Here is a 576,716-nt window from a genome sequence, read left to right as displayed (position 1 = left end):
TAAGAACAATTAAAGATGTTGACTTTCAGACTAGATTGGCCTACCTATGAGAGATCACCTATTAGATCACTAACCCCATACTATTGGACAAGTTATTTAAACATCCCAAGCCCTCATCATATCAGCTGTAAATGCTACTTCATTACATAAGCTGCTGTGGTTTTAAATGATACTATATAATATCATAAGCATAAAGCCCTATACCCTTTAATTCATGCCTATTGTATACTTTACGTGTTGCATAAAAGTGGCAGAAAGTGGTACTTCAAATATGATTTATAAATAAAGTCACCCCAGATCCAGTAGCATCTTGTATTTCCTATCCCATGAAGTGAAGTAATTGACAGTGAATCTAATTTGTTATACCAACTACTCTTTTGCTATATTCATGAGACACATACTTTTCTCTTGACTAACTTCTCACAGAATTGACAAAAAGGAAACTAAATGCATGTTAAGTGAACACAGATAGCCTTAGAGCTTGTAATTTTTGGTCCTTGTTTGTAATATTGTTTTGGTTTACATAGTCATTCTGAAAATACTTATTAGCACTAGATTAACCACTGGCTGTTTAACACTGAGCGAGATAATAGATATGGCCCTCCATGCAATAGTCTATACTCCACTGAATCAACAGGTAAGGCAATTAGTTACAATACTGTATACTAAAAGCAAGTTCTGGATACAGGATTCCTAAGCTCATCATCATTTCCATGGAATTTAGAGGAAATGATGGTAGCATCTCCTGTTTTCATGAGGCCCCTCTATGGGCTCCTAGGTAGGTTATGGTTGGGGCTGGTTGTCAGGGAAACAACCATGAGATTAGGTTAGAGCCTGCAGCTTCATCCCCCAACATGAGGAGGTAGAGGCTAGCCTGTCAAGTTGGCCACCAATGGCCAATGATTTCATCAATCATTGTTACATAACGAACCTCCATAAAAATCTTTGAGTGGACACTACTTGGGTGACTTTACTTCAATCCTGGGCCAAGAGCCAGAATATGCAACAAGAACTAAACTTTTCAAAAGGAGAGTAACTCTGTGCCAGACTTATTACTCCAGAATTGATTGGTTTCCTTTGAGAACTAGAGCAGCTAAGTACAATGGTTACTTGAATCAGCCCAAAAACACAGGTTGCCCAGAATACCCACAGTATTTATAGCTTCACCTTCCATTTCTGTGGGCAATTATAACCTGTATAATAAAGCCTTCGATTAAGGTCATAGAGGAAGAGAGCACCATTTTACCTGGGTGAAAATCGCCTTTTGGAACACTTTTCATTCTGGCAGTGCATTCAATATTTGACAAACAGTTTTAAATCTTTCAGGAACTAAATGCTCTTCCTCTCTTGAACATTATAAAAGAAGTGTTAACTTCACCACTGATATGGCTAAATCAATGCCTGCTTTGATTTTTCCAGCTGATTTTTTTTTCTACAAAGAAACTGGGAGCAGGTTTTCCTATTTATCTTCTCCACAGGACATAATTCAGTACCGTGATCTTCAGAAAATGATAGGCTTCAACTAAACAGTCTCTCCACGATGTGGTCTGGAAACGATATGAAGATTAGTATGCATGCATTGGGCTTTGCCAGTATTCTCACAGCACTGAGCACGGGCATGCTTAGTAGGAGGCAGCTGGTTTACTTTATTAAATGAGGATCACAGAATCTAGAAAGAAGCAGCTACCTTGTTCTGGAGAAGACTCATATTGTTAGTTCTAAGGAATTGTTGTTGCCTTCTGCTAAATACTTTCAGTTTTGCGTAAAGGAAATGTACATGAAGCTTAATGGCTAAATTTTTGTTCCCAAAGAATCTCAATTCATTTAATCTGCATCTGTCCCCAAATCTTCCAACTGCCTATTTTACTGCTCTTTAATTGTATGTCACTCCTTTTTTTTTCAGCTTGAATCTGAGCCACACCTTTTCTAGCAACTGTGCATTTAATTTGCCTCCAGAATTAGTTTTAAGGTATCCTTTAAAAGTAGCCTTCTGGGTTGGGAATATGGCTCAGTGGTAGAGTGCCTGCCTAGCATGCATGAAGCCCTGAGCTTGATTCCTCAGTACCACATACACAGAAAAAGTCAGAAGTGATGCTATGGCTCAAGTGCTAGAGCACTAGCCTTGAGCACAGAGAGGCTCAGGGACAGAGCCCAGGTCCCAAGTTCAAGCCCAGGACCAGCAATAAATCAATCAATCAATCAATCAATAATAAAAGTAGCCTTCTGAGGAACAAGTTTCCCAATTGTGTCAGATATCTAGACTTAGCCTGATCTCCCTCCCTAAGCTTCTCCACAGATAGAGCTTCACTAAGATCTGGGGCCAGAATAAAATGTGCCTTCTTAAACCAAATTTCAATCTTAGTTGATTACATATTTTTTTCCATCCATAATAGCTACACAATCCAGTTTTGACCAGTTTGTTGTATTACTGGTAGGCTGAATTCAGAGTCCACCCATAGTAACTAAGCTTTGAATCTAATATTAACTCCTCATACCATTTTTTGAATACCTTTTGCAATTTAGTAGCACTCAGCAGACTATTAAATATTTCCTCTGCCACATTGCACTTCCAGCTTTTTCTGAGTAGTTTGTTGGAGATAAGAATCTCATAGACTTTCCTGCCCAGGCTGGCTTCGAACTATAATCCTCAGACCTCAGCCTCTTGAGTAGGATATGAGCCACCAGCACCTGGCTTGCATGTTTTTTTTTTTAATGTTTCATTTGCTATAATAATCACATAGACATAGTAAATGGATAAAACTACAGTAAGAACTGGAATTTTTGAGGCTGTCTGTAATGTGCAAACTGTGTGGAGTCTCCAAGGAACTATGAAGCAAAGCCTAAGAAAACAAGTGAGGTCCATACAAATACAGAAAGACTTTTAATCTCTTCTATTCTCCATCTTAAGACAAATAAGGTGAAGGGATTTTTCTTACTAATTCTTTTTCTTACTATTTAGTGTTATTAGTCAAGTTGCTCACTGCATATTTTCAAAAAAGAAGACTGCATCAAATTGTGTACTGTGGAATATTCTTTAGGGAAAAAAAAGACTCATCTTCTGGCATTGAAAAAAGAATCCAAGTGAATTAGCTAAATTGGGAATCTGGTCCCCAATCTCATTAATTCACATATGTGCTTTTAATTAAAAATTTAATTTAGAATTTTTAGAGTATTAATCTTCAAAACACCCTGGAGAGGTGAGTGAAGGTTACTAATATTCTTAAGGCTCTCAGTCACAAATATTCAATAAGAACTGACTGATGCAAAAGGAAAGGGAAAAACATAGCAAAATGAAAAGCAAAACAATTATCAATATTTTTAAAATGCCTTTAGTATATAAGGCAGCCAGGGGATTCAATATGCAAAAATGTAGTCACTAATGTGAAGCTTAGAGATGTGTGTATTTAAAGGTGATAACAACCACAAAATACTGTGATTACTTATGGTAGGATAATGATGCTTCTCTCTTCAAAACAAGATGCCCACATCCTAATCCCTGGAACACGTGAATATGTTACATTTTGTGGCATAAGGTATGATTACAGATAAAATCAAAGTTGAAGATTTTAAAGAAAAAAAGAGATGCCCTTAAGCATATTAAGTGGTCCTGATCTAACAACGTAAGTCATGTTGCCATGTGCCACTAAATACCAGAGAAAAACAGCAGCTAGAAGAAAGGAATGAGCCTTCATACTTAGCATGGCCTTTAGTTCTGATTCCTAGCATTCAGAAGAATAAGAACAGATTATGTGTCAACTTTATGGCAATCTACTATGGAAGTCCTAGGAAAGTAAAAATCTTGGGATTTGTTAACAACTCAACCTGCTTTGGGAGGATATGGACTTTGAATGGAGTAATTCATGCTTGAAAATATTCCTGCTTAATTTTTTTTAGCAAATCCATTATTATAAACATCAAAAACCACGTAACCCAATAACCATGAAAGAAATTGAAAAAGTTGTCAAAAACCTACCCATCCAAATAAATACTAAGCCCCTAGATGACTTCACAGTTGAATTATTTGAACTTGTTGGAAAGAGATGATTTCAAAGCATTTAAACTCAGCCAATCTGGGGAGCAAAACAGAAAACATTCCTAATCCTCTTTATCTACACTACATGACTATGATTCTATAACAGGAGCATTCCCCCCGCACCCCCCCCCACACATACACATACCTACACACAAACACACAAACCACAAAATTATAACACCTTTATTTTAAATAATGTACGGTGTCTATTTTACATATTTATATTCACTTGAAATTTTTGAACCTTAATTACTAACCAAAATAGTTATAGCTATAGTCTAGAGATTGTCTTCAATTACCGAATTGGATAACTCAAGAAAAGACAGTTCAAAGTCAGTTTAGGAAAAAAAAATCTAGGGGCCGGGGGTTTAGCCCAGCGGAAGGGCGCCCGCCCAGCTTGAGCAAGGCCCTGGGTTCGGTCCTCAGCCCTGGAAAAAAAAAAAAAAGGAAAAAAAATCTACCAATACATTTTTCCTTACGAACATCAATGAACAAAAATGATATACCTAGCTTGATGGTTGGCAAAAGTCATTTGAATGAACAATGGTATCCACTGATAGACCCTGGAGGGAAAATGGAGATTGAATTTCAATATATAGGCCTTGTGTCTTTCCAACAGTTGTTCCAACCTATCCCTTCTTTGTAACTGGCACAACCTAACTTTGTCTGGCTCTTCCTTCTCTCTACAGTGACAGAATGTGAATCAGTTTTCCTTTTCTATATTTGCATATAGACACTTAGCACTAATGTAGCCAATAAGAAGTAAAGGAAAGTCTATCAGGGAGAGTTAGAGAAAGATAGATGTTCCTCATTGATTACAAGAATGATGCATGGAAGAACACATATCTCCATTTATTGTAGGAATTACTTGGGCTATTTTGTAAACATAAGGTATGATGCTACCCGTGTACTAAGGATCGCAGAACTGAAAGACAAATGGCAGTTGGCTGACAGAATTGAGCCACCAAATTAACTCCAGAACTCCGTCTTTCAGGTGTTATGTGAGTTGAAAGCTTTTGCTTATTTTAAAGTCATTTTTCCTTGGCTTTTGTTACTTATGGACACGCTGTCATAACTGATACATTCTCTTAATGAAGTCAAGTAAAAATACTGAATCAGAAGTTCAAAACACTACAGTTATTCCCAGTGAATTTTAAAGCAACCAGAAACTTTCCCATTGAACAACATTTTATAAGAACAAGCCAGTGGAAATAGAAATCATTCTTATTTACAGATGACTATGTCATTGGAACATTCAAAATTCTGAATTGTAAAGCTATAATAAAGGAAATGACCACCAGTAGAGTTAGCCGGATTAAGACATGTACAAGTAAATGGCTGGAGCTGGTAACCGGTGACTTTGCACCTCACATTTAGGAGGCGAGACTCAGAGGAAAAGAATGGGAAGCCATCCTGCGCAGAAAAGCCCACAAGGCCTCATCTCTAAACAACCTAGCCACAAAGCAAGCAGGGCAAGCTAGAAGTCCCAATCTCAAATTCTGACTCTTGCCCAGGGTTCAAGCCCCATGACCAACAAAAACAAAACAACAACAACAAAACTCTGACTCTGCTAAAAAAAAAAAAAATAACAGAAAAACAACTCAACAAGCAAACTTTCTAGAAATAAACCCAATAATGTCTTATACACAAAAAAAATAGAAAGTATGCTTTTTTCACTAATTTTTAGTCTGATAGTTCATTTCTCTCAGGACCTCAGGACAAATGGAATAGAATTGAAAACCCAGAAATGAACCTACAGACCTATAGCCATCTAATCTTCCATAAGGGAGCTAAAAAAATAGAATGGAAGAAAGACAGCCTCTTCAGTAAATGGTGCTGGCAAAATTGGTTAACTACTTGTAGAAAACTAAAGCTAGATCCTTATATATCACCCTGCACCAGAATCAACTCCAAATGCATCAAAGACCTCGAACTCAAAGCAGACACACTGAAAACATTACAGGATGGAATAGGAGAAACCCTAGGTTTCCTTGGCACAGGCCAAAATTTTCTTAATAGAGACCCGGAAACACAACAAATCAAAGAAAGGTTGGACAAATGGGATTGCATGAAGTTGCAGAGCTTCTGCATGGCAAAGGCCATAGCTAGTAAGATCAATAGAAAGCCCATGGATTTAGGAGAAGATCTTCACTAGCCTTACAATGGACAAGGGTTTCATATCTAAAATATACCTGGAACTCAAGAAATTAAATCCCCCAACAACAAGTCCTCAAAGAAACAACTGCCCAATAAATAAGTGGGCGAAAGACTTAAAGAGAAACTTCTCTGAAGAAGAAAGAAGGATGGCCAATAGACACATGAAGAAATGCTCAACCTCCCTAGCCATAAAAGAAATGCAAATCAAAACAACATTGAGATACCACCTCACTCCAGTTAGAATGGCAAAAATCAAAAACTCTAACAACAACAGATGCTGGAGGGGATGTGGACAGAAGGGAACCTTACTGCATTGTTGATGGGAGTGTAAACTTGTTCAACCACTTTGGAAAGCAGTATGGAGGTTCCTCAAAAGACTCCACATGGAGCTCCCCTATGATCCAGCAATCCCACTTTTGGGCATTTACCCAAATGTTCATAAACAAGACCACACTAAAGCTACCAGCACAACTATGTTTATTGCAGCATTATTTACTATAGCTAAGATATGGAACCAACCCAGATGCCCCTCAGTAGATGAATGGATCAAGAAAATGTGGTATATATACACAATGGAATTCTATGCCTCCATCAGAAAGAATGACATTGCCCCATTTGTTAGGAAATGGAAAGGCTTGGAAAAAAATTATATTAAGTGAAGTAAGCCAGGCCCAAAGAAACATAGGTCACATGGTTTCCCTTATTTGCATATCTAGTATATGTCTGAGTCAAGCAGAAAAGGTCAGATAAGGTAATGTTAGGGAAATGAACCCTAAGATATGTATTCAAATGTTTTTTTTTCTTTCGTGCAATTGTTTCTAACACATTTATAAGATTATTTCTTTGTATGTCCCTCCCCCACAGTATAACCCCTGCTTTCACTGTATTTGATGTAGGTATAATTTGTGGAGGGGAAGGGGAAAAACAAAGATGCAGGTGGACCCATTGCAACAATGAGATGTACAAGTCATTATGTCGAAAACGAGCTTTACAACTTTGGTGGGGGGGGATGGGGGGGCAGGGAGGTTTGGGGGGGTGGGGAGGGTTGGGGGGGGAGGATGGGAAGGGATGGGAAGGGGAAACAAAGGAGGAGGCTACAATGCTTGATAAGAAATTTACTCATTATCTTGCCCATGTAATTGTATCCCCTCTGTACAGTATTTTCACAATAAAAAAATTCCTGTTCATATTTTAATTGGGCTTTCATTACTAATAACCACTGTAATGTCTGAGAGTTGGGCTTAGTTGAGCTCAGTTCATTTCCTTACAAAGGAAATCTCAACAAAGTGAAAAGAATTTTTATCATGCAAACAGGATTTACTGATCATAGAACAATAAAATTAGGGGGAAAGATAAGAATATAGTCCCTTTCCAATTCCTATATATATTTACAAATAAAAAATATGCTGTGGGCTGGGAAGTTGGCTCAATGGTAGAGCGATTGCCTTGCATGCATGAGGCCCTGGGTTCGATTCCTCAGCACCACATAAGCAAAAAGAAAAAAGCCGGAAGTGGCGCTGTGGCTCAAGTGGTAGAGTGCTAGCCTTGAGCTGAAGAGCTGAGGGACAGCTCCCAGGCCCAGAGTTCAGGCCCCACGACCAGACCCCCCTCCAAAAAACAATATGCTGCTAGTCAGAGGTTAATGGAAGATATAAAAATAGAAAATTCTGGACTGTTTAGAACAGAATGACAACAAAACTACACTATGTATGAAATGAAGCTAAAATAGAACTCACAGCCTTTAAATAATTATTAGAAAGTAAGACTGGAAAGAAAGGAGCTACATTTTCCACTCAATAAGAGGGGAAATATTGACAAAATACAGAGAAAAATGGAAGAATATAACCAAGAGAAAGCAAAGGCAATGGAAGTGATCAATCAAATTAGAACTTGGCTCTTTAGGAAAAAAAAAAAAAAGACACACACAAAAATAACAGAGAAGCCAGGTACCAGTGGCTCACACCTGTAATCCTAGCTACTCAGGGGGCTGAGATCTGAGGATCACAGTTCAAAGCCAGACCAGGCAGGAAAGTCTGTGAGACTCTTATCTCCAATAAACCACAGGAAAACCAGAAGTGGTGCTGTGGCTCAAGCAGTAGAGCACTAGCCTTGAGCTGAAGAGTGCAGGGACAGCGCCCAGGCCCAGAGTTCAAGCCCCACGACCAAAAGAAAAAAACAAAAAAAACAAAAAACAGAAGTCTGTGATAAAATGGATCCAGGAGAAAAAAATAATGCAGAAATAAACCATATTAAGAATGGGAAAATGAACTGGTGATGTGGTTCAAGTGGTAGAGCATCTTCCTTGCATGCCCAAAACCCTGAATTCAAACCCTTGGTACCATAAGACAAACAAAAAATAAAAATAAAAAAAAACAGGAAAATGGAAGATAGTTACAAAGAGGAGTTTTACAATCCTTTTTTTAATGCTGTAAACAAGCCTAACTGAGAAATTGTAGGATCATATGAAAGCCATTTTACAGAAAAATAACTACTAAAATCCAAAAGTTAAAAAGCTGACAAACCGATATTCCTGTAAAATATGCAGATAGTCTCACCCTAAGGGAGAGATAAGAGGTTCAGGTTATTTATGGGCACTTCCCTGGAACCTACAGGGAGTGGATAATCTATTCACAAATTATTTTATGGAAATGGTTCTGAAGTTGAGAGGAAAAATAGTTTCACATCTCATCATATAAGGCTGCACAAACACGGATTCCAAAACCGAGCAGAGTTAAATTGTCAGAAAAGGAACTCTCAGTTCTCAATCTCAGCTCACATGTAAGCAGAATTTTAAAATTATGGATCTTTTTAATAAATGAAATTCAGCGTGTACCTAAAGAATCTATATCAACCATCCAAACCTATTCAGCATTTTTGTAAATCCATGGATTTAATAAATCAACCACATTCATAAGTTAAATGAGAAAGCCTATGTCATCTTACAATTTTAGAGAAAACCTTACTATGCTTCAGCCATTCAATGGCACCCTTGAATGAAATTAAAAAAAAAAAAAAACTTGTCATACCATCAACAGAAAGAACTTCTTTCAATTGTTGTCCAGTGACCTTTAGAGCAATAGTGGATATGTTCTTGTTAAAGTTAGTGTCATATTAGACTGTGGAATTTTGATACTAGAAACTATGTCTTTCTTTCCTTTGGACAGGATTCAGTACTGAGGAGCAGTAAATGTAGCACATGTTTTTACTTGGTCAGTCCTTGATGAAGGAATGAATTCAGCCAGGCATGGTGGCACACTTCTGTAATACTGCCTGAGGTGGTGGGGAGAAGGGGAAGAAAAATCATCATTGAAGCAAAAAACTGTGAGACCTTATCCAAAAAATAACCAAATCCATTGGGTGCAGGGTCTAATACATACACTTAAGTCCAGCCCAGGCAAAAAGCTACTGGGACTCCATAGACTCCATAACAACCAGTGAGCCATTTATGATAGAGTATGACTGTTGTAGAGCTCCATGGGAGGTGGAGATAGGAGATTCACAGTCCAAGGCCAATCCAAGTGAACAATGCAATGCCCTTTCTTTAAGAATCACCTAAAGCAAAAGAGGCTAGAAAATAGCTCAAGTGATACACTGATTGCCTAGCAATGCAGATACCAGGGCCTTTCTAAGGCCTTCCTCATAGAAGCTGCTGTGAAGGTGCACATTTCATTCTGTTCCTCATCCTGTTATGTCACAGGTCCATTGCAGAATCTATGGAACCAAATGTAGATTTGGGTCTTCCCTTTGTCACCCTGAGTTGCAATCATCAAGAGACTCGAGAACAAACAGACACTAAGAGAAAAAAATGTACATTATTATAAGCCACAGGAAATCTAAAAGACGTATTTGTGATCTTTTGGCTGATGTTTCTGCTGTTTTGCTCACTGAACCTTAAAGCAATATCATGTAATTTGGGGGTGGGGTGGGGAGAGCGAGATAAGACATCTGGTCATGTGACCTGAATTTTTGAAGCTAGCATAGAAAATTCCTAATGTGACCAGATGCAGATGAAAAGGAAGAGGGTGAACATTCTCGATATTGTTTCAAGAATATTTCTTTGAAATATGTTCTTGCATCATTATGAAGGTGGCAATGCAAACTCTTCCTAGAGAAGTCTGGTTGTCTATGAAGGAATTTGAATCCATGAGACTTTCTCTAATTTAAAGAAGCAGCAAAATAGCAGGAATCACAAATTAATATCACCGATATTAATAACCTCCCCTTTGAGAGTCATCACCTGCTGATTTCCGTAGGGAACTGGGGAGTAAGAGTGGGGCTATCTCCAGCCTTGTAAGAAGAAACATGAGTTTATACAGAGCTCTGTATACTTTACCTGTATGCTAGAAATTAAAGGACCCTAGGTTTAATAGGTGCAAAGACCAGCCATTTTTTTCACAATTCATCCATTCATCCACACAGTATTGGCTTCCCCTTTGAAGAATATCTCCAGTTTAATCTCTATCTTTCACACTCCCAGTAAGAGGAAATCAAGTTTCTCGAAGAGAAAAACATTCCCTTGTTGAGTAGATCTAATTGGAACATTCAAGGAAAGGAATCATCTCTGGGCTTTGAGACTCCATGTCCACTTTCCACAGATCTGTATGTTTATTTCTTAACAGTTCTCATATGGTTGTGCTGCTCTGGTTGTGTTTGCATGGCTTTCCTACCAAGCCTGAAATGCTTTGATTCTTGGGAGGATTGAGGAGACAAGCCAAGACAGATATTATAAAGATATGGATTATCAGCACATCCCATGCACAAATTATTTAGGCCTCTCTGCTTATTGGTAGAGAAAAGAAAAGGAATATCCAGGGCATATCTTCAGGTCCTTCTTACCTTGCTGTAGATAGAGGATTTAAAAGGTTTGAAAGGTCCTTTCTTCTCACTAGATTGAAACAAGGGCTATCGTTATATAAGCAAAGCAAATAACCTAATGCAATGGAGAATCATCCGGTAACCTGGCTGAGCCTGGATGGGCTGCTTGATCAATTCTATCATCAATTGAACAAAAAAAGTTTTTAGGTAACTGAGTAAGCTTCATGGAGTAGCTGGGTTGATTCTCCTGTAGACCCACAAGTCAGTATTGGTGATGTTCTGACTGAGGATCATTAATTTCCTGAAAAGCCAACTAGGAAAATAACTTTGGACTTTATGGGGTCTCTTTCAGAGCCAGACTGTCATGGACCACATACATTGATTGGCGTCTTTGGGAAACTTCTGAGACAGGCAGCACTTACTCCTTACAAGCTAACGTTTCAAAAGATCGCCAGCACTCTTATGCTTACACATCGAAAGTTGATGAAAATATTCAACTCAGGGGTACTGTTGTTTTTCTCAGAGAAATTCTACCACATCTAAATTGGTGGGCAAGTCCCACAGGGAACATATAGATTCTGTAAGTTTATTTTTAAATGAGCTTCTACACTGCTTGCTATCTCAGAAAATATAGATTAAGAAAACTAACTTCCCATCAGATAGTTCTGATTTTAGTATATGATTTTAGTATACTTGAGGAAATATTTACATGCCAGATAAATTTAATTCAATGATTATATATTCATGTTATTCTATAAACAGCTGTTTTATCCACTTAACCTACTTACAGGCTTATCCTAGGTTCCAAACGTTGATTTCTCTTAAGATTCTAAATTCCACATTGGCTTACAACCCTCCAATCTTCTCTAATTGCCTGATACTGACAGAATTGAGTTTTAATACAACAACAAACCTGTATAGACATTCAAGACAAGTTCCTGGAACCAATTAGATGAGAATGCATTTATTTTTAGGAGAAGCAGCTTCAGTTGAAGCTAACAAAAATAATGCTGCTTTATCTTAACTTCCTTAAAATATTTCCTCATTCTAGATTTGTCATCATTTTGGGAGGCAATCTCTTGAACACGTGGGTGAACTAGGCAGAGCCCTTTCTACATTGTATTCATTCTCTTAGTTGGAATACACGTTTAGAAAACCACTCTGACTGGTATGCTATGCTATGTGCTGGAAATGCCAAGACAAACATAATAGTTAAATCCATAAAACTCAAAAGTCCAGAGAGTGACACAGTCGTGAAAACATTTCAATGCAACATGATATACTTTCAAGGAGGCTCTCCCTATGCTGGGAAATGGAGGAAACCCACACAGTTGTTTTGCTCTCTTTATACTCTTCTAGAAATTGGCCTAAAGTGAAAATAGCATTTCTAGTTTCAAATTTGTAGAGAAAGTAACTATTGGATACTGTTGACTAGATATCTCACAGTAGACTCCATTTTACTGTTTGTTTGTTTGTTTGTTTTTGTTTTTTTGCCAGTCCTGGGGCTTGAACTCTGGGCCTGGTCACTCTCCCTGAGCTACTTTTTGCTCAAGGGTAACACTCTACCACTTGAGCCACAGTGCCACTTCCAGCTTTTTCCGGAGGGTACTTGGAGATAAGAGTCCCAGGGCCTTTTCTGCTTGGGATGACTTTGAACTACAATCCTCAGATCTCAGCCTCCTGGGTGGCTACCATTATAATGTGAGCCACCAACACTCAGATCACTTTACTTTTTTTTAAATGTAGTTTAGATTGCTGTGGTTTATTTTGGCTTCTTCAACTTTTGCCAGAGACTCTGCAATAATTCCCTAACTGGCTTCACTATTCCCAGTCCATCCCTTACTGCTAATGAACTTTGTACAACTGATTTCTGAAAGGCCAAGATGGTAATATCCTTTCTTTATATAAAGACTTCTCATTACAAAAGATCAGTTAATTTGGTCAGATGGACAAAGAAGAAAGAAATGGGCAAGAACTATATAGCTGTACTTGTCCTATTTTATCACTTTAGTAGCCATCACGTAAAAGTTGTTTTTGTTTATAATACAGGTGATACCTAGAGTTGACTAGACAGAGACGATCTAGCTCCTCTCTTTGGAACTAAAAGGTTTCTCCCTCAGATTTTCACAGTTTTTCTGGGGTGCCATGAGAAATATTATCAACAATGATGTGACGCATGTGTATAAGGGAGTCAGGCATCGCTTCTACGTAAGCAATTTAGAAAAATATTTTGATTGATCCACATTTATCAGTCTTTCTAAGATAAATACATTCCCGCAAACATTTATTTTTTTTCCTATTTCCCAGTTGCTATCTTCTCTTTTCAAGTAAATGCAATCTCTCACGAGTACAGTCTCTACTTTTATAACTTTAGGACAAGCCATTCCTTTTTGCTTTTTTGCTCTACTTAACATGGCTTTGTATTTTATGGTTTCCTGTTCTCAGCATAATCTTCACATATTTCAAATGATGGCACTTCTTTTATTATTCCCAGAGTGACATCACCTGGAAGTTATAACAGGACTTAGATTAACCATTAGCATCCATTGTCATCTGAACTCTTCAATATAAATAGTTTACCTAATATCGTAAGATCAGGTATGAGAATTTTTTAAGCTAGAAACAGAGTTGGAATTAATTCCTAATTAGTAAATAAAAGGTTTTTGTGGTGGGGGGAGGGGTTGTTGGTCATGGGACTTGAACTTTGAGCTTCATCACTCAAGACTAGAGCTCTACCACTTTGAAATACAGAACCACCTCCAGTTTTCTGAGGGTTAATTGACAATAGAGTCTCATCGAGTTTCCTGCTTGTGCTAGCTTCAAATTATGATCCTCAGATCTCAGCCTCCTGAGTAGCTTGGATTACAGGCACGAGCCAATGGCACCTAGCTAATAAAGATATTTTTAAATTAAAATGAGGATTAAAGGAAATTATACAATTTTTAAAATTTATAAGCTCTTATTTCTAACATCTTATGATATTATTTTTATGAAAAAATCCAGATTATAAGTAGACTGAATATATATAACCTTTATATATACATTATAAGCGTCTGATAGCCTGTTAACCAAAAGTTAAAGGAGGGAATGTGCTAGAAGAGAGCCTTATTTTTAAGCAAATTCAGGAAGTAACTTTCTAATATGTACACAAGTATTTTTTTCCTCATGATGATCAAATCTTCTCATTATTTTTATCTTACCAGCAATATATAATCTACCATGACCAGCATGTCAACCACCCCTTTGCCTACTTACACAGACACTTGTCCTTAAGTTATTACTTTGCAAATACTAACAGACAGCTGTATGTAAAGGTGCTGAAAGGTGAGAGGTACTGACATACAGATCTAATCATCCTGATTAGAAAATTGATTTTCATCTCCAAAACCAATTGGTAACGGCTACCCTAGGACCATGCTGAACTGTATGTGCCTTGTTGAAGCTCAGTGACATTTTTTGGAGGGGGGACGTATCTGTCATGTGTCCATGTAGGAGAATGACTGTATACAGTGCTAGATGAATGGTGGCCCTGATGGGGAGGGGAGAGGACATTTTCATATCCGAATACCTAGAACCAGTGGATATCACCTTATATGGTAAAAGAGTGAAAGCATATCGTTATGTGTACAAGATGTGAGAAAAAAATTAAGGATTTTGAGAGGGGCTCATGCCCAGGATTATCTAGGTGGATTCTAAATCCATTGAGTATCCCTTATAATACTTAAGCAGAGAGAGTGACCTGACCAAAAGAAAGAAGGCCGAGTGATCACAGAAGCAGAGACCGGAGCGATGTGGCCACTGCTCAAGGAATGCTGACGGCACCAAAAACTGGATTGACTAGGAGCATATTCTTCTCCAAGTCTACCTTGCGGAGCACAGCTCTACCAACAACTTCACTCCAGACTTCAACAGTCAAAGAATAAATTTCTATTTTTACGCCAACCAATTGTATAGTCATTTGCAACAGCGGGCGAAAACAATTTCTAGATGGTATATCTACCAGCTATATAACGCAGGCTCTGTGACATCAAAAAATAGAAAAAGAGCAGTAACTTGCCCTCAGGTGCTCTGAGCCTCATGAGGGAAAGTGTTGGCTCTCTGTGGGCTCCTCCTTGCTTAAGTTTTGACTGTTTCCCCTTAAGGGTGGAACCGCAACTCTCTTTTAACAGAAACCAGGAGGCAGACAAGAAGAAGAGGAAGGTAGACAGTGCAGGATGTAGATGCAGGATGGCAGTGCACAGGTGTTGTGATGGTTCATCGTGCTTGTCACCTGGGCATGGAGATTAGGAAAGCCGACTTCTGGGCATGTCTGTGAGGGCATTTCCAGGGATGACTTGATCATGAGGGTTGTGGTGTAATGAATGATTTAATCCACGGATGGACATAACATTTGAATAGACTCCTGGGAGGTGGTAGAACTGCACAAGAAATGGGGCCTGGTTGGAAGAGGGAGATGACTGGGGAGAGTACCTTTAGGGATAGAGCTGGTCCCTCCTTATACCTGCTCAGCTCTGCCACGAGATGAGCTGCTCTGCCAATGCATTAATTACAACCTATAAAATCCCAATATTTGTTTTGAGGAAGAATTGAGAGGATGTCTTCTGAAGGAGTCTATCCATTTCCCTTTTCCACTTCCCATTTGGTATCCAGTCACTCTTAGAAAATAACTGCTGACCCAACAACAAATCCTCAAAGAAACAACTGTCCAATAAATAAGTGGGCTAAAGACTTAAAGTGAAACTTCTCTGAAGAGGAAAGAAGGATGGCCAATAGACACATGAAGAAATGTTCAACCTCCCTAGCCATAAAAGAAATGCAAATCAAAACAACATTGAGATACCACCTCACCCCAGTTAGAATGGCAAAAATCAAGATCTCTAATAACAACAGATGCTGGAGGGGATGTGGACAGAAGGGAACCTTACTTCATTGTTGGTGGGAGTGTAAACTTGTTCAACCACTTTGGAAAGCAGTATGGAGGTTCCTCAAAAGACTCCACATAGAGCTCCCTTATGACCCAGCAGTGCCACTTTTGGTCATTTACCCAAATGTTTACAAACAAGATCACACTAAAGCTACCGGCACAACTATGTTTATTGTAGCATTATTTACTATAGCTAAGATATGGAACCAACCCAGATGCCCCTCAGTAGATGAATGGATCAAGAAAATGTGGTATATATACACAATGGAATTCTATGCCTCCATCAGAAAGAATGACATTGCCCCATTTGTTAGGAAATGGAAAGGCTTGGAAAAAATTATATTAAGTGAAGTAAGCCAGGCCCAAAGAAACATAGGTCCCATGGTTTCCCTTATTTGCAATATCTAGTATATGTCTGAGTCAAGCAGAAAAGGTCAGATAAGGTGATGTTAGGGAAATGAACCCTAAGATATGTATTCAAATTTTTTTTCTTTCATGCAATTGTTTCTAACGCATTTATAAGATTATTTCTTTGTTGCTTTGTATGTCCCTCCCCCACAGTATAACCTGTGCTTTCACTGTAAAAAAAAAAGAAAAGAAAAGAACTGCTGAATAAATTATCTCGAGTGAAATTATTTCTAGGGCTAACATCCTAGTATTTTTCCTTTAAACTTAGATCCCTGTAAGGTAATGCTCACCACATACTAAGACACTAGAGACACTGTGCTGGTATATTTCAGACTCGGTGGGTAACAATTGAAAAAGCAATCTTTGTGTTACCTTTTTTTTGCCAAGTTTTTCTGAGGAAGCTCATGCTCCCTGGAGCCTTGTGAGTCACTCGGTTGACTTGCTTTTCACAATAACTTTGTGCAGTGCAGCTAGGATCTTCAGTGTATGTGAGAGGAATGGTAGGGACCCTGCGATTTGCTCAGAGTTTCACTGCAGCCACCAGAAGGGAGGAGAAGAAGATTAAAATTCAAGGCAGTCTCTCATTAGTCACTAAGCCATGTTGCATTCCATGTGACTGTACTAGCAGCCCTTCTTTCAGATGCAGAGATTTCCACATGGTGATCAATAATTCCTGAGTATAAAGGCCTCTCCATTTGACTTAGAGAGATAACACTCTCAAAGAGTGAGAGATAACTACTCAAAATCATTGCATGAACTGCCATCCAGTGTTAAAACAGCAACTTGCACAAGCGAGTCAAAATTCCTAAGTTACTCTACACAGAGGCACGCAAATGCTTAGAATTCTAGGGGCATGTTAAGGGGGGGGGGGCAAAGTAAAGGGAGCAGAGAAACTGAGGTTCCACTCTACAGAGATTGCTCGTACTGTGATGAAAGATGATGGGATTTCTGTTCCCAAAGACTGGCTGGTGTTGAAAGGAGACAGACCCATAAAGGATAGTTGTACTACACAGGAAAGTTAGACTAGAATATGAAGGTGCACCAGGAGTACATACAGGCAAAGCCCGTATCCAAAATGAGAACACCACAAAGGCTCCAAGACAGGAAAACTACTGAACTAAGGTTTGGAAAAATAGTTTGGAGTCTGTCCTCTGCAGAAAACATTACAGAGAGGCAAGGAGGGAGAGTGGTCGGAAAGGATGGCTACGTAATTAGTATCATTAGAAAAGGGGGGCAGTAAAATGGATGTAAGAAAAACATGAGAAAATTCATGTAGTTCTCCCCAGTGAGACACAAAAATGAAGAGGAGGCGAGGGAGTGCATGCAGTCAAGAACCCAATGTATATCCGAAAAATTAAGAAGAGTAGATGGGAATGCGGAAGGAGTGACATTGATCAAAATACATGGTATCCACATTCTGCTTTGTTAAAAAGCTATTCAGGTACAGTAAATAAAAGATTGTATATATATATATATATATAAACATTCTTTTTTTTTTTCAAAAAAGCAGGCAGAACTCATTGTCTTGAATGGCTATCTAGGCTGTCTTATTAAAGATATAGGAGTTTACCCAACAGATTAAATAGAGAAGTTCGAGAAGGTTTAAAAAAATAGTCAAACACAGTGAGAATCAACACCACCACCAACGCATAACATCTTACAGATCATAAAACTGAGAATCACAAAAAAATGTTGAGAAGCCAGTAAAATAACTTCTAGGTAATTAAGTATATTAACAAAACAAAATGTCATAGGAGGGGAACTCCTGCTGTTATACAAATGAGATAAAATTAGAGTATTTATCTTCATAATAGTAGAATGTATATTTAAGAGGTAATATGATTTGCCTTACTAAGAATCATTTAAGGTTCTTTGTGGTAAATACATTTACAGGAGATATTAACTATAAATTCCCCCAAACTGGTATGTCCATCTTACCTGCCCTTTGTGTTCAATCATTCAAATGTACCTCTACATTAATTTCTACTATTTTAGTGCCTCAATACTTACTAGTAAAACAGAATTGTTCATTGGTTAATTTATCTGTATCTATATCTGTCTAAACACACACACACACACACACACACACAAACACATGCACATTTTAAAGGGTTTTGTTCATCTACATTTTGTTCTCATCACAAGTGGATAGCTTTTTATGAGCTGTTGGAGGAAGAAGATAAATTATATAATCTAAATCACCAAGATAGTTAGCAATAAGTATAACTAAGATGGAAAAAAAGAAAACAGAAACTCATACCAATGCCAAGTATACAAACTTGAGTTTGCTTTTTCCTTGGCCTCATTTCTCTTTTACATCACTCAAGCCCACAGGGTTGTCACAGTTGGGTTTTACTTATCTGGCCAAATTAAAAATGAATTCTGTGGTTTTTCCATAAAATTCATGATGAGGCATATTGAATCTGGAGCTTCTCAATGCTTGCATAAACCATTCTTCATTTTCTCTTGAACAACCTCATTCCAAAGGATTCTTGCCCCATACCTGCAAGGAGGGAATGCAGCATAGAAACGCCAAGAAAAATATGGGCAGGCTTTAATAGGTTTCCTTGTCAGTTTATATCCATGAGACCATGTTCTTTCACTCGATCACATTTCTACACAGATATCAGTTTCTCCATATACCCATGTCACTGTAAGAAATGGAGGCACTTAATGTAAGATGGGTTAGGGAAATTTAGATCTTGGGGTCTGAATTTCCAAAGGCTTTCTCAACACTTGAAACCCAGATTAAATAAATTTGTTGCTGGGTATGGAAATTTGTTGCTGGGTATGGACGGCTCACACCTGTAATCCTAGCTACTCAGGAGGCTGAGATTTGAGGATCGCCGTTCAAAGTCAACCTGGGTAGGAAAGGCCATGAGACATTTATCTCCAATTAAGTATAACAAAAACAGAAGTGGAGCTCCTTGATGACTCAAAGGATAGAGCCTTGAGCAAAAGAGCTCAGGGACAGTGCCCAGGCTTTAAATTCAAGCCCCACAACCGACACAGATAGATAGATAGATAGATAGATAGATAGATAGATAGATAGATAGATAGATAGATAGATAGATAGATAGATAGATAGATTTGTTAAGGTTTTTGTATTGTTCACCTGACTTTTATAATAAGAGTGCTAAAACTAAAAATTAAGAAAAGTGAGGGAAATAGTGGGTAAGAGAGAGTTAGATGAGAATGTTGAAAAGGGTGACATTGATCAAGAGACACTGTACACATAAACTGCTTTGGTGAATGGCAACTCCTTTGTACAACTACTTAAAGATAATAAAAATATGCCGAGCGCCAGTGGCTCACGCCTATAATCCTAGTTACTCAGGAGGCTAAGATCTAAGGATCATGGTTCAAAGCTAGCCTGGGCAGAAAAGTCCTCAAGACTCATCTCAATTAATTACCAGGAAACCAGAAGTGGCTCTGTGGCTTAAGTAGTAGAGCTCTAGCCTTGAGCTGGGGAGCTCAGAGACAGTGCCCAGGCCCAGAGTTCAAGCCCCATGACTGACAAAAACAAAACAAAACAACACAAAAGATAATAAAAATATTCAAAAACAAAAATAGTGCATTTATGACACCTAAGGAAAAGAAATAACATCCTAGAGCTCTCCACTGGTGCTAGCTATAGGACTGCTCATCTCAGAAGAGGGAAAAACAGCAGATATCCTAAATAAGGAGAGAAATAGGTTAAGCTAGCAGAGATAGGATTTAATATAGACCCTACAGTTATTTTTTCTTTAAAATAAGTGAAGATTTGTAAGATACAATTAGATGATATGTGGTATTGACTAGATCAAACTATCCATTTTATGCCTCAATTATTAATCTCATGCTGTGTAATATTATCACAAATTTAGCATCCCAAAGTAGCTTGCATTCATTATCTTGCAGTTGCAAAGAGCCAGGATTCCAAGCATTGCTTAGTTGAATTCTATACAAGGCGAGCGTTGGCCAGCACTATATTCTTATCTGAAACTCTGTGTGAAGCATTCTTGGCAGTAAACAATATTCAGTTCTTCTCAAGCTGCCAAACTGACGGTTTCAGTTTCTTGCTGGCCGGAGGCTGTTCTCAGTTTCCTTCTTGCATGACTCTCTCTCCATAAGGAACTCAACAAAATGATAACTTGCCTCCACAAAATGAGCAAAGAGGAAAGGTCTCCTTAGGAATTAGAAGTTATAAACTCGGCACTGATGGCTCATGCCTGTAATCATAGCTACTCAGGAGGCTAAGATCTGAGGATCAAGTTTCCAAGTCAGACCCAGCAAGAAAATTAGTGAGACTCTTATCTCCAATGAACCAGCAAAAAGCTGGAAGAGGAGCTGGGGCTCAAGTGATAACACACTAGTCTTGAGTAAAAAAAGAGACAGGGAGCCAGGCGCCAGTGGCTCACCTGTAATCCTAGCTACTCAGGAGGCTGAGATCTGAGGATCACAGTTCAAAACCAGCCCATGAAGGAAAGTCCATGAGACTCTTATCTCCAATAAACCACTAGAAAAGTGGAAATGGTGCTGTGGCTCAAGCGGCAGAGCACTCTCCTTGAGCTGAAGAGCTCAGTTCAAGCTCCACAACCGACCAAAAAAAAAAAGAGACAGGGCTCAGGCCCTGAAAACAACACACACACACACACACACACACACACACACACACACACACACACACACACACACACACACACACACACACACACACACAAATTAGAAGTTATGATCTTACTTAGTTTAATTGCATAGATATAATCCCATACATTCTGTCCCCCTTTACATTATTCAATCAGATAGAACAAGTTTCAGGTTTGTGTACTTGTAGGGGAAGAGATTAGGTGTTCACACCTCAAGACGTGAATACCAGATCCTGCAGACCACATTAAAAGCTGTCTAATCCCACTCAGCACCACAAAGATAAAGACCTAATGTTCTCCAATCCCAGACCATAATATTGATGTTCAAGTACTTGGTTGACTTCTCTACTTAAATATTAATCTCTTGCTAACTGGCTTTAGGCAGCAAGATTATGAGAGCTTCCTAAGCAGGGATGACTTTAGAACCTAGTTAGTTGGCTGGTTGCGTTTTTAAAATTTATAATCCATACCCCATTCATATACCACTCTCCTACTAGTTTCATAAAGTATTTGAAAACTCCTAGTCATAGTGTTTCTTCCTTATCTTTATCTCCATTTGAGAGCTGTATTAAGTATTAGGGGAATATCTTGACCAAAAAATATCTGGAAGGCAGATAAGTGGGAGAAAGTTGGCCTTATACTTCAAATATATCAAAGAGGCTATATTTAGAGGGGCTAATGGCATTGCTTCTATCACATAGCTTATTCCAACACTTCACTAATCTTATCTTTAGAGTCATTTCCAGGAGTACAAAGGGAAAGAGCATTTGAATTTACTATTTCAGTTGGCCAATGTACAAACCTCCTTTAACAACTGTTTTAACCTTATCTTAGTTCTTAGACCGGTTAGAGATTTTTAACGCAAAGCTATTAGGACTAACTCTGGGAACTTTCGTCCTCCTCCTTTGCACAGACATTGTATGCCAAATGTTTTGCAGCAACGTTGTTTGTCCTTATATAGCAAAAGTCACAGTATGATTTTTTCCCATCCAACCATGAGCAAAACAATAGCAATCACAGAATAAATCCCATAAAATGATAGCTAAACAGATTGACTGGTTAGTTCTAATAAGACACCGTATAGAGCAAAAGAAATTGCTTGTGTTCAGTTTCCAGTCTATTCTTTCTAAGCACATTCACATGAAGATTTTTAAAGCCACAAGATGCATCTATAAAAGAAAAACATTACAATAAAAAAGTTGTCCTTCAGGCAGATTATAAATAATAATCTATCTGAGAGGCTCACCTGCTAGAGAGCAGGGCTGAAAAACTATCTGAGCATATAATATGGATGCAGAGAAAGAGAGAGGGAGAGAAAGAGATTGAAGCAATTGTTCAACTCATTCTATTTATTAATTGCCATTTCTCCTACTCGTTTTCTTTCCCTTCTTCATTTCCTCAACCCTGGTAAAGGCTTACTTCATATTCTCCTTGATACTATTTCTAAATTAGTTTTTTAAATTGCTTTTACCGTGAGGTTGAACTGAAAATGCTAACACAGAAACATGTTCGCCAGAGCCAGGGAGCGGCTACTGAAGATGGATCAGGCTCAGTATATGAGTCCAATTTTTGTCTAAATACATATAAATAATATAAAAATGAATAAGTCATACTGTATGAAGATATATATGCATATAAACAGATTAAAATGCTGAAAAATGCATGGTTAACATTTAGTAATAGGGTTGTGGGAAAAGGTAGAAGTTGGGAAATTTAGAGATATATATATATATATATATTTTTTTTTTTCTTAACCTACTATATAAATTTTAACTCTCAGAAATAAATATATTACTTTTACAGAGACAAATTAATATTTTCAAATTGCTGCTTACACAAATTCCAATTATTCTTGATGCTGTCTAGTTTCTACTCTATTATTCACAACACTGAACAATTTTGACAAAGATCAATTTCTTCCTATCAACATACAATGCCATTCCTTCCAAGAAATATTGCCTAAAGTTAAGCTAGGCACTGCAGTTCATAGCTGTAATGGAAGGCTAGTATCAGGAGGATCAAAGTTCAAGGTCAGCTTGGACAGAAGAGTTCATGAGCTTCTTCTCAATCCTTAGCTGGGCATGGTGACATAAACCTGTCATCCAAACTTTTCAGGAAGCTGCAAACAGGAGGACTGAGTTCCTAAGCTGAGTTCTGTACCTGGGCAGAAAAATCACCCAAGACTCCATCTCTATGAAAAGCTGAATGTGGTGGAAAGTTTCTGTCATCCCAGGTACAGCAAGAGGTAAAAAATTAGAAGGATCAAGGTCCAAGCAGATGCCTGTACAGGAAGCAAGACCTTAACTCAAAAAAGGGTTGTAGATGTAGTTCAGCAGTAGAACACCTATCTAACAAGTACAAGGCCTTAGTGCTACAGCCAACTATATATAATTTGGAGTGTATAATATATATGTGTGTGCATATACACACACACACATATATATACATATATATATATATATATATATATATATATATATATATATATATATATTCAAAGCTAAACGAGCACTCCTTCCATTCAGGACTTTTCAAATTCTTCTGTATTTCCATGACATCTGTCTCTTAGAATCTTCACTCCTAGGCTGGTCCCATAATGGAAAAAAATGTGCTACTGTGCATTGCACCTGCCTTAGCTGTCAGGTTTATTGAGTTAGCTAGTAAATAGTTCCCCAGGGAGAGGTAGCATGCCATTAATAAAGCAAATCTACTGCAGAAATGGGAATCCAGAGAATAATTTCAAAACCAATAATACTCCAAATCATAAAACTTTCTACTTGGAGAGTCCTTCATACTTCTTGATCTGCTTTGTGGTTTGTTTTGATTGTTTGTGGGTTTTCCCTTTTTCTCTTGATTCTCACAAATCTCAATTTGGTACACTAAGAAGCATGTACAAAGAATGTCTGATTTTTGCCTCTTTGCATTTATAAACAACACTGCTAAAATCCTTACACTTCATTTTTTTTCCTGATTAATTTGCTTCATCATCAGTTCACCTTCAATGTACAGAAAAATCTCACTGCTTTGCTATCTGGAAAAACATAGCTGAAATAAGCATTTTTCTTCTCCATGGAGAAACACAGTGTAAAAAAGAACATGGAGCCAGACAGACTCCTGATCTAATCTCTGAACGTCTACTTACTAAGTCAGGCAGTCTTAGCCAACCTACTTAACCCTCAAAAAAAAAAAAATAACTCAATTTCTCCCATCAGTAAAACAGGGATTGTAATCTCTATTTAACAGGAGCATTGGAAGGATCTCATAAGAATCTAGGATAAAGAAGCTGCCTTAGAGAAATCTCACCAAGAATTTGAAATCTGGCAAAAATAAAATAAAATAAATCTTTCCCCTGGCTCCATCTGCTGGAAATAAGCAGTAAAGTCATGTTAAATAATTAAGTAAAACAGCTTTTTAAATGTCACTATTCTATGGTTCAACCTCACTTATAAAAGTTCCTGATATCAAAAGGTGTTCTGCTTTTTAGGAATACTGAATTTCCATTGATGGCCTTGTTACAAGGTCAAGTAAAGGACACAAGTCAAATTCCTAGAGCTAGAGCTGGTAATGGAAGTTCTAACTTGGAGTCCCCAAAGTCAAAGAGAAGATGGAAGGCCTGCAGGGAGGAGGTAACCAGGAGTCCCAAGAGGCAGTGTGGGTCACCTGGGTGTGGACCTCAAGGGATGGTAGCAATGGAAAAAGACATAGTATAAGATCCTACCAAAATAAGATACCCCAAAAGACAGCTGACGCCATTTTGCCCTTTGAGATTTATTTAAAGTTGGTCAAAGCTGTCAATAGCTCAGAAACAAACAAACAAACAATATTCTCAGAAAGCTTCTACCAATTTCTCTCTTTGGCTCCATTTGTTCAGGGTGAAATGTCTTTCTCATCTTAAAACCCATGGCTTCAAACCACCGTCACTCAGTGCCAAACTCAATGTAGACCCGGCTCGACACAGAACGTATTTTTTTCTATAGAAAACTTTGCTGAAGGCTTGGAGGAATGATGTCAAACAGTGCTGCTAAGGAAGCTGTCGACATGAAGTGTTGGATGTTCATGATCCTTTGTAGCCCAACACCAGCAACTCCTCTTTGGAAGCTGTTTGGGACTCAAGCTTCCTACCATACTGTTTACACTCCTTTCTCCCTCGAGTCTCTCACCTCTGAATTCTCCTGCCTTACAAAAAATGGTATTCAATCACATTCATTAACTAAGCCCATTGAAATCACATTCCATCCAATCTGAGTATTAACCATCTGAAACACAGACTAGAATGTCAAAAGATTTAGGTCTTAGTTGTTTCTCCTCAAATCCCAGAGTTTCTGTAAATAAAATACAGCAATATAGATACTGAAAAAAGTAAGGCCAACCTTTCCTCCTCTTTTTCTCTAATATACACATAAAACTAGAAGACATAAGGAGGTACAGTTTATTATGACTTTGGATTGCAATTTGAATCTCATTACTGAAAGAAACAAAAGAGGTCAGGACTGTTAACTTGCCAGTTGAAAAAGAAAAAAGAAGTAAACATGATATTATCAAGAACATGCAATTGGAAGGGAAGGCAGTTGGAAATGATGAAGTCTCTGGTTTTGTGGCCCCTGAGTCTGAAGTCCCTTGTGTTGATAACACATCTAGGCTCAGAGGAGAATGAAGAGGTCAGCATTTGGAGTTGAAGATGACCTAGAAACCAACATAAAAGGCATAGCTCAAACTCTGAGAGAAGCTGTGCTCTTCAAAGAGAAAGGAATGAAAGGAAGGAAGGAAAGAACAAAGCCCCAGCCGTAGGCAATGCCCACAGTGAACAGCTGGTGGGAGAAAGAGAAAACACAGCTACACACAAGGAGCCTTGGCATTGTGGAGATTGGGAGATAACCAGAAATTCAAAACAATATGCTGTCATAACAGGCACAGCCAGAACTTCCAGTGGGAGTGAACAGTAATGTCAGAAGGCCAAGAGCACTGCATCTAACAATATGCAAAAATCCAGGGCATTCTTAGCACCTTGACTCGCAAGCTAGTACCAGAACAGGTGTTTTCAACTATTTAAGAAGCTTGTGAAGTCCCCCAAACCTCCTTGTTTACTGTGAATTTTCATGGAAGGAACGTGAGAACTTTTCCATTCTTGCAGTTTTCTTTTCCCCTTACTTCTCTGTATGCTTGGTATTCACTAGGCAATAAGAATTTCGGACTTTCATTATGCTGTTAGGCATCCACCAGTATGTATGTTTTCTACTCTGACCAAAAAATCATTATGCGGTGCCTAACTGTATACTTAGATTTTTTTTCCGGCCTTGGAATTGTGTGTATCATCAGTTTTAAATAAGATCTTTTCATCCTGACCCCTCTCACATTTTCCCAAAATGTTTACCTTTTTCCCGCCATCAATTTTATACAACATATGTATAATTTAGGTATTTATACATTGAGTAGAAAGTGTCATTTACATACGATGAAAAATAGTAATGTATTACCATTTGCTATAATAGAAAACGATTTTAGCTTTTCTTATCATCCTTCTGTAAAACTAAAATATATTGCTTCACATTTTTCTTCACCCAAGTTCTTTCTTTTATGGGCTTTAGTTCACAGCTCTTGATAGAAGGAGTTCTTAATCGTTGGTTCATGTATTGCTCCATTTATTCTGTCAGTTTTCATTAAAAATTATAAATGAGGATACAAACTTCCTTAAAAGTATCATCGAACAATAGAATCCTATAAATTGCTGAGAGATCAGCTGCTATGGCTTTTACACTAAAAAGAAAAATACAAGAGAAAGATAATCTCTCTAGGTAGGTAGGTGCATATCTGTGATCCCAACATTTGGAAGGGTAATGCAGGAGGATCATGAGTTCAAGGCCAGCCTGAACTACATAGCCAGACCCTGTTCATAAAAACCATGGAAGTGAAGAAATTCTGCTACTAGCACGCCTATGTTTTTAGAGGCATTATTTTTCATAGCTAAGATATGGAAGCAACCCAGATGTCCCTCAGTAAATGAATGGATATATCCAATAGAATTCTATGCTTCCATCAGAAAGAACTGACACTGCTCCATTTGTAAGGAAATGGAAGGACTTGGAAAAAAATCATATTAGGTGAAGTAAGCCAAACCCAAAGAAACATAGGTACCATGGTTTCCTTTATTTGTAATTATTAGTATAGATCTAGGATAATCTTAGCAGATGAGCAGAACATATAAGATGATGCTAAGCAAAATGAATTCCAAGACATGGATACAAGATGTTCTTCTTCTTCGCTGTTGTTGTTGTTGTTCTCAATGTACTACATGACTTTTTTTTCCCCCCTATGGTTTATCCCCTGCCGTCACTGTATTTGATTTGGGTACCCTGGGTATTGTATGTACGTTTATCTGAACTAGGGAAGGGAAGGGGAACAACAAAATGGTGAGATAAAGGACAAAGTGGGAACCAATGCAACAGCAAAACTCACAAGACAATATGTTGGAAAGGATCTATACAACTTGTGGGGAGATTGGGCGGAGGGAAATAGGTAATAAGGTAGACAAGAAAGGTAATCGCTACTTTATTTTTGTAACTGTAACCCCTCTGTACATCACCTTGACAATAAAATTAGAACAAAGGGAAAAGATTTTAAAAAAGCATGGAGGTGGGATTGCTTAACATAATTGTTAGTGCAGCATTGACTTTAACAAACAGCCTTCTCCTCTTCACTCTCTCTGCTCTTCTATGGTCAAGCAGATGGTTCAAGAATCCCAGTAACAAGATCAGAAATAGTCAACTCTCCTCTGTGCTCTCTTCTAACATGAGCATTACAAGGGACCAAGAATTAATCAAAGTTTCCCCCCACATTCTTCTCTTTAGCAATACTAGCACAGGCTCCAAAAACACATTTAAAATACAGTGGGATAAGCAGGACCTATGTTTCAACACAGAAAGTTCCAGTTGCTTTACTGCAGCTGACTACCCCAACTTTGCAAATGAAGCTGTAACATCTGAGACTAGAAGGGATCACACAGTAAATCACTGGATGTGAGGCAGCATCCTTGCTGTACTTCAGAACAGCTTTTTCATTAATGAGGTCTAATAATTTTAAGAGTTTAATGAGCAATTACACTAAAACCAATGATAGTGCCAAGGTGATTTGTCATAAGCTATTGCTTTTTTTTTTTTTTTTTTGGTCGGTCGTGGGGCTTGAACTCTGGGCATAAGCTATTGCTTTTGCTCAGATGTGATTTGTAACAATGGTGCAGGCAGGGTCAAGATTGAGGTTTTACCAGTATCTACAACACCATTTTCATTACAAAACGTGGCTTCCCACTGCCTAGTACATCCAACAAGTGGAAAGGGAGAAGAAGAAAACTTACACTTATTAACTATCACAAGCATAGGAATATTCTTACATATTACTATTTAATATATACCTAAATAGCACTATGAGATAGGTTTGGGGATCTGGTGGAAGAGGTTACTGGGGTTTGAACTAAGGGCTACATGCTTGTTTGGTTTGCTTACTTGATTTGCTTGCTTGGTTTGCTTGCTAGGCTGGAGCTCTATCACTTGAGGAATGCCTCCATACTGGCTTTTTTGTTATTTAGGTGATAAAGTGTAGGGGATTTTTCTGCCTCAGCTGCTCTCAAACTAAAATCCTCTGCTCTCTTAAGAGCTAGAATTACAGGTGAAGGACACCAGCACCCAGCAGGGATAGGAATTTTTAAACATGAAGAAACACAGGCTTGTATATATATTTAGGAAGATCTCCAGGAATAGTAGAAATCACAAGTAAAAGAATTTGGGTGGAATTGTTTTTAAATCTAGTACTTGTTCCAGCTTATCGCTTTTTTTATAACATTGTAATTGTATATTGTTCTTAATTCAATGTCCAAAACTAGTATTTAACTTCCATTTCCATTTCTATTCTATTTCTATTCTAGTCTATTCTTGCATTGTTTGATAATTGATAAATGAATTTGCATACTACTTTTTGTTTGTTATTTAGGTGACTTTATGTGTCCAAAGACACTGTCCTAATTTTAATAAGCTCATATCATATATATGTGAAGTCTAGCTATTTTTTTTCAAGGTTCATTGCATTTTATTTTTTTTATTGTGAAAATACTGTACAGAGGAGTTACAATTACATGGGCAAAATAATGAGTACATTTCTTATCAAGCATTGTAGCCTCCTCCTTTGTTTCCCCTTCCCATCCCATCGTCCCTCAGCCCCCCCAAGTCTAGATATTTTATAAATAAACTTTTTTGTTTTGTTTTGTTTGTTGGTCATGGAGCATGAACTCTGGGCCTGGGCACTGTCCCTGAGCTCTTCAGCACAAGGCTAGAGCTCTACCATTTGAGCCACAGCACCACTTCCAGTTTTCTGGTGGTTAATTGGAGATAAGAGTCTCATGGACTTTCCTGCCCAGCCTGGCTTTGAACCATGATCCTCAGATGTCAGCCTCCTGAGTAGCTAGGATTACAGGAGTGACCCACTGGCGCCTGGTTTAAATGAACTTTTTTGTTAATAGCTATCCATATACTACTGTCACAACCATCTTCATTGAACCCATTTCTTCTCATTATCTGAATAAATAGGAGCAATATGAATTTCTAAGTCCTACGGTAAAGTCCTATGGTAACATTCACTAGCCCCTAGTGACTTCCTAAAGTCACTGCTGATTTTTTTGGAGGTACTGAATGCAAGGACCTTGTACTTGCTAAGCAAGAACTCTAAATACATGAGCCACATCCCTACTCCTTCCTTTTTGGCCCTGCTAGTCTGGAACCACAGTCTTCCTACTTATTCCTCCCATCCCAGCTAGGATGACAAGGGTTTGTTGCAGTGTATGTCTGTGGTGGTGATAATGGGGGTGGGGGGCGGGGGGGGGTAAGCAGGTCTTGCTTTTTGTCCATGCTGGTCTTGAATTGTAATCCTCCTGATCTCTGTCTCTATATAAGGGATTGCAAGCATGAGACATCAAACCTAACCTTTTTTTATTTTGTCTCCTATCTGCTATCAGGATCTTGGTCTGTAACCACTGTTCCTTGGCCCATAACTCAAAGGTTTCCTAAACACAAAGCAAATATATAGATGAGATATACAATGAGAGTAAGGGCCTTTCGTTTTCCTTAGAACTCAGGGCAAAAATTAGTTGCAATTCTTGTCTTGGAAATGTCACCATCTTGGGATTTGTTTTTAACCATGTCCACGAGGTTTTGTTTATAACCGTGCTAGTTGAAACCTAGAAAGTTTGTATCATTTTAAAAGCTATCATAAATCCATAACTCTTAATTGTTGGAAGTGATAAGCTAATAGAAACGATATTGTAGAATCTATCCCTGTCTTAATTTAAGTCCTCCAAACCATGTTTATCACAGTAAAAACCAAGTAAGTAAATTTTTCATTATTTATTTTGCCCTTCGGGGAGCTTATGTAATGTCAATAAAATCAGATCTCAACCTGAGAGGTAATAAAGAAGTAACTTGGCAATCAACATCATAAGATTCATTTCCCGTTTATTTCCCCAATGCCAAACCCAAGTACATCCGTTGTGGGAAATTTAATCTCTGCAGAGGACTAAGGTCATCAAGTGTAGGATTGGTGAAATGCCTGACATTTTATTCTTAAGTTGGCCCAATGCCCCATCAAACTGAAACTCTACAGGTACAATTTAACTTGGGCTCCTGTTAAATGGATTTGAAACATTCTAAGTTGAAAACAATCATTCCCAAAGACATTAGAAAATTGCCCTGGAAATGAAAAGTGATAAAATAAAAACCTGGTTTAAATAACTCTAACAAGTCTAAGAGTTAGTCCAAAGGAAGGCTGCCAAAGGAGACACTAACCGCTGTGCTTCACAGCTTCCTGGCCTAGGAGAATGAATTTACAAACTACTTCAAATGTCTATGGATCAAATACATGGTCATCAAGCTCTATATTAATAAAAGGAAGCTATTTCTTTATGCAAAAGATGATGACAAAATGTCATGTTGGGGAAGCCAATGTGCTCTAACAGGGAGTAATTATCTGAAAGGAACTTCAGGTCCTGGTTCCTGGATCTACAAAAGGCCAATGGATCTGCCCTCTTCTGACTTCTCTGTATCCCTGACTCCCCATCTTTTCCCCCCATGATTTATTAGTAGCTTAGATAACAGACAATACCATGCCAAGCACCTTAGAAGAGGACAAAGGGTAGAGGTTTGGATTTGTTCAAAGTACATTAAATACATACATGAAAATGTCATGATGGAAGCAAAAATGTACCCCCAAAAGGAAATAGAACCAGCTTTCATTAATCGAGGTGCTTTTAGATGGAGTAAGGAAAAGAAGGAATGAAAATTATTCACATTTGCCTCTAACAATAAGTGATATTGGATCATAGTCATTTTTCACCACTAATCAAAAATATTTCTTAAGAGTACCTATCATTTGCCATATAAATATATCTAGGAAACTGAGTTTTCAGAATTCTATTACGGCAACACTGAAAGTTCAGTGTGTGTTGTCATGTAAGATTAAGCATACTACAAACCAAATGCCCAAAGTCAGATTCACTTCTAGATCTGGCTCTTGAACTAGATCTCTTACCACTTTTATACTCTTATCACCTTTATACTCTGGCCCTCTCCTTTGTAGACTCTAAAGGCCTGGAGATTCTGACCTGTGCAGGTTCAAATTCATTCATTCCTTTACTCATTCTAGCTTTGCTGGGTACCTCCATGTTCCAGACACTGTAGACTATATACACAGGAGGTAATTCAATAGACTTAGAAAGTAGAAATAATACAGAGAACGACTGAAGAGGGGAAGTTGTGAGCATGCAGTCAAACATTCAATGTATAAACTGGAAAAAAATGTGTAAAAAGTAAGGGAAAAGGTAGGAAGTGGGCAGGGGGAGGATGTTAAAAGGGGTGACACTGATCAAGATACACTGTATTCATAAACTGCTTTGTTAAATTGTGACTTGTACAACTACTTAAAGATAATTGATTTAAAAAACAAAAGAAAAATAAATGAAAGATACACATTAGAAAATTTGGAATGTCTTATTTCTAAAATAAGGAAATGTAATATTTGGATGCCAGTGATTTTTAAAAAAAATCTATGATAGGGGCTGGGAAGGTGGCTCAGTGGTAGAGTGCTTGCCTTGCATGCATAAGGCCCTGGGTTCGATTCCTCAGCACCACATAAGCAAAAAGAAAAAAGCCGGAAATGGTGCTGTGGCTCAAGTGGTAGAGTGCTAGCCTTGAGCTGAAGAGCTGAGGGACAGCACCCAGGCCGAGAATTCAGGCCCCATGACCGGACCCCCCCCCCAAAAAAAATTTTTTTAATCTATGATAAAATTTGGGGTAATATAGTTAAAAAGAGCAAGCCTTTGCTTTTACTCCCAAAGAACCAATTTTCACCCTTTTGGGGGTGATAGAACTCTTGTTGAGAATACAGGCCCCAGAACTAGCTCCCAATTTTCAGGAATTGCAGGACACAGAAGGAAAAATTAAACAACGCTACAGGCTGCAATCATGAAAGCCAAAAATGTGTGTGTGTGTGTGTGTGTGTGTGTGTGTGTGTGTGTGTGTGTGTGTGTGTGTGTTTTAACAGAAGAACACAATAAGAACATTTTTGAAACATGTACCTAGAAAGGAGTTAACACAAGGTTGAACAGGCACAGAAGCTGAATTTACCTTATTGTACCTTATTTTGTAGAACTGGTTTTGCAAATATTCATTTGCAAATTAAAATGTAAAAATCTAGTCCCCAAAAATGTGAAAGCCAAAAATAAGACAAATGAACATAGAAGTTAAACTATAGTAACCTCTTCCTACCCAGCAGTCTCTAGATATTAGTTGTCTCACTCAAGGTCATAACCTTGAGTGAGGTGGCTCCTGGGAAGAGATTCAGCTATGAGCCATCATTATGAGCCTAGCTTCTGAATAGAGTGATGAGGGCCTTGATTCTGCCAGAGTTCCCAGAAGGCACCAGAGACTCCATTTCAATGTTTGCTATTAATCACAGGACATTAATCTGTTTCCAATATGATCTGAGAACATCTGCTCTCAGTCACCCACACTGTTCATTGTGGCACACACTTGAGTAGCCTTGCAGAGTACCTCGAGAAACACCAAGGTGCTTTAGATAACAAATCTCAAGAAGATGAGATGGAAATGATGATAACTAATTAGAATGCAAGGTTGAAAACGGCATTCATAATCAGATGCAGAAACACACCGTTCTGGCATCAACACACGGTCCTGGGGATTCAAGAGAGCAATATTGTTTCCAACTGAGTAACAAGGAATATTTTTATGGAAATAGAGTACATGGAGTGGAGTGAGACATGAAAGCGCTAAGATTTGAACACAGGGAAACAAGAATGGGAGCTAGAGCTATCCCAGGTAAAGAACTCTAGAGAGCTCAGATGAGGAAGAAGAAATAAACTTTCATTTGTTGAAATATAAGAGTAATGAAAAGAGGTAGAAAAACTTTCTGTAACAAAGGAAGTTTGAGGAGTATTTCCCAAAGGGTTAGTGAATACTGGGATTGATGCTGTAAGGACAGAAGACCTACTGAATGAACTACTTTGAGCTAAAGAATGACACATTAGAAGTGGCGCTGTGGCTCAAGCAGTAGAGCTGAAGAGCGCAGGGACAGTGCCCAGACCCAGAGTTCAAGCCTTACGACTGACCAAAAAAAAAAAAAAAAGAATGACACATTAGAGGCTTTGTTTCAGGAATGTGATTGTGGATTAGAAGGAAGCCTAGAACTCTCCAAAACTCATGATCATCTACTCTTTAATGAAGAAGGAAAAATCATAACAATTTCTGTCATTCAATTGCTTAGTATATTTTACCAAATGTCAATGTCATGGTATTTCATTTACCAAACTTATCTTCTTCCAACCGTGTCACTATTTCAGCCTTGGCTTTTAATCTTTATCCAATAGATGTTGTCTTTAATCAAGCTTCTTCCAATAAATAGAGTAATCATATGCTTTAGCCACCAGGATCCTTCAGGGATTGGTCACTCCTTCCAGCCTAAGATCTCACAAAGGCCAAGGTCAAAAGGTCAAGGGCACCTAGCAGAGACAAGATCAGTGCTCTGTCACCCTCAACCTTCCCAAAAGGAAAAAAAGAATTCTATATTTAAAAAAGCTAAATCAACTGCTTGTTGATAAATATGTCATGATTTATAATAAACATAAAAGACACACTGTTCTATTACAGTGATGATATCTCTTGCCATTTACAACCTGTACTGTTTGTCCAAATTATTAGATAGCCTTCAGATTAATATTCTTCTGCAAATAGGACAACTAGTTGTCTCTGCCTCAAGTGATTTTTAAAGATTATATGAGTTAATATACCCACAGCCTTTACAAAGTACTTGGCACAAAGCAAGCATCCAGCAGATGCTCATCATCATCATCATCATCATCATCATCATCATCATCATCATTGTCATCATTGTCATCTTGCCAATTCATATCACTTATTCATGTAACTTGTTCTAAAGATATACATGCATATTTTACATAGTTTGGTATATGCATTTATCAGCACCCAATTATTTATTATTATTATCTTAGTCAACAACTAGATCTTTCATTGATAGGCCAAATTATGTTAAAAACAATATCCAAATGGAACGTGTGTGTGTGTGTGTGTGTGTGTGTGTTTTAAGTCTGCCAATCCCTCAGTAGTTGCACTTTTCCATCTGCTACCTCCTCCTCTGTCCTGCCACCTCTCCTTCCCACACTTTGTTCAGAATTGTGCAGCAGATAAAGCAGCAGTCCCTGACCGTTGCAAAGAACTATGTGCGAACTCATAGTGAATGTTTCATAACCGAACTACACACTCAGCCAGCCCAATCCCTGCCCACTAACCCCGTTCCCTCCTTCTACACCTCTGCCACTATAGTGAGGGGAGTCAGACAGAAGGAAACAGGCAAGTTAGACTCTTCTGCTTCCATACATTTCTTTCCCTCTTGATTCCACTTAACAACTGTGCTTTAACGAAAGGGAAGACGGGGGTAGGGGGACAAGCCTAAGCCAAGAAGGCACAATAAGCACGGGATTCAGTCTCTTGACTTTCATAAATTGCCCAGTCATGTGCTTCTAGTTCTCAAATGCACTTAGTGATTGGGGGAGCACATTCTCTGTGGGCAATGCCAAAAAGCCATAACTACCCTCTCCCTTCACCTTCCCTCTTCTAGATCATGTTGTATTTCAGACCCTGAAATACACCTCCCCAAGTGGCCACATCCTACTTCTAGGGCCTGCTGCTCGTATCTTTTCTCTAGGTCTGGGGCAACTATTTGTGCAGTGTGAACACGGCTTGATTGCGTTAGCCAAGATGCCCAAGTGTATACAAATAATAGAACAAGATGCAGGCCTGGAGCAGAGGTGAGGGGTTCCCTGGCCACGTGGCCTCAGGCAGCATAGAATGAAGGGCAACTCGAGTTTTCTGAAGTTGCACTTGGCCTTCCTTTCTAGCCATGGTGAGGATAGAAGCAAAGTGGGATGACAGAACATATTTTATTTAATGTGTTGTTTTTGAATATTTATGTTAGAGTCTCCTTTTGGGCTTTTTGTGCCACATGGTGCTAGTCTGGGTATTTGCTTGCAGAATGCCTGAGTTCTCCATTCTTTCAGAACCAAGTAGCAGGGGCTGGGAAGGTGGCTTAGTGGTAGGGTGCTTGCCTTACATGCATGAGGCCCTGGGTTCGATTCCTTAGCACCACATAAGCAGAAAAAGCCATAAGTGGCACTGTGGCTCAAGTGGTAGAACGCTAGCCTTGAGCTGAAGAGCTGAGGGACAGCACCCCGGTCCAGAGTTCAAGCCCCACAACTGATCAAAAAAAAAAGAGAGAGAAGAACTAAGTAGCAGCCAAAAAGCTCAACAATCTAAACGAACTTGAGTCATAAACCAGGACAGATTTGTCCCAACCAAGAGTCCTGAATTTAGTAAAGTTAAACACATTAAAATGCCTGCATGATTCACTTATCTGTGCTAACTCAGTACATAACTGAATAGCATTCAAGATTTGACAGATAAAAACAGAGAATGAATAAATGCAAACCTGCCCTACAGGAGATAACCCTGTCCTTGAAGTAGCATTCATGTTACTCAGTGCAGGTGTCTGCACGTGAGAAGCTGTAGAGCCGAGGAACAGTGTCAGGAGATTTGAAATTTGCACAAAATGCATTTAGGAAGAACTATTTTTTCTGCTTTTAAACAACACATTGAGGCACTCACACATGTAAACCAGGGAAATTACACTTGGAAATAAGCACCACTTATGTTCCTCTCCTTGATTACATATTCAAATGAATGTACACAGTGTTATTGGTATGTGTAACTCCATGTGAATGGGAACATTCTAACCAACTCATTCGGTCCATTTATTTAGATCTCTGATGGCTCATTTTGGTAAAATGCATGTACTTTCCCTCATGTTTCTCCCAACACCATTAACTGGATTGAACATCACTTAAAGTACTTTGTTAAAATAGCTGTAAGGATATTGAATTACTTCTTTCTTTCTTCCAGGTACTGTCACACTGAACTCCAATACATAGGAATGTGAGTACCTCCATGAAAATGACCTCTGTATTCTGTATGACCTTTATAACATTCTATTGAGCCCAACACCCTGCGCGTAGCAATGTGTATGTGTAAAGAGGAAGAAAAAGTCCTACTAGGAACTAAAAAAAGAGAGTTGCTGCCTTGCTATCCTTGTGCACTGAGGTTGGCTGGGGGAAGATCATTATGTTTTCATCACTGTATAAAGGTTTAGCAGGTGGAGCAAGGGGAAGTTTTAGGAAATGAGGTAAATTTTTTTTAATTTTAATTTTAATGAAAAGTGATATTAAAAGGGGTTGTTTTTACATAAGTAAGGTAATGAGTACATTTCTTTTTTAACAATGTTACCCCCTCCCTCATTCTCTCCCACTTCCTTCCCATTCTTCTCCCCACCCCAAGTTGCAAAGTTCATTTCCAACATGGTGTCTAGTGAGTATCACTGTTAAATTGGTTCACCCTTTGTCCCGCCGATTCAGTGATTCTCCTTCCCTTCCCCAAATCAGATAAACTTATATACAAGATAAAGGGTACAGAAATAAAAAACAGTGACAGCAGGGAATAAACCAAAGGAAAGGAAAAAAGAAATAACTGCAAACAGTACAAATAAAACAAAACAAAACACCTCTGGCTGGGAATGCGGCTTATTGGTAGAGTGCTTGCCTAGCATTCATGAAACCCTAGGTTTGATTCCTCAGTAACACATACACAGAAAAAGCCAGAATGGTGTTGTGGCTCAAGTGGTAGAGTGCTAGCCTTGAGCAAAAGAAGCTCAGGGACAGTGCCTAGGCCTTGAGTTCAAGCCCCAGGACTGGCAAACAAAACAAAACAAAACAAAAAACATCTTATTTCCATTTCTTGGAGTTCATTCCAATAATCATTTTATATGGTCATATGCACATAGCTATTGAGCCATTGTGATCCTCTGCTAAGAATATCCTAGACATCTTCTAGTTGTTACCAAAAACATGGGGTACAAGGGCTTCTCTAACCCTTATTCTGATATGATGCATTGATAGGCTTGGCGCTGAGATTCCAAAAGATTAATTAATTAATCTACCAGAAATTCAAAGTTCTCATGATTTACCCTGAACATAACTAGCTTTTCTATTTGATTCCTACACCATCTATGGATATGTTAAAATATTCACCAATCTAACATAAATTCCTATAGACTCCTTCTCTAGTCAACTTTGAGTCTCTTTTAGCACCAAACTACTTTCTCCTCTTATTTCATCTACATTTCTACTCCCTAGGTCTGGCTTTTTTGTAGTGGCACAGGCATGCTTGCTTTTTGAGGTAAGCTTGTGCCCACCTGCCTTCATTCTCTGAGGCTACCCCCTGCAGCCTACATCTCAAGCATTTCTTTTCCCTCCTTCACCTTGCCCAGTTCTTCTGTCTTTGTTGGCATTTCCTTCACTGGAATTCCTGGTTCATCATACAACATTCAATATATCCACATTCACCATATGATTCTTAGGTCTGGATCGCTAGTTCCAGAGGTACATCCAAGCTCCAGCCTCATATTTCCACCTACCTGATAGAAATCTTCTGGCCTTCTTCTGGATTTTTCTAAACAAGATTACCCAAAAAGAAACTCACCAGCTTCCCTCCCAAATTGCTTCTTTCTTCCCAATATTCATGCTCCCAGGCAGTCATAATCAACGTCCATCATTTATTCACTGAAAAAAAACAAACAAGCAAAACTGTAAACACTTGGCAAACAGTCTTGGGCCTGCCTATAAGCTAGCACAGGTTTTCTCCTGCTTCACTGTTATATAGGGACAGCACTTGGATGGACAAAATGGCAAAGTACATCTTAGATGGGAAATATAGAAGGATTACACATATTCCCATCTGGATACTGGTCCTCTTTCAGCCTCTGGGTACCCATTCTTGCCTCTGCCCCCTTTAATACCTACTCATTTACCTCTGAGTCCATTCCTTCCTCTGTCCTTCATCAGAGACAGACTCGGGACTCTGAAAATGCGAATACCATTATTTTAAGCCCTTTCACTTGTCATTTCACTAATGGAACAAAGCATAGAAAGTTTTGGTTATGTTTTCTAAAGGAACTCCCAAATGTCTACCCAAAAACATGTCAGCTTTTTAGTTTAGAGTTTAGGTTTTCATGCCTGTCGTAACTTTGTTTTGCAAACGTTATTTAAGGCATATTGGTTGTGCAAAATAATGGGTTTCATTATCTAGTTTAGATTTTGAGCTTTATCTCTATCTAGGTATTGCTAAAGAAGGATTGCTTATCAATAAGCTATTGAACTGTACAAGTAATTTGCATTTGCTCTTCTATTTCAGCTCACTTTTTCTCAACTATTATTCAGTCATTTGTGCAAAGTTTTACATTAAATATTGTGCTAGATAGCAAAGCTTCCAGCTCATGGTAACTGTTATGTATATCAAAAAAATAAAAACAAAAACAAAATACATCATACCACCCTAAAGCCAAGGCGCTACTTTTACTTCCCAAACTCTGCCCAAGCCCTCGAATGGACTCAAATTTCTAATCCCAAGGACATTCTCAGCTTGCCTTCTTCCCTGCAGCAAGCCTTAGTCCGGGAACTATCACTCAGACTTGTTTGTTTTTAATCTTTGTGTCCCCAGTCTTCACATTGCACACATGGGCTTTCTTTTTAAAGAATGCAATTTAAGTAGCTTCAGCTATGCTTGGCATTGTGAGCAAACAATCCAGCACAAGACTTTTGAATTAAGTTTCTGTATATAGAGTGATGATAAATGCTAAGCAGCTTTACAAAAATGTTGTACAGAAGTCAACCAATTAAACAAGTATAACACAAATCAGATGAAACAACAATCAACTTGACTGCATATAATTTTCCATGGCCCTAATAACTTGCATTGGGATTTTTTTGCTGAAGTCTAAATAAATAAGTAGTCAGAGGTGTGAGCATTATTGCATCACCAATGTCATATATTTTTTGTAGATGTAAAGAAAAAGTGCACAAAGCTGAACTGAATGAACTACTTGGGTTAGAGTTGATCTATAGGCAAGCAGATGGCTTATTTTCATACAATTTCTGTAAATTATTTTTCTTTCTGAAGCCAGCCTCATTAAGATTTATGAACTTGTAAATAATTCTAGAGATGTGAATTGAGCCACAAAGTTGTCATTTGAAACAGTCCATTCGAGGTTTGGGGAAAATGGTAAACAAGTGACTTGACAACTTCCATGTGGCTCCAATGTAAGAGGACTGATTTATCAATGGATAAGCTCTTTCAAAATATCAGGTATCTTTTTGTTTGCCCATCTTAAAATTCTGAGTGCATCAGAAGGATAAAGCCACTGTCATGAAATTCAGGCAAAGCTTGAAGGAAGATTTTTTTTTCAAGTAATAACCACAGCTTTAGTAATCATCAAAGTAATCCACTGCTTAAAAATCCTCCCAATGGCTTCCCACCATGTATAAAATAAAACTCAAATTCCTTTGCCTGGTGAATGATTAATGATTGGCATATCTCCTAGTACTAGAATCTGCCTCTAGACCTCCTTGCAGGTATGTTATGATCCTCAGAAGCTTTATTTGCAACAACTAAAGTCCGCAGCTATTTCTTCCACTATGTCTTTGCTGCTGCCTTCCCTCTGCTTCCATTTTCTTCCCCATTACTACAGCAAATAACACTTACTTTGAAGAACCACATGAAGCATCCATTCCTTCTACTCCTCTCCATCCACCCAGCAAGAATTGAGCAGGTCTTTTTGTTTCCAACCCATAGTCTGCATATGTTCTAATGACACCAATAATCAATTGTTATACTCATTTATACATCTATCACTCACTAAAACAGTATAAACTCTTTGAGGAAAGGGACTACCCTATCAAGCTGGGGGATAAGCATCTTATAGATTCTGTACTTGAACCTTTATACCCTTCATGTATAAAACACAGGGATTAAAACATAGCTTGGCATACATTTGATAATAAAGGGTGGGCGAATAAATGAACACATATAAACTTTCTCTACTAAAATTCCAAACAGGAAGAGAAGTTGAAATGAGAAGTTTGACAAAGATATGTCAAGCATCTTTTAAAAATTATATTTGAGTTCAGGAGTAGCTTAGTTGAACACTTTCCTAGTATATCCAATCATTTGGGGATGACAGACAGATCTACTTCACATGCAGCACAAAACTAACATCCAAGCAGGTCTTTCTATTGAAGATAAAATCTAAGACATGACAGCTATAGGTTTATAAAGTGTCCTTAAAGTCTGAGGTGATAAACAGAAACATCTGTTTATTCTATCTTGAAAACCAATTACTTAAACAACTAATTTCTTTTAAGAGAGAAATCACTTCTTATTTTAAGGAATTGTTTTAGAAGATGATCCTTTAAAATACATATTCTTGAGCCCCATATAAGTCCCAGTGAATAATCTAGAATCACTGAGAATAAGGGCCCTAAGGCTGCCATTTTGCTGCTGTTGTTGTTGCTTCTGCTGCAGATTTCCCAGTGTTTCCTAAAGTTTGACATCCAATTCTCCACAGATGCTGGAGGGTGATAGACATCAATTTATGCCAGACATTCTAGGCATTCCTAGTGACTGGGATTGTTTTTCATCTTTTCCTTACAGCTCTCAGAACTGGAGCTTTCCTTCTCTGATGTAAAGCTAACAGTCCAATTACACATGACCTTCTAACCCCCCAAATCTTATTGCAAAGCCTATTTTTTGAGATCTGCTTTGAAAAAATGCTTCAAAGTACAACTAATTCAAAGATTTGCTGGTTCTCTGATTAAAATTCTCAGCAGCACTGAGTAAAACGCACCTAGGCTCTATTCTGTCTCAGCAGAATCCAATTTGCTGCAGGGCACAGGTCTAAGGGCTTGAATTTTATCAATCGAATGGAGTTCACGTATGTATTCAATATGAATTCATGCATGTAATACACAGAATACATTATATGCATAAAATTAGACTTTAAATAATTTATGAAATCATGCTATAACTAAGTAAATGAAACAATGTAAGATTTTGTAATGGAGTACTATTGGAGGTACTTATTAGAAATAAACTTTCAAATCTTTACTATCAATCAAAGTGATAGTATGGTATATTCAGCCAATTTATATACAAATGCTGAAGGATCTGACAATAAAACTTGCCAAGATATTTTATTCTTTTAGCTTTGAGAGACCTGAAGTTCTCCAGATTTGAAAGCAATTGTGTTATGCTTTTATTGTTGGCCTCCTGGAGCTTTTCAAATCGATGAAATTTTCAGGAGGTGAGAGAATTAGATCTATCTAGACTTAGGAACAGGAAAATCTGTGGGCAATGATATTATCTCCAGGTTTTAGAGAAAAGGGAAACAGAAAAAATGAGACAATATCAAAGTGGGAGGAAGAAGAGTCAAGAGAAGTTCTTTAGTTTTTTAGGATTTTTTTAATGGGAAAAGTAATGCTTCTTTCTGGGAATATTTTGAAACCAGGAAAACTTATGTGTCAGAGAAGCAAAATTTATCCTGGTCACATGCTAAGTAAGGGCACAGGAGGTAGGTCTGACCTTCCACTTCTGTGGAGCATCAGGGAAGGCGAAGAGGTTGGCTACAGATACGGATCAGAGGGTGGACGCAGTGCAGGGTTCAGGAGAGGGTTTCTGAAAGATGTCATACCTCCAGTGGAATATGGAGCAAGATCAAGAGCTGAGAGCAACGATCCAGTATGTCTTCATTGTTGGAGGGGAGAAGAAAAGTATAGAAATCATCTGAAGGGATGGGAAGGGGAAACAAAGGAGGAGGCAACAATGCTTGATAAGAAATGTACTCATTACCTTGCTCACGTAATTGTAACCCCTCTGTGCGGTATTTTCACAATAAAAAAACTTATTAAGGAAAAAAAAAAGAAATCATCTGAGTGAGCATGCTGATCAGGAAAGGTTGGTATGGAAAAGGTGAAGGAACAGATTTGGGGTTCTAGGAAGCAGTGAAGTGTACCGATTATTGTAAGCCCTACTATAGATGCTATACATGAACCTAAGGGATAAAAGGGATTGTCCTGTTTTTCAAGCAAGGTAATAGCATAAGTTAATTTGGTTTGCAAGAAAGACAATTCTAACATGTAGACATAGGCAGGACTGAAAGTTTATTCTTGAAGAGATAGATACTTTGTGGTACTTAAAACTCCTCCTTATAGCCAGAAAATGTAGTTCAGTCTACAAAACCAAACTGATGAATCAAAGGTTTCCTAAAGCAATTTTGTTGAAAAATCTAAACCCAGGGTGAGTTTTCACTAAGCTTCTTATTTAAGTGGCTTTCCTAAGAACCTCATAAATATGAACTCAGAACTCTAAAACAAATTTGGTTCTTTTTATGCTTGCCTCAAGGCCAGCAGAAAGAAAATCATATTCCCCTGTGATGCTAAAAGGAAAGAGGGAAATAAAGCAATTACTCACACGGTAGAAAATCTGCATTATTACTTTGGACATAATATACTGTACTTGTTTCTGACTGAGTCCTTCAACATTAGGCTTTTAAATGATCAAATACTGGGCATTTTAGCAAACTCCCTAAAAATAGCATGCAACAAAAGTGATTGGAATATAACATAAGTGAACTAAGGACATAAAAGATTCATTTTCCAGTAAAATGTGGACTAACTGCCTTGAGAACATTTTTTTCTTTTTGATAACTACACAGATAAATGTATCTTGACTTACAATTTATCAACTATTTTGAGAAAGACCATTTTAATGGTAATTCTAAGTACAAATGTGATTAAAGTCTAGGACGAGGTAAATACGTTTTTCCCTTAGTAAATCAATCATGTTCAAAGTTAAAAGGATGACAGTTTTGCAAGAGGCAGTTTCATTAAAATGATGTTTAATACTTGAAATGTGTTCTCTGTGAGGGCAAGTGTGGTGAAGCTGCATGCTCAAACCCAAACCACATGCCATTCTTTTTTAAACTCTGAGATGCCCTGTTCCAAATGAATACTGTCTTCAAAGAGCAGTATTTATCTGTATTTTTTTCCCTAAGGAACACAAATACTCAGACCATCTTAGAAAAAAAAAGTGCCAAGATTAGGCTTGTCTAAGTCCAGCTGGATTCCAAAAACATGGTTTTAATTCATATGATTCAAGTTTAACAAATCCTGCATACACAAATAAAAGTAGACCTTCAATCATTAAGAAAAAAAAAAAAAAAAGATCTTCAAGAGGGGAACCAGTGGCTGAACACCTGTAATCCTGAGGCTGAGGATCACGGTTTGCAGCCAGTCTGGGCAGGTAAGTTTGTGAGACTCTAATCTCCACCAAACCATCTCCCAAAAAAGCCAGAAGTAGAGCTGTGGCTCAAATGGTAAAGTGATAGTCTGAGCAAAAGAAGCTCAGGGACAATCCAGGCCCTGAGTTCAAGCCCCAGGACTGGCACAAAACAAACAAACAACAACAACAAAACTTTCAGCAATGAAACAAATGAAATTTTACCAGGCAATATTCCTATCACTTTCAAGTTATTCAATGATTAATACCTTAACTCAATGGTCAATGTACTCACTATACAGGAATGCCTAAGAAAACAGCAGGAATTCAAGCTTGAAGATCTAGACTATTTCTAGGCATTGTATATGCTTATTTGCTGCAAATGTTTCATTGTATACAGGGTAACTCTAGACCTACTTTAAGTCACTAAATGCCATTCTTTAAATGTGTTGATTATCTGAAGTGTAGCTCATTTAGTATACATTGGCTTTAAACAAAAGTAAATTTGGATAAAATGGCATAGTCTTTATTTATTTATTTAGGAGCTACATAAACACAGAAATTGAAGACCAAGAAGTGGCTTCCTTTATGAAAACATGATTTCTGTGCTTCCATGTCCTGACCAATTTAAAAGCTATCATTGAGGAGAGCAAAGGAAGGAGTAATATTGTCCAAAAAGAAATGTATTCATTACCTGACTTATGAAACTGCAACCCCTCCATACATTACTTTTATAATAACAATAAAAATATTTCATAATTGGCCACTTGATTATCATCCCCAAATTCAGAGCAGTAGTTTGGATGTGGAATAAATAATCATACTGAAATCTATTTCCATCTGTATACCAAAATGAGAAGTACTGACTACTGTCTTCCTGTGAAGGTAATGATTTCATGATTAGTATTCACTATATAAACTCGACGAGGAAAAGGATAATTTCCATTTTTAAGAAATCAGCTATATCCAAAGTGAAAATAATAGTCACCTAATTTAAACTGACTTTCAAAGTCAACTATTGTAATCACTGAAGCTCTGTCATTTCCTTAAGTTCATGTGCAATGCTTCCAATAAAAGCAATGACCTATAATGTTGAAGTCACATGCCAGTGGGTGGCTCATGTCTATCCACTCAAAGCAGGAAAGGGAGCTAGGAAGTGTGGACAGTAGAGGGTAGAATATGCCCCAATGAGGGGACAGTTGAGTGAATGTGTGGTAGAAGTGACCAAGTGAGCCATGCTGAGATATGGAACATTCCAGACAGAGGGAAAGTAGGAGTGTGTTGCCATAGTCAAAGCATAGCAGTCAGGGTGACTACAGAAGAGGGACAGGATGAGGGGAGGTGCAAATGAAATCGGGGAGTAGAGACCCAGATAGGGTTCTACGTGTACTAGGAAGTCTTGTCTTCTACTGTGAGCACAGCAGCTGCTATGTGGAGAAGTAACGGAGACAGAAAGCCATTAAAAGTAGGGAGTCCAATGAAACTCCAGTGTCAACCATCCAAGTGAAAAAGGGCCAGCTTAGAGTAGTAAAAGGACGGGTGATGCATGACTATGATGTGGTCTGACAGATGTACTTGAGTACTATGTGTGGAGGTGCGACATCTCACCCGCCACCAGTTACAAGTGTTCTTTGTTCCCTCTCCCTCAGGAATTTATCTATGCATAGGCAACCTGATCCTAGCATCCCACTTCCCTAGGGCTATTCTTGGTACAAATTGTTTTATTATTCAAGGTTGCTGCAAGAAACAGATGGCATATCCAAAAGGAATATCTGAAGGAGAGTGTAGACGAGTAAAAGAAACCCAACAAGACATGAAGCAACACTGGCTAAGCAGAAACAAGATGCTTCTATTCCTAAAATGAAAGGGCAAGGAAAACGTGTAGGAGAGAGCTATATTGGAAACTGTGATGCTGAGGAAAGTAGCTATTTCCAAACTACTGCATGGAAGGGAGAAAGGCAAGTATAATCATCCTGCCTTCTTTCCCTTTTCACTCAGTCTTACCCTAATGGTCCCTTTCATTTGCAGAACCCAAGGGATAGGAAGTCTGATTTATCATAGAACATAGAAGGAAATTGGCTTCCTAGAGTATTGAGCAAAGTGAAAGTTCTACTAGTCTTGAGAAGGGGAAAAGGCCTAGCTCAGCAGGCTTTTCACATAAGAGTTTCAAAGGGTACGGAAAATCATAGAAAAAAGAAAGGGGAGGTATTATCAGGATCATCAAACATATGGGTTCCTTTTCACCAAATGCTGACCACTCCCAGACCAGCAGGGGTGGGCTGACAGATGGGGTACTCTCCTGAAGGTGAATGGAGTAAAAGGGGGGGTTGAGGAATTGCACAAATTTTGTGCTATTCTCTAAGTATGGAATGTTACTTTTCTCCTAATTTTGGTTCCAGTTCAATTTTTCCACTAAATAATGACCCTAAAAGCAAAAAGCAAAAAACAAACAAACAAAAATGACAGTGACTATATTAAAAATTCTTCCAAAACTCTTACTTAAAATGTGGGCACATTTATATTCTATGTTATATGTTTATTGGCTGATTATTAACGTTCTTTATAAAAACTTGGTAAAGTACATTCTCTAGGTGCCCAATTGCTACTTTGTAAGTTAACCACTGTGAACACTCCTCTAAGTGAGAAGTGAGCTCAATTATTCTGCCATTTTTACTTCTTAACTAGGACCCAGTGATTCCATCCCAATGATTCAGTCCTAAGAAAAGAGGATTATAAACACATGCGCATGTGTGTGTGTATGTGCGCACACACACACACACACACACACACTGTATGCACTAAGAGTATATACTCATATACACAATAAAATTACAAGTATGATAAAGGTTATCTCTGGAGAAGAAAGGATGATCAAATGGAAGCAGTCTTTAGCTGCATCTGCTTCAATCCTGAGATACAAAAACAAAAAAACAACACACCATGAATATCAACAAAGTCTTGAGAGTAATCAGTAATACAGACAATGAATTACAATAATTCTGCTAGATAAAAGGAGTGTATGGCTGGAAGCTGGTGGCTCACCACTATAATCCTAGCTACTTAGGAGGCTGAGATCTGAGGATCATGGTTCAAAGCCAGCTTGGACAAGAAAGTTGTGAGACTTAGCTCCAATTAACCATCAAAAAACCAGAAGTGATGCTGTGGCTCAAAGGGGTAAAGCATTAGCCTTGAGCAAAAGAGCTGAGAGACTTGGCCCAGGCCCTAAGTAAAAGCCCCACAACTAGAAAAAAACAAAACAAAAAAAAAGGAGTGTGTGCAATGTTAGAAAGAAGCTTTATATTGGTAATCAAATGGAAAATATAAGTGAAAGCAATAAATGCAAGTTACTTAAGATAATTAAAAGTAACAACAAATCAGTTTGGAGTTGGAAGTGGCCAGGTCCAGTGATTGGTCATCACCTCTAATACCAGCTCAGGAGATGAGGCAGGAGAATAGAGTTGGAGGCCGATCTGAGTTACACAGTGAGTTCCAGGATAGTGAGATACATAGTGAGAACCTGTCTCAAAAAAAAAAAATCCTCTGTGGTGAGAAGAGGTGAAACTGCTTGTCGTAGGGCCATTTAAATAAAGGCAGTCATAGTAGTAGTATTTTTCTTCAGTTAAAGTAAAATATGGATCTATTTGTTTTGAAACGATGTGTATGTATAACTTGATTTAAAAACAGAAAAATGTAAAACCAAAAGCTAGCATACTGTCATGATCATAAAAATTCTGGAACTGTTCATCATTTTATTATTACAATGGCAAGACAGGTGTTTTTCATATCACTATTACACTCAGGTAAATCTTCCTTGGTCATCTATAATGTTATTTATTATACGTGGCATAACTGACCATACTTGATAAAATTAAGAACAAAAAACCATACTGTAACTTTTTTACTAAGTATCTAATTTTATACAGTTTACACACAATTTTTAATGTTAGTAACAGAAACAATGACATTATTTTAGTTCTTGGTATTTAACAATTAGGCTAAGTTCCCAAGACATGCACTACAGCTACATAAGAGACTCTGTCATCAATATGATGGTCTTGACATCTTAATATATTATGTTTGCACTTTAAGTTCTACCCACTAAAGCGATGAACAAGAAACTCAGAAAAAAATGAATACAAAGAGCTGATAACAACACTGACATACCAAACTCATTTGTGATGAAAGAAATATAAATCTTAAAAATGACCAACTTTTCATTTATAAAGGCACAGAAAAAAAATCTATATAGTTGCCCAGGGAGTACAGAGTAGTAGTCACATGTTCATTTAACAACTTGAAGTATAACTTGGACAGCCTTTGTGAAGAGCAAGCTAATACTTAGCAAATGCTCTAAAAATGTTAAGTCTTTTTATCCAGTCATTCCACTAAAAGCTTCCTTGAGAGCATAATTAAGCATGTACTTCAATACGAACAAAGGTTTTCACTGCACCACTGCTTAGAGTAATAAAATGTAGACAACAAAAATGTTCAACCCGGAAGAAAACAAGTATACTATGGCACAATTTTCTTATGGCAGGAAGGAAGCTTCACCTCAATACCATTCTCCCACACCTGCCTTAACATCTTCCTTTCGAAGAGTCTACTAATGATGAAAATGGTCAGATGTTGCAACCAGACATGAGTGGATGGGACTAGGGGGAAATCTGGGGGCTCTGGAGGAATGTCTTCCTCCCTGGTAAAATCAAGATGATAGAAAAAGTGGTCTTGTAGATGTAATTTGACGAAGGTAAAAAACTGAGTTATAGCAGCAGTAATTAGGATATAGGAAGAGGATGACCTTAAGGCAAACTCAAGAAATTGAGGCCAAGATGTCCTTAATAACACCTCAGAACTTGGTGTTAGGCAAAATAAAAATCTCTCCTTAAGAGCATCCTAACTTGTATTAGTCATACAAGAGTACTTTAGAACCAACACGTTTATGTAATACAGATGTTATGAGCAGGGGATGTAGTTTTTTTTTAAATCCCAAAGAAATATGTTCCCTTAAAAAAAAAAAAAAGACCCTGTTAATATGCATTCTTTTGATCAAGAAAACAGTCTGGGAAGATACCAAAGTTTTAAGAGTAGGTATCTGAAATAGAGGATTGAAATGCTTCCTTGATCATATTTGCATTTTTATTTTTTTTCCCATGCACATGTATCATCACTAAAAGAGTCTGCCACCCTTTTCATATCCCTCAACACAAGGCAATTTGGACTGGAATAGGTAAACATAAATTCTACTGGGCTGTGCTGAACTGGAGTTCTCTTTTGTAGTACTAAGAGTTTTGGGGTATTTTTAAAAACTTGTTTGTGAAGTCTGATAGTATCAAGTATTTATTTTTTTTTTAGTGAATTTGGGAGATTACAAACAATTTTCACTTCCCTTTTCTACGTAGGGAATCGTATCATGACTTAGAGCCATTTCGTATTAGAATTTCTTCTGTGAAGCAAAAACAGTCCCAAAATGAAGGGTCTTCAGGTGTCATGGGAACAGCAGATGATATTAAATCATTAAAGGTAAGAATAGTGAACTGCCTCTGGGATGGCTTAGAATCATCCTGAGCAGGGACCTAAAAGAAAAAAAAAATCTGTTTCATTACATATTAATCTTAAGATTGGTTTCATAAGAGCAAACTACACTGAAGTAGTATTAAATTACAATACAGAAAATTACAACATATTAAATTATAACTAATTTTTGTTGCCTTCTATGTTACTATTGCCAATATAGCAAATAAAAATAATGAAACAGGAAGCATGGTTCTCCAACTTTTTGTACATAAAAGTTAATGCGAATGTCTTACAGCTCACATCCAGAAAGTACAAACCAGTAACCTTAAGGTCAAGGGATCCCCAAATCTGTAATTTTAGCAAGAAGTGGTCCACCAGCAACCTTCTGAGAAATATTATTTGTCTAATAACATATTTTTAGGAAATTTCTTAACATGAAATTTAAACTAATTTCTATTCTGAAATAGATCCTTTGTTCAAGAAACTAACCCTAACCTAACCTAACCTTTAATGTTCTAATATAGGTCAAGCACCCCAATGAGAAAATCTGAAATCTAAAATGGTCCATAAACCCAAGCTTTAAGTCCAACATAACTCCACAAATGAAAAAGTCTATACCTGACCTCCTATGACAGGTCACAGTCAAAACATAGGCAGACCAAATACACTATATAAAATTACCTTCAGATTCTGTGAAGAAAGTGTATAAGTGAACTGACAGTAACATACGGCATGATATGATACAGTCTCCCACATGTTTGACTATAGGGTATTACTTTAAAGAGGAAAGGAAGTTCAATTTTCAAGGTAATGCTATTACTCACCCTTTATATTCAATACAGCCCCAATTTCACCAAAAATAAACTCCTGTTAAACATGACTAAAATAGTGAACATAGGGAATTTTGATAGGAAGTATGAAGTAATACCAATTTTTTTTGCAGCACTTTATTTGTATAAAAAGCACATAACATGTTCTTTGGAACAAAAACAAGCAACAACAAAAAAAAAAAATCCACCACAATCTCTAACCAAAAAAAGCCAAAGAAACTTTACCTCCTGATATCTAGATCCATCAGGTTTCCTAAGAGCTACGGCAACAAAGTGGTGATCATCTATTTTGCTTTCCTAAAATATGAAAGGCAAGAAAATACAGGTTATTAAATATATAAATCTAGATAGTTTAACTTTTTTGAAGTCTCCTTAGTCCCTCTTTCTCCTTTTCTAAGTCAAATAATAGACAACCAAGATAAAACTTTGTACTCAGTTGTTAATAGTAATTTGCCTTTGTGTATTATAGCATCAGTAATCTGAAATAATGCTCATTTTTAATTTGATGGTTCTTAATGATCACTGGCTCACATATGTAATCCTAGCTACTCAGAGTCTGAGATCTAGAGAATCTCTGTTCAAGGCCAGCCTGGGCAAATAAATTTACTAAACCTCATCTCTAATTAGGATAGTAGGAGTTAGCAGGTTGTGGTTTGGCTACACTGTGGAGTATATATATATAGAGTATATATAGAAAAATGATGGCCAAAAAAGGCAGATGAAACAAAACTGTTATACTCTGTTTACATGACATGGAACAAAACTCCTTAAATGACAGAATCGCTTCCTGTCTTAACAGGTTTGGGGGGTGGGGGGATCCTGGAATTTGAACTCAGGGCCTGGATGTTGTCTTTGAGCTTTTTTGCTCAAGTGTAGCACTCTACCACTTGAGCCACATCTCTACTTCCATCGTAACAGTTTTTGGCAAATCTCTTTGGCAAAATACTTTTATTCCCCTAGTTCCTGATACTGTTCTCTCATTTTACATCTTATCATTTTAGTTAACTCTCTTTCTTATCTTCTTCCATAAATACGAGTATTCTCAGGCTCTGACCCAGGCCTTTCTCTCTTCTAAATGGCTTCAAGCTGAGCTTCTCTTCGTACATTCAATTTACTTATGTAATCTCATAGCTGCAACAACAAACCCTGTGGTTTCAATTACCCTCACCAGGTTAATGGTTATACAGCATCTTATTAACTCAGCTGTCCTTTTCACTGGACTACTTGATATCTTCATTTGGGTGCTTCAGTGCTATCTCAAACTTAACCCCTACTTGTTCTCCAGTGTCCTACAGCTCAATGAACAATCCTATAAGCCAGAGTCCAGCTCCTAACATCTTTGACAACTCATTTCCTTAATCTCCAAGTACCATTCCAAGTGAGTTGGCTCTTTTAAAATACAAACTGGACTTTATCATTCTTTTCATTCTCTTGAGGAAATTAGCATGTCTCCTACCACGTCTACTTACTACCATCTTCGGGAGACCTGACCTCCTTTCTCAGCATATTATTCAAGTGATTATAGCAGAAGACCACATAACAATATAGCCCATTTGTTGGGCCCTTGACACTTAAGCACAGGACCTATCACAGCAGACCCCTTCCTTGGCCACACTGTCTAGAAGCTAAGTCAGGGAATCCTTTCTCCAGGGTTTTGGGGCTTGGAAGAGAAAGGGAATTCATCAGTTGAGTTTCCTAACTGTAAGCTTCATGAGCAGCAGCAGCCATGTTTCCTGATCAGATCAGAGAAACTCAGAAGGCTGCTGTGTAGAATGAAATTCAAAGATGAGGGAAAACGATCCAAGACATAAGAAGGCAAAAGTAAGTGATAAAATAAGCAGAATACTTCAGCCCTACTTGTAGCTCATTCTGAGGTTCAGTAACTAAATCATGATTAGCAGCATAGAAAAATGTCTTCTTGGCTTTAATGAATCACTAGCATCCAAGAATTACTAATGGCAGAAAGAGGCCAAAAATCTTTTAATGCTGCTAATGATTCCCCATGTGTGATCTAGCATCCTAAGTCTGAATCTCTCAAAAATCCCCTCATCATGACAGAGCTAATACCAACTACCTTCGGCTGCTCCCACACAAAGCCTTACTACAGGGCCTCCATTTCTTTCCTAGTCTACTTAACTCATTGTGACATATCATTCGAGCGTTCTCTATATGGTATTCCTGACTTCATCATCAAAGCATCAAGCATGCGATTCAGGTCCCATTAAATTTTAATCCCTCTGTACATCACCTTTACAATAACAATAAACTCAATAACTAGCCACCCCATATTAATCTTATACAGGAAAGAATATAGGATTGTCTTACCTCAAAGGACCATTCTTTTTCTTCCTCCCCATCCAGGAATAAACGTGTTTCTTTATAAACTTGGCCTATATCCAGGTTTAATGGAGCTATATCAAATTCAAGGCGCTGTAATTCAAATCCAAGTCCAACACCAATGGCTTTTATGAAGCTCTCCTTCAGTGCCTAAGATACAGACATTTTGTTCTTTGAATTAAATAGGTAAAGTTGTTCATAAAAATCTCTAGTCCCAACAGATCTGGATCTCTAGCTATATACCGTGTTATGGCTGTAGGCTACTTTTTTTTCTGTCCAAATTGTAGCATAGAAACAAACTATGCATGTGACATTATGGAAAAATCACTCTTAAGATTTCTGTGCCTATGTTCTCATGTGTAAAATGTAATGACAAAACAGCATTTTCCTCCCTACAGGATTGATAAGAAAACTAAGTTAAAGAACAAGTACCTTCTAATTGAGCTCAAAATATATATTAGATTTGCTCCAAATAAATGTTGTTATAATGTAATACTGTGTGTATAAAAATCATTAAAACTCTCAGGTAATCACTCATTTACCTGGAGCACTGCATAGTACTATGAGGTAACCAAAGGATTTTTACTCCTACTTTTAGGGAAAAGTAATGGAGCCACTATAGATCTTTGTATTTAAAATTAGAAAAAATTATACCCAGTTCCTGTAAAACATATCCAGTTGAGTCCATTCATCATTAAAACTTCTGATTGTTTCCCATTCTTTGTTGGTAAACTTTCTTTTCATAATATGAAAGAATTCTGGAATTGAACCACGTCCTGTCAAGTAGAAAATATAGATTCAAAACAGCTGTTTTATTAAAAACAAGAACAAAAAGACAACAAGAACAAGAACAAAATATCAGAAAATCCAGGTAAGGCTGAATGAAGGCAATAGTCCACCATAAAATGCAGGTTAGCCTAGAAACAGAAGAGTACTTTAAGAGGAATCAGTAGAATTATAAGCTATTATTAAAGAGACAGAAATGCATATATAATTGTGCCAAATGACTTTTTTTTTAATGCTGTGATAAATTTAGCAGCCAAACCCATTGTCTTTGGCTTCTTTCCCATGGTAAAATTTAAATACCTAAATCAAAGTTCCTTTTTTAATGGATTCATTTTATTTATTTTCCTTGTGATTCTAGGGATCAAATCTAGGGCCTTTCATGTGTTAGGAAAGTGTTCTACCTAAGTAACATTCTTAGCCTACATTTCTTATATTTAATAGAAATAATTCTCAGAAATCCACAAGAAACACTCCTAAAAATGGAGCTGTTAGGAAGTAATTCTTTTGTTGCGAGTATCTTCCAACAGTTTCTTCAAAGAGAAACAAATTTAATTTTGTTGTATAGTTGTTTCTGTGAAGTTATTTTCTTTTTAAATTTGAAATCTATCTTTAAACTCCAATATCCCAAAGACAACAATATATTATGTAGTATTGGAAAAATAAGTGGCAAATAAGAGATACAACTCAAAAGATTAGATTTTCAGAACTAAACTAAAACACAGAACAAAACATTTGGTAGGCTTTCTCTATTTTTCCAAAACATTAGGATTATATGTTCATCTTTACCTCTAGACAGTTACTTTATATCATTCTTTTATTCCACAAATATGCAGAGTATGTACAAATGTAACACAATTATGCAATGCATTAACATTAATAGTTTAAAACATATCATAGTTCTTGACATTGTACATTAGGCATATAATAGAACCTGATCCCTGATCCAAGGTTTGGAAACAGAAACATTTGTCAGATGAAGAGATAAATGTTTATTTTTATTTATTAAGTTACTTCCTAAATGTTCTATAGCTTTTATCTTTAGTTTGTTACTGCACTATTTCCCAGAAAATCATTTGGAGGTGAGTCCCAGTACAGGCTCTGTTAATGTAGCTGATTTACCCCAACGTCCATTTCTATACAATGGAATTTTATACTTCCCTCAGAAAGAATGACATTGCCCCATTTGTTAGGAAATGGTAAGACTTGGAAAAAATCAGATTAAGTGAAGTAAGTCAGACCCAAAGAAATATAGGTCCCATGTTTGCAATAATTAGTATATGTCTAAGATAATTTTATCAGATGAGCAGAAAAGCTATGTACATATGACCATGTAAGATAATGCTAAGCGAAATGTACCCTAAGATATGGACACAAGAGATCTTTCTTTGTTGTTGTTGTTTTTAATGTACTATGTGATTTTTTTTTGTTTCCTTTGTATGTTCTTCCCCCTATGGTATATCCCCTGTTGTCACTGTACTTGATTTTGGTACCCTGAATCTTGTATATACATTTGTCTAATTTGTAGGGAGGGGAAGGGGAATAACAAAGCAATGAAACAAGGACATAAGATGACCCATTGCAACAATGATAGCTATAAGACACTATATTGGAAATGAACTTTACAACTTGGGGCGGGGGGAGGGGGACGGGGAGAGGGTAGAGAAGTGAGGGAGGTGGGAGAGGGAAGGGATAGTGGGAGAACAACAAAGGAGGGGGTAACAATGCTCAACAAGAAATGTACTCACTCATGTACTGTAACTCCTCTATACAGCATCTTTACAATAAAGTTTTTAAAAAAATACTCAACTCCAAACATGGCACTACCAACTAGTTGGCTACAATTTTTAAAGAGACAGCTGCCAACTCACTTCTTTTCTGAACTTCAAAAGGTTGTAAAGGGGGGGTTACAATTTAATATGTCCACCTAAGTGTCCAGTGTTCCTGAGTAAGAGTGACCTCTTCTCTCATTCTCCCCCAACCCGTCTGTTCACTCCCATCCCCACTCACGTCACATTTCCCACTCTTTATCACATAGGTGCATTGAATATTCTTGCTCTACTTGTCCTCTATTCCCATATTTATTCATTCATTCAACCTCTCATACTAGCCCCCCCCTTAATACCTCATTCTTATAGAAAGAATTAAGTCTGGGGGGAAAAAGATGTTAAATGCTGTAACTGAATTACTGGAATGTAATCATTAACTACCCCATGGAATTCAGCAATTAGAATTCTAAAAACATTGAAGTGCAGATGTAGGAATATGATGAACAAAACATACCCTGCCTTTACAGAGCGTAATTTCTCCAATAGTAACCAAGTATCTCTCTAGTACTTAGGTCATTACTCCACATTCAGATGTCTTATAGTCTTCAAAAACATTTCTGATGTTCCTATGTGATACTTTAGGTCACAATAAAAGTTCCTGTTCATTTTTTAAGCACTGAAATATTAACTGCGATGTTAACAGTCCTATCAAGCAAGTCTTACCCTTTTGGGTCAATGGATGGATCTTTTTGATTGTCTAATGCTTATTTTTCATTTCCTTACTGAGAATAAGAACCACTCAATGAAAACTGCTTTATTCCTGTATACCTAGCACGAGCAGGCTAAAGAACACCTAAAAAAAGAAAATAAGCTTCCAAAAATTACTATTTCTGACTTTAAGCACATGAGCAATAAACTGTTTCATCTTGAATGGACTGTAATAAGTATTATATATGATAATAGAAGGTCCAGCTTAATTTGGATTTAGAAGACAATATTATTTAAGTGGAACTGTAGTCTTTACAAAAAAAATCCCAAACTCCTAAAGTTAAAAAGATGTGCCTGTCATGAGTTTACAATATCCTTTTGTTGATTTCTTCAAGTTTTCATTTTATAACCTCTAAGAAGCCTTTTCAGTTTTAACTAAATATAAGGCAATCAAGAGAAAAATTAAATATGTATGCTTATTTAAAAAACTGATTACACAATCACAACCAAGCAATCATACAACTCATTAACTATGTCTAAAAGTTCCCAATATGAACGCATGTTCATATACTTTTGAGACATCTAATCCACAAAATAAGAAATATGACAGCATGAGGAACGGGTAATTTTGTAACTATTAAGCCAAAGCACAACAGCACCACACTGTGGCATTATGAGGGAAAACCACAGCTTGCAAATATTCTACCGAGCATATAGTTTAAAAATCATTGGAAATCATAAGAAATAAATCTATACTCAAGGCTTTTAGTTGGTGCAAATGCTTCCATTTTCCATTATCTTTTATGATATTAAATGAGGAATAAACCGGGAAAATCAGGAAAAGTCAGTAAAGAAACTAAAGACATAAAAATAAAAGCATCAAGTGTTCTACCTACTCTGAATACTAGGATACATGATTTTTCTTGCAAACCCATTATGGAAGGCCTGCTGTCTTTCAGAATTTATAAGGAGAATAATAACTTTGACATACTTTCAAGGTAACTTTAAGGTAATAATAAATTAAAGGTCATGGAAATAATAATAAAGGAAAATTTCTTAGGAATAGTAGAAAAATAAACTGGTCCTTTAAACTATGTATAGTTATTGGGCTTATAAATTAGCAATCCTCCTAATAATACTATACACATTCATGTTTGTCAATTTTCTATTTAGTCATCCGACTGAACATTTAAGAACTTAGTAAATATATTTATACGTAAGATAAATGGAAAACGAGTTAGTTTAGAAGAGATTGATCCTTCACCTTATAGTTTTATCTTTAAGGAAGGTAATGTTGGATATTAAATATATGTTTTGCAATGATAAAAAATAGTAAGACCAGAGAGCTACTGATTTTTCCTTCCAACTTTTTTCTCCCTTTGAAATGGGAATGTCCATTCTACACCTAGGCATAAGCCATGGGAACCTAGTCTTCCAGCATCATTCTTAGTGATATTACTTACTTGACATCTCTAGAGGAAAGGAGTTAGGTAGTATAAAAAATACTCAATAAATGTTAGCTTTAAGGTTGTTGAGGTAGTTATTATGAAACATATATCCCCTTTCACAACTGTTTCATCAAATTTTGAAATGTTTTCCCCCAGTACATTGTGTGGTTAATTTTATGGTTTCTTCTTACTCTTCTAAGCTTAAAAAGATATCCTTCCTTCAGATACACAATTCTCCTATGTTCTAGTAACTATTACTTTTGTATAAAGTTCCCATGACCTACTTGTCAAGGGACATGCACCTAGGAGAAAAACTTTCTTTTCTAGAGCTATCATTATAATCTCTCCTGCCCTGCTACCAACAATGGGAGATGAGGGAAAGAAATGGCTTAACTTAGTGAATATGGCTAAGGCAACAAGGAAAAAGACTTTCTAATTTCCTACCTGAGACTTTCACTCAGGATGATGGATTATCAAATCCATCACTTGTTTCTTTCAATATACTCTTGATGCCTGCCCCAAAACAGACTGTTTTAAACACACTTAGAATTATTCCTTGCTCAATTTCCTCACCTATACTAATAAGCACAAGCAAGTAAAGATCCAAAGAAGCAGATTACCCTACAAGTAATGCTAAATCCATTACATGGTAATAATTCTAGTGACAACCAGAAAATACCTCCTCTTACCAAGCCTACCTCAGAAAGATAAATGGTGCACGTTCTTGTATAAGTGGAAGCTAGAGCTGAAATACAACTATACATCAGAACTTGTACATGGAGTTTGTATTTACACACAAACGAACTAAAGGGGGGTACATGAAGGGGAGGATTCCAAAGGCATAATTCCTCTGAACATCTAAAGGATGTAACTTGTGAGGAGGGAGGGGAAGGTAAAAGTGAAATAAAGAATGAAAATGCTCCAGAAGCATTGTACTCATAACCTGATTTATGAAATTGTAACTCAAAAATAACTATTTAAAAAAATCTCCTTTATGTGTCGGTGGACACAGTGACAGCTTTCTGGTGATAAAGCAATCAAAAGAAGGGAAAAGGCACACATATATTGTGATTAAATAATTGTGATTAATCAAAGAAGATCAATCAGAAAAGCTGGGAGGAACAAAAAGTTGAATAAAACATTAGAAGAAAATGGAATCTTCCTTTTTTGCTCTACTACCTTCTCTACTAAATGCCTCAATTAGGCCAAGAACTGATGGCTCAAGCCTGAATCCTAGCTATTCAGGAGGCTGAGATGAGGATTGAGGTTTGAAGCCAGCCTAGGTAGGAAAGTCTGTGACTCATGTTTCCAGTTAACTATTAGAAAACCACTTGGAAAAAATTGTATTAAATGAAGCAAGCCAGAAACATAGGCCCTATGGTTTCCCTCATCTGCAATAACTAGTATATGTCTAGGACAACCAGAAGCTATGTACATATGACCATATAACCTGATGCTAAATGAAATGAACCCCAAGATAGGGACACAGAGGTTTTATCTTTGTTGCTGTTTTTTTAATGTAATTATAATGTACTGTGTGATTTTTGTTTTGCTTGTTTCTTTGTATATCCCTGTATTTGATTCCAGTGTCCTGCATCTTGTATATACATTTTTCTAATTTTGGGAGGGGAAGGAAAATAACAAAAAGCTGAAATAAGGATTCAGGATGACCCACTGTAATAATGAGATGTACAAGACAGTATATTGAAAACGAACTTTACAACTTTGGGGGTGGGGTGGGGAGGGAAGGGATGGTAGGGAAAAAACAAAGGAAGGTGTAACAATGCTCAACAGGAAATGGACTCATTACTTCGCTCATGTAACTGTAACCCCTCTGTATAGTATCTTTACAATAAAAAAATATATATTAAGAAAAAGAAAACCAGAAGTGAAGCAGTGGTTCAAAGTACTACCCTTGAGCAAAAGAGCTCAGGGATAGCACCTAGGCCCTGAGTTCAAGACCTATGACTGACAAAAAAATAGTTTCAATCAGTGGTTACTTATTTATTCAGTATTAATCATAAATCAACAATGCACACCAAGTAAAATGGTAATAAAGTCTGTTTCCCACAGACACTACAGCCAGGCAAGTATTAATCTGTTGAGCCAATCTTTACAGTATAGTTGTGCTCTTAAGGATTAATGGCTTCTACATTTCTGATTTTAGAAAATCTCAAGAACAGCTCAAAGCTACAAAAACTTACAAGTTAGCCAAGCTCTGACAGCTCACACACACATGAAATCCTAGCTACTCAGGAGGCTGAGACCTGGAGGATCAAAGTTCAAAGCCAAACCCCTCCCCCCCCCAAAAAAAAACCCCACAAAAAAAAATGGTGAGACTCCATCCTTGATTAACCAGCAAAATGCTGAACTGGGGATTTAGTTCAAGTGGTAAGAGTGCCATCCATGAGCAAGAAAGCTGAGTGAGAAGATGAGGTCCTCTGTCCCAAACCCCAGTGCCATCAAAACAAAAATAAAAACTAAATTTTACTTCTGGGCAATGCATTACATGTATCCCTAATAATGTATAATTTCTTGTTTTTGTAGAAATCTGGTGATATTAAGGGGAAAATATCCTTTTCAGATGTATGCTGTTGTATACTGAATATCTTTAGTATATCTCCCAGCCTGCAATTACACAATAGTTAACAACTGAGATATCAAGGTGCTTAACTTCAACATAACAAAAACGTAACATTACCTGGGAAACTAGTCTTCATTATATCAATCCCAACTTGAAGCTCAGGTTCAGCAGCAAGCACAGCATAGTCCCCTTGATGAGAGATGTTAAAGTTGAAATTGGGGTAAGGATTTAATGAGTCCTTTGCAAGAACTGGTTTTCCCTTTGCTGTTCTTTGCAAACGAATATGATTCCAAGGAATATGCAATTTCTCTGCAATTAATTTCCTTATCATCAGACGACCAGCCTGTTAAGTATATAAAACATTAATTATATATGGACATTACTAAACATCATTATACATTAAGGGTATTTTTACACTTTGTAAAGTTTTGAAAGTACATATATATTACATACATATCACATTTCTTAGTAATTACCTATCTATGTGCTTTAAGCATTGAGGATTATTTCATGTTTCTATGTATCGATTTGGACTGTTAATTAGAGCAAAACATTTTGTAGTATTGGGGTACAGTATATAAACTAACTTCTAACATTGACTATTTCTCAGTTTCTAGATTTTCTATTTAAAAATGTTGCAAGAAGGCCTATTATACTTACATCCACACACATACAAGTTTTCAACAGCCTCTATCACTTAGCTGCAAAAAATTAGAAAGGCATAACCCATTTTGTTTCATTCACTCACACCTCCATTAAAAAAATCACTAAAAATGCACAAAAATTCTCTCAAGGATATGAAATGACAACACATATCGTTGTTTTGAAAATATCCCTCCAGATTTTTAGCCTTCCACTAAAACAGTAACTTTAAAAAGATTTGCCAATTCACTTTTTTTCCCATTCCTTATAAACCATAAGGAGTGTCATAAACATTCACCCAATATGCCTTCAAAAAACACCAGCAATGCCATGTGTCAATGGATCACACCTGTAATCCTGCTACTCAGGAGGCTGAGATCTGAGGATCCAAGCCAGCCCCTGAGAGAAAGTCTAGGAGACTCTTACCCCTAATTAATCACTGAAAAAGCAGAAGTGGCCTTGTGGCTCAAGTGGTAGAGTTATCCTTGGGCAAAAGAAGCTCAGGGACAGCGCCCAAAGCCCAGAGTGCAAGCCCCAGCACAGGGGGAGAAGAAAAAAAGTGTGTGTGTAAAGTCTAGTATATATTTGATTTAAAGGTACCAATAATTTCAAGAAAAACACATCTTGGAAGTGACAGTGATCAGCGATTATTTCAAGCTACACAATTAAGATGCTTATTTTGAAATGCAATTTCCAGGTGTTGCTCGAAAACATATTAAAATACACACTTTTTTAAAAGTAGCATTTCCCAAGCTATCTAGTCAGGAAATTCACAACCTGGGCTTGAATTTGTTAACAGGCTGGCCTAGGCCTCTCCCAGTCTCACCATGCACAGGGCTGTCACACTGTCAGTGTTTTCCAGGGTTTCACATGTACATTAGCGGTTCGGAGAGTGCTGGGATTAATTTGGTAACATTAAAAAAATAAAATAAAATCAAAGTGCCTGACTCAGTCCTCGCTATCCAGGAGGCTGAGAGCTGAGGACTGCAGTTCCAAGCCAGCCCCCTCGCCCGGGCAGGAAAATCTGTAAAACTCAACTCCAATGATTTTTCTCAAAGAAGTCAGAAGTGGAGTCGTGGTTCAAGTGGTAGAGCGCCAGCTTTGAGCAAAAACCAGCTCGGGGACAGAGCCCAGGCCCTGAGTTCAAGCCCTAACTAAATGATCATGAAAGTATTCACCGCGGGGGAAAACACTGTCACTCGGTAGGCCTTCGGGGCCCCGCTCCGCGGTTCGCAGGGTCTCGCGGGGGTGCGCAGGGCCGGGCCCGGGCCCGGCGGCTGACAACGCGGGGAGCAGGCCTCACGCCCGGGCCCCGCAGGCCGGCCGGTCCCGCCCCGGCCCCCCACAGGCGGTAGGAGACTGGGACCCACGGCCGGGACGGAAGGTGGGTCTCCGCACAGCCCAGCCCGCCGCCCCCGACATCGACTTCCTCGGTGCTAGATACCAAAGCCCTGGAGTACCATGGCTGCCTTGGCGTCCCGGGCGAAGACGAACTGGCCAATGCGCTCCTTCTCCTCGGGCTGGATAGATCGCACCGCCAGCAGCCATTCGGCTCGGCTCGGTAGCCAAGTGCCACAGGAGAAGGCCCAGCGCACGCCCTCCATGGATGGCACCAAGCACAACCGCTTGGCTGGGAAAACCATATACAACACGGACCGGGCCGCCACCTGAGGACTGATGGCGCGGACGCTACGCGGCCCCGCCCCTTCTCCCCTCCGAGGCGGCTGTGCGTGGAAGGCGGGACATCCTTTACGTCATCAGTCCCCACCCTTTTTCCCAGGAAACTGCGAATAGGAGTGCGACGTCGCGCTACGTCAAGAGGCACGTGGTCCATCCGGAGCTCACGCTGCCCCGCCCCAAACTCGGCGGTCTCCGTTTGGGGAAAGCGGCGACGGCGATTCAGACGAGCTGCGGCACCGCGTGAAGTCGCGTAGGGGCGTGGCCCGGGAGGACAGGGCGGGACTAAACTCGAGCGGAGCAGATTTACGCCACTCACACTGGGCGCAGAGCTAACGGGGCAGCGGTGTTAGCCAATAGCAAACCAGCGCTCGAGAGGCCGGGAAACTGGGGTGGAGCCTTGGGAGACTGCGGAGGCAGGTGCGTGAGCCTGGGGGTCTAAGGGAGGAGTGGGCTGGGGCCGGTTCCTAAGTCCCACGGGGAAGATTTCTCATTGCTCCTTGGGGTTGTGGGTCTGGAGAGAGGTGTCCGCGGCCGGGCCGGGGTGGCGGGGGCAGGGAGGATGCTGATCGTTCCCGTGGAGTCGCGCAGCGCGACGGCCCCCGAGTTGCAGCGTCACCCAGGACACCCTTCACCCCAGCACCCGTCCACCCCGAACCCCCCCCAGGCCTGCCGGGGCTGGCGTCCTCCTCCCCACCCGCAGCCCCAAAACAAGCCCTTGGGGACCACGTCGTGCTTTGGCGCCCGGCCTCGCGGTCCTATGGGTGCGGGTCGCGGTCTCCATAGCAGACACACCTGTAGTCCCCGTTGGTGACTCAGGGCCCTGCTGGATCAGAGTCCTGCGGGGTTCGATTCCCAGGTGAGAAAGTTATCAGCAGACGAAGGTAAATACGTAGATTAAATGAGATACTGTGGGATTCAGTCCTGACACCAGGTTAGGTCAGCAAGTAGTACTAATTCGTATAATTACCTGCCTGTCCATGCTGTCTTCCGTTACTCGGATTTTATTCTGGTCTTCTGGACTGTTTTGTGGTTTCATCAGCCCCCACGAAGCCTTTGTGAATAGATGGGGTATTGAAGGCACACATCCTCGTAGGATGTGAATAAAGTCCTCAGAAAGAAAACAACGCCAGTTGAACTGTGGCGCACCTTTTTGTCACTTGGAATTCTCCAAGTGTATATGTACGCATGCACAGATGTACATTTACATTTAGAATGCATGTGTGTGTGCACATGAGCATGCATACCCATACGTGTACATACGTGTGTATACATATATGTGTATAGAGAGCGAGGGATATACACATATATGTATATAGAGCTATACATCCATAGAAACACCCCTGAAATTAATAGCAGACTCTTGAAAAAGTTGCATTAAGTAAGATACAACCATTATGCCCTTATAGTTCCTTCCCACACTTCACTCTCCTCCAGCCCAGGCAACCAATCTCCATGTCTATGGTTTTGTCTATCATCTATTTTGTGACCACTTCAGATTGGCTTTTTTTGTCAGTCTTCATATTAAGTTGTTAATGTGTATCAGTCGTTGTTTTCAATGTGTGCATTGTGAGAATGTGGTTGAATGGTTTATTCATAAACATATTTGACACAGTTGTGGTTGTTGCAGGTTTTTTGTGTTTTTTTTTTCCAGTCATGGGGTTTGAACTCAGGACCTGGCCCTGAGCTTTTCTGCTTAAGGCTCTTGCTCTACTACTTTGAGCTGCAGCACCACTTTCAGTCCTCTGGTGGTTAATTGGAAATAAGAGTCTCACAGACTTTCCTGCCTTCACAGACTTTCTCAGCTTCCTGAGTACCTCCTCCTGTAGCTCCTCCATTACAGGCAAGAGCCACCAGCACCTGGCAGTTGTTGCAGTTTTTGACTGTACAAATGAACCTGTTATGGGGCTGGAAAGGTGGCTCAGTGGTAGAGCGCTTGCCTTGCATGCTTGAGGCCCTGGGTTCGGATCCTCAGCACCACATAAGCAGAAAAAGCCGGAAGTGGCGCTGTGGCTCAAGTGGTAGAGCACTAGCCTTGAGCTGAAGAGCTGAGGGACAGCACCCAGGCCCAGAGTTTAAGCCCCACAACCGACCAAAAACAAAACAAAACAAATGAACCTGTTATGAAGCAACACGAACAACTTTTTATGCACATAGAAGTTTTTATTTCTCTGGGATAAGTGCTCACAAGTATAACTGATGAATAATATGATAAGTATATGCTTAGTTGTTTGGGTTTTTTTTTAAGAAACTATTCCCACCAACTATATGTCGATGATCCAGTGTTACAACACCCCCTCAACCAGCTGAAATGATCAATATTGTCCTAATTTTCTGATAGAGAAATCTTTGACATCTTTATGTTCTCTTTGGAAATAACCTTCAGGCCCTTTGCCCATTTTTAAATTCGATAGTTTGCCTTTTTCCTCATGAGTTTTCGGGGTTGTTTTTAAGGATTCTACTGATTAGATTTGATGTGCAGATACTTTCTCCCAGCTTATGTCTTTCTTATCTCTGTCCTCTTAACAGGAAAAATTTAATTTTGATGAAATACAGTCTATTGATTGTTTTTCTTTGGTTTATTAGGCTTTAGATATCATGTCTAAGAACTCATTGACTAACTCATAGTCACACACACACACAAAAACTAATTTCCCGCTCACAAAAATTCTTGTTGAGAGTTATTATCCATTATGAATTAAATTTTACATATTATAGTTTAGGTTAAGGGATATTTTCCCCTCATGTGGATCTATGTTTGTTTCAGCATTGGTGAAAAGACTTCTTTTGTTTGTTTGTTTGGTTGGTTGGTTTTTGTCTTTCTTCCGTTGTATTGCTTGTACCTTTGTAAAAATGTGACTTGGCTGTATTTGTGTAGGGTTATTTTTCAATTTGTATTTTCTTCTACTGATCTATGTATCTCTTTGTGCCAATATCACACACAATCTTGGCTACTGGATTTATAATAGGTCTTAAAATAACATAGTTTACTATCACATTGTTACTCTTTTTAAAATTTATATTAGATATTTTAATTTATTCCATATCAATTTTACACTTATCTCAATAATATTTACAGAAACATCTTTCTGGAATTTTGACCTATCAGACTTCACTGTGTTCAGTCTGTATGTCCGTTTGAGGAGAGATTGTCTCACCTTTCTGTTTTGGCTTTTCCAGTTCTCAGAGGTGGCATTTCTGTCCACCGATTTAGGTACTCATGGGTTTCTTTTGTTAAAGAGTTGGTAGTTTTCAGCATACAAACCCTGTATCTGTTTTCTTCAATTCATAGCTCAGTATTTTTCCCTTCTTTTCTAAGCGATTACATTTTACGTTTTGGTTTCCCTGCAGTTCTTATTATTACATAGAAATATAATTGATTTTGCGTCTCAATCTGCAGTGTCTCTAATCTCTAGCTTTGTTTTTATTTTGTAGAATTCTCAGGATTTACTATGTGGATTATCTTATCATCTGTAAGTAGATAGTTCTTTCCCCCTCTTTTCAATGTATATGGCTTTTTAAAATTTTTCTTCAGTATGCTGGCCAGAGCCTCCAGTACTTTGGTGAATAGCAGTGGGAAGGGTGGGCATGCTGTCTTCCTCTTAAGGAGGAAGATATTCGAGCTTTTATCATTTAGTATGTTGTTTGTCTTAGGTTTTTGTGTGGATAGATAGCCTCTATCCTCCTTCCTTCCCTCCCTTCCCCCTCGCACTCCCTCTTCCTTCCTCCCTCTCCCTCTCCCCCTCTCTCTTCCTCCCTCCCTTTCTCTTATTCCCTCCTCTCCCTTTCTCTCTCCCTCCCCCTCCCTCTCTCCTTCCCTCCCCCCCCTCTTTCTTCCTTCCTCCCCTCTCTCCCTCTCCCCCTTCCTTTCTCTCTCCCTCTCCTCCCTCCTCTCTCCCTTTCCCCCCTCCTCTCTCCTTCTCCCTGCTCCTCTCTCCCTCTAACTCCCCCCCCTGTCTATCCCTGTCCCTCTCTCCCTGTCTCTCCCCACCCCCACCCCCAGTTCTAGAGCTTGAACACAGGCCCTGGGCATTGTTTCTAAGCCTCTTTGTACTCAAGACCACTTGCCACAGCACCACTTCCAGCTTTTTCTGTGTAGTTTATAAAATACTGAAATAAGGTTACAGGATGACCCATTATAACAACAAGATGTACATACAAGACACTATGTTGAAAATGAACTTTACAACTTCAGGGGTGGGGGGGTGTGGGGGTGGGGAGAGAGAAGTTGGGGAGGTCGGGAGGGAAGGGATGACAGGGGAAAAACAAAGGAGGAGGTAACAATGCCTGATAGGAAATGTACTCTACCTAACTCATGTAACTGTAACACCTCTGTACAGTATTTTTACAATAAAAAATATATGCAAAAAAAAAGTTTCTCAGACTTTTCTGCCCAGGCTGGCTTCAAATGGTGATCCTCAGATCTCAGCCTCCTGAGTAGCTAGGATTACAGGTGTGAGCCACCAGCACCTGGCTCTATTCTCTATTAAGTTGGAAGTGAGAAATTTCTCCTCTGGTCCTCATTTGCTAGGAATTTTTTGAAGATCACTATTGTATTTTGTCAAATGCTTTTTTGTATGAATTGATCATTGTTATGTAATTTTTCTTCCTTAGCTTGGTATATGATACATTGCATTTATCTTTCAAATATTGAATCAATCTTATATGCTTATATGAACCTACTTGGTCATAGTATAGATTCACATTAAATTCTTTTTGTTAATATTTAGCTAAGAAGTTTCATATCTACATTTGTAAGGAATATAGGTCTGTGGTAATAGGGATTCGTGTGTTTGTTTGTTTGGAGTACTCTGTCTACATAATCCTATTGTCTACCACAATAAGATTGGCTTCATAAAATTATTAGGTTTTCTTCTGTTTCCTAAAGGAACTTTTAACTTCGGATAAAATGTAAGTTCCTTAATGATTACATGGCTATTCAAATTATATTTCACATTGGATGAGTTGTGATCTTGTAAGCACACAGTGCTGTAAATTTTCCCCTCAGTATTATTTGAGCTGCATTCCATCTGATACGTTGTATTTATAGCTTAATGTATTTTTAGGTACCTTTGAAATTGACCTATGTATTACTTAGAAGTTTCCAAATACATGCATATTTTTATTTATGTGTGATTAATATCTAGTTGGGTCCATTGTGGGCAGAAAACATTGTATTTGTGGTTTCAGTTCTTTAAAATCATTTGAAATTTGTTTTATGAAGCAGGATATGGTCAAATTAGGTTTATGTTCCTTAGGCACTTAAAAATATAGATTATGTGGTTTATAGGTCAATTTTTCTTTTTGTTGTTGAGTAGATTCTGTTGGCTAATGGTATTGTTAACTTCCTTCACATCCTTGATATTTTATGTTCTAGTTGCATTAATTTTTGAGAAGGGGATATTTTGAAATCTGATTTTCTCTTTAGTTGTTTTTACTTAATATATTTTACAAATCAACTATTTTATGCATTTAAATTTAAGAGTTTCTAGTATTCTTGATGGATTGATGTTGTATAATATTCCTTTCTATTCCTGAAAATGTTTCTTGCTCAAGTCTATTTTATACTGTATTGACATTGCCATGCTTGTACAGCATACCTTTTTTATCCATTTACTTCAACTTATTTTTGCTTTTTAAGTGAGTTACTTATTGGAAGCATGAGAATGAATCACTCATCCATTCCAGTAATATCTGTCTTTTAATTGATGTACATAGACCATTTACACTTTAGTGTAACTATGGTGTTAGTACTTAAGTCTACTATTTATCTTTTCTGTTTATATTCCCTAGTCTTAATTTGTCTGTTTTCTTTTTTCTGGGTTTTTTTTTTTTTTTTGTCACTAGAACCATGTTGAAAATTCCGTTTTGATTTAACTATAGTGAGTATGAGTGTTATATCTTTGCAAACATTCTTAGTAGTTGTTCAGCCTTCTCTGACTGAACATTGTAGTGGAGGGATAGGAAGAAGAGGGCAGACGCCCCTTATTATAGCCTACTATGAGCAGAAACTAGTCTCTTCATTGTTGCTTCACAAGTAGCAGTTGAGAGATCCACAAAACTTGATAGTATTCGTCTTGGATTTTACTCTTAACACTTTTCTGCATTGGTATATTGATCATTTCCTGGACCTGCATGAAAGACATTAAGTTTTTCCTGGGGCTTTTTTTTTTTTTTTTTTTTTGGTCAGTCCTGGGGCTTGAACTCTGGGCCTGAGTGCTGTCCCTCAGCTCTTCAGCTCAAGGCGAGCGCTCTACCACTTGAGCCACAGCGCCACTTCTGGTTTTTTGGTGGTTTATTGGAGATAAGAGTCTCATGGTCTTTCCTGCCTGCGCTGGCTTTGAACCGGGATCCTCAGATCTCAGTCTCCTGAGTAGCTAGGATTACAGGCATAAGTCACTGGCGCCCGGCTTCCTGGGGCTTTTTATGTGCCTATTCATTACTGTTTCTGGTTCAGCAGCTTCTTTGGAATCTGGCATATTTTCAGCAAAAGGAACATCCAAGGAACTCACTGTCACATCGTTCCTCAGGTCCCAAACTTGTTTGCCATTCTACTTTCTTCCAAGCCGCTTTTCATAGTCTTTATGTATTTGTTATTGTATGCTATTTGTCTGTGTGTGTGTGTGTGTGTGTGTGTGTGTGTGTGTGTGTGTGTGTGTGTATACATTGAAAGAAGGGGGGGGTGTTTTGTTCTCAGCAGAAAAAATAGGGAAGGATGAGGCCTATAAAAAAATAAGGATTAAATATCATGGAACAAATAATCAGAAAATGTTAGGTATTTTTATAACATTCATCTTTGTTACCAGGAATGCTCTTTAGCTGGACCTGCTGCATATCTATAACCCCCCTCAAGAGACAGAGGCAGGAAGATCAAGTGTTCAAGCCAGCCTGGGCTACATAATAAGACTCAGCCTTTAAAAAAAAGGGGAGGGGCTGGGAAGGTGGCTCAGTGGTAGAGCGCTTACCTTGCATGCCTGAGGCCCTGGGTTCGATTCCTCAGCACCACATAAGCAAAAAGAAAAAAGCCAGAAGTGGCACTGTGGCTCAAGTGGTAGAGCGCTAGCCTTGAGCTGAAGAGCTGAGGGACAGCGCCCAGGCCCAGAGTTCAGGCCCCATGACCAGACCCCCTCCCAAAAAAAAAAAAAAGAAAAAGAAAAAGTTCATAGAACTCATAAACTTTATAGACCATGATAAAGACAATTTGCCCCATGGAGGTTAGAATGTTAGAATGTTTGTGACTTTAACTAAGTATTACTATCCCACAACACTATGAAATTTGTGACATGAATATAATCACTTAATCACAATTAAAAAAGTTTGCAAACAAAAAAGAATGAAAACTTAAAATGTCAGGGTACCTCTTAAGGAGTGCATTTATGATGGGATGTTGTGAATGTTAAAGTTGCTACATATGCTTTCAGTGATTATTAAACTTGAAGGTCATAGTAGTATTGCAGAGAATATGGATTATAAGTGAAACAAGCAGTGTTCTTAGGCCTGTTGCTCTCCACCTCCTCCTCCAAAATCATCAAGCATTTTTTCCATGTGTCGCCTACTTTTTTGATGAAATGTCAAAACAAACATATTGAAAATTTAACCCAGTAATAATAATAATAATAATAATAATAATAATAGTGACACTTGTACAGTGACAGCTTAGACAAGCACACCCTTCTACAACATCTCCATTTTTGTATTTAACCCAGTTATTTTCTTGTTGTGCTGGGGATTGAACCCAGATCCTTTGTGCATGGTAGACAAGCACTGTACAACTCAGCTACATTCCTAATCCTATATATAATTGTATAGTCATAAATATTAGACCTTATAAGGTGCTTCTTAATTTCAAGGAGTTCAACATTTGTGAAGATTAAAAACAACATTTTCAGGCTGGGCACTGGTGGCTCACGCCTGTAATCCTAGATATTCAGGAGGCTGAGATCTGAGGATCACGGTTCAAAGCCAGCCCAGGCAGGAAAGTCCATGAGACTCTTATCTCCAATAAACCACTAGAAAACCAGAAGTGGTGCTGTGGCTCAATCGGTAGAGTGCTCCCTTTGAGCTAAAGAGCACAGGGACAGTGCCCAAGCCCAGAGTTCAAGCCTCATGGCCAACCAAAACAAAATTTTTTTTCATTCAATGCCAAGAAATGCCAAGGTTTACTGTCATATGATTGTTCTTAGTGAGTGTTGTGAACATTGTTGTATAAGGGGAAAATGTTGAAGTCTGAAATGTTCATTTTTTTTCAATTGTTTTTCATTCTAGTTCTAAAAACGGGCGGAATTGGCTATGGATAATTCATATGATTTCAGTGAACGAAGTTCATGTAATGGAATTTCATCGGAGAGGAAAAACAACTTCCTTGTGTCGGAAGATCATGGGCAGAAAATCCTAAGTGTTCTGCAGAATTTTAGAGAACAAAATGTCTTTTATGATTTCAAAATAATTGTGAAGGATGAGATCATCCCCTGTCATCGGTGCGTGCTAGCAGCATGCAGTGACTTTTTCAGGTATCTTGCCTTATCTATGCTTCAGATTTTTTTGTGATAGCAGAACATGTAACCGTAATATTTAATTCTGAAAGAAAACCTCATTCGAATTAGGTTAACTAATGGTTTTTTGGGTAGGAGAACTTAAGGCTGCCTTTTCAAAAGCACAAGTCTTCCCAGTTCAGAATTTCCCAACATTCTATGCAATGTAATCCTTTGAAATGTTCTGAGGAGAGGTTTTTGTGTTTTGTTTGTTTTTTTATGCCAGTCCTGAGGCTTGAACTCAGGACCTGGGCACTGTCTTTGACCTTTTCTGCTCAAGGCTAGCACTCTACCACTTGAACCACAGCTCCTCTTCTGGCTATTTTTTTTTTGGTAGTTAATTGGAGATGATAGTCTCAGGAACTTTTCTGCTAGGAATGGTTTTGAACTGTAATCCTTAGCTCTCAGCCTTCTGAACACGTGGGATTACAGGTGTGAGCCACTAGTGCCCAGCCTGTTCTTGCTTTGTTTGATTTCGTCTGGGGTCTTCTTTGTTTGGGAGTTCCCTGTAGATGCATCATTTTAGAAAAAGATGAAACAACAAGATAAACAAAAATGGAAAGCAGAGTTCAAAGAAAACGAGTCAGAGACAAAAGTAAATTTCAGTTGAATACTGCATCCATGAATTATCCAGTGGGAAGGACTGTGACTCAGAAGATGTAGAAGCAAAGGTATTTCTATCATAGAGATGTATCTCTGGGGTGTCCACATCCCAGTTGTTCTGGTTCTGAGCAATAACTTCTAAACGAAGCTTCCTTTCCAACATAGCCTACTGAGGATGTCCTGATCATGATTCTATAGAATCCCCTATGCTGACAGTGGCTGTAACTCCACACAATTAAGGGTCAGCCATCTTGCCACATTCATTGTTGCAAGGTAATACCAGGCTGTGTGGCCTCTTGGTCCTTACAGACACATTTCTTTGTTTAACTCCTGGCCTTGAGTTCTCCTAGTCACACTGTAATTTCAGTATTTTATATTATGTTCAGTTTTGGAAGCAAGGTAAGTAGTTTAAATCTCTCACAAACGTGAGAAAAGCAGAGTTCTGTTTGAAATAGAGGAATAAGATGGCACTTATATCACTTTTTATCCTTAATTTAGCTTGTTTTTTCTATGAACATTGAATTATGCTTGCCATTATTGCCTTTAAAATAAATTTTATAGAATAAATTTTATGAGGTGAATTTTAGTTAGAAAATGATTTTTACATGTACTGCTTGCTAATCACTCTAAGGCATATTGCTTTGAGTTTGGGAGCAGTGACTCAGTGCTACGTAGTCCACTGGGTACAGGAATGCTGGGACAGCATTACATTAACTGTGTGTCTGTTAAAGCTAGTCTTTTCATTTCTTCTCTCCAATAGTATATTGGTCTTTGAATTCCCTTGAGGACCTACGCATTATACTTTGCCACTCCCCAGGGCCACCCAGGCCTTCCCTCCTCTCTTCCAATCCATGTAATTTTGGCCTCATATTTGGAAGTATTGAATAGCCTAGTAACAATTATTCAAATTTTGGGACCTATCTCCATCTCTCAGCTGCTGTTACCACAGACGCTATTTTTTTTGGTCTTTTTTGGCTTGGTGTGGTTAACTGGTATTGTTTCATTCAATGAAATCACATCCCTTTCTTCCTAATATATGATGTAAAAATGTGTCTCATTAGGTGGATTTTTTTTCTGTACAGAGACAAATTCATTGGAGACATTTGGGCTATCTTTTATGTTTTATTACTGTCCAATCAAAAACTAATTTGAAAGAAAATGTTAAGGCCTAAGCCCCCTCAGCATTATATTGTAAGGAATTTTAGCTTTCTATTAACACAGTTGATATTAATTTACTCATAAAGAGATTCAGCCATTAGAGAACTTTTACCCTAATTCTGTGAATTACATAGGAACTAATCCATATACAAAATTTGAAGTATTTTATAATCTTTTTTTGGCTTAGCTATTGTATCTGTTATATTGAATGAATTTTCATATGAGTTATAAATTATATTTCTTAGCAGATATATGGCATATATAATCTAGATACTGAAATAATTTATTAGTATACCATTGAAATATGATTTTGTAAATATATTGTAAATCAACCAGAGCATAAAGGATGTTTCTTTAAGGTGATATTGACAGTAATCATGGAAGAAAATAATGCTGTCTAAGCCAGGCACCAGTGGCTCACGCCTGTAATCCTAGCTACTCAGAGTTTGAGATCTGAGGATCGCAGTTGAAAGCCAACCCAGGCAGAAAAGTCTCCATGAGACTCTTATCTCCATCTTATTATTCAATAACCAGATGTAGTGCTCTGGCTCAAAGTAGTAGGGTGCTAGCCTTGAGCAAAAGAGCTCAGGGACTGTTCCCAGGCTCTGAGTTCAAGCACCACAAACATAAAAAAAAAAAACCAAAAAAATAATGCTGTTTACTTGTTCTTTTGTGTTCCTTATTATTTTGTTTTTTGCAGGGCTATGTTTGAAGTAAATATGAAAGAAAGAGATGACGGAAGTGTTACAATTACTAATTTATCCTCCAAAGCAGTAAAAGCATTTCTTGATTATGCCTATACTGGAAAAACAAAAATCACAGATGATAACGTGGAAATGTTCTTCCAGTTGTCATCATTTCTTCAAGTTACCTTCCTCTCCAAAGCTTGCAGTGACTTTTTAATAAAAAGCATTAATCTCATCAATTGTTTACATTTATTATCTCTATCAGATAGCTATGGCTCTGCCCGTTTGTTTGACCATGCTTTATACTTTGTACAGCACCATTTTTCCTTGTTATTTAAGTCGAGTGATTTCTTAGAGATGAGTTTTGGAGTCCTGCAAAAATGTCTGGAATCAGACGAATTAAATGTTCCCGAGGAAGAAACAGTACTGAAGTTCGTCCTTAGTTGGATTAAACATAACTTAGAATCAAGGCAAAAGCATCTGCCCCACTTGATTCAAAAAGTAAGACTGCATCATTTATCTGAGGATACGCTTCAAGACTATCTGCTCAATGAAGAATGTTTACTTAAAAGCGCTAACTGTTTTGACATAATGGTAGATGCCATTAAGTGTGTGCAAGTTTCTAGTGGCCTCTTCCCTGATGCTCGGCCATCCACAACTGAGAAATATATATTCATCCACAAGACTGAGGAAAATGGAGAAAACCAATATACATTCTGCTATAATATTAAAACGGACTCATGGAAAATCCTACCCCAATCACATCTGATTGACTTGCCGGGGTCTAGTCTATCTAGTTATGGAGAGAAAATCTTTCTGACTGGTGGCTGCAAAGGGAAGTGCTGTAGAAAGGTCCGCCTTCATATTGCTGAGACTTACCATGATGCCACTGATCAGACCTGGTGCTACTGTCCAGTCAAAAATGACTTCTTCTTGGTATCAACTATGAAAACACCAAGAACCATGCATACTTCAGTTATGGCACTCAATAGGTTATTTGTCATAGGTGGAAAGACTAGAGGATCTCAGGATATTAAAAGTCTCCTAGATGTTGAATCTTACAACCCCCTCTCCAAAGAATGGACATCTGTGAGCCCATTACCCAGAGGCATATACTACCCCGAAGCAAGTGCATGCCAAAATGTAATTTACGTTCTTGGATCAGAGGTAGAGATTGCGGATGCATTTAACCCATCACTTGATTGCTTTTTTAAATACAATGCCACAACCGATCAGTGGTCTGAACTAGTGGCAGAGTTTGGGCAGTTTTTTCATGCTACTCTCATTAAGGCTGTCCCCGTGAACTGCACACTATATATATGTGACCTTTCCACATATAAAGTTTACAGTTTCTGTCCTGATACTTGTGTTTGGAAGGGTGAAGGGTCTTTTGAATGTGCAGGATTTAATGCAGGTGCAATTGGAATCGAAGATAAGATTTATATTCTAGGTGGGGATTACGCACCAGATGAAATCACAGATGAAGTCCAGGTCTACCACAGCAGCAGATCTGAGTGGGAAGAAGTTTCACCAATGCCCAGGGCCTTAACTGAATTTTACTGCCAGGTGATTCAGTTCAATAAATACAGGGACCCGTGGTTTTCCAATCATTTCTAAAGGTAGTATGTGCTTGCATATTCTAAACCTGTTCCAGTTCTAGTAACCTACAGGTAAATTTATTTATTGTAAGGATTGGCTAAAAGGTCTTTACATCTTAATATTCTTCCTGTAAGAGAATTACCATGTTATGTATGCTATCTATGAAGAAAGAGTTCCCAGATATTTTAAGTGAAAAAGACATTGTATCAAAAATTAGGCTGAATTATGATTTAATCTCAAAGATTCCAGAACACTTAACATTCTCAAATGTAAGTAAAAGTTATAGGCTTTGATGCTTTGTTTTTTTTATAAAGTATTTTAACCATGAAAAGTAGTAAGAAAAAAAAAAACAAGAGTTTATAGGTCTGTGCAATTTAGGTGGAGGGAGCCCCTTGTAAAAGTAAAAAGGTAATTGTGAAAGTAAATAAAAGTCTATTATGATGTTAGAGGCAATTTAGAAAATAAGAGCTGTTGAATTCATTTTTTCAGGTCCTTCTTTCCTTTAATTTTTTGTCAGACTTTTTTTATTGAAACATATTTTCCTATCCTTCTAGTCAGTACAATAAATTTTTTGTGTAAAAGAGAGAAAGAAAGAGAGAGAGAGACAGAAGGAAGTTCACCTCTTCTTTAATAGAATATTGTACCAGTGCTGGAGTTGTGGCCTAACTGGTAAATCCCTTTTCTAGCACAAGTCCCTGAGTTAAACTTCAGTATTAGGGGGTGATGGATGGGGGAAAGAGAAGGAATTTGTACTAAGTTATAACACATCATTGACAATTTCTTTATGTATTTTTAAATTGCTAATTTTATTAGCTTTCCATATCAGATGGTTACAATTTTAGCAGTCATATTTCTCTTATTCTCTGGTTCAACATTCATGATTTAGGTAGTAGTTCTGAGTAGTCGTTCTAAGTTCCATGAGGCCTTAGTTTATCATAACATATAACCCATGAGTGATATTCTTAATATAATTGAGGATATGGAACGTTGGCCCATGTATTGCTTTATCATTATTCTACATATTTCCTTCCTTTTTTGACAATGCTAGGATTTGAATTCAGGGCCTCCTATTTGTTACGCAAGCACTCTTTTTTGCTTTAGTTATTTTTTGAATAAGATCTTAGCATTTCTTGCCTCCAAGTAAGTCTCAATCTGATCCTGAAGATCAATCTGTACCTTCCAAGAAGCTGGCATTACAGGTGTGAGCCACTATGCCCAGCCTAGCACTTTTTAATCTTTATATACATTTGAGCTAAAGTAAGAAAGTTCATGATTTAATTAATCATATCAATTTTCTTTGTTTTCTTTCTCTCTTTTTTTTTGTCGGTTGTGGGGCTTGAACTCTGGACTTGGGTGCTGTCTCTTAGCTCTTCAGCTCAAGCAAGCACTCTACCACTTGAGCCACAGCTCCACTTCTGGTTTTCTGATGGTTTATTGGAGATAAGAGTCTCAGACTTTCCTGCCCAGGCTGGCTTTGAACTATGATCCTCAGATCTCAGCCTCCTGAGTAGCTAGGATTACAAGTGTGAGCCACTGGCCCCCGGCTCCATTTCAGTTTTCTGTAATGACATACCTACATACTATAAAGCACCATATTGGTTTATTACCTCAGTAAATTACTTTCTAAATTAAAATGACATGGCTTTTGGTATTGATAGTAGAACTTAAAACTTTCATCATGAACAAAAGAAGGATAATGATCCATCCTTCTTGTTCTCAGCCAGAAGAAGTTGTTTTTTTTTTTTAATTTAGCTCAAGAAATGCAGATGTTTTAGGTTTTAAGACCCCCGATTTACATCTCTGGTAATACATGGGTGTGTTTCTCTGATGCTTCACTCAGTATTAATAAAGGTAAAAAAAAAAAAAAGTAAAGGTAAAAAAACATAGGTATTTACCAGAAAGAAATGCCTTTTTTCTTACAATATAAATGCAAATGTTAAACTTCAAACATATTTTTCAAATCACAAATAGTAGAGTACATTTTCTCGCAGTTCCAAAATCAAGGGCAGTCTCAAATCAGATGAAAGTCACATGAAAAGTATTCTGTAGAATTGGCTGCCCTTTCTGTCCAAGCACGTGTGTATTTAGGGAAGAGAATATGCAGTGTATGTGTGGCATCGGAGGCAAATTATATGGCAATGATTATAACTGCACATAATCTGTCTACTAGCTGTAGATTTATGGAACTGCTAAACATAGGTTGATAAAGTACACATAAATAGTATTGTCATTCTAGGAATTGTTCATCTCTTTCCAAAAGGGAAAAGTAAAGCAAAACTAAACCCCTTCTTATTCTTTTATGAAATCATTTGCTGTCCACCATTTTCCTCATTGGCTATTGATTTATGATGTTTCTAGACATATCTATCAAGACCTATGTGACTCCTACAAATGATTTAATATTTTTTCAAATGTTGGTTTTCTGCCTTAGTTGATACAATAGCTATGGATTGCTGGATAATCATTTTTTTATTTATTGCTATCTCTGTATCAGCATCTTTATGTTCTTCTCCACGATAAAATACTCTGTCAAAGTCATAGAATCCCAGACTCCTCCTTTATTTCTTTTCCTTTATCTTCTTTCACTCAAAGCAGTCAATGCTGGGTGTGGCTCTACTAACTGACCTCTCATTTTGCATGTCTTCCCAGCAATCTGTTGGCTTTATTGAAAAATGGTTCCCGTTTCGAATTAGCCTGGAACCCAATCACATCGTGTCTGACTACACTGGCTATATCCTTTAGCCTTGCCAGTCATTGGGGCCTCAGTCTTCATTTTGGATCTCTAACTTGCAAATCTTAAATCTTAATGATTGTTGAAGTCTTTTTTCCCCCTCCATCCATTCAGAATAGTAAGAGAAAGATTCCAAGCGTGAGCCACTGGACCAGGTTTGTTTTCCTTTCTTTATACTCTTCTATCTATTTTCTGGCATAAGACACAGAATAATTGCTCAGTATCCAGACTGCTGTCATTCCTGTGGAAAAATTCTATTTAACATTCTTAGTTCTTCCTCATTGTCTTGCTTTACCATAGTTAGACTATGCATGCAAAAACTTTGAAGGTTGTCATATCTTCTAACTTGAAAGTAGATAAGTGCCACTATTACATATGAAAGCATATTAAACAACATAGGAGAACAAGTCGAAGTTAGTAGACATCCCTGGAACAATCTTCAGACTTGAGTAAAATGTATGTTTTGTTCATCTACAGACTTTTGAGACTAAGTAGTATATAGAATATTTGAGTAAAAATTCCCATTCTCCTCAACTCTGCTATTGGGAAAGAAAAAGGTCTTTATTGCAGCAGTGTTCATAACTAGCTGTAATGAATTTATTTGGAACTTGCTTGGGAACAACCACATAACTGCAGTATGATGCCAATCTCCCAGTTACTATGAGGAGCGATTGAACGGTGCATTTGGAATTCTTGGCTCAAACTGTATCCTTTGAAAACTAGGTTCTAGCACAGAGGAATGTCTCTGGTATTAGGAAGCAATAAATGTTGTAGTGATTAAACTATGAAGTTAAATACGTAATGTTACTTTTAGATCACTGTCCACAGTTTAATTGGACCCAGTGTCCTGGTAGTGTTTCCCCTCTATATTTGGAATTAAAGGGTAAAATTGCAAATTTCCTTCCAGGGGACAGCTCTGGAGCATACCTATAACAAGATGTAAGAAATACTTTTACTCCACTTTATATGGCCCTAGATGACTATAAGACTTAATAAGACTCTTTGTCAAAGACTCCATCCAGCATGTAACAAGTACTTAGCTCAATAATTTTCCTACACAGGAATGCATGACCAAAGATTTGTACCTACTATTTACACATACTGGGCTTGATCATTTTCTTACATAAAACTAATTGCTTCCCCCTCCAGCTTAGTCAGCACTCTAGGTTTCAGTAGTTCTAACTATTCAAAATTCTTCAAGGACTTGGGTCTTAAAGCTGTGTCTGTTGAGCCTTTTTTTTGAAGGGAATATTGTGTTTATTTTTAATCATTCAGAAAAAGTCCATCAAAGGTGCTGACAGTCATAGTGAGCTACTAACTAGGATCTTTCCATCTATTTAATATAGGTATATGTTTGCTTTATAACGCATGTAAAATTAAAGACCAGTAACAAATTTTCTCTGAATTATTATTTTCTTTAAAGCTGTATTATTGTAACCAAAGGCATTGATTTTAGTTAAATACTTCATTTGAAATGCTATCTTTATCTCTTAAATTTTTATCTGGGCATTGGTGGCTTCACAGGAGGCTGAGATCTCAAGATTGTGGTTCAAAGGCAGCCTGGGCAGGAAAGTCATGTGACTCTTGTCTCTAAATAGCTACCAAAAAGCTAGAAGTGGAACTGTGACTCAAGTAGATTAGCCTTGAGTGAAAAAGCTAGGGATCATTGCCCAGGCCCTTAGTTCAAGCCCAAGTATCTGCACCATTTTTTAAAAATTTAATGTTAGTTATATTCAATGACTCTAATTATTAGTCAGCTTTACTATCGAAACTGAGAGTTTAATTGCAGAATGATACTATTACACATTTATCAAAGCTAACTCCTGTCATGGATTCATATTCGAATTTGAAAAGAACCTTGGGATCTAATGTAGTTTCCTAAATCCTAAATTCCAGCACACTGTAGACTCATTTATTTTCTTCAGCATCTAATTCAGTACTTTCAGGTGCTAAAACAGCTACCTTAACCAGTTTTTCCTAATAGTAAAAATAATTGCCGTGCTGTATTATTGACTTATAGCCATTGGCCCTGCATTGCTCTTCCTGCATGCCAGCCATGCAGCCATTTGAATGAGTACCATGACTCTCAGCCCTAGCAAACAAGGCCTTCTTCTCTTTCTTGGTTAGGGGCTCAGAGCTCCTAGCCTCACCCCCTGTGGCTGGATTACATGGCTTCTCTTTGTGGAGTTGCTGCAGAGCACTTATCCTAGGTTGAATGGTAGTTTTGATGGATTGAGCCTGAGCAGCAGGGCCGATTCTGTTGCTATCTAAATTTTTCCTCTCACTGTCCATTCTCAGTGTACTTGAAATTTTAGAGATCTCATTCAGTCATAGCTCTCCAGTTCTCATTTTCTCATCTACTTCACTAGCTTTCCGGCTCACTTCAGTCTAGAGCCTTCCCATGTCTCCTCCTACCTGCCTTTTCCCAATCACCGAATGTTAATAGCAATCTTTTGTCACTGGATATAGTCTTCAGAATTTTAGAAGCACTTCTAAAAAAGACTTCAGAAGGTCAATTTTTTAAAAGCAGGAAACAGTTATATCTTCGTTGGTCGATGAGGATGACTCGCAATAACTTTAAATTTGGAAACATTTAATGTTTTTAATTTGATATTAAGTCAAGTTAGACAGAACATAGTATTTTTATAATTTAAAAAACTAGGGGCCAGGTAGCTTTATTCATCTCATTAACTTTGACAACATTTTCCCAAGCTTAAGGAGGTAACTAGCTCAACAAGTTATTCTTTTGTAAATATTTCTTTACCTATTGGTTTCATTTCACTGGAACCTCATATATGTAGGGACACATCTTCATCATTTTAAGACCCATCTATTAGCACAGTGCCTGCCAACTAGAAATGCATCCAATACACTGGTATTCTCTCAGGCAATATATGAAGCAAAATGTATTTATAATATTTTTATAAAATCAGATTGGTACATCTGTACATTCTGTTTTCATGGAAAATGGGAATTATGTTATGATTTCTCATGTTAGAATGTTACCACATTTTACTTTATCTACAAATGTGTATTAATTGGTTTTTACGGTATTTGAAATTCACTATATGTTGAGGTAACAGATAAAATTGGTTCGGTAGTTTATGTAATTTTAGGGTTTGTTTTTAGTATTTGAAAGAGTTAATCTGAAGCATTTTATGGAAGAGAAATCTCATTTTATGCCCCATTATCCCCCTTTGGAGAAGTGTCTCGTTGGTTGTATATTTATATATGTATAGTTGGTTCTGGAAAGCAAAACTATAGATTCAATGTCACTTATCCATATTTTCTTCAAAGGCTATAATGGAGAAGACACTGATTGCAAAGTCTTAGTACATATGCAGCCTCCATTTTTCCTACAGGAGCAATAGCTTCCATGACCATTTTCCCATTGTGGGGAGGAAAATACTACAGAAGCCTACTTACATTGCATAGTCAGTAACTTACTTCATTTCTCTGTTAGTGGAATGTGAGCTTTTGCCCTAATGCTCTGAGAAATAAAAGTAATCATTCTTGCAAGTCTGTATCACCCATATTCATGTGCAGTAAAGAATTTTAGTTATATAATCAGTAATTTATTAAAATGTATCTAAAATAATATTGTCTGTCTTTATTTTTATTAAAAATAAAGAGAAAGGCGAATGCCAGGACTCGCTCTCTCTCTCCCTTTTTTGCCTCTTTCAAGATGCCCTAAGTTCCTGAGCAAAGCTAATGGATATCAGAAGTTCTGAAAGAGTTGGGGGAAGGGGAAGAGGAAGTCCTCTAAGATATGTACATTCATGTGGACTTTAAGATAGCTTATGTCTATAGCCTCAAGCTACTAAAGGAAGTGAGATTGGGAGCCCCAAGTTTGGAGGCCAGCCAGGAAGAAAAGTTGGTGACAGTCCACTGCAACAAACAAGATGGATAGGGCAATGCATGTCTGCAATCCCAGCTATGAAGGAGGATCTGCAAGACTAGCCCTGGGAAAAATGTATAAGATTTTACCTGAGAAATAAGCAATAAAGTGCTGGGGACATGGCTTAAGTGGTAGAGCACTCAACTATAAACACAAAGGTCATGAGTTCAAACCCCAGTACGGCCAAAGTTAATTTTAATGGTAGGAAATGAACAAAGTCTCTGCCAGTCTCCAGGTTAAGTCAGAGATGGGGAGAAACCTTCAGGCCCTGCCTGGAAAGGCCAGGCCATGTATGTACAGGGCATAATCAAAAGCAATGTCTATCCATGTGTTTAGGGCCACAAACTGCCAAGACCCTGTCCTACTGAATAGAGGAGGTTGCCAGAGTGTCAAGGCTGAGAGTATAAATGACTCTCTGAGAGTGACAGATACTCTGTTAATTCTAGATCCTATCATTTTCCTTCTCTCTGGAAAGAATCATTCCTTTTCTGTCATGTTTTTATTTTTCCTAGGTGAGGAGGTCTGGTTTACTAAGCAACCTGGGTTTACAAGGTCCAGACTGTGGCTCACGTTCAAAGAGTTCCTTGTTAGAAACCCAACTCTTGCAAAATGAACTCAGTTTGTATCTTCCATGTCTAGATAAAGCCAGTTGTCTTATTTTTGAAGAGCTTTGCTGCTGCTCATCAGTCTGGGTCCAAATGTGCTGTTCCAGGCTTCTTCCCATATTACACCCAGTTTTCTCTGAGCCACTAGCTCTCTGCAGTTCATTGCTTCCAATGATTGACTCAGTCCCTTCTTTTCTAGTCTCTCCAGAGAGAAACAGAATTTATTAAAATTTTAAGGGCTATTGTAAGTATCTGGCGTGCCACAAAGTTATGTACCTCTCAAATCAGAGGTTTATCTCAGCATATTAATACTCCTAAGCTCCAAGTGAGTGACACTTTTGATCAATAGTCTGGTTAACCATACAGTCTGATGTATTGGCATTTGAAGTTCTACCCCTAAATGTTAAAGCTGTCTGAATTACCCCCTCTGTTTTTGAAAAAGGCGGAAAAGGAAGCCTTTCAGTGATAAGTAGCAATCTTCAATCTTACAGGAAATGAATTGTGTAAAGTATTAAAAAGATCAGTTATCCTCATTTTGAATCACTAAGAGTTATGAACATGTTACAACTCTCTTTTATGTGTTTACATTGTAAGTTGAAAAATACATGTTGTCAAAACCTGTTTGTAGCAATTGAACCATAATATAGATTCTAATTTATTTATCTGTATATTTTCTGAAGAAAATAACCCTAAAAAGTAGTATTCCTTTCACTATGGCACCAAAAAGTTTTGAAATATTTAAACTATTTTGAGGTTTTTGAAACTAATACTAAAAAATTCCAAGGCAATGTGTACAAGACCAATCTACAGAATAAACACTGATTATTTAAAACTGCAAATTTTATTAGGAAGTACTTTTTTAAATAAAAGCTATTTTTCCAGAAAAAAATGAGTTTGTACTTACTAAGTTTTTTTATTTTAAAGATTTTTCATAAAGTTTAATGAACTAAACATGTAGTAACCAACTTAAGATTCATGAAAACCTTAAGAAATCTGTGAATCTATTTTAAAGTAAAATTCATGCATAAATATTAAACAAGTCATCCTAGAACTTATAATATTGGATTCAACTGCACCTGATAAATATTTTTGCATTTCTTCCCAGTTCAGGGCTTGTTTAACCTGATTTTGCTTTGGTGGTAATTAGTGACTCTTCCACAGGAAGTTAATTACCCTTCCCTAACCCTGACCAAAATATGTGCTGAAAATGAATTTAAAATTTTTAATCAAGGAAAGCTTTTCCCTGAGGGATTTTCAGATTTAAAAATCCAATTAGCTTTAATGTTTTTCCTTTCAGAGATTAACCACTCTTTTATGTTATGAAACATTGATTGGAACTCAAACTATTTATAGCTTTAAAAAAAAACTTTGAACAAAGTTGTTTCTTTTACAAATATTATTTACCTTTATTCCAAAGTGTTCTTCCATTTAAAGAAAATGTACATTTTTCTTACAAGCACAAATTAATATGTGCTCTTATTTCCAAGAATTTCTAAACAAAATTATTCAAATGTTTAAAGCATGTATACCTCTTTTTATACATATGCTATATATAATATATGAATATATGAATATATACATATATATATTGCTGTCCTGGGGCTTGAACTCAGGGCCTGGGACCATTGTCTGCTCTACCACATGAGCCACTTTTGGCTTTTACCTGAGTAATTTATTGGAGTCTTGTGGACTTTCTTGCCTAGGCTGCTTCAACCACGATCAGCAGAGCTCAGCCTCCAAAGTAGCTAGGATTACAGGTGTGAGCCACTAGCGCCTGACTCTCAATATTGTACAGGGTGAAACAGTATTTCTCAAACTTGATTTGGAAGATAATCATCTGAGGAGTATCTACTAAAACTATGAAACCTCACTGTCGGAGATATATAGTAAGTAGATTCTAGACTCAGGCTCTGAGAACCCATAATTTTTAGCAAGGAGTGCAAAGTAATTCTTATTGGAGAACAAGTTAGGAAACACAGTAAAATAGAGAACCTAGTTCTGAAGTGAGACAGGCCTGGATTTTGATCTTTGCTATTGTACAGAATAATTCGTAAGTTGTAGAAGCTTGAGCAATGTTCTGAAATATTCTGTACCCCAATTTCCTTATCAGAAAAACAGATCATAGTTATACCCTCCACAAAAGGCTTTTGTCTAAAGGAATCTAATTATGTGATGTGCTTTCCACTGTGCTTAGTAAATGGAAAAGATTCAATAAATGTCTCTGTGTTCTTTCTGTTTCCTTATTAATTTCAGTGGCAATCATCTTCTCTTTCCAGACTCTTTTCCCACAATGGACATAATATTTTAAATTTGAAAAGTACTATCTACCTTGGCAGAGAGAATTCATGTTTCAAAAAAAAGTTTGACTAATATACATTTTAGTTTTGACCTGACCCTTCATATCCTCTCTCTTTCCCCTCAGTTTAGGCTCAATGGTTACTTTCTCAATTTTTAGTTTATTCACTGCATTGAATTCCTAGAGAGTGCTATTACTATACTGGTCTTTGGCGTGTAATGGCAAAAAAAAAAAAAAAAAAAAAAAAGCAATCACCTCCCTCACCTTTAATCACAGAGAACTCTGTTGCTTCTATCCATCTGTTGGTTTCTATTTTCTGTCACTTCTATTTCTATCACATTCTATTGGAAACTAATTTTGTTTTCCATCCTCTCTGAGGACCTTGAGTCATCAGAGTTCCCAGCTTTCACATCTACCCTGCTCATGTGAACATTGCCCTTTGCTCCTTGAACCATAGTTCTGAAACTCAACAAGCACTGCTGAAGCTAATGCTAGATAAAGAATGATGCCCAGCTCACCTGCTCACCCATCAGCAAAGGAGTCAGACAACCAGAGCTCTGGAGTAGCCTAAGTAAAGAGCTCTTAGCAGCCTGCAAGGAATTTTAAAGCCATTGCATTTTTGTATTGTATTTTGATAAACTCCCATGGACAAGAATGAATTCAGCTTTGGAGGGATAAAGTTCAGTTTCTTTCTCAATGTACTATAAGAAAGAATGTATTAGGTTGGTTGGCAAGTCAGATATGGTGCAGAGTACTTTCATTGTCTTTATAATTGGAATGCTTACTATTTGTCATGTGTTACTCCATCTTACATCTTCAATAAAAGAATGCACACTTGGTATTTAGAAATACAAAATAAGGATGTCCAGTCATGAAAAATTCCACTTAGACACAATGACCTCTATCCTTAATAATTTGAGCTTTCCTTTCTTCTTCCTGCAAATATAATTAGCAGAATTAAAGGGCTGAAAGAAAACAGAAGCGATCAGTATAAATTCCATATTATCAGGAATATTAAATAAGTTTAAACAATGCAGAGTTACAACCTCAGTAATAAGGGACAGCTGAAGGACAGAAATTGGTGATCCTACATAAGCATCCATAGCTGCTGTATAATACTGATAGCGGCTGGATACTTTCACTCCTGAGCCCTACTCTGCTCATTATGTGTGCTATGCTTACAAATGGCCACATGTTATGTCTATCTTTTTTTTTTTTTTTTGGTCAGTCTTGGGGCTTGGACTCTGGGCCTGGGCACTGTCCTTGAGCTCTTCAGCTCAAGGTGAGCACTCTACCGCTTGAGCCATAATGCCACTTCCAGCCATTTCTCTGAACAATTTATCCCTTGAAGATTAAATACATTCATTAAAAGACAACATAGATTTGCAGCTCCTGCTCCTTCATAAGCTAAATGGATTCTTTTATTACTGGATTGATTTAATACTTTAAAGATGCAAATATGTATTCCCTTTTTTGCTGAAATATATTTTAGGTGGAATACAGTTTTTGGTGCCCTTCCCCCATCTTTTCTTGGTTCTAGTTTCTTCAACCACATTAGAAATGTAAATCCAAGAAGAAACTTTTTTTTTTTTACCTAGACGGAACCTGCATAGCTGTATGATAAATTCCCAGAGGAGCCTAGCTACAGATCTGCCCCTTCATGACACAGTAGGTGACTTTCTAGACACCAGCAGATGCAAAAGAAAACACACAGAGAGAGATTGAAAAGTATCTACAAACAAGTTAACTCTAAATGTGGTATCCCAAAAGCCTTGAGAAGAGAAACTGCAATTATTAGAACGTCCAGCAGGAGGAGGGACAGTTCAATGTAGCTATAGATTTGGGGCTGTCAGATACTAAAAGTAAGGGGGTGTCAAACACGTGTGTTACGTGTTTGTTGGGTCGCATAGTGGGGATAGCAATGGCTGTCCTGGCCCCTAGGACTGTGGTAGCCTTCTGATGGTGGAGAGGGTGGGTAAGGGTGGATCATGGATTGGGGAAGGATTTAACTTTCCTCCTGTCAAGTTTAAGAGAAGATAGCTGTAAGAAAGCCCAAATGATGAGATTATCCTTTCAGTAGCCTTTGATGACCCAGCAGACAGTGTTAAGTAGTGAGACTAAGGCTAACAGAGACTATAGAAGTGACAGTACTGATGTGAGCAGCCATGTGGCCACCCTGCCTTCAAAACAGAGATTGGAGCAACAGATTCCTGTTAAAGCTCTGAGAGTCATGCATCATGCTAAGCATTTTATATATGTTTTATTTAAACATCATAACCTTAATCATGAGGTTGTAATTTTCATTTTGTAAGCACACTGAAGCTGGGCACCAGTGGTTCATACTCCTGGCTACTGAGGAGACAGAGATCTGAAGGACTGCAGTTCAAAGCCAGCCCAGGCAGAAAAGTCCCCAAGACTCCATCTCTAAAATATCTGGAGCTGTGGCTCAAGTGGTAGAGCACCAGCCAAACAAGCAAGATCAAGCAAACACATGGCTCTGAGTTCAGGCTCTGGTACAAAGTACACTGAGTTTATACCTTGCCCAACACATACAACTGAACTCAGAATAGAACCCAGAAATACTAGGTTTTCTCTATTCGTTTTTCATCTAGTTAGGTTATTCAACTCACTAAACACTCAATTCTAGTGAACTATAGCTGGAAAAATTGCAATTTTGAAAGTTCATTTGACCCATGTTTTCTCTCTCCTGGAAGAAATACATATTTAACTTTTGTCTAACACTGTATGGTTGTTATTTATGGCCATTATTGTCACAAAGTGAGCCATTCCTTCATTAACTGTAATATCTCAAAGTCTTAGAATGATTGAACCACATTATTGACTAATTCTGAAGAGTAAGAGTCTCATAGCTGACTGGAAATTAAAATATTCTTGCTCTACAGAAATAAAAACAAGCAGCCAATATACTTTTACTGTGTGGTTTTTTTTTTTTTGCTTTTCTATTATTTAAAGAAACAGAATTGATTTTAATTTCTTCTTTCAAATCACCTTAGAGACAATGAGCCATAGAAATCCTTTGAGGGTTTGTTCAAATGATTGGAAAACCATTCTCACAATTTAAAAAAATATAAAGAAGCTTTCTCATTATATTGGAATAAAATATAAATTATACTTAGAAAGATGAATGCTAGTAATTGATTGAAAGATTACTATTATTATAGTATAGTAGGGCATTTTCTTTGTTTAAAAAAGACATTCTACCTAAATTGAAAGCTACACTAAGTGTACAAAGAAAATGCAACGACCTAATCTCAAATAGTATTCTTGTATGAGAGAACAATTGTGAAGTAATGGAAACATAGGTGCATATGAGCATGTAGAAATCAGCAATTTAGAAGACTTAGACATTCTCCAAGGAGTAATAATATCCTTCCTCCAGCATATAGTCACTAATTTTTATTATCACAAGAATATAAAAATAGACAAAGATCAATGCCCTTTTTGTAGAGGTGGATATACAACTGACTGGGGTCCCTGTAGACAGGCTTTCCACTTAGTTTGTATTGTTGTCACAAAGAAGAATTACAGGACATGTGGAGGTAGAGACCAAGAAAAGTAAAGCAAAGCAAAGCAAAGGCTAGAACACACTCCAACATGGATGCAGATACATCTGTGAAGGGGCACATTGAGTTTTCTCACATTAGGAGCATTGGTGCTAGGTAAGTAGGAAAGGAGGAGTTTTCATATTTACTTGGTTTCCTCAAAATATCAATCACCTGAAGGAGGTGAAGGAGGATGTTTTTTTAGATATTTCATTATATTTCAGTGAAGCTAAAAGAATAATGTTTTTGTGCCTATAGTCAAGTTATACATGGTGTTTGCTACAGGAAGAAGGCATAACAAAAATGAAAAAAAGAATAAATGTATTTTGCTCTTAAAATTAAGCATCAGCAGGCCTAGAATGGTGGTTCATGGCTGTGATTCTAGCTCCTTTGGAGACAGAAATAGGAGAATCATAGCCTGATAGGGAAAAATCATGAGACTCTACCTTAAAAACAAAGGGACAAAGCTGTGGCTCCAGCATTACCATGCCCTGACTTTAAACTTTAGTATCAGAAAGGAAGGATCCAGAATTCCAGAAAAGATTGAGCTGTGGTTGTGTTCTTTCCTATAGACAAAGATGTTGAGAACCTAAATCAAGAGGAGAGGGGATGAGAAAGTTTATTTTAAAAATACAGGAGGAAAATTTAACAAGATTGATTAGCTTTGAAGAGAGGGAGATATACAACGTCATATTAGAATAATGACCAGCTACTGGTTTGTTAACTAAAGAAACTGCTGATGGATTAAATTTTGTTAAATTCAATGACCTTTGGTATCCTTGCTTCCCAGCAAAAGTAGTTCATTCCCCATGCATTTGAAAAGTGGCCTGAAAGAACTGTGATTACTTTAGCCAGTGATGCTGCAAAACCATTTTGTTCTCTGCATAAAAGCAAAAAAAATATGCTCATGTTTCTGTGCGGAATGATTTAAAATAATGTCCAAAGCCCACATGCATGACTGGAAACAAGTGTAATCAAATAACCAATGGAGAAACTGAGTGTCATGTTTCCTAATAGTGGCTCTCATACTGGGCTGCCATCATTTTGGTAATTAACTGCAAGGCACTGCTGGAGTTCCTGCATTTTGCACATCATGTTTTCTTCCTATATCATTTCTCAGAGTGCTGTAGTTTAACTTTGAGGTTAGTTTGGGTTTTGTTAGTGTTGCATCGCTTTCTAAGATAGATAGTCCCGCTGGTTCTCATTTGTTGCTACAGTTTTAAGTAAGGACAAGAAATAGTAAATAATTTTGAGTTAAATGACAGCAAGGATAAACACTGCATAAAAATCCCATTTAAAGAGGTTTATTGCAAAGGAACAATGACTGTTATACATGGTAAACTGTAAAACTGTTTTTTAAAACAGAAGAGAACAGAGCCAGTAACCCTGTAGATAAGCAATGGCTTATGAAGGTATAAGCCTGGCTGGCTAAGAAAGCAAATACAAATATAAATTCAACATAACTTAGGATTTAGACACTCTTAACTCAAAGCTAAAATCATAAAGTTTAAACTCCACAAGAACAGAGGATTTTGTTCGTATCATACACCTTCAATATGTTCTTGTTGAATGAATAATAAATGTGGCAATCAAAATGGATGAATAATAATAAAATTACCTTTACAAAAGCAAAATAGATGACTAATCGATTGCCTTATAGTGTTAATAAAAGAGATGGAAACAAAGGTTATTGCTATGTGATAGAAGATTATTTATTCAGCGAAGATTTATTGTTTGTTAACATGTACCACATACTTGCTGAAGAAGATGAATATGACTCCCGTAATCTCTGGCTTTAGTGGAAAGTATTATGGAAACAAAAGAGATAGGTACAAAACAGAATGACTAGTCAGGGCATGGAAGAGAGGGTCTTTTATTAGTTTACTATATAATGAGCATGTTTCATCGGCAAGGACAGGCAAGGTAAGGAAGAGATGATCTGAAGGCACAGAATAAACGATTGCCTGCTTTATCGATTTTTGTCTCCGGCCATCCCAGTTGTCTGACAAGCTTGCACTCTAAAATGCTATTGCTTAAAAAAAATGATTTTCTATTCTGATACAGCAGAATTCCCTATTTTACAGGAGCTTGGAGAAAATGGTTCAAAATGTCATGAAATGGCAACACAGACATGTCATAAACTCCACCCCTCAATTTCCTTGATGGAAAACAGAAAGAATATTTGCTGGAACAGAATTCAGAATTTCCATTTCCCTCTTAGTCACCACCTTCTTCTTCTTCTTCTTCTTCTTCTTCTTCTTCTTCTTCTTCTTCTTCTTCTTCTTCTTCTTCTTCTTCTTCTTCTTCTTCTTCTTCTTCTTTCTTCTTCTTCTTCTTCCTCTTCTTCTTCTTCCTCTTCTTCTTCTTCTTTCTTCTTCATAATGGGCAGTGAAACAAAGTTTAACATTATTTAAAAAAGAAAGAAACAAGCCTTTATTTAAGAAAGAAGCCCTTCAAGAAAGGGCTTTTTCTTCCCTTTCTGAGCATTCACATAGAGGAGCATTTTTGAAAAACTGACCAGAATGGAATAGAAAAACGTGGTTAGTAAAGCAACTGATTGTTACTATGGCAACATTGAATGTGTCTGACATTTAGTCTTTACATTGTTCTCTGTTGCTATAGTAATGAAACCTTGGATTTTGATAGAATTTCCAAATTCTATTAAAACAGAGTGCTGCTCATTCCTAAGCAGACTGTTATTCATTCCTAGAAAGACTGGTATTGATGCACATGATGCTGTAGAATGTCGTGTGGCACTAAACCACATATATGATAGACACCTTTTTATGCATTAGTATGTGATATATTTATGAACTTTCAAACTTGTGATTGGGGATCAGAATATCTTCACACTTTTATTATTCTATATAATTATTAAATACTAAAAACATACTTTGGCTATAAATGACATTTAATGGAGAAAATGGAGATTAGAAAGTAAAATGAGGAACCCAGCACCAGTGGCTGATGCCTGTAATCTTAGCTACTCAGGAGGTCTGAGATCTAGGGATCACCGTTCAAAGGTAGCCCATGCAGGAAAGTTCATGAGACTCTTACTCTAATTAACCACCAAAAAGCCAGACTTCGGACTGTGACTCAAGTGGTAGAGTGCTAATCTTGAGCAAGAAAGCTCAGGGGCAGTGTCCAGGCCCTGAGGACCAGCACACACACACACACACACACACACACACACACACACACACACACACACACACACTTGCACACACACACACACAAACACACACACTCTAAAATGAGGGTAAGAGAAGCAATAGTAAGAATACAATGTAAATACAAGTAGAGATATTAAAAAGAGAATTTGGTGACAGTAGCGTTAGGGGAAATATAGAAGAAAGAACTAGAAAATTAAGCAGAGAAATCTAAAAGAAAAAGAAGCAAAAAACATTCCAAGGGGAATATTTCATAAAACCTGTAGCTGGTGTTATATGAGTTATTGATTGACATTTCAAATTATTTGGACTACAAAAAACAGTATAAGTTCTCAAAGAGTACTGAAAAATCTATTCATCTCTATAGCAATGTAGAAAAGTTGTTTGTTGATTGGAGGTTCGTAGGTTAGATGAAGCAAACGAGCTAAAATTAGGGAGTAATATCTTAGTTTTACTGCTTTCTTGTTATGTGATCTAAAGTAATTCTCCCAACTTCTGATATGCCCCAAACACAAACCACAGTTTTCCCAAATGCAGTCCCTTAAAAGATATAGTATCTACTAAGTATCAGAGGGAGACGATGTATCCATTTAATAGCTGCTAATACATTCATAGCTAGGAATTATGAAAAGAAGAGGAAAATAGAAGATTGGAAAATGGGGGCTGTTGTACAATATCATTTTTGTTTTTCTTGAACTTAAGAAGTTTTGAGTCAAATAATTTGATATAGAAGTGCAAAAGTTGGCTCTTAGGAGTACAACAGTATACAGTAGAATGAACATTGAGCAGAATCTAGGTGACTCGAGACTCTGAGTCTCCCAGATGGGAGTTTCAGGTTTCTCAATACCTCACACAAGCCATACATCTCTCTTTGGACTTGCTGTTTTCTCACATTGAGACAATACTGTAGCATCCTGAGGACACAAATAAAAGCACCTAGATCATAAGTAAAAATATGATAATAATATCTTTGATACATCTTGTTTTTTGAAAATGAATCTCAAAACTACTTTGGAAAGCAACTATGATGATTCTCCCCCATATCCAACTTCTATTTGTTATGAATTTTAAAATTTTAATATTATATTAATTAAACTATTAATTTTTGTAACATAAACTTTAGTCCTTTGATCCCACTATAACAAAAATACCACAGACTGGGTGGGTGGCTTAAGCAAGCAACACTTTATTTCTTCAGTATTTGGGAATCTAGGATGTCTTGCACATACTGTTCCAGGCTTTCTTCTGTCCTGTCTCCTTACATGCCAGAAAGGGAAAGGAGCACTATGGACTGTCTGGACACTGATCCCATTCATGACCCTTATCATTGAGTCCCTTCTCATAGGACCACCTGGAGATACCAAATACTCTGGAGTTAAGCTTTCAATATATAAGCATGAAGGGACTCAAAAGAGTCTATAACAAATGGTATAATATATAAAAAGTTAGAAACAGTGTGTGTGTGTGTGTGTGTGTGTGTGTGTGTGTGTGTATGTGTGTATGTTTCTACCAGTAAGTACAAATTGGAGTCATTTCAATTTATTTCTGGATCTTGTACTATTTCTTTGTCCCTTTTGCCTTTCTTCTTCATGAAAATTTGTCTCTATATTACTTCTGTAGTTGAATAAATTAGAAAAAAAAAAAAGCCTTGCCAGGAGTTCCAGCTCGTTCCTTTACCCAAAGACAAGCTTTCTAGGCAAACTCAAGATTGTGTGCACATTTGTATTATTGTTATTGTCCTTTGGTCACATCATTCCCCCTCTTCCCCCAGACAATCTGGATAAGGCAAAATAATAGAGTACTTTGCCTATAGACAAGATAGAGGGGGTATTCATAAGGCACTCCCTGGAAATAAGTGAAAGAAAAGCAATGAACAACACAGGTAAAAGTAGCTTCAATTCACCTGCTAAACCAGGATGGATTCATTCACTAAAGCCATCAGTTAAAGCAATTACCTGATCATTATTCATCCCTAACCCTGAAATCTAAATTTATTTGGCAATAAACAGTAAATACAAGGTCTGTGCTAACTGCTATGGATAAAATAAAGACAAAATACAAGGTTCGTGCCTTTGAGGAATTTTCAGCACAGTCTAACAAATGCTAGGCAAAAGATAGTGCATTGTGGGATGGGGAAGTGTTATTTTCTTCCTACTTCAGGAAAACTTTTCACATCTCTTTGATACCTTTAAAGCAATCAGCTTGCAGGTATTAATCACATGTATTTGGAGTGATGGTGAAGTACAAAGAAGTTTCAGGGCACATGATCTGAGCTTAAATTCCAGTTGTCACATACTAATTTTTCAGCCTGTAAATATATATTTCCTTCAGTTCCCTCATCTACAATCTGTGAAGAACATTAGACCTTCCACACAGGGCTGTTGTAACTGTCAAACAGATGAATACATATGAAGTCCGTATATTGATATTTTGCACAGAACAGAATTCAATACTTATTTAAGTTGAGGAAAGAGAACAGGCCAGTGAATGAAATTTTCTATTCCCCAAATCTGTGGAATTCTTGTAAGATCAAAATCAACAACAACACACAGACACACTAAGATGTTTTTATGCATGTTTGTCTGTTGACATATCATAGTAAACAGCTGGATCAATTTTTGCAAAATATTCAGAATATAGTTAAGGTAATTTACAAGAGGCCACTTTGTATAAGTTAACATCATTCTGTGGGGAGTTCAAAGGAACAAGTGGTCATTCAGGAAACTACATAAATTCTTGTTCAACAAGAGGTTTCTTTGTCAAGCAGGAGAGATAAACTCACTAAGTGTGCATGTATGCCAAAAGTGATTTTTAAGAATGAGTATGGAGGAATAAATTTGATATGGAGGTAAGATGGATGGGACAGAAAGGCCATCTTCCTTTAGAAAGTTGTTTCTGAAACCAACTCTTAACATAGCAGAGAAAGAGCAGAAGAATACCTTCCTTGGTAGAATCTGCATTGGACTAAGTGAAGAAAGGCAAACGTTGAGAGGATTTTATGAAGTTGCATAAGGAGTTTGTACTTCATCGGAGATTAGATAGTGAGATTCCACTGAAGAAGCTCACTTGATGACAATTTGAAAAGTGGAAAGACAAGCATCCAGAGATCTTTAGGAGGCTACTGATAGATACAGATAGATACAGATGAGACTCAACAGAGGTCTGAACAAAGGCACTGGGATAACTGGAGAAGGGAAAGAAGGAGGCAAGTACAATGATGAAAAGGACTCAAATGGAGGAAAACCAGAAGAGGAAAAGCACTGAAGAAACAGCACGTGGGAATGCTTCTTGAGGACTGTGGTGAGGAGTGTCTCCTGGACAGAATCAAAGGGAAGTCACCTTGACCTTTGAAAGAGGCAAGGACAGAGGAATGGTTGAAGCCAAAGGAAGTGGTAATGCAGGCTTGGCACTCGGGCTGGAAGGACAAAAGTCTCTCGAGGCCTTTGTAGCCTCTAACAGGTCGGGACGGGTAGTAGGGGGGTGTCGGGGGGGGGGGGGGCTTCTAGGGCAGGAGTAGAGTTTGGAGAGGGAGCGACCAATGCCCCCAATCAGGAGGAACAGCGCGGCCTGCAGATCGCTAGAGACCAATCGTTTCTTAGGGGCGTCTTGATTGACAGATCCGCTCGCCAAAGATTGAGCTCGGGACGGCAGCAGGCGAATCACAAGGGTGGGGGAGGGGCGGTGTCCAGGGCATTAACCCGGAACCGGTTTGGGACTTGATTCCCATTGTGAGGCCTGGCCTGGGGCGGGCTCTCACCTAGAATGGCAAAACCTTCCGGACCAATAGATGACGCTGTGTCCTATGAGCGGCATCCGTCCTAGCCAGTAGGAGGAGGGAGAAGTTGGTGGGCGGGGAATCCATGAAGCATCTTTTTTTTTTTTTTAAACTGTCACCCTTAGGGGCGATCTTGCGGTGGTGCCGCGGGGGTCGCAGGTGAGTGGTCTGGAGGTTGGCGCAGGCCTGGCGGCCCGCAGTGGCCTCGGCGGCCCGAGGGTGCGCGCACCGCAGGGAGGGCCCCGGCGGGGGGGGGCGGGGAGGGGCCGTGGCCGGGGGTCGCCCGGCAGCTGCGGGGTGGCGGCGGCGGCGGCGGCGTCGCGGGAGGCCCGCGCGGCCGAGGTGTCGCCCACCCGGGAGGCCGAGGGGGGGGGGGGCCCGGGCCGCCGGAGCAGCCTGAGGGAAGTTTGTGGACGCAGCCACGGAACATTCCGAGGGAGGAAGCCCGTGCGTGCGGGGCCGCGACCCCCACGGCGGCCGGGGCGGCAGGTGCGGTCCTCCCGCCGCCGCCGGGGACGGGGTCTCCCGGGGCGCTCCCCAGGGGCGGGGTGCAGACCGGAAAAGAGGGAGGCGGGGACCTCCCTGGGGCCCCCGCCGACCAAACTTTTACACGTTTTACCCAACCACCACCCCCACCCCACCCCGGAAAACCCTCCGCTACGGGGGGGGGGGGGGGGAGACACTGTGCAGAGATGGAGCCGGGGCCAGGGAAGTGTGAAAGGACGGGTGATGCCCGACTGCTGGGCGCATGCCCTCGTCTCTTCTCACTTTCCTTGCTTCCCCCCTATCCCCAGTTACACGGGCCGGCCCTCCCGCGGCCTTGCCATCCCAGGACACACGCTAGCTAGGATGCCAGGACTCGCATCCGCAGCCGCTCCTTCCTCCTCGTTGTTGTTTTACATCGCCCAGTTAAGGGTATAATGGGCCCTGACGTCACCGTGACAGGAATTACGTAAGTGAACTTTTCGTTCCTATTCTGTGGGGAACCTAAAGTCAGGAAAAGGGCTCCTCTTCTCTTGTCATTGGACGTGGATGGCCTGTAAGTTTCCTGAGGTTGCCACTATGGAATTCCCTTGGTATGGCATCCAGTGCATCTTAAAGGGGGGAGGGAAGAGCATCTAAAAGGTTATCGTTCTACGTTTTATGGGGTGTTACGTCCTCGGCATCAAGAATGTGGCCCATACCTAGCAATGGCTTAGAAAACTTGAAATTATTGCAGAACGATAGCAGAAGAACCTCAAGCTTCTGTCACGTCGATACCAAACTATAAAAGGGAGGCAGAAAGACAAACATTCCTGGAAAAAATAGCTCGTAAGAGTTAAGCAGAGCTACCAACAACGATGTTGGAATTTTCTTGCCCTTAGAAAAATGTTAAAGTTTTAGGCAAAGATTTTCATACAGTCAAGCCAAGACTGACAGGAAATCCAAGATGTATTCCAATATCAATTTCATTGAGGTCAGAAATGTTCCCCAATGCATTTTTGTCAACAAGAGTTCTTTCACTCAGCACACATCAGTTATGGACAAAGGGACCTGGCTTTGAAAACTAGAAGTATAGAGTTAGGAACCATGGGGTGGGGGTGGGGGTGGGGGGCAAAGAGCAACAATCAATGTCGTGCTTTTTTTTTTTTTTTTTTTTTTTTTTGGTCGGCCGTGGGGCTTGAACTCTGGGCCTGGGCGCTGTCCCTCAGCTCTTCAGTTCAAGGCGAGCGCTCTACCACTTGAGCTACAGCACCACTTCCAATCAATGTCGTTTTAAAAACATTGAATAAGGGGTAGAATAAAAAGAACTGCTATTTCTGGCATGTAAAAATTGATCACAATCCAATTATTAAATTGATCTCAGGTTTTAAGAGTAGCAAAAGCGAATGGAGATTCCTTCATAAATTAGGCTTTTCTTGACCAATCATTTTATTCTACAGTTTCATTTTGCTACATATTAGTACACTAAGTGCATCCATAGATAAGGTAAACTGCTTGAATTTCAAAAATTATGTAAACTTCCACAGTTTTATTTGTTCCTCTTAGTAATTTTCTTACCAAGATATGGGAACTTACTAAGAAATCATTGAGGATTTGCTGATAGTTGATCTTGAGTTGTTTTTCTATTTCTTCCTGATAATTGTTCATTTTATTTCTATTCCTTATTAGTGTATTTGTTATATAAGACCAATTCAAATGATAATTTCTTCTCAAAAGCTCTCCTAATCCCATCAAAGATTTTCCCTTCCGGGCAGTCAAGATATTTTGTTAGTACTTCATTATTGTACCTCTTACTGGTAGCATTAAACATCTAGTAAAGAAATAGTTGCTGCTACCCTCACTGTACTTAAGAGGTAAAGATAATAGCTGACTTGAGTTGTGAGCTTAATGTACCTTAGTTATTATAAGATTAATCGGATTATCTCTTAATCCTTAAACATGAGTGTTATCCTATTTCTCATTCTCATTTATAGATGAGTAAACAAGAACAAAAAGTTAATTTAGTTAAGAATTGGCATACAAATCTAGTTTGTATTTCCTTCAGCTTATAGACTCTATTACATTTTTTTCATTTGCATTTCTTTATGCATCTGTGTTTAAATACATTATAAATTACTTGATAGCATGACTAATAGACTCATCTTTAATGTCTTATGTTCCTAATGTAAAGTAAGTGATTCTAAGCCAGCCTGACAGTAAAGGACTCTACACTCAGATGACGGGAATAGTAAAGAGACGTTTACACCAACCGCTGAAGGATGAATAGGCCTTGCTAAGACAAAAGGGTGGATCACAGGATAGTTCAGGGTGTAGTGTTTTGATGAATCTCTAAACTGCCTTCGGAACCTTCCCACCAACAGTGTAATAATATTTCTTCCCCCTTCCTCCAACTCCCTACATCCCTGCTAGCATTGGTGGTTGTTTACATTCTTGATGATGGCCAATCTTAGTGGGATGGAATCTCAATATTGTTTTGATTGGTATTTCCTTTATGGTCAAGGATAGGGAGCATTTCCTCATGTGTTTATTGGTCATTCTTGCTGCTGCTTCTGCTCCTGAGAAGTCTCTAGCTCCTTTGTCCATTTATTGAGTTATTGATCATTTTTGTGGGGGAGGGGTTTCTTGAGCTCCTTGTATATTAGACCCTTGTCAGATGTACAGCTGGTGAAGATCTCCCATTCTCTAGGCTGCTTGAAGTTCTGGAGTTAGGGCCTCACATTTGTTAGGGGCAGATGCTCTACCAGTTGAGCCACAGCTTCATCCCTTTTTGATCTTTTTTTTTTTTTTTTTTTTTTTAGGTAGGATATCACATTTTTGCCTAGGAGAGACCTCAGACTATGATCCTCTATCTATCTATTTCTTCCTCATAGCTGGGATTACAATAAGCATGTTCCCAGCATGTTTGTTGAGATATGGGGGGTTGGGGAAGGAAATGTCTTAATTTTTGCCTAGTCTGACCTAAAATTATGATTCTCCCATTTTTAAGTAACTAGGATTACAGGTATTTATGTATCACTATGCCTAGCCCTCTTACCCGCTGCCTCTTTTAATGGTGTTTTAATTTATAAATAATTTTCTCATAGACTACTGAAAAAGATTTATATTCAAATCCCTAGGATACTGCCGAGCTTGCTGCCAGTGACTATACATTCCAATACAGTGGTTTTCAATGTGTCATGATAGGTCTTTTGAGAAAATGTGAAGGTCTGCTTTAGAAATATTTTGCTTGCAATTCTTTTTGTGTGTGTTTGTGAGATTGACAAGGATTATTTCAACCTTCATTTTCTATGTTTAAAATTTTTATTTCCCTCTGACCTCTATTTTAGTAGCAAATGGCCTCTCAGGAGATGGTTATTCCACATGAATGAGTAGAAATAAGAAAACATGGTGATGGGCATATTTTTATGCGAAGTTAGTAGAGCAAAGATGACTGGGAGCTAAAAAAGACAAAACAAAGGAATAAAAAGGTTACAGAAATAGTAATAAAAATGCAGTTATTACAGTTTGGAAATAAAGAGCTAACATCCACTTTTGACTCTAAAAGAGAGAATTCAAGCAATAATATGAAGTGCTTTTTGTATATCTTATTAAATTTAGCCTTGCTTAAGTGCTGAATTTTTGCATTGGCTGAAGACACTATTGTGAAATGCCTGAGAAATATTTTTACACTAATAAAAATTTTATTTTGGCAGAAATTAGTAGTGTTTGAAAGAAATGAGTGCTATAAGATATACTGGCATTTTAAAGAGTTTATTTGAGCCATTCATGAATCAGGCTACCTCAAACCAGAAGTATTTCAGGGACTCTGCAGAGTGAATAAAAGGAGAAGGCTTTATGGGGATGATTATGTAATTAAAGCAAAGAAAATATTTTGTTGGTTATAGTTATGTGGTGATTTTATTTGGTCTACCCTACAGAAAGTACCTAGTTATATAATTATAAATTTATTACTTCTGAATGATTGGTCTCATTTTTCTCTTGTTCTTCTTTTACTTATTTTTTGGGCTGGTCCTGGGGCTTGAACTCAGGGCCTGGGCACTGTCCCTGAGCTGCTTTTGCTCAAGGCTAGTGCTTTACTACTTGAGCCACAATGCCACTTCCAGCTTCTTCTGAGTAGTTAATTAGAGATAAGAGTCTGATGGACTTTTCTGCCTGGGTTGGCTTCGAAACATGATTCTCAGATCTCAGCCTTGTGAGTAGCTAGGATTACAAGTAGAGTCACCAGCACTCAGCTAAGTTTTATTTTTCTTTAATACAGCATTTATAAGAAATAACCAAAGTTGTTTTGCTCCTATTTGCAAGTCAAACAAGATTAAGATCACTTATGAAATATCCATATATTTTTTCCTGTTTAGGGATTCTTTGGGTCTGGTCTCTTATTTTAAGATTTTCCTTAATATGTGATGGGGAATATTGGTTGGAGTTCTAAGGAGATTTCTGCCTTTGTATGGAATTTCTTCTGAACCTTCCACCTAGATAAGAGTCTATCTACTCCTTTTGAAAATCTGCTAAATAATATCTGAGAAGTTACCTTAGCATTTTTAAGATTTAGCTGTTAGAAGCTGCTAACACGGTTGAGGTAGATATGACATAACAGAACTTGCATATATGGCCTGTCACTCAAACAGTTGTGATTTGTACAAATTAGTCTCTCAATTTCCTTTTATAAATAGCCTGGTATATCTAATTTAGTTCTGTGGTGGGTAACAAATGACAGGATTTGGAACTTGGTATTATTCTTCTTGTTGCTGGAAAAGTTGATCAGTGACAGCCCTGGCTGAGATTTTATCAGTCTCATTTCACGCTGTCATTTTGTAAGAGAGAAAGGCCAGCCCATGGAAGCAATCATTGAATGCATTTGAAGTCAGAAAACATAGTTTGTGTATAAATAACTTACTCTTTATGACCTCTTGTTTCCTACTATATACTTTTAACATCTCTTTTCTAACTAAAAGAGATTTTCTAGCCTTTGTCCCAATTTTCTCGCCATTGAGTTTGTATTGATAAAATGCCTTGTGTTAAACTGTGCAAGCCACTGGGACTTTTTCAGAGAGGATCTCATTTTCTGCTTTCAGGAGAAAATTAAATTCTTGTTTGAGAATTAACATTTATTCTTCCCTACTATATCTTTTTGTAATGTAAAGGCTAGATAGTAGAAAAACATTTCCTGGTTTCATCACAATGAACATTTTAGGTGTGATTCATAATCTACCAATTAGATGCACTGTGGAAGACTTGAAATCAAGGCAGGCAAGAGAGACAGGTGCAACTTTAGCATACAATGTAGTCACTTGAGACATATATTGCTAGGTCCTACCCCATGATTTTCTGACGTTTACCTTTGAACAAGTTTCACACGTCCTCATTGATGACCCTATAACATGAACATTCCCCCAAAGTGGGAAACATTCTGTTTTGCATTCTCACTCAGGATTTATGTTAAAATTTTGACATAGGTTTTTTTTTTTTTTTAAACTTTGTTTCTATGTGGAGACAAGCATTTATAGTGACTGGTTAATATCACAGTCTTCAATTCTGCAATGAAGGTTGCCCAGAACATGATTAATTACTGCTAAAGAAAAGCAAATAATTAAAAGCATTAATTAGAAAGTATACCTGTCAGCTTGGTTTTGTTTCATATTAGGAGCTTTTGTTCGAGGTGGTGAAACAGATGCTTTACATGACTGTCTTAATTTCAAGTCTTACCCAAGTGCATCTGATTGGTGGAATATCATCCACATCCAGAATCTTCATTGCCTTGGAACTGGGAAATGGCTTCCTATTATCTAGCCATTGCATTGTAGGAAGGTTAGAATAAATATTTAGTCATAAGTCAGTAATTTGATTTTCTCTTAGGGGCAGAAAATGAGATCATCTACTGTAAAGGGACGGATGTGGTGTCTATTGAGGAGAAGGATTGCAGTAGTAAACTAGGACTGGGTGCTAGATGGCTGGGGGAAAATCCTTGCCATGTTAAATTGTATCTTTATACTATTTTTGTCATCAGAAAACTTTTGCTCTATACTTAAGCATTCTATATTGATTTCATATAAAAAATGAGTTTTGTGCAGTAGTCAAGCTAGTTTCTGTGTTTTAATTTTCTATATCAGTCCTGCAGGTTCTTATAATATTCTACATAGGCTAATTTTTTGTTTCAGCATCTCTAATCGTCATTTTGGTAAATTGACTCATCTATTCAATACATACTTACGGTATGTTCAGCATGTGTCAGAAGCTGTGCTGGGCTCTGGGCAGTAGATAGTGAGCCAAACACCCTTGGTTACATGATGAAACATCTGTTGAAGAGCCATACCCTAATCTATGCTAGCAATGGATAAAATTTAGGAAAAGTCAGTAGACTATGCTAGAGGACCTTGGCATGTCAGGAAAAGCTTTGCTGAGAATGTGGTTATTCTTTGGATTGAAAGATGAGTAGGCATCAAGTGGGCTGCGAAAGTATCAGGTTGTTTTCTAGATAGAACAATATAGACAGGTACAGGAGTTTATCAGGACAGGTGACCCATGAAGGCCAGTATAGGAGCAATGGAATGCGTCGATGAAGAACCTTTGCAGTGTCCTCTGGGAAAAGAAAAAAAATGGCAGTTTGGACTCTGAAGGTGCTGGCAAAGATGGAGATACCAAATTTGAGCCATATGTAGAGGGTTTTTTTCCTTGTAAAAAGTATAAGACTTATTGGGTTAAAGTATGCTACAGAAGTTGCAGGTTGATTGAATGATCCTACTTTACTTTTTCCATTTAGGAATTATCCAGCCTGCCTCCGCTACTGGATGCGTGGACGACAGTGACCAGAGCCGGGCCAGCAGGCTTGTGCGTGGTTTGGGCGCTTTGTAGCACTCTTCAAGTTCTCTGTTCATCTTTTCTTGCTATATTGCATTGACATTATAAAAATATGAAGCAGTTAAAGAGAAAGAGGAAAAGCAATTTTAGTGTTCAAGAAACGCAGACCCTTTTGAAAGAAATTACCAAAAGGAAAGAAGTCATTTTTTCCAAGCAGCTCAACACAACGATAAACGTGATGAAGCGCATGGCCTGGGAGGAGATCGCGCAGTGCGTGAACGCCGTGGGAGAAGGCGAGCAGAGGACCGGGACCGAAGTGAAGAGGCGGTACCTGGACTGGAGAGCACTTATGAAGAGGAAGAGGATGAAGGCAAACATTAAATTGGTGGGTTCAGGGTTTCCCCTTCCCACGTCTGACTTAGACGACTCTCTCACTGAAGAGATCGATGAGAAGATTGCCTTCCGAAATGATGCCAACTTTGACTGGCAGAACGTGGCAGATTTCAGAGATGCAGGTGGATCTTTAACAGAGGTCAAAGTGGAAGAGGAAGAAAGGGATCCCCAAAGTCCTGAGGTAAGTACTAGCCTGTGACACTTAATTCATTTGCAACTCTGATGTGGCAGCTTATAGTCCAGACATACTTAACGTGTTTGCACACTTTTTGTTTTTGTTTTTGTTTTTTTTTTGCTAATCCTGAGGCTTGAACTTTGGGCCTGGGCACTGTCTCCAGGCTCTTCTTTTTGCTCAAGGCTAGCACTTTACCACTTAAGCCACAGCACCAACTTTTTCTGTGATTAGTTGGAGATAAAGAGTCTCACAGACTTTCCTGCCTGGGCTGGCTTCAAACCGTGATTCTCAGATCTCAGCCTCCTCAGGAACTACGATTGTAGACATGAGCCACCGGCACCCAGCAATGTTTGCAGATTTTTATGCTTACTTAAACGTAGCATATGACAAGATCATTCAGTTTTCTTTTCCGCTTAAATACATCAATTGTTATATATTATTGACATCAGGTAGTTCATGTAAATGTTTTTGACAATTCAAACTAAGTGGTTTTGTGTACTGAAACATTACTGATAGCCTTTGAGAGATATTTGGGCAAATTGAAACCATGAAGTATGAGTAAATACTAAAAGCCACTTTCCCCTTTTCTCATAGTTTGAGATTGAAGAGGAGGAAGAAATGTTATCATCTGTCATACCAGATTCCAGGAGGGAAACGGAGCTTCCCGATTTCCCCCACATTGATGAATTTTTCACCCTTAATTCAACACCATCCAGATCTGCTTATGATGAGCCCCACGTGTTGGTCAACATAGAGAAACAGAAACTAGAGGTGGAAAAACGCCGACTGGATATTGAGGCCGAAAGACTGCAGGTAGAAAAGGAACGCCTGCAAATAGAGAAAGAGCGGCTGCGGCATTTAGACCTGGAGCACGAGCGCCTTCAACTGGAGAAGGAGCGGCTGCAGATCGAGAGGGAGAAGCTCCGGCTACAGATCGTCAGTTCCGAGAAACCATCTCTGGAAAGTGAACTTGGCCAAGGCGAAAAGTCCATACTTCAGCCACAGGACATAGAAACCGAGAAGTTGAAACTTGAGCGAGAGCGTCTGCAGCTGGAAAAGGATCGGCTGCAGTTTTTGAAGTTTGAATCGGAGAAGCTGCAGATTGAAAAGGAACGCTTACAAGTGGAGAAAGAGAGACTTCGAATTCAGAAGGAAGGACACTTGCAGTGATTTTTTTTTTTTTTAGGTTTTCATTGAACAAATGTTTATAAACTGTAGGTGTTTCTCCTATCAGGTGACATAAAGTGGTTGTTGGATTATCTGGTTTTTATTTTTTCCTCCCTGTCTTACCGTCAGTGTTTTCAGTAGGGAAAAGATAGTTCTGTGTGGGTAATTGTATGCTTAAGTAGTAGATTATAGAAGCACCCTGTGCCCAAGCAGAAACAGAATAGCAGAATATTACTGTGCTAACCTCTTTCCATTAGTAATATTACACATAGTCTTGTGCTATCTGTACACCCAGAATTTACAATTATGTCTATGTAAGTTTCTAGTCTAGTGGTTCTCCATGCCAAAAGACATTTGCAATGTCTGGAGGGCATTTTGGTTGGGGGGTGTGTGGCTTGTAACTGTCATCTAGGACGTAGAGGCCACCGATGCTACTAAACATGTAATGTGTAATATGTGGGTCACATAGTGAAGAATTGCACAACCAAAATGTCATTAGTGCTGAGTTTGAGGAACCCTATCCTAGCCTAACTGTGCACCTCTATAGCTATGTTTTATAGTTTTAGAATATTGAAATCGCAGATATTTATGTGGGTAGATACTTAAATGGCCAAAAAACTTTTAACTATGAAACATAACTGTGTAGTCTGTTACATATAGGAACTGATGAGGATTATAGCTATTTTATTCCCATGTTTCCATCTATAAGTAGGCTGAGATTCAGAAAACAGCACAGGGAACATAGGAGATTGCCTGAAGCGGGCCACTTTGAAACGAAGTTCATCTGTCGGTGCTTTACAAGCAGCACACAATTTGGAAGCTTTAGTTCCCTTTCTTCTTTGAGCCTGTTGAGTTAGTTTTCATATAAAATGTATCATTTCAGTCATATATTGAATCTCCTGTAAAAGAATGACAGAGGGAAGTAGACAATGTACCAGTAAGAATAATACCAGTAGTCAGTGAGCTCCAACCCACTGAGCGGTTGGTTGACTTTTAAAATAAAGAATAGCTCTTTGGGAGTGGGAGGTGGGTGAGAATGAAGCAATGGTAGTAGCTCTGTTATGGAAGCACTTGTCACACAGTATTTACTCTATCCTGTACACCAGTTCTTAAGAATAGTGTTATTCCTGAATTGGAAGCTCAGAGAAGTCACACCGTGAGTAAATGGTTGATCTTTGGCATTGCAGTGTATATTTGTCTTTGTACCTCCCTGAGGAACAAAGTTTGTGACGTCGGTCCCTTGAGAATTCTGAAGCCAAGGGCTGGCTCAGCCTGGTGGTTTGCCCTTAGGTTGCTGAGGGCAGTTTCTCTCCAGGTGCAGTGATTCTGATGCACACTGAAGTTGAAATGGCTGCACGAGTTCACTTTGTGTTTTCTGATTTCCAGGGCTGATAAGTAGCTTTAATATTTCTCTTGTCATACTATCTTGATTCTGCGTTTGTTCCTTGTTAATTTAAGAATGGTTTGAAATCATGGTGATATTCAAGTATGAGTATGTAAAGGAAACTTCTGCTAACTTACCCTTGATTTTGAAATAGTGTTATTTTTCTATTACTACAATAAATGCTTCTACCATAGAAATAAAATTTCCTATACTGTCTCTCTGGAAGATTATTATTTCAAGTGGTATATTCAGAGCTGTATTCAGAGTAGAGATCACTACAAAGCCTGGGAGAAAATGCTGTTGTGGTCAATGAGGTCAGGGACAACATGCAAGGCTTGAATTATGTGTCTCATATACATTACTTATTTCCCTCTCAGAACAACCCTTGAGCTAAGTTATCCCTACTTTTATAAGGGGGGCGGGGGAAGGCCTCTTTAACTTAATTGAATTCCTTAAAAAAAATCATTTACCAATACTGCCTCAGGATTTTAGCACATGAGCTCTAATGAGAGGAAGTGCTAAACCTTTAGGTATCACTCTTAAGAATGAGGCTTATCTTCAGTTAACCACCAGAAAACCAGAAGTGGTGCTGTGGCTCAAGTGACAGAGCACTAGCCTTGAGCTGAAGAGCTGAGGGACAGCGCCCACACCCAGAGTTCAAGAACCACAACCAACAAAAATAAAAAAAAGAATTGCATAATTCTGACATTCAGTACTGGTGGGTGCCATTTAACCTGTCCTTCCATTTGATTTCTTCACTTGTCAAGTGGGCATCCCTACTCTGCTCTGCTGTTCTGTGGTTTAAGACTGATGCATGTAAAGAATATAAGCCATAAAGTTCTATAACTGCAGGATGATATTCCTGTTGGATGTGAGATTAGCAGATTTTAAGTTCCTACAGAAAGCATGAAGATAGCCAATTGTTCATTATAGATAGAGTACCCTTGAGCTCTTGGAAATAAACTTTAAAAAAGAAAAAGAAGAAAGAAACCTAATATCTTCAGAGCTATGGTTTAACTCTGCTCAGTGCAGATAGGGTGAGTCACTCCAGTGGAAAACGACATTGCTACATTCCTGCGGTAGTCGGCACCCTTGAGTATGTGTAGTTGTTAACGCTTGCTAAATAACTGCCCTTCAAAAATATGGTTGAAACAACCATTTATTTTGCTCATTATCTTAGAAGAAATTGGCGTGAATGTAGCCATGTGGTTTTCATCTTACCTAGCTTCAGATTGGCTAGGTTGGTCAGAAAGTAGGCATTTGGTCAACTAGGTAGGCATATATTTCAATTTGGAACCAAAGAGGAGCTCAATGTAATCTTTAGGCCTAGTCTCAGAACTGTACTCAAGAATGCTCCTCCTGTGCTTTATTAGCCAAAGTTCATCACATGGTACACTCTCAAGAGGCGAGGAAATAAGAGTTTACCTCTTGGTAAGAGTAACTGTGAAGCATTGTAAAAGGTAGGGATACAAGGATGGGTGAGCAGTCATGACCAGCTTTGCAATCAATTTACTATACCAACATTCTAGTTAGCTGGATGATATCAGTAGTTCTGCCATCCTACCAGATTCAACATTGCTCCTAGTTCGAAATGCATTCATAAGAACTTTGAATTATCACCCTGGTTGTAGGATACTTCTTTCTCTTGGTGAATAGGCTGATTTAGAAGGAAATAGGGGCTATCTACTTTTGGGAAAGGAAGTCTCGCATTGTCTTGGGTCTCTCTAATGTGTAGTTTTTGTTTCACTTCTTTAAAAAAATTTTTTACCTTGTTTCTTTCTCTCCATATTTTGTCACCCTTAATCTGAATATAAAGGCAGACCACATTTCTTCCAGAATAGTTTGAATTAGTAGCTAAGTCTTCCTAGTACCCTGACCTTAGAATAATTGTTTCAACTCCTATATGATTTTTTTACTGTGTTGCTCTACATTTACTTTTAGCATCATATTTATCTTATAGGAAATTTAATTTTTTTAGTATTTTTCAGGATTCTGTTTGTAAACCTGGAGCTATAACTTCTGAAGCTCCCAGAATGTTGATAGCTTGATTCTTTTTTCAACCTCTAACTTCTTTGTGACATGTGCTAACTGTTACCAAATTCAATCCAGAGGAAGATGTCTTGTCAAATGTGTCTCAGTAAAACTTCTCCAGTGCAAATTGTGAAAAAGGATTTAGCCTCTGTGCAGCTGAAGGACAAACTCTGGGGTTGGGGTAGGTAGGTAAGCTGATTGCTGATTGCTTAAATCTCTGATTGATAAAATTCAAAATTTGAAATACCGTGATAGGCCGAGTTTCTCAGCAACTTTCAAAAGGAATACCCTTTATTATTTACCATTTATTTTTATGATGTGGCCTATCTACCTTTAAAACATTTATTAGTTGAAATAGAACTGAACTGTAAACCTGTATTTCCAATTTTTGCAGTCATTTCACCCTGTATATTTTGCTATTTCCTCATAAACATGATGCATGCCAGAACTGAACTAACTCACTTGCTCCCTCCTCTCCTATGTTCTTTTCTCTTTGCCATGGTACCATTTGGACCAGGTTGTTTGGAAGTTTTAAAGATGTCCTTGTCGTTGAATCCTTTGTTTTCTTCATTTTACCCAAGTTGTTGGCTCTGACTTCTTGACTTCCATCTTTCCTTCTTGGTCTTAAACTGAGCATGCTCAGAAATGTGCCTTCCCTTTGAGTACTTTCCTGTATATATTCCCCAAAGAAAATACCCATACATCAGTTCAGCCAGAGCATTGTTTGTGAAGATCGCGCTACTACTCTCCTAAGCTGCTGCAGGTAATTCATCCTTCTCTGACTCTTACATTTTGGCAGGAGTTCCGGTAGCTCTCATTTGGGAGTGAAACTGGTTTGTAGTTATTGTCAACAGCTTCATTGTTCCAGGCCATTTCAAGGTGTGCTGTTGTTGCTATGTTAGAGAGTGAGATGGTTCTCCTCAGTAGTTTTGCTCCCTCCTCGTTTTCAGTAGTTCAGCATACACCTGTCACAATAGAGACCTTTTTCCAATTCTTATGTTTCTTTTCAATACAGGCAGGGGTCTTTTGTTCATTAGTACTAGGATGATGGGGGAAAGAAGCTAGGATTCCCTGTTGGGACTGTCCACCTTTGGTCTATGGAGTCCCTTCCCTTGTATCCCTACTCCTCCATTTCCCAGAAGCAAAACTAAGGTCAATCTCAGGTAGGACTTTTCTGGTTCTCCTTCTAATCTTGGACGTATGCCAGGTTCCTGACTGTTAACATTTTAAGCGAATTCTTCTTTCTGGTATTTCTGACAGTACATGACCTCTGTGCGGTACCAATTGTGAAACCACCTGCGTGTCCCATTTCTCTTTGAAGAGTTTATACTCACATGGAATTCAGTTTGCTTGGTTGCCTTGAGCTGTCCTTTGATTTGTACAAGAAAAGTTATGATTCTGGAGATTCTTTGACTTTTTCTCATGGTTAAAAGTGATTTAACAATTTTTTTTCTACCTCCTAGGTAGAGTAAGAAACCCAGAGCTATGGAGATAAAAAAGTTTTTGGTTCCATGACCAGGTGCTGTGATAAGAAATTTATAAACATAATTCTCACCTGTACTGCAACATACATTCATGCTTAGTTTTGTCTGACTGTAAAACTAAAAATCTGTTCTTTTCATTACTCATGATGCCTCTTGAAGTTTACAAAATAATCACATAAGAGTAAATACTGTTTTGAAAGTAAGCACAGGACATAAAGAAAAGAGTTGAGTGTGGTAGTACATGCCTATAATCCCAGCACTTTAGAGGCTATGGCTGGAGGACTACAAGTCTAAGGCCAGCCTGGGCCTTAGACAAATGGTATAATAAAGAAGCCTTCACAAATGGAACCAGTTGAGGAATGTTTATCTGATAACATGATTTCTAGAATACTACTTTGGGTAAGTAGGAACTAGGCTTACAAAGTGTGTATCTGTTCATCCTTCTACATATCCCCCTCCCCCCCGCCCCCGATTTCACATCCTTAAAATGAAAGCTAGTACTTCTTTTCCTCACTTCCCTTGTTGCTACGTCACAGCTTTGATAGATATTCCTTTGCTGAAGTTCAGTAGAAAGAAGCAATTCATGGAGTCTATCTCTTGGGAGGTGAAGGAGCATGCCAGGATCCTTCAGAAGCCATAGAAGCAAGTCCTAGTCTAGTGTCCCTAGCTCAATGTCCTTGCTGTAAACAGTGATGCAAGAATGTGCCATTATCTATTTGAGGGAGATAACCAACAGAACAGGAGCTTTGCTTTCAGGTCTTGGCGGCTTTGGCTTCAGATCTGCTTCTTCATCTTAATAACTCTGAAACTACCTAGTTTCCATTAAAACTGACACTTTGTTTTAGTGAACTGGAGTGTTTTCTGCTAATTATAGTTAGGAATCCTAGCTGAAACAAAGGCAACCCAATCAGAAGAAGTCATTGATTAAAAAAAGGTTTAAAGGAACACACGATATTCTAGATTACTGAATGATCTGGTGGTATTGTTGGAGAAAGAAGGTGAGAGACAAGAGCGGAGATATTGTCAGGCATCAGATAATGGCCACTGAATTGTTCTAATTAGAAGGTAATGGGATCATATTTGTGTTTTAGAAAACCTACTCGGGCTGCCACATGGGGAATCTGTGAGCTAAGAAACAAGGAGACCTATTTAGAGTAAGAACAGGGAGAAATTATGAGTTGCTGAATGAAGTCAGCCATGCTATGGATAACAAGCAATGGACTGTGTAAAAAGAGGATATTGTTTGGTATGGGGCTGATGGAGGAAAACACTTTTAGAATCGTCTTTCTGTTTAAGTTGTGGGAGACTTGGTGAATGGTAGTGCCACTAACTGAAACAGTTTCAAGAGAAGAAAGCGATGTAGAGTAAGTGTATTAAATGTTGGAATTGGGAAGCCCAAGAGAAAGAATCAGTAGACGACTGATTATGTGGGACTCAGACAATAGAAATTTCTTGGTTAAGTAAATGTGGGGTTGGAAGTGTGGCTCACTTGGTAGAACACTAGTCAAATAATAAAAGCAAGTTCAGATCCCAGGCTGAGATCTAAAAGAAAAAAAAAGAATGAATGTAAAATGTCCCTGATCATGAGATGAAGCAGGTGGAATATGCCTGATGGGAAGAGAAGGAAACAAAAGGTGCAATCCTGAGTTGGTGTGTGTTTGGCAGAAAAGGGTACATAAAATAGACTGAGAAGTGACAAGTGGAAGATTGGAGGGGAAAAAAACAGTAAATGTGCATTTAACACGAGCACAAGATGTTATTAGTGACTGAGGTAAGATTATGCTGGTGAACAATGGAGTCTAACAGTGGGGTTAAGGAATAGATTATAGATCAGGATCTTTACTGACTAGAGTATGAAAGGAAGGAGAGACATTAGTCAATATCTGAAGGAAGATGAGAAGGAACATGATCATAAAACTTGCACACGAGTGACTTAGTGAACAGGAAAAGATAAATAGGAGTCAAGGATATGTAGAGTTCTAAGTTAAATGAAGTGCTTGCACTGACATGGAAGTTGCTCAGGATGACAATAGAATTTGTGTGCCTGGGAAAAATAAGTCAAATGCCAGAGCCCTAGATGACAGTGTCAGTGACAGAGAGGTCAATAAAGCACATGGGCAGGTGGGCAGTTCATTTGCCTTCTCTTGCCCACAACTTCTGCTGGTTCTTCTTCCACCAGAGGAATCTTTTTGGTCCTTCACCCACACTTGTATTTTTTTCAGTGCTGGGGCTTGGTCTCAGGGCCTTGAGCCCTCAATTGGCAGTTTTGTTCACAGCTGGCATCCTACCACTTGAGTATGTCTCTACACAAGAGTCTCGAGGGTGGCTTTCTGTCAGGGCTGGCTTTGAATCTTGATCCTCAAGATCTCAGCTTCCTGAATAGCTAGGATTATAGGCATGAACCACGGGTGCCCAAACTTTCCTTCATCTTTTAAGATTCCCCATTCTTTTGCCCAATCTCTGCCCCCACATACACAAAGAAAATAAAATTTAAAAACCCAAGCAAACGCCCTCATTTCATGGAAAACCATTTTCTTCTCCACTGACACATCAGATATGATTTCCAGTTCTATTTTCTCCTAATAATTTATCAATCTTTTCTTATAGGACAGTTCTTTTGGAAAATTGCTTATACCAGCTGCTTAGTACATATATAAGTAAACAATAATTTACATTTGGGTTTTACAAATACTAAAACTCTAGGCTGGCAATAGCTCTTAGTCATAGATTTGCTTGAATATGTCTACCATGTTCAAGGCTATGTGTTCCCCCAGCAATGAAAAACAAAGCAAAAACACGAAGACCCTAACCTGCTGGATTGTCTGAATTAATGTCTTCCTGGCAATGGGTATGAAAAGACATATTTTTCATGCAATATTATCTTCACAAATAAGAGACAGCCAAAGCTGTAAAATTTATCTCTTCTTCACAAATTCTTCAGGATACCAATTTTTATTTGATTCTCATTCCAATTACTACTATTTTAGTGTGACAAATTGGGTTACAGTGTTTTCTGGGAAAATTACTTGAGTTCGATACTTACAATATTATATTTTGTTAATGTTCTAATACATAAGCAATAAATTCTTATTTTGTGCTATGCCTTAGGGAAGTAGAATAAATTGATTAAAGTGAGAAGACCAGGGGACCAGCAAGTCCAGTAATAGTGAACTGAGTGTTGCAAAGTTCTCTTTAGATCTTTCAATACTATGTGAGGGCTCTTTAGCCTTTTCATCTGTGGTCCATTGGCTTTGAAGCTGAGGTAGCTTCAAAGTTTTACTTAAATTTTTTTTTTAACTTTAACATGTTCTAAAAATCACATTTCTTTTGGGTGCGGGTGGCTCACTCCTATAATCAATACTAGCTACTCAGGAGGCTGAGATTTAGAGGATCAAAACTAGCCTGGGCAGAAAAGCCCCTGAGAGTCCAACTCCAAAATAACCAGCCAAAAGCTGTGCTGGAAGTGTAGCTCAAGTAGTAAAGCACCAGCCAAGGAAGCATAAGGCCCTAAGTTCAAACCCTAGTACTGCCTAAAATATTACATGCCTAAGTTTTATAGCAATTTATCTCATAGCGATCCAGAAATTAACCCTTTATATTGATAGAAAATTTTTCCATTTGGAAAAATATATTTTTAGTCTACAAAAATGATAACTCTGTAACAAAAACACAAAACACTCTAAGAAGTATATATAAAAACCCAACCAAATCCTTATTCCAAGTTCCTTAGTAATCATATCTTTCTCTGGCTAAGCCGTAGCTGGGTATCATTATATAGAAAACTTTCTCATCCAACCAGAAAATAGATCAAATCTTTTTTTTCTCACTATTGTTTCTTTTTAACCACTTTTCCTGCTGTTCTAGAAAACCTTGAAATCAACCAACCCCTGGCTTTAATTTTATACACAGTATGCTTAGCGTACTCTCTAGGTACTATTCATGAAAAGAAAGTGTTCTTGCTTCTGTGTAATTAATTCAGTTCAATTCACTCTTTCATTCAACAAATATTTATTAAGCACCTACAATATGCCAGGCACTGTGCTGGGTGCTGAGGATACAACTGTGAACAAGATAACACAGTCCCTGCCCTCAAAGAGCTTACAGTCTAGTAGTTTTACAGACGAGTACACAGGCAATTACACTGCAGTAAATGGTGAGTGCTGTGAATGGGAAGACACATTAAGAATGGCACCTCACTCGGCTTCACAGGCAGGGCATGGTAGAGACTCATGGAATTCCTCCCAGGGCAAGTAAAATAGAATTTGAGTGTTGAAGGATGAGTGTGAGTTAAGCGGAGGAGACGGCGTTAACTTAGAGACAGCACTTACGGTATCTGTGATATTCCGTGTGCTGCTCATTTAGTGGAGGTTCATTCAGTGGAGGGGGAAGATGATGAGCAGTAAGAGAAGTCCTTGAAGAGATAACCAAAGGCCAGGTTTTAAGAGGGGCTCATTTTTGCTGCTTACGTTTTCCCAAGGGGACAGTGCATACATGCCTTACCAGATATATACTTTCTAAGACTGCTCTTTCTGCTACACAGACACCAAAGTTATTGGTGGAGGTCTTAAGAGTTGATAGAAGAAAATCAATCCTTCACCTTAGCCATCTGAACTTCCATGATATCACACCTAGGTCTCTTATTAGCTTATCTCGTGGTATAGTATACATTCCCCAAAGAAGCCATCGATATACATGACTTTGGGCGCTGCTTACCCACAATGCTTTTATCACCTTCTCCTCCAATGAAAACTCCACTCATCCTTCAAGGCAAGACTTTCGAGATCATCCTAAATTGTGCTTTCTGCCAAGATCTCTCACTATGCAGTTTTGTATTATGGTACTTACTATTATTTTCAATAAACCAAACCTTCTTTTGTACCATGTCATTTTAATCCATACATAGCAAAGTATTTTCTATAAATAAATGAGAGTACAGTTTTCTTCACAATTTTCAGGTGAAAACAAAGACTAAGGATTGATTTGTTCATTTGTGGCCTACCCCAAGCTATTAGTGCCTTCAAAAGATATAATGGAAAAATAGGAATGAGAAGTCCAAAAAGACATATAGTTTTACGCAGCAAAATACCATCAAGTAAAAATTCCAATACACAGTTACAGGGAAAGTTGCTGTTAGGGCAATGATTAATTCCCAGACTCAACTCCATCTTTGACAATTTAATCTTCTAACAATCAAAGATCTGTAAAAGACAGCTTAGTGTGCAGAAAAGTAAAGGGCTAGCTACATTTTCCAATATGGTCCACCACTTGATTTCTATCATCCCTTGTATCCTCTCATAATTTCTCAGATGACTTTTATAATAGTAGAAAAAAACTTTTAAGCTCTGTAGATATTGTAAGAACATCTGTTGTTTTATTCTTTTTTTGGTGGGTACAAAAACCACAATTTTGTGCACAGAATGAGATTATAAATAATAGCAATAACGTGAGCGACCCGTAGTCTCTTTTGATTCTACCTTGACAGATGGTTTAACGTAGACAACTTTCTTCACTTTTTGCTCCTGGTAGTGAGACAAATGCAATCTGTGAACCGACTTGTGTTGACACAGTGAAAATTTGACACAGCAAACAAGAAGATGACCAACAACTTTTATATTAAAAAAAAAAGGTCTCTAAAGTTTATTACAGTGATGGCATTTATATCAATTATTGCAATGTATTGTTCCCTAAGATGGTTAGAAAAAAGAATTGTGTTGTCCTCTATTGAATTTACGTCAGTTAAAAAGCAAGCATGTTTCAGGTATTTGTTTTTTTGTTTTTTTCTCCAAAGTAAGTGTAAATACTTCCTTTAAATTTTTTCACAGGATTTACATGTTTGTTTATTATTTTCTTATCACAGTTTAGAGATTTGTTGTGTTCTCAGCTGGAGATGCTTCCATGGACTCGACGGGTGTTTCGCACACACAGGTTGAGCATGTTCGTGGACGGGTATAACTGTTTCAATCCCTTTCCGTGATGACCAACGCCTTTTTGAGCAAGAACTTCACAGTTGAATACGCTAACTGGCAAGTCTGATTAGTGTTTGTTGATTTTGTTGTTTAAAGTCCACTCTTGAGTGACATTTTGTTGCTGTTAATACACCCAATTCCCGGCTCCCTCCCACTGGCTCCCCCCAAACAAGAACAAAGAAACAAACAAACAAACAACAACAAAAAAAACCACCCCTAAATTGTGAGTTTTCCTGATATAAAAATCTGAGAGTTTGGGTTTCGGAGCTGAGCTCATGCGCAGGTTTGCTGTTGCTGACATCCATCACCAGCTAGGATGCGATTCCTGCCCCCAAGGATGTCCAGCCGCTGGCCCCTCGGTTGGAGGGGAGAGGAGGGCGAGGGGGAGAGGGGGGAGGGCTGCGTTTCCATCAGTCATCATCAACACAGTTTAATTAAGGCACTCAATTATGTTTTTGGTTTTTATGGTAGGTCCGATGCAATGACAGCCAATCCTGAACTCTGTCTAATTGCAGTTCCAGTGTGGACGGCCTTTGGGCAGTCGGGCGTCAGGACTCGGCCATTTTCTCCCACGCTCCCAGTGATGGATAACCTGGCTTTGTTTCTTATGGCTTCAGAAAAGGTCAGCTGGGTTGCATGGAAAGGAAACAGAAAGAATGGGGCGTGTCATAATGTTACTGTTTCTTCAACGACATGTGACACAACCAACATCCAAAAAAGAAAATAAATCCAGAAATAGTAATTAGACATCTGCATTTTCCATTATTTTTTGTAAGTCCTATGCAAACTGCTTAGAAAGAAAGGAAAACTCCAGTGACACCAAAGAACTAATCAGCCTGAAATTTATAGTCCCATCTATTTAAAAACTAATTCTTTTTTTTAAAAAAATCACAAAATTTAGGTTTGTGTAGCAAATCTGGGTAGAGAGCATCTTTTAGCTTGCTCTACTTTATACCTCAGTACATCTGGTGGAACTTCAGAGCTCCTTTATTTTGGATAGTATTCTTGAAATCATAGTAGTTTCTTTTAGAAAATGTCTTCTTTACAGTGCAAGGATTCCACTAAATTGTTTTGAGAGGAAGTGACAGATTGTCCTGTTTCCTAAACACAGACCTACCCACAGACGATTTCATTCATTCACATGAGTTATAGACATGACTCAACAGCATGGTTAGTGACAGATAGTTCCCTCTAGGCCTATTATCAAACTCAGACTCCTGTTTTTACAGTCATTCTTAAAAGGGGTACCAAAGAGACATATTTTGGTACCTCCTGCAAGATCACAGGGCACTTCTCTTATTTAGGGCATGGAATTAATTAGGTCTCTGGATTGCTCATTAAATACTTATTCTTGGACTCAACAGGTAACATTAGATAAAGAAGAAGCAGACAGTTTAATTGCATAAATCTAATTACTGTTCATTCATTTCTTCTATACTCTTTTCAGTCTCTTCAGTTTACATTGACTAACAAGGAAAATAAGGTGAAGGAGATATTCGCTATGCTCCTTTCATGACTTACATCAACTCTCCTAAAACTCATAGCTGTAATCCTATCTACTCAGGCTGCTGAGATCCAAGGATTGACATTCAAAGCCAGCCCAGGCAAGAAAGTCTGTGAGACTCTTATCTCCAATTAACTACCAAAAAGCACTAGCTTTGAGCACAAAAGCTCGGGGATAGCACCCAGTCCCTGCATTCAAGCCCCAGGATCAACACAAAGCAAAACAAAGCAAAACAAAAAGCATTTTCAGAAGGCTTTTACCCTAAAGTCTATTTTATTCTCTTTCTTTCTTTCTTTTCTTTTCTTTTCTTTTCTTCTTTTCTTTTTTTCTTTCTTTCTTTCTTTCTTTCTTTCTTTCTTTCTTTCTTTCTTTCTTTCTCTTTCTTTCTTTCTTTCTTTCTTTCTTTCTTTCTTTCTTTCTTTCTTTCTTTCTTTCTTTCTTTCTTTCTTTCTCTTTCTTTCTTCCTTCCTTCCTTCCTTTCTTTCTCTCTCTCTCTCTTTCTGTCTCTTTCTTTCTCTTTTTTTTTCTTGTGATTGTTAAGAAAGGAAAAGTTCCTAAACTTGGAAAACTCCATTCACTCTTGAACTCTTTCATTGATTAATGCAACTGAGTATAATAGTTAATGAATCTTGGACAAGTCATATTTGTGTGTGTGTGTGTGTGTGTGTGTGTATGTGTGCGTATGTGTGTGTGTGTGTGTGTATTGCTACTGGGACTTGAACTCAGAGCAACATCTCTCTATTTTCTCTCTTACATTTGTTCTATCACTTTTATTTCCTATACTTATGTTACCTGCTTATTCCATAAGATGTCATCCCTGTTCATCTTGATGTGAACCCCTCCCCCCGGGGCTCCTCAAGACAGAAAACTTCCTTGTAGGTTTACGTAGGATCTGAATCTGTTTGAGTTATGGTGGCTGTTTATCTAGTGATTCCAATACCAAATCTTATATTTCTTAAATAATCTTAATGTATCTGTTCTCTTTGAGGGATGATCACTTTGATTTAGATCTATTATGTAGTGAAGGTTTCAAATTGGGGGGGGAGTCCTTGGAAAAATATTATCAAAATATTACCAACCATTTAATAATTTCGTACACCAAATTTCCTTTTTTTCAATAGAAGTTTTGAAGAGAAAAGCATTCATTTTAATTTGATAATAAAATAAAAATTGCTTACTTTCACGTGTTCTCTATAGGTGGAAAGAATTTCATTTACTCTGGAAACTATTGACTTAAAAAGAAAGCCAGATGTGAATGTTTTCTTTTCACTTGAAATATATTGCTTTTAAAAGTTCAAATTTAGCTTCCTAGGTCAATTTTAATACCAGTTTCCTACTCAAAAATATTATTACATGTAAGTTACATGTTCATGTAGGTAATCTGGGAATTCATATTTAGTTTATTAAGTTCCCAAAAGTTTGTAGTAAACTGGCATACATGAGTATTCCTTTTTATAATTTTTAATATTCTTTTTCCTCTCTGTTTCTGTACTGGGTCTTGCTAATGGCTGCCCTAGCCAAAAAAAACCCCTCAATTTTAAAGGAGTAAGAAAAAAGTTTAATGCATCTTAAACAAATTCATGTCAAAATGCAGTTGAAATAGTTAACTCTGAAAACTGGTCAGGTATTGTTTTTCTCAGTGTGAAATATCTCTCCTCAATTCTATAAACATCAAGATGAAAGTATTCTCCTGATGGCTGGCCATACTTTAAGTCATCTCAGTTTCTTGTCCTATTAGAAGACATGCTCATCATGTTTTGATCTACAGGAATTGAGGGTCTAGTTCCTAATTTTTAAAACAATAATTGGAAAGAACCACTTTGGAGTTGTTACTATTAACTTGTATTCAGCCATCAACTTTTGTATTATGGGTATAAGCAGTTAGATTGTGGTGAACAGGGTTGGTAAAGATAGGAACAATGTTTATCTTTAATGATACTTCCATGATTTCTGTATCTATAAATCACAAAATCATGGACATTTTTCTGGCATTAGAGCAGCTGTAGTTTCTTACTAAAATGCTATTTGTTTTATTTATTTATTTTTACTTCAAGGTACATCAAAAGCCCTCAATATCTCTTGAAGGTTCAGAAACATTTAGCATGTGATCATAATTGAACAGCCCATTCACTAAGCTATTATATGTAATTTTAGAAAATGGTTTTGTAGAGGCTTGATTTTTAGAAGAACAATAACAAATCCATTCAGGTGTTATTGGAAAAGCACTTTTTATAGTTACAGGAAAGATAAAGTGGGCATTTAGATTCTTTAAGAAACAATGGTCCCTATCTCCTATATTTCATGGGATACATATAGTTTTTTTTTATTGTAAAATCATGAGAGGATCAGAGTAAGTGAGATCACTCTGGTTTGGTGGAAAGCAGTTTTGAAAGAAAAAAAGAAAGTGCAGAATAGCTCACTGTAATTAGTTTTTATCTTTTACTCTATCTGTCCTATGGAGCTGATATATTCGGGACATCTATGCTTAAAATGTCTATTCATACCCTTAGTGACATTATGAAAACAAAAGTTGAATTTCATCTAATAGATGTGTTCCAGCAATCACCCCTCTTCTCCCTAAAGTGCTGGCTCAAAGGACAATTGTCAGATGAACCAACAGCAGGGATTCATGCTTTAAAAATATAGACAGATGGCCAATGTAAAGCAAATTAGATGGGGAGGTGAGGTTCAGTGAGTTCATACTATGTGCTTTTGAGCTTTTATGTGTATTATTTCTTTAGAAAAAATGATGTTATATATAAAAACAACAATAACAGACAACTCTCTAGGTTTTGATTCAGAAGAGGGTTTTTTTCCTTGTTAGTGTATGAACTAAATATGAGTTGTTGTACAAATTTGCCTGGTCGGTGTACTAGGAAGCCCAGATCTAATTTCCAATCTCTCCCAAATTTAAGAGAAGTCATACTATTTGAATCATCTTAGAGCAATTCTAGTTTGCTTTTGTCTTTCTGACTCTTGCAATGCAGATATCTATTGGCAACATAAAGTTTCAAACAGTACTTCTGCAGCCAAAGAAAATCGAACCACTTTGCACTCAAGTTTCCAAAAATAGAAAGCTCTAATTAGAAGCAAGCAAAATACCACCACTGGACAGACAGGTCACAACACCGCGTTCACAGGATGCATTCTCCACTCACTGTCATAGGCCCTAAATCCTACCCCTAAATTTTAATACTTTCGGTTCCATATACGTTGTAACCTTCTCTATAGGTTGCTAAATTCTGGGAATTCTGCGAGGAAGTTGGGTTAAAAGTCTGTGCACTCTTTGCCACCTTCATTTTCTTCGCCTCGGCCCTGGACTTGTAACAGAACTCTATCAAAGCCACCAGCATTGCCAAGCCCAAGCCGCCAACCAGAATGTAGAAGACGCCTGCTACGTTGCTCAGGCTCAAGGCACTCGTCTTGTCCTACAGAGGATAGAGACACGTGAGTTAATTGCAGGAACATCACATGCAATAGGTAAAAAGCACACATGAAATCCAAACAGCCAATTAAAGTAAATGCTTAATTTAACCTGAAAGTATTTATGAAGATAAGTCACTGATGTAGGTTTATGGCTTGAAGCGTAAAGCTTATAGTTCTCAGAAGTGAAATTATAATTACCAATAAATTAACTGCCATTACATTTAATAAAATCAGTAACATTTTATTGCTATAAAATAGGCTGTGAAAACCACCATACTGAGCCATGTACAAGCATTTATATATTGACATAGGGTAACAGAAGTGGGCTTGTTATAGACTTTGAAAATGACATATTTAATATTCAATTATATGGGACAGGAGACCTCTTCTAGCATTATGTCTTTTAAAACATTAATCTAATGTTTAAGATTTCTCTTGAATACACTGAAGCTCCCTACTTCCTACTTAAGGATCTTTAAGCTAGTACTTTCACATTCTGCTCATCATCACCTTACCAAATAAAAAGTACACATCATTTGTTCTTTCAGATATGACTACTGGGGAAATCTTATGAAAAATGTCACTCTTGCATATTCTGTACTAGTTAGGAGTAATTATATATTATATAATATTCATATATCTCTATAACAGGTAATTGTCCTAGACAATTTTTAAATTACCATGATCAACTGAGAAATAAAATATATAAGGACAAATTCATAATTATTTTTATAGGTTTGGAAAATAGAATTCTACTTCCATTTAGAAATGCTTATTCAGTTAATGTTTTAAGACATCTTATTCTTTCGAGATCTACATACAAATTATTTTATCGTAAATCTGTAATGGTCAATTATCTAGAATTCAGAAGTTTTCAAAAATTATAAATTGGACTTACTATGTAACATAATTCCAAAAATATTTTGGCAGAGAACCTGAAGATGGCTCTGTGGTCATCTTTTTCTCAACAATATGTTTTGTGCAGAATGTGATTGAGATCTTAAATAATTTTTATTAGAAGAGTATTTAATTCAAAAGATACATTTTACTGTCTACTAAGTCATGATACCAACTGACCAGGCCACAAATTTTTTGGGGGGTGGTTGTCTTTCAAATATAATCACTTATTAATGATTTTGTAATGATTAATTATTTTATATACTTTACATTAAGTTTTACCATTTCATTATCTGGCTAAGCTTTTCTCACTCTACTCTGGCTCAAAGGTAGACAGAAGTAATTAAGTGTAAGACCTGCAAAGGGATTGACTAACTTGACTTTGTCTCCTTAAATTAATTGAAGCTCTCCATTTAAGCCAGTCACCTGTTTAATGCCTATGAATAACCAGTAATTAGTTTTCTTCCTAGAAGAGATTATGGGGGAGGGGAAGAAAAGAGAACTCCAAGAATCTTCAACTGACTTTGAAACAATTAATTCTGTTCTATTAAAGTGTAGATATTTTGACTGATTGATAAACTTGTTATATTTGTTAACAGAATAAGAACAGAGCTGTTGTAGTCAATAGACTTTGACTTACGGCTTTCTTCAGTGTTCTGAAGAGAACTATTGAATGAAAGGTTTTAAACTCAAGGAAAGTATGTGTAAATATTAGTGTAAAAATAAAGAAATTTCAAATGGGAGAATGCAACTGGGAGGCTTATCTGTTTGTCAGGCCAGAAGTTTAACAGGGCCCTGGAACTAAAGTGGAATGTGTGTGGTAAATGATAACAAAATACTGAACTTTAGTATTTATCATCTTTTGTTTCTGGGCGACTACTCATCAATTTTTGTGAAGGGACTATATTAGCGCTTGAAGTAATAATGGTCTCTCTCTCTCTCTGAAACAAAACCTTAACTGTAAAGAAAAACACAGCTTTCATTAGTGGTACGTAATTTTGAGGATCCTATAAAAATTTTTATTTTGAGGTTTTTTTTTTAATAGTTAATTTTAGTTTATTCTAAAACCTTAGTGTTGGGGAATAAATAGGTTGCAGTTTCCTAAAGAGACGGTCCCTGTGGTTGAAATCTATGGCATTGTTTTCTACTTCAGGCAGTGGCTGGTAGTATAGAGACACAGTGGTTTTTACGGTTTTCATAGACTTTGTGAACGCAAGAGGAGGCCCGAACTTCAGCGACTGACCTTGCTTCCCGAGTCCTTGGGTCCACATTCACCTTTATCGTACCACCATTTGTTTTTCAGCTTGTCTAAGACGCCTGCCTCACTGAGTTTCAAAACGGCAAGGTTTACAGGAGTTCTTCACGTGGAAAATAACATAAATAACATTATATATGTTATTTTATGTTATTCAAGTCAAACTACATAAGAATCGCATGGCAAAGTGACAGAGCAGAGGCCACAGTGGGTGCTATGTCTTATACCGTAGGCCCACGTTAGCATCAGACATAAAACTGGGGCCTGCTCCATCGCTTTAGGTAACAGGCACATACTGCTAGGGAGAATTGATAAATAAGATGTATGCAATTACTGTGAATCCAAAACTATTGGCTCAGAATAGGCTTTCTTTTGAATTCTCCCTCCCCACCCCACCCCGTAAATGTGGCACGCATTCAAAAACCTTTTCCCTTTCAAAATTAATGGAAGTAGGTGAAGGTTGACAGACTTAAACAGAAGCTACATAGGATTGACTCCAATTCTTAGGTGAGTGCTTTGTGACTCTCTCTAGTGTATGACTGTACTTTATGCTCTAAAAATGTCAGAAGTATCCATCAATAAACTGACTCCATAACATCTATTATCCAAAAGCCAATGCACAGTAGGTTCAGTGTGTCGACCAGGGTCATTGGTATTTTAAAGTATAAACCCATATTGATATTTTCCTGCTGAATTGCAGTATTTAACTCAATTTTCATCTATCCTTTGAGTTTACCACATTAATTTATGCTCCAAGTACAAGGTCAAGTGACTATATTCACTCTCTAATTAATGAACAATAAATAAACAGTAGTCTGAGGTAACCAAGATTTTTTTTTCTGACTAGACAAACTTCTCTGAACTAGAATGTTCTTTTCTCTTTCCCCCACTTTCCTACCATCTTTGATTCATTTAATATTAAATATCATAGAAAGAGGTGAGAAGGAAGATGTCAGCCATCACTCAGTGTCACTTTTCAGAGTAATCTTTTATAATAATCCCAAAGCTACAAGATGAATGACATAACAAGCCCTGGGATCCTGTATTGCGTTCTTGTGGCCAGTTGCTTTCCATTTCATTTTACTGGAGACTGGCAGCATTCTTCAACTGCCATTTTGTCTGGATGAATGGTTCAGTAACTCACTTCTAGGAGATGTTGACTGCATTCAGTGGGAGGTAAGTATGCCTTTACTTGGATCACCAAAAGATGAATTCCACAAGCTTCCAGTGAGGTAGAGTATTAATAATGATGGTCATAATGATAGCTAACATTTACTGTGCACTTGCTATGAGCCAGGCATCATGGAAAATATCTTTACTACTCTCACTCATGCTTTATAAATAAAGAAACCAGGGCAAAGAGCTTATTCAACTACGTACATAGGTATCAACTACTGCTGGGGTTTGTGGTCATGTAGCTTCATAGCATAGTCCATGAAATACATAACCAAAGACTTAAGACAAATGGGTTTCGGGATAATTGAGTGTTCAGGTTAAATGTTAAACCTATTCTTTTCTCTAATGTTCATAATGAAAAATATGTTTCTCATTTTGAAATGTTTTCAATGCAATTTAAAATTTGCATTAATCTTGTAATATCTTATATATGTATGATCCTAGAATATTTTTTTAAATTAGAATCCTGCATAAGCATTATGTGATACTCTTTTAAAAAGCTGAGTTTAAGCATAGGTAATTGGGGAGCTAAGATGAATTCCGTTAAGCTGGGCGCCAGTAGCTCACGCCTATAATCCTAATTACTTAGGAGGCTGAGTATCACAGTTTGATGCCAATCAGGGCAGAAAAGTCTGTGTGACTCTTACCTCCGATTAACTACTAAGAAAGGCAAAGTGGAGCTATGGCTCAAGTGGTAGAACACTAGACTTGAGCAAAAAAGCTCAGGGACAGTGTCCATGCCTGAGTTTAAGCCCCAGGACTAGCATACTCTCTCTCTCTCTCTCTCTCTCTCTCTCTCTCTCTCTCTCTCTCTCTCTCTCAGTTAATCAAAGTTTAATTGTCTACTACTCTCTTACCTTCATGTTTGAAATGACTACAAGAAAACTGTCCCTGTGGGATGACTGGTGCATTATTAATCTCAGGAAGCAAAGGGGATTCTTCTCATTCACGTTATAAGACAGTATTTACCAGAGTAGCTGTCTCAGAGTAGGTGCTCTCTATACTGAAATTTCTTTAAACTCAGAGGAAGCCTTTTCTTTGAATTAATACTCTAAGAGATCGTATTTTTAATTGGGATTTATGTTACCCAAACTGCGTCTCTAAAAACCCTGAGATCAAGCAATCTTCCCACCTCAGCCTCTGGTACCTGAACCTAAATAAGGGATTTTAGGTCTTCAAGCTAGCTCATCTGTTCCTTTACACAAAAACAAAAACCAAAACCCCACAGGTGAGCTGTGTTGGCTCTTACTGGCACTTCTTGACTGGCATGAGCTGAGAGGAGAGAAAGCAGAGACCTAAGGAAGCAGAGACTCTTCTCCAGCTTTCCTCTAGGAAAGACAACAGAAGACAGTTTGTGGATTAGACGAAGTCCAGCTTTCGATGATCTCCCATTCTCTTCTTTTTAATTCTGCTGGTTGTTTCTGTCCCTTCCACAGGCTGACCCTTCAGCAGCCTGGTCTCAGAGGACAAGTTCAGATCGGCAGTTTTGAATATAAGGCTCTTATTATTAGCCAAACTTAGTGTTCAACTGGTAGAAACACAGGCTTGAACAAGAAATTCAATACTGAGAGACACTCCAAGGGCCAACTATCTACTGTCTCTTCTCCTCCCCAGCCTGCCCCGCCTCCAGTTTGTTGACTGCATTATCTTCTATACTCTGAATCCTGCATTCGTTTTCATGGCTGTCATGATGGGGATTAATTCATTTAGGTAACAAACCAGAATAGGGTTGTCATCTTCAAAATGTCAAATCATGACCCTGAATTGTGTGATCTGATTTAATTTCTACATTATTTCACAATTATATCTACAGAATGATTTTCATCAATGTCTATATCCATGAGTATTTATACAATTTTATATCTATAGTGAGAAAATTAATGCTTTAGCTGTTATTAGTGCTATGATGACTGATGGTTACAGACATTGCCAAAATTCCCAACTAAAATCAAGATTTAAAAGCTCAGATAGTAGCACAAAAGTCTGTGTATGATTTTTAACTTGGGCTAAGCCATATCAGATTAATCGAAAGGGGAAAATTTGTTTTATAAATTGTAATCTGTAATTTTAAGTTGGCTCATTGCCAATCAACATATACATATATATGTATGTGTGTATGTTACTTGTGAGAATGAGTATGAAAGCTTTGTGACTGGTTAGGATTAAGTCACAATATTGAAGGAGCAAACTTTCAACCCCCCCCCACTTCATTGCATCTTTTCCTGTAAGACATAAGATCCTGTCACTCATATCTCCTGTTGACTTTTCATGACTAAAGATTGTTATGATGAGAACCTGGCAGAGTTGGGAATGGTTGTCAGGTAAGTGGGGTGCTAATTATTACATAATGTGATAGGAAAGCTGCCACAAAGGCTTGAAGACTTCAGCTGTTGGGTATATTAAAGCCTAGGTACCTTGAGGGAAAAGACAGTGAGTAATTTTCTCTTTCTCCATAGGTCCTGACCATTACCCAGCTGAAGCATACGTTTAGTAATTTGCAGCTGAATGGAAACGGGAGCGGGGTGTTCACAGGGCTCCCCTGGTCCCCACGATTTCCATCCTGTGAGTGGCAGGCAAATCACTGCATCATCACAGGAATTTTCTTTCCCTTGGGAGGAACAGGCTTCCATTTCCCACCTTTCTTGAATAAAACTGGTAAGAAAATTAATATTGTCTGTGTCTCAAAATCCCATAAGCCAGGATTTTTAGCAGACTTGCATCATTTCTCTTTACTGTCATCATGCAACGTTGGTCTCTCCTGAGTTAACTTTATACTCAACAAAGGCTTCAGAGCCAGCTGTTCTACTCAACTTAGCACATTTCCTCCTCCTTTTTCCTCTGTACAGGAAGATCAGCCGAACAGGAGGAGTGAGGAAAGTTTAAAAGAACACCAGTCACCTGAAGAAAGTACAGAATGGAATTGGAAAGGCAACAGCTCTCTCCTGTTTACTCAGATGCAAGTTAGGTCTGGCCATTTAAAATATTATCTTTTATACAAATTCAAGGTAGGGCATTATTATGATTTACATTGCAACAACTTTTTGCTCTTATGATAAACATCATGACAATATACAACCTATTAGGATTGTTTAGAATGGAGTTTGGAGTATGTAATGGCAGATATCCTGACATGCCGTGTAAATGGAGTTAAATCTCTCTCTGAATTTATGTGGCCAAGTGTGGGAACTTGTAGACCAATCGGAAACCTGGAGAAAAGCATTTTGGTTGGGGGTAGAATTTTTTACATTTGAAAAATGTAAAACGTATCTTAAAATTTTCACTTGTTTTGCATATCAATTGATGGTAGTTTCTCAGTCAGAATTTTCTCATCTAGTAATTATTTTCTTTAAATCTAAAACCTCTGCCATACATAAAGAAGGACTCTGGGACACTAGTTTATACTTGCCAATTGTATACATGTTTGAAATCTACTTAGAAATATAAAAACATTTTGTGAAGTGAAAAATATGTCTAAGGTGAAGACAAAGAAGTTTTTTTTCTTCTCTTCGATCATTTTTGTAATTGATGCATTCATGGAAGGTGAAAACTTGTAATTCTATCTTGGAGTTGTTACTGAATTCAAATGGAAGCCCTGTGAATTTTTTTTTTTTGGGTCCAGTTGTGGGGCCTGGGCGCTGTCCCTCAGCTCTTCAGTGCAAGGCTAGCGCTCTCTACCACTTGAGCCACAGCGCCACTTTCGGCTTTTTTCTTTTTGCTTATGTGGTGCTGAGGAATCGAACCCAGGGCCTCAGGCATGCAAGACAAGTGCTCTATCACTGAGCCACCCCCAGCCCCAGCCCTGTGAATTTTATGTGGGAAAAACCCACCTTTTTGGAAGGCTCGCTAGATGGTCTAGATGGAGTCAGCTTATTGCTGTTACTTAATATTTGGTAGAAGTTCTGGCCAAGTAAAATAAGAAAACAAGTCAGACTTACCCTGATGTTTTCTCTCCTCTCTTCACTCACTGGCTCTTTGTGAAACTCTCATGCCTTTCTTTTCTTTCCAAACCATACGTTCCTAGGACTGTGAGTGCCTAGTCCACAGCCTCTTCAAACCAGAACTTTTCAGAGACTATTACCACCATATTGGTTAGTGTGCCACCAAACCGATCGCGGTTGCAAATATTTTTGCCTTGACAGTAATTGCATACTTGTTTGTAAAGGGACGGGACTAGCAGGCTGCTGTGTGCACGCCTCCCAGCAGATGCACCTATTACTTGACATACTGTTTACCCGCTTTTGGTGACATTGAGGCTAACCTTGGAGTCACCTCCCCCGCTGCCACATTCTCCTTTGTCGTACCACCATTTGTTTTTCAATTTGTCCAAGAGGCCTTGTTCATTCAGTTTTAAAACTGCGAGGTTAACAGCATTTCTTGAAACGATAAAACATATTTTGTAAGAAACTGCACAGCTGTTAGGATGTTAGAAGGAATGAGGACTTAAAGCTTTTTATAAGCTTCTCCCAGACGCTAAATAAACCTCTCATTTTGCCATCCTGCAGCTCCATCCACCATAGTCCAAACCAAAGGCAATCAATGGTACCTAATTTCAAACATATTCCACATGCAGTATTTGGGGCTATTTATTTTCATAGTTTGTTTATTGTCAACTAACTGATCTTATCAGCAACCAATTACATCAATTTTTCTTTTTTGCAAAATAGTTAATAAACTCAAATTTACCAGTAATTATCTCTTGAATCCCTTTGCCTCTACAAATGTCAAAGACCCCAAAGAGCCTGAAATGAAAATGTATTCCCTGAAGGAAAAACTCAAATGATATAAACAAAACAAGAACCTAACAATTTCTTTCCTGTACTGATTTCCTGACAACAAAGAGTGGGGCTTAATTGCTATTCCCTTTATTATCTGTGTGGATTTAATTTGTTTGATTCTGTTGATCTCAGAATGGAAGCTTTTCTTGTTGGATCAGTTTCATGGGCTGGAGGTTGTGGAGGAAACTTTCTGCTAAGTCTAGAGACAGAAGCAGCTCTTAGGGCTAAGTTCTTCCATCTAAATTTTTGTGTTGATTTTTAAAAGCATGTGTGCTTTTTGGAAATCAGGATCACATATCCAATTTGACTGCTTAAATTAAGTAATTAAACACCAGGAAGTTATGCTGCAGATTAGATTTTCTCTATGTTTATCTCTAAAGAAGGATAAGAGGCAGATTATTCTAACTATTTGCTCACAGGTTTAAAAGTGCCACGGGCTCTTGCCTCCTATGTATTTTGTTTCCTTATTACTTCTAAGGTACAGTTTATAAATACCCATTGACTCTTTCATGACATTTTTCCAGCAATTAATGAGATTTCTATTAAATCTAGGGAGTGGCTTGTGTACTGCAGGAATCTGGGTATAGACTGGGCTGTGCTTTCTGAGAAACACTGACTTTGGTGACTACTTAATGATGGATGGAAAGAATAAAATAAAACAAAATACTATTAACAAATAGCATGACTTCAAAAGTAAAATGTCACTTAAATGACTAATAAAAAATGTGGGCTTTAAAAAAAAAACCCGGGGCTGGGAAGGTGTCTGTGGTAGAGCGCTTGCTTTGCATGCATGAGGCCCTGGGTTCGATTCCTCAGCACCACATAAGCAAAAACCAAAAAAGCCAGAAGTGGCGCTGTGGCTCAAGTGGTAGAGCGCTAGCCTTGAGCTGAAGAGCTGAGGGACAGCATCCAGGCCCAGAGTTCAGGCTCCACGACCAGACCCCCCCCCAAAAAAAAAAAAACCCCATCAAACAGCCTATTTAAGTGGTTTTCCATGTCTCCATGTCACGAGCTCTTTCCCTGTGTGCTGGCCCTATTGGGGCACAAAGTCAACATTCCCGGTAAGTAAACTATACACTCTGGGACCATTAATTCTTTTTAAGAGTTAGACTGCCATTTACAGAATGCTAATTCAATACATAGCTGTTCTCACATTCCCAAGTAAATGCCACATTAGTGGTGCAAAATAAAACATTTCCTCAACTAAACAACAGCAAGTAGTCAATTCACTAAACGGACCACATTAAAATGAAGGCCTGGATAAATAATGAAGATAGCTATCTATTTAAAAAAATTCTCTTGGGAAGAGATAACTGGTTTAATTTGTTTTGTGTCTACAATAAGTGAAACAAAGGGATCTTTTTTATTTTGTTTTCTTTTGAGATAGGGTTTTGCTATGTAGCACAGTTTTGCTTCTAACTTACAATCTACCTGCCTTAGCTTCTCTAGTGCTGAGATTACAGGCATGGGCCACTACACTCATAAATTTTGTCTGATAGTAAGTTAAAACTACTAACATCTTAATGAAAATAATTCTTATCTTTCATTGTATTTTAGCTTTAAACATTTGTATTAGTGGTTTTTTTAAATGAAGTATCCCAATTGCTGTATATGTTGGTTTAGACCATTCCTTAGATGAAACAAACCATTTTATGAGAGGGTTATTTAACAGGGCTATTAGCTATATCAAAAGACAGTTTCACAGCACAAAGAAAACCAAAAAAAGCAAAATAAAGGAATGAATAAGAACAAAGCTTTATGTTGAGAAAATTGTTTGGAACCAAGCTTTCTACAAAATTATTCTAAGATATGATCTAATACCACCTGATAGGCCATGTAAAAACAGTTTAGTTTCACACTGCTATCTGTACATATATGTCTGTGTTTATATTTGATGGATATTATACATTTGACTGACAGATAAATCACTGCCAAGTTCACAATCACATTTTCCTTCATGTGGTTGGTTCCTCAACAAACTGTCATACATGATGTTTAGTTTTGTCAATGCTATGACATAGAAGGCTCTAGTAATATCTGGAGATAGTTTTCAGTATTTCAAGATTTATGTTAAATTTATGTTAAAATTTATCTATGATTTTTTCCTACCATTGTCTAGCTAACAACATGATTTCCTTAGGCAATAAATTTACAGCTACAAGCATCACTGTATTGACATTTAAACTGCAGCATCAACTATATCTGCAAAGATCATTGGGAATCTGCTCTGTTTCATGAAATGAACTACTTTTCCATGTTGCTAATAAGAACCATCAAATGACTTTTAACCCTATTATATTAATTGACTCATTTTACCAGACTACAGCAAAGTATTTTTTTTTTTATCCAACTAAAGTGAGAAAGGTATCCTTAAGAGCTACTCATCAGCAAGGTTGTCATTAGAAGTCAGAGAAATATGGGGACATGGAATCTCCTTTATACATTTCAGGCATGGACTTCAAAATCAATATCAGAAACTCCTATTGACTGTGAAGAATATTCTTGCTCTAATGAAGTGTCCAGGAAGTTGTAAGAGTTATCTGTCAAGCAGAATGATTCCTTTTAATTGTATTAAAGTGCAGCTTTTACAGAGTAAAGTCCATTGAAACAGACTGCTTTTCATTTAAAAAATGGGAAGGGAGGAAGAAGCTACAGTGAGTGAGCACATTTTTTCTCAGGATGTGTAGACTGCACTCGAGAATACAGGTGTGTGGTATATTATAATAGGACCTAGGTAACTGCCTGCGACTCTTCTACCTTATGGGAAATCTAAATAAGAAAAAGTACTCTCTAAAAACCTTATTGTCTCAATAGTGTTGGACATGGATTGTGGGCTGTAATGAATTCTGGGGCTTTTGGAAAACTTGGGAGTTCTAGTCCTGGGATTTCCAGCTTGACGGATTTTCTCGGTGTACATCATTCCCTTAGAGCTCGGGACACGTTGTTGTTGTTAAGGATGTAGTTGATATTTGACATAAAACAGAAACATTTTCCATTTAACAAATTTAGGTAAATTAAGGCATTGTAGGTTTTTTTTTCTTCTTCAAAATACACTTATTTTCCTGTGCCCTTTCACAAATAACTTATCTTCTGATTCTATAACTTCAAGGAGGAATGCTCTTGTCCTTACTTTATGCCTTATGCACAACATAGATACTGTAGCATAATTTCTCTGTTGTGAGGTATTAAAGCACACAAATGATAAAACATCCACTAGCAGATGAAGGTCTAGATTTTGCTACTTCGGGCTGGAGGTGTGGCTCAGATGGTGGGGCACATGCCTGAGCAAGTATGAAGTCCTGAGTTCAAACCCCAGTACAGAAAACAAAGCCAAAAAAACACACCTAAATAAGTGAGGCTTAAGTTTGGTAAAGTGCACCCGTGATGTCCTGGATTTTCTACTATTAATGATCAAAGCTTGATGACAATCCTATAGATTAAATCAGTATCTCCCCAGAAGCTATTCAGAGCACACAGATGGCTGAATAAATAATTTGCCCAAACTTCATTAATCTGGCTAAAATGAATTCAGTTCCATTTCCCTTAATAGAACAAACATTTCATTATTGGCTGTGATGCCAGTCTCCTGTGCCAGTCTCCAGTACAGTGTACTTCTCTTAACTATTGCATGATGGTGCTGGAGCTTTCTGTCCTGAGCAGGATAGATCCTTAGTTATATACACCTGAGCAAAGATCTCCTTGCTCTCCTTCCCTGAGTGTTCCATTCATGCTATGTTCTCCAGTACAATGCCTAGAATATTGCTTTGAATAAGATTCTTTTCATAGTCCCCAACAAATCCTATTTTTTTGTTGTTCCAATCTTGGGACTTGAACTCAGGGGTTGAGCTCTGTCCCTGAGCACTTTTGCTCAAGGTTGGCGCTCTACCACTCGAGCCACAGCTCCACTTCTGATGGACAATTGGTGGTTATTTGGACAAAATCGTCTCATGGAATTTCCTGCCCAGGCTGGCTTGGAACCATGATTCTCAGATCTCAGACTCCTGAGTAGATAGGGTTATAGGTGTGCGCCATCAGTGTCCAGCTCCTATCTACTTTTAAGGTGTAAACTTTTAAGCTATGTGAACTATAGAAATGTGAAAAGCAAAATAGAATTTCTTCAAAATCAGCAAAAGATATTTTAAGCAAAGATGATTTTAAGCTGATTATTGACTCAGGAGAAAGGAAAATTATGTAATGATTCAACCTTACTTGGAACTCAACTTTTGAATTAAAGTGATGCAAGTTCAGTTTTCTTCATTCTTATTGAAAAAATATTAAAGAGGATGCTCAATATCATCAAGGGTTTAGTAAACTGGGAAGTCTTATACACTGATGATCAAATTAAAAGCTAGAAAATAGTTTGCCTTTATAGGACAAGATCTTTAAAACAATTTTTATCCTTGACACAATTTTTGCCTTTGAAAACTAACTCCTAAGAAATTTGCTGAAGATGTAGCAAAATAACTTAAGATAAACTTCCTAGTATATTTATATATCAAAACATAGAGAACAACTTATATTTCCAAATGAGAGGATTAATTAAGCTTTCATACATCCCACTGGACAAAAGCCTGATTTGAGTATCAAAAGCCCTTGTTACAAGTACAAATTATGAGACTTGACCCTACCTAATCAGATTCTTCTGAATTAGATGTAATATTATATATCTACAAAGCTCCTGAGGTGCTAGTGTTGATGCCTATCTGTGATGCACATAGTAGTGTCTTGTCATTAAAAAATGATGAGAAAAATGCCTACAGTATCATAAGTTTAAAGGAAAAGAATTACATTTGTAAATTATTTGTGATCCTGGCCTGATAACCTACACACATATCTAATGTTAATGAAAAAATATTGGATGAACAACAGATTTCTATCTGTGAGTAAAGGCACTGTAATTGATTTTAATTGTATTTTGTTCACTCACTCAAAACTTTCTACAGCAAGAAATTAGGGAAAGAATTTCTGTAAATACAGTTGTTTACAGAACTGTTTTATTGAAGCCAAAATTTATATCCTATTTATATCAAATCAACATGAGGGAGAAGAATCTAGAAGTAGAACCTAGACGTTATTCTTAAGAATCTCAGAGAAAATGTTTATTGTTTCTGATTGCATAGTGTATCTTGGTTTGGTGTTCAGTGTCACTGGCTGGAGACCATGTGCTGTACTTGACTTGTACAAAGGTCTACCTCATCAGAAAGGGATGGTTAGGCAGAGAAGTGAGAGTAATGCTCGAATGAGCAGGAAGCTGATTCAGAGAGCATCTGCAGGAGGCTAATGGAACTCTCACTAGCCTAGAGGGAAGACTTACTGTGTTACAGATATTTACACAAATAGGAGAGTTTTCTCCTTCAGGCTAAAGGACAGTGGTTGTGAGTGGGCTGGAGTCCTGTTAAGTGGGCCATGTATATATCTTGGTTTTTAGAAAAGCAGATTTTATAGCTAACAATTCTGTTTCTGTTTTTTTTTTTTTTTCCAAATTAGAGACCGTAAGAGAAAAAAAATCCTGACTTTTTTTTTTGCTAAAATTGAAACAATGCAATGTTCTTTAACTTCTTATCCTACTTCATTCTGACTACAACTCTCTTCAAAGTAAAACTTGAGTTCCAGATTGGAAAACTCATTTGATGTAAAGTTCCCTATACTGTACAATATGTGCATATATGTTTACATTGAAAAAATATGAACAACTAATACAAATATATTTTCATGCAAGATGTATACAAACTCCTCAGAAGCCCTTCATTTTGTAGTTACATGGTGGGTATGTTGTAGATAAGAATTGTGTGTCCTGAGACCCATTTCACATAGCAAGATCGGATAGAAGAGGAGCAAATATAAAATAGGAGTTACTTTTCTAAATTATTTAATGATGTCTCCTTAAATAAAAATGGATGGATTAAGTTAGCAGAAAAATCTCACTTTACAATGAATTCCATCTAGAACCACATATCTAGTGAATTAATAGTCAGCTGAGGAATTTTGTTTTTGGTTATCAATCAGGAAAATACAAAAAAGGTCAATAAAACCCAGTAAGCTGTCAAATGATAAAGATTAGGAACTAATATGTTTATTTTTAAGGAAGGGCATTTGCATTCACAGTCGTAACCTTTATCAGCTATTTAGTCTGGAATAGTCTGGAAGAGGAACTCGTTCTGGCATTATCAATGCTCCACTAAGTTTTCAATTTAACTTGTAGCACTGATATTACTTTTCTTCTCAAATTATTCCTCTCAATAGACACGCACAAGGCACTTTGTGCTTCATTGGGTCTCTGCATTCATTCCAAAGGCAGAATTTGAGCTAAATTACTCTACATCTACATGCAAAATTTTTTTTTAAGACATTGAGTTTTCACTGCAGTTTGCTTATGCCATGACAAGTGAAAAGTTTTTTAAATTTTGTAAGCAGAAAGACAGTTCAGATCCAGCATAATTGATTGTGAACATTCTAAAACTACTTTGAGAAGAAAGGATTTCATGTCTTTGGGTTTTAGGTAATAGATATGGTATGTAGTTAAATTAGTGGATATACCTTTGTAATTTTTACTCCAAATGAGTCAAGAAGATTTGAATAACTGGAGTAGATACTAGATTAACTTCCAACAATTATGTCTACATTGTAATGTCCTTGGGACTATTCCATGACAAATCCATTTCAGAACTGAGTCTGTGGTTCTTTGAAAGAAATACTTTGATTTCTATGAGGCTTTCTGTCAGTAATTGAGTCAGAGAATTAGCCAGACACCGATAATGTGAAAAGTGTAATTATATTTTTAACGAATGCTTTTACAGGTAATCCTGACAAATATTTTTCATGCAGTTTGATGATTTTTGTCAGAGTAAAATTCTCTAACCTACTTTGGGAATTTGATGAAAGCTGGCTATTTTCTTGGGACAAATGCACAAATAGAAATTAACTGGCCTTCATTTGCAGGAAGTTCATTGGTCTTTGAAAGGAAATCATGAATACAGATTAAAAGTATCTCTTTTAGAATTAGAAGACTTGAAAGATACTTTAGTTGCATTTACATGTTGAAAAAGTATCAATTATTCACATTAACTACTAAAAACTTGGTTTTCCTGGTGATACTTTTGGGGTACTATTTGAGTTTATATGGTGTCCCTCCCCTAGCCAATGTCCCTTGTATTGGCAAATTAGTTTATAAAAAAGGGAGTTTTTATTTCATGAGAGCCCATAGCATTTAGATTGGATTTCATGTTTTCACTGAATACAATTCACTTTTCAAGTAGTGGTTACCATGAGTCTGTAGTTTAAAGATTGTAAAGACTCGTTGTTGTAATATTCACAGTTTTTGTGCCATGCGGCAGTGGTGGCTTGCATATAGATGACGTATTGCTAGGGTCATGGTGCAGTGTGGGCTTTGCTCCTGTCCCAGACTTTAAGTTTTTTTCATCTTCTAGACCATGCTCCTTACTCTCGGGTGATTTTAAGAATTCTAAACCATTACAAGAACCAGAGGTCATGTTTTCTTTGCCCCTCCTTTGCTGCTTCCTACATCAATTGTTTTAAAGATTTAGAGACCTAGAATTGTGGAGTTGAGATGAGGGTTTGACGTTAGCTCCAGCCTTGTCATTGTATAGATGTGGTCACTGGGGCCTAATGAAAGTTAGGTGACTTGTCCATCAAAGTCCAGCTGGACACAGGTCATCTGCCGTCTGGTCCAGTGCTCTTTCCTAAACATGATATTAGACTCCCCCCCCCCCCCCACACCCCGCCTGGTGGTACTCTTTCCTATGTAATTAAACACTTTATCCCATCTATTTCTTTCTAAAGGAACTTTTCTCTTTACTTACAACTTTCTCAGGCTTAGTAAGAGATTTTCCCTGATTAAACTCCCGAGGCAAGTTGACTTATGTATTCCTTGTACTAGCAAATGATCAACTTCTGACCACTCTGTCTACACCCTTCTTGGGTTGAGACAAAAGTTGAAAGGCAAGAGTTCCTGTAAACTTAACTGAGAGTTTCCCCAAACCTAAGAAGAAGAAATAATTTCCTTTAAGAAGTGACATGAATAACCTACGATGACTTGTTTGGTATCATTTATTTCCTCCCAAGGAAAAATAAGATATGTTTCAAATACATACAAAAGTTCTTAATGATCTAAGTTGTAAGTTGTAATTTAATGATCTAAATTTTAATTAGCCTTGTATCCCAAGAACGGGGATTAGAAATTTTTACCCAGAGAAAATAGACTGCAAAGAGATAATGAAGAAACAAGGTCCAGCCACACATGTCAATCTAACACTCGAAGTTTTGTTTCTGTTCCTTTCCTACAGCCAATTATTTGTTAGGAATTGTATCTCTCCAAAAAGTGCCTCCCAAATTCATATTTTTGCTTCTTCTAAACTGGCATGGCTCACTAAGTATCACATATCTGTGTTCTATGCGCCAGGTGTCAAGATAACCTGATTGTCTGCTTGTTTATTCTACTCTGTCAAAATCCTTCTGTGATCAGTGATTGCCTCCAAGATACTCTTTTTTTTGGTGGTGGTGGTGGTGGTGTGGCTTGAACTCAGGGCATAGGTGTTGTCCCTGAACTTTTTTGCTCAAAGCTAGCATTCTACAACTTGGAGCCACAGCTCCACTTCTGGTTTTCTGGGTGTTAATTGGAGATAAGGGTCTACCCAGTCTGACTTTGAACTGCGATCCTTCTATCTCAGCCTCCTGAGTAGGTAGGATTACAGGTGTGAGCCACCAGTGCCTGGCTCTAAGATACTATTCTAACTGTTCTGATGTTCAAGGCTTCACAAATTGGTTATATTTTATGGAACAAAACACTGTGCCAGCTACTTAATATTCTTATTGTTCAGTCCTCATAACCAACCATATGGTGGACTTATACAAGATTCACACCATTTGAAGGGCAGTAACAACCAAAAACTTTTAGTGATTAGGATCTAGAACCTGCTTGCTTTTGCTAATCAGGTGGTTGTCTTGCTTCTACTATCTCAAATTGTACACACTCAAAAAATTCTTTGTTTTTCCCTTGTGCTCTTCCCTATGTAAAGATATCAAAGAGGAAGTACTGATGATTTCCCAAAGACAACAACATGAAAATAGAGGTGTCATGGAAACCACTCAAAGAAATATAAGAGAGGCCAGGGAAGAGCCTATAATAGCACTGAGAAATAATGCTCAAAGTATTTCTTCCCTTTCCTTCTTCCTTTTCTAATCATAGTTTTCATACAGTACATTTAAGATCTCATTACGTGGATACTACTTTAGACCAAAAGTGTAGCCTCATCATATTTCCAAATACGTATGGTTAAAATTGCTTCATCAGCTTCATTTTAAAAAATCTCAGTATCAATCTACTTCATTAGAAACATTTTAGATTTGGATTTTTAAAATACTTTTTGTTCCTTCTCACTCATTACGTTTAAATTGAGAGAGTAACTGTATACTCTCCATATAGAGGAATTAAGAGCTGAAGAATCTGAGCTTTAATGGAATATTAATTCAATGGTGATGGAAAACATAAATGCATTAGCGTATAACTGCTATGATTGGTGTGAAGATTTTCTTTCTTTCTTTCTTTTTCCTGATAAGACATTTGTAAGTGAATGTGAGAATAACTATTATGCACACACAAGTGGCAAGCTGGTTTCCTGACGCTGGTAAGGTTAAAAAATAGAGATGTATAAAGAAAAAGGGATTGAAAAATAGGTGGGGGAGGGGTTTCCTTCAAATGGATGGAACCCATTCTTTTGAAAGAAAACTCCCCTCTTACCTTGGTCCTGGAGCTGGTTAGTTCTCCTCTGTCCTCCTCCTAGGGGAGAAATACCCAAAGTTAAACAATAATAGAACATGATCTTATATCAAAGTCAAGTTCAGTTCTGGTCAACCCCTTCCTCAGGTCTCACAAGACACCATCGAGTGTCTGATATACTGGGGTTTCCACCACATTGAATTTAAAACCAATGTTAATGAAGGATTAAGCCAAAGGGAATGAACATTCATGGTGTAACACAGGCAGTGTGTCTGCATTTTAGTCTGTCTCGTCAGAGAGCTCTAATAAGTTGAAGGTTGGCTTAGAACATGGGAGTTCATGGGAGAACATCACTTGGGTAACTTTGACCAATTGGAGTGGATAATGTACATTGTGAGAACACCACAATCTCACTGGGGAGAAGGAGGCATGCTGTGGTGTTTCTCAGTCCACCCTTCCCAGGCTTCCTCCGGTATTTGAGAATAACATAAGAGTGCTCCAAGCAACACCGTGTGTGTGGAACAGTACTTAAGTCTGATCCAACACAAAGGAAAACTATTGTAAAAATTAATGAAGTATCATTAAATGGCAGGGTTAGGAACAAATGTAAGAAATGGACATTATCCAACATCGCAGGCTTGTTTTATTGTTTCAAAACTGGAAATCACAGACAGGAGTTTCTTGTTTTTCTATCCAAGTACTAAACAAGCTTAGCTTCAAGATCAGGTATATTCAGGGGAGTATGGCCTTTACTAGATGAAAAACAATTTTTCCCCTTAACTTGTTTGCAGCTAACTCAGAATCCTGATGTCTTTGGAGATAGACAGGAAGCATTGTGAAGAGACACAAGGATTTGGAAATTTTCCAGTAACAGGCTTAGTGTCGCCTCAGTCACTCTGGTTACATGCTGTAAGTTTCAAGAGTAGCTAACATCTGTCCCGGCAAGGACAATGAATCAACTTTAAGGAGGTGTGTGTGTGTGTGTGTGTGTGTGTGTGTGTGTGTGTGTGTGTGTGTGTGTGTGTGTGTGTGTGTGTGTGTGTGTGTGTGTGTGTGTGTGTGTGTGTGTGTGTGTGTGTGTGTGTGTGTGTGTGTGTGTGTGTGTGTGTGTGTGTGTGTTCATGTTTGAAAAACAGATCCACATAGAGGTGCTCGGTATTTGATAACCATAATTAAATCTTTATTTCCTTTTCATTTGTATAGTCTCTGACAGGGTCTGGCCTTATGTGGATTACCTTGTATCCTTTGAGGCTATTGCCTAATTGACTGAGCTTCCAATCAGTTCTGAGTTACCCTTTGGCATAATTTCAGAGATGGTGGGTGACTAGCTCCCAAATAACATCAAATACCAGACAAGTGATGGAATTCTGTGAGACATGAAGGAATGTGGAGACCATGAACGAGCCTGAACCCATACAAGATCATGTGCTATTGTTATTTAACTTTGGGTAACTTATTAACATTCTTCATCAAGTAAAATGACAGCAGGTGAGGAAACGGATGTACTTTGGAACTTCAGTGGGTCCCAGGATGTTCCAGAGACATCAAAATGGGGATGTTGTCATTGTTATTCTAATGGTTATTATGAAGATGTGCAGGGGAAAAAAACACTCGATTACAGATTCTACATTATACAATGAAACCTTATCTCCATCTATTGCTATTACCATTTGCTTTAGTTAGATTGGTCCTATAATCTTAATACACATTTAAGCTTCATGATATACTAGCTGTAACATACATGCTTTCTCTTATATGCTTTTTTGGGGAGCTTAAACTTTATCATCTTTAATAAGTTTACCAGAAATAGCTATTTCAGCAAGCCAACCTTTCAGCTACTAAAAACTATAAATTCCAAGAAACATATAGAGTATTTTTTTCTGCAACAGACACAACCAGAAATTGTACAGTTATGCTTAATATGAAAAAAAGTGAATACATTGCTTTTTATGAAGCACTACTTCATCTCTGGATGTCACTTATATGGTCATTTTGAGAGGGCAATCTTTATATTTATGGTATAGTGTGAGAAAATATGAATAAGAATAACTGTAGGCACATTGCCTGGGCTGGATAAAATTATAGTGGCTGTGCAGTGTTCACGCTTCAGGGCTTAAACTGATTGCTATTTGTGATGAAAAGAAAAATGAAAAAGAAATTCAATAGTAAAGAAGTTGTTGGGGTTGTTCTACTGCCCTTAAAACTCACCTTCTCAAGTGTTTTATATTGAGACACTGCAGGATATCACATTGTGGTTCAATTTTTTTGATCATATCTACATACTGAAAAATGTAAGTTTTGTCTTCAAAAAATCAACAAGTCATTTCCCATGCATGTATCTCATGCGTGTTGGGAATTTTATCCCCCTCCTTTTAAAAATAACTCAGTGAATTTTGTCAGACTGTACGTTGTATAACATCGATGTTGACACATATTTTAAATGTTATCTATTTAAAATGTTTATGCCCAAGACCTGTATCTACGTGTGATTCCACTGGCTTTTATAGCAAAATCCCTTCCTTAAATACCTTTCCATTTTACAACATAGACCAACTATCATGAAAGCAGCTACTTATTGAAGGAATGACTTTGGTTGATTCCTAAACCAGATGAACTTTTTACCATGGTTCTGAAATTGAATTATCCCTCAGTCATGCCAAATGTCTGCAACACTGAAGAGTTACAAATCTTGTTATTTTGTTAAGCAGAATGGGGTGTGTGTGGGAGAACTCAAAATCCCAGAGTCTGGAAATAGGAAGGGAATCTAATCATCAACATTACTGTCTCCTTTTGAAAAGATGTGACTCTCTTATACTTGTTACTTGAACAAGTCTAGTAAGTCTAATGCTGGAGAGATCATAGCCCAGTAATTTCCTCATTTTTGTGGGACTAGGATTTTTTTTTTAAGCAGGGATGTGCCTGTCCTGGGTGCTGGCCCTGAGCTTTTTTGCACTCTATCACTTGAGCTCCACTTTGCTTTTTTTGGTCATTATTTGGAGATGAGACTTTCCTGCCCCAGCTGGCTTTGAACCTTGGTCTTCAGATCTCTGCCTCATGAGTAGCTAGGATTATAGGACATAAGCCACCAGTGCCTGGGTGGAATTTTAATTGCTGTAGAATATTGGTGTTAACTTGACAATTCCTTCAACTTCACAATCTTTAAGCATATAAAATGATGGAAATTTGAGCTCTCTATCCTGGGGGGGGGGGAGTTCCAATATGCTTTGAAATGATCAATGTTGTGAAGAACGGCACAACAGACACTGTAGTAAATTTTTTAGAGTCAACTCTATATTTAAAAGCCCGTCTTTGTTCTTTTCCCAAAAGAGCACTGGAGAGAGGCAGATCTTAGCTCTAACCGCAGCTGTGGGACTATGGACAAGTCACTTAACATCTGTAATCTGAGTTGTCTTCTTTTACAATTAAATGACAAGGTAAGAAGGTTAAAAGGGATACGTGAAACTAATCTGCACAGAAGTAGGTTGAAAAGCTACTGTTATATATACTATTATACTGTTTCACCATTTTGGTTCACTTAAGGAATATTATTGTTCAATAGTTGCTAGACTTCTACAGGAACCATATTTTAAAATCCTAAAGTAAATAAAAAATGAAATGATATCTTAATGGAGTCTCTGGTTTATTTCCGTATTATATTATGGTAACTCACCCCCCCTTTTTACTATGGAACACAATCTGAGATCACCTTTTATTGGATCCCACTTCTATTTACCACTAACTAGCTTCAAATGTAAAACAAAGGATAAGATACTGTCTTAACTCTCTGAATACCTGCTGTCCCGTTTAAGTTTTCTTTGCGTTTAATCTGCTTTTTATACTTAGTAGGCTAACAATGTAAAACAGCTGTCATTGCTGTTTTTGTTTGTTGGCTTTTGGTTTTTTTTTTTAAATGTTTTAGTTTGTTTTCTTGTGTGGTTTCATTGCATGTTCTGAAAAGATGGAAGGCTAAGGCTTGGAGCTGAGGTCTTAGTTCCTAATGGGACCTCGGCCCAGTGTTATTTGAAAGAGGGCGATCCTGAAGCTACACCTCTTTTGGTATCAAGTGTGATACCAGGATGCTTCAGCAACCGTAGCTCGTAGGTAATTCTTGAAGGTTTTTGTATCTTCTATGCCAAGTGCCAAGAAAGAGGAGCCCACATTCTCATCTACTTCCTTTGCAAGTGAGGGTCTGTTTGTGTCTGATTTGTTTGGTGATTCCAATTTATATGTAATTTGTCTGTAAGTACCAGTCTTGGGGCTTGAATTCAGGGCCTGGGTGCTGTCCCTGAGCTTCTTTTGCTCAAGGCTAGTGCTCTATCACTTCAGCCACAGCTTCACTTCCAGCTTTCCTAGTAGTTTAGTGGAGATAAGAATCTCATGGCATTTCTTATCCAGGCTGGCTTCAAACCACAGTCCTCAGATCTTAGCCTCCTGAGTAGCCAGGATTACAGGCATGAATTATTGTCTCTTGGCTTCCAGTTGAATTTAAAAAATTTTATGATTTAGAGAAAATAATGAATTTTTAACATGTCTGGAAAAACTTCTCTGGGGGTCCATTTCTTCACTAGATCTTTATTGTTAAGTTGTGAAACTCAAAAAATGACTCAGGGCCTTTTTGAAAGTGTGCTCCATTCTGTGTATATCTCTTCTGAGTGGACCTTAGATTTTAGAAAGCATGGAATCCATCCACTTAAAGTGAGTGATTTTTAAAATTATGAAATATTAAGGAGGATAAACAATATGTTCAAAGTATTTCTAACATTGGTTACTTGTTATTTATAACATTAAAATCAGTACAATGCTTGTTTTTGAAAATGCTTAGCCCCAGTGCTTAGTATTTTGGAGTTTTGAAAGGAATGTGGTTTTCTATTCAGTTGTTGTTAGGTGTGTATATTACCACATGAATGTAGCAAAGTTATCTTCGCTGTGTGTAATTTTATTCTGAAAGCAAGAACTAGAAGAATGATGGGGTTTTGGACACAAGTTTTAAAATAAATGAAAAAGTTTAATTCCCAGTTAAACTGAAATACATTTTAAAGTCATTACTATTTTCTAGTTCATTCTAAATGACTACCAAACTATTTTATGTTCTTCTTAAATATGGATCATAAACCAGCCCTGTCTTGGCTGATACTATCTTTGGAAACAAAAGGAACTTATTTTTTCTAAAGCTGTGGATGAATTGTTTTCCGTGTACTAGCTAAAACAAATAGGTATATTTTCCCTTTTGCAGGAAATTCTTCTTTATTTATGATCTTCTAAGGAGATGTTTATCATAAGCATAAAACTGTGTTAATGCATCATGTCAGAATTGCACATCATGGGGATTATATCTCCACAATAAAGTGAGCTTTGTAGTATTTTATTACAGGCATTTTGGAGTTTTATGGTAAACCTAATTACCATCACTCTCTCCAAAGCCCTATGTCATATGTATAAGTGTTGGTAAAATATTCTTTATGAATGTAATTATTTCAAGAGTAAAGAACTCTTTTTTCCTCCCTTCTTCAGCCTACCACCCCATTCCAGCGCTGAACTTCCAGCTAAGAATGCCCTAAGTATTATGTCTGGGCTGAGGTACCAAGCGTGCTATCCTTCCTGGCTTCCTAGCCCTCCTACCACCGAAGAAGGAAAGCCTGTAGAATTGAATTCTATTCACCTGAGGGCACTAACACAAACCTTGTCATTTAAAGACCCTTGCTAATATTTGGAGGATAAGAGCTAATCATCAACTAAATACAAGACAACTTTATAATCATAAACTTCAAGAGTACTTACTATCTAGAGAAGTAATGGTCCTATGCCCTTTGATCCTGTACTGGAGAAATCAACCTGATTTCTTTTATTAGAAGATTCTTCCAGAGGCTGTGTTTTGATTGGATTTTATTTTCTTACTAGATTGTCTTAGTTGAGTCTATTTCTAGATCTTAGTGTTGTCAGAACCCCGATGTGTGTGTGGGGGGGGGTTCTCCTCTCCAGCCTCATTGCTCAAGAGCTTTAGTCTCAGGAAACTCATATCTTGGCTTCTCTCTACCATTCCAGAAAAGAGAACTCAAACTCAGAAACATGCATACTTCATTGTTACCTTGACTGTTCTTAGCTTGACCACTAGGCGGCCAACTGCTTTTGAGCCCATCCCATACAGTGGGATGATCTAGAGATGAATGAAATCATAGAGTACCTATACAATGACTTGTCATATACTAAGACGTAACATTTAAATATGGTACTCATGCATAAGAAAAGCCTTCCAGAGATCTTCAACTCATTTGTTATGCATCAGATAACCTTACATAGATTTTTATATTTCCAAAACAGTTGGCATGTGTAGGTTAAAGCTAGCTGGCTTGGTCACTTCACGTTCTGTTCTCCCGCCAGCTGTACATTGTCAACTGAGTTAATCTGTATTGTACTGCAATGTACTTGGTTTTGTCGAAGAGGCAAGTGCATGGGTTGAAAGAACAGCTAATCTTCCTGCCTGGCAGTTTTGTGTGTTTTGAAGTGGTGAAAGCTAAAGTGACCACAAATTTCCTCACTTTTAAGGTAAATTTACTAAAATATAAACTTACCAATGTTTGGTTAAAAAAACCCCGAAAAGATCTAAACATTGAATTTAGAAATTTTCCAACCTGGTGGTGTCTGTGTAGGGAGCTGTAAAGCATCCCTGAAGGTGAATAATATAAAAAAAATTACCTGATAAATTATCAGTGGGGATCCAGCAACCACTTATGGAAGTATTTGTCAAAAGACTGAGGGTGAATTATTCCAGCATTTAAAAGATATAGTAGGAAGAAGGGACCGGGTATATGGTGCCTGCTAAGCCATAAAGCAAAGAAAAAAAAGCAGTCATATTTTAAAATATTTTAATATTTTCTATATCATATTTTAATATTTTAAAATATGTAGTCATATTTTAATTATACGAAAGAGATGAATGGAAAAACTTGTCATTTCAAACGGCAACAGAAAGGTTTATACTTTCTACTGTATTCAACATGGGGAAAGGAAAGTAGGAAGGATATAGATCCTGCCTGTCCTGTCATTTCCTTCTGGGACACACGGAGACTCAATGATGGTGCCACGTGACATCTTGGTTTGTGAGTACACGGGGTACCCACCATGGACACCAACATCTCAAAGAGTAAGCAAATTACCAGAAGGGAATCTGTGTGCATCTGTGCGCATGCCTGTTGGGGGCTGAGTGACTGCTGTTCGTTTACCTAATCGTTCGTTAGTGTGATGACGATGCTTAGAGCACGTAGGCTCACACAAAGAAACCCAAGTTCTCTGTAGTATCTTTTAATCTAGGACTAGGAAAAATGGAAGACAACCACAGGCATCTCTTTCTGTAATACTTAACCTGTAACTCATTTCCAGGAGATATGTAAATGCTGATTCATTTGAGGTCAAGTGATGTTCAGTGTTATTAAACGCTTGACCTCACACTTCTGTACTTTAAAGTTTTTGTAGTATCTGTGTTAATTACTACCAGTTAAACACTTCCTTGTGGTATAAAAATATACAATACTTTGATTCTCCTATAGCATGATCGGTAATATACAATACTTTGATTCTCCTATAGCATGATTGGCAATTTTTCCCCCTATAACTTCTTTTTTTTTTTTTGTCGGTCATGGAGCTTGAACTCTGGGCCTGGGCACTGTCCCTGCACTCTTCAGTTCAAGGTGAGCGCTCTACCACTTGAGCCACAGAGCCACTTCCAGTCTTCTAGTGGTTTATTGGAGATAAGACTCTCACAGAGTTTCCTGCCTGGGCTGGCTTTGAACCGTGATCCACAGATCTCAGCCTCCTGAGTAGCTAGGATTACAGATATGAGCCAATAGCGCCCAGCTTTCCTCCTATAACTTGGAAGCAGTAAGACCCAAACTTAAAATAACGCCTCATGAAATTTATATGGAAAAGTGGGTTCCTTTGTTTAAATCATTCACACATTCATCTGAATTTTGATACATCTTCCTTGAAACTTCTTCAAAGTGGAAAATAACCCACAATTTGATCTGCAAAGGACTCTATCGACCTACACTGGGGCCAATGATTTTGCTGAATCCTGAAAGAAAAATTCCATTGAAGATGTGGCCTTCTACTTCCTTTCTTAGTACTTCTCCCCTCCTCCCCCAGCCCCTACCTGTAAGAGAACCGTGATGAGTACAGTTTCAAAGGACCAGTTCTGGTTGCCCTGGGTTCCTGAAAATAGGCATTTCCAAGTCCATTGGGCTCTCTCTCTCTCTCTTTCTCTCTCTCTCTCCCTCTCCCCCCACCTAGAGTTCACCCGCTGATGCAAGTTCTAATTAGATCTTGTTTCTTTTGAGCCATCATTTTAACCCCACTGGTGAGAGAATAGTTGTCTTCTGACAGACCCTTCTACAAGCATCTTTAGAGGACGCAAGTCCAATTTCTAGTACCACCAAAATAAATACATAAAAATGAAGACCCTGATGGCATTTGTTTTAAAGTCCACCTTACCATCTTTAAACCTAACTGTCCATACTGAATGGCTATCCTATTGTTTCTCTTAGCTGTGCTTTTTTTGAGCAAACAGCATGGCTTGGAAACGAAAAGAAATCCCCGAGAGTAAAAGAACATTGTTGGCTATTTGTCAGCATTCTCTGATTCAGCATACATGGCAGGAAAAAAAAATCACTGTTTACTTAAATGACTCACATGGCCTAATGAATCAAAACAGCAGAGCTTATGAATGCCATAGCTAATGAATACACACATGTCTTACAGTGTCCAGAGCAATTAACCGAAAGACCTGCTTAAAAAAACCAAACAGAACCAAACAAACCCTGATCTTAAGTCTCTCCGGAACCTAGTAAGACAGAAGGTTTCTAAGACTTTGGATCCAGGCACATCCTGGATGTTGATTTGAATTTGCTTTTAAAAACTAAATAATTTATGCAACATATTCCTATCAGTCCATGTCTATATTGGTTTGCATCTTCTTTAAAAAAGAGAAGAATCCTAGTGGAATAAGAATGAGAATTTAAATCTTTAATGAGCCTTCTGCCTACAGGGCTGTGGGGAGGAGTTGGGAGGAGCTAGAGATAAAAATGCCCATGAGCCTTCAGTGCCCTGCCAGTGTTCTCAAGACAGGACAGAATGACTGTGGTTTTGGCTTGCAGGGGCCAGCTTGCTCAGGAAACCGTGCCATATAGAAAACAAAGTACATAAACAAACTCTCCAGCCAGGAAGTTAAGTTCAACAATTGACTCATTAAGGAGACCCAGGGAAGGACAGGAAAAGAGGGGGAAGCCAATGGCTGATTATTATACAGCACTAGACAGACGAAGCCCTTCAGTGTCTCTCCCAAACAATCACGGTAGTGTGGATTTCACAAAGTGGCACATTTAAGAGGGTACTCTCTTGCCATCAATGGGAGTCAGACACCCCGGTTATCTTAGGTCCAAATTCAGTCCCTGGAGCTTGACTTTACCAGTAGACATAAGACAGAGAACAAGGCAACTGCATCCACAGAGAATTAATTGAGAGCGAAAGAGACCTCCAGTGAATGGAATCAATAGTCTGAGCACTGATCTACATTTCAAACCTATTTAAAATAAAATGACTTACACTAAGGTACCTCTTGTAATTGTGTCTTCCTCAGAGACTGATTTGCCATTTGACTTCATTGAAATGGTGTAATATCCATACAAAATATGTCTCCAAAGACTAAACATCAGAATGCTAGTTTAATATGCTTCTGAATGGTTGAATTATTTTTGGGTAGGACTCTATTATATGTAATTCAGTAGCTTGACTTTCTCCCTGCACATTCTTCTAGTTTGACAGGGGATGCATATTCACACAAAACAGTCTATAAAATTGCGAAAGTCCATGTCTATCTTTGCCTTTACTTGCTACTTTCCTGCCCGCCTCCCCCTCCCCCCCGCCTTCTCTACTTTCAGAATAGTTCATTTTATATCATACTTCCTACTAGATAGGACTGTGTTGCTTTGCAAACAGGCAATATTGATCTAACACAACCCTTCTGAGTACCAGTACTTATTGCTTATATACTTAAATATTTCTTAACCCATCCCCCACCCACCTCCCAACCGACACTTCAAAGCCCACTGCTGTTCCTTTTTTTTTTTTTGGAACCGATGAAAACAATCATGTTTAAATTGCTTTCATTTTTGCTGGGCAGCAGAAGTTTCATTACCTTCATTTTCAATGGCTTACCAGAGACATTTTTTCAAGACCATGTTCTTGTTAAGTCCTTTAGCAAAGATCCTGATTCCTCTTGAAATCTGTGCTTTGTGTGCATCTCTCCTAAGCAGCATCGAGACCAGAGTGGGGCTCTGGCCCCATCAGTTCAACAGTAGCCTTTATTGCTTAAGGAAAATAGGAAATTCTGCCTCCTGGGCACAGACAGGTGAATTCTCTATGTCCAGGCCCATCAGGATGGAAAGGGCAGATTTAACCAATATTTCCCTAAGAATGAATGTCTCACTTGTAACCTACAGGTAGCATGACTTCCTTCAGGAAATCACATTTCAGGAGTCTTATCTTTAAATAGTTTTTGGATGGTAATGGATCTAATTTTACAGATCTTACACCACATTCCCTTTGAAAATGGGTGAGAATGTGATTTGAGTAAGGACTGTGAAACCAGAGCCGCTTTTCCTCCCTGGTCATAACTGCTTTTGTAATTTCCAACTGAGCATCAATATAATCCCAAGACAGTATCAGAAAAAGAGGGATGCCATCATAAATGATAAGATTGAAATGGGAGAAAATAAAAAGCAGTTTTCTGGGAAGAAGCTGAGTCCTTCACACCTGGAAACGAGCAGCCAGGCATAATTTTTTTTAAAAAATGATAAAATGTTGGATTATTACTGACAAATGAAAGTGTAGATTTGGATGGCCAAAAATAAGTTGATGAACTTATAAGAGGCACAGACTACCCATGACTTAGGCCCATTGGAAGCAGCTAGTGTTCAACCAGTTTGGTTTTTATATGGCCTTTAAAGATTAATGTCAACTCTGATTATTGTCAAGTTAAAAAGTAAAGTTACCTGATTGTTGATCAAAAAATATATATATATATGAAATGGAGAAAAAAAGGCAAACAAACATACCATGTTCACACACAAACCAAAAGAATTCTCTCTCGGGGACATCAGGGAGGGTGGAATACTATAACAACACAGATCACATTGTTATACTACTCCACCCACCTTAATGAGGAGCCCTTGGGCGTTGCTACTCCATAGCCTTTAGAATCCAGATTGCCTCCCACTTTCATGGTGTCACACGGCTTTCGCTGCTCAATGTATTCGTTCATAGTGGACTCCAGCAGAAAGGCAAATTTGCCCTTGGATTTGCGGACACGAGCCACACCCTCAGCTGTAGTCCTAGTGAACACCGATGGCTCTGCTGATCGCATGTACGTCCACATCTTTTCGTACACTGCTATTTTTGATCTCTGGAGGAAATGAAAAGAAAATTAAATATGGGGAAAAGAAGGGAACAACATATTAATATTGATGGAAGCAATATAAGGGTAAATACAGCCTTTGACTATCTTCCTCTGAATTCTGGTTTTGTTATATTGGGAACTGAAGTCATAGTAGTCTTCTATAATTTGTTTTTTTTTTTTTTTAAAGAAGAGTCTTTTAAAACAAGTCATCCAAATGACAGATAAAAGTAAGAGGAAGGCTATGCCTCTGGCCATAAGAATGTTGATATTCAATTGCTTAACTACCAATTTTTAAATTATTTTAAATGTAGAAGGTCACCAAGAGACAGGTGAACATTTAAAATCACCTTCTATATCACATTCATGGCAAGTTTAAGAAGGATAAGACTTGATTTTTAACTTCGGTGAAACTCCCCTCAACTCTTTTCATATCCTTTAAATTTTTTATTTTGTTGTGGTAAGACCATTTTCTACCTTCTGAACAAAATTTTAAGTGAATGTACTTGAATGTTTAACAAATCAGGAGAGCTATTATTTTGGCTTTTTTCATGTCGCATAGATACACACACAGACACAACACAGCTCCTGCTTCTCAGTAGTTCAACATTAACAGGAGAAATATGATGTAGTTTACAAACCAAATAAACTCATAGAATGTTTTCAGGGACAATCTCCAAATAGAGCACATATTGAACTTTTAAGGAGAAATGACTGTGTTTTCCTATTTTGTGGGTTAGCTATTCTAATGTTCTGACTCTGGAGAGGAATTTATTTTTATGAATCACTTCTGTCTACCTGAGCTCTACCTACATTATTTCCCACTACTTAACTTACCAGGTCTTTTCTTAGCACTTACTTTGGCATTAGATATATAGTTATATATCAAATATATCTAAAGATATTTTTATATCTTTAGATATATCTTGTTAGTGTTCAGTTTGGCACTAGATACATGAAAATATATTTAGTAAAAAAAGAAAAGCCTGAATCCTAGTTTGTGTTTGGTAATGTAATGATGCTCATAGATTTTCATGAGAACATTTATTCAATCACAAGGTACTGAAATTTTGTATCTGGATCCAAATAATAAGTAAAGGAGAGTTCATTCTGAGTTTAGTCTATTCATAATGCCTGCTTTTACCATTCTCCCATTGTTCGCCAAACAAGAAGCTGCTCCTCACTAACCATCACATATCCTGAATATAAAATTGAAGAATACATATTTTGAGGTCAAAGCAAATTATCCAGGCAGACAAAAGAAAAACTGATAAAAGCTGGATTCGGGATTTTGACTTATAAGAAGGAAAACTAGTAATCAATAAACCTAAATAATAAACCACACAAATGCTGATTTGCATACTTAAACACTAGAGATAAAGACATCTTTTAATTAATGCACTGAAGTATTGATCCACATCAATTTGGGAAATAAACATCCTACAATGTTTTTATGTTATTATATTTTTATGTTAAACGTTTTATGTTATTAAGGCTTGAGAGAACTGTCTTATAATGCAGAGATCATGATGTTTGTATATATGTTTCGGTAATAACAAGTTACTGGTGGCTATGAAAATCCTCATGCTGGGAAATTATCTGTCCACACTTGTAACTGCTATCTGTGTGCTTTCTGTACAGAAGAAGACCTGGATTTATATCCTCAAATACCAAACCCACTAGGTTTGCCATATGGCCAGGCCTCATTCTTTCCATTTCCTACCATGAGTTCTGAAAAATATACCTGCCCCCACTAGATCACTTGACATTTGATAGGGATGTCCATATATATATATATATATATATATATATATATATATATATATATATATATATATATACTTTATTTCAAACTCAAAGAAGGGTGTCAACTAACATCCTGTAGATAGTCACTTTATAAAAGCATATTTACAACAACTTGAGAATGTCACACCAAAAGCCATAGCATTTCACATTTGTTTTACTGTGGCAACACATGGAAAATGCAGGTGATACAAACAAAAGCAAGACATTGCTCCAAAACGAAATGTACTCTTTACCTGACTTATGTAACCATAACCCCTTTGCACATCACCTTTCTACTAAAAATAAAGAAAGAAAAAATTAAAGAATAAAAGTGAGGGCTGGGAAGGTGGCTCAGTGGTAGAGTGCTTGCCTTGCATACATGAGGCCCTTGGTTCCATTCCTCAGCACCATATAAGCAAAAAGAAAAAATGCCAGAAGTGGCGCTGTGGCTCAAGTGGTAGAGCACTAGCCTTGAGCTGAAGAGCTGAGGGACAGCGCCCAGGCCCAGAGTTCAGGCCCCATGACCGGACCGCCCCCACCCCCAAATAAAAGAATAAAAGTGAATGCTTTAATTGAGATACTTTTTGGACATTTGAAAAATGTGAGCAATGTGTTAATAATTACTTGGCAATTTTTTGGCTATTACATATAGCATATTAAAAAGAATAGGACAATTAAACAAGCCAGCCAAATGACAAAAGTATTTGCAGCACTTAGGGGTTTTGGGCTATTGATATTTTTTAATAGCTCATTCCTATAATCTAATGTAAGGAAAATCAGTGCTCTACTGGGTTTAGTGTATTTGTGTAAAACTGATTCCATCTATTTAAAATCTAGACAAAAGAGGAATCTGTGGAGTCGTTACCATTAAATTCAGGAAGTCCCAGTGTAAGAGAAACTATACATATTTTCACTGGGAATTAAAAGAGGAAAGATAAAAGCAACTGCTATAGGGGACAATAATATTTAGAAACTTTGACTCTGATTGAAGGGACACGATGTACATGAGAAAGGATCAGACACTGAGATGGAAAGGACTGGAAATACTCTCTGTGCTTTTCTGCAACTAAAAGGGCGTGTTAATTAATGTGGGCGGGCATGCAAATATTTATACATTTGATGAGACAAGCTGACAAGGAAGACGTGTCTGCTGACCTAGAAAGCCCATAAACACAACAGTAATGGACATTTTCAGTCACCAAACCCTTCAGCTGTAATATGGACCTAATTACCAGACATGGAAAGTAAACAGGCCCAAAGCAATCAGCAAAAGTAACAAAAGTCATTCTTTTTTGAAATTAGAAAATTAATCTCAGATGGATTTGTTTCATGTTTACTGTAAAACTTAATTCATGGGAAAGTATCTGATTTCAAGCATTGTTTTTATGCTAGTTTTAACACTAATGTTAGGTTTTTTTTTTTTAAATTTTTATAAAATGTACCATCCTTAGCCTGTCACTGGTAGCTGATGCCTGTAATCTTAGCGACTTAGGAGGGTGGGATCTGAGGGGCCAGATTTGAATCCAGAAGGGGCAGAAAAGTCTATGACCATGTTATCCCCAACTAATCATCCAAAAGCCTGAAATGGAGATGTGGTTCAAGTGTAGAGTGCTCATCTTGAGCAAAAACACTCAGGGATAGTGCCCAGGCCATGAATTCAAGCCCCAGTACTGGGACACACAGACACAGACACAGACACACAGACACACAGACACACAGACACAGACACACACACACACACACACACACACACACAAGATTCTTTCAATTGCGTGAAACTTTCTGGTGCTCTCAGCTGAATTCCCTCCTCCTACTTCTTGCAGGGTATGCAGGGAGAAGGATGTGACAGCATCTCAACAGGAAGCTTTATCACATAAACTGTGACACAGCAGTCCTCATTTATGCATTCACGATTGCCCCATGAGTGAACTCTGCACAAGACACAATCTAGGGTGACACGAAAATCTAGTCATGTATGGGATGTAGACACACCTAAACAGCAGGGCTGTCATTTGGAGGCAGGGAGGATGTTTTTGTTTTTTTTTTAAAGCTTCTGTTTCTGCTCCACAAGGTGCACAGAACACGAAACACATCTGGGGTTATCATGGGCACAACCAAGGCAACAGCTGAATGCGGTGTCATTCCCAACCCCACCCCCCAGCCTCATTCTTCCTGTAGTTGATCATAACTATGACTTTTTATTATGATTACTACGTGTTGGTTGCTTTCCATGGCAGCTTAATGGAGTCGATAGATAAGCTGCGTTCCTATGGGAAAATATTTCATGTCCTGTTTCCTTGGTTCTTCAAAGAAATGGCTTCTTTAAAGCAGGTCATGCTTGATGGGAAAGGAAGGCAGGCAGATAGGGTAAGGAATGAGTGTGTGTGTGTGTGTGTGTGTGTGTGTGTGTGTGTGTGTGTGTGTGTGTGTGTGTGTGTTTTGGAAAACCCAAATTTACATATTCCTCAAAGCATGCTGCTAGGGGACATTATTTTCTTATCCCATTAGGGTTCAGAGTGTGCTGCAACAAATACCTTGACTTGTATAATCCCCTGCTTTTGAAACTGAAGTTGGATAGGAAAGAGGGAGATGAGCTTCGATGTGAGACTTCAACCCCAGAAGCAGCTTTCTTCATTGCTGCATCTCTTATCAATTTATTCTCTTATCTGCCACACCATTGAAAGAAAAAAAGAATTTGAAGTTTCTTGTGCGTGTTTTTTTTAAACTTTGTCCAGACTGAAAATAAACATTTTTTTTTTTAGTGTGCCGGCTGCTAAAGAGCTTCACGGTGAGTTATTTTATAGAATGTGCCAGGGCATGTCTTATTCTTTTTGGTCACTCGAGGCAGAATGATGAGCCTGTAATGTGTTCTTTACTTAAAAGACAATCGTCACTTTTCAGGAAAATGCAAGTGCTAGCAAACCCTTGCAATCTGTTCTGATGGGCATATAAAATGGTCTGAAGGCAGAATTGGTGAATGGTACCTTCTTCTGGGTGGGAAGCAGTTTTCAACCTGGCAGACATCAGGAAGGGACTCAAATTATTCTAAAAGGTATTAGAATCATGTTTACTGGGCCTTGGAAACAGAGATAGAGACTCTCTAAACTAAAAAAGTGGCTTGGATGGTGAACTTTATACCATGTAGTTAAGCAAATCACCTGTCATGACAATTATGTAGACTCTTAGGAAAAACCTACACAGACTTTTCAATTAACTTGTAAGTTTTCAGCTATATCCACTGCTAATGATCTTGTTGGCAACAATATTTAAAATAAATGTTCAAGGGGTTTGGCTGAGTTTTTGAGTGATTTGTGTAATGATGTACTTTTATGTAACTATCTCTTATGATATTATAATCAATATTTTTTTTTACAAAAGATGTTGTCATGATAGTCAAGTATATGAAACATGTTATACTTAGCACATTGGTTGGTTGAACTTTTTAAGTGGTGTTAGAAAAGTGTAAATACATATTTTAAAGTAAAAATCTAATCTCTCAAATATCATAAATAGTATGTAAAAATGAATAGGCCATCCTTACTCTTACACAAATGCTTAGAAAATAATGAAATGTGTCCTGTCTCGTAACCTATGAAATAGTCTAGTCTTTAAACAATTGGTACTAAATACAAATTGTATTATTGCTACTTAAATACTTGTAAAAATTTTGTTCTGACGAACAAAATAAACTGGTTTTTTTTTGGGGGGGGTCCAGTCGTGGGGCCTGAACTCTGGGCCTGGGCACTGTCCCTCAGCTCTTCAGCTCAAGGCTAGCAAGCTACCACTTGAGCCATAGCACCACTTCTGGCTTTTGTTTTTCTGCTTATGTGGTGCTGAGGAATCGAACCCAGGGCCTCATGCATGAAGGCAAGCACTCTACCACTGAGCCACCTTCCCAGCACCCAAAATGAACTGTTTTGTGTGCTCAAATATTGTCAACTGTGTATCTGTAGATTTATTTGAACCAGGATAGAACTTTCAGTGAACAAAATAATTCAACCACATAATGCAACAAATGACTAAGGAAATTAATAAAATCTATGTTATACTGATGGAAAGCTAAAGGAATCAACCACATGGGCCAACAGATTTATAAAAAAAATTACCTACAAAGCAAAAATGTCAGCACAAATTATTCAAAAGAAGCACAACAAATGAATAAGTTCTTGCCAGTATTGTGAGAAATCAAATACTCTTTTTCAAATCATTGTTAGAGTATAGATTACAGAAAAATGTATAAAAGTAGTATGATTTGCTGCTAAGTTTTGTGTTTCAAATGCAGCCAGTTAAATGTATTCTTTAAATATAATATTGCTTTAATTTTTTTCCACCTTTGGTCTAAAAATATAAATAAACCCAACCCTGTCCAAGCCAAGATTGTCATACTATTATTAACAGAGAGATGGTTTGATAAATTATGTTATAAAGTTGTTTTAGTTATCTTTTCACTGTTTAATAAGTTACTAACGTTACTTTAGTAATCTTTTCCCTGTTATTACTCCTTAGAGAGCTTTCTTATTGTAACCTAAATAAATCATTAGCTTTGGCAAAATAAAAATGGATTATAAAATCCAAGAGGCCATATTAGCATTCAACATAGCTGTTACCCCAGGGTGCTTAGAATCTCTCTAATAGCTGCAGCCAAAAAGTGATTACTGTACAAATTTCCTGGATTTCTAAATGATGAGCGGTTCATAGGTGCTTTCTCCCTTAACTTACTCTGAAGAATTCTTTTGTGGATCCTGAATCCAGTGTTCCATAAGCAATTTCTGTTTGTTTTGCCAAGTCTTCTGCACTTTCTATGGGGGAGACCATTCGCTCAACCGTCAGGAAAGCAGCCAGGTTAGCAGTATATGAGGATATTATGATGAGGGTAAAGAACCACCACACACCGCCAACAATTCGACCTGAAAGGGATCTAAACACGGATAAGGTAATGCACATTTTCCTTTGTCTCACCAACAGAAAGAAGAAATACCAACAGTTCACTCTGTGGATTAAAAACAATTGCAAAGACTGTTTTACTTTTCAATGGACTACTCAAGGATGAGTTCGTATTTCTATAATCTGCTAAACATTTATGCTATACTTAAAATGTAGGTGCCAGCAAGAATATGGAAAAATTTCGTTGGCAGAGATAGGGACTTGAAGGCTTATCTTTCAGATAGAAAATGCCTTCCTTAAATTCCTTCATACCTTCCCATGCATGTTGCTGCATCTAGGAAAGCAGGGTACAGTCTGGTGTGGATGGGCTAAAGAATGTCACGGTGTAATTGGCAGTGTTCCCTCTTCACTTAGTAGTACATAACACAGCATTGCCTCTGGGCTATAAAATGTTCAAGTTGGCAGTTGCCTTTGTAGGCTGAGAAATAGACCAACTTTGACAACCATTAGAGTTCTGCCTAGGAGAGGCTGGACCGGATGAAGGGCTAGCGTTGGTCACAGTGATGAGAGGCAAGGATTTTTTTTTCAATGAGCATTTAATTTCTGAGTTGAGTGGCGGACAAACCATGTCCTATGGTACCTGAATACACTGGAATGAAACTTTTCCTGCTTCTACCTTTCTCTGATTGTGAGGGATGTGTGAGTGTGCGCACAGAGGAAAAGGTAAAATTGAAAATTGATAAATTCATAAATAAAACTGTATTATAACATTTAATAATTCAATATTTATAGAATATTTTGTAATTTGTAAAATATAAAATGTAATAATATTTGTAATAATTATTTTTCATAATAAAGCTACATTTCTTGGGCAAATTGTTTTTTTAAACTTTTTTTAAACTATGGAGATTCATTTCACACTTTTGTATTTCTAGCTTTATACTGCTCCATTACTATTTGTTATTATAAAAGTGACATCTCTTGGTTTTAATTTAATATTTAATCTTTGTGTGTGTGTGTGTGTGTGTGTGTGTGTGTGTGTGTGTGTGTGTGTGTGTTGGTTGTGGGATTTGAACTCAGGGCCTGGATGCTGTTGCTAAGCTTTTTTGCTCCAAGAATAGTGCTCTCCCACTTGAGCCATAGAGAAGCTAAGGAACAAAGCCCAGGCCCTGAGTTCAAGCCCCATGACTGACAAAACCCCAACAAAAAGTAACAAATAAATAAATTAATTTAAAAAACCAAGAAATTGGCTATGACTATAATTATGGTAATTTGAACATTGCAATTGTTTTCTTTTTTCTTCTGTGAATCAAATACTGGTTACTTGCAGGAAAAGAAAACTTCAGAGATTTAAAATAGTTAAATTCAGTTCAACATTTAGAAAATTCGGGCAGGAGCTGTTTATTGAAACTAACCTGGGTGAAATGTCACATCCTTGTTGCATAAAAGCACCCAGGGAAAACCACAGGCTATTGAAAATGCCGAACTCATTGGGAGGCTGGTCGCTAGGTCCCTCCTTCCCGTCCTCTGGCTCTTCCGTGTGCCACTCATAAGGGCTGAACCTACTAACTAGGAACAAGACCACGCTGACACCAATGTAGGCAAAGACTATGCACATCCAGATCTCATAGGCCAGAGGATCCAAGAAGGAAAACACTCCTGGTTTCGATTTCTGGGGCTTTTTGATCATGATAGAGATGCCCAAACTCATGAAGGGCTTAGAGAAGTCAATGACCTCTTCCCGTACCAAAGTGATCGTCAGAGGAGCAATCGCAATCTCTGCTTTCTATAAGAGAAAAGACACATGCAAGCACATCATTAATAAATTCCATGGAGCGTCTAGCATTAGAGTGATCCATGCAAAGTCAACTGATTATGCATTCACTTTAGTTTTTCTTTCTAGGATTCTTTGAATGAAAATGTAGTTTCCGTAAGATATTAGCTAAATTACAGCAACCCTCCCTCCCTCCCTCCTTCCTTCCTTCCCTTCCCTTACTTCCTTCCTTCTTTCCTTCCTTCCTTCCTTCCTTCCTTCCTTCCTTCCTTCCTTCCTTCCTTCCCTCTCTTCCTTCCTCCCTCCCTTCCTCTTCTCTCTTCTTTCCCTTCCTCCCTTCCTCTTCTCTCTTCTTTCCCTTCCTCCCTCCCTCCCTTCTTTTTCCTCTCTTCTCTCTTATTTAGTTAGTTTTTGAAACAAAGTCTTATAGCCAAAGCTGAACTCAAATTTGGGCCTCACCCTTTGGATGCTAGCACCTGGCCATGCCTGGGTGTGCACAACATTTGTATTGGTGCTAGCAGTTTGATAAGAGGATGAGCAATAGGAAAGAGTGGATAAGTAAAATAACTTGAACTCAAATGACTCTGTTTAAGGATCTGGAAGAGTGCAGAGGAAGAGACTTAATAGTCTTTCCATATGGCTGAATTTCTGAATTTCTTGGCCAGGCCTGCTGCCAGGCTACAGCCCTTTCTGTTTCATTTGGAAGGTTGCCACAGATTCATTACTTGGCCACCCTCAATGTTATGAATTGCAAATTTCAAACAGTCCTTTCTTCTTTCTTCCTTTCCAGCTATTAGAAAAACCAATCATAAAGGCTGTGTTTGTATGATAAAAGACAAGCCTTTGTTTGACAACATTTTTCAACTCAGTCCCCCACAAAAATCTGGAAATGGGCTTTTCCTCCCCTTGCACATCCTTTCATTTTTCTACTCCCATTAATAAAAAGATTCTGGGACACAGTCACTTCAGAAGATATTACGATTATAACTCGGTCGCCTCCTTTTCAGAGTTCTTGATGGTCAGCAATTCTCTCTCCAGTGTCTATGAGCATAAAATGAGACTATCTCTTGTCTGTTTATTTCAAAGCGGTTCCTGTGATTATCTATTAAAATCCTTAATAGGCTTTTAGTGAGTGTGTATTGAGGGATTTCATATCTGATGCTGATGACAATATTTTAAATGGTTCATTTAATGCTCTTAACAATCTTATTTTTCTCCATCTTGTGGATGGAGGCTTTGAGTGAGGAGTTTTACATACCACAGCTGCTCTGGGGTCTGAGCCTGTTTAATCCTAGCAACTCAAAAATCAAATGAAAAAAAAAATGAGGTGTAGAAATCAAGAGTCGTATGATCCTTACATCGAAAAGGAGTTTTGATTTACTTTAAAGTAAACACACTTGGGGCTGGGAAGGTGGCTCAGTGGTAGAGTGCTTGCCTCGCATACATGAGGCCCTGGGTTCGATTCCTCAGTACTACATAAGCAGAAAAAAGTTGGAAGTGGCACATGGCTCAAGTGGTAGGGCACTAGCCTTGAGCTGAAGAGCTGAGGGACAGTGCCCAGGCCCAGAGTTCAGCCCCATGACTGACAAAATAAAAATAATATCACTTGACACCAGAAACATAATGACAAACATTTTCATATCCTAGGGCTCCTTGGACTGATGTGAGAGGGTCAGCCAGGAATGAGGATGGAGAAGATACACTGAAATCAGGGTCACTTGGGGACTGAGATTTGGCCTTATACCCCTTCAAGTGAGAATACACGGACATTTTAGCCTAAATGTCCATGTATGCTAAAATGAGAACTATTATTTGGTCTGTTATTACCATTTCAAGGACAATAATTTTCCATATACTAGTAATATTAGAACCAGCAATAGAAAAATTAGCACATAAAAGCAGATCACAAATTAGAATGTGTTATCTTGCTCTTATCACTTACTCTTCTTCATTCTTTATTCCCTGCTAGACTTCGTTCTAAGATGATTGTTCTCTTTTTTGGGGAGAAGGGAGGGTTGTACCAGGGCTTGAACTTAGGGCCTAAACACTGTCTCTGGCTTTTTGCTGGTTAACTGGAGATAAAAGAGTCTACAGATTTTCCTGCTCTGGCTGGTTTTAAACCACAACCTTCAGATCTCAGCTTCCTGAGTAGCTGATTGCAGGAAAGAGCTATTGGCACCTGGCCTATTTTTCCCTTTTTACAAAATAGAGCCACACAAAAACTATGTTTCATGATTTCTTTTCTCAATAGAACACGATATCTACTTTCTCATTTCAACATACAAATCTAAAGTAAGTTTCTATTATTCCAAATATTGTATATCTTATATACAGTGAAAAATTTAAAAAATTCAGTCAAATTCCTATTTTGTGGGGTAGCTGTACTGTTTTCAGCTTTGCACAATTTAAAACTGTAGATATGAAAAAATTTTAAAGACAAGTTTTCACACAGAGACTATTTAAGATAAATTTCTAGGACTGGGATGTAACTTAGTGGAAAGAATCCTGTTTAGCACATATGAAGTCCTGTGTTTGATGTCCAGTCATTGAAAAAAAAGACATTTTTTTAAATGTCAAGGTATATTTTCCTCCTTTCTTCAAAAGTATCGCAAATTTGCAATGTCCCCAAAACCACCTATACGAAAGCATTTTCAACCTTGATCTCTAGAACCTGCTTGTGCTTCTTTACATTCCTGTTTATCTTTTCCAGTTTTCTACAGGGAAAAGTAGAAACTCATTGCTTTGTTTCTTGACCCACGGCTCTGCTATGCAGTCCCAGGCTCGTCTCAAAATTTCTACACAGCCTAAACTGACCTTGAGCCAATACTCTTCCTGCCTCAGTCTCCCTTTGGCTAGGATTACAGGCACGAGGCACCACATTTGGCCACACTATGCAAGTTTAAATTTTGTGGCAGTTCTTATGACATTGTCTTCTTGTGTTCTCAGCATTTCCTCTCAAAGTGTAGGAATGTCCCTTTCTTGTCAATGTCCCTTTCTTCTGACCATTCCCAATCTGAAAGTCAGTCATCTGAAGTGAATGTCAACATATTGACACACGTAGAAAAATTCTACGTGATATAGGTTGTGGTCAAGATTTGGTTCAACGTACAGAAACTTTGCTTACCGAACAAAGTTATCTACAATTATATATCAAATTACATGCAAACTGTCTACAAGGTGTGGACTAAACACAAATGAATTTTTGTGCTTTTGACTTGGAGGTCCTTTCCCAAAATATTTCATTAAATATATGCAAATCTTCCCAAATCAGAAAAGACTCCTATTCTGAAATTCTTTGGTCTCAAGTATTTTTCATAAAAGGCTCAATCTGTGGTTCTAACACAATAATATCAATGCCTAAAAGTCGCTTACTATACCAGAAGTTTAAAACAACATACAAGAACAACTATATTAGAGGCCCTTTTGTCTTTGAAACGTAAAACTCACTATGAACTTCTTCATGGATTCGGGGGTAAAATATGAGTTGCTTTTTTAAAAGCTGCATTTCCCTGCCTTCATTTAAGGGTCACGCAAGCAGTCAGCAATCCTCCCTCATGGATATAAAACTGATGGCTTTATAATGTCTAACCAGATCCTCCTGCTGAGGCTTTTCGCTGCGATACTGTTCTGGACAGAACATACTCACTGCTTCATGTCCTGAGAAACAGGATGCAGAATCACGACTGCACTTCTGGTTAGGAATTCGAGTCTCTCCAAGGACTTAAGTCCTAAAGATTTCCATCAGTAATTTTTTTCCCCTGGGGAATGATTTTTTTTTTCCTTGTGCCAGTCCTGGTGTTTGAACACAGGGCCTAGGCACTGCCCTGGAGCTTCTTTTATCTTAAGGCTAGTGCTCTACCACTTGAACCACAGCTCCATTTCTGACTTTTTTTGGTAGTCAACTGGAGATAAGAGTCACACTGGACTTTCCAGCTGGGGTGGCTTCTAACTGAGATCCTGAGATCTCAGCCTTCGGAGTAGCTAGCATGACAGGTGATAGGCACACCTAGCTTTCTCTCTATCACCTTTTCACTGTGAAGGGAATTAGCAGAGAAGAAATGCTTTGAAAGTGAAATGTGAAACAGAAGCCTAGCTTTAAGAAATTTCAGAACACATTTCAAGCACATGTGACTTCGGTTGCAGGCTAAGCAGGGCTCGCTGTGAATTCGATACAGACTGTGTTTCTCATACATAGGCGTAGCTTGTCTCTCCTAACCGTCAGCCCGATTTTACGCACTACAGTGGTGGCCGATGCAGTGATTGTGATCTTGTTCGTTCAGGCGGGGAGGATGGTGCTGTTTTTGCCCTTGGCTGTCAATGTTACACGGAATACCCATCACACAAAAGGGAAGAGCCCGGCTGCTTCGTGGGAGGCAGAAAAATTCTAGCTTTGGTGTGTTGTTATGGATGCTAGAATAAGAACTAGAAACAGATGCATTATATAAAGTGTAAATTGGTGGTGTCCTGGGGGGATTGTACGATTCTCACATTATTGATGAATATGTTTTGAAGATTATCTTTAAGTAGTTATACAAAGGGTGTGTTTCAATTCAACATATCATTCAAAAAGTACAATGCATGTTGATCAATGTCACCCTTCCCACTGTTTCCCCCATCTCTCCCCACCCCACCCAAGTTACCCTCTACTGACTTGGTTCCATTTTTACATAGGTGCATTGAACACAATGACTGCATTCATCGGCCCTTCCACTCTCCTTTCCAATGCCTCCTGATATTTAACACAAATGAAAGGTTCCATTTTCACAAATGTACATTGAATATGACTGTATTTGTCCACCTTTCCACTCTCCATTTGTATGCCCCTTGGTGAATATTTTTATAAAAACTAAAGAAGTGTGTGGTGGGTGGTTACTTAAAAGATACTTAGGAGCAGTTATGAACTCTAGTTACGTAATGAGTAGATAAATAGAAAAAAAAATGACCAACTTTACACTGTTGGCAGAAATCCATTCCTGTAAGTTGTCAACTAACACAAAACTGTAGAACTGTTTCACGGTTCTACGGTATAGCACAGATTCACCAGTCATTTCTTAAAAGTAGGATGGCATATTCTGACTGTGAGTACTTTCTGATTTTGAAGTCAATACCAGTGTCATTCTTTGGAAAGTGCATACTTTTTTTTTAGTGAAGTACGGAACCACGGGAATATTCTTTATGCCTCTGGGAACACAGCGGTAAACTGAATAAACGGTAATAGATGTTTACACACGGACACGTACCTGACGAAAGGAAGTAAAGTTTTCAATAAATGGATTTGCTTACCCCGTAAACAAGCTCTCCTACCATCCCATTCCAGATTTTGGTGTCTGCATCCCTTGCTCCGTATTTTCCGTCTGGGACAATGGCAATTTTATACTTGATACCAATATGTTTTGCAATTTCAGATGCCAAGTCCACACAGTATCCTTCATACTTGTCGTTTCCTTCAAACATTTCGTGATTTTTCTTGTACATAACATAGGGGGATTCCTATAATGAGAGAAGTAGAACTGTAAAGGAGAAACTGTAAAATATTTGAAAAACCGTTCTGTAACTGTCCAGGCTCAGAGTTTGAAAACCTTTCATGTAATTGTCCTGTTTCAGATTTTAGTATTGATAGCATAGATGAGTTGGGGTGGCTACACATTAAACAGATCAGTATATGAATATGTTTAGAAGGATGTGAATTTGCAGAGTAAAATCTGCAGAGTAGCTGTCCATTGAGTGATTGTTGCATACCTAGCACTGTGATGGTGATAGGAAAAATGTCCATTGGTATTTCTCTAGAGAGTGTTAAGTTATCTTCTTTGGCAATGAAATGAGCACGTGTGAAATGTTTCATGAATGAAGAGCTATTTAGTGTTCAGTTTAGTGTAATGAAAGCTTATTAAAGGCCACATGTATCCACGTAGTCCATTTTTTAAGCCATGTTCTGCTGTGACTTTCTTTAAGGAGTGTTATATCATTTTTCTTTGATCACTAATGCTTTTCTCAGAGCAAGCAGTAGCTGCAGAATAGTTCAAAGAGGCAAACTGATAGCTCAGAAATCCTATGTAGCTAGTTATTTGCATTAAAATTGCTTTCCCACAGTGTCTAGTTTTTTACTTTTAAAAAGGTTGTGGAAGCTAATGGTTCTGTAGTTGTGAGTAAACATTCGAAGTGGTATTCTCATTTTGTTTTCTAAGCAAGTGAGTCAGAAAATATGAAGAATTACTGTGACCATGCTTACAAATAAAATGTTGGTGGCTAGTAACTTCTAGGCTTTTATGATACATATAACACACACATCAAACCATTTAACAGCATCAATTAAAGAGACATGCAAAAAAATATTTGATTTTATAAATGGCACCTAAAGCCACCAATTAAAAGGTAGTGTAGTGAATCTCCAGTATGGAGAGAGATCTTATTTGTTCACCACTTTTGGGCCCAACATTACTGAATATAACATGTATTTTATAGAGTGTGTTATCACCTGTAGTGGTGGTTCACAGTAATCTTTCCTTTTCCCTGTGACTGACGAAGTTGACTTAGCTCTTGGAGCTCTGTGCTACAATTTACTTTGCAGAACATGGCCATCCACACCAGCAGTGACCTTTTTTTTTCTTAAAGTACTACAAGAGGACAACTCCATTTTCAAGACTCAATAGAATGTAGAAATTAAACGATTTTTCTCTCAGAGATGCCCTAAATGTGACTGTACATGGAAAAATTGTCCAAGATTTTCTGTGTATCCTTTTTCTCTGCTCTGCTTTTACTTGGCTTGGCCAAGTCACTCATATAGCTCCTCTTTCTTGGCATTTGACAAATATTCTAACACTGAGGGAAAAAGGTAAAGAAAGTTTCCTGCATAAAATTAGGCACCTAATCATCACTACTGGTAAAAAATGTTATAGAAAACATTTTGCCACTTTCTAGGAGTTTTTTCTCAAATTATCAGTGTGCTGAAGAAGATTGGCAAGTTGTTGTACAGTTAATTTCTAAGATATGCTGCAAAATAGTAGTAGTCATTGCGAACAAACTGGGGATTTTTTTTTATTATAGCCTAATCAAAACATGGATGATTATATAGATAGCAGGATGATCAACATGTTGGCAGAATGGTTAACATTCTAACTGAAGTAATTATATAGCTACCATATACAAGTACTACAAGCTGAGGATTTATGTGAAGGTGTGTAGCATGACTCATTTGGCAAAAGGTTGAAGGAGATTTTTGAACAGGAATTTTGTCCCTAAGTTTTCATGCATGTTAGGTACCCATGTTATTGTATTGATTCGGTGTTAAATTTAGCAAGTAATTTAAACTGTTCAATTTTCTCTGTATTATATAGTGAACAATTTTCTTAATGAAAATCTGCATGGCTATTATTTAATCAAACATCTACTAAACATCTCCTGTGTGCCAGACAAGCTTGCTAGGAGATGCGGATACAAAAATACATAAAATTTGTCTTGTCCTCTTGTGATGACAAGACATATAAATTTTTTTTTGTAGTCAGGTTACAGCGGTATGAATGGTGGGGAAAATAATACTTAGCAGTGAAAAATCATAACAACTCTTACTTAGTGCTACTCCATGCCAGATACTAAGCCTTAAGTCTTTATGCCCTTTTAGTAATGCCACACCTTCAAGTAGGCATTCCTCATTTGCACATGGAGACATGAGGAGTCAGGGAAGTTGTGTAATTCCCAGAGCCTACAGATGACAACGTGTGAGTTACGTTTACACTTTGAATTATCTGAATTTCTGAAACTATTTGTATACCCAATCTCGATAGATACAACAAACCGAGATGGCCCATGATTTCTAGCAAATCACTAAGGGGATTTGTGGGGCATCTTTGCAGAAGTCTTATTAGGGTCCCAGGTGTTCAATTACGAGTAGAAATGGAAGGATCTGAGAGTGAAAGGTGACCTCTCCTTCTGAATAGTATAACCTTGTTTACTGTCTTGTTTACTGTCACTAATGGTGATCTGTGGGACAACAATCTCTTGGAAGTCATTTTACAAGTATTTTTTCCTAGTGATGACCAGTTTATGATGATAACTTCCATTGTGTGATGGTGCTGCACATCTGCTCTGTGATAGCAGGAAAGAAATATAATCACAGTTATGTGAACTTTGATATAAATGAGTGAAGGGGAGTCCCAAACAAGAATCTTTTTCCTACTGTATTTAGCAATAACAAAATGAGGTAAGTTGAATCTCAAACAAACCATCCTTTTCTTTCTGTCTTTAGCAATAACAAGACTGTGGAAACAAGATGCTTAGTATCAAGAACTCAAGCTTTTCTAAATATCTCCCCCAAGATCCACTACAATGACCTTTGAAAAACCACCTAAATAATGAAAGCATTTAATTTTCAGCCAATATGCTTAGCTAACTCTCCAAAGAATCTTAATAGAAAATATATACTGTTGAGTAAACATGTTTTAAGATGGCAGTGGAGATTTTTTTCTCCTCAAAAAACCCCAAGTAACTTGAATGTTTGAACATTTTAAGCTCAGCAAAAATAGCCTAATTAAGAAGCAATAAGCCATTTGATGGCATGTATACATAGCAGAGGGGGGCGTGTTCCTATTTGGTACAAGGAAGAAAATAATGCCTTTGTGTTTTTGTACATATGTCTATCCATACATAAATATACATTTGTATGTTATTATAAATGTGCATACTGTGTATAACACCTTTTTGTGTAGATACAAAATTTTACATAGAGGTGAAAACATATTAAGTACTGCCTAAACTTCTGGAAAGATTAACTGTGATAGATGGGCGGAATTGTTTTTAGGTTTGCAAGATAATTCTGAGGGTATAGTGAGTAAATTTGGTTTTATGGAATTTCTTCCTAAAGGACTGTTATAAATCAGAAGGAAATACATTTTGGCTAAATAATGTGTCCTACCCACTATCTGATGTTAGTAGTAAACCTTTGAGAAGAAAGAACTTGTCTGAAATATCATTGAAACATCTTTTGATTGCTAGATACAGTTCGGTAGCCAAAAAAGGCAGTGAAATTAGAGGGAAGATGACCACACACCTCTTCTCTCCAAATTGGCTGTAAATTTCCTTTTCCACAGTTGCCATACTTATCCTAGTCCTACGGCCCAACATTATTACTTTGAATGCAAACAGTCACTGTGTCATGTATAACAACAGAGTGTGATAAAATTTGTAGTCAATAAAGCCTAAAGATAAAACTAGGAAAATGCCAATTTAGTTTCCATTTCAATTTAGCTATACCATAATCAATATGACTACCTTCAGGTAGTGAGGATTTATTTAAGTCATCCTTAAAAATAAGATCACTTTGTAGATATAAACAATACTGTTGGAAGAAGAAAATCCCAGTAGCATAAAAAACTAACATTACGTTTTGTTTCCAAATGATCACTGTTTTGACAATGAATTATGAATCCATTTTCTCTCACTATGACATGAAGTTCCCCTGAGTGTAGTTTTTGTCTGTTTTGCTCTATGACATATCCCCAGGGTCTATTACTGTGCCTAGCATACAGCAGACGCTCAATAAATATTTATGATGAATAACTGAATTTCTCAATCAATTTTATTTAACAGTAGCACACATCATTACAGTGAATCAACATATAAATAACAGCATACACAAAGGAAAGACAACTTTTAAAAACATCAAATGCCATATCAAGTCTGATCAAGATGGATCATTTCCATTGCTCATTCTCATCCTCTTTCTGTATCTAGATAGCCATAGTATATGCATTACAATATCTAGCCAATCCCATCTGTATTGGGTGTTTTCCATGAATTTAGTTAATTATTACATGCAGGTGTCAATACCTCATTCATCTACAACAATAATGTTTCTTTCAAAGTGAATGAGGCAGCCGGGTTGTCAATAAATGTAAATACAAAGATACTTTCAGGGAAAGGATTCTAGTATGCTTTTTGGAATTACTGAATGATTGTGCAGTTGTAAATACTAGATGAATTACTTAAAGGAAGATTACATTCTTATACAAAAGACAGATACTAAGATTACACTATTTTGATAGCAAAAATATTGATGGCATCATTGTCAAACAACAGATATTTTGTACAGAGTATTTTTCACATATATAGAAACAACTGGATATTTTACTTTTTTTATAGCATGCCTTCCCCAGAACTAGTCATGCTTGAAAACTCAATTCAGTATTTTGGTTTTATGAATTATATATTCAATCTCTAGTAGCAGGGATTGAAAAGGATACTCGCTACATTATACCTATAGAGAACATTAACACATTTATTTCACAAAACAGGCAAAAATATTCAAAAAAGCTTTTCTAAGGGAAACACGGTATATTTGGGAAAACAAGCCCACAAAATCAGATTTTGGCTTTTAGAAAATCTACCCCCGGAAATAGGAATGATATAATTTCATTCTTTATGTATTCGGAGCTCATTGTATGAAATGGGAATTGGTATGTCAGAATTTCTAAATGATTCTTTTTCAACTTCTATCTTCTTGAAGAGGCTGAGGATTAATTCTTCTTCAGATTTTTAGAATCTCAGACAAGTCACACATAATTTTTTTAAAAATTATTTTCTACAGTCCAGAGTTTGGTCAACCAAGAAGAATTCCACATGAAAAATAAGCTTAAATTTACTACACAGGAGAACAAGATTTGAACCTTAGTTGGGAATGGTCGAACATCGTTGGAACTCTTTTCGTCCTTGATCAATTTCTGAAAATAGGGTTCTTCATCAGAGGCTGAAAAGAGGAGGATCGTGCTGAAGTTTGACTTTCCATTACCATGGCCTTTTTTTTTTTTTTTACTTTTGTGGCCTTTTTTTTTTTTTAGGAAAAGAAATATATATTTATATTGCTTTTCAAAGTCCCATGCAAATAGTACATGATTAAGTTAGAAAGGTTTACACCGACACTGCTTTTGGTTGTTTTGCATTCTAAAAATCATTAACTTCCAATCAAGACTTAGAAGCTGGTGGATCCAAGGCAGAGGCAACTAATTGCAACCTAAAAATGCTTCTCTTTGGTATTTCATGTTCTGACTTCAATGCCAGTGTTGCATCACTAAAAAACCTAAAGCTAAAAATTAAAATCATGTAAGCTAAAAAAAAACCCTAAATAACATAAAAGGCTTCCATTTTATTTAAAGCAAAGGCTTCCATACATAATTAATCATTTGTTTTGCCTAAAGAGACAGTGAGCCGAGGATATAAAACTGGAAATTAAATAGGAAAGGTCACCGATTGTTGATCTCTCTTGACTACCATTGACTCTAAAGGGCATGTTTGACTTTAGAAGAGGGGGAAAGACATATATGATATTCTATTATTTAAAACACGAAAGCCGTGTTGTAAAAGTGGCCTTAAAATGTGGCATAGTTTTCATTTTGCATGGTCAAATGAAGCAATCATATTTTTCTTAATTCTTAGAATAAATTAGATGTGTTTTTCTCACTTGTCAACGAGAAAAATAATCGGTGCAAAAAGCCTCTTTAACATTAAAAATGAATATAAGAGAAAATTAACTTCTAATGCATCCAGTTATATAAAGCATGCCCATTAAAATCATCACATTAACTTCTCCACTCTTATAAACAGACAATTGAAATCATTCTGTTGATGATTAAACTGAGCTGATGATAACCTGAACAGGAGCATTTTCAAACACGATTAACTATGATTACATTGATGTCTGTAGAAATGTAATGACAATAAGAGGGTTTTCCACTGGATATTTTCATGACTGGATGTTGACTTTGTGGTGCTCAGGTTCTGTGTCTGGGTCTTAAGTGTTTTACACATTTCCACTAGAGTTTGAGATGCTCTTTTTGTTGTTTTTAACATGTGTGCATTCTTCCAGGAACAACAATGCAACAAAAGGTAACACAAGCAAAAGTACTGAGTGTACTCAGGCTCCTATTCAAAGCCTCAGTAGACTTTTGGTGAATCAGCTTTACCCACCCTGTTAACCATGGCTGGGGAATTAAAACTGCCTGTACACGAAACGAAACACCATGAAGCATACACCAAAACTTACCATGATTGTGGTTACAACAACTGTTCTGTTCTCAATGGCTGCTGTGTCATTGCCCAGTGTGGGTACATCTTGAATCAAGACCAGTTTATCCATATCATTCCAGTAACCCACCTGTAAAATAATAATAATAAAATTACCTGAAACCACGCTTACCTTTTCTTGGAACAATGAATGATCTAATTAAGTAAGTCACCAGACCAAAGTTAAGAGGCAAATTGTTTAAAAAGTGAAAATTAAAAAGCAAATTAAAAAAAAAAAATAAAAGGATGACCAGTCTGTTTTCTTGGCACTCAAGATAACGGCCTTGTTAATAACTTAACAAGCTTGTCATTTACGAACATGGAGTACAAAAACTAAACTGGTAAGGGATGTTGGAAAAACATTCATCTCCTTCGGACACTGGAAATAAGATGAATAGTCAATAAACATATATGGTGGACTCGATGTGCAATGTTGTTTGTCTTGAGATTGAGGGACCCCTGTTGTACTCAAAGTTAATTCTTTGGAGAACTCCTTTGATCAGACATGTATGGAAAAATCTGGCTAAATTCTCACACCAGCTCTGAATGGCTGAACAAGTGAATGACTGAATGACTGAATGAATGAATCTTATGGGCACTGGGGGGTCAGTGTTTCCTTGTGGTCAAGACAGTGAGCTTTGGAGTGACTGAAGTTTGGCTTCTGCTCTATCTCCACCTCTTTTAGGCTGACGATCTCTGAGCAGGCTACTTAATTTCTCTGTAATTCGCCTTTCTATAGAACTGAGAGACATATTTTTGTACTGTCCTGATAATGATATGTAAAAATGCACATTGGTTTCCTATAATGAGGACAGGCATATAACCTGCCCTCACTGGGTGAAATCTCGATCCTTAAGAATTCCTGAAATGGGGGGCTGGGAAGGTGGCTCAGTGGTAGAGCACTTGCCTTGCATGCATGAGGCCCTAGGTTCGATTCCTCAGCACCACATAAGCAAAAAGAAAAAAGCTGGAAGTGGCGCTGTGGCTGGAGTGGTAGAGCACTAGCCTTGAGCTGAAGAGCTGAGGAACAGCGCCCAGGCCCAGAGTTCAGGCCCCATGACCAGACCCCCCCAAAAAAAGAATTCCTGAAATGGGGCTGGAAATGTGGCTCAAGTGGTAGGGTGGTTACCTGCCTGACAACAGGAGGGCCTGAGTTCAAACCCCAGTACCTCCCCTGACCACAAGAGGGAGTGGGAGAGGGAGAGGGAAGAGAGAGGGGGGAGGGAGAGAGAGAGGGAGAGAGAGAGGGGGAGGGAGAAAGGGAGAGAGGAAGAGAGAGGGAGGGAGCAGGAGGGAGGGAGAGAAGGAAGGGAGAGAGGCGGGGAGGAAGCGAGATGGGAGGGAGAGAGATGGGAGAGGGAAGAGAAGGGAGGGAGGGGGAGAGGGAAGTGAGGGGGAGAAGGGGAGAGGAGGGGAGAGAGGGGAGAGGAAGGGGAAGGTGGGAGAGAAAAACTCCTGGAACTGTAGGCGGCTGTCACCTGTCAGTAGTGGTAGGGGCTCATCATCCTAATCGGAAGACTCCACCATAGGTCGGGGCCTGGACTTCAGAAAGATTTGCATCTCTGCTTAATCAGATTCCATCCGATGTTCAGTTACAGGAGTGAGACAAACCGGTAGGTTGGCTCTGATCCATATTCCAGGCTAGCTCCCTCGCTAAGGCAAGTGTGCAGTGAACAAGAGCGATTGCTCACTTCTCACACTTACCACACGGCCTCTCCAGCACTGCTTCTCATGCTGGCTCATTTTTAAATGTTAATATTCCTGACGGAATACCCGAGTGGATCGTTGGCACGGGCGAATGAAGACAGATGGGCCTGCACCATTTTATACTTCATATTTCTTTTAAGAGTCTTAGGTGAAAGTCAGCTGGGTGTAAAGATATACTGTTTGTGACTCTCCCAACTTCCTCATTAACTCTCTCCTCTAAAACCTTAATTTTTGCTCTCATTGTGACTCAATACGCAGTAGAGAAGATGCACAACCACTAATAGCTTACTTGGTATTACTGCCTCTCCTTTCTTTCTCATGAAAGGTTGGCTGCTTTGGTGACCTGTCTTTGTGACTAATGAGTCAACTATTTTGTTATTTCTTTTTGTGGTAGTGGGATTTGAACTCAGGGCTTCACATTTGCTAAGGAGATGTTCTACCATGAAAGCCAAGCCTCAGCCCTTTTGTGCTTTATTGGTGGATTGATGGATTGGTTCTCGATTGATTGGATGGCATCTCATATTTTTGTTGAGGCTGGCCTTAGACTGTGATCCTCCTACCTATGTCTACTGCATAGCTTGGAGTACAGACTATCATCCATTGCAACTGCCTTATTTGTTGAGATGAGGGTCCTGCTAAGGTTTTCCCTGGGATGGCCTCAAGTTACAATCTTCCCATTTTCACCTCCTGAGTAGCTGAGATTACAGGTGTAAGCCACCATGCCTGGTCCTAACCAAGAGTATTGTCTGTTCCACAGATGAACAGTTTGCTTTCTTTTGCTGGCAGTGGGCCAGCAGAGTGGGTAGAGCAGACAGTCAGGGAAGCCAGCGAGTTTCTTCTTGGGAACCGTGGATCCTTGCTTTGCTTAGAGGAGCTTCGTGTGCCTAACTGATGTGTAGCAGACAGACTCAGTGTCTTGGGTATTAGCTGGCAGCCTGCACACACATGCCATTAAAAGGTTGGCAAGGTGGATGGCATTCAGGGCTGTGCCATGGAAACACAGGTGCAGCAGTACATCTGCCCGGTAGCAAAGCACAGCAGAGAAAGCCTCTGTGCTTTCTGAGCCGCCCTTAACAATGCTGCTTCCTGCTTTCTTCCCAGTTATTGCCCTGCTTCGATCTACCTATCAGCTCTGTTTTCCAGGCTAACCCTGTGCCCCGCCCTCTCCATGTCAACTGCCTACGTGTTCCTCCCTTTATGAATTCAGTATCTTTGGGGTGCTAGTGGCTCACACCTATAATCCTATCTACTCAGAAAGCCGAGATCTTAGGACCCCATCTCCAAGCAAGCTCAGGCAAGAAAGTTGGTGAGACTCAACCCCCAAAACCAGCAAAAAGCTGAAAGTGGAGCTGCAGCTCAAGTGGTAAAGTGCTAGTCTTGAGCATAAAAGCTCAGTGACAGCGCTCAGGCCCTGAATTCAAGTCTTAGGACTGGCGCATGCACACCACACACACACACAACACACACACACACACACACACACACACACACACACACACACACACACACTTATGTAAGTATGTTCTACCTTACTAGAAAATAAATTCCACCCAGAGCAGATTCAGGCAGGGCCGGATAATTGAAAATTCTAGAGTTAGTTGTATCTGAACTAAAGTCTTTGTTTTCTCCTTTGACACAAAGGAAGAATCTAATACTATTCAAATCACAGGCTTGTTGTATGAGATTCAAGTATTATGTAAAACTCCAAGATCAGTAGTGAGGCGTAGCAGGAATTTCATAAACTGTAGCTATCATTAAGACATTAAAGCAGCAGAGCATATTTTGGAAAGAATTCTTTGAACAACTAAGTACTGAAAAAGGTTTTAGATAATGCTAACTTGAACATCTGTTTTTTTTTTCCCCCCTTGAAATCTCAGAAAATCCTACAGAAAATCCTCCATGTTCATTGTAAGGTGCTGGTGGGGTTGTACAGTTGCCTTGTTTGAAGAATGTCAGGAAGGTGTTTTCCCTCTCAAATGGCTTCACAAATAATACATGGAAGTGCTTTTTGTCTCTTTACTGCATCTTGATTTTTTCTGTGCAGTAAGTTTTGTGGGATCTCTCTCTCTCTCTCTCTCTCTTTCTCTCTCTCTCTCTCTCTTTCTCTCTCTCTCTCTCTCTCTCGTATGCACTACTAAGTTTTAAACTAGGCAAGTGCTCTACCAGTTGAGCAATGTTCTTAACCCTTTTTGCTTTAGTTATCTTTCAGATAGAATATCATGCTTTTGTCTTGAGAAACACCTTGGAGTGTAATCCTCCTACCTCTTCTCCTGTGTAACTAGTATTATAAGCATGGGCTACCATTCAGAGCCTATTTTTTTGCTAAGCACTCTTCCCTGGCCATAATAATTCCATTATAAACAGAGGATCTTGGTAATGCATACATTAGAAGTTTCAGCTTTAGCACATCATTCAATATCAGCTTTATGCCATAAGAACTTATCTCAGCACAGATTATCAAGAAAATACTACATGTTAGTACTCTCTAAAGAGAAAGTGGAAATCTCTCAGCCATAGCCTTTCACAGATGCCACAGGCAAACTAAGAAAACAGAATCTTCTCCCTCCCCCCCGCCCTTTCAGTTAAAATTGTTCCTCACCTTTCGCGGCCCTGTGCTCTTTAGCTCAAACACATCCATCGTGTAGTTGACTCTACGTCCATAGTGGTCAAACTGGACATTGCCAGTCAGCCCTTGAATCCGTACCTGCAAAGGAAAGAGAAAATCCTAGGTGTTCATTTGCCCTTTCCCTTATCCACTCTACTTTGCACCTGCCTGGATGATGACCATACAGGATGGAGACCACACAGGATGGAGACCACACAGGATGGAGACCACACAGGATGGAGACCACACAGGATGGAGAGCACACAGGATGGGGAACTGCAGGCTACAACCAAGACACTAGGATGACACTGAGTGTTCAAGCTATTGAAGTGTAATCAGAGCAGAGACTGTCAAAGGGATCTAAAAAACCAATTTGCTGTATACTTACAAGAGGGCTGTGTTTATGCCTTATAAAGTTTCCATTTCAACTAACAGATTTCTTCTTCAATACATGAAGTATTTTTTTATAGGAATATACCTAACATTTAGTTAGTGACTTTGGGTTTTATCCACATCATGGAATAGGTAAGTCCCAATACCCATTCTAGAATACATTTTCTCTTTGTGAAAATCGAAATTATGGTATAAGAAATGGTGAAAAATACTCATGCTCAGATGATGCAAAATTTCTTTTTAATTCACTCCCTCCAGTTCTAGGGTTTGAGCTTAGAACTTCACACTTGCTTATCTTGAGTTCTTGGATGGTGCTCCATCACTTGAACCATGCCTCCAGCTTGGCTTTTTGTTGGTTAATTGGAGATAAGAGTCTCAGACACTTCTGCCTCAGCTGCCTTTGAACCATGATCCTCCTGATCTCAGCTTCAGTAGCTAGGATTATTGGTGTGACCCTCTGGTGTCCAGCAAAATAGACCTTTTTGTGATACTAGTCTTTCTGGTTCACTTTTCTGCTTTGAACCAATGACATTACAGAAGATTTAAATCTATCTAGTCATTATATATAACATCTGTACTGTATGTCTAGTCATTATATATTACATATATTATAAATGTCTAATCATTATGACATTGTATTGTATTTTATAATATATACATACATAATATAATTATGAATGTATAGTATAATGTGTCCTCTCAGCAGTATTTAAGATGGCAGCAGCTTTACCAGTTTGGCCCTGGCCAAACAAACACATCTAGTGAGCTTATCTGTTATGCTAAGGGACTGGAGTTTGAATAACTCTGTTCATCCTAACTACTCATTGATAAAAGATATGAACATCAAGATTCTACCTAACAAAGCATCTGGGATGATTCAAGCTTGACATATCAGAATGGTACAGTCACTGTAATGTACTTGTGCTCTAATACATTCATCGGTGTTCTTAAGCATGCCTGGTGAGGAAGAGCCTGGGATGGATTGAGGACGTGTGTGATTACCTGCTTGAGCGTCCTCTCCATGTCAATTCCTTGGCCCCATGGAGCAGCAGGGTTCGCCAGACAATCCCCAGCATTTCCTCTCCTTGAAATGTCGATCTTCTGCCTTCGAAGGCTTCGGAACGTCTCAGCCATTACCAGGACTCCATCGTAAGTCAGGGCAGAGGTGTACTAATGAAGCAAAAATGATTACAGTGATGAATGTGATGGTCTTACTTAGCACACTGGAATCGTCTGGGGTTTCTACGGGTATGGGACAAAAGGACCACCTTCTCTGAAGGGCAGTTAGGTTACAGATAATTATTTTACTCTGTAATCAGAAATTCCTATTCTCACTTGAATATAAAAACTGTATACCTGGGGCTGGGAAGGTGGCTCAGTGATAGAGCGCTTGCCTCACATGCATGAGGCCCTGGGTTCGATTCCTCAGCACCACATAAGCAGAAAAAGCTGGAAGTGGCACTGTGGGTCAAGTGGTAGAGTGCTAGCCTTAAGCTGAAGAGCTGAGGGACAGCGTCCAGACCCAAAGTTCAGGTCCCACAACCGACAAAAACAAACAAACCCCCAAAACAAAAACCCAACAAACAACAAAAACTGCATACCAAATTCTTTCATCTTTATTATTATTTTCCAGATGGTCCTGGGGCTTGAACTCAGGACCTGGGCGCTGTCCCTGAGCTCTGTAGCTCTACAGCCACCTCCAGCTGTTAGCGGCTAATTGGAGTTCAGAGTTTCTTGAGTAACCCCTACGTACAGTATTTTTACAATAAATCACACACATGCACACACACATATATATATGTATGTATAAAAGAGTCTCGTGGACTCAGATCACAGATGCCTGAGTAGCTAGGATTACAGATATGTTACCAGTATCTGGCTTCATCTTAATTTTAAAAGGAGAAAACTCTTTAAACAAAATAAATATTCTAGTAAACAGTTGCCCATGAATCAGGAGGTCACAGGGGAAGTCTTTCTGTTGTGTCCAAGTGTGTAATCTGTGTGTAGCACTAGTATAGTGCCTAGAAGTCCATGGCAGGACTGGATCTCTAGAGAGCTGGGCTTTCTTATTCTTTTCATCCTGCAAAATGCCTACTAGGGCTTTTTGAGATTTCATTTATATTTATTGATTCCAAGTGTATATCTTAGTTTAGACTCTCAGAAGAATTAGTGGGTTTGCCTGTTGCTATTCAGAAGTATCATGCTAGAAATAACATTCACTTACTCAACACAAGTGAATGTAGTCACTGAGCTAAACAGGAATGAATGCAACACATGGTAAGTGCAGGTGAGAGTTGATCATTCAGTTGACTCCAATGTAACAGGATCAAAGTGGAGATATGAAGTGTTAATCATCTGCTTTCTGATGGGGCCAGAAGGGGTAAGAAGGGAAGTGAGAAAAGGCAGACAGGAAAGTAGAATCTGGGAATCCTTTCTGAGAGAGTATGGTTAGTGAATTATTGAACACATGGGAAATAGATCAGGAATTTCTTGAAGCATGGCACCACAAAGACTACCATGTCCTTTAGGTAATATATATGTATATATATGATAATATATAGGTACATATTACATATATAATATACATATATATTATATATAGGCAATTACCTATATGGTAATCGTTCTGCATTTATATGAGGGAAAAGTTTGTGCTATGGGAAGTGGAAGATGTTTCTTGGATTTTTCTGCTTGCTAACAAGGAAAACTCACTTGAAATGCCAATGTTACGCAATATTGCCATTATAATTGGTAGCATTCCAAAGATGAGAAAAACTCTGATATAGATAGAGCATGGAATATTTCATGAATTATAGCAAAGAACATTTCAATAATAGAAGACCTAACTATAAGCTTGTATTAGGATACATAATTAACCTTCCTGTGTATCTCCCCATGGTAAAGCAGGTTTAAGGACAAGCTCACCCCTGACAATTAAGATAGAGTAGTTGAAAGATACATTAAAGATGGTCATCCTCGACTGCTTGAACCAACACACATTTGAGTAGAGAAAACCATCAAATCATCACTGAGAAAGAAAACAAAATAAAAACAAGTAGAGTGACGCTTGCTAAAGAGATAAAAGGCAAGAGATAAATGTAATGCTAGTATTTCAGGATCAAGGGAGGATAAAAGAAAACTGTTGTTGATATTTCAATAGGGAAAAAGTAGCTGAGAAGAGATAGCAGCGAAAAGCAAATGCACTTGGCTGTGGTTTAAAAAGTCCATCCATCTTTGCGAAATAAGTGAAGTAGAGCAAAAGAATAGACCTCACACCGTGAGCCTGGGCAAAGGAGACCTCTAGCCACAGCAGCAAAGGCAGCGTGGAATTTGACAGGTCATATTACTGATAGATAGGAAGAAGCAGTTGTTTAAATTGGCTTTTACCTTTTCAAAGGCTCTGAGTCCTTCCCACGTGCCTCATTATGTTACAGTCCAGCAAACTGTATTTATGGGCACACTTCTAGATAACACTGAGAAAATCCTTATTAGAGAAATGTTGCATTTTATGGCAGAGTAAAACTAGATCTCAGTCTAGAATCCCTCCATTACCCTGCCCAATGACCTGAATGACACCGTGAGTTCCATTTCTCAAAGTGGTAGAATGGAATCACAGTACAGATTTGCAATTTGAAAAGAAAGAATTGAGAGAAATTCTAATTTTTCTACTCATAAGTTATAGGAATGGGGAATATGTTCTTCAGCTATGGAATGTAAGACCTAGACCTAGCCCCCCCCCCAAAAAAAACCCCCAAACAAACAAGATAATAACTATCAATTGTATGCATTGTGAGGATGAAGTTTCATAGCACATGTAAGAATTCTTGGAGTACTGTGTTTAGATACTGGTCCAGAATCACAAGGGTGGCTAAAGCTGAGAGTAAACAACCAATCATGGCCCTGTGGGTATGAAATAAGTATGTAAAGAATTCTATGAAATCCTCAATGAGTTTTACATCATCAAGGATCCTAGTGTAGAGGAGGAAAGCTCATGTTTATTGGTGGAATAAGACAAAGTCTCCTAACAGAGTGGAACTGAAGGTAGTCTTTGGAAATGTTTGGACTGGGACAGGTAGAAAAGAGATGAAGGACTGTGAGACAAAAAGCCAGCACCTGACAAGTGACACAGGGCTGTACCTACAGCCATAGAAAGGCCTGTTCATGGATTGTGGAGGACCTATTTGTGGTGTAGGGAAGTGACAGGATGGAAAACCACACTTTGACTCTTGGTTGAAATACTAAATAATTGAAGTGCAATTGATGTATTTATCATCAGTCATCACTCGGTTGGACTCTGTGCTTTTGAACTTGCCTTCCAGCTAATAGTTATTTGTGACTGTCAATCAATACTTGGGGGCACTTTTGTAGTGAAACATTGGATTCATCCATTATGCAGACTAGACAATGGTTGAAGAAGGGAACACTATCTTCCTGTTTCTGATTTCATGCTGTAAACCAGTGTCCTTTTAGTAGACAGTTTAGTGACGTTTTCCCTACTCTTGTGCTTTTGGTCCTCCCATGATCAACTGTTTAATATGGTCCCAAATATAGTCTTGAGGGCTATCTAATGGTTCTATCAAATGTTTCTAAACTCTGAGGTATGTTATGGAGTAACCAAGTTTGTTAATAAGTTTCATTCATGTCTGAGTTGGAGAGTAGCTGACTATGAGGTCAGCATTAATGAGCCAATGATATATGAAAAAAAGACTTCCTTAAATAGAAACACACACACAAATGCAAGACTATGCATGGACTGGTTGACAAAAGGTGGTGTCCAGAGGCTCACAGAAACAAGCCTGATATGTACCATTTATATGCTCATTTATCTCTTGAGGAAATTTTACAGATCATAACTTCTACAATTAATGAAAACTGACTTTATATTAAATGGCTTCAGTATGCCTCAAATCATGTTAAAAAGGGCTTTGAAAATTATACATATAGTAATTATATATAAATATAAATTAGATATTTCTATATTATATTTCTATATTATGTTTATTAGATTTATATATAAATATATAACCATAAATTACATATTTGTATATTTATATGTTGTTTATTATATATTTATGTATAAATATATAACCAATCATTGCTTTAACTTAAAATTCTTTCTGTATGCTAGCTGTCCATTCATGCAGAAGAGGAGAAATTGGCATAGTAAAAATAATTTTATAATTATGAAGTGAAAAAAGCCTGGCGCTGGTGGCTCATGCCTGTAATCCTAGCTACTCAGGAGGCTGAAATCTAAGGATCACGGTTCAAAGCCAGCCCAGGCAGGAAAAGTCTATGAGACTCATTTTTTTTTTAATTGTTGGTCCTGGGGCTTAAACTCTGGGCCTGGGTGCTGTCCCTCAGCTCTTCAGCTCAAGGCGAGAGCTCTACTGCTTGAGCCACAGTGCCACTTCTGGTTTTCTAGTGGTTTGTTGGAGATAAGAGTCTCACGGACTTTTCTGCCTGGGCTGGCTTTGAACCATGATCCTCAGATCTCAGCCTCCTGAGTAGCTAGGATTACAGGCATAGGCCACCAGTGCCCAGCTTCTATGAGACTCTTATCTCTAATAAACCAACAGAAAACTGGAAGTGGTACTGTGGCTCAAGCAGTAGAGCATTTGCCTTGAGCTGAAGAGATGAGGGACAGGGCTCAGGCCCAGAGTTCAAGCCCCAGGACTGACAAAAAAAAAAAAAAAGAAGTGGAAGAGTTGAGACCTTTTCCTCCTAGACCTTAATTGTCTCAGAATTCCTTATTAGTGCCCCCTGACAGGGAATGATGAGTCTTCAGTGCTCTGTTGTCAAGGCCTGGGTGATATCCTTGAGCTTTTATGTTCTAGGCTAGTGCTTTATCACTTGAGCCACAGCTCTACTTCTGTTTTTTTTTTTTGGTAGTTCATAGGAGATAAAAGTCTCACAAGTTTTCCTGCTTGGGCTGGCTCTGAACCATGATCCTCAGACCTCAGCTTCCTGAGTAGCTAGGATTACAGGTGTGAGCCACCAGTACCTGGCTGACAAAATCTTTTTAGCAACATGCAATTTCATGAGGAAAGTTCATAGGTGACATCATAATAATAGTAAACTGCCCAAGTTAATGTTTCACAATCTAACTCTTAAAAATAGAATCATTACATGTACTCATTATCTTGCTCATGTAATTGTAACCCCTCTGTATAGTATTTTCACAATAACCCCCCCCATCATTAAATATTTGCATAGTTTCCCAGGCTGCAGTTTATCTGGCAAAATGCTGCTGGAAGGACAGTAGAATGAACTCTTGCTCTTAAATTTAAAAACAATATTAGTAGTATATTAGATAAAAATAAGCCAATACCTTCGGCGGGGTCTCGGATCCCGGATACTCTCTCTGATCTAGTTTCTTCCAGCGATCCATCAACTTGGTTACCATAGGTGTATTAAAATCTACCAACTGGAATCCTGTAACATTAGCTCCACCATGGATGAACCTCTCCAGAGAAATGTCCTTGAATCCCTATGAAAATCAATATGGAAAGTTGTTAAATTTACAGTAAGAAAGTATCGATCCATGTGTACATCAAAACAGATTTTTAATGGAACAATAGCTAGAAGGAGGAAGGAAATTGGATTATGCCAACATAGCTTCAAAATTCTGTCATTCAAAATTCAGTATAAATGTTTTCACTTTGGCTCAACCCACATACTTCTTGAATGTCTCTGAAAGATGACAAACAGGCAAGGCCAGCATTTGAGTGTCTCTTGCCTTGAGAAACAGGTATATGCAAATGTTTATTATATGAAGGTGATTCTGATATATGGGGACATATTCTCAACCTGTAATGGGGGAGAACCATATTTTGGGGGGGGGGGTCCGGTTGTGGGGCCTGAACTCTGGGCCTGGGCGCTGTCCCTCAGCTCTTCAGCTCAAGGCTAGCGCTCTACCACTTGAGCCACAGTGCCACTTCCAGCTTTTTTTCTTTTTGCTTATGTGGTGCTGGGGAATCAAACCCAGGGCCTCATGCATGCAAGACAAGCACTATACCATTGAGCCACCTTCCCAGCCTGGGGAGAACCATTATAAGGGGTTTTTGTTTAATTATTCAGTCACCCAATAGTGGAGAGCTGCTAATTTGAGCTAGAGAATATAAAACCTTTGATTATGTTATTCATAACAGCCTTGGCATCCTGGGATGTAATGGTGCAAGAGGAAGAGGGCAATATGGCAGAGGGGAGGGGAAGAGAAGAAGAGAGGGAGGGAGGGAGGGAGGGAGGGAGAGAGAGAGAGAGAGAGAGAGAGAGAGAGAGAGAGAGAGAGAGAGAGAGAGAGAGAGAGAGAGAGAGAGAGAGAGAGAGAGAGAGAGAGAGAGAATATGACCTTAATGCTTCCCACCAGGTAGAATGAAGGACCTGTGAGGGAACACTTATCAGAGGTATCGTCTCATTTGGGCTAGAGACAGTATCTTGGGTTTCCAAAATTATCTTTCTGCCTACAAGTCTTCTTATTCATCTCTAGTATCTATTACTTTCTTCCCTTCCTCTCTTTCTTTCCACACTTTCTTCTTTCTCCCTCTCCCTTCTTTCCTCCTCCCCTCCTTCCTTTCCCCCTTCTTCCTCTCTTCCTCTCCCTTCCCTCCTTCCTTCCCCCTTCTTTACTTCTCTACCCTCCCTCCCTCCCTCCCTCCCTCCCTCCTTCCTTCCTTCCTTCCTTCCTTCCTTCCTTCCTTCCTTCCTTCCTTCCTTCCTTCCTTCCTTCCTTCCTCTCTTGCTTCTTTTCAAACATCACTGTTTTTCCACTAAGCATTTAAAGTGCTTTAATGCAATGCACACTAAATGCAAGAACAGGGCAAAGTATATTAGGGAAGTATATTAACAAAGGTATTAGCTCTGGGAACAGTGAACTGTTTATGTGCACCCTAACCCCGCAAATTTGAGTCTTCAATAAATTTTGTGAAGATGCTCTAGTTTTTCTGAGATAACTTGAAAGTATTTTTTCTATCTTTATGTGTGTGTGTGTGTGTGTGTGTGTGTGTGTGTGTGTGTGTGTGTGTAATGTACAGCAGTCACCCTACAGCTGGAGTCAAAAGCAGGGAAGATGGGTTTGCAGATCTAGAAACTTCCAGTTTTATTTTTGCCTAATTTATTTATTTTTTGATAATGATGATTGCCTTCCTAGTTCATATCTGTACATCACTTTATCTAAGAAGAAATGTGTCAGTCTGGTCAATAGACTAAGGAAAATGGTTACAGGGAGACCTAGGTGTGTGAACTAACAGCTCATACTGAAGCTGGGTGTATTGTGTGACAGAAACAGTGCTAAGCACTTCCTACAGATTATCGAAGGAGTTTAGTCATCCCAACATTCTGAGAAAGATTATATTATTAATTTTAAGAAAACAGAAGCCAGGCCTGGAGATGATGGCTCATGCCCATAAATTTAGCCATTGGGGAGGTAAAGATTAGGAGGATAGCAGTTTGAGGCTAGCCTGTGCAAGAAATTAGCAAGACCCCATCTCAGTCAATGGCTGGGTGTGGCGGTGGGTATCTGTCATTCCAGCTGCTAAAGAAGCAGGGCAAACCCAGGAGAAAAGGAGTCATTATCCCCCAGATAGTGGAAGGAGGCTCACGAAGCAGCAGGGAGTTCAGCTGGGGCTGCATACGTTTTCAAGGTCACCTAGCAAATGTTTTATTTCATTGTTGTTTTTTTTTTGTCGGTTGTGGGGCTTGAACTCTGGGCCTGGGTGCTGTCCCTCAGCTCTTCAGCTCAAGGCTAGCGCTCTACCACTTGAGCCACAGCACCACTACCTAGCAAATATTTAATAAAGCCAAATTACAACTTCGTGAATTGACTTTTGAGTGCGCCTTTGCCTCTTTATGATCCTGTGTATTATTATTATTATTATTATTATTATTATTATTATTGGTCAGTTGTGGGGTTTGAACTCTGGGCCTGTGCGCTGTCCCTGAACCTCGTTGTACTCAAGGCTAGTGCTCTATCACTTAAGCCACAGAACCACTTATGGTTTTTAGCGTGGTTAGTTGGAGATAAGAATCTCACAGGGACTTTTCTGCCCCAGCTGGCCTGGAATCACAATCCTCAGATCTCAGCCTCCTGAGGAGCTGGGATCACAGGCATGAGCCACCTGCACCCAGTGATCCTGTGTATTTTTACAATTCTTTCTGGTACGAAGGATTGAACCTAGGGCCAGTGCTTAATCACTGGAATAATAATAGCCCTCACCCTCCCAAAACCTTTTTGGTTTTGAGGCAAGGTTTCACAACACTTTTACCAGAGCTATCTTTTTGCCTTTGCCTCCTGAGTAACTAGAACTACAGGCATGTGCTATCATGCTTTGCGATTCTTGTGTTTTCTTATACAAAGGCACGCTATTAATTTTATTAATCATCACAGCATTCCCAGGAAAGACATGATGATACTATACAATAAAAACCCAGGATGTGAGTCCTACCTCTGTTACTTTCTAATCTTGGGTTTCCCACATGTAGAATGAGAATGGACATCTTCAAATATTTGGCCCATCTGGCTGGCATTCGCTAATTGATAGTAATTATTAATTAATTCACTCAGCAAATGTTTATTTCATGCCTATTCTGGGCCTGCTAATTTGATAGTTCATCAGTAACATTCTCATTTCACTGAGAAATAAAGCAGACACCAGAAAACCCATTTGTGTCTTGGAAATGGAAAAACACTGTCCATCAATCTCCAGCTACTAAAATGTCAGTCGAACATTTGTTTGCCGGAGCAGAGGGCAGACCCACAGGCTGGCAGATAATTTCAGTGTTTTCTAAAAGCCACAGTAACTCAACTATTGCATTAGCTGCTAATTGATGGCGTTGTTATTAATTTCTTTGTCCTTTCTGCCATGGCTGAAATGGAAGTTCTGCCAAACTGCCTTTGATAATATTAGCAACCGCTGCCAGCCCGGCAGGGCTTAGCCTTTAGAAAAAAAAAATCGGATGTAAAGTCTATGTGATCAATAATGGTGCACATTTCTCGGATTTCCTTCTGTTGTTACATTAAAGTAACGGGGAAAAATTACCTTGCCTGATTATAATACTCTCCTTTCCATTACGGCTTCAATGGCTGATATGTGACTATGTTAATTTTAGCTGTGTCTGTTTGAGAGCAGGTAATATTCCCCTCCCTTTGTGCAGTTTCTTATAATTTTATAGAGAAAATTGATAGGATCAAGACTCTGAAAGCAGTTTCCTTGGAAACAGTTACTTTGCTGACCATTTAGTTTCATTGTATCTAGAGACTAATATGGAAGTGAAGTTCTAGGGACTGGTGTAATAATGGTGTGTATGTGTATGTGTGTGTGTGTGTGTGTGTGTGTGTGTGTGTGTGTGTGTGTGTGTGTGTGTGTGTATGAGAGAGAGAGAGAGAGAGAAAGAGAGAAAGACAGAGAGAGAGAGAGAGAGAGAGAAAGAGAGAAAGACAGAGAGAGAGAGAGAGAAAGAGAGAAAGACAGAGAGAGAGAGAGAGAAAGAGAGAAAGACAGAGAGAGAGAGAGAGAGAGAGAGAGAGAGAGAGAGAGAGAGAGAGAGAGAGAGAGAGAGAGAGAGAGAGAGGGAAATTCAATAACTAAGCAAACAGTGCTCCCGGGATGGGCTATGTGAAGGATCTCATCTGTGCTTCTTGCTTTGGCCTAGTATGTTGTTCAGATTCACAGTGCTTAGAGACCTGTCCAGATTAATCCACATTTAACTTGGGCCTTTTAATTTTCACTTGCAGTTTGTCCCTCCTGGGGTGGGGTGTTTAAAAGTAGAGGTGTCAGCTATCTTTATGAATATTTTGCCTACAGGCATAGATCATCAATGCTTATTAAATGGCTCATCTTTTAAGTTTTATCTGATTGAGGTCACATTTCTGCTCTGCGCTGCATTTATGTTTCACCGGATGATAAATCATATCCACACAGCTCTGGTGTAGTGAACTGAAGGGACACCAAGCCTGTCCTCATTATCTTTGGAAAATCAGTCCCTGGAGAAATGGACTTAAGAGTATGCACTTTGGGGGTGTGTGTGGGATATGTGTGTGTGTGTGTGTGTGTGTGTGTGTGTGTGTGTGTGTGTGTGTGTGTGTGTGTACGCGCGTGCATGCCTGCTCCTATACCTGTACCTGCCAGGGCCTGCAATGATATAGGTGCTGTCCCTGAGCTATTTTGCTCAAGGCTAGTACTCTATCACTGTAGCCACAGCTCTACTTTCCAATATCTTTTGGAGATACACTTCTCAAGGAGTTATCTGCCCAGACTGGCTTTGAACCTTGATCCTCAGATCTCAGCTAGTTGAGTAGCTAGGATTACAGGCGAGAGCCACGGATGCATAGCTTAGAGTAAGCACTTTTGCTGCACACATGGATGGTGCACTCTAAACCTGCTCGGTGCAGAAAAGTTGAAACTTCAGAAATGAAAAGTTGAAACAAAAGGAAAACCTAAAATAGTGTTGCCCACAGAGTAGAATCACAGCTGGGTTGATTATACCTGGGGACAAAAAGAAAACACACCATGTATGTGAGAGAGAAAATTGGGTAACTGTGTTTACTTTCCAACCTGGAACAGACTAGAGAAGTAAACATAGACACATGAACTTTCTCTGCTTATCTGTGGGATGAGACAGGAGTTGCATCCATAGTGTGCATAGCACACACGTGTGTGGTGTGGTGTGGTGAGATACTGGTAAGGGACAGATGCCTTTACTATTTAATTATATACCCTCACGCATTAGAATTTTGTACTTTTTTTGGTAGAGTCATAGATATAAATTGACTCAAAGACTAAAAATTAAAAAATCTAAATGACAGCAGGAATCTGACTTTGCCTTGTGGTTAAAGCAAATACCAAGAGCTCCCTGTTACCATTGGTGGCCATATTTAGGTTACCTAACAGCTGAGGGAAAGAAGAAACACAACTGCATAATATTATGTCTAAAGCCCACGCCCCCTTAAAGGCATGGGATCTGTTTAAATGAACAGTCATTCTGTGACATGAGTGCCACTGTTCCCTGTGTATGTTACATTTTATTTGTGGCTGTATTTATTCACTGCAGTCAGACAGGCCAGAACCTTCCAACTTGTCTTTGAGACTTTTAATGGTCTGTGTGATTTTGGAGAAATGACAGTTCAACCTCATTTGCCAGTCTATAAAATCAACACAACTATTTTAAGGACTAATTGAAACAATTATAGTAACAGAGCAAAGAGACTGTCCAAAGCTGGAGGTAGAGGACAAGCAGTTCAGCAGCTAAAGATCCATTTTAAAAGGTTAAACACAGACAGCTTCCTGCCTTTCGCAATGTCCTCCTGAGCTAATGCTTTGTGGCAGCCATACTGGAAGATTCTGGGCAGCGCTTGCATACAGGAAGTCTAAAATAACGATTACATGAATGGAAAAGAAGATGAATTCTGCACTACCAGGTCGAGGGTGCTTCATGAACCCAGGAGATTGGGTATTTAAAGATGGCTTCTAAAGGAAATGATGGAAATCACACACTGGACAGGAGGAAAGTGTCTAAAGCTAAAAAGAGAAAGGAAGTATTAAGTGTCTGGAAATTCTTTTGCTTTGGAAAAGGGTGCATGCAAAGAGGACTGCGGGGAGACTGTGGAGTTCAGGAGTAAAATCTCGAGGGTTATCTGTGTTAGGATAAATACTAAAAATAGGTGTTCCTAAAGGATCTAAGGGCTTCGCTGTAGAAGGCTCACTCTGGTAGAAGACATTAAAAGCTGGGGCAATGACTCAGAGTTGGGGCTATCAGAGAAATGTGAAGTCCTGTAGAGAGGGGAGACCAGCTGTTGCAGGTGGGGGCCTGAAAAGGCCGCAGGAGATCAGGTCATGAGAGTTTCTTGGCTATTTTCAGCTTCAGGCTAATGGGAAGCTGTAAGAAAGGCAATGATAGAATCATAACTGTCTGGAGAAAAAAATAGCCAGGCATTGGTGCTCATGCCTGTAATCCTAGCTACTCAGGAGGCTGAGATCTGAGGATCACAGTTTGAAGCCAGACCGGATGGGAAAATCCATGAGACTTCCATCTCCAATCAGTTACTTAGAAAATGCCACACGTGGCGCTGTGGCCCAAGTGATGCTAGCCTTGATCACAAAGAGGCTCAGGGACAGCATCCAGGCCCTGAGTTCAAGCCCCAGGACTGGCAAAACAACAACAATGAAAACAAAACAAAACTGGTGGCAAAGTGAAGGAAGAAGTGGAAAAGAAGAAGTCTAAGCACAAAGTAGGAGAGCAATTGTCTTAAGTTTAGAGAAAAAGTCTACAATGAACCAACAGAGAACATCTTGATTCTGTCTCTTAGCAATTTTATGTAGCTACAAGATGCAGGTGGACCCATTGCAACAATGAGGTGTACAAGACGCTATGTCGAAAAACAAACTTTACAACTTTGATGGGGGGAGGTGTGGTGGGGGGGTGGGGGGGTGGGAGGGAGTGTAGTTGTGGAGGTGGGAGGGAAGGGATGGTAGGGGAAAAACAAAGGAGGAGGTAACAATGCTTGATAAGAAATGTACTCATTACCTTGCTCATGTAATTGTAACCCCTCTGTATGGTATTTTCACAATAAAAAACTTATTTAAAAAAAGGTATGTATAAAAACTACATTTTAGAAAATAGTTCTGATGAGTTGGTTAAGTAGGTGTCTCCTGCTAAAGTATAACTGCAAAAATGAAATTAAAATTATTTTAATATATTTACAAATATTTCTAATTACATGCAAATACAACTGATTTAAATTATTGACCTTAAATTATTGACCTTATATCCTGCTACCCTCTGAATTCACTTATTTGTGCAACATTTTAATTTTTGATTCCTTAGGAATTTTTATTCTTGATCTGGATGTCTTTTATTTATTTTTGTTGAATTACCTGTTAGGACCTTTAACATAGTATTTTATTGAAACAGGGAGAATATATATTTTTTTAATTTTTTGATTCTGGTCCTGGGGCTTGAACACTGGGCCTGGGTGCTGTCCCTGAGCCTTTTTTTTTTTTGTCGGTTATGGGGGAGCTTGAACTCTGGGCCTAAGTGCTGTCCCTCAGCTCTTCAGCTCAAGGCTAGAGCTCTACCACTTGAGCTACAGCACCACTTCTGCATTTCTGGTGGTTTATTGGATATAAGAGTTTCATGGACTTTCCTGCCCGGGCTGGCTTTGAACCATGATCCTCAGATCTCAGCCTCCTGAGTAGCTAGGATTATAGGTGTGAGCCACTGGTACCAGGCTCCCTGAGCTTTTTTTTTTTTTTTTTTTTTTTTTTTACTGAAGGCCAGCCCTCTATCAATTGAGCCACAGCTCCACTTCAGGCTTTTTCTCTGATTAATGGAAATAATAGTCTCATGGACTTTCTTGCTGGGGCTGGCTTGGAACCATGATCCTCAGATCTCAGCCACCTGAGTATTTAGGATTACAGTCATCAGCTACCAGACCCAGCTTATATTTTGCTTTTATCTTGGAAAAAAATCAGCTTTTAACATTAAATATAACAATTTTTTTCTCTCTCTCTCTCTCTCTCTCTCTCTCTCTCTCATGTGTGTGGTATGTGGTGTGTGTGTGTGTGTGTGTGTGTGTGTGTGTGTGTGTGTGTGTGTGTGTACTGGGGTTTGAATTCAGGTCTTTATGGTCTCACTTGTTTTTTTTTATTCAAGGCTGGTGCTGTACCATTAGAGACACATCTCTACTTTGGCTTTCTGCCATGTAATTGGAGGTAAGAATCTTGAGAAGTCTGCTTTAGCTGAGTTTGAACTGCCATCCTCAGACCTAAGCCTCCTGAGTAGCTAGGATTTATAGGCATGAACCATAGGTGTCTAGCTGATTTTTCATTTTGATTGTATTTGGAACTCCTATATACATAGCTCTCAAGAAATGTTTGTTGACTGGCTAAATAAAACAAAAATCATCCTGGCATTACAATAGTCTTTTAAGGCTCAGTGAATGTCGACAGAATCCATATTATGCAGATATGTGCAAGTCCCTGGCTTAATCATGTGTTACAAACATATTGGGTATGTATGATAAAAGGGCTTAGTTTTAGTGAGAGTTATAGTTTTTCTTCCCTTCTGCAAGCCCATATTTTCTACTTTATGTGTTGCTACTTTAATAACTTAAATATGCCACCATCTATTATAGCTGTTTAAGATAGAATATGATAACCATTATAGGATTCTAAATATTAATTTTTCTATTTGTTATTGGTTTATTTTAGTTGTCAATGTCAGCAACTCACTTCTGGGAAGATACATATATATGTATATGTGTGTATATGTATATATAAGTATGTATATATATGTGTATATATATATATATATATATATATATATACTTTTTTCTAAATTCTGTTGTTTGGAAAGTAGAGATGTCAAGACCATCTGTGTGCAGTAATTAGTTAAAAATCTCATTATTCACTATCAGTGTGAGGACAGCTACCCCATAATCATAGTCTTTTACTTATAGTGACTAATGACAGAATATATTTGCTTTGAACTTTGTGTTTTTATAAAAAAAAATAATAAAGCACACATCCAAATCAATGGAAAAGACAAGTCCAAATTTCCCAGTATTTCTATGATCACTTATTAGGTTGCAAAATTATGCTTTAAGAAACCCAGTACAGTAAGAGTTTAATCATCATCTACTGTTGTATTTTCCTATTTCAGCTCTACTCTGGAATCCAGGTCACTAGGGAGTGACTGTAATTTTCTGTTCCAATGTGCAGAAGTCTATTCACTAGAATGAAATAACAGACTGGAGTCTTTAGTATCTTCCCTGCTTCTGGCACAAGACACTCATCAAACAATGCATGATGGGACTAGATAGGAAAATAAGGTGACATCCCTGACTTGGTCTGGGAAGGAACCACCGTGTGTGTCAGGCCCTTAGTGCAGATGGAACTGTAATAAAGAGGTAGAGGATGGCCAGTGTTGCTACTCATAAAGTCAACAAAGACTATTTAGCCTTGTCAAGAAATTTAAAAGGACTTCCTTGGGCCTTTAGGAATTTCCTTAATGTATGTGCACCTTGTTCATCAACCACTTCTATGTAGTACTTAAGCAGTGACCAAATTGAAGATTTGTTGGTATAGCCATCATATTCTGTTGTCCTTAAAGTTGGAGAATGTAGGCCATCAGTTTAGATGACTCATGCAATACCCACATATTGGCAATCTTTATCTGCAGAGTAGCATTTATCATTTAGACAGACAGAAAGCCAGTATTTAATTTGACAAGTGATATCATGGCAAAGTAAAATGGTATAATTAGTTTTAAAGGCCACTTTGGCAGATATCCAGCTAGTCTGCATAAAAATATACTGAATTCTGCATTAGACATTCTACATTCCATAAAATATCTATGAGTTATAAAAGGCTAAGTAAGAAATAGAGTTTGAGCATTTAGTGGAACATTATTGTAAGGCCCAGTTAAAATAATCTTGAATGCTTGAGCAATTCTTAGGAAAAGTAGAAAATTAAGAGCTCTTACCAAATTGGCAATGATATAATGGTAGCCTTTAACATGCTTTCCAACACTCACAATCTGTGGAAATAGAAGGAAATAAGAGAAAATCAATGTAACTTTACTGAAAAATTATATTTAAAATATAACCATTGTAGCATAATTTCATGAGAAAAAAATGTCGTTTTCCTTACAACAGTGACATGTTTTAATGGCAAGAATTTTATTCAAACCATATTAATTAGAAATAACCAATAGCTCTACCAATTGTTCGTGGACACTGAAGCTTTTCTTTCCTAGAAATTCATCACTATATCTTGATTTTTTTCTCCATGGGTTTTATCTCCAGATGTATCTGGTTTACAGTTAGTCTAAAAATTTCTCTTGAGACTTTTGCCATGAAGATGGATACAATAAATGGAATTATAAAAAAAAGTTTAGTAAAGAACCAGTTTAATAAACTGTCATATTGGACAAACCTGATTGCAAAACTGATTGGTTTAATATGAATTTAGCAAGCTGGTACAATTGTATTCTCTGGGAACTTCAGGTTTAACGATTATCCGGGAGCACATGATAATTAGCACTCAGTTACATATTACATACCCTAGACCTGAATCTATTATAGATTTATGCTCTTTACCTTGGCAAAGTTTCTGATTCACTATTACTTTTTCTGGTATGCCCATTCAAGCCCCTTTGCACCTTTTTAAAACCCCCAGATCTCTTCTTTTCCTTTCCTTTCCTTTCCTTTCCTTTCCTTTCCTTTCCTTTCCTTTCCTTTCCTTTCCTTTCCTTTCCTTTCCTTTCCCTCCTTCCTTCCTTCCTTCTTTCCTTCCCTTTCTCCCTCCCTTCCTTCCCTCCGTCTTTCCTCTCCCTCCTTCCATACTTCCCACCCCCTTTCTCTCTTTCTCTCTTTCTTTCTTGTTCTCTCTTCCCTCCCTCCCTCCCTCCCTCCCTCCCTCCCTCCCTCCCTCCCTCCCTCCCTCCCTCCCTTTCTTCCTTCCTTCCTTCCTTCCTTCCTTCTTCCTTCCTTCCTTCCATCCTTTCTTCCTTTCTTCCTTTCTTTCATCAGTCATAGGGCTTTGAACTCAGGGCCTGGGCGCTATTCCTGACCTTTTTTGCTCAAGGCTAGCACTCTACCACTTTGAGCCACAGCTCCACTTCCAGTTTTCTGGTCGTTAGTTGGAGATAAAAAGTCTTAAGGACCTTTCTGTCTGGGCTGGCTATGAACTGAGCTCTTCAGATCTCAGCCCTCTGAGTAGCTAGGATTACAGGCATGAATCACTGGCGTCCAGCTCCTGCTCCTTTCTAAATAGTATCAGCTTGAGAATTTTTGACTGCAGTGGAAAACCCACACCAGTTTTATAAGACATTCATTTTTACACATGAACACCTGCAAATGCTAAGAAAAGAAAAGAAGTTGGAAGCAATGGCAATCTAGCAGCAGTATCTCCATGAAAGCGTCACTGTCATATCTAGACAGTCTAGGAAGGAATTGTAGTTAGTTCTAAAGCCTACTCAACACATTTTGGTATTGAAATTTTTGCTTCAAAATTGTTACTTCAGAAAACAACAACAACAGCTTTCGTTTTAGTTTCCTCAGAGAAGAATATAAGGCAGGGAACTTGAGTGAACAAGCTACAGACTTAAAATACAACATTACAAGCTAAGAGCAGGATATTAATTCTAAGGGTCTAAGGTATGAATGGGACCAGGTGAGCAAAGTCCAAGAAGAACTAGGGCTATCAGACACTTTTAATTTTATTTTATTTTATTGGAAAGGTAATGAGTATGTTTCTTTGTTTTTCTCCTACTATCCTTTCCCTCCTGCACCTCCCCCACTTTTTCCACTCCCTATCTGGAAGTTGTAAAGTTCATTTCCAACATAGTGTCTTGTGAATATCATTGTCGCAATGGGTCATCCTGTGTCCTGTTTCAGCATTTTGTTACTCCCCTTCCCCTCCCCAAATTACATGTATATACAAGATGTTGGGTGCCAAAATCAAATACAGTGACCAAAGGGGATATACTATAGGGGGAAGAACATACCCAAGAAAGAAAAAAAAATCACATAGTACATTAAAAAACAACAAGGACAAAGAAAGACACCTTGTGTCCTTATCTTGGATTTCATTTCTGGCACGAGAGCAGACTTGAGGACCAATGGAATAGAACTGAAGACCCAGAAATGAACTCACAGACCTATAGCCATCTAATCTCAATAAGGGAGCCAAAAAAAATAGAATGGAAGAAAGACAGCCTCTTCAGTAAATGGTGCTGGCAAAATTGGTTAAACATCTGTAGAAAACCAAAATTAGATCCTTATAGATCACCCTGAACCAGAATCAAAGACCTTGAAGTAAAACCAGACACCCTGAAAACATTACAGGACAGAATAGGAGAAACTCTAGGGCTCCTTGGCACAGGCCAAATTTTTTTTAATAGGGACCCAGAAACACAACAAATCAAAGAAAGGTTAGACAAATGGTGTTGCATGAAACTGCAGAGCCTTTGCATGGCAAAGGACATAGCTAGCAAGATCAATAGAAAGCTATCAAATGCTTTAAGAGAAAGGAAATAAATCTGTGTCTTTTTAATTTTTCTTTATGGTACTGAGATTTGAACTCAGAGCACCATGGATGCTAGGCAAGCAATTTCTATTTGAAATGTGTGCACAGTCCTCTTGATTTTAACTGTGATTTTTAATATTACATTGTTGTTATCTTTAAATAGTTGGACAAAGGAATTACCATTCAACAAGTCAGTTTACGAATAGGATACATCTTTACCCATGTCTCCCCTTTCACTGTTTTACTCTGACTTTGAGATAGGGTCTCAAACTTGTCATCTTTCTGTCTTGGTCTCCCAAATAGCTGAGATTACAAGCGTGAGCTGCCAGGCCTGGCTGTTACTGTTTCCTTAACTTTATTGAGACTGTTTAAAAGATTGCTTTCTCTCACATAATGGATTTTAATTTACTATTGGCCTGGACTCCCCAATGTAAGGATTGGGAAATTGAGGCCCCTCTGAGAGAGATTGGTGTGAATAGAAGTTTAGAGTGAAAAGCAGATGTTATGTTAATTTTAGTTTTCCCTTCCTGCCTCTGTGCTCCTTTGTTTCATTATGGTAACTACATTATGGCAGCTACAGAAAAGCAGGTCACAGAGCAACACCACCCTTCTCTCTGCCTGTTACTGTGGCTCTGAAATTCTATATGCACACACAAACCCCGGTAACATTGCACATCTCTGAGGAATATTTCATTTCATTGAATAGCATTTTAATTTAGGGACTAAAGTACTTTCAAAGAGACATAGAAGATCCTGTAGCACTGTGACAATGCATTTAAAAGCACATATAATAGTTTAAAAGAAACATTTAGAATCATCCTCGTTATAATTAAAGAGTCATTTTGTAAGAAGTCATATAAAATGATTCTGATACCGGTGATTATCAGCTGGGGTAATCTTTACTTTCCAGCTACTCAGGAGGCTGAGATATGAGGATCAAGGTTCAAAGCCAGCCCAGGCAGGAAAATTGGTGAGGCTTTTATCTTCAATTAACTACCCAAAAAAGCCAGAGGTGGATCTGTGACTCAAGTGGTAGAGAGTCAGCCTTGAGTAAAAAGGCTAAAGGATAGTGTCCAGGCCCTGAGTGCATGTCCCAGTACTAGCAATAAAACCAAAATCCACAGACACTTAGAGTCAGCCTGACTCCAGTCCACACGTCTTGACTATAGTTTCTATATTTCTTCAACTATAACATGGTCCCTTATTTATGCCACAGGTTTCCAGAAAAATACTTTTGGCCCAAATTAATATATATTTCCTGTAGGAAAGGAAGCATGTGAAGATGACATCCTTTAATATACTAGATTTTAATTAACACAAAGATTCTGTTAGAGAAATTCCTAAGTTCTCATAATGAAACAAACCCACAGCTCTCTTCCTTGCAATTATCTCCTATCTGAACATAGTGTTACTTGAATAACAATCTGTATGCAAGGTGTTTTTAATTCTTTTATGCATGAGTCTGGGCTAGGGACACAGATGAAGAAAGTGCAGGTAGACCAATGCTCCAATGCTCAGTGTGAGATTTCATCATAGGTCTTCAATAAACTAATTAGCAGAAAAGCTTAAAGTAGCAGAAAAACTTAAAGTACTTGGATTTAAATTTTCATAGCTTGAACTTCATTAGGTGTATATTTAAAAGTTCATTTCAAGTATATATCCTAAACTTAATGTATACGTAATTCAACAAAACAGATAAACCTAGGTACTCTGACAAACTCAGCTTCATCAATCAAAGCTCAATCTGTATGTATATGAACAATATAATTCAGTGTTAAATATATTTCATGATGTTCTCTCTTAATATAATTTATGTACAAATACATGTTGAACACATACTTATGGCAATTCCATAAATAGTACACAGAATTAATTTTTGTAATGTGGCCTAGGCTGGCCTTGAACTCTTGATTTTTCTGTTTCAGACTTTTTAGTGCGAGGATTGTAGACATGTGTCCACTCAGAGTTAGCTTTTATTAATTGTATAATAGAATATTATACAAATATTATACAATATATCTTGAGATGCTCTTAATTAGCATCTCATCAATGAGTTAATAGTCATAGGTCATAAAGAAAACTTGAGGGAAGACAGACATTGGAGGCGCATGCCTGGAATCCTAACTACTCAGGAAGCTGAGATCTGAGGATCACAGTTCCAATCCAGCCCAGGCAAGGAAGTGTGAGACTCTTATCTCCAATTAACCACCTAAACTCGGGAAGCAGAGCTGCGGCTCAAAGTGATAGAGTGCTAGCCTGGAGCAAAAATGCTCAGGGACAGCGCCCAGGCCCTGAGTTCAAGCCCTAAGACTAACGAAAAAACAAAAACAAAAAAAGAGAAAACTTGAGGGAGCTGCTAGTGATGGGGATACAAATTACCTTCAAATGTCACTCATGGACATATATGCTTTAAAGGAGTTTATCATTTTGAAGGAATACGTGTGAATAGTTAAGACCAAATGGGCTAAAGATAAAACTCGATGGTCCCAGCATGGGATGACTTGGCGCTGTGTGAGGGGCCATGCTCAGGAGATGATGCTTTCTAAGATTGAGACAAGACACTAGGGTGTGGCTCTGTGCCTGGAGGAAGTGAGCATCGCCGGTTCTGGGAGGATCCTGTGAGCTCCAGATCTGCCTTACCCTTGGCTTCTGTAGTTCTTGATCATGTTCAAGCATTGATGTAATTCTAAACATTCCCCCCCCCAATGAATGCTGGGAAAATAAAGTACAAAAAGACGGTTGTCAAAGAAATAAAGTGTTCTGTGGCTAATTTTGTAAGGAGCCTAAGGTTCAATAAGGTTTAAAAGATTTCTTTGCTACAGGAATTTTTAGAGGCTTTAATATGTTAATATCCACTGAATTCTCAAGAGCCTTTCATGTGCAGTTTTGTTGAAGAATGTTTGAAGGTGAAGGATATCCTGCTTGTAGTGTTATTTTCACTCATCCCCCTTCTTAACTTTCTCCGTGCATTTCAGATCTTGTTGCTTTCAAGGAAACATACAAGTTGCTATGACATTTTCTTATTTCCCTGCATCGCTGATTATCTTTATTCACAATCATTTAAGCTCAATCCTTTGAAAGCACACTTAATGTAACTTCTGTCTGTCATTTCTTGAGGTAGCCTCACCTTTACTATTGAATACATTCTGCTAATAACTTTTGGATGATGGGTTTTCGAATTTGCATATGTCTGTAATTACATTCAACAGATGTGCGTGGGATTAATTAAGCATGTAAGACATATGACCCCAGAGTTATTCTCTTTGATTTTATTTCAGTAGGATATGTTCTTTGCCTTTGAGCTCATTTGGAATTTTTATTGCTTTACTTCAAATTTTTAGGTAATGGAAAACCTAAGTGCCCATAAAATGAAGCCATCGGGAAAAAGTAGATGCAAGGAGAAATGCTGTCTCAGTAAATGGGAATGCAGTTTTTAAGTTAATCCTGCACATTCTTTCAAATAATTAACCCCAATATTATTTTAAAAAACAAAATGCCATAACTATAAAGAGTCAGCAAAAAACAGCCCTCCTTTATATCAAAAAAGCCTCCAGTGAAATATACCTGTTAGGTGTGTGATATTTGTAAATCAAATAGTGTGATACTGTGAATCAGTATCTCAATAGGTAGGTACTTTGCCTCTGTTTTACATAGTTTGGACAAAATTTAGAAACTACTTTGTTTATTATCTAACATTACTGGTAAAATTACCAGAAGCAATTTGCTTTTTTTTTTCTTAAAACAACAACAGCAACAAAAACATCAAACCAAACCTAGTAAGATCAGTTCCATTACTCAAAAGCTTAAAAATAATAGAAACTATGAATTTCTATACTAAGTGTACATCAGAAGCCTTGGCAATTCAGACATTTACAAATGAGTGCAATCAATGAATAATGTTTCATTGTCACCATTTGGTATTATGTATTGTTTATTGCAATGTCAAATTCACGATCAATTCTCCATTAGCCTTGACTGTCCTTGTTTCCTGCTCTTTCCTGACCTCCTTCCTGGGGGAGTCGAACTCATCTATTTCAACAATTTTTAACACTTCATGTTTTGTACATTTTTTCCCATATTGTGCTGCATTATTAGTGTTCCTGTTCTATATTTGGAGGTCCTTCATGGGATGGACCAAAATGAAGTGCACTTAAGTGGAAGTCTTAGACACCGGAAGGCAGGAGATAAATATTTATCAGATAAATGACCACTTGGATAAAGGTGTTATGTGTATATAAGACAGGAAAACAGTACAATCGAGTGAGTGCAGACAAGAAAAGTGTTCTTATTTTGCCTGGATCACATTATATTATAAACACAAAATTATAAAATGAATATATATATATTTATGTATATGTCTCCCCATGGATCCTGTGGGGTTTGGGGGTTTTCTTTTTTTTGAAAGGATGGCCATTAGGCAGTACAGTGGTAATTTAAGCTTACACTCTGGAAGTACTATAACAATTATTTGGCCTATTTCTAGCAAGAAAGAGAAAATTCTAATTTGCTAGTGATTATGTAAACCTTTTACTCTTTCTTATTTTGGGGTAACTGATACTAGTTTGATTTCCTTCCACAGTCTAATCTTGGCCATGATTGGAGTTTTATTTAAGCTGGAACTTAAAATATTTGCTATTGATGTAGGTTGACACAACTTAATCCCCTCAGTAGAGAAGTACACTGGGTTTTGTGGTTAATCTGAATGGGAAGGCTAAGAATGAATTTGTTTCATTACCTTTCTGGCTGAATCAAAGTGATTAAAAAGTTGCATCACTTCATTTTCTGGCAGGCAATACATTTTCTTGCTGAACTGTGTAATGTAATTATAAAAGTACAGTTATATTTATGATGTTTAGATTCAGAAGAGTGTCCTTGAAGGTATGTTTGAATGTTTTCCTCTTGATTCCTTTTTTGTTAATCTTATTATTTATTTATTTATTTGGCCTGGGAGCTTTCGCTAAGCTCTTTGTGCACAAGGCTAGCACTCTAACCCTTGAGCTATAGCACCACTTCTGGCTTTTTCTGTGATTAATTGGTGATAAAAGTCTCATGGGATTTCCTGTTCCCACTGGCTTCAAACCAAGATTGAGCATTAGATCTCAGCCTCCTGAGTAGCTAAGATTACAGGTGTTAGCCACCAGTGCTAACTTTTCTTTTTTGAGGAGCAGATGCAAACTTCTGCTGAAGTAAATTTGGAATTTGTCTTTTGCTTTCTCCTTAATAAGGAATATAAATTTCCTTTTTGGCAATGATAATGGGTGTGTCCATGCAGCTGATAGATTTAAAGCTAGAAAAATGAATCAAATTTATATTTCTCCATTATCAATCAGATTTTACTTTACCTTTTTGAAAGAAATGAATATTTGGATTGTCCAAACCAACAATGGAGGTAGTATTCTAACTAGTGTTCTTAGAGGTTAAAAAAAATGTAGTTGAACTTAATGTAATTCTGGAATTCACAATAATTCAAGCAAAAACACTTGCATTCTGACTACACTTGCCTTCTTCCTTGAAAAATCTTACATTCTTTGCTTCTTTTTTTCTCAGTATTTTATCTTTTGGTTTTGCTTTTTAAAAACTTTATAAGAAAATGGAATACAGCCACAATCACACTAACAGTTGCTAGGAAACAATTACACACCCTTTTCTTATATGGCCATTTCCATTTGCACTTCTCTGAGATCAAGGGTGTTTTCATTTTCTGTGAAAACAACAAACCCAGCACATGATAATGAACTAGGGACCTGAACATTCCAACCAATTCAGCTGAAAAGTAAGATTTAAGAAGAAAGTGCCACCTTCTTAACATAACTTCATGTCTTCTTATCTTATGGCAGTCAGGTCCTGACTGGGCAAAGGTGGATAAGGGAAAGAACAGCAGTGGGTCCTGTCAGGGCTGTGGTGTGGGAAGTTGCTGGAAGGCTTCCATTGCCCTGGTAATTTGTTGGCCACCTGATGTGTCCCTGCTGATTTTTTGCGACTTGTTACTTGAATCTAGGAAATGAAACTCTTGAGTTCTTTTCAATTTATACAACAAACTGTAGGATATAGGTCTCCTGACATTTTTAGTAGGTGAGATTATGGACAAGAAAGATTTCTGGGTAATTGTTTTGTCTTTGTGGGCTCAGATGCTCTTCCCTTAAACACACACGAGGCATCTCCTGCCCAGGCCTTCATGTAGGTCCGATCAAGTGTTCATTTACTCCACAATAATTTTGGGGGCCCTACATAGTTGATGAGGAAATATTGGTAATATCTCCCTGATGGTGATACAATCTCAGTAGAGAAGACAGACACTTAGATTGATGCATGTAAGGAATTCAGGGCTTTACTCTCCAATCTTTGCAGCTCTTTTACCTAACGGTATATTCTAATTTCTGCCTTTACTGTCTATCCCAATTTTGTCACATATAACCAAGGCTCCATCTTCTAAACTTTTCCAGGTCTTGCATTTATGCTTCTGTCTTGGTCTGTCCTTACCCATTTTCTGCACCTGGGAAAAGGCACAGAATGCATTTTTATTTTCTATGTCTATTGTTGTTGCTGTTCTGTGAAACACTCCTGACTGCTTTGACTGTTTTTTAGTTATCCATCTTCCAGGTTCCTGATACAATTTCTAATAGCTATGCTCCCAAAGCCATCACATTTTCTTGTAATTTATTTATTCATGTTGAGTGCAAACATTTTCTATTTAGGGACTGGGCTATAGATTCATTTTTTTATGGCCTTCAGTTTCTTGAACAGTACCTAACAGATAGAAGAAGTGAATGTATGAAGCACCCGCCCACTGTCAGAATACGCTTGATCAATTTTTGTACAAGTGACTCAAATAACCAGTCATTATGTCCAATTATCAGCTATCCTCACTTTGGCTAGCTTTCCTTTATATTTCTTCTTGTCTTTTCTGCCTCTTCCAGTTTTGTTTTTAAAGTCTGTTGGGATATGAGGTGTGTGTGTGTGTGTGTGTGTGTGTAACTTGAAAAGAAGGCCATTAGCCAGTAATTAAAATGACTCAACCAGCTCCTGGCTTAAGCCACACTTTCCTTAGTTTTCATACTTAATGTTTTCATACTTAACTCTTTTCATACTTAATGTTCATGTTAGAGATTTGGGTGCGGGGGCAGTGGGAAGAATTGGAATAGATGAAGTAGAATTCTAGATGTGGTGCAATTCTGAGTATTTGAAAAAGACATCGTTTTTGACTGTTGGCCAAAGGTCCTGTCTGGGACCTGTGGTTTCCCTTGGGGGGGCTAGTCATAATTAGTAGCTTTGGACTTAGAATGAGGACACTCCACATTTCAACGCTCTTGTGCAAAGGATGATTTTTATATTTGAGAAAAACTTCCTTTTTTCGAGTTGCTCTTGTCCTGAGCAGGATGACTGGTCTCCGGTAGCCATGTGATGTGTCGTGGAGGACAATCGTGGAGTTCAACTTAACTTTTTTAAAAATTAAAAACAACAACAACAACGTATTTCTGAACACTGTGAGGTTACTGGTTTGCTAACTGTGACATTGTGTCTAGTGGGATGCTGACTTTTCACGTGGTGAAAATGACAGCCATGGAAAGGGGCTCCAGGGAGTACGACCGAGGTGACAAAGAGGCAGCGGAGATGTCCATGTAGAGACAGTTCCTCATGCTTCTGTCAAAGGTCTATTTCATAACGGAAGGTCAGACTTCACCACCACCTCCTGAGAAATCCTTGGTCACCCTGATGAGACAGATCCACCGGTGTGTGCAGAGCCCCAGTTCTCCCTGGACTGTCTTTGGGATCTTCCACTGTTCGTAAGAACTGACATTCATAGAATCACGGAGATATCCGTGAGACGGTGTGACATTCTTGTGAACCTGCTATAAAATATTTTTTCTAAAAGAAGATATATTGCAGCAATTTTTCAACTAGATATAGAGTTACTACTCAGAACAGAGAAAGGATCTGTTTTGCTGAACACTTTAGCAGAACAGAGAATCTATATTCTATATCTACATAGATATAGAATATAATATATAGATATATAGTATATATAGATATATAAGTACCTACAAAAATAATATAACTTATTAATTATTATATAAAATAGCCATGTGACTGAGGTTTTACTTTATGCTTCATTTCAAGACATTTCTCATGAGTAAGATTATATGTTACTTCGTGATCACACTTAATACCAAAAAGACTACATTGGAAATAGTATTATTGATTTTTAGAGGAGCAGGGCTTTACAACATAAAGCTGATGGGCTCAATTTGCCGTATTTGAAGAAAAGAAAGGCTCATAGTGTTTAGTGATTCTACTTACTTTTAAAAAATAAGCAATTGAAAGCTGAGCATCAGTAGCTCCCTCCTGTAATCCTAGCTACTCAGGAGGCTGGGATCTGAGGGTTGAGGTTCAAAGCCAGCCTGGGAAGGAAAGTCTGTGAGACTCTTATCTCCAATTAACCACCAAAAAGTGGGAAGTTGAGCTGTGGCTCAATGGTAGAGTGCTAGCCTTGAGAACAAAAGTTCAAATACACAGTGCCCAGGCCCCGAGTTCAAGACCCAGGAATAGCACAAAAATAAAATAAACAACTGAAGATTTCTCATTCATATCTTAGAGCGAAACACATCTGTTCTGGAATCATCCTGTTTTTACTTGTCTGATGCAGAACATCAACATTGGGTGTTCATAAACTCTAGAAACATACAAATCTGATTGCAGAACATGCTGGTTTTCTTATCGTAGAGTGAATGTAGCAACCACTAGTCTCAAGTGCTGTTGTGTTCAAATAATTGTTGATTCAAATCAAAATAGATGCTGGGCACAGGTGGCTCATGCCTGTAATCCTAGCTGCTCAGGAATCTGAGATTTGAGGATCATGGTTCAAAGCCAGCCCGGGCAGGAAAGTCCCTGAGATTCTTTTTTTTTTTTTTTTTTTCTTTTTTATTGTGAACATACTGTACAGAGGGGTTACAATTACATGGGCAAGATAATGAGTACATTTCTTATCAAGCATTGTAGCCTCCTCCTTTGTTTACCCTTCACATCCCTTCCCAGCCTCCTCCCGTCCCCCCACCCAACCCTCCCCCCCCACCAAAGTTGTAAAGTTCGTTTTCGACATGACAACTTGTACTTCTCATTGTTGCAACGAGTCCACCTGTATCCTTATTTAAACAACTTGTTTTTCCCCTTCCCCTCCACAAATTATACCTACATCAAATACAGTGAAAGCAGGGGTTATACTGTGGGGAAGGGGCATACAAAGCAACAAAGAAATAATCTTATAAATGCGTTAGAAACAAATGCATTAAAGAAAAAAAACATTTAAATACATATCTAAGGGTTCATTTTTCTGGCATCACATTATCTGACCTTTTCTGCTTGACTCATACATATACTAGATATTGCAAATAAGGGAAACCATGGGACCTATGTTTCTTTGGGCCTGGCTTACTTCACTTAATATAGTTTTTTCCAAGTCTTTCCATTTCCTCACAAATGTGGCAATGTCATTCTTTCTGATGGAGGCATAGAATTCCATTGTGTATATATATACCACATTTTCTTGATCCATTCATCTACTGAGGGGCATCTGGGTTGGTTCCATATTTAGCTATGGTAAATAATGCTGCAATAAACATAGTTGTGCTGGTAGCTTTAGTGTGGTCTTGTTTGTAAACATTTGGGTAAATGCCCAAAAGTGGGATTGCTGGGTTATAGGGGAGCTCTATGTGAAGTCTTTTGAGGAACCTCCATACTGCTTTCCAAAGTGGTTGAACAAGTTTACACTCCCACCAACAATGCAGTAAGGTTCCCTTCTGTCCACATCCCTGAGATTCTTATCTCCAATTAACCATCGGAAAACGGGAAACAAAGGAGGAGGCAACAATGCTTGATAAGAACTGTACTCAATACTTTGCCCGTGTAATTGTAACCCCTCTGTATGGTATTTTCACAATTAAAAAAAAAAAAAAAAAGAAAACCGGAAGTGGAGCTGTGACTTAAAGTGGTAGAGCACTAGCCTTGAGTTGAAGAGCTCAGGGACAGCCCCCAGGCCCAGAGTTCAAGCCTCACAACTGACCAAAAAAAAAAAAAAAAAAAAAAAAAAGGTCCAGTTTGTTATTGCTACTTTTGCTACTTGGCTAAACATGAGTTTCATGTCTGATACTTGACTATTCAATTGATTAGACCTTAGGTAGACTTCCTGTGGACTGCACGTATTGAGTTCAGGACTTAAAATAATAGATATGTGAAAAATAAAATATATAGAATGTTCTCCCTAGAAACCACTTGTTTTGCTATGAAAACACTTCATTTGATCACAGCTATAATAGCTATTGTTCAAAATAACCTTGTTTATTTAAAGGGAAAAATTAGGTGAGGAGAATGAAGTTAGTGTCCAAAGTGGAATTTAGAATATCTTTTAGCTAAACTCATAATATTAGTTTGAGTAAAACTGGAGATGCTAATGAAAACCATAGATTCAGGAAACATGTAAAAAACTTTCAAGTTTCTTTTTAGAGTTTCCTTATTTTCTGTAGATTAGAGGATCATTTTACCCATTTGGAGAGCTAAAAAGAGAGCTTATTTGATTGGATTGACATAAATCAGATAATGCTAAAGCTAACTTTGTAGTTTTAAGTCTAGTATGGTGAGTGTTATTTTACATAAATTCTTCCATTTCTCTGTTATTTCATTTAGAGTAGAAAACCAAAATGTCTAAGGTTACATCTTTAAATATTCTTGCCCCCAAAGCAAAATTATTAAAAATATTTATATCTTAATTTACTTTTTTTTTTTTAAAAGATCAGTTAGTCTTCAGAAGTACAGGAAGTGGAAGTGAAGTGATTTAAGGAGTTTCTTACCTAGTCTGTTGTTTTACCTTATTGGCCGGGTTACTTGAGATTGGCTATGACTGATAACTCGGCTACTTATACTAAGTTCAACTATAGCTCAACATACAAGGATTGAGCCAGAGTCATCCATCCTCAAACCTAAACTTAATTTAACATTCCGATGTTCATGTTTTGAAATGTTTGAATGAGTATATGACTATTTACAGTTTTAAATAGCAACATATTTATGGGAACTAATTAGTTCATGGCATAAGAATTGGAAAGCATACAGAAGATAAAATGCTCTTCTAACCATAGCTGTCCATTAATATATTTTGAAAGAATACAGTGTGGGCTATTTCCATTATGTTTTAGCAATTTACAAACTGATGCAAATTAAAATGTCAAGGAAGTAATTACTGACAGCATGCTACCACAATATGGCGTGTGCTTCTAGAAATTTTATTAGGAATCCCTTCATATTCATTGCATTGATTTGCATTGTTTGGAGAGAGGCCTCCTGTTTCAAAGGTGCTTTTCCCCCCCAATCACATATTTACTTTCAAAACTTCATTAAAACAATGTTTTTTTATTGACAGAACTGTACATTTTAAGTGAAGGGTGATTGTTTTGGTAGGTGCACATGTTATATTAACTTCCGATATTTAAGTTAGTCATTCTCTCAAAAACTTATCATTTCTTTTGGAATGAGGAAATGAAAACTTCTCTTCTACTCTGAAACATAAAACCCAATATTGTTAACTTATCATCACCCTCCTGTGGGCTAGAAGAACACCAGGACCTTCTGTCTTTTATCCGTGACTTTGTATCTATGAGCCAATCTCTCCCATCTCCCTCTCTTGCTTTCTGTTCCCAGCTTCTGGTAAGGACTTAAAAAAAATTGCTTTGGTTGATTCTCTGAAATTGCTCTGCATTGTTTACTAAGGAATTTTGAAACACAGGGATATGTTGAAACATAGTCATGTCTAAGTTTAAGACAAAGTTGGAGTTAGCTCTTGTGTTTGATTGAGTCAAGAATAAACCTGAGAAATGATTTTGATTAGAGCTATGAGGAATTGAAATACAGATACCAAGAGACAATCATGTTTAGAAGCAAAGCTTTTCTTGAGTAGGGGGAACAGACAATTAAAAGCACACTGGTTTCCTATAATACTATGGACTGTGACCATTTTTGCGATATCTACCTGAGAAATGCTTAAAAGGACAAGGGTCTATTATCATTCTTTTTTCTATGCAGCCATTTTCTTTTCTTTTTCTTTTTTGTAAAAAGCCACCTTTTAGAATTTAGTCAAAAGCCTTAAGAAACGTAGACACTCAAGTTTTCTAAATTTTTCAAAAGGACAAAACCAAAACAAAAACCTCCCCTACACCATGTCCAGTTTCCTGAGCAGGAGCTCATTTAAGGCTTATTCAGAGTTGATCCAAAACACTGCAGTGTGCTCATTTTCTTCTTAGAAATCAGATAAGCTTCTGAAATGGGTCAGTGTGGTTTGGGCACTCAATTGCCTCCTCTAGATTTGTTCTCGTAAGCACAGGTGCTAAGTGGAGAGGATTTCTGAGCTTCCTCAGCCTCGGACAGGAATTTGGCAATCCAGGCAGTGGGTAGAACTGGCTGCTCAGTGGGAGGCATCCCGAGCTATTTATAAAGCTTCAATTGTTCAGGTCAAACAACTCCAGTGTTCAACACAAGGGTGACAGTGGGAGGAAGAGGGAATGGGTGCTGGAGAGACTACTATACTGCTTAAGAAAGTCAGGAAGAAGGTTCTTCATGGGATTCTCCCAGAGTTCGTTAATGTCTTCATCTATCTTGAATAAGTACCACCTTAATGACTCTCCAGACTCTCTCTGGAATAAACTTGAATGATGGATAGGTTTATAACTAATCTCAAAACGGCACATCCCTATTGCTTCAGTGAAGTGTTTTGAGTTTTGGCTTTTTCTTCTAAAAAGATTGAATAAGAGGTAAATGGTCAGCTTCTCTTAGAGTCTAGGTTTATGCCTTAGACAGGCAGTATAAATGTTTTGAATATTTTTATTATTTTTAAGTAACTGTACTGAGGAGTTGCCATATATGTTATTGTCACGATAGCTTTCCGTCAGTTCTCCTATAGAGGTGTAAGGTATGGAAGAGGAATTTCTGAAACATATTTTGGATTTAATTTTATAGCTGAGAATTTTATAACTGAGTACTGCAGAGACTCTTAGAAATCAGCCTCCAAATTAGTGGATTTACTACTACAAATGTGATCGTGTTATTACCTAGTGAAACGATGTGATGTCACTAACCTTAAATCACCTCAACTCTATTGTCTAGACAACCCAGAGCAGTGTAGGGGAATATAATAAGCAAGCACATGTACTGCCACTAGATGGCATACATTCACTACAATTTTGGCTGAAGATTGCCTCCCTGCTTTATCGTAATCTGCGGGGTTAGGACAAAGGCAAATGTTATCCATTACAGGGTGATATTTTCCTATCATCATTTAACACAATGACAAGCTCAGTTTTATCTTTTCCTGCCTACTTCAAATCAAATCAAGAACTATTTATTGGAAGCTTTATGAAAAGAATCTTCCTTTGCAAGGAGAGTTGAAAATCATCTTTATTGGTGGTTGGATAATATACTTACCACCTCTACCAGGAAAGAAGAAAACTACCCACAGTATTCCACATAATTCTCTTTTATTCCATGGCTTTGCTAATTTACATTGCCATTTCTCCTGCAGCTAATTCTCTAAAGGATTCTAAACAGCACACATTTAAAAAAAAATTCTGCTATCCTGATGGCATTAATGTTCAAAATTAGCATTTCTGAAAACAGAAAGCTAAAAGGTCTTCATGACTCACCAACGAACTGCCCATTAATCAGGTCTTCATATTGTAGGACAGGCAACGCTCCCAAATTCTCTGAGTCCGCAGAACCAAAGTGGCCTTTGGTTATGAGGAATTATGATTTGGTCCTGAAGCTAAATCATGGAACACTCCCAAACCTCCCTCATATTCACAAACTAAAAAGTTGGGAGATGGACGTTCACGAAGACAAACTGGGCCCAGGTCACCATTTGGCTATAAGGCATAGAAGCAACATGGAGAGAGAAATCCAGGACTTCCTTGCAAGACAGAAATCTAGGACTTACCTGTTCTAATATGTTTTGAAGCCTCTCTATCTCACAGTCTATCACAAATTTCTTCTCTTGTCTTCTGTCAAGTTCTTCTAGAAGCTGTCGATAGCTGACATCATTAAAATTTTCCACACATATAGCGCTGACATGCCAACCATTTTGTCCTGCTTTTTCCATAATAGCTTGAAGTATGGAGTACCCTGGGGGGAGGGGAGGAAGGAGAGTTATTAAAACATGCTTTTCTTCCTCTGTAGTGACTCAATGCAGGCACTGAGACCACATCAATATTTTTTAGGCTCAAAAATACACTCTGATTGCTTAGACACTCGAAAAGGGGAGTGATTATTTCAGAATCACTTTCTCTCGCTTTCTTTACTGAGAGCAACATAATCTCTTAAGCTATTGATTGAATGAAGTAGCATCACCCTACCTTGGGTAAGCTCTCAAAAATCACTCCACCAGAGAGCATTCCATTGCTCTGGACATTATTACCATTATGATTTGATGAGATAAACTAAAACCCAAATCTACCACCACCTGTAGTTAACATCGACTCCATAAACCCTTTTTGTTATTCTACCCTGTCGTCAGAATTCATTTTTGAATAACTGCTTTGATCTTCTCCTTGAATTGTTAACAACATTCTTGGCTTCAACTATGGAAGAGAAGATGTCAAAGAAAGAACACAATGGTATTTATTGGAGGCCATTATCCTTGCGGTCTCGTTTGATAATGTGGACAGATGTGTTCTGCAGAAGTGCTATTAAGCTTTTGCTTTCCTTGCAGGAGGATGATAGATGTTGGTAGTGAGCTGGTAATCACTAGGTGAGAGACAATAGCCTGGTCATAGAGACAGCCATTTAAATAAAAAGGTAACTTAGTTTTTCCAGTCGTATTGATAGCTGAGCCCTCGTGGATCACACCTGTAGTCTTAGCTGCTCAAGAGCCTGAGATCTGAGGCTTGAGATTTAAAGCCAGCCTGGGCAGGAAAGCCCATGAGGCTCTTATCTCCAATTAACTACCAAAAAGTCAAAAGTGGAGCTATGGGTCAAGTGGTAGCGCATGCTAGCCTTGTGCAGAAAAGCTCAGAGATAATGTCCAGACCCTGAGTCCACCCTGGTACATTCTCTCTCTCTCTCTCTCTCTCTCTCTCTCTCTCTCTCTCTCTCTCCCCTTCTCCCTCTTCCTCTCCCTCTTCTTCTCCCTCTGATACTACCAATTGAGGGACTGTGGTGCCCTTAAGGAAAGGTTTGGTTAAACTTTACTGTATGGGGCAAAGAAAATACCAGAGCCTCTAGAATTGGATGATAAAGGTGGAGAGGTTGCTGGAGTTGGGAGTGGGAGGAGGGAATGTTCTTTAGCTTTGCTGGACTTGGTGGAAGGTGACTCATCCAGTCCAAGAACCTGGGTTATGAAGGAGCTGTGAGTCTGTGATCTCAGCACTGTGTATATCTTCATGCCAAGGCCAACAGTGTCATAGTAACTTCCTGCTTACTCTAGTTCTCTGTTTTAAATAATCATATGAGAGACCAAGAGGGGGGGAGAGTACTCTAATCTATAAATAGACTTCATATAAGGACTGGTTAGGATCAGAGTCTACTAGCCAGTGATTGTTTTTCAGTTTATGGCTTAACATAAATAAAAATATCCTAGTCCTCTTCAAGGCAGTCTAGTGCTTCTTTGAGTTCATGCTGTAGGTGCATCCATTGCTTCTCTCTCTTAACTTTCTGAAGTGAGAATTGAGCCTTGCAGATTAGAAGTGAAGATCTGAGAGGAATACTCATTGCTTGCAAGATAAAAAGAAAGCCTTTTTGACTTTCTGTATCGTGTGTGAGTCTCAGATCATGGAGGTTGGTTTTTTTGAGGTGTGTTTTTTACATGTGAGTTTCCAATATGATGTTCAGGTAATGTCAACTGATAAAACTAATGATGGGCTCATATTTGAAATGTAAAGTACTTGATAGCCAGCCAAAAAGAGAAACACTGTGGCAGTTAGGATTCATTTATTCCTGAACAGATATATTCTCTAAAGAGGAAGTGAGAGAAGGTGTTAATTACTATGTAATGATTCTGGTATACCTATTGCTTCACTTAGTCTCCTTCAAGTAAGGCATGCCAGTGATTACCTTTTCAAATCTTACTCAGACCTCCTTAAAACCTGAGCGGGAAAGAGGGAACAGCTGACACTAAGCAAAAAGAAAGGAATGTACATGTCACCTGATATGGAAGAAATAACTGTATTGTCAAAGCTCATAGAATTCACAAACCTTACAGACCACGATACAGACAATTTGCCCCATGAATGTTAGAATGTGTTTGTGACTTTAAATATCACTATTTCACAATACTGTGAAATTTATGTACTCACTTAATTACAATAAAACATTTGCTATAAAAAAAACCCTGGAAGCCCAGGACTCTCTTTCTCCCCTTTTCCTATTCAACACGTATGTAGCTGGATGGGAGAAAAAAACAAACAAACAAACTTTCCTTAATGCATGTGTTCATATCTCATTTATTACTTCCTTGGGATTTGCTCTCTGATCACACCTAGCAACGCATGGCTGGATTTGAAGGGACCGCTTTGAAAAATGACAGTTGGTCCCTTTACTTTTCCTTTTTCTACTTTTATTTATCACCACACTAAAAGTAATTCTAAGACTTTTTTTGCTATAAAAATGATAACCATGAGCCACGCATATCAAAATAATCTTCCTGCTCTCCAGGATCAATCCCTGGTTTGGTTCGTTTCTTTAGATATTGCTGATATTTTTTTTGACATCATGTGGCTGGCAGGACAAGGCATTCATGTTGTGATTCTCCTGCTGACACGGCGTTCACAGGATGTAGAGAGACAACCTTCTGATGAAATTTATATTTGTTCCCACTTCCAGCACCAGAGTGAAGGATTTACACTAATAAAACAAAACCATACTTCAAAAGGCAGCATTTCATTATCTGATTGCTCAGTTACAAATGATGCTAGGGCTGAAATAAGACAAAAAGCCAAGCATGTAATCTTTGTTAAATGTCAGGGAAAGTTGGCCACCTAAAAGACCCATTAATCATAGTCAGAAATAAATGGCATCTTTTCAATGCGGTGAAAAGAACAGTCAGTTTCAGTTCCTTGGGAAAAAAAAACTTAGATTCTTTTACAAGTTGTGTTTGATGTTAATGTGCTCTCTTATTATTCATTGCTGCTCAGATGTGCACATCTTATTTATTTGCCAAGATAGCTGGGGAAATATTGTAACTAGGAGAAAATATTGCTGTCGAATCTGTGATTATGTAACTCAGTTGTTATATAAACGAGAAAAATCATCACAAGTAAGGCCATACAATTTCTACATCTGGCTCTGATTTATATCTTGTGAGTTATTAAAAAAATCTGCAATATAATATGGCTAGTCAAAAAAAGGAATGCTGCAATTTTAAGTGAAAATCACGTAGTTAACAGGAAATTTGCTACTGTAAAAGAATTTTTACCTCTTGATTATGCTTGAGAAGCTGTCTAACAATTCCACATAACTGCTTGAAAAGTTGCTACATACAAGATTCTATAAGGTTCATCAAGATAAACAAAAACATAATCCTTTATCTTTTCAGAGAATCTAGTATCTAATAGGTCAGATAGGTAACTGGCCATGACACAAAAGATACATTGTTGCATAAATGTCTTCAATGGAATCGGAATACTAAAAAAGTAATATAGGGAGAGACTATTAAGGACACAGTCACATTAATGATGAAAAACAAGTAAGCTAGCTTGGCACTGGTGGTTCATGCCTACAATCCTACCTACTCAGGAGCCTGAGAGCTGAGGATCCCAGTTTGAAGCCAGTCCAGGTAGGAAAGTCCCTGAGACTCTTATCTCCAGTTAATCACCAAAAAGCTGGAAGCAGGGCTCTGGCTCAAGTGGTAGAGCACTTGCCTTGAACAAAAAAGCCCAGGGGCAGTGCCCAGATCCTGAGTTCAAGCCCCAAGACCTGCACCAAAGAAGGAAAAAGAAAAGAAAAGAGGGCTGGGAAGGTGGTTACGTGGTAGAGTACTAGCCTCACATAAATGACGCCCTGGGTTCGATTCCTTGGCACCACATAAACAGCAAAGGCCGGGAGTGGCCCTGTGGCTCAAGTGCTAGAACACTAGCCTTGAGATGAAGAGCTGAGGGACAGCGCCGAGGCCCAGAGGTCAAAAGCCCCACGACTGACAAAAGAAAAGAAAAGAAAAGAAAGCATGCTTATAGACCTCTCAGAGCACTATCAAGTGTGCATGAAATATCTCTAACCCTACTATGATATCATATAATAATACTATCAATTCAGCTAAGCAGGATGATAATGAACAGTCCTGAGCTTTGCATCTTCACACATCAACACATTTTATTTCATCCATGGATAATGACCTATTTTGGATGAGTAGCATCTCAGAGCTGCTGCTGCTAATTACACAAGCTGGGCTTATTTATTTGATGTTCTTCTTTTTTTGGGGGGTGAACTGTTATTTGATTTGAATGTCTGTATACAAAGCAGCAGGAAGAGCAGGAGAAATTTACACCAGGGAGGAGATCATTTCACAAAGACAAAAACCTGTCCATATGCCACACAAGGTTCCCCTCGGATGAAGACTGAAATGTGTCTACTGTGGTTTCCAGTGAGAATGCCCAGGGTGTACCTTCATGGAACAGGGAATGGATGCTGGGTCTGGAAGTCCTATCTCAGAAAAGAAAATTCAAGGCAGAAATAGGGGAGAGGTGAGGGTAAGAGCAATTAGTTAGACTCTGATCAGGAAGGTAGAGAAACATTATGCATTGCTCAGATGAAGGCTGTCCTCACGGCCATATAGGCTGTGTGGGCAGCTGCTGCTACAGTATCAGTTCTTCTGGTTTGCACTAGATTCCTGAGTTGGAGAAGAGCCTGTATGTGTGTGAGCCTCCTTCAAAGAGACGACTGACAGTCTGTGATGATCACTTGCTTTTTTGCCACCATACTGGAAGTCTAGTGCAGATCTGGTAACCACTTAGTGTGGACTCCCGCCAAAGGGGCTTAGTAGGGACATAGCATGCTCAAAGGTCACAGTGTGGGCCTCAAGGTCTCAAGGCACAGGAGCAAGGACCCGCATGGCAGTTTGGTGAAGGCTCTCTGCAGCTGTGATCGAAGCATTTATTCATGCTACCGTTCAAGAAGGGCATGGGGAAATAAGCAAATGGTTTTCTTTCTTACCCAGCTTGACGTGATACATGTAAACCTGAGATAAGAATGGATGTGTTGAGTTTCTCTCTTCTTCAACATTCAAAAGTAAAACTAGATAAATCTACCTTTCAAAGTGGATTGGAAAAAAAATGATTGGAAAAAAAAAGTCCTTGGGATCTTACCTTATCCCTAAGGCCTCTTGTGTTTTCTGACAGTAATGCCTTTGCTGTCTGACCACTATAATACTGTATGCATGCATCGTTCACAAAGAACTTGAAGCATCGAATCTCTGACATTCAACCATTGTAGTAGAACCCATAATTCTCTAGCAATTCTTCCTTTTATCCAAAGCAATGGAATTTTAACCTTGGGAGTGTCAGAATACATTTCCTCTCCTCTTTTCTTTTGGACAGGAAGTGTGGTAAACTTTCTTCCAGAGACTTTTTTGTTGGCCTTTATTTATTATTTTTTTTTTTGCAAAGATGCTATACAGAGGGGTTACAGTACCGGAGTGAGGCAATGAGTACACTACTTGTTGATCATTGCTATCTTTCCCTTGTCGTCCCACTGTCTCTTCCCTCCCCCTCCTCGTACACTCCTCCCCCCGCTAAGGCCCGCCCCTGCCTAAGTTGTAACGTTCATTTCCAATATACTGTTCTGTGGGTATCATTGTTGCAATGGGTCATCCTGTGTCCTTGTTTCACCGTTTTGTTATCCCCCCCCCCCCAGATTAGACAACTGTATATACAAGATTCAGGGTACCAAAATCAAGAACAATGACAACAGGGGATATACCCTAGGGTGAAGAACATACAAAGGAAACAAAAAAAATCACATAGTACATTAAAAACAACAACAACAAAGAAAGATCTCTGTGTCCATATCTTGGAGTTCACTTCACTTAGCATCATCTTAAATGGATATATGTACATAGCTTTTGAGTTTTTCAGCTCATCTGATAAGATTATCCTATATGTATGCTAATTATTGTAAATAAGGGAAACCATGGGACCTAAATTTCTTTGGGACTGACTTACTTCATTTAATATGATTTTTTCCAAGTCTTTCCATTTCCTAACAAATGGGGCAGTGTTGTACTTTCTGATGGAAGCATAGAATTCCACTGTATGTGTGTGTATGTATACATATATATATATATATATATATATGTATATATCACATTTTCTTGATCCATTCATCTACTGAGGGGCATTTGGGTTAGTTCAATATCTTAGCTATGGTGAATAATGCTGTGGTAAACATAGCTGTGCTGGTAGCTTTAGTATGGCCTTGTTTGTTTTCATTTGGGTAAATGCCCAAAAGTGGGATTGCTCGGAGAGCTATGTGTAGTATCTATGTATAGATCTATGCGTAGTCTTTTGAGGAACCTCCATACTGCTTTCCAAAGTGGCTGAACAAGTTTACACTCCCACCAACAGTGCAGTAGGATTCCCTTTTGGCAACATCCCCTCCAGCATCTATTGTTATTAGATTTCTTGATTATAGCCATTCTAACTGGGGTGAGGTGGAATCTCAATATTGTCCTGATTTGCATTTCTTCTTTGGTCAGAGAAGTTGAGCATTTCTTCATATGTCTATTGGCCATTCTTATTTCCTCTTCAGAGAAGTTTCTCTTTAAGTCTTTAGCCCACTTATTAATAGGATGATTGTTTCTTTGAAGAATTGTTTTGGGCAAATTTAATTTTTTGAGTTCTAAGTATATTTTAGATATGAGACCCTTGTCCATTGTATGGTTAGTGAAGATCTTCTCCCAATCCATGGGCTTTCTATTGATCTTGCTAGCTATGTCCTTTGCCATGCAGAAGCTCTGCAGTTTCATGCAACCCATTTGTCCAAACTTCCTTTGATTTGTTGTGTTTCTGGGTTTTTATTAAGAAAATTTCATTTAAATAGGGATACAGGTGGATCCATTGCAACAAAGAGATGTACAAGAAAAGACGTTATGTTGAAAAACGAACTTTACAACTTTGGCCAGGGTGGCGGTGGGGGGCGGGGGAGAGGGGGAATGGGAGGGCTGGGATGGGAAGGGGAAACAAAGGAGGAGGCTACAATGCTTTATAAGAAATGTACTCATTACCTTGCTCATGTAATTGTAACCCCGCTACACATTATTTTCACAATAAAAATTTATTAATAATAAAAAAAAGAAAATTTCAGCCTGTGCCAAGGAGCCGTAGACTTTCTCCTATTCCTTCCTGTAATGTTTTCAGGATGTCTGCTTTGACTCTGAGGTCTTTGATCCATTTGGAGCTGATTCTGGTGCAGGGTGATATATAAGGATCTAGCTTTAGTTTTCTACAAGTGATTAAACAACTTTGCCAGCACCATTTGCTGAAGAAGCTGTCTTCCTTCCATTCTATTTTTTGTCTTCCTTATTGAAGATTAGGTGACTATAGGTCTGCAGGTTCATTTCTGGGTCTTTGGTTCTATTCCATTAGTCTTCAGGTCTGTTCTTTTGCCAATACCAAGCTGTTTTGACTACTGTGGCCTTGTAGTAGAATTTGAAGTCTGGTATTGTTATTCCTCCAGCACTGTTCTTTCTGATAAGGATTAATTTGGATATTTGTGTGTTCCATATGAAGCTTTGGATTGCTTCTTCTATTTCATTGAAGAATGAGGTTGGGATATTGATGGGCATCGCACTGAATTTGTAGATAGCCTTTGGCAGTATTGCCATTTTCACAATGTTAATCCTCCCAATCCAGGAGCATGGAAGGTTTTTCCACTTCCTTAGTTCTGCTTTAATTTCCTTTTTCAGGTTTTTAAAGTTTCCATCATAGAGATCCTTCACATCTTTAGGTAACTCCTAGGTATTTTATTTTTGTGGGGCTATAACAAAAGGAGTTGCTTTCCTGCTTTCAGCTGTGCTTTCTCATTATTGGCAAACAGAAAAGCCATTGATTTTTGAGTTTTTTTGTTTTGTTTTGGTGGTTGTGGGGCTTAAGCTCTGGATCTGGGCACTGTCCCTCAGCTCTTCAGCTCAAGGCTAGCGCTCTACCTCTTGAGCCACAGTACCACTTCTGGTTTTCTGAGTGGTTTATTGGAGATAGAGTCTCACAGACTTTCCTGCCTGTGCTGGCTTTGAACCACGATCCTCAGACCTCAGCCTCCTGAGTAGCTAGGATTACAGGCATGACCCACCAGTGCCTGGCTTGAGGGTTAATTTTACACCCTACCTTGCCAAAGTTTTGAATCAGCTGGAGTTACTTGGGAGTGGAGTCCATGTCATCTGCAAAGAGGGAGAGTTTTACTTCATCTTTTCCTATTTGGATCCCCTTTATGTTTGCATCTTGTCTTATTGCTCTAGCTAGGTATTCTAATTCAAAATTGAAGAGGAGTGGAGAGAGTGGACATCCTTGTCTTGTTCTTGAGTTTAGAAGAAACGGCTTTAACTTTTCTCCATTAAGTATAATGCTGGCTGTAGGTTTGTCATACGTGGCCTTTACTGTATTGAGGAATGTTCCCTGGATTCCTAGCTTCTCCAGAGCTTTCATCATAAAGGGTGTATCAAATGCCTTTTTTGCATCTATTGAGATAATCATGTGGTTCTTATCCTTGCTCTTGCTGATGTGATGAATTTTATTAATTGATTTGTATATGTTGAACCAGCTTTGCATCCCTGGAATGAATCCTGTTTGATTGTGGTGTGTGGTTTTTTTGATGACTTGTTGAAGTCAATGGCCAGAATTTTTTTTGACAAGTTTTGCATTGATGTTCATCAGAGAAATGGGTCTAGAGTTCTCTTTCTTTGATGAGTTCCTGTCTGGTTTGGGGATGAGGGTTCTGATGGCTTCGCTTCATAGAAGCAATTTGGTAATGAACTTTCATTTTCAATTTCATTGAAGAGTTAGAGGAGTATTGGTGTGAGCTCTGCTTTGAAGCAGTGAACCCATCTGGTCCTGGGCTTTTCTTTGATGGGAGATCTCTTATTGCTGTTTGTATTTTGATGTTTGATATGGGTCTGTTAATTTGGTTTAACTCTTCTTGATTGAGTTTGGGCATGTCAATATTTGTCTTCCAGAGACTTTTCATCTTGCCTTCTGGTCATTCATCTTGCTTCCTGAGTATGAATGCCACCCCTGGGTCGTGAGGTCAAGGTTTTTGAGTAATGATGTCAGCAGGGAAAAGGAACTTTTTTTTAAATTTTGTTTTTGTGGGTTTTTTTGTTTGTTTGTTTTTGGCCGGTTGTAGGGCTTGAGCTTGGGGCCTAGGTGCTGTCCCTGAGCTGAGATCTTTTGCTCAAGGCTAGTGCTCTACCATTTTGAGCCACAGCTCCACTTCTGGTTTTCTGGTGGTTAATTGGAGATAAGAGTCTTTCCTGCCCAGACTGGCTTTGAACTGTGATCCTTAGATCTCAGCCTTCTGAGTATCTAAGATTACAGGCCTGAGCCACTAGTACCCGGCTTTGAGGAATCTTTAACAAATCTTTTAATTATGTGTAGTTTGCTAGAGCAGTGGATTCCTAAGGTGGTTTTTTTTTTCTCATTGCATGCTGTGATTGGACATCATAACTGCACTACAAAGCAGCTTTTCCCCACCCTCACAGAGAGAACATTGGTGTGATTCCTGCCCCCTGGCAGAGCTGTGCACTGAACACCCATCTCCCATGCTCCAGTGCAATGACTTTTCATCACTTGTTCCAACTGGAGAGCAGGCAGCAAAATGAACAAGGCACCAGCTCCTCCTCCCCTCACATGCCCAGCTCCTTCTTTTACCCTCCTCAGCCACTGCCGTGTTCCGAAGAGCGGAAGAGTCTGTGTCTCCCATCCTCCTCCTCCTCCTCCTCCTCTACCTAGTCTCTGCCTCTGGTCAGCTGCATTGGCAGCGTTGTGGCTCTTCTCTTTGGGCTTCATTGCAGCCTTGCTTAAGGGCTGAAACTTTTTAAGCAATTCTGTTGGTACCATGCGGAGGTCAGAACCCCCCAGCTGTGTCTGTTGGTTCTCAGGGCTCCATATCATCTCTCTTGTGCTCTCTGGCTTCCTCACTGTCAAACATTATGGGCAAACTAGCCCCATCCCCCAGCTGGGTTCCAGCCTCCGGCTTTGTCCTGGGTGCTGTCCCCAACACGGGGTCTCACCCTTTCACTTCCTGTTTGGGTTGATTCACATGGTCCCTTCATGAGGCCCTGGAAAGTCTCAACCTCCTCATCCAATAGCGGCCTGGCTTCCTGTGTAACACTTAATCCTCATCAGCATGACCTTCTTTCCCCCACTTTCTTTTTTTATGCTTGTGGGGCTTGAACTCAGGGCCTGGGCGCAGGCCCTGAGCCTCTTTGTGCTCAAGGCTAGCACTCTACCACATCAGCCACAGTACGACTTCCAGCTTTTTCTGAGTAGTTTATTGGGGATAAGACTTTCATGGACTTTTCTGCCATGGCTGCTTTTGAACCTTGGTCCTCACATCTCAGCCTCCTGAGTGGCTAAGATTACAGGTATTTCTTGTTCATTGCCCATTTCCTCAATAGGAGTGTCATCTAAAGACTGGGACTTTGCTTTCTTCACTCTGTACCTCAGAGCTGGAAAATACTCAGCAAACTGAAGGTTTGGAAATTACTCCATTCATGGTGGTGAAATAGTAGAAACTTTAGAGAAGGGAAGAGATGGATTTGTAAATCCTTTCTCTTTCCCTTTTCCCTGCTCCTCCTCCTCTTGCCTTCCCCCTTTCCTTCCCCATCTTTCCTCTCCTTCCTTCCTTCCTTCCTTCCTTCCTTCCTTCCTTCCTTCCTTCCTTCCTTCCTCTCTCCTGCCTCCCTCCCTCCTTCCCTCTCTCTACAGAATTTTCCTTTTCTTTTTTTAATATATATTTTTATTGTACAGATACTGTACAGAGGGGTTACAGTTACGTAATGAGTACATTGTTACCCCCTCCTTTGTTTTTCCCCTACTATCCTTTCCCTCCCTCCCTCCCAACTCCTCCCCCCCTACCAAGTTGTAAAGTTCATTTTCAACATAATGTCTTGTACATCTCATTGTTACAATGGGTCAGCCTGTATCCTTTGTATTTCCCTTCCCCTCCCCAGATTAGAAAAATGTATATTCAAGATGCAGGGCACTGGAATCAAATACAGTGAAAACAGGGCTTATACCATGGGGGAAGAACATACAAAGAAACAAAAAATCTTATAGTACATTATAAGTACATTAAAAACAACAGCAACAAAGATAAAACTGCTCGTGTCCCTATCTTGGGGTTCATGTCACATAGCATCATCTTATATGGCCTTATATACATAGCATTTGACCTTTTCTGCTTGTCCTAGACATATACTAGTTATTGCAAATAAGGGAAACCATGGAACCTATGTTTCTTTGGCCTGGCTTACTTCACTTAATAGAATTTTCTAAATTAAAATAAGTCATAATGCAGGAGTGCCTGTCTTCCAAACAAATTTTTTTGGGGGGCGGGTGGGGGGATAAAAGGAGAGTGTCATTGTCTGTGTTCTCCAAATTCTATACCCAGTTGCTTACTCTGTGCTTATCTGCATATGAGCCAGGGTGTTTTTTTCTTTGATTGAAGCCACATGAAATTGCTATTTGTGTCCATCAAAAATAGTCAGATGTCAGCAGCATCTTATTTTTCAACCTGGGGATGGCTTCTGAGTTGAAAATAAGAATTATTGTTATTGAAAAGACCTAAAACTAACTTATAATTTACATAGTAGATCCTAACAGAAGGCAAGTAACTGTAGAATGCCCCAGGTCTGGGCAGAAGGAAGGTCACAAGCAGTAGGAACTACGAGCCCTGCACACTTCAGCCTTTTGTAATTCAGGTTTCCCTGAATATTAGTCTACAGTTTGAATCCTCAATACTTATAGCAACTATCTAAAGTCACAAATCAAAGCTAAAATCAGCTTTAAAAGCTCAGAATTGAAGTATGCAACCCATTTCAGAAGGAGCTCCATTCTAAGTGATCAAAGAAAGAAACATGTTGGGTTCATACAAACAAAACCCAGCTAACCCTGAAAAACTGGCTAATTGGTGGAGCAAGATAGCCAAAACTTTGCATGGAATGCTGGTTTTTAAAAGACCAATTAATTTAGTCTGCCCTATGTTGGAAGTTTGAGTCCAACAGACCTCATTAATTAATCATGAAAGCAATCACTAGGAACAAAACACAGAAGTGTTATACAACATATTAAATATCAGTTTGGTATATTCACATGCCAAGCTGTGTACTGTAAATAATATTAATTTGTATTTGGCTTTCAGACACAAAGCCAAAAGCACTGATTTTGGTGGATCTGAAAGTGATATTTTACAATGTTACTTTTGTCTTTTCTTTACAGCAGGAGTTAGCAGTACATAATTTTCTCCTGATGATTCTAGTGAAAGGATTTGCATACAATTATGGGGACAATTTCTGTTCCTAGTAGGAACAGACACAGGATGAAGTATTCACCATATGATTAGCCTAATTTTTATATCCTGCCAAGGGAAGCTCAATTCCAAGAAGTAATTGTAAACTCGTGTCAGTGGCTGAGGGTGGACACATTTGATTACTCACTATTAAATGTCTTCAGTGGGGGAAATGGTTGGCCCCAAGGTAATTGGCTACGAACAGCAGGCTGGGTGGCAGCTGGTGATGTAGGCTTAGGTGTTTTCCACTGTGAATGTTTATGGTACTGAGGTGGGTTATCTGAATTCTTTAACTTTCAATACTTTTGGGCTTTATGTAATAATGCTGACTAATGGAGGATTTTTATCAGTCATCGTAGGTGTTTTATTTTGTTTTGTTTTTTCCTACAGCTATCAATAAACATTGGCTTCATTCCCCATGACAAAGTGAACTTGAATGCCCTTGTTTTGTCTGAGAGAGAAGGACTTGGTGGCTTTTTGATAGAGGAGAAATGGTGGGGATGGATTCTCTACCATTCTGGGGGAATTGCAATACTAAATACTAGCTAACGTAACATTCTATCTTTTCCCCAGAAGGACAAACTATCTTTCATTCTTTTCTTCTTCTTCTTCTTCTTTTTTTTTTTTTTGCCATTCCTGGGGCTTGAACTCAGGGCTTGGGTGCTATCTGTGAATCTCACAGTGCTCAAGGCTAGTGCTCTACTATTTGAGCCACAGTGCCACTTCCAGTGTTTTCTGTGATTCATTGGAGGTAAGAGTCTCATTTAATATAATTTTTCCAAGTCTTTCTGTTTCCTAACAAATGGGGTGATGTCATTCTTTCTGATGGAGGCATAGAATTCATATATATATATATATATATATATATATATATATATATATATATATCTTTCTCTCTCTTGATCCATTCATCTACTGAGGAGCATCTGGGTTGGTTCCATATCTTAGCTATGGTATGTGATAAGTATAGTTGTACTGGTAACTTTAGTATAGCCTTGTTTGTGATCGTTTGGGTAAATGCCCAAAAGTGAGATTGCTGGGTCATAGGGCAGCTCTATGTGGAGTCTTTAGAGGAACCTCCATACTGCTTTCCAAAGTGGTTGAACAAGTTTACACTCCCACCAACAATGCAGTAGGGTTCCCTTCTGTCCACATCCCCTCCAGCATCTGATGTTATTAGAGTTCTTGATTATAGCCATTCTAACTGGGTTGAGGTGGAATCTCATTGTTATCTTGATTTGCATTTCTTTTATGGCCAGAGAAGTTGAGCATTTCTTCATGTGTCTATTGGCCATTCTTATTTCCTCTTCAGAGAAGTTTCTCTTTGTCTTTAGCCCACTTATTAATGGGATGGTGGTTTCTTTGAGGATTTGTTTTGGGCGAATTTAATTTTTTGAGTTCTAAGTATATTTTAGGTATGAGACCCTTGTCCATTGTATGGCTAGTGAAGATCTTCTCCCAATCCTTGGGCTTTCTATTAATCTTGCTAGCTGTATCCTTTGCCATTGCAGAAACTCACGGACTTGCCTGTCTGGGCTGGTTGCGAATTGAACCATGATCCTCAGATCCCAGTCTCCTGAGTAGCTAGGATTACAGGTGTGAGCCACCAGTACCCTGCATGATTGTGCTTCTTAAATATCACATTCCAGACTTTTCTTGGGCAGTTCCCTACTTAGTTCTTTCTCTTTTACTCACTGTGTGTTTACTGACTGCATGCCAGACCAGGGCTTCAGAAGCTGCAGATACACAAAGAAACAAGGCAGCAGAGGTCTTCCACTTTCCTGGTGCTGAAATTCCTGCAGCTGAGGCTGACAATATGCAAATACATGAAGGGATGTGCAGCCACGGGAGGGAGGAGAGAAGAGGCAGGATGAAGGGATGCAATTGGCTGGAGGTGGTATGGTGATGGGTGTCTATCTTCCTCAACTAGTCAGTGGCTAGGAGTTAGGTATGCATGATTCAGCACATACCAGCGGTTGCACCTCCCAGGAGATGCTTGTTTCTTGTCTTTAACATACTGCAATGGCAGTGCCCCTTAGGGAAGCAACTTGGTTTTCACCAAGCTCTTTTCTCCATTCTTGGTTTGGGTACAGGTCATTTTAGCTGTATTTTTTTTGTCTTTTCTTTTTTGGTACTGGGGATCGAACCCAGGACGTTGCACTTGCTAGGCAAGCGCTTTGCCACTGAGCTACATCCCAGCCCTGGGTACAGGTCATTTTAGAAGCTTTCTCTGACCTCTTCCATTTCAAAAGGTTGTCTCTTTTCTTCATGTTTCCCGAGCTAACTGTATTGTAATTATAGCTCTTACCACCTTGAATTAATTAACTTTGTGTTTTTTTTTTATTATGTAAGTCCTTAGTGGGACTTTTGAAACCACTAAGTATAAAATGAGCCAGTTACTGATCTCAAGGGTGTTGGAATAATATAATAATTTTAATTTTGGGTTCTCTTTAAGTATGAGCTAAGTTTTTTTTATTAACTTTTTGTTTCCCTAGATTTCTTTCCCTTACACAAAAGGGCATACCCAATAAGAATGAATTATGTTGAACTGAATAACTAAAATCCTAAAATGAATCCATTTAAGTGAATTAAAAATCCTACCTTGAGAAAATGGTCCCCCGATTTGATCAAACTTATTAATAGTAGATAATATCTAGCAGTAATTGAAGGTGTGTTTAATCCATGGCAGAAAATTCATTGAGTATGTATGGGTATGATACGCATTTTGTTATCTTCCTTTCATATGAAAGGAACTGATGGTGGAGAAAAGTTCTTGGCCAACATCGCTTAGCTATTAACTGGTCGACTCATTCTATCTGACATTAGAATCTGCCTTTTATTCTCCTCTAGCATATGCTCTGTAATAGAAAGAAAATCTGATTCCATTCTGTCTGGGTTAATTTTATTCCCCTATTAAGATTCATTTTTTTTTTGACCCAGAAACATTCGTGCCCACAAAGCTCTCCAAAGCACCAGGGCTTCTTTCAGTGGGAACTGGTTAACAGCTCTCCCTCGGATTCCCAGAGAAGAATGTCTCCTCCCTACACTTCCGCCCCTTCAGACACTGGTGGATTTGACACCAGGGTTACAACCATTGCACAGATTATAATAATGAACCGTTCCTTTCTTCAGAATAGCCTGTGGATGCCACCCCGTGGTCCAGCTTGGTTAATGAGGTCACCCTGGCACTGCTAAGGACACATCATTCACTGCTTTCTCTTTACAGGCCATCAAACAGTCCATCGAGATTTAGGTCAACTTTAGTCAGAAGCTTTTGTATTGCTGCTTAGATCTATCTATAGTATTGCCCAAGTTCTTCTTTTCTAGAAAGAGTGACAACCCCCCCCCCACCGCTCTAGAAGACTGAGCCATAACTTAACTTTGTATCACAGTATGGAATGATTTGTTGATTCATAGATTAATGTACGCAAGTTTTCTGAATAGGTATGAAGACAGTAAACCCAAGCAGTTGTATTTTTAATTAGATTAATTTACTCCTGGAAATTATAGTGGATATAGAAACATTTGTCTATACTTTGCCACTGTAATTTGTCTGTACTTTTGTCATTGTAAGAAATTGGTATTTTTCAGGATGAAAAAGTAGATCAAAGTAGTTTTTCTCATCAATTACAAACATGTCAGCAAGTTGTTAAGTCAGTGTGTGTTTTGCTTCTGAATTAACAACCCATACTAAGTATCACTGACATCCTTGTCTAAACTCAGTAGGGTTGTGTGTGTATGTGTGTGTGTGTGTGCACACACACCAGTTCTGGGGTTTAAACCTGGGTCACGGTCTCTGAGCTTTTGTACTCAAGTCTCTACCATCTGAGCCACAATGCCACTTCCAGCTTTTGGGTGATTAATTGCAGAGAAGTCTCATGGTCTTTCCTGCCCAACTTGGCTTTAAACATGATCCTGAGATCTTAGCCTCCTGAGTAGCTAGGATTACACCTGGCTTAAACTCAATCGGGTTTCAGAGATGATTTTAATGAAACAAAAAGACAATATCAAATTACTTGTTCTAGTGGATTTGATTTTTGTTATCAGTTTAGGAAAACATTGATATCTTCTTCAAGTTGACAAATCAGTTATGACATATACATGTCATAACTGACATACATGACAGTATATGTCATGTAAACATATTCAGCAATTTATTTGGCTTGAATCCATTTTAGAAACTGTTGGGGGGGTGGGAACTCATGAGAAACAAATTCTAGCAGGATGGACTAGAGTTGGTGGTAGTGAAAATTGCAACCAAAAAGTTGGAAATTTGAATGTGTATGTGTTTGGTATACATTATTCAAAATTAAAATGATTCATTCTGCAAAGCCATACCCAGCAGGTGTATTCATTAAATTACACAGAGAAGATATCAGGATACTCACACTGGCAGACACAGCAGCTGAATTCACAGACATTAACCTGATAGTCTAGAGAGACATGGTGGTGGATTTTCAGTGTTTCAGAGAGTCTGCTTTAATACCTGTTATTAAAGTGTTTTAAATGTAAATACTACTCCGTTATGATATAAAGTCTTCGGGAGGTTGTAACAATCAAAAAATTATGTGGGGCTTTTTGTTTGCCCTAACAGGGCCAGAGTTACTTTGGTGGAGAAACTCTAGCTTTCTCTGCAAATATCTTTCTACAGGGAGTTGGCAATTGCTTTTCTATGGGTTTTGCAGCTTGCAAAATCAAATGTCCTACCTTGTCATCTCATCAACTCATTCTTAACACATATAGGGGCTATTTCAGTAAGTAACAAAACAAATTAGCGTTCTAGACTGTCATTAAATATACTCGAATTATCTCAGTGCTTTGTATCAAATGCTGACAGATGGACTATTTCATAGGATATGTTCCCCCTTTACAACACAGCCTGTGCCCAAATGGGTTTCTGGATGCATTAGCTCTGACCCACTGAAAGAACTGGATAGCATTTTACCTTCCACTCTTGAGAAGGGTTTTTGCAATGAGTAACACTGTTTAGTTTCTGTATTGGTTGTAAACCTCCTTAAAGAAAATATTTTTACTCCATGTTGTTCAAGTAAACTCTTACATTAGTTTAACATCGGAGCCATCCTTCTTGAAAAACTGGCACACTCAACACTTTTTGTGGCAGTAGAAAATAACACAATCAATAATTTTTCTTTTCCCCCGTGGATTGATGACTAAGCAGGTCAGAGAAAGTGCTATGTTTAATCATTGTAATTGTCTAAGGCCTTGCATTTGCAATTATTTTTTCATGTCTTGGGCTTCTGTTCATTCTTAAACAACATGCACATATATTTGTATGTATAGCTATGCAATGCAGTGTGTAAGTCATTCATGTGTTCAGTGAATGATTACATGTCTTATACATTTGTAATGCATATATGTGCACTACTTAATATAGTTCATATTTTTGCATTCATTATATCATAAAACCATCTCTGCTATATCTTGTAGAGTCAAGATGAGGACTCATATGAAAACGTTTTCTGAAATTGTTTTAGTCAATATTTCTTCCTCCTCATGTCTTTGAAATTAACTATTAGCATTGTCAAAACAGTTGGCATGCAGTGAGCAATTGGTGACTTGAAAACCGGCATTCGTTTTCCAGAAATGTCTCTTTTTCGTAACTATAAACAAAGATAAATAAATGTGTCGATTTTGTCATCTGTTACCATTACTACTAGCGATCATTTCCAGACTCTTACTTCTGCTGCTGCTATCAAGACTGCTACTTCTACTAAGGTGCACCTGCCTCTGTGCAAATTCCATTATTCCATTATGCACCAAATAATCCATTAGGCACAGAAACCTGTGTGCACCTGAAAAACAGATAGAAGACAGTAAATATGGTGCATGCTGCTGTGGTACAAAGTGTAGGAATGAAGGACACTATGATCCACTCAAGGCAATATTCAGAAAATTTGACAACTGTGGTTGTCAAAAACCTCTTCTTGCTATTTTACAGATAAACACACCATGAAGAGTTAATAATCAGCTATTTTTCTTCCTTGCTTGGAAAAATGAAAACTGTGCTTCTATAAGAAGAAAGTGCATGGGCCATAATGAGCCTTCACTAGCGGTTACTGCATATTGTGCTAAGGACTTCCTGTATAATTTCATTTCCTCAGTATAACTCTCTGATGCAGGTATTTTGTTTTCAAATGGCGGCACAGCATTAACAAGTCTGACGGGATACTGCATTTCCCAAGAGAATTTCAGGAAAAATCTCTTTCGCTCACCTTCTTCCCATGCAACACTGACCCTTCAAACTGGAGATTAAGGTTCTCTCCTTTTGAATCTAGGAAGGTACCTGACCACAGAAAAAGTGATGCTATAACCTCTCAGACTTCATTAGGACAGCCAATATAGCGTCTGCCTGATCCTTTTGGTTGGCTGCTTTTGGAACCCTTGATGAAGTTGTCAGCAGCTAGAACAATATATCAGCTCTTATCGGGTAGAAACCACAAGTAAAGGTCCAGCTGACAGACATGATCAGCAAGTGGATATAGGGATAAGAAGGTCTTTGAGCTCACTCGGTCTCCATGATCACCTGATTGAAAGATGTCCTGTGAGCTCCTGAGTGAGAAGCAGATGTGTCAGCACATGTTGTGAGGTAATAATGAAGTGATGGTTGTCGTTTAAATAAGGTGATGAAATGCAGGAATGGATAATTCCATATCACCAGAAAGCAGAGATTACACATGGACCTAGGCCTTTCTACGCCATTATCCACCCTTCCATGTAGAGGTGTGTGTGTGTGTGTGTGTGTGTGTGTGTGTGTGTGTGTGTGTGTGTGTGTGTGTGTGTGTGCAACAGTAGAAATAGAAATCTATTTTAACAATGTTATTGCATATATTAATTCTACAAAGGAGGTTTCAGTGTGATAGTTCCATTGATATATATATATATATTATATATATATATATAATGTATTTTGATCAAATCACCCCTCTATTACTATTCTTATTCTCTCCTTTTGTGGGTTTCATTATTTATTATTATTATTGTTGTTGTCATTTAGTGATGGTCCTGGAACTTGAACTTGGGGCTAGGGTGCTGTCTCTGAGCTCTTTTTAAGGCTAGTATGCTACCATTTGAGCCATAGCTCTACTTCTAGCTTTTTGGTGATTAACTGGAGATAAGAGTCTCATAGACTTTCCTGACTGGGCTGGCCTGGAACTGCAATCCTCAGATCCCAGCCTCTTGAGTAGTTAAGATTAATTGGTGTGAGCCACTGGTGCCCAGCCCATTATTCTATTTGTATACATGATCACTAGTATTAATAGTAGTGACAGTATTAGAATCTGGAGAGCTCTGTACAGCAACTATGTATATTGTTATAAAAGAACTAAAGGAAATCATAGAGTAGTTTAACCTTTAGTATTCTTGGAGAAATAATCTATATTTTTAACATTTTCCCCAGTGATATGAATCCTAGACTTGTATAAAACTACATCATAATACTGTGGATAGTTACCATAAAAGCTGCTACTGAATCATCTGTTCTTAATGCAAAAGGTCCTGTTGTACAATTGTTCTGCAATTCATTAATTTTCATTTTATTGCCTGTAAGGGCATTTAGGGTCTGGGTTATACATTTGTAAAATATAGCTCTCACTAGAATTTGTAATTTACTTGGTCATAATGTTCCATTTGAAGAGGTTCTTGGAACATGATGAGGTCAGAGTTGAATATAAAAACAAACCATTTGGTATATTTAGTAATGCAGTATTTGTCCACAGAATAACCTAAAATCTTTTCAAGCATGACTGAAGGTGACTTGTCCCCCAGCTTCATTCAGACCAGATCAATCAATTTATAAAAACTCAAAGGGGAAGTCATACACATTGAATTAAAATTTTAACTCAATGATACAAGTTTAACTTTCATTACTTATTATAAATAGGTGACTCTACAATTATCATGCAGAATGTCAAAGGGATAAGAAGACAGTGTTAGTATTAAACCAGGATTATCAGCTATGGGCCTAAGTCCTTGAGGAGAAAAGATAGAAAGAGGACACTGTCCTCAAGTTGTTTATAATCTTCAAATAATAATAATAATAATTCCTCCTTCCTCTTCCTCCTCCTTCATCTTCTTCTGTAACTGAGAACTCTGCATAAAGCATTGATAGAAAAAAAACTGGGCAATGGAAGAGGTTATATCTGTGAGGAATAGAAATTTCTTTTCTTATTTTCACTTGCTTCAAATGTCACAATGAGCTGCAGGACATCCTGTCAGTATTTCTCTTTTGGTGTCTCAGAAACTTTCCATGTCATTAGACAGTCTTTGAGGTACAGAAGGTGATGACCAGCCACTGATACCCAATGGATGAAGCAAAGAATCCTAGTGTTTATTGCAGTTTAGCGAGGCCCAAACCACTGGTATTTCATTGTAATTCAATCAACACAGGCTTTCTTTGCTTGGGAAGACACTGAAAAGGCTCGTACATATGAGTAGACAGGATCCAATTAGACTTTTTTCCTGAAAGCTAAATTAAAGTTTAGCTATAAGGGTACATTCAAACATTGGTTGTAATAATTTATGTATTGAACTTTATTGCATATTTTATGTTTGCAAGCTCACTTAAAAGGGTGAAGCACTCAGCATCATAATATCTTTTATAAAACAATATAAGCTAGTAGATATGAAGATCAAATGACCCTCTTATACAAGCAAATTCTACTTCCAGCTTGAATCCATGTGGAATCAAAGCATCTTCCAGTTGAGAGGAATTATAGCAACAGTGTAATCAAACTCCTGATGTGGACACAAAGGATGCACCTGCATGGTGACATGACTTGCCCAAGGCGGAGATCTAGTGCTGGGAAGAGCCTGCTCCCTAGCGGATAAGGATCTTTAAAAAATTCCATTCTCCTGACTGAGGACAAGGCCTGTCCGTTGGAAATGTGGATTGGGAAAAATTGAAAAGAAGTCAGCAGTCTTCAAGAGAATGTGAGCCATTTGCCATGGTCAATGTGACCTCTCATTAAGTTTAGACAGAATGGAGCAAAGGGAGAAAAAGCAAAGTCAGAATATCCCCCATTGTATTCTCACATAGATGAAACCTTTTAAAGGCACTTAAAGGAGATGATCCAATAGCTCAATTCTTTCAGGAAGAGATGTGCCCCTAACAATTCAGTGATGCTTGGTTCCTGGCTTAGCAGAGCAGAACCTATACATTCCTAAGTGTTTCAAGAACAGAGTCCACATTGTTGTATCCCATTCTTTCAACTCTCTCATTATCCCTTTCATATTTAGTGGCTGAGCTGGGCACTAGTTGCTCACACCTGCAATCCTAGCTACTCAGGGGGCTGAGATCTGAGGATCGTGGTTTGAAGCCAGCTGGGGCAGGAAAGTCCCTATGAGACTCCTATCTCCAATTAATCACTCAGAAACCAGAAGTGGGAGCTGTGGCTCAAAGAGGTAGAGCACTAGCCTTGAATGAAAGAGCTCAGAGACAGCACCCAGGCCCTGAGTTGAAGCCCTACAACCTACCAAAAAATAAAACTAAAAATAGTGGCTCCCACAGCTCTGGAAGAACTCAATAGGGTGGGGACAAAGAATTTTGTGGCTCTCGTGACTTGCTCCAGTAGATAGTGTGTATCTGTGTGAAATCAACCTGGTCTATGGTCAGTTACCCGTGGACACCAGGAACATACCATTTCAGCTTGTCAGTAAATCCTCCTGGTCCTACTGCCCAAATCTAGCCATAGCTTCACTGCTGCTATCCTGGTCTAATCTGCATGCCCCTTTACCTCGGCTATTGTAATAGCTTTCTGAGGGTGCTTTCTCTCTCGGTTTCGGACCCCTTTCAGTCTGTCCTCATCACTGTAGCCAGCCTAGTATTGTTAAATTCAATGTGGTTTTAGCCTAACCCATCCTGAGATCCCCTCATCAGTTTTTTATTTCACTCAGAATAGAAGTCCACACAATGCGATTTTCTTTCTATTCTTTTATATTTTGGCAGGGGATATTTTTCTTCTCCTGGGCTTCAAAGCTGCTCTGTCCTAGCTAAACTGGCTTCTTTGCTCTACCTCAGTCCAACAGGCATTTTCTCTTCATAGGCCTTTCCATGAGCCATTTCTTCTTCCTGAACAATGCTTAGCTCCTTCATCTCTTTCAGATTCCACTCCCACAAGAATTTCTCAATGAGGTCTTCCCTGAGAACTCTACCAAAAACCTTAATTAAAATATCCTGTATTTCCAGTGTTCAGCACACAGAGGACACTTGATAAATATTAATTCAGTGAATAAAGGTCAGCGACTTGTGCCTCCCAAGAGCTGTGGCATTCAGTTACCAGCCTCAGGCATCTCTTCTAGGTTAACGCTAACGCAGCAAAGTCTCTATAGGACTTTGGACATGAGGATATCCAGGTGGATTTGCCACAAGTGAAGAAGATAAAAGAAAAAGATAGAAAACCTTATAAATACCATGAAACCACTTCCTCCCTGTAGACTGGGAAAAGGGTTGGACACCGGCCTCAGGCCCCTCCTGCTCTGAGTCGCAGCCATCGCTGCCATCTTCCTCCCTCCCTCTTCTGTGGTCTGGGTGTGAAGGAGACAGGAGGAGAGAGAAAGGCAATCATATTGCTACTTTATGGACTCCACGCCACTCTGCCTCCTCACACTCCTTTCTAGGAGCTTCTATCTACCAGCCTGCTGGTGTAAACTCCTTGCTGTTTATGAAAAAGCTAAGGAAATAGCGAGTGAACTGAAATTCTACTAATTCATGATATAATCTTGGTTCTTTGTCTTCTTTGGGAAGCTCAAAATCTTCTTTTATTGGCTTCATATGTAGTAGATGTATTACCTGTGTATAAATCTAATTTTGGTACAGCTAGTCTGAGGGAAATTCTGTACTTAGTGGCAACTATAATTTCTCTTGCTTTGTTTTACTCAAAATGTTAAATAAGTATAAAGCTCAAGAATGAATTAAACATTAGGTAATTAAATAAACTCATTAAATTAAATAAAGGCAGAGGATGCAGTAAACCATTTCAGCTCTCTGGGATTTTCAGCTTAATATTCACAATTGATATTAATATTTCTAGAAGTCCTCACTTTTGGTTACACTATCACAACATAGAAGTAACTGAAAGTCTTAATTGCTCTGGATTTTACATGCATGTTGATCAGAAACTTCTAAATATACTGTATTAATAAACTATATGTACTAGGCTGATGCTAACACTTAAGGAATACCATCTGCAGCAGACTGACATTTAAGCCATCAGCCTGTACAGTTCTCTTTGTTAGTACATCAACTTCCTGCAGGCATGCTCTAGGCTTGGATGTCTACTCCAAGCCACAGGGATGTGAACTTCCCGGCTCACGCCACACAGCATGCGAGGAAATGGAAGGTCTTTATATAGTAGGACAGCCATACTTACATCTGAAAGCTTCTTTACATAACTCTTTATGATAATTATCATTACCTTAATCTACAAAGCTTATGAACTCTATGAACTTTAACAATAAAGCTATTTCATACACATCAGGTGATATGCACATTTCTTTCCTTTTGATTAGTATCAATTCACAATGATGACTATCATTTTGACGATTAAGATGTGTTTGTGACTTTAGCTAAGTATAACTATGCCACAGTATTGTGAAATTTATGTAGTCACTTAATCTCAATAAATATCTGGAGAGAAGAAAACCCAACAGACTTGGTATATAAACTAAGGTGTTTTACATCCCTCTGTTTTTAACCTTTATCTTTCTTTACACAATCCTGTAAAAAAAAACTCTTTATGTTTCACTGCATAATTCTAGGTGAAAGTCACACTTTGTATGACTTCTTTTGTTCACTTGACTTTTTCTGTCTTCTCCTTAAAATACCCGTATGTTTCTGAAATAGAACACTAGCACCCTTTTCCCAAACACTTGTTTAGTGAAGTCAAAGTGTAGCAGTTTGCCATAGTGCCATACTTTGTTTGACAGTGTTACAATCATATAAACTCCAGGAAGATTTTCAAGATGGAATGGTGAAAGTTTGGGATGTATGGGGCCAGATGTGGGCAGCATGCAAGTGCTAATTTGGGCTGTCAGCCTTTTCCTGCCCTAAAACATTTTCCAATTGATTTTTAAAATATTTGAACAGATTAATTGCTCATATGAACAACTATTCAATTTGAATATGTAAAAACAATTGGGATATGGTGTGAAGACACACAAACACATATATCTATATTAATATAGAGCAACAGATAGTAACCTCTGGAAAATGTAAACCGTCCATCCTCTCATTTTATCTAATTATGATTTATTCTTAGATGTTGCTACTGGCATACCATATTTTATTTTATTTATTTTACTTTATTTTATTTTCCTAAAGGCATTAATATCATTTGTTACAATTATCCTTCCTTGACACAATCCAAGTGGTGAACATTGGAATTTTAAAAGTATTGTAGTAGGGAAAGGAACAGAAAAGGGCCTTTATCACATTAAATAAACAACTGAGACTTAGTCTAAAATTATGGCTATGGAAAGGTAGTATGAAAGTAGTGAATATTAAGCATGCAAAAATAATAGTGTAATAAAATTGGAAGATGGTAGAAAAGGAAGGAAAAATATGGCAACACTATATTCCACATCTTTGACAACACAGAGACAACAGTGCCTTTAAGATAGACACAGGTCGCTAAAACCAAAACCCAACAGTAATTCTCCCCTCTCAATACTGCTCAACATCTTCTGAAGACTGAAAGAATCTTGTGGGAAATCATTGTGGAAATTGGAAGGTCAACAACTGTTGTAACCCAGTGTCCATTTTCATTTAGTAAATTCAAGAGGAATAATTTTATATGTAAAAGTAGGAATTGTTTGAACTCAATTCTATAATTTAGTTTATCTACCTGCTTATCCATCTATCTCTCCCATTAGATTTGGATAGACTGATCAAGTTAGTGTTATTATTTTGAATGAATGTACATATTACAAAGTGGAGGCTTGAAATTGAGATATGGAATACAGAATGGCATGTATATCTGTTTACCCAGACAATTATACATACGTATACATACATACATATATATATATATTATATAGACATATGTATGTAGTTGAAATAATGTTCACTAAATAGTAACACTGCTTATTTTTGGACAACATATGTTTTGGGTAATCCCCTATCATAATATAAGAATCTTACAAGGTGTCGGATGCCTGGTAAGCATCCACTAAATATTTGTTGCCTGAGTGTTGAGAGAGGCAAAGTCTGCTAAGAAGATTTCAGAGAAAAGTCTAGGTAGGGAATGTGTTAAAAGATTTGGGAATTTGAAGGAAATTGTGTTGTTTTGAAATTTCCAAAAGTTGTCATTCTCTAATTGCATCCAGTTAGGGCCCAAAAGACGAGCTTTACTTCTGTCTGTAAATAATAGCACCTTGATTTTTGAATGGTAAGCATTGTTTGGTAGTATTCCTCAAGGCTGAGATAACCAATTATTTTTTTCCCCTCATTTCCTATTCATGCCCCAGTAAGAGGAAGGAGAGGAATACACAGTCATCCTCACTGGTAAGACTGATAACAGTAAGACAGGACAACCTGTGATTTAGATAACCTAGGGATCTGCATGGCTCAATGAAAAGCAAGGACTTTGATCCTTCATGTAATCGAGCAGCTCTGTGGAAACAGAACTGAATTGGGAGTCAGAGGACAGTTCCTCTCGGCAATAATCACTTCTCTAGGGTTCAGTTTGCTCATCTGTAAAATGAAGATACAAATACCTGCCCAGCATACTTCAGAGGATTTGCAGCAGAGAACAAATTAGATAAAGGGAAAGAACATGCTCTGTAAACTGTAAAGCACTACACACAGCAAACTTATCATTCTTTAAGGTCATCCCTGATGCTCTCCAGCTGGGAGAAAGGTGGAAAGGAAAGACCGCTTTCCAGTCAATTAATACCTTGTCTCTGAGAGCCCTCCAGGAGCTTGTGCAAAGACAGAATGGATTTCTGCAATCATTTTAAGGAGATGGCTTTTACTATCTTCCTTATTTTAGCAGATATAGGAAGGTTGCTGTAGCTTTCTCTCCTCTCTCTCTCAGTAAATGAGTTTGATATCAGGGCCTTGTGCTGGTGCTCAACTGCTTGAGCCACACCTCCAACTTTCTTTTGCATTGGTTGTTTATGAGATAAGGTCTCACTTCCAGCCCTGGTATGGGCATAAGCTTTGATCAACTTCTTTAGGTCTCATCGTGGCACTCAACTATGTGTTGAGAGGGACTCTTGTGAACATTTTGCTCCTGCTGGCTTCAAACTGTGATCCTCATGATTTCAACCTCCCAAGTAGCATAGGATTATAGGTATGAGCCACCGGTGCCTGGCTTTCAGGTTACTGAAGCTTTTCTGACTGCTCTGTCTCAGAGTGCTTCTTTTGCTCTCACCTTTCTGTCTCATAGTTCTTCCCCGTCACTCCAAACCTGTTTCCCACTCATGTCCTCATCCATCCCCTTGCTTTACCAGCTTCTACATTAATAGGTTTTATTATCTATCACACACCCACATTTGGATGCTGCACTGGCCTCTCAAATCCAGCATATCCAAAATGGAATTCCTGGTCTTCCCTACTACCCTTCTCTTGAGTTTTACATCACTATATGCTTTTTATCCAAATTTGGGAAGTAGAGAATCAGGGATATATAGTGACTGGATGGTTTTGTACTGCACAATTCTCAGAGGCCCTTCCTACGCTGCCAGTGCTATGCTGAATATGACCTGGTCGAGTGGCCGTCCTCCCAGTGGTGTGACCCTTTGCCCTGATCTCGGTGGTCACAGCTTAATTTTTAATGATAAAGTAACATCTACAAGCAATTCTGTTCATCAGAAGCACCCTTTAATTCTTATGGCATTTATAGTGGGTTCTATCATTAGTTGAGTGACTTGTTACCTATTATAACACAGTTGTTATCTAGTTGATTTTTTTTTTTGCCATGGTTGAACTCAGGGCTTGGTTTTGCTAAGCACTTACTATCTCTTGAACCAAGCTCTAGAGCTTTATTCTACACCTGGGGCTTAAACTCATGGCCTGAGAACTGTCCCTGAGCTTTTTATTTATGTATTTATTTTGCTAAGCTAGCACTGTACCACTTGAGCCACAGTTTCATTTCTAGCTTTTTTGGTAGTTAAATGGAGATAAGAGTCTCACAGATTTTCCTGCCTGGGCTGGCTTTGAACCGTGATCCTCCAATCTTACCTTCCTGAGTAGCTAGATGAGAGACATTGCTAGGTAGTTAGGAAGGCATTGAACATTCATTTAAATACAATTTCCTTTCCTCTTGACACAGACTGCTGGTGAGAGCTTCTGATCTAAGTCAAACAACTGGTCTTTTCACTTGTCTGACATAGGGAGATATTATCAAAAGTAATGCAACAGAAAATTGCTGAGTGACCCTGGGACTTGTCCTTTAAAAAACTCCTTCTTTGGCACCCAGTTGCCATGCTTTAAGAAACTCACAAACAGGAAAGGAAAAGGAAAACCAGAACAAAAAATCAACTCACGTGGGCTGATAGACACATTTGAGATCTCAGCTAAGCACATCAACTGCTCTGATTCAGATGTTCTACCCAGCCAAAATCCATCACTGAACAAAGTAGCCACAGGAAGTCACTGGAAATAATAACTACTTTTCTTTACGTCATTGCTTAGGGTAGATGATAAAGTTGTTTGTATTTATATAATTATGTATCTATAGACAAAGTCAGAGAATACTGTCTGCAAATAAATAAGGATACATTGGTTGAAAGTTTTCAAAACAATTATCTGCAATATTCAGTAAAACTACTTGTTAAGACAGTGGGGCAAATAATAGAAAGGAAGAGGATGTGGTCCAGATGTCTGGTAAATACAGGAATGAAACCAGGCTTCTGGCTATCCTTTATTAAACCCAGGTACAATTAAGTAGATAAAGCTCCATGCAAGTAAGTGTAACCCATGATTGAAGAACTTCAACCATTTTTGCTGCCTTAGGATTCTGCAAATATATCCCCTACCTTCTGTTCATCTGTCAATCAGACCAGAGACCCTGCTGCACTATAGCTTGCCTACAGGGTAAGTACCATCAGCAGATCTATGGTAGTCAAGGGACATAATCTCCTCTGGAGCCCCCAGACTTTAGATAAATAGCCCTCACACAAAATATTATGCATTTCAATGCACCTGGATAAATATTAGTTTAATTAGGAACTCTCAACCCAACTCAAGTCCTGTTCCCACTTGCACTACTTTTCTTTACATTCTCATTGTCTGGGACTAAATCACAACAGTGGTTTCTTAAATACAAATATCATCATTATAGTTTTATTTCCTTCTATTAATACTCTATACCACTACCAGTGATATTTCTGAAACACAAATCTGTCACTTCTCTGCTCAGTTACCACCCTTGCCACTGAAATCCTCAGCAGGAAGACTGGCAGGATTGCCAAGAGTCCTGGAAGAGACTGGAGGCCATGCTATGGAACTGGGTTTCTACAGAAAAGAACTAAAGAAATGAATCAGGATTTCTGAAGAGAGACTTTATATAAAACAATCCAAGCCGATTTTGTATCCTCTCAGTTATCACATTCGTTAACTTCTTTTGCTTTTAAGCAGGTCAACCGGTCTGTCTTAGATTATAACAACTGAAATAGTTTTCAGCAGCCTTCTTCTTTTTTCTCCCTGCTTTTCCATTCTCTTCTGTATATTTTCCCATGCTCTTATTTCTGCGCTTCTCCAGCTCAGCTCTTCCTACACCCACCTTTCCTTATGTCTATAACTTTTAAGCTTCTTTTTTAATCTGTGGATAAAATAGCTTTCTTCTTCTCTCATTTCTATCATCTACAGAAAGTAGTAACAGCCCCAGCGGAGCATCTAAAAATCTCTCCCTTTCCTTTAAACCTCTCCCCAAGCAAATATCAACACTTCTGTTAGCATATGTTGACACGGTGTAGAGAATATGTGTTACAGCCAGGCCACCTTAAGTGGTCCTTGTGGCTCTCGCAGGAACTCTCTGTGGACAGTCAATCATGCTTCAATTTAAACTGCCTGGCAAAGTCCCTCCACTTTCCACAAACACAACTGCAGGGCTGTTCCTGGAAGCCAGCAATCCTTGCTACTTTTGTCACTGCCAGATAAGGGTGGTAATTAAAATCATTCCACAGCCATCCGCTGAAGTCTGCTCAATTTGTGGCAGATTGGCTGAGTAAGAAGATTAAACATTGGGAGGCATTTCTTTTTTCCACTCTATAACTCCTGCTAAACGGGCTCCTCATTGGCTCTGCAGTGCTAGAAGTGGAGGGGTCGGCTCAGAAGGGATTTACTGTTTCAGTTCTTTACTTTCAGACATGCTCCTCATTGGTTAGATGGTCTTCTGTAAATTACTAAGTCTTGATGTTGGTGGTGGTGATGGTGCAGGGGAGATTGAGCTCAAAATAGAGATTACTCCATCCTCTTCCTCCATCTCCAGCAATCTTTCTCCATTTCAGTCTTAAAGATCCAGTTCTAGGGACTCTGGTATTTCTCTTTGCCCTATGTGGTTAGATTTAACCAATCATTTCTTTAGGGCAACATGTTACCCTACGTGGTACTATCAATACAGGGGTGTGTGTGTGTGTGTGTGTGTGTGTGTGTGTGTGTGTGTGTGTGTGTGTGTGTGTGTGTGTGTGTGTGTGTGTGTGTGTGTGTGTGTGTGTGTGTGTGTGTGTGTGTGTGTGTGTGTGTGTGTGTGTGTGTGTGTGTGTGTGTGTGTGTCCTGGGGCTTGAACTCAGGACCTGGGCACTGTCTCTGAGCTTTTTTGCAAGCACTCTACCACTTGAGCCACAGCTCCAATTCTGGCTTTTTGGTGGACTTTCCTGCCTTCATAGGCTTCAGACTGTGATCTTCAGATCTTAGCCTCCTGAGTAGCTGGGATTAGGCTTGGGCCATCAGCACTATGTTTAAAAAGCCTCTTTTTCTTTTTCTTTTCTTTTTTTTTTGGTCGGTTGTGAGGGCTGAACTCTGGGCCTGCGCGCTGTCCCTCAGCTCTTCAGCTCAAGGCTAGCACCCTACCACTTGAGCCACAGTGCCACTTCCGGCTTTTTTCTGCTTATGTGGTGCTGAGGAATTGAACCCAGGGCCTCATGCATACAAGGCAAGCGCTCTACCACTGAGCCAACTTTCCAGCCACCCTTATTTTTCTTATCTATGAAAAGATTACCAGCCAGGAGGTTTTTTTGTACATTGCTTGGAGTGACACACTACAAAACAGTAGCTATTTCCTTATCATAATTGGCTATTACTATTGTAATTAGCTATTTGATTATTTTATTGTATTGTTCTTTTTTTGGGGGGGGGGTCCAGTCGTGGGGCCTGAACTCTGGGCCTGGGCACTGTCCACAGCACCACTTCCGGCTTTTTTCTTTTTGCTTATGTGGTGCTGAGGAATTGAACCCAGGACCTCGGGCATGCAAGGCAAACGCTTTACCACTGAGCCACCTTCCCAGGCCTGTAATGTTCTTATACCTGTTGTCAGTCTGACTTGAAACCCTGTTAATTTCTCCTCTCCATTCTGAGGTATCCAACTTGTAATATCAGCAAACCATTCTCTGTGGTAAGGCTGAAAATGTTCTCTAAATATTTAGAGTACTTCAAGTAGGAGACTACAAGGAACTTTAGTTAAAAAACTATCCCATGTGGGGACATCTCTTGGTACAAGAGATAATCCCCAAAGACAAGACTTGATGTGTTCAGGAAAACCATTCCTCATGGACTGTGTAATGAGCACTGGAAAATTGTGTTTTGCCATATATGAAAAATCAGATTTTACAGCACACAAGACTGAGCATCTGAAAGCCTGCTCCTCTTTTTATGAGCATACTGAGATTCGTTTCATCCATCTTTCAACTTCTAAAAGTCTGCTGACTGGCAAAATGTCATGTTTAAATCTGTCCTCATTTTGCATTTTGACTGGGAAGTGCAAGCTTTCCTAAATGTGCTTTGCTTCCATTTTGGTGGCCTGAGTAAGAGCTCATGCTAGCAGTAGCAAGCAGGAACTGCCAGCTCTGCTTAGGTCACGTTTCCAACATATGGAATCTTCCGGGTACAGACCACATATGGACTTCGTGGTGGCTACTGTGCCAAGTATGGTTTCTCATGCATAAGAACTGTATTTTTGGCTATGTGATTTGTCCACCTTCGGCCATCTTTTTGGATGCAGCATAAATATGATGACTTCTGTATAGAATGAAAAACAGCTTGGGAGATATTATTTTCTGTCTACAGAAGCCCAGAGGCCCTTGTTCAGTTAAGAAACAAATTAAATTTTGTAGAGGTGAAATAGTAACATATTTGAGATATCTGAAGTTGTTCATCTTCACTTATATTTAAAAATGGATATAAGCTGATTTAATTCACATTTACAAAATGTCAATTGTCAACTTGGAATAAAATCTTGGGGATCTCACTGTAATGACTTAGACAATGAGAATTCTACCGAAACATCCTTAATAGTTTGTAACAAAGCATTACATACAAACAACATTTGCTACATGGTCTTTTAATATTGTGAACTAAAATCCTTTCCGATACTGGAAACATACATATCAAGTTATTTAGCACAATCTGACTAAAAATCTTACCCCTGCATACACAAGCAAGCAAATTCAGTCAATCTATTTTAACTAAAAGTTGTTGATTTTAAAATATTTATAGGATATAATAAAATGAAAGGCAATTTTATAAATGCATCTTTTCCCTTTTGGTAGCCTCATTAATTTCTATTCTGTTCTTTTGATGATGAAAATCATAAAATAATCATCAGGAATAGTGGGTAGCTGGATTTCTTCTCTAGCTCTGTAGCACTGATGAATGGAGGAAAATTTCAAGAGTTTTTATTTTAGCCCTCATTATCCTTTCTTGATGTCAAAGACAGTGTTACCAGAATAGCCCTACCATTCTCTTCTCTATCATCTTCTAACTGTAAAATGAAACCAGCGACATCTTAGTAAACCTACAAGATTAAGAAGATCTACTTAAAAACAAGTTGCCACAACATGTGAATGTTTTCTGAAATAGAAATTCAACTGCAGATTATTTCTCTCATTTGCTGTTTGTTTCTAGTCTGCTTAGAAGTAACCAATTGGCAATATAATTTAATCTCACTAAACCAATGTCACTGACTTTGAAATCCTCTCCCATATAACAAGAATTCATTATTTTGCAATGACAATATTTCATGAATTCTTGGTCTGAATGTGTATTTTTGGAATCTGATCAGACTCTAGGTTGACTGATGCCTGTAATTAGCCAAGCTTGGAAACTATATTCACTTGCTGTTTTAAAACAGGAATTAGGTATTTTATTAAGTCATTTGAAAATAATAACTGATCCTAAACGTTTTATATTTTGTATTTAAGGCACTTCAAAAACAATGATGACTGAGTGCTGTATGAGGTTCCCATTTCACCCATGGGAAGTGACAAGTCTCCTTTCCTTAGTTTGCTTCTTCATATTTCAATTGGCTTCTTCCTTTCCTTCCCAGCCTTGCATTGTTCTTGTCAAACATGGCAGACTGAATACAAATACGTAGTTTTGCCTCCTCTTGGAATCCAACTAAAATGACATTGTGAAAGGATAAAACCCACAATAGCATAGAAAATTGGAGGAGATACAAGAGCGCATTAGAGATGTCAACAAAATATTGGAAGCTGGAAAGCAGATGGAAGAGTGATGACATGTTTAGACAAGCAGAGAAAGCTGAAAGCTATGTGTTGTCCATTGGGGGAAGCTAGGATCCAGACAAAAATGTGTGCTGTAAAACACCAAAACAGAGGATCTGGAGGTGCCAGATATCTCTGAAGCCTGGTGTATTGGTAGAGCTAAACAAGAGAAACAGAGAAGGTTGAGCAGTTAGTGTATCCCTTGAGTTCTGGGCCTTAGAAAGAAGCCTGGATCCTGGAGAAGACTTTCAGCCCTGCTGAGGCCCCCAGGGCTGCACTGTGGAGAATGGGTCATGTGAAAGGCTGTGTAGGAGAGGTAAGGAGCCCAGTGACACAATCCAGGTGCTACTGGAGGATTCTAGCCATCAGGGTTACACACAGAAAGCAAGAGATCGAGGATACATTCCAACCTTCATATTCTTTAACCCAAGAGAAAAGGCGTAGGGAGCAGAAAGTATAAGGTCCTGGTTCAATCAACCATCAAGAGTAGGTGCAATCTTGTGCTAAACTCTGTTCCTGTAGGGCTTTGAGGCGAATAGGCATGGAACATTCTACATTTCAAGAAAGTGTTTAAGATGAAAGACAGACATCAAAACTAGCAAGCAAGCAAGTGAATAAGAAAATCAAAGGAAAACATAATAAGGCAGAGAACAGAAGACTTAGAAAACCCATTGCCATTGATATACTTACAGAAACAAAAAGAGTATATTTTGTAAAGAACATTTTTTAAAAATGGAGAGAATGAGAAAGATTTGGAGGAATTTACAAAATGGTAGCAGAAAGCAAAAGAATTTATTGAGTTGGAAGAATACACTGAATAAATCACTTAAAAATGACAAAAGAGGCTAGGCACCAGAAGCTCACACTTGTAATCTTAGCTGCTCAGGAGGCTGAGATCTGAGGATGTTGGTTTGAAGCCAGCCCCAGCAGGAAACTCCATGAGACTCTTATCTCCAATAAACCACCAGAAAACCAGAAGTAGCGCTGTGGCTCAAGTGGTAGAGTGCTTGCCTTGAACTGAAGAACTGAGGGACAGTGCCCAAGCCCAGAGTTTAAGCCCCACAACCCACAAAAAAAAAGACAAAAGAAAGGGGAAAAACAGAATATTGGAAAGTCCATAAAACCCTGTAGTTAAGTAATAGTAGTGTCAGAAAGAGAAAATAGAGAAAACAAAGAGGAAAGTATCAAAGAAGCTGTGACAACGTTTCCTAGAAATGAAATGCATGTACTTCACATTGAAATAATTTACTGAGAACAATTAATTCAAGGAAAAGCACTTATACCTTGTATGTGGAGACAATTCTCTACAGGTTCCTTACATTTTGAATGCCTTATGAAAACTGGTTACTTCTGGTCAGATTATAAGGATAGAAAATAACCTGGGAAAATAGCGATAACCACTTTGCCCTGGAGAAAACAGGTTTGTTTACACTTTTGAGTTAGTCTCTGTGAAATACTGGGTGAACATGCTCTTGATAAGAGATTTGGGTCCCTCAGCTAAGGGTTCTTCTTTCTGGAAGTTGGCACTTAAAGATCTGACAAAAGGATAATACTCAACACACAGTAATTGCTATTGTAAGTTGTCTGTTATGTTTGATCTATGAGGCTTTTGATTTCTATCAGCATCAATGGAACAGTGGCAAACTAAAATGTTAGCTTGTTGGTAGGATAAAAATCTCTGACTCATCATAGTTTTTGAACATTTTGGCCAGGAAGATGAAATGCACAGAGTACTGGCTTCCAGGAAAAGGAAGGATGGGAAATCTTATGGGTTGATTGACAGAGTTTGAAAGAAATCCATAGGAATCAGTGGCAAAGATGTTGTTAAGTGAACCACGCAAGAAACAGTTCCCCACTGATCACCTGTGAATGAGAAGTACCATGAGAAGGAATGTGATGGATGCAAAAACACTTGTCCAAGTAATCCTGCAGATGTTATGAACTCTATTATGGGCAGGGGCCTCTTTGGCAGTTTGGTGTTCACTCTCAGATCTGAACAACTGTGACAATGATTACTAAGATTTATTCTGGGTGGGCAGATAACAGCTCCAGTGCTGTGTACCCTTCACCGCGTGAGAAAGGAGAGAAATTTGTGACAGTTATAGCCAGAAGCTGGATGAGATGTTGGAAATTTGTCTGATTTGCTTGGAAAAGGAGAGAGGCATGTAATCTGTGTTAAGACTGTCAACAGCAAGAGCACCTTCGGGCTCAGTCCCTCAGACCCTCTTGCGGTTACAGCACTCTATCATAATAAATTTACATCCATCCACTCCGAAAAGTCAGCAAAATATCTAAGAGTTATTTACTTATGTAATAGGTGTTAGCCTTGGGTTTTTTGACATCAACAAACTGCCATTTGGGAGGGGGTCTGGTGTCCTTGGAGATTGCATCTTGTTCTAGCTCTTTCCTGGAGGCCTTTCTCTGTTTCCTGGCCATCATGATGGGAACTGCTCTTCTCTGCCACACCCTTTTTGCTCCAAGGAACTGACACCTCTAAACCACTCACCAAAACAAACCTTTCCTGTCTTAAGTGGTTAATGTCTGGCATGCTTTCTTTTCTCATCACTGAGACAGAACATTGACAGAACATGTCTGTCTGTGTGTGATGGTTTTGCCAACTAGAGTCTTGGGGTGCTCCTTGAGTTATGCACTTTTTCTCCGTTACATGGCTACCAGGTACACATTTTTGCAAAGCAGGCTTATCTATCAGCTTGCTCTTGGATTCTTGTTAGAACCGGATGTCTACTGCGTAAAAGCCTTGTGACTTTTTGCCCTGACATTTCCATTTTGGAATAGGTCAGCTTCAACTCAATGCCTAACAAAGTTGACAGGCCTAGTAAGCTTTGACTGTTAGATGGAAATGGTATATTTAAAAATGTATCTGGCCTGGAACCAGTAACATTTCACCTTTAAGTGGGAAGATGGTAGTTTACTGCTGTGACACTGGCTCAGCGGGCCCCTTCCAAGTCACAGAAGTTCTTCTAAATGCCTTGACCTACTTTGTGGTGATTCAGCTATGCTGAATCCCAACAATGTGCTCCAAAGTGCTATAGCTGCATGCACCTGGCCAGTTCTGCAGAATCAGAATGGATGTAGTCTCTGGATTCAGCAGACAGAACTCAAGGGTGTTCTCACAGCATAACTCTGTCTAGTAGCCCCTTGGATCAACCTAGTAATATTTTTTACTCACTCTTGTGTGATTGCCGAAGTCCCAGCCATTTTGCTTGACATCTGTGAAAGTACAGACTAGCAGATTATTGAAACTTCTCATGGAGACTGAACTGTGGGAAAGCAAATTGCAACTGTTGGTTCAACTCTGACAAGTGTTCACGGACCTCATGTGACCACAGTGATACACAGGACCATTCTCTGAGGAGACTGAATCATCATTCTCCCTGGTTGTATCAATATGGATGCAGACTGGACACAAAATACAGAACCTCACTGTTTAGGGAATGTTTGGTTGTAGATCAGGTCTCCCCTGATCTACTCTTGGTTGTTTTTTTTTTTTTTTTTTAACAGATCTTCCCTAAGATATTACTGAGTTATAAGACAAGGATAAACACCAGGGAAAGTAATACATGGTGCAAATATAATCATGGTGTTCTACACGGACTGATTATAAATAACATTTAAATAGATATAGAAATGAAAGCATTCAACATTGTGATGGAAGTATGCTGTAAGGGCAGCAGAAGTGACATGCGTACAGGGTTGTGTTTTGTGAACATATGCTGTTAAGAGCCAAGTCTCTGTCTTCCCAAGTCAGAAATCATTAGCTGATGTAATGTTTCAGAAATGCTAAAATACTATTTAACAAGCAAGAAACATATACCAGAAGAAACAACTACAAAGTGACAGCGTGGGGTATGTCTAAGCCTAACTCAATGGGTCGACTTTGAAGACTACATGAGGACTCTACTCTACATGAAAAAGTGCCACAAATCTCATGGCTTGCACAACAGAAATTCGTTTTCTCAGTTGCTGGGAGACTCAATGTTCACACGTTTTTTCCTTAGCTAGCAGATGGATGCCTCCTCTCTGTGCATCCAGGATTCCTCTTACAAAGGACTCTGTTTGGAATAGATTAGGGTCTACTTAATGTTTTCACTGTTAATTCTACTTTGAAAAGCTTATGTGCAAATATAATTATAAGAGAAAACCGCATTTATCCTTTTCATTACTTGCTTTCCTCTCTTCTACAAAATACCCTTTCCACGATTTGCCAGTCAAATGAAGAGCTCTGCAAGAGTATTCTTCCTCCTTTTCTAAGATCCCTTATATGGCTTATCATCTCATTATTTTTTTCCCCACAAGAAGCAAGCCACAGAATCTTTATCTGTTGTTATAAAAAAGACTGCATGTTTTTGACAAGAGATGAAATAAAGAAATCCACCTCTATGGTTTGTGAGCAGTTACTTTTATAATTCAAGCTGTGTTCTATAATAAGTCAAAACTAGCTATGCTTACATCCATTGGGAGATATCCATGAATCTGCCAACCAACACTGTGATTCAAAATTAAGTTCTGCAAGCAATGATAAGAATTCTGCTTTATCACAAGGCATTTGCAAAGATTCGGACAGAAATCTTGAGCAAGATAAATGAGAAAATATGAAATAGCACAGAGCTGAGAGGGAGCTAATATATTGTTCGGTTACCATTGTCATCCTAATCACAGAAAACATTGGGAAGAGCCTTTAAAGACTGTGAATGGTAGATGCCAACTAGTCAGAAGCAATGGGGGAAATGTAAAGGGAACCTAAAACAGAGGATGGGACCACATGTCTGAGATAAAATACTGTAATTAAAATTCCTGACCCTCAGTCCTATACAATGGAGATCTATTTATCTAGAGAGAGAGAGAGAGAGAGAGACAGATAGAGAGAGGGCAAGAGAGAAAGAGAGAGAGATTTAGGATTTATCACGACTAATGAAATCACAGTTCATCATACTTTCAGTAATTACTCAGTTACACAAGAAACTTTATGTAAACTTACAAGAACATAATAAAAGAAGCAGGTGAGCAAACCTGATAAAAGAAAATTTCAATGAGGATAATCAATGAATTCCCAGAGCACCCTACAATTTGCCTGATACTTGCTAAAGGTTATAGACAGGCAAAGTTGTTAAAATGTTTCCTTCTCAAGAGTTTACAATCCACTCGGTGACATCGACCTGCATAAACAAACACTTAAAGTAAGTATTTAACTTTCCCTCACTTGTAAATAGGTCTCTAAAATCAGATAAAAGGGAAGAGAAAGGTCAATGAACTCTAGATTCCTTTACTCTGCCTCGGGTAGGAGTTAGGCCTTGGGCAGCATTCCTAGCAATGTCTTCTGGCAGGCATTTAACGTTTATCTTGGTTATTATTGCCTACTCGTCATGAAAGTATATTTATATTATTTGTCAAGCCTTATTACTCTTGAAGAATGAAAGATGCTACAGGAGTTAAAATAACATTATGTCTATAAAGGGATGGCCTGGCTTAGAGCTAAGCATTTCAGTTCCACTTAAGCTTTAGGTATTACTATTTCTTTGTAATGCAAATTGCTCGATAGCACAGGATTTTCCTGGTTCTGGGAAACTTCCTGGGGAGCAAAGCTAAAACAGCTCTGCTCTGCAGCTCTGCAGTCTGCAGTAGTTTTGCTGCATCAGGTGGTCACCTCGGAGTAGCAGTGAGATCAGCCCCACTGCTCCGGGTGATAAGCTATAGTTTGTGCCCACCACTGACCCTGTGTGCGCATGTGCATATGCAATTTCTTTGCAGTAAAATTCATAGAGAAATTATACATAATAAAAGTTACACAGTTTATTTCTTCAGAAAGAGTGAAGCAGCAAACATCACATTTCTTCAGTACAATGTTGAGGTCATTCAGATTTCGACATTTTTCCTGGTTCAAGCATTTTATTGGAAACATTTTCTACATGGTGACTTTTTGAGTCTGTTTTCATCTTGCTATATGTTAATGAATATTGAGACCCATCAAGTGCTCAGCTAAATATTCAGTGAGATTTTAAATTTAGCAGAAGGCAGGGAAGTGAGGACAAAGGGTAAGCAATGTAACAGAGAGCCAATTAAGATAACAACAGCATGCTGACAGGGGTGACATTGATAAAGACGTGTTGTATTCATCAACTGCTTTGTTGAATGTACATCTAAAGATAATAAAAATATTAAAAAATAAAATAACAGCATCAACTATGGAAACTGTTGACAGCCCAGGACTTCATGTTGGAAGTCTCCTTTTCCTTCTATCCCTAAAAGTCTGCTGATCTACCAGACCCAGTCAGTGGCTGATGCCCCTAATCCTAGCTACTCAGAGGGCTGAGATTTAAGGATCACTTTTGGAAGCCAGCCTAGGCAAGAAAGTCCATGAGATCCTTATCTCCAATTAATCACCAAAAAGATGAAAATGGAGCTGTGGTAAAGCACTAGCCTTGAACAACAAAGCTCAGGAATAGTGTCCAGTCCCTGAGTCCCTGAGTTCAAGCCTCAGGGCACACCCTCACCCATCCCAACACACACACACACACACACACATTGGCTGATCAATCTGTAGGCTGGAGAAAGGACAAAGATTGCATATAATATACTTAAATCATCAAAAGATACATTTCAAAATTGCTATGTATAAGCCGGGTGCTGGTGGCTCATGCCTATAATCCTAGCTACTCAGGAGGCTGAGATCTGAGGATCACAATTCAAAGCCAATCCAGGCATGAAAGTTCGTGAGATTCTTATCTCCAATAAACCACCAGAAAACCGGAAGTGGCACTGTAGCTCAAGTGGTAGAGCGCTTGCCTTGAGCTGAAGAGCTAAGGGACAGTGCCCAGGACCAGAGTTCAAGCCCCACAACGGACAAAAATAAAATTTAAAAAAAAAATTGTTACATCTGAGTAACATTTCAGAGCTTGAGTTTTGTCTGAAGGGTAGAAAATTCTGTATAGTTTAAACTGCTTCCTACCATTAATCACCTGCCATATAAGATTAGAGGAAAGTGGAATTAGCAGTGGTAAGATATGGAAAGGCATAAGGAAAAAGTACCAATTCCAACTGGGTAGATAAAAGAAAAAACAATACATTTGGGATTTTTAACCATTTGACTTGGAAAATTCACATGGAAATTGAAGGATGAAGATACTTAAGTCAGTGGCATTCCATTGGGGTCTACCCTATACCAGCATTGCTCCATCTTAACTAAAGTACAGCTTAATGGCCCTAATACAATAAAGTCATATCTGAAGGACAGAAGAACTAAGGGTGAGACATTCAACTTTTGTTTACTTTGAGGCTGGAAGGCACAATTCAACTGCTGGTAATAATGTGAATCTCGACTATGTTCATTACGTTGTTGAGAGGTTTTAACCACAGCACTAATGTATGCATGTTATATAGATTGTCATACAGGATCATCTATTCTTACCTCCAGTCTCAGGGTTTCAAATACCCATCACACCCCCACATCCTTTACACACCCCCAGAGAAAGCAGACAGCCTCCCACAAACGTCATTTTTGAAATAAGAATATGAAATATCATTATTCCTCCAGTGAATTTGAGGGGCATAAGCAACAATAGCAAATACCATCTATGTCAGTTACGAGCTATGTCTTCCTGCTTGCTTACAAGGATATAATTAGAATAAAAACCATTCTATGCTCAGTATGGGTATCAGTGATGATGAGAATTAACTGTCCCCAATAAAACATGTCTGTTCTTATTTTCACAGCCGAGGAAACTGAGGCGTGGAGATGTTAACTGCCTTGTACAAGGCCATATAAATACTAAGAGAGGGTCGGACAATTGGTTTTAGACCACAGGTTCTCAAATTCTACCCTCCCCATCTTTCATCGACAGTGTGCACTTTTAATTAAAGAGCCATTCCCACTTTTCTTCCATTTGTTGTCCCAGTTCTTCACGAAATGGTGAAGTGTTTCACCATGCCTCTAGGGGCAAATTAGACACTAAAATAAACCCACAGTGTCTCAACTCAGAGGGCTGCTTTGTTAGATCCTTAATCAATGTAGATTGGAAGGATGAAGACAACAATCTCTTCTATTGTCCTGATTTCTTATCTAAAATGCATGTGCACGAAATCTAACCTAGCCTAACTCCTAAAGCTTGACTTTGTTCTACACTCATAAAAAATTAAGTTGAAACCAGGGGAAGAGTTTCAGTTTAAAGCATCTGACTTCTAAAATTCCCTATCAATCTTGGAGCAATTTTCAAAGGCCTGAATTAAATGCATGTCGGCTTCATAGAGTAAAGGTTACTTACGCATGCTATTAGCTCCACTCTTTTGTGCTGGCCTTTGCTGTCCTGCTGCTTGGCCTTCGGCCATTCAGTTGCCATTTTTTTCTGCACGGTGCAGGGGAATGGGTGATATCAGTGTGTGAAAGTTGCCGTTGCCATGTAATTGCTCTAGACAGGTGTTTTTCTACTCTAAGGTGATTAAAGCTTCACTCGGAGGAAGCTGGCGAACCTTCTGAGATTTCTATCCAACCAAATTATCTCCATCACTGCTATCTTATCATTGAAAGAGTAACTGAATATTTAGAACGAATGAACATAGCAAGCAAGGAAGAAAGGAGTAGATCTTCACTCTAAGTATGAAAGTCTATAACAGCCAGACATGCAGGTTGTCACTATGTAGGAACGTACCTAGATCACTCTCTGAATAGGAAACATAGAACCGTGCAGGTGAGCGCGTAACAGGTCTGAGTAACAAACCTGTGCTTCCAGTTCTCGGAAGGAGCCACAAGTAGTTCTAAAGAGACTCTGAGGCAAGAATTATCTTTTCTTAGCCAAACTTTGACCCTAGAGTTATGCATTTGAGTGGTATCCTTGGCTTACCTTCCATACCTACAGATCAAGTTGCTAGCTAATCTTTTAAAAACTGCTTAGCCATTTTAATTTTGCTCCCTAAAACAACACAGTTTGAGTCAATGTAGCCTGATTCAAACTACATTGTTACTAGTATTGATTATCTTTTGTCCTAATTCTATCTTTATTCTGTTTTATGTATGTATGTCTGTATTTTATTGTGTGCTCATCCTAGGGCTTGAGTTCAGGGCCTGGGCTATGTCCCTTAGCTTTTTTTGCTCAAGGCTAGTGCTCTATCATTTGAGCCACAGCTCCACTTCCATATTCTTTTGGTGCTTAACTGGAGAAAAGAGTCTTGAAGACTCTCCTGCCTTGGCTGGCTTTGAACTGTGATCCTCAGATCTCAGCCTCCTGAGTAACTAAGATTTCAGGTGGGAGCCCCGAGCACCTGGCTTTATTCTGTTTTATCTTTATCTTTCTTATGCTCTTGATTTTTAGAGATTTGGCTCTTGTAGACACAAGTCAGTATTAAACAACTCTTAGTTGTTTATCCTCATTTTATCCTGTAGGTAGAATGTTTGTTTTCATGATAATTTACTGCTATTTCATTTTGCGGGCTTGAGGAAAATGATGATTCATCAAAATTTTAATTAGTCTCCACAGCAAACTAATGAGATTGATAACATCCCTCAACTCTAAAGACATTTTGCATTCAGAAGGAGAAATAATTTATCAAATACACAAAAATTAGTAAGTGTTAGAGCTGGGATTCAAAAGTAGGTTTCAGAGCCTGAGCTCTATAACCTACAACTGACTGAAATCACCGGGAACAAGGTATATCAGACATGGTGCATGTACTATTTTTACATATAAGCAATCTTGCAGGATGGGTATCATTTAGCTGATAAGGAAACAGATGCTAAAAGCAAAGAGCATGCTCAGTGTCTTGGAGCTCAGATGAGTGGGCAGGGATGTTGGGTGTTGGAAATGCAAAACCCCTCTGTTCTCAATCTTCCTATAGCATGCCATGTCCCACATGCCCAGAGTGTGAACTGAGGTCCAAAGCATGCAGGCATGGTAGGAAAGTATGAGCTGCTGTGCAGTAAGGAGGGATTGTGCTTTCATCACACCACACATGGAAACATGTCACCTTACTGCTTGACTAAATAAAAATCTTTGTTCACAAATTAATCCAACTTGAAAGGAACAGTGGTTCCCTAAGAAGGTAAGATCTTAAAAAAACATCACACTCTTTGTGAAGCTATCAGACTTTCTAAAATACTTGCTGAGAATTTAGATAGAGCAGGCCTTATTTCCAAACTCTTCCAATGCTTTAGAAATGACAAAGAGGATATACTCCTCTTGGAACTTATCCACATATGTTGATTTATTTATTTCTCTGCCATTTTTTTTCATTCATATAAAACCTTCAAACATCCCTGACAGTGTCTCTACAGGTTTTATACTCAGCTTTCATCAGTAACAGCTGGAGTAGAGGCCACAGGAGATGGGCCAGGCCACAGAACTGAATTGTGGGTGACCTCACTAACATGAGAGGGAGGTGAGGAGTTAGACAGAAGACAGATGCAGAATAGTGAAAAACCAAAAGGCTCTAGGAAATTAGGCACAGGCCCGAGAACATCGTATTGCTTTTTGTAATAGAAACCTTGCTCCTGGTACCTCGTATTCCCTTCAGCTCCTTTTCAGAAACCAAATAAAAGATTTGCTTGGGGAAACAGTAAACTTGTGCCCCATACGGATGCCTCCTGAACTGACCTTGAATTGCACTGGTCTAAGAAATGGGAATCTGATTAATCATACTGGTTTAAGCCATCAGGGGGAATTTAACGATTCATGCAATTGGACCTATCTAGTGGAAAGGCTAGTTTGGGTTACTTACTGTTAGTTAAGTTCCTCACACAATGTCATGAAGACTTTGTATCTCTGTCCATTAGCAAAACTGGTCTGCTAGTAGCCTCAAACACCAAGGTAGCTAAATCCATTTCTGTTGTTCCATTAGAAGTCCCCAAATGGACACTGATTGGTCAAGTTTGTGTCACATGCTTATCTCTGCACCAAACACTGGTTAGAGAGAGCTCTCTCTACTCTCCATTGGTAGATTGTCTGCCAGTGAAGGGAAAAGATCTAGTTCATCATTGGAAAAGACTCTCAGAACTGTGCAAGAATATAAGACAATAGATGTTTGTACTAACTGCTGTGCATTTATTCCTGCTTAGAATTCTTGCTATTAAGAGTGTGAGGCTGAAGAATGTATCCAATTATATTTTTCCCCTTGTGTATACACTTAAAATGGTAGTAATAGGCACCATTTGTTATTTGCTACTAACTGCCATTCCACGAAGCATTTAATATGTTTTCTCATTTAAATCCTATACCAGTCTTATCGTTATTACCATTTTGTGAGAATCAAGAGACGGAAGTTCAGAGAGGTTAACTTGCCCAAGGCTACACAGACCACAGCATTTACTACAAAAGAATTTATCCTGCCTGGTGGTAGTTACCATTTCATTTCAATTTCTCCAAATGGTCATCATCCATAGGGCACCATCATTAACATTTTGGGTGTACATCAGTAGTAATATCCACAACAGTAAGTAGAAGAGCTACCAAGGAATCAACAACAATCACATACTAATTATGGACATTTGCTTGTCCCACATACTAATGTCCATGGAGAAAATGGCAGCCAGCGTGATTTTTGGAAACTATAAATCAAATCATTGCCCTTCAAATGTAACCTGAATGTCTTGTCATTGGCTGAAAGGAGGCTGTGCTTTCTTCATTAACCTCCACTAATACCCTCCCTCTCCCCCTTTGCTCATTTTGTAACACATCAAGTTCTTTCTCAGTTCAGCACATTTGCACCTGCCATTTCATCCTCTGGCAAATTTCTGCCCTTTCTGAGTGCTGCTATTATTGTTGTTCTCTGCAGGACTGCCTCTCTCTTATACTTCAGAGCTCAGCTGAAATCCTACCTGGAAGAAAGCCTTTCCAGAAACACTGCCCGTTGAAAGTTAGTTTCTGTCTCTCTCATGTCCTCCTTGTTATTCCCAAAACATTGTCTTTTTTGTGCTATTCGTGTGTCCTCATCGAGCATGGAGCTAGGTACAGAGGGGCCCTTGGCTCTATCTAAGAATACTGTGCATAGCAGCCTATGAACTGAGCACTGGTGGGATCCTACTTCTTACCAATAGAGAAATGAGGGGCTCAAAGAAACATCGGCTCCATAGCTTCCTTCATTTGTAATAATTAGTATATGTCTAGCAGAGGATCACAGTAGCTTAATAGCTATGTATATATGACCATGTAAAAGGATGCTAATCGAAATGAACACCAAGATATGGAATCAAGAGGTTTCTTTGTTGTTGTAGTTTTTAATATGCTGTGTGAAGTTACTTCTTTTTTCTTTCTTTCTTTTTTTCCTTTGGTTTATCCCCTGTTGTCACTGTTTTTGATTTTGGTACACTGTGTCTTGTATATACATTTAAGTGATTCGGGGAAGGGAAGGGGAATAACACAATGGTGAAACAAGTACAAAGCGTGAACCAACCACAACAGCGATACTCACAAGACTCTATGTTGGAAACGAACTTTACAGCATGGGGACAGGCAGTTGGGGGGGAGGGGAAGTATGGGAAAAAAATGAGGGAGGGGTAACAATGCTCAACAAGGAATGTACCATTACCTTCCTTACGTAACTGTAACCTCCTTGTACATCACCTTTACAATACGAATAAAATAATGTTTTTTAAAAAAAGAAAGCAAAGCCAGGGGAGGGGGAGGGAATGTTCAATTTTACATGGAAGAGCAATATAAATAAGACACAACTTTGATTGTTTTAACTTTGGAGACGCATGTGGCTAAAGGACTAATTTTTTATTTTTAAATTTGATTGTCAACATGATGTACAGAGGGGTTACAGTTCCGTAAGTGAGGTAATAAGTACATTTCTTGTCAAACTTGTTACCCCCATTTATCTCCCACTTTCCCTCCCCCACCTCCCCTCAGTTGTACAGATCATTTCCAACATATTGTCTTGTGAGTACCACTATTGCATCATAACTTTGATTTTGTGCTTTCTAGCTATAAGTTGGTTATATGGTTCCTTATGTAAATAAATAATATAAAAACAAAACAGAGTCCTAAAAAAAAGAAACAAGGGGCTAAAGGGCTGTAGGTAAAATGCCCAAACAGTCCCTAGCAGCAGAGCCACAGTCAAAGCCCAGGACCCCACCCCGGGACCTGTCTACTTATTGACGTCATTATTTTGTGACTTGCCTAGATTTTAGTTAGAATTAGAGCTGAATGCCATAACAGTGACTCAATATAATTTTTCCTCCAGGAAACACTATTAGCATCATTAATAAACTAGAAGCCATGGATGTGTCTTTCTTTAGCTCCTTCTAGACATTTTTTCCACTTTGCAGAACTATTCTTGGCACTTCAGTGACTCAGTATCAACAACGAATTGTGTTAAAAACTGTTCAGTTCCTGAAAATATTTCAAGCTGTAAGTAGGGTTGCTAACGATGAAAGAAAATTACATTGTGAATACAATCTTCCTTATTGAGGACCTTCAAGGAATGCATTGTGTCAGTACAAATAGGCCATGTATGGATTTCATGCTGTCTCCTCCTTTTTTTCTTCCCCTATTACAAAAATGGTATATTTCACTTTTTAGACTCTTGGCCAAGATGAAAAGACCTGCTACTCACACTTAATTTCTTCGTTTTATCCAGGTAGGAAACACTGCACCTTATACCTAGTCTTCCCTTTTAAGATCTAGGAAATAACTTTGATAGAGTTCATGAGCAGAATAATTTAGAGAAGAGAATACAATCAGAAGCCCAGGGTATTCATGGAGTTATAATATTATCTAGTAGTGATTTAGCTTTTAAGGCAGAAGGAGGGGAAAGAAAGGGTCACTGAGTCCCCATTCTGTGTTAGTCCCTTGATATTCATAATCTTATTTCATTTCCTCCTAAGCCCAGTGAGGTCACTATTTCAAAGTTGATGGAACAAGTGTGTGAAAGTTCCATCAGTTTCCTGAAAGGAAAGGCAGTTGGCAGGTGACAAGAGCAGGTTCACAGCAAGGTTTCTTTGAGCCCCAAAGTGAACCTCCACATCCTATTAGAAGAAGTTTCCAAGTGGTAGAGATGACAGATCAAGTTTTGTCCAGGTTCTCAGTGTTTTGATCTGGACCACGGAGTGCTTGGAAAAGTGTGTAAGAGTTACTTCCTCTTCAGCAACTCCGAAAGCTATCCATAAACACGTATCAGATACAGCTGAAGGAACCCTGTCAGTGATGTACAGAAGGGAAGAGAAATGGGTGGGGTGGAATTTCACCAGCAACTGGTAATTAGCGCAGTGTAAACCATGGCACATCCCGCTGTAGGAACTCCAAAATAGCGGTAGACGGAAACCTACCAAAGCGGTCACTGATTTTGTTGTTGTTTTGTGAACTTTAAAGGTTCCTTTGTCTCAGCACTTCAGCACCATCCCAGATTTAGGGGTGCTTCTGGCGGAGTCACAACCGTAGCCTCTTACTCTGTCCATCTGCACAAAAGTTCCCATTCTCTAAAGCTGGTCAAGAAGCTGAGAAGGTGGGGAAAAGGGAACAGAAACTTGGAGGGAACAGACACTGGTCTATGGGAGCCGTGTGAATTCTGGTGCAGAGGACACACTTCCCAGGGAAACTGAGCACAAATCCTGAGCGCCACTTTCCTGCGTTACCACCACCTAGCTCTGTAATACGGTCTGTCATGAAGGTTGCTGGATAGAGCAAGCAGAAATGTAAGGGACTCGATCACACTTGAATTTTAGGCAAACATCAAAATCATTTTTTAGTCTCTTTCATGTAACATTTGTAACGTTTCTCCCCCCCACCAAAGAATTATTCATGGGGTATTTGAAATTCAAATGAAACTGCGCGCCTGACATCATTTTCAGGAAGCACAATCTTTTTAAAGATGAGAAAATATACCAGTAATGATATGCTCATTCAGAGATGGATATTAAAACAAAACAAAACCAAAAACCTCTCCTCGTCTGAACACTTGCCGTCAACCTTTGCTCTCTGCCAGGCTGGGACGGCGGAACTGCTTCCCCACATCTCTGGGGATGTGACATTTGAGACTTGGCACACGGAGAGAACTTGGGAGTTGGGGGTGAAAGGAAAAGGAACCGAAGAGATGGCTTAAAGGTCTTTCTCTGCCTCTGTCTTCCAGATAGATTGCAGAACAGCAACAACAACAAATTCCATTTCTATCCAATTCTTGCACAGTCTAAGATGGGTGAAGGAAACAGGGAAGTCAAGATGTATGTAATACACTTCTCTTACACACTACACACCGGCTTTGTTTCTCCTTCACCCGCCTGAAGGATCGCTGCCTGGTTAATTGTATAGTTGGGGAAAGAAAGGGCTGTCTTCATGTAGAAAGGCAACTGTCACTTCTCAGTGAACTTATCCCTCACCCTTTCCAAATAGACAAGAGCTCATCTTGCATATCATTTGCTGAAACAATACAGTATTTCAAGCGACACTGCAATGGGTGCTAGGTCCAGCTGCAGAAATGGTAGTCATAAAGGGAGTAAGCAGTAATCAATAATAATTTTTTTAATGTTTAAACATGGTTGCAGACAGTTGCATTTACTCATGGAAGTAATTCTGGAAACGCAGCTTGCAAATATTTTATCTTCTTTCCTTATTTGTCACTTATGCACAATAAAATCAGCTCACTGTCATCTTCTGGTGCCATTCTGGAAGGTTCTGGTGAAGGGGCTATTAACATGTAGATGTAATCTCTTCTTCAGAGGTTCAGTTTTGCCTCAAAAAAGTCAAGGTGAGGTACCTTCAGCAACAGCTCCTTAGTGTTTCTTTTCCTCTTGTCCCCATCTACCTGTCCACCTTCAGGGTGTCAGCCACTTCAGGGTTGGGCCGATTGACAGGGCTACACATCACTTCTGCTCTCTGTGAGATCAGGAGGGTTTTTAATGACGAGCTTTCACTGTGGCAAGTTCTCTAGACTGACTTGCACAGTGCCTGTCACTGCAGGAGGACTGCAGGTCATCTCTAGCAGTGGCCAGATGGCTAAGGAGAGCAGTGCTGACCCTGGCTCTCAGTCAGGTTGAGATCTATTTCTCCCACTCTTCCTCTTCCTCTCAGGGGAAAACAAGAGGGTAACAATTGGCAAGCTGCCTTCCAAACTAGAACCAAATTAAATGACTTCAACTGCCACCCACAGCCAGGCTGTTATGATAACTCAGCAGCCAACAGTGTAGTAACAAACAGAATTTGTTCTTTTGTGCAGAATGAGTCTGCTCCTTTTGAATTTATGTTTTTTTTTCTTTTTAGAAATGTGCTAGTGACCAATTGTATGGTGCTTCCCATTTATCATAGAGCTGGTTTCTCTTCGTAACCTCTCCTTACCCTTAATAGTCAGGCTGTCTCAGTGCTTTTATTGCAGGTAGAAAATAAGAACATATGGATAATATCTGTTTAGGTCCCAAGGAGACATCATGTTTTCACAAGGGAGCCTCAAGTTGGACTGATGGAAACTGTGAGTGAAGCAAATTGCAAACCATCTAATGTACTTCTAGGTCAATAGGGATGGATCAGTGGAACAGACAGAGAAAGCCAGACTAAATGAGTTGTACTTTTGAGATAATAAAAAACCTTTTCCTCACATTCTGGCAACTGTTCTGAAAACTACTGGGCTTGTTGTAGTTTCCCATTTATTTGATCATCTGAGTAAATAACTTTATGAGAATTTATTTAATAAATTTTGGTGAAGCCGTTTCCCCTTATAATTCATTAAATTCTATAGTTGTTAAGCTGTCATAAATTGAGTTTCAATGTTTTTTTGTGTGCCACATTTGCTATTAATGTTTTACTTTCATTAACAGACTTTTAGAGGAAAAGTTACTTTAACTTTCAGAGGCTTTATTACTTGAGTATATACTTTACTACTTGTAAGACAAATCAGGCACTGACATTTATTAATACTTAGATGGAAAATAAACTTTGAATTTATTTTTGATCCAATATTCTTTGTAACCTTGTTTAAATATGTTTAACTGCCAGATGCTTCTTATAACCTCTGGGAAAGAGGAGTGAATTGCAGGTATGCTCAAAGACCCGTGCCATTCCATATGAAAATACTTTAAATGCAACAACACTAATTTAAAAAAAGAGGATAAGGATGATAACAAATTCTAAAAGGTTTTTTCCCCCAGTGAAAATGGATCTGTTACTTGTATTGATTTCCAGATTCCCTTCCAACTTGGAATTTAAAGAGACCACTAAAAGCCTCTTACATAGAGAAAGTGACAGAATAAAAAGTTGGTGTCTTTCATTGTTTATCTTTTATTTTCTCCCTATTGTCCTACATAGAAGTGGGATTAGGACCATGGGGGTGGATATAAAAATAGCCCTTAAAGATTGATTGAAACTCACAGCAAAGTTCAGCAAATCAAACTCATGGATGACTAGAGAACGATGATATTGGGTCTGTGTGAAAAGATTTTCAGCACAAGCACAAACAGATGAACAATACTGGAACATAAAGGGGAGAGTTGCTGTTTTTAATTAGATTAACTAGCTTATAAAGAAATACCTTTTTGAAATAACTATTTATTTTTAAATAAAACAAGCCAGGTTTGTGAAAAGAAGGGACCAAGATTAGAAATTGAAATATAACTAGGCATGACATAATGATGTTTTGGTCAATGACAAATGGTGGTCTCATCAATTTATTACAAAGATGAGAAACTGCTGTTGCCTAGTGGCATCGTGACCACTGTAACCCTGCAGGGTAAGAATTCACTCGTGTCTGTGCTGCTGCTGGTGTGCATACACCATGTATATCACACACAGTACCTGATGAAGATGATAAAGTAGGTTCCTGGCTTATAAATTCAGATTACTATAGTTTTATTCATATTTTAGTTTACTTATAAGCACAATGTCAACAGTAAAACAGCCTCCTTTAGCCAGTATTTAAGAAATATTGCAAAAGAAGGCCTTGATACCACAACTCCCTGTGTGTGTGTGTGTGTGTGTGTGTGTGAGTGTACGTATGTGTGTGTGTGTGTGTGTGTGTGTGTGTGTGTGTGTGTGAGAGAGAGAGAGAGAGAGAGAGAGAGAGTGTGGTGGACCCTAGAAACAATGTGGTGGTGGATGCCAGGTTCCTGAAGATCCCAGTCTTGGGCAGGCTCAGCCTGTCTAGTGAATGTGTATGTTTCTGTCTTAGCTTCTAATAACAACAAATCTTAAAAACTAAAAAAAAAAATTGAAAAAAAGCAAAAAAAACTATTGTAGAATAAGAATGCAAAGGAAAACAAAATGAAATCAGAGTGGCTCAAGTGTTTGAGCTCTTGCCTAGCAAGTATGTGAAATCCTGACTTCCAAAAACCCAGTATCAGTAAAGAAAAAGAGAAAAAATATATTTTCACATACATTTTACTCAGTGTTTAAGTTTAAAGTTGGCTTATTACAATGACGTAAAAAGTTATGAATAAAACAAAGTATGTAAAGTAAAAAGATTGTAGTAATACAAGGTTAACTTATTGGATAGAGCATTTTAATAAATTTCATGTCCACTCTGCCTCACTGCAGGAACTGTGGGGGATATTCAGGCAACTGAACACATGGGAAAAAATTGAGTGTTGAAACGTGTCTACACACAAAAAATCATACATCCCATGCGATTCTTCCACAGGTGGAAATGGAAGTGGCACTGGGTGAGGCAGAGTGAGTGGGGAAGGGCTCACGGAGCAGTAAGGAGCTACAGGCTCTACCATGCTCCCCTGGGTACAGTTGGCTGCATCCTGCACTCTCCAGCTTTGCATAGACTCTCGGCTATGAGTTGAATGACGTAACTATGCATGGCTATGAATGTACTGTGTGTGCATGATTATAGGTCAGATACAATGAATACTGTCAACAGTATTAAACAATTTGAAGACTAACATGTCAAAAATACAAGAAATATCCAGAAGATGATGGAAGTACACACAGAATCAGGAATAATCCGAGTCATCCTGTATTCTTATTTCAGCATTTTGTTATTTTCCTTCCCCTCCCCAAATTAGAAAAATGTATATTCAAGCTGTAGGACACTGGAATCAAATACAGTGACCACAGGGGTTGTACCATGGGGGAAGAAGATACAAAGGAACAACAACAACAACAAATCACACAGTACATTATAAGTACATTAAAAAGAACAGCAACAAAGATAAAACCTCTTGTGTCTTTATCTTGGGGTTCATTTCGCTTAGCATCATCTTATATGGACATATGTACATAGCTATTGATCTCTTCTCCTTGTCCTACACATATACTAGTTATTGCAGATAAGGGAAACCATGGAACCTATGTTTCTTTGAGTCTGGTTTACTTCACTTAATACAATTTTTTCCAAGAAATAAGGATACAGGATGACCCATTGTAACAATGAGATGTACAAGACAGTAGATTGAAAATGACTTTACAGCTTTGAGTAGGGGTGGGGAGGAGGGAGGAGTTGGGTAGATGGGGACGCAAGCGATGCTAGGGAAAAAATAAAGGAGCAGGTAACAATGCTCCATAGAAAATGGACTCATTACCTTGCTCATGTAATTGTAACGCCTCTGTACAGTATCTTTACAATAAGAATACATTATATATTCAGAAAAAAAGAATAATCCATGAGCAAAGTTATCCGATTCATACTTTATGAATAACCAAAGTTTCTCAATAATAAGGAGCAGAAACTCAATAATAAGTGATAGAACAGACAACAAAAAGCTTTTCAGAACTTTAAAAATACTATAATTGGCTATATATAGGTTTCTCCTAACTATATAAATCAAAGTAGTAGAAACTGACATTATAAGCTGTACATGTATCCCATCTTAATAAGAGAGTTAGTTCTGCAAGGAACAGACACAAGCAAAAAATTATCTCTCTAATCTCAATTTTCATTCCTCAGAGGTAAACACTCGAAACTCTCAGAAGTTTTTTGTTTGTTTGCTTTTCAGTTCCAGTCCTGTGCCTTGAACTCAGGGCCTGGGTGCTATCCCTGAACTTCTTTTTGCTCAAAGCTAGTACTCTACCACTTGAGCCACAGTGCCACTTATGGCTTTATCTGTTTTACGTGATACTGAGGAATCAAACCCAGGGCTTCATGCGTACTAGGCAAACACTCTATACCACTAAGCCACATTCCCAGCCAGGTTTTTTTTTTTTTAATTTTTACTTGATTATATTTCAGATACATAACTCCTAAGTAGCATGCTCTATTTAAGGACTATTTTTATTGCTAAGTATGACCTATTGAATTCTTCTTCTGAAAGAAGAGAATTGAGCCACGTGATCCTCTTAATAGCTACTCACTGGCCCTATTTTACCCCTCTCCCCCTGCTCCATCCTGCATTCAGTCCACTGCCTACTTTCTTCCTGGTGCCAAGGCCTAACCCTTACTTCTTGTCCTCAGTTCTAGAATACCATAGATGCGTTCTCTTTAGAACATAAACATCCAGATATGCTTGTGATCTGAGAAAGAAAAAAAAAAGCCAGTTAGCTAATGTATGTGTGTGTGGGGGGGTATTTGTTGTTATTGTTTTTTTTTAAGTAGAATTTCAACCAAGGTGTCTGGATATAGGAAATGGTTTCCTCCATATATAAAGTTTTCTGGTACATTCTGCGATTCTAGCAGTCCTTTGATTTTCTCCCTGTTCTAACTGGGCATCAACTTACTAAATACTTGAACTCTCTCTGCTTTATAGTTCCCCAATTTTGTTTTCTCATTCCCATTGTTCACATGGAAATATACGCATCCCTGTATTGTTTATTTATTTAACTGTGATTTTAGTAGATTACTAAAGAATTTGGCTCATCTTAGTTAAATAGGAATTTAACTATTTTAACTTAAAGATTAAGAAAAGCCTACAATTATTGGTCTAAAGAGAGCAAAGAAAAAAGAAGTACAGATTACTTCTGTTGGAATAAAAAGCAGGCTAGCTTTGTAGTTCTCTTCTGCAACCAAATTGCTTTGGTTCACTGCTTGTTTTAAGGCCTCTAAATCCTCTACAGCTCACCTTTGCTTCTTAGATAATGTCAGTTTTCCCCTAAATATCTTGATTAAATGGAACTCTTGTGTCAGGCCCTTGAGTTCCAGTTAAGCCAGTTTTATGGATTCCTAAGGAATGCTCTCTGCCACCAAATAACCTTAAACAGAGTTTGACATTCTGCCACTTAATAATGGAATATACACTTTGTGTCTAGCAGGCTTTTAAAGTTTCACAAATCTGTACTAAAATGTAAATGTCTGGGCATGGAGTAACCTCCTAAGCTATTAGCAATTACTCTGGTCAAGTAAGTCCAGAGCTAGAGGGAAGAGCAGCTGATCAGCTACGCTAACCTTTAGCATTCCAGAATTCTCTGCTTTTGGCCTTTCACTTGTACTGCTTTAATTTAGTCATTTATTTAATGGAACTCTTTTGATGGCTTTTTTTTTTTGCTTCACTTACTCCATATTTGGTTGGTGACATGGGGTTTATCTTTATGTAGTTATGGTCATTTGCTTTGGCTACTTTTTTTTTTTTATACCTGAGCTTTCCCCTGCTTAGGGGTTTGGAGGATTTTGATTGATTCAAAGGCTATTTTAAACATTTAAGTGTTCATGTTTTCCCTTTTAACCAGCAGTTACTGATGAGTGGGTGGTCTTATTAGGTCACTGATGACCTTTTTACTCTTATTTTTTTATACTACCTTATCAGTCTTTTCACTGATGAGTCACATTCATTAAATAATGTAGATGGTTTACACCATAGTTCTCTGATTTTGTGTTTGCTTATTTGTTCCCACAAAAAAATCATATGATCAGATCAGCATTACAGAAATGAATGTTGGAAAGTCTGGTTTAAAATAAGTTATAACACTGTTCATTTAGAGTGTTATTGGCAACCAAACTCTCAATCCATCCTAATGTTGTTTCCAATTATAAAATTCTATGTTTCAGGAGGTTAAAGTCCTTGAGATTAGTTATCTTTGCTTTCAAGAAAGGATATAGAGTCTCTTAAGTAAAAATTTCTATTACTTATTCACACGTATCAAGCAGGAGCTGTTTTAATAGTAATTTTTATGTTCCAGTTACTGAATTGAAAGTAACTTTGCAGTGATCTTCATGTCAAATACATTTTACCAGTGGATTTCACATGGAAATAGTTTTCAATTAAAGCATACTTTCCACTTAAAAATGAGTAGTTAAGAAAATGAAGGCCTTAGTTTACCACCACTGACCAGCACACTCTCAGAAGCTGGGAAATCATCCATATCAAATTTGTTTATTGTTATGCTAGTGTTCTCTTTCATTCTAATCAACTACTTGTTTTTTAGCCTATGATGGATTTATCTTCACCATGGTTAGAAATCCCTACCAAAGATACCTCATGTTTGTGGTCATTTTTCTGTGCCAGAGTGGTCAATGTAACTGGAACACATTTTTCTCTTTACAAGTTCCTGTTCAACCAATCATTTCTGAAAGGAATTCTGCTTATTTTTTTTTTTTTTGGTATGAGTGTGCACACACACACAAACATGGGTAAGTATATCTGCATATGTACTTATGTGTGTGCTAATCAAATGGAAGCATAACCATTTGCATTCATAAAGTTGTTTATTAGGGAAAGCCAAAGGTAGATTTAAGTAATAATTGGGTGTCTATTCCTCCATGGTTAAGTGACATCATTATGAAAGCTTGTATCACATGACTCTATGATGTTTACTTAACATTTCCTTTATATGTAGTCAAGTGTGAGGTACTAGATTACCAATCTGCACTTTAAATCTAACACCAAGCATAGGTAGGTAGCCATGCATTCCATAATAAAATTTCAAATGTATGTCATAGGTTTTCTATGACCAAACCTCCTCATTCTTTCCATCCTCAAATTTACCTTCGGCGTTTTTAAATCTAAAAATGGTCAAACATGAGAGGGGGGGAAGGAAGGAGGAGGAGGTAGGGAGAGAGAGGGAGAGATTGACTTCAACTGTAACTTTTACCTTCAAGATATTAATAACCATTGTACTCTCCTTTGGTCAGTATGGCTTCAATTAGCTTACTTTGAGTCCAGGGCCCATGTCTTTACAATTTAGAACCCAGCGTGAAGCTCGTTAGAAGCTTGTGAAGTGTTCTTTATCTGGAGGATACACAATGTGTTCTCCTTACCTAATTAAAATGAAATTATGATGGAAATAGCACTTCAATTTATTTAGCTATTCATGAGCATTGATCTCAACTATGGCTCAGAAGAGCCTATTGATTTAATTACTTCAATTATGCCTCAATGTAGTTAAAACAAATAATTAACTTTTCACTGTAACTTAATTTTCACATTCATATGTCTAATAAATAACCTCTGTTATACTTTATGAGGCATAATGTTGTCATTAATAAGATTCTCACACATATACATATTTGTACTATGCACGTGTATATATGCATTAAAGATGTACATATGATAACATGAGAACGTAACATGATCATCCCAAACAGTACTGAGACTTCACAGTGCTAAAATAATCTGATGTCTCAGAGCTTCAGCCTTTTTCCATATAATATGCAGCTAATAATAGCTCCTTTGCTTCTTGTGAGAACTTGTTAATTTCAGAGAGATTCTGTGTTTAAGAACAGTTTTGAGAAATGAAAAGATCCTTACATAGTCCCATTAAAGGTATAAAAATAATGTATCTTCTAAACATACACTGAACATATACATATTAACATACTAACACACACATTGATCAATCTAGTTTTCCTGGGACCTGGTAAAGGATTATTTTCCACAGGAAGTGCTTGCTTGAAAATTTCAAGTCTTAGTCACTCTGATACTAGGTCAGAGATAAATTTAACTTATACTTAGATTCTAGTGAATATTGCATGTATATATTGTGTTTGTGGTGTATATAGTACTGTGTATATAATAACACAATATAATGATATCTGTTTATATTCTTTTTTTTTTTTTGTCAGTTGTGGGGCTAGAACTCTGGGCCTGAGCGCTGTCCTTCAGCTCTTCAGCTCAAGGCTAGCACTCTACCATTTGAGCCACAGCACCATTTCTGGTTTTCTGGTGGTTTATTGGAGATAAGACTTTCATGGACTTTCCTGCCTGGGCTGGCTTTGACCATGATCCTCAGACCTCAGCCTCCTGAGTAGCTAGGATTATAGGCATGAGCCACCAATGCCCAGCTTAACCGTTTATATTCTTAACATGTATAATAAACTGAGTACCACTTAAACATAGCTGTTAGTAATCTACTTTGAAAAAAGCTAATAAAAATAAATATTGATATTTAAATGACATGAGCTTGGTTAGAAAATAGTTGGTTTTTTATATATATACCCAATATATATTAAGGAATGCATTCATAGCCTTAAAAAGAAAAATAATTATGATAAGTAATGTAATTAGTTTTATTTGTAATTATTTCTGTTTGGATTAACAAGCAGTAGCTATAAAAATTTTCAAAAGATTCACTAGATTGTTGATTAGAAGAGGAAATATACTACTTATTGTAATAGACTAACAAATATCACTTTAGGCATATTAAATTATTTTCCTCATTTTGCACTCAGATTCAATTATCTACTTCTTTCTCCATTTTGACAACTGGGTTCCATCACTGAAAAGGAAATTTGATTTGGGGGCTTTGATTTTGTCATTTCACCTTCAATTTCAAAGTACTTATTTAATGCTACAATGAACATAGTTGTGCTGGTAGCTTTGGTGTGGCCTTGTTTGTAATCATTTGGGTAAATGCCTAGGAGTGGGATTGTTGGATCATAGGGAAGCTCTATGTTTAGGCTTTTGAGGCACCTCTATCCTGCTTTCCAGAGTGGTTGACCAAGTTCACATTCCCACCAATAGTGTCGAAGCATTATTTACCATATGGAACCAATCCAGATGCCCCTCACTAGGATGAATTGATCAAGAAAAATGTGGTATAGATACACAATGACATTCTATGCTTCCATAAAAAAGAACATCATCCCATTCATAAAGAAATGGAAAGACAAAAAATTGTATTAAGTGGAGTAAGTCAGACCCAAAGAAAGATAGGCTCCATGGTTTACTTCATTTGTAATAATTAGTATATGTCTAGGATCTATATGCCTAGGAGAGGATCACAATAGCTCAATAGTTATGTACATATGACCTATAAAACGATGCTAATGAAAATAAACTCCAAAATATGGAAACAAGAGGATTTTTGTTTGTTTTTTAAGAAAAGTACCTACTTATCTCAGATGGTTCGAAGTTAAGCATGGTTGACTCTGCTTTTATACAGGAATGCACAGGGCAATCTATTTCAACATCTCTTTTCTCAGCACCACCACTCTGGCTGATTTTGGAGTTTTCCCAGAAGATGGGTTCTTGCTTTGGAACCCCATACTTCCCTTGGCTAATTTGTATTTGTGTTTCATTCTCCCTCTGCTGGCCTCAGGAAGTCCCAAGTCCTGGGTTTGTAAGTTTGTTTGGGGTCACTGACTAAACGATGAATCTTCCCTGTAGTTCCACCTGTCTGTCAGATCCCCTGCCAGCTGCTTGCCCATCTGGGGCTCTGTCAACTCAGTCCTTCCCAGAATCTCTACTAATTGCCTGCCTTGTCTTGAACTGAGAGGCCAGATGCTGGCTTTCTCTTCACCTTTGCCTTATTATATCGCTGGTATGCACGTCTTTTGCTCTGTAGCACTACTCATCTCTAAGTGTAGCTGAGTTGGTGGTATAGAGTATTTTATTTCAACATCATATTCCAGAGATCATAAGAATAGTGTCTAGCAAAGAACTCAATCCCAGTTTCATAACATTTATTATTGGAAAGATTTTTTTTCTTATTTTGAATAAAAATCAGCTTCCTCAAATCTGTTTTTCGCCCCCTACTTTGGGCTCAACAACAATGATCATAATTCAAGTACACCAATGATTACTAGTTATAATTCAAAATTTACACTTAGAAAAAATTTTCTCCCCAGGAAGAACAATAATTCAGTAGAAATGAAAATACTGAGTGTCAAGTGAATTGGATTCATTTCTGCTTGGACACTACAAATTTTTCTTTGAAGTTTAATTGACATTTTTCACTCAAAAAGTTTAACAGTTATTATAGTTATACATTTCATTTTCTAATTTTCTCCATTAAATGTTTTTTTTCTATCTCTTCTCTCTAATCTCTATTGGAGTTACTCCAAATACAGAGAACCCCATTCTCTGGTGTTTAACATTTATTGCCCTGGATTTATTGTGATTTGACATTGAAGATTCTAACCTTATTATACATTTCTAAATTATATTAATTTTAAACATTAAGTATTTAAATCTTTTCAACAGCAGGATTGACTTCAATGAAGTTCTTTCTCTTTTTTCCCAAGTTTTTAGTTTTAAGAAATAACATTTTGTAGTACCAAGTCATTATTATATTCCCAGCTTCATCTTTCAAGATTTCTAGTCTTGGCTTTTCCTTGAGTAAATAGCTAAATTATATTAGGATTTATTAGGATTTAGTATTTCTGTTGTAAATTTTTTTTGTAAGTTGGCACAAAATTAGATTTTTGTTCTTATTTACATAATGCAATGTTTAATTAATATTTGATATTCATTGATTTTGTTTCTGATTGATTTCATAATGTAATACTGATCTATTAAAAGGTACCTACATATATTTTAATGTTTTGTGATTGTGGACTAAAATTATGAAGCTCACTTGTGAAAACAAACATTGTTAATCTTGTGAAAACAAACATTGTTAATTTATTCATCTACATTTTAGAATTCACTTAAAAATTGCAATGTAACAGAATACTAATGTTGTCATAGATGAGGCTTGCTCATAGTAAACACTGATCTGGTGGGTTTTTTTTCTGCACTTTTCTTTTTTTTGTTGTTGTTGGTTGTGGGGCTTGAACTCTGGACTTGGGTGCTGTCCCTGTGCTCTTCAGCTCAAGGCAAGCACTCTACTGCTTGAGCCACCAGGTCACTTCCAGTTTTTTTAGTCGTTTTTTGGAGAGAAGAGTCTCATGAACTTTCCTGCCCGGGCTGATTTTGAACTGTGATCCTCAGATCTCAGCCTCTTGAGCAGCTAGGATTACAGGTGTGAACCACTGGCACCTGGCCTCCTGTACGTATTTTTATTAGCATCAATTCCTTATACAAGGAGTTTTCATTTGAACACATCTCTACATACATATACTTAAGAGTATATGTTGTTCAGACTCAACCTCCCCCCTTCCTTTCACACTCCCATCACTCCTTCTCCCCCTCCCAAACCAATCTAAACAAGCTACCTTGTTCCATCTTTCACCTTTCACAATGCAGCGATTTACTCCTATGGCTACTCTTTACTGTGGCAAATCCTGTACCGCTGCTACAGTCTTCATTTTAATTACTCATCTTTTGAACTTCATTTTCTGTCCTTCTAATTCTCTCTTGAGCCATACACTGACAGTCCCTCTACTCCATAAGAACCACCCACCCACTGTTCCTACTATTTTTATTCTATCTCTCATTGTCCTTATGTGTTTTCTTGCTTCCTAACTCGGCTTTAAATTCATGAGTAATTATAGCAGCACTTGCACATAACTACTTTGCCCTCTCCAATTTATCATATTCATTTGATGAAATTCTAACCCAGCTTAAAGTCCAATTCTCATCACTTGGAGCCTGCATCTGTATAGCTGAATGTGGCTGGAGAAAAACCCACAGCCATACGAAATAGTCTCCCTTTCAATTCTAAATGATATCTGGTAATCATCCCCTATTTTTCTAATCCATTCTCATTCTTGCTCTCACAGATATTTTTTAAACAATTCTTTTCTATCCCTCAACTTTTCCAGTCCTACAATTTCAGCAGATGGACTGTCTCCTGTTCCACCTAAAAACTGAAGCCTTCAGCAGCTAACTTCTAAAAACTGCTAACATTATGTCCACCCATGCAGCTGACTCAGAGTGTCAATATTCCACCTTCTCTTCTCTTACTACACATGAGCAATCCAGCCAAGTCCTCGCTGTGTACCGAGATCCAACCAGGCGTGGCCTCTCCTATTAGCTTCTCTGCCCTTGTCTTCACATCATTATTTTTCCCTCTGGTGGTCATTTAATTAGCTTGTAAATATGCTGTAACTTCTTATATCTTGATCACAATGTTTTTCCAGCTCACATCTGTCCCCCTTCTGGAATCATCTCTTATTCTTCATTTTCTTGCATTTCCCTCTTTTTTCTTGAACACTCTCAAATTAGCTTTTAACTCTATTGAATGAAGCTGCATTTATGAAGACCACTAGTGGCCATCAAATGTTTAAACCCAAGGAGCATTCCTGTTTCTTCATCTCATTTATAGAATTTGACCAAGTCGGTGGTCCCTCTTTCACTGATGCCATTTGATACCTGACATCTAATCTATGACATTTCTCTATGCCCTTCTTAGTCTCTCTACCCACCCCTCTCTGTGTAGGTATGCATGAATGTATGTATATACTTGTTTCAGTCCTGGAGTCAGGGCCTGAGCACTGTTCTTGATCTTTTGTGCTCAAGGCTAGCACTCTTCCACTTGAGCCACAGTTCTGCTTCTGGCTTTTTGATGGTTTATTGGAGATAAGAGTTGCATGAGCTTTCCTGACCAGGCTAGCTTCAAACAATGATCCCCAGATCTCAGTCTCCTGAGTAGCCAGGATTACAATCATGAGCTACCAGCTGTGCACAGATGGGCATAAGCGTGCATGCATGTGTTTGTGCATGCACACACTTATCTCAGTCATCTTTAGAGATCAAACTAGTCCAGAGCAGAGCTTATTATTTGGTGTCTCTTATTTTTCTCTTCTTACTTTCTATGAGCTGATAATCTCTTTAAATGCCATCTTAATACTATTAAATTTTCATCTTTATCCTTCCTTCTGAATTCCAGAACAGCACATTTAACTGCATATTGGCTATGTCCACTTGGAGGTTTAACAGTAAGAATTTAAAAATTAATAGTTTATAAACTGACTCTCTGACTTCCCACAGGGATTTTTTTTCCCCTTGCTCCTGTCTCAGAAATGACAATTCCACTTTCTGGTTCTAGAGCTAACAAAACCAAACCAAACCTCATCATAAGACTCAGCTTCTCTTTTTTTGGTCCATCATACTTCACCACAGCCAGTCCTGCTAGCTCCATTCTCAAAATGTCTCCTGAATTCAATGGCGTTTCACCATTCCCAGTGCTATCCCAAGCAACCCATGCCTGAAGGAATGATTAGTACAATCTCCTTATGAGCCTCAACGTTTCCTCCCATGTCTAAGTCGGTGCGCAGTGAGATCCTGCAAAATACAAGTCAGATTGCATCACTCCACAGTCCAAATGAATGCCTTTCTAGTACTGGCAAAGTACTGTGTAATACAGCATTCATTCTCTCTCTCTCTGTGAGATCATTTCCTTCTCTTTTTCTTTATTCTCTCTTTCTAGCCAGTTTGACTTTCTTGCTATTCATCTCTCTAAGGAAGCTTTCTCAGTCAGGGCCATCAGCAGTTGATTTTCCTTCCATGTAACAAGCTTTGCAGGGAAAAGTCTCAGTACCAACTCTGTCATTTACTTCCATAGTTTATGTTTGTTTGTTTGTTTGTTTTTGAGGTCCTGAAGCTTGAACTTAGGGCCTGGGTGCTGTCCCTGAGCTGCTTCTGCTCAAGGCTAGCACTCTACCACTTAAGCCACGGCATCACTTCTGGTCTTTTCTGAGTAGTTTATAGATGAGATCTTTAGATCTCAGCTTTCTGAGTAGTTAGGATGATAGGCGTGAGCCACTGTTGCCCAGCTCAATCTATGTTTTAGTTGTAGTTATTTCCTTGTATGACTCAAATTCAATTGTCCCTCTTTAATATTTTATACTTATATTGCTTACTTTATTGTCTAATTTCCTTGGCACATATCATCTAATTTACTTAGGAATTGCCCATGTCGTATACTTGAATATAAGCTGCATGGGTGCAGAAAGTGTTGTTTTGTCTATGTGTATGCAGATGTACATGTGTTTGTGTGTGTGCCTTTATGTGTATCATTACTGGCTTTTTATTCCTTTATTGTGGATTCTAGAATTGCAAGCAGCAATCAATTAAAGAAGTGCACTCAGTAGGCATTAGAAGGCAAGCAGTCATGAAGTTTGTGTTTCTTCTGGAGAGCAGATAAAGAGTGAATAACAGAAGTTGGCGTGTAATTACAGCCAATGGCATGATGCGGACTGTAAGTCCTGTGAAGGGGCAACAGATCAGACACAAAGGAATCCACTACAGTTGAAAAAAGGGAGGATGATTAAGGTGGTTTCTGTGATAAGTGCCATTTAACCACATCATGGAAACAAAGTCATTAGATTGGAGGGACCCTGAATTCCTCACAGCACAGAATAGAGTAGAATGAATTTAGGGAATAAGTTTTGATCTGTCTGATGGTACTTCTGGAAAAATACAGAGAAAACAAGATTTTTGTGCAACTGGTAAATTGAGAGCCTGGGTTTTCTCATAGATATCAGAGCTCACAATCTAATCAGCCTCCCTGATGGTCCCTATTTGCAGAATAAAAATACTTAGATTTTTTTAAAAAGTTACACATATACCATAATTATTTTCTAAAAGAGTACATCCCTGATTAGCCCTTTATTCTATCATATGGTATCATTAAGGGACTTGGTTCGTACTTTGTCTCATATAGACACAAATTCTTTGATGTGTCTCGCATATCAGTGCATTCAGTAGCATTTCGGTATAGTCTCCTGTGCTTCTTAAGGACTAAGGAGCCTTACTTGGCTTTCTCGCTTATGGCTGGTGCTCTACTAGTTGAGCCATGCATTCAGCCATCTTGAATTTGTTTAGGGCCTCTTTCTTCTCTTCAGGAGTATAAGACATGAAAATTTACATTGCCCGAGGAAGAAAAGTTAATGACAAGAACTTCTGCGAGTTCTTTACAAGATAAAATTATCCATAGCTATGAAAATATTAGTCTATTGTTTGGCATGAGTTTTGTACAAATCTTTTTAAATGTTCAGAGGAAAACAGATGTTCCACAATTCATGTAAGGGAGCATTTTGTTTTAGAACAAAAAGCTAAGCTTTCTTAAAGTAATTTTCTTTTCCATGTGCCATTCTGTACAACTATTTACTACCTACTGTCTACACATCTTGGATTTCAAAAAGGGATGATGGAATGAGAAATAGATGGCTATCATTTTATATAGTTGGGGGATGTTTGAAGGAAGTTAGAGGAATGACATAAAGGCTTATTGAATTTTGGAAATTTGTGACTAAAATGAGCATTGAGATGCATGAGGTGATTTACAATGGAAATTCAACATTCTATGATAGATTGCATGATTTACAAATCTCATTCAAAGCTGCCAACCTAATATTACAAATACCACAGCTTTCTCATATTTCAGTGGTTTGGGGAAGGGGGGGGAAAGATTTAGAATTTGATCAATTGAAAGTACCCGCATAAATGAACATATGCGAGAAAAAGAAAAAGAAAAAGAAGGACCATCTTGCCAAACATACTGCATTTGATTTTAGGATAATGGATAAGTTGGATGGAATCAATGGAACTATTAAATTACATTTTGGGGAACACATAGTACAGAAAGGAGAGGATTTGGCTGAAGATAAAATAGAAGTGACAGACATAAATGTCACTTAAGATGACGTAAGTTATTGAGAAGTCACAATGTCCAGTTGGAAGGCGAGGATGATAATTAAAAGTGGACCTATGGCAGACAGTGGGTGCTGGCAAGCTTTTTGGTATGGAAAGGCATGTTCTTCAATGACTAGAGCATGTTAATCTTGCCTACTAATTTTTCATCAGAACTAATAACTTCCTTGTGACACTCTGATTCACCCCAGGTATGTATGTAGTGACAGCATCCTTTTTTCCCCTCTCTCATGTACTTGTCCTATCATTGAAAAATAATCATATGTTTAATTAATTACTATTCTCTCCCCAGACTGCATTAGTTAAAATGTCTGGTATCATCAACCTATTTAGCATTCGGGTGAGGTCTGTAGCTGTCTTCTCAGACAATGCTTTTAAATGTATAAGATGAACTATACAGGATTACAAAATAAATCAGTACTACTGAAATTCAATTTCCAAACATTAAAAACTAAATTTATGCTATCATAAGCTACTCACTTTTTATTAATGCATTAAATAATCAAACCTACTGACTAACAATAGCAAGCAACTTAAAAATCATGATTGGCCAAAGTGGTATGTTTTAACTATCTGTAAGACTATATAATACCATGTGAAATTACCTGTGATTTTTTTTTCAGTGTTTGACAGACACAGCTACTGCTCATATTTCTGTTTTAGGTCTGTGTTCCTAATTTATTTAAATCTTAGTTACAGATTAAAAAATAATGTGAATAAGTAATTAAGATGTATTCTCCCCTATATAAACTTACAACTCCCCTTTCCCTATCTTAGCTTTCATCTCCCTGCCCTCCGTACTACAATATCTATTCCATAATGAAGATACTAGATCTGTCTTACCATTGACCCTGTTTGCTGCATAGTCATGTGACTATCATCCATCCTTCCTCTCTTCTCTCTTCTCCTTCCTCTCTCTCCTATACAGTGAGAAGAGCCCAAAAGCTTTTTGTCATAGACACAGATATAGATACAGATAGAAAAAAAAATTCACACATTGTTTTTTTTATACTAGGTATCTCATTTTCTCAGTTGTTCTATGACAGAATCTTCTAGAAGCTGAGCCAGGACAGGACCAGTGAGTGGATAGTATGTCTAGGAGGAGGTTTGTGTTGATAAACATTCCAGGTAGTTGAAAAGGTGAAACAGGAATGGCAGTCTTGTTCATCACTAAGGTACATTAGTAAGTGATGAATTAAAACAACCAATGGGAGAATTAAAGAAGGAAATGGTTGAAGGCGACTTATCAGTGAATACGGCTGTCCTATATGCATATCATATCCAAATATTTCAACCTTTGAAAATGTAGGAGAAAGATAACCTCAGCACCTTCTATAAATAGCACATAGTAAATATACAAGCATGATTTCAGTAAAGAAGCTGTTCTATGAAGTAGACCACATTAGAAATGATATACATATACCTATCAATTTCTTTTTCTCTTTACCATGGTGAAAAATGCCTTAATCTGGAGATTGTCTTTTTTATTGTCTTTGTTGTAGTAGTAGTATTTTTGTAGTACTATAATTCATAATATAATGTTATTTATACTTTTTGGTCATCGTAGACTCTGACCAAACTGTCTCTTGTGTATTCTATATTAAATGAGCCAACTTGAAGGGGTAAAAAAAAACCACCAAAATTAAACAGTCCTGAGACATGATCAGCAAGAAAGCCATCTGGGCTGGATGCTCCCTCAGCACTTTCAGCGATGGATCGGTGGAGCTCATCATCTGCCCAGCGGGAGGGTAGCACTCAAGAGAGGCGGTTGGATCTGCTGACACACTCTGCATGATGATAAATGGAGTAGACTACTGCCAGGATGAAGATGGCTCAGCAATGGGCAGCCAAGGTTCTTCTGGGCAGAGAAGCCAACGAATGACCAAGCCAGAGAAAAAAGTAAATGGAGGTATATAAAGCTCCATCGGCAATGATCTGATATTTTAATTTGCATTTCTAAGACATAGCTCTTCTCATCCTTCTCAAAAAAAAATCTTTTGTTGGTCCATCAAAGTACAAAATTCAAAGTGTTAGTAGTAGCATGATAATTCTTCTCTTTCTTGCAAACCTGTACGAAGGCCCATAGACTGCCACATTATTCAATTGATAGCATGATAGCTAATCTTTTTAATTTCCTGCCTTGAGCTAGAAAGGTGAAAAAGTAATGGAAAAAATGGTGCACCAGGGCATTAAAGTCAAAGTAGGACGCTTCAAATTTGTTCTTCATTCTCAGTGCCTGACAAGGTAGTTTGAAAACTGGCCAGGGGATTATGGAGCCGGGATGCAGCATGAGCGATCACTCAGCTCATTGATTATAGATAGCTGGTCTGAAGTTGAGGATTGTGGGCCACACACATATCCTTAGTGACTGACAGAGCTAAAGAGTGTTTCAGACAAAGCGTACTAAAAGTCTTTGTCCTGCAGCGTTGGCACGGAATAACTAATGCGTGACACATACCATTGTGCATTGGCGTCTAGAAAGGTAACAGATGTCTACATGACAGGTTAGCAAGAGAAAAGTTTGTATAGTAAAAAAGATGCAAAAAGGGAACAGAATAAAGAAATGGGTCATAGTCCCACCCAACTGGCGGTTCTTTTTTTTTTTAATTTAATTTTATTTGTGAACATACTGTACAGAGGGGTTACAATTACATGGGCAGGATAATGCGTACATTTCTTACCAAGCATTGCAGCCTCCTCCTTTGGTTTACCCTTCACATCCCTTCCCAGCCTACTCCCTCCCCGCCCCCCCCCCCCCCCCCGCACCGACGTTGTAAAGCTCATTATGGACATGACAACTTGTACTTCTCATTGTTGCAACAGGTCTGCCTGTATCCTTAAACAACTGGTTTTTCCCCATCTCCTCCACAAGTTATACTGACATCAAATATAGTGAAAGCAAGGGTTATACTGTGGGGGAGGGACATACAAAGCAACAAAGAGATAATCTTATAAATGCGTTAAAAACACATGCATGAAAGAAAAAAACATTAAAATACATATCTAAGGGTTCATTTTCATTTTCCTGACATCACAATATCTGACCTTTTCCGCTTGACTCATACATATACTAGATATTGCAAATAAGGGAAACCATGGGACCTATGTTTCTTTGGGCCTGGCTTACTTCACTTAATATAATTTTTTCCAAGTTTTTCCATTTCCTAACAAATGGGGCAGTGTCATTCTTTCTGATGGAGGCATAGAATTCCATTGTGTATATATACCACATTTTCTTGATCCATTCATCTACTGAGGGGCATCTGGGTTGGTTCCATATCTTAGCTATGCTAAATAATGCTGCAATAAACATTGTTGTGCTGGTAGCTTTAGTGTGGTCTTGTTTGTAAACATTTGGGTAAATGCCCAAAAGTGGGATTGCTGGATCATAGGGGAGATCTATGTGAAGTCTTTTGAGGAACCTCCATACTGCTTTCCAAAGTGGTTGAACAAGTTTACATTCCCACCAACAATGAAGTAAGGCTCCTTTCTGTCCACATCCCCTCCAGCATCTGTTGTTGTTAGAGTTCTTGATTTTTGCCGTTCTAACTGGAGTGAGGTGATATCTCAATGTTGTTTTGATTTGCATTTCTTTTATGGCTAGGGATGTTGAACATTTCTTCATGTGTCTATTGGCCATCCTTCTTTCTTCTTCAGAGAAGTTTCTCTTTAAGTCTTTCACCCACTTATTTATTGGGCAGTTGTTTCTTTGAGGATTTGTTGTTGGGGGGTTTAATTTTTTGAGTTCCAAGTATATTTTAGATATGAGACCCTTGTCCGTTGTATGGCTAGTAAAGATCTTCTCCCAATCCGTGGGCTTTCTATGGATCTTGCTAGCTATGTCATTTGCCATGCAGAAGCTCTGCAACTTTATGCAATCCCATTTGTCCAACCTTTCTTTGATTTGTTGTGTTTCCGGGTCTCTATTCAAAAAATTTCGGCCTGAGCCAAGGAGACATAGGGTTTCTCCTATTCCATCCTGTAATGTTTTCAGAGTGTCTGCTTTGAGTTCAAGGTTTTTGATCCATTTGGAGTTGATTCTGGTGATATATAAGGATCTAGCTTTAGTTTTCTACATGTAGTTAACCAATTTTGCCAGCACCATTTACTGAAGAGACTGTCTTTCTTCCATTCTATTGTTTTAGCTCCCTTATCGAAGATTAGATGGCTATAGGTCTGTAGGTTCATTTCTGGGTTTTCAATTCTATTCCATTGGTCCTGAGGTCTGTTCTTACGCCAATACCAAGCTGTTTTGATTACTATGGCTTTATAGTAGAGTTTGAAATTTGGTATTGATATTCCTCCAGCAGTGTTTTTTCTGTTGAGGAGCGTTTTTGCTATTCGGGGTCTTTTATTGTTCCATATGAATTTTTGGATTGCCTCTTCTATTTCCTTGAAGAATGAGGTTGGAATTTTGATAGGTATTGTGTTGAATTTGTAGATAGCCTGGGGAAGTATTGCCATTTTCACGATGTTAATCTTTCCAATCCAGGAGCATGGGAGGCTTTGCCATTTTTTTAGTTCTGTGTTGATTTCCTTTTTCAAGATTTTAAAGTTTTCATCATAGAGGTCCTTCACTTCTTTGGTTAAGTTAATTCCTAGGTATTTTATTTTTTGTGGGGCTATTACAAATGGAGTTGCTTTCCTAATTTCAGCCACACTTTTCTCATTGTTGGCATACAGAAAAGCCATTGATTTTTGGGGGTTAATTTTATAACCTGCTACTTTGCCAAAGTTTTGAATCAGCTTGAGTAATTTGGGAGTGGAGTCTATGGGATTCTTTAAATACCAGATCATGTCATCTGCAAAGAGGGAGAGTTTTATTTCTTCTTTCCCTATTTGGATCCCCTTTATGTCTGCATCTTGTCTTATTGCTGTAGCTAGGCATTCTAATACTATATTGAAGAGAAGTGGAGAGAGTGGGCATCCTTGTCTTGTTCCTGAGTTAAGAGGAAATGGCTTTAGTTTTTCACCATTGAGTATAATGCTGGCTGTAGGTTTGTCATATACAGCCTTTATTGTATTGAGGAATGTTCCATGGATTCCTAATTTTTCCAAAACCTTCATCATGAAGGGGTCCAACTGGCAGTTCTTAACCAATCCAATGCAGGTGAAGGGAAAGGACTAAGGATCTTCTCTCGGATTTGGGTACACAGTTTTGCATTTTGAGCAGCTAAGAGAATTTCATAGCTGTCTGAGGATGACAGAAGGAAGAAAATACCCTGCATTTTCCTCCTCACTTGCAGAGGCATAAAGTCCCCTTGTGTGAGTCAGAGGGCCCCAGTCATCCATCAGTGTTACTGTCCACTCTGTTTTAAATAGAGGTGCTTCAAAAGAATCGGCCTATTCTTCAAATTGACATTTAAGACTGTTAAGAATACCACAATGACTTCACTTAGCAATTTTTTTTTTCAGTTGCTTCTTTTGATCAGTAAAGTCACCCTGAGTCACAATGAAATTAAACCAGAGTCATTTAAAGAATCTGTTTATGTAAGCTTACATTTCACTTCAGCATGTCAGAATATGAACTTTGGTGGTTTTTCTTTTACATAATGTCAAGAGGAATATGACTAATAATTTTCTAGCTGAAAAAAATATTTATACCAACAGAGATAGAATTGCTCATGGCCACAGGGAAGTTAAATAATGGTCTACTATAATAAGGAGAAAGCTGGTGGGAACACAGGAGAACACAGCCCATCTGGGTACACTGAGAATTTCTTTAAATCTATATTTTGATTGATGATGTTAGATTATCCATGCTGTCACTGGCAGCAAATCTATGACATGCTTCTTGAACAGGTGTCCCATGTTCTGTATTTTTTTTCTTTTCTTTTTTTCTTTTTGAGGCACGACCTGGCAATACTGTCCAGGCTGTCCTTGAACTAGACATCTTCCTGTCCCAGCCTCCTGAGGGCTGGTATCACAGGCACGAACCAGCACGCTATTCTCTGCTCATATGCCTTTTAGGTCATTTATCAGTATTGTCTGTAATGCTAAAATCTTAAGGTCTCTCTTCTAAAAAAGTTTATTTCCCTGGTTACATTTTATTTTCAGAATGAGGATAGGGGTAACTAAATACTTTCCTCTACCTGTGTGTCACTAAAAATGTCTAAATGTCTAACTTCCACTTCTTTTTTTTTTTCTGGTCATTTTTGGGGCTTGAACTCTGGGCCTGGGCGCTGTCCCTGAGCTCTTCAGCTCAATGCAAGTGCTCTACCACTTGAGCCTTGAGCCACTTCCAGTTTTCTGGTGGCTAATTGGAGAAAGGCTGTCCAAAGCCTGTTCAAAGCCAGCCTAAGCAGGGAAGTTCGTGAAACTCTTATCTCCAATAAACCACCAGAAAACCAGAAGTGGCACTGTAGCTCAAGTGGTAGAACACTAGCCTTGAGCTGAAGAGCTGAGGGATAGCATCCAGCCCAGAGTTCAAGTCCCCTGATCGACAGAAAAAAAAAAAAAAGAGTCTCATGGACTTGCCTTACCTGGGTTTGAACTGTGATCCTCAGATCTCTGCCTCCTGATTAGCTAGGATGACAGATGTGAGCCTCTGGTACCTGGCTTAACTTCCACTTCTGTTTACAGACATTTTGGTGCTAAATTCTAATTGGCTTTGGCTGGAGAACTCCAGCATTAATTATTCAATGCTTTAAGTATGATCTGTTTAAGTGTATTTAGAAAGATAATTCCAATATCCTCTATAAGTAATACAGGTGAATGCATTGTATCAGAAAAAAAAATCAGAGATTTTTTTCCTTATTTCACTATATATCTTGATTTTTACCCAATCTACCCTGGAGATACTGACTAAAAGTAACCCACTCCTACTCATTAAATAGGAGCAGATCACAGCAAACACATTGTATATTTTCTGAGTGATACTATTAATAAAACAACTACTGAAACAACTTAAAACTAGGGATGCTGCCATATTGTTATTCTGAAAACAAATATTAAATAAGATTTTTAATATTAAACTTGTGTGAAACTGATGCTTTTATCTAGTACTGCAAGATGCCATCAGCTCTTCAATACATTGAATATATAGGCAAATGGTATCTCATTTATTTCTCACTACAGTTAAAATTTGAAATTGCAAATGAAGAAATCAAAATCTGGATGGGCAACTTGCTTTTTCTAAATTACCCGTATGCCATCATCTTCATAGTACAGCCCAGAAAGAACCCCGGCATTGCAACAGACTCCTTGTATTTGAATTCCGGCATAGATTTACTTGGGGATTAAACTAGTTTACATGGAGTATTTCCACTTAGAGAGAACATACCATGGCTCAATATATGTTGGTTTATTATCATTACTCCAGGCTTCTTACCTGGCATCTTGAATCAATTATGAAGCCAAAGCCAGCAGCCACATGGGCCTCCCTCTTACCATTGGGTTAAAATCTCAGATCTGACAAACATTGCAGTATTTTTCCCAATAAGTACTGTCTGCATATTAAAATGATGTTTTTTCTTTCCAAAGGTGTTATATGTCTTCTTTTAACCAGACTTTTTCTTATAACACCGATCTTATTTATACCAGGAAGATGTTCACTTAAGGAAAAGGGTTTGATTGGATTTCTGAATGCAAGATGCACTGAGCAGCAGGAGTTGTGGAACAAAGCGAATGAAATTTCAAGAAGCCTCCCTACATGCACTACTGACTAAAATTCCACCAGCTCTGAAATAGCTGTCATCCATTCTGTCTGCCAAATACCAGGATGACAATATGAGAAAGGCCAGACTTTTGTACTTGTGGCATTTCAGCAGTGAAATGCTCATATTCAAGAATAAATATTGACTTGAATATTTTATTGACAAAAGCGAAGTTTGAGTAGCTACTGATCAAAGCTCTGTGTAAATTATAAAAATAAAGAGGTGTCTCCAGAAAATAGTCTTAAAAAGCCTTCAACTTAATTCTGATGATCAGCTGACCTAACTGCATCATAATTAATTTTTCTTAAATAATAAATATAATTGTAGGACAGCATTAATACATAGCCAGGTGTTGGTGGCTCATACCTATAATTCTAGTTAGGATTACATAAGGCTCACAGATCTCAGGAGGCTGAGAGCTGAGGATTATAGTTCAAAGCCAGCCAGGCAGGAAAGTCATGAGACTGTTGTCCCCAATAAACTACTTAGAGGGGCTGGGAAGGTGGCTCAGTGATAGAGTGCTTCCCTTGCAAGCATGAGACCCTGGGTTTGATTCCTTAGCACCACATAAGCAGAGAAAGCCAGAAGTGGCGCTGTGGCTCAAGTAGTAGAGCACTAGCCTTGAGCTGAAGAGCTGAGGGACAGTGCCCAGGCCAAGAGTTTAGGTCCCATGACTAACAAAAAAAACCCCAAAACCCAAAACCCCAAAACCAAAAATCCAAAAAGAAACTGCTTAGAAAAAGCCAGAAGTAATGCTGTGACTCAAGTGGTAGAATGTTAGCCTTGAACACAGAGAAGCTTAGGGACAGAGCCCAGGCCCTGAGTTCAAGCCCCAGGACTAGCAAAAAAAAAAATACTAATATAGATGACAGCCCTGATAACATTCTTATGATGACCCAGGGGCTAGTTTAAGGACTCAGTCCCCAAACGTACCCTGTGAGAAGAAGAAAGCTACTATTTCCATGTGACTCAATGCTGGGTGAGCGAGAGATGGAACCATTCTGAATGGCACAGGTATACAGGCAGGGCTAAGAGGGAAACCCTCCTGTATGCATCCACAGTGAAGTGACTTCAAGGTAAACCCCTGCCCTGTCGATCCAGCCTCACAGAAGCGAGCAACATGAAGCCGGATGCTCATACATGCTCTCATGTTCATTCCTTCAGCCTACCTCATAGCTCAATTACGAAAGAGACTGGTAAGATTTTTTACACACAAATACACAAGCACATACCCTCATATGTCACCAGAAATTAGTTTATCTATTTTTTGGTTTAATTTCAAGGTCTCTCAATCTTTTGAGTAGCCCTATTCATAAAATGTTGACTACTCTGAGTAAACACACAAAAAAAAATGCTTTGAAACTCCAAGTGTCAGGAAGATACGGAAGATAAAGGAAGTTTTGCAGCCTGTCTGAGGAGCAGATGTTCTGGCTCCGTGAGTTTTTCCTTTGGATGATGAACCATCATTGAGTTTGCATACTTCTGCCCTGGCATTATGTGTCTCTGAAAGGAATTCAGAATCATCTGAATGAATGGAAAGAGATCTATCTGTGTGCAATTGGATAACTCCCAGTGTCACAGCTGTGTGTGGCTAAGGCTGGACGTGCCTCTGGGAACAAGATTCTCTCTTGCCCCTTCATTTTGTAGTTCCACTTTTCTACGTGTTTGCGAACTGCACACATTAGGTCATTCCTGTAAACAGAGTCCAGAATGCCTGCAATGGTAAAACTAGTGCATGTATTTCCCATGCTTCATCAATCGTTATACATTTGGAGATGTCATAAATGATGGAATTTTATATGAATTTTTATTTCTTTTCTTTACATTTTTGAATTGTCACTTGCTTACTTATCTACTATATTAGCAACCAAAGCTTCCAAGGTGTCTACTTTTCTGAATCTACTAGTTTTAAATACATATGGTGTTTATTTTTGGTGGTTAGAGATAAAAGTCTGACTTTGAACCATGATCCTCACATCTTAGCCTCCTGAGTAACTAGGATTATAGGTATGAGCTAACGGCCTCCGGCAGCCAGCTTGGGGTGTGTGTGTGTGTGTGTGTGTGTGTGTGTGTGTGTGTGTGTGTGTGTGTGTGTGTGTGTGTGTGTGTGTGTGTGTGTGTGTGTGTGTGTGTGTGTGTGTGTGTGTGTGTGTGTGGTGTGTGTGTGTGTGTGTGTGTTTATTGTAAAAATACTGTACAGAGGGGTTACAGTTACATGAGCAAGGTAATGAGTACATTTTCTATCAAGCATTGTTACCTCCTCTTCCCTCCCTTCCCTCCCACCTTCACATCTATCTATGAACCACTTACAAAAAGAGCATGAATTCTTTTTTGTAGATTAACTCTGGATCTTATATAAAGTACTTTAAATATATGATTAACATGTCTTATGTCATTATCTTAATTTGCGGTTTTTGTTAAAACCTAGAGTAATAGTTTAAACTCTTTCTGAATTTTTATAGCTTTCTAATTATATGCTAATTAGATGTTATATTAGTTTGTGGAAAAACATCTCATGTCCTTTGATAGTGATTAAAACTTCAATTATAATAATCTTTGAATGGCTTTTAAAATATCTACTTGCTTAATGTGAAATAAACATTGTATTTTTTTTGTTTGACATCCTAAGTAGCGGCTTCATTCATTTTTTGAGCCATTAATTTACTCTTTTAAGATTTTTGCTTCACCTCTGCTCAACCTTGTACTTATTAAAAGATCAATTTCAATAGACAAAAATGGAAAAAAAACACATTTAATGCATAAGGTGAATCGTTAACAAAAGAAAGAAAAGAGCTGGGTGTCAGTGAATCATGTCTGTTTTTCTAAGATAAATGGAGGATTGAGGTTCTAGCCAAGCCTGAGACTCTTCTGAACAGAAAGAATCTGGGCATTATGGCCTAACCTGCATTCCCAGCTACAGTAGAAAACCTAAAATAGGAGGATTACAGTGCACATACTATGCACTGAAATATGCAATGGATTTAGGAATCCATGAGTTACTTTAACTCATGGTTTGAGTCTTGTTTGTTATTTTAAAATAAACTAAAAGCAAAAGTCTTTAAAAATAAGATTTGGCTCTGATGGAAATGATAAACTTTGACTACAGCCAGCCTACTCTCATGACTCATATACTCAACACCTGCTTAGCATTTACGGGTATGTGCTGTATGATGCTCGTTTTACTTATTCACAGGGTGCATTCTGACATTTGCCGTTGGTTTTCTTCTCAAAGAGTCTGCTATAATGGTTTGAAGCGATAAACTTTAAGTCATTACTTCAAAAGGTATTCCTTTACCTACAGCACAAAACCCAAATCTCAGGTAGGACAGCCACAATCCCACTTTGTCTCTTCTCTTCTGTCCCAAATAACCCCGTTAGTCTCATTCTTTCTCCTCATCCCACACCTTTTCTTCTCAAGCAATCCTGAAGAATTTACTGTGTGCAGCCACCATGGGCTTGTACACACGGTTCTCCCTTCATTACTCCCCTTCCCTCCAATTCTTCCTGAAACCTCTCAGTTAATATCAAGCTCTATTTGACTGCCATGCTATCCTTTTCTCTGACTCTGAGCAAAATGACCTGCCCTCTCTCTAACCCTGTCCAGTCATGTATGTGCCTCAAATAACAAGAGGGCTCATGGTGTAGTATAATCTGCATAGGAAGGTGCTATGTCATTTTACACAACATTAGACATTAACAGAACACCAGTTGTATGCCAGTCACTGACCTAGGTCTGCGAAGCTGGAGAAAGCCAGTATTTGTTCCACAGCTCACAGTTACTTACTCGACTCTAAGCTCTTCATGCAGATCGTATTGCCTTCCTGCTGCTTCCTGTTCTTCCAAGTTGTCACTCTGGGCCACTGTCCCTCTCCTCTAATGGAAAGCCTACATGAACTTCTGAGTTTTTCTTTCAATTAAAAATGCATCTGATCTGAGGTTCAGACAGTCCTGACAATAGCAGGATTATTTTGTTAAAATAATTGGAGGGAGTTCCGGGAAGATGGCGGAGGAGAAGCTGGAATCTGAACAAGCTCTCGCATAGAAAGTAGTTTTAGAATTCCAGTGAACAGTCCTAAGCCAGAGAATCACACCAAGTGTGCCATCACAGGACAGAGAGTTAGACAAGAGAGGGGAAGCCAAGGAAACGCATCAGCTGCCGCTTCGGTGGCGGGGTCGCGGCGGCGACCACCGCCGCGGAGTCATACCTGAGACACAGAGAGTCGGGGACGAAGGAGCCAGACGCAGCGGACGAGCGGATTCTACTCAACACCAACAAGAACCGACAAGGAGCGAACATCTTCAACCTGCTGTTTGCAGACCAGAGACGACCCAGGATCCAAGACTCGGCGTGAGTACAAGCCCGACATCCTCACTCCTTCTCAGGGAGCAGAGGAGGGAAGGCCACCCCTCCCCCCCCAGCACCGGTGATCTCCATCTTGGATACCGACAAAGCTCGGAGGAGCTGCTAGCTCCAGCTCAGGCGTTGGAATAAAATGAGTCATTTAGCAGGTCACAAGAACTTACTGGCGAAGTGACCTGCCAGACTCAGCTCCATCCAGGGAAAAGTCACCCAGCTCAGGCGCCAGCCATCGGAGTGCCTTGCCTCACTGGGTAACCAGAGCCAGAGGCTGCCCCTCCCTCTAGCAGCCACCACAATCAATTGAAAAACAGAAACCCTGAGAATGGCTCCAGGCTGGGCGCTGTGAGCTTTATCACAAAATAGCCCCAGGGAAAAGCTACTGTTTGTTGAAAGGCCTCAACTCTACCCAGAACCTAGCCTCATCACCACATCTCCCTCTTTTGTGACTCTCAAAGCAGACCACCCTCCCAGAAAACTAACCTGGGAGGGGGATCTCAAAATCTTGGGTAAAGCAGAGCATTTTTCTGCCTCTTCCAACCAACCGACTTAAGAAACCAATCAAGCCACAGGACCTCAAGCTGACCAGAGACTCCAACAAGAGACTGGTTGCAGACAAAAGGGAGATACAGGATTCTTCCCACTCCTCCCCCCCCCAAAAAAAAAAATCAAAAGACTTTTTTTTTCTTTTTTTTCTTTTTTCTTCTTCTTCTTCTTCTTCTTCTTCTTTTTCTTCTTTTCTTTTTTTTTGCTTGTTTTTTGTTTTTTGTTACCTTATATATATATATATATATATATATATATATATATATATATATATATATAAATTTTTTTCCCTTCTAAAACTTTTATTAATCTTTAATTTTTGCCTCTTCTGAAAAAATAATTGTTTTCCAGTAACTTTTTTTTTCTCATCTTATAATTTTTATTTTAGGAATACGTGAATGAGAGTTTTCCTTTCTTTTCTTGTCTTCTTTCTCTTTTTCTTTCTTTCTTAATTATCTTTTTGTTTTTTATCTAGCTCTACTGAACTTCTGATCTTTTCTTCTCCCTTTCCCATCCTTAAAGATTTTCACATCTCCTCTATGTCCCTCCCCTTCTCTGAACATATTCACATTCCTCTCTAAATAGACGGTCTTTTAACCTCTATAATAACATCAATTTTTACGTTTCTATTCTTTTTCTGGTCTCTCTTTATTCCCCTTTCCGTCTCTTCTTTTTCTCTCTCTCTCTACTTGCATCCTACCCAACCCATTTCCTGCATTGTGATTAGGACATAGTTAACTCTCCCTGTGCCTCCCCACACCAATCTATTCCTATTTTTTACCCACATCTCTCCCTAATCCTAATAATTTCTGGTTTTCCAAATTCTTTTCTGCGGTTCGAAGTCCTTTAACATATAGTCGTTTGATGTTGAATAGATGTATCTGTTGAACTAGATTGTATCTGTAGACTATTGACTGTACAAATGCAAACTTTGGTTGATGTTTGCCTTAAGATAGTGTTCTAGCACAAAACTGGTGCAATCTTTATCTCAAATGGGCCGAGTAAGCCGGAAAAACACAAGAAAAATGGCAAATTCGGGTATCTCAATTCCCAACCTTGATAATCAGGGATTAGAACTGATAAAGAATAATCCAGAGGAGAGTTCCCAAATAGCTCTACAAACACTAATAGCAAACATGATAAATGAGAAGTTTGACAATGTACAAAGGACTCTGTATGAGCGTGATAGGGAGAGAGAGGAGGCATCCCAGAAGTTTATACAGGAATATCATAAGCGTGAGGAAGCTTCTCAAAAACTGATACAGGATTTGCGTGAACAACTTGAGAATACTCAAAGAGAAAGGGAGGAATGGCGTGAGCAGGCAGAGAACACTCAAAGAGAACTGCAGGAATCCCACAGAAGGGAGGAAACTAATCAAAGAGTAATTCAGGAATTGAGAGACCAGGTAGAGAATACACAAAGATCACTAAAGGCATTCATGGAATCCATTAACAAAGAGCTGAAGGAAGTCAGGGAGACCACAAAGGGAATGCTGAATGGAACCCAACAGAAGGAATGGGAGTCCAAAGAAACCATAACCAATCAACTAAGTGATTTGAGAACAAACACTGAACACCAAATTAAGGAAGTAAAGAAATTCATACAAGACCTAAAACAGAGCTTCAACAAAGAACTTGAAGCCATCAAAGCTGACCAATTAGAAGGAAAAGAGATAAAAAACAAAGTAGAGAGTCTTGATAGCAGGTTAGACCATGCAGAAGATCGAATCTCAGGGATGGAAGACAGCCTAGATATTATAGAGAAAGAACATACAACCATCCAAGACAAGTCCAAGAAATATGATAGGTCTATCCAACACCTGGAAGACACCATCAGAAGGCCCAATCTAAGGATAATGGGTGTAGAGGAGCACCTAGAAACAGAAGTTAATGGTCTAGGAAATTTGTTTAACAGGATCCTAGCAGAGAACTTCCCAAACATACAAAAAGATAGGCCTATTCAGATACAAGAAGCTTTTAGAACCCCAAATAGACCAGACCAGAATAGGACATCCCACGGTCACATTATAATCCACACAGGATCAACCCAGACCAAGGAAAAGATCCTTAAAGCTGTCAAGGAGAAAAGGTTAATCACCTATAAAGGGAAACCAATTAGAATCACCTCAGATTTCTCAGCAGAGACAATCAAAGCAAGAAGAGCCTGGAATGACGTATGCCATGCCCTAAAAACAAACAACTATCAACCAAGAATACTGTACCCAGCTAAACTCTCCTTCATAACTGAAGGCCAAATAAAAACCTTCCATAGCAAAGAAAAATTGAAACAACACATCTCCACCAAACCAGCCCTACAAAAGATTCTTAAAGATGTCCTACACATAGAAAACCAACAAGAACGCAACAAAGGCCAAGAAACTGCACCCAAACTGAGAATCCAAGAACCTTAGGAAGAACCCAGCTTTCACAGCCCCCAAGAAGGAGGATAACATGGCAGGAACTCCCAAATACCTCTCAGTCCTATCTCTTAACGTTAACAGACTAAACTCTCCAATTAAGTGACATAGACTGTCTAATTGGATTAAAAAACAAGACCCTTCTATCTGCTGCCTGCAGGAGTCACATCTTGCCCGTAAAAACAAACATATTTTCAAGGTTAAAGGCTGGAACAAAATCTACCAAGCAAACGGCCCTCATAAACAGGCGGGAGTTGCAATCCTAATATCAGATAAAATAGACTTCAAATTAAAATTCGTGAGAAGAGATAAAGAAGGTCGCTACATACTAATTAAAGGATCTCTCCTTCAGGAGGATATTACAATTCTAAATATCTATTCGCCAAACAATGGAGCACCCAAATTTATCAAAGAAACACTACTTTCCCTCAAATCCCATATAGATCCAAAGACATTTATTGTTGGGGATTTTAACACACCACTCTCCCGACTAGATAGATCAACTCGGCAAAAACTCAACAGAGAAACCGCAGATCTAAACAGCTGCATAGATCAACTAGACTTAACAGACATTTACCGAACATTTCACCCAGCAGCATCAGAATACACGTTCTCAGCAGCACATGGAACGTTTTCTAAAATAGATCACATTTTAGGCCACAAAGCAAACTTGTCTAAATTCAGAAACATTGAAGTTATACCTTGCATTCTCTCTGACCACAAGGGAATAAAATTAGAACTCAACACCAAAAGCCACCAAAGAAAGTCCGGTATCACATGGAGGCTGAACAACACACTGCTGAATCATGAGTGGGTCATGGAAGAGATTAGAAAGGAAATTCAAATGTTCATGCTATTCAACAAAAATGAACACACAAATTACCAGCTCCTCTGGGACACAGCAAAGGCAGTACTCAGAGGCAAGTTTATAGCTCTGAGCTCCTACATCAACAAATTGGAGAGATCGGAAACTAGCAATTTAATGACACATCTAAACCTCCTTGAAAAAGAGCAGCAAGATAAACCCCAATCCAGTAGAGGGAAAGAAATGAATCAAAATTAAATCAGAATTAAATGAATTAGAATCCAAAAAACTATAGAAAGAATCAACAAAACAAAGAGTTGGTTCTTCGAAAAACTTAACAAAATTGACAGACCCTTAGCAAACCTTATCAGAAAAAGGAGAGAACACACCCAAATTAATAAACTCAGAGATGAGAATGGAAACATCACCACGGAAACAACCAAGATTCAGAACATTATAAGGGAATACTTCTCAAAACTTTATGCTAATAAGTTTGAGAACTTGACAGAAATGGACCTTTTCCTAGCAAATATTGACATGCCAAAACTAACCCAAGATGAGTTAAACCAGCTTAACAGGCCCATATCAAGCATTGAAATAGAAATAGCAATAAGAGACCTCCCAGCTAAGAAAAGTCCAGGACCAGATGGTTTTACAGCGGAATTTTACAAGGCCTTCAAAGCAGAGCTCACACCAATACTCCTCCAACTCTTCAATGAAATTGAAAGAGAAAGCTCACTACCGAACACATTCTATGAAGCCATCATAACCCTCATCCCAAAACCAGGCAGGGACTCATCAAAGAAAGAGAACTATAGACCCATTTCTTTGATGAACATTGATGCAAAACTTCTCAACAAAATTTTGGCCAATCGACTGCAACAATTCATCCAAAAAATCATACACCATGATCAAACAGGATTCATTTCAGGGATGCAAAGCTGGTTCAATATACGCAAATCAATTAATATTATTCATCACATCAACAGGAGCAAGAAGAAGAACCACATGGTTATCTCAATAGATGCAGAAAAAGCATTTGACAAGATCCAACACCCCTTTATGATGAAGGTTCTGGAAAAATTAGGAATCCATGGAACATTCCTCAATACAATAAAGGCTGTATATGACAAACCTACAGCCAGCATTATACTCAATGGTGAAAAACTAAAGCCATTTCCTCTTAACTCAGGAACAAGACAAGGATGCCCACTCTCTCCACTTCTCTTCAATATAGTATTAGAATGCCTAGCTACAGCAATAAGACAAGATGCAGACATAAAGGGGATCCAAATAGGGAAAGAAGAAATAAAACTCTCCCTCTTTGCAGATGACATGATCTGGTATTTAAAGAATCCCATAGACTCCACTCCCAAATTACTCAAGCTGATTCAAAACTTTGGCAAAGTAGCAGGTTATAAAATTAACCCCCCAAAATCAATGGCTTTTCTATATGGCAACAATGAGAAAAGTGTGGCTGAAATTAGGAAAGCAACTCCATTTGTAATAGCCCCACAAAAAATAAAATACCTAGGAATTAACTTAACCAAAGAAGTGAAGGACCTCTATGATGAAAACTTTAAAATCTTGAAAAAGGAAATCAACACAGAACTTAAAAAATGGCAAAACCTCCCATGCTCCTGGATTGGCAAGATTAACATCGTGAAAATGGCAATACTTCCCAAGGCTATCTACAAATTCAATGCGATACCTATCAAAATTCCACCCTCATTCTTCAAGGAAAGAGAGGAGGCAATCCAAAAATTCATATGGAACAATAAAAGACCCCGAATAGCAAAAACGCTCCTCAACGGAAAGAACACTGCTGGAGGAATATCAATACCAAATTTCAAACTCTACTATAAAGCCATAGTAATCAAAACAGCTTGGTATTGGCATAAGAACAGACCTCAGGACCAATGGAATAGAATTGAAAACCCAGAAATGAACCTACAGACCTATAGCCATCTAATCTTCGATAAGGAAGCTAAAACAATAGAATGGAAGAAAGACAGCCTCTTCAGTAAATGGTGCTGGCAAAATTGGTTAACTACATGTAGAAAACTAAAGCTAGATCCTTATATATCACCCTGCACCAGAATCAACTCCAAATGGATCAAAGACCTTGAACTCAAAGCAGACACTCTGAAAACATTACAGGATGGAATAGGAGAAACCCTAGGTCTCCTTGGCTCAGGTCGAAATTTTCTGAATAGAGACCCGGAAGCACAACAAATCAAAGAAAGGTTGGACAAATGGGATTGCATAAGATTGCAGAGCTTCTGCAGGGCAAATGACATAGCTGGCAAGATCAATAGAAAGCCCACCGATTGGGAGAAGATCTTTACTAGCCATACAACAGACAAGGGTCTCATATCTAAAATATACTTGGAACTCAAAAAATTAAACCACCCAACAACAAATCCTCAAAGAAACAACTGCCCAATAAATAAGTGGGCGAAAGACTTAAAGAGAAGCTTCTCTGAAGAAGAAAGAAGGATGGCCAATAGACACATGAAGAAATGTTCAACATCCCTAGCCATAAAAGAAATGCAAATCAAAACAACATTGAGATATCACCTCACTCCAGTTAGAACGGCAAAAATCAAGAACTCTAACAACAACAGATGCTGGAGGGGATGTGGACAGAAAGGAACCTTACTTCATTGTTGGTGGGAATGTAAACTTGTTCAACCACTTTGGAAAGCAGTATGGAGGTTCCTCAAAAGACTTCACATAGATCTCCCCTATGATCCAGCAATCCCACTTTTGGGCATTTACCCAAATGTTTACAAACAAGACCACACTAAAGCTACCAGCACAACTATGTTTATTGCAGCATTATTTAGCATAGCTAAGATATGGAACCAACCCAGATGCCCCTCAGTAGATGAATGGATCAAGAAAATGTGGTATATATACACAATGGAATTCTATGCCTCCATCAGAAAGAATGACATTTCCCCATTTGTTAGGAAATGGAAAGGTTTGGAAAAAATTATATTAAGTGAAATAAGCCAGGCCCAAAGAAGCATAGGTCCCATGGTTTCCCTTATTTGCAATATCTAGTATAGGTATGAGTCAAGCCGAAAAGGTCAGATAATGTGATGTTAGGAAAATGAACCCTTAAATATGTATTTTAATGTTTTTGTTTCTTTCATGCATGTGTTTCTAACGCATTTATAAGATTATTTCTTTGTTGCTTTGTATGTCCCTCCCCCACAGTGTAACCCCCACTTTCACTATATTTGATGTCAGTATAACATGTGGAGGAGATGGGGACAAACAAGTCGTTTAAGGATTCAGGTGGACCTGTTGCAACAATGAGATGTACAAAATGTCATGTCAAAACCAGCTTTACAATGTCGGGGGGGGGGAGGGGGGTATAATTGGGTGGGGGGAGGGGGGTAAAATTGGGTGGGGGGAGGGGGGAGGCGGGGAAGGGAAGTGAAGTGTAAACAAAGGAGGAGGCTGCAATGCTTGGTAAGAAATGTATGCATTATCCTGCCCATGTAATTGTAGCCCCTCTGTACAGTATGTTCTCAAATAAAATAAAATACAATTAAAAAAAAAAAAAAAAGAAAAGCAAGGGGTGGGTAGGTTGGGATATAGGTTGGGAAGGATGGGTAAGAACTTTGAAAAGAGGGACATTGATCAACATGTATTGTACTCATAAACTGTTTTGTTAAATATTCAAAAAAATGCATCTGAGAGGTCAGGTTCCAGTGGTTCACACCTATAATCCTAGCTACTCAGGAGGCTGAGATATGAGGATCATGGTTCAAAGCCAGCCCGGGCAGAAAAAGTCTGTGAGACTCTTATCTCCAATGAACTACCAGAAAACCAAAATGTTGCTGTGGCTCAAAGTGGTAGCACACTAGCCTTGAGCAAAAAAGCTCAGGAACATCACCCAGGCCCTGAGTTCAAGCCGGACAGCTGACAAAAAATAAATAAATAAGAAGCATATGAGTAATAAATCTGATAGTGGGCTTCTTTTCTTTGTACCTCTCTTATGGACATAGTGCAGTTTCTACAACAGGGATGTATATTCTGTTTATTCTTTGCTACATACTTCTAAGCTGATAGATAGATTGGAACATATAGGAGATCATGCATAGACACTCATTTGATTTGTCACAAGGACGAATTCTGTAGCATTCTCTAGCCTCTTTCCACTTACCCATTAAACATCTGCTCATAGAAAATACCAGGTGTGTTCTTTGTTTTAAAAACACGGTGCATGGTATCTTTCTTCCCTTTTCCTTTTTTTTCTTTCTCTAAACAGAATTTCTAGAAGAAAATCAAAGCAACTCTTCGACTTCCTAAAACTGAAATATGTAGGTTCTGATGGTGGTTTCTATGTCATCTTGAAGTGATCATTTTTTTGATTTAACTAATTTTTTATCACTTTTATCCTCTCCAGTTTTTAGCTGCATTGTAATTTTTTAAGCTGACTAATGCCACTTATTTTTTATGCTAATATCGTCCTTTATCCATCTCCAGATGATTTTATTTTATTTTATTTAGAAGACAACTCTGTTTTTCTTCAATAAAAATCCATTTGGAAGAAAACTGGCAATGCCTATGTTTTACTCTGGGTTTTCAACTTGGCACTGCCTCCTGGGGCTGGCTGGGTCCATGATGCTTGCCTTGTCATCTGCCATTATGAGCTCCCATCGTACATCAAACACCTGTGGCCACACAAAAGAGTGCAGACGGCAGCTGCAGCACTCAAATGCCCATGCAGAAATAAACTCCTAAAGCTGAAGTATTTGGATATGTGAGAGACTCTGTTTTATTCATTTATTTGATTAATTTTAGCCCCAGTGCTGCTTACTGTTCTATAGCAATTCTCCAGAAGCTACTTACTCCATGGTGTTCTTTAGCTCTCTTTGATTCAAATTAAAGGTGGAGGTCCTAGTTGGTGACATACTATTAGTTAAGAACACTAACTTGAGGCCAGACTCTCTGCATGTGAAGCCTGGATCGCCCACTTACTTGTCACAAAGACAACAAACTCTAGTGAGAGCTCAGTTGAAAGCGCAACCGTGCTGAGTTTTTCAATCTCCATGCCCTGTAAATCGTGTGCGGTTCTGGTGTGGAGCTATCCAGGCTTCTCACCATTTGCAAAACTCCATGACCTTTTGACCCAATGCACTGGTCGGTTTGTCTGGTATGCTCTTTTCTCACACCCTTTACTTCTAGGAGATCCAAGACCTTTCTTTCCATTTTGTTCTCCCACAAAGAACATGAAGGTCTTCTGTCATTTTGGTAAGCTACGCATTTATTTTTAAAACTGTGGGGTCTCTATCCTTTCCCCCCAATTTGTACAGCACCACGCATATGCATTGAAACATGGCTTCCAAATGACTCAACGATAATCTCAAATATTCTTTAGTTACTGTGGTTTTTCTCCTTCAGTTTGTTAGGATGTGGCAAGTAGTTGAGCTCTGTTGCTAAAAAAAAATGCTCAAAACATTGGTTGGCAAGAATTCCAAAATAAATGAGTACAATATCTTCAGAGATTTTGCTAATATTATGAAAGATCAGACAATTGTTTGAATCATTGACGAGAGACACAATAAACAGAGAAAATAATGGTCAGAAGGGTTATTAGCCTGACTCTTAACAAAAATTTATCCATTTCTAGAGTCAAAATCCTGACTGCCCAAAGGAATACGAATAAGGGGTATCTTCAGAGGGTGTTCCTGGTCACACACGTGGATAATACCTTATTTATTCTTATAATTAGAAAAGTGCTTCTAACACTTAACTGGATTTTCAATGTAACCCAGTTTAATCTTGACAAGTAGCATAATATTTAACGATCATACTTTTTAAAAATGAAAATCAATATACATATTGAAAACGACTGACCATGAACCCATCAAATACAGACTACCACCGCATATAGTTTTTGAGGTATGAATGATTTCCTTACTTTTGAAGTTTAGAGAGGGGGAAATGAAAAACAAAACTGGCATTTTATGACACATTAAAATTGCAAAAAAAATTCAGATTTAAGTGTCCCTAAAGAGACTTTTCACTAGAAGCTAGGTATACTCATTGCTTTATGCATTGTTGATCACTACCTACTACACAGATGAGTAGTTGTGACACAAACCATACCATCTAAAATATCTTCTACCTGGCCATTTACAGAAAAAGAATATGGACCCAGGAGCAGATAATTTTTCCTCATTAGAAAGACACAATGAACACAATGTCTACTTCTTTGACTGACAAAGGCAATTGACTCCTAGCTCTATTACCAACTACTGTGTGGCTTTAGAAAAATTACTTGAGTTCTAAGTATTTTAATCTCAGTAATCTTAGTAATGATATATATTAACGTTTCTAGTTATCTTTTGGACATGGGAAGAATGAAATACAGAACACACACACCTCGTGAAGTACCCTAGGTACAATAGCAGTGTTGCCACCAAAGTGATGTTCATAAAACATAAAGATGAAGAAAATTTCAAAATGAAGAGGTAAAAGCTGGGTGCTGGTGGCTCACGCCTGTAATTCTAGCTACGCAGGAGATCGTGATTCAAAGCCAGCCCGGGCAGGAAAGACTGTGAGACTCTTATCTTCAATAAAACACTAGAAAACTGGAAGTGGTGCAGTGGCTCAAGTGGTAGAGCGCTAGCCTTGAGCTGAAGAGGTGAGAGACAGCGCCCAGGTCCAGAGTTCAAGCTCCATGACCAACAACAACAACAAAAAAAGAGGTGGCAAAAGGTACACTTGGAAAATATCTCAATCGAAAGGAATCTAGAGAAGCTATTTTGGTATTAGAAATAAAATATTTCAGGATACAAAGCCTTACAAAGGAGTGAGGGACCCATTAAATAGTCTAACATTAGTGCAAGCCTGGTGCTGGTGGTTCACACTTAAAATCCTAGCTACTCAGGAGGCTGAGATCCAAGAATAATGTTTCAAAGTCATCTTGGGAAGACAAATTTGAGAGGCTTTGTCTGTGATTAACTTGCAAAAATCCGAAAATCCTCCATTTTTGATTAAAATGATAGATCATCAGCAAGGAGCAAAAAAGCTGAGCGAAGAGGCCCTGAATTCAAGCTTCAGTACTCAGTACTAGCACCCCCAAAGGGGGGATCCATTTACCAGGAAGAAACTAAAAATTGCAAATGTTTTGAGTTTATGTATATGTATATGCATATATACATACATGCATATACATATACATATACATGTATATTCACATATATAGATATATATATGTATACATGTATATGTATATGTGTACATATACCTTAGGAAATTGACAAATCTATGACCAAGGTTGAAGATATCCATATACCTTTCTCAGTTTTGTACAATGAGAAATTCAATAAAGATGCATGAGGATTGAAGAAACATGTTTTAAAAAAACTTGCTGCTAAAATTAGATAACAAATACTCTCCTTTGACATTGAAATGTTGTTGACTGACTATGAATTGAAAAATAAATCTCTCAATGTTTCAAAGAATTAGTATAATGGGAAACATCTTGTGTTTAGTTAGAATCCATTCACTACTTCATACAAATGTATTTTATGTGTCTTAACAAATGGTGACATCGCAGAAATAAGAAAACTTTCCATAGCCTTACAATCATAATAGAAATGGAAACCTTGGTTAAAAATTCCTTTACACACTCGATGCCCAAACGTTTTAAGAAATGTTCTATTAAACTTTTGAGGAAAAGTCATCTGAACTTATGCAAACTTATCTAGAATTGAAGAATATGTTCTAGTCTGCACTATATTCCAGATGGGTAATATAACCTTGCCACAGAATTGTCAAGTACATTAAGATAATTATAAATTCAAGGGCACTATTGAATAGCATTCGAAGAAAGAAGAAAAATAGCCATTAGATCACTGTGACAAATTCATGGAAGCTGGATTGAGGACAATCTTGGTACAAAGGAGAAAAGATGGTTAATGTAGGGAGTGAAGAAGACTCTGACAAAGGCAGCAGATACTAGAATAGAGACAATTGGGTGCATGTAGGGTAACTTGACACAATTAATGATGGGTTGAGTATAACTACATGAAGGAGAAGAAAGCAGCAAAGACTTGTATTACTAACAAAGTGCCACCATGGGGAAAATACCGAAATGAAACCATTGAAGGGAGCAGAAGACTGATTCATTCTTGTAATGTTGAGCTAGTGCCTAATACGCAAGTGAGTCTGGTTCAGGGAAAGAAGGGAATTCTAAATACAAACTTGGAAGTCCTTCCTACACCAGGTGAATTTAGAAATAGAATCTATTTATTAGTATTGATTAGGTGTAACCATAACCAAGGATGGTATCCTTATTCAGAAAAACTCAGTAAGACAGACTCCCTGCTCTGTGAAACCTTGAAGGGTCTAATGGTGAAGGGATTGAAAAAATGAAACAAAAGTGTTCGGTGGGTGAAAACAGAATGCCTGTGCAATGGGAAGAGGGGGAAGGGAACAAACTTCCCTAAGCAGGTGGAAGAAGACTTCAGATGGGAAAATATAGGATGAAGAGGACTTAATCAAAGAGCAAAGTGTGCAAAATATGTTTGCGATCAAGAAAATGAGATTTGCAAAACTGCCAAGGCAAGAGAAAGACCCCTTCCCCCCCCCCCCTGTTGACGATCCTTGGAAAGGCCATTTCCCCTCCCCCTGGAGGGTAGTGTTCCAGAACGGGGCTCTGGGATGAGACCGGAGCAGTGGTCAGCGGACAGCTTGTGGAGCCATCTGTAAAGAAATTTATACTTTCTAAAGAGTGATGAGAAGTTAGGAGATAAGTCTAATTAGGAACGTGACATGCGCATTTAAGAAGTTTACAGAGTAGGCGAAGTGAGTGAAGACAGAACCAAGGGGAAATGCCCGCACTTTCGAAACAATTAGCGGAAGGGAGATCTAGGAAGGAAAAAGAGGTTAGGCAATCAAAATATGTGTTTTGATTTGTTCCTTCATCAGTTTAACATGTATAACCAGAAATTTCCATGTTTTTAGAAGGCCCAAGTTTCATAATACAAAATATAAACACTTTTGATTCATGGTAAGACTATTATAATGATATCTATGTTTGAAATATAAGTATAAATTATTGTAGTATCAGCACACCAATAGCAAAGTAGCAATAAATAGCAGGTATAACTAACAACTCCTACATGGAAGACATTTATAAGCAGTTTACAACTCAGCAAACTAGTAGAATCAAAGTAGGTTTGAATTTGATACAAAGTTTTCAGATTAGAACACTGAAATCCAGTGGTTTTAGGGATTTTACCCAAGGTCAAACGTGTGACAAGGACAGAGGCCTGTATTTGAATCCAGGCATTGAGTGTTCTAGTCATGTAATTGTCCTAAATTGACATTCTCTGCATTTTAAAAAAATTGTATTTGCATTCACCAAACAGAAAAATTCTATTTCTCCTTGGAAATGCAAGAGATCTGATGGTCTGTCATGGCTTCAACTATAGGAAATGTACATTTTGTATCTAAAGTTTTTCTCTCATTTCAACATGCATTAAGTCACTGCTTTCCACTGACCCCAGGACCATTTTTTTTCCCCATAATGTGATGGATAACCTATAAAGTATTGTTGAATAAAACTTAATTTCAGCATAGGTTTCACACTGCAAGCATTTCAGTGTTAATTGTGCATTCCCATTTGTTTCATTCATATAATTCACTGATGTAATAAAATATGGAGGCCATGTGTTCAATTAGAGCTCTAAAAGGAGTCTTTTGTCTCCAGATCTTTAGAGGGAGCAACTTTTTAAATTGAAAGACTTATCAGGAAACCATGAACATGTGCAATTGGTAAGAAAGCCTATGCGATTTTACCAGAAATAAAATGATTAAGACTTTATATTCATAGTTGAAGGACTTTAGGGAACAGGTTTCCTCTTAGACGTGGTTGAATAACTCAATGACAGGTTTACATGATGCGCAGGGCTCTAGCAAAACAAAACTTCTGCACACAAATTCCGTATTTCAAAAAGCATTAAAGGACTCAACATGGGAAAAAATGAGAAGCCTACTGGATTCCTACACACTCCTCTTGTGATTTGCTGGTTGGCATTTTGAATTTCCTTTACAGGGACAGAACCTCCCCACCCCCTCCTCAAACACCTGGATCAGATCTGCTCATCTTCCAAGATCAGCCACCACCCTGGCGATCTGTCAGTCAACAACCTGCACCTAGCATCTGTGAGGTGGTGATAGCCAGCCCAACTTAGGCTCAGCACAAATGCACAGGCAGCACTGACCCTGCCCCATTCCTTCAGAACCTTCAGAGCCTGCGCTTGTACCACAGCAGCATCTGGAGGCTGCTCTGTTTCATTTCCAGATCTTCTACACTCTGAGAACCCACAGCTCACATTGTTCTTCTCTCTTCCTTTGACATCCTTGTTTTTAAGCTTCTCACCATTATTCTTCTCTCATGGTTCCCTGTTAGATGTTAGTACTCCTTCACGGTGACTTCCAGCATCCGTCATGGAGTCATTCCCTTTGAACCAGAGCCAGCAGAGGCAACAGACAGGCTGACAAGTTCCCTTCCTATGCCTCCTTTCACCAAAGGAAGAGGATTCACCCCAGACCCTGCTCATAAAGACACCTGTGATGTGCTCTATTTCATTCACTTGCCTCTCCATCTATTGCTCATGTTCTCAATCCCAACCTGTAGCAGTCTGTGGAGTCTGTGGGCTAATGAGGGCAGGGAATACATACTGTAGTAATCCAAAGAAGATGCTAACAGAGAGATATGGGGCTGCCTTGCCGCTTCCAGAACACTGTTTCTCCCTCTGTGATAAGTGAGAAGAGCCTTGTTATTGTTTTTATAGCCTAATCTTCCTCTGCTCTCCTGCTGGTCTCGATGGGGCTAGAGATCAGGGCTATAGGCTCAAAAGGAACCATTAATGGTGTTCTCTTCTGGTTAGAATGGGCTAAGATTAAGCTCACCCTTGACAACTGGCCGCAAGTACATATTTGATGCCCAGTCTGACCATGAATGCAATCCAAGTTTAAAAAATATAGCTCAAATCTTTTTTTTTTTTTTTTTTTTTTTTTTGTCGGTCGTGGGGCTTGAACTCTGGGCTTGGGCGCTGTCCCTCAGCTCTTCAGCTCAAGGCGAGCGCTCTACCACTTGAGCTATAGCGCCACTTCCGGTTTTCTGGTGGTTTATTGGAGATAGGAGTCTCACGGTCTCTCCTGCCCGGGCTGGCTTTGAACCGCGATCCTCAGATCTCAGCCTCCTGAGTAGCTAGGATTACAGGCGTGAGCCACCAGCGCCCGGCTAGCTCAAATCTTATGAGTTCACAAAACCACAGATAACTACCTGAATGTTTTCCTAGGAGATATACACAAAGGGAAATGCTTTTCATCCTCGTGAGCATTTCAGACTCAAGTATGATTGTTCATAGGCAGGGAAATATTTTCAGTTTCTGGGTTAAGAATACAGGGCTTCGTATTTTTGTACATTCAAGATAAGTTATTCATTCTTCCTTGGGTAATACCAGGGTAGAATATGAATGATTCTTAATTTTTTTCAGTTAGCTATAGGTTTTACTCTTTATTATACACACACACACACACACACACACACACACACACACACACACACACACACACACACAGTGTTGTTCCTGTGGCTTGAACTCAGAGCCTAGTCACTGTCCCTGAACTTTTGCTCAAGGCTAATGCTCTACGCTCTACCACTGGAGTCACAGGTTTACTTCAGGCTTTTTGGTAGTTTATTGGAGATGAGTGTCACAGGCTTTTTTTGCCTGGGCTGCCATCAAAGAGCAATCCTCAGATCTCAGCTTCCTAAGTAGCTAGGATCATAGCCACTAGTCATCACCACCTGGCTGCTAATCCTGTATTTAATACAAAGAGTGAGCTACAGTTATTAAGCGGCACTATCCAGGGTAGATGTCTGCTGTCAGAGATTTGGCAAGTGTGGTAGTTAAGAACTGGAAGTGGAGAAAATGGGGACTTCATAATCTTGTCCTGTAGACATTACATGGAACCAGGCTCACCTAAAAGTTATCTAGTTAGCTCTGACCTATCCCATTCCACTGTTATCTGAAAGGATTCCAAAGAAGGAAGTGATATCAGTAATTTTACTTTGGTCTGAATTCATGTCCGTGTGTTATAAGGAATATAGTTATTTGTTCTGCCATCTGCCATTCCGCTATGCAGTAGATCCTCAGCATCCCTGAATACAAGGTTCCCTGGAGACCTCCACTGGGTAAATGCACAGAGTTTAGTACTGTACTGCAGATGCCTGATGCATTTCTCTTGTACCATCGACTGACTTTCACTAAAGATATGTCTCCTTTCAACAAATTTCAAATTTTCTCCTTGTCACTTAAACATATTCAATTTTATTTGCTTCTTAGGCACCATTTTGCTTTTTTTTTTAAAAAAAAAAACCATTCACTATTTGAGAAGCAGAATTTCACAAAAGTTAGGGGAGGACACACAGCCATGTAAACAAACCTCATGATCACTTGGGCCAGGGAACATCAGCTGAGATATGCAATGCAGGGCGTGGGGGTGGGGTGGGGTGGGGTAAGGTGGGGTGGGGTGGGGTGGGGTGGGGGGATGGATGAAAAGGTCTTGTTTTTGAAATTCCTTTTGATTTTATTATTCTGACCACACTTGGTCAAAACCTTATATAAGAAGTCCACAAATAAGGTGATCTTACTATATTATGGATGAATTAGAGTTTAGGGAATCCTTGGGTAGCTTACTAATAAGGGTTCTTCAGGAAAAAAAATCTTTTTCCTTCCCTTCCTCCCTCCCTCCCTCCTTCCCTTCCTTCCTTCCACCTACCCATCCATTCATCCTACTTTTAAACTATCCATCTGGAGGGATTTATTGCAAGAGTTTGATTCCTCTGATTATGAGGGTTGAAAAACACCATAATGTAACCTGTACAAGCTAGAAACCCAGTAAGTGGTTTTCAGTACAGGTTTGAACGACTGAGAAGAAGAAAGACAATGGCAAAAATCTCAGTCTACATCGAAAGGCATGAGAATCAGAGGATGGATGACTTTAATCCTGGTGTTTGTTCTAAGGGCCAAAGAACCAGGAGGACAAATGTCTCAACTCAAGCACAGACAGCAAGTTCATCTTTCCTCTGCATTTTTTTCTCTTTGAATCTGAATGGACTGTGGTATTGACTAACTGTGCAGAGGGAAATCTTTAGTCAGTCCTCCAACTTAAACGCTAGCCTCCTGGGATGCATCTTCACAGATACACCTAAAAATAATGGTTTATCAGCCATCTTGGCATCCCTTAGGTCAGTTAGAACACCTACAGAAACAAATGGCTGTTATTAATCAGACATTCTTTAAAACAGTATCTCCCTTAGTGAGTTTTCTGATTTTATATTGTAAAGAGGAGTTGCAAGTTTTTTTTTTTTAACTGAACTAAATTTTATTTAAGGTAAAGCTTTATACATCCTTTTATAAAATGAAAATTCAAGTCTTAGAATTAAACAAGTCTTCAATATCATAAAGCTATTTCTAATAGGAGTTTAAAAGTAGTGGTTAACATTTGTAAAAATGTCACAAGAATTCAAATCATAATAACTTGGATCTTCAATGATTCAAGTGTTTTTTTGTTTTGTTTTGTTTTGTCTTACAGAAGGGCTTGGACAGTTTTGAGATAGAATTCCTCCAGACATACTGCCCATAAGTGCTCCATTTGTCCAGAGTTGCAAGTTTTGCAAACAAAGTTGTTTTGGTTTATCAACTAAATCCTGAGTTAACTGATAATTTAAATGGACTATAACCAACTGACAGACCAAAAAGACAACATAGGAAATTAGTCATTGTAACATCCACTTCTGTTAACAAATAAGTATTATAATTTCCAGTTTGCCTGAAATCATGCTGTCTATCCACCCATCACTCTAGGTTTCTAGGAAAGGAGAGGAAAGAAAAAAATGTAAAGAAATCTAGAAATATGAGAAAGAGATGGAAGACAAAAGAACTGGAGCTAAGAACCCCAAAAATGAAAACATGATTTATTAAGACTTATTTACTAAGGGAAAAATTAGATGTTTCATTTGCTCCTTAGATCTTGGCATTTTGCAAAAGGATGAGAGAATTAAAAAAATAAAAGCATGCATGTAGTGAAACCCTGAAAGTAGAAATAATTAGACCCCTCCTGCTCCCCCACAAAAGTTTTCTGTCCCCTTCTGCCCCCTCTTACACCAGCTTTCTTCTTAGATAGAATCGTGTTTACATGATGTCACCCAAGATACTATTTCCTGTGCTCTGTAAACCTGTTATGCAATGAGGAGAATATATTCTTGTGAAATTGATGCTAACAAGAAATGAAACAAACCAAAGAAAACAACCAAGATGAGCCAAAGGAAAATTTTCTACTCTATTCTTTGCCAAACATTTCTCTCCTAGGAACAATTTATGTAACATTATAATGTATAGGATAGTGCATATGAGATATTTGGCAACCTCTGAAATAACACCATCAGCTCTACGAGCAATAGTACACATAAAACTTGGAGACTAAAAACATTAAAGAGACCAGGATTTAGTAAAATGGGGCAATTTTCAGCCATTGCAGATTCTATAGATGAGACTTTAAATTACTGTGCATTGTAACAGATTTGAGAACTACTAGCAGTGTTGATTAGGATTGAAAAGTGGTAGGATTCTTTCCCTTCATCTCTCTCTAGCTCATAAATTCGCCTTGTTACTAAAGGTGTTAAGATTGACCTAAAACATGCCATAAACATTCAAGACTGGGTAACAGACACAAATAAAAGGTATATTTGTTTAAAAGATCTAACTCATATAAGGAATAGCCACTGTTTATATATTTATAATAGTATCTTTTCCACTAAAAATATAACATTTTTAAAAATTAGATTTGAAGAAATGCTCAAGGTTTTACATTACTGGGAAAGGCAACTTCTTTTTCTGAATATTTAGGCTTAATTCTAAATTGAGAATATTGTCTTTAGATATTTTTTCATGGTAAGAAAATTGCCTTTCAGAGAAGTAACATTCTTCCAGGTGACTTTTGCCTTTTGCATCTCTGTTAACTATTTGATCCAAAAAAAACCCCAAAACAAAAAACATTGCAGCATTATTCAAAAACAAATTACATGAGTAGTCATTAGAGTCCGAAATTTTTTGATACCTATTGTTAAGCACATTTGTTTAACTCATTCATTTCACATTGATTTTGCATCGCTGTCAGGGATCATTATGTGAGACAAAAAGAGGAAAAATAAAATATAATTGTGCAGAAGCACCTTCATTGTAGGGGAAAGAAAAGATATGCAGACAATGCAAATTGCAAATTACTATCAAAAGGTTTATACATCCGCAACGTATGATTCTCCAAGTTCTCTTTATTGATCAGGAAGGAAAAATAAGCTTACCTAAAGGAGGGGATTGTGGGACTCATATATAGCTAGCCAATCAGTGGCACACTAGTGGGCATCTGAATTGAGGGATCTCAAACCTCAACGGTGGGATCTGATGCTATTTCTAGGTAAACAGCATCATAATCAAATTGTGTCTGGAAAATAGGCCAGATAATGTTTTATCTATGTAAAAACCTCCACATAAACTGGTCACCAAGGATACCACTTATATGATAGGGGAAAAAAATCACCTTGGTTTGTTTGCCTTATCCTCATAATTATATTCTGCACAGTTAGAGTATGGTTTACTTATAAGTAACTTTATGAATTAGGGGTGTTTCTAAATTAGATTTTCCTCCACAGTCAAACTAAAAATATTGATGATACCCATTAAGTAATCATTTTAACCCTTAAAAAATCAAGAGCAATTGGCAAAGTCAAACAAGTGATGCAAAGCCGTTTCCCAACAGAAGGCAGGTTTTTCTGTGATGTAGATAAGGAAAGAGGACTTACCCCTGTCTGTGTCGTACAGGAAGACGAAACAGTTCCATTCGTAATGGTCCAGCAGACTCAGGAGGGCCCCTCGTAAGGAAGGCCTCAGCTGCAGCACAAACTGGCTCTCCCCCTCGGTGGGAAAACTCGGTGTGATGAGGGAGATGTGTAAGGCGCTGCAGAACGAGGTCAGGGTATGCACTGACCTCTTATCATAGAGTCCAAAGATTGCAAAGACTCCTCTGGAATACTGGGAACAAACTGAAAGAGAGAAAAGCAAGCATTAACTATTGGCACATTCAGGAATTAATATTTATTAATTACATGATAGCTAGGGATTACACCCAAAGTGTTGTATATGCTGGACAAATATTCTATCTGAAAATTATATCCTTAGCCCTCTAAGTTAATAAAAAAAGTTAATACACCTCTCTCCCATACTGGGAATGGAATTCAGAGCCTTCTAGGTAAGCCCTCTACCACTCAGATCTCATTTACATTGTCTATGAATATGTACTAACCTGTGAGGACATGTAAGACAATTATAAACAGATGTTAACAGATGTTTGAATACGTTACTATCATTTAAATGATTCTATTGCTAATTAAGAGGGTAAACTTATTGGAGGACAAAGTACTATAGTTGAGGTGCTCAGATACCGATTTGAACAAATACCGTTATTTTTGATAGATATTGTAGTAGAGTTTATAAAGAACTCTGTCGTGAAAGCACAACATGGAAGTCTAATTCTTTGCTTCCCCAGGAAGTAGAAAGTTTGTGAATTGAATGACCACTCTGAAACTGTGTCTGACAGTGTGACTAACAGAAGTTTTCTGGCAAGATGTAAGTAACATTTTAATTTACCCTTTGGGCACCTTTAGTTTTTATGTAATTCAACTCCTATAACTTAAATGGGTCAGTAAATCATGCTGTGAGATCTGATGTTAACTTCTTAAATATGCTACCAAGGCTTTGGATGTGTTTATGTAAGTATACTTCATTTAGGCTTAAATCCGGAGTTACTCAGCAATCTCTTATTTTTCATATTTTCAAGTTCTCTTAATTTTCATGTAATTTGTGAACTATTATTAACCTTTACTTGGTAATCTGATTCAGTTAGTGTTTTTTGGGGGGGAGTGGGGGCTGCTAAACATTGAGTTCAGGTTCTTGGATACGCTAAGCAGCAGCTGTCTTCTCAATGAGTTCTACCCACCAGCACTTTATTCAAATAATTTTCATTTTGTACTACTGAAAAAAATAAAGTCCAAGAACTTTAGAATTCAAAGTCATACTTTCAGTGTGGTGCTGAAAGTACACACAAACTTTAGCTCTTGTTCAGAAAAAGGTATGCAGCGTACAATTTTCGTATGCTCGTTTCCAAACAGTATTTTTCCACCCTAGGAACTTCAGGAGATCTCCAGAAGGGTTTGAGTAGCTTTCGTGGGGCCCATTAGAGATGGCCTTGGGTGGTCAGTGCTGCGGCTTTCTCCTATCTTCCTCCTTCTCAACAACAACAATACTATCCTTTATCTGTTTGCAAATGCCATACGCACAATGTTCTGACAGAAAAATCTCAGCTATGAAACAAAGTTCACAACCAGTTAATATGCTGTGCAAAGACCCCCCCTGCCGTTCATAGTTGATCTTCAATATAAACATGCTGACTTCCCATTGTTCTGGTCCTCATTGCACTATTGGCCTTATTACAGTTTTTCTAGAGGACCTCAACAGATTTAAATTCTCTGCTATTTCATCATCTTTTATCTTCGTTCATTTGCATCATTATAAATAATCTAATTTTTGCTTTTTTCATAGATACCTGCCATTCTACTCTTATTTCTTTGTAATTATTTGGAAACTATGTAAGTCTCAGACCAAATAACATTGCCTTAGGAAGTATCCTGTTACATTTTATTTTTCTCTTCCAAAATTCCCTGCTTAGTGTTTTTTTCAGTCTTGATAGGTAAGGGCTATTGGGAGTTCTGAATATGAAAATAGGTTGTCAGTCAAATGTTTGATGCTAGCAACTTCCTGTAATATCTTGAACAATTTTTTATTTGGTCCAATAAACCCAAACTTTATTGTAGAATTATTTACATGTTTATTATTATAATGTAGTATTGGAAGCATGCAAATAAAAATTTTGCTTTTCTATCTTTTATACCATCTATTATTGCTTAGCATACAATTATTCAAACAATGGATTTTATTAAACTGTATCAGTGCACACATAAATTAAGAGAGCAAACTCAGCTGAGTATAAATGTGTTCAGAATATATAAAAGAAAACAAACTGAATTTCAATGTTCTCATCTAAAATTATGAAATAAGAATTAAGGTACTGAGTAGGTATGATGATATTAGCTTGACAAATACTTTGGGATACAGACACTAAAATCAGGAAAAGGCTTTCAGTGAAATAATCCACTCATAGCTTTAGTACATATTCTATGTTCTGCCTAACTAGTATTGTTTGATTGTGTATTACATAAATAAGTACATAATATATAGTAATATATAGTATATATATATCATCTTTAAACTGATAATATCCATTCATTATATATCTTCTCATACAATAATCACTGAGACTCATTCAAGCTGCCACATTTGAGATGTTAAATTTAGTGAAATTATGGTATAATTTGTGATTTGAAGTATTGTGTCACACACAAATCATATGAGGTGTTTCTCAAGTTGTGGGTGATAATCCCAGAGATGGCTTGAACTTGATCGCTGCAGTGTGGTCAGAAAGAACTCAGTCTATTCTTCTTCTTAGTCCCCTTCTTCTCCTTTGCCTTTTAATTGTGAAAATACTGTACAGAGGGGTTACAATTACATGGGCAAGATAATGAGTACATTTCTTATCAAGCATTGCAGCCTCCTCCTTTGTTTCCCCTTCCCATCCTCCCCCCTCCCCCCCACCCAATTCTCCCCGTCGCCCCCCCGCCCCCCCGCACTAAAAGCTGTAAAGTTCGTTTTCGACATAAGGACTTGTACGTCTCATTGTTGCAATGGGTCCACCTGTATTCCTAGTTAAACGATTCGTTTTTCCCCTTCCCCTCCCCAAATTATACCGACATCAAATACAGTGAAAGCAGGGGCTATACCATGGGGGAGGGACATACAAAGCAACAAAGAAATAATCTTATAAATGTGTTAGAAACAATCGCATGAAAAAAAATTTGAATACATATCTTAGGGTTCATTTCCCTAACATCACCTTATCTGACCTTTTCTGCTTGACTCAGACATATAGTAGATATTGCAAATAAGGGAAACTAGGGGACCTATGTTTCTTTGGGCCTGGCTTACTTCACTTAATATAATTTTTTCCAAGTTTTTCCATTTCCTAACAAATGGGGCAATGTCATTCTTTCTGATGGAAAGAATTCCATTGTGTATATATACCACATTTTCTTGATCCATTCATCTACTGAGGGGCATCTGGGTTGGTTCCATATCTTAGCTATGCTAAATAATGCTGCAATAAACATAGTTGTGCTGGTAGCTTTAGTGTGGTCTTGTTTGTAAACATTTGGGTAAATGTCCCAAAGTGGGATTTCTGGGTCATAGGGAGCTCTATATGGAGTCTTTTGAGGAACCTCCATACTGCTTTCCAAAGTGGTTGAACAAGTTTACACTCCCACCAACAATGCAGTAGGGTTCCCTTCTGTCCACATCCCCTCCAGCATCTGCTGTTATTAGAGTTCCAGTTCTTTTTAACAGGAACGCTACTTATCTTAAATGATTCCTCTCATTTCCTTTCATCTCAATGCTTTTATTTTGTAAAGCCAAGGACTCGCATGCTTCCTACGACTCCACTACTTTTTCAAAGTCTCTTTTATTGAAGAAATTTTTCTTCACATTTTTTTCCAACTCCTATACTTCCTTCCTCGACACCTAAGCCACTCTTGCCAACTTGGTTCCAGTTATATCCTCAACCTCAGGTTTTCACTTCTGTATTGCTGGAATCCTCTATGGTGTCTGTCACCTTTGCTTCCTTGCCTTGTGTTCTGCACACCTGAAGAATGGTCTTCCTCTGATCTCTGGAAATATCTGAAGTCTGCTTCAATGTAGTTTGTGTGCATTAAAATTCTCTTTTCTCTACTTACCCCTTTCCTCTAAATATGTTCATAAGTGCACTCATCTGGTTCTCTGACTTTTGCTGCTATCTATGTACTCATGATATCCTAAGTAACATTTCAAAACTATCCCTTGAACTACGTGTGTAATATCTATACCACCTATGTGCCACAGGGCACTTTCCAAAGCTGTTGCTACAATCCTTCCTCACACAATATTTCAGAACTTCACCACAGAAAGAAATAACAAGTATTTTCTTCATACAGATGTTCCTGTTTTACAAAGGACCTTTCGGTATATCACTACGTGCCACCAACACCATGATTCAGATTTTATAAGAAAGAGAAAATTTTTGTTAATTACTCCAAGAAAAGATAGGTTATAGAATTTTATCTACCATTTCAAGCTATACCTTTTGAAACTGCTATTATCTTCCTGTTTTAGTCCACTAGCTTCGACTGCAAGAAAAATTTTGAAAATGTGTTTCTGCTATTAAAAAAGCTTAATTATTTCCTTTTTAAAATTCAGTGTATCCATAGCAACAGACACATAATGGAGCCTGCAGGTGGAAAATGTTTCTTGATGGTGGAATCAATAAACCCAGAGGGCTGAGTTGACTCAGAATTAACCGTGAAACATATAACATGAGATCACTTGAGAAATACGAAAAGAGCAGAAAAGACAAGAGAAACCCTTTTCACTGTCTCATAGTCTCCCATTTGAATATTGCTCATAGGGTAGCTTTATCTAAGAATGACCATTTTCTGACCTAAGATAATGGTAGTTATAATTTTTAATGGTACATAGGCAGAAGGTTCAGAAGGTTCAGGAGAAGAGGAGATTGCTTTGGTTTTGGAGGTAAGGTGAGCACTTCTCAATGAGTTCCTCCACTCCCTGTACACCACTGCTGATGTTCATTTAATTATGGAGCCTTGGAATTATTTAAACCTGGATAAGTGAAATATGACCTTTCAATGTGAACACAGTGGTTAGTTGGTTTATGGAATATTATAGAAAGTCAATAAAAGTTATATTTGTAATTTTCCTTCTTCTATAGGGAAGAAATATATTGAAAAATATATTAGAATATATTGAAGGAATATATTGGAAAAAAATCTACGGATCTGACATTAGCACACATTCATTTATTAACAAACGCTTATTTGAAAAGGGAAATGGCAAACCCTAGCTAGCAAATCCTCTTCACAATTATTCCCTTTGGTCAACTTTTGGTTTCTATCACTATGTTAAGCATTTTGCATAATCAATACAATATCCCCATAGAGAAGAGGTTTGGAGTCAAGCAGACAAAAATATGAACTGATCCTTCCAGATATGAAAATAATTGGAGAGAGAAGAAATTTATGCTTGTATTTACCACAGAAGAAGCTGAGGGGAGGAAATAAAATTGGCCTGTGGCAGATGGTTGACAAGCAGTGGTTAAAGGTTTAGAAATCAACAAGTAGGATATGCCTGCAGACCAATGAGGCCATCAGGTGGTAAATGAGAGCAGAAGTGACAGGTAGAGATGAAGAGAAAACATCTGGTAAACAGTTAGGCAGGATTTAATAGACTGTTGGATGAGGATAATAAGGAAGATCAGGATAAAGGAAAGAATGTGGCTTACCTTTGGTGATCATGTAGAATATACATGGATAGAGGCTATCTATCACATTGGCTGATAGAGAATAGATTTCATAATCAACATGTTAAGTTTGAGGTGTCAAGTGTTTAGTAGGTGGCTGTATGCAAGAATTAGGGAGTGGAACCAGAAGGAATAGGTGAAATTGTTTATAGCTTTGGAAGGCAGTAGTTGGGAAAGTCTATAAGATTCAGGAAGAATATTCACTGAGTCTCTTCTCAGATTGTAGAATTGCTAGAAACCAGTAAGTGGCCAAAGGGAATAATTGTGAAAAGCTGGTAGCTAGGGCTTGTCACCTTCTGGAATTGGGGCTTGAACTTGGGGCCTGGGTGCTGTCTGTGAGCTCCTTTGCTCCAGGATAACACACTACCTCTTGAGCCATAGCTTTATTCCTGGCTTTTTTGGTGATTAATTGGAGAAATGGGTCTCAAAGACTTTCTTGCCCTGAGCCATGATCCTTAGCTCTCAGCCTCTCAAGGAGCTAGGAATACCAGCTGTAAGCCACTTTCCCCTTTGAAACATTTTATTTTATTTTTTTTTGGCATTGTCAACAGTGTACTTCCATAATTGTGTGTGTGTGTGTGTGTGTGTGTGTGTGTGTGTGTGTGTGTGTGTGTGTGTGTGTGTGTGTGTGTGTGTGTGTGTGTGTGCGCCTTTTTGTGCTCAAGGTTAAGGCTCTACCACTTGAGTCAAAGCACCACTTCTGGCTTTTTCTGAGTAGTTTATTGGAGATAAGAGTCTCACAGACTTTCATTCCCCAGACTGGCAATCAACTGTGATCCTCAGATCTCAGTCTCCTGAGTAACTGGGATTACAGGCATAAGCCACCAGTGCCTGGCTCTTGGGTTTCTTCTTATCTGACAATGTATCTTCCATTTCCTTTGCTTCTATCTTCCTGTCTAATGAAACTTTGGATATAAAAATATCACTCCATCTACTTTAAATAGTTGTGTCTGCGTTTATGCCTTCAGATATCACCCATGTTCCAAAATTTCCATGGTTAATAACTTGTCTTTTTCTTTTCTGTGAGCATCAGACTCAAATTTCAATGACTTAAAGTCTCTTTCTGGTTAGCTATTGGGTCATACCAGAACTCTTCACCCTCCTGTCTACCTTCCATCCTTTTTCAGTATTTTACCCTATTCCAATAAGAAGCATGGCCTTCGGCCAAAATAGCCTTAATTCTTATCTTTCTTTTCTCCACATAGACAAGTTATGAGAAAAACCTCAAACAGTTCACACCCTAAACAGCTAAATCCATTCAAAATGCTCTAAACCCATTCAGTCCTCTATGGCCAATGCAGCCATTTTCTTGCCCAATCAGTTACAGTGGTCTCCAAACTGTACTTCTATACAGTTTTCACCATCCTCAATTATGCTTCACTGAGCAGAGAACAGAAGATTCCATTTCATCTCTACTTAAGACACTTGCTGCTGGATTTTCACTGTTTGGAGAAGCGGGGGGGGGGGGGGGGGAGGGAGAGAGGGGAGACATGGAGTGGGGAGCATGCTCTCTTCTTCCCTGTGATTTAAACTCATTTTCTCACTTTCCAGCTTTTGCTCTAGCTGCTGCGCCTTGCTTAGACTTGTCATGGTTTCCTCAGTAAAACTGTGAGTCTGCTAAGATGTCCTGATTGTTTTGTTCTTTTTGAAGCCCTCACTGCTGTTTGAAATTCTTTATTTGCTTTACTTGATTCACTATCTCTAAGATAATTAGTTCATTTTCTATAAGAAGAGGGAACTTGACTGTCTTGTGTATTGAAATAACTGTAGGCCCTAAAGTTGGCATATGAAAAAGACTGACTTCATTTTTGTTGAATGAATGAAATCATAGTTTCTGGTGAGAGATACAAAGGAAAAAAGAGAGATCTATGATGGATTCAAAGCCACCAAAATCCTTGCCATAACTGGCAATTGAAAGTTTCCTTTGAGTTTTGGGCCAGTTATCCTACAAGATCCAATCATGCTTACACTCACCAGTAGTTAAGTCATTAAAGCTCAGGGTCTGAAAACTAGCAGCTAGTATGACATAGAAATGTAATGATTCCTTGTGAGCAAACCAATTATAATCATTAATTATGTATCGCTTCGCAACTTAAGTTCAGCTAATGAAATTATTTTCTTCACAGTTGACAAAAACATGGCCCTAAATTTCTTTTTTTTTGGGGGGGGGGGGAGGTCAGGGTGTACAACCATTTTCACACATGTAAAAGTATTTGCTGGCTGGAACAATGCAAAGGTCAGCACATCTGTAGAACTGATTCAAGAGATGATAATCAAATACATTCATTCCAGGACTCACCTTTAATAGCTTCTCACTGCTGTCTCTGCTCCTGGACTGTCAGTATTTTTGTTTTTCACTGTATATTTTCCTAATTTCTACCTGTTCAGTTTCAGAATCCTAAGATTTATCTTTCCTTTAAAATAAATCTTGTCGCCCTCCTTGAGTTTAAAACTAATTTACCTTAAAACACTTTCTCAGCGCTAGTGAATACTCTACCAAGTCAGGCTATATTGGTTCCATCTTCCCTGATTATTTGATGCTCAAACGACAAGTTCCTCATGTTCAGATTTGAGAAAGGCTCAATCAGATGCTGGATCAGGCATGCTGGGCCCAGAATTCATTAATTTATGCCCTTCAGCATTATCATAGGTTATTAATATGTAAATGCTAATTTTCTTAGAGTTCTAAGTGGTGGTTAGCTACAGTACATAAAGTTACTGAAGCTAATCATCATCAATGACAAATTGAAATGCAAATTACACACAAATATATTTCACTTTAATTATATCACAATTAAGTATTTCCAGTTTCTCAGATGTCTTCTCAGAAGCTGTCTCTGGACAGGGCTGACACCAGCACAAGGAGTCGTGAGCCGGAGCGGCACCGCACAGTCCTGCTCTTTCCTCCTCTTCCGTTTCATGACACTGCAGCTAGGAAGCGCATTTCAATTTGAAATTAAACTAATTGAGAGCTCAGTAAAAATATACAGGCTTGTTTGCACATTTCCTTCCGAAGTCAGGCCATCATAATGGCAACACATGGCTCATTTTGCTTCTACAGCCGATAAAGGAATAAACAGAAGTCGATTTGCAATCCTCAGCATGGGGAGCCAGGCTCCATTCAGTATAAAGATGGCTTCCTTGCCAGCAATTGGGAAGCTGGAAAAAAAATCACATCGTGCCTTTATACTGCTAATATATAACCATAAAGGCTCCAATAAGGGAGCCAAAGGAAGGAAGGCGGGAAGGAGGGAGGGAGAAAGGAGGGAAGTAGTAAGGAAGGGATAATCCCATTTCTAAAAGACACCTAAATCAAAACACTCATGTTGACTTCTTTACTTGTCAACATCCAATCATGGAGAAACGAAGTACTGCAGTACCACAGAGAAAAGAAGGCACCCAATAATTTACTGCTTAGCATTCAAGTGTTTGGAATAGATGTTTACCTTTGAGTAGGTCCTTAATGGAAACAGATGATTCATCAACCATATTTTATACTCTTATTACTGAGCTGCATACTTGAAGGAAGATTTTCTTTATGTTAGACAAACACTTTTTCACTGGTCAATGTAATATGCTGTATATTTTGTTCATTGGCAAATATACAGCTGTCTTCCTCAAGAGCAATGAAATTGTGTTTTGGAAGTGGATGATATCAGTTAGACAAGGAATGGAATAATATTTGGGCAGATATTCCAGTGGATTTTAGAGGCAACTATTCCCATGAATGTTATACTTCCCAAATAACTGAAGTGAGTGTCATCACTTATTTTGAATGTGGATAGTGGATATGTTTTTGGAGTGCTTGCTTAACACGTCTGTTTAATGGTACAACTCTATGACAATAAGGACCATGACTGCTAAGTCGTTCTTTTCTTCCCCAGCATTCAGCATAAAGTGTGGCACATAGAGAGTCGCCAATCAAAATGTGTTGAAGAGTTATTGAAAGCATAGAGGCAACGAAGAAGTCAGAAGTGAAGAGTTGAGTTCCATGAAGACACGAGGAGGATTCATTAATCTAGAGAGTGATTCTGTGTAATTGTAAAGCTGATCTATGTTATCAGGGTTAATTTCTGTACAGCTTGTTTGCAATTTACAGCTTATACACTTTCAGTGGAACTGCCCACTCTGTGTGTCATCAAAACATGCTACAGCCATCGTTTCCAGCTGGGGAAGAAAAGAAATAACACCTACTCCGTATCTACTGTGTACTTTGCTCTGTAGCAGTCATTTTATTTCACGATCTTACACTTAAGGACATTTTTTTTTTGTTGGTCATAGGGCTTGAACCCTGGGCCTGTCCCTCAGCTCTTTAGCTCAAGGCTAGCGCTCTACCACTTGAGCCACAGTGACACTTCTTTAAGGATATTTTTTTAAGGTAAGTATTAATTCTCTTTGATTTTTCTTTTTTTTGATAAAATCTACAATCGATGGATGTTTGTACATCTGAGTGATGAGAGAGCAGTTTTTAACCCAGTTCTGCTTCTAGAATTCATGCTCATTCCACTCCGCCACTTGAAAAGAAAATCACGGGCTAAGTACTCATTCTAGCCTGCTCTGCTGAAGGGATTTTGGCCATTATACCTTTATTGCTACTGGAAGAGGCACTATAGGAATACTTGCACTGCCTAGAAACAGAAGTAGGTCTTAAGGGATTAGGGAAAATCAGTCTCTTGTTAAGAGGCCACTTCTTAAAGCAATGGAGTTTTAGCTGTCAATTTAAAAAGGGTTAAACATATATAACTCAGCCCAGTAAGATTGCAGGATCCAATGTTTCAAGATATACATATACATACACACACACACACACACACACACACACACACACACACACACACACATATTTGTAATCATGCCTTGCTATGTCTTCCTTTGTGAAATCTTAGAAGAGACTTTACGGCTAAGCATGGCTACATGGAAATTATCAAGCATTTGCATGGGTTAGTGACTTTACACATACAAAACAATTTCTTCCCCGCTAGAATTTCATATTAGAGCAGTAGTCAGATATTACCAAAGAGCCTAACAAGGCTGGTTTAATTGTGTGTTTTGACATATTATTTTATCTGTTTTCAAATTCCATGAATAATTTTCAAGCAATTGGGGCATATACCAAGAAAGAAACACAAAACAAAAATAATGAGATTGCTAGTTATTATGTCTGTCAAAGTTACATCTTTAAGACAACAGCCTTTTGAATTCAAAGCATTTCTAAAGTTTTTATACTCAAATCAATTCTGACTTACAAAGTCTTACTTATCTCTAATTAGAATATTATAGAATAGAATGATGTCTAATAAAAGTGCTATTTTATTCCCTGTGGTGCTAAGCCATGATTTCGTATTCAAAGAATACTATTACTGATTTTCTCTGCATCTACATGTGTTTTTGTATGTGAAGGAAACAAAAAAAATTTGGACTATAGAAAATGATAATACAATATGCCTATAAACACAACTTGAACTGTCTTAAAATTGAAGTATATACATACTTGCTTTAATACTAAAATGTCATGTTATATATTGCTTATGTATTTCTTAGAATAGTCAAAATCCCCTTTGAACAAAAAATTTAATTTTCAAAAAGTTTGAGATCTATATACACCTATTTATTTTGTACCTATAATATGGAGAAGAATTTAATCACTCTAGTTAAAGTAAATTGTACAATATAAAGAATGATTATGTATGCAAGACAATTTTTCTTGGATCTGAAAGAGAAGAGCCTGGCATGTGTATTGTATCAAATAGTATACAGGAAGACTCTAACATTTTTCTTAATGATTTCTGTATTCAGCATGCTATATAAGAAGATACTATCTTTCAGAATTTTCATAATAATTAAGAACTATAGTTCTGTACAAATAATGCACATCCCAAGTATTTCTAACATACCTAATCATTCCTTTGTGAGACATAAGATCAATAAGTGGACTGTTTTTACCATTTGGTTCTTCCACTACCAGACATCAATCTTCTCTATAAGAAGTACATAGGGGATGCAGGTCAAGGGAAAGGGTTAGTAATATACCTGAAAACTCTTGCCCAAATGCCTGGAGTAGCTACTCCTATTGTGAGGCCAAGAGTGCCTGGAAATTCTCAAGTTTTGACAGAATCAATATGTGAGTATACTAGTAATTTCTAAATATTAGCCATCAATTAAAAGATATTCATTCCAGAAATCTAAAGACAGATTTTGAGTAGTGTATCAAAGCTGTCTCTTCAGAATGCTACCTGCTGTGTGAAAACTAAACAATCCATCTTAGATCTTAGCTAGCTTAGACAGTTAGGACTCAATGGTCCAGACAAAAGTTGCTGATAATCCAGAATTCAAGGTCTGCAAACAAGAAGAGAAAGGCATTAACTTAAGGCAATTTTAACAAGGAGAATAGGCTTTGGTGAATAATGATAGATGGTCATTAGGCAAAAGTCACTTTTCAATGTCTGGCTATGGCAACTGACTGAAGGTAGACGATTTCACAATTCACAAGGTGGGGTGAGCTGCAGGAGGTTTTGTGAATCGAGTTGTATATGTGACTGTGAGATGAAGAAAAGTCCAGGAAAACGGCAATTAGGCAGCTGAGTATATGTGTCTGAAGTTGGAGGAAGACATTGGGATATATAAAAATATTCACTGTATTTATATGACTAGAAACAGTGTGGAAAATGTATGAGATCAGGCTAGTATCTAACACACATGACATCACAGAATCCAAGAGAAAGGCGGCTAAGAATTCAACAGGTTGTTATCATAATCAATTGCTAATAGAGTAAAACTATGAAGCCAGGAAAAAGAAGAATTGCTTGAAAAACAATGGGAATCCATGGAAGGAGGAAAACAAATCCTTAAAGACACAAAGAACACATAAATCTCTCTCTCTCTGTATATATATATATATATATATATATATATATATATATATATATATATATATATATATATATATATATATATATTTCTGCTTACATATGTGGACATCACACCATAATTATTGCTCTTAGGTGTCACTTTAATGGTGTGATGTTGGAGATATCTTTGTTGTGATTCTTAGAAATTGGTAATTTTGTAAAAATAAAGATGGAGATGTTTATTGAAGGGAACACAATGTATCTGACACAGTCTGCATATGAACTCAGTTTACCTCTAGACATTGATTTTGGCAGAGCAAAGGTGAAATGGAGTGATATGTAAAGATGTGCAAATGTGGGATGTGTGACTTGGCCATCTAGATCCAAAGTCATTCTATGCAATCAATAGTCGGTACTGGGTGCTAATGCTTTTGTGCTGCCTGACATCTGAAGTACTTGTCTAGTTAGGAAATTCACCACTTCATAAGTCTTGGACGCTGAAAGCACTATATGTGGTTTTCCCAGGTTCCTGGCAACTTAGCTATAGACTCAATTCACTTGGTCTCTGCTCTTCATTCCCCCTGTTTTGTGGTGCTGAGGCTGGGTCCTATAACTATCTCCTTGGTCAGCTGGTAGGATGCTAGGCTTCATCAGTAGAGAGTACTGAGGTGGGCAATGAAGAGACCAAAATTGGACAATGTTTTCTTTGGGGTTCAGTCCTCTGAGGTTATTTTCACACTAAGGATTTCCAGCAGCATCTCAGGCCGCCTTGACACTGAGAAGCATCTTCATCCTATAATGATGCCCAGACCCAGATCTCCTTCTATAAACCTGACATCTACTGCCTGAGCTTCTGATGTCGTCAATGCTTCTACTGGCCCACACCCTCTACCCACCAGTGGGCATTTGTGTCAACCCCCTCCAGCCCTCCTACACCCTCAGGCAAGTTTCTGTGCCAGGTGTAGGAGCCAAATCCTCAGAGCCACATTTTCTTCCAAAAAGTCTGCATTTCGATATGGTCAAGGAGCTTCAGCTAGGGTTTAATTCCTTGACTGCTCACTCTTCCTCAGCCTACAGAGAGCTATGATTTTTGCACTTGCTCTATGTGAACACCTTGGCATTCTTTGGTCTTTGGTAGTCTGTTACTTCTTATACTAGTTACTGTATGCAAATGACTTGAGTGGTTTCTGACTCAAGAGTAGATGCTAACATGGGCCATGATGTGGATTCTGTAATGTAAACAGGTGTCCATGAGGTGTAAAAGTAGAAACCAGAGGCACTGTCTCTGGCTGGGTTTGGGTTTGGGCCTTCCACGTGTAAGAGGCCATGTGCCGAGTTCAGGACCTGGCACTGTTCACATCTTCCTGTTCTAGATCTAGTTATCTATCTACTTCTGGCAATTTTGGGAGGAAAAACAGTTAAGAAAATATATGTTGGCTTAAATATTTTCTGTTGCTTGCGACCAGGATTATTAACAGAAGCAACAGATATTGTTTTTGTTATTGTTTTCTAATTACTCTGTACGTATTCACATACTTACTGGGATAACAGTCGATACACAAATTACACAAAGTCTCATTTATATTCATTTAAAAAATGCTGAAAGTAAAAACCTGGAGAAGACTTGTGTATATTCACAGAACCTTCCAGTAGAAGTGAGGATTAAATCCAGATGCTGGTTTTGAAATCCCATGCTCTTAACTGCACAGGCAACTTCTTTATTAGTTCTACAACAATAATTTGGTCAACTACAGTATTTTTATTGTTCTTCAACATTATAGGAACTTTATTTGATTGGCAATATAGAAGAAGAAAATGTACTGTATATGATTAGTGTTCATGCCCAGGGCTCAACTTTTATTGAGTTTTAGAGACAAAATGAATTAACTATTTTCCTGGGTAGCTTTCTCCAATTGCTGCTCCATCAAAGGAGCAGATAAATTGGGGAGACTGATTGAGACAATTATTAATTCTCTCTTTAGTGAGTAATTTAGATCAGGGATGAAGAGGAAGTTGAGCATAAAGTTAGTTCCTACTAAAATGAATTAAGTGAGGAATTTAGAATCCTTATCTTGCCTTCCTCATAATTTAAACAATTTTTTCCTAGACTTTCCATGGTCCAAGTCACCAATTTGTCCCTTGTCACATTATCTTATTAACTTAACTGCAGACTAGTCATTATCTTTTCACCAGATGTGCTTATATCTTTGATTCTGAACAAAATGTAAAATTCTTATTTTTACTTGAAAAGTGTAATGATGTAATTCAGTAAGTCATTCTTTAAGGATATTGGTTCAACAGACCACTTAAGTTACCAAAACGTTCCATTTTGGGATGATTTCAGAAAGACATGGTTTAAAGGCTTTAAAGAGCCCACTGCACTCAGCCACATTTTAAAAATTGCGTAATTTGATTAAATTGACATTTAAATGTCAAGTACTTTTCTAGCACTTCCTTTCTCATGATTGCTCACTGCCGAGGCATTTGTACATAATTAGAAGGGTTCTCTCCTCTCTTCCCTTTTTATTTAATTAGTCATCTCTCTTCAAACTCATGCTTGGGCATGTCCAACTGTCTTCTCCACAGAATTGACAGAGGGGTCACTGATAGTGACCTGTTACATAACTATTAGTGTTGATAATTAGTTAAGTAGAATCATTTAAAAGAAGAGATTCATTGAAATAAGTTGACATGGAAGTGGGTGGGACTATGTTTGGTGATACTATGATTTCATGGTGGTAAGAAGATTCATATATTGAGCATGGAAATTTGGCTATTTAAATTTTAAATATTCACTTAGTTGTATTTTGCTTTTTTATGTATATAATCCATTGGACATGGTATAATTATGATAGCTTAATAAAGTACATTAGAGTATAAATACCTACTAAGAGAGACTCAACTTTATTGGGATACAAGAAAATATTAAATTTGACCATTTTTGACTTTTGAAATTAGAGAAGATATCAAAGAAACAGTAGTCAATGTTGGTGAAAGTATGAAGAGATTGGAACTTTAGATTACTATGATAGACACATAAATCGATAAGAAATACAACTTATAACTACCCATGAGGAGTTCTAACTTTCTTCTCAGGCATATTCTTGGAACTAGTACATAAAGATATTCTCACCTCAAATATATACTAATAGAGGGAAATTTTTTTAAAAACTTGATTTTCCAAAATTGAGGGACTTCAGCTTCACAGTTTCATATATAATACAATTTCAAATTAAGAGGGTTGAGAATATATGTGAGGATACAGAGATACAATGTCTCTGAGGGATGAGTACATATGATTTTTACATATTTCTTATAATTTTCAGATTGTAATTGACATTCACTACACTTACAATTAGGACAAAGGATGAATGCAAACTGAGTACTTTCAGAATGAGTAAACAATCTTTTTAGTTCAAGAACAAAGCTTTCTTGACATCTCTGCTCCAGTGTACAATGGACCACTTAAGGTCTTCACAACCAAACTGATGACTGGGAAAATGAGATTTAAACTGCTGTGGGAAATGCCACAGCACTTGAAGAGGGTTCCATGCAGAAAGGAGAAAACAGGAAGGTCAGGTCATTCATGCAATTACTTGTTTAGTTAAGTTGTTCTCTTTGGTCACAAAGCTAACTAGGGCAGGACCTTCTACAGGAAACTGTCTTCAGCATTTTGTGTAGCTCTTTGCACTATTAATGAATATTTCCAGTATCAATTAAATAAACCCAGTTCGCAGAGTATTCCTTAATATGTCTATTTTAGTCCAGCCTCTTAACATTATTTTTGTAAGCAACAAACCACATGTTCTCAGCTAAGAATTTAAATTAAATTGTAAGAGTCCTTGAATCTGATTATTTCTCCAGATTCTGAGATTAGAGGAGCTAGGTAAAAAGGAAATGAAAATTCAAGCACTGGAGAGGAAGGGCATTCTTGATTTTAAGTGCTTCTCAGAAACAAATGTGAGTGGCTATTAGAAAAGGTAGAATTTTTCTCCCATCTTAAACATGCTCACTGATGTGGGAATGACTTCTCATGAAACTTCAAGAGGTCCCAAATTAAAAAAAAAAAAAAGATTGCCTAGACATAAAAATCTCCTAAACGTAAGGTCCAAACCCCTGTGTGATTAGTTAGATAAAAATTAGAAACAGGTCTGACTTCTACGAACAAGGCTCCAATCTCCAGAAGAAGGATCAAACCTACTGTCAATGGAAATGTGTTTCTTACAGCAAGCTGCCCTTTTCCCACTTGAGTTTTGAAGAATGACATCTCTTTTATTTAAAAGGCTGGATAAAGCCTGGGGCCCATCAGGCACTGAATGTAACCCAATCAAGGTAATCCCTCAATATATTTTAATACAGCTGTGTCTATGTAGATTGGTAGAGTTTTGAATCTGCGATATGTCACAATCCTGTAGTGTCTCTGTGACGGGACATGTTAGCAATTTATCTCACCATTTTGTATGCTTCTTATTAAGAGGAAATGGCCCCTTGATAATAAGTGAGCCAGCCTATCTTAATGCTGTAACTGGAAATATAAATGCCAAGGGCATCAAGTAATAAAACAAATGGGTTAAGCCATTTGATGGCATGTGAGGAACGAGCTCACGTTTCCTGGTTGGTCATCCAGGACACATCTAATATTGTATTCTTTCAATGTAGGCACATTTGCCTACATACCCTTCAGTTCCATTAGGAAGTATCCTTTTTCAAATTAAAAAAATATAATATTATAGGCCTTTTATTTTTCATTTCTCAACTTGGAAATAATCATGTAAGCTGGGCGCTGGTGGCTCACGCCTGTAATCCTAGCTACTCAGGAGGCTGAGATCTGAGGATCCCGGTTCAAAGCCAGCCCGGGCAGGAAAGACTGTGAGACTCCTATCTCCAATAAACCACCAGAAAAAAACCGGAAGTGGCGTTGTAGCTCAAGTGGTAGAGTGCTCGCCTTGAGCTGAAGAGCTGAAGGACAGTGCCCAGGCCCAGAGTTCAAGCCCCACCACCGACAAAAAAAAAAAAGGAAATAATCATGTAGACAAGAAACTTCACTTTTATTTATTTGTTTATTTATTTATTATTTATTTTTAATTTATTTTTGTCAGTCGTGGGGCCTGAACTCTGGGCCTGGGTGCTGTCCCTCAGCTCTTCAGCTCAAGACTAGTGCTCTACGTTTTGAGCTACAGTGCCCCTTCTGGCTTTTTGTGCTTATGTGGTACTGAGGAATCGAACCCAGGGCCTCATGTATTCAAGGCAAGCAATCTACCACTGAGCCACATTCTCAGCCCACAGTTTTGTTTTTTATTTTTATTTTTTAGCCAGTGCTGGAGCTTGAACTCAGGGCCTGGGCAATAACGCTGAGCCTCTTATGCTCAAAGCTAGTACTCTACCACTTTGAACCACAGTGCTACTTCTGACTTTTTCTGTTTATGTGGTTGGTACTGAGGAATCGAACCTAGGGCTTCATACACTAAGCCACATTCCCAGCCCCACTTTTCTTTTCAAGCCACCGTATGACCAGATACAACTCAAGAACAATGAAGGGAAGCACCAGGCTACCAACAACCTGGAAAGTGCTTGGCAGCCTGAGGCTGTTTCCTGTTCTTCTGCCAAAGCCTGTGATGTAGACAGGTTGGATCAGCAATGTTCTATCACCAGTGTTCTGGGGAAAGCCAGAGCTTGAAATTTCATGCACATCCTCACAATTCTAATACAATAGTGTTCTAAACAAACAAACAATAACGAAAGAAATGAGTCTGAGGGTTAAATGTGGCACACTGACATATGTTTGCAAATTGGTGTACAGATTCAGTGCAGGTTCTTTCCCCAGGTGGCGGGGGAATACATTTGGTAACACATTAGCATTAAAGTACAATGGCGGTACTGCTGTGGAACCCTAGGATGGAAGATGCTGGGGGGGAAAGACTAATTGGCAGGTTCTTTCACAGAAATGCGAGCAAGTGCTATGGTAAAGGATGTTAGTTGCTGAGAAAAATACAGTATAGAACAGAAACATCTCCACATGTGTAATTTTAATAGCCATTGTTTGGGAAATTATTTCTGCCAAGTAGGTTGTATTTTTCTTCGAAGTCTTTTCCCTGCTTTGAAGTATCAAAGCCCATCTTAGTCATTTATAAAGAAAGAATGAACCCTAACCACTACTTTTATGATTTTTTAAAAATTTTTTTTTAATTTTTTTTTTTTTTACTTTTTACCCTAACCCTAACCTTAACCCTAACCCTAACCCTAACCCTAACCCTAACCCTTATGATTTTTTTTTGATGTGCCTTTGCTCCGAGATCTCAAGAAGGAAATAGACTTCTTCAGTTTGCAGAATCAACAGAGCATACAAGTTTATTGAAGAAAGCCACTCGGTGTTACAGGCTGCTTCCTATGTAACTTGTCTTGGGGACTGAATAAAATGCTCTAACATGGTTCCAAATTATACATGGTTTTTTGGTCACCTCATGATTCTACAATGATCTCTTTGCTACATTCACAAGATTTAAAATCACATATATGCACCAAGAGGAATGTTCAGCAATTGACCAGAATCTTAAATCAGGGATGGCTTAATTAGCCGATGGCATGTCTTTATTGTCAAGGTGATGGACAGAGGGGTTACAGCGACATCAGTAAGGTAATATAGAACTTTTTTATAGCAATTTCCAAACATACAATTTGGCCATTGAGTGTCAAGACCAGTATGAACATCTGAGAAGTCAGTTTGTCTATTCTGGAAATCAACACCATACCATCAAAGTAATTAGTCAATTGTCCTTTAAATTAAAAAAAAAAAAGGTCAGCGTAGAAGTACAGGGGCTGAAGCACTGTGAATGAATGTCCCACTTCTGGCGTTCCAGGACGTAGCTTTGATGGAAGCCCATTCATGTCTAACTCCTCACCTTGTGTCTCCTGACCGGCTCCAAACTCCTAAGTAGGCAGCTGATTGAAATCGACAAGAATTCTGCTTAAGGTGCTTCAGTAAGCATAAATCTTTTCCATTTCAATACACCAGTCGCTCATAGGAATTAGCTGCCAAGGGAGCAACTGAATGGAAAGGCAGCAAGTATTCATTTCTTCATCCATCAGCACCTAGGCTAATAGTCAAGCCAGACCTGCACAAAGCTCTTTTCAATAGCATTAGTTAACTGGGCAAAATTAAAAACCACAACAAAAGCAAACCAAACAGAAAACAACCATTACCACCACAAACATATGAACAGACAAATGACCCGGAGCATTTGTCAGGTAATCTGTTACACTCAGCATTAGGATAGTTTTCTCATTCTCATTTCTATCTCTGTTATTATTTATCATGGTGGCAGTGTCTTTTAAATTCTTCTCCTTCAGCTCAAATATCCATCTGCTCAAGCATCCATTTATCCACCTACCAACCAAACTGGTTGACATCTGCTTTATGCAAACATCACAACTGAGATGAGAGGGCATACTTAGGGTCTTAAGATGATTGGTATCGCTACCTTGAGGCTCACATGCATCAGTCATCTACGATTTACACCTTGTATCTTCTTAAAATACTCAGACCAGTGAACGCTTGGTAACGTTCAATTGTTCCATCGTCAGTGCTACACACATATTTCTATACTTGTATGACAAATTTTTGTATACTGGCTTCAAAGGTATTTGTGCCCCTTAAATAGTTTAATACACAACTCTGATCATTTCCCATGAAATACATGGAAATCATTTATAAATGTAAAAATTTATAAATGTAAAAATGACTTATGCTACACAGTTAATAAAAATCCATTTTGAAAACAGGGGTTATACAGTGGAGGAGGGACATACAAAGCAACAAAAAAAAATCACGTGGTACCTTATAAATACATTAAAAACAATAGCAAGAAAGAAAAATACTACTTGTGTCCTTATCTTGGGGTTCATTTCATTTAGCATCATCTTATCTGACCTTTTCTGTTTGTCTCAGACATTTACTAGTTATTGCAAAATCCCCCAAGGTATAACCCCTGTTTTCACTGTATTTGATGTTGGTATAATTTGGGGAGTGGAAGGGAAAAAAACAAATTGTTTAAGGACAATGAGCTGTACAAGTCATTATGTTGAATGAAAAACAAACTTTACAACTTTGGTGGAGGGGGGGAGGATCGGTGGAGGGGAATGGGAAGGGATGGGAAGGGGAAACAAAAGAGGAGGCAACAATGCTTGATAAGAAATGTACTCGTTATCTTGTCCATGTAATTGTAACCCCTCTGTATGGTATTTTCACAATAAAAAAATAAAAAAATAAAAAGAATTCACGGGCTGGGAAGGTGGCTCAGTGGTAGAGTGCTTGCCTTGCGTGCATGAGGCCCTGGGTTCGATTCCTCAGCACCACATAAGCAAAAAGAAAAAAGCCGGAAATGGAGCTGTGCTCAAGTGATAGAGTGCTAGCCTTGAGCTGAAGAACTGAGGGACAGTGCCCAGGCCCAGAGTTCAGGCCCCACGACTGGACCCCCCCCCCAAAAAAAAAAAGAATTCACTCTGTATACCAAAAATTAAGAGAAGGAAAGAGGTGGGTCATACAGGGGTATGAAAATGTTAAAGGGGGTAATATTGATCAAGATTCATTGTATTCATAATATGCTTTGTTAAATGGCACCTCACATGTACAGCTACTTAATAATAATTAAAAACAATTTTTTGAGAAAAAAACAAATTGCTTAAGGAAGGGATACTAGGGGAAAAACAAAGGTGGAAGCAACAATGCTTGATAAGAAATGTACTCATTACCTTGCTCATGTGATTGGAACCCCTCTGTACAGTATTTTCACAATACAAACTTATTTAAAAAAATAAAAATCTATTTTTAGAAAAGCATAGTCTGTGCTTGAAAATCTCATTTGACTCTTTCTAACAACAACAACAAATACATATTATCACCGAGCACTGTATTTGATTTTTCCCGGGATGATTATTCTTCCATTCCAACAAAAGGAACTAATGTGTCAGGATAGCTTTTTAAGAATCAGAAACATATGCCATTGGATTAATTAAAGAGTCTTAAGCAGAATGCTGTTTCAGGAGAGGCCAGAAGCGTCAGCCTCAGCCTCTCTCCCTCTCCAAAGGCTTAGAGTTCTCTAAGAAGATAACTGCTGGAGTGGCTGCCATGAAGGGGAAATTCTCATCTGGATGTTTTTGACCTTTGTTAAGTAAGTATGCCCCATTTATGGGAACAGAAAATGACCTGTCATGGAGCTTGTAGCATTCAAAAGCAGAAAAATGAATTTAGAATAGGGCTTGACACCCGCACAACCATGATCATTGCAGTAGTATTTGCCATAGCCAAATTATGGAAACAGCTCAGATGCCCCTCAATGGACAAATGGATCCAGAAAACGTGGTATATATACACAATGGAATTTTATTTTTTAATATATATATTCTTATTGTAAAGATACTGTATAGAGGCCCACTTTTAGGCATTTACCCAAACGATCACAAACAAAGCCATACTAAAGCTACCAGCACAATGGAATTTTAGTCAGCTAGTAGAAAGAATGATATTGTGCCATTCATAAGGAAATGGAAAGACTTTGACAATATTAGATGAAGTGAAGAAAACCGGACCCAGACAAACAAGGATGCACGGTCTCCTTCCTTAGTGGTAGACAGAATGTGCCTATAAATCTAGATGCAGACGCATTGGCTGGCATGCAAGTGCTTACAAATGAATTAACTGAAGTATAATAGACCTCATGGAGATCTCAAATAATGTAATCATTTAGAAGACCAGGTCAAAACCCCACAAAAGTCAATATCAGGAAATGGGGACATGCAAGAAGGGGATGAATCTTAGGGGAGTGGGGCACACAAATGAAGAGGGGCAGAGGGAGAGAATACAGTCAGGAATTCATTGTATAAACCACAAAAACTTCAGAAAAGGGAAGTGGTGGGTTGGGGAGGTGAGGGGCTGTCACTGATTGAGATGCATTGTATTCATAAACTGCTCTGTTCTCTGTACCTGCTTTGTACAACTACTTATCAATCATAAGACATAAAATAAAGTGGGGGCTTGATGAGTTGGACCTATTCCTACTGGCATTTTAGGACTGATTTCTAGTCTCCTAGAGACTCATTCTATTGCTTTAAGATGATATTCATCTGGCTTTCAAAAAAAGGGAATAATAGTCACTTATCATGGGTATTCTGCAGATCAGTAAGTAAATTATAGTGGAGAATTTTGCCAAAATAAACATCTGTATAAAGCTGAATAATAAATATTACTGGACAGGGAAAGGCAAAGAGTCAATTTCTTCTTTTCTGGCATAGAGCAACTGCCTATCAAGTCTGAAAAAAGGTGAGAACAATGCTTTTCTGAAAGTAAAGCATCAAGGTAATTTACATTATAATATAGTATCTTTTCTGGCTAAAGACTAAATTTCAGTCCATCTGAGTGTGAAATTTTCAATCATTTTCAATTTTTACATAATTTTTGTTCTCTGCTACATGTAGATAGTTCTACTGAGTTATGAAACCTGGTAATAGAAAATGTCTAGAGAAAGTGGTATTGATGTTAAATACAAACTATTCTTTTAGAGGGGATTATATTGGGATTCACTGATACGCTGGTAAGGATGAATAGGGCTATCACATGGTTCTCTAAGAAATGATCTACCAATTACTTTTAACTAGTGCCATTAGACACATGACTTTGAATTTTGTAAAAGCACAGATGTTTTAGATTTTTAATAACTGTGATGAATTTCAATGTATGACGTTACATATCATATTGTTTTAACCACTAGATTATTCAAATTTGTTAAAATTAAAGAACTCAGTAATCCAGGTATTACTAAAACTATGAAAGGTTTGTAACATGTATACATTGTTCAGTAAACTAGTAATAGGGAAATTATTGTAATTGACCGTGTGAAGTTTGTATCATCCTCTGTTTTCATAAAATTTTCATTTAATCTTTGCTGACATGGGTTCCACATGTTACAATGGTATCCTGTCAATCCAAAGTAATCTGAAATTTCTTATACATACGCTACAGATATGGAATGTGTGGTTATAGTTAAATTGTCACTAACAGGAAATTTAATGATTTTACTATACTCAACTAATTGCATTTTAATTTTAATGTTTCATGTTGATATTTGTCATTGTGGCCAGTATTGTCTATTCACCTCTTCCTCCTGCACAATTCCACAATTCCACATACTTACAATTGCAGCCAAGTGCTCAAGTTCCTCAGAACCATGGGAATTGAGCAGAAGTGATATATCCACTGTTCAATCAGACTCACCATGTGTGTTTTAGATAACCTTTTCTGGCAGCTGGGAGTGATGTTTTATAGCATGGTAAAACCACAATATGAATGACTCCTGGGTCCATTATGTTCCTACTGATTTGAAAGCTAGGCGTCTTGGCTCATGCCTGTAATCCCAGTTACTCAGGAGGCTGAGAAATGAGGATCATGGTGCAAAACCAGCCTAAGGTAGGAAAGTCGGTGAGACTTTTTTTTTGTGCTACCTCTTGAGCCACAGTCTCCAGTCTACATTTTTCTGCTTAATTGGAGATGGAGTGTTACAAACTTTTATGTCCAGGATGGCTTGGAGCTATGAGCCTCCAGATCTCAGCCTCCTGAGTATCTAAGTATTTTTTTTAATTGTGAAAATACCGTACAGAAGAGTTACAATTACATGGGCAAGATAATGAGTACATTTCTTATCAAGCACTGTTGCCTCTTCTTTGTTTCCCCTTCTCATCCTTTCCCATACTCCCCCCACTTTCCCCCACCTGATCCTCTTTACAGGTGGACCTATTGCAATAATGAGATGTACAAGTTGTTATGTCAAAAAACACACTTTACAACTTTGGTGGGGGGGGGTGAGACTCTTATCTCCAGTTAACTACCAAAAAACTGTAAATGAAGCTGTGCCTCAAAGTGGTATAGTGCTTGCCTTAAGAACAAAAGATCAGGAACAGTGTCCAGGCCTTGAGTTCAAGCCTCAAGACCAGCACAAAATGAACAAACAAACAAAAATATCCCTATTGACCTGAAAGCCCACTGTGGAGTTTTGGCTCCTTCACTGACGTTGGGTTCTTCGTTACTAAAGCGATGTTTCCTGCCAACTCATAGATAATTATCTTCTCTAATACCTTTTGTGCCTCTTACTACTCAAAAGCTGTATTCTCATTTATCTGCTAATTTGCTTTCCAGGTTCAAGTTTAACCTAAGGTTACTTAGGGTCCTAAAAATTTACTATAGGGAAGTGAGAAATTAAGGTATTTTAAGAGAGAAAGACCACGTTAACATTTATTGTTATAATTGTTCTATTATTAATCTCTTACTGTTGTCTATTCAACTTATGTAGGAAAGAGATAGAATGTATAGAGTTACTACTATCTTGTCAAATATCCTCTGGAGGTTCTGAAGTGTATTTCCCACAAATAAGAGGGAATAGTGGATATTCTATAGTCTAAGATCTGCTCAAGACTGGTAGTTTTAGAGTAGTCTTTCTATTTCTCCTTTTGTCTGGATGTGAATCATCTCTACCTGATCTGACATCTTGTATTAATCCAAGGGAAACATTCATCTAGGACTTCTTGTCCCTAAAAACACAAAGGAAAACACGGACATTGAATCCATTTCTATTTCCAGTGGAGGTAAACCATGCTGTTATAAGAGGAGGAAAATCTTTCTCCAATGCTCAATTCTATAAGATGTTTTAAACATAAAACTTCATAGAGGGAAGTTAGTAATATAAGAGAATGTCCACAGCAACACACCTAGAACAAATCTAATGAACAGATACAATAGCATGGCAACAATCTTTTGATTATGACCACTGTCATGGTTGAGAACTGTAAAATGCTACGGCAGCATTGAGTGAATATGTAATTGCTGTTCTTTTTTAAATTACCTTTAAGTAGTTGTACAAAGGAGTTCCATTCAACAAGGCAGTTTATGAACACAATATCTCTTGATCTGTGTCACCTTTTCCAACATTCTCATCTATTTCTCCCTTACACACCCCTTCCCTTGCTCTTCTTAGTTTTGAAGGATGTACTATCTTCTTGGTCAACTACTCTTCTCTTGGTCTACCACTTCCCCCTTGATCCCAATCCACCTCTTCCTACAGGTCTATTTTACTGAACTTTGCCTTTGCCTTTCTAAGGAATTATACTCTTGGAGTTCTCCTTCAAATCTACCCTTCAAAAGATCAGAATTCAAAACATGCTAAAGAAATGCTTTTAAACTGTGATGGCTAGTTAACATGTTTTAGAGAAATGGGTGGCAATCTGTTGATTGTTACTGCTACCCATCTGTTCTGATGATGGTGGGCTGAAGGTGATTTATTACACTCTCAACCTCTTTTACATTAGAGGTGATTAAAGCAGATACATCACTGCAAAACTTTGGTGAAGATGAAGGGACCAAATCCAGATTCATCACTAAAAATGACTCTCAGAGATACTTACAGAGTCAGCTAGAATACAAACACGCCCACACCCACATGTAGATTTCTGGGTATGTACCAACTTACGGACTAAAACTTGCTTAAGACTAAAGAGTTATTCTGGATGAATAATCGCAGTGCATTTCTAAATCAGATGATATCATCACAGTTCAAAAATATCTACATTGGCCTGTGTAGTTTGAACAATATAGATGTTGGATGAATCTGAATCAAATAACTACTTGAAAACACCTCCCCTGAAAAGGGTATTCACATGAATCAATCACATTTTAAAAGATAACGAATGTCTTTTCCTAAGAGTATATTATGGTCTAATCATAATATTTAGGTAGCAAGATCAAGATCAAGTATCTAAAAAAATTAAATATCTGTGGTGGTTGTATGTGTGTATGTGTATGTGTGTGTGTGTGTGTGTGTGTGTGTGTGTGTGTGTGTGTGTGTGTGTGTGTGTGTGTGTGTGTGTGTGTGTGTGTGTGTGTGTGTGTGTGTGTGTGTGTTACCATACATACACCCTTGGGACATTTCTACATATGTATACAATGTATTCCTATCAACTTCCATTGTCACTTTGCAGATCCCTCCCCTTTCTTGAAACAATTTCAGTAAGGTTGCATTGTTCTATTTTCTTGCTGCAAATAAACTCCATTGACCACATTCAACCCCTTCACCCTCAGCTCAGTCCCCCTCCTTCCTCCTCCTACTGGTGCCCCACCCAGATAAGCTGATTTGACTTTCCTATCATTCCTTTTCACTGTTACTAACTTCACCAGAGGTCCACTGTGTTATTTCATGTATGCATATATTATTATATTGGGCTCGGTATAACTTTCTGTATTCCCTTCTATTCTCCCTCACCCCAAATCATCAGGGTCAACTACTGACTAAGATCATAGCTACTTTGCAGCAGAATGAGAGACATCCCTAGCTATTGTCGGAAAGCTCTATGGGACTGTTGGTTATTAAGAAATTGAAAATACAGTCTAGTGTGAAGATCCTTACATTCTTAGCACAATTTCTTTTATATTAACATTGCGTCCAAAATGCTGAGTCTCAGTTCTGTACTGATTTACATTTTTGCTGTCCTTCAAATTTTAAAATATTTTTCTGGTTAATTTTTACAACTGTTTCACAATTGCTAAAATAATATTGTGCTCGTCAGTTCCCAAGAAGCACAGAACTTTTTGACTTTTCTATATCAAAGCAGTTTGTGAATAACAGTATTTCCATAAATTTAAATTAAATGACTCCCATATATGAGAAGTTCCTAAAATATTTTTGCAAAAGCAACATCTGTTTGGTCTCAGGGCACCTCTGTCAGTGGTTTCTCCATCACGGTGATAACAGCAACATCTCCCAGCACAGCTGTCTGTTGAAGAAGGTAGAATAGAGAAGGCAGAAGGTCTAAAAACCTTCTGTTGGTAGGCCACAAAAAAGCTCTTCCTAGCTGTTGCCCTTAAACTGGGTCTCTGAGTTTGTTGGTAATGGTTTTTAAATTGTTCTTTTGTTACATCAATGGTATCCAGCTACTTAAAATTTCTTTCCTGTTTGTGCATCTTTAAAATATTCAGTGTTCTTAATTAGCAAATACTAATTCCTGAACTATTTGACCTGAGTAATTGAATAACAACCAACTTCAAATTAAAAGGCTCTGGCACACAGTTAAAAACAAAAACTTTGAAAACTGATGGACAGCTTCTATTCCCCTACAGATTATGAAGAATGAACAAAACATTACAGGTGAAATAGGAATGTATAATGCATGATGGTGAGCTTTTAAATTACGTATTGCTTTTATATACAGAAACATTAGAGAAACAATTGGAAAAGCTCCCATAATCCTAGCATTTTAACAAATGATTTCATTTTACAAAGTACTTCTGAGTATGTGCTATGTACAATAAAATGTACCGAGACCTTTTTCTATATTGCATTATAATATAAACCTACTTAGTGCACAAGTTTATTCATTGCTGTCAAAAATTTAATTTTTATATTTTCTCTATGAAATTAAACATTTCATCTTATATTAAAACTACTGAATTACAATTTGTTTTGCTAAAAGATATTTAAATCAAATCCCTGACTTTAGCAGTTTCCATGGTTTTGGTTTTTTGGGTTTTTTTTAACAGTACAGTTTGAACTTTGTGTTAGCTAGGCAGGCAGTCTGCTGCCTGAACCACACCTCCAGCTCATTTTGCTCTTGTTAATTTTAGATAAGGTCTCAGTTTTTAATTAGAGCTGGTTTGGACTTGAGTCTTCCTTAGTTATACTCCCTGCCGTACTTGGAGTGACAGACTGATACTACCATGCATGCTCACTCTGTTGAAATGAGGTCTTTTAAACATCTATCTATCCATCTATCTGCCTGTCTGTCTGTCTGTCTGTCTGTCTGTCTGTCTGTCTGTCTGTCTATCTATCTATCTATCTAGTCTGGGCTTGCTGAGTTGGCCTTTTCAAAAGTCACTTTAAAAATCTCATCCTGTGAAGTCTAAATGTATGTCTTGCTGATGAATTGGTTCTTCATTTTCTGTGGGTGTTACACCAGCAACAGCACTTTTCAGGTAGAAGAAGCTAAGAGAAGATGCAGTCTTAATCAACGGTCTCCCCACACTATTTAATTGCATCTGAGGATGTTAAAAATTATATTTCCTTCACACCTGCTGAAAGCAACAGCCAGTACCTTAAATAAACCATCTTTCATATTCATATCAACGCACACTGTCTTCTGTAATAGAACTTAATCCTTGATCAACAAGTGATGGAGACACTCTGCTTTAAAACACAGGGTTTAAAATCGCACGGTTTCATGAGGACTGTGTAACCTCCAAATAGGCTTTCAAAGGGAGGGAAATTCCATCCATGGAGTCATACTTACAGAGCAGTCAAGGATTTGCTGCCTCAGCAAACAAAGCTGAACTTTTCCATGAGTCAAGCACTATGTTGAGTAAACACAGAAGCTATGCTGCCACTGCAAGCAGAGTAAGTGACTTCAGCAGTGTGTGATCACCTCTGCGGGGAGAGCAATCAGTATGGGAAGCAGGCAGGGACGCGGGGCTCCTAACTCAGTGCCAAGGAATCAAGAAAAAATTAATGAAGAAGAACAAAATTGAACCAAAATGGAGGACACATTTTCCTGAGTAGAAGGAATAGAAGACATGGAATCTAAGGCCAAATAGAGCATTCACTTCCCAGGTAACTTGAGCAGCAAATGGCAGAGGAGGATTAATTAAGAAGCTGGGTAATGAGGCTGGTGCATGTATAGAAATGGTCTTTCATTCCACTACCCTAAAGCACTTGACTTGATGCTAAGGGTAAAGACAAGTCAACAGAGATGACCATTTTTGCAAGGCCATTTTTAACTCTGGGAGGTAAGCACACTGGAAAGAAACAAGACTGAGGCGGGAAAAAAACAGTGAGGAGGACATGAACAAGGGCTGAGGGTAGCTTGGACTAATTTTCACATCAGTGGGATACAAAGGGGACTCATTTTAAGACCGAGCTACTTAACAGGTTGAACGCTTTGATACTGAAGGTGAAGAAAGGAGAAGACTCCAGGATAACTTAGCTTCCACCCTGTCCATCTGGGTAAATGTAAGCTATTACTGGTGTACAGGCATCTGCTGATGAAGAGACAGAGATTCAATATGGGATTAGACGGACTCATTGAAAGTTTGCCAGCATCTGTCTAACTGATTGTCACATGGGATTTGAGCAGTTTTGTTGGCAGTGAGGCTTAAATATGGAGAAAAGTAATTGGGCCAGGAGGGATTGGGACAACTAATAGGAATGATTGACTGTGCTTTAGCAAGATGTGCCTGGCATCAGCTTTCAACTGCCAGAGCAATTGTCTCACTCATTAAAGAAGAAGAGGAGAATCTGGTAAAAAAAAAATTCTGGAAATATGTTCACTCAATCTGAAGTTCACATGTTACACTGGGAATAAACCGATCCCTTTCAGAGGTTATATAATTAATCTGTCCCCACAAGTTAACGATCACCAAAATAAGTCGCTACTACCAGTAATATGTACATTCTCCCTATACTGCCAAGAGGCATATGATAAAACATCACATCTTGGTGCTTTATTAGCCAGCATATGGACCTACAACATTCATTCGTGTATTCAGTCATTCCACACATAGTTACTGGGTAGCTCCCTAGAGTCTTGGCAATGGGAAAAGAATGTGAATGAGACAATGGTCCTGTTTTTGTGGGGTGTTTGGTGGTTGAAGACAGATCATAAACACACAAGGATGCCAGGTGGTCGTAAGTGTGAGGAAGATTATTGTACCAGAGGAAGAATGATGGCTGGGCGGGGGGGTGGTAGAATGGAAAGCTATTAATCTAGTGGGGTCATCATGGTAGATCTTTTAGATAAGTCAATGGTGCTAGAGACAAGTAAAGGGCCATGGCTGGGGAGCATGTGCCTGTCTAGTTCAGGCACAAGCATTTTTGAGTGCAGGGCCTTATGGAGTCCTGTGCAAGCCAAAGCAAAGGAAACAAAGACAAATAAAAGCACATATACCTCCACCAACTTTCATCTTGCTAGAGAAAAAAAAAACTGAAAATAGAAGAAGAAAGTATGGAATTTTTTTTTTCTAAAACACACCATGTTAATTTAGAACTGGAGCTAGAAACTGACACCAATGAGGAGGTATCCATCTCCAAAACTGGCAGAGGATTGACGGTAACGGAAGCTGTGGTTGTGTGCAAATCCCACTAAGGTCATTTGCTAGTAGCTTGTTCTGGAGAAGATGCCGGGTTCCCTGAGTAGTTCGAGCAACCTCGCTCACAGGTTTTTTTTAACATCAAGTAGCAAGCTCAAAAAAAATCTCAAAGTAGAGGCACGGGAAGTTGGTTGTCTCCTTTCTCCCTATCTTTAGAATGTGATTAATACTTAATAAATACTTTCTGGATGAATAGATAACCGGATGAAGGGAAAGACAATGTCAGCATGGGAGTGACCGTCAGGACAACCTAACTGGGTCAGTGTCAGCATTCCTGGTGTAATAGTGAAGATGGGAGCGTGCACAGTGATCTGGCCCGGTTCTCCCACACCAGGGAGCTGCAGGAAGCTAGGGTAACTCAGCACAGACGACCAGAGCAAAATGGCATGTTCAAAACCTGGGTGATTCTCTTGTGCGCAGATTTGAGACTGACTTCCCATCTCAAGGGCAGCCTGGCAAACAGCAGTAGCGTGTCTGCAAATAGCAGCTGCAGCTGCAGGACTAAGGCCTCATTATGGCATTTGCAGTGAAAAGGCTTGCTGTTCATCAACACACCTGCTTGTGGGTCCTGATTAGTGTCTAGTGTCATCATCAAACATGACAGATAACAATGTGATGTGTATCGAGGGCCATGTCCTCACTTCCAAGGTGACTGTGACCTTGTCTCTGGTTTTCTGAGAGATTCTACACCAGAAGTTTGCCTTGGTTCCATTTTTCCTTTGGTTCCATGATGGCTTCCTGGAGGCCACAATTATTTCAACATTGATCTGATCGAAGTTGCCCTCCTGTTGATTGTGAAGCAGCTCCATGCTACTAGGGAAACAGATCTAAGTGTCGGTGAAGGGCTGGGAGAATTAAAATGTCATCTAATTCCACCCGAGTTCAGCGGAAGTCCCTGGACTGTCATCTTCACTGGAGACTTTTGTTTATGTGTAAAGATGGTCTCAGAGGAATCGAGGTGTGCTTGTCATTAGCTTTCTGCAAAAATATCACTCCTGCTTTGGTAAATATTATGATGCCTAAAACCATAATTTTTCACAATTACTACATTAATTATATGTCATGTCAATATGTTTTCATTACAGCCATTTAATAGTAACATAATTAAATTATATTTTGCGGTTCTAGATGTTATTAAGACTGTCATTTGTTTGCACATACTATCAATACTAATGATACATGGAAAATGGCTTTGAGTATAAAATCAGGGCCAATAATAATCATGACCTTTAAAATAAAAGTGTATTCCTAGCAACACATACTAGTGTGTGTGTGAGAAACAAACAAACTACTAGGCTTAAAAGTCGCCATTCTTTCATGATTGCTCTCAACCCCTGGCAGCTCCTTCAGATTCAAACCAGTTCCTGCCACACAGTGAACCAAAGAGATGTAAATTAATATGTCAGAAATGGTGATGGCTGAGTAAGTACAAGTGTTTTGATTCCAAACAGTTGCAATCATCTTATTAGGGGGCACTTAAGGTGGGGAGTATTGCACAAGGGCTCCTAGGCACGGGGGGGGGGGGGGGGGAGAGACGGAGGTAGGGGAGGGGTAGTAATTCTTTTCTCTAAAACCTGCTCCATAGCCATCCTCAGCACCCCTGCCCTCTGGCCTCCACTTCTCAGCTCAGACCATGTGTGTCTCAAGCTGAGTTTACCAGAGGATTTCTTAACCTACTTCTATGAAACCCAAGATTTCTAAATTTGTATGTAGCATTGGTGAGTATATGTGTGCATTTGGGCATTTCTCGAGAGAAAGAGGAAGGCAGGGCACAGCTTTCATCAACTTTTAAAAAGCACACTGCTTTCCTAGGCAAGTTAGGAGAACTACTGTAAAGTGCTTTCCTTGTGCACATCACTGGGAAGTCATTCGCTGTGCTCTTTTAAGTACTTGTTTTCATTTTGTCCCCTAGAAAAAAAAAGTCACAAGTATTCTGGAAAATACAAGCAGGAGGTATTATAGAATAGGAGCTATGTTAGAGATTCCCTTGAACGTGTATTTGGTACAGAATAGAATAAACTTGGAAAACCTTTTCTTCAGCTACAAACACTTTAAATTTTAGTGGAGAGCATCTAGCAAACTATTTATCAATATGCTTTCTATTAAGAAGAGAACTACATGTCACTAAATTTTAAATACCAGAGACAATATTTCTTTTAGTACCTACTGAATGCATTAGGGAAAACATAAATATAATGACTATAGTAAAAGGGTTAATTTATACTCGAAAATATTTAGAGTCCCTGTTTTGTCATTAGCTCTAGGTGCATCTGAGACTCAGGAATGAGACAGCACCCTGTCCATTGGTGGAGCCAGGTAATGACAACACAGAGGGGCAAATCTCATACACTGTGAGCCACAGCCATGTGTCTAACACATCTTTGGGGCTCAGGGGAAGCTTCAGAGAAGCAACTTCTGAGTTTCAAGTAAGAGGTGTAAGGGAGGATGTGCTGGTGGTGATCAAGGAACTTGGTAGTCAGGGCAGTGAACATCAATGTTCAGACATGATTGGGACATTGATGCCTTCAGGAACTTGAAGGTTTTTTCCTTTCCTTTTCTTTTACAGGAGAGGTGAAATGCCAAATGGTCCAGTCCTTTAGGCCATTTCAGCAAGGCTTCTTGTCTCTTGTCCAGAGGGGACTGGTAATCTACTCAAGGCAGAAACAATGGGATACAAATTGAATGAAAGGAGACAAGATTGCAATGCCATAGGATATGTGAAATCTTTAGATGTTAAGGGCTGAGTGAAATCAGTTTGAATTTTCAGGCCTCTAGAGTTTGGCTTCTGTGATCTTCAGTTTCAAGAAATGGCTCCTAGCCAAGAAGTGTAAGAAGAAAACAAAACAAAGCTAAACTCCCATTTCCTGTAAAACATACACCCATACCCACACACACACACAACAAATACCAGCTAGTCAATAAACTAAATATGAGTATAAAGAATAGGAGCCTTTTAACATTGTGATTCAAACTGCCAGACTGGATTCTTGCAAATCAGGAAAGAGATATTGATTGGCTGACATTGTTTTGCAAACATCACTTTTTCCATTCTAAATAAGAATGATGTGAGAAGCAAGAAGCGGAAGGCAGCCTTTCCCCTACCCCTTGGATTCCCACTTTTTCCAGACTCCCAGTTGAAGAGCTGAAAAGAGGAAAGAAGGTATTTGAGATGCGAACGAGCACAAAGCAATGGCTACACTGGCCTTGGAGCAATGGCTGGCAAATATTGTCACAACAGAGAATAGAAGTATTTGGGAATGAATGGCTAGATATAATATCTCTGTAGTTGGGCTTTTGAAAAACATATAAAAGTAATAGAATAAAGCAAACCTCCAAATGTGAGAGCCAATATACACTGCCCAGCAAAGGCAATAACCCAAGGAGAGAGTGCATCATAGTGTTCTAAAGCTTTTCAGTTCACATTATAGAGTAGCTGGTGCTTCTACATGTAAAAGATGAGCTACAACTGCCAGGTCTTGGAGAAAAGTGAATTAAAGCCAGATCTAAAGTTTCAGTCAGTGTTATGTACCTAGCCATGGAACCTTGGAAAAATTCCTTTGTTAAATTTAGTCTCTAGATTCCACTAGAGATTTTTGTAATAAATAAGTGTTCATTCGGTGGAAGCTGTTGTGGTTATAAACAACAATAAAAATCTCACATTGCCTGAAACGCCTCTGTGCTACAGAGTAGACATGTCTGATCAATGGAACACTTCAAATGTGCTTTGTAAGATTAAAGAACTGGCTTTTCATATTATTTAACTTTAATTTGGGTAAAAGAACTGATAGTTATTAAACGTCATAACAATATATTAGAAGAAATAATAGAAAACATGTGCTTGGAACAACGTGAATGGGGGAATCAGCTTTTCTGTTTATGGATATCTTTCTTGTTGAGTTGACATTGGGTTATGTGAAATACAAGTAAAATAATTTATTTCCATTGTTTAAAATGGATCCTCTTGAAAATCTATAATGTGATCTTTCCATTGGACGGTGCTAGATCGCCTGCTCAAAACAACTAATTCCCCCAAACTTCACAATGACAGTAATTGCCAGTTATCCTGCACTCCTATGCTGTAGACCATGGATTGACCAGCTGCTATTTAAAGACACCTTTGTGATGTGGAAGCAGCCACGGAAATACATCAGGGAATGAGGATAGCTTAGTTATTTGCAAAAGCAAGCAGCAGGAGCCTGAATTTGGCTCATGGGCTGTAGCGTGTTGGTCTCCACTCTTAGCCATTTCTCAAGCCATGTTTCATACAGCATTTCTAATCATTACAACAGTGCTGTCAAATAGCATCTACAATTCCCATTTGAAAAAAAAATACTGTGCTCTCTGTTAAGAGTTTATAATGACAAAGCCAGTAAGCGGGCAATTATAAACACAATGACATGTTGAAATGCTTTCCTCTTCTCTGTGAACAAGTGAGAAAAAAATAAGTAGCAAATGAAATAGGTTCTATAGAGACCATAAGATGAAAATCTTTGGTAACTAGTTCACAACTTAAAACCAGATGAACTTTCTGGAAACTAGGTTATATATTATTTCATTGGAAAGATTTCTTTGGACTTCATAAGCCTTGATTTTAAGTTTGGTTCCAATCTTTTTTTTTAACATGTTCAATCAAAAACTCATTTGGAAGTGTCCAAAATACTAAATATGAGCAACCTTAGATTAGCTTTATGTATAAGGAGTGTAAAGCATTAATTTTCATTAACATCTTAAGATATATCACATACAAAGATTTATTTAACATTAGCAAGTGCCACACACATTTAAAGCATAATTGCTATAGAAATCTTTCAATTAAATATATTAAAATGACCATGTACTTTAAGGTAGAGAGTGAAAAATATTTTTCCTCATTTTTAATAGGTTATTAACTGTTTTAGCTTTTTATTTGCACAATGATTCAATAGAATTTTAAGCCTAGAAAAATCTACACCCATCACTATTACAAATGGGTTATAGATTTTAAAGGTACCATTAATATTGCAGGGTAGATTTTTTTTCTTCTTTGAGTAGAATGTATTTGACCTAGCAAAAATAGTGGAAGGCGTATGAGATATTTTTGTTCAAAGGGTGCAGGTTTTCCATTGGTCCCAGCAGGGGTATACATTCTCATTTCAAGCATGTGGTGTGCGTGAAGATACTTATATCTCCGGTTAGAATGATGCATCACTGGGAAAGTTACTGTAAGTTCCTAGAGGTTGATATAAATTTCCAAGTTCTGTTCTTTTCAAGCTTGTCTTGTTGCTTAACTAAGCATTGAAACAAAATAAAACACCTAATCAAAGTAAGTACAAAACCAGCCAAAAATATGAGCAGAAATGCTTTTCTTGCACAGGTTTGGATAGTATGTCTGGAATTACAAATTGGAGTCCAGTTGATCATACATTTAATCCAAGAAGTAAGCTGGCTGTCCTCTGCTTATGTCCCTCAACTAAGTAGTGAGAGCCTAAATACTGTATTCTGAACCTAATGAAGGAACACAGATTGGTGCGCACGAAAAGCCTTGTCATATAAATGTTCTAGTTTCTATCATCTTTTCTTCAGTGTTAAGTATAGATCAATATAGAAGAAATCTACATGAAGGTTATTTATTCCATATATCTTCAACAAATACCTTATAAACTTCATGCTAGACAAGTGGTTTCCACTCTCCACATAAAAATTTTCCAGGGCTGGGAAGGTGGCTCAGTGGTAGAGCGCTTGCCTTGCATGCTCAAGGCCCTGGGTTCGATTCCTCAGCACCACATAAGCAAAAAGAAAAAAGCCGGAAGTGGCGCTGTGGCTCATAGTGGTAGAGCGCTAGCCTTGAGCTGAAGAGCTGAGGGACAGCGCCCAGGCCCAGAGTTCAGGCCCCACGACCGGACCCAAAAAAAAAAAAATTTCCAGTTATGATAGAAAAATAAGGGTAATAAAATGAAACTATATTTAATAGTACATGTCAGTATTCCAGTACACTATCAATTCATTATATAAGCTGTAAAAAAATGACTGAGATATTTTACAATCATGTTTCACTATAAAATATCATTTCAAAACCCACCAGACACCCACAAAGGTGACTGGCATTTCACGCAGAATCACTTCTAATGAGGAAACTCACTCCTCTGTAGATAGAATGTGGCAACTGCTCAACACCCAGAGACTTTGCCCATTTTATTGTTGGCTTGACAAATCAGTGAATTGTCTTTTGAAAAGCCAGCTAATAGGCTAACCACATGGTAATGCTTTGCAGAGCTATAGAAAGGTTCTCTAGAAGTTGTTTGCACCCTGAACTAGAGCAGAACACTTGGAACTCTTTCTCCCATCAACAGGCTCATGAGTTCAAGAACAAAGAGGTGGAAATGGGAATGGCACTATTCATTATTAATCCTAGTGACCCATGAACAACACTTTGCTTCCTTTCCCTCTGGTCTCCTGCTCTCCTGGCTTTATGGTCATAGTCTCTAGGAAGAAGCCTTCCATCAAGAAACATACTTATTAGTTCAATTGGAAGTCACATTGCCTCTGGCCACTTCAGACTCCTCATTCCTCCAAATCAACAGGCAAAGAAGAGTTACTGCCCTAGAGTACCAAGAAGAAAAATGGATTGCTAGTTTGCAATGCAAGTAAGGAGAACTGGATCCAGAATATAAAAGATGCCTCTGGGAGTCTCATTCTCTTGTTACGTGTGGCTATTAAAATCAACAAAGCTGAGTGCTGGTGGCTCACACCTGTAATCATAGCTACTCAGGAAGCCTAGATCTGAGGACCGCAGTTCAAAGCCAGCCTGGGCAGGAAAGTCCATGAGACTTTTATCTCCAATTAACCACCAGAAAACCAGAAGTGGCACTGCGGCTCAAGCGCGAGAGCACTCACATTGAGCTGAAGAGCTCAGGGACAGTGCTCAGGCCCAGAGTTCAAGCCCCATGACCAACAACAACCAAAAATTCAGTGGAAAGCTACAAGGTAATCCAGGCAGGAATTTAATGTCCAAGACCTTTAGGAATGACAATTTGGGCCATCATGTCAAAAGAAATCCTATGTACTGATGGTAACAGCAAAGGGAATAAGAATAGGGAATATAAGAATGTATTTTAAATACCAGCTATAGCTATAACCACAAGACTATACTTGTCATGAGAATTCCTTCTAGATTTTGTTATACTTAGGGTTTGCATACATGCATGTTATGTGTGCAATGTCTTCCTTCTCATAGCTCAGCATGTAGCAAAACAGTATAATGACCTCACACCAATATTTAAATATCGTTAATTTTACATCACTAGGTTTAAGTTATGATATATCAGGAAACATGAACCCAAGGACTTTGAGACATTTTTTGGGGGGGGGAGGCGGTTAGTTATAAAGTTGTATCATGAAGTTGTGTCATAATAATCATGCCACATTAGGCCAAATTGTGCTTGACTGCTATCTTCACTTGGAGATTAGTCATGGTGTAATAAAATATATGTGGGTGCAAAGTTGGCTTGAGATAGATTTGTATGGTTGATTTTATATGTCACCTTGACCAAAGTGTCCAGATATATAATCAAATGGTATTTGACATAGTCCTGTGAGGATGTCTTATAATGAAGTCAACATTCAGAAGTTAAAAGATACACTAACAAAAAGAAATTGTCTTCCAAACTGAGAGGTCCTCATCCAACCAACTGAGGGCCCTAATAGAATAAGGCTGAGGTCCTCTGAGCAGGAAGTGCCCGGCCAACAGAAAACTGCTTTCAAACTACAGCACTGATTCTTATAAAGCCACTCTGCTGATCTTGGACATTTTAGTTGACACAATCTGTGAGCCAACGCCTGGAAATCTGTTTTCCCATGCTCTGATTCTCTCTCTCTCTGAAGAACTCTAACCTAGGTACTGCATCAGAAATAAAAAACAACAACAAAATATCCCTTCCTCTCCCTCCTTATTTCCTTTTTGTGCAGGTTCTGGGCTTCAACTTGGAGCCTTGGTGCTATCCTTGAGCAACTCTTTGCTCAAGGCTAGTGTTCTACCACTGGAGCCACAGCTCCATTTGTGGCTTTTTTATTTTCAGTAGTTCGTTTGAGATAAGAGTCTCATGAGCTTTCCTGCTTGGGCTGGATTAGAACTATTGATCCTCACATTTCAGCTCCTTGAGTAGCTAGGATTACAGCTGTGAGCCAATGACACTCAGCCAAAAAAACTAAAACTCCCTTAAGAAATGTTTTGAACTGCTGGGTGTCAGTGGCTTACACCTATGATCCTAGCTACACAGGAGGCCACGATCTGAGGATCATAGTTCAAAGCCAGCCCAGGCAGGAAAGCCCTTGAGACTCTTACCTCCAACTAACTACCAGAAAACCAGAAGTGGCACTGTGGCTCAAGTGGTAGAATGCTCTCCTTAAGCTGAAGAGCTGAGCGACAGCACCCAGGCCAAGAGTTCAAGCCCCATATTGACCCTCCCCACCCCCAAAAAAATGTTTTGAAGGTAGAGCCTTCTCAACTAGGGCAATAAAACTATAAAGTTCCCCTTAGCAATGTTTCTACATCCTTAGAAACTTCATATGTTCCCTCCATTAGCAAATACTGTCTTCAATTTACTTCTGAAAATAATAGACCTTTTGCTTAAAAACATTTGAGTAACTTATCCTGGAATGACATTCTGCTTGTTCTCTTGTCCTAATTTGGTGTATGTGTTTCAGTGACATCACAGTGAGGGGTAATTTCAAAGACAAGGTTCTGGGGAAAGCACTCAGAAAATAATTGCAAAAAAGCTGAAACTCAAGGGTGAAATGTGAAGGCTACATATAGAAAGTATATACGGAGCTACAGATTGTGAGAACTGCTTGAATAAATGTAAAGTGCGAATTAAGTGCTGCTTACATGAAGTGCCAAAATCCACATTACAGTCATGAGGTAACAATCCTGAATACAAAGTTAAGTCGGAAACATTAGTGTCTCCAATTAAATACAGAATTAAAGTGAATAAAACAAGTGTGAAGAATTTTCTGCTATGCAACTATTCTCTTTAATCTTCTGAAACACGTGCTTACTAACAATCAGGATAATGGACCAAGCATATTACAATTTTAAGTGAGGAATGAAGCATAATGAATAACGCTGGTGCTAAGCTATCTTCAAGCATGGCATTCCTGGGCCTCCATGTGAATTTTATATATCCTCTCAGGGGACTTTGTTATAATTAGTGACTCAAATCATGCTAGTATATGGTGCTTACTCCAAGGCTATGAAATACCAACTCCAAAATATGAATCAGAAATTTTCCAGAATCTGAAATTTGTTGGGTGCACACATGATGACACACTTGTAGACATCTCAGGTGTAAAGTTCCAGTTAAAATGCAGAAACAGTAACACAATCACGTCTAATTACCTTCAAGCTATGTGTATGAGTTGTATATGAAGTACATGTATATTTTGTGTCTAGGGTTGAGGCTAATCTAGTTCCACGCTTTTTTGCTTGATCTAGTAGACTCCTTTTGAAAAAACTACTCATCCCCTTACACTCTTATTGCCTGTTTTATGAATTAGATGTATCAATTAAATGCTTTATCAATTAATTTGTAATAATACATTAATTGGTCATGTGGCTATAAAGAATACTTCCTATGTAATGTTGAAAAATAAAGAGACTGTTACATCATTTTCTTTTTGCCTAGTTAATCACTGTTCAGTCCTAATGGTAAAAACACAGGAATGTATTTCATGACTGTGCTAGTCATTTTAATCTGCTCAAGGTGCAAAGAGTTAGGCAAAGAGACTTTATACTTAACTTTTCATAATTTAATTATGAATAGTAAAGCTTTTATTTACCCATTTTAGAGCTACTTAAAATTAGCGACGTCTGGTCTTTACTCATGAAAAACCTGTGCATGCCTCTAGAATTCAAATTATATTAGATTTTGGCCTTCCTCTTAGTCTAAATTACATAAGTTTTGCACTATTATGACAAAAATGCTACAGCGCACTTTTCCACCACCATATATTCAGTTCTGTCTGTAAAAATTACAGTTATTGGTATACTTATACACATTTACACACATACACACACCTCATAACTTTAGATATTAATCTCTCATTGCTTTTCCATGTAAGTTATCCAATGGATATGATTTTCCATATCAAAATGAACCACTATTTTGTTCGTTCAAATGCTTATATGATATCCTAATGTATAGTATTCTAACCTATAGGTAGAAAATAGACATTTTCTCCATTTGACACAGAGCAGATGTGTTGTATTTATAAACTGCCTTGTTAAACGACACCTCTTTTGTACAACTACTTAAAGATAATAAAGAAAAGTTAAACAAGAGAAAAACTCTACAGTTGGCACATAGCCCAGTCAATCCACTGGTTTATTACTGAATCCTAAATATTTGGAACTATTATTCTTTGAGCACATTAATTATCTGGTGCCTCAAGGAAATTATGTTTATGGAATTCAAAGTATGCGGATTTCAGTTCTGAGTTAAAATGGGTTACAAAATGCGTACCCCCAATTTTCTATTTTTCTGTAAGTAAATGTAAGTTAACTTTTAATGAGGACTGCATCAACACAAGAGGCAATACATTTTCATAGATTTGTGGCTCTACATCAGTTCATATGGAACTGCTCAAAAGCAGAAATCAACTCAAGGCATGTGCCATTAATTGACTACCTTTCCTGAACTTCAGCAATAATGAAAACCTGAAAAAGAACATGAACCCCATGCCTGTCAGCTACTCTAAGAACACATCCCCTAAGGAGCTCTTTTAGTGCTTTGAAAATGGTCTCCATGCAGAGATTTCCCTTTTTACATAGGCACTTATAACTTCAATTCTTTATAAGTCTCTGAGGATTAAGATGAGAAGGTTAATTCTTTCATCTCTTCTAAGAAGATGGTCTAGGGCTACTGAGCTTTTGATTTTACAACTGAGCTTCTTGCCTGATTTTACAACTAAGCTTCAGCATTTGTTTTATTTTTCATGGAGCAAAAAAAAATCGTATTACAATAACAGATAGTAATACCAAAAAAAATCTACTGTTTTTTCATGTAATGCTCCTTTAAATTTGGAAAGTTGGTTTACCTTTGCATACTTTCAATTTCTAATAGTTTAAACTATGGGGCTACAGATGTATAGGCATCCTGAATAGCACACATATCTTAATGGAAATTATACAATCATTGTATTTAGTCCTGAGGCTGACATTTTTTTTTCAATTGCTGGCAAATTGAAGCCAGCCATGTGGTCCAAGTCCATAGAATTCATAATAGTTACAGACTCATAATGCAGCCTACATTTGGCCAGTAACCAGGATAAATGGTTCTTCAAAAGTTGCTGACTTCATCCTTTTTTTCAACTGAGTCAACACAAAAATCATTATAGGGAGATGGGTTCGTAAATTTTCTAGTAGCTGTTGTTGTAAACACCTATATTTGATTACTTGACATTTATAAATAACCTCTTTCCTGAAACTTTCCCACACACACCATTTACTTTGCTAGGCACATTTGTGAGATCAACATTGCCAGAATTCACTGAGAAATAAATTTTCTTGCTTGGCAAGATCTTTATGCATTACAAAATATGCAGACTATCAAATAAAAAATATATGCATTTCATAAACATGACTGTAATAAATTTGCAGACCATTTCTTCTATTAAATAAAAGAAATAAATATTTGAAAGGCTCATGTCAAATTCCATATAAATTTATAACACATTCTCTATGCTTTTGTACATCTTTCAAATACAACATAAATTACATTTCAAATATAAAATATAACCTCAGATTGATGATGTATGTGGATAACTATTTAAAATTCCGGTCTTTGAGTCTCAGTACATTAAAAAAAATCCAGGAACACATTAAAATCCACTTGAATTTTAATAAGGTATCAATCTAATACTTAAAATTTTTTGTCACTGAAACTATGTTCATTTGATTTTAAAATATGGTAGAACTAATTTAAAAAGTCTTAACTACATTTCATGTTTTAAAGTATTAAAGAAAATTGTGTAATATAATTTTTGATAATTACATGCCAAAGTACTTCCCTCCCTCTGTCCCCTCAACCACACCCCCACCCCACTTTGTAGTGCCAAGACTTGAACTCAGGGCTCTCTGCTTACAGTGGTGAGCCACCTCCAAGTCTTCTAAGAATGAGGATCTAGGAAATAAATACACTAGAGTTCTTTCCTATGAAATCCATGTGGAAGGAAATTAGAGTTGCAAATTATGAGTTGCAACCTTATAATTCATAGCCTACCTAGTGAATGGAGAAGAGCCATTTCCCAGTTGAGTTTAAAAACAGATGAGCAAAATGTAAAACTGTTATTTTTTTTCATAGGCATCAATTTTCAAAGGGGTTCCATACTTTGTGAACTTCAGTGATAGGGTCTAGATTTGCACAGCCTCCTTTACATATTTATATGTATGCACCTGTCCCCATGCAATATATATTTACCATGTGGCTGTGTGTGTGTGTGTGTGTGTGTGTGTGTGTGTGTGTGTGTGTGTGTGTGTGTGTGTTACTGGGGATTTAACTCAGGGCCTCATGCTTATTAGGCAAGTACTCTAACACTCGAGCTAAGTAAGCTCCTACCATTTGGTTTGCATTTTGTTTTCCTCTGCCTTTGCCTGGACTAACCTGGAACTTAAGAGCTACCTGTCCCTGCCTTCTACATAGCTAGGATTGTAGTCATGAGCCATCATGCATGGTACTTTAACTTTGTTCCTATTTTATTTGCTTTTTCATTATTTTGCAAGCTACTGGGGACAGACATGGCATCTCAGTCACTGCTATGTTTTCAGCACCCAGGACAGCTCTTCATATATTTAATGTCTTCAGATTTCCTGTGTAGGGAGAAAGTAAGTAAACATATACAGTGGGAGAGTTAATATTATAAAGTCCACGAGGGTTAAAAAACTTGTAAACTGGGCCCCATGTCTGGATGTGGTAATCCAGGAAGTGCTTCCTTAAGAGAATTAAGTTGTGACCTGAAGATAAACAGCAGGTATCCTCCCAAGATTTGAGTGCTCTTAGCCCTAAAAAAACATGTCTACAGGTCTAGATAAGGTCCGATCATATGATTTCCAACAACTGCATTTTAAGAGCAAAGCTGAGGTGATTGGATAGTGAGACGGGAGGAAAGTCAGGGCCACATGGCATGGGATTTTCCAGCAGCATTCCAGAGTTTAGAGATTATTCTAAGAATGCAGAATGGTTCAATGGAAGGAATTGAATGACCACATCTAATTTTTAATTAGAAAAGTTCAATTTGGTACTAAGGAAGTATGTGACATATCCTAATTTGTTGAATTAATGCTGGTATATAAATAATATATGCACAGCTTTAGATTGGCAAGATAGGCACAAATTGGAAAAATAATTTTACTTCCAAGTAACTAATCCTTAAATTAATTTACATACTTCTTACAGTACTCACAGATGAATTTAAATTGTGGGAATGGTGATATTCTTATGTTAAATGTCAAGTGCTGCCACATTACCACAAGATTATAGCCAACTTGATTTTCATGATGCAAGTTCTGGAAATACAGAGCCAATACTGAGCTTTGCATCTTATAATCATAATTTCATGATAAACATAATCAAGTTCTGCTAGGACCACTAGACTTATCTGTCTGATAAAGTTTCATAGCTAGGTGACAATAGATTAGAAAGTATTATTGAATTTATGTTACATATACAGCATTAGAAAAATTATTTGATTATTTATAAGCTACCCTGAACTCATTTGCCCCATAAAATAAGGAAATTATTTTCTCCAGTTTTGAAGACGAAAGAATAAAAGCTAGCATGAAATGTAATTTGGTGTAAAGTGTACAATAACTATAGTTTGAATAAAATTTTCAACTAGTTTTAGTTGTATACATTCTTGAAATGACAAATTGCAGTAATGTGGAAATTGATTTTAAAATGTTATTTTTCATAAGCCCTGATCATTCCATTTACCCTCACTTAAAATTATGTTTTGTGCTCTCTCACAATAAAAGTCTGTTTGGGATAATAAATGTTCCTCAGAGTCATAGGTTCAAATACTACTGAGAGTCATGAGACTGTTCTAGCTCCAGCAGGAGAGATGTAATCACTACAACAATATTTCTTGAAACATGGCAGTAAATGATAAGACCATCAGAATGACCTGATGTTGGTCAGAAATCAAACTATTAAGCCCCAGCCAAAGCAACCCAGGCCCACTTGTGTTGTGGGTGAAGTCTGGGAGCGCATTCTTTTTTTTTTCAGGTGCTTTAAATTTCAATTGCAAGAATACATTAACATGTATAATAGATGACACTGCAATTACTATTTTATCTAACTAGTCTTTTCTGAATGTGATATTGACTTTACAAAGTGGTTTCTATTGGGGGGGGAGGGGTGGAAATGCAGTTTGAACTCAGGGTCTCATGCCTGCTCAACTTTCTTAGCTTGTTTTCCCAGACGGTGCTCTACCACTTCATCCATGTCCCCAGCCCTGTTTTTTTGCTGGTTACTTTTGAAGTTTCACATACTCTGTCTCTAGGTTCCCTCAAGACCCTCAAGATGTTGGCCTCTGGGGTTCTAGAATTACAGACCTGCGCCACTGGTTTCCAGCAATTTCTACTACTCCTGTCTTAAACCTCAACTGACCCAATGCATTTAATTGTATGGAAGTTCAAAAGTGCTGTTTGAAGACACAGAGCTTGTGGATTTGTTACAGCAGACATGGAAAACTTAGGCAGCAAACATTGGCTTCATTCCTTCCTAGCCATCTTATTTAGAAGGCAAGTGGAATGCTTGGTTGCTGGCAAGGGAAAAGAATCCTCCTTATTACCAGTTCAGCTTTTAAATGTTACTAAGGGTGTGAAGAGATTTAAAATAAATACAGTTATGCACATCATACATGAGGGTGAAATTAAAGATTTTATCACCCAAATTATGTTCATTGCATTCACTTTTCACAGCTGGGAAGCCAACACAGTTTAATGAAGTAGAACTGATCTTCAATTCAAATGAGATGATCTAGTACTTCTTTTTCTTTTTTTAATTTGCCAGTTCTGAGGCTTGAACTCAGGGCCTGGGCATTGTCTCTGAATTTCTTTTGCTCAAGGCTAGCACTCTACCACATGAGCCACAGCGTTACTTCCAGCTTTTTCTGTTTATGTGGTACTGAGGAATCGAACCCAGGGCTTCATGCATGCTAGACAAGTACTCTACCACTAAGCCACATTCCCAGCCCCTGATCTAGTACTTCTGAAGATAGTGGCTGCATGTGGGATATGGGAAAGGTAATGCACAGCCTCTTCCCCACATCTCTATGTTACTAAAATGGGACACAATGCAAAGTCTGTCACTGCTTGGTTTTGATGTGTTCTACAGATAACGCCAACTTACAGCAGCTCCACTCACAATTTTTTCCGACTTTGTGAGTACATTCAGTAGAAATGGTAAACCCAAATTTCCACTTTTTATGGTACCGGGGGACAAACTTGGGATCACAAGCGTGCTAATAAGCACATGCTCCACCATGGGGCTACATTCATAACTTTATCAAATCTTAAATTTTTGCTTTTTCCTGGGCTAGTAATATGCCATTAATATCTTCTCTGTATATGTGCTGCAGTGGTAGTGAGCAACATGGAGGTTCTTCAAAAAATTAAATATAAAACTATACTTCTACTGGGCACATACCCAAAGATGATGGAGTTAACAATTTGTAGACATGTTCATTAGCATTTTTCAAAATATTCAAGGTGTGTAAACACCCTGAGTGCCCATGGGTGTATAAATGAATAAAGAAAACGTGGTATGTACATACATGAAATAATATTCAGCATTAAAAGAAAGAAATCTTGCCATTCCAACAACAGAGATGAACCTGGAATGCTAGACACAAGAAAGACAAGTCCTGCATGATTTTCCTTATATATCGAATCTAAAGTGGAAAAACTCAGAGAAATGGAAAGGAAAATGGGAGTTATAGGGCGGTGTGGAGGGGAAACGGAGATTCTGACTGAGAATGTCAAGTTTTAGTTATGCAAGATGAGGAAATTCTAGAGAGCTAATGTACAGTATGTTAGTAACTGTATTGCATACTTGGAATTTGCTATCAGGTCAGATGTGATGTGTTCTTAACATGCATACAAGTATAACTACGTGAGCTTAAGGATAGGTAAATTCGCTTGATGGTGCCACCATTAGATGCTATATGCTTGTTTCAAGTTGAATACCTTAGGCATATAATTTACTTATTAAATATGTAATAGTAAAGCTGTAAAAGAGCAGATAATAGAGATGGATCAATTGTTGGTTAAAATATATTTTTTTCTGAGAGCTATAGTTTCAGGGGATTTGTGTGTGAACTATTGTTTACTTTAACGTACACAGTGGCAAAGCACAGAGATGATAGAATGGCGTGCAAATCAAATAGGACACTTAGTTCTTTGCTGGTCGTAAGACACTGTCCCTGAGCTCCTTCATCAAGGCTAACGCTCTACCACTTTGAGACACAGCTCCACTTCTGGTTTTCTGGCAGTTAATTGGAGATAAGAGTCTCAGAGCTTTTCCTGATTGGCTTCAAACCACCATCCTCAGATCTCAGCCTCCTGAGTAGCTAGGCTTACAAGTGTGAACCACCAGTGCCCAGCTGGGTTATCTTTTAATATATTCATTGTTTACAAGGCGTACAGTGCAAGCTGAGCTCATTTCAAGATGGCCTACAATGGAATGGAGGGGCCAGCATTCAGCATCTTTCCCCTCATCTCTTGGCACATTGTGATCCTGAGGAATTGATGGCATCTTTGCATTTTAACCCTTCATTGTGTTTGTCATCACTGTCACTTATATCAAATCCTGAACTAAACAGCAAATCCAGGGGTGACACATAGAGGTAAACCTCATCAATGATACTTTGTTTGATAGGATCTGATTTTCCTCACTAGTTGCAGATAAAAGTCAACACAAAGCAGACAATTGCTTCAGCCATTCTTCATTAAAAGTTCTCAGTTGAACTTCCCTTAATTCATATTTCACTAAGATGGCTTCTTTAATTTTTTTTCCTCTGAGAGTAAGAGAAGATATTAGCATACAATCACAAATACCTACATTTACGATTCTTACGGGCCAAGACTCCCAGTGAGTTCATTATACTGCTTGTCACATACATAGCTATCACTTCACTTCTATACAGAAAATCATCACAATGATAGGAATTCAGAAACAAGATGGAAAGGCACTTTGTTTTGATGAATAACTGGATTTCACGTGATGGATCACTCGTTATTCTCTGTCCGGCTGAAACGTATGAATAGATCCTTCTTAAGCAACAACATTAATCACATACATGTGTGCAAGCAAGCATAAATATGCCTGATGAATGCCAGAGAGATGGAGCTTGATATTTCTTTCAGTGCAAATGTTTTATAAGCGTCATATTGACCAAGGCAAGGCTCTGCCCGATAGTGTGATGTGGTCATCTCTCCCTACTTGTATCTGAATGCTTGTGGGTTTATTTTGGCAAAAAATTATCCCTCAAAGAGATGCTTTAACATTCCCGCGATAATAGACATAACCTAGCATTCCTTAGTACCTTTTATTTTGGCTCTGTTAAAAGCAGAAGGTAATCATGTGCCAGTGGCTCATGCCTGTAATCCTAGCTACTCAGGAGGCTGAGATCTAAGGATCCTGGTTCAAAGTCAGCCCGGGCAGGAAAGTCTGTAAGACTCATATCTCCAATAAACCACTCAGAAAACCTGAAGTGGCGCTGTGGCTCAAGTGGTAGAGTGCTTGCCTTGAGCTGAAGAGCTGAGGGACAGCACTCAGGCCCAGAGTTCAAGCCCCATGACTGACAAAAAAAAAAAAAAGCAGAAGGTAATTAATAGCATGGTTCTGATGTTAAATTAATAGCATGGTTCTGATGTTAAATTAATAGCATGGTTCTGATGTTAAATTATTAGCATGGTTCCGATGTTAAACTGAGCCACGCTGTGATTTTTCCTTTTCTGTGCTTTCCTCACTTTACCCCTTGTGTTCTCTCCACACCCTGACTCCTTGCAGGTCCTGCATAGTCTTGCACAACTCCTATTCCACATGGCTTGTACAACCTCGAAATAGTGTTAACAGTTAACAATCAGAAGTCAGAGAAGCAGCAACTGAGTACCAATTTTGTTCTGTCTCTTAGGATGTGTTTAATTAAGACAAATGATTCGATCTCTTAGAGGTTCAGTTTTGTTATATAAAATGGGAATAAAAATACTTAACTCATAAGGTAGCTTTGAGTTGTAAATTAATGCAGTCTGGGCCTTAGACTCAGGGCCTGGGCACTGTCCCTGAGCTTCTTTGCTCAAGACTAGCACTACCACTTGATCCATAGTGCCATTTCCACCTTTTTCTCCATATGTGGTACTAAGGAATCGAATCCAGGGCTTCATGCATGCTAGGCAAGCATTCTACCATTAAGCCACATTCCCAGCCCTGTAAGGTCATATTTGACACTGAGTAAGGACTATACAATAATCCTTTTCATGCTACTTTACAAAGGATTCTTATAATGCATGATAAGATAACCACCTTACCAGTTCAAATACAAAGTAGCATATCCACAAAGCCAAAGAAACATTCTGTTTCTACTTGTGAAATTTTAGGAGTCACAGAAGGTTAGATTCCTACCTTCAAATCCCTTCAAATAGCACTCTGGAGTGTACCCTCTCTCCTAATAGGACTCTCATATGAGAGTTTGATCTTGTATTCCACACTGAAAGATTACTGAAACAATACTGAAAACACTAAAATAACCAAAAAGTTATAATTCTGTCATATCACTAAAATAGTAATTTTTGCACTTGATATAAGAACTTAGAAGCAATTAAACTGTAATGACACTGATTAAATCAACTTTGCCATATGAATGCTACCTGGTGAAAAAAGGAATCAAGAAACATCCCAAAAGTCTGGCTTCATAAAAAGACTGCGTTTTCCTTGTTTAAAAAATTGCTGAACTGAAAATAGCTGGTAAATCAAATTGCAGGCAGGTAATATGTCACTAGCCTAAATTAATTCCTTTGGAAACATATCCCAAATATTTTGCCAAATCATCTCGAAAATACTGCTGGCTTGAATCTGAATAAATTAATGGAAAGTTCTGCATTTAATTGCTTATTCTTCTTGAAAGAGAAAGCAAAGGTTTGGATCCTTGAGGCATCATTAAACAAAATTATGCAATCATTTCTACTGTGGGCTGCCTATCATAAAAAGACAAAAACCAAAGAATGTCAGAACTGAGCTTATATTTCAACCTGCAGAAATAATTGAATTTGAGACCCTGTGACACTTCATTTGATTTACACACCAAGGCCAGTAAGAATTTCTCTCCTAAAGACTGCCCAGAACTTGCTATCTTTCTTCGGCTAATTAAACCACACTAGTTCAATAAAATAGAATTATGAATTGGTTGTTTTAGATATCTTACAGACAGAAATGACTGCTGAATCGGTCACAAAAGGTAGGGCTAGATAACGTCAGTGGCTAAATCTATCAAAACTACAAAAAACACATCACAGAAAGGCTCTCTTCTTACTGCCTGGTTATTCTCTTCCCACACTTCGCTTACCTGTAGTTAACAACAGTCCAAACGATTAATTGTATTAACTCTTTTAAGAGAAAGACCATATTCATATTGCTTCTATTATAGCATAGTGTTGTAGCCACTCTATTTCTCATTACTGTCAATATTGTACCGCTCTTATGATTGAAATTTTATCAGAGGTACATAGGCATAGAAAAATGTGATCCATGGTGTGTGGGCTGCCACACTGTCCATATGGACACGTAGCGTCTATGGAAGAGACTGTCTCTCACCGAGAAACTCTCCGTCTCAGCCTAACCAATTCTGTTTTTTTTCGTTTTGCTATTTACAAATCATCTTTTCTTAATATGTTTGGCTTTCATCATTTACTTTTATTGCCACATCTTTCTAATAGAGATCCGCTTTGCTATGTAACGTCTACTTTGTTATGCAATGTCTTCCTCTGTCCGAAAATTCTACTTCATAAGGAGTAAGGCAGCAAAACTCAGCTAGGCAAGGGGGGGCAGGGCTCATGTCTGTAATCCTAGTTACTCAGGAGGGTAGGGTCTGAAGATCATAGTCTGAAGCCAGCCCAGATAGAAAAAAACCTTTTATTTCTAATGAACTACCCAAAACAATCTAGAAGTAGCGATGTGATCAAGGGGTAAAATGTCAGCCTTGAGTGATAAAGCAAAAGGAGAGCACAATGGTCCCCAAGCTCAAGCCCCACTATTGGCATCAAAAACATAAAAATACTTGAAACCCCACTACTTAGCTGCACTGTGGCTTCTTCTTGCTTTTCTGACAGATGGCTCTTTCTTCTGTAATGCAAATTTTCTACTTCAGTGTCTTCAACTCACTTCTCACCTTTCCCATTCCACAAAAAGGCCAACTACATTTCTGCCTCTCGCTCCATGTCCCCTGCCTCTCTGCCTCATGGAATGCAAGAACACAATTCCTCTTCCCTTTATTTCTCAGCTTGGTCATTTTAATCAGTTTGAAAAGCACAGACTTTAGAAGTAGTCAGACATGTGACATAAATTTACTGTGTTCAAATGGTTCGGAAAATATCCCTATCCCACTCTCATAATTTATTGATACTCTTGCCTCTCATAATACTCTAGGTTCATAAATATCCAGGAAAACATATTTCTCCAGGTCTGTGCAGTTCTTACCAGTCTCTTATCTGGCCTTTATCGAAATCATTGTTGATGAGAATTCATTTGCTATTCTCACTCTTGTTCTCTGCAGTAATTTCTATATTTTCTCTCTGAGGCTTCTAGCACCTGCTCTTTATCTTTCAAATTCTGATTGATTTCTAATTCTGCTATCACTGTATTGGCCATTCAATAGTTGTTTTAATCTGGAAACTCATATCCTTGAGCTCTGAGAGACATTTTATGTGCTTGCTTTTTCAAATTAATTTTCTTCTCTTTATTTTTTCTCATTCATCTAGAAAAATATTAGAACTCTTGGACCGATTGTCCCTGACTACAGCTTTCTTTAATGGTTTCTATCTCACATCAAAACTTTGTTCTTGGTTTAGAAACTGTCTTTGACCTTGTACTTTCATACTTCTTTCTTACGTTTCTCTACGTATGTGAACCACAAAGCACATTCTATCAGATGACTGTCCTAATGGAGATCATGAAATCAATTGCTGTTTAAGTAGTTACAACATACCATGAGCACTCATGCCAAGTCTCAGTGAGAAAGTCTCACTTCAAGTGGCTTATGTCATGAACAGTGTTCATCAATGGACTAATGTACAAATCACCTTTACACATTTATCCTGCACTTGCAGCTTTAAGTTGTAAACTTTAAAAGATCAAGTTTCCCATAGAGGAGTAAGTTTAATGATAGCAGTTTATAAATAGATCACATTTCTAAGAACAGTGAAAAATTCAGCTGTGTGTTATACTTTCTCTTCTCTTGTTTCTTATTAACACCTCCTTTTTGGCTAAAACCTAGTGAAATGTTATATTTGTGGTATGATATATGTGCTCTTCCAAAAGGTACTATGTGTTTTACTACACAAAATAATACATAAGTAGCTAGAAAGCAATTATATGAGATAAAATTATTAATTTATAAACCATAAGAAAGCCACAGCATTACCTTGTTTTCAAATACGGCTATAAATCCAGGAGAAACATTGTACTATGAGATAAAAGAAAATTCAAAAAATATTTTTTCTTTCTGGAAGAAAAGAACTCTATATTATCCATATTGAAAGTGAAATGTATGTTCCTTATTTGTAAGTTAGTTTATAGGGATGCTTAACTATTGAGTAATAACTCATCATTATTTGCACAAAAGGTAGAACTATTCTTCAGTAGAATTAGTGGACTGATTTTCTAAACATCTGAAATGCTATTTAGTAGAAGTTGTAGTAAATGAACAATTATAAAGATGAACAACACTCAAAATCTGGAAGGGAGGAACAGAATGCAATTCCATTCACTCAGCAATACCATCTTAGTCATGCAAACAAATTGTCAAGGTCACATTTTTAAGACAGGCAAATTATTAAATTCATATTAAAAATGTCTAAAAGACATACAATATCAATAAAGTAATGAAAAAATTAAATTGGTTCTTAGCAAATGAAATCCATTTGTAAAATTTTATCCATTCTTCTAATCCCCATGAGAAAAAAAAACCCACAGAGATAAATTTCAAGGTGACACATGAAAAAGAAGTACTGTGGGGCTGTCTTAATTTGATTACTATGCCTGCTTTGCAAATTCATGATTGGTACATGATCATGAAGGTTATGTGGCAGGTACCATTATAGATGAATATACCATCCTGATCAAGTGAAAATGAGGAATGTTGCTGGGAACTACCGGTGGGCGGCTGATTATGAGCTTGAATGGTGTTGCTGCAATCAGAGACACCAGGAGCTGATTTTCCAAGGCATTTGGAAAGAAAGTTTAGACTAATGAGAACTTAGCAGTGGTATACTCGGATCATATCATACAGAGACCCTTCTTTTTCTGGAAGTTACTATTTTTTAACATTAGAAAAGCAGTTGTCAACCAATGAAACTAAAAGAAACCAATAGAAGACCATTAATGCCTTAAAGAATCACTCATTTCTTTTGTTAACTAAAGAAAATAAAAATTCACTCAAGTGTGTATGCAATATTTTTGAATCCCTTCTGAAAAGCTTAGTTGTTACAGGTAAAACAGCTAACAAAGAAAAGCTTCAGCATTGTATCAATCAATTATTGTATCAATAATTACTTCTTCAGCACAGCTGTAATACTTCTGGGATTTAGTGCTAGAACTTAGGGATATGTATCCATCAGTGCTGTTTCTTAGGTTCCTTCTGTATTTTCTAGGACTTTATTATTAGTCTTTATGGTTTAGAGCATGAACTTCATTAATTTATATTGTTACTGTTTCCTACCATGACAAACCCATTTTTAAAATGTACAGGTCAAATTGTTCATTTATATTGAGAACGTTATTTCAATTATCAATGAACCTTTAATACATATTCTTTCTGGTTCATTAAATAAGTGTTAAGGGCATTAATTCTGGTTGGTTTTCCATCAACAAATTCATTCCTTTATATGCTTTCTGTCTTTGTACAACAAAGCTGCTTTCTCATTGGATAATTATGAATAGAAACCCCATCGTGGTATTTCTTATTCTATCAATGTAAAAGAACAAATTGATAGTTATTTCTTGTAATTACAATGAGAGTTCTCAAAACCTTTAGTAATTAGCAATACTACAACATTAAGGGAAAGAATTCAAACAAGCAAATCTGAAAGCATGAAAGAATTCCGGTAGGATATATGTGTGCACAAAGGAATCTATACGTGTAACGCCAAAAAGTCTTACAGAGCATCCGACCTTTTATTAATGACAGTAGAGTGAAACATCCAGAGCAGATGAAATGAAGAGAGCAGGTGCAGAAGTGTATCTTATCTATAAAGTTATAGCTTAGGGCAGCAGAGAAGAGTTAAGAGTGGGTAGGCTTATCTTTGAGAAGGGACAGAGGACACGGCTCAGGGGCTGTGGTCCTGAAGTGGTATTGAAGGTTCATGCACTGAGCTTTGCTGCACAGGGACTTACCAGGCAATCTCACCCTGAAGGCTCCCTGAAGATGTTTTCACTATTAGAAATGTATGTAAATTACTTTAACTGTTCAATCTAGTGATTATCCCTGCATGGGAGGAAAGCCTGGGTTAAAAAATAGGATCCAATCCTACTAGTTATCCTAGTAGGATATAGGATATCATAGAAACAACTCAGATGCCCTGAAACCAACAAATGGATCAAGAAAATGTGAAATATATATACCCATATATCATATTGATATATATTTCACATATATCATATAGATATCACACACACGATACACATGTCCATCCATGTTGTTACTATGACAAAATTTCCTCTTATTTAAAGGCGAAGTAGCATTCCATGGTGTATGCATGCCACATTTTCTCCCTTTATTCTTACTGTTTTTTTTCTTTTCAAGTCACCATGACCTGCCTCCACAAACTCATTCTCTCTTGGAATAACAGCATAACTCAAGACATTTCTCTCACTCTACCTTTCCTGCTCTTAGTCATTCTTGAAGAGTTGGAGTAACAGGATAGCGTTAGGATGCGTTTCTTGACTCTCCCTTGCCTAACGTTTCCTCCTACATCCCTGCATTCCCAGCTTCTAGGTGCATTTCTACTACAGCACAGACCTTACTATGTTCACCCAGGAATAAGACAGCTCAGGAAATACTCAAATATAAATGGATGTGGACTAATTGGCTTTAAGTATAATGAATTGAGTAGTATATGTGTGACTGATCATAACCCAAACCCGTTTTAAGAAAGAAGCCTGTTTAATTATCCTGGAAAAAAAATAAGACCAGACTTTCTCTGAAATGAGGAGGCAGAAATCACTACTCCATAGTTTCATTCATATCAGCAGGAACCAAGTTTCCTAAAACTGTTGGGTGCTACTCTGCTCACTTCTTGTTCGTATTAACTACAAATAAAGGAAGGTCTATTTAAAAATGGTAAGTGAAATGAACCCCAAGATAGGGACACAAGAGGTTTTTCTCTTTGTTGCTGTTGTTTTTAAAGTATTATATGGTTTATTTTGGTTTTTTTGTAAGTTCTTCCCCCAAGGTATAAGTCCTGTTGTCGCTGTATTTGATTCCATTGCCTTACATCTTGTATATACATTTTTTTCTAATTAGGGAAGGGGAAGAGAAATAACAAAATGCTGAAACAAGGATACAGGTTGACCCATTGTAACAATGAGATGTCTAAGACACTATGTTGAAAATGAACTTTACAACTTGCAGGGGGCAGGGAACAGGTAGGACTTGGGAGTGGGGAGGAAAGGGATGGTAGGGGAAAAACAAAGAAGGGGATAACAATGCTAAATAAGAACTGGACTCATTACCTTGCTCATGTAACTATACTCTGTACAGTATCCTTACATTAAAAACAAAAAGATCTGCACGATTTAAGAGTGAAAATCCTCATCTTACTGGATCCACAAGAAGCACTAACAACACTCGCCATTGGTCTAGTCTCCTGGTGAAATCCAGAACCTGACGAGAAGCCAGTGAGGTTGTCTTGGATGACTGACTTCTCTGGGCATTCTTTTCCTGATTTTTTAAAAAATATTTTTATTGTAAAGATACTGTACAGGGGGGTTTCAGTTACATGAGTAACGTAATGAGTCCATTTCCTATGGAGCATTATTACCCCCTCCTTTGTTTTTCCCCTACCCCCCTCCCTTCCTTCCCACCTCCACAACTACTCCCTCCCCGCCCCAAGTTGTGAAGTTCATTTTCAACATAGTGTCTTGTACATCTCATTGTTACAATGAGTCAAACTGTATCCTTATTTTGGCATTTTGTTATTACCCTTCCCCTCCCCAAATTAGAAAAATGTATATACAAAATGCAGGGCACCAACATCAAATACAGTAAAAACAGGGGTTATACCGTGGGGGAAGAACACACAAAAGAAACAAGAAAATCCCACATAGTACATTTTAAATACAGTAAAAACAATAGCAAAAAATCAGTTGTGTCCCTATCTTGGGGTTCATTTTGCTCAACATCATCTTATATGGTCATATGTACAAAGCTTTGTCCTTTTCTGCTTGTCCTAGACTTATACTAGTTATTGAAAATAAGGGAAACCATGGGACCTTTGTTTCTTTGGGCCTGGCTTACTTCACTTAACAGAATTTTTTCCAAGTCTTTCCATTTCCTAACAAATATACAATGGAATTCTTTTCCTAATTAAAAAAAATCCACATTCCTGTTGTCTTTTCTCTGTCCCTTACTTCCACTACAAATGATTATATATATATATATATATATATATATATATATATATTTTTTTTTTTTTTTTTTTTTTTTTTTGGTCCAGTTGTGGGGCCTGAACTCGGGCCTGGATGCTGTCCCTCAGCTCTTCAGCTCAAGGCTAGTGCTCTACCACTTGAGCCACAGCACCACTTCCGTTTTTTTTCTTTTTGCTTATGTGGTGCTGAAGAATCGAACCCAGGGCCTCAGGCATGCAAGGCAAGCGCTCTACCACTGAGCCACCTTCCCAGCCCCCAAATGATTGTATTTTATATGCTCATGATTTGATTACAAAAATCATGGAGTCCTCTTAACACCATAAGAACTTTGAATGTTTTACTTTAAAGATCATTAAATGTCAATTCCCCTTTGTGGACATAGGCTTTTCAGTAGCCATATTAAAGACCCAAAGACTTTTTGTGTGTGTGCTTGAAAAGAAGGTTAAAACATCTGGACAGTTAACCCTTTCTTTGGAGACCATGCAATTCTGGCATCAATACTCTATGAAACCTCAAATTGAGTTAAAAGTCTATAAGTTGGCTCACTTCATGTGTGAGATTTAGACCTGCCTCATCAACAATACTTAATTACCATGTTGGACACAAAGTGACAGAGTCCCATTAATTAGCTCTGGGACTGACATTATTCATTCTTTTGGCATTGAAGCAATTCTCATTACAATGAATTTGATATGGGAATGATAAATGACACCAGACTACTGCATTGCCATGTTTTAAGCCAGATTAATGCAACTGCAAGAAATGTGCCCAGGAAAACCTTGCAGTGATATGAAGACAATATAAAGTGTTCTCAGTGTGTTTACGAAACAGGCTTTGGTATTTAAGGAAGCCAAAGATAAGTCTTCATTAAGAAAGGCCACTGATATTTGAAGAACCACCTATCTGGTATATTCACTATAGTGGTCCACAGAACACTTGATCAGATTCCTCTGGAAACGTTTCTATAAAGAGAAAAAGAAAGGAGAGCTTCCAGGATCCTTTCTCGACCTGTCTCCCATTTCTGCAACAGTCTGTAGGTTGGCAAACTTGTATATTGTCATCCATTCTCAACTGATGCCCATGCAGGCTTGGAATCATGGATTCAGAATAACAGAGCACAAATGCGTATCTCAGCCCATGCACTGGTATATTTCAGAGCAATCACCTGCCAAATCAAAGCGTGGTATGATTTGACATGGTATGATTTACTTGAAAATAAAAGACTTTCTATCAATTATAATAGTTTTCAGTGGCTTTATTATTCAAGCATGCAAACTCATCTTTTGTGAATTGCAATGCTTGCTATTATTTAAATGGAGTTGTTTTTTTCCACTTAACCAATTTGCTTGAGCATTGATAAGAAATACAATGACATAGTGATCTTTGAGAAGTTTCTTTTTTTGAAAGATAAACATTACAATATTTAGACTTTCTATAAATGATGTACTTTAATTAAGCAACAAAAGTGTTTACTCAAATGACCATCTATTTTTGTTGTTGTTGTTGTTGGTCGTGGGGCCTGGGCACTGTCCCTCAGCTCTTCAGCTCAAGGCTAGTACTCTACCACTTGAGCCTCAGCCCCACTTTCAGCTTTTTTTTTTTTTTGCTTATGTGGTGCTGAGGAATCAAACCCAGGGCCTCATGCATGCAAGACAAGCACTCTACCACTGAGCCATCTTCCCAGCCTTCCAAATGACCATCTATTTTAAGAATTAAGTTCTACCCTACTGATACAATGTTGGTAGAAAAGAGATATGTTAGAGATAATTTATGTTATTCAAATGTCTAATTTTAATAAAAATATTTATGATATTCTTCAGGATATACTTCTATAGGAAAGCCACAAATTTAAAATCAATTTATTTTGTGGGCAATAGGATAAATGCCTTGTGATGTTTACAAAGTGTTAAAGTTCATATGCCTTATTCTAGACAAACTGAATTAGAGTTTCAGAAACTGATGTCCAGGCATTCATACATATATTTTTGGAGGTATTGGGGCTGAATGCAGAGACTTGATCTTGTTAGTAAAGGTGCTCTGCTATTGGAGGCATTTCTCAGCCTTTTTCTATTAATTCTTTCTCAACAGGGTCTTGCTACCTTTTCCAAGGCTGGCCTGGATGGGGATCTTCCTACTTAGATATCTCTCATAGGTTGGACCATAGGTTAGCACCACCACACCCTGCTATTTGTTAAGACTGGGTTTGATCTCCATTTCCCAAGTAGCTACAAGGACTAATGTAAGCCATGGGATCAGCTGAGGAATTAAGAATTTTAGAACACAATGTCCCCATGTTAACCAAAGTGTATAACGTACACTAGAAGTTGAAATCTCTGATTAGAGCCTAAGTAGCATGTTTTTCTTGATGCTGAAGAATTCCTTGTCATCATCAACACTTTTTCAATCAAGTAAACGTTTCTTTCAAACTAGTTGGTTTGGTGGTTACATAATATAATATTTAACTTTTGCACTCTGTCATAACTGGTGTCCTATTTTTCATTTCAGGATGTTTCCTTATGTTTAAAGAAGCCTGAGGGGTCTCATGGACAGTGGGAATTCACACTGTGTGGAAAGTCTTTTTGTCTTTATATTATCTGACAGCCTCTCTCCTCTGTGAAAATTTGTCTTTTCAAAGAGGTCTATAATCTTCCTGGCTTCTACATGAACATGAAAAATGGATAAGCTCTCCCCCTCCAAAAAACCATGATGGTTGCACAAACCAAAGTGCTTGTGCCAATTTCAAATGACAATTTTGGAACATCTTTCAATGAACATCATTTTAATAAAGTATTGTTTAATTCCTGACACATAGGGCTGAGTATTTTCACACAGTTTTCCTAATTTCCTTTCATACAATTACTTGTATGGTTAAGGCTATTTAAGTTGTAAAACATGTACAGTATTTGGATTTTACTTTTTTTAGGTGTTTTTTTTTTGTCAGCCGCGGGGCTTGAACTCTGGACTTGGACGCTGTTCCTGTGCTCTTCAGCTCAACGCTAGCACTCTACCGCTTGAACCACAGCACCACTTCCAGATTTTACTTTTTATAAACTTAAAGCTTTCTTTTCTCCCTCCCCCTCCTCTTCTTCCCTCCCCCCCCCCCCCCCCCCGGCTCCTCTCTTCTCTCAGTGCTGGGGGATTGGACTAAAGGCTTTGGCCATATTAAGCAAGCACTCTACCACATGGGCCACAATCCAGCCCTCATAGATATTTTTTAAAATTCAAAATTGTGAGCATCTTTCTTTAGCATCTTCAAGCACTCAAATTATGATGGCAACTCATTATTTCAGTAATTAGTCCCCTGTATTTGAACACTTGGGTGGTGAAATTAAAGTTATTTTCCATATGAAAAATAATGCTGAAACCTGTGTTGCTAACATAGTCATTAATGCACTGGTCAAGGCTATGAATATTTTAAGGTTCTTGAAAAAAATATGATGTAGTAGCTTTCTGAAAGGATTAAGCTAATTTAAACGCCCACTAGTAGCATATAAAAAATGTCTGTGCAAAAAAGAATCTCACAAGACTTAACTGCTATCCTTTAATTTTGTTTTGCAGATTTGTTATGAAATAAACCTGTTGCTTTTGCATGCATTTATTTATACACCAGGAAGAAAAGTCACACTCATGGGTCAGCAATAGACAATGAGAAAGCCAAAGTCCTGATTCCTATCTTAATCCTTGTCCTTCAAAGAGAATAATCATCAGACCAATGTAATAATATATTTAAAAAAAACTCTATTAAGATTAGACTAAAAGTCAAGATGTGATTGAGATAATTTTAATAGCATGCTTTTTTCTAAATTAATTCTAATTCTGTGCCAGTTTTGAAAGACTGTATAAATTAAAATACTGAAATATTTCTTGAGATATTTATTGAGATAAAGAACTGATTATAATTTTAGTATTTTTTTAAACTGAGTCACTGTGGCCTGTTATTACTAATACATTCCTATTGATTTCTTCCTAGTATATGCTGTAGTTTTTGCTTTATATATATCTGTAATATAGTGTTGGCTATCTAAGGATTTATGGGTACTCCACTGTGATTTATAATACATAATAAATGGAATTATAAGTAGCAAGTGACCTTTCTGATCCTATTTACAGTTTTTTTGCATTAACATGGGCTTTGCCAATAGGCAGGGGAACTTGAGCATGGCAGTGAAGGTCACGGGCTGAGAGCCAAGTGGCTGAAATGGAATCTCAGACCACCCTTAAGCCGGGGTACATAGGACATGCCAGTTTGCATGTCTATTCTGTAGTCTGTAAAATGGCAATAATGCAGTACCAGGTAGAGCTGTTGAAGGAATATTTAAATAAGTTATTCAACACAGGTCAAACGCTTGAAAAAGGGACACACCTTTGTTGGTTTTATTTTTAATTGTTTTATATTGTGAAAATACTGTATGAAGGGGTTACGGTTACATGAGCGAGGTAATGAGTACATTTCTTATCCAGCATTGGTTTTATTATTGCAACTTTTTCCATCGTTTTCCTTTCCTTTCTCCCTCATTCTACAGTGTTTCTCTCTTTCCTTCTCTTCACCCCCTTATTTTGCATTTCTCTGTAGCTGTTTTTGGCAAATATTTAAGCCTCAAACTCTCCAAGGCAATTCAATCAGTTGACTATCCTTCAGATTGTAAAATATTATTCTTATTCAGTAAAAAGAAATATTATTTTTGGCAATTAAGCTTAAATAATATTTATTACATAACTTTTTAATATTATTCTAATTTTATTTTCTTATTTCCTTAATATTTTCTTTACTTTCTGTCCATTGTTATACAGCTTGTATATTCTTGGGTCTTTTTCCTATTCAGTATTCAGGCAAAATATGAATGGTTGTTACCTTTATAACAGGCTTATTTATCATCTCCTGTTGCCATCATATCTGTCATTTCATTGTTTCTACTTTTGCAGATATATTATTTTTTGTAAAATTGAGTTCTATTTCATTAACATGTTTTATTGCATTTATTAAAACATGTAAATTAGTTCACTCATTGAGGAGAGCAGTATGGAAATCTCTAAAAAATGAACAATGCCTCTGCCATTTCATCTACTATTCCACTTCTGTGTATATAAACTAAGGACATGAAATCAAAACACTAAGGCAAATTGAAAATATCAAACTTCAGTCATAGAGCTAATTCCAACAGATTAAGAATGATTTTAGTGTATTTTGCATTAATTCATGTATGGTCCATTGTTTTGTTGTTTCTTACTGTGTCTGTAAAGAAAATCAGTGGATGTAATAGATGCAGAAACAAATGCAGAGTTGGAAAGAGAAAGAATAAATCTGATCTGGCGTAGCATAAATATTCCCTCTTCCTTACAGAGTTAAATGTGATAAAAGAAATAGTCATTTCCAAAGTAGGGGGAAAAAAAGATGAATTCTCTGCTTTCTGGGTCTTTGTTTCCCTTCTTGGCTGATTGTTTTCAAGAGAGAATGAAGACATGCTACTGGCATATTGACTGTTAAAGCAAATATTTGCTATGGTTTATTTGATGTATGACACTGATTTGAAGACATGGGCAACTTCACTAATACAGGCTCTTTTGAGAAAGCTGGAAGGAGGGAGAATGAGTTTTGCTAACACGAGAACAGATGAACCTAGAATGGCAGCAATCACATTGATAATTACAGGTAGATGGCAGTGGAAAGGAGATATTCGTGGTGTACAAATAGAAAACATGGATCAATGAAGAGATGTTGAAATGAGTAAAGAAGACATAGTGACTTTTAATCAAAATACAGACTCAGTAATCAATGATGCTTTTTGTTTTTGTTTGTTATTGTGTCAGTACTGGGGCTTGAACTCAGGGCCTGAGCACTGTACCTCAACTTTTTTGCCTCTAGGCTAGCCTAGCACTCTACCACATGAGTTACAGCTCTACTTCTATTCTTGGTATTTACTTTGAAATAAGAGTCTCACAACTTTGCCACCAGGCTGGCTTCAACCTTAGATCCTCAGATCTCACCCTCCTGAGTAGCTGGGATTACAGGTATGAGCTACCAGCCCTTGGCAGTGATGTTATTATTTTAATGGATACAAATAGCATGCAGTAATAACAAGTGGACTAACCGCCACCCCCAACCCCCTTAGAGGGCAGATTCCTGATGAGAAAGTTCATATTTGAGAGCTCTGCTACTCTGTATGAATCACATTAGTACAGCTATTAGTTATGGAATGAAATGTTATCTGCCAACTGGTATTTAGGACATGGGGTGGTGGTGGTGGTAATGGCTTGCATACCTTCCTTTGTGGATGGCTCCTGTGTGCCCTGCAGCTCCAGTGAGCACCATATTCCCAGCCCTGGTCTTGCCCTTTCTCCAGCCTCCTACTGGCAGACCTGTCTGCTGCTTTGGTTTCCCATCCATCACCATGCACAGATCCTATTAGTGTTCTAGCATACACCTCCAGGACTTCCATGGGAGACGAGTCATTATAGCCCCATCCCTGCATTTCCTAGAACAACAACTATTCTAGCTTTTTTGTTTCTGAAGAAAAGGAATCTGTCTCAGTTGTCAGGTAACAGAAAATGAGTTCACATGTACATGTTATATCGGAAGCAAAATACATCATCAGAATTCAGAACACAGTATCTTAAACATAAAATATCCCATTTTATTTGTTAGTATCAAAAGAATTGGTTTTTACTAAAAGAAGAGTGGATCAAGAAAATGTGGTATATATACACAGTGGAATTCTATGCCTCCATCAGAAAGAATGACATTGCCCCATTTGTTAGGAAATGGAAAGGCTTGGAAAAAATTATATTAAGTGAAGTAAGCCAGGCCCAAAGAAACATAGGTCCCATGGTTTCCCTTATTTGCAATATCTAGTATATGTCTGAGTCAAGCAGAAAAGGTCAGATAAGTTGATGTTAGGTGAAATGAACCCTAAGGTATGTATTCAAATGTTTTTTTTTTTTCTTTCATGCGATTGTTTCTTTGTTGCTTTGTATGTCCCTCCCCCACGGTATAACCCCTGCTTTCACTGTATTTGATGTTGTTATAATGTGTGGAGGGGAAGGGAAAAAACAAATCGTTTAAATAGGGATACAGGTGGACCCATTGCAACAATGAGACGTACAAGTCATTATGTCGAAAACGAACTTTACAATTTTGGTGGGGTGGGGGAAGAGTTTGGGGGGTAGGTGGGGGAAGGATGGGATGGGAAGGGGAAACAAAGGAGGAGGCAACAATGCTTGATAAGAAATGTACTCATTATCTTGTCCATGTAATTGTAACCCCTCTGTACAGTATTTTCACAATAAAACAAAAAATAATTTAGAATCTCAAAGATCTATGTTAGCCAGATGCTGGTGGCTCTTGCCTGTAATCCTAGCTACTCAGGAGATTGAGATTTGAGGATCATTGTTCAAAGCCAGCCTTGGGCAGGAAAGTCTGTGAAACTCTTATCTCCAATAAACCATTCATAAAACCAGAAGTGGTGCTGTGGCTCAAGTGGTAGAGCGCTAGCCTTGAGCTGAAGAGCTCAGGGACAGTGCTCAGGCCCTGAGTTCAAGCCCCACAACTGATCAAAACAAAAAAACAGAAACAAAAACAAACAAAAAAGATCTACGCTAATATGGCACTGAGGTCTCACTGGTCATAAGACCTGTTTTATGATCAATCTCATTTTCAATCTCTTCTAAGACTCTTATGTTCAAATTACATTTTCATTTACCTATTTTCTAAAATGGCAAGGTGTTTTAAGGATCCTAGCATATACATTATTGGAAACCCGCTTGAGTATATGAAACAGTACCTTATTTGCTTGAATGTTCTTAGAACATGCAAATGAACCACAGTCTCTGGACTGCAAAGTCATTATCTGTTTACTGTCTTTATTATTCTTCATAGATTTCAAACTCCAGAGAGGCAGCATTTCGCTAGCTCTTTCAGTCCTCTAAGTGTTTAATATAGCATGATGCATAGATGAAGGCTCAGTAATATTTAGGAATAATTGTGTTAACAAATGGGATTGTCTTTCTGAGATGATTCCTATTACACAGTATGAACTGAATCCAGGCATGCTATTTAATACCAAAATTCAGTCTACTTTAAAAGCACCACTTTGAATTTCACAATAATATTACATTAAAAATTCTATTATGTTGTGGCAAACAACAGGACTGTTTAAAGGTGTCAGTCACGGCATTCTACTGCTAATATCATGCATGTATTAAAACTAATTGTGGGTTTCCATTTCTATGGTTAGGAGCAACAAAGCTTTTATTTCCTACCTCACCCTGGAAAAATCATCTCGCTTGATGGAAAGTATGGCTGATGATTTTCTAAATGGTAAATGGGAGCACAAAATATCCAAGTTAAACAGCATCTTGTAGATGCTGTAGAATTCTCCTCCTTTACTAAGATTAAAAATTAACATCATGTTTTCATATGGCTACACATTTTGGGTAATTATTCTATTAAAATCACTTGGGAAGTCAACAAACAGAACTCTACCACATCAGACTGATGGGAAGAGGCTGGTTTCCTGGGAGCCAAAGCCACTGTCCCAACCCAGTTGTAGCTCAGCCCGGTGAGAACCGACCCTTTCTCCCTTGAATGTATTTGAAATGACTTATTGTGGTGGGATGCGTGCTGTCACTCCATGTCATCCTTTGAGGCTTTCTCTTCACAAAGAGCTCATGCATTAAATACACATCCCTTTTCCCAGAGCATATGTTTCCAATGACCTTGCCATACCAGTGAGGTAACTTGGCCATATGGTCATTCTAAATGAGGCTAGACTGTGGACAGTGGACTTCCGAAACCTGGGAACACCCAGGGGGTGGGGGAGGGGCGGCACTCTTGGCCCTGGAACCCTGGCAGGGCGCAGACATCGCCTGCTTTTCCACCAAGGAAGAAAGGAGAAGGAAGAAAACCGGGTGTGTTTTGACGGGCATGTCCATCAATGTCCTTCAGGTGGGCCAAGGGAAGTAAAATGAGACTTTGAATACAGATTGATTCTGAACCTCAAGAGTCTGATCTTGAGGAAAATGGAAAAAAATATGACAAAGTATTCTTACAGGGTAAAAATGGGAAAGAAATGGGAGACGTTTGCAGCGTCTGCTCACCATTGCCTTAAACAACATTTCATGAATATGAAATTTTCATCCTAATAATTAAATCCCTTTCATCACTGAAATTATAAAAAGTATGAACGTGTCGTTTATTTGTTTTGCACTTTGGAAACATCAGGAGCCTTGTGTTCATAGATTTAAATGCACCCGGCAGTGTCGTTCAAGTGTGCTGAGTTCTTGCTGCTTAGAAGGGCGACGTGGACTAGGCCACACATCCCGCAGCTCCCTGGGTCTCCTGCCGGCCTTCCATGCCATGCTGAGAGATTTGCTTTTAGGATTTCTTGTTTGAGTTTATGCAAGGCAGTGGGAATAAACACGATTAGAATCTCAATTTTGAGTCCAGGGGTGAGCATTGGTTTCTATTGCTCCCTATTCAAGGCCAAAGTCCACACAATTTGCAGGGCCGGAATGGTGAGGGTCACCAGAGGGGACCATTTGGCCGGGATGCTCAGAGCTGGAAGCTCCCCAGGGCCTGATGCCAGATTCCCAGTAGGCAGGAAAGAGCATCCTCTGCGCAGGCCTCTAATGATCTGTGAGGTGGCACAAATCCAGGACGAAACTCATCTTTGTGAGCTCCACAGAAATGGAACAATGTCCTTCATCGAATATCCTTTGTCGTGAATGTACTCTCCATAATTCCTATTCCTGTTTCACTTTGTAATTTCTCCTAAAGTAACCGTCAATGAAAGATGCCATTCATCTCTACTAAGCAGAACTTTACACTGTCTTTCTTCTCCATCCCCTCCCCCCGCCCCCGCCACCCAGATTATTAGTTATATATTTAAAGTTTCTTAGTACGCTTGCACTTCAAAGGCTGTCGGGTTATTTTACATCAAGCTCGTTGGTTTTTTTGTTTTTTGTTGTTTTTTTTTTTTTGGTAACTACTTTTAATTTGCTTTTTCCAAAATTTCCAAAAGCCACAATCTAAGCCGGCTATTTTTCAGTACAGCTAATTTTCCTTGTATTATGTTCCAAAGGAAAGTAAATTTAAAACCTATAAGACCATTATTTTATAGAACAGGAGAATACTACATATTTGTCTGAATATACAGTTATCATTGCAGATATTGCTATATAAAAGGCTTAATCAAATGGCCAAGTGGCCATTTACATGATTTCAGTAAGACTATCCCAGATTTGGTATTCTGATTTTGGTACTCAGCTGAACTCTTCTGTCTTGCAGAAACTGGATTTCTGTGGTGCTAGAGATTTCCAAACTTGGCTTCAATTATCCTAATGAGAAACATCTAGAGACTCCTTGAAAGAAAGCGTGGTCATGGCAGATAAATTTGTTTTTCTTTAATAGTCTCCAAACTCCAGTGCAATTACACTTGATCTGTGGATTCACAGCTTGAATAATAATGCAAATTTACATTCAGCAACATTTACTCAGTGTTTCCTATAATTTCTCACTGTGCTGTGGATGTACAGCTCTCAAAGGATTTAACAGAAAAACGGGTGTAGTCTCTGCCCTCAACGAGCCTACAGTCGCCTAAGCAGAGCCGCTACTTCCAGAATGTGAATATATACCCTTAAGATTCCATTTCTATCAAACTGATTAGAAAAATTATGAAAAAAGTTTAAACCATCCAAAACTAACCAATATGGCAGCTGTGAAATGCACACACATTTCTAAACAGAATGTTCTAAATTTCAGATCATTTTCAAACAAAAATCCACTTAAAAAGAACAACAAAATTCCTCTCTTTAAAGTATGTTTATCCACTGACAAATATCTATCTTTATTAAAAATATTGCGATGGGAAGGTGGCTCAGTGGTAGAGTGCTTGCCTTGCATGCATGAGGCCCTGGGTTCGGTTCCTCAGCACCATATAAGCAGAAAAACTTGGAAGCGGTGCCGTAGCTCAAGTGGTAGAGCACTAGCCTTAAGCTGAAGAGCTGAGGGACTGCACCCAGGACCAGAGTTCAAGCCCCATGACCGACCCCCCAAAATATATATATATATGTATGTATATATAATGTAAATTTATTTCTCAAGACACAAGCAATTAAAACATGACATTCTATTGGAAAACTACCTTCTAGGGTTTCTAAATTTAAATTCCACTTTGTTTGGAATATTGTAAGCTTTTGCAAAGGTTATATGAACCCATAATTTTAAGATGAAAAGCTCTTTAGTGACCAACATTTTCATCTTTAGTTCTTACTTTCCACTGCTACCTAAGGTAGCTAACAAAATTGATATGCAGTGTTGGCTTCCCAGAAACTGCTATCTGCTTCTTGATCCTTTATTTTTCCCCTCAGGGATCACACTTACGGGAAAAAAAATGTGAAGTAGGCCTTGTGGTTACTGTGACTAACCAAAAGGAACAGATCGTAACCAACCTGGGACCAGCTGCTGCCAATAGGAAACCCAGGCTTATTGTAATATTTCAAATTTACCCATAGAAGTCAGAAATGCAAAAGTTTGAAGCATAATGTATAATTTTTAGATTGGAAACATTTTTTTCATTTCTTCTGGAAAATAATTTCCTTATCATGAAGTATCTGAATCCCCAAATCTTTAGTTTTTCCTGTTAACTTGATGAATCCTAGAAATCTCCTTCTTTCTCATAGTTTGAATTGTCTTCTGCACACTGATAATTATCAAGTCCATATGTTCACTCCAGATGTTTCTTTCTACAGCTGCATGAATAATTGACTACAGCCAAAAGAGCTCCACCCAACATGCTTCCAATCCAATCATCTCTGAAATGAATCTATAATACAGGTTAAGAAGCCCTTCTCTGCAATGCTTGGGGCAGACTGCTTCACACTTCAGATTTTTTTCCTCTTTTTGGACATATTACCGTCTATATACAACTCATTTATGTTCCATGTGAACTTTAAACATATACCTTCAAGGCAATGTATACATTTATTTAGTGTGTGTAAATTTCAACTACAATCAATGCCCTAAGGCTTGGTGTGGAGTTTTCCACCTGTGACATCATGTTAGTGCTTGAAAAGTTTTGGTAACATTTTGGGTTTTTCAGATTCTAATGCTTAACTTACATTATTCTGGGGATATCTCTTCCACCTCTAATTCCTGGTAAACCATGCTATCTCCCACCATCTTCTAAGTCACAAGCTGAGAACCCTTCTCTGTTTCTATTTCCTTCTCCAGTCATCATGTCTACTTTGTATTTGTACACTATGAAAAGGATGTACATGACAGTTACAGAATGCTTAGTGGACAACGCATAATAGGTATTCTTATTCATGTGTTTCTAATTGTACACAAGTAACCTCAGCTTTAATTATAAGTACAATTCCTAAAAATCCAAGTGGTACACAGAGAGTAAACAATACAACTGAATCCAGGTCTATCTACCTCCAGATTATACTTTCCTCCTACTCCAAATAGCTGGTTTTAGGAGGGTGTGTTACTCTGGTTTAGGAAGAAGTTAGAAAGATATCCCAGGCAGCACAATTGTCTTCAAAGTTGGTTTCAATGTGAAAGAACAGAAGTGAGAAATGTAAAGTATAAATGGCAAAGGCTGTGCTTGGGGTAGAGATAGAACAAAACGTTAACTGTAGTCTAAAACAAACCCAGGATGATGAGGAGTGACCAGAGACCCATCAATGTCACTTCACTTTGGTTCATCCAGTTTCTCGTATCTAACCCCCCTCTGGTTGCTAATGATCTCGTACTCAACTTTTCACAATGTCAACCTCCTGCCCAAACCTTCAGTTGTTCTCTTATTAAATTCAACCCCTGTCTGATATCTGAAGTTCTGTATTTATCATTATGGTTCCCCTACTGTTACCTGTTGCTTTAAGCCTCTTCTGAACCCCTGATGCACTTTTGTGTGTGTGTGTGTGTCGGACATGGGGCTCAAACTCTGGGCTGGGTGCTGTCCCTACTCTCTTCAGCTCAAGGCGAGCCCTCTACCACTTGAGCCACAGTGCCACTTCCGGTTTTCTGGTGGTTTCTTGGATAAGAGTCTCAAGGACTTTCCTGCCCAGGCTGGCTTAGAACCATGATGCTCAGATCTCAGCCTCCTGAGTAGCTAGGATTACAGGCGTGAGCCACTGGCGCCCAGCACTTTCTTTCTTCTTTTTTTAATAAATTTTAAGATGTATTTAATTTTATTGTAAAGATGCTGAATGAGTACATTTTTTTGTTGAAGATTGTTAACCACTCCTTTTTCTCCCACTAGCCCTTTCCTCACCAACTCCCCCCTCCCCCCAAAGACATCGTGTCTTCTATTCTTGTTGCAATGGATCATCCTTTGTCTTTTTTGCAGCATTTTGTTATTCCCCTTCCTTTCCCAAAGCAAACAAATGTATATACAAGATGCAGGGTACTAGAATCAGAGACAGTTATTGCCAGGGATAAACCAATGGAAAAAGAGATGTGAAATAAAATAAGAAGAAAGAACTAGATATAGTACATTGGCAACAACAAGGTCAACAACCAAAAAAAAGACCTGTGGTTTCCATATCTCGGAGTTCATTTCCATTAGCATCATTTTGTATGGTCATATGTACATAGCATTATTTACCATAGTTAAGATGTGGAACCAACCCAGATGCCCCTCAATAGATGAATGGAGCAAGAAACTGTGGTATATACACAATGGAATTCTATGTTTCCATCAGAAAGAATGACATCGGCCCTTTCATAAGGAAATGAAAAGACTTGGAAAAAAAATCCTATTAAGTGAAGTAAGCCAGACTTACTTCATAGGCTCTATGATTTCCCTCATTTGTAGTAATTAGTATATGCCTAGGATAGTCCTGGCAGAGAATCATAATAGCTCAGAAGCTATGTACATAGGATGCTCTTTCCCGTGTCCTCTCTTAACCTCTTCTGTGTCAAAGTGCTTCCTTTGTTCAACCACCTTTTATGTCTTTCTCTTCCCTCCTCATTCATTCACAATAAAATTCTACTTGGTTAAGCTTTATGTTTATAGAGTCTGGCTACCTCCAGCATTCCTTATTTTGCTATACAATATATGCAGTCTTCTAATTTAACACCTACTTACTATATTATTATTATACAACATATGTAGTCTTTTTAAAATTTTTATTGTGAAAATACCATATAGAGGGGTTACAATTACATGGGCAATGTAATGAGTACATTTCTTATCAAGCATTGTTGCCTCCTCCTTTGTTTCCCCTTCCCATCCTTCCCATCCCCCCTCTCACCTCCACCAAAGTTGTAAAGTTCGTTTTTCAACATAACGATTTGTACATCTCACTGTTGCAATGAGTCCACCTGTATCCCTATTTAAACGATTTGTTTTTTCCCTTCCCCTGAACAAATTATACCAACACCAAATACAATGAAAGCAGGGGTTATACCATGGGGGAGGGACATACAAAGCAACAAAGAAATCATCTTATAACTATGTTAGAAACAATCGCAAGAAAGTAAAAAACATTTGAATCCTTATCTTGGGGTTCATTTTACCTAACATTGACTTATCTTACCTTTTCTGCTTGTCTCAGACATATACTAGTTATTGCAAATAAGAGAAATCATGGGATCTATGTTTCTTTGAGCCTGGCTTATTTCACTTAATATAATTTTTTCCAAGTCTTCCATTTCCTAACAAATGGGGCAATGCCATTATTTCTGATGGAGGCATAGAATTCCATTGTGTATATATACCACATTTGTTTGATCCATTCATCTATTGAGGGGCATCTGGGTTGGTTCCATATCTTAGCTATGGTAAATAATGCTGCAGTAAACATAGTTGTGCTGATAGATTTAGTATGGTCTTGTTTGAGAAAGGTTGGACAAATAGGATTGCATGAAATTGCAGAACTTCTACATGGCAAAGGATATAGCTAGCAAGATCAATAGAAAGCCCATGGATTAGGAGATCTTCACTAGCCATACAACAAACAAGAATCTCATATCTAAAATATACCTGGAACTCAAAAAATTAAATCCCCCAACAACAAATCCTCAAAGAAACAACTGCCCAATAAATAAATGGGCTAAAGAGTTAAAGAGAAACTTCTCTAAAGAGGAAAGAAGGATGGCCAATAGAAGAAATGCTCAAACTCTCTAGCCATAAAAGAAATGCAAATCAAAACAACATTGAGATACACCTCACCGCAGTTAGAATGGCATGGCGATAATCAAGAACTGTAATAACAACAGATGCTGGAGGGGATGTGGACAGACGGGAACCTTACTGCATTGTTGGTGGGAATGTAAACTTGTTCAACCACTTTGGAAAGTAGTATGGACTCCACATAGAGCTCCCCTATGACCCAGCAACATATGTAGTCTTTTAACACCTATTTACTATATTATTTCTTATTAAGTTACTTCTGTGTCTCCAGCAGATGGGAAAGGTTCTAAGGTCCATCTAATGTTTTCTTGAAATAAAAACTGAAGGGCAATAAAAAATCAAGACAGTTGCTGAGTGAACATTCAATTAAGTGAAAGTAGTAACGGGATTCTTAAAAAGCTTAGTCTTGTTGGGGCAAGATAACTTAGTTGCAACAGATGCTCATGGGATCAAGAAAAATAGAAAAGCTGAGTGATTTGATGTCGATGAGTTCATATGAGCTGAATCTAGAGCTGCCATATGAATTCTAAGATAGAAATAAATCAGCCCAATTGAACTTGATGAGTCAAATTGGTCTTTAGTCAGTTATGGTTTTATAAGAGATAGTTTAGCTGTATTTCTGGCTCATGAGAAAAGATCACAATAGCTCAATAGCTATGTACATAGGACCATATAAAATGATGCTAATCAAAATGAACTCCAAGATATAGAAACCAAAGGGCTTTTGTTTTGTTTTGCTTTTAATATACTGCGAAGTTATTTCTTTTTCCTTTCATTTCCCCCCCACTTTTGTTTATCCCCTGTTGTCACTGTTTTTGATTTTGGTACCCTGTGTCTTGTACATATGTTTATCTGATTTGGGGACGGGAAGGGGAATAACAAAATGGTAAGAGAGAGAGGACAAAGGGTGAACCAGCGCAATAGCAATACTCACAAGACACTAGGTTGGAAATGAACTTTACCACTTGGGGGGGAGGGAAAGTGGGGGAGAGAACAAGGGAGGGGGTAACGGTGTGTGACAAGAAATATGCTCATTACCTCATGTAACTCTGATCCCTCTGTACATCTCCTTACAATAAAAAATTAAAAAGAGAAATTACTCTAAGTAGATTATAAATATATGCACTAAGCCAAACAAGCTTTCGGCCTGGTTTCCATACAGTCATAGATTTTGTCACTTTGCATTGAGATTTCACTTGTCTTCCCTAGATTCTGGGCCCTAGGGAGCAAAGGGGGGCTGTGTCCTACAGAGTAAGACGTGAAAAAAAATCTGTCTTTGAAATCAGGTAGAAGTGACTGGATCTCAGTTGGTCTAGGTGTCTTTAATGAACAAACACGTGAGAAGTACGAATGAGAATGATCTTTTGAGGCTTGGATCATAATTTTTAATGGAGAACTGTGATATTTCTGTTCATGGCCAGACATCCTGACAGTATCAATAATTCAAGTGAAATTATCCTCAACGAGACCTCAGAACTCAGAGGGAGGGTGGAAGGCTACTTGCATGACTCTCCTCTGAGATTTGGAGATTCTCATTACAGGCCTTTTAGATGCAGAATCTTCAAGGCAAGGTATTTTAATGAAAAATGATTTTGATGACCCTTTACCAGTCACTTACTCCACTAAAGAAATCCGTGAAGAATTGCTTCTCATTCTTTTATAGTCTCAACACTCACTAACACAAAATCTATCACAATTGGTGCATCAAGTTGGTGCTCAGAAATGAAATCAAAACACTAATCTCTAACCATCAATTCCCAATTTCCTCCATTCTCCAATCTATTCATTTATTGGGTATTAATTTCATGCTACTCAGGGTCAGGCATGGTGCCAAGAGTCAAGCAGTAGGAATTCTCTCACAAATACAATGGCAGCCTAGCTATCCAGGAGCTCATAGCTCACAAAGAGAAGCACACTGAATAATAAGACAGGAACAATACCCAAGATGCCATGAGAGCCCAGCAGAGTGGATGTGCTGTGAGCCTGGAGTAATGAGAAAAACCCCTCATGGAAAGGAACCAGATATCTAAAGCCCATCATCATTCGTGCCGCTGTTACTTTTCCTTCAGAAGGAAATTAACAGATATAATCGAATTTATAAAGTTACAGATTTCAACTGGAAATGACAAATGCTCCTAACTACAAATTTTATTAGCTCTTTGAAATGAGCTATTCTCAAACAAATAGGACAATAATTATAGCTCATTCAAGCAGCGATTTATAGTTTAAAAAAGTGTGTAAGCAGAATGGCCAAATATGGTAGTGGTTAAGTGTCTAAAGTATTTTAACCAGTTGTAAAATTAGCTCAAATGCTGAAGGCTTCTATAGTTCATCGTTAGCATATAGACCATTGCAAAGAAAGGCAATACTTATTGGCAAGCTCACCACATTTTATTTAGCTACTGTTAATGAGAAAACAAGGTTTATATATATATATATATATATATATATATACATACATAGGTATATATATATATAAACACATGAAAGGAACTCAGAAATATACTGGAATCCAAATTCTGCATAAAAATAATTCTTCTAAGAATGGTAGTACATGTTTGCTAGCCCAGCTTGTGGGAGGTACAGGTGGATGGACTGTAATTCCAGTCCAGTGCAGGTAAAGAATGTTATCAAGTTCTCATCTCAAAAGCCAGCTTGGCTGCGTATACATATACACAGGGTGTGTGTGTGTGTGTGTGTGTGTGTGTGTGTGTGTGTGTGTGTGTGTGTGTGTGTGTGTGTGTGTGTGTGTGTGTGTGTGTGTGTCCCAAAGCAAAGAGAGCTGTAGGCTGATTCAAGCAGTAGAGTATCCAGCAAGTACAAGGCCTTCATGAGTTCAAATCTCAATGCTGAAGAGAGGGATAATAATTACTACCACATATTGGTACAGTCATGTCAATTTCCTCTATGCTGGTTCTTATGATGACAATTAAAAGAAAACACCTTTCCACTCACAAGTACACGTTCCATACTTCCCATATAGTAAAGTTACTATATCATGCTGTTTAATAGTTGCACATTATTTCCTTAAGTAGACAATGAGTCTGTGTCATTACCAGTAATTAAAGCAAGTGAATATTACTATCACCAACTGGAAAATTTCCCATTGAAATGAAGTATTGGAAGCATAAAGTATTGGAAAGGTGAACACATTGTTACTTTGAAAAATACTGTTTTAGCAACAGCTCTCTCTCTCTCAATGGCAATATTCACACCTAGTTTCTAATTTGTGACTTATCACTTGTATAAAATGAAGCTTAATTGCAAGTCTCTTCTGTTCTCATCATGTGTAATCATCACCAAAGATTTTGAAAACAAGAAGCAAATGCTATACATACGAACATATTATGCACAGGTAATGCAAACTTTATTCTTATTTATTTATTTATTTTGGTCAGGTCATGGGGCCTGAACTCTGGGCCTGGACGCTGTCCCTCAGCTCTTCAGCTCAAGGCTAGCGCTCTACCACTTGAGCCACAGTGCCACTTCCGTTTTTTTTTTTCTTGTTTGCTTATGTGGTGCTGAGGAATCGAACCCAGGGCCTCATGCATGCAAGGCCAGCACTCTACCACTGAGTCACCTTCCCAGCCTGCAAACTTTATTCTATATGTAACATGCACACTGATATATACATTCACATATATGTTTAAAAGGAATTTGTAGGAATATCCAGCAATGTATATGAAAATTGACAATTCATAATTTTGAAGAGAATGAAAAAGCATATCCTACAAACTGTATTTGCTCCTATTTCACTGTATTTCTTCCTTTCAAAGGCTGTGTGTATGTGTTTAGGGGTGCAAATATACAAACATCTGTGAAAGTAATTATACTAATTATTAAATATGTATCACTGTTCAAAAGATTTTATTAAAGCCAGTTGTCTTCATAGTGTGTGATCCATTGCAACTCACAATTACTGAGTACTTATTTGTGCTAACCAAATTAAATAAATGCTTTCCATCAAGGACAGAAATTTAAAAGAAGCATCATCTGAGATGTAATACTAAATGGAGTATACAGTTCTCTGGCAGCATCTCAATTAACCTATCAGGAGATGTAATCACCGGTACCCATATTGCAAATGATGCCTATGTTTTGTTTCTGTGTTTGTCATTCCCCACACTGTTGTCTCTTTTACAATCTGTTTGCCATCTTACAAGACCTGGTTTGCAGGCTGAAGATACACTGTGAGGGTAATAAGCTAAGTATCTGTTGCTGGATGCAGCAGTTCTTATGGAAAAACAGCAGAACATATGCAATGATCAGCTCCACAAGCAGCCACTGAAGTAACAAAACTACTTCTCCTGTCTAGGAAACACTTTCTCAGTGTAGAATTTGGTATGAGAAAGAAACTATATACACGAATGAGCAGTACTGGAAGGAAGTTCTTCTAAAACGCAAATAATTATTTTCTAAACCCTGTAAAAACATCGTTCTGCCATCTTCTTTCCCAGAATAAAGAACTGTAACAGGATCACGCTGATTAAAGTGTGGAACCTCTTTCTCCTAGGCAACAGGGCCGTTTGCAGAGCTCTCCTCCTCCCTCTGCAGGGCTGTCCCCCTCCTGTCACCTCTCCACCCTGCCCCCCTGCCCAACAGCCCCCTCCTTCTACATTCGCCACACAGTCCATTCTGAAAAGGCATCCACACACGTTTCCATGTGTTCCTATCATTCCATTTTGTCTGCTTGGTGCTTTTAACTGTTTTCAAAGCATGGCATCATTTTCTGTCATTTTCCAAGCCCAAGGATTGTCACCACATTCAGATTCCCTTTACCCACACCTCACATGCTTGGGAAGATGGGAGATGTGGGAAAGGGAATCCAGAACAGCTCAGGACAAAACCCCAAACAGTGATTTTTTTTCATATAATTCATTGGCTTGCATCGCCTGGAGGAGTACCACCCCCAGGACAAACGCAGCTCGTGGTCGATGAGTGTGGCAGATCTGTGCTCCACAACAATGCTCTCAAGAATCATTTCAACAGATCCATCAGCTCCGAAAATCATTAATACATTTTGAGGACATCATTTTTTTTTTTTTTTGCATCTCACTATGTAGCCCTTCTATTTAAAAGAAGCTAAAATACAGTTTTAAAAAGTCTCTATATACATCGAAAAAGTTGAGTTCAAAACTGTTGGTACAAGTCAGATAAATAGTTCTTGGGATGTAAAAATCTTCCTTAAAAGTCCAGTTGAGTTTTAAATGTTGCCGAAATAAAGGTTGGAAGGCGATAGTTCCATGAATAATTTCATGATAGATAGCTAGGCTCTGTACATAGCTAACCTATCAATTCCATTAGTCTGTGAATTCCTTTACATCCCTTGTCTGATACTTCATTAATGCATCTACTATGAAGGTCTCTATGAGTGTCCAGAACATAAATATTCCATACTCAATAGTTATGTAGTTATTATGAAGGAAAGGGAGGAAAAGAGGAAATTGTTTCTTTAATGTCTATAGAAATAAATTCTTAGCCGGGCGCTGGTGGCTCACGCCTGTAATCTAGCTACTCAGGAGGCTGAGATCTGAGGATCGAGGTTCAAAGCCAGCTCAGGCAGGAAAGTCTGTGAGACTCTTATCTCCAATAAACCACTTGAAAACCAGAAGTGGCGCTGTGGCTCAAGCAGTAGAGCCCTCGCCTTGAGCTGAAGAGCACAGGGACAGCACCTAGGCCCAGAGTTCAAGCCCCATGATGGACCAAAAAAAAATAAAATTGCTAAATAAATAAATTCTTAGCCAAAGTTGAACAACACAAACAAAATTACTTTCTTTCTATGTTACTCATACCTACCCACCATATTTGTTAAGATAGATACCATATGTCCCCTTAGTACAAATTATAGAGTACTAATCAGAAAATCTGACTATTCAGGTAAAAGCAGACCAATATCCAAGTTGAATGGGATATATGAGTTTTTTATATTGCAGTACTACTCTGCTACTTTCCAAAAATGATGTACTTGCAAAGTGTGTATGTATGTATATAAACATGCATACATATTTAAAATGTTATACTTATGTAATCTATCTAACTCTAGAAAAATCAAGGATGGACAAAACAAAGAAACAATTTTAAAATGAATAGTGATGATTTTACTGAACCATAAAATATATAAAAACTGGCCTCCTAGCTTGCCAGAGTAAGAAAGAAAACGTTTTGTTTTGTAGGCTTTCCATGGAGCAAAGAAACACCATGCAACTCTCAGGGGAAACCTTTCCCTTTATTCTAAATCTCTGAAAAAGGAGACATGGTAAGCTGTCTTTCAAACATTCCTAGGTAGGCAGGGCTATCTATATATTTTTTAATTAAGGATAGGTTAATTTTGAACAGGGAGAAATAAAGGGTCATACAAACATGGTGACCCTAATGATAGAGGTAACAGTGGAGACTTGTCAGGAATGAGTTGATACATTGGATTCCACCACACCCCTTTCTTCCAGAATCTTTAAGCCCCATGATCTCTAAGAAGTGCTGAGGACGCAGCCAGTATCTGCACAGTAACCTCCTGCGTCTGCTCCCAGCTCACCTGCCTGCCCAGGTGGACTCTCTCTCTACCCCCAGCACTTTGCGTCAGCAGTTCAAGTTATTTTGTCAGCAAACACCAAATGTTACAGGCACGTAGACTTTTTGTTCTACCACATTTACTGTTATCACGGAACTCTCTGGCCAGAACAGTGCACATCGGGTTCCGTTAGGAGTCCTGACTTTTCTTTCCTGCCAGAATGTATTTTCTTCCCACTTTAGCTCATGCTATAAGTTGAGTGTAATAAAAAACAAATGAGATGAGAATGCTTAAAGAAATTAGTAACACTTCTTTAAATCTTCCTCGCTGTCTCTGTGTAAGGAAAGGCATGAAATGAGTTAGCTTCCTCAAAGATGCCAAAGGGGAGGAAAATGAGTAAAGAGAAAACTCATTCATGCAGAAATTCGATCAATTCCTGTATCATACACAACTGTGTGAGATTATGAGGACACACTATTTAAAGAAGGCAAACATAGCCATTCACTCTGAAATTTTTTGCTCTCTGTGAGAAATATAGACAGTGGATGGCTATACGAAGATGAAAATAATCATTACAGATTGTGAGAAAAGCAAAGACAACCATTAGTAGTATATGATGATACAGCGTGACAGATTCTGGAGGGCTTGTTCTGGAGAGAGGAAGCAGGAAGGTTTTTCTGAGTTGGTATCAGTTGCATCTTGGAGCTACAGAAAAAGCTAGATAAGCCAATAGCTGGGTTGGAACATTCCAAGAAAAAGAGAAATGGGTATAGGGGCACAGAAAGAAGTCTAGACCGGACTCTACCACACTTAGCAAGGCCAGGAGGTCATCCAGAACCAAGAGGTCATCAACCAGGACCATGCAGAGCTGAACTTGTATCCTAAAGGAAAGGGAAGCTTTTGGAAGGGTTTAAGTGGGAAGAGACAGCATCTGACTTTAAATTCAGACAAGCACTTCTGGCTCTAGGATATAAAGTAACTCAACTATTAAATGTAGAATCAACATTGATTATAAATCCATTAAGGTAGTACTACTGATTTGGATGTAAACGGTGTGATTAAAAATAGAGATACTGAAAATATTTGTGATGGACTTTGTCTAGAGAAGCAAAAAGAACTGAGGTTGTGAATGACAATCAGAAGAAGGGAAAGATCAGGTAACTATTAGGAATAACAATACAATAGACAATAAAAATACCAAAACCAGCAGTGAAACCGCTAGGGACTTTCAGAAAAGGGCAGACAGATGAGAAGCAGCAAGTAGGAAAATCTTTGAAAGAGATAAAATGCAGAATTTTTCCCGTAGCTCAAATTCAGTCAAGAAAGGGCAGCCGGTGTACACAGATGGAGCAGCTCCAACGTATTTTCAAAAGGATAGATTACTCAAACACACGGTGCAGGAAAAAAAGGAATGCTGATTCCATACAAAAGAAATTCTAGAAGATTTAGGGTCACAAATATAAACCACAAAGGTTAAAGCCACAAAGGCACTAGAAAATATACAATGGTATTTCTATATAAGATAGGGATGTTTGTAAATCATGTAGCCAAACTCAGAAAGCACAAAAACAATGAGTCACATACTTGACTAATTATGAATTTCCATATCTATATGGTAAACGACATCACAAACGATGTTGCTGGAAGCCAGAAGTGGAAAAATGCATCTGTAAGAGATAGGATAAAGTTAACCTCTAGAGTAATAAACTATTACCATAAATAAAGGAGTAAGTAGACTGGCAAGAGAAGAGTACACAGCCCTTATTAACACTGGACAATTTTCTCAGTCTCACTATTAATCAAAAACATGTAAATTAAAACAGCAATTAGATGCCTTTTTCACCAATCACAGCAAGTAAAGATTCAAGAGACTGATAATGGCCAGTGTTGGCAGGTCATAGAGAAACGATTATCACCACATACTGGTGTTTACAGATTTTAGGTGGCATTTTTTTCAGAAGAAGATATAAAAAAATCAATTAAAAGCCCAAATCTACATCATTTCATATAGAAATTTATCCCTAAGGGTTGATGATTCCACATGAGTACTTGCAGGTACACAAAAAGTTTTACTGCTATTTGCAGTGCTAAAAATGTGAGCCAGCTATAGTGATTAGCAGCTGTATGTAACCCTAGCACTGGAGCGGCAGAGACATGAGGATCATGAGTTCAGGACCAGCTGAAGCTACAAAGGGAAACTCAAATCTCTTGGACCCGTTGCAACAATGAGAAGTAAAAGTTGTCATGTTGAAAACGAACTTTACAACTTTGGGGGAGAGGAGGGCTGGTGGGGGGGGAGGCTGGGAAGGGATGGGAAGGGGAAACAAAGGAGGAGGCTACAATGCTTGATAAGAAATGTACTCATTATCTTGCCCATGTAATTGTAACCCCTCTGTACAGTATTTTCACAATAAAAAAAATGGAAAAAAAAAAGGCTGAGGATATAGGTTAGTGGCAAGTGCTTGCCTAGTACACATATGGCCTTGGGTTTAATACCCATCATTGAAAAAAGATGTAGAAACAACCAAATGTTGATCTAGCACATAAAGCCCCTCAAATGGCATGTTATATTATGTAGCAGTAGAAGAAAATGAAATAGTATTTTCTGTCAGTTTATAAAAACTATTATTAAGAGAAATACGTCATTAAAATTATAGAGTGATATTTACATATCAGATACATAGTAGAATATTGCTTTGGTTATACTTTCTCTCTCTAGTCTGTACAGGAAAAAAAGATGTCTGGAAAGATTTACAGCAAACTGTTATTCTCATTAAGTCCAAGTGGTGGGATTTAAAAATATTTTCTTCTAGGGATTATTTAAAATTATTCTGAGTTATTTAAAATGTGAAGAAGTGTGTACTTTATACAATAAAATATGAAAAACAATCAGCTTACAGCATACTATATTTAAATTTAGTGATGAAAAACTGTGTATTGGAAAATGCACATATGTGATAAATATGAGCAAACACATAATAAAAGTAAGCAAACACTGACTGCAGTGACTGTGTGACTTTCGCTTTACCTGGAGACATATGGTAGATTATGAAAAAAGAGGTCTAACTCTTAAATTATTTATATTTTATTTTACATTTACTGACAATATGGCAGTTTCATTAAATCAGAGGCAAGCAGTGTTGCTATAAAAACAGGAAGAATTTTGACTTAATCTTGATGCTTTCCGACAGTCTAGAATCCAAAATGATGTCAAGGAAACCCTGAAAGAAATCACCTTACAGCTAAGCCCATCTTACCACCATTTTCTCAGAGAAAACAGTGTTTAATTTGTGTAGTAATTCTGAAATCAAAAAATTCTCCCATAAAATTTAGTATGCTGGCCAAGTAGTAGAGCATCCAGCACTGTGTGCCTAACAGTTAGGAGTTAGTTAGTTATCTTTTACACATCCGGGTATTTATGACATGAAGTTGGCAATCTAAAGCACTGAGAATGTCTCCCTTTAGAATCCTTAAATCTTGTGCTGAATTTCAAATCTCAAAGAAGAGTACTTTTCCAGTGTGAAATGCTATACAGATTCATTGGGCGTAAATGAAAGTTGTTAGTGAGGTAGCTTTGAGATAAACATCTCGATACTTAAATTGAGGGCCCCTTAGCTATAGTCATGCCAAGTGATGTACATGTTGTAGGAACCTACTAATCATGATACCACCATATGGGCAGGAGGTGAAAAGTCCAATGTTTTAGAGAACTGACTTTAAGATCTGAGGCTGACTTTACAACTCAGATGCTGTGGATACTTTTGTGGTCAGAGGCAAATTTTCTGAGCTATGTGGATCTTCAGCTTCTCTACCTATAAAAAGATAAAAAATAATGCCTACTTTTTACAGATCTGTACAAAAATTGAGGTACAACATCCCTGGCCATAAAGGTGAGGCAAATAAAAACAACATTAAAATTGCATCTCACCCCAGTAAGATTGGCCAGCATCAAGAACACAAATAATAAGAAAGCTAGCAGGGATGTGAGGAGAAAGGAATCCTCTAACACTGTTGATGGGAGTGTAAACTAGCACAACTACTCAGAAGGTGGTCTAGAGATTCCTCAGAAATCTAAACATAGGACTATCCCATGATCCAACCATACTACTCTGTGGCATCTACCCAGAGAATTGTAAGTCAGGTAAAGACACGTGCACACCCATGTTCATTGCTGTTCTATTTGCACCAACCAAGTTATGGAAATAGCCCACAAGCCCTACAACTGATGAGCGGATGAGAAAACATGGTACATACATATTATGGAATTTTACTCATCCATTAGAAAGATTATATGCTATTTGCAGAAAAAAATTAAGCCAGGCTCAGAGAGACAAACAGCACATGTTTTCTCTCACATTTGTAGAAGCTAGAGCTAAAATACAAACTTCATGATAACATATAGAGTTGTGTATCTGTGCGTATACACATAAAGCAACTGACTAAAGGATGAAATACCTAAGGGGGGAATTCGAAGGTGTAAGTCATCTGAAAATCTAATATACTGCTTGCCAAAATGAGTAACAAAGAGTGGAAATATGTTTTTAGGGGGAAGGGCAAGGGATGGACAGGAATAGAGGGAGGATGGGTGAGAAGTGTAATTATGTAACTATTACTTGAGGATAGGAATGGGGGGAGAGATAGGGACGAATAATGGAAGAGGTAACAGCAGTGAAAAAGCATTGTCCTCATAACCGGACTTATAGAATTGTACCCTCTTTGCACAATTGCTTAATAATAAAAAAAATTAAAAAAAAACACCGCCAACCAATGAAACCCTGAACCAGGGTATACGGTCAGCAATGTACTAATAACAGCTGTTATCAATACTATTATAATTACAGAATGCATGCATTTCGGAGAACATTGTTGTAAGCAATGTGAAATCATACAAGCTCTTCAGAGGCCCTGAAGACTAAGCCCCTACAATTGGATTTACTAATTTCTAAGTCACCGATGACCTTCAAGAACAAGGTGCTCCAGGAGTGCCGATTGTAAGGGAAAAGTTAAATAGTGATAAAAATAGAAGGAGCTGATGCGGAATATGTGGCCCTCTGAAGCTAACAGAAGAATTAAAAATAAGATGACAGCATGGGCAAAGGCCCAGGCCAAGGATTTTTCCAGTGAGGACAAACTGATTGCGCTTCCTCTCAGGGAAGAAGCTAGATGGAGTTTATAGAAAAGCTCTGATTGGTTGCAAGGATAAAACCCTATAGTACTTCTCAAACACTAACTTATCTTCATCTCCTAGCATAACTCTCCTCCTCATACTCTATACCACAGCCGGAATTAACTATACCCAGTAGCTTGAATGAATGCACCTGCCTCCCTATGCCCTAGATGCAGCCTCATGCACCATATCTTTGGCCATCCATCACCTCTTTCCTCCTCCTCCTCCTTCAAATGACCCAACTAGAGCTTTCATATCCGGAAATATTACAGAATGACACACCAGGTATTATTACCCTTCCTGTATTTCTCTCAATCATAGCTTCTTGTTTTCCTTTTCATTCACTTATCTTCATGAACTGCAATCTGCAATGGGACCTGGCCCTTTCCCATTGAGCTCACCAAGAGGAGCAGCTACTCTTACAGGTTTTATGTTCCCAATGTCTCACACAAGTCCTCAGGAAAGCTGTTTCATAAATCTGTTTAGGGAATCGATGGTTCTACTATTATCCAGACTAATGAATGAATGGATGATTCTCGCATAATGACTTCGGCCTTCCTTGTTATCATTCACCATCATGTGATTAATGAACAAATTGCCCAGAACTGTCTTGTCCTATTTTCTTCAAAACTTGTAATTAGAGAAAAGATAAATGACAATTCTCTTTTCTTTTGTAATTCAAGCAATCTCACTACAAATGGGTATTTCCATACCCTTGCCACCCACTGTTAAACAAAAGCACTGTGATGTTAGTTAGAGGACCTGGTTCAAACTCAGGTTTTATAGTCTGGAACTATAAGTTAGTTTATTCTGCAAATAAACTATAAGTTATTTTATATAACTATAAGTTAGTTATATAACTATAAGTTAATCCTGCAAATCAACTAACTTCTTTGTGCCAAAATATACCAAATTACAAAATACAGTACCATTTTCTCAGACTACCTCACTGTAAGCTTAGCTTGAGGTCAAATAAAATCATACAGATGAAAGCTATCAAAAAAAATCTATGTATTTCATAAGGTGTAAGACATATTATGTTCATTCTTCATTGTAAAATCCCTAACAACATTAATTGTAAATATATATATGTATAGATAGATGATAAATTGTTAAGATGGATGGATAAAGATGAAAATATAGACTTTTCACAACAGCAGGAATTAAAATGCTTCCTCCTTGGGAAATAAAAACCTTTGGAAGAATCCAGAATGGAAAATAAGTAAGGAATGTTTCTGACAGTTTTATGAAAGCTTAATCCTGTGACACCTGAGAGATTTATCAATGGAAATTATGGCCCTTCCTATGATTTAGTAGATAGATAAGCCATTGGAATATGACTCAGATCTCTGTCATTAACCTCAAAGTAGATAATTATGGGCAAGAGATTTAAAAAATGTTAAAACTAAAGAATTATTTCAAACCAGAATAGACTTTTGCAATCAGTTCAAATTAAGAAAGCTTAATAAGAGGCACAATAGAATCACATCACTCATGTTCCTAAAAGTAAGCAAAATGATTCTTAATTCTAAAGTATTTTTACTTTTTGTGATTTTGTGGGTTTTTTTTTTGGCAGTCTTGGGGTTTGAACTCTGGGCCTGAGGTGCTGTCCCTGAGCTTCTTTTGCTCAAGGCTAGTGCTATTTCACTTGAGCAAGAGGGCCACTTCCAGATTTTTCTTAATAGTTTATTGGAGATGAGTCTCTTGGACTTTCCTGCCCTGACTGGCTTCGAACTGTGATTCTTAGATCTCAGCCTCCTGTGTAGCTAGGATTACAGGTGTAAGCCACGGGCGCCCAACTATTTTCACTCTTTACAGTCAGAATTTTATCTTTATCATGTTTAGGAATAATAAATGCCTCATGTAAACTTATAGAATGCTTTTTAGGGATGCATGTTTCTGAAAGGGAAAATGTACAATATGTTAACAGTGTTAGTTAGACCCAAACTGCCAAGTTATTGGGTAAGTTTGGTGTGTTTGGGTTATATACCTCCCTGAAGATCTTGTTTCATATGTCACATTCTCTGTGTGTTTAAGTTAACTAAACAAATCTACTTTACATGCCAAACTACATGTACATCTTGGATATTTAGGGTTGAAAAGTAAATTGGCCACAAACAGAAGTAATATTTATCTTAAAAGAATTAAAAGGCTTTTGATGTTTACTAGAGTATGCTACATAATCCATGTGTGATTGTTGCAACTTCTCAATCATCTGTTGGACAACTGAAAAAATTTTGACAGAAGAGGAGAGCAAGATAAACATTCATAACTAAAAAAAGGAGCCAAGCGCTTGCTGGTGGCTCATGCCTGTAATTCTAGATTTGAGGATCAAAGTTTGAAGTCAGCTGAGGCAGGAAAGTCCATAAGACTCTTTTCTCCAATTAACCACAAAAAAAAAAACAGAAGTCGGACATGGTGCTGTGGTAGAAAGTAACAGAGCACACACCTTGAGCAAACACTTTGAGCTGAAGAACTCAGGGACAGTGCCCAGGCCCAGAGTTCAAGCCCCACCACTGACAAAAAAAAAAAAAAAAAAAAAAAAGCTAGGAATAGCACCCTGGCCCTGAATTCAAGCCTCAGGGCCAGCACGAAATTAATTAACCAACTGGTTCTTCCATAAAAATTAAAAAGGTGGGAAATATTCTATAAAAATCTTTCATATTTCATCAAGATAACAATATATGAGTACTTAAAATGTTTCATTACATACTTCCACCTGGCTGGAAGAAAACTGAAAGGCTCATTTTAGAAACTGAGTATCTGTGACTATATTGAACAGAGGCTGTCTTGATAGGGAGTTTTAATGTAGATGAATTCAACTAGTAAGAGTAATGTCTCAAGTACTATTTTCATATAGAAAATTTCTTGATAGACTACTTTGGTTACTACATTTGTTGAAACTTAACCTATTATATCCTTTAGCCAAATCTCCAGCTAGTAACTACTGGAAAAATATTTTGAAAATTAGCCTATTTTTGGCTGCCTCAAATGTTCTATAAAAGGCATTTTTTGACTTAATTTACATGCTTGTTTTCAAAGATAACTATTTTAATATTTATCTGAAATGATGGTATTTTTACTAAAGAATATTATTATCCATATGGAATTTGTGTGTTTCCAATGATAATTTTTTATCATCCCGTATACTCTGTATACATCCCAACAAAGGAATGTGTGTATCTAATTACCTTTGAAATTTTACTTCAAGGGCTTTTTATTACACAATTTTATTGAAAGAGGTCCTAAATATTATCTATATTTCTTCTAATTTCTCTTTCATATCTAGCAAAGTGTAACTTTCCAACCATGTAAATAGTTACAAAAAAAAAAGAGAAAGTAATGCTTTCTGGAAAAAATGTAAAGCCAAAACAGGTGTCCTTCCAAGGACTAGAGATTTACATTAAAAATACAGGTTTTGAGGGGCTGGGAAGGTGGCCCAGTGGTAGAGTGCTTGCCTTGCATGCATGAGGCCCTGGGTTCGATTCCTTAGCACCACATAAGCAAAAAAAAGCCGGAAGTGGCACTGTGGCTCAAGTGGTAGAGCGCTAGCCTTGAGCTGAAGAGCTGAGGGACAGCGCCCAGGCCCAGAGTTCAGGCCCCACAACCGGACCCAAAAAAAAAAAAAAAATACAGGTTTTGAGATAATCAGATCACTTAGCTGTACATAAACTCTATACAAAGATGAGTTTAGTTGCCCACAATATTTGTAAATACTATTGTTATCTTGAGCAAAATAAAGTTTTAAATTATATCTGCCCATGAATACACTGCTTTAGTAGGAGGGGTGCGTTCCATAAATGCTGAAAACACCCTCTTTAATGACCCTTATTTATACTGAGTTAAAAGAAATCCAGTGCCCTACATTGCAATCCAACATGACACATTTGAAAATCCAGTCTGTATCACAGGGAGAAAAAAAAATGTGTTTACCCTTTTGTAGCCAAAGGCAAGAGCTTGATATATGAGGTCAGCCTATACTTATTGCTTACGTTTCACCTTTAACTAGACTGGAAAAATCACATGTGCATCTGTTTTTGGTCAATTCATTCAACAGCCACCAATCAGCTGACCCATACTCTCAAATTCAGCTCAGGTTTGCCTTAAGGATATTTGGCATAGTCATTTGTCAAAATAATTGTCTTTTTCCCCCACTAGAAAATATTTTCCCTTATTTACATTTTGCTGTTTAGGAGTATTTTTAAACCCCTACATCAATTGCATATGATAGCAAAAAAAAATTACATCGCCAACACTATAAAATACTTAGATTCAAAACAAACAGAATAAAGCCTGCTTTTGGTTTCCCCACTCTTAATGTATTAAATAGTAGCATCCACTCTATTTCATACTTTTTCCCCCAGATTCTGTATGCGACTTCTCACCACTATCTCATATTTACACAGGATTCATACATAATTTTTTATACAAATAAAATAGTAGTCACTAAGTTGATCCCAAATGAGGTTAATTATAAGGACGAAGAAAGGATTGGCACTTCATACCTTACATAGGTGGAAACCACTGTGCAAACTTTTCACAGTTTTAAGGTCTTAATTTGTGAAAACCATACAAAAATCAAACTAATGTATCTGTCACTTTTAAGAAAATCATTCATTACTTTAAAAGTAATCTACTGTTGATATAGTACCTTCATGTAGAGAGTATGGATTACTTTTAAAGCTAGTAATGCTTATATCAACAGAATCTTGAACACATGAAAAGTATTTAAATAAACAAATAATATTCATGTGTTAAGGAGACCACTTACAGAACTATTGGACCTGGTGACATCCCTTTTTAATTCTAGATGTATAATACTAATAACAAAATTTGTAAAAAAAAATGTCTATTTACAAGCATAACTCAGACATATGTATTTCTGGCTTAAAAATAATAGCTTTCTGCTTCGATGTAATGCTAATTCCATCAGTTAATGAAATAAGTGGGTTTTTTAAAATGAAGTAGTCTTCTTAGGACTAGCACATCCATGAAAAGTAATGTAAGTGTGAGATTTTACACAACTGTCCAATGCTCCAACCTCTTATGAGATCAGTTCTAATAAAGTAGTAAACAGACCACCCCCAAACCAAGAAAAAGTGATCACAGTATGTCTTAAATAAGTTAACCACACACAAATGCAAATGAAAATATTTGCTAGTGAAAGAGAAACCTTCAAATCAGTTACAAACTCTTTGCTTTCTATATCACTTGCTTCTTTGTTCAATATACTTTCTTGTAGTAAGAGGATTCTTTTAAAATGGAAAGATGTGCCAACTTGTCATCATAAAAACGATCTATGATTCAGTTTAAACATTTTATCCTTCTTGTGAAATCATGGGAAATTTTATATGGAAACACTCCCAGTACATCTTAGATCAGCTAGAGCCATCCTTCCTCTAGAATTATGAAATAGTGGTAAATGAGCACATCAATCAGAGGAAACATTCAAAATACACCTTTCCTCCTAGAATGAAAAGGCAGTAGAACGCTACCTACCCACTGGCCAGCTGTTAGATTATTGCATGTTGTGAATTAACCCATGTGCTTCCTTAAGTGAAATGACACAGAATCCTGTGTGGGTACACGGTGCGACCATTTCCTTTGAACATTACGTGAGGTCACTCACTTCACTTCATTGTGGAGAGAGTAGATCCAGCTGGGCTGGTTTGTGAGTTCAGGTGGATCTGAGACTAAGTTGATTTGGCATCAAGGTACAATTCATGGCATTACAGCCACAGGATATATGCACTGCGTGATAGGCAGAGACATTTACAACCCAGAACATAGGAGTGGGGCAGACTCCAGTGACATCACTAGACCAGCGGCATCAACCGACTCAAACGGACACCCTCCACCCAGCACTCCAGCATGCAAGCCTTCCGTCACCGTCACCTTCACCTTCATCGGGGAAAAGAGCAGCTGCCCCTCTGTGCAAGAAGACTTGGGCTTACTCAAGTGACCAGCAAAGAAAAAAACCAAAGGAAGAGAATTAAAAAAAAAAAACAAGAGAAAAAAAACTCAAGGAAGGAAACACAAAAACTAGATTAAGTACATGTCACTAAACTGACATTTACATGATGGGAATAGCACTGAAGGGGAAATGAAGTTGTATTTTCCATACAAGAAATGAAGAAAGAAGAAGGTAGGGAGGAATGAAAGGAGAGAACTAAATAATCCCAGATGAAATCTTCCCTTAACTCTGATTTTCCTCTGCAAGCAGCCAACTGTGGGAATCGTGACATTCTTTCACAAAACCACAATCAAAGAGCGCAAAGGGACGGCAATACCTCATTTCAGGTCTCTTCTCATTTAGCCATGTAACTTAGCTTTTTTACTTACAGGCATTTGTCACGGCAAAACTGTTGGCTGTCTCGATGTTGTCCACGTGAGGTACCAAATTAAAAGGAGCTTCTGACGCATTGGGGCTGGTGTTATGAAGAAAAATTGCTAATCGAAAAGCAGTGTATTCCTGATCTGTGTTTCGGATGAAGAGACCACCTATGGCAAACAGAGAGGAACGCATTCAGTGCCCCCTCTCGTCAATGTCTGAAGCACTGTCAAGTCTACTCACAAGCACGGTACAGTGGAGGGGCGATCCCTGGCACATTTTGGGGAGACTAGTCCCTAAGAGGCATGCTCGGTGTTTTGGTTCTGGACCACAGCTCTGCTTTTCTCCTGGCCCCGATGTGTCATGATCACAGTGACCTCTGAGCACACGGAGCGTGGGTTTTACCTTCTGTCACTTGTCCACCCCAGGATTCCCAACATGGTCACACCGGGAGCTCTGGGGTTCTCTCTTTCAGAAGAGCAGGCAGATGCACACGGGGGGGGGGTTGTACATGAAAACACAGGGCTGGAGGAATGCAGGGGCGTCCTGGCCAAGAGCCAGGGCTTTAGAGAGAGATGAACTTTGTGATTCTGCTGCCCGTGGCCCTTCAGTCTCCTGAGCTCGGGGGCTGGCTGCACCTTCCAGGAGAAACGATGCAGCACTGAGGCTGGGCTGGAAGAAATTCAATAGCTGCGTCCCATGAAAAGCCAGGAGAGCAGCAGAGCCAGCAGCGCCCAGGACCCGGGGCTGGTGGCTGGGGAGGGGAGGCAGCTAGCCAGGCAAGAGCTGTGGTGAAGAAGGAAACAAAGCCACACGAGAGAGAGGAGAGAGAGATCAGAGAGAGACAGAGAGAGAGACAGAGAGACAGAGAGAGATCAGAGAGGCATCGAACTTTGCCATGGGCTAAGCCACAGCCGGGCAAGGCACCCGGTGCGGTGGAAACGATTAAACAATAACAAAAAATAAAAAGCCAGTGCCCTTCTGCACTCGGATGGAGGCGGCTGCGTCCAGCATCAGGTGAATCGTATGAAATACACGGACACCCCTCCCCCATGGGGGACCCTCACCCCCCACCCCACTCCCTGCAACCCGACTTAACCGAGTCAGATCCAAGGTGGACCCGGGGCCGGGGGCTGGAGGGGGCCGGCTGGGCGGGCGGTCGTCCCGCGGGCACGCCGCCGGCGGAGGCTCGGCCGTGGAGGCTGCCTCCCCGGGCGCGGGGAGGCGAAGGAGGAAGGGCCGCGGCCGGGAGGGAAGCGAGCCCCGGGAGCTCGCCGGCAACTCCGGGAACTCACTTTGGGAGGTCTGCGGGGCCCCGCGGCGCTTACCTATTTGGACGCTGCTTGGAAAGGCTCCCATGACGAGTCCCCAGAATCCAGAAAACAACAAGACAATTTGTCTGCAAATAATCCTCATCTTCCTGCTCTCCTCTCCCTGGCGCGCGCTCTCTCGCTCTCTCTCGCCCGCTCGCTCTCACACTCTTCCTAAAGGGGGCTCGGCCCAGGCATGGGAGACGCTGGCGCTAAAATTAAATAATAACAACAACAATAATAATAGGGATCGCACGGGAGGCGGGAGGAGAGCGCGGGCTGGGCGAGCGCGGCGCTTGCCCTCAGCAGCCCCGGGCGCGCGGCGGCCAGGTTTTTCCCGCAGTCTCCATAGCCCTGGGAGACGGAGTCTCGGTCCGGCTGCAAATGTGGCACATGCAGAAGATGGTGGTGGACGGCGAGTGGCTGCCGGCGGGGACGAGACATGCGCTCTGTCGGTGCCTCGCTCGCCCCTCGCTCGCTTTCCCGCACACACACACACACACGCGCGCGCGCGCGCGCGCACAAACACACGCACACACACACACACCAGCGCCGCACGCGCGCCCGATCGCACCCGCCGACACCAACGCCCCCCCCACCCCAAAGCCTGCACCAGCCGGGCGCATGGGCGCCCCCCGCCCCGTGGCCCCTCCCCTGCGCCCCCCACCCGCGTCCCCTCCCCTGCGCCCCCGCCCCGCGTCCCCTCCCCGTGCGCCCCCCACCCGCATCCCCTCCCCTGCGCCCCCCACCCGCGTCCCCTCCCCGTGCGCCCCCCACCCCGCCCGCGCGCCCGACTTCTCCTCCCCCCCCCCGGGGTACTCACCCCAGCGCCCCGGACTCACGGACGCTCCCCGCTCCGGACTGGGGACAGGGTTTCTCCGGCCCCCGGTCCCTCACCGGGCACCCCCCACCCCCTCCGCCTCTCCTCTTCCGGGGTTCAGCAGGGGGACGGGGCTTCTGGGGATGGGCGCCCCCCCGAGGGCCCCTTTCTTCGCTTTCCAGGAGTCTCGCTGCTTCTTGGCTGCACTTGGCAGGAAACTGGCCCGCGGGGCCCGGTCTGGAAGCCCGGAGCCGGGGCTGGGGGGGTCAGAGCCTCCCCCTGCCCCCGCTGCCCCGCCGCATCCCGCAGGCTCCCGGGGAGGTGCGGCCGTCCTCGCCCGCGCTCGCCGCCTGGCCCTGGTCTGCCGCCCGGGCTGCGCGCGCGGGGGACTCGGCTCCGCGCTGCCGCAGAGCCTCCTCGGCCGCCCCGCAGCCCGGGAACGCGGAGCGCCGGCGCCCGGAACGGATCCGGGGCAGGCACCCAGCCAGCGAGCGGGACAGCCCGGGGCAAAGGGCAGCTCCGGCAAGGTCGAACCGCCCAGGGACCCCGGGGAAAGAATCAGAGGAGACGAAGCCGGGGGAAAGAGCCAGAGAAGTTTAAATATCCTAGGACACAGGGCAAAGAGGAGAAGGTTGGGGTCAGCAGCACACAAAGTTAAGGGTGATGAAGAGGAGGGGGAAAGACGGGAGAGAAAACCGGGAGGCAGAAGGCAGGCAAGGACAAGAACTTGGTTAAGGGAAGAAGAGTGAGGATGGATCGCTTCTTGCTTCCCAGGCTCCCCGCACCCCTTCCTCTGGGCAGGGGCCACTACTGGAGCAAGAGGGTCAAAGTTCAAGGGCAAATGGAGGACAAGGGTAGTTCCTGCATGAGGAAATGGGAGTGTTTTGCACACCTGTGACTTCTGGCTGGGACGCTGTCATGCACCTTGTCCCCCACCCCTCCCCCGGAGGGTGTATGCACTTTATTGGTGATGTTAGTAAGATGTTTGGACTGTGCAGAAGCAAGTGGACAGGAATTAGCCTAGAAAGTTCTGGAGCTAATGTGTTCTCCCCAGAGGCACCTTTAAGAGGATCAGTTCACCTGCAGGTCATGGATAGAGGTTGGTCCTCCACCCCTTTAGGAACGGATTGAAGTACCCATAGTAGTCTGGAACAGGAATCCTCAAATATTTTAAAGTTTCCTATTCACCAATGGGAGGTTTTAAAACGTGTAGATTTCCCCTCATGGTGAGGGAATATAAGGTTAACTTTTAAGAAGAACGAAGCAACTGTCCACGTTTCTAATGTTTGGGAGGAGAGAAGAATGGAGTAGTGTGAAATTCTTGTAAAAATCCTACCCGGTAAAGACGTTTTCGGAATATGCATTACCTTTGCTTCTTTCAAGCTGCTTTTTTGAAAAAAGTTGCGGTGTTTAAGTAAAAATTTAAGTTGTAAACTGATGAATTCTAGGCACATGTAATTATGGGGTACAAAGGGATGTCCTGATTTATGAATGCTATATGGAATGATTAAATCTAGATGATTAAAATATCCATCACCTCTGGTACCATTTGTATGTGTGTGTGTGTGTGTGAGAGAGAGAGAGAGAGAGAGACAGACAGACAGACAGAGAGACAGAGAGACAGAGAGACAGAGACAGACAGACAGACGGACAGACAGACAGAAAGACAGACAGACAGACAGAGAGACAAAGAGAGAGACAGACAGACAGACACAGACAGACAGAGAGCTAGCTATGTGTGTCTGTGTCTCCTGGTGATTTTGGATTGACAAGAATATAGAGCAAAGGGAGCCCTGTGCACTGGCGATGGGAATCTGAATTAGTATAGCTAGTATGGAAAAACTCTAGGGAAATTCCACAACTGTAGGAATTGTAGGAATGACACAAGAGTTCCACTTCCACTTATTTACTCCAAAGATTTGAAGCCATCTGTGGAAGTGATTACTGCAACGCAAAGTTCATAGCAGGATTTGTCACATGTCTTCTCTGATTATATAATTCTAATTAACTATAGTTTGTAGATGACGCTTCAAAATTCTTGTTACAAATCTCCGGCTGCTTTTCAATTCTTAAGTTGTGAATGTTGCTTTTTAAAAAATCACATCTTTTGTTATTTATCTATCCACTTTCCTGTTACATTTCACCACAGATTGTGATGACAAAAACAACCTAATTGTGAGTAATTGGATTTCACAAATCATATGCTTGTCATTTTAGCTCAGGAGGTTTCAGTCTTGCATGTCAAGTGGGATTGAAAATGTTTTCCTTTTTATGTTCCTGTCTGGGTGAAAACCAGGGCTGCAAATAATAACATTCTGTTTCTATTATGAGAAGGTAATAAAAATGGGCCACATAAAATTCAAGTTGAATTCAAATTAAATTAAAATTTGAAAACCCACTAAACTGTTAAATTCATCTACTCAAGTAGCTAGTGAAGTCCCGGCTGCTGCCTAGATGTAATTCTTAACTTTCGTTCTTCTCAAAATTGAAAGGTTGGGGCTTTTGTGCATTGTAACATCATCACTGGTATAGCTGTAGTACAAGTTTTATTATATTTTTTATTTTTTGCAGGTTCTAGGGCTTGAACTCAGGGCCTGGGTGCTATCCCAAGCTTCTTTTGCTCAAGGCTGGTGCTCAACCACTGGAGACACAGCTCCACTTTCAGCTTTTTTGGGTGGGATGAAGGTAATTTATTGGAGATAAGAGTCTCATGGACTTTCCTGCCCAGGCTGGCTTTGAATTGGGATCCTCAGATCTCAGCCTCCAAAGAGCTAGGATTACAGGCGTGAGCCACCTGTGCCTGGCATGTTTTATTTTTTATCCAGTGATCACATCTAGAACAATATGACAACAGATAACAGAACTACATATATTTTTAGCATACTAGTCTCTTTTTTAATTTTCATTTTTCATTAGCATCCCCATGTACTCTGAGTCTCCCTCTCATACACAAATATATTATATATAATAGTTATATTTTGAACATCTACCATGTGTACTGACTCCAAATACTTCCAACAGATTAGTACAACAAAATCTCTGCTATTAGAAGATTACTCATGCTTAGTTTATGAGTGCTCAGGAAGGGGCCAGGTTTTGTGCTCAGGCCTTACATATCCTATTTGATTTATAGAATGCTTTTGATACCATGCCATTAATTAGAAAACTCATTTACAAGTTAAAATTCACACTCAAGGTTGTGTTATTAGGAAATGAAGCCAAGGAGTAGAAATTGGGTTGTCTGGTGTGAGAGGTTCTGCTGTTTTTCTGTGCTGATGAGTTTATGGACAGCCAGGGGTCTAGAAGCCAAATAGAAGAGTAGGAAAACACAGGGCACTTGGAAAGGTCTACATGGGTGTGCTCAGTGTCTTATCTAGCCTGGATAAGAGACCTCACCATTCCATGGCTATTATCATAGATATGTTACCCAACTTTTCTAAGAGAATATATGTAAATGTTTAGAACAGTTGTGACACAGAGGAAGCAATTCATATCAATAAAGAGTTGTGCTGGGCACTGGTGGCTTATGCCTGTAATCCTAGTTACTTAGGCTGAGATCTGAGGATCCCCGTTTAAAACCAGCCTGGGTATGAAAGTCCATGAGACTCTTACTTCCAATTAACCACCAGAAAACCCAAAGTGGCATTGTGGCTCAAGTGGCAGAGCACCAATCTTGAGCTAAAGAGCTCAGGGACATTGCCCAGGCCCAGAGTTCAAGTCCCACGACCAACCAAAAAAAAAAAAAGTTGCAAAAATATAATCAAAGCTTAGAAGGAGGTATATACACAGTTGTCTGGGTGCAAAGTATGCTTTCCAACTGTGATTTCCCCATCTGTGTGTTTTCAGCTAAAAGTGAATTCACAATGATGACTCTTAATTAAATCCAGTGCTACAGGATTCATTTTCATCTCATTCCCTCACAAGACATTTGGCTCCCACTATCAAGCAAAATGCATTTATATACAGTATTAAATGCAACCTTATTCTCTAAGGACAACTGAGTTCTTGATACCATATTTTAGGTTTCAGCTACCCATGATTACAGGAAACCTAGATCTATTATTGTTACTTTTCCAGTTCCTGGAAAACCCTGACTACTCACAGGCATTCAAGATACTATTGCTTTAGATATTTTGTTCTTGGAGATGCCAGTGCATTATTCAGACGGCAGAAACAATTTAATAGATTTAGTTGTGCATGTATTACTAAATTATTTCTTGTAAGGGCCTGTTTTTGCAATGTACAGTTTTTTTTCCCAGTTGAGCTAATGGTTTCTTTTTTCTGTGGCTGTCACTTCCCTGCAAAAGCACCAATACCCTATCGCCTCACACTGTGTGCTGTGTTACCTTTTTATCTGTCTGTCAGCCTTGCTTGAAATCAGCACACTAATCTTGCCCTATAGCAGTTGCTTGATTAATCTTTTGTCATCTATCTACCTCACACGGTCTCTCCATGCAACTGATTGACATCGTGCGTGACTTTAATGCTGATAAATTATCTCTCTCCCAGGACTACAGAATCCTCATTACACCTGAAAAGATTACTTTTCTTGTTTTATGTTGCTCATTCCTCTGCAGAGTCACCACACTTGGAACAGGTCACTGAGTAGAACTTGGCAGTGTTGCTCTCGCATCCATTCATGCGCTCACCCTGTTCTAGATCAGATCCTATGGATCTTGGTATCAGGAGGGACTGGAGAAGGGCCTTGCTTAACCATCGAAGGATACAAAGACATATGTGCACAAACACAAAGACAAAGTTTTCTGGTAATACCTTAATGTGATCTCTCTCACAGCATGTTATATTCAACAGAAGTCTACTCTCCTCCTGGGGTTAGCTCCTCACCTTAGCACCTATTTTTGGACAGAAGTGGTCATGGTGAAATTGATATTTGAACTGGATCACAAAAGACTGCCAAGTTTTCATTAGCTAAGGAATAGCTCAGGGAGGTGATAAAGGTGTGTTAGAAGAATAACTAGCCAAAGATAGGAATTAGGGTGGAGATCAGTAAGCAATAAAGCTCAAGAGTTTGAACAAACCAGATTCCCAAGAGCTTGGCACAGAGCAGTCATTTTTTTAAAAAAGCTACATAAATTCACAAGAGACAAAAAATGGAGATTGAGTTCTATATCGCCCCTCAAACTTTTTAATGGTATTTCTTGCAGTAAGTCACAGGCCAATCTACTTATTTGATTCATAGGCAGTTGGTAAAGAACTGATGAAACAATTAACTTCACAAAATACATCTTTTACAAAGCCTAGTGGTACAGTTAGTAAAGGAGAAGTCAGGTAAAAAGCAACATTTCTCTGGGCCTGTGGATAAAGCCTCATGTCAAAGACCTGTCTATATATATGAGAGGCTCTGGGCTCCATCCCAAGCCCTACAAAATTAAGGTCTACCTGGATTATTGCCTGTCCTCTGTAGGTGACATATTTATATATAAGTACATATACATATATGTATATATTAGAAATAATATAATTATATAATAATATAAACGTGTATACACATGGCATATAATTTGTATATGCATATAGACATATACACAGAACAACAGCCAAGTGTGTGTTTTGCATCAGTTGTCTTTGTTTTTTTTGGGGGGGTCCAGTCATGGGGCCTGAACTCTGGGCCTGGGCACTGTCCCTCAGCTCTTCAGCTCAAGGCTAGAGCTCTACCACTTGAGCCCAGCACCACTTCCGGCTTTTTTTCTTTTTGCTTATGTGGTGCTGAGGAATCGAACCCAGGGCCTCAGGCATGCAAAGCAAGCGCTCTACCACTGAGCCAACTTCCCAGCCCCGTCTTTGTTGTTGTTATTGTAAAGGTGATGTACAGTCACTTGTCATGTAATGAACAGTGTCAGCTCTTCCCCAGTGTTCTTTCATTTCTTCTCTCCTGACCGACCCCATGAGCTGTACAGTGCATTTTCCAAATAATGCCTGGTGAGTTTCACTACTGCATTTATTCACCCTTGGTCCCACCATTTCTGTCCTCTCCCTTACCCTCCCCCAAAGATAAACTTACATACAGACAAATGGTACAGAAAACAATGTGGTCTATTGGGTAAATGCCCAGAAGTGGGATTGCTGGGCCATAGGGGAGCTCTACGTGGAGTCTTTTGAAGACCCTCCATACTGCTTTCCAGAGTGGTGGAACAAGTTTACATTCCCACCAATAGGGTAGTAGCATTCCCTTCTGAACACATCCCCGACAGCATCTGTTATTGTTTGTTTTCTTGATAAGGACCATTCTAACTGGGATGAGGTGGAATCCCAATGTGGTTTTGATTTGCATTTCTTTTATTGGCAGAGATGTTGAACATCTCTTCATGTGACTATTGGCCATTCTTACTTCTTCTGACAAGTCTCTTTTTAAGTCATTAGCCCATATATTTGTTGGGTTGTTGTTCCTTTAAGGGCTTATTTTTGGGGGGATGTAAGGGGCTAATTTTTTTTAGCTCTAAGTATATTTTAGATATGAGGCCTTTGTCTGATGCATAGCTAGTAAAGATTTTCTCCCATTCTGGGGAACTTCTATTTGTCTTGCTATGTTCTTTGTTTGTTATTTTTCCTTTTCTTTTTTTGGGGGGGGGTCCGGTCATGGGGCCTGAACTCTGGGCCTGGGTACTGTCCCTCAACTCTTCAGCTCAAGGCTAGCGCTCTACCACTTGAGCCATAGCGCCACTTCTGGCTTTTTTTCTTTTTGCTTATGTGGTGCTGAGGAATCGAACCCAGGGCCTCATGCATGCAAGGCAAGCGCTCTACCACTGAGCCACATTCCCAGCCCCTCCTTTTTTTAAATTGTGAAAATACCGTACAGAGGGGTTACAATTATATGAGTAAGGTAATGAGTACATTTCTTATCAAGCATTGTTGCCTCCTTTTCCCCTTACTGTCCCTTCCCATCTCCCCCCGCGCCCCGCCCCCCCCTCCACCTCCACCCCGGACCAAAGTTGTAAAGTTCATTTTCGACATGATATCTTGTACATCTCATTGTTGCAATGGGTCCCCCTGTATCCCTATTTAAACAACTGGTTTTTTCCCTTCCCCTCCCCAAATTATACCTGCATCAAATACGTGAAACCAGGGGTTTTACTGTGGGGGGAGGGACATACAAAGCAACAAAGAAATCGTCTTATAAATATGTAAGAAAAAATAGCAAGAAAGAAAAAATATTTGAGTCCTTATCTTGGGGTTCATTTCACCTAACATGAACTTATCTGACTGTTTCTGCTTGTCTCAGACATATACTAGTTATTACAAATAAGGAAAACCATGGGACCTATTACTCCAAATGGATCAAAGACATCTGAGTCAAAGTAGACATCCTGAAAACATTACAGGATGGAATAGGAGAAACCCTAGGGCTCCTTGGCAGGGGCCAAAATTTTCTTAATAGAGACCCAGAAATAGAAACACAACAAATCAAAGAAAGGTTGGACAAATGGGATTGTATTAAGTTTCAGAGCTTCTGCATGGCAAAGGACATAGCTAGCAAGATCAATAGAAAGCCCATAGATGGGGAGAAGATCTTCACTAGCCATACAATGGACACAGATCTCATATCTAAAATATACTTAGAACTCAAAAAATTAAATTCCCCCAACAACAAATCCTCAAAGAAACAACTGCCCAGTAAATAAGTGGGCTAAAGACTTAAAGAGAAACTTCTCTGAAGAGGAAAGAAGGATGGCCAATAGACACATGAAGAACTGCTCAACCTCCCTAGCCATAAAAGAAATGCAAATCAAAACCACATTGAGATACCACCTCATCCCAGTTAGAATGGCTAAAATCAAGAACTCTAATAACAACAGATGCTAGAGGGGATGTGGCCAGAAGGGAACCCTACTGCACTGTTGGTGGGAGTGTAAACTTGTTCAACCACTTTGGAAAATAGTATGGAGGTTCCTCAAAAAACTCCACATAGAGCTCCCTTATGACCCAGCAATCCCACTTTTGGGCATTTACCCGAATGATCACAAACAAGACCATATTAAAGCTACTAGCACAACTATGTTTATTGCAGCATTATTTACCATAGCTAAGATATGGAACCAACCCAGATGCCCCTCAATAGATGAATGGATCAAGAAAATGTGGTATATATACACAATGGAATTCTATGCCTCCATCAGAAAGAATGACATTGCCCCATTTGTGAGGAAATGGAAAGACTTGGAAAAAATTATATTAAGTGAAGTAAGCCAGGCCCAAAGAAACATAGGTCTTGCTATGTTCTTTGCCATGCGGAAATTCTTCAGTTTGATGCAATCCCATTTTCCAGTCTCTCTTTGATTTGTTGTGATCTTTGCTTAGGAACTTTTGACCTGTGCCTAGGAGTCCTAGTGTTTCCCCTACCCCTTCCTGTGATAGCGTATCCGGACTTACATTGAGGTCTTTGATCCATTCAGAATTGATTCTGGTGACATTGGTTGATTCATGGTAATATATAAGTATTTAGCTTCAGTTTTCTGCATATGTACAGCCAATTTTGCCAGCACCATTTGTTGAAGAGGCTCTCTTTCTTCCAACCTGTGTTTTGGCTCCCTTACAAAATATTAGGTGGCTAGAGGTCTGTGGATTCATTTCTGGGTCTTCTCTTCTTCTTAATTCGTCCTACTTTTGTGCCAGGACCACGCTGTTTTTATTACTATGGCTTTGTAATAGAGTTTGAAGTTTGGTATTGATACTCCTCCAATGCTTTTCTTCCTGTGGATTGGTTTTGTTATTCTGGGTCTTTTATTATCCCATATGAATTTTTGGATTGCCTTCTCTATGTCATTGAAAAATATTCCTGGTGTTTTGATGGGTATTGTATTGAATTTGTAAAGAGCTTCCAGCAATATTGCCATTTTCATGATGGTAATTCTTCCAATCCAGGATCGTGGAAGGTTTTTCCATTTTCCTAAACAGCAGTTGTCTATTTTTGGCTCTAATTTAGGTTATAGCTTAACAACATTAAGATAATAAACACATAAATTTGTCTTTTTGAAGAAAATATAGTAATGCATGAGTTAAAATACAAATGTTTTGTAGTAATGTTAGGCCAATATGTATTTCACTTTAATAGCTCCTTAGTTGAGGTTAAAATATCCAAAAAAAGGAAAATGAAAATGAACACTAGTCATATGACCTTTCTGACTGATCTATACTGCTGTCCTCCTCCACCCCCAGTATCCCGTATGAATCAAATACATCGTAGTGTTTTGGGTTTAAGTACTATCCTGAGCCTTCTCTATCCTCTTTTCTGATTCATTTCTCCTCCTCCTCTTCCTCCTCCTCCTCCTCCTCCTCCTCCTCCTCTTCTCTCTTCTCCTCCTCTTTTTTTCTTTTTTAACACCTAAGAAGATTGAGATGTATGTAGTCATAGCCTATCTTGCTGCCTTGTGAAAATATCCTTGGCAGTAACTGACTATATTTTGCATAGAATTTTTAACAAAAATAACAAGGAGCCATAACATCTTCACTTTCAAAGTGTTTATGGCCCACAAAACTCTCTGCTTTCCCCATAGATTGTTTTCCAAGTTTACTTCCAAGAAGCCATTAGTGAAAATTTAGTAACTACTGTCTTCAGATATTTAAAGTTTAGTAACTATCATCTTCAGATATGTCATTCAAATCTGATTAGCATTTCAATATATACATTTTATTTTAGATGAATACTGAACATGAGATTGGAAAGAAAGTAGGAGATGGCAGGAATTTCTACATATAAAACTAAAAACCAGGTGTCTATCACAGATCACATTGTGGCTCTTTGGGGAAGTTGAGATCATAGGTAGTTATTGAACACATTTATCCTAAGCAACACTATTGAACTTAGTATTTGTTGTTACTATGGTGACGGTGGTGGTACTGCTTGTATGAGGAATTTAAAATCATCACAATATCTGGTGGACATAAATTTTGTAAAAATTAGCAGGTTTTTATCTGATCTATATAAGTGCAACATCAACTTTCTCCTACTTTTATGTTTTTCATTAAAGGATTAATAATACATGTTTGCTTTTTTTTTTTTTTTTACTGTTCATGACAGAGAACTAGAATCCTCATAGGCATTGATTGGTACAGATATTCAGTGTAACACACAAATGTATAAACATTACCTGAGACCCTTTAATAGGCTACAACTAAGTGAAGATAAAATATACCTGAGGGACATAGAAACATGTACGTGAAAAGGGAGGATGCTTTCATAGCAAGAGTAAAGGTTCACGAATTGGAGGAACAAAGTGCATCTTGCTTGGCAATTGCAGGAACTAGAATTTACAAAACCAAGCATGCCAATGTGCTTCTAGGAAAACATAAAAGGATGCAGTTTGTCTTGGTTGGAGATAGAAACTATACAAAGTAAGTGAAATCTATTGCAACATGGAGAAGGGCATAAATCATAGAGATATCTGAATGTCAGAGAGGTTATACAGATGCACTGAAGAGCAGTTGTAGGTCTTCCCATGGCAGCCTTTATGTGCAGGCGTAGCTCGTTTATTCTTGATGCACAGAGTCAGGAAGAACTTGGTTGAGATAGAGTAGAGGCAAAGATGTAAGACATCGGTGTATTCCCAATTTATGAAGGACTTTAACTATGGCAAGATGACAGAGGAAGCCAGCTCTCAGTGGCTCATACCTGGAACCGAGCTACTCAGGAGGCTGAGATCTGAGGATTGTGAATCAAAGCCAACGGCAGGCTGGAATGTCGAGACCCCTAACTCCAGTTAACCACCAGAAAGTCAGAAGTGGTGCTGTGGCTCAAAGTGGTAAGGAGAACTAGCCTTCAGTGAGAAAAGCTTAGGGACAGCACCCAGGCACTGAGTGTCAAGCCCCATGACTGCCAAAAACCAAACAAAAATGACAGAGGGTATGCAAACTTTAATTGCAACCTTTTGAAATATATTCCAAATTATCCGTGTACAATCATCTTTATATATTAATATATCTGGAAATAAAACCATGTAAATATGTAAATTAGCACTTTAGAGATAAAATATTTGTGTATTCTATTTTGACAATAATAAAATTTGATTTTCTCTAAAATATTCTTTCCCTGTTAATAGGTTCTGTCAACCTATCCTTTATAATTGTGTATGCTTTTATATGTTTATATTTTGTGGGAGCAAAGTGATAAAACCCACTTCACTAGTTTTTTTTTCTGCCCTTAATATTTCATGATATTTGAAGATCTAGTCATAATTTCAGTTCATTTTAGTTCAGATTCTAATGGCTATCAAAGCTGACCCATTCACCATAATATAGATAGCATAATAAATTATTCTTAAGATGTGTGCATGTTAAAGAGTTAAGGAAATAAACACTAAATAATTATTGTCTCCAAAGCTTAAAACTGGTTTAACGATTTTACCAACCTAGGTTAAGTGCATTGCAATTGTCCCCTTTTTCTTGACAATGTATTTCAGTATAAGATCCCCCTTGTTTCTTCATAGAGAAAAGGAGCTAAACTATGTTAACGTTCTCAAGTTTCCCATCAGTGTGCACCATTGTGCTGTGCTTCGGTGGCCCTGTCCTTGGGAATGAACGTTTCACAGGATAATGTAACTGGTTATTTTTGTCTTTAGAATGTTGTGTAGTTTCTCACTCTAATGTACAAATGTTGCCAATGATGACATCATTCTTAGTGTTGATATTTAATCTGTTTTCTAATCATGTCAACAGTGGTACGTTTCACAATATTTTGTCTATTTTAATTGCACAGTGTTTTAAAAGAGTTAAAGTGGTGCTTTCTTGTGTTTGGGGAGGTAAAAAGACTTATTACTGTGACACCAAATGTGATCTATGTTAGATTTTAATGCCTATGTTAGCATAACTAGCAGTAGTATACAAAACACTGCAGTATAAAAATGATTTAACGTAATTAACTAAGTGACGGGAGTCCACGGGGTTGATGCCGGGCCCTTCCATCTTAAAATCTGACATCTTTACGTGAATATGATGATCAGTTTGCTGAGCGGTTTAAGTCCCACAGTGACCAAAGCAGAACCACTGGGGAGATAAATGCTTTTCAATTATTCAAGGATTCAGTGGAGACTCTGCAGGGCAGAGGACAATTAAGAAACAGATAAATCCAAGGCACACAATAAAGAACGCTAGACATCAAGGAGAAAAATGACAGGGTGTCAGTAAAAGCTTTGTGCTGAAATCGTCTCAATTTTACTCCAACCTGGTTATCTACTCTCACTTAGAAAATGACCCCTGCTCATTTCTACTTGCCAACTTGGAGTAACAGAGTTCAGATAAGTGTTTACTACTACTATGGATTCCTTGATAATGGTATCTAAAGTAAATTCTCGAAACCAATGAAAACCCACTGATACCCAAGCAGGGATAGAGTGGAATAGATATTTGGTCTCTGCAGATTGAAATGGTGATGTGATAAATATTTGTTCCTCAAATGTTAAACGCATTTTTGTCTTGGTCCTATATTATTCTCAAAGAGAAAAATGTCTCCTCCTTGCATTTATTTCCCAGCCTTTCCTTATATTTGTGTAACCCCAATGACTGTGATCCTGTCATTTGAAAATATTGTGAGGTATTTTGAATCCTAATGAGTCTCCTTCAGGCTGGTATTACTTACACCTCCTGAACATGAATAGGACCCTACAGAGAGGAAGGTAGAAGCACAGCTGGAACCCACAGCACACAGATCCCGCCCTGCACGGCTGACCATACACCCTATTTCTCTCGATTGTTCAGAACTGTTGGGTCTCTTGACTTACATGAATGCGGTCGGTTTCTGGCTAATGAAATGTTTTGGGAAACTCTTTTTTCCTAAGAAATTTAAAAAAATGGTATGTGATCAATCATCTCACATCCCTCCCAAATACTTTATCTGTGTTTGTTGCATTGTTCTTCTCTCATTAATGCCAAGAAACGCAATTACAGGAAGAAGCTAAGGGAAATTAAATAGCCACAATGCAAAGAGGATTTATGACAATATATACATACAATCTTTTGAGAACTAAGTTTGGAGAGCTGTCCCTGTAGGGGAAACAGTTCAAAATGTATATCTGAAGTCTAGAATTAGATGACTGCTTATGTTTTTAGAACCTAACACAGACAGGTGAATTTGATTGAAGCACATGGTATACAGGTTTTAACGAGTGCAGTGAACCTCCTTTTGTACAACAAACCTATGCCAATAAAATTTTTAACTCATAAAAATAAAATAGCTAACTGAGATGACTCTCAGAGCAGATAAGTTTTAGTCAGTGGAAGCTGTACCTTCTGATTCCTGTGTATATTAGACCCTTTATTTGAGGATATTTCTTTTAGGACACTGACCTACTAAAGGGTTCTATAAACAAAAACGAACAGAGTGACTTCTGTTCACCTGTAAGTATCACTGTCAATAATCACCATTGGCATAGCCAAATAATTGCCTTTGCTGCAACCCTTCAGATTACGTAGTGGTTCTATTCTTTGAACACTGATAACTAAGACATGCACATTTTCAAATTTCAACACTTACTCATTTTTTTTGATAATTTCTAGTGTAAATGCTATTGATCTTACTTATTGTGGCCTGATATCAATTTACAAAACTTGTATAATGCACCAGGGATCAGATTTTTGGAAACATTTTTCTTCTTGAACAAAATATAATAAGCCTCAATCTAGAGGAGAATCACACGTTCCCACTCCTTGATTTAAGAAATAAGAAATGCCATTTTAGTCTATTCTTAAAAAATAAAAATGCTGCTGAAGTTGACATTTCATCCTGAATGTTCTTCTGTCAAAGCATAATGCACTATCCTTCATTAACAAGAACACAACCTTAAAGGAGTTTATTTGTGACTGTCTTTTCATAAAGACTATAATGTTAGAATGATTATTGTTAATACTCCCAATTTTTCTCTACCAGTGTATTATTAATAACTTTTGTATTCTTTATATCCTTTTCAGCATGGGGACTAAAAATAGATTTATTCTGGTCCTTATAGAATCATTTGAAAGAAGCTCAAAGACTTTATAGTCTGTCTCCCTCAAAGCATGACTACTTTATAAAGGTGAGAGGAGGCGAAGTAGGACATTTAAATTATAGCACAATAATATAAGCAGTAGATAATGAGAAGGAGAAACTGATTGTTAAATAAATTATGCTTGTATAGAATGTCAGGCTTATTTTCTTTGAGTTCAAGCTCAGCATGGTTTCCTAATATTTTTAAGGCTACATGGTTATTTTAAGGGCTCAATATTTTATATTTGTGAAATAAAACTAGGACATTTTATAGAGCCAGGTAAAAACTGCAAGTAAAGATTAACCATTTTGCTTGTTTTGAGGAATAAGAAAGATGTTCTGAGTTGATACAGTGTTAAAATAATATCCCTGACAATTTAAACCATTACTTAGAAAACCTAGTGAAGCTTTGTTAAAATTGTTCTATGCATTGAAAAGAAGGATATATTGTACAGCATATTTGCAGATTAATGTGATCTTGCAAATGAATGTTCTGACAGATGCTTACATGAAATGTTACTGCATTTATTCCATTAACTGTGTAATGTCTGTAAAATAGAAGAAAACATTTAAAAAGCTGTCAAGAGAGTGCAAAGGATACAAGTTGGGAGAAAAAAAAAGGAACTTTTCAAAACTAAGCTAAAGTCCTTATAGATAAATGTACAACTAAAAGAGCTTAAGTGCATTAGGTTTGTGTGTGTGTGTGTGTGTGTGTGTGTGTGTATGAGAGAGAGAGACTGCATGTGCATCTACATTAACATGTTTGTTCAATATTGAGACTTATCATTAGAGAAATGTAGTTCTAGACCTCATGTAACCACCTGTACACTTTTAAGAGAAATCACTGACTTTACCAGAAAAGAAAACAAACAAACATGCTAAAGTGGTGGTGAGAATGGGTATGACAAGATCAGCTGCAAAGCCATTACATTTGTTGCAGGAGAGAAAATGATTAGGAGAGATGAGTGCTGCTGGTAGATATCTAGCAGACAAAACTATCTGGTGGCTGAACTGGATGTAACGACTGTTCTCAAGGTATCCTGGTGACTCCTGTGCTAGGATCGTCTAGCTGGATGAGTGACTCATGGCCAAACACTGACATCATTGAGATCAGAAGCATCTAGGCTTCACTGTTAAGACTGGTGCTACTATTCCCTGGGTCTGTTGATTGCTTCAGCATAAAAAACGGATGGTAGACTAGTCCTGATAAGTGTCAGACTTTAGGGAACAGATTTTGTGTACTGCCTTTACTCCTGGCTTATCTATGCGTCATTTTCCCTCAAATATCTTAAATGGACATTATATCCTAAATGGTTGGTACTCTTATAAGCTATCTTATTTATTTCTTGGAATAATATGAAGCATACCATAGATAGTGGAAACAAGTTAAGATAGTAAGATTTAATTAATTCATTGCTTTATTCCCAAGAAACTAAATAAAACATAAGACAGAATATTTGTTAGAATATTAAATATACAAATAGATAAAGAGGTAACCAAAATATGAATGCCACCATTGGTAATGCCCCCCACTTCTTTGAGATGAAAATTAGCAGTAAATACCAGCTCTTCCAACTAGATTGCTATCACCACATCATCAAGCAGTTTCCACAATACTTGAAGAGTCAGCGAGCACTCACCCTACACCACAAACTTAACAACCTGTGACCTTATGGCATGGGGTAATATGGATGACGCACATAGAAAAGTTTTGAGAAACACTAAGTACAGAATGATAGCAATCCATCATCTGTAATCACCACTGTGTTTGCTTCTTCCCATCACAATATATACGATAAAAGGAGCACGGGTGGCTAGAACCTATATTGCTCATGTCATTAAGGATCAGAGAAATGCATATTCAAACCTGAGTGAAATATTACCTTATGCTCATTCAGGTGACTATGATCCAAAGACTTAAGATGAGTATGGAGGGGGAGCGGAGGTAAAGAACTGGTACATATTGTTGGAGGAAAACGTAAGTAGGCTCAGTAATTATGGAAAACAGCATGGAATATGCTCAATCTTTTTTTTTGAAGGTACTATTATATGAGCCTTTTGGGTATATACTGAGAGAAAATTAAATGAACACCTCTTATAGATGCCCCTACTTCATGTTCATCACAATCTTTCTGACAATAACTAACATGAAAAGAACCTCAGGGTTTATTGAAAGATAAAGGCATAAAGAAACTGTGGTATGTGTGTTTGGATGAATACAATATATATGAACATCATCTGACTTGGAATATACTGCCATGTATGATCTGAGGACATTATACTAAGTGAAATAAGCCAAAGTCTGGAATAAAGAAATCTGACCTCACTTATATATGAAATCTCAATAAAGATTAAGTGAATAGAGTAAAATGCTAGTTACTAAAGTCCGGAGGGGGAGCAAGCAATTCATGATAAAGTAGGATTAGTAAGTCTCAAGGTATTATGCCAGAAGCACCTTATTTAATAATTTTGTAACTTAAAGTGGAAGTTTGCTGAGAGATTAGATTTTTGGTGCTTCACTGCACACACAGAAACAGTAATTACAGAAATGAGGAATATGTTAATTTGTTGTCTGTAGTAACCATGTTGTGCAAGTTAAATATATGGAAACGAATTACAAATACACTGTGGTGGTCTCACTTGCATTGTTTTCCGTTTTGGAAGCCACAGTTTAAGAAAGACACACAATCTAAGTGCATTCAGAAGTTAGCAAATGAGATGTAGGACAAATGCAGACCAAGTGTGGTGTTGGCTAGAAAAATGGCATCTCTTCAAAACAAGAAGCAACTATGTAAGGTGGATTGTCATAGTAGGTTACCGAATAACTTCTTTCATGGTCTATATGCCAAAGCCTTCAATTAGACGGTTTTCACTGAATATAGAAATGGTCACCTTTGCTTTCATAACCATCCAAAGAGAAAGTATCCTTCCTTGAGCAGTATTAGTCCTTCAGTATTTTGATATATTTAAAGATAGGTTAGATGATTACTTTCAAGAAGAGTTACATAGAATTTAAATACTGAAGGTTCCCATATTATTAAATTTTGATTTCCAATGCTAGATGTATTATTATTATCTTTAAACTTTCCCTGTCTGAGCTATCCTTTTCTTCTTCCTCCTCCTCTACCCCCACCTTCTCCTCCTCCTCCTCCTCCTCCTCCTCCTCCTCCTCCTACCCCACTTCAACCTCTTCCTCCTCCTCCTCTTCCTCTTCCTCCTGCTCCCCCTTCTCCTCCTTTTTCTTCACAATACTGAGGTTAAACTTTACCAGTTGAGCCAGGTGCCAGTGGCTCACACCTGTAATCCTAGCTACTCAGGAGGCTGAGATATGAGGATCACAGTTCAAAGCCAGCTTAGGCAGGAAAGTCTCTGAGTCTCTTGTCTCAAATTAACCACTAGGAAACTGGAAGTGGGATTGTGGCGCAAAGTAGTAGAGCACCAGCCTTGAGTGAAAAAGCTCAGGGACAGTGCCCAGGCCCTGAGTTGAAGCCCCATGACTGACAAAAACAAAACAAAACAAAACAAAAAGAGCAACCAAAAAACCAGTTGAGTTATACTCCCAGAGATAATTCTAGTATTTTGAGGCCAATAAATATACCCATAATTAAAATGCATACCTATTTACGATACATTTTGGTGCCAGGTATATGTATAAACCTGTGCATTTCATTAAAAACCATTTGAAAATGAACTAAGTTGAAGTATTAATTGCTAAATTAAATCACAGGAGCCAAATTAGCACTGAATTTCTCATTCAACTTGAAAAGTTCTATTTTTTACTAAGGTCCCTTCATTTAGATTATTAAACTACTTCTAAAGTAAGGATCAAATTTGTCACGCAATTTGAAATTCTTTCTTCAATATACTTGTTCATAAAATTGATGGGGGAACTTGCTTGATTAGTCTTTCATTTATCAAACATTTTAAAACAAAGTGATTTAATGAACTCAGCAGTTTATAAACTGATATACAATTTAATTAATGGTTATAATGTCAAGTTTGTATTTTTCTCTTTAATGAGCTTAAATGAGGGCAGTAATGATAACATCTTAGTTATTTCAGCGTCGAAGATTTGAGAATACTAAGTACAATGGGAGAGGTGATCTTAATGGTTGAGGCCAAATGAACAACTAGGATTGACTCATTTATATATTCATTTGCATATATGACTGTGAGAAACTTAACTGTTTGTTAATCATTCCACAATTGTCACAAGGTAATTGTAAATTACCTTGAAATATTCTTACGTCATTCTAATACTTTGCTCCCATTATAATTGTTTTACTTTACAAATATTAGCCTAATTTAATTAGTTGAGAAATGTAATTATTAATTGTTTTGTACTGGTCATATTATGGCACCTTTCTAGTAGCATATATTTAAGGCAGTATAACAGAGCCTGATTTTAATAAAAGCATATGATTGAATTAATATGAGAATAATAAATAAATAGAAGAATCATTTGGTTGTTTCACTAAGTCAACCAAAATATTTATTAGAAGCCTAATAAAATCAGTTCTTAGAATACTACAATTCATTTCCTGACAGTTCTTTTTCAATGTGAAAATGTGTTCAAGAAACTTCACTGTATGAATTATGGAAGATCAACATCATCCATATCATCAGCGTAATATAGATGAGACCAATTAATCATGTACACAGCTACCCTTTTATAAACAGCTTCTCTGGGGGTAAATACTGGCAACTGTAAGACAAGAACTTGAAACATAGATTGTATAGAGAATGAAAACATATTACATCTCTATTACATGCATAAATAACACAAGAACATCTAAAATACATATATTAAAATGCTTTGTTTCACCAGTAATAAAACAAATGCAAATCAAACTCACAGCATTGTTCTCATACTCATGAAATTACCACATATTTAAAATTAAATATCCAAGGGCTGGGAAGGTGGTTCAGTGGAAGAACGTTTGCCTTGCATGCATGAGGCCTTGGGTTCGATTCCTCAGCACCACATAAGCAAAAAGAAAAAAGCTGGAAGTGGCGCTGTGGCTCAAGTGGTAGAGCGCTAGCCTTGAGCTGAAGAGCTGAGGGACAGCGCCCAGGCCCAGAGTTTAGGCCCCATAACCGGACCCCCCAAAAAATATTCAAAACTAATGAGGTTATAAATTATCACAAGATAGCATATAACCAGTATATAATAACCCAATGAATCATTCAGTTAGATATTCTCCTTTCTGTGACTCTGTTCTCCCTAAATAGATCAATAAAAATATAATTTATGTATGGGTTTGTTGATGTGCTGGCTCTGGGGCTTGAACCCAGGGCCTCACACTCTCACTTGGCGCTTTTGCTCAAGAATGGAAGTCAGCCACTTGAGCCACAGCTTTACTTCTAGCATTTTGCTATTTGGAGATAAGTGTTTAATAGATATTTTTGCCTGGGCTGGCTTTGAACCTCAATTCTCAGATCACATTCTCTTGAGTAGCTAGGATTACAGGAATAAGCCACCAACATCCAGCTTGGAAATGCTTTTCTTATGTTACATAAGTATTGGGGGGAAAATCACTCAAATTATTTAACAGTTAGGGAAATTGCTTTGTGTTAATTCAAGTATTATGAAGCTTTTGGTATACTTACAAAACCTTCATTAATGTGAAAATACTTATTATGTACTGTTGAATTTTTAAAAAGAAGATAAGTTTGTTAGATTGGAAATAAAATTAACGTGAATATAAGTGCAATGAAAAATTTTAAAAATGCCATAGTACTAAAAAATGTTGCTCTATGTGATAAGGGTATGTTTATTTTTTCTGAGTGTTTAAATTTTTAAGATTCTTCCAAGATTCCAAGATGAACATTACCTTACCAATCCACAAAGAAAAATATAAACAGAAACTTTATATTCAGGTGATAATAGACCTCCATTAATAACAAGGTGATTTCCAAATTTAATTAAAAAACTAGTGTTTTCTTTGTCTAATCCAGACAGCAGGATTTCTTAAACAAACATGATGGGTGTGTGTAAGGAAAAGCAAATTGTCAAGTACAAAACTAGGCCTATAGAAATATGTAAGTTGTACACCAATTTCTGAAATAATAAACTGCTAACGGATTGGAAGGAATCTGAACATTAGCTTAAAATCATCACACATCAAACAAGGAATTGTCCCAGTTTATTTGAAACATTCCAGTAAGAAATTGTCTATCAGATGTCTAAATAATGATATTACAGGTTGCTGTAGTAATCCACTTTCAGAATATGTTCTGAAGAAATTATTTTAGGTAAGTGTTCATGTAGTAAAATAGGAATTTATTTACTAGGATGCAAATCCTGGAGCCAGGAATTTTTTTGTGAGCTGAAGTACCAGCTTCTTCACTTTCAGTGTTGTAGACTGAAAGTGGGAGACACAGGATTACTTAACCCCTTGGATGCCTTATTCATAGCATAAAGATATTTATAGTATTCCTCACATAGTCCTCACATATTACAAGAATATGTGTATTCAAAAGTGTATTCAAAAGGGTCCAAAGGATTCTAATATGTACAGTGAGCACTTGGCAAATGTTAGCCATGTTATTTTGATTTTAATCTTTCCTGTTACTGTGTAAAAACCTGCAGGTTCGGCTGGGAAGGTGGCTCAGTGGTAGAGCGCTTGCCTTGTATGCATGAGGCCCTGGGTTCAATTCCTCAGCACCATATAAGCAGAAAAAGCTGGAAGTGGCACTGTGGCTCAAATGGTAGAGTACTAGCCTTGACCTAAATAGCTGAGAGACAGTGCCCAGGCCCAGAGTTCAGGCCCCACAACGGACAAAAAAAGCAAAAACAAGAAAAAATACCCTGCAGGTGATGAGCACTGGAAAGAAGAAATAACATTTTCAGCCACTCTGTAGTGACACGAATGTGTGAATTTTGCTATACTTGTATATGACTTTAAAAATATTAATATTAATATTTACATGTGTAGAAATACTGTGTAACATAGTATTAAAAATAGTATTAAAAACATAGTATTAAAAATAAAATTTTAAGTAATTGAGATTCAACCCTTAGTATTTTCAGAGACCTCATTGGGACTTTTAGCATGCTCTGAGTGACAGTCTGTCATAAATATGATGTATTATCAAATGTGAATCCTAAAATAAACTCATCTAGGTATTTATTCCAGCAGTGTTCAGAAAATTAAATGGTAATCCTTAAATTGATTTGAGGCAGATTTTTTAATAATCCAGATTTAATCAAATACCTATGCTATCAGTGTTTAAGAATATTTTAATATATTTTCTAAAGTAACTTCTGTCATATTTTATTCACTTGTAATCTTCTTTTATTTTTACAGAGGTTTTAAATTCCTCTATTTCCTTTGATCAAATGGGAGAGAAAATTGGTTGTTATCCAGGAGTCATTTTCATACCACTGGCGAATCAGGCTTTTTAAAAGTTCATTCAAGAGACAAAATATTCTACTGGAAGGAAAGAAAACAGGAGTTTCTGTCTATTTGAGTTTCATCTATCATATACCTATCTTTGCATCTATCTAAAGATCTATTTATCTGTTTCCTATTGATAGCTATGCATCTATATCCATAATTCATTTAGATAAACAGATCTGTATTTACTATATAATGTCATGTAAAGATGAGCTCCATGAGAGAAAGACTCTTCTTGATCAAATTATTCTTTTCAATTTGATATCCAATCTTTTCTTAATATACTCATTAGCAAATGCCTTTGTGTATTCATTCTGTTTGGGGAAGTGACAGAAATCTAGTCACAAAAAGAAGATAGATACATCCCCATTTCCAAGTTCAGTAAAAATCTAGTAATTTAAAACACTGCTGAGTGACTAAAACTCAGGAAATGTTATATACATAGAATATATCAAATACTCAATAATCACACACAGATAGAATAAAATCTAAATATAATTAGGTTCAAAATTACTTGGGCTGGTAAAGGAAAATGTTACTCAATATGTAAGGAATATAGTTCTGAAATCCAAGGAGCTGTTAAGATTTGTGGATTCAAACTGTGTCTCAATAAAGTAAATTAATAATTTAAAAAATGTGTCTCAGAAACAATGTCTCAATATTTATTCTGGGGTGTTAAATGGACTATGACAAAAATGTCAAGAAGTAATCATCTAAAATGAAGACTCTTGACTCTATTCTCTTGGTACTTTTGAACATCAATTCAAACCAAACTATATTAATAGTTTTAATTACTTTATTTTCAACTAACCTACTCCTCTACCCATATCCCTGATTTGGAGCCCCTTCTGCTTTTCTACACAAAACAAGTCATTATAAGATTTCATTTTTATTTGATATTGGCAGAACATTCACAACATATTTGCAAGATTATCACCAATATGATAAAGAATCACATGACTGAATTTTGCTTCTAGGAGAACCAAAAAAAAAATCCTCTCAACTACATTTAGCCCAGAAGATAAAAATACATGAATTGCAAATATCCTCTTTCCATATACTGTCTCTAAGGAAACTGGGGATCCGTCCTACACTGCACCTCCACTGGGAAAAGATGCTGAAATCATTCTCCATTTCAGGATTTTACTGCTCAGATACAAAATGCTGAACATCAGAGACTCGTTCCCTAAATCCACTTCTAGGACCTGTGCTCTCAACATATCTCTAGACACTATCCACCATGCTCTCCCTCACAAGTGGAGAAAAATCTTTGCGGGTATTTTGTACATATTCATACAGATAGTAGGGCATATTGCTTTTGCTTCAAACAATATTATTACTTCCTTTCTTCTTTTGTTGTAGTCTTATTTGAAGATTTAACCATTACATAACTTTTTTCATTAGAAAATACTTCTATATTAAAAACAATTGATTTTTACTAATATTAATGTTATAATACTTTGTTGAATTGGAGATCATCTATAATAAAATCCTATCCTCCCAATGCACACAAACACTTAATTTTTATTCAAAGCTGTAATAAAGTTTAACACACATATATTACACAGTACGATCCTCATCAGATACATTTAAAGATTAATGTTTTTTATCATAAAGTCTAGCAGAAATCAAAGCCTAGTCAAACTCTTATCGGTATACCAAAATTCATATAGCAAAAATGTACAAGACACTATGTTGAAAATGAACTTTACAACTTGGGGGAAGGGAGGGAGGAGTTGAGGAGGAGGGGAGGGAAAGGATGGTAGGGGAAAAACAAAGGAGGAGGTAACAATGCTCGATAAGAAATGTACTCACCTTACTCATGTAACTGTAACCCCTGTGTACATTATCTTTATACTAAAAAACATATACAAAAAACAATGCATGACAGGAAGATGGAGAATACAGGTGTATTTCCATCACTGGTCTTAAATATTTAAAGTCAATATTCTTAATATTCAAAATATATAACTTAAATGTTTTATCTCAGACATTCTTGCCTACTGTTATGTAGGCAGTTAATTTTGTCATTATTGACTTGTAAGACCTATTCAGGACCCAAGGGCATTGTCTGATAGCATTTTGTAGGGATCACTTGTTGTTTTTTAAAATTTTCTTAATGGTTCACTTAAGGAATAAATGTTTATAATTTTGGAAAGGATCTGGAGTGAAACCTCATTAATGACATTTTGCTCTTTTATATATTTCTAGAATCTATTTGCTCATATTTGTGACTTTCTCTCTCTCTCTCTCTCTGTATGTGTGTGTGTGTGTGTGTGTGTGTGTCGCTTTGGCTCCAACTCCGAGTCTCATGCTTGATTGACTAGCTCTCTACCGCTTAAGCCATGACTCTAGCTCTGGTTTATTTGTTTGTTTATTGCTATTGTAAAAGTAATGTATAGAGGGGTTACAGTTACTTAAGTCAGGTATTGAGTACATTTCTTTTTGAACAGTGTCACCTATTCCTTTGTTTTCTCCCAGGTTTTCCTACTGACACTCCCATCCCCACAAATTGTATAGTTCTCTCTCTGTCTCTGTCTCTCTCTCTGTCTCTTTCTCTGTCTCTCTCTGTCTGTCTCTGTTTCTGTCTCTCTCTCTCTTTGTTGGTTGTGGGGCTTGAACTCTGGGCCTGAGAGCTGTCCCTTGAGCTTTTCAGCCCAAGGCTAGTGCCCTACCACTTTGAGTCATAGTACCACATCTGGATTTTTGGTGGTTAATTGGAGATAAGCATCTATGGATTTTCCTGCCTGGGGTTGGCTTTGAACCATGATCCTCAGATCTCAGCCTCCTGAGTAGCTAGGATTACAGGCGTGAGCCACCGGTTCCAGGCTGGTATAGCTCATTTTCAACACAGTGTCTAGTGAGTATCACTGCGGCATTTGTTCACCCTTTGTCCCACCACATTGCACTCCCCCTTATCCTGCCCAAAACTGATAAACTCAAACAAAACAAAAGGGACAGAAATAAAACACAGTAACAAAGGGGAAAACAAACAGAACCCCAAAAGCAACATAACAAACCTCTTGTTTCTATGTCATGGAGTTCATTTCAATAAGCATTGTTTTATGTGATTGTATATACATAGCTATTGAGCCCTTGTGATCCTGTCCTGAGAATGTCCTCCTTTGAATTATCATGTTTAATATGTGCATATATATACACCATATATATATATATATATATATATATATACCATCAGTGTTTACTTGTGGATTTATATGCCCATTCTAGTGACAACAAATAAAGGAAACCATGAAACTTACATGTCTTTGGGTCTTAGCCCTGGTTTTTGCTGGTTATTTTTGAGTGGAGCCTGCGTCCTGTGTACCTGTGCGGTGCTCCGCCCACTTGAGGCTTCCTGTCACTGCTGGACACACAGCTGGCTCCTCAAGAACCAATAGGCCACGAGGTAACTGCACTAACTGCTTCATCTCTTGTCTTTATTTAGTTCTGTTCTGAAACTGGCATATGAGCTGCCTGGTGAGTGTCAGTGCACCTGATATGCTTAGCAGGCCCGCAAACACATACATGTATTCTTACTCTATTTTCATTGCTAAATCCAACTCTAGTAAATAGACGTTATAAATATCTGTAACCTCATCTAATTGTATAGCAAAACTCAACACGGCGTATCATTTCTAATGCTTGCTTCTTCTGATGCCTTTACTCATGTTTTACGTGAAATATCTGACACTATTAGCTGGGAAAGAAAGGCATTATATTTGCTGCTTTATCGTTATCGGTTTGCTTTTATAGTCATTTTTATTGCAACAAAAAACTGTTTCTTTAATAGCATTTAGGTTTTTCTTTTCACTATTTAAGCAATATACCTTAGAAGAGGTTTCCAATACTTGTTTTTTAAGAATACTTGAACTTTATACTAGACTAGTAGATGATTTAAACATGGAAGATTCAAACAAGTTTGTATAATACTGGATTTTTTTTTAATTAATGATGATACTAAATAAAACTCAGCTCCTCCTAAACACACAGCATACTGTGTGATTGTTTTTAAACTAGACGTTCAATGGATGTCTCTGCATTGGGCAAAGATTTATGAGAGTCCAGGGGACACTGCTTTAGCAACAAGGGCGATTAGTCCAAATAAATAGCTACAGAGAAGTATGTGTTCTTTAGAATATGTAAGTGATTGGCATAGAAATTATGCACTTTATCTCTGTAGCATTAAGGGCAGTGTTGTGTCCCCAAACAGATTATGCAACTTACCAGTGACTCAGCTTTTCCTTGAGTTATATACTTTTTTAGGTCAAGCACTTTTAGTAGATGCATATGCGTTTTCATAGATTTGGTTTTCTTTTTGTCTTAAATAGCATTCTATTCTGTGAACAGTGACTTCCCAAACTGATGTACCAAAGGACTATAAAAGAATCATTATTTGTTTCTACATATTTATTGCTTAAATGACTATATTAAATATACTTTATTAAAAGCCATTATTGATGAAAAATGTGCTATTTTGATCAGCTAACAAAGCACTAAATAAACCCTTCACTTTTTTTTTCTCTTAAACTTTACCAAGACATTTTTTTAAATTCAGAGAAAGCCTTTGGGTGCAGCATTAGTCATTATATTTAAGTATGATAATTAGCTTACTTAATTTGTTGGCAGATTTTCCTCTTAGGAAATCATTTATTTATTTGGCTAGTAGTTTTGTAAATACCACTTAAAAGTAAACAACACTCTAAATGATTGATTAATACATAATTTCAAAAGCATACATAGGTATCTCTGAAATCTAGTTTTAGAAATTTTAGTTCTACTGGAATACAAACTAGGTAAGTTTATTAATTATTTTGTCTTTCTGTATGCACTCCTCCTCATAAATTCTATTCAATGCTCAGGCACTTGAAGCTATTCAGAGAGCAATGAGGAGTAGAAAGATATAAAAACTCCAGAAATTGAAGAGTTTATGAAACATTTTTTTTGCTGATCATTCAAGTTTTCATTTGAGTTTTTGGGACTCAAAAGCTATAAAGAACTGAAGATAATAATTTGATTTGCTCCTAGCCATTCTGCAGAAATCCTTTGTGGGTAACTAAAGATTCCTAAATCAACTGAAAACATAATAAAATCAACCTCCTTACCTGATTTAAGATGAGCCCCTGCATTTAGCTAAAGAAAATGAAGCCACAGATCACGAAGTTCCTCACTACCAAGAAGAAGAGCAAGTGTTTTGTCTGAACTTCCAAGACAGACCAGAGAGGAGGGTAAAGGGAGGAAGGGAGAGAGAAGGAATCCAGAAGGGGGGGGGAGAGAGAGAGAGAGAGAGAGAGAGAGAGAGAGAGAGAGAGAGAGAGAGAGAGAGAGAGAGAGAGAGAGAGAGAGAGAGAGAGAGAGTGAGAGAGAGAGAGAGATAGAGAGACAGAGAGAGAGAGAGAGACAGAGAGAGAGAGAGAGAAAGATATTACATATATAGAGAGAGAGAAAGAGAGAGAGAGAGAGAGAGAGAGCAGAGAGAGAGAGAGAGAGAGAGACAGAGAGAGAGAGAGAGAGAGAGAGAGAGAGAGAGAGGGAGGAGAGACAGACAGACAGAGAAACACAGACAGACAGGCAGACAGGCAATAACCAAGTCCCTAAACAGACCAGGTTAGCTGGTATGCCAATGAAGTCCTTCCTGATTCACCTGTCAACGAAAGGAACTTTGGGATGACCTTAGTTTTCTTTTTCTTCACCATTTCTGATTGTAACAGAGTCCGATTCCACTGCTGAGATCAATGGAAAATTCATTTTCTTTCATAGACTAAAATGTTGCCCAATTCTACGAATGAAAGCCAACTAAGATCTTCTAAATTAAATTTGTTGTAACATTGTCTTTTGCTATCTGGATGCTTTAACTCTGCTGGTTATACCTTTTTATTCAAGATGAACTGCTTGCGTTGTGAAATATATTCTTTCTATGGTTCCATTTTTACACGTTCAGCTATTTCACTCAATGAATTTCAGTAACCATGAATAGATCTTGTATTCAGGAAAGAAACAAAGGTTTAAAAATATTGGGGAGGAGGGGAGGGAAGGGATGGTAGGGGAAAACAAAGGAGGGAGTAACAATGCTCCAGGGGAGATGCACTCATTACCTTACTCATGGAACAGCAACCCTTCTGTACAGTATCTTTACAATTACAAAATATATAAATAGGGATACAAGTGGACCCATTGCAACAATGAGATGTATAAGTCATTATGTTGAAAAACGAACTTTGGCAGAGGGGGTGCGGGGGTAAGGGGTGGGGGGTAGATGGGAAGGGATGGGAAGGGATGGGAAGGGGAAACAAAGGAGGAGGCAACAATTCTTGATAAGAAATGTACTCATTACCTTGCTCATGTAATTGTAACCCCTCTGTACAGTATTTTCACAATAAAAAATAAAAACAATATAAATATGCCCACTCAAAAGTAAACTCTTCTTTTTGTGGAGGGTTTCTTTTCTCTTTTGGCACTAGGAATCAAACCCAAGACATTACACTTGCTAGGCAAGCACTGTGCCAGCACTACATCCCAGCACTACTAAAATCTTAAGTAGATATGTCGAGTGGTATGCAAGTATATACAAATGTATTAACTGAAATATGGTAGATTCAAGGAAGATATCAAATAGTATAATTCCTTAGAAAGCCAAAATCCCAGTTGAATCAAATAAAACAGCGGAAGCAGGAAATGGAAAAGGGTAAGGTGAGGTCAAGGGAAAAGGGGGTAGACAAATGAAGAGGAGAAGAGGGAAAAATGCATACAAGAACCCAATGTATATCCTACAAAATTAATAAGAGAGCGGGAAGGGGTGTGGAGGGGAGGGATGGGATACACACATTGTATTCCTAAGCTGCTTTGTTAAGTGTGAACTCCTTTGTACAACTAGTTAAAGGTAATTGAAGAAATCATGCCAACTAGAGAAGTTAAAAATGAGAATACAGATAGGCCTGATCATAAGAAGTTTGTCTTTTAGGTGAGACAAAAGTTTGCATTGGATCATTGCTTATATCAATTTACATTTAAAAAGTTTACATTTATCCTGCTCAGGGAAGTTGGTCCCTCATGAAGGAAATCGTTTCTAGTTGTGATAAAGTGCCTGGCACCACAGGTTGCTGCTCTTGGCAGGAAACTGTAGGCTGCTGTGCTGGCCTTGACCTTGACCTCTTTTCTGGGATCTTTCTTTTATTTTTTTAACAATGTCGTGGGCGAGTTGCAAATACCTTAATTTTAGCCTTGTAGGAAAATAACTGTTACATCAGATTTTCCCCCACTTCCCCATACCATTGTCAACATTTTTCTTAAGTATTTGAGGTCACTGTGCATTCTTTTCTTAATTATGCCTCAGACAGTCAAAAATGGGAAACCCCCGCCCCTGACTCAGCACAGCACTAGTTTCTATTCATGTCCTATTTCTTCATTCATTTGGAAGAAAAGTGGGCATCGTTTTAATCACCAGGCAACTTAAGTCAGATACTGTTTAACATAACTTAATTACCTCAGCTCTGGGTATTAAGAACATAGCATGACTTCAGACACTGGTTTTGCCTAACCACTGACTCTCACCTGGATCTACAAGTTAAATAACAATTAAACCTGGTTTTCCCACCTTTATTTTGTGTCTGTTTTCTTCACCTTAAAATTTCAGATTCCTGAAATACTCTAACATGTAAACATGTTAGCAAAATTGCAGGAGTGAGCTTTAAAGTCAATGATGTCCAACCAATCATCCTTTTTCAACCTGAGCACACAATGACGAGCTTTTGCAATGTCTGGTTCCAGAGTTTTCCATACCATCAAGACAAGCATGTCATGTTGTAATGTCTGTCTAAAACCCCAATGGCCTCACTGGATCCTTTCCTAACTCTCCAAAATGTTCCCTGAGAAATTAAACCCTTTTCCTTGTTTCTGTTTTTCCAGAACCTTCCTAGTCTATTTTTATTGCTTAATCCTAGATAGACTTTGCTGTTTAATTTGTCTCCCTGAAAGTCTTTTGCCCTTCTTACACAGTTTCATGCTTTTGATTAAAGTCTATGGAAAAGTTTCACTTGTCTTATTTCACTCACCAGGCTTACTGGAAATTCAAGGGAGTGTTCTCTAATGTAGTAAAATCAGACCAATCAGACCACAACAGGTTTGTGTCAGCTGATGTTCTACTCTCATCATCAATGAGAAACACCAGTATTCTTTTTTTTTTCACTGTTTAAGGAATTTTATTAAAGCAAGAATTTTATAATCCAAATTAGGTTTCCTCGCACAGTTATCAATTCTGTTACTTAGAACTGACATCCTGAGCTATTCCACAGTAAAGAATTACAAAATTAAAGAAAGGAATGCTTTAAATTTTTGTACTTTGCTGAAAATTCTTTTTCCCAGGGTCTATAAAACATTAATTTGTTTTTATATTTTACTATTTTTTATAGTTTTTTTTGTTGTTTTTAAGTCAAGTAATCTAGGACTAGCACTGTTTGCTAGACCTGGCATTTGCTCGGTACATAAGGTTCAAAGTTTCCTTTCCTTTTTTAATTTATTTTATATTTTGCAATGCTTTTTTCATAATATTTAAGTTTTTTGATGTTTAGATATTTTTCTTCGGTGAAGCACGAGTTTCTTTTCATGGTCCCTGATCAATTTTTAAACAGTTGGAACACCAGTGGCACTGTTAACTGCTTTCTGGGCAGCCTCTTTAGCTTGGTGGGCTTGTAAGTACAGCTACAGCTTCATCAACCTTAGAACGCAGAGACTCTGGAGACTCAAGCATATGAAGTAATTCTGAATTATCTATCTCCAATAACATGCCCATGATTTTACCAGCAAGAGTAGGGTGCATGGCTTGGATAAGAGGAAACAGCCTTTCACCCAACATTTGCATTTGCTCTTGAAACACCAGTATTCTTTGCATGAGAAAACAGTATGGACATTCTTGCTTCTGAAAATCCTGATCACCATCAGTACCATCCCAGTCACTAATGCCCGAACTAAAATCGGTATGGAAGAAAGAACTCCAAGTTACTTGCAAAAGGAATAAAGAAAAATCTGAATCTAGGTATGGAATATTGTTTGTTCTATACCAGCATCTGTGTCTCTCAAAGTACATTTTAACAGAGAAGTACTGACTGATGGCTGACTCTATAATCTATGCCATTTAATTATGAAATTTGGAATCTAGCCAGGTGCAGTAGCTCATCTCTGTAATCCCAGGTACTCAGGAGGCAAGATTTCACTTTCAGGTCAGCCCAGGCAAAATATTAGACTTTCATCTTGTCCAATAAAGCCGGGCATGGCGGCATGTGCCACATAGGAGGCATTAACAGGGGAGCTGCTGCCAGGAAGACCATGAAAAACGGAAATGGATGACTCCATTTTTACAAGTAGCTAAGTCATAAAGGAATGGGGTCACAGCTCAAGCATTAGAATTTCTGCCTAGTAAGAACAAGGCCCTGTGTTCAATTTCTAATATAGTTCCTCCCCCTCCAAAAAAAATAAGAAAGAAAGGAAAAAAATCTAGAGTGCCTTTTTTCAAACAATGTCCTTAAATGGATAACATAATAGCTGTAATTCATTGAGAAATAACTGACAGTCACCAGGCTAAGTGATTAGATACAATTCATGTAAGCTTTAAACAACCCTTAGAGGTAAAAACTATAATGCCATTTTACATACTTAATAACTGAAACTTAGGTTGGAAACCTCATCTAAGTCTACACAGCTTGCTAATATAAATAGTTAGAATTCTGATCCAGGTCTGACTCCAAAGCTGACACATTTAACTAGCTTGCTAGACTGCTGAAGTTGTTGAAGGAAATAATAATGTTAAACTTTACATTTGTTTCCCTCAAACACATGATCTATTTTCTCATTCAACTTCCATGCAAATTCTCTAATAGGCTCCTAACTATCTTACACTGACATGAAATTCAGCCTCACAGGTCACACGGCAGCCATGCTACTCGATGGCAACCTTGACAATTAAGCAGCAGTCCTAATTGGGAGGGTGCTGTACTGCGCACACACACATTTGTTGTGTTCTCACTGCACTTGCAGCTGCTGCAATAGTCATCATTATAAGCCAGGAAAACAACTATTTCCAACTGAACATCAACATAATGTGAAATGTGATATGCCAGGAAGTGCATAAATCTGAATAAAACTTGGGGAATAAGAATACAGACTAATAAACGCATGTGGAATCCTACCTGAGGTCCAATGTCAAATGTGGTTACAAAAAAGAGATTTTTGAATCTCTAATAGAAATAGATGGTCTGAAATTTTTGCCTATATTTTATATGATGGAAACTATAAATACAATGGCAATCTTATATTTATTTATTTATTTGTTTGTTTATTTTGTTGGTCGTGGGCCTGAACTCTGGGCCTGGGCACTGTCCCTCAGCTCTAGCGCTCTACCACTTGAGCCACAGTGCCACTTCCAGCTTTTTCTGCTTTATGTGGTGCTGAGGAATCGAACCTAGGGCCTCATGCATACAAGGTAAGCACTCTACCACTGAGCACCTTCCCAGCCCCAATCTTAATTTTTTAATTTTTAGGTGTTTGTAGACACATATACATATATGTATGCTACTACATGTATTTCTATTTAGGTGGTGAAATTATCTCTTACGTTTTATGGGTCTAATGTTTCTTGGATAATATCTCACTTGATGGGCAGTGTAACTTAAATTTTTATTTTCTTCCAAACAAGATTATCATTATTTTCTGAATGACAAAGTTGTTAGTTTTATAACCTGAGCTGAGTGAACAATTATATTTAGCTGAGTAAACAATTATATTTAGTTTCCTTTCAAAACACCAGTATTTTTTCTCTATGGAAACTGTGTAGACATTTAATAATAATTGGTAATTTTATATTTATAATTCACCTTCCTATATTTTGGCTAATATTTATCTAAGAATAAAATGTGAGTTAAATCTCTTCTTCCCTTTTCCTTTATCTAGATTCCTTTTTTTCGCTAAGATTGATTAATGTAAGAACATGTTGTCATGTTTGCCATGATGGATGACCAAAATCTTGCACACTTTCTTCCATTCACTTATTGAAGGGTATAAATATCTCCATTCATATTTTATTTTTTTCTCTCTAAACATCCTCAGCCAAGACCATGGAAACTTTGTGTGTGTGTGTGTGTTCCTGAGGGTTTTTTTTGTTTAAGGTTAGCACTCTATCACTTAAGCCACAGCTCTACTTTCAGCTTTTTGGTAGTTTAGAAGTCACAGACTTTCTTGCTCAGGCTGGCTTTGAACTGTGATCCTTAGATCTCAGCCTCCTGAGTAGCTAGGATTACAGGTGTGAACCACCAGCGCTCAGCCATGGAGACCTGCTTTTGATCGGTAACCTTGTGTCCTCTTGGCTCTGTTCCCACGGTGACACGACTCTTTGAATTACCTGCTTTCTCCCTTCTGCTGCCAGGCAGGAATATCTGAGCAGTGTGTGTTCACTGCCTCCTCTGGTTTGTCTTGCATTCATTCTTCAGCTTCCTGCAGTCTGATCTTTCTCCCCAGCCTTGCTGGTTCTGGTAAAGCTCAGCAATGGTCTTCCTCCAATGAATTTTTTTTAAATATTTATTGCCTGACATTCTAGATTCTATGGAACAATTCTTACTTGTTGACATTCTCCAGTCACTTTCCATCAATATCCCTATGTCCTACTGTCTACACTTCTGACCTCTTATTCTGTCTTTTTAGTGGGATCCTTTTTTTTTCTTCCTATTCAGCAGCTGCATGTGTTCCTACATTTCTTTCCACCTGTGACCTCTGCACCGGTTCTCAGTTTTATTTGCCTTATATGCTTGAATAAATATATATCTCACTCTATGCAGTATGATCATCCTACTAAGTGCATTACACATATCAAACTGATAATGTGTAATGTGTGTATCTGGTATCAAAAAACTTTATATTTTTCACAATTATTATTCATTGGACAGGACATTCCCTAATGTCATTAAATCTTTAACTTCAGTCCTCCCACAAAAGGTTCATTATTTGCCTTTTTTATAAACAAAGAAACCCAAACTCATGAAATGTAGGTAGAAATTCCATATTATTACATTGGTTATTAAAAGATTAAAAATGGAAGTTTCGGGGCTCCAAAATCAATCACCTTTCCTTTATACAGCTTTATCTTTCTGGTCTTTCTGTTTTCATTCTGGCTAAGCAGTTGAAACAAGTAAAACCCTGGCAATCTCTTGGGTATGGTGGCTCATCCCTGTAATCCTAGCTCCTCTCGCGATGGAAACTGGGAGGGACACATTTTGAGACCAGTCTGGGACCTTAGCTCAGCCAATCAGAAGCCAGGCCCCCTGACACCACCGTCCTCTCAGCTCCATGGGAAATGTAACTGGGTCAATCTGAGAAAAATGCTCAACTCTTCGAAAAACTAAAAAAATAAAATAAAAAGCAGCCGGGCTCCGGTGGCTCACGCCTGTAATCCTAGCTTCTCAGGAGGCTGAGATCTTAGGATCACAGTTCAAAGCCAGCCCGAGCAGGAAAGTCCACGTGAGACTCTTATCTCCAATAAACCACAGGAAAGCAGGAAGTGGCGCTCAAGAGTGCTCAAGGGTGCAGGGACAGAGCATAGGCCAAGAGTTCAAGCCCTACAACCGACAAAAAAAGCAAAAATGGGCTGGGGTCATGGCTCAAATTGCAGAAGGTCTGCCAAGTAGGCACAAGGTGTTGAATTCCAACTACAGAACAGACAAACAAAACACTACTGGCATTCATGGCTTCTCTAAAATTTAAACTGCCCACCCAGTGCCTTCTGCAGCATCCCGTTCTTTCAATGCTGCAAACACTTCTTTGACCAAGAAATGAATTATTATTCAGTGACTTCCGCATCCTAGTCCATGTCTCTGTCTCTTGCTGTTCTTGCTAATAGCGAGTATTCACTCCTACCACATTCTGAATTATTATAATCACTTCCTTTTAGACTAATTCTAGAACATCTATTTTGGTGATCTAATATTTTGGGGAAAATGGGTTAAAGACTGAGGAAGCTACGCTGAAAATGATGTTTAAAGTTGGTGGCTGCAGACTACAGGAAGAGATGAGCAGAGAACCACTGTCCAATGTGTATATTGTTAATTTTGTTGAGTTTAAAATTGAGCTGAATTGCTTTGTGACCCCCTTTAATGTGGGAAAGAGGGGGAAAGCTTAGTAACATAAAACTAATGCTGATGTGCAGAGGGAAGAAACAAATGATTGATTATACAACTCTGTAAGAGGAAGTGTTTGGAAGTTATTTCTAGCTCAGTAAATCAAAAATAGCTTGCCAGATGTGACTCCTAGTTTTCTATAAAATTTATCATTTCTATATGCATTTAAGCAACAGAAAAAGAATATACATGTATATATACAGACATATATATATATATATATAGTAATAGCCAAAGAAAATCAAGGTAATCATTCGGCCTTCCTGCCTGTTTTCCTTCCTTCTTTCCTTTCCTTCCCTTCCTCCCTCCCTCTTTCTTTATTCCTTCCTCCCTTCCTCCCTTCCTTCCTTCCTTCCTTCCTTCTTTTCTTCCTTCCTTCTTTCCAAGCATTGTTTTTTAATCTGGGTAAAAGACACTTGAATATGGATATTGAACTGAGATGAGATTTTCAGTTGCTGAATAAACAGACTTCAATATTACAAAGACTGGGTAATGCTGATTCAATGACAATTGAAGGATAAATGGTGAATTTTAATCATTCATTTTCCAGCCATGGACAGTCAGGGAGTCACTAGTTCAATCCCCTAGAGGACAGCAATGACTATTAGAACTGTCTTCCTGGTACTTAACACAAATCAATAATTTCATAATTTGAATTGATCATAGAATAGTTTTGCTGAATGTATACATATTGTTTTCTACACTAGATGAAAGGTATTGGGATATTTTCTGTTTATTTTATCCTAATGTGGAAAAAAATCCCCAAACTCTTCTTTCACAAATACAGAAGCTACAACTTGGGTTAATTTAGAAACTTGCCTCATAATCAGAGTTTGTAAGAATGTAAGTCAAATTGCCAACTAGAACTTCAATCTTTCAATACTGTTAGTTCTTATATATTCTCAGTCAAGCTTTAGTTTTTACCCTCTATGCTTTCTTAATAGGCAAAAGTGCTGGACAAAGACAACAGCTGCTATGGTTTGGTTGTCTCCACCAATATCCACACCAAAATTTAATCTCCATTGTGGGGAATTAAGATAGGGGAGCAAGTGGTGCCTTTAAGAGGTGATTGGGTCACAAGGGCTCTGGCCCATGCATGCATTAACACAGCAGTGGATTACAATGAATTAGTGGATGCTGAGGAGAGTGAGTGTGATGTATGAGACTGTGTGTCTCTTCTGTTCCCCCTTACCACACATGATGTCCTGTTCTATCTCTGGCCTCTGAGTGTGTGTCCCCACTAACAAGGGGCTCCTCACCAGGCACAGGCCCTTGACTTCGAATTCTCAGCCTCCAAAACTGAACGTTGAGAAAAATAACTTCATAAATTTCCCCACCTTGACTATTTTGTAATAAGAACACAAAGCAGAGTAATAGTAGTACAGTGGAACTATAGGAAGAATGTATCTAATTGTGTAGTTTAGAGGAAGCTGTCTACATGGGAATCTAAGTAAATTCACTCGTAAAGAATGACAGAGCTCTAGTACAGTAAGTACTGGAGAGGGAGGGGCTTTCAGACAAAGAGACAAGGACGTGTGCAGGCTGGATAATCGCAAGTACTTGGGAAATTGGAGGAAATAGAGTTAATGTTGCTGCAACATGAAAGGAGTGAGACCTAGGACAAGAGAACACAGGTTGAGGAGTAATGTGGAAATCAAGCCAAGGTTAGTGAGAGACCTTGAAAAGTTTCGTGGGTTTTGTTTTGACTTTTTTGTGATACTGGCATTTGAACTGAAGGCCTCAGGCTTGCCCAGCTTTCTTGGTCAACTGGCTCTCCACCACTTGAGTCATACCTCCAGACTTGCTTTTTGCTGGTTAATTAGAGATGGAATCTTTTGAACTTTTCTTCCTGGGCTGGCCTGGGACTGCAATCCTCTGGATCTTAGCACTCCAGAGTAGCTAGGATGACACGTGTGAGCCACTGGTACTTGGCTGGAGTAGTTTGACACAGGAATTATTTCTCCAAATATGGAGACCGACTTCCATTTCTGAATTGATGCAGATGCAAGATGAAGAAGGCTGGGAAAGCAGACATGTTCTTTTTATCCATCCATAAGCATAATCAGCTTGAGGGAAGAAAGTGCCCTCCCATATTGTGGGTGATGGTTAATAGCTATGTCTTCCTCACTGAGCACCGGGAGTCCATTTCTTTGAAGGAGATAAAATGATTTGGGTGTGCACATTTTGCTATCTGGCAACATAATTCTCCCCCCAGTGTATACATGCATTCTCAAGTCCTTGTTTAATGATCTGCTATTCATCCAACCGCTCTGGTTTCTAAGCCATGATTTTACTCAACAATTGGCTTTTAAAATTCAATCATTCTCATTTCCCCAGCATGTGTCAGAGAAACAAAGCACTCACACTACATCTTGCGCACAACCACATGCCAGCCAGCAGCCCTGATCGGCACATATGTTACACACTTGTTTGGCGGCAGGGTACAGCATTGTCAAACATTGAGCTGTCACTTGATTTGGCTGCCTTTTCAATATAGAGGTGAGTCTTGTAAAGTCTTTATGCTTGTTGATATGCCTATTAAAATATAAGCTTTTACCAGTCCCTCTAGATATTATGCACTTTATAATAAACATGAAGATGCAGATATATATATATATGTGTATACACGCACACACATATATATGTATATATGTATGTATATTTCCACATGAATGTGAGTAGAAGGAATGACTTCACTGGGAGATAGTGGAATGAGTTAAGATAAAGTCATAGAGCCGTAAGATAGGCTCCTAATGTAACACAAATGGTGTTTTTATACAAAAGACATATTTCCTGATAGACTCACATAGAAGCAAGGTGTGAATAGACAGAGAAGAGAGTTTTCTGCAGGACAAAGAGATGAGTGTACTCTCAACCCATCTTTACCTCAGAAGGAACCAACCCACACACATTGACTTTGGGTTTCCATTGCTGTGAGGTTTTGTAAGTTTCTGTGGGTTGGGGCTTGCGGTTCACAGTCCTTTGTGACAGCAGTCTTAGCACATGAATGTTGTTTCCCACTCTTAGAGCCTCTGTCTTTCATACAGCAATCCAGTACTGCATACACCTGATTCTCTCATTTCAGAAAAATATTCTGTGAGGTGCTAACTTTTACCTAACTGTAGTCTATTTTAGGTAATGCTGCATTTTGAAGACCATCTGGAAAAGTTCATTTAAAAAAAATGTCTATTTTGTCAATGACTTGTACTTTTTTAAAGAAAAATGATTCCTTATATTTTTCAATTAATTTAAGTCTTCATTTATGATGAAGACTAAGGTTTTTTTTATCATAATCAATTTTGGAAGAAATATTTCAGGGCAAAATTTGTCGGAGCCAAACAACCTCTTTCCAATGCATCATTGCAGGTAACATATTTACATATGTCTAGTTGAAAAAGACTAAGAGCAAATTAATGCCAAACCAAAAAAGAATACTTGTCACTAATTATTAAAACAATTGACCAAAAGATGATACAGCCAGTTGCTCTCATATGAACAGGTAAATTATCTCAGTGATGACAGCCAGTAATAAGAAAACAGCAACTCTAATTAGCACTCTGACATTTATGCATTATGGAAAACTGTGAGAATAATAGAATGCTTTAATAATGCGTGTTTTGAATTACTCCAACTTGACATTACTGAGCACAACTTTTATGTTTAAAAGCTTCTTTGTCACTGTCACATTAAGTTATGGGAAAGGGTGAAACAATTTACACCAGACTAACAGCATGCCACAGGATCTTGAAGCAGCCTTTAATTGCCTACTGAGAAGCAAACAGGTATACTTCTGAGTAGCTCAGAGAGGTTTCCCAGTGGCTCCCAAGTTAGTTAGTCATGCTGTACTTCAAACACTGGAAATCTTTTGGGTTTTATCACATACATGTTGCTTTTATTTGCCCCTTCAGGGTAAGAACAATGGACTAGCAAAATGGAGAACCAGATAAGTATCCCTTGTCAGAAAAGTAAGAAATATTTCCATCTTTAGCCTTTTATTTGTAAAAGTGACTAGTTCCATTGAATTCCCCTATTCAATATGGAGGTATTGAGGACTGAGCTTGGTGGGCACTATTCTGAGTACAGAAAGGCAGAAAGGTTCTAGAAAGTACCTGATTCTCAAGTACTACTTGCAAGATGGACAAGGCCAGTGAGTGGATGGAGAGGATGATTAAGGGAAAGGTTTTCAGGCAAGGAGGTCAGAGACACAGAGGCCAGAGCATGGATTCTGGCTCTACCCCAGCATAATTGACCTAATCATCATCTTTCTAGGCATGGCTGACAGTGGACATTATTATATGCTCTGGCATACTAACCCAAATTATATCTCAGATATACCAACAACAAGAAGCCAGGACAGATCTGGAACCCTCCAAATGGAGTATAATCACTTATTAAAACAAGAACAACAATGTACACATTCACCCTTCCCCCCGCCCCCGCCAGAAAGAGAGTTTTAAGGAATTTAAAAGCTAGGTAAACAGCTTCCTGCTCTAGAACGAAAATTACTAGTGGTGCTTTATCCTGGTGTACAGAGCTGGGGAAAATGTCACTGTCTTAGAAGCCATAGGAAATATTAAGCAGGATAGAAGAAGCAGGTTGGAAAAGGAGTCCAACAAAAAGATAAACATTAAGAACCATTATTTCATATAATAATGCAGGGCAATGCACTGACAAGGCACAAAAGCGCCATTAACTACATAGAGTTTATTACAAAGGTGAATAGTGTGTCGGACATTTTTAGACAGCAAAGGATTTGTTCCAGACTGGAGGGAAGTAGACTAAACTGCTAAAAATTATGAGTTTGGGGGCCTGATGTTACTGGCTGGCCTGCTAGGGGGCTGTCAGGAAAAGCAAATAATCTGTGGTGAAGTCAGAGGTTCACCTCACCTGTAATCTACAGAAGTGGGAGAATGGCTTGGGTCTCAGCTTCATTGTGTCTGAAGTTTCTTCAATTCCTCTCATTGGCTTTACTATGTGAACTCGGAAGAGGAGGGAAATGTAGGGAGAAATCATTAGTATTATAAGGTAAATACATGGAAAGAGATTTTAAAAATGATTATGGGTAGGAGCAACATAACAACATGGGGCTCGTCCTTGCTGTATCTAGTCTTCATTGACTCTCCCTATCCAGACATTAGTTTTCGTGACTGGTCTCACAGGTTCACTCTTGTTATTGTCTGCACTGGTTCCCTTCACTCCCTTTCTTTCTTTCTTTCACTCCCTTTCTTTCTTTCTTTCACTCCCTTTCTTTCTTTCTTTCTTTCTTTCTTTCTTTCTTTCTTTCTTTCTTTCTTTCTTTCTTTCTTTCTTTCTTTCTTTCTCTCTCTCTCTCTCTCTCTTTCTTTCTCTCTCTCTCTCTCTCTCTCTCTCTCTCTCTCTCTCTCTCTCTCTCTCTCTTTCTTTCTTTCTTTCTTTCTTTCTTTCTTGTCAGTCATGGGGCTTGAACTCTGGGCCTGGGTGCTGTCCCTCAGCTCTTCAGCTCAAGGCGAGTGTTCTACCACTTGAGCCATAGCACCACTTCTGGTTTTCTAGTGGTTTATTGGAGATAAGAGTCTCATGGACTTTGCTGCCTGGGCTGGCTTTGAACCATGATCCTCAGATCTCAGCCTCCTGTGTAGTTAGGATTACAGGCAAGAGCCACCGGCACCCTGCTTTCATTCCAACTTTGTACTTAGTAATTCATTACCCTCTAAAAATATTGTATGATTCCCAACAATTCTCGATCCTTATCTCTGACAGCAGTTACCCCGATTCTTCTCACATCATCAGTTTCTACCACACTGCCTGAAGGATATTGATAATATAAAACTCTATAGGAATTACACTCTTCACAGGATAAAATCCTTTAGAACTGCATCCTTTGTGCATACAGTCCAAAGCTCATTAGCACACCTAAGTTTGACCTTTCAGTCACATCGCAAATGAGTGCTTTTTGTTTACCCCAGGTAATTGTTACTCCAATCGAATTTCAAAATAAGATATCCTTTCTACTAGATCCTGGATATTGGCATTTGCTTTTTCTGTTTCATAGATTTTCCTTTGCCTCTTGTCCGTTTAAAATGATTGACTCTTTCTACAAGTTTCTCCCATCATATAGAACACATCATGTAACATTGTTTCCCCTCTTATGAGTTTAGCTAAGTTAATATTAGCCTAGTTATCTCTAGGATCTGAGCTTAATGGAAAACTAGATTGTGGGTCATTCTAATTATTTGAACATCTACTTAATTTATACTGAGTACTCATTAAGGTTTAGATCAAAAGTTAAGAAAAGTGTTATCCAAATGTACTAATACAAAGAGGTAAGAGCTTTCTGTTAGCCACAGAGAGCCAAACACTGAAATTTTCAACAGACTTTATTTCCAATCTTAAGTTTTGTCACAAACTACTTTGAGGACATTATGCAGTTTCTCTAAGCCTCGGTACTTTTATCTTGAAAATCAGATCCCTTTTATTTCATAGCAAAACAGTATGTAGACATGTGTGCAATGCATACCACATGCTGATGTTCAACAAACAAACAAAAATGACAAAAATGAACAAATGTGCAGCAATGACATGAATGACTACAGTCATTCTCCAATATAACTATTGCTAACATTCTCCAGTATAGTTATTGCTACATTCTCTTCACTAGCCACATGCTAGTGAAGCGAATGTAACTGTTTGGCAATGTCCTTCCACAAAGTAAAGAGTCATTTTTTCTTAAACAAATAGATTTTATGGAGGAAGACGGTATCCAGTTTAAGAGAGAGCAGGACACATTGAATATGCGATATGAAATGAACTGAGGATTGGTGCATACTACATTTTATACTATTTTATGATAGTAAGACATATACATAAGAAATGAGCAAATTTTATGTGAATATATCTGTGAGTTTTGTCAAAAGAAACACCTGATAGCCAGCATGCAAATACAAAAGTATACTTACGTTTGCTCTCAGCCTCCAAGCACAGATTTATTTTTGGTCTGACACAGGACAGAATATTCTTTACATATGCATTTTTTTCTTGCATATAAAGCAGGATTCTCAATCAAAGCCTGCATCAAAATCACCTGTAAGTTTGGTTAAATACAGAAAGCAGACACCTTTTCTCCTGATTCTTCAGACCAGTAGGATTGAGGTTGATCTACATATTAGCAGGTCTAACAAGATCTCAGGTGCACTGATGCCTATAGCCTAGGGAATCATGTCTAGAATACTGTGGACTTTTAGCCTTCCATTTCATAAATATGCTGAAATTATTCATATGGCATCCTCTGGTTACAAAGTTGGGATATTATAAATAATTCATACCTGGCCAGGTGAGTATGGTTGGGTAGGTACATGAATAGCTAAATCATAGTTACAATGTTATTTTAGGCATAAATTTGTACACAAATCCTATTTGCCAAAAGTTTAAGAGTAGTAATAACTAGCATTTCCACCAGTAAGAGAGAAGTCTGCTCTACAGAGCAACATTTTGCCATTTAAAAGGTATTATATTAAAGATGTAATGGTGTTTCGGTGTAATTTGTATAAGTAATGATACTGAATGTATTTTATTTATTTAGCATATACTAATTGTACAAAGGGGTTTCTGACATTTTCATACATACATACATACATACATACATACATTGTATTTTGATATCATTCATCCTCCATTACTGTTTCTTGCCTCCCGGACCCCTCTTATTGCCCCTCCCCATTGATATATTTATATTTATATCTTTATATATGTGCTCCTTTCATACATCAACATAGGATACGTCAATATTATTTCTCTCCACACACTTCTCCTCTTTTTAGTAAATTTACCATTTGCCGTTGATTATCCATCTTCTTTTAAAATTATGATCTTTCAATGGTTGTACCAAGGATTTGCTATTTAACAAAGCAGTGTATGAATACAGCATATCCTGAGCAGTTGCGCTCCCTTCAATATTCTCACCCATCTCCACCCTTCACCCATTCTCTCACATTGGCTTCCTGACTTCATTTTCCCTCTCACTCTCCTCTTCACTCATCACTCTTCTACTTCTCTCCTCTTGTCCCGAATCCACCCTTCTGAGTACCTGATTCCTGGTGTATTATTTTGCTGAACTTTGATTTTGGTTTTCTAAGCAATTATCCTGTTTTACATCTCCTTTGAGTCTCCTGTATTTCAGTTAATACATTTGTATACATGCAACATACGCACTTAGGAGTTCGTTGGCTCAACCTAGTTTCCATGTATAAGGAAAAAGATGCCTCATTTCCTTCTCTGGGCTTGACTTAGTTTCCATTTCTTTATGAATGGTACAATACTATTCTTTCTAATGGGTGAGCAAAATTCCATTCTGTAGATATACTACATGTTCTTGGTCCATTTGTCCATTAAGGGACACCTGGGTTGATTCCTAACCTTGGTTATGGTGAATGGTGCTGCAATAAACAGGTTTTGCTGGTGGCTTTACTGTATCCTAGTTTGGGGTAAATGCCCAGGAGTGGAGTTGCTGGATCATAGGATAGTTGTATGTATAATTTTTTGAGGAAACTCCACACTGCTTTCCAGAGTGGTTGACTAAGTTTACATTCCTACCAACAGCGTGTTAGGGTTCCCTTTTGGCCACATCTTCACCAGCATCTGTTATCATTTGTTTGCTTGATAATGGCCATTCTTACTGAAGTAAGGTGGAATCTGAGGATTGTTTTTATGTGCATTTCCTTTATGGCCAGAGATATTGAGCATTTCTTTACATGTCTATCAGACATTTTTACTTCTTTTTCTGAGAAGATTCTCTTTGGTTCATTAGCTCATTTATTAATTGTGGTTATTTTAAGGCTTAATTTTTATGTTTCTCTGTGTATTTTAAATTTCTCTGTATATTTGGTCCTCTGACTGATGTATAGCTGGCAAAAATTCTCCCATTCTGTAGGCTGTCTTTTTGGCTTATAGGTCTGTGTCAAATTGAATATATTCTCATATGCTTCAATTTAGTATCTTCTATTTGGAAGTACACTCTTAATACATATTTCCTGTCTATACATACAGACATATTTATGTATAATTCATAGGAATTCTTTGTTCCTTGGGCACAAACACTTGGGGTGTTCAGAGTAGATAGGGAAAGCACATGGTCCCAAAGAGATATCCAGGTTCCAGGGCAGAAAAGAGAATCACTTGGTAGATCCCAGATAGCCCACGTGACAGAAAAACAGAAGATCTTCCAAAGAATCAAGGAGCTTTGAAGCTGCACTTCTGACTGTCCAAGCTCCAACGGGAAGACAAGAAATGATCCTGTCAAACACTGAAACCTTATGTACTGTCGCTAAAATTTAGCCGTCGGTAGAGGGAAGAGGAGACCAAAATGAAGCTTCCCTATCCAAACAGAACAAGCCTCTCAAATGAGAATAAACTTATTTTCATCTTTTTTTCAGAGAGTATTAAGTATTAAACTCAGGACCTCATCATGCTTTCTTGGGAGTCACTCTACTTGGGAGGCTGGTTATGTACTGTGGTCCTTTTGAGTAGCTAGGAATACAGAAGGGAACCATTGGCATTTGGCTGGCATTATTTCTTGCATCACTGAATTTATGGATAAAAGCTATAGAGATTTGGATGATAACTTTTTTTCAATAAAGATTTCATTTTCATAAATCTTAATCTAAAAAATAAAAAAATAGTATAGATTGGAATTAGTATTCTTTCACTGCTACTTTTTACCCAAATTCCCCAAGTTATTTCCAATCTATGTTGGCTGAAATCAAATGCTAATGTTGAGAAGGTTAAAGTTTACTAAAGCAAATCTGTTTCAGTTGCCAATAAGTTAATTTGGGTATCTTTGCCACTGGGTTTTGTGACATGTCAGCATTCTGTATGGGAGAACAAACAGGATTTCTCAAACTGAAGGAAAGCTATTCCAGATAGAGATAACCAACAAATGTTGACTGACAACAGACACTTAGGTGGATGAAAACCCTGGTTAGCCTACTTGGGTCCTACTGAGACCAGTGTCCTCAAGATTTTGTAGGCTTGACATTCAAGATACATTTAGTGTCCATCCTATTGATTTTAGATTAAGTAGCAAATAAAACACAGCAGTAAAGATCAGAAAAGTAATTTATGAAATCACTAAAATCCTTCCCCTAAAACTAGTGACATTTAGAAGCCTTTTTGATTGAAGAGTTGGAAATTTCTACAAAACCAGTGCTAGATTAAAATGCAAGCTGTGTTCTGTGATTAACCTTAGCTGACACTCAAGCCTTTTCATTTCTCTTGCATTGTAATGTTCGTCGCCTCTCACAGCGATTAATGAATGAAAGAATTACAAACAGTAAAATTAGCTAATTACTAATGTTCCAAACTATAGTTCACATTTAAATTGCAGTTCTATTTTGGTAATGAAGGAACACAAAGGCTGCAATGATTTTCATTCTACACATTTTATACAGATGCCATAGTACATTCACTACAACTTTTAAAGAATTTTTTTTACAAACAAGATTTTTCCAATCAAGTTGAAAGGGAAGTATTACAGAAGAACTACTCTGAGATTTTTTTACTTTGAAATAACACCATCTTTCAGTTGTTTTAAAAAGATAATATATGAAGCCAAAATACTCATTTGTTTATTGTGCTGTGTGTGTCAAACCCAAGGCTTTCCATAAATGAAAAAAAGCACTCTACCCTTGAGTCACACTCCCAAACCTGAAATACTAAAAACAATCCCCAAACTAAGATTACTGATGTATAGTATACTATGACATTTCACATAGAGATCAATGTCAAATGGGACGGGTAGGATGGTTCTGATTTTGAAAATGATAATTAAAAACTCTTTTACTGTAGAATATAGAGTGGGTTCTAAATTATGATAAGGTACTTATAACTTAAACCATTTGCTGCGACTCATGGTAACTGGTGCTAGATCACATCTTCAATCACTTGGCAGTCGCTACTCCTTGATTTTGAAAGCCAGAAACCATGGGAAAAGATGCTATGCAGAGCCTACCTCCCATGGAGAGGTCCGGAAGGACGGCCACAATGACATTAAAAGAGACAAAGAAGCAGATAGGCATGGCACTGGCTAGTGACTCCAGTCAAGATGCCACCACCTCCAATAGCTTCATGACAAACCCAGGCAAATACTCCCATCCACCAGAGAATACAGACACAGTGGATACTGGCGTTATTTCAAGGTATAAATGTTTTTGACTTATTAGTTACATCACACTGGAACACTGGGAAAACCAGTAAGATCTATGATAGTGCCTATTCTTGTCTATAGTTAAGGCTTTGCAAAGACAGATTATTTTACTTCTTTTTGAATACCACATTCTCTCGAAAGTTAATCCTCTTTGGATTTAAATAGTTTTACTCATTTTTCTCTTTTATTTATGTTTCTTTTTTGCCCTTTGTTTTTATTTAATTCCAAATAGTAATATAAAAACAGTTTTTAAAATATATCTACAATATACGCCTATTCGGTTCTCTGGGGTTGACAGTACATGGTTATTTAGTTCTTGCTGTTCCTAACATGTACAATAACAATCTATTATACAAATATAGCTTAGCCGGGTGCCGGTGGCTTACGCCTGAATCCTAGCTACTCAGGAGGCTGAGATCTGAGGATCACGGTTCAAAGCCAGCCTAGGCAGGAAAGTCCGTGAGACCCTTATCTCCAATAAAGCACTAGAAAACCAGAAGTGGTGCTATGGCTCAAGCGGTAGAGTGCTCACCTTGAGCTGAAGAGCACAAGGACAGCGCCCAAGCCCAGAGTTCAAGCCCCACGACTGACAAAATAAATAAATAAATAAATAAATAAAATAAAAATATATCTTTATGCTTATAAATGATATAGCAGGGGTATAACAATGGTAAATGTATGAATGAATAAAGATGAGTCTATTATCTGAAGCAAACATTTTTTGAAAATGCGTGAATTATCTAACTGGGTTGCATAGGTGCTTTGGCAAGAACCATAATGACTGTGCATGTGTTCCTCTATTTCTGGCTTCTATATATGCTGCTAGTCTAATTGTTTTTCTGCTCCAATATCACAATATATTGGTTCCTGTTGCTTTATTGAAGACCTGAAGACAGTTTGGTTACCCAAAAGTCTTTTGAATTGTATCTAAATTAATAAAGCAATTTCAACCTAGAGCAAAAAAGCTTTCATGAATTTTCATTGGATAAATATTAGATCTTTTAATCAATGAGGATTGTATTTCATTTTAGATTGTTTTTAATTTCTTTGGGGCTTTTGGGTTTTTTTATGTCTTACACATTTCATTTGTTCATGAATATTTTAGGCCTTTATCTTAGAAAAGTTTTACAGTTATTACTCTAAAGTATTACCTTTTAATTTATTAAAGATTTTGACTATTTATGTTTTCTGATCTATTGAATATTGTTTAATTTTTCCCGCCACTTTTTGTTGCTAGAATATATAAATATATATGTGTATATGTAGTTTTAATATAATTATTTCAATCATTTCCTTCTAGCTAAAGTACCAATATAAGCCAAGTAAGTGGAATAAGTTATTAAGAAATAGTGTAGAAAAATACACTCAAAATTAATTTCTACTAACCAATTTCTACTAATCAATTTCTACTAATCAATGCACTTACTATTATATTATTTTTTCCCTCAACTTTTTATGTTGCTCTATTTTTATTTTATTTTATTTTTTTGTCTGTCATGGGGCCTGAACTCTGGTCCTGTGTGCTGTCCCTCAGCTTTTCAGCTCAAGTCTAGCACTCTACCACTTGAGCCACAGTGCCATTTCTGGCTTTTTCTGCTTATGTGGTGCTGAGGAATCGAACCCAGGGCCTCATGCATGCAAGGCAAGCACTCTATCACTGAGCCACTTTCCCAGCCTCTCTATTTTTTGTTGTTATTTTAAAACTACAGACGGTTTACAGTTACATAAGTCAGGTAATGAGTACATTTCTTTTGAATTTGATTATGTTTGCTAATCAGGCACTCCACCATTTGAGTCATAATCTTAGTGCTTTGTGCTTTGTTTTTCAGATTAGGTCTTCTGTTTTTTTGTCTGGGCCAGCCTCAGCCCACAACTCTCCTTCCTCTGCCATATTTGTAGACAGGATTATAGGTGTGAGAAACCACATCTTGTCCAAAGTAGATTTCTTTTTTAAAAAGTTTTCTAGTTTTAACACTTTATAGTACTCATTATTTAATTCTTGGTTTCTTGTATTCTGTGGCTATTTTCATGATTGTAAGAAAATTTGAAGATGTTATGACTTCAAACATTACCTTTTCTGATGAATTTTGTTCCTATTTCTCTGAGGTATCAATTGGATGTGCCTTCTCATTGTGATTTGTATGCTTTGGCTTTTCACCTTATTCACACTGCAAATGCCGTATTAAGTATTCAAATGACCCTTGCCAAAAAAAAAAAAAAAAAAAAAGGTTTGCACCCATGCAGATGCTGTAATTACATGCAAAATCACTCATTCTCTCTTCCGCTTGTCCAATGTGCTAATGAAATCATAAAATGAGTTCTGTTTGTGATTTTATTTGATGATGCAGTTGCATCCTCAAACATTTTATATTGCTTCCTCTTCTAGATGTTTAACAAATTCACATCTTTCATAGTCTCTTCAAAAATGATGTTATATTTTCAATATGTCTGACAAACTGAATGCAACTTGGAAGATTTTGCTTTTCGTTTTTGGCTGGTTTCTATTTATCTTGCCTTCTACCCTCAACATTGAGTAGTATGCATTGGGAACTTTACCTGAATTCGAGTATCTGTAGTGAAGCTGGAGTTCTCGGGTGAAGCTTTCCTGTGTCAGAATGAACGCTCCTTCCCTTATCTTGGCACTTGATGGCACCACAGTCACCTTAATCCAAAGCCAGAGAGTGAACTCCTGGGACAGACAGGGGTTTATTTACCCAAAGCAGGGCAAATTCCGGTTGAAATTTAGTTCCTCTTCTTCCTAGCATTCCCTTCCTTCAAAAGGGGAGCGTTTCGGACTTTGGTCTTGCCTGTGTAGGGGACCTCCTTTGTTGTTCCAAAGTCCTGAGAACATGTAACAAGCTCCGCATGTTCCCCAAAACCTTCTCCTCCATAGATTCCTACAGGTGGGGTTCCATCACTCAATTCCAGGCCTTCTCCCTTGAGCTCATCTCTAATGTCATTAGTAACCTGACCTCAAGACATTCATTTTTTCTTGAAATTTAAATTTATTGTCAAGGCAATGTATGGTGGGGTTACAGTTACATACATATGTAGTGAGTTCATTTCTTGTCAAACACTGTTACCCCCCTCTCGTTTTTCTTCTATTTTCCCTACCTCCAATGCCCCCCTGAAGTAGTAAAGTTCATTTCCAACATGTTGTCCTGTGAGAATCGCTGTTGCTTTGCTTCGCCTTTTGTCTCACCATTTTGTTGTATCTAACTACTGACATCTTGTTTTTTCCTCTCTCTTTATTGTCAAGGTGATGTACAGAGGAGTTATAGTTACATAAGTCAGGTAGTAAGTACATTTTCATCCAACTTGTTTCCCTTCCCTCATTTTCTCCTACTTTCCCTCCTGCCAACCCCAAGTTGTGCCGATCATTTCCAACACATTGTCTTATGAATAGTGCTGTTGCAATGGGTTCCCCCTTGTCCTTGGTCTCACCATTCTGTTGTTCCCCTTCCCTTCCCTAATTCAGATAAACGTATATCCAATAGCAGAGTACCAAAACCAAATCAAGTGACAACAGGGGATATGCCATCGGAGGAAGAACATACAAAAGAAACAAGGTATCACATAGTACATTAAAAACAACAACAACAAAGGAAAACCTCTGTCTTGGAGTTCAGTTCGCTTAGCATCATTTTATATGGTCTATATACGTAGCTATTGAGCTCTTCTCCTCAAGACCAGTTTTATGAAAGTATATTGACCTTCTATGTTGGGTTTCCTTGGTAGGATTTATTAGTATAACTTGCATTAATCCATGATTTTTGGTATTAAAAGCAATCTACCCATATAATCAGATCTGTGTTGTCTGAATCAGATAACATTATCTTAAGTTTTTTAAAAAACAAACTGTGTTCTTTCTACTTTTGTTCTTTGTACTTTCTACTATGTCCAACCCTTGTTAGACATGCTAGCACTCATCATTCTGTCTTTTAAGTTCAGACCTTTACTTACATGTGATAGAATTTTATTTTTTGTGGGGGTGGTGATGGTCATGGGGCATGAACCCAGGGCCTGGGCACTGTTTCCGAGCTATTTTGCTCAAGGTTAGCACTCTATCACTTTAAGCCACAGAACCACTTCTGTTTTCTGGTAGTTAATTGGCTTTGAACCACAATCTTCAGAGCTCAGCCTCCTGAGTGGCTAGGATTATAGCTGTGAACCACCAGAGCCTGGTTTCATATGATGGATTTTTTTTTCTTTTTGTCGGTCGTGGGCCTGAACTCTGGGCCTGAGCACTGTCCCTCAGCTCTTCAGCTCAAGGCTAATGCCCTACCACTTGAGCCACAGCACCACTTCCAGCTTTTTTCTGCTTATGTGGTGTTGAGGAATTGAAACCAGGGCCTCATGCATGCAAGGCAAGCACTCTACCACTGAGCCACCTTCCCAGCCCTATGATGGATTTTTTTTTTTTTGTCGGTTGTGGGGCTTGAACTCTGGGCCTGGGCACTGTCCCTTAGCATTTCAGCTCAAGGCGAGCCCTCTACCACTTGAGCCACAGTGCCACTTCGGTTTTCTAGTGGTTTATTGGAGATAAGAGACTCTCAGAGTTTCCTGTCCAAGCTGGCTTTGAACTGTGATCCTCAGATCTCAGATCTCCTGAGTAGCTAGGATTACAGGCGTGAACCACTGGCTCCTGGCTATAATGGATTTTTAAAAAAGCATTTTTCTCCCACCTTTTTTTGGTGGTCTTTGAGTTGTATTCTTTTAATTAATTATGTTTACGTCTTACTGTGACTTTTCTTTTTTTCGGTCCATTAATTGAAAATCTGTTTTAAACTGTTCATATTGAAGAATAAATTAAATTCATATTTTGTGGCAATTTTCCCCAGAGCTTATTTTATCCATCCTAGAATAATTTTACGTTCATTTCCTTTCCTTGGTAGTCTTACATCTTCAAGATATATAGACTTTCTCACCAAATGTTTTTTTCAAACCAGAGTCTAGACTAGAATCTTTTCTAGCTAGACTGAATTATTATACACAAATATGTTTTCCCAGATTTGAGTGTTTTACTTCTGGGATGATGAGGTTACACAATAACTTGGTCAGCCATGCTGGTAGATTCCAAAATACCAATGACATCTTAGAAATTTGACAGAATATAATACTAACTATTCCCAGGTCCTATACTCTTGCCCACAGCTGGAACACTAAATAGATGGCTGGTCTTGGTAAATACTTTCAACTCTTCTTGCTTCTCATCAAGATAAAAAGTAATTTAAAATCATGTAAACCTTAGGGCAAATTTCCACCTCTGAAGATCTTGGGAGATTTTTCAAATTTTCTAAGTCATAATTTTTATAGTATTAAATTTAATATAAGAAAGATATAAGATATAAATACAAACATAATTATATATGAAGATAAGTATTTCATACTAAAGACATATGTAACTAAGTATGTACATAAAACAGATCGTCAGTTTAACATAATTGAGTATAACTAAGTCTTAGCCACTGGGGTTCTTTACCTGAGAAACAAAACTTTGAGCTGTTTAATAATTTGTGAAGTTGAGTGGTTGATAGCTCTCCAAAATTTCCATCTGTTGCCACTTACAAACCATTTTGCTGTGGAAAAGATAATTGTGCTTAATTGTCCTGGCTTAATATTTGAGAGTGATTTAAACAATAGCCAAGAACTCAAATTTCATATACTGACCCATCATAGCATTTTCTTTTATAGAGATTTATATTTTAAATTTAAAACCTTAAGAAACATTTTCTAAATACAGTTGTATTAATTATCATTTTGGTTTTTACTTTTAACACTTATTCATATAATTGGAGAATATTCTTTTCATAAAAGGAAATAAAATTTGTAAATATATGAATCTATTCATTTCAAATGAATTTTGATATGATTTTAACAAAATAGTACAAACCTTTTAATTTGAATCAAATTGAAACCTTAAGATGATTTTAATATAATAGATTATTTTAATATAATAAATACTATTAATAAATTATTTTCATATAACACTTCAAGAACATTGAGAGGACAAAGATTTCTGATGATATTCTTCAAATTTTAAAAGCTTCACCTGCTAATTATTTTGAGTATTACACATAAACCTTGTATATGTGCTTGTTTTAAAATGCATTTTAGATTCCTGGTAACAGACATATTCTCTATTGTATTCAGGGCACCTAACATGGTGTGTGGCCCAATCATACAGGAAAACATTGCTGAACAGTTCTATTGCCGAGTAGTATTATTGAAGAGGGGTGTGTGTGTGTGTGTGTGTGTGTGTGTGTGTGTGTGTGTGTGTGTGTGTGTGTGTGTGTGTGTGTGTGTGTGTGTGTGTGTGTGTGTGTGTGTGTGTGTGTGTGTGTGTGTGTGTGTGTGTGTGTGTGTGTGTGTGTGTGTGTGTGTGTGTGTGTGTGTGTGTGTGTGTACTGGAGGGAAGAATGCTGGACTCAGGACTCGGATGTGGTCAGATGCTTACCTTTCGGTGTGTATTTCAGTTGGTGTGGCTGGAACATAGGGTCCAAGGCAGGAGAGGCTTATGCTGCATGAGGGCAGGTAAGTTCTCTGTAGAAGAGTAATGACTCTATTCTTCATCTTGGAAGAAACAAAGAGCTGGAGCTGGGGAGACCAAGCAAAGCATTTCACGTGTGATACTAAGTGAATCATTCTAAATCAGATTGTATTTTTTTCTCTGTTCATAACCACCCAGTGGTTTTGAATTTCATTCTTTGTAAACTCCAGTCTAGAACACATCCCCTCCTTCTGGTACTCTGAAGACATCAGATGTGCCTCCTTGTTAATACTGGCACGGGGAGCCAGTGCCTCATGCCTGTAATCCTAGCATTTGTGGGGGCAGAGATCAGGAGACTTGAAGCCAGCACAGGCAAAAAATTCCAGTTAACCTTTCAGGCTACCAATTTAGCTCACTACCCTTGCCATCGTACTGTTTAAAGGAGCGGTTTCGCTCGTTTCCCTGCTTGCCTCTGTCTCATATGGTCACATCTATATTTAATTTCTACTCATTCAGTGCCAGGTCTTGTGCTTACCGTCTCTGTCTAGCTGTGGTCACCTCAGAACCTTAAATAGAAACTACTATGGAAGCTTTTGACATAACCCCTCTGCTGCATTTATTGAACCCACTTTTTCCATTTCTCACCCCCCTTTATAAGAAAACAAGGAGCATCACTGTTCAGAGCAACATGATCTAAAAGCTATTTAATTATTGAATTCTAGTTTATTGGTATTATAGTCATGTGTAAAATTTAAATAAATGGTCTTTTATATTTCATCTGCAAGATCTGTCTGCCAACACAAAACCCATCTGCCAAACCAAAGTTAGAGTTTAAAGCAATGAATAGTGAATGTGTTGTTATGATTTTTTAAAATGACTTCCCTGGGACTGAAAAGCAATTCATTAAGCACTTACAGATTATACAATGTTTATTTTAGAAAATGGGGTTTAGGAACCAAGTGTTGCTGAATGTGTTTGAATGATTTGTGGATTTAGCTCTTCCTCTACCTTCATTTGGAGAATTTAAGCATTTTCTGCGATATTTTTTAGTTAGAGTCTACCGTTAATATTTACAAGAGGAAGTATGTAATAATGAGTTAGGATAAAGGAAAAACATTATGTCTTTTCCAAGAAGATTGTTACAGAGCTTGACATGCTAAGAATTGAGCCGTTTGTAAATGTTGTTTGGGAGACTTGTTCTTCTGGCCAAAGCAAGTCAGATGCTAGTAAATGAACCATATTATCCCCAGTGCCCAAGTCATTCCTGAAACTCAACCCAGCCAGCTGGCTCCAGCTAGCCATAAACACTAGAGGAGTCAGAACAGGAGACTGGAAGTAAAGAAGGGAAAGTTGGTCTTCAATCTTGTGAGTCAAACCTACAATGATGCCACAGAAGACAAGAAACCAGGAAATAATGTTGTAGTTGTTCCTCACTAGCTCTAGTAACAGGACAACACTGAGCCAAAGAATAAAATGGAATTCTATCAAATGAGGTGGCTTAAGTCAGACAACCAAGGACATTTTAAACAGAACTTTAAACAGTAAAAGGAAAAAAAGACACAAATAACAATTTGAGAGAGTAAACCGGAAGCTTTCCAGTGTCCATACTGAATTTGTTACGGTAAAGTTAACCCTGGTTCCCAGGGTGGAATCTTTGTAACGTGGATCCTAGTACAGGGAGCTAGGTGACATGGACAATTGCCCTTGACTGGAATGCTGGAGCTCTTTGTCGGGCCCTGGTTCGTTCCCCCAAGAGTGAATTATTATAATATAAAAGAGCAAAGAATGACATTGCCCCATTTGTTAGAAAATGGAAAGACTTGGAAAAATTATATTAAGTGAAGTAAGCCAGACCCAAAGAAACATAGGTCCCATGGTTTCCCTTATTTGCAATAACTAGTATATGTCTGAGTCAAGCAGAAATGGTCAGATAAGTTGATGTTAAGTGAAATGAACCCCAAGATAAGGACGCAAATGTTTTTTATTTCTTGCTATTGTGTCTAACATATTTATAAGATATTTCTTTGTTGCTTTGTATGTCCCTCCCGCACGGTATAACCCCTGTTTCCACTGTATTTGATGTTGGTATAATTTGTGGAGGGGAAGGGAAAAAACCAATTGTTTAAATAGGGATACGGGTGGACCCATTGCAACAATGAGATGTACAAGATGTTGTGTCTGAAAATGAACTTTACAACTTTGGTGGGGGGCGGGGGAAAGAGGGAATGGGAAGGGGAAACAAAGGAGGAGGCAACAATGCTTGATAAGAAATGCACTCATTACCTTGCCCATGTAATTTTAACCTCTCTTTACAGTATTTTTACAATTAAAAATAAGTACCTTCCTCCCCATTGGTTTCCTTTCTCATCTGTGATCTCTTCTCTCACTGACATTTCCACCATCATAAACCTCTGCATCTTGTGAGGCAGCCATGGTATCTTCTCCAGAGACTGAACAAATGGATCTGATAGGAAATGTACTCATTATCTTGCTCATGTAACTGTAACCCCTCTGTACAGCATTTTTCAATAAAACATGTTAAAAAAAAACCAACAGAAAACAAACAAATGGAGCTGCTAATCTTAAGACTACCAGGCTCCAAAACTAAGCAAGTGATTGCTCTTTTCTATGTGAGTATCCCCTGTCACAGCAACACAAAATGGACCAAACACATTTGGCAACCACAAAACATCTTAAACACTACCACTCATGTACCGCCTACTATTTGCTGAAAGAATTCACACACACACACACACACACACACACACACACACTCTCACACACACAGAGTGCCTGTGCTCTTCACAGGCTGGAAATTAAAGGAATGGTGAATAACAGACTAAAACTGCAAATCTTTCAGCATTTTAAAGTGAAGTTAAGACAACGTAACACAGGGCTTAGCACATGGCCAAGCTTGAGGTTATTACTACGTGGTACCAATGAATCATTTTGAAGAGGTACCAGTAATGGGCTTGCATCTTTTCTCAGCTCATTCACAAATGACTCTAGATGGGTATTTGACGTTCAGGTTTCTTGAAGTTGTGCCCACTGTACTTCTTTTCCTTCCATGGATCTGACTTTCATAGTTGACTGGAATAGGTAATGTTAATGTGTGTTGCTCATGCTTAGTGGAAAGTTTGCACCATGCTTCCTTCCATCTATGTCCAGCCTGACACTCTCTCTTACGGTCACACTCTAGGCCACCTCAGCGAAGTTGTACAAAACTGAATTTCGTACATTAGATCCATGAAGATGTAGCAGAAATATTTAATGGCAAATAAAGTGACCCAAAGTCTACAAACTACTTTTAAATCTTCTTTCCTGATTTTAATCACAGTAGCCTTCATTAAGAAACAACTGATGATGAGAGGACTGTGTAGTGCAATCCTTCTCTGTAGAGATTAAAACTTTGTAATAAAGTAAAAGACATTTTCAACCTCCAAAGGGCTTAAGTTCTAAGATGGCAATAGAATTAGATATTAAAAGGAAATGAAAACATTTTCTCTTTTCCGGTTAAGTCCTTTCCTAGCCAACATCATCCAAAGGGGGAGAAAAAGGATGATTAAAAGTATAAATAATAAGACATTAATAGAATGGTTCAGAATAACTGTGGCCAGGAATGACTGTTCTTTCTTTATCTTGCTAATAACATAACAGGAAAATGACATTGATAACCTCCAAGAAAAAGAAAAGAAAAACACGTTGATCATATTGTTGTATTACTTTGCAACAACAAAATCATAAGATTTGGGCATAAATATTCAAGTAAATTTATTAGTCCGTGATGAATCTGAAATTCTAGAATTTCATTTCTCTAGAAAGGACTAATTCAAGTGCTTCCTCTTTCTCACTTAAAAAAATAGCATTGGAGCTGGGCACCAGTGGCTCATGCCTGTAATCCTAGCTACTCAGGAGGCTGAGATCTGAGGATTGCAGTTCAAAGCCAGTCCCGGCAGGAAAGTCTGTGAGTCTCTTATCTCCAATTAACCACCGGAAAACTGGAAGTGACACTGTGGCTCAAAGTGATAGAGTGCTAGCCTTGAACAAAAGAGCTCAGGGACATTGCCCAGGCCCTGAGTTCAGGCCCCACAACTGATAGCCTGAATAAAAAATAGTCTAAAATAGCATCCTTTCCTTTAGTGCAATTTTAATGCATCTTTTAAGTGTATGGTGATTATAAATAATGAACATATTAATATTTCTTCAAAAGATTCATTATAATTCTGGTTTGTAATGATTACTACATTCATTTTTAAGTTAAAAATTTAAGGAGTTACTTATTTTTTTCTCTATTTCTAAGGTCACAGAGTTGGTATTATGGGAACTATTTATTATTCAAAGTTCTTGCTGCATAGCAAATGAGTTGCCTTTGTTTTTAAAATATATTTCTTCACAATGCTCTTCAATTTTATCCTCATTTTTTCTTCTTCAAACACTACTGCTCAAATTGTTAAATAATTAGCCCCAGATAAATATCTATTAAGTGATAAAATAATATTTTGTTTCAGGAGACTAAATTCTTAGCACTGCACCCTATTCCTTTCAGAGTTGTATAATATCATACATCTGTAAAACTCAATTTGAACTTAATCTAAGTGTTTTAGAATTGGCATTATGTATACTTAATCATAGGGCTACCTATTCCATTTGTCGAGGCTTTCTTCTCTCTTATTCCCTGTATTTTCTTTCCTGACTATCCAATTTAATCCTCAGTCATCTATATACTATTTATTCCTAAATGAATCATCTGGGATAGACATCTCTTAATTCGAAACATTAGATGTCCACAAGTGAGTTCAAACATGGCACAGCCAACTGGCTTATTTTCAAGCCAATATCCTAACTCAGTCTGCTTTAGTAGTTTTCTCAGCACCTTTTACCTTTCTTACCACCTTTCAACTGATTTCGTGTGTGACCCTCCCCCCGTCCCATATACCTACAACCACGTATCTCTTTTCCTGATAGATGCAATTATCCAAACATGACTCACTAATCTGGGTCTTGCCTCCCTGACTTCTTCCTTCTATCAGTAAAGACACATGACTTTAACAGTGTCAGTCTGCCCTCCCTCCTCTCCAACACCTATCAGAGCACTGCAGATTTCTCATTCGATTACAAAGTCCCAGTACGTATTTCTTAGTCTGGAAGCTAAAAGCAGTTGGCTTCTTCAACTCTGCAAGACTCAGGATATTTTTTTTTTTTTTTTTTGTCGGTCGTGGGGCTTGAACTCTGGGCCTGGGCGCTGTCCCTCAGCTCTTCAGCTCAAGGCGAGTGCTCTACCACTTGAGCTACAGCGCCACTTCCGGTTTTCTGGTGGTTCATTGGAGATAGGAGTCTCACGGTTTCTCCTGCCCGGGCTGGCTTTGAACCGCGATCCTCAGATCTCAGCCTCCTGAGTAGCTAGGATTACAGGCGTGAGCCACCAGCACCCGGCTGACTCAGGATATTTTTTAATACTTGTTAAAATTAAGGTTAATAAGAGCATTAATTTATGTCCTGGTATTAGGGATATATTAACTATACAATTGTCCTGAATAGTATGTAAGAAAAAGTAATGTAGATTTCATCTTGAAACTTATGATAAGCAGAAATGATGGATCATCTTTGTAACTTATTATAATGGGAAAAAATTCAAATGAGATGGCAGTGTAGAAATGCAATTTTGATATATGGAAACACATGAATATTGCAATTTCAGTATTTCTGAAGAATATGGGTTTGTGATTAATTCATGTGCTTAGAATTTCAGGGAGGAAATGCTAGCATAATATTACAGATTTTTTAAAAATCAGTGCTAATAGTAAATTCGATCTTTGAAAATTCATACAGACCCATCATCTCCTGGCTAGAAAAAAGAAGTAAGCAGTAATTGAGTTGATGAGAAGATACGGATCAGGACTGACAGTTTGTGACTCTAGTCTTGTTGGAAGGACTGTGGAGACACCAATGGAAATAGGCAGATAATGAATTAGATAAAAGAGAATAAGAAAATAGAGTCTTTCACCTGTGTGTCACCAGTTCACAACACTACTAAGCAAATAAGTCCAAGGATTCTGTTCTGAGTTCATCCTGAGTTTTCAACTTGACCACATATGAACATCTGGTAAATGGTTGAGGAAACTATTACCTGATGTGGTTTTTATTGGTACTTCCTGGTCAGTTCACTAATTATTGAAGTGACACAATGAAATTGCTATCTGAATATGATACTTGCATAAAATACTATTAAGAAAGACTTCAATGTCTATTGCTAGGTAAAGTGGGCATGTTATGCCCAGTGATATATTTAAAGGTAATAAAATAACACAACAAATAAAGAAAGAAAGGCAATAAAATTCTTAGTGAAGAGTTTTATTTTTGCCTTTTTTGTAGCCAGGTCTTTCTTTAGACTTCCACAAGTTTTATTCCCCCTCATGGAAGTCCTTGCTTAAATGTTACCTCTCCAGCATAATCTCACGACAACTGTGTACATCAGCGTACTCCCCTACCTCAACCCCCATTCCCACTGTAACCCCTTTTATCTGCTCTAGTTCTCTACAGAGTTCCTTTCCATAATCTTTTATTTGTTGTATTATTTTTAATGCCCATTAGGATAAAATAATCTCATGAAAAGATGATGATGGCTTCTCTTATAATTACTGAATGAAAGAAGACCCCTGGGTTGAGAGAATAGTTAGATTTCTAGAACCGTGTTGCTTCAAATGTCAAGTTAGGAGAATAAAAGTTACAGATAACAGAAATATGATGGCTACGTAGAACATAATGAGGGATAGAAATACGATCAGATTCCATTTTCCTAATCATTAAACTAGGCCCCCAAGACAGCTATGTATTGGCCTCCTTTCAGAACTCCAGCTTTGAATGTTCCTTTAACTACTACCCTAAAAATCTTTAAACTGCTTAGGTTTTAGAATGAGGATTAAAGCACACGTCGGGGTGTGCCCTGTGAGAAGACAAAGCTACTTTTAATCATGCTCAATGGCAGGCTCTGAGTAAAAGCAGGGAGAAGAGTCCGAGAGACAGGGCGACCCTGAAGAGCCCACACTGGCCCCATTTCAGCCATTTGCTCTTGGGGCTCTTATTCTTATTCCACCCTATCATTAAAATTGTCTTTTATTTACACAACGACAAGGATTTTTCCATAATGTCAAATAAAAAGCCTAGTTTTAAATCTGTCATTTGGAGCCCCTGGGGTATTGGCCCGGACAGGCCATTCTAGGTTGCTGCCTGACTTCCTGGAGTGACTAGTCTCTTCAGCACTGTCCATCGAACTTTCCAGAAGTAGGTTTCTGTTTACTTCCTATATACTTGATTTGCTCTTACAAACCAGATGGCTTGTTCATCCCAAAGTGTCTTGAGTCTCCAGGGACACGGCTCTCAGGAGACTGACAAACTTCTAAGCACAGCTTACTGCTCTACCTGTAGTGACAAACGACCATGATTTAGAATAGAATCCTAAACTATCCGCTCTGGTCCACTGACTTGTTTGCATGTATAGATTCTAAATCTCTCCTCAGCATCTGTTCACTCCTTCTGAGAGACAGAAAAGATGGTACCCAACCATCTCTCAACCTGGCCACGTCTCTCTAACGCATCTGGGTTTCCATATTGAGTTCTCTGCCATATGCCTGGGACCTGAAGGGGAAAAACTACCCTGAATGAAACATGTAAAGGCAGCAGTCCCAGTGAAAAGAATACAACCTAGAATATGCATGTTAAGTATGTGGCAAAGTACCCTACTGTTTATTAACATTATCTCACTTTGTCTGGATAAGTTTAGGCTATCAATAAAATAATTATTTCCACTTTCAGATGAATAATAGGCACAAAAAAGACTGAGTATATGGAAAATTGATGAGGGTGTATTTGGAATCAATTTTTCTTGAAATGTCAGAGGAGAGATGCCTACAACGGTCCAGACAATATTATCAAGAACTCCCAAACAGGACAAAGTGAGAACTGCATGATGTCACAAAATAGATGGGATGGATTGTTTTCATGAGACCTCTTTGGATTACCAGAAAATGAGTCAGAAGAGATTATTGATGAGTGACAGTTCACAACCCAAGCATCCCCTTCTATGACCAAGACTAGCATACTGGGCACTACCCTACTGGTTTGTGACCATTCTATCTTGGGCAACTCAAATACTTTTGAGCCCTTGTGGATGAACAGATCTGTTCTCACCTACATGTGGGTCCAGATGCTTCTCACAGCCTTCCCAAGCCTCTTCCAGCCATCGGCTCCAGCCTTTGTTAGCTGGCTTCTTCCTGCCTCAAGAGCCGGGTCAGCCAGCCAGCTCATCAGGTTCATGTTGTAGTTCATGGTTTTTGGATAAATATCTGTTCCACAAAACACTTTCAAGTTGGAACTCATTTGAAATATCTATTATTCATTCCTTAGGGAAGCCAAGCTTCCCACAAGTGTCTGTGCATGGGAAGCAGTTGAATGGCTTAAGTCACAGGCTCTGGTCAAGGCTTGCATGCTAAGTCCTGGTAGTTTGTCCCTACGGGCAGAACAGAGTGTTAGAAGATCAGCTCCTTTCTAGGAGCTGCTTTACATAGCTTTTAAAAGACATGTTGGTGCAGTCAGATGGAACATATGGAGATTTCAAACTGTAGAGCTAGTTACTGCGCCCTGAGTTTGAGCCCCTCACCCCCATTTCCTAGGTTGAATTCCTTACCCTCCCTGACTGCATTTTGGAATGGCACCCTTCAGAAAGGTAATGCTGAGTGAGGCCTGGGTTTTGGCTTCTAGCCTCCAGAATCAATAATAAATAAATCTCCATGACTTCTATCCATCACTTCATCACAGCAATCCCAGAGAACAATGCACCAGGTAACTTGGTAAGGCTAATCTCTGTGCAACATTGTCTTCCAGATGTGTACAGAGGGAAATTTCTAGAGCCATTGTGGACTATGGAGAACCACAGGATTCTCTGCTTTCATCTGCAAAGTTTGGGAGGTGAGAGATCCTTTGGGGAAAAAAAATCTAGAATTTCTCTAGAAAGGATTTTTACTGTGATATAATATATAGATATAGATAGATAGATAGATAGATAGATAGATAGATAGATAGATAGATAGATAGATCTAATGACTTTTTTTACATTAGTTTTTTCTAAACCACCTTCTTTGGTCTCCTCTATTTTAAAATTTTGATTGTCTTAACACACACACACACACACACACACATACACACACACACACACACACACAAACACAAACACAAACTGCACTTCTATATTTACTCCTATTTCTACCCCCTAATCACCCTGCTTTCTTTCACTCTCCTCTGGCCAAAAGTTCCTTTCTCCCAAAAAGCTCCTTATTCAAACATTACAAAGTATCACGGCAAACCTGCAGTAGGTTGCTGGACTGAGCCTATATGTTTAATTGTTTATTTCCATAAATCTCACTGAAATTGCACTAAAGAAGCATGCAAAATGATCTATAGAAGCTTTAGACAGAACTGTAGCCTGAGAGAAGGAGGTAGGCCTGGCCAACAGTGTACCATGAAGTTCAATAGTGTTTCAGATTGCTGTAGGTGATGCAAGTCTATGAATACTCAACCTGCATGCAGCTCAAAAGTATATGGAAATGGTTGGAATCTGTAAGTCTTCTTGAAGAACAGAAATATCAGGAGGTTCCTGGGTTCTGAGTAGGTAGGTATAGAAAGACCAGAGGAAGGAAGGATCATTGTTTATTCCAGAAGTATATTTTGATAAGTAGTAAGTTTGAGAAGTAGGTAAGTCTCTTTTTTTCCCACTTTCATCTCCCAGGCACAGTGTACCTGACCCGTGATGAAGTCAGGAAAAAATAGTCTAAAAAAAGACACAATCCACTTACCATGACTTAGAAACTAACTAACTTAGAAATTTATAGTCCAGCCGGGTGCCGATGGCTCACGTCTGTAATCCTAGCTACTCAGGAGGCTGAGGTCTGAGGATCGTGGGTCAAAGCAAGCCCGGGCAGGAAAGTCCGTGAGACTCTTATCACCAATAAACCACTAGAAAACTGAAGTGGTGCTGTGGCTCAAGCGTAGAGCGCTCACCTTGAGTTGAAGAGCGCAGGGACAGCACCTAAGCCCAGAGTTCAAGCCCCACGATCACTACCACCACCACCACCAACAACAAAAAAGAAAGAAACTTATAGTCCAGAGTTGGACTCTGGCCTCTCCAAATTTGTCATATTCCTCACATATCTCTTACATAGAAAATGATTCTTACCAACTACATGCCTAGACTAGATTTTGGGAACATATAGTCGACTTATTTAGGACAGGAACTTCAAGGAAAGGAGAAATACTGGCCATAGCAGAAAATCCTGATAGCTACTAATCTCATCTGATTGATTTTCATGCAGCCAAAATAGACAGCCAAACTTGGCAGGAACTTAAAATCATTTTGCAGCAAAATAAATAAGTAAATAAATAAAAATAAAAGAGGGCTCAACAATTCATAATAGAGAATACAAAATTACCTTAGGAAAAAATAAATTTGGAAATCATTTTTAGTGTCTGTAGGATATATATTTAGTGTCTGAGTGGATATATTGCACCCACAAAAGAAATCAATAACATTCACTAAGTATCTATTATGTATGTCATGCTCTGTACTGGGGATTACATAGATCAGCTAATTTAACTTTCTGACAGCTATGATTCCAAGTTACAAATGAGACAGCTGAGAAATAAATAAATCAAGACTTGTACACTGTTATATCTAATTACATATCGAGTCTATAAAGCTAATTTCAATAAAATTAGAATTTAATTTCAATTAAAATAAAATTACGGAGATCTAAAAATATATGTATATAAAACATACGTATTAAAAGATACAACCATATAAAAAGCGTCAGAAAACTGCATCCTATATGCTATATTTAAATGCCTTTAACATAGGATTTTAAAAAAATTAAGTGTTGGTGCAAGAGCAAGAAGGAGAAAGAGAAGGGAGAGAAACTTTGTGCTATCTACAATGTTTACTATAATACTTATTATCTGCTATGTGGCCTTCCACAGAAAGTTCCCTGGTATATGATATAAAGTACTAGTATAGGAAATACATTATCCAGCTTACAGAAAAAAAAGGAAGTATAAATTTATAAAACACAATTCTCAGAACACGAAAAGACTCTGGAGGAATAGACAGCAGTGGTTCCGGAGTCAGACACAGGGCTTTTCTTTGATTTATTTGTCAACCAGCACCCAGGAAATAGGGTTGCCATTGTATCGTTTGCCTTTCTCCAACACAATACTATTTACAAAACTGCACAGCTAATGATCTGCTTATTACCCAGTGGAAATGTGTAGCATGACTGGTTTTCCTGTGCTGCTTGACTCTACTCATACTTCATTGTGCTACACATGTGAACATACTTATTTGTTAAATACAGTGAAATAAAATTCTTCTGTGGAATATAATTAACTTCAGTTAATTTTTGAGTTACTTATTCTGGGGTAATGACTTTTGTAGTGAATTATTTATTCTAGGGTAATGACACCTTAAAAAAAGTTTTGCAGTGCTTAACTGATTTCTTGAAGAGCATGACAGTGACTGAGGCTGAGGTATTCATTTTTGGAGGTATCATGCTATATGGATAGAAAGCCGTGGCTTCTCTGCTCTTGAAATCAGTAATGTATAAATACTCATTACATTGTGGAATAACTGCCAACATTTTTTATGGATTGAGAAACGGATGGAAATTGTGATGTAGTTTAGGATGTCTACAATAAATTAAAGGAAAATCATTTGATATGTCACTGTACTACATAGAAACTCCACTGTCACTTAAAATGTACCATCTGGTCATTAAAAATATATTCTCAGCTTTTAGAGTATCAATCTCTCCAAATCATTTTCAACATAGTGTTCATTCTTTAAAACTATTAATTTCCTATGAATTCCAACCAACTATTAGCTCCTGAAATTGAGTAAATCCTTAGAGACTCAAGAGCATGGTGTAAATGATGTTTGGAATTAGCACTGTTAATTTAAAAAGAGGAGATGTAAGCTGGTACTCGCCTGCTGAAAGCTAGCGCTGTCCGTCTGCAGTTTCACTGGCAAGTTTGCAATTTTCAGTTATTTTTATTGAAAAGCTATCTTACGTGTGTAACAAGAAGAATTTTACTTTTTCCCATTTTGCTATCAAAAATTATGGGAAGCTTAATATCTGGAAATAAGACATGATTAACCAGCAATGAATTTTCATACAGATGAAAAGCTACAAAAATATATCACAGTCCTTTTCTTTGTTAGTGCACATATATATGTATATATATATATATATATATAAATATATAATAAAATAAGCACATTAGGATTTTGCATAGCCTGCTTCTTATCCTGAAGATATTTACTGATTTTCATAATTTACTTATATTTACTCTGGTAGAAATTGTGCTTCCAAGTAATTTTGTTAAAATTTGCTTTACTCAATTTTCAGGCAGAGTTACTTACATTATTAACTTTCCTTAGGATATATTACTTAAATTTGGTCTTTAAGATACCCAATTCTTTTAATTGTATAACTGAAGATTTATCACTTATTTAAACTGTACATAGTGTAATACTTTAAGCTTAATGCTAACACTGAGAAAGAATTCTATTTGCATTCCTAGGACTTTATCTCCTTATCTTTCACCCTACCATTTTAACTCAATAGAACATTTTAAAGTGTTATAGCTGTTTTTGAAATGTCTTGCCTCGATTTATATTATAACAAGTTATTCCATAAGATAATTCTGGCCTATCAATTTATTAGTTTATCTATAATTTTGTGTATCCTAATCATTGTTAACTGACAACATAGTCACACCAGTTACTGGTTGACATCATTTATTATTCTTACATAGTTGAAGAGAGCATATTTTACCCTTTGATATTTTTTTTTAATTTTTTTTTATTGTAGAGATTCTATACAGAGGGTTACAGTTACATGAGTGAGGTAATGAGTACACTTCCTCTTGAACATTGTTACCCCCTCCATTGTTTTCTCCCTACCATCCCCTCCCTCCCTCCCTTCCCCAAGGTTCTTTTTTTTTTTTTTTTTTTTGATTGTGATTAAGTGATTACTTAATTTCCGGAAATTCACAGTATTGTGGAATAATGATGCTCATTTAAAGTCACATGTTCATTCTAACTTTCCTGGAGCAAATTGTCTATCACAGTCTGTAATATATAACGGTGTTCATATGTTATATACCATACACGTGATCAGCAGCATGGGGATATTTAGTAGTGGTTCAACCAGATGAGTGGGAGTTCTTTGTTTCTTAAGTCCTGTTAGTTTTGTCATATCACCTAACATTTTGGATTTATCATCCGCTTATCAGGGAGACCATGTACTGTTTGTCTCTTCGTTCTTACCCTTTGATAATTTTTAATACTAAAGTATTCATTGTGTAAGAGTTAGAAGATGTTATTCATGGGAACAATTAATGTGTGCTCAGTGATAACATATATTCATAGAAAACTGTGGACCAGTCATAAGGTTAGCATATGTATGGAATTTTTCCTGAAATGTTAACTACACTTTGTATATGAAGATAATAATACTAGGCAATTTCTCCTACTAGAACCTGAGATGACTCTTACTATCCTGAATTTATTCTAATACCACTGTCTACCTTCCACATCTACAGAATTAGTGCTTCCAAACTACCCCAGTAGGCATTTAATTATCTCTTCTATTGATCGACCGATACACATTCCTGCCCCTCTTCAAAATTTCCTTTCTCATCCAGAATATTAACATGGTCTCTGCCAACAGTCTGTTTTGCTCTGATTACTTTTGGGACAGTCTCATTTTTTTTCAGTCTGGTTTGGACCATAATCCTTTTATTTTATGTTTCCCACCATAACTGGGATGACAGACATATGCTACCACATCCAACTATTAGTTTAGTTGGGACCTACTGAACATTTTGCTAGGGCTAGCCTCAAACCATCATCTTGCTCATCTCCATTTCCTAAATAGCTTGGCTTATAAGCATGATCCACTGTACCTAGTTCATTTTCTTTATCTTCTTTTTCTAGATTAATGATTCATTTCTTAGAGTACTTAAATCATAAATGAAATATCTAACAAAAATTCAATAATATAAGTGCATTATATAATAATGATAAGTAAAGTTAGAGTATTTTAAAGAAGTATAGCTACATTAACGTGATTTTCCTTAATACCTTGCTCCAAATAAATATTCCAGAAATGCAGCTAAGTAAAGCCTGGATTTTTCAGTGAGGGTTATTGTGACCCCTTAGGTAACTTTTGTGTTGAAGTAAGACTTAAAAAGAAGCAACTCTTCTGAAAAGTGAAAAAACATTTTCAAAGAATGCTATAATAAATACATGGTATAACAAATGTAAAATTAAATGTATGAGGAGAGCCTTACAAGATGAAGTCCTAGAACAATATAATCTGCTTCCATGCAGATACTTTCCAAGAGCAGTTTATTAATTAGTAATTAAATCAAATAAGCTATTGGCATTGCCATCAGGTGTGAAATGTCCTAGTAATTTTATTTACTTTTTGTAATAATGAAGTTCTCAATGATTTTATTCTTTATTAAATGATACTGGTATTTTTTTCATTGGTTGTGGGGATTCAACTCTGAGTCTGGGCGCTGTCCCTCAGCTCTTCAGTTCAAGGCTAGGGCTCTACCACTTGAGTCACAGCACCACTTCTGGCTTCTTCTGTTTATATGGTGCTGAGGAATTGAACCCAGTGCCTTATGCACGCAAGCCAAGCACTCTACCACTGAGCCACCTTCCCAGGCCAACATCAGATTATTTTAACCAGACTGGGATTCAATGTCAGAATGGATAAGGAGACAATGGAGATTTCAGAGAAAACATACACCATTCTGTTTTTTCTTCTAAGTCAGTATTTATAAATAAAATTCACCACCTTTTGTTCTGAATTGTCAATTCTAAGTTATGAGAACTGACGTTCCCTGTGGATCATTATTTAAAATATCTTTAATATCCAGTCACCAAATGGAGAGGTTTTAAAATTATCAGGATAGCCAATCGCTGATAGACCACACCTGTAATCCTAGCTACTCAGGAGGCCAGGATATGAGAATCATGGTTTAAAGCCAGCCCAGGCAGGAAAGTTTGTAGGATTCTTATTTCCAATTAAGTGGCTCTATGGCTCAACTGGTAGAGCTTAGCCTTGAACAAAGAGGAGCTCAGTAACAGAGCCCAGGCTCAGAATTCAAGCCCCAAGAATGGAGAAAAAATTGTAATGACAAGCCTAAGCATTTTCTTTGGAAATGTATGTATGTATGTAAGCAGAAAAAAATGGATGCATAGAAAACTTACCTAATATTAAAAGTTGCCTCTTGAGAGGTTCAGTCCAGGGAAAGTAGAACTGGATTGGCACAGCAAGATTCAAAAGAGACTTGGGATGCATTCGTATTTTAAATTAGAAAGGAAAAATGCATACAGGCATTATTAGTAAAATTATCATTAATTTAACAAAATGATGGGTCTAATGGACTCAGTGCAACTAAGGTTTCTAAACATTACCTACTGTTGTTTCCAGCTTATTCTTAGAGGAGATAGACTATGTAAATGGTCCTTTGGTGCCTTTTTCAAAGCACACTCTACATTTGTAGGTCACAAGGCACTGTCAACTTCATTATCTATCATTCTTCATAACAGAAATAGTTAGGCTTATTATTTCAGCCATTGTATAGATTTATAAAAAGGGTTAGAGAGGTTGTGTGGCTTGCTAGGAAAACTACTGGTCTATGTGTTAATAATGCCCTTAAAGAATATTTAATAGGAATTTTATTAACCAGAGAAACTCAGAAGTTTGGTTTATATTTTTTCCCTTTTCTGGTCGATTGTGAGGCTCTATCTCAGCACTGAGCATGGTCCCTGAGCTTTTTCATGTTAGTGCTCTACCATTTTGAACCACTGAGCCACTTCTGGTTTTCTGGTGGTTAATTGGAGGTAAGAGTCTCACACACTTTCCTGACCCAGCTGTCTTCAAACTAGGATCTTGAGATCTCAGACTCCTGAATAGCCAGGGTTACAGGCATGAGCCACCAGCACCTGGTCATATTTTTTAACTTTAAGTATCTTTAAAACAAGGAACTTTACTAATAACAACAAAAACCTCATAAAGGTATGAGTTATGCAGTCAGCTGCCAGCCTCATCCTTTGAATTTCATTTCATTCAAACAATGCTGCTGTGGTCATTTCATCCTGTATATGAAAAAATAAGACTGAAGATTTTAGTAAATTGAAGATTTAGTAAATTGTCCAAAGATTTGACCGTTAGACCTTGGGACCTTTAGATCTTCTTCAAAAAGTCCTGAACAATTCAAATATTTTTGCCTTCCCTTAGCTATCCCTGTAACATTGCTTAATTCATTTTTATTTTTAACAATTCTAACACCTATTCTCCTATTCCTATTTAACATCTGCTTTAGGACAGGAAGAACTGTTCAGTTTTATCCACCTATAAAAGTGTTCAGCATAAAGTGCCCATCCAATGATTCCTTAGTGAATGAGTAACCGTGAGAGGAAATTTCTGCTTGGAGTTTTACTCAGGCCTGTGGGAGAAGGAACTACTTGCAAGTGTCATTTCATATTGTTTCTCTGTTGAAAAATTTCTTACCTTTACGTTTGACAGATCATCTTTATCTTACTCGGATTTGATGCCATTTCAAGTGCAACAATGGGAAAATATGTTAAGTTCAGACACAGCAAGTTTTGAGTGTGTGTGTGTGTGTGTGTGTGTGTGTGTGTGTGTGTGTGTGTGTGTGTGTGTGTGTGTGTGTGTGTGTGTGTGTGTGTGTGTGTGTGTGTGTGTGTGTGTGTGTGTGTGCTGGTTCTGAAGTTTGGGCCTGGACGTTGTTCCTGAGCTTCTTTTGCTCAAGGTTAGCGCTCTACCACGTGAATCACAGTACCACTTCCAGATTTTTCTGAGTAGTTTATTGCAGAGAAGAGTCCCACAGACTTTCCTCCCTGAGTAGTTAGGATTATGGGCCTAAGCCACTGGTGCCTGGCAGGTTTTGATATTTTTATGTGATGTTTGGAAATCTATGGCCTTAAAGTATATTTTGTATTCTTCAGTATTCAGAGGCTGTGTCTCAAACTGATGCTTCCATTTCTTGTGAACATTGCCCCAATATTTACAAAGAGCATTTGAAATCTGAGGGTATATTATGCTATCTTCTGGTTTATTAACTTGACATTATTAATGTATTTGTGACTATAAGGTGAATAAAGTATCTCTGAGCTTTGAAGTTTGAGCTCTTATTTTCAGAATAGATTGCACTCATGTTATTTAATTACTTATATATTTAGGCTATGACTAGGAGTTGAATTAAAGGCCTTGTGGTTGCTTAGCTTGTTTGCTTAGCTGGTCCTTTACCACCTGAGCCATGCCTCTTGCCAAAGTTTTATTTTTCTACTGGTCAATTTGGAGATGGAGTCTCTCCAGACTTTCCTGCTCCAGCTGGCTTTGAACCATGATTCCTGGGCTCCTAGCATCCTGAGTTGTTAGGATTATAGGTATGAGCCACTGGTACTCAACCAAGATTTCATTTATCTATTGCGTGAGAAAAAGTTATCTTTCATTTGCATCTTGTGGACAACAGTTACCCAACTCATATTTTTAGAAACTTTCTATGTTATTTTACATTAAAATATAAGAAAACAAACCACTGTATTATTTCTTCCTGAAATGACTACAAAGAGCCAGTACGAGAGTCCTGAATTTTGTTTTAAAGATGAAGTATCCCCTGTGCTACACTTAGGCTATTGCAAAACTAACAAATTGTAATTCAGCAGTGTATTTTTTTGTGTCTGGCAAGACATTAAATCATTGGGATACATCACAAATTACAATAGCACCTACAAGAAGCAAGATGTGCCTTTTGTTGCTGGTGGTGCATCTTTTTGCTACTGAGCTGTCTGGAATATTGGTTCCACATGATCAGCTCTTTCTGGTATAGGTGTATTCTAAAAACGACAGAGAAACCTTTGTCTGTCTTAAATTCAGCTTGTCAAACCTAAGTTATCTAATGCACACAGAAAGTACCAGCTGCAGTAGCTATTTTTAAAGCATACCACGGATTTTTAGCTTACTCTAAACAATACAACCAGAACTTGAATATATGTGTTATATGTCTAATCAGGAATAAGTGTGCCAACTAAAAGTGGAACAATGTGGAACAGATTTAAATATGGAAGGAGAATTGTTTGATCCCTTTGGGCAATCCAGGGATACTGGCCCTTGAAGGGCACTGTGGATGGTTGTCATAGATGCTATAATTTGTGGTCTGTTAAAAAAAAAAACAAAACTAAAAGAACTCCAAGGATGTTCAGTTAAACATACTTGTGTGTTATGTGAAAATGATCAATGTATTTTAAACTAAGAAATACATTACTGGTTGTTATTTCTGAGTGTTAAGCAACCTATCTTCTTGACCTAAGGTATTTGACCAGGGAGACTGACAATTTAATTATGGTAAGAGACCACGACTGAAAATGCTATCCTTTTAGCTTGATCTGAGATTGCCTTCTCTTACCTGAGTCAATATGGAGATTAGGAAAGGGAAAACATAGGAGGGAGATTCTCCTACAGAAAGGCTTATTTGTCCCTGTGGATCTGAGTCTCCTCTCTTCCACCCAGCCAATGTCATTTAACTAGTTCTTGGCTGGGAATGATGATTCTGTCCTTGTACTCGTGATGGGCTGGGCATTCCCTCCTCTAGCTAGACAACAGCCAACCCAGGCTGGAACAGTCTGTCTGCCTGTCAAGCATCAGCAGAAGGCAGCAATGACAGTCCAAGAAGGATAAAATAAATCACGAAGGCCAAAACTGTAGGCCAGAGGCTCTGAAAATTAGACTGTCAAGTAAAACATGGCCCACAAATTTAGGCTAAGACCTGTGTGCTATAGGTAAGTAGGGTGACAGTCTACTGAAGACAAAAATCTAACATAATATCTTAAATTTCCTAACAGCATCTTACAGCTTTAGGATTTAAAAATGGATTATACCAACAATACATACAATCATGCCTTATATGATTGTCAGTTGACATTGCTAGAGGATGTAATGATTATGGGAAACATGTTTTCAATAACTGATAAAAAATAATCCAGAAAATGCTTTTAACTTCTCATCAAACAAATAAGACAACAAAAATCTGCCAGGCACCAGTGGTTCATGCCTGTAATCCTAGCTACTCAGGAGGCTGAGATCTGAGGATCACGGTTCAAAGCCAGCCCGGGCAGGAAAGTCCATGAGATTCTTATCTTCAATAAGCCACTCAGAAAACTGTAAGTGGCACTGTGGCTCCAGTGGTAGAGTGCTAGCCTTGAGCTGAAGAGCTGAGGGATAGTGCCCATACCCAGAATTCAAGCCCCACAACCCACACACACACAAAAAAAATCCTCAGCAAAGTTAACCAAATAGAAGTGATATTAAAGGACAAAGGAAAATGACAAAGTGAAAAATACCATAAAATGCATTAATATGTGCTGAGGAAAGAGTCTTCCTTAGTATTTCATCTCCAGCATCACTAATAAACAGAAAACAAAGGACAGCACACAGGCTTATGGGGGCACCCTGGGTGGGAAAACCAGAGAGGAGCCCAGGATGAGGGAAGAGGAGACAAGAGAAGGAAAAGGGGAGGAGGGGCGAGGGATGATAACCGTGTATCATATGCACATTCGGCATGCCAAAGTGAACCCGTTTTTAACATATTATTATCTTTTAACATATATATTATCCATTATTAACATGGACTAATAAATTGTTTTAAAGGTTAAAAAAAAGAAATTGTTGTATGGGTCCAAGAAATGGGAAACAGACAAGTGAATATGTAACTTTAGATCAGATCAATGTATTTACCTAATGTGAAACAAATAAATATTGAAATCTCTAGGGCCCTGGGAGAATAGCAAAAGACGCAACATTACAATAATTTCAGTTGAGAAAGAAAGGATGAAAAGGTTGTGGCTGGAAGAATATTTGGAGAAATAATATCCAAAGCTTCCCATATTTGGCAAAAACTTCATGTACTTTTCAGATCCAATAAGCAACTAAAACCCATTTAGAGTAAAGACCTCCCTTCAACCTCAAAAATCATGATTAAACTTCTAAGAGCAAAATGCCTTGAAAATATTCAGAGAAGTAACACATTACTTCCAGGAATAGAAGTTCCAACTACAGTAGCTTTCTTCTCTGAAATCAAAGGGCGAAGTGGCACATATTTTCCAAGTGCTGAAAAGAAGAAGTGCCATTGTAGTCTCTGTGCAGAGTAAACAGGATGAAAGGGAAAGAGAAACATCTATTAGTAACTTATTTTATTGCAAATTGTCTAAATAATCCACTTAAAGGATAGAAATTACAAGATGCAACTAATAATAATAATTTGCCATGCTTCTAATAAAATTGATTCAAATTCAGGCACATAGTTTAAAAATAAACAGATGAAAAAATATACCATAAAACATTCCTTTTGAATAGATGTGGGAGGGACTGTTTTCATAGCTGATAGAATTTTTAACAAGAGGAATTGCAAGCAGTATCTTGAGCGAGATCTCATGATAGATAATTGAACACAGAAAACAAAATAATTTGAAAGGTGTACAAACTAAAAAAGAGTGTCTCAAAATCTACAAAATAACTGATAGAGCCATGAGGAGAAACAGGAAAATCTGCAATTGTACTTGAAAACACCAACCAGTTTCCTGCAGACTTGACAGAAATACTGGATAGAAAATTAGTAAGGATATAGATGACACAATCAACACAATTAACTATCAAGACCTGTTACATATAAATAAGCACTCAACCCTGGAAAATTCAGAGTTTTTCAAATCTTAATGAACTACTGAGACAGAACATATATATCACCATTCATTAAAAAATAATCTGAAAGAATTGACCGGAGAAGAAGATGAAGTTCAGTAGTCTGCCTAACATTTGTAAGGGCTTGTTCCTTGGCACTGGAAAAATGACATGATTTACAGCATATCTTCTGATCATAATAAAATGAGAATTTAATAGCATAAAGAAGAAGGAAAACTCTACAGATGTGGGTATTAAGTAATACACTTCTAAATATTCTATCCATCATAGAGGAGCAAAGGAAATATAAAATATTCAGAGCTAAATCAAAGAGAAAAATCACATATCAAAATGCATGGGTCCCAATTAAATCAGTGAAGGGGAGTGATGTGCTAGTATGTATAAGTTCCTAGATTGCACCAAGAAAAGGAAAGATCTCAAATCGCTGGTCTATGTTCCTAGCTCAAGGAAGCAGGAAAAGAGGAACAGAGTAAATCCAGGAAAATTAGAAAGAAAAACAATACAAATAACAAAAGCTGAAAACACTGAAATTAGGAAAACGACAGATTAAAAGGAAAAAAAATCAGTGAGCCAGGTGCCAGTGATTCACACCTGTAATCCTAGCTATTCAGGAGACTGAGATCTGAGGATTGCAGCTCAAAGCCAGCCTGGGCAGAAAAGTCCCTGTGAGACTCTGATCACCAGTTAACCACCAGAAAACCAGAAGTGGTGCCGTGGTTCAAAGTGGTAGAGTGCTAGCTTTGAGTAAAGCAGCTCAGGAACAATGCCCAGGCTCTGGGTTCAAGTTCCATGACTGACAAAAATCAGTGAGATGAAGACTTGTTTTTTATTGAAACAGAAGAGACAATTTGATTCCTGGCAATGAAAAAATAAATAAAAACTATTTCAGGGCTGGGGATATAGCTCAGTGGTAGAGCAGTTGCTAAGCATGAGCAAGTAGGCCTGTGTTCAGCCCTCTAGCACTTCCCCTAAAAGAAAATTAAAAGTAGAAAATTAAAAAATGATTTATTATTTTTAATTATTTATTTTTTTGTGTGTTTATGTAGTACCAAGGAATCAAACCCAGGGCCTCATGCATGCTAGGCAAGCACTCTGCCACTAAGCCACATTCCTTTTTGGTAGGGGGGGAGGATGGGATGGGAAGGGGAAACAAAGGAGGAGGCTACAATGCTTGATAAGAAATGCACTCATTATCTTGCCCATGTAATTGTAACCCCTCTGTACAGTATTTTCATAATAATAAAAAAAGAAAATTAAAAAATGATAGACCTCTAGAGAAACTACAAAAATAAATAAAATGACATAAATTCCAGGAATGGCATGGAAGGTTATCACAAAAATTTCAGTATATAAAGAAGATAATAAGGGACTGCTATAGACAATTTCCTGTGAATTTGATAACTTGGAACTAATAAACCAATCTTTGAATTCGTGACTTTACCAAGATGAAATAATGGAAATAATCCTATAAACATCAACAACTGGCTTCGTGGGACAACACTTTCAGTTCTTATCAATGTTAAACCTGTGTGGCTCAGTGACAGGAAAAAGTAACAATAAATGCAACTACATGTAATGCAACAACTGGACATTAGCAATTTATCCCATAGAAATGGAATCTTATGTTCACTGATGTACACAGCAGCGGTACTTGCTATGGGCAAAATCAGGAAACAATGTACATGTCCTTTATTTAACAGGTGAATTGTCAATAAAATGCGGCTGGTAAAAACTATGCAATTATATTCAGATATGAAAAGAACCTATTAACACATCTAAAAATCTACCTTGAGTATGTCCTAAAAAGTAGCACATCATTAGATGTATATATGCTAGTATCCTGACTTGTGAGTGTGATGATGGATAATTAATGGAAATAGATCAATAGGGATCAACAGAAATAGAGAACAGTATAGCTCATTAAAACAAAGCTACTATACTTGTGAAACCTAAATGATTTCTCTTTTAACTGTTAAACAAACCTAGTCTTCTAAGATGCACAGAACAAAATTTATCCTAGACAAGTTCTTTAAATTTCATCCAATATCAGTAGAGACTAAGAATATATAGCCGTTCATTGTGTAAAAATAATCACTGGGTGCTTTTACAAAACAAATAGATCAATTTCATCATTCCAGACAATTATTTTGAATGTGCCTGTGGGTTGTTTATTTCCATTGTGGAAGAAAAATAAGTATGTACACCCTTCCTTGGAATTCTAGCCTTAGGCACTTGCTAACCATCCAAGGTTATTCTATTTCTTGTCAACAATTGGTTATTGACCACAGATACTTAAAACAAGAAAAATCCTGAAATCACATTTGGGTCAACTGATCCATTTTTTTAAACCATGAAATCAAGAGCCTTAATCACATTACTGATGCCTGACCATTATGTTTCAATTCCAGGGCTGTCTGGTGAGACTAATGAACAGTCTTGGTGGCTCCACAGCACCGCCAGGGTGTCACAGGCCAGTTGTGAATTACGAGCACATTTCCTTTTATTGCTCATAAATCTTTTCCAGTTTTATATTCACAGAAGCTTCAAACACCTAAATTTACATCAGTGGCTGTGCGGCAGTGCTCTGGATGTTTGGAATTAATAGTGGATTTAAGTATATCCCCTATATTTTTAAAAAAACTGCATTTTCAGTACAGTCCAACCTTAATTATAGTAAATCAGACCTTATCCAGTGACAAGGTTGATAAATGTCAGTGCCTTTTTTCCCCTGTATGTGTCATAATAACTCTTCACACTGCATCATGAAATAGTGTTGTGGTGAGAAATAGACCTGGAGTTAAATACTCTAACATCAGGTTTGAAAGGTAATATTGGTTTTGACATGAAACCAGTGCATGACTGGAGCTGAATGACTAATGTCAGTGTCGATGAAGGGAGGTGGAAAGCTGGCTGGGATATTACATGTGTGGAGGTGATGGCTAAGACTTTGACTTCTAGTGGAATTTCTCAGGTAGGTGATTTTCCGAAGGTTTTTTTTTAATCTTTCTACATAGAAACTATCTGTAAAAGATGTAAGAAGGGGAAGCAATTCAGTAGAAGGTGAGGAAAACATATGTCCTCTATCTGAAATAAAGGAAAAAGATGCAAACGTAGATGAAGGAGGCAGAGACAGGAAGAGCCTTTAAAGAGAAGGCAGAAGTCAGACGAAAGGAGGAGGAAACATCAAATGAAGATGAGTGGAAAGAGACACAGAGAGACAGCTGGAATCCAGTTCTAAGGAGTTAGGGGAAGCCTGAGAAAAGTCTGTGGAGTAGCTCCCGGCTCATGCTTTGTCCTGCTGACCGCAGGACAGATGGGAAGAACATAAGCTGTTGTAAGATACACGCAGCAGCCATAGGGTTACACAGAAGAATTGGCTGTGTGTCTTGTTTTCTTCCATGGTAGTATTTGGCAAACCAGAGAATCTCTGCCTCATAAATTAAAAAAATTTTTTTTCTCCATACTCTTCTGTTTCACACCCTAGTTTTTGTTTGCAAAAGGCATGTCAATACTAATCACCTTAGTTTGTTAAATCAATTTTCCTCCAGCTCTAGAATTCTCAGACTTCTCCAAGTTAGGTTTTTGAACACCTTTTTCAAAGTGTCTCAAGTATGACTGATATTCTCATGACATTCTGATGTGAAATTATCCTGTGTAGTTCCAGGGAGGAGAGGAAGAGGTCAGTATAACACATTAGCAGTGTAAGAACTGGAGATGTACTACAGCCCCACTTCTAGGATTCATTTAAAAATACAATCATAGTTGCAACAATGATTGTTATGTACTACAATGGTAATAGTAATAGTTATTATTAGTACAATCACTCCTATTTTATATTGCACATTTGTTTTTTTTTTGGTTTTGTTTTGTTTTGGTTGGTCGTGGGGCTTGAACTCTGGGCCTGGGAGCTCAAGGTGAGTGCTCTACCACTTGAGCCACAGCACCACTTCCGGTTTTCTAGTGGTTTATTGGATACAAGAGTCTCATGGATGTTCCTGCCCGGGCTGGCTTTGAACTGTGATCCTCAGATCTCAGCCTCCTGAGTAGCTAGGATTACAGGTGTAGGCCACCGGTGCCTGGCTATATTGCACATTTGTTATACACAAAGGATTCTATTACATCAATTGTTTATTTTCTCCATTTAAATCTTTGCACAAAACCTATGATTTAGACTTTATTTCTAATTCACAAGTGAGCATCTGGAGCTCAGAGATGAAGATACTTGCCCAAGGTCACACTCTACAACCAGAAGACTTTAATCAAGCCTGCCAATGCCACAGATGAATATCACCACTACACATGTGGCAATATAGATTTATTACCTAATTTTTAACACTCTCTTTATCTTTGGCTACTGTATATTAAAGATAGTCTAAAAGCATAAAGGCAAAATAAAATTATACAGCTCTAGTTTAAGTGAATGACTCAGTAAGCAGTTCACAAGGCTTGGGTCCAAAATAGCATGCATGCCCAAGATGTTTGGGAGGGACAATCTGCTTAAATGTATGGTAAGAAGGAAAAAAGGAGACAGGAACATGAACGCTATATTACGCTACTTTTTGTAATTTTGCTGGTCTTCCTGAGTGCTGTTTTTAAGATTAATTCATTTCAAACAAGACAATAGCAGATAAAATTTTTCTCTACCAGACTCTTCATCTTGAGAGTGTTCTAAATGATACTAGTTTTGGTAACTCTAAAATACGTGAACACACACACACACACACACACACACACACACACACACAGAGAGAGAGAGAGACAGGTTGAGATTATAAAGCAGAAGTGAAAGAAGAAATGAAAGAATCCCAGAGGAGGACTTGTGGCTGATGCTGAGTGAAACTGAACTTTCAGATATTGGCAAGTGTCAGGGTAAGTAAAAGAAAAAAACACCAAAGCAACTGAAACAACCGTATATAAGCAATAATACTTACCTTTGTAAGATGGAAAGGAATAAAAATCATATGCTGAGTCACAAAAAACATATTACTTTGGGTGAAGAATGATCATCGTTTAAACATTTTTTGATTCTTGTGCTGATGGAAGGGATATTGACAATCTTTAAACTCCCAAAATGCATTTTTCCAGAAGCAAGTAGATCATGGTTCAAGGGAAGACAAATGAAAAGTCTGTGAAACCCTACTTCAGAAACAATTGGGTGTGGTGATGCAGGTGTGTCATTCCAGTTACTCGGGTGGTGAAGAATGTATAAGGTTGTTAGGGAGGCCCACAAGGAAAGGCCCAAGGCCCAAGAGGAGTAAGAAAAGGAAAGAAATGGGATGGGGAAATTCAGCCAGTTTTCTAGCATAAATGGGCGTATATGCTGCCAGCAGAAAGAGTATCATAGAAGGAAGCAGGGGAATCCTCCCCGAGTTCTAACTGAGGTCCACTGTGAGGACTTGTATTAAGCACACAAGCCAGGATTGAGAACAGAGGAAAGATGACAAATGACCTTTTGAGATAGTTTTAAATTTCTCTACATTTTATATGTCTTGAGACCTCAGATGGGAAGGGGAATATACAAATTTGCATTCCCCACTCTAGAGGAGACGTGAGGATGGTGATCGTATGGGATGCAGCAGACAGAGCAGGGAGATGACATCACCTCATACTGTTATGAATCTAGCCACACCGATGCCGTTTGTGACCAAACCCACAGGGATTTGGATGTGGCTATATCTGTACTATTAGTGTCTAGAATATTTATGTAAGTATATTACATTAATATTTATCTGTGGAGAGATTATACTTTTTCCATACAAACTGGTGCTTTAATTAAGAGGTTCATGTATTTGGATGGATCCATTATTTTTATCCAGTATGTAAAATGTTTGTGTCAAAATATTACTTACAAAATGTTATAATGGGAATATAAAGTTATTCTCTATTACAAAGAGACTTGTTTAATACATTAAAATATTTTTTAAGTTTTATGTTACATTTCAGTCCTATTTTTAAAAGCACATAGCTTATCTTTCTACCTTTTAAAGAATGATTTAATTGGGGGTCCAGGAAAATGGAAACATATTAATCTTCAAAACTTTCCATTTTCCTTGCAATCTCTGTAGTGTTCACTTGTGCATTTGAATATATTACTGCTGGCAATGTGGGGGGGGGGAGTCTAAATTACTGTTCATTTGCTATAAGCACCTCTATATCTCTTTTAGTAAAAGCAGTTCTTGGTGGGAGAAAACCTTTCTTTGAAACAATGGTGTGGAAGAAGAGAGGCATAATAGGTACCATATATTGCTTACCTACAGAGCACACAAAACACTGAAGTAAAAATATATAAAGTGACCTGTACCACATTGAGCCTGTGGCTCATGCCTATAACCTCAGCTACTCAAGAGGCTGAGATCTGAGGATTGTGGTTAGAAGCCAGCCTGGGGAGGGCAGTCTGTGAGACTTTCATCTCCAATTCACTACCAGAAAACCAGAAGTGGTAGAGTGCTATCCTAGAGGGATAAAGCTCAGAGACAGTGCCCAGGCTCCAAGTTCAAGCCCTATAACTGGGGGGGAAAATCAGTCTTAGTTCTGGCAACAGAACCTCTTTAATCTGCATGCTCTGGGTGGGGGGAGGGGAGTTGTCTTTTTTTGGTCATTGTAGTTATAAGCACTCCAGAACTCCTATGAAAGTTTCTTTAAATTGCTCAGAGCCAGCGTGTAGTATACAGAAGTACAGAAATATACACACCTTGTAGAGGAAAGTGTGTGATGGTGGGAAGCAAGTAATTGTTTCAATATTTCATAAAGGCAAGTTGTCAAAAACAGCCCAGTATTTCTTTTTATCCTTTTTCCTCTCAAGGTAATAAACACTGTCTCCAGTGTACATCTTACATATATCTACCAAGATATATGTCAGAATTCTTTTAATCAATTAAGTTATAACACTTAGAGATTTTTATCATGCATTCATGGTAAAAAAAATAGAGTGGAGGCTTGAATACACTCTATAAACATAAAACCACAGATATCAACTTAAACACTACTCAGAATAGTGTCTTAGAAAGTATCAGAAGGCAGGCCCAGGAAGGTTCTATATTACTCATGAGTCATGAAAGACATATTGTCTGTTTTTATTGGGTTGAGGAATCCTCTTTGCTTAGTGCCAATGTGGTGCTTTCTATACTTTCAGAAGAATCTGATGAGGTAGGAATTATTATGACCCTGTATGTAAGAATTCTGAGACTTAATTTTAAGATCTTGCCAAAATTTACATCTGAGCAGGAATCTGAAAGGAGCATCCTAAGGAATTTGAGAGAAGCATCTTAAGTATCATAGGCTCCAATTTTACATCCCTGCATCTCCACCCACCTCTGCTCCTGAATCATAGCAACCATGAGAACTGTGCATTCTCAGATCACGTAGACTGGAGGAAACAGAGCAGGAAAGTCCCTAGCTTTAGGAACTTGGTTGGAGTCATTGGGTTTTGGTGGCCCTGTTGCCAGAGTCAAAGCTAGACTTTCTGCACCACCCTTTCTGCTGAAATAACTTCAGATATTGGGATGAAGAAGGAGGCATACAGTGTTTGGCTAACAGCCCAGGGTTCTAAATGTACCTCAGTCAGGCCCAGAGTTCAAGCCCCATGACCGACAAACAAACAAACAAACAAACAAACAAACAAACAAATAAATAAATGTACCTCAGTTAATGTGAAGGCAATCAGTGCTGTTCAGAAATCTTTAGTAAACAACAACAACAACAACAACAAAAACAGGTGTTTGAGGATGTTGGAATTTGCAGGATTATTTCCTACCAGTAGGGAATGCATAGAACTGTACATCACTTCTAGATTAACAGCAGAATTGGTGGAAGATCATATGCTAACTTATTCGCCTCATTGAGAGTTTTCACTTTTTTATGCTAAATGATTTAGAAATGGAATTAAATGTTTCTTTAAAAATAATTCTTTCCTGATGGACTCTGAAGAACTTTGGTGTCTAACATATGAGCACCAGAAATAGAATGCAAGTAAAACACTGCTGTGATTTATTTTGAAGCTCTGTAGCTTCTAATCCCCACATATCAAAGACCTCCTATTCTTCTGGATACATTGTCACAGCTTTGATGATAGAATGGTATAGTATAGCACTTCTGAAAGTGAATTTCTCCTTGGACTTGTTTTATCCAGTCACTATTTTTCACATTAATTTAATACTGAATCACCTCCTCTAATAAAGTAATCATCTGTTAAAACATTGATTCAGATGACTGAAAAAAATGTCTCAAACAAATGTCAGTGCTTCTTTTAAAAATGTTTTATTGCTGGGCACTGATGGCTCGTGCCTATAATCTCAGCTACTCAGGAGCCAGAGATAAGGATTGCAATTCAAAACCAGGCAGGCAGGAAAGTCCATGAGACTCTTATCTCCAGTTACTACCAAAAGAAGCCAGAAGTGAAGCAAATTATAGAAGTAATTTATCATAAGTTTCATGTAAGAGATATTACAGAACATTTAGAATGTTTGAGGTGATTTGAATCTGTAGTATGTTCTTCAAACTCATACCCAATCATGTTTTGAACACTTAACTAGTTCTTGGCATTGAGCTAAGAGATTCAAATGTTTCTTATTTTTATCACTGTGAAGCCCTATAAGGTTGAGCTACACCATTTTTGCTTTACAAATGAGGAAACTTGGGCCTAGAAGGTTGTACATAACTTTCCCAAAGTCATACAGTTGATAAAGGAACAAGATGATGCCTAAATGCTAGTATGTGTTTAATCAAATGACTTTAGTAATAATTATCTGGGAACCAATCATAGATTTGAATGCAAGCACTCAAACCACATCGGGTTCCTGGAGAAAAAGTTTTGCTATGCTGCATTAAGGAAAGATGTCTTAAACACCAACATGATTATTTACAAAAGAATATATAGTCAATGTATTCCATTTTGTTTGTTTTTGTTGTTGGCGGTGGGGCTGGAACTCAGGGCCTTGGTACTGTCTCTGAGCTTTTTCACTCAAGTCTGGTGCCACAATGCCACTTCCGGTTTTCTGGTAGCTATTCGGAGATATGAGTCTCATGGACTTTCCTGCCCTGGCTGGCTTTGGTCCACGATCCTCATATCTCAGCCTCCTGAATAGCTAGATTACAGGCGTGAGACAGAGTTCCCTGGCTCAATTTTCTAAATGATATTGTTGCTAATATAAAAAAAGAAACAACAAAACACACACACACACATACACACACAAACAAATAAAAACCCTCACAGGTTGGGGGAAAGTATTTGCAAAAATAATGATTTAAAAATAAGAGCAATACTATTTAATTATCATGGAAATGACATGTACAAGATGTTATGTCAAAAATGAACTTTACAACTTTGGCAGGGGTGGGGGGGGGTAAGGAGGGAGGAGATGGGAAGGGACTGTAAGGGGAAACAAAGGAAGAGGCAACAATGTTTGATCAGAAATGTACTCATTACCTTGTCCATGTAATTGTAACTCCTCTGAAGGGTATTTACACAATTTTAAAAAAAAGGAAATTGTGATTAGAAGATGCAATTAACCTGACAGATCATGGCCTCATTCCCAGCATAGCTCACCACTACCTTCCTCATGACTGCAATTTGAGCAATGAGCTGTGTTTACTTCATGGTCCAGATATGTCACTGCCTTTTAACTCAACACTATAAAAATCCTTAACGAAAGGAATTTCCAGTTCAGCAGTGGGAGGAGGCTTGTTCTATGATTTTCTTGCTCAAATGGAAGCATGGACAGTTGAAAACATGAAATTCTCTGGGAAAATTAGGTTTTAATTCTCTTTACTGTGTCATAATAATATTTACCATAATCATGAAGTTTTTCACAACTCAATCTCCTAGCAAATTGAAAAGTGGTATATAAATCACAAGTCTCTTCTCAAAATAAATTCTTCTTTAAAAATAAATCACAAAGGCTAATAAAGACTATTATACTGCATAGAAGTAGCAATTAATGCTGGAAACACAAAAAGCTAAAATACCACCTTTCCATAGCTTTTGGTTAAAAGGACCATAAAATAGCCAAGGCGTTTCTATAGCAAAACTGCATTTGTTTGTTTTCCTCCTCGTCCCTTTCAAAGTCATCTAGTTGTAAAAAGAAAAAAAAAGTACAAAGTGCATTCCAACCACTTCACAATTTTCACTAAGAAGTACATTGTAAACTCAAAGAATTATATGCAGTGTAAAGTGTTAAGACAGAGATTTTAAATGCTTCCCTGAAGAACATCATAATTACAGAAACATTAGCGATACAAATACCTATTACTTCCAATTTAATCACATATAAATGCAGGTTGGCAAATAAATATTAGGAATTTCCAGGCTTAGAAAGTAATTTGTTTGTACACTTACCTATTCTTATAAGTAATTTCAAAACAAAATCAACATATGGTTTTCGTTTTTCTCAATTACTCTTTAAAATCTAATATGCTAAAATTAGAAAGCTTATCAAATATTTAATATTTGTAAAGAATATTTTCAGTATGTTTTCAATAACTTTCAGATTGTGAAGTATGAAGAACGCAGGTACTATATTATTTTTGCTTAGTTTTGGTACAGTGCTGGGCTCTGGAAGAACCCGTTCCATGCTCCCATCTTATCTATTATACAGGTCAAGTCTATAACTAAGTGAGGGCCTCTTTCATTGCAGAGTTGGCTGATTTCATTCCCTTCTGAAGATTTTTGTCATCTCAGTCATATGCCTTAGCCTGTAAATTTGATGATGTTGAGACCACAGGGAGTAAGAAATGCATGTCTCAAAGTCTCTGCACTCCAAGTGGCTGCTGAAGGAAGTCTGGAGCCATCTCCATCATCCCTGGTGAATGAGCAACTTTCATAATGTATTAGTACTACTCTTCTTTTCCCTCCCTTGAGAGTAGTCATGAATTTGAGATGGGGGCTTAATATTTGTAAGACTCTTCATGAAAAGATTTCTATGCATTTTTTTTCAGGATAATGCTTCAAGATAGGTATCATATTAAGGAAATAAAGGCTTGGAGAGGTTAAGATGTTCACTTAACCTTAGCTCCTTAATGACAATAAATAAGTTCAGAATCATAAATACACATAGTATATAATCTATTACCTAAAGCATCAACTTCCTTACAAATTGGTTGTTTAGAGGGGTTGCTAATCAGTTTAGGCTCAAAAAATAAACTAGTTATTCTTGCATACTTTTCTTCCTGTACAAAATGACAGTAAAAAACAAACCCAATTTTTAACATACTGATCTGGAGAAAAATTTTTACTATATTTTCCATCTTGTTTGATCCCAATTCAAAGTCTCCTGACATAAAAAAATTATCCTTGACTTCATTTTTCCAATCTCATATAAGACATGCTTTACCGAAAAAAGAGGTGGCATTATCCCTTTTAGAGTTAACAATCAACTTCTTTTTGAAGACATTAATTTCACCTTCAAACACATGTTATTGATTTCCCAATGTAGTACTGCTTTTGAAATGGGTGCAAAATTTACTCCTAAACTCTGAAGAGTGAAACGAACAGTTAAGTGCAAGAACAGGTGCTTTATGATTGAAATGTGTTCTTGACCTGTGTATTTAGACCTTGGATATATTTTGGGTTCGTTCAACATGCATTTGATCATTGACTTAAATGAACATTATTCCTAATATCTCTGCAATTTTTAATCTTCCTTTTACATGCATAGGACGTGGGTAAGCACAAAATCATATATGAGTCAAATATCTATTTCAACAGTACAAAAGCAACTATTATAATATGTGAACCACTGACTTTCATTAGGACTTTTAGTCCTTAAAAATTGAGATGATTCAATATCAATTTCATAACTTAAAACCCATAAGTGAGTCATTATATTCAACTGCAGAAAAGTAAATATTTGAAGAAACCTGATCTACTAATTGTCATTAGTACATTTTACCTAAAAAAAAATTTGTTTCATGTAGTCACACAGTCCATAAAATTGCATGAGGCAGAAAAATAACTCACCTCCCCCTGTGGCCCTGTCCATTTACTCATGAGAATTATCTGCCTGTGAAGTTATTTAATGTGTTGAAATTCAATAACAGCAAAACCAAGGATGTATCCTGATAAATCAATCTTTCTTTCTTGAATGAGGGGGTTGGACTCTCGGATCTCAGAAGGAAAACACTTAAATAATGATTAAATAACTGACAGACATTTTAACTTTATATAGGTATGAGGGGGCATCAGTTTAAACAAACACACGTTTGAGAAGAATACCTGCTAAGGATTCAAAGGAAAGCTGCACTAGCTCAACATTGATCCACCGTCATTCAGATAACTTAGAGGACAATGTGAAGGAGAGAAGCCATTTAGTCTCAAGTGTGTGATTTTACGGTACTTCAAGGATGCAACAGTCCAAAGTACTTGGACAAAAGTCTTAAGCTTTAAGAGAGATAAAAAGCCTTAGTTAAACGGTTAGCAGTGCATACATACTGAAACACACAACCTTATTTAGTAGAACTACAAAGAAAAGTTAACCAATTATAGAATACATTGTCTGGTGGATTTTCAATTTTTAGCTATTGTACCTTTATAAAATAGATTTGGAAAACACTCATCCACATGCTGACCACAATAAGAAAAGTTTTCTGCACAGCACATTCTAATGGTGGCTTGTAGAATTGGGGGGCTGGTAAGGTGACTCAGTGGTAGAGTGCTTGCTTTGCATGCATGAGGCTTTGATTCCTCAGTACCACACAAGCAGAAAAAGCCGGAAGTGGCTCTGTTGCTCAAGTGGTAGAGCACTAGCCTTGAGCTGAAGAGCTGAGGGACAGTGCCTAGACCCAGAGTTCAGGCCCCATGACGGGCAAAAAAAAAAAAAAAGTATTGTAGAATTGGCCAAAATGCAATCAGTTCTTTCAGTCTTCAAAATTTCTGCTTGCTACTATATCATTAATATAACTAAGGGATTACAGTTGTCAAAATAATTGTTCCTATGTTATCAAGTTCTTAGTATTTTGGTCACTTCAACATTATGAGTTGCAGTGATTTCTAATTAGTAAACACATATAACTGCTTAAGCTTTGATTTTTAATAAGCCTTTGAATATTTGGGAGTAACAATTAGTTATTATACTTTTATTTTGAATCAATGCACATATTTTATGATAGTTTTTGAGTGTCATATAGTCAGTAAGAAATTGTCTTGACAATATTTCTTTTCTCATATTATGTACATTTAAATTTTTCTCCAGTAAATTATAAAGTTATCATTATTTTTATTATTGTTACTGGAGTCTGATTCTCTTCACCTATTTACAAAGATTGAAATGAGATCAAAGATCAAAGATGTTTGAACTCCAAAGATCTTTGAATTTACAAAGATCAAAGATGGTCATCAGTTAAGATAGTGACCAACTATTAATCTGTTGTCTTTTTTCTGTCAGTAGTGGGGCTTGAACTCAGGGTCTGGGCACTACCCCATTGCTCTTTTGCTCAAAGCTAGTGCTCTACTCCTTTGAGCCACAGCTCTACTCCTGGTTTTCTGGTGTTTAATTGGAGATACAAGTCTTGTGGATATCGCTGTCCAGGCTGGCTTTGAACCTTGATCCTCAAATCTCAGTCTCCTGAGTAGCTGCCTCTATTCATCTCTTAAGTACAAAGTTTTAGTAATTGCAGAATGTCCTGTAGTTGCAGATGCACAAAGTTTTGTTCCCTGGTGTGAGCTATGAGCTGTCCAGATGTGTAGAGAGACTCCATATAGGGAGAAAACAAAAGTCTAGACTATGGTCATAAATTCTAAGAGGAGAAAAATATAGACACAAATTCAGAAAGCAACTGGAAGATAAATAATTTCAACTTAAGTGGATTAGTATATGCTAGATATATACTGACCCATGCACCACAAAGTCAGGACAGTATATCAATTATCCTGTAGTCTAGTGCTACCTGCAATATAGCAAGCTAACAATGATATTACATACCATTTTTGATGAGAAAAATTATGTCTCATAGAAGGACCAGGGGAAAAAGTAGGTACTTTTTAAAAAAAAAAGTAAAGGGATGATTTATTATGAGAGCATCTGGTGTCAGTCTGAATGAACCAAAATTAATAGATAGATGACATTCTTCATTTTTAAGGAAAGGTGTTATTTCCCAAGTGCTCTGGTTATTTTCTGTCTTCCAAGAGTTTACAAAATGAATGACTGCTGATGTTTCTCTCTGTCCTTTTCTTAAGAGTTAGAAACTTCTAACGGGATTTGCTGTTGATTTGATTGTGTCTCTTTTTCTCCCATAGAGAGGAGGAAGCATTTTACTGATGACATTGTACTTTGTTACATGAGGCAAGATGCCTTCGGAGTGTGTCTGTAACTCCACATCCCTCCTCCCACTCCCAATTGAAAGCCACTTGAATCACGCTTTCATCTCTGTCCCTCTACAGAAATTGCTATTGTCAAGGTTACAAATAACCCGCACACTGCTTAATACAGTGGTCTCTTCCCGTCCTCAGTTGTTTGAGTAAATGTTCTTCATCACTTTTGCCTTCTTCAACCATTTATTTTATTTGGCATTCAAGACAGAAATCTTGGTTCCCTCCCCCCCCCCAACCTCACTGACATTTTTATTACAAACTCATTTCCTAATTTATCCAGACTTCTAAAATATGGAGAGAGGGTTACAGATACTAAACCTCATCTCTTTCCTGTGGTCATATTGTTGGCTCTCCTATCCAGACATAGCTTTACCTAGTGCTTTTGTGCTGATTATACCCAAGTTTATACCCATGGTAGATGGAAATCATTATTCTCTTTCCTTAGATGTGAATTAGATCTTCAGTCTAAAATAGTTTGTAGATGTGATCATGCAATCTAGTCTCTTGAAACAATGGGAGGGAAAATATGCTGGCCACTTTTAAGAGAAGCTTTTTGGCCAGTGTGAGGTTTCTCAGATTCTTTTCCTGGTGTTTAAAGGTTACATTTACCTGTGTGATCAGTCTAAATCCAAGTATGAATGAAAATTAAATGTGGTTCACTGAAAGCCACTGAGATTTGAGAATCATTGGTTTCTGCTACATAATTACATGTTTCAATGGTACAAATCATTCTTTCCTCCAGAAGTCAATACCTAGTCTTTGCTGCACACATGTGATGTGATGTTTAACACATCCCAAAGCATTCCTCACCACTTCCTCTAATGTTTCCCTCATGCTGTGTTCACCTGTCGTGACAATTCCGTTCCTTCTATTGATCAGGCCTCATTTTTCTCTTCTCTCAAGTCCCAAAGCAGTCTCTTAGCAGGTTCTGTGAACCTCAGAACATACCACCACTGGTAATTATATGATTTTTTTCTGTTATTTCTTCTTTAATACAACTCACTGTCTTTTTTCCAACTCAGTGCTTCTAGTTTAGAATTCCTACTCCTTCACTGTAGACTGTATGACTTCACACAAACCTCACCTTGTCCACCTCAATGTTCTTCTCTAGTAGCTGTTAAAATTAGAATTAAAGAATCAGGGGGCTGGGAAGGTGGCTCAGTGGTAGAGCGTTTGCCTTGCATGCTTGAGGCCCTGGGTTCGATTCCTTAGCACCACATAAGCAAAAAAGAAAAAAGCTGGAAGTGGCACTGTGACTCAAGCGGTAGAGTGCTAGCCTTGAGCTGAAGAGCTGAGGGACAGTGCCCAGGCCCAGAGTTCAGGCACCATGACTGGACCAAAAAACAAACAAACAAGTAAAGAATCAGAGGTCATGGGTATATTACTTCCAGTCTGGGACATAGTTTAAAAGAGTTCCCATTGGAGTGACAATATTTTTCCATATAAATCGTCTTTAAGAGCTACACGAAGGGATTTCAATTGTGACAACAAGTTTTGAGTGATTAAGTGACATTTGGAACTTTGTTCCTTCACACTCCTGTAAAGTAACCATACTTACTGTTTCCACATTTTCAAATAAATTTTGTGTGGGGGCATATTTGTAAATGTGCCAGAGAATATTTCTAACAAGCAGCAGAGCTAGAATTTGAACTCCTTTTCTGTTCTTGAGAACTGACCTCCAATTCTGTGATAATTCGCTGACTTACTACTAGGTAAGAAGTCTGATGTGTATCCTCTTAGTACTGGAAAATCTATCTGCCAAGGAGATGGTGCGTATAAACACAGTGGAGTAAATCATGATAAGAGAATATAAATCACAACCCAAACCAATATTAAGAGATGCTCCTTCCAGAATTGGCACTATTACTTCATGAAGAGTATTAGTAGTAATAACTAACTCAGAACCAAGAGAGAATAGGCAGGCCATTTTTCAAGAAGAAAAATAGCTGTGTCTGTGTTTTGACATGGTGAGGAGGACTGAGGAGCTGCCCTCACTCCATGAATGAGCTGGCTGCTCCTAACACTGTCATTTCTAAAGCTTCCTCTTCACTCCCCATGGAGATGGTCTCCACTGGGTTCTTCAGCTTCTTCCAGAAGCATAACTGCTCAGGGTTGATCCGGTTATGTAATTGTTCCAGATAAAAGGATGGTAATGCCTTTTCTCAATAGATATAATAAACCTGAAAAGTGACTGGGGCAATTGGTTTTATTTACTGAGCTTATAAAATGTTCAGTAACTCATTTTAACATTGAATGTCCCATAAACAAGGGAAGAAGCCAAATAACACTGGGGGTTTATCGCATGCATCTTATACTGTGTTGCTTAATCCTCAGGAAACAATTTAAGGTGAATAAAACCTCTTCATTCTGAAACATGGAAACCATGATTAGGGGGATAGAGTAATGTGTACAGTCACATAGCCTTGGTGAGGACTCAAACAGGGGTGTTGGCTTCTACTCAGGTCCAACTATTTCCACCCAGTTTCTTCATTCTACTAGATATAACTGAAGGAGGCTCAAAAAGCAAGATGGAAAAGAAAACAAAGTTTTCAATTGTAACTGTAAATTTCTTGTTGCCATTTGACTCATTTGCTTAAAAATGTATCTTAGCGTTAAACACTGAAGTTTTATTGATAAAAAGAAAGCCAATTTACTATATATTTTATATTTGTGAAAAAGTTATGAGAAAATTAAGAGCATTTAAGACCACTAAGTTATATGCATAAAATATATTTACAAATAAATATTTATGACCATATCCATTCTCATATACACATCTACATCTAATCGCTGATTGATCAATATATTTATGTGATTCTACTAGCTAAGATGAATTTTCCAATGCATCATGATGCCTTTCTGAAACAAATTATGCACTCAAATTATGTAACTCAGGGTCTTTTGATTAAAATTTGGTGCATTTAATTTCCATGAGCATAGAGCCCTTAATACTGGGCAGGACTAAATGTAAAGTAAGAGTCAAGCAAGATGTCAGGATACTAGCAATGAACACCTACTTCTTGCAATCTTGTTGCAGCAGGAGAGAATTACTGTTGAAAACAAAATCTGCAAAATGTTTGTAGGATGCTTGGCTGGGCTGTTTGGGTAGGAGATTTGCTCAGACACTAACATGAAGATGATAAAATGAAAAGATACCACACACTTGGGCCAGAGATAGGAGTCAGAAATGGACCCAGGTAGGCAAAGCTAAAAGGCATGGATGGTTTGTTAGGCAGTAGTAAAGTGAAATTTGATGCAAGTATATTTGTTTCCTTTTTCTTTGAGGTTTTCAGACAACGAAACTTTCCTAACTGCAGAGACATGACATATCCTGAAGTTGGCACAAAGGATACTTTTGCAAGATTGCTTATAGGAGACTGCAGTTGCCTCTGCTCCTGTTTGAATCCTAGTTGGAAAAGAGCAGCCTATCTTTGTCAGGCAGGAAAAGGCTGCCTTGTCTGTGACTGTTACCTCCTCGCATGGTGAACAAATTCTACAAAATGCTGTTTCCAGCCTGTGTAAATGAGTCTTTTCAGTTTTAGCTGCAACTCTTACACTTCTGTTCCTATTTTTCTCCCTGTTATGTGCTAAAACACTAGGTGTGCTCTAGTCCACACCAGGTCACACATTCTTCTTCAGGATTCTTTTTAGGAACCTGTACTTGTTAGTTTTATGTAACTTGCTGAGAGAGTTTTTCCCCCAGAAAATAAGTTGAGTGAAATACTTTCTGGTTTAGTGTGGTTTAAGGTGGGCTCAAAGTTCAGCATAAACCACTGTTTATAAAATAATTAAAATAAAAAGCAAACCTTTTGTTTACTTTTCCCTTTGTCTGATTTGCAAAGCTGTACAGAATGTCACTGTTCAGGTCCCTTCCCTCCTCATCGAGTTATCTCACTCCTTAAAAAAAAAGAGAGAGAGAATCACTTATGTACTGTGGGACAATGATGTTAGGAACTTTACACAATTTATTTAATTCTCAAATACCCACTGATCTCTTTCACCAGTAGGATGTAATAGGAACTGTGTTACCAGCCTGATCAGAGACATGAATAGATGAGCTACAAACAGCGTTCTGTGCCCATTGATGGAGCAATGCTGTATGCTTCGTCCTTCATGCACTCTACATTCTAGGTAAAGACATCCCTCACTGACCCTGAACTGATCACATCATCAGGCTCTTGACTGTATGGTTCCTCTCCACATGCCCTCCCCAGCAGTGCCCTACTTTGATTTTACAGCAGTTACTGAAATTTGAGTGCTCCCTTGTCTTTTAAACTTTCCCTCATCTCTCTGCCATTCTCATACTCTTACCCCGGACATACTGTCATCTTACTCCTCTGGGAACAATTTATATGAAATTCTAAACATACTATTATTCTACATTCTAAGCCACTAATAGATAATGTAATATGCATTTTCATTGAGCAATTACTTTTATTAATTGACATGAATTGATTCTATATATTTATACTTACAAAGTATGTCCTAAGATTCATATATGTATCTTGATATGTGTGTGCGTGTATGTGAACATGTAATTCAACAGCAATAAAAGGTCATTTGGTTCAGAAATAAGAAAGATTATATCTTATCAGCAAAGGAGATCATAAGGCAATTGTTTAATCAATTTTAATAACTAATCCTTGGCAAGATTTATATGCAACAGTATTTACTAGCTTTAAATTCTGAGTTTAAAAATATCTCTATATACATATTGCATAAAATATTGGTATAATACATAGACATGTAAATATGGACAATGAAAAACAAGCATTCACAAAGCTACATAGCTCAATAAACAAACATAGTATGTGGTAAAATGGTATTTGAATAATGATATTTCCTGTTATCTTATAGTCTATTTGGAAGAAATGAACCATTTTTGTAGAATTTAAGGTGTCTCTGTTTTAATTAAATGATTCTCAATATCTGTTCCAAAGGTACAAATCTGACAACCACCAGACATATCTTTAATCATAACAAACGCCTTTCTCTTTTGAGTTTAAACAGAACACTTTAAAATTACAATAGAAATATGTCCGTAGTTGATTAAAAAATTTAAATCCCTCTTACAACCACAGACATAGAGTTTTAATACTGAGATTTGAAATGTGAAATTCATAATCTTTATAAAAGAATTAGATTTGAGAAATTGCTTTGGGTTACTTGCTCAGATAGGTTAAGGGACAAAGGGTATTTATTTAGTGTGTGTGACTTAACTTGAGGAAATGAACATTCTTGAATCAAAGCTTCTGAAAAGAAATTACCTGGCTTATGATTCCAGCAGACTTCAGAGCAAAGATAAACAGTTATTGTGTCATCACTAAGAGATGCGATCTCATCAGTGGAGAGATGATGCTTTCATAGTCAAGAAGCAGCTACCACCTCAGAGTTCTTTTTGATTTTTAATTTAAATTCTCTTTGAGATATTTCTTATCTTTCATGGGCCTACTGTCTACACAGTTTTCATTTAAAAGGAATTGAAAACTTAAGAGCTAGGAATAAAGAGATGTGAAGTCCTAACTAAATTTCCAAATCTAAGTCCTTTGGTTCTCCCTGAGTGAAAATAGTGTCTAATTCTTTGAAAATGGGTTGGATACAAACAGAATTTACTAATTACAAAGGCTGCCATACTTGGGTTCCATCCCCCCCTTTCTCTCTCTCTCTCTCTCTCTCTCTCTCTCTCTCTCTTGATTAAACAACCCTCTATGTCACTTGAATTAATACATGAGTATCAGTCAGGTGCAGAATCACAGTTAAGTTCACAGACACTGGAGACAGATGGTTCAAATCACTGCTTCATACATTCACATAAAGATAGAACAACGAAGCCCACTAATACTGTTTGAAAAAGGAGAGAAGGGGCGAAGGAAGTATAATAGAGGTTGTGAACTTGTTCAAAGTACAGCATATGCATCTATGGAAATATTAAAATGATTCTCCCTGTACATTTAATATATGCTAATAAAATCATGTTGACAAGTTAGCTTATAGGATCTAAAGCTCATTTCTGGCTCTGTAAAGAGGAGAAGATAATGGAACTAGTTGTGTGTGTGTGTGTGTGTGTGTGTGTGTGTGTGTGTGTGTGTGTGTGTGTGTGTGCGTGTGTGTGTGTGTGTGTGTCTACATACATATAAGTTTTTGAAGATTAAATGAATTAAACTGTCATTATACTGAAGAGACAGCCTATATAATGGGAGGAAATCTTTGTCGACTATCTGACAGGGAATTAATGAACAGGAAATGGAGCTTAGAAAATTAAACTCCTAATGAATCAACTACTCAAGAAATGGAGAAATGAGTGAAACAGATAACTTTTAAAAGAAGTACAAATGGCCAATCACATGTGAAGAAATGCTCAATGTGCTGTAAAGGAAATGCAAATCAAAACTACACTCTCCAGTCAGAATCCTGCAGCCCACAAGCAACAACAAATGCCAGTAAGTATTTTGGGGAAAAGGAACTGTTACAAGTACAACTACTATGGAAATAAGAATAGAGGTTCCTCAAAATATAAATAAAATAATGGAGGTACCATATCACCTAGAAAAACATGGTTATACATTTATAGAAAGGACTGTAAGTCAGAAAATAATGGACACTTGGACATCCATATTGAATGCAGCTATTAACAGGAGCCATAATGATAGGAAATAGCATAGATTCCCTAGAACTGATGAATGAGGCCAGAAAATCTGATATGTGTATACACAATGGAGTATTATTCAGCCATAAAAAGAATTATGTCATTTTTAGGCAAATAGAACTAGAGATCATCCTGTTAAGTGATTAACATCATGTTAAGCTAGGTTCAGGAAGACAATGGTTACATTTTCTCATATGTAGATACTAGGCCTAAAAGACAAACACATACCTAGACCCATACAGGAACACACAGACACAGAGACACAGACACAGACACACACACAGACACACACAGACACACACACACACACACACACGCACAGTGTACACGTTTTTGTAACTATGAAACTGATAGAGTATATTTAGTGGAAAAAGAAATGTTAAGAGGATAAAAACCACTGAACCAGGGTATCAAACAGTGACAACAAGGGATATACCATAGGGGAGGAAGATACAAAAGAAACAAAATAAATCACATAGTACATTTAAAAACAACAACAACAACAAAGAAAAACCCCTGTGTCCATGTCTTATAGTTCATTTCGGTTAGTGTCCTCTTATATGATCATATGTACATAGCAGTTGAATTATTCTGCTCATCTGCTAAGATTATCCTAGACATATACTAATTATTGCAAATAAGGGAAACCATGGGGAACAACAGAATGGTGAGACAAAGGACAAGGGGGAACCAATGAAACAGCGATATACATAAGACAATATTCTGGAAATGATCTGTACAACGTGGAGGTGGGGGAGAGGGAAAGTAGGAGGAAAATGAGGGAGGGAAAACAAGTTTGACAAGAAATGTAATTATTACCTTACTTATGTAACTGTAACCCCTCCATACTTCATGTTGACACAAAAACATTAAAAAAAACACATTAAAAAAAACACTGACCAACATACATCTGTGAGTGAAGATAGCAAAACAAAACTAAATGAAAGCTGTTGAATAATAGGAAGACAGAAGAGATGGGGAAAGCAAGAGTTCAATTTAATTAAAGTAGGGGATGTGCATCCATGAAATACCATGGCCTACCCCCTTTGAATATTTACCATACACTTAACTAAGTGTGTGGTGTGAACTACAGAAATGCCACTTACCAGTGAAGGACCTGTTCAATGGGTGAGTACTAGTGGAAGGGAGGAAGTTAAAGGAGGATGAAAATGGTTGAAATACTTCATGTGCATGAGTGTAAATGGAATGGTGAAGCTTGTTAAGATTGGTTTGGATAGAGGGCATGGAGAGTGGAGAAGGGACATGGTATTCGTACATGGACAGGTTTAAATTAAACTTCCTTGTACCACTAATTATGCTAATAAAAATGTGGAAATAAAAGATTTGTAGAGTATAGCCAGAGAGTTTTCTACACTAGAATTATAACTGGCTCACTTCTTTCTTTTGAAATCTTATAATTTCCATTTTACTGATTATTTACATTAAACAGTTGAGAAATGTTAAAGGTGAGACCCTAAGTAGTTCAACAGTGGTGTGTGTGTGTGTGTGTGTGTGTGTGTGTGTGTGTGTGTGTGTGTGTGTGCGCGCGCGCATGTGCATGCATGTGTGTGTGTGTGTGTGTGTGTGTGTGTGTGTGTTGCTACTCTTGGGGGCTTAAACTCAGGGCCTGGGTATGGTCCTTGAGCCTCTTTTTGTGCAAGGCTAGCACTCTCTTACTTGAGCCACAATTCTAATTGCAGCTTCTTTTGAATAGTTTATTATAGATTAAGAGTCTCACAGACTTTCCTGCCCAGGCTGGTTTCAAACTGTGATCCTCAGATCTCAGCTTCCTGAGTAGCTAGGATTACAGGTGTGAGCCACTGAAGCCTGGCTCAGCAAATGTTTACCATTCAAAAGCAAATGTTTACCATTCACTCATAAAATTTAAATCCTACCTACTCTTTGGGGGAACGTAACAGGAGTTCATCACTTCTGTGTCATTTTCACTCATAGATAATTTTACATCTGTGAGTTGTTCATGTTTGTAAAAATCTTGACAGTCACTGGTTTTGAAGGAAATAATTAGCAACAGATCTGGGACCCATACTTTCCTTTCTATAAGACTGAATATGCTGTTAAACCAAGGGAGGAAGGAACAATGGAAGGAAGGACAGAAGAGTTGCGGAGAGAAGGGGAGAGGTGAGGAGGGAGAAGAGAAAAGAACCACGAAGTGAGGAGAGAGAGGGACAGAGATCCCTTATCCCTCAACAATCTAGTGTGCTAGACTGAGGTCTCTTTACTCTTACTCTTTTGTAGAGCTTGAATCAATTTGAAGAAGCCAGTTCATTGACCTTTGCTCTACCAGTAGAGTTTGTCAAGTGTTCCTGTGAGGATACTTGAGGAATCTGTCCATTCGTTCATTAAGATAACACTTTGTTCTATTGGGGTATAAGTTTTCATGGAGCCAAATCCGCTGGGGCTGAGGTAGGAAGTCATTTATTAAATAGGAGACAAATGGGATCAGAGATAAGAGTTCAGAGTTCCATTCTAACCCGAATCACTCTTTTGCTGCAAAAATCACAGCTAAGCACAGATGAGATTGGCCAAAGAATAAAGTGCATCTCTCTCTCAATCTCTCTCTCTCTCTCTCTCTCTCTCTCTCTCTCTCTCTTGATTTCCCCTTTTCCTCTCCTCTGATATTTAAGCTCAGATCTATTGTTCCTGTCTTAAGAGAATTGATAACTTCTGTAGATCTCTAACCAAAATACTTTGGGAGCGTGTCTTTTTGTATGTATATGTTGATTGTGTTTTAGACTTCCTGGCTCATCTATCAGAGTTATGGGATGTAAGAGTTCAACCTGGACATTAAGGAAGTGTGAGATAAGGCAGAAGAACTGAAAGATTATTCTTACACAGAATTCCTTCCTCATCTTTTCCCCACCTACCTCTCAACTTTCAATAACTGAACATAATGCTATGATTCGTACAGCAACTAACCAAAGCAAAAGATTACTTTTCACACATTGTAACAGACATTTTCATATATGGTCTCAACAGAAATGGTCGAAAAAATGAACTTATTTGAACTAGATTGTTATGTTCACTTAACTCAGATTTGAAATGAAAATATTTTTCTTTCCTATTTGCTAAACTCACTCCCTAAATAAAACCCCAGTGAGACCATGTGCATGACATTAATGACAGTAAACCCAAGGTTTTTATTAGTTGTTATTACCTTGCAGAAAATGCAGTTCATTTTGTATATATATGCTAATTGTATTATTATCTACCAGCAACTGTTTTTAGGAAAAAATGAGGTAGTTGCACCACTTAATTTAGTAGCAACTAATTGAAAGGAAGCAAGCTTTACAATAGCTATTTACAGAGTTTTACTAGTGGCAGAATTCTAATGACAACTTAGGCGCACTGAATAAAGTGGTCAGGTTTTAACAGGCATGAGATGACACTGAGCTTTATGACACTCTTCTGAGGGTTCTGAAGAAAAGGGGAGCCCTTTTGTAAGTTTGTAAAGCCTACAAAGACACCTCACAGGCGGTTTTGCATTCAGAAAGCATGCAACACTCACACTTTTGATTTACTCCTTCTGAAATCTGTGTGGCGCGCGGGAAGCGGGGTTCTGAATGTCTGTTGACAGATACTTGCAAAGGATCGTAACTCCTCCATGCATGGAAAGAACTCATACACTGCATTAGCACTGTCATGCCGTATTTCCTTCCCAGCTCACCAGGGTGATACTTAAATCTTAAGTCTCTCCTTTTCTGCTCCCATATATTCACAGGACTTAACTTCAAAGTTCCCAACTATAGGTAGCTGCAATTGTTTACAAAAATATGAGAACACTGTGACTACATTTAGAGTGGATTTAAGTGATGTTTGATTTTGGTGGGTTGTGTGTGTGTGTGTGTGTGTGTGTGTGTGTGTGTGTGTGCACGCGCGCGCGTGCATGGGCGCGTGTGTGTCCACATTTAAAAAATAAAAACAGGGCTGGGAAGGTGGCTCAGTGGTAGAGTGCTTGTCTTGCATGCTTGAGGCCTCGGGTTTGATTCCTCAGCACCTCATAAGCATAAAAAGCCCAAATGGTGCTGTGGCTCCAGTGGTAGAGTGCTAGCCTTGAGGTGAAGAACTGAGGGACAGCACCCAGGCCCAGAGTTCAGGTCCCAAAACCAACCAAGAAAAAAGAAAAAAGATAAGACAGATGCAGGGGGCTTAAGCCTGTAATCCTAGCTACTCAGGAGGCCGAGATCTGAGGATCATGATTCAAAGCCAGCCCAGGCAGGAAAGTCCATGAAACTCTTATCTCCAATAAACCACTAGAGAACTGGAAGTGGTCCTGTGGCTCAAGTGGTAGAACACTAGCCTTGAGATGAAGAGCTGAGGGACAGTGCCCAGGCCCAGAGCTCAGGCCCCACAACAGACAAAAAAAAGAAAAAAAAGATAAAAGTAATTGTTTTTCATATGCTAAACAAATTATAGATATTTATAATAAAAAAGGTTTGGTAAAACGAAACATTCTATTGAGTAGCTACCTAGTTTAAGCTTGTCCATTCTTTGCAGTAAACTCTAAGACAGTATTTTTAGATATCAAAATGCTTTGCATTACTGGAAGTTTTAGATGTGTAAGAATTATTTGAAGATGATTAGATAAATAACAAGTTGGAAATATGGAAGATACAAATATGTAAATATGCTCAATAATTTAAATATACTTCTCCTTCTTCTGAAATATACTTTGTCATAGTATCATGGTGATACATGATTGATTTTATGCTTTATGCTGTAATTGTTTATGGGCATAGCCTGGACTCTGTGTGCTTGGAGGTCAAGTCCCATTTTAATAGGGATTTTATAGAACCTTGTAAACTTCATCAGAACTTTATTAAAATATTATTAAGTAATGCTGCTGCTGCTGATTTTGGTAGCTCAGAGAAGCATTAGGGCACTACTGTTTATATACATGTTTTCCAAAACAGAGACTGCAAATTCTTTTGAATGCTTAGTTCATAAATGGGTAATATTATATAGGATCGTGGCAGAATAAAAGGAAGCAATTTCTGTATTGTGGGCATGCATTATTATTTATCACTATTAATACTACTCTTACTACTGTCATTCATCATGAACTCTGGTCTGATAGTAGCTTCTAAAATAATTCAAAAAAGAGAAACACCAGGTACAATGATTCAAGGGTAAGGTGACTCTCAGGTGAGAGATATTAAACAGCACCACTAACAACGAAAAGAAAACCAGGATGCAATGATGGAAGGGTAAGGTGACTTCTAGGTGCGAGGGCTAGGAGACATACAGACAGGATGTGAGAACCTCAGAATTCTCACATAGGCCAATGAAACCTGGCACCTCAGAATGCTTTCACAGTAATAGATGATCATTGCTGCTCTCATATCTCAAAAACAAGGTTTTCAGATGAGTACATTAAAAGGCAGCTGTCCCTTTTATCTTGATGAGAATACACTTGGTGTATTCTTTTTAAAGAGTATGGAAAATGAAGACTGTATTTCTTTTTTTGGGGGGGGGTCCGGTTGTGGGGCCTGAACTCTGGGCCTGGGCGCTGTCCCTCAGCCCTTCAGCTCAAGGCTAGTGCTCTACCACTTGAGCCACAGTGCCACTTCCGGCTTTTTTTTTCTTTTTGCTTATGTGGTGCTGAGGAATTGAACCCAGGGCTTCAGGCATGCAAGGCAAGCACTTTACCACTGAGCCACCTTCCCAGCCAAGACTGTATTTCTTAAGTGTTGAAAGCATTTACAAAAACTATTGGATAGGTGGTCAATGCATTCCTGAAATTAAAATCCAATTCAAGCTGAATAAAAAGATGCAGCGCATTTGGAAAGTAATCTGGCACTCTACGCCAGGAGCATTAACTCTTCTTGCTGTGACTTACGACCACAACTGCTGGGAAGTCACTGGACAACATAATACAATAGATGAGGGTTTCCATAGCCATTAATGCTTTCATCTCCATAACACTTCCAGCACAAGCTTCCAGTTTCACTACACAAACTTTGAGAAGTAACAGTAAAAGTATTACTTAGGAATGCTTCAACACATCATTATAGTATACACTATTGGAGGAATAAAAATATTTGAAACATTACATTCAAAATGGGATGTATTTATAAAATAGTTTTAACAGAATGGAGAAACATGAGCATGTTAGTATAATTATATTGTGAATGTAGAGAGATTAAATCATTCTTTTCTTTTTTCTACTTTGCTTTGTCTAAAAATTTCCAGGAAAGGAATTATTTCTCTTTTATGAAATATTTTCCCTTATGAAAACACGGTAGTTTAATTTTAGAATAATGGTTAGTGTGCCTTTACTGGAATACTTCTTTACTAGAAAAAAATATATTAGGTGAAATGACATCATGGAATCTCTGGTTTAGCTGAAAGTAATATATATATATATATATATATATATATATATATATATATATATATATATATATATATATATATATATATACTAACTTAGTTTCCAATCTGTTGGTTTTTTTTCTCCTGGCACTCAATTTACTTTGCTCTCTAGCTGAGTTTTTAGCTTTATAACACCTGATTACAGAAACCATCTTTTCAACTTCTTCAAACCATCTTACAAGTGCTAACAATTTCTGTTGGTTTAAATCAGTGTTCTAAGAACTTTTTTTTTTGAGTTTGAATCACTCTTTTATTTGGCTAACTTCAAAAGGCATAGAGATACCATCAATAACAAACCAACAAAGCACGTAGATTCTCCATCGCTCCTAAATATTTTGGTCACATTATCTTAATACATTTTCAATTTTTCTTAAATTTCATACCTAAAATTGTATACCTAAATACATTTCTGGCTTGGGGATTATTGTTGTTATTGTTGTTATTATTATTATTTTGGCAGGGAGTGGTTCTGGGGCTTGAGCTCAGGGCCTGGTTGGTGCCCCTGAACTTTATTGCTCAAGGTTCGCACTTTATCACTTGAACCACAGCTCCACTTCTGGCTTTTGATAGCTAATTGGAGATGAATCTCAGGGACTTTGCTTCTTGGGCTGGCTTCAAATTGCCGCCCTCAGAGAGAAGCCTCCTAAATAGCTACCATTACAGGAGTGAGCCCCTGGTGTATGACCATTTCTGTATTTTTTTGTCTCACTATATCAGATCAGAAAGAAACTTAAATCTTCTTTTTTCCTTTTCACTAATGAAACTTAATACCAATTAACTTCCCTTAGTATCATAGGAGAACATTATTAAAGGGAGACAGTCTGTGAACAAATGTTATCATTGACTTTTAAGTTTGACTGCAACTGGCTTTGTAATGAAAAATAAAAACAAAAATCATTTCAATACTACCACTGGTTTTGTAATGAAAAAACAAAATCAAAATCATTTCAATACATCCTTCAGCTTTCAGTGAGTCAATAAGACTACAAAAACTCCCTATGAAACATGCATTCTACTCAATAAGATGTTAGCAAATCAATAAAAGTAAAGAAAAATTATTGTATGGAAATAGAAACTTTGACTCTATTAAATCTAACTTCTTAATCATACTGAGCAGTACAATTTAAATGTATCTTGACAGAAAGGTAACAATTATCCAAGTTTTATTTTTGCTCTCTCTTTCTCTCTCTCTCTCTCTCTCTCTCTCTCTCTCTCCCTCTCTCTCTCTCTCTCTCTATATATATATATGTATGAATACATGTGTACACATACACACATATATACACATACATATATATATAATTTTTAATATTATATCACATTAGTTTTTCTCTGAATATATATAAATGTATACACATACACACATATAAATACATATGTAATGACAATTAATGTATGAAAATATTTGAAACATATTCTTACTCCTTGATTGAATATATTACTTATTGATGGAAACATATGGGGATTTTCCTTCTTTCCTTCCTTTCTTCCTTCCTTCCTTCACGATAGTCCCATGAATTATAGTTGTCATTGTGTGTACTTTAAGAAATGGCCCATTTCAATTGGCTTTTGACAGTACATTGATGCCTTTTTCTTGGCTGGATCTCTAACATGAATATACTGTTTTCAATATACATCTGTATTCTGTGCACATCAAAAAAAATTAAGCTAGTGTGATATGCTTACTCAAGTACTATTTCCTAAGAACTTTATATTAAGGAAACCACTTTAATCTGAAATCTAAGTCATCCTTGCAGTCAGGTTGGCAGCTTATCTTTATAGACAGAAGAGCTTTTATATATTAAAAAACATACAGGCAAATACATAATCATTTTTAAGTTGTTAATGTTTTGCAAGCCAAACTGTTAATGCAGAAAGAGCTTTTGACAAAGGGATCTGAGACTCCTCACAATTTATCGATACTTAGTGAGCCTACCTCACAGTAGTGACTCATCAGACCCACATGATTAAATTTCTGATTTAAGTTAGACTATACAAATTTCCCAGTTTTCGATCTGGAGCCTTATGTAGACAGTATGAAGAAAATAAGCTAAGACCGAAAATCCCTTCATTCTGAGTGATATGAACAAAATATGTTCCTCATCATAGTAGGAAAATATATTTCATATGCTCACATTAGCCTACCTTTGCTGACTAGTGCACAATAAATAACATTAATAAACTCTGGAAGAATACTACTTTCCAAAAGTTGTTAAGTCTATATTACAAGGCATTTGGCTCTAATATTCTATAGTGCTGTTCAAGTTTAGGTGGGTACAAGAGAAGACAGGCCACTGCTAGGAGATTGACCAGGTCAATTTTAATTACCTGCCAATTGTTTTCGCAGTGGACCAGAGTTTTTCCTTTGCTAGAAACATTGAATCATCATGAAATTCTGTAGTGATTAAAAATAAACTAAATGGATTCTAGATTGATAAAAATGCAAAGAAGCACTTAGTACATTTATTAATTTGGAAAAATTATCACTACCCTCCTCCATAACCTCACCCTTACACATACCACATCAGGATTATGAACTAACGTGATTAGTATCATCTTACTTATTTTTGTCACTCTAGATTACAATGGGGAAATGTTCTGTTTCTTTCATTACTGAGGCCACATTTTCTACTTTGAGTCCTAGGAAGGAAAGTATCCTGTTACCTTCTCAATAAACATCAAATAATGAGTAATGCATAAATATATATATATTTAATTATTAAATGAATAAATACTGAAACATCAGATTAATTGCATCGATAAATTAAGAAATATTGAGAGTGGAAATTCTGTCTTCATTTCAGAACACAGAAAGAAATAATGGGACTTATTCAAAAATTGAAACAGGAAGTTATGAAGAAGCTGCCAGCTTCCGGTACCAGCTCTGGATTTTTCTGGCTTGTATCAATCGGTAAGTAGGGTTGGAACTTTTAAAATCAATACTACTCTGTCAACACTGACTTCATAGTAAGTCTCCATGAAGCAATAGCAGAAAATCTAGTCAATTAAAGAGTCAAGATGGGGGCGGAATAGATAAGAGACAGAGAAGTCATGTTATGATAATTTTTATAATAACAGTACTACTAATAATAATTAGTAGTATTGGTATATGGAATTTGATTGTGAGATACAGGCAAGCCACATTTTGGGAGGTCAAATTGAAAGTCTTTATTAGAAAGTTGGCCATTGCAGGTGAGGTCCTGTCCCCCAAAAACTTGCAGCCTCAAACACACTTAAAACTGTTAGGAATTTCCAAGCCACAAGGGTAGAAAAGAAAGAGCAGAAAAACAATCTCAACAAAACAGATCAGCTCTAATAAAGAGTTGAAGAGGGTTGCCCTAGTGACCTGAGGAGAGGCAGGAGACAAAGCACTGGGCAAAACGGTGGCTGAGGTGGTCAGGCTCAATAGTGTCCTGGTCAGAGGAAAGGGTAACAGAGCTTAAGAGTTATGTCCAGAGTTCAGGGTACAGGTCTGGCAGGTCCAGTAACCTACTGTCCAACTCCCTGGCCCTACCTATAGAAATTCAGGCACGCCCATCACCTGGAGGTGTAACTCTATCTTCACGAGGTTTTGGAAATGCCAGTTAGACCCAGCATCCATATTTCATTATTATTTTGAACAAATACCAAAGGGCTAGACTTGGAAGTTAAAACCAAGAAGTAAACTGAAACAATAGATAAGTTTTCCTCCCACAATACTGCTTTTTTTTAAGGTTATGAGATTGAGAGATTTAGGATGGGCTTTCTAAATCTTTTTTATTCATTGAAATGATTAAAAATTTGGGAACCCTTCATGCATGGTAAAGACAGAAAGAACAAAAGGCTTTTTTTGGCAAAAGGAAATCTTGAAGGCTACATCCATCTTAACTACCCAGAACCAGGAGCTATCGTTGCCCAGTTCAAAATCTTCCAAAGGTAAAGATTGGAGACCCCATTTTGAGTCTTTAAATCCCATTTCCTGGTGGTAAGCAGGAAATATTTTTCTCTTCTCCATTATGGTTCCTTTACTTTGCTAATACTAAAGTAAATTCTGACTAAAACTTTACCTTGTGAGATTCTCATTTTGTGAGACACCTTGAAATACTTTTGAAAAGAGGGGAGATCGGGTCAGTCTGGTCGGACCATCTTGGCCACATGGTGGATGGTAGGGTCTGGCATCTTGTCTTCATGGTGGGGGAAAGTGAATTGCCCAAATCCCTGAAGGCAGGGGTGGAGACTTACTGAATGATACGTTACTAACCCTGTCGGTCCAGTGTCTGTGACTCTGCCCCCTGACCTGACCCTATTTAGGCCCAGACCAGCACAGGTGCCATTACACCATGCCATGTGTCTTGTCTTGGTATTCCTGCCCTGTCTCCTGTCATGTGGTTCTTGTCTGGTCACCATGGCATCCCACTTCAGCTCGTCAATGGGGTTGAACTGGTTTATTGGTATTGGGTTCATTCTCTCTTTCCTTTCTGGCCCTCATGGCTCAGTTTCTTAACAGTGTTAAGTGTATTTGTGGGCTGCTAGTTTATGAGACAGGAGTCAACCAGGCAGTCACTAGCCTTTTAATAATGACTCCCAATTTGATCTTTCAAAATGTGACTTCTCCGTATCTCACTACTGAATTCTCCATTTTCTCTCCACACAACACTTTTCATGAGTGGATCTCAAGAGCTGTGATTTCCCTGGCAACTGTGAAGCAGAGGGACTTCTTCATACATCCTGTGGGGACAAAGATCTTTTCCCCTGGAGCTCAGCACTTTAGAAGCAATTTATGGTTACACTTGCTCTCTGACTAGAGCAGACATGAACAAATATGTTCTTTCTCTTAGACACAAACTCAGAAGTATTGTACCAATGACCTCTGGTTAACACTATTTTAAGGTAAAAATGAAATAAAAGTCTTTATGCTGAAGCTTTCATTACATTATTTAAAACACATTTTAAAAATTGAATTTTCTATTCTATTGAATTAGGCATCATGACTTAATTGATGGTAGATATTCAGAAAAGGAGTGGTTTCTAATCCTTTGGAATATTGCTATTGCCTGTTAGATCTAATCTGTAATGGAAAAGGTAACTTAGATTAGAAAAGGATTCAAGTCAAGAAATTCTACTGCTCAAGTAGAAGAGGCACCCCAGGAATTCACACTCTGGGCGAAAATGGAACTGAATGATCTCATAAATTTTATACTGGTCTGAATATTATCCATAAAAACTGATAAGTTTGTGGCCTGTATTGAGTTATTGTTCAGGAGGACAAGGTTAATCAGAGATAACAAAGCAACGAGGGTCTAGCCTGAGACATCTTTGTAGTTGAACTGCCAATATCTGACCTTGCTCTGAACATTGAGTCATGTGGGTCAGGGAGAAGGAATCTAAACCCATCAGTCAGAGAGGAGTAAGAGACAGATATTAGAAAGAAAAAATAAATAAAAAAGGATAGGAACCAAGAATTCTCATAAAAATTTCTTATAGTTGAAAACAAGTTTAAGTTCAAAAGGCACATTAACTATATTGGCACAAGCCAATTCACTCAACAAATAGATTTTTGTCATTGTGCACCTTTACAGAATCAATAAATTGTCCATAAAAGGAAAGGGACCTTTCAAAAGCACATTGTTGGAGATAAAGGTGAGGACAACACATCAAAAAAATGAATGCTATATTACAAATGGAAAAAAACCATAATAATAAGCACCTGTAAACTAATGTAGTCAGTTTTAAATAACATTTATATATTATAAAATGAGAAATAAAGATAAAATACTTTTTCAACTTTTACAAAGAAGGACTACTTATTAGAGTCTTGTAATTTACGCATAATTCAGCACATATTATAAAAGTAAACACTGGAATAATGGTAAAATAAGTAAAGCCAAAACTGAGTTATATGATTCCGGTGCCTTGCATCTTGTATATACATTTTTCTAATTTGGGGAGGGGAAGGGAAATAACAAAATGCTTAAATAAAGATACAGCATAACCCACTGTAACAATTAGATATACAAGACACTATGTTGAAAACAAACTTTACAACTTGGGGGGGGGGGAGGGAGGAGTTAAGGAGGTGGGGAAGGAAGGGATGGTAGGGGAAAACAAAGGAGGAGGTAACAATGCTCAATAGGAAATGTACTCATTACCTTATCATGTAACTGTAACCCCTCTGTACAGTATCTTTACAGTAAAAAATATTTACAACAACAAAAAAGAAATTAATATGATCATAAGATATTTTAATGTATGCTTCTCAGAAATGTTCAGGAATATGTACTAGGAACATAAAGTTTTTTAATGCTATAACAATAATATAGTGATCATTAGTGAGAAACTGAAGGTATCAAATTCATTTTCTTAAAAGGAAAATACAGCTAAATCAAGAGTCATTATTGAAAAAAAATATGCCAAACAGTCCAAAAACACAATGGAATCAAAGGAGCACACAATTTTACATTCAGTGCTTACAACAAACAAAACTTAGTGCTAAGCTCAAATGGAAATGGTCATCTAAGTTTTAATCAAGTGTTCTGTAAATAATAATCAAAGTGTTCTGTTCTGAAAAGAATAATAGCAAAACCCACATGGGGGAATAATGAAACAGTAAGAAAATGACATTTCATGGATCATGAAAGTGAGAAATAGCCAAAAATTATGAATTTTAATATCTAAAAAAATCAACACAAATGTATTCCTGACTTGAAGAAGTTAAAAATGGGAAAAGTTATCCAGGCCCTGGTGGCTCACATCTGTAATCCTAGCTACTCAGGCGGCTAACATCTGAGGATCACAGTTCAAAGCCAGCCAGGCAGGAAAGTCCCAGAGATTCTTGTATCCAAATAATCACCAGAAAACCAAAAGTGGTGCTGTGGCTCAAGTGGTAGAGCACTGGCCTTGAGTTAAAGAGCTCAGGGACAGCGCCCAGGCCCAGATTTCAAGCCTCAGGACTGACAAAAAAAAAAAACAAACCTGAGAAGTTTCAGTAAAATGCAATTTCTAATACAAGTTATATTCATTCACTAAAAAGAATACATGAAAGAACATGTTGAATTGAATAGAGGAATTACTTTAAAAAATACAAGAAACAAAGAAGGCAGCGTTTCTGCTGGTCTTAGCCGAATGGCTCAGTGTCAGCCCACTAGTCTAAGGAGCAGCCTGCAGTGAAATGAACATCTTCTTGTGTCTTCTCTCAGTAGTATCTTATCTTAGGTATAAGCATATCCTTCTAAGTTCTTTTATATACAAGGGTGCTTCATATGTCCTAATTTTCTGAAGGTCTTCATGCATTTTCTCTAGGACCCTAAGGAATTCCTTATATATCTGAAACTTCTGCCTTTGATGTCTGAGTAATTTATATTTCAGACTTTCCAAATAGTAATGACTCCTTTCTAGATTGAGTTCTAAGGAAAACCAGAAATAAACATCATAAACACATATATAAGGAGGACACTGGCAATTGGCCTCAATAACTCCATTTTGTCTCTCATCACTTTACCTTTCTTCTCTTCCTCACTCACCTCCACCCCAACCCCTCCCCTCCCTTTCTCCTCCTCCTCTTTTTTTTAAATCCAGTTATGTGGCTTGAACTCTGGGTCTAGTCACTGTCCTTGAGCTCTTTTGCTTAAGACTAGTGCTCACTACATTCAGCTACAATACCACTCCCGGTTTTCTGGTGGTTAACTGGAGGTTAAGAGTCTTATAAACTTTCTTGTCAGGGCTGGCTTTGAACTGTGATCCTCATCTCAGCCTCCTGAGTAGCTAGGATTACAGGTGTGAGTCACCAGTGCCTGGTTACCTTTCTTCTTATGAGTTTCTCCTTCAGAGACCTTGGATTCCAAGAACAAGACTGATCTATAGCATCTTTATGACAAAGGACCAAAACCATTGTACAGAAGAGCAGAAATCCTGGGGCTGGGAAGGTGGCTCAGTGGTAGATCGCTTGCCTTGCATGCATGAGGTCCTGGGTTTGATTCCTCAGCACCACATAAGCAAAAAGAAAAAAGCCCGAAGTGGCACTGTGGCTCAAGTGGTAGAGCACTAGCCTTGAGCTAAAGAGCTGAGGGACAGTGCCCAGGCCCAGAGTTCAGACCCCATGACTGGACCCCCCCCCCCAAAAAAAGAGCAGAAATCCTCCCCGCCCCAAACAAATGACAATCACCTATAATGAAGCTGCACCCAGGAGTGGGAGTAATCATCTTGTGCGAATCAGGCTCTCCCCTCAAGTGATGACAGTGGTAACACTATCTCCCAAATTCCTCTTGGAACCAGATAATGATAAAATAATTAGTCAGACCAATGGCCTGACCTAGATTACCTACTCTGTCAGCTATGCATATTTCACACCTTCAATTCCTTCTTCTACAAAACCTTAAAATTCCAGGTAAGCCTTTTGAATACAATCTTCAGAGTCATTGAGTCCATTTGTCTTCCCACAGTGGCTACACTTAATTAAACCTCCTTTTGTGCCTTTCTTTTATGTACTTTCCTTTGTCTAATCTACTGTGATTGAGACTTCCAGGAAATCAAGGCATTTTGCTCTGTAACCTTTGTTTTGCATATATTTCTATTATTTGAATTAATTCCCAGTGTTTCCTGACATTGGTAAATCTACCAACAAATAGATAATATGGTATTTTTTGTGCAACTATTTTCCCAAGCATCTCTTTTCTAAGGCTTTCATGCAAAAAATAAGTTCAGGAGGAAGGTAAACATGAAGAGAACAAAGGGGAAATGGATATATAAATTCCTCTATTTCATGTCTTAGAAAAACTGCAAGCAAATGTGATTCGTACACTAAAAAATACAGTAACACAAAACTAAATATAAAACAATAACCAAGTGTACCTTTATTGTTTTGGAAGGTATGGAGAATTATGTTAAGAGAAAGAAATCTACAGTAGCTTCTCTGCTGGCCATCCAACAACCGTCTCATAGTTACTGTTCATTCATTCACTAATGTGCATCAACAGCAGCAGCAAATTCAAGTCTGATCCAATTCCTCACTAACTACAACTCTGATGACTAGATACAGGAGAATGTATACTGGATATTTTCAATCTAGGGGTTACTCTCTAATAAACAGAGGATCATGCAAACCACTGCCTCTATTTATGGCATGGCATAGATGAAAATCTGTGAACCATCTTGACAATTTCCATTCAGTCACTGGGATACAAAATAGGAAGTAAAGCAAGTACAAGATGCCTTGAAAAAATTGCCCTCAGCATGATGAATGAATTCACAGCTTCATAATATAGCATTACATGAAAGTTTTTGATACTTAGCATTTGATTTCCTATTCCCTACCTACTGTACTCTTTGAATCTGAGAAGCCTATTTTGTGAGTCAATTATAGTAATTTTCTTACTATATGTATGTCAAGAGTATCAGTCCTAATCATATTCAGAGGTCCTTCTCCTAGATAAATTTAATCTCTATCCTTCTCTACTCTTTTTGTTTCCAAATGGACTATGAACAAAAATGTTAAAATAAGAGCCAATGAATAATACTAATAAAAATTATCTCATGAACCAACAACCCCCCACTTACTGGAAGTCTTTAAGCAGGGATGGTCACCTCTCAGACTGCTCCTTCCAGAGGTGAAGAGCCACGTTAGATGGCAAATGGCTTCAGAAATAGTTTTGTTCACTGTTCACCATTCACAGTTTGGCCAACCCAGTGTCCAGTTCTTTCTCTGTCAGAGTATTTATTAGATAGAGGATTCATGATTTCTAGGCTTGAAAGTCTATTACAAGGGAAACTTCATTCACTTAACTTGACCTTTCTATACTTCCTATTTATATCTTCAGTTTCAGATTTAACTACTGAAGAATTATTTTGCTAATGGAAGATAATTAAACTTGGGTCCTGATTATCTTGTTTGATACACAAAATTTGTTTCCTTGGTGACATACATGATCCTTGCCAAGTATCCTCCTTTGTGCTGGAATACTCTGAAAGGTGGGTCTCTAGCAGCAAAATCTTCTCATCTGATCCATCTCTATCATTCACTTTTGAAATAACCATAGGTTGTCTGGCGAAAATTCTGAATTCAATGGAACAGAACATTTTGCCTTTGCTCGACTGCCAAAATCAACCTGAACTTCAACTTCCCCAATCCCATTTCCACTTGTCTTGGTGGAGTTCTCTTTACCCTGAGATGTTCATTTAAAACTTGGCACTGAAGCCTTTTTGACTGTGTCTATATAAGGAAGTAACATGTAAATAAAATTATCGGAACTTAAACCCTAGTATCCTCTTTAGTGTGTGTGTGTGTGTGTGTGTGTGTGTGTGTGTGTGTGTGTGTGTGTGTGTGAAAAATCCTAATACACAGTTAAAAGAACAAGATAGAATTCTTTACTTAGTAGAGCTCTAACAAATCCTAAGCATACATGTGACAGCTCTTAACCTGTGAAAGTAGAAGCACAGAGTTATTCAACTTTAACTATGTAATTGGTACCACTAAGGATAGAGAGAAAGAAAAACTTGAAAATTTTCATGTTTCTAAAGAAAATAAAATATTCTGCTCAATGGTGAAAGATGAACTCTTCCCTAACAGGCTGTGTGTGAACCTCTGGCAGAGACTGGTGGTCAACATAGGAGGTGAGATCTCCAGCAACACAACCTGCAAGGCCCAAAGTTCATTTCACTGTTCATGTTCTAATGTGGTGAAACGCAGGCTTATAAACACATTTCTAAAGAACTTAACCTTTCCTGAAGCCTAATGAAATATTCCTTCCCCTCTCATCATGTTTAGATGGGGGAAATAATACTGTTTTACCACATACAGCAATATATTTAAATGTCCACTGGATGCAAGATTTTTGTGTCTCAATATTCTTCAAGATAGAATTCTGAGTTGTAAAATATGGTCCACTCACATTACATATCAGCTCTGATGCTCAGATTATTTCTGTTTCATTTCTAATTTTCCAGGCTAAAAGAATACTAATTTTTACATTTCTGACAGCATTCTCTATGTCATTTCTACCTTGGTATTTTTTTTTAAAGTAATTGTATCACCTTCCTGGTATTCATTTTGTTGGATCAAGTTAGTTTTAGTAAGGAATTATACCATTTGAATTCTCACCAACATACACTTATTATATGTGTGTGTGTATATGTGTGTATTTTGTGTTCACTTGCATATAACCCCATATGCATTTAGTTGTATATGTATATATTAGATCTAACTTGCACATATGAGGGAACACCTGCAACCTTGTATCTCTGCACCTGACTTACTTAACAATTTTTTCTAGTCTACATATTGTTTTGCAAATGATGTAATAGAATTTTTCCTACTGGAGGAGGAAAATTCCGTTTTGTATCTCCATCTTGGTATTCTTCACATAATAAAGGCATACTTGTAAATGACTTTCTTAATAATCTTTATTCTGGTTGTGACAAAAGTGAAGTAAACAAATGTAATCATACAATTTGGTGAATTAAAAACAAAGTGATAAGAAATTAGTGTTTATAATGTTATGTTGTTAAACTTTTAAAAAATAGTTTTAGATTTACAAAATTGCAAATCAAGACTATCAGTTCACTGTTGCTTTCATTCCATTTAACAAGGGGGCTAGGCATGCAAACAATTTTTTTTGTTTCCAAGGATGACGTATTTTTGGAGTGACATATTTGCAAATGAAAATATCATCTATTTGTTCTGTGATAGTTTCTTAAGTTACAAAATGAAAATATAGGTTATATCAATAATTAAATATTATCTTCTATGGAAACTGAAAAGCATAGTACTAGACACTAAATAATCAATAACTAGTATCTACAATTAAAACTAAAAGGTGCTTGTTCATTTAAAAAGGTAACCCATTTTCATGCTTTTGGTTTTTGTCATTTCATAAATACTTCTTAAAAATACTCAGATTCTTACAAATATATTTCTGAACACACTATACTAGAGAAAAATTTTCATCACTAATGTGTGCAGGTATGAAATATAAAAACAATTACCCTTCACATCCATTTATATAATTAAACACTGTACTGGGGTATGTCATCAACCTGCTGTGTTGGGGTTTTAATTAACATTAATGAGGTTGCTTCCCTATAGTAATAGCTATTAAGAATGACTATAACTCAAAACTTATATGTGTTTCAAATGTACAAAAGCAGTTTAAATAATTTCCCTAATGACATTACAGGTCTTTATTACTTATCTAGAATGTTAATACTCAGGTTTAACAGTTTATAAGTTTACTTATTGATAGGGAAGGTGATAAACAATGAGAATCACTGTTATGAATGTTCTAATATTCTTTCTTTAAGGAAATCTCAGTCGTAATGAGGAAAAGAACCAACACGAATGTGTGAGGTATTATGTTAGTTGTAACAAAACTCCTGTTGCCTTCAGCTGGAGAAAAACTCACATGGACGAAGTGTATACGGATATTAGTTAGCAAAAGACGACATATGTGTTGGTGTTGACTGTGTCTTAAGGTGGTGTATGATGGGTAAAACGTGGAGAATCATGGTGGGCTTTTAAAACTGGCTTTCTTGCTAGAAACAACAGACCTTCACTTTGGTGGGTCTTTATTTCACCAATTGTAAAATAAGTTAACGGGATTTTGTGTGGTTTGAATTCAGCACCGTTTGTTTGCTCTCATGCCTCCATCCCTTGCAAGGCAACCGCCACATTGAACTCATATTGACCAAGATGGAGTCTTGCCAACATTTTGTCCAACCTGGCCTCAAACCTAACTCTCACATAGCTGGGATTAAGACATGTGCCACTGTGCCTACCTCACAATTTTTTCTCTAATTGACTATATTGGGTGCTATGAACTTGACAATATGAGTATTTAGCCAGATTGTTCATTATGTCTTACATGAAGTAAAGGTTTGTCAGAGCCCTGCAAGAAGGTCAAAAGAGAAACAGGGTTAATTGAGCATAAGTGCTTGAAAAAGATAGGTATCGAGCTGTTACTTATCAGAATAGAAAGATGGGACAGGGGTGAACCAGCAACACGGACAAAACGGTGTTAGACAGGATGTGGGATTTGCGAGAGAACAGGGTGAGCAAGAAGGTTAACGAGAGAGAAGAGAAAGGAAGGATGATAGGTTTAGCTTCAGCATTGTGAAGGTGACATTCAAAAGGTGGCAATGGATCTGAGGGAATAGGAGCCTCACGGCCTCCAGAGGTGACGCTTCAGGAGACTGGTGCATCTCTGCACCTATTAGCACGAGTACATTACAAACTTGCCTAGAAAAGGAAGCAAAGTCTAGAAGGCCACCAAAGACTATGTTACGAGTTTTTAAGTCTTAGGAAGCTGAAAATCTTAGCTAAATATGCTTTTTTTGTAAGCTAGAAGGGAAATTAAAACTACATCACCGAGAATAATACTCCATTGCTAAATTTGATGCATAGAACTTACGATTTCTAAATATTTCCCAACCACAGCTAAACTTTGAATAGACACATGGCATAACTATACTTAAAAAATCTGTTTCTTTAAATATTCTCTTAAAATTCATTCTGGCAGAGCTACAATTTGAACTTAGGACTTTGCCCTAGACAAACACTTGTCCTTGAGCCACACTCCAAGGACTATTTATCAACCAAAACTTCTCCCCTGAATAAAATTTGTATAAACTTTTTAAAGTAACACTTTTATTTGGGTGAAAAAAGAGCTACAAAATAATGATCACAATACAACTCAAGTCTTGGCATTCCCAATGCAATTTCAAAAAGCAAAATGCAAGTGAAAGTAACTGAAGGTTTGACTAGAGTTTCCAGCAAGAGTTTTATTTATTAGCCAGGCATCGGTGATTCATGTCTGTAATCCTAGCTACTCAGGAGGCTGAGATCTGAGGATCGTGGTTCAAAGCCAGCTCATGCAAAAAAAGCTGTGAAACTCTTACAGTGGCTCAAGTGGTAGAGTGCTAGCCTTGAGCTGAAGAGCTGAGGGACAGTGTTCAGGCACAGAATTCAAGAGAGAGAGAGAGAGAGAGAGAGAGAGAGAGAGAGAGAGAGAGAGAGAGAGAGAGAGAGAGAGAGAGAGAGAGAGAGAGACAGAGAGAGAGACAGAGAGAGAGACAGAGACAGAGAGACAGAGAGACAGAGGGAGAGAGGGAGAATTATTTTTCCCTTCAAAAAGCCACATCTGAGCAAGGAATTTGTAGCTCATACCTGTAATTCTAGCTACTCAGGAGGCTGAGAATTGAGGATCATGGTTTGAAGCTAGCCTGGGCAGGAAGGTCCATGAAAGTAATTTCCAATTAGCTAGCACAACGCTGGAAGTGGAGCTGTGGCTCGAGTGGTAGAGAGCTAGTCTTGGGAAAAAAAGCTCAGGGACAGTGCCCAGGACCTTCCATATTTAAGATAAATTAAGGATTTGAAATGGAAGACATATTTTTTTAAGTCTCATGGACTTACACAGAAATGTAAGTAGACGATTTAACTCTAAATAGGGAAAATTAATATTTCTGCAAAGAAGCTTCCAGATAACCAATTTAGGCAGCTAAGTATAATTTAAACTGATGGAAATATTTCTCTATCTACCTTCATATGAATCTAAGATCTAAAAGTACCTGAACATTTGAATGATATTCTCTATAAAATAAATGCAGATAAATATTTTTAAACCCGTAAAATTTTCCTGATGCATAGAGAAATTCTATAGTGTCATAACCTGCATTTTCTTCACTACTTTTACATTTACTTGGTTTGAAATACAAAGGTACTTGTTCATCTATTCTGAACAAAATATGGACGATGCAGTTTTACTGAGTGAAAGCGACTAAGAAAATTAGGTGGCTTAAGTGGACATTATTCTTTCTCATTAAATTTATGAAAAGTTCAAGATAGTCATTATATTGCTGCAGCTGATAGTAGTCTCTTTCATTAGGAACTGGACTCAACTTGGGAGCTTTGGACATCTTTTTAACATTTAAATAAACAGAATCTGTCCTCGCCAAGAAATTGTGTTTCTTATCTGCATATCATGAGCCTCTTCTTGTATTGGTAGTTAGCTCCATCCAGTCTCCCCAGTTTTGTGCCTTCTCAAGAGACTTTTGTGAGTTGAATTCTTTAAAAAAAATCTTATTCGACCCTTTCTAACGGTTTATCAGAGGGTCCATCTGTCTGTCTCTCTCACACAGTGAAACATACTCAGATTGAGAGGGAGAAAAAGGAGGGGTGGAGAGAGAAAGAGAGGAGAGAAGAAGGGAAGAATAGAGGAAAAAGAGAAACTTTTCAATTCCTGAAACTGTCTTCAATCTCCGAATAAAGAGACAATGAGACCTGAGTTGGTCAGTTATCTTCATACTTTTCCCCAAGCTTTAACATTGAGATTTTAATAATATAACCGAATTTTACAGTTAGGTAAATTCCAGAGATGGTCTAATAAAGCATTTTAAAAGGGATTTGGAGAAAGTTAAATATCTATAAACCATAAATGTCTGTGAATCATTTCAGTGAATCTGGTTGCATTGTGCATTTAACCCTCTCTCAAGCATTATAAGCACATCCATATATACATAATACTAGTATATAAATATCAGGAATTATTGAACAGTAGACAGTGCAGTAGGCATGTTCAGCCTTTATTTCTTTTGTGGTTTTTTATTTTTTAATTATTATGAAGGTGATGCACAGAGGGTTACAGGGGTTAAGTCAGGTAATGAGTACATTTCTTTTTGGACAATGTCACCCCTTCCTTCACTCTCTCTCAGTTTTTCCCTCCTGTCCCCACCCACAAGTTTTAAACTTAATTTTCAACCAATTGTATAGTGAGTATGATGCTGTTTTGTTCACCCTTTGTCCCTCCATTTCTGTGCTCCCCCACCTTATCCTCCAAAGACAGATACATGAACAAACAAGACAAAAAGAACAGAAAACAAAAACAACAACAAAGAAGAAACCTCTTGTTTCATTTTCTGGAGTTTATTTGATAAGTGTTATTTTATATGATCAGAAGCACATAAGCATTGTGCCTTTGTTTCCTCCCTCAGAGTATCCAACATCCACTCATGTTAAAAGCTCTGGGGAAGCTAGAAATAGAAGAAGAATACCTCAAAATAATAAAGGATATCTATGACAGTCTCCAGCCAGCTTCATACTGATTGGTAAAAAACTAAAACCATCCCCTCTAAAATCAGGAACAAGGCAAGGATGTCCGCTCTCTCCAGTCCTCTTCAATCAAGTTCTGGAATTCCTTGCCAGAGCAATAAGGCAAGAAAACGACATAAAAGGGATTCACATAAGGAATGAATAAGTTCAACTATCCCTTTTTGCATATGACATGACTCCATTCCCCAGCTCCTAGAGTTGACCAATAACTTTAGCAAAGTAGCAGCATACAAAATTAGCCCACAAAAACCAGTAGCATTTCTATATACCACCTATGTATAAGCAGAGTGAGACATCAGGAATGCAACTCCATTTGCAAAAGCCACAAAAATATATTTCTTTAATAATAATAACAAACCCACCAGCTGCTTTTCCTATGCTGGGATTGGAGCTCAGAACAAGCCAATACTGCCACACGATGAACACAGCACAGGGATCTACATCAGTGTCCAACTGGTTCCAAAAATCCATGGTCTTAATAAATAATAACCCATCCGTCATCATACAATGGGCAAGTTTGGAGTGGTCTACAGTATACTTCAGAATTGTTTTTTCCATTTATTCACTCAAATAAAATGTTGAATTCCTCAATGAACCAGACACTACTCTGGGTATTGATTGTCCAAAATGTAAACAGAGAATCAAGACATAATCCCTGACATGGAGAGCTGAAATATGTTGCACAAATTATGACACGAGTAAGGACAAAATTATAATATGTGTTGTGTGTTACTAAGGAAAAATAAAAGGTGTTATATCACACGTGGCTTGTTCTCTGGAACCAATAGTCTCAAAAAAGTATTTTATTTTATTTTTATTTTATAAGGAGCTACTGGTTAAGTCTCACATGGAAAACAGGTCAGCTTCTTTCTCTGCTCTGACGTCATGGCTAGATTTCAATAGGCAAGAGCAATGAAGTTGCTGTGCAAGGAAAAACGCTGAAGGCTTTGTTAAATTGTCTTCACTTCTTCTCACTAATTTATTCCTCCTGGTTCTGTTTTTCCAGACGCTGACCATGCATATGTTGCTCCATGAAACACTGATGCCACCGTAGGCCTGACCTCATTTTCCCCTGCTTTCATTTCTGTGCATAGATCATCAGGTATCACTAGCAAGTATACAATTAAAACTCCTTGAGAGCAGAAGCAAGGTCAGGTACTGATCATTACAGGAAAGGTGAGAGTAAACACTTTCTTCATTTCAACTTGAATGTGAGTTGTGTAATAAGCTTTGTCTTGAGGCAGAAACTAGATACAATGAGGAGCAACTTTTTTTTTTTACTTGAAGCCAAAGATCATTTTTTTAATCAAGTCAGTAACAAGCTCCATTAGCTTATCTAAATCCAAAGGTGGGAATATGCGGGATACATAATATTCAAGTACCAGAGAAATGCGGGTTGTTAATGACAAAGCTAAAATTATGTTTCAATGGAGTACCAACAGTTAGAAAAAGATTCTGGCACACATTTCTTGAAGTTGGTGTGTGAATTCCCTCATTCCTTTAAAACTGGAAATTCATAGAATTTTACATTTTCCTCTATATAAAACAACTCTCAAAAGACTAAAAGAAACAAATCTGCAGCTTGTGCCAACCTGAGAAGGTTTGTCATCATAAAAATGATTTACAATACTGAGAGGAAATTCTGGTTACAAAGGCTTTTCATAGAGAGGAAGACAATAGCAAAATAAAAACTAAAGCTCCCCAGAGCTTTTTGGCTTTCTGCCAAATTTTGTTTGATGATAGGACAGATGACCAAGAAAAAGATTCTCCAATTGGAGTTTATAACGAAATATCAATGGAAATTTGAGTAGCGCTTCCCCCCACCCAAAAATTATTATTTCTGTTTCATATTTCTTGGTTTCACTGACAATCAACTCACCAGAGACAATTCAGGAATTACTTCTCATATTTTTGTCCCTGTACTTATGGATCCATAAATAAGAACTCTTTTGAAACTATTTTGTAAGTCAGCAGACATCGTACCGCTGCAGCTGGCTTATAAAAGCTCATTTAATAACTAGAAAATTACATTTACTGGCAATTATGCAGTCACTTTAATTCTGAGCTTATGATTTTTTGGTTCATTTAATAAATTTATTAACATATTATAAATATATTATGATGCAATGTTATGATTTATGACCAGGCAAAAGAAACTATTGAGTTGTGTGTAATAATTTGGCATCTTTCTTTTCCCCTATCAAAATAATTCTGCACAATAATTTAACAGTTGTCCCTTATTTTTGAGCATCATATGAGTTGAAAGGCATGGACTAAAAAATACTTTGTTTTTGAACCTGTCAGTTCTAGATTATAGTAATTGTTTGAAATTCCAAACTGTGACAAAAATATAAAAACTAATTGTTTTAATTCCAAATTGTGATTAAATATAAAATGAGAAATAAATTGCCTGTAAATTAACATGGACATGCCTATTTAACCATGAGGAGGAATTATTCTCCAACCTAGAAAATGGTCGAGACTTCTCTTCATAGGCTTCCATCATCATCTGCCTAAATCTGGCCTTTCTCAAACCTCATACTGAGGGGTATGAAGGGTGATTTCTTTCACTCTATGTTTTCTTTTAGTTTAATTTTATTTTTTGTTGGTCATGGGGCTTGAACTTGGGCTTAGGTGCTAAGCTCTTCAGGTCAAGGCTAGCACTCTACCACTTGAGCCACAGCGCCACTTCCAATTTTCTGGAGGTTTATTGGAGATAAGAGTCTCACAGACTTTCCTGCCTGGGCTGGCTTTGAACCATCATCCTCAGATCTCAGCCTCCTTAGTAGCTAGGATGACAGGTGTGAGCCACCAGTGCCCAGCTTCTTTCTATATTTTAATGGAATGTTTCCTGGCCTGCTGAATTCTACAGGATGGCTTCACTGAAATGCATATTACTGTGAGACTTCATTGTTCAGTAACATCAGATTTATACAAAACTTGCTTAAATGTGAATGAGATTCATTCCTCATCTTTGACTGAGCCCCTGTTGGTATAGCACTCTCTGTCGGTAAAACATGGCCTGTATTCCCATGAAACAGGACTTACTAGTGGAGAGAGACAGACACATTCAAGCAGGTGCTATGGGACAGAAAGATGAAAAGTATAATGGTGAGAGAGAAAGGAGACATTGAAATTGGGCTGGAATCACCAGGATTGCTTCTCAGAAATAGTGACTGAGCTTGATCATGTCTTAAACATATAATTTGTTTGGATGGGGGCATGGTGAGAACTTTCCACTTGGAATAAAATATGCAGTTTTGTCCCTTATTAGCATAGCCAATTAAGAGCTGATGATGGGTTGAATGCATTTTGAATATATTTGAATTCATGTGGAAAAAAGCTTCCATCACCTACCCCATTGAATATTTTAAATTATTGAGTCAAAATGAATATGTAGCTGGTGATCACATGACCAGCGCCTGGGTGTTCAAATGACACAACTGGGAATTTTCACATTGTATCTGAGCGTATTTTAGTCTATAATTATGATTTGACATGGACTCTGGGAGGTGAAGATTGAAGTGCCCTAAGTGTCCTTATCTATTCTGACCATTTCCACTGTTGCTCTCTACATCTAGACCTTCATCTGTAGACTGATTTGGAAGACTGACTGCTGAAACCCCATTGTATGATTAATGTACACTCAAAACATGAATGAAAAAAACACAGTAAAGTAAAAAAAATGCTGTGTTGGGAGGCCACAGAAGGCGAATGAAAGTAAATATGGGTAAAATACTTCATATGCATCTATGAAAATAGAGCAATGAAACCTGCTGAACTTGTGCTAAGAAGAACAGGGAGGAGGAAGAGGGTAGGGGGATAAAGAAGAGATCTGGAGGGGTTGTTTAGGGGAACGTTTTTACATGGAGGAAATACATAACCCACCTTGTACAACTAATATATTCTAATAAAAAAATCGTAAGCAAGAACAACAAAAATCCTAGCACTGGTGGCTCATGTCTATAATCCTAGCTACTCAGAAGGCTGAGATTTGAGGTTCCTAGTTTAAGCCAGCCCAGGCAGGAAAGTCTACAAGACTTTTATCTCCAATAAATTACTCAGAAAAAAGCAGGAAGTGGCTCAATTGGTAGAGCCCTAGCCTTGAACAAAAGAAGCTCTGAGGGACAGCACCCTGGCCCTGAGTTTAAGACTTGGGACTGGCAAAAAAAAATAAGATGAATCGACTGAGTTAGAGATGTACAGAGATGAAATAAATTATTATAGGTAGGATGAAGTAATTACATAGAACTCACCTCTCCTCCTCCTATATAAAATACAGCTACACATTTTTATTATCTTCAAGTAGTTGTATAAAGATCTACATATTTAGTCATTTAGTCGTCAAACTTTTATGAAATAGGTAATTTGTGGTCAAACACTTCTCTGGAATTCAGAACTGGATCAGACAATGTAAACCTCCCTGGAACTGACGTCTATGTTCACATAAACAAGTGCAATAGAAAAGAGCCAGCCTAGTGAGGAAGGAATTCATTTGCTTAGTAGCTAAGCAGGAATGAAGAAAGTAAGCCAAGCTTGGTGATACGTGCTGTAATCCCACCTATTCTGAAGGTACAAGCAAGGAGGGTCATGAATTTGAGGTACTGTAGGCAAAGTTAGTGAGACCTGTCTAAAAAAACCAAAAACACAAAAGCAATGGGATACAGAGCAACGATCTAACGAGCAAGAGGCTCTGCATGTTTAATCCCCAGTACATCAAAAGGAAGGAAGGAAGGGAGGGAGGGAGGGAGAAAAAAAGGAAAGAAGGAAGGAAGGAAGGAAGGAAGGAAGGAAGGAAGGAAGGAAGGAAGGAAGGAAGGAAGGAAGGTAGGCAGGCAGGCAGGGAGGCAGGGAGGAAAAGAGGGAGGGAGGGAAGAAGGAAGAGAGGGAGGGAAGAGAGGACCTTAGAACAATGAGAAATGCTGTTTATGTTCAGCCAGGGGCTAAACATAAGCAAACAAAACACATGAAGATATGCAGCAGCCTTAGTCATATATGAGCATGGCACAGAACATGGGCGTGGTGAGTATGGAAAGGCAACAAAGCCTGAATAACAGCAAACATGCTGTGAAGGGAGCTTAGCCCCAGAACAGAAGGTAAAGTGCCCAGTTAAGTTTCAACAGTGGATTCAAGCAAAATTGAATATTCATGAATAACAATAAAATATTATTCAAAAGATCCAAATGGTGGGAATGATATAAAAATCTATCCATTGGGGTTGGAAATGTGGCCTAGTGGTAGAGCGCTTGCCTAGCATGAATGAAGCCCTTGGTTTGATTCCTCAGCACCACATCAACTGAAAAAGCCAGAAGTGGCGCTATGGCTAAAGTGATAGAGTGCTAGCCTTGAGCAAGAGAAGCTCAGGGACAGTGCCCAAGACCTGAGCACCAGGACTGGCAAAAACAAACAAACAACAACAATAAAAACTATGCATTGATTAATGGTTAAACAAAATATGGTTGCTACATTAACATGGAATATTTTCAACCATAAAAATGTGAATAAAAAATTTGGCTATGTAAAAAATAAGACCAACTCCAAAGCTCCATTTTTGTATGATTCCGTACACATTAAAATATCCAGAATATGCAAATCTATAGAGCAGAAAGCAGATTAGTGGGTAGGAATAGGAAGTGAATAATTCGTGGGATATGATTTACTTTTACTTCTGAGTCGATGATGGTGTTCCAGAAATAGATAGTAATGATTGCCCATCAATGTAAAATATTCTAAAAGCTACTAAAGTAGAACACCTGCCAAGGAAACACAAAGCCCTGAGTTCAAATCCCAGTTCTGCCAGAAACAAGCAAACAAACAAAAATGTGCCCACATACAAATCTGACCTTGTGAGTCAGCTTTCTGTTAACTGTGAGAAAATACTTGAGAGCAACATTGTAAAAGAAAGATACGGTTATTTTTTAGCTTGTAGTTTTAGTCCAGGGTTTATTGTTCAATTGTTTCTGGACTTCAGATTACACATAATGGCTGCTCACCTCAAAGTTGTCAGTAAGGAGAGAGGAAGGACAGAGAATGAGAGAGAGAAAGAGAAAGGGACTATGGACTATGGACAAGATACAGCCCCAGTGTATGTTGCCTCCAAATATCCACTCCCTTCAACTAGGCCTCGCTTTCTATATCTTGTCACTTGCAACATCTCATCAAATTTCTTCCTTATGGGGTGGGAAATAGTCCCTTCTAGTTCACCATCTTCCTCTGCCTCTCCACCATCAGGATTAATCCATGACTCATCTATGATCTTCCGAATGATGATTCATTGGTGCCAAAGCCCTCAACATCTGAGCACTTGAGGGACATTTAGATCTAAGTCGTGACAGTGATGATTACAAGTCTGAGCTTCAGTGTTTAGTTTGTCTTTAAAATCAATACATCATAAATCTAAACCTGAAGAGTCCTATTTCCTTAAGTGGCCCTTCTTCATTCTCTTAAGAGGTCATTCTTCATTTTCTAGCGAAAGCAGGTCTATTTTCATTTCCTCATTATCAAACAGTGTACCTCTTTAGACTGCATTATTGTTTGCCCTTTCTTCAAGGACAATCATTTGCATTGCAGTGTCTCTCATAGTTCCCTACTCCATGCCAATTCCAGGAGAATTTCTAAGTCCTGTTTGAAGCATGCTAATCAAACATGGTCCTTGTGTATCCTATCAATCCAGTGAGCTGCTCAAACACATTCTGCTTAGATTTTAACGTGAGGAAGTAAGGCACAGAGGAGTTAACAGCACAGCATAAACAATAAAGGGCAGGGGCTGCACCTGACCGGGTCTTCACTTTCAAGATGTCAGCAGAAGACCTGATTCCTTCAGCCTGGACCAGTCAGACTGTGGGAAGTGTGACCTTGGAGAATACGTTCTCAAGTTTCTCCTGACAGTATCCCTCAGACTTCAAACAAAAATTTAGTCCATGCTTTTCATCCTCCCCAGAAGGCTTGCTCTCTTTTGGGTGAATGTATTCAGCATCCAGAGTGAAGGATGATTTCAAACCCATCTTATGCCTCTCTGGATCTAAAGAAAAATCTGTACTTCAGGAGTGGTATAGTGGATCCCAGGAGCAAAGCTTTAGCCCCATGAAATCACTCCCATTTCAGATTTATCTATTTTGAAGGACATCATTATATTCTAATATTCTAATAGAAGCTGAATAAGAAAAATATGGTAAAACAAAATGTCTGTTCATGCGGTCCTCTGTGATGAGTTCATTATTTATTTATTTATTTATTTATTTATTTATTTATTTTTGGGTCCGGTCATGGGGCCTGAACTCTTGGCCTGGGCGCTGTCCCTCAGCTCTTCAGCTCAAAGCTAGCACTCTACCACTTGAGCCACAGCACCACTTCCGGCTTTTTTCTTTTTGCTTATGTGGTGCTGAGGAATTGAACGCAGGGCCTCATGCATGCAAGGCAAGCGCTCAACCACTGAGCCACCTTCTCAGCCCCTGAGTCCATTATCTTATCATAATTCCTCTCTTTGGTTGACTGGGGTTTGAGCCATAATTAGCATGCAGTAACTAACATATTTATCCTGGTTTTAAATATGATTACATAAAAATAATTATATAGTATATTAATAATCCCCATTTTTGACTTTGGTAAAGAAGTTAAAGTTCTAACCCAGCTGTCAATTGATTTCTATCTCACTTCCTCTCATTCTTACAATTTAGCCTCATAAGAATAGAAACTTTGCTTCTATAATTGGTTTAAATAACAGCAATTAAATGGATATGTTTATAGAAACAGGCATATACTTTGTGAAGACTATTACAAACATTATTATATTAAATCTTTGAAGCACGACTCTTGGATGGGAGTCAGTATTTTTCATTTTTATAAATTATTGAACTCCATTGGGAGGATCACTAACTTAATAAATGGAGAATCAGAACTAGAATCCAATTCTTGTTTTGAACAGTCAATTTATTACACATAATTGCAATTGTGTTCATTTTCCAAAAATGTTCCCTGTATTCCATGTAAGTATAAACTTATCAGATGAACATCACAGAAGACTTTATAACAGCACTTGATCAAGAGTATCTCTGCTGATTCTTATATTTCTACTGTTTATCATTGGCTACTCAGTGAGCTTAATAAAGCTCCTCTTCATTCAGCTAGTTACTAACAACACTTTTATATTTTCTTGGCACATGACTTGAATCTAAGTATACTTTAAGATTCCAAAAAATGAATTAGAGCAGATCCCAAGGGGCAGACCTCCTCTACAAAGGAGAAACTTCAGAATGAAATTATGGCCCACATCACCATCTATCTTCCCTACCAAATTCCCTTAAGGCTCATGAGATCTCCTACTAGACTGCTGGCAGACTCATCTGCAAATCTGTGAGTCTATGGATAACAATGCTGTTATCCATCAGACGTACCCCTGGGGAAGCCTAAAATGTGGCTGTATGGTGGAGAAACAGCTGCTAATCTATCTTCCACTTGCTGTACTCTTGCCTTCTCTCTCAGTAACAGCTTCTTCCAAGCCTTGAGCAGTCTGAAAATCTACCCAAACTTTCTCAGTAGAGCACTTATCTACTCCTCAAGAGATGAGAACCAACTCGGAACTTTCTATTTGAGTCTGTGATCCTCTGCTCAGGCCTGGGCTCCCTCCCTGACTTATTCTTCATAGCACTGCCACAAATGACAGCTGGCATATTTCCTTTTGTATTTTGCCACACCACGACTGCTGCTTCTGTCCGGGAATGTTATTGAACAGTCCCAAATGCTGTGTTTCCTATAATATACTTTTTTGTTCTTTTTAGATACTGTTTGGATTCACGCAAACAGTTTTAGGGTCTCAGTTCCAAGATCACCTCATTTTGGTAAGAGGGTTAAGGTCACGCATGCAGGGACATATACAGAAATATGTATTTGAAGCTTTGTTTAAGGAAAATAAAGATTCTCCTCACTCCAACCTAATGGTGTGAACGATTAAAATAAAAGATTACAGTTTTGAATGTTTTCTTTATGCTTGTTTGTGCTTTACATATTTTTTAAAAATATTATATTTATAATTTTAAAGTATATTTTCAAAATATTAACTGGGCCAATTTTATTCTCATTAGCTAAAATTTTAAAATCTGTCTAGTGAATAGTTACAACTTTTTTTTAAAAAAGAAATGTATACAAAGCCAAAAGATTCTTTGTAATTCGGTCAATACTGATATGGACTTTTCCTTTACAGACTGAAAGTCTCAATAGAGGCTAGAAATAAGTAGACCAGAAAATTGCCCTAAGGTGAGTGCCATTGTTTTTAGAGACAAAACAAAAGCAATTGTAGTGTCTCTTTGTCATTTTCTGGTCTTGTTTTCAGAATTTCTCTAATGACCTCAGTCAATGCTCAGAAAAAAAAAAATCTCAGGAAATATATCATCTGTACAGGTTGTACTTTTAAAATATTCATTTTATTTTCAAAAACATGATTGAAATCATTGTCTACCATGAGTAATATGCAGTGGAAGACTTCATATGAATCATCATTTATGAAGGAATCTCATTTGGTAGGTATGTTCTTCACATAATTTTTTGCATACTACATTATCAAAGAACTAAATGGAGACTCAGAAGTGACTTAGGCCTCTATCTTCCAATATTAGAGCTATGGTGAACATAAAAATTATATTTATTTTATACTGCAGTGTTTGGGATTAAATTCAGTTAGGCAAGTGCTCTACCCCTGAACTGTATTTTACCTTATCACTTTTCAAATGTTAAATCTCAATTTGTAATAAATTGTGTCATATTTTAAGAAAAAGGTGAAAAGAATTTCACTCATTAATGCTCATGGAACTATGACTGATAATTGTAATTTCATTTAGAGTATAGGGGGATGTTTCCCTCTCCAACACCTGATTTATAGATATCCTTTAAAATCTGATTATATTACATCCTGATATGAGGCATCTAATAGATTGCACATATTTGTTAAATAACTACACATTTCTTTTGCTCCTTTCAATACACAATATAATAATGACTAATAAGTCACTTTCATCAGATCATTGATGTCAGTAGTTTATCTCAAGGGTAATGAAAGCCTTATACAAAAGTGTGAAGTTATAAAAGAAGAATAAACCACATTAGATCATCTGGAGAATGAAACAGAATTCTTTTGAACAATGTTTTGTAATTTGTTAGTGTTCATCCAAGTTGGCACATTTTTTTCTTAACCTTAACTCATTATAGAACAACATGTTTAAAGTGTAAAGAGAAAAAATTCAAAAGAAATAACACTTAGTACTGCCACCTTGGTCTTTTAAAATTGCTCATTAATTTATTTTTGCTTTGCTTACATAACCTGACTGAACTGCAGCAAACAGGAGCAAAGCTGCAGAGGGCTAGAAGGCTAGAGATGGAGCAAGACCCAGTCAACAGCATTCATTTCATGGTAAGAGAAATTAAGTACTCTGGTAATAACTTCAAACATTAAGACAGAAAAAATGCCATGATAATGAGAAGAAAACCTTAGAACTACATGGTTTATATCAGTCTTTAAAATGTTTCAGACATTTCTCATACTGAGCTTTCTTTTTCAAGTCAGAGTTGCTGCATGGACTGTGGAACATATGTTAGTTGTTTAGAGACAACAGCTGCATTTTTTGCTTTAAGGGTCAGATGATTGTGTTTCAGCCCTACAGATAGTGACTGACCCACTTTATTAGTTCTTGAACTCAGCCTGAATTACTTTGCCATGTAAAAGATAAAGTTGTATGTGACAGATTAAGTTAGCTCACTTAAAATAGACTTCAACAGGAGTGAAAAAATATGGCAGATGTTTTTCTAAACATGTGTTATTAAGTAAAACATAAAAGGTATAATGAATATGAAAATGATTAATGTTAATTTTCCCTTATATTAGTTACAAATAGGCCTTGGCTGTTTAAAAACACAGGAATGTTTTACAAACACCCAGCTCAGATATAACTCCTACCACTTTCAGTTTTGTACCTATGTATACATAACCCTTATTTCATGTGAAATCAAGTTCAATGAGTATTGTTGAAATGCTGAAAAGAAATGGAATTTCTTTGGATAAGCTAGGAACCCATTATTTGGCCAAGGTATGGTCATTTGTCTCTAATTTCATTTGTTATCAATGCAAGTAACTAAAACTATTTACCTAGGAACAACAGTGACAAAGTTTGTCACCATGATCATTATGTTACTAAAGACATTCTTTTCTCAAAATATTTTAGTAAATTACAAACTTACGTAACATTTTGCATTTCTATTATATATGTATTTATATATTTAATACATAGAGTTCACATATATATTAATACGATGAGATCAACTGGTCTGAGAAGTATTATTTATGTAAATTAAATGCAATCCAATGGAGAACACCAATATTTCCTGCAAAGATACTCATCATGCATGAACTACAACATTCAAAAGGATGCCACTATAATTTGAAATGCTTTAGTTTTAAGAATAGGGAAGAATAAACATAAAGTATAATGTCTGTGAGTTATGCGATTAAAGGAAATTATTTAGAAATACCTATATTGAATATTTATTTTTCCTTTTAGTCTTGATATTATAATTCCCCCCACTTTTCATTTTAATTTGTATGAACTCATTTTTAACATGGGATGTGTGGTCTTCCTATTTGTCACTGTGGTATGCTTTGCAGATTGACTTTTTAACTATTTTCCAGTTAGACACACTATAGCTATGCTAACTAGCAGTTTTCCCTCTACTCACCCAAACAGAAAATTAGTTTTGTATCCTATACGCTAAAGTTGGTTTCTCTAAAGAAGCCTCCATGAATCCTACATTTCCTATGATCTCTGGTCCTGATTTGACTCTTGCTAACCCATCTAGGTGTCCAACTTGAATCGGAAAGCATGTTCTCTTCAATCCCTATGGCTTCAGTTCTCCCTCTCCTAACCTTCAGTACATATATCGAGATTAGGAGGAAGAAAGCAGAAAAGTTAAATGGTACTGAACTGCAATAACTGTTTACTATGGATGTAGCTTAGTTCTTTAGGTCATTCAAGGAATTTACTAAACCTTCTAATGCCACACCATTCCTGGGGCTTGATACCTGTGGTTAACTCCCAGTTTATTCCTGAGGAAATGATTTGTTGAAGGTCAAAAGGAGAGGTATTTGTCCAAACCTCAGTTTTCTCTTGAATTATCCCACAATGTGTGTCCTCCATATTAACTACCATAGGCTGAGTATTTGGTGGCATCTGAATAAAATGGATAATGAAGGGCGCAGAAGGCGTTACAATGTACATGTTTAAAAATGGAAACAATGCGGGGCTGGGAAGGTAGCTCAGTGGTAGAGTGCTTGACTTGCATGCATGAGGCCCTGGGTTCAATTCCTCAGCACCACATAAGCAGAAAAATCCCGAAGTGGGGCTGACACTCAAGTGGTAGAGCGTTAGCCTTGAGCTGAAGAGCTGAGGGACAGCGCCCAGGCCTAGAGTTCAGGCCCCACTACCGACCAAAAAAAAAAAAGAAACAAAAATGGAAACAATGCAAATTATGTTTCCAAATAATTCTCAAGTCTAATGGGCCTAAACACTTCTGCCAGAGTACAAAGTTATATTAATTCTTAGCATTTTTTCAAGTAGAACTAAGTGACTCTTCTGACCATCTTTGATTCCTTTCCTTTTCCTCTATAGGTGAAAATCATTGGCATATGTTTCCTAGAAAAAACATAAAACCTTGACTATGGTGGATGAAACACTTCCTGACTACTGGAGAGTTAGGGAAAGAGAAAGCAGTTAGGAAATTTACTGATGGAATAGACCAGCACAGACTTTCTAGAGGTCTTATATCATTTAGAATCTTAAAGCCTAAATAGTAATAACTCTGAATACTTTAAAAAGAAAAAGGCTTAATTTATACTGTAAATATGCTATGTGCAAAGGATAAATGTAAATGTATAAAATGCTGTATTTTTAACATAAATACCCCGAGATTGTACTTGATCTTTGTTTCATATAGACAAATGTAAGTCACAGAGTTTATCTTCTCAAAATAGCTCTTTTCAGCATTACTTGGGCCAAGAAAACATAAATTTAATATCTAGAGGTTCTTAATCCTGCCTCAACATTCTATTTTTCCCCAATCCTAAAGCTCAGAGGATTTTGGTGACTGGTAGAACTGTTTGATATGCCCTTCAGCCCCAATAAGAGATTCTAGAAAAGGGCAGGAAAGGAACGAGGATTAATAAAGCCATCATCACTAAGGGATGAACATATTTGGTACCACTCCCACACTTCACTGGGGTGAAATCTTAGTAAGACTTTCATCTTTCTGGAGCATGAAAAAAAAAAACACAACTACAGGCAACATGAATTTTGTGTTTTCCTGAGGCGAAACTAGAGAGGTTCCCAAATAGCCTTTGGAGGGTAGGTACCTATTCATGTCTCTGACTAGCTCTTAACACAGCACATTCATCTCACTTTACATGTTGCTGAATTCCAGTCCGGTATGGCATGGAGTAGAATAGCAGCCAACTTCTACTCTACAAGTTCTCATTATATTTGGCACCAGCTATTTACTTTCTAATTCCATAAAGATAAAAAGCTCAGGTTCTTCATTCAGTTACATCTTTGCTCCAATCTGCATCTAAATAGGGGAATCAGTTAACTGGTTTGAGCCAGCTCTTTAAATTCTGTAAGCCAATCACCTCAAGCTCTAACAGGCACTGATCCCATCAATTACATCCTACACTGGTGCTCAAGCAGCTCGACCAGGTGAATTTTAGGTGATAGGAATGTGCCTGATGTAGAAGATAAGTATGAGTTAAATTACTGAATGTCTTTGGAAATGTGTAGTTTTCCTGATTTCATCTTGGCTACAATAAACATGTAATGCTAGAAAATCAAGAACTCTTTGAAAGGCTCCAAGATCATTTTACTTAGCCACTTGCTCAAAGACAATACTACCGCTGATTTCCTTGACGTTTGAATCACTGCTTAAGCCTTCAAAGAAAAGGACACTTAAAAGTAACACGTATGGTTCAAAGCGTCTTCAAGTTTTGTCGCACTCATTACCAATTTTAAGATACCAGTCCTCAGACTACATGTCTCCCTTTGGTGCTTCACCTACAAAGGAGGGAGAGCAACAGAACTATCTTCTTTACCACAGTGTTATCTTAAGCTGCAGGCAGTGTCCATGCAAAGTACCTGTTGCAATCATTCAAACTCTATGCTAAAAAGTAGCAAACCTTTTTGTTTTGTTGTTAGTATTAAAAAAAAAAAGGTACTGTTAGGGAGGAGACTTATTCCCTCTGGAAAAGCAGCCCAGTTGTACATCTGCACTTTGCTGCTCATCTCCTTTTGTCTAACAATTATTCTCTTTCCTATAGTCTGCCAGTTCTGCCAGTTCACATCCTTCTCTTCCATTTCCAATTCGTGCATGAGCTCGAGTATGATAAAAGGCATCAAAGAACCCTGAATTTCAACCCCATGTATGACTTCATTGAATTATGTAAATGTTCTAAATGTTGGTTTCTTTTCTGAAAAGGAAATGAAATTGATTAGTATTCTTATTACAAAGGACCAAACAAATACAGCCATGTGAAAGGAGGTAGCACACACATACATTATGCAATATGAACTCTCTTCTTTTTTACCTATATCAAATTTTTTTTCTGCCCCTTAATTTCCTACAAGACTGATTTTAAACACCAGTGGGCCTAGGCTTTGGATTATTTCATGCATCTGTTTAATATGTATTAGTTCCTTGAGGGTAGAAATTTTCATCTTTAGCAGTTCTGAGCTACTACAGAGTGCATATGTAAGTCTTTCCGAAAATATGTGTTTTGAAACCTTAATCTCTATAGGGACATTAGAAAGTGGGTCTGGAGAGGGATGAGGGCCTAGAAGAGGAGTCTTTGTGTTGGAATCAGTATTCCTGAGAGATGAGGCAGCCTCTGCATTTTTCTGAAAAGTAAGGACAGAAACGATGTCAGCCATCTGCCAACGTTGACGAGGAATTCTCCAGCCACTCTGATCTTGGACTCACACCTATCAGAATTGTGGGAAATTCATGTCTGCTATGTAATCCACCCAAACTGTGGTACTGTGTTATTCAGTACAAATACACCTTGAATATAACATTGGAAAAGTAAGAAAATGCCCAGTAAGTCACTGACAACATAATTAATAATTCATTCTGGTCTCTGACTTACGCCCTGGCTAGAATGAAGAGCAGAGTACCCACTTTATTTCTCTAGCAAAGTTTGGTCTACTTGCACGTGGAAAGTCCATGTCCTCCAAAGGATTTCAAAGGTCATGTGACTATGCAGCAAGGTGTCTACAACAGTAGAAAAGGCCTGACTGTGCTATTGAAACCATGCTTTGGTTGTCCTGAGGTCACAGGAGCATTTGGATGAATGGAGCGTTAACGCAGAGAGTGGTGAGACCTCCCACCTGGACAGCACAGAGCCGAGAGCTGTGTGCAGAGCCGCATCAGATTTCCACCACCGGGACTTGGCATTCACCAGTGTGATACAAATGCAATAATGGCTTATGTTCTTTTTCAGGGCAACCCAATCAACTAAGTTTACCCCATCCTTAGAAGGCACTTAACTGTCTACTGTGTATGAGGGGAGGACCTTTCTCATCAATGAAACACTATCTCAATGACTGTGTGTCCTTCTGCCCCTATTTATCCATAGCAGTACAATCCATCTTAAATATAATAGTCTGAAGGGCAGAGACCAGCTCTCTGAGATTCTATTTGATTCTTTATACCTAGGCAAGGACTTTGTGTCATTTGATACAGCTTAAAGAACTGAGGATCTTGTCAGTATCCAAAGCAAATGCTGATTTTAAACAAAGGACCCCCAAAAAGGCTATTTCTCAGCACTATAACTAGCAAAAAGAAATTCTGGTGGGGCATTTCTTGCAGATAATTTTCAGTGACAAGGAACAGATCAAAGATAGAAGGAATGTCTTTCTGTGCTCCCCTGAGAGAGGCTGAGTGATTGGGTGGCACTTAAGAGCTGCTGGAAACAGATTAGAAAGCTAAAGGGCTTAGTACCAAACCTGATTTCATTAAAAAGCCTGTGCTTTATTAATCTTGTTATTAGTCTTGTTGTCTGTTACTGTTTAAGTCATGAGCCACACCATGGAAGGCTAGAAGACAGAGGAGTGAGATGGAAGGTGTTTTTAAATTCTCCCTGTGGAGTTACCATGGAAACCTCAGCGTTAGGTATGGGGTTGATGTCTATATGCATGGGTAGTTGCTGCTTATATGCCTAGTCCCACACATTCATCTGAATAATTTCTGAAATGGATACCCTTGTACAAACTTCTGTGAAGCTGTGCGAATATGTGTTATAAACGGAGCATAAGACTTTCTTCATAATAATGGATAATTGCATAATGCAAGAACATGTGTCACTTTGCCTGTTCAGTAAATATCATAGCATACAGCAAATGCCTTGTGTGCATCAACTTTATTGAATGCACAGTGGCAGACATTTGACTTCTACAATAATCGATAAGAAAAACAAGGAATCTCTCTTCTGGGCCATTTGACCTACTGACTGTGAATGCTTCTCTATGGACTATAATCCATAAAGGGAAAGGAATAACACAAAATAATGCTTGTCTACCCTTTGAAATATTTGAGGGTAATATTGTAGGTTTTTTCAAGGCTTTCCAAAGATAACCTAGGAATGTTTTTTAAAGCATACCAGCACAATCCCTCAGTAAACGTGGACAGTGTGGCCTATAACTGCAAGCTTTGAAAATATTTTTCCAAATGTTTTTAATGTGCATAAAATTTAAGAAATATTGCAGTACTATAATACTTCTTATGTATGTTGCAGGTTGACAATTTAGTCTGAGTATAACTTGTAATGTCAATCCCTCACTTCCCCAATTTTAGGTTCATTAGTATATTGAAAGTCTTAGTATGTTGTTCAATTTTGTAATTATTTTACCAGGTAAGTTTTTTTAAATACCAAAAAAGATGTAATCAGCTGTTTTAATGTCAAATTATATTAATACAGATAATAGGACAACAACTTTACATGAAAATTAGTGAACTATATAATTTAATGTAGTAAGCTGATTCTTTGTAATTTAAAACTGCAGTTTAACAATATCAGAACAAGTGTTACCTTGTCACATCTTTGGCATGGAACTTGGGCTCAAGTCTACAATGTGCTCTATCTGACAATACGTTACTAGCCATAAACTCCTGTCACTAGAAATTTATTCTTTTAAGCATATTTTCTTATGTAAAGGCTTAAATTCCAGATATCGTAATATGTCAACTTCATGAAGCTGTTTTTTGGTTATTTTTATAGTGTACTGAGACACAAAATACAACCAACATGGAAAATAGCATTATTCCAGCAATAATGTCTTTCATTTCCCAGATCTTCCTTTAAATCTTTAAACTATGTCAGCTCAATGCCTTTTCCTTGTGGGACTTCCCATTTGCATGCCACTTTACCTTCTCCCTTTTGTCTACATTCTGCTAACTCACTTTCCTTCCAATTTTAATATGTATGAATTATTGCCTATCAAACAGACTGCAAAGTCTTCAACACCAGCACTATGAAGACAGGTCTTTGTTTTGCAATTTGTACTTTGAAGTTCTTACAGACACAGAGTCATTAAATACTCAGATATTTACCATCTTTTTTCTTAGAACATGCCCCCATTGAATACATAGTTGGCCCCAAAATACATGCTTGTCACTCAATTTAGTGTATTGATTTTAGAGCTGCTAAGAGTCTTGGTCTCCTGAGGGAGTTAATTCTTTGATCATGGTTCATTTTCATTGCACAAGTACCATAACTTCCTGGGTGAATTTCTTCATACAAGGATACACACAGAATAAAACTGAAAAGAACTTGCCAGAATATTTTTAATGGCTTGCTGCTTTTGCACATGACTCAGATTTCACTTTGCCCTTGTGGTGTATCTTGTTCTTTGTTCCCAAATTGTTGAGTTGTCCCTTTTCTTGTCTGAAGCTACCTATGTTTTTCCTCCCACTTTAGCTGTCTACCAATATTCCAGAGCTATTCTGTCTCCTGTTGTGATTTCACAGTCAACAGCGGTGGCAGGGAGACTGTCTCTACTCTACACTCATCTGTGAATCTCATTAGTGTGTCTTTATTTACACATCTAACTAATGAAGATGCTGGGTACTGGCTTGCACAGCAGTTGTCTACAGACAACATTGTTTAAGTCTCACTTTATATTATTGTTCAGCTTTGCTCCATCAACTATCCCACAGCTTTATTTTTTATTAAGATTTTATGGTGAAGGTGATGTACAGAGAGGTTACACAGTTACACAGTTCAGGTCATCAGTATCCCTCCCTTATTTTCTCCCACTTTTCCCCCTCCTGACTGGCCTTCCTTCCCTACAAGTTATAAAGTTCATTTCCAACAGTGTCTCCTGACTGAACTGGCTCACCCTTTGTCCCGGCTTTTCTGTGCTTCTCCTTCCCCTCCTCAAATCAGATAAACCTACATACAAGACAAAGGGTACAGAAATCAGAAAGTGACAAAAGGGAATAAACCCAAGGAAAAAAAGAAAAAAGAACTGAAAACAGTACAATAAAAAAAAACAAACCTCTTTCCATTTCTTGGAGTTCATTTTGATAAGCATTATTTTATACGGCCATATGCACGTAGTTTTTTCATAAGCTTGATCTATACTTGAGAAGCTAATGTTCTAGAAGACATAATAATTGCACTACATTTGTTCTTGAGGTTTGTTTTTTTTTAGATTCCATAAACAATACTGTTGTAAGTATTCAGCTCAAGGTTTTTCCTTCACAGTTCAAGGGCCATTCTTTAAAGATACTGTGAAATTTCAGGAGCTACCTTAATGGATTACTTTGGTTAGCACAGTGTGTGAATTTCATGTGTATGGAAGAGGCAAAATTTTATTTTTTATCACAGATACTCTAAAATTAACTACATTATATTAAGTAGGTGGTAGTTGCCAATGTGTATTAATGAAGGAGAGTTTTAACATAAAGCTTAAAGGAATATTTTTTGAGTTAGCCAGCAGTTAGAGTTTTCTAACACCATTTGTTCTATAGACTTTGGTTATTTAATTTCTATATTGCATTATTTTATGTAGCAAGCATGTTTCTTTAGGAAGAAAAGAAGAAACATAGAATTACCATTATTCTCTAGTCCGATAGCCATGATGGTTTCTTTTAAACTGTAGAGCTTTCTCAACAGATATTCTTTTAAGATTTTTTTAAGTTATGACAATTTTAGCTACATCATTTGACACATAAACACTGCTTGAATTCTCAATTCTAACTCATCGTTTTGACAATAGTATTCCAATTGTACGCTCCAGCTGCCCAGCAGGTGTGATGTGAAGAAAGGACTGTGAATCTAGAGGTTATTTGTAAGAGATCATTATGCACTCACAGAACTGAAGGCCTCTGGGAATGGAAGAAAAGTGACCTGAGATGTGGCAACTACATGATGAGAGTCAACAATTTAAATAGCGACAAAGAAATGAAAGAGCACAAAATGAATACAAAATGGGCAAAGCAACACTGTACTCTGATTTTTATGTTGGCAGAGCAAACTGTTAGAGGTTTTCCTTAATGCACACCACTCTGACCAAGTAAAAAGGATTTAAATAAAGTTTACTTTTTATTATGTTCTTAGACCTAGATGTAAAATGTAATAACTTTGATTTAGAGAGCCAGAATTCCTGTAATTTTAATACTTATGGAATTTAATTTGAAAAAGTTTTCAAATATGACATACCAAATGGCCAAGGGTCACTTGTAGGAAACATCTCATGGATAACTTAAAGCTTGATTTACAAGTATCATATATTGTTTCACAAGAGCTTGCATTTTATTTATGTTTTTTCATTTCTTGTGTTTTTATAGGCAGCAGATGAGGTCATGGTGGGTCAAGAGTTTTATACATGATCTGAACAACTGGACAACTATATAATACCAGTAAAATAAACAGACACTGAAATCACAGGATTAGCCATAATTAAAGACATACTTTAACAGGCTGACTTCAGAGACTCATCTTAAGATCTTGTACCAGACTGTATCTTATAGGAGGCTGTGCTATTCCTCTCTGGTGAACCAGCCTCTTTTCTGCCACAGTGATTGAATAATTACCTCTATTTACATAGTCATGTTGAATTATACTACAACAGGCAGTGGTAACCAATATTTGAACCCTTATAATAATGTGGTTTTGTTTTGTTTTTTTGGGTCGTGGGGCTTGAACTCTGGGCCTGGGCACTGTCCCTCAGCTCTTCAGCTCAAGGTGAGCACTCTACTGCTTGAGCCATAGCGCCACTTCCAGTTTTCTAGTGGTTTACTAGAGATAAGTCTCATGGACTTTCCTGCCCAGGCTGGCTTTGAACTGCAATCCTCATATCTCAGCCTCCTGAGTAGCAAGGATTACAGGCGTGAGCCACCAGTTGTGGGGCTTGAACTCTGGGCCTGGGCACTGTCCCTCAGCTCTTCAGCTCAAAGTTAGTACTCTACCACTTGAGCCACACCACCACTTCCAGCTTTTTCTGCTTATGGGGTGCTGAGGAATTGAACCCAGGACCTCATTCATGCAAGGCAAGCACTCTACCACTGAGCCACCTTCCCAGCCCCAATACTGTGGTTTTAAGGTAAGTAATTTTATTCCATTTTTAACTCAAAGAGAATTGTTGGTTAGATAGTATTATCTGCATTCTGTACTAAAGAAAATACTGCTTGAGAAGTTTAGGGTCTTGTACAAAGTCACAGGACTGGAAAATTTGGAAGTGGGATTAATTCCCATGACTGAATTATTAAAAGGCTAAATATTTTTGTTTGTCTGCTGTTATTTTTTTTTGAGGTTGGGGTAATGTGGCTTGAACTCAGGGCTTTGCGGCTGCGCTATCTCCTTGCTTAGTGGCAATATACTTCTTGAGCCACACACCAGCCCAGTGTTCTGCTGGTTATTCTGGGTGTGGAATCTTGAGAAGTTTTTTGCCCCAGCTGGCTTCACACTGCATTTCTCTGGCTCTCAGTCTCCTGATCAGTTTAGGATACGAATGTAAGCCAGGAGTGCCTTTCTGTCTTGTCACCTTTTTTTCCCCTTTGTTTTAAAAAATGGTGTCAAGCAGATTAAACTTCTTCCACAGATTTGTCAATAAAAGCGAATGTCCCTACAACATGCAAAAAGTTACAAGAATCGAAAAAGCCACACTCTTCTAATTCAGTGTTCTATACTCTTTTAGCAATACTGTCCAAATCACTGTACTTGAAAATTGTTTGTATTTAAATGAAGATCTACAATTTATATTTGGCTAAGTGATTCTTAATTCTACTTTATACTTATCAATCACTTAAATTAAAAATGAACTGATCCCCTGATCAATGAAATCAGTATTGTTATTATCTTTATTTATTTTGCTGATCCTGGGACTTAAACTTGGGGTCTGGGCACCATCCCTAGGCTCTTTGTGCTGAAGGTTAGTGCTCTATCACTTGAGCCACAGCACCACTTCTGGCTTTTCTCGGTAGTTTAAGGGAGATAAGAGTCTCAGACTCTCCTGCCCTTGCTGACTTCAAACTGTGATTAAAGGTAACAGTAGCTAGAATACAAGCCAGAGTCTGGTTTAAATTGGTATTTTAATTGTGAAGTTCATCAGTACTATTTTAAAAAAATCTACCTAGTTGCTAGGTGGTGCACACATAATTTCTAGTTACTCAGTAGCCTGAGACCTAGAAGACTGAGACTTAAATCCAACATCTAAGGCAGAAAAGTCCATGAGACTCCTTCTCTAATTAACCAGCAAAAAGTGAAGCTGATGGCATGGTTCAAATGGTAGAGCACCAGCTGACCAAGCAAGCAGAGCAAGTATGAGGCCCCTGACAGTAATATGTTACATGTGCTTCATAAGAGATAAGAGCCTAGTTATAAAAATGGAATTTTCCCCTCAACTTTTTGCAATTTTAATCTGTGTGTTTGATTTGGCTTTGTGAAAAACAAACAGCTAGTAGCTAGCTAAACAGCCAGTCAGTCCACAGTGCTAAGCTCTAAGCAACTGCCATCTTTTAGGCGCTTTAACCTGACTTCTTGGGTAAGAACCTCTTAGTTTATAATTGATCAAATAGATGAGATTTGTGTAAGTAACAGCTGCATCTACACCTAGAGCCATTGCGCCATCTGGATTGCACTCATCCAAGCTATGCATGACTTTTATTATTCAACTTTCTGTGCTTTACTCTCTTTATCTATAAAGTGGGCATAGGGCAATCCTTGCTGTCATTTTCTGTTTAACAAATTTACCTGAATTATATAAACCTTCAACTTGCAGATGGGAAACTGAGACACAGCCAGGTTAAGAAGTGTTCAATGCTATCACTCATAAGCAAGAAAGTTTGGGAACAATGCCAGATAGTTTACAAACCAGGCATGCATAGGTGCTCTAAATAGATACTGTAACTACTCTATCTCTAAGGATGTTTGGAGAAGATTTTTGTGACATTAAGGTGGTTTTCTAAGAGTATTGCGGACTATCTAGATACCTGGATACTCTTTTATTTTGTATTATTGAAACAATAAACCCAGGCTTAGGAGTATTTCAAAGGTCCTCATGTGATTTTGCCTTTTAAATTTTTTCTTATTGAAGTTTGAACTTGGGGCTCTGCTAAGCATGCATGCTATATCATTCAAGCCACTCCATCAGAACCTTTCTGATTGGTTGTTTTCTTAAAACTTCCACAATGCTTCCACAATCCTCTTTATGTGTGCTTCCCCTGTCATGAGAATGACAGGCATATGCCACTATGCCTGGTGGTTTACTGAGTTACAGTTTCACTAAATGTTTGTTCTTGGTCTGGCATTGAACTATGATTCCTCAATTTCTGCCTTCCAAAAAGGTAAGATTATCTACTTGAGCTTCTGAACCCTACGTCTTCAAGTGATTTCAATGATGAAAGTTTGAAAGCCAATGGTATGAAGACTTTAATAAAGAATACTGTCTCTAGTAAGAGGACTGTACTAATTATCTCTTTCCATACAACTTCTATTATTCCTAATGACATCCTTAAAAACTGGTCTGAAGGCAAACCGGTGAACTTTTTCCAAATGACCAAAAGTATGGTGAGAACAAAATGAAATAAAACAAAAATTAAGCAGGATATATCTGTGCTTGCTATTTAGTAGACTACAGGAAGGATAGTGTTTAAAATATTTTTACAGAATAAAACTGTCTCTATTCAGGTGAGTTGTTTCTAAAGAATTTTCTATAATATTTCCAGACTGTGTCACTCTGTAAGGAGATAGAACTTTTAAAGCTCTCAATGATTATTTAAGCCTTATGACTTTCTTCAAATTGACCCACTGTTTATAGTTAATCTACAACTAATGAAATACCACACCACCATGCCAAGTTAGTGTGGCCCTGCATCTGTTTCCAGCTTTCTACGCTTCAGCTGTGGCTTGCTTTAGGCAAGGAAGATGTGGTTGCTAATTTTAGCTTGCACTAGTCAGATTTCTTCAGGCCATCTAACCTGGGTGACCACAGGGATGAGTGTGTGCACGAGCATATATTCAGAAAAAAAGGAAAAATGTTCACTACAACATCCAATTTTATTTACTTGTCTTGGGGGTGGTTGTCAAAATATTGTCATGAAACCTCTTAATTTTCACATGTAATATTTATAAGGTCTCTACATTTTGTAAAACCTATTAGGAGTTTTTAGTCAGAAGAACTGGTGGAAATATTAATACATTTTCTTCTCTTTCATCTCTTTATGGATCTCTATCACATCTGAGGGTCTGTCTAGTCTATTGCTGAAGCCACTGAACTTGCAATTTTCAAGATATGTTAATATGATCAGAACATATACAACCTACATGCAACTGTATTTCATAATTACCATGATGGACACTTCTGCCCACAAAGTGATATGTGTCCCTAAAGTATTAAACAGAACTAATGTGTAAATTTCCCATGTAATTTTGTCATGAACAATGTATGACCTAAATACTAGGGTTTCTTCAATTTGATAAAAAAAAAATGGGTCTGAGCAAATCAGAATTTTCAGAGCATGAATGCAATTCATTTGTGCCTAGTTACTATGGTTTTAAAAAGTCAGTGCAAATATTTCCAGTCATGTGGACATTTCTTAACAAGAGAACAGTTAGTTGTTTAAGCAATATAAAAATAAATGTGTACATTACCTGGGAAATACATTCTTCATATCAGAATTTGTTCATAAATATATACTGACAGATACACAGTCTAAGACAATTTAATTCGTCCATGAACAGAAAGAGCATAGCAGCTAATGAACTTCACTTATATGTTATGTATACATACGAAAATAATTCTCCTTTTTGGATTCACTAAGATTTCCAATAACTTCCAATTAGTGTCAGATGAGAATGGAGACCTCTTTCTAGTTGGAGTTCAACTTTATTTTTTTATTTGCCAAAATGTTTGGTTTAATGTTTGATAAAAGGTTAATTAAACTTTTTGAAAAATACAAAATAATCAGTTTTATTAGATGAACTCATATACTAAAATATTAAAATATGCAAAAAGATACAACAGTCATAATATCACAATCTCATATAACTAAAACACACAGCAGTGTTTAAGAGCCATGAAATGGACCCCAAGATTTAACTCAAAAGCTTCAGGCTTCCAACATCACTGAATCCAGGACAGAGCGTGCTTCTTTACATTACTCAACTTCTTCCTAGTCGTTCCCACTTTCTAGTACCTGCTGAAGATTGGAATATGAGCTTCTAACCTGCGTTAGAAGATAATCTGGGATTATCCTCCAAGACGCTAGAAGGATCTCTCCCTGCTTCTTAACGGCATTTTCACCATCTTTGGCTTTCATTTTTTCAATCTTTTCTTCTCGCTGTTTTGCTTCTTTTTCATATAATACTTGTTCTTGGACCAATCGCTTCACCAGCCGGTCTTGATCTTGACCTGCCTCACACAGGGGTCCACCATGGACTCTGGAGCTGGAGTCAAGGCAGCCATGGCGGCAGATCCAACTTTATTTTAACCTATAACACTTGTAAGTGTTGATGCTGATGCTTCTGACAGGTGGGGGCTCTTTGAAGCCATTAGCTGTCTTCTTTGGCAGCAACTTTGACTTCGTTTTTGAGGCAAAGGCTTCTGAGTAGCCCGTGCTTGTCTCTAACTCACCTTCAGTCCACGTGCTCAGCTATCAGATGTGAGCTCACCATGCCTGGTGAGTCATCAATAGTTTTAAATTTTAACTTAATTTGATTGTAAGGGTGATGTCAGAGGGGTTACAGTTACATAAGTAAGGTAATGAGGGCATTTCTTATTGAACATTGTTACCCCTTCCCTTGTTTTACCCCACTTTCCCTCTCCCCTGACTTCCCTCCTGCCAAGTTGTAAAGTTCATTTGCAACATAGTGTCATGTGCATATCACTGTTGCATTGGTTTACCCTTTAGTCATCAATATTTGTATGTGTGCATTTTATACTATTAAAAATGAATAGATAATAAACTGGCAGTATGCCATCATTTTTTCATATAAAAGTGATGTTTAATTATAGTTTTCTTTGAAATTTCAATGATTAGTATATACTTATAGCAAAATAATTCATCTACTCTCCAAAGAATCTCATCATTGATCTTTTTTCTTTTTGCAGTCGTGGGGCTTGAACTCTGGGCTTGAGCACTGTCCTTCAGTCCTTCAGCTCAAGGCTAGCGCTCTACCATTTGAGCCACAGTGCCACTTCTGGTTTTCTGGTGGTTTATTGGAGATAAGAATTTCACGAACTTTCCTGCCCTGGCAGAAAAGAAAGAAAAACCCATGATCCTTAGATCTCAGCCTCCTGAGTAGCTAGGATTACAGGCATGTGTCACTGGCGCCCAGCTAAGATGATCCTTAAGTGAATCTAAGAATCACAAAAACAAACCTTTTAGTCATAATTCCTTAATCTCAGGAGGTCACTATGATTAGATACAATGATGGGCAGATGGAAGAGGGGCTGCCGGTCTCAGTTTTGTGTATGATCCTTTGTTTTGCTCCTCCTCTTCCTGATTACTGGCTCTGCTAACCAACAGTGAGCTCAGGGCTTCTGTACTGTACTGTGGGTTATGGACCCAGACATCCATTACCAAAACTGAGAAACAATATTCTCTTTGCTTATGCCCCACCTTTCCATTGATAGCCCTACTTTAATTGTGCTACATGCTTAGCTTCTTATATTTACAGGCAAACTACAATGTAAGCACTTGTACCAATTCTTTGGATGGCAGGGTAGGGGCCACCTGTCATCCTCTAGCTCTCTTTCATTCTTACTAAAATCACACATTTGTACAATATTCACTGTGCTATGCTTTTCCTAGTAAATTCCAACATGTATCCCACACATTTCTAGCATTTCATTACTGTACTGTCACTAAACTTTCTTCATTTATTTCTGGTAAGACTTGATGTGGTAAAGCTTGAAAAGGTTTGACTCAAAAAGATGCTATGGTCTTCTTAAATAGATTCTATAGAGAACAGGGGAGAAGGAAACAGGTAATTTTCCACAAATAATAGAATTTTATGGCAGCCTATAGTTGAAGAGAAGTCTTTGTAATGTTCCCTTTCTTCTTCCTGTTGAATTTTGTATGTACTTTAACAGTTTCACTCAAATATTGTATCTTGTAAATTTTAGAATGCTTATTTTAGTTCACAAGCATACCCACACTGTAGGCATTAGCTAGTAATGAGCTCATCTTGACCTTAATTTAAAATCTGGCCTCGTAATAAAGTCTCATATTCAAGTGTTACTAAAATCTTAAGAGTCTGTTCCCTGAAAAGACTAGCAGGCCTTTTGGCTTTTCAAAAAGAACCAGTTGATTGTACTAGCAATGACAAAATATTGCCATTTTTAAACAAGAAATAAGATCCATTTTAACTTTTTCCCTCTATTTGCCTGTTAATGAACTCTAAAAGCATTTTTCTTTTGGCCATTTTCTTCTAAGATCCTATTCTCTCTTGACTTTTGTTCTCTGTTGATTCACCTTTGATCTTTGGTTTTCTTATATTTATCAATTCTTGTTTCTAAGGGACTATAACCAGAGACCTTGAACAGAAGGTCATAATGATGGAAATAATACCTACCAGTGTGATCAAAGGTTTTGTATTTTTTTCTTATAATAAAAAAAGAATATGCCAACATATACAGGTCATTTATGAATTTACACACCACAGTGGATTTTCTGTGGCTGTAGAGAGGAGATCTTTACTCCTTGCTGGCTGTCACAAAGGGACCACTCTCAGCTCCTAGAGGCCTCATCCCTCATTCCTCTGACCTCCTCCCCCCACCCTCCACCCCCGCTTTTGGCTTCTTCCATGTTCAAGCCAGAGGTGAGCAAGATCAGAGGGTACATTACAAGAAATTTGCTTTTCATATAGAATCCTGGCATACCAAGCTGCAGCCAGGTCATAGAAGGCTTTATGATCTATGTCAAGCAGTCAATTGCATGTTACAAGGGGAAAAGGGACTCCTAATTTTATCTCCAGTAGTAATGAGGATTAAATTCAGGGCCTCACTCTTTCAAGGCAAGCACTCTAACTCTTAAGCCATGCCTCCAGCCCTAGGGCTGCTAAGGTTTATGTTAGTAATATTAGAACCAATGCCCAATCATATTTACCCTAAGAAGGAAAAGAACTGGCAGATCTACAAAATCGCCTGGCTTTAGGAAAAGTCCAAGGCCAAAGTAGGAGTGTCTGAGAGACATGCTGATACTGTGATAATGCCAGATGCCACATGACTTTGTGTTGATAACTACAGCAGTCAATGCTGGTGTCAAGGTTGACCTTTCTCTGCCACTGCATTCTAGCAGAAAATGCTAGCTGCAGTTGGAAAAGTAGGCAATGGTGGTAACTCTTAAGAGTCATCTCTACATAAGACAGACAAGGATGCAGTAGCAACATAATTTAGTAGCTCCCAGACTACTGAAGGGATAGATGAGCAATGGTATTGTTCAGCATTTATCCAAGCTTACTAAACACCAACATCAATTAGCTCTAATAATTTGGAAAAGATGTATATACAAAGGCTGAGTTCCTGTGCTTTCTTATATCACCAAGAAATCATGACTTATCAAAAAACAGACATCAAAAGAGAAGGGAAAAAGATAGCTCTTCAAGTAATTTATACCACATTATCTCTTTCTTCATGTTTGCCTCAACCCTTCTGGCTTAGTTCAGACAGAGGTCTATGAAATAGAGTCTTAGAGATTAGCAAAGCCTGGGGACAGATTCCAAATGAATAGTCAAGGGGAAAGAAGAACATAAATTCTTCTGGATTTTTATAACTGTACTCCAGAAATTAAATTACAATGGCACCATTAGTCACAAATATTTTCATTGTCATTGAAATCAGAAATAACTAACAATTTCTTGTATACATAATATTTTCTTCATGAAATATTATGCAGATGTTATTTCTTCCTTTTTCTAACATTTCCTTGCCACTGTAAAGCAAACTATTATTACCCCGTCTGTGATTTACACTGTACCTCCAAAGGAGTCCTTTCTACCCTGCTTTCCCTCTCGAATCCATTCAACAATGATTTATCTACCAATTCCAACACAATTTACCTAGAGCACCACAGACTCTACCCTCCTAAGTATGAGATAAAGTTTTGAATATTGTACTAAGTCTTCCAACAGACCTTGACAATGACCTAGTTCTTAAAAACTGTCTCCTTTCACTCTTTCAAGGAAAAACTGTTCTTGCCAAACAAATTTGCACATTGCTTTTTCACATGAATAGATAATGAAACAGAGATGAATTCTTTCACTATCTGCTGTAACCACAGCCTTCTGAGCTGCAGTGTCCAAAATAGTGCCTCTGACTGGCCATGGTTTGCCCTATCTAAGGCTATTATAGTGCTTAAGTGATAAGAATACACCTGGTAGGTTCAAACTCCTCAAACCATTGATTGTGTCAGAGGGGAAATGTGATATGAATACTCTAGGAATGAGTAATAAGTCCAGAATAGAAACTGGATAATTCTGAAATCCCTATCAAATCCTAAAGTCTTAATCTCATCCTATCCTTTAATGTGTTAAGAGTTTATGAGAGCTTACTCCAGATAGTCTTTTCTTATTGACAAATCAAGTAAGTCTTGAGGAGTTTGTGTGTGTATATATGTATGTATGTATATGTATATGTCTGTGTGTGTGTTTAAAGGATGTCTTTTGAAGGTTAACTTTTAGTCCTCTTAGCAGAGAGTTAACGTCATGAATCAAATGAGTTGAAGCACACTGTTTTTACACCTGTCAGCTGTACAAACTCCTCACTTACGAGTCATTCTAAGTGATTTCTGTATCACCTTTCTTGGAGACTCTTATCACATAGCCACTGGTGTTATCAGCTGAGCTATTATGAGGATGACACTTTGAAGCTGTAATAATTTCTAGTTTCCATTTTCAAAAGAAATACATTGGTTAAGTGTGGGCTTTTTCTATCACATGTCATTTCTCAATTTAAGCGCCTTTAATTTGTCTTAACAGCCACCTTGCCCTTCAGCCCTTTCTTATCCTGCACTACCCCTCTTTGTGATAGGTTAAAATATAAACCGTAGGTTAGTGTGTTTTTGCAGAGACAGAGGCCATCACAGAGAAATTCAGTTGTGAGGGGCATGGCAATGGAGAAGACTCCATTGGCTTGAAGTATTTCGCTATTACAGAGAAAAACCTGTTTTCCAAGCACTGAAATTAGTGAATGACTATCAACAGAGAACAACTTCACTCAAAAGACATTCATATGATCCACGACACAGTCTGAATTTGCCATTTCATATCATTCTCTTTTCAGCTTCTCGACACCTTCTGTCCATTTAATCACATCCTCAACACCTGAGTTCCTTAGCTCTCACTCTGAACTCCTGAATTTTCCCAGACTCTCTTCCACCTCTACTTTTCTGTCCAGGAAACCCACTTCTTTTTTTTTTTAATTTAATTTTATTTTATTTGAGAACATACTGTACAGAGGGGCTACAATTACATGGGCAGGATAATGCATACATTTCTTACGGAAACCCACTTCTTACATAACACACTGTAACTTGCTGAGTTCCAAGGCAGCATAAATAAAGTATGAGTCTGCTCTTGAAATATGCATAGTCTTCTAAGAAAGGCAATATTTAACTGAATAAACCAATGAGAAAAGCACCAAGATTCGGATCCAGTGGTATCCTGACTGTGCAGAAGAGGGGCATTTGAGGCACTAGGTATTGTGAAGAATGCTAGAAAATAAGGCCAGGTCCACTTTCACAGAAGCTTTTTCTGCTGACCAGTTGTCTAGAAATACATATCTCATAACCTTGCTGAAGTTTCACTTGCTCTTTAACATATGGAAAGATTCTGGGTTTTCAACAAATCATTTCATGAGTTTGACAACAGATCTTAGTTGCCCTTTCTGTTTTATATAGGAGGCATGTTAGGAAATGGGGAATTATAAAAAGTTGAAAAACAACTAAAATCACAGTGCAGAAATGCAGGTTTTTATAAAATATGAAAATGTTCAGTGGGGAATTTAAATGAGCTAATTTACATTCTGGAAAAATCTTTCTGTCCAATGAACTAGAGGAAAGAAAGTTCTTGAAAATCTAACTGCTAAGGAAATAACTTCAAACATTACTTTAGGAGCGGGCTACTTGGTTTAGGATGGTGATGTTGAAAAACAGGAAAGAGAACACTACTTCATGAAAGAGAATGTGGGCAGGAAAAGGGGTTTCAACATTGTAATTAATACAGTAATTGGCAAAAAGCAGGACTATTTAGAAGGAAGAAGGAATGAAGGGAAATGCAGGGAGAGGGAAAGGAACAGTTATGGAAGCTAACCTGTTCAAAGTGCTAGCCTAATTATTGCAACTAAGGGAAACCATGGGAAACCATGCGGCCTATGTTTCTTTGGGTCTGGTTTACTTCACTTAGTATGATTTTTCCCCCAAGTCTTTCTATTTCCTATCAAATGGAGTGGTGTCATTCTTTCTGATGGAAGCACAGAATAATTCCATTATATATATATATATATATACACACATATATATGTATACACACATACATATATATTCATTCCACATTTTCTTTATCCATTCATTTACTGAGGGGCATCTGGGTTGGTTCCATAGCTTAGGTATGGGGAATAATGCTGAGATAAACATAGTTGTACTAGTAGCTTTATTTTTTTAAAGGATTTATCACCTTTATTTTAGAATAATTATTTCACTTTAACTCCACATGATTTTGTTTTAAATACTGACTATGATTAAGTTTGTAAAATACCTAACAGTTATTTTATCAGATTTTTTTGCAGTTATTATTATTATTGTTGCTGTTGCTGTGAAAATATCATACAGAGAGGTTACAATTACATGGGCAAGATAGTGAGTATATTTCTTATCAAGCATTGTTGCCTCCTCCTTTGTTTCCCCATACCATCCCTTTCCCTTTCCAACCCCAACCCCCACACCAGCCTACCACCTCCATCCCACACCCCCACCCCCCACCCCACCACAGTTGTAAAGTTCGTTTTTCGAAATAACGTCTTGTATATCTCATTGTTGTAATGGGTCCACCTGTATCCCTATTTAAACACTTTGTTTTTTCCCTTCCCCTCCACAAATTATATTAACATCAAATACAGTGAAAGCAGGGCTTATACCCTGGGCGAGGTACATACAAAGCGACAAAGAAATCATCTTATTTAGTATGGCCTTGCTTGTGCTCATTTGGGTAAACGCCTAGAAGTGGGATTGCTGGGTCATAGGGGAGCTCTATGTGTAGGCTTTTGAGGAACCTCCATACTACTTTCCAGGGTGGTTGAACAAATTTACACTCCCACCAGCAGTGCAGTAGCATCCCCTTTTGGCTACTTCCATTCCAGCATCTGTTGTTATTAGATTTCTTGAGTATAGCCATTCTAACCGGGGTGAGGTAGAATCACAACATGGTTAGCAGATGAGCAGAATAGCTTAATAGCTATGTACATATGACCATATAAGATGACGCTAAGTGAAATGAACTCCAAGACATGGACAGGAGAGATTTTACTTTGTTGTTTTTAAATGTACTATATGATTCTTTTGTTTCTTTTCTATCTTCTCCCCCCTATGGTATACCTTCTGTTGTCACTGTAGTTGATTTTGGTACCCTGGTTTATATAAACATTTATTTGAATTAGGGAAGAGAAGGGGAACAACAGAATGGTGGGCAATGGATAAGAGGGAACCAAAGCAACAGCAATGCACACAAGACAACATGTCAGAGATGACCTGTACAACATGGGGGGGGAGGGGAGGGAAGTAAGAGAAAAATGAGGGAAGGAGCAACAAATTTGACAAGAACTTACTTATTACCATACTTATGTAACTAACCCCTCTGTACATCACCTTGATAATAAAAAAGCCAAAAAATAAAAAGATAAAGTGCTGTCCTGTCATGAACATTAACATAACTTTGAAATAAATGTGATTAGACCCAGCTGCAAAACCCACTTGGGCCATAAGAATGGAGTGATTTCAAATGAGATAGAATTATATCTTTGCTTTGTTTTCCTATGTCTCCACAGCAATCAGTCTTATTATTTTACAGAGAAGGTAATTAAAGTAACTTTGCAACTTCAAGGCATATTTTGTCCAAAGATGCAATTTTGCTATCCTGTTTTGTTAAACTATTCCATTGTATTGGAATTATCTGAGGTGAATATTTAAAATTCAAATTTATGATCTGAGATCCACAAAATCTATCATGACGTTATAATCACAGGTGAATATTAGGCGTGCTAAAATTGAGAGAAGAGCTGTAGGATCTACAAAGCTAGCCTACATGCAAATTCTTGTCAGTCACTACAGCTGAGAAGAATGACCTGCTCACCTCCAAGGGCTGGGCTCTCAGTGAGCAAAAGTCCTGAAGTCCATTCTTCGTGGTGTTAAGTCCCCACTTCATGTTGTCTACCTGGATTCAATATCTACTCCTGTGAACATCAGCAGCTCATTCTGAAGAAAAGCATGGCTTCCTGAAGGAGCAATCAAGGCTTTACCAAACCTTCAGAGATGACTCACCATTTTGGCTTTCTATCCTTTACTCTGGAAAAAAATATAGATGACTTTCATTGAAGTCATAAGGCCTCAGTGGTCTTTTAGAACCCCAGCCTATTTTCCTCATGCTGACATTTTCCCTTGTGGAGTCTAGCATAGATAGTTCCTACTGGGTGTGGTCTACTTGGACAATCCAGATGAACACCCTTCTTTCTAGACTGAATAAACGATGCTAATAATTGGCTGGTGACATTTGGTATATGTTCCCATAACATGAATAATTCGATGTCTTTCTTGTTTATTTTGTGTGTGTGTGTTGGTCGTGGGCCTGAACTCTGTGCCTGGGCACTGTCCCTCAGCTCTTCAGCTCAAGGCTAGCGCTCTACCACTCTACCACTTGAGCCACAGCACCACTTCTGGCTTTTTCTGTTATGTCATGCTGAGGAATCAAACCCAGGGCCTCATGCATGCAAGGCAAGCGCTCTACCACTGAGCCACCTTCCCAGCCCCCCAATAATTCGATTTCTTCCAATCATTGATTCGGGGTATTCAGTCTAATTTTTTGTAATATTTAAAATTATAAAGACTCTTTTGACTATTCACGATGGGCAAGTCATGTGCTTAGTCCTTTATATCCCTTAATGTAATTAGCAGTGTGCTGGTAAAAGCTTTAAGAATCATTCTCTTGCCAAATTTTGTTGTGTAAATATTCCCACACAGACATCATTATTCACAAAAATACCTTAAAACATGTAAAATGAGGCCTCGTTTTTCAGATTAAATTGTAGGAGACTCATAGCAAGTGACTGTCCTAGGTCATACAGGGGTAATGTTTAGGCTGAAACTGATTCCAAGCTTAGAGCATATTTTACCCAACTCAGTTGGTTCTACACTACCGTATTTTTCCATCTTGAGAAAATAATAATATTTTCAGATCTTTTCATCTCATTTGCTTCTTCTAGCTAAAACCAAGATGTAAATGCCATTTGTTAGGCAGTAGAGCCCGTTGCTGGATGTTGAGCCAGCTGGAAAGCAGCAAGACAAGAGCTAGCTTGCTGGCTGTGTGTGATTAGACACCTTTGCGCTACCTTTTGCTAAGCTTTCTTTCCTTCCAAGGCTAGCCCAAGGCCTCTTCCTCCCAAGGCTTTACATAAGGGTCACACAGACCTTCCTCATTTCTCTAATGTCCCAGAAGGCGCAGGTGCTATATTGATTCATTCACACATACTTCTTGAGTTCTGTCATGTTCCAGGCATGACATCAGTCAGCCGAAAAGATAAAAGTTTCCATCTTTCTAGATCTTACGTTCCAGACAGTATGATGAGTTATCACCTTTTCCTTTGAGTGGTGTTTACTGGGAAAGACATTTACTTCCCTCAACTTCAAGTTCTCATGAAACAGAGAAAATTCTATTAAAGTATCTTTTGATTGGTATGTGTTAATGGTACATATCGATGGGACTTAATGTATTCCCACCAGTTTACACTGATAAACCACCATTTATCCACCTTCTCCTAGATACACTCTTCCTAACCACCATACGTATAAATCAGCTCTGAATAGGACAAAGACTCATACATAAGACCAGAGACTTTGAAACCTCTAGAAGAAAATGTAGTGGAAATATTTCAAGACATTGATACTGGCATGATTTTCTGAGTAGGACCCCAAAGGCACAGGACAAAGAAGGAATTACACCAAATAATTTCTATAATACAGTGAATTGAATCAGTCCACTGTGAAAGTGTTGGCCATTTAGTAATTTGAACACTGAATATTGTTAACAGAAATAAGTAAAATTTTAGTGGAAAAGGCTAATTTTAACATGGCAATTTTAACATGTTTCAATTTTAAACAAATAAGACTGTATGCTCCTTCTCTGAGCCACACATATTGAAAATATATTTCTGAATTCTTACCAATCAAGAAGAAATACTATAATTACTGCCCAGCTAGGAAGTGTTCAACTAACTGAAGCCAGATTAACACTCTTCAAACATTTATTGGTTTGTAAGCTAAGTATCATAAAATGACTCATTTTCATTGGTGATGTCATATAAGACAGAGCACTTCCAATGTTCCTTACAATGGACTAGATGCATACTAAATTAACAATATAGATGGATATACATATACACATGACCATAAAAACAGCAAAAAGTTTCTCCTAGAACCTATTCTGTGTCTACTGAAAATGTTTTCAATAACCTAGGCTCTGAGTGTGAGGTTCAACTATCAAAGATGCAGCCTACATAAAGTATTGCAGTTCAGAGTCTAGTATTATATCATGGTCCATAGTAATTCATACCTACACATTTGTACATTCTGAATGATGGAAATTTAAAAGGTTATAGTCTGAAGTTGAAAGGAAACTGATCCTTACATACATTCAAACAGTGTGTGGTAAGGAAAGGTTAACAGAGAATAATGATTGGTGAATTTGATCCAAGTATATCATTTGCATTTTGTAAATATCACAATAAAGCCACTTTGCACAATTCATTTACACTAAAAAGTTAAAGAAAGAGATGCAGCATTGAATTTTCAAGAGTAGCTTGGAGCTACTCAGATGTACCTAGATTCAAGTATCAACTCTACTGAAGCAAGCTAATTGACTCTGGCTGAGTGTTGTAGCAAGTTCAAAACTCTTGCCAATAAAAGTTAATAATCAAATCTTATTAATCTATTAATGTATTTGTGAGATATTCCTGTTATATAACAATTCTTAAACACACGGTCTAATTCCATGATTGTGTCTAGAAACCTGAATATTTTTCAGGCTAGGCAATGTGTTTTCGTTTAAGAGCCCAATGACAGTATCCAAATCCTTTGAACAACAGAGTGAGTCAAATAAAGACAATTAAATGCTCAGTCTTTGTGCCATATTAACAGTGCGTTTTACCTGCCTGGTAATCAACAGGTCATAACTTTGGTCACAGGCCTTGTCTTCCTATTAGTCTTCCCAGAGGGAAAACTGTTCCTGATTCATACTTCTATCTAAAACACTAGAAACCCTAGTAAGAGTTCTCTGAGATTTAGGAACTCATAGTAGACCTGATGCCTAAAGGCAGTAAATGGATTTAGGAGTTATTCAGATGCAGCAGTAACAAGAAAAACAATACATCTCTTTCTCTCAAATCTGCTGCTCTATTCACCCTCTGGAGCAGCACATTTGGTAAATATGCAGAGTATATTATACTTAAGAAAGAAAACAAAAATAAAATATGGTAGTTTATTTTCTTGGAGATCATTTTACTCCTATTAGTCCAAGTGTTGATTCCACAAGTAAACAGTGATGCAGCATCTCAATCGCACACAAAGCCAAGTTATAACTCGGAATAACTGGGCTACTCATTAAAAGGACTAATTCAGTGCAAGGACTAATTCAGTGCAAGGTGCAGCAGGCACACACAGCTGCTCAGCAGGGGATTAAGTAAGTATATTGTGGTTGGAAGCCTCATTAGTGACTCATATAGTGAAACCTTAATTAGTAAGCCAGACATGTTTGGCCATGTACCTGTGATCACAGCTACTGTGATCTCAGCTATTTAGAAGACCATAGATAAAGGAACTGCAGTCTGAGGCCATCCCATGGCAATACTGTGGGACTGTACCCAAGAAAATGATGATGATGATGATGATGATGATGATGATGATGATGATGATGATGATGATGATGATGATAATGTTTTGCTAGCACAAATAATGTTCAATGCCTATGTAAGATGTAGCTCTCCAAGGTGTCATGGATGATGGCAATCATTTAAAAATCACTATTCACTTCCAGTCCTTTTAATCAGCCCACTCTCTATGGGAGAATGGTACAGTGTCCTGAACTAAGACAATATATGATGTTGAATATCATTTCACATGCTCACTTGGAATCTGTGTATCTTGTGTTAGAATATGATTCAGAACTTTCTGATTTGTTGTTGTTGTTGTTACTTTTAGATAGGGTCTTTCTATGTAGCCCAGGCTGGCTAAGAAGTGATGATGCAGTCAAAGCTGGCCTGGAATTCCTATGCCTATTGCTTCAGCCTCCAGGTCCTGAAATTACTGGAATATACTAACCATGTTTGGTTCTTCTATTGATATTTAATCAGTCTGTTTGCTTTCTTACAGTTGAATTTTTGGATAAGTATATTTTGGATAATTGTACTTTGGCATATGAGGCTCTGGCAAATGTTTTTCTTGGTCTGCATCTGGTCTTCCCATATTTTGATATTTTCCATTGTAGGGCAGAAGTGTTTTAATTTTAATTAAGTCAAGCTGGTCAAGAAACTTATTCTATTTATTTATTTATTTATTTATTTTATTGTGAAAATACCATATAGAAGGGTTACAATTACATGGGCAAGGTAATGAGTGTATTTCTTATCAAGCATTGTTGCCTCCTCCTTTGTTTCCCCTTCCCATCTCCCCCACGCCCCCCTTAGTCCTCCCCCAAAGTTTTAAAGTTCGTTTTTCAACATAACATCTTGCAATGGGTCCACCTGTATCTCTATTTAAACAATTTGTTTTTTCCCTTCCCCTCCACGAATTATACCAACATCAAATACAGTGAAAACAGGGGTTATACTGTGGGGGAGGGACATAAAAATCTTATTCTATTCTCTAAGTTTTCTCCTTCTAGGAATTTTTGGGTTTTTTTCCATTTAGGTGTCTGATGTGATCTATGTCTAGATTTATAGTTTTGTGTGTAAGTGTTCAAGTATTATAGGACAATTTGTTGAAAAACTCTTTCCTGCATTGCATTGTCTTTTCTACATTGTCATAGATTAGTTGACTATATTTTTGTGGATGTACTTCTGGGCTCTCTTGTTCTCCATTGATCTTTTGTGTCTTTTCTTTAACCAGTACTGTGTTAGCTTTATTACTGAATCTCTATAGTAAATCTTAAAGTTGAGTAGCATAAGTCCGCTGACCTTTTCTTTTCTTTTTTCTTTTTCTTTTTTTTTTGTTGGTTGTGGGGCTTGAGCTCTGGGCTTGGGCGCTGTCCCTGTGCTCTTTAGCTCGAGGCGAGCACTCTACTGCTTGAGCTATAGCGGCACTCTGGTTTTCTGGTGGTTTATTGGAGATAAGAGTCTCATGGATTTTCCTGCCTGGGCTGGCTTTGAACCTCAATCCTCAGATCTCAGCCTTCTGAGTAGCTAGGATTACAGGTGTGAGCTACTGGTGCTCAGCTAACTTTTCTTTTTGAGTTAGCTATTAAGTACCTAAAACTTTAAATCACTTTGTCAATTTTCACAAATAACTTGTAGAGATTTTTACTGAAATAGCATTGAACCTGTAGGTAACTTTTAAGTAATATGTGTCATGAGAAAATTTATATTAAGTGAAGTAAGCCAGGCCCAAAGAAACATAGGTCCCATGGTTTCCCTTATTTGCAATAATTAGTTTATGTCTGAGTCAAGCAGAAAAGGTAAGATAAGTTGATGTTAGGGGAATGAACCCCAAGATAAGTATTCAAATGTTTTTTTGCTTCCTTTCATGCAATTGTTTCTAACATATTTATAAGATTATTTCTTTGTTGCTTTGTATGTCCCTCACCCACAGCATAACCCATGCTTTCACTGTATTTGATGTTGGTATAATTTGTGAAGGGGAAGGGAAAAAACAGATCATTTAACTAGGGATACAGGTGGACCCATTGCAACAATGAGATGTACAAGTCGTTATGTCAGAAAACGAACTTTACAACTTTGGTGGGGGGGTAAGTGGGGGATCAGGTGGGGGAGAAGAGGAATATACGAAGGGATGGAAAGGGGAAACAAAGAGGAGGCAACAGTGCTTGATAAGAAATGCACTCATTATCTTGCCCATATAATTGTAACTCCTCTGTACGGTATTCTCACAATTAAAAAAGAAAAAAGAAAATTTCAGTAAGAATAACTATAACGTAACATTTGTAACATTACGGATACATGGATATTCTTTAACAATTTCATAGAAAAAAATTAAAGTTCTATTGAAAAGATGTTTCACATGTACATACATATATACATACATATATATATATATAAAGAGATAGAGAGGCAGAGAAACGAAACAGACAAAAAATGAAAGAAATTATGTAGATGTTATGAATTTAATAAGACGAAAAGAGATAAACAAGATTGTGTACACTAATTCTGACAAGTATGTCAACAAAAGACAGGCACGAATACAATTTTTATCACAAATGCATTATTTTGCATAACAAAAAGGTATGTATTAAATTTTAAATCTAAAAAAAAGATGCCTTTTTGAGTTGCAAGTTTTTCAGAATAAAATGACATAGTAGAAGTAAAATAACAGATTAGAGACCTTCACATGATAAATTGATTCTAGCTCAAACACACTAGGGAAAAATAAGGCTGCAGGCATTCTATGTGAAAGAGATAAATTTATGAGTATTTATGCTGTTAGTAATTGTCTGTTCCCCTGCGGCACCATGACCTCTGCCAAGTCTCATTCACAGCACTAACTCATAGGCCCAGCATTTGGAAGGAGACTAAATTAAGGATAAAAGAAAGCTTTGGGGTATTAGTATTGATGTTCATTTGGCCTTACCATAAGTGCATTTGCTAGGGATCTGGTTTCAAACTCGTGTCTAAAATTTATATTGTTTCTGCTTGAAAAAAGATGTGTACCAGGTAACTCGTAAAAGAGTCTAAGCAAAGAGGTATTAACATCACCTTCCTAAGAACATTTTCAGGCCATGTGGGCCAGGGAAATATACAGAAAAGTATATTTCAAAAAAAGTCAGTGGTCTTTCTTCTTCTGGCAGGCTCCTTCCTGGATATATATCTGACAGATAGCTGTGGTGCTTCTAGTCTAGAGTACAATGGTCTTCATTTGGCTTGAATCCTGAATGTCTATCATAAAGAATCTCTACAGGTGTGCTCAATATGTGTGTATTTGTAAGCTATATGCATACATAAATACGTATGTATTTCTTTGCTATACTAATTATGCTATGTTAAATTAAAAATGAAAGGTATAAGATTAAAAGTATGTGCAATATATTGAAAGAAAGACCTAGGGGGCTGGGAAGGCGGCTCAGTGTTAAGAGCACTTGCCTTGCATGCATGAGGCCCTGGGTTCAATTCCTCAGCACCACATAAGCAAAAAGAAAAAAAAGCCAGAAGTGGTGCTGTGGCTCAAGTGGTAGAGCGCTAGCCTTGAGCTGAAGAGCTGAGGGACAGTGCCTAGGCCCAGAGTTCAGGCCCAATGACCAGACCCCCTCCCCCCCAAAAAAAGAAAGACCTAGGAAAAATCAAGACTCTTTTTTTTTTTTGATTCAGCAGAACTAGATTATAAGAAGCTTTTTTGGTACTGTTATACTATTTACAGAAGACATGGTATCATATGAATAAAATGCACATTTGAAATTCCTGAGCTGTAATACTGTGAACCCCTCTGATATGCAAGCCGCTCACTCTGGACACCCCTGGTCTTGCTATATTGCCATTTGCTTAACTGATAATAAACTGTATTTTATGCTGGAGAATAGTATTTGGAAACAAAGAAAAAAACATAAAAGTTTAAACAACTGGTCAAACATTTTGAGGTTAATACCATTTTTCTCTTCTTCATTGATCTCTTAATCATTAACAAAACATATACTTTACTGCATCCCCATACAGCAGACACTGAGCCATTTGCTGGCCAAAGCAACTCTAGTTGACTGAAAAATGAAGTGATCTGATTTTTCATTCTGGTTGGGCTATTAACACACTTTGTGACAGTCGTTAAGTCTGCTTAACATAAACTGAATATAAACTGAAATGTGGGCAGACCTTGCATTTGTGCAAGGAGCCCAGGCATTCTCTAGCTTTCTCACTGGTAGAAATTCATCTCAAGTGATGTCTACTGTGCAGTCTCTCCGCCAAGGGGAGCAGAAGTCATGTATTTGTACGTCCTTGTACCCCCACCCCCAAAGCCTCCTCTCTTAATTAGCTAAGTGAGTGACCACCTGTACACCTCCATTATGTGGCTTCTGTGCTTTGAGAACTGCTTGCCTTGCGGCTTGGCTTCCATAAAACATACCAAGTAAGTCAGAAATCTCCTGATTTGTCCTTAGACTTGCCTAAAGACAAATCTAATTGTGGGGTGGGAGGAGTCAGAAGTGTAGAAGTAGAAGGCATAAATATGGTTGAGGATTTAGGGTCCAGATTTTTAATATTATTTGAACAATGATTTCAATTCTATGTTAATAAAATATAGTATAGGTATTGGATTTAGGAGTCCTGAAAGTCACAGGTGGTAATAACTTTAAAACAAAACTAAGATGGACCTCACTCTTCTGCTCTAAATCTTTTTGCCATGTCATTAAACATCCCTGTGTTTATCCAATAGCACAACCAATCAATAGCACATGAAGCTTTCCAGCCACTTTAATATCTCTTACATCGACTTTTATCGAACAGTAGTAGAACTTTGTAATAAACAATTTTTGAACTTGTTTTATGTGGTTTTGAGCATCCAAGAGATAATCAAAATTTAAGTCAGTGTCTAAGAAGGAAGTAAAACACAGCTCAAGATTATTAAACCAACTCAGTTCAACAGGCAATTCTGAATACCTACTCTATGCTAAAGATTGTCATTGGTGCTTTAAATAAAGTATAATATTTAATTCAGAGTAATTGAACAAATTTATATAGCTAGATATGATATGGAGATGAGTGTGAAAGATAATCTTTGCACTCAAGATTATAATTTAGTTGTGATGAACGGAGAGTGTTTGTGATGACATAGCTGAAAAATAGCCAGATCAAATATTTTAAGTGGCTTTACAGAAGGAAAGTTAAGCATGAATTGTTTTTAAGTAAAGATGATTACATTAAAAAGTCAATAACCAGATTTAGCAGAAAAATAAAGACAGAAACTAGGAGTGGATAGAAATGTAAAATATACATATTCAAATCAAATGCATAGCCAGCCAAGAGTAAGAAATGTATTATAGATGTTTTACAATTGATTGTTCTCTAGAAAAACAGAACCAATAAGAGGAGGAGGAATAGAAGGAGGAGGAGGTGATAGAGGAGAAGGGGGGAGGAGGAGAAGAGGAGGAGGAAGAAGAGGAAGAGGAAGAAGAGGAGGAAGAGGAGGAAGAGGAGGAGGAGGAAGAAGAGGAATAGGAGAAGGAAGAGGAGGTGGAAAGGAGGGAGGGAGGGAGGGAAGAAGAGAAGGCAAATTTAGACGGATGGGTAGATAGATTGTGGAAAATTTGTTTATGAGATTAAAAGGGTCTCATTATCTGCCACCTGCAGGCTGGATACATAAGAACCATTGGTGTCACTCTAGTCCTAGTCTAAAGGATTGGGAGCTGAGAGATTCAGTGGTTTTAGTTCCAGAAAGTTGAGAAGAAAAGGGATACACTAGTCAGCTAGGGACAGAAGATTATTCCTTTTGTATTTTTCAGGCCTGTAATAGCTCAGACCATCAATATTGAGTCAAGCAATCTGATTTAGTCTAATAACTCAAAGGTTTTCTTTTTTTTTTTTTTTTTTTTTTTTTTTTTTGGGTCCAGTCGTGGGGCCTGAACTCTGGGCCGGGGCGCTGTCCCTCAGCTCTTCAGCTCAAGGCTAGCACTCTACCACTTGAGCCACAGCGCCACTTCTGGCTTTTTTCTTTTTGCTTATGTGGTGCTGAGGAATCGAACCCAGGGCCTTGAGCATGCAAGGCAAGCGCTCTACCACTGAGCCACCTTCCCAGCCCCTCAAAGGTTTTCTTATTTGGAACATCTCTTTCAGACACTTCCAAAATGATTTTAGTCAAATATCTGGGTTCCCTGTCACTGATTTAAATTGATCCATAAAAGTTACACTCTCGACAGGGGACAGACTAAAGGCAAGCAGAATAGAAATTTAAGGTGTTTGTTGTTTTGTTTTTGTCTGCTTAAACAGAGATCACTGGTGCTTTTCCAACATTCCCCTGAATTATCCCTAAACATATAGACTACTTACTAAGATTCTACATCTGAGGTATTTTATTCTAACCAATGAAACACTTTGCCTGCAAGCCAGAAGGTGTTGGGAAGTTAGAATCCCTAGATAAGCTCTCAGGGAGTGACAAGTGATAGATTTAGTCTAGCAGAACTTTGAAGAGCATAGTCAGCCTTCACCAGGTGGAAGGGGGGACATGGTCTGAAGTGAGGCACAGAAAAACTCCAGTGCATTGGTTTTCTACGTTATTCAGGGTCTGAAAATCACTGGTGGTATATACAGAGATAAACAAACATGAGCAAAGAATTCTCATGTCAATGCCTATCAATGCCTGGCAAGGATATCAAACAACTATTTGAACAGGGCTTTGCCAGCTCAGCACTTCCACTGCCGGGCCTGTTAACATTCTAGCTGTAGTGGTAAGATGGCAGCTGTGAATGGCTTAGGAAGGCTGTCATTCAGCAAGGGGATCTTTCCGGCCTAGAAAAGGTTGGCATAACCTTAAGTCACTATGTGCCATGTTTACAATCATGCGTGTGGAATTGTGACACCACCCCTAACCACCCCCCCAAAAAAAGGAAAGATAGTCCCCTTCACGTGTAATCCCAGCACTTGGAAGGCAGTGTAGGAGGATGATTAGCTTGAGGCCAGTCTGTGCTACATAGAAAGATGTTATCTCAAAGGAAAAGTAAACAAGGAAAAGATGCTCTGACTGCTTGTTAGGATGCATATGTGAGTGAATCAAGAGGACCAACCAGGAGTGACTCTCATCACCATTTTGAGTGACCTACTTGAAATTTGCACTTAGCCTTTCCTCAAGTTCTATTGGACTTGAATTCTCCTTTATGACAAAATATACACAACTAGGGTTTCATTCAATGAGGCTACGATGACTGCACCAGGTTATTTTACAGAAGGAAATCATATGATAATCTGAGAAGTTTAGTTGATCCTGATTATAATGTGGCATGAGACATAATAGGTGGGTCTCAAAAAATTGTCCATGAAAACAGCTTGTGTTTACCACTGGCAAAACTTGTGAAACAACCTAATTGAAAAGATGAGAGTGTTGGAAATCTTATGTTGTTTTAAGGCTTTTGCTTTTGCTTAGAAATTGTGATGGGCCAGTTTTTTGAACAATCAGTTTCAGGTCACAGTGAAAATGATATGGGGTACCAGTGGGTCATGCAAGGAGGAAATTGTACAAATGTTACTTTTCTTCTCTACATCCCTTAGTAGTCACCTTTACATGTTCAGATTATTTACTGCAATTCTCTACTTTTAAGGTTGTGTGTGCGTCCAGAAAAGTATGTCTTTACTCAATTCACTGTGGTCTTGGTGCAATAGTATGTTCTCCAACCACAAGACTGTCTCTCTGACAGAGAAACTGATTCAGGGAAAGGGACCAGACACAAACTGATCCATAAAAATGTATAATTGTCTGTAACATGAGGTACATAACTGCTTAAATTTTTCCAAGAAGCTATCTAACAATGGATTTATTCTTTGTGACTTATAATAGTATTACTGTTATTAAAATTGGCTTACTAACTTTTGTGCCCTATAAAATGATACTTCATTCTACTGGAAGGATTACATAGATGATGGTTGTTTCATAAGTTCATAATATAGATTGGATATATTTTACAGCAGACTAAAAACATAGAATTAAGTAAGCATACCCTAAACAATGCTAACCCAGAATATTACTTAGTAGATCACTTCCCAGAATCTGTCCTTATAAATAAGCCATTATGAATATATTTATAGATTTTTATTCTATTTAAATGTAAAAATCACTTCATTTTAGAACTTGTTTTCCCACTCCACCTGGGCTATAAGAATAGCAGATTTGAGCAATGGATAGGACATGTACATCTATGTACAGAAGTTGGAAAATCTCAATGAACGTTAGAGAAAATGATTATGATTTGCTGACATATTTTCAGTATTATAGTAGAATTGGAAACAGGGATAAACCAGCAAAACTAATCTTCATGATTACTACAGTTCAGACATGTTATTTATACAAACTTATCCCACATAAACAGAAAACTAAAGCCATATAAAAGGTTGAGGGAATAAGACTGTTATGTTGAACAATCATTGTAATGAAAAATGTCCACAGAAAATATAGCTTATACATTTTACTGAAGGAAAGAAATCTTAGTTAATTGAACTGAATCTAGAAAAGATTTTCTTAATTATAATGTAAGAAACACCAATATGCCTTTAATTTCTTACAAGCATTATTTGAGTTAAGACTGCATTCTTTTTCATTTTTATGAAATTATCATTTCTGCTGGTCTGTTGGACTAACTTAATGGCATTTCTTGACTTATAATAATATAGCTGATTAATACATGAATTGGACAAAATGGTCTTTTTAAATATTGGAAATGATTAATTAAAAAGAAATCAGGAGACCTCGTTTTTGTAAAATTGCCTGGAAGTTTCTATGTACTTTAAATCTCAAGTATGATTGGTTGTAATTGTTCACCTTAACAGATCTCAATAGGAACCTCAGAAAGGAATTCATGGGCATTTCTGACTTATGGTCTTCATTTTCCCAGATAATGCTAATGTAATCATCACAACACACACCCAGCACTGTACAACAGATATGTCTCAAGAAAGCATTGTATTAAAAACATATATTTTTATATCTTACCCATTTTGGCAAAATGACTCCCCAGTGGCAGCAAAACTTACCAGCTTTACTTCTTGGATTGAAAAAATAATATTAAAGAATGAATCTAACAGCCAATTCTAAAATTTTAATTTTTATCAGATTTAATGGAAGTTTTTGGCCAATGATTCCTTAGAATATTCACCAGCTTGACTATAAACTAAAACTCACAGTGGAAAATGTGTAGCTCATCAAATATATGTGAAATTATTTTTTAAAGTATTTAAAATAATCAGGAAAATCAATTTTACTTATTCAATGTTCCTAGCACTCATATTGTACACTTATTAATTGGTCTATAAAGACCAATTACTCTCAAGAATTCATAATGACAATCTCTGTGCAATGGATAAGTATTAGATATAGGCTAGAGGCCTATCAAAAAATTATTATCATGCCAGATTTTTCTTTGGGGTTATGTATATTTTTGAGCTCAAATTAAGAAACTGCAAGGAAAATGGCAGATTAGAGACACAGCACTTTCTTTCCTCTTCACATTTCTAAAGCAAAACATCAGCTTTGTGTGTCTACAGGGACAGTTGGGGGCATGGAGAGGCTCAGCAGGGCAAAGGTTAACAGCAGACAGACAAAGTGAAAGCCAGAAATACTGAACTTCATACTTGGAAAAGAAACAACTAAACTCTAACACTGTGCAACAGTCAACATAGGAAGAGAGAGAATCCATCAGTAGGGTTTAAACAAGAACAAAAAGGGGCTCTCTGCAATTTCCACTGATGCACAATCTAGCACTCTGCAAAACACAATGTAAGATAGGTAAACTGCAGTCAGCCCAGTGGGTAGACACTGGACAAGGGCCCCCCTCGATGCCTTAGCTTGTTCACTAATCCAAGTGAGGAACCATCTGCAGAGAAGTCTTACTGTCAACCAGGGCAGAAGCCTTTGTATGTCTACACATCCGAGCTCCTTAGAATTTCTCTCTTCACTGGCATCCATGGGGAGCCAGGTCCCAGGGTCTGACTAGGATCCAGAACTGGGACCCAGGTCTGCACTGTGAGGAGTGTACACTTCTCCGAAAAGGGAAGCAAGAAGCACTTCCATTCCAGAGAGGCAGCTTGACTTCTGGGAGGGGCAATCCCAGCTCTGTGTGAATATTAAGAGGGGAGCTGGAACAGAGACTGGCCTGGCCTAGACAGGCAGGCAGGCAGGCTCACTCAGCGCCTTTACTTTGCCTCCTAGTAATGATTGATTAGTTTTGACAGTTGTCTATACACTCAGTCCAAGCAAGCTTTGATGAAAATACAGCCGCTGCTCAGGCATGTCCGTGATGAAACAGAGCACCAGTTGTGGGAGGGATAACCATTCAATTAGGTGGTCCGTGGGCTCAGCTGACAGACGCTTGACAGTGGTGCCTGATCTCACCCTGTTTGTAGGGTCTGTACATGGTAACTATTGGCAGGAATTCAGCCCAGCAGAAGTTGCAAGCCCTTGGAAGTAAAGGCAGAGCAGGATCTGCCAATAAACAGCCCTTTTTGTTCTGATCCTTTAGGGCTGCAGAGATAAAATGATTCACCTCCCTCCTGCCCCAACCAAACCACAAACAGAGAAACCTGAGGAAAAGAAAAGCATCCTCCAGGTCCCAGCAGGAAGGATATATTGGCTGAACTTTGAAAAAGTCTTTTGTTTTATTCTAGATGTTCTATTTTGCTGTCTATCACTATTATTTCTCACAGCTTTGTCACATGTTCTTTAACTTTGCTTCCTAGCTTACTCTGCCTCCCGTCTTAGTCAGAAGTTGTATTACTTAAATATGAGTATGTGTAGCTTTACCAACATAAATTCCTGGTTAATCCTCTAACCTTAGTTCTTTTTTTTTCTTTTATACTTACTGATGTGTTATTTTCGAGATTTTTTTTCTGTATTTAAATATCTAGTTTGTGTAATGGCTGTTGTTGTTACTACGTTAGTCTGTACTGTCTCCTCTAAATGGTACTGGAGAATTAGATTCAAGGGAAAGCTATTTACATGAAAAACACTCTATATCAAAAAAGAAGAGATGTCCATTCTAACTGATGTACAAATTGAAGGATAGAAACACAAAATGTTAAAATCAAGGAATTAATACTTCTCCAAAATTTCCTATCTCTTCACTAGCTCAGTCAACAGAAATGGTTGAAATACCAGCAACTTCAAAAGCTTAAATTCAGAAAATATTCTATGACTTAAAAGAGGAGACACATATATGGATAAATAAATGAATGAAATAAATCAGTTGAGGATCTGAATAAGATATTTATCAAGGAAATAGATTCTGAAAAAAGACAATATTTGAAATAGCTTGATAAATCAAGTTAAAAAAAAAACTCCGTAGAAAGCATTACCAAATAATTAAAATCAAACAGAAGAAAGAATGTAAAAGATTGAAGGCAAAGATCAGAGACCATTATATTCAGAAAAACTAAATAATCAGCCTGAAACTGGTGGATCATATCTGTAATCCTAGCTACTCAGGAGGCTGAGATCTGAGGATCACAGCTCAAAGCCAGCCTGGTCAGGTAAGTCAGTGAGACTTTTATCTCTAATTAACCACCAGAAAACTGAAAGTGACACTATAGCTCAGGTGGTAGAATGCTTGCCTTGGAAGAGCTCAGTCAGGGACAGTACCCAGGCCCAGAGTTCAAGCCCCACGCAAGAAAAAACAAAAAACAAAAAAAAAACCTACATTGAAAGAATTCTTTAAGAGAAAATGTGATAATTTTACCACCTGTTTCTGTTCTTCGAAGAAATAGAGCATTGGATCTTTCTGTTCATATATATATATATATATATATATACATATATATATACACACACACATATATGTATATTTTTTTCACCCTTCTGAAATTATTCTACAATTTCATATATATATATGAACAACATATATTAATGTTTAACATGGAAGGTACCTTTATCACATATATTTCTTTTCTTGTGTTAGTTTTCCTTGTGATAAAATAGATTAGCAGGCTGGGCAAAGGTCAAAACAATTCAGAGTAAAAAGAAATAGAGCTTCTTTTGTGTCAACCTTAGGTAAAGAAAGTACTGCTTTAGATCAAAGAACTGCTTTAGAGATTCACTGAAGCTGAAGTTCAAATAAAACCACAGCATCAGTCAAAATACCTGGAAATGCAATAACGGCTCAGGAAGTGTATGTGTGTCTAAGAAAAGGTACACAAAGAACACGAATCAGAGACAGAATACCTAGAAGCACCATCTTCAATAAATAGGGAGTCTAAAAAGACAAAAGCCAGCTTTAAATGTTTTGTTAATGTAATAGCTAGAGTTTTTGTTCCAAGTTACGACTTGGAGGAAATGACTTCAGATAAATCTTGATTTCCAGAGGTCATTTCTTCAGCTATTGAATAAGGGATTGGCCTTCAAATTCTATTTCCTAGCAAGTATCCCATTGTGTTTCAGAATTGTGGCAGCTCTTAGCTCTGAGTTGAGACTTAGCTATAGCTTGTGTACTAACACAGTTCCTTTACTGGCAAATGTGCTGAGAGAAGGCTCAAGCAGTTCACATATCCACAGATTTTCAAAACTCAGCACTCATCATCTTGGAGAGGTTCTCTTGTCTTTGCCCTGAACCTATTCACTGCTATGAAGTACAAAGTAAACAAGACTTCAAAACCAGCGGGGTCTACAATTGTTTTATTGCCCAAATAGCATTCCAGCCCCTTGCGCCGCCACCCCCTCCCCCCGCCCCACCGGCCACCAAAAAACAGATAACAAATTCAAGTAGTTAAAATTTTAAAATTAGGTATGCTGACACACCCTTTTAATCCAGGAAGTTGAGAGGCTGAGTCAGGTGAATGAAGAGTTCAAAGCCAGCCTGGATTTTGTAGCTAAATACTGTTTCAATGGAAATATACACAACTAATTAAAAAGGACATAATCTTTAACACATTCTCACCCTGCTGAGCTTGTTCAATGAGAAGAATGGAGTGGAATCTAACCAGTGCCATAAATTAACTCCAGGCAGAAATCCTTGTTTCTATGCTCAGTTAATAACAATAATTCTACTTAATGAACCTCTGTATAACCTTGGGCAACACAAGTTCAGACCTTCAGTGTCTCTCATCATCCATAAAACAAAGAGATGAGTCACTGGATAGGATGACCATTATGATCTTTATAGGCCCAATAGTGGGCCTAATTTTAATATAATTTTGTCTCAGGGAATAGAGAAGCCCAGGAATGGAAAGGAATGGAGGACAGTCAGAACTCATGCAACATTTATTTATTAAGTTTTCTGTCTTATATGTTCAAAAACAGTGGGGCCCAGAACAACTATAACAGCATCAAAGATCACTCATTACAGATCACCATAAGAGTAATGAAAAAATGGGAAGGATTATGAGAATCACAATGTAACGCCAATGCAGGAAGGGAGCACATATTGTTGGGAAAATGGCTGCAAAGGACATACTGAACACAGGGGTGCCACACACACTTGTTTGAAAAAGTGCAAGATTGAAGTGAAAAAACACTGTGGTATTTAAATCTATGAGAAAGATTATGATTTTCATATTTGCATCATCACAGGGCAAATATGAGAGCAATTTATCTTTATAAAGTAGGCAATTAAACTTGGTGTTTACACACCAGTTCTGTGAGCCTGACTAATGAGGAAGTCTATGAGAAGCTGACCTATCTCTAGGGCACTTGTCCAAAGTAGGATTTTTAGCTTTATTTAATATGTGGCAGTGTGTGGCATTCAGGCAGCGCTCCTTCAGAACAAACCAACTTTTTCTGGCCCCTAACTTTCCTCTCCAGTGTCACCTTCACATTGATGTGTCAACTTCATGAATACTTGCCCTCTGCTTCAGGCACCCCGTGCATTCCATCTACCCTCCACTTACTGGTTTTCGCATTTCCCTTTTGAAAACATCCCAGGCCATTGCTCGCTCTGAGATGCTATCTTTGGTTTCTTATTTTAGTGACTTAGCTTCATCCTACATGTTTTTAGTCAACTTCAAACATACTCACACTCTTATTTTATCTTTCCACATCCATAATCTATATTTTCTCATTAGTGGGTGACCAAAAACAATTTTCCTGTGTATTAATTAGAAACTCTTAACTCCTAACACAGAACTTTTGTTAATCTCTTCCTCATGGCAGAATCCTTAAAAGTTTAGACATTTATTAATTTTTAATTGAATAAATATTTGAATTGAATATTTACTGAATGATTAAATGACTTTAATATTTCTTTACCTTTATTTTTTTGGGTGGGTCCAGTAGTGGGCCTAAACTCTGGGCCTGGGTGCTGTCCCTCAGCTCTTCACCTCAAGGCTAGCACTCTACCACTTGAGCCACAGTACCACTTTCAGTTTTTCTTTTTACTTATGTGGTGCTGAGGAATTGAACCCAGGGTCTCATGCATGCAAGGCAAGTGCTCTACCACTGAGCCACCTTCCCAGCCCACCTTTATCTTTAGGTAGACGTACAAAGGAATAGCCATTCAACACAGTCCTATATGAGCACTATGCATCTTGATCAATGCCACCCCTTCCCTCATCCTCTCCTCTCTCCAGCCCCACCTCTTCCCTCAATCTTCTTAATTTTGTAGAATATGCATTGAATGGTATGATTGACTTATTTATAGTTATGTTAGAAGATAATATTACAGAGTTTTAAAAAGAAATCTAGTCATGTGTTCAACATAGTACTTTGTATCCCCAGTTATTAGTATTATGTGAATACTATTTAAATAGTTCTTACAGTTTTTCCCTAGAGAAAAATATCATTCATTTTATGAAACAATGAAACATATGCAAAGTTGTTTTTTTTTGGTTGAGCTATAACATAATCACCATCATTGAATGATAGAGATGGAAAATCAGGACTGAATACAAGACAGAAGACTGAGTAAAAATATGGCAAAATGCCCAGACAAATCTCAATTTACAGACGCAGAAATGGACTGTCAATTAGACTCCTGAATCACATCTCCAGTGGATCTGTTTTCCTTTGTAGTAAACCTCCCAGTGGCGTGTGAGTGAGGGTGTGAATAGGCTGGTTTTTACTCTCTGGAGTGAGACTTGTTCAATTATTTAAGAGGTCTGTCATAAAATAATTGTTTATAATTGCATAGGACACAAATGAGCATGTTGTGAGCATATGTGAATGCAAACATGGATAAAAGGAAATGCTAATATCTACAGAAATGATAATAATGGGCAAATCCATACGGGTCACTCATAATTTTGATGTTAAGAGCCTAATCCTTTCTATTTAAAAAAATAGTCCCATAATGGATCTACCATATATTTTCAATGATAAATGACAATGTGCTTAAGTTTGGAAAGCACAGAAGAACAGGAGTGAACATTTTGAATATTTGAAGACTTTCAGAAAGTGTCTGGAGCCCTGCATAGCTGAATGGTGCTTTTGATATTCACTGTCCTACAACACCATGACTTAGGCCTTTGACCAAAGCTTTACTGAAATCTTATTCAAGTTATTCTTTTCTTTGTTGGTGGTTGTGGGGCTTGAACTCTGGGCTTGGGCGCTGTCCCTCAGCTCTTTAGCTCAAATGTAGTGCTGTACCATAAGTCCTCTGCACCAATCCAAAAGCCCCAAGTTGTCCTTGATCTCTGCTGCTGGGCCAATCTTATGCAGTGGGTTACTGCTCTATGATACTCAGCCTCATGCCTAACAAGGAAGTCAGCTGACTTCCTGTGCTCACTACTTTCTTTTACTATTGGTCCTCAAGGGGCTTTTATAACTCATTCTTGATAGGATGACAGAATTTGTAGGAACATGCCACCACAATCTTTGGTGGTTTTGTGAGTCTTGAGTAAATGAATAGTAAATTGTGTGTTACACACCTCCAAAACTATTATTCCCCACTGCCAGTCTCTGTAGCAGAGAATCTAAGTGTCTGTACAAACGTCCATTTGCTGGTCTTCAGGTCTAAACACCATGAAATGGAAATGGAGATTCTTTTATTTGGTGAGGGTATTACTATGAGCAATTTCACAGGATGCTCATTAGTTCTGTGTTTCACATAAGCGGAAGAAGACTCAACAATTAACTCAATGGACCCATGTTAGTATAAATGTCCCATGAGCACCTCAAGTTTGGGCTAACAATGATCCCACCATCTCCTGTAACCTGTGTCTTCCTTCTTATGGGTACATCACTAGCGCAGATCTCTCACTTTTTAACTTATTCAAGAATTTTTCTTTCCCTCATCCACTAAATTGTTTGAAACTTAATCTTTGCCTTACTTCTTATTTTCCCTTTGCCTGAATAAATCCCATCTTTTTTTCCTCTAGTTTTACTTCATATCTATTTGATTCATACTTTCAGAATGAACCACTTAAATATAAATTTGACAATTTTACTACTGCCATAAATACTATGACTGCCCCATACTTATTTAACAGTCCATACCTTCTAAAAACACATACAGGAACCATCCTTACTAGTCACTGTCACTGCAAGCTACCTTTACCCGTAGTATGTCCCTGACTTCACTCAGTGGATAAAAATTTCATTTGACTTTCTCTACACTTGATATGGTTTCCTGTTTCAATGAGTAGCCAGGCTTTTCTGCTATTTTCCTTTTTAGGGATGTCTCCTTCTTTTCTTCTTGGGTAACTTGCAGTTACCTAAAATATGACCTGCAGTTCTAAACTATCTTCTCTGTTACAGAAGGGAAAGATTGCCCTTTCCTCTCTCTGTTATAGCATTCTTTTTTCTGTCTGTTTACAAAACACTTGTTTAACATTTTCTGGTGTGATGCTTTCAGTTTTCAAGGGATGAAGCAGTCTCATTCATATATTAAACTACAGAAACAAAAAATGGTGACAAGAAAATAGTAATAATAATGAATATAATTGTAAAATAAAATTATGCTAATATTAACTATTATTTTGTTGAATCAGGATGTGTTTTTGGCCATTTTCTTTTTTTTCCTCTGAAATATATTTATGAGTAGAGTATTTCAGTTGAAAACAGAAAATACTATGACACTGTAACCCATGATGAAATTATATCTTAATGCTAATTAAGGTGATTTTGACTTTACAACTTGAACCCTAAAACATTAACTCAACCCTCAAGCTCTTTAGCTTCTCTATTAATTACATGAAGAAACTGTGCTAAATGATGAATCAAAGCCTTTCTTGGAAAAATCAGATAGCATATTTTCTATTAGTTGTCAGAAAAAAAAAGCGTACTGTGAAGTTATCAGCAAGTAGGCAGTTTGGGATATTAGTAGTGAATTCAGGCTTTTCTTTTCCCCGAAGAACAAATAGAAAAGTATTTAGGTCCAAGAGGTATGACAAGAAGAACACCTTGACTCAGTTCTGCTCTCTAAGAATTTGTCTTTAACCAAGATTTCATGACAAAGGAAGGTAAGACCATTTGCTTTCCTTCTATGTATTAGTTTTGAGATTATGATCAAGGTAATATGCAAATATTTTTAACACTTTTTTATTGATATAGATGGTAGCAAGAATTTCAATTTACTGTAAGCACAAATATTTGTCTACTTGGGAAAACCGTAAGGTAAAATTTAAGAATAATTAGGTCCATTTCCCTAACAAAAGCAATTTCAATATTCTGTATGACTCACCAAGCCAAGTATTCTCCTGTGACCAATTCACAATTAACAGCAATCCAATGTATTAGTGATAAAAACAATTTCCTAGCGTTTTAATTCTTCCTTCATATTCTTGTTTCCAGCTGCCAGATTGATTTTGGACAAATCTGCTCATAGCATCAAAATAAAAACAAACCTCCAATTTTATTTAATTAAAATATAATCTGAATTTATATTTTTTCAGACTCATACCAAACATATCAGCAGCTACTTCAACTCGTAATAATGTAGATGCTGATCTAAAGAGAATTTCAAGCACTATTTATCATCTCATTCTTTGGTGCATATGGAATGGGTTCAAATATGATACAGAAATACTAACATTTTAAAATTACAGATGAATTCTTAACATGTTTTCACTACTTTGATTGTTGGACTTTATTTCCTCTATGGGGTGTGTGTGTGTGTGTGTGTGTGTGTGTGTGTGTGTATGTGTGTGTGTGTGTGTGTGTGTGTGAAAGAGAGAGAGAAAGAGAGAGAGAGAGAGAGAGAGAGAGAGAGAGAGAGAGAGAGAGAGAGAGAGAGAGAGAGAGAGAGAGAGAGAGAGAGAGAGAGAGAGAGAATGCACACAAGCTTATAAAACTTCCCCAAATTCAGAATACTTCTACTAGAAAGGAGGGCGAGTGGGAAGAAAACCTTTGTTATGATCAGTATATACTTGTATGTTTTTCACTTTACAACTCAACATTAAGGAAGCAGTATATTTGTTTTCTAGGATTGCTTCAAAAATATACAGTGACTATTTGATGGCTTAAAATATGAAAAGTTCATTTCATCACAGTTCTCAAGGCAAAAGAAAATGCACACTTCATTCTCCCTCTGAAGGGCAAGAGATAAAAGTCTTCCTTCTCTCTCGTATGGTCTTCTGACTTTTACTGTCTAACTCTTGGTTACCATCTTCACATGGCCTTTTCCCTTCTAGTCCCTTGCTTTTCCTCATTCTCCTACAAGGGTATTTTCATTGGATTTACAGCCCATTTGTAAAAGCCAGGATGATTTCTTCTTTAAAATCTTCAATGTAATGACACCTGAAAATGCACTTTATTTCCAAATCAGGTCACATTCAAAGTTTCTGACAATTAGGAGGTGGACGGACATAGCTTGTGAAAAGGGCCACCATTCCTCATACTAAAGCCTCAATGAAAGACTGTAGGATAATATTTTCTGCTTCTCTGTGTTTGGCAAATAAGTATCTTATGAAAATCTCCTTTTATGAGAGAAGTCACGGAGAAGTCTCTGATTACTCAAGAAAATCTCATTTTAAAAAATTTAAATAATTGATTGTAATAGATTGCTCTTATATCTTCTATTTCTCTGATGCACTCAATGTCTTTCTACTTTTTGCTACTCCTGTCTCAATCACAATTTTCTTTTTGCTTTATTCTGTGCTTACATTTCTAGTTTTCTCTGTTGTTTTCTTATAGACATTGAGCTTATTGTAGCTAGAGAGAAGAGAAAGAATTATATATACAAAGTCAAATTTATAAAAACAGAATAGAGTTTAAAATGTGCTGATATGTATGTACAAGAGAAATAAATGAAAATAAGAGACTAAAAGGAATAAAAAATAAACAAGAATAAAAAGAATGAAACTTCTTGTGAGAAAGTTATGAATTAAATTACCTCAACCATTATTGACAAGTTTATTCATAGCCTTTTCCATATCTATAAGCATTTATTGAGTGTCTACTATGTGCTGCTATTTAGTCTATTTAACCTGTTATGAACTGAGAAGGCAATATATGGTATCCCAAGTATGTGTTTGGTAATCTAGGTTTAAATATTCATTCCTTGGCTTATAAATACAAGGAAGAGTAATTAGCTTACAATATAAAAACAAATGTGGAAGAGCTGAAGCGAATATGCCTATGAAAAGTATTAAATTGAGTGTCATAAAAAGTATAGTATAAATCTGTTTGCATGATTTAATATGTTTAAAAATTATATAACTATCAGGGCTGACTTTTTGACTTTAGAACAGTGTTCTTTATGGTGTGCATTTTAATAAATAAATAACCATGTTGTAGGGAATCATAAAAGTGGCTCGAGTAATAAATATAAGATAGCAAGGTTCTCATTCTGAAATAAGAACACTATGATTAATAAAAACACTATTTCTTGTCTTGATATTAAATGAAAACATTTTTTTGAACTTACTGAAGCTCTAACAATATACAATATTTTCAAATACTTATTCACATTCTGAATTTTTGTTAAATTGCTAGCTATATTCAGTATAATCCTCAAGCCTTTGCAATTTAGCTCAGGTAAGATGTAGATAAAAGCCAACATTTCCTAAAATGGTAACAAATTTGAGATGGAGGACAGACAAAACTTTTTTCTCCATTATTGTTTTTGCTGCTCCTAGAATTCAGGTTCTGATTTTCACTACCCTCTCTTGCCTAACCAACATGTCAACAAAAGAACATAAGGCTTTACTAGTAAAGGCTTTTCCTGTGCCTCTGATTCTTCTTCCTATTTAAGCTATTCCTTTCTGTGTATTCGATCAAGCTCCTAAGGCTAATAAATTTCCTAATCTCTATCATCCTAAATATAAATGTTCTGACTTCTAAATCCTCTTTGGACATACTTGTTGTTACCTTCTGTATAATAACATCAGATTAAGTCTCATCAAAAGGAAGCTTTGAGGAGCAATTTCAAAGCCTGCTAGTAGCTAACAACTTGTTTGCTCTGCCCTTTTCTCTTTCTGCCCAGAATAGACAGTAAACCATCACTGATGACATTTGCCATGTTAGACAACCTCCAAGAAAGCATACTGGATTACTTATTATGAGTCCAGGGTTCTGAAAAATTTCATATTAGTTGACCTCAACTGCTGTTGCTCAAGAATTGTAGAAGCATATGTTTCTAAAACAAGTAATTCCCCAATGACACTACCATTTCGTCAACATAATTTCCCTATACTATGGGAGACTATTGTTTTGCTAGAAAAAGTCTTTTTCATTGAGATATGAAAAATAAATTGTAAGACAGTGACTCTGTGAAGAGCTTTAGCTAGATCACTGAGTGATAATAAATATAAGCTATTTTTAGAAGCATACATATTTTAAAATAGGTTAAAATTTTGCATAATTTCCCATTTTGGGAAGGCTTGCTGGATTCTAAATATTACCTATTGTCTACTGGAGAACAAACTTCTTTAGCTCTTTGTAAGACTCAGGCTATTTCTGGATCTCAGTTATAAGGCAAAGGCTGAATCATTCACATTCTTCCTAAAATTTGGGATGGCTCAAAGCCAAGACATTCAGGGGAACTTCCACTTATCTTATTCTAGTCGTATCTTTGTAAAAGGCCATGAATTATCTTAATATAATATTTGCTAAGAAATAGGTAAGACCTCAGCTTTTAGGTCCATCACCCATCTGAAAGGAAATATAACTATAAAGGTGCAACCTTTTGAGTGATTCAGATTTTACCCTTAGAACTCAGTTCTGAATTCAAATTCTTACTCTATCACTCTAGCAATCTGTTTCTAGGTGGAGTTAATAAACCTATTTGACTTTGCTCCTAGAACTAAATAATTTTCTCATTTCTTTTCTTTTTTTGTTGTCAGTCATAGGGCTTGAACTCTCTGCCTAGGTGCTGTCCCTGAGCTCTTCAGCTCAAGTCAAGCACTCCACTACTTGAGTCATGGCATCACTTCCAGTTCTCTTATGGTTAAGTGGAGATGAGAGTCTCATGGACTTGCCTACCTGGGCTGGCTTTGAACCGCGATCCTCATATCTTAGCCTCCTGAGTAGCTAGGATTATAGGTATGAGCCACAGGCACCTGGCTAATTTTCTCATTTCTAAAATAAAGATATGCATGTTTACAAGCTCATAGGATTGTGTTCACCATTCAAAAAGTTCATATCTATGGAACCCTTAAGCAATATGTTTGAAACAGTTTATAGATAATACTAATAAATATTAAATCTTTTGACTCATATATGTAATCCTAGCTACTCATGAAGCTGAAATCTGTAGAACTGCCATTCAAGTCTAGCCTGGGCAGAAAAGCTCACTGGACTCCATCTCTAAATTAACTGGCAAAAAGAATGAGTAGTGGCATGACTCAGGTGAAAAAACACTTACATAGCAAATATGAGGCCCTGATTTCAAACCCCCAGCTCTGTCAAAATAAATACTAAAAAAAGAAGGTTTAGTCTACACAGAATAGTATTTTTGAGAAGATTTTTATCTTTTCCTATCTATTGACATAATGGTAATTTTCTGTTCATGTACTAATTATAATAGCAAGTAAAGAAATTAAAGTACAATTGCGACAAAGGGCTAAACATAGAACTTTTCTTTGTGGTTAAAGGATCCTGCTGAAAATTACAATAGAAATCTCCTTCATCAGAAGAACCCACCAGTGCAGCTATTGTTCTGTAGTTTTTTGTTTGTTTGTTTTTGGGTCCGGTCATGGGACCTGAACTCTGGGCCTGGGCGCTGTCCCTCAGCTCTTCAGCTCAAGGCTAGCGCTCTACCACTTGAGCCACAGTGCCACTTCAGGCTTTTTTCTTTTTGCTTATGTGGTGCTGAGGAATCAAACCCAGGGCCTCATGTATGCAAGGCAAGCGCTCTACCACTGAGCCACCTTCCTAGCCCCTAAAATATATTTTAATTAGCAAAACTTCACAGATGAGAGACATAAAAGTGACTTTAGCAGTTAAATGTTAATATGGTCAACACACTTTATGTATATGTGAAGATGGAACGATGAAGCTTGATGGGATTGGTTTGGGAAGAGGGGATGGCTGAGATTGAGAGTAATGGAGGGCACGGGTCTGATCAAGGTCCCCATATGGACCTGTCAGAATGAAAATCCTTCTTGCAACTAACTGATGATAATCAAAATGTGGAAAACAAGAGTCCTGAATTAGCATAAAATATACATATTATTTTCCTAATATTTCCCGGGATGTGTTCTTGACCTACCTTTTCTGCCCACTTTGCCCTAACTAGGTTATTCTGGGCAGACTGCTAGCATATGATAAATGTGTACTATGAGTAATTTACTATTTGTAGGACTAACTGAACAAAGACAAAAGACTTTTTTAAAAATCAGCTGCTTCTATGGTGTCTCATGACCCTAAACTTGAGATACTAATTAATGCCTTAAAGAGCTATACTTTATTTCTCCTCCTACACAAGCAGAGGAACAACGTATTTCTATGATTATATAAACTACTTTTCAATGATACATAATTAAATTCTGTTCATAGAGTTGTGCCCTTCTCATATTGTGAAATTTATCAACAAATAAGCTATCATCAGTTTTAACAGAACCTTCCCACAATTCTATAGGTGCATGGGTCAGCTGTAGTTCTCAAAGAATGAAAGAGCAACCATGTGCCTATCCGAAAGCGATCTTGTAAAACTCAGCAAACAGAATTCAAATGCTTATAGTTCATAAAGCTGACCAAAGGATTAAACCATTAGAATATTCTGGGAAGTCATAAGAGAAATTAGCTCCTGTTTCACATCCTTTCTGTTCAACATGTCAGGGTGTTGGTTTCATTTGAAGGGAAATAAACTAAAAAATACACAAAGATATGAGAAATTGTTGAAAAGACAGAACTATATCAGAGTTGAAGTTAAATAAAGTCCTGTAAAATTTTAAGAGTCTATGCAACTAAGTTGAACATGGAATACACAAGAACTAACAAGTGGGCCACAGATATATGGATCAAATAAAATATTGACCAGATGATATAAAAATTATACACAGAACTAATGTCCATAAAAATGTCTTATGAGTAACAAATAATATGCTTAGACATATGAAAATAATTGCTAATATTAATTAATATATGCTAGGTAGCTAGAGCAATAAGTAAATCACTTCCACAAAATCTATTTCCCTAGCCTAAGAAAGTCTAAGGTAATATTTAAGCCCTTACAATGAATTAGCTCTTTTTCTCTTATTAACTTTAAAATTATCCCTTGACAACAAAGTAGAATTATAAAGCTATCAAGCTTATTTCAATTCTATACAAATTTGACTTACCACTTCTTTTACTACTTTTATGTAAAAAAGTTATTGTAAGTTTTAGGTTATAGGTCTAATTGGGGTAAGAAAGGATAAAAACAAACAAAGCAAAACAAAAAACAAAAACAACTTTCAATTCATTCTGGTAGTCTTAGGCCAGATAGTTCTCTTCAAGGAAAATGATTTGAGCCCAGGTATTAGCACATGGCTTTTCCTCTGGTTCCTAATTTTAGTCTCATTGAATCATCTTTCAACCTTATAATACATAAGAATTACTAGGGAAATATATGCCATGCACATTTAACTTCATAGACAATTTGCAAAGTTTTTTTATGAAGAAAATCATGCCTAGTAGTATGCTTTTTAACCTCCCAAAAAATTTAGGTTGTAATCTCCATAGAACTATAATTCCTAATGGTAGTGTGCTATAGAAATTGTTTACATAGCATCTTCATGGCAGATTACAAGCACAAAATTTTTGTCCAATTTTTGTTTTGGTTGGTTGTGGGCCTGAACTCTGGGTCTGGACACTGTCCCTCAGTTCTTCAGCTCAAGGCTAGCACTCTACTACTTGAGCCACAGCACCACTTCTGGCTTTTTCTGCTTTATGTGGTGCTGAGGAATTGAACCCAGGGCCTCATGCATGCAAGGCAAGCACTCTAACACTGAGCCACCTTCCTAGACCAAACAAATATTTATTGAAGGCCTACTATGTACCACTTTGAGTTTTTTTAGGGGAGCGGGGGTTGGTCATGGGGCTTGAACTCTGGGCCTGGGCTCTGTCCCTCAGCTCTTCAGCTCAAGGCCTAGAGCCCTATCACTTGAGCCATAGCACCACTTCTGGCTTTTTCTGTTTATGTGGTGCTGAGGAATTATTCAATTTGTTCTTGCAGCTGAATGCAATAAATACTTCATGGGTAGCCTATGTGCTACTGTATGTCATCAAGTCTTAAAAATAACATCAAAGCTTATATTTTTGTTGAAATTCCAGCTTTAAGATTTATAGTACAAAGGAATCTTTGCCAGGGGGTTATCCAGTAATACAAGGGAGTACATATACAAATCTCACTTAAACCTTGTTCTTTCAAACCAAAAAATAAAGAAAAGCCGGCGCAAAAGAAAACTTGTAGGCAATACTTACTCTACCAGTCAAACACTACATTCCTCCATCTTTATACTTCCAAAAAATAAAGCCATTAAAAGGACTAGAGATTTTACCTTTCTCGGCTGTATCAGATTTTCTCCCTGCAGCACTCGGGTACTGCCAGGAAACACAGAATGCAGAGTCAGGACTTTCTTACCTTCTGAATGGCAGAAAGCATTGCTCCAAGACAGAAGAAACCATCTCACATCTGAAGTCTGGTATTGAACTTCAACCTGCTGCAATGAGGAACATCTGCTACTCTCTGAGGCATGACATCTGAGAAAGACCAAGTGGAAAGTTGTATTTCACAACCTGGAAATAGCAGAGTCCACTAATCCACTGCAACAGTTATATAAGGGAGAGTAATGAGGTTCTCATCCCCATCCCTATCAGGGTAAAGTCAAGACTTGACAGAGAACCTAAACTCACTTCCTCAACTGGTTGTCATCTCTAGTTCCCCCATCGCCACAGCCCATCGATTGGGGAGCCTTCGTTTAAATTCTTCCATGGCAAGAATATGACAGTGACCCTGCCCCACTGGGCAGTCTCTGAGGAACTAGCTAAAACACACAAGTTAAAGAAGATTTGTAGTTTTATAACTCAATGCTCCCATACGGTAATAGTTCAATAAAAATCACTCATCATGTCATGAGCCAGAAGCATCCCACTTGAATGACAAAAGCCAATCAACAGAATGTTGACCTGGAGATGCCACAGATGTGAGAAATTTTTGACATGAATTTCCAAACATTCATTATAAATCTATGCAAACCGTAGAGGACTTTGATGTGATCAAATAATTATAATCACGAGTTTTATTTTTTCATATTTAAAGGGGATAGGCTTTCTTCCAAAGCTGTCAAGGCCCTTTTGCTTATAATCTGTCCCATTTGGATTGAAGTTGTATGTTGTTACCATGTCCAAGCTTTCCATTCATCTATAAATCCAGTGTAACCTCAATAAAAATCACAGTAAGTTATTTTGTGATTATTAAAAAACATTCTGAAGTTAATGGATACACAACAGTTAAATCCATATTGAAGGAAGGCACAGTGAAAGGATGCCACTATTGACTTCAAGACTGACTGTAGAGTGTTAGTGATCATTCCAGTATTGTTATCAGTGAAAGAAGAGACACACTGGGGTCTGGAACAGACTTAACACAGTACAATAGAGGAAAGATAAAATTGTGTGGAAACAACTAAGTATCCACAGCAAATGCGGAAAATGAATGTAGACACTAACCATAAACTTTTCATTGACATTAACTCAAAACTCTTTATAAATCTCAACACACTACGTTGTAACAATGAGAAGTACAAGTTGTCATGTCAAAAACGAACTTTACAACTTTGGTGGGGGGGGGGAGGATTGGGTGGGGGGGGTGAGGGGAGGCTGGGAAGGGATGGGAAGGGTAAACAAAGGAGGAGGCTACAATGCTTGATAAGAAATGTACTCATTATCTTGCTCATCTAATTGTAACCCCTCTGCATAGTATTTTCACAATAAAAAAAAGGATTTAATCTTTAAAAAAAAATCTCAACACGCTAAACAATAAAATTTCTAACAGATTACACAGGAAAAATCTTAGAAAATCTTGAATATGGAATATGGTGATATTGTAAATAAAATACCAAAGCATGATCAATGAAACAAATCATTGATAAAGGTATTTTATTAATACTTATAACTTGTGCTCTGCCAATAAAGTGACAGGAGAATGAAAAGGCATGGCGCATGGTCTGGGAGAAAAGATTATATATGCTTATTGAAAGGTAAAAATGTGGTACTGAATCCTCACCTGATATTGTTTAATTATCTATATCTATAAGGTATCTTAATAGTAAGACTGATTTAACTGAATGAATCCTGTATTTCCACCTAGATGTTAATCTCTCTATTGTCTTCTAATGTATGTTAAAAAATGCGAAAGTCAGAAACAAAATATTCCTTCTTCTGAGTCCTTGCAAAATTAAATTCACCATGATATTCATTACAAATATGAAAAGATGAATTTCATCAGTGGAATACCTTTTATATTAACAGCTAAAAGGATATTTCAATACCAAAACATACATATTACTCACAACCATTGTAATACTAGTTAACTGTTTATCTTATTAAAATTAGAAATGAGTTTGAATCCTCCTTATCTTTAAATTTATCAAACAGATCTTTGTGATATTTTTGTAAAGATCAATATTGACATAGGCATCCGTGGCTCATGCTAGTAATCCTATCTACTCAAAAGACTAAGATCTGGAGAACGGAGGTTCAAAGCAAGCCAGGCAGAAAAGTCCATGAGATTCCATCTCCAAAATCACCAATAAAAAGCTGGGCTGCAGACAGGGATCAGGTAGTAGAACTCCAGTTGTGCAACAAAGCCAAGAAAGTACGAGGCCCTGAGTCAAATTCCAATACCGCTAAAAACCAAAACCAAAAATAAATAAATGCATTATCCACAGTCATTCTTATCTAGGAATATTCAAATCACTGTGAAGAGTTTTACATTTTTACCAAACACCATGTGTCTCTAAGCTTCCCTTTCTGTATCGCTGGAACCTCATGGTCAGTAGCTTCTGTGTATGATGAGTCACAGTACCAGAAGGCACTGGTCATGTGGTCAGTTACTTCTTGGTCAACAACAAGATCCTTTTGCTTCTAGTAATAGTTGGCTGTCGTTCACAGGGCTTACTCTCTCTGTTTTGCTGGCTCCTCATTTTATTTTTCTTCCTGTGAAGAAGTATAAAGATGAGAATAGCATCAAGTGCTGCTAAAAATTGCATACAGTTCAGACTGCCCTTGGCTGGGAATACAATGCTACTTAAGTCATCTGTCTTGTGACCTGTGAGTGCTGTGTGGGTAAAGAATAAAGTTCAGAATGGATGTGAATGGATTCAGGCTTTCACTGTGAGAATTACTGTTTGCATTTTTTATGCTTTTTTTGTACATTTTTTAAATTGTGAAAATGCTGTACCAAGGTGTTACAGTTAAATGAGCAAGGTAATGAGTACATTTCTTATTGAGCACTGTTGCCTCCTGCTTTGTTTTGATGCTTTTAAAGAGCATGACTGTCTATTGCAATTAATTATGAAAAGTTATCTATTACAGAGATCCAGATATTGTCTAAGACTGAGCAAAAGTAAATTAGAAATCTTCATCTGTAGGAAGCAAAAGTGAGCTTATATATACATGAGCTACACAGCCTGGCTCCAAAGAGAAACATTTCTCTTCTTCTGATAAGCCAATGTGTAGTCAGCTCTTCATCACTATAATCAAATAACAGAGAAAATAAATTTAAAGTAGAAAAGGTCTTTTTGGTTTACAGGTTTAGAGATTTCAGTGAATGGCTGGGTGGCTCTAGTGATTGTAAGCTTTAGTTGAGGCAGAAATACCATGGTAGAAAGGCATGGTGGAAGAAATGTGTTCTTTTCATGGAAGCTGGGTGACACTAAAATGCAGAGCCAGAGACCCAGGACCAGGTATACCCTGGACACTGCCTAGTTGACTCACTTTAGCCAATTGGGTCATACCTCGTAGTTTCCATTAA

The 576,716-nt window shown here is 37.9% G+C and overlaps 4 protein-coding genes across 11 annotated transcripts; 2 read left to right on the top strand and 2 right to left on the bottom strand.

Moving 5' to 3' along the window:
- Positions 1–47,484: 47,484 nt before the first annotated feature.
- Positions 47,485–62,071, bottom strand: LOC138821296 (L-aminoadipate-semialdehyde dehydrogenase-phosphopantetheinyl transferase). Its single transcript, XM_070013426.1, has 6 exons — positions 61,825–62,071; positions 59,840–60,065; positions 53,085–53,206; positions 52,419–52,580; positions 50,319–50,390; positions 47,485–49,322 (listed from the first exon to the last, which is right to left on the bottom strand). The coding sequence occupies exons 1-6, from the start codon at positions 62,005–62,007 to the stop codon at positions 49,158–49,160; spliced, it is 930 nt and encodes a 309-aa protein (XP_069869527.1). The 5' UTR covers positions 62,008–62,071; the 3' UTR covers positions 47,485–49,157.
- A 162-nt stretch (positions 62,072–62,233) lies between these two features.
- Positions 62,234–80,991, top strand: LOC138821382 (kelch repeat and BTB domain-containing protein 3-like). Of its 3 annotated transcripts, none has more exons than XM_070013566.1 (4): positions 62,234–62,461; positions 65,477–65,514; positions 70,307–70,551; positions 73,034–80,991. In XM_070013566.1, exons 3-4 carry the CDS (start codon positions 70,331–70,333, stop codon positions 74,634–74,636), a joined length of 1,824 nt encoding a protein of 607 aa, XP_069869667.1. In that variant the 5' UTR covers positions 62,234–62,461; positions 65,477–65,514; positions 70,307–70,330; the 3' UTR covers positions 74,637–80,991. The 3 variants fall into 3 exon arrangements, with proteins under 3 accessions (XP_069869667.1, XP_069869670.1, XP_069869668.1); XM_070013567.1 differs by lacking the exon at positions 62,234–62,461 and adding an exon at positions 62,855–62,900; XM_070013569.1 differs by lacking the exon at positions 65,477–65,514.
- Positions 80,992–94,717: 13,726 nt separating this feature from the next.
- LOC138821294 (myb/SANT-like DNA-binding domain-containing protein 4) lies at positions 94,718–105,272 on the top strand. 2 transcript variants are annotated; one of them, XM_070013421.1, is made up of 4 exons: positions 94,718–94,815; positions 95,451–95,608; positions 101,900–102,511; positions 103,100–105,272. In XM_070013421.1, exons 3-4 carry the CDS (start codon positions 102,050–102,052, stop codon positions 103,673–103,675), a joined length of 1,038 nt encoding a protein of 345 aa, XP_069869522.1. In that variant the 5' UTR covers positions 94,718–94,815; positions 95,451–95,608; positions 101,900–102,049; the 3' UTR covers positions 103,676–105,272. The 2 variants fall into 2 exon arrangements, with proteins under 2 accessions (XP_069869522.1, XP_069869523.1); XM_070013422.1 differs by lacking the exon at positions 95,451–95,608 and having other exon boundaries at positions 94,724–94,815.
- Positions 105,273–112,592: 7,320 nt separating this feature from the next.
- LOC138821363 (glutamate receptor 4) lies at positions 112,593–395,374 on the bottom strand. Of its 5 annotated transcripts, XM_070013534.1 has the most exons (17): positions 395,312–395,374; positions 394,507–394,700; positions 393,190–393,348; positions 303,413–303,652; positions 206,943–207,127; positions 190,425–190,478; positions 180,277–180,435; positions 174,951–175,118; positions 173,550–173,654; positions 169,224–169,334; positions 162,476–162,682; positions 156,834–157,204; positions 155,254–155,452; positions 148,511–148,758; positions 127,054–127,168; positions 119,335–119,469; positions 112,593–115,164 (listed from the first exon to the last, which is right to left on the bottom strand). In XM_070013534.1, the coding sequence occupies exons 2-17, from the start codon at positions 394,592–394,594 to the stop codon at positions 115,000–115,002; spliced, it is 2,709 nt and encodes a 902-aa protein (XP_069869635.1). In that variant the 5' UTR covers positions 394,595–394,700; positions 395,312–395,374; the 3' UTR covers positions 112,593–114,999. The 5 variants fall into 5 exon arrangements, with proteins under 5 accessions (XP_069869635.1, XP_069869634.1, XP_069869636.1 ...); XM_070013533.1 differs by lacking the exons at positions 127,054–127,168; positions 395,312–395,374 and adding an exon at positions 121,608–121,722 and having other exon boundaries at positions 394,507–394,929; XM_070013535.1 differs by lacking the exon at positions 395,312–395,374 and having other exon boundaries at positions 115,077–115,164; positions 119,222–119,469; positions 394,507–394,929.
- Between the last annotated feature and the right edge of the window lie 181,342 nt (positions 395,375–576,716).

The sequence above is a fragment of the Dipodomys merriami genome, unplaced genomic scaffold, assembly GCF_024711535.1.
Source record: "Dipodomys merriami isolate MVZ:Mamm:240054 unplaced genomic scaffold, mDipMer1.0.p SCAF_91, whole genome shotgun sequence".
In the NCBI taxonomy this organism is placed as follows: domain Eukaryota; kingdom Metazoa; phylum Chordata; class Mammalia; order Rodentia; family Heteromyidae; genus Dipodomys; species Dipodomys merriami.
The sequence above is the reverse complement of the archived record's forward strand: the minus strand, read 5'-3'. Positions and strand labels throughout refer to the sequence as shown.

What these genes read in the sequence shown, in the direction of transcription:
- LOC138821296 (XM_070013426.1), bottom strand. Translation starts at nt 62,007, where the DNA reads ATGGTTTTCCCAGCCAAGCGGTTGTGCTTGGTGCCATCCATGGAGGGC. An exon ending in ATATGTTTTACAGGAACTGG is followed by an intron (nt 52,581 to 53,084) that starts GTATAATTTTTT and finishes TCTGTATCTTAG; the next exon opens with GCACTGAAGGAGAGCTTCAT. An exon ending in ATGGATCTAGATATCAGGAG is followed by an intron (nt 49,323 to 50,318) that starts GTAAAGTTTCTT and finishes TTTTTCTTTTAG; the next exon opens with GTCCCTGCTCAGGATGATTC.
- LOC138821382 (XM_070013569.1), top strand. Translation starts at nt 70,331, where the DNA reads ATGGATAATTCATATGATTTCAGTGAACGAAGTTCATGTAATGGAATT. An exon ending in GCATGCAGTGACTTTTTCAG is followed by an intron (nt 70,552 to 73,033) that starts GTATCTTGCCTT and finishes TGTTTTTTGCAG; the next exon opens with GGCTATGTTTGAAGTAAATA.
- LOC138821294 (XM_070013421.1), top strand. Translation starts at nt 102,050, where the DNA reads ATGAAGCAGTTAAAGAGAAAGAGGAAAAGCAATTTTAGTGTTCAAGAA. An exon ending in GGGATCCCCAAAGTCCTGAG is followed by an intron (nt 102,512 to 103,099) that starts GTAAGTACTAGC and finishes CTTTTCTCATAG; the next exon opens with TTTGAGATTGAAGAGGAGGA.
- LOC138821363 (XM_070013534.1), bottom strand. Translation starts at nt 394,594, where the DNA reads ATGAGGATTATTTGCAGACAAATTGTCTTGTTGTTTTCTGGATTCTGG. An exon ending in CCACAAAAGAATTCTTCAGA is followed by an intron (nt 148,759 to 155,253) that starts GTAAGTTAAGGG and finishes CATTTCCTCCAG; the next exon opens with AGATCAAAAATAGCAGTGTA. An exon ending in GCGGGGGAGGTGACTCCAAG is followed by an intron (nt 119,470 to 127,053) that starts GTTAGCCTCAAT and finishes TATCCTCTGTAG; the next exon opens with GACAAGACGAGTGCCTTGAG.